Source organism: Hippoglossus hippoglossus, chromosome 3 (assembly GCF_009819705.1).
Source record: "Hippoglossus hippoglossus isolate fHipHip1 chromosome 3, fHipHip1.pri, whole genome shotgun sequence".
NCBI lineage: Eukaryota > Metazoa > Chordata > Actinopteri > Pleuronectiformes > Pleuronectidae > Hippoglossus > Hippoglossus hippoglossus.
This window is the reverse complement of record NC_047153.1, coordinates 19,510,906-20,087,621: the sequence shown is the minus strand read 5'-3', so window position 1 is coordinate 20,087,621 and position 576,716 is coordinate 19,510,906. Positions and strand designations below refer to the sequence as shown.

The window sequence follows — 576,716 nt, the reverse complement described above, 5'->3', positions numbered from 1 at the left end:
TCTAGTTACGTTGTGTATGTGGATTATCTAGGGTAACGAGAAAGTCAAGCTTAATTCTTGAAATATCACTTTTCAGTGCTTTTGCTGCACAAACCATATTTGACCCACCTCCATTGAAGTGTGGTGGCAGCAGAAATCTCAGGCGAGGTGCAGATGGTCAGATGCTGTTCGATCATTTAACAGGATCTTCAGTTTAAATCCACTCACCCCTTAAGTGAGAAAATATGTTTTTCGTAAATTGGGTGAACTAACCCTTTTAAAATGTTCTGGATCCCTCCGAGTCATATCTTATTTAAACAGCCAGCACTGGGCAGGACATGCTCCACTGGCCCTCGTCTGCCCTCGCTGCTCGTTGCCTGTGTTTTAGAAGTGGTGGACGTGAGGTTCAGGTTACGTCCCGCTCTGCCGTGGCCTGGTAAGAGGGGACACAATAGAGCTACTGCCCCCACTATCCCCTCCAGACATTCCCCACAAATAGCCCCATTAGCCGGGAGCGATGCCCCTGTTCTTCCAGCCCATTCAAGGATACCTTTCAGCATAAGTAATAGGTAATACCAGTGTGATGGAATCACGGGAGATAAAGCTGGTCAGAACAAGCAGTCATTTCTTGGGAGAGCTTCTGCCCGCTTGCGGTTTCCGTCCCGATGATGCTGTTCATCACTCCTGTCTTTGAATAGCAGAGAAAAGTTCTCAGAAAGGACAGCTGTCTGTTTTTCAGCGAGCCGTCAACATGTCTGGCTCTTGCCGTTTGGGAGGAAGTGCACAAGGGAGGATGAAAGCATGTCACGGTGCCAGGTTTCTGCAGGAACATCAATCTCCCAATTAGGCCTGAAATAACCTGGTCTGACCTGACACTTCCTGTTTGCCAGGGGAGGAGAGAGAAAGAGAGAAGAGCAGGACTGGGAGGCAGAGGGACAGTGTGAGAAATGAAGAATTAAACTGAATGGGGGAGAGAGAGAGAGATACCTGACAAATATGTGTATGTACTGTGCATGTGTGTGTGTGAGTTAACTTTTAGACCAATTTCAGAGAGTTGAGACATCATTGAAAAGTAAGCGGAAGCAGTTTACAGAATTCTTTGTAGTCTTTGCCTACAATGACATAATGTTTACACAACGAGGCACAATTTGCTTGTAGTAATGCTGTAATGATAATACAGCGGCAACAAAATTAATGAAGTAAATTGGTTAATTCTATTCAAATAAAGAGTACTACTAACAAAAATGATAGTGAATACATCAACGTCAGAACCACGCTCGTCTACAAACCAATCAATGTCAATTATAGTCCACGACATACGTTTGTCATAAAAACATTTCTCTCTAAATTGCAATGTGAAACTAAAACTAACCAGATCAAATGTAAACAATGTTACAAAGACATGAACCTTGTTTCGGACAATTTTCTGGACGTTCAGTTGTGAAAGCGCCCTAAGTAGTGGAGTACTATTTATTTTCCTCTCATAGTGCAGTTGGAATGCTGAGCACGATTAACGTGCCTATGTCAGGCTTTGGCTTTGGAGTTACTGCAGCAAGGTATAAATCTTCCTTAAACTTTTCATCTACAAACATGCCACTTCTCTCATGAGTCAACATTGTGTCTGACCAGGTAAGGCTACTAAAGTTTAACAGAAAAACACACACACACACACACTCTCTCTCTCTCTCTCTCTCTCTCTCTCTCTCTCTCTCTCTCTCTCTCTCTCTCTCTCTCAGACACACACACACCTGTGTAACTTGCATCATAAACATGGCTGGTCAATGGGCTGAGCAGTATTTCATGGTAATCCACCAGTTTATTGGCTTAAACAAAATGACCAGTACACTCAGAAATTGATTAAGACACAAAAGTGCAGGCTTTTAAGTGTAGGCAGCCCCTCCCCCAAATCGAGCTTTTAGCACAGAGTCTACATTGATTGTTTTACTAGTGCTTTGCATTGGTTCTGCCTTTTTGTTTCCCATATGGGATTTAACCTGCTTTACTGATGTAGAAATGTATTTTACATGAGCTGGTTCGTAGGACTACAAAGATTGTCAATAGGGAGACCATCACATTAACTGGTGCTGCTTCAGGAAAGCTTTCTACTGATGAAAGCTAATTCTGCTCTGTAATTCAAAAGGAAAATAAGCATTTGAATTTAAGTATGTGTATATATATATATATATATAATTTCTTTTTTTGTATTTTTTTGTTTTGTTTCTATGATACTGGGGTGTCAGTCACGATCTTGACTCTGTTCACCACCGTCAAAAAATGTATCATAAAGCCCCTACTGGATTTATGGTTTATAGGAAAACAAAAAATGTGACCTGAACTACAGTAAATTTGACAAAATCTGTGACCACAGAAATGTCAGGGAGGAAAGCCGGTTTTACTGAGATCACAGGTTACAGTTTCTGAAAGAGTTGATTCCACAAATCAAAACTTTCTCTCCCCTGAATAACACGTGGATTTTGCTTTAGGGTGGGTTCTCTCCGAGAGATCAAGAGTTTCCACCTATTAAGTTAACACTGCTGATCTGTGCAGGATAAACAGGAATTGCAAACCAGATTAGTGGCACCTTCCCCTCTCAGATGCCCAGTCTGCACTGTTAGGATCTCCCAGTTAGGCCCGTGGAGGAAAGATGGATGATCAATGACTTGTCTGAAAATCATTTGTTTAATCTGATTTGTAGGGATTTTCTCTCCTTCAGCAACGGAAACGGTGGATGGCTGCGAGAAAAAAAACTGTGGTGGGAGTCTGCCGAAACATTGGCTCAATATGGACATTATTCTGAAACCTGACACTACAGGAAATAGATATTGATCATGATGACCATTTACTCACTGTGTGGCTGCGTTGGGGGGCAAAGAGCGGACCTACCAAGAAGATCCTATAGTTGACTAGAGGTGGCCTAGCAGTCTTCTGTACTGTAGACAGACTGTGATGTGATTTTCTTCGAGTTATCAGTTTGGCGATATTCTGTATTTTTCTTGGTGTCAACAAATACCATGACAAGGCACAGACCTACAAAGAATTGATCCTAATAAAACAACCTTAAGCCCTTTGTGTCACCAATGCATGATTTACCATATTCTTCTGTGCCAAAGAGCTTCATTGTTGTCCAAAAATGATCAAAAAAGATTAGTGAGCCTGCACACTGTTGCACTAGATGATGCATTCCTTTACTATACTGTATATTGTTACTGTTGTTTTTTGAGGCAATACATTCATACACACTGCCGCTTACCACACCTGCTGCCATAAATACTCAGTGGGACACCAAATCCATAAAATAGTTTAAAGAAAGTTTGATGAAAACTAGACTTGTCTGCTCTTTTGGGAAATTTGGAAGCATTTTCCGATGATGGAAATGTACATCTTTAACCAATTTTTAAAGATTTACATTGTTAGGAATGAATGGGCGCTTTCACCTACCTCGTTTGGTTCCGACCTTTGGACTTATTTAGTCTGAACTAAAAATACAGATGTGCGGACCAACGGACTACAATTATGTCTGATTAACCGAGATGGTCTCAGTTGGGATCAAACTGCACCGCAGCTGGATCATTTGCAGTGTGAAATGATGATAGTATGTCATACTAGAGTCTATCGTGTGCTCCCTGAATTACAATGTGAAACCAAAATTAACCTGATCAAATGTAAACAATGTAACAAAAACATGAACCTTGGTTTGGACCATGGTCCTGACTTTCAGGTGTGAAAACACCCTCAGTGTTTCTACTCAAATTCAATGGGCTTTGTTGACAATGACAGAAATATTTAATATCAAGGGCCTCATCCTAAAAAAAATTTGATTCTATTCATGATTTATGCAAAAGTGTTGAAAATGAACAAATATTTGCCATTCTCTACATTATGATGTTGAGATAACAGGGCAGCACATACTTTTCTACCACCTGCCATGAGAAGGAGATGTAGCCATATCCTCTTCTTCTCCGAGCTATTTACGCATCGCCCCTCTTCTGGTTTTTACATTATTCACATCCCAGAAATCTGTTTGCCCAGACAGTAAAGCCCCGGCTTTCAGCTGCCATTAGTGTCTGCATTTCTTTTCCTTTATCAGGCTCCTGAAACTACCTGTGATCTTGAAAAATTCATTGGAGGGGCCAAATGCACCACCTAGTCATGCATGTAAAAAAGACTGGCTAATGCCCTTTCAGAATAGCCCAGTTAACCATGATAACAGCCAAACTGGCCATTTGGGGTTATGTTTCATTCAGGGCTCTCCTCTTGACTGCCCTCGCATATCTGCCTGAATCTATCTCTGGCTCTGTAGCCTATACTGTCACTGCTTCAGGAGGAAGAAGAACATAGAACAATGCAACTGGCTGGTGCTTATTTTGGTTAGACTGCACCTAAGAGGGTCGCTGAGCATCTTCATCTCTGGGACTTAGAGCGATAAGACCAAGAGATAAAGGCCAAGAGAAAAACAACACATAATCAAGTTATAATCCCATTATGACACAAAAACAATGACGTTTGTATAACAGTCACATACACTGATGTCATTCTGCAGTTCTTAGTCAATGTATTATTCATGGGAAAATGTATATACAAATATTTATTTTCTTCCACCAGCCTCATCCAGGGAATTCCATCAGCATTGATCTGGACATGCAGAGACAGACAGGATGTACAGGATAACACTATGAAGAAGGAGGCATGGAATTTAAGAATGGAATTCAATTTAATACTGTTAACTTTCAAATGTGTAGACTCAATGGAGAGTGATGTGTGAGGAAAGACGTGATATGGGAGTGAATGTGTGTGCGCGTGTGTGTGTGTATGTGTACTTGTACAGATATGTTTTTGAGGACCGTTTTGAGCCCACAACCTACAGAGTGAGGACATTCTGTCCAGTCCTCACTTTTTAATGGGCTGTTTCAGGGTTAAGACTTGGTTTTAAGGTGAGGGTTAGAGTTAGGCATTTAGTTTCGATGGTTAAGGTAAGGGGCTAGGGAATGCATTATGCCAATGAGTGTCCTCACTAAGATGATGTACAAACGTGTGTTTGTGAGAGAGGGAGAGAGAGCAGGGGGGGGGGGGGGGGGGGGGGGGGGGGTCTATGATGTCAACAGAAGATCAATACAGTATGAGAAAGGAGAAAAGTCTGTTTGGGTTGATCATAAGGCTCATGTCTCCATGTGTAAGTTGAGAGTATCACACAGTGTGTGTTGGGCAGAATGTGTGGTCTGAGAGATGCTGGACATAGAACACATCTGGATGTGGGGTTTCCCAGGACATTTAAAAGTAGAAATTATCTTTAGCTCCATTGTAGATTAATGCAGAACAGTTAAATCAGTGCTGAAGTTATTGAAGGGGCTGACCATGGTCCGAACCAAGGTTCATGTCTATATATTCATATTTGTTCCAGTTAGTTTTGGTTTCACATTGTAACTTAGTGAGGAGACTAAAGACTCACATGAGCTGAAATTCTGTATAACTGACACTTCATGTTGCTTTTTGGGAGTTGTGGTTGAGTACCCACTCATATGTACAAATACATGTATATAACAAACCTAATTTCATGAAAATTGATTCAAAATTAAGTGAGTTACAGTCAGATTTTTTGATGAAATATGCAACTCTCAATACACATTTACTTGTGAATCTTGACCTCGTGTAGATGCATCTCAGCCAGTGAGGTATCTAATTTTCTATATCTTTTTTTTTTTTTTTGATGGCCAGTATGTATTGTGAGCCCAATTGGTTCAATCCCAGATGTTTTTACATGGCAGCTGACTCGCCTGGTCCGAAGTATCCATAAAAATGTTTTTCACAAGATCATCTCTTTTGGTCGGACTTAAGTTTGGTCCGAGGCACCTTTCAAACTTTTCACACCTTTTTTGTTCGGACGGTCCGGACAAAACAAGGCAGGTAGTGAGGTACTTTGTTTTTCTCCATTCAAACTTTAAGACTACTCTTTTCAAAAATGTTATCAAATACAATAGAGTCAGCACAGCTCTTCTATTTAAACCATGGTAACTGGTTTTAATGAGGAGTGGTATATTTCTTTTAAACTGCCTTGACAAAACTTATTTTAATAGTTGCAATTTTCCTACAATCACTGTGTCATATAGAAACACAATCATGGTATAACAGTCAACTACTCCTCTGTGGCTCTGCTTCAATTGTAAATAGAGTATTAAAACATTTCTTTAAATTACATTTATTGTAGTACAGGACAAATGCCACAGGAAATAAACTTATTTGTTTCCATGACGTTAAATGTAAGTTTTCTTAACCTGAATGGTATAACTGGCTTCAAAACGGTCACTATTTCCATTCCCAGCAGTGAAACCTAAGACACTCTTTAATGATGCTGCTTTAGTTCTTCACTGTTCTTCTGCTGTGGCAAACTGCAGAGCGTTAGTGATAACATCTCTTAAAACATACAATGAATGCATTCGTACAGTGTGATGAAACATGTATAAGCAAACACCCCAGCTGCTGCACAACAGACACCTCACAACGGAGATATTTTAGCCCGGGCAGGGTGAGAGATGAGGACTGAGGGAGTGGAGTGTGGGGGGGTTGAGGAGACTCCCACAGGAGACGGTGACGCCTAAACAAATTCGATAACCTAACCTTGTTACCCCCGAGTCGCATGGCACTGGCCTCCATAACACCCCCACCTCCATTCAAAACAATAGCTTTAAGCAGACAGGCAAGACAGGTTGTGCATAATATACACACTGATGTGCACGCATGTTCACACACTGAAAGCCACAAGTGCACACACACACACACACACACACACACACACACACACACACACACACACACACACACACACACACACACACACACACACACACACACACACACACACACACACACACACACACACACACACACACACACACACACACACACACACACACACACACACACACACACGCACAGGGAGTGTAATGAATGAGTGGTTGTGAATGGATGGCTGTATGCACTTAGCGCCGGGTGTAGCCAGCCTTGGCCATAGATGATGAATTGACAGCAGCTTGTAGCAGAAGCTGACGGGCCGTGTGAGAGGAGAGGAAAAGGGAGAGGAGGAGGAGAGGCGGTAAAAAATGGAGAAGACACTACCACACAGTACGACAGCGCTGAGTACAGAAGATGGTTGTGGGGAACGATTTAGAGGAGAGGCGAAGAGCGAGGGAGGACTCCGTGGGGAAGGTGATGAAGCACGCAGCTCAGGTTTCCTGTCTCTGATGTAAGGCCAGCCTGAATCGATGGCTCCGCTGGGGCCCGGCCAGCACACTCCAACCTGCCGGCTCCCTCCAACTCTCACTCTCACCCTCCCTTTGCCTCCGTCCTTTTTTTTTTTTTGTTTCACTTGCTGTTGTCATCTGTCATTTTCCCCATCTGTCTCTCACTCTTTCTGGTCACAGTCACAACAAAGGCCACTCAAGCTACTGTTATGTCTTTGTCACATTAACAGACACACCACCTCTTCTAGAGTTTTTCACTCAGGTAAAGTGCAGCATCTCGTTCACAGCAGCACAGTCCAGTGTGAATGTGTTGTTTAAAATGAGGGGAGTCCTCTTGAACAGCCACAGTAGGACACTGAGGTCACCTACTCTGTGTCCATGAGTAATTTAGATGAAGGAGAAAAACCTGAATTGAAAAGCATTTAAAATATCAATATTATGGGCTTGTCAATAGCATTCATGTAAGCAAAATACATATTTTGTCTGAGTCTTCTGAAATGACACACACAGTAGTGTTTTCTGTCCACAGGTATGAACCATTTTTACACTGATTTTAACATCTGGTATTAAGGTCCAACATCTACAGCACAGTTTTGTTTTGATGAGATTTTGTTGCTCAGCATCTGAAATTCCCCTTTTTGGATTAGGACTTCTTTACGAACCTAATTTAACAACCTCTCATTTTTTACTGGTGATAATAATTATAAATATGTAATTTTACTTCCCTTTTTAAAATACCATTAATGTGTTTTTGTTGCATTAATATCATTATTGTTTACAAAGAAATAAAGAGAAGTACAGATAAACCCAATCCCTATTTGAAGTTATCTTTCGATTGTGAGTGAAGTTTGGTTTAAAACTTGCTGAAACTCACTCTATGATTTTACAACTCTATAAAAAAGAAGTGTGTAAACATTCTTTGTTCTGGATATTTTTGCACCAGTTGTAAGTGGTCTCTGTCAGGGTGGCATGTTGAGGCCCAACAGTGGTGGGCTGCCTGTCCCCTGTTACCACCCAATCTGGAGTCTCAGCCCACACTGAGAGAAACAGCCAGACCAGCCTCCTTAGATTAGTATCAATCCCTGAAGACCATTAAAAAGCCATTTGTCTCAATACAAATGGCAGCCTGTCATACGCAGCCCGAGTGTTACTTGTTTTATTTTAACCCTGTAGCTTCTCCTCTGTTGGCCACAGCACTGCTTGTGTGTCAGAGTCTCCAAGTAAAACAGAACAGCAGAACTGGTTCCCTCAAGTCACTTCTACTGACCGTTCATTTGTTCATTAAGTAAGGGATTTCCGATGATGTTGGGAAGACTTACAGGAAAACACAGAAAACGTTTAACAATGTTACTATCCTAGTTATTTTGATGGAAATAAGCTCAATTGATTTCACCCCATTCTAACCTGTAGGGAAATGTTTCTATCAAAGAACCATGTGTTGACTGTATTGCTCCCCTTAGAGTTAAAGTAGTCTAAAGTAAAACAATTAATTGAAAGGTACACGTAGATTTTTAATGGTGGAAATCCATCAGTCCACACATATGAAAAAAAGCTTTTGTCAACACTTGTTGCTTCAATAAAAGTTACCAAATTAGTCATTACACATTTATATCATTTATCCTTTGTATTTAAATGTAATGCTATAAATATTGTACAGAATACAAGCCGGTTCTGTGAGGGACCTACATGAAAAACAACTAAAGTTTCCATAGATTTTCTGTTTATACTGGCAACAGTGGCCGTGCTGAATGAGCCCTGTCTCTCCTTGTCCTCATTAAGTCCTGTTGTTGCCCGTTAGCAGACATGAGACTGGAGAAACTATTGTTAGGTGTCCAGAGTCTGGGGTTGTCATGGAAAAACTCGAGTCTCGTCTGTCAACGGGAGGATAAGTGTTTCAAAACTAAACGCATGCGGCTCAGACAACTAGCCTCCGTATCACCTTTAACATGCAGTAATATTCTTGTCTTAAAATGTTATTTAAAGGTCGTTGGTGTGACGTGGATAAAAATGACTTTAAATGATTAACATTAGCTTGTTGTTAATACAGCAACAAGACTTACCTTTCTGCACAGAGTGTTATGTCAATGAAGGATTGTCTACTATAGAAAAACAAATAGGAAGTTTCAACAACCAAGTCATTTACTGTTAAGTCTTTAACCTTATTTATTGTTCTTAACTGCATCTTTAATTTGAGGTTAAATGCAATGCATTGTCTGAGTGGAAGGCTGATGTGGCCATAGCCAGAAAGACAAGTGTCTGAGTGGAGGAGTCAGCTCAGGGAATTTGGATGAAGATATATATATTACACAAACATGGTCAAATGTATTCCTTTAATAAAACATGTAGAAGATGGTATAGTTTTAACTATATGTTACATGAGACCTCTTGATACCGGACACTGATAAATGCATGGAACTAGAATGACACTCAGTAGAGCCCGTACCTCTGCCAAGACCAAACAGTCAGTAAATTCAATAAAGGTGCACTAAATTTCATTCACTCATAGATATCAGTTCCCAAAATGTGCCTGAAAGTGAAAATAAAAAAATGTCTTGCATTAGCCCCCTGATCCGGATCTCCACCAAAATGTAATGGTTTCCTCTCGGACCCATACTACCTCCTTCATTTAGTTTAGTTGTTTTGGTGCTATCTTGCTAACTACCAGACCAAAGAACCAAACAGTGGTAAAAACCTCCTTGGCAGAAGAAATAATGTGTCATGTACTGTATTAAATATACATTGCACGCTCCATTTTCAGCATTTTTTCTGCAGAGCTAATTTAGAGATTTATACATTTTTTGTTGCTAAAATTCAAAGCAGTTTGCAGAGAAAGACTAGTTTCATAATTGAAACCTCCCTCTTTGAGATATGAGGTTTAACCCATGAGCAGCAGAGATGATATGAGTCTTGGCAGGCTGCAGGGCAGTGAGACGACTTATCTCTTACTGTTTGTGTGCGTGCGGGGCTTCTCGTCATGGCCCGATCCAAACCTATCTGACGTCTACTTTAACCGCAGCCGACACATCAGCGCTGATGGCACATGAGAGAGCAGTCAGGACCCATCTGGCAGAGAGATCCGCTCCCTCGTGTTTGCGGTCTGCCTTCATTTCCTCACAAACACACAACGGCAGCACAGCGAGGTGCACGTCTGCGCAGGCAAGCACTGGCCCCATAAATATTTTACCTAAAAAAAAAACAAGATGTCAAGAAGCCTTGGATGAGATGCGAGCAAATAATTCATACCATCTGCTGTCAAACACGTCCTGGATCGAAGAGCACAGGGCGGTGTGGTATCTGAAGAAAGGGCACTGGAAGGATAGGAATAGAGGGTTTTATTGTAGCGTGTGTGCTCGTCTGTGTATGCTGCCTGATGCTCTTACATGCGGTTATGCAGTCATGCTCTTACATGTGGTTATAGATACAAACCTTCGGCTGGAGGCGATTTACCAAAGCCAAGGAGCGGTGTGAAGGAACCTAAATCGACAAAACATGGTGTGTTTCTTTGCAAACTGCTGACAGACCTGTGGCAGCAGAGACCTCAGACAGAGACCATGCCATGAATGTAACAGTGGAGGGGTCTATAGAGTGGAAGCAGTCGATGAGAGGAAAGAGAAGGGTGATGACTGTGTTTGCATCGGCAGCAGCAGCTGAGCAACAGCCTCGCTAAGAGGCATGAAAACGGTGAAGTGAAGGCCATCCAGAACCCATTGACTGGCGGAAAATTGGCTGCAGAGGCGAACAGTGCGCTCATTCACAGCAAGCTGGATAATGTGGCGGCTGGGCGAGGACACACGTCTGATTTTATTACACCTTGCCTGTCATCCTTTCTTCCTTCTGCTTTCTTCCTTTCCCTGTTTTGTCTCTCTCCCTCACTCCGTCTCTTTCTCGCCATCCCTCCCCTGCTCCTTTCCCATATGCAGGAGTCAATAAAGTTACAGTGTTCTTGTGTATGACAGCATTAAATCTCAGGCTCTGAAGGGTTTCACGTTCACAAGGGACAGTGTTGTCATAAAATCACACCTTGAGGACACAGCTTCCTGGCAAAGGAGCTAGAAGGCTTTGAATGACTTGTGCTAAACTGTTGTGTCTTAAAAATGATAAACATCATAGGAGCCCATATTTTCCAAAAGAAGGAAGTAAAACAGGCGTGTTCTAGTGGTAGTGAAATATTTGCGTGGGAGATTCATAGTCCTTTACTGTGTCACAGAAAAGCAAAAACTATCAGAGAACATGAGATACAGTGATTTCGTATTGATGGACATTTATACCCAGTTTGTGAATAGTGAAGTTTACTATATGCTTGTTGCATGAACGCGTGGTGAAAGCTGTATCTATCGAAGCTGATTCTGAATCCTGTCTCCCTGCCTGCTGAGGATCGTAACATCTTTGTGGATGCTTTCATGGCCACCCACAGGGGTAGGATTTCTCTCTGTGCTGCTGATGGTCAGTTTGACTGTGACAGACAGTCATTGCGTTTGTGTGGGAGAGTAAGGTATAGCAAAGCAAAGAGTGCTGTACTGTAACTTTCGAAAAACATTTGGTTTTTAAAATATACTTCAGATCCTGCTAAATCAGACTTTCAATCTTTATAAGCATTAGGTCCTGTCTATAGTCCTTTATGTTGCAGAGGTATCATATAATAATATAACAAAGTTGGGGAATCATTTTCTGATCAGTAGACTGTCCCTCTATTATTAGATATTTTGGAAAATGTATTTTCAGACCAAATGTTTGACCTTGACATTGACCTTTGACCCATCAGCTCCAAGTAACATTACCACCAAGTTTTGGGAAAATCTGTCCATGGGGTTGTTTAGGTATTTTGTACACACACACACACACACACACACACACACACACACACACACACACACACACACACACACACACACACACACACACACACACACACACATGGCATTGTGAAAACAATACCCAGCTTGTGCGGCCAGAGTACAGGGTAATTTTTCAAGTTAAGTTACAGTTTATTGAAGTGGATATGACAGCAGGATAGGCAATGAATATAGCTGAAAACATGATGAGTTCACAAATCTGACAATAACAGTCAGGAGCACTAAACATTATCAGAGGAGTTGGTTTCCAAAGTAAACATTGCATAAAAACAAAAGTAACAGATGTTTTTTTATTATTATTTGTAACTGCTAATCCTTGCCATTTCTAAAATATTTTTACAAAATTTATTTCATAGTTTGACCAGTAAACCGTCAGTAAAAAGGACCAGACCTAATTCAATGTTGTTGGTTGCATCACACCAGCCTTCATTATATTTTAAGTAGAATATTCATGTTTGAGCTGAGATATTCACACTTGTGGTGGCTTCAGTGAAGCATGCAGGTGTTTTAAAGGCTGTTACAGTGCTGCTGTGTCTACTGCTCTGGTGGGTCAGCAGGGAGCTCCGGCAGGTCTCAGCCCATAACGTCTCACTGATCTCAGTCACATCTCACTGCCTCACTAACTAAGAGGATATTGGTGTGGTTGCTTTGTCCACAGGGGCCTTCTCATATAAGGCCAGGCATGCATGCATGCATGCATGCATGCAAACAAACATATGTGTTTGTTGCATGGATCTGAAAGGACTTTTAAGGACCTTGCCTACTATAAAATAAACCATCAGGACATGCCTGATCTTAAGGTTAACCTTTGCTCTTTAAGTTAACTTAATGGGTTAAGCCAGAGATTAAAAAACAAAGCATACAGATACTCTGAATATATATATTTAACTCTCCGCAGAACAGAAATGGAACGGTGTGGTGCGCTGGCCCTGCAGGCAGAAATATCCAGACTGTTAATGTGTTCCAGCCAGCCAGTGCAACCATTTATAGACACACACACACACAAACACACACACACAGGCTCGGGGTGGCGGCTCTGCCAGGCAGATACATCTCGGTTGCTAATGTGTTCCAGCCAACCAGCCAGAAGACAGTGACCAGTGGAGCAGATAATCACATCATCTGAAAGAGACCTGCACAGGCAACACTGCTGCTGCTGATGTCGACGATAATACAGATGCTTCTTCCCATTCTGACCAACCTAAGACTCTGTGTGTGTGTATTGTGTATGAAGTTTCACTATATGTTTCACTACTATGTATGTATATTTGTCTGGTGCAGTGCTTTTATAACATAGGCTATAGTATTTTCTGTTTCAGTTTTCTATTTCATTCTTTCCCCAATTTTTCATATTTTATATATATGTATGTATATATATATATATTGTTTCCCATGTAAATGGAATGCAAATTCCATGTATGTGTAAACCTACTTGGCAATAAACCCGATTCTGATTCTAATACTGGTTTGTTTATTAAATGCCAAGTGTGTGTGTAGGAGTATGCACCACATGTAGTATGTTACTGAGTGCTGTAACAATGAATGTTTGTGTTTGTAATGAAAGTGTGCATCTGTGTGTTTGTGGGCATTAGTGGTTCCATATGTGTAGTTCTGTCTGTTTGAAAGATCACTCATATATAATGAAATGTGTTTCTTGTTTGTTATAATAAAATGTCTTTACTGAGCTGAGTAATCATTTTACTGAACCAGAGTGATGATCTAAGCATCACTTACCACAGATGGACATATATAGCTGTGTGTGCGTGTCTGATGGAAATCAATGGGTTTCCTGGTGGTGGATCAGTTACTGCAGGTACTATCTATTGTGAGCCAGTGGAAAACAAAGAGCGTTGCTGAGAGTGTTGTGAAGGTTGACCGCTCACAGCCTGAGTCATCATTGAGCCAGAAGAACTAGATTATGGGATGACAAGTCTTGACAAGTTTCTTTGAAATCTGAATTCATTTTTCTTTTTTTTCAACTCTGTAATAACATCAGATGCAATGGTTAGCACAGTCTTTATCGGAATGAAGCTGGGGCCTCTCTGTGCTCAGTTTGTATGTTCTCCCCATGTTTGCATGTGTTTTCTCCCAGTACCCTGGCTTCCTGCCACAGTCCAAACTCTATATATAACCATAGGTGTGAATGTGAGTGTGAATGGTCGTTTGTCTCCGTATTTCGGTCGTGTGATACACTAGAAGCCAAAGCTGTAATTAATACTGTCAACAATGGCTCTGTTCCATTTCAGGTAGATCAGTGTGCCTTGTCAATTAGCCAGCATACAGTGGTGTGTGTGGGGCTCTTTAATATTCATTATTATACCTGTGCTTTTCCTGCTATGTTATGTGTTCGTGTAGAGATGGGTTTGATGGTGTTTTTTTAAAGAATGGCAAGCTTCACTTTTTATTGTAATCTTGAAAATACTCGTCCTTAAACCTTAAAGAAGAAGTCAATTTAAAATGTGTTAATTAGTCAATAGTCATAGAAATGAAGAGACATGTATGCAGGACATTCATAAGAATTGTTCTTCTTCATTGTTTAGGGACAAGAAACATCAATAGGCATTTTTCATCATTCAATCATCGTTTGTTTTGTCATCATGTTTCAGTAAATATGCCGATAGTAAAATCAATGATTTTCCTATGATGGTGAGTCAAAATGTCAATCCCTGAAATAAGTAAATCAAAATGAATTGACGCTTTTGTTTTTTTTGTAATTTTTGTAATTTTGTATCCTACCTCCTTTAAATGTGCCCATGTGTTCGTTAGAAGGGTCAGTGAGAAGACGCAAAATCATTATCTGTGATAGATTTAGATTCTCCCTCTAATTCAAAGATTGTAAGAGTCATTATGCTGACATTTTAGGTGTAGGAAAAAAAATTTAAGGATAAAACAGCATTTCAATAGTTGTGCATTCCATGATTTTTGATTCCTCTCAACAGAAATGTTTAGACAAAGACAGCATATTTAGTCACATTCCTTTGTTTCTTGAAACATTGGCTTGGCTGTTACCCACTATCAAACGTACACTGTGTGTTATTACATTTACATGTTTCCTGACACTTACACAGACAAGGGGGCTGGTCCCTGTGCTCTTGTTAGAGCTGAGAACATATTTAAATGAGCATTTAACCACATTCATTGAACATGAAGTGACCGGGGTGATAAATGTGTTTTTATGTTTATGCTCCGGCGTTATAAATCAAAACATGCACAACATTTATCTGCAATGGAACAAAATGGAAAGGGCGAGACAATGAATGTCACCTGGCATCTTGTTGATTAAAACGATCCTGCGGACACAGAGGAGGGAGAGGGGGAGACACAGGGAGACATTAAGTGGACGGAGGAGAGAGAGAGAGAGAGAGAGAGGGTGTGTAGTAAAAAAACAAGAGCCACAAAAACCTGACAGTGAAATATCGTTATGAGAGATGGGACACATAGAAAGGATAAACAGAGAGGAGTGAGGAAAGTGCAACGGAGAGCTCAGAGGATCAAATCTAGTTAACACTGTGGCGTGACCTTGGCCAGCAGCTGACACCAGCGATCATCTTTAGGTCACAGTCACTAAGCCACTCTGTTTAATTGACATTAGCCATGACTCCACAGCCGGGGCCTCAGAGAGGAGTCGCTCTGTTCATGCTGCTGTCACAGGGATTCAGGCCACAGTTCTGACCAAGTATTTCCAAAACATGGCATTGTTCTGAAAAGGAATGTCCTGCAAATTCGTATCATGAATACAGGAGAACAAATATACTTTAATGATCATAGGCTGTGCTCACATTGCTTCTGAATTTTAAACATGAAGCCTCATTTCGTAAAAACAATGCATCTCCACTTCCTCCCGTTGGACAAAAATGAAGATACAATATACGACTATCAGTGCCACCATCTCTAGATGTCAAGCCAGAGTCTGCACAGTTGATTTGAGCCACGATATTGACGTCCTCTCAATCGCGAGTCAGTCTCCGCTGTCAATTATGACGTTTCAACCCGTTTATCAAAGCATTATCAATTTAATGTTGAGCACTTAAACCTGCATCAGTGTGATAAGAAAGCTGCCTAGAAAGACAGACAACATTATATCAACATTATATTTAATGTGGACTTTTTAGTTTGGTCCAGGTCCCATCCACAAACATAGAGGAGGAGGGGTGTATTACCTACACTGCAGTCAGCCACCAGAGGGCGATCAAGATGGCTTCAAAGTGGCTTCACTTTTGGGAGGCATTTTGTGGTTAATATCTATCTATAGTCTATAGTACTAAGTGTAATCTTCAAATGCCTCTGAGGAAACTTACAGCTTAAGTGTCGTGTTGTCAGGGATGGACAAAGATACATCCAAATGTATTTTAAAATAATAAACCAAATACCCTTATTGTAAGTGAAACAAAATAAAACCACAAAATACAGCAGCCACTCAAATACTTCAGCCACCCCTCCATCGGCATAGTGGTGAATAGATATTGAGGGGATTTTTATTTCCGGGTGAACTATCCCTTTAATGTCTTGATTGTGTATTGACAGAAAAACAAGAAGAGCTCTCCACAGTCATGAATGGAGAGTCACCAGGTATGATGATACACCATGTGACTGCAGTGTTCTTTAAAAGAAAAAATGCTAAACATCTGACAGAAAAGGAGATATCTGATGATTAACAGTAAACATGTGCCATCAGTTATCGTCACTGCAGAAGGAAATGACATCACAACAAGTCTGACTGACCCCTGAAGGTCACTTAGTTTCCCACGTCTGGGACCGCTCGTCATTTATGACTTTGTCAGACGCCTCTTTGCTCTGTGTAATGTTTCACTGTAACAATAACAACATGGTGTGTCAGAAGAGCCCGCAGTGAGAGGCTGAGCAGTCAGGGAACAAAGTTTGTTATCGCCGGTGTTTGTGTGAGTCAGGACGCTCTGTCCTCCTGACCCCGGAGTCGCTCAGATCAGAGTCTGTGGTCACGATGCCTGGAAGCAGAACTTCTGTGATGACGGCAGATTTATAGGAGATGCTTTACTTATCGCACCTATGGGGGCAGGCAGGCAGACAGGGGGGGGGGGGGATAAGGCCTTTCTCATACCTCGTCAGGATCGGCAGAGTGCTTCTTTACATTCAAGAGGGGAAGGATCAGATCCACAAAGCAATCAATCTTGCATTTATTTAGTTTTAAAGGGAGAGTTACAGCTGGATTCCACCACTGCAGCTACTACAAACTTACCCGAAGCAGAATATTGGGTTGATCCAAATGTACCAACAACTAAATTTGTTATTACATCTATTCTACATAAAATCTTTACTAGATTTTACTTTGGACTATGACAACAAATTTTTGTATTGTTATCTATTTGCCACATTCACCATTTTATTCCCCTACAGTACTGTACAGTACTATCTTCTATCATAAAAGTGCCCAAAACTCTTACTCTGCTTTTATGATTCCTTGGTCATTTTTCTCAACATGGTCACCTGCAATTTGACATTAGCTTTTTGATATATTAAAAAATGATGATCCTTCTTTTTTGTGTTCAGCCAGTCTGGCGGCAGGACTCACCCAAAACTGCCACAGAATTGGCAACGTACCGCAGAATATTTGCATAATTTCTCTGGCATCTTTTGAGGAAAAAGTAGATTAGTGTCGGGACAGAGAGAAGAAGACTTTATTCTTTTTTCTGTCTCATCCCATAATAAGCAGATCTGCCCTTAATAAACATGCTGAGGTTGTCTGACAACTGTTGGAGGTATATGCCTAACCCCTGACCTCGCAGGCGCTCCTCAGTGGAGCCCCCACTGCCGCCTAATCTCTAATGCCTTCCAAGCTCCACTCTAATTCATTACTTCCCCCTCGGCTGCCCTGCCGGGGTCACATCAGCAACATACACTGCACTGGACCCCTCTGTGACCGAGGCCTGCATGCGTTTGATCTTTGGTGCATCCCTCTGATGTCTTGTTGCTCGCATGAGAGAAGTGATGAGAAATTGCCGTAAGTGCTGGAAGTTTGGGCCGACACGGAGTCGAACTGACGGCAAATTAAAAAAACTTGTAATTAAAACCTCAGTGGTCAAGGCGGCAGAACAGTCTCGGTGCCGTGATTCAGAGAAAGAGAACAATAGCCTGGGTGCAGACGTGTGTGTGAGTTATGGTGTCACTGAGAGCACCTCACTCTATTAAGGAGCAGTGTGGAGTGTGATGGAGGTCTTGGGAGAGTGAACTTGAATAAAGATGACGGACTGTTCACTTGTGGAAAGTAACATTTGTTTTGCATAATAAAAAGCGGGTAATAACCAGCCGTAAAAAAACCTGACCTCCATCTGCGTATCCTCGCATGTAGAACAGCCTTATTTTCGGATCCTGTCTCTTACTTGTTGAAGTAAGTGCTGTTATCTGAGGTAAGATAAGGTGTAATTGTCAGCAGACTTATAGTGAGGTCACTCAGTTGTGTCTCATTCATTGGTATTTAAAATGATTTGCAAATACGGCCCCTGCACATACATAGTCATTAAACGCATGCAGGTGTCTCAGATTACTGCGGCGGCCCGTATATTGTAGATACAGCATATTGTCTTTTTTATATTCATGTCTGCGCACAGACATGACACAATAGCCAATGAGATCAGAACTAATTTGACAATTAATTTTGTGATAAATGGACTCATGGGTCTTGTGCTCACTGTGTCTGTGGTGCTAATTCTATTCATGTGATTACGCCTTCAGCAAGAGCTAATTCAAACAAATTCTGGGATCCGCTATTTGAACTATAACCCATGCTTTCAGCCAGAAGACTGGATTGAATAATTATATATTTATTTGATTTAAATACTTTTGATTGATCGATAAGCTCCAAGGAGGTTATTTTTTTCCACTCCTGCACTCTTAAGAATAAAAGAGCTAATGAGAACCATAAAGGCTTCGTTTAATAAAAAAGGGTTCTTAATGAATCCTTAAGTCTTTCAAAGAAGCGGAGAAACCCTTTGGAAGCCTCATAGGAGCATGTTCCTTTGTTTGATGGTTGGTTTGTAAGCAAGAATTCACAAAAACTACTGGTCGGATTATAATGAATCTTTGTGGAAGGATGCTGTATAGGTCAGAGAAGAATTGTGGATTTAAAAAAAAACATTTTACAGATTTCCAAGTGAATAATTCATGGATCTTATTCATGGCGGTAAGGAAATCAGGCATATTTAGGGGACTAATTTCACTGTGTGCAAGTTGATGCAGCTTGGTTGAATTTAAGGGGACTGTTGGCGGAGGTATGTGCTTTACTGAGTGATATTCTAGTACAAAAACTGTTGCTTAACAGCACAAAGAACTAGCAATTTTTAAGTTATGCATGTTTGGAAGTCAACATCTAAATTATGTGATCTCATTTCTTGCACAACCGTTAATGTTCAGTGTTTACATGCAGACTTTTGAAACCCCATTTGGTCTCCACTGGCAGCTCATACAGTACGACAATAAAAAGGTTGCCGCTTGTTTGGTCTGTGGAATCGACTAACAGCTTCAAGGATCAATCTTAACCACAGGAATTATAGTGATTCTACCTGTCCAGTAATGGATGACATCAGTGAAATGCCGTACTCTCTGCAGACGCACGTTTGCAGCCACAAACTAAAAGTACATGCACTTATATGAGTAACATTAAAACACATCATATATTTAAGTTGTATATTGTGTATTAAACCATTTCACGAGCTTTTAGCAGCAGCAACAAAACTCCATGTTTTCTATTTGTTGCTATTAGATGTTTGACTTCATGTTTCAGGTTAAATAAAAGTCAGGATATGAAACGCACGTCTATAATAGTCCCTTCCAAAGTCAAACAACTCTGCAGTAAAGTTATCGGTAATGCAATGAGTTCAGGTTAATAACAGCAGGGCTCATAATATTGTATAAAGTTTCACCGTTTCAATAAAGTTGTCCAGAATTGCAGTGCGCTGGCCGCCTCGGTGTGCCCCCTTTTTGGGAAATCGCATCTTCTGTCACATCCGATTGATGTAGCTGTTGCTTACTGTATCCACACGCGCAATTTGTTATGTGGCATTTCATTCGGGCTGCTGCCAGGAGCCCTCGCTGCACCTTCCATAACTCTTGCGGCCGTGAAAGATTTTTAATTAAAATGAAGACAGCTGGCTGAACTGTGCAGATGTCACAAATAGTTTTCGCTCCCAAAGACACCCATCAGGGCCTCCGGGCGTCAGATTGCAGGCAATTCCGTCTTTTTTGAAGAACTTGTTAATCATGTCTTCCTCTTAATTCAATTATCAACAGCCGCAGATTGATGCATCCAGAGACGGCAAGATAGGGAGAAACAGAGAATTCAATCGCTTTCCATCTGCGTATAGCTTGTCATTTGTCCCCTTTCTGTATTATATATTGATATGCTGGTGACCCTGTGCATTTACTGTATTGGATTTTTTTATCACTCACCTTTGAGCCTGTGCTGAAGAATAACCGCTGACCCCTCAATGTGAACGCAGGGGGCCTGATCTCATGTGTGAGTGTGTTTTCGCATTTGCGCCCGTATGAGGCGGCGACACACCTAATACACATTCGCTTTTGCATGAGCAACATTTGTTTTGTCTTGTCAAGATGGGGTATTTGTTGTGGGTCAGGGGGTCAGAGGGGTGCTGGAGGCTGGTTTGATGTAGTTGGGGGGTGGGAGAGGGTAGCTCCCAGGGCTGAGTGTGGGAGCTGGAGAGTTGGAAGGTCATGTTCATAAATTGTTTCCAGTGTGCCGGTGCTTAATTGAAAAGGCTCGCGAAGGAACGGGACCCCTGATCTGTGGCCCCTCGCCCCTCCCTTGTGACCCTTAGGTCTTCACTCATTCAAGAGTGTCAAGTGTGTCTCCGTGTCTGTCTGTCACAGCAAAGAGAAAGTTAAAATATGGTTTCAGATCAATCACTTACCAGTACCTGGAGATGGCGGTCAAATACAGTGTATTCAGCGTACAGTATCCTGATACTATGTACAGACAAGCAGTTTTTTTCTCTCCTATCTCAGACATTAAAATATAATGAAATGGTCAAGGTGAAAGAGACATTTCATTTTCTCAGACTAATAATAATAATGATAAATTCTGAGAATTGTTACAAGGGTCTTTGTTCAAGATTCAAACTTCTGTTCAAGAGTGATGGAATAATAATCCAATTAATTCAGTCTGGACTGAAATCAAACATGAACACTGGGGCCAAGAGGTTAAGGTGTCAGAGATTAATGACACCGTCCTTGGTTTGCGTCCAGCTGAAGAGGTCTCCTTCCTGAGCCCGAAGATAATTAAAAAGTGCCACTCACTTAGCCCATTGGCCAAGGCCCGACAGCCCCCTTAAATTCAATCAAGCTGCACCACATCTCACACACTCAGAGATATCAGTTCCCTAAATGTGTCTAATTGTATTCATCACGATCCGTTAATTATAATTTGAGAAATCAGGGAAAGTGTCACAAAATCTCCTTATCTTGCAATGTTAAGAGAAAGTGAAAAAGGGATAAAAATACTGGATCATCCCCCTGATCTGGACTGGTACCAAAACTTAATGAGTTCTTCCCTGACCGCATCCTTCCACCAAGTTTTGTGGTGATCCTTTCCATTGGTTTCGTGTAATCTTGCTTACAAACAAACAAACCAATCAACATCACTCAGAGGTGAAAACACACAATTCCTCATTTGGTTGTTTAGCAGGGAAAAATATAGAAACATAAATTAAGCTACTAAAATAATTGTCAATTCACTTCCTCTTGATTCACTAATCAACTAATTGACTGATCAGGGTTAATCATCTAATGACATGTTAGTTCTCATTCTTTGGAACTTGAATTATTGAAGTGAGCTGTTGTGTTCTTCATCCACTCCCTCATGCGTACAGTATTTCTACGGGCCGATCACCATATTGAGGTGTCACTGATAATCATCTCACTCCATCAATCTTTCAGCTGCTGCTTGAGATAACCCCACTCCTGTGTTGACAAAGCGACGCCTCATTTATGAAGCAGAGGTCCCACCTTCCCATCCCCTATGGACCCTGAAATCTCTCCACCAAACAAAGCAATCATAAGCGTGAATAGAGGTGCGCTGTGAAACCCTATCTGACGTGTCTTTACATTCTACACAGGTGACACATAGTCGCAGCCTTTTGAAGGGGAGCGCTGAGCCGAGTGGGCACTCGGCGAGAGAGAGAGGGAGAATCTGTCATTTCACACTGGGAGGAAATCCATCCAGGGCTTCTATTGTCCTGCATAATAGGCAGGAGATGGTTAAACATATCATTTTGACACACTGGGCGTTATGACATGGACAGTTTTACTGCTGCCATAGGTGGAAGAGATGAAGGAAACTCCTTCTCATGTTACCCTGAGCACGGAGAGATAAGGTGCTGTCGTCCTTTTACTATATTTCTCTTCTGTGTCTTTGCTTCTTCTGTCTGTCTTTGTGTGTCACTTGTCTCCCTGTGAGTCTTGGACACTATAGTGATGTGAGGACAGTTTTTTCAAGGAATAACTTGATGTGAAATACGTGAAATGTATTTATAGGCTTTCTTGTCAAGAGATTGATGAGAAGTTTTGAACCACTTTGATATCTGTATGGTACATATGAAGATAGCATTAGCAGACTGCTAGCCTGGTAACATGATCCCTCTACCAGCCCCTCTGAAACTCCCTAATTAATTAACATGTTACAACTAATTACCTAATTGATACTAAATTTTGTATTCTTATTATTGTTATTCTTATTATTGTCATTCTTCTTCTTCTTCTTCTTCTTCTTCTTCTTCTTCTTCTTCTTCTTCTTATTGTTATTATTAATATTATTGTATTATTATTATTATTATTATTATTATTATTATTATTATTATTATTATTATTATTATTAACAATCAATCCAACTTTATTTGTATAGCACCTCTCATACAGGTTAGCGCTGCTAAAAATAAATACAACAAATAAAAATGATGACCATATAAAACATTTTTAAGCTATAATCACAGTAAATGTAAAATGAATAGACCAAAAAGTAAATAAAAGGGGCTAAAAACATACAGTAATAATAAAAAATAATGATGATAATAACAATAATAATAATGTAGGTGAAATGGAATAAAGTATGTGATTAAAATAAAGTATTGTCTAGTGACCATAATCAAATGCCAGCGTTTATAACCCTTGATGCAGTGCTATCAATCCCCTCATTTAATTTTAGACAGCAAATCGAGTTAGTGTGATTCCCCAAATATCAGCTTTATGAGGTTATGCACAATATATCTACAACCAAAATTTGTCAAACTATGCAAATTTTGAATAGTTTAGAAATAATCTTCAGTGAAGTTTCACACAAATGTCTCAAAATGGACCTTAAAGTCTTCAGCTGACCACTGATGATACGGAGTTTCTTTTTTTTTGGATTTGGGATCTTCACAGACACCTGTTTGACAGCACCTCAACACATATCCATTAACTGTGACAATCAGGTGTCCATATGTTGGAGGGTTTTCACACTTTTCATCCATATCATCTCTCTGCTCTTTGTCAATATGTCAGCCATCTGTTTTAAGACAATGCACCACAGGGAGGGGAGCCCTGCGCTGTTTTATGATTCCGAGAGAGGTGTGAAGCTGCCCCCGCCCCTCCACTCCAACCCCCTCCTCCTCGACGTTCATGCGGTGTCTCCTCACCCGTCGTGTCCACCTGAGGTCCCAGGACAGCAGTTATGGAGGACGACTGCTCAGCTCTGGTCCGCTGGCCGCCTCCTCTTTAAGGTGTAACAGAAACAATCCCATTAAGTGGTGGATCGCCTTTCACACAGATTACTGAGCATCTGTCACTCCTGCTGGAGGGGGCAGGGACAAGGTCGCTACCACTGGCCCACATGCACACACACACACACACACACACACACACACACACACACACACACACACACACACAATGCCCACAAATGAATTTTACAGCACTCTAATGATGTTATAAATTTCTCCACAGTCGTAGAAGTTACTTTATTAAGCTTAGAACTCATGATTCTTTTTTGGAGCCAAACAATCACAGATCCTTCATATGACAAGGCCGAAGAGGCCTTTTTGACATAAGCCGTTTTCAGAATGTCTGCAGAATTAGAATTAGATCTGGACTTTCTCCAGAGTTTGCCTTTCACATTCAGATTCTCCGCTCAGACGTGTTCACAGCACAAGAATATCAAAAGCGTTCGGGGTGAGGGGTGGCAGGCAGAGGCTGGAGGTAATAAGGTGTTTTTGCTTCGAGCACATTGACACCGGCATCAGCCCCTCTCGATGTCCATACGTGTATGGCACCGCTTTTACATCTTGAGATGTTGAATTATTTTTGGTTTAATCAGTTGTGCGTCCGTCGCTTGTTAGAAACTTCATCAACACCCCCACAGTAAAAACATCGGCTCATTCGGACATTCTCGAAGAGTTCTTACAGGCTGACTGCAGAAACTCACGTTCTCACATTCAGCCTCTCTGTAGAATGTCAGGAGATTTTAGTGCATGTATGTAAGCAGCTACAGTATTCAAGAGTCTGTAGCTGCTCTTGAATACTGAGCAGCTACAGACTAAATGGTGGCCTAAAACAAAACGAAAACTCATGTGAGTGATTAGAAGTCACCAGTGTCATACTGTACACATACAGTTGCACACAAATCAGATCATATTTGAATGGATCTATAGGCCACACAAAGACACCTGCTGCCATAACAACCCTGCACTCAAACAAGTGTTCGATGTCTCCGGTTCACCCCTGCGATGTCAGTCACTTGTTTGTTCCACCTGGTTTCTTTCTACCAACTTGTGTCTTTCAGCACGCCACCGACCCTCCATACAGCCCGGCTCGGCAGGTCGGTGTTGTGTTCTGGTCTCCGCGGGGCTCAGGGGGCTCTGGGGCCAGAGCAATGCCGCCTCACGTTCACCCCGGGTGAAAGGTGAGAACTCTGAGAACGGAGCGTTCTGGTCTGTTGGAGAGGACCGGCCTGCTCTGTTCTGCGTGCTTGAGTTTGGGCAAGGGGGTGACACGGGAGTGGTGAGTAGGTGAGAAAGAGAGAAATGAAAGGAAAAGGTTGGTGCAACTGAGGACAAATGAGAGACTACACAGAGAGACACAGAGAAAGGCATCACAGAAATCAAAGGATCATCGAGATCAGTTGTAAGACTTTATATTTATGAGAAAAAAAATCTGTAAATATTAAGTGAGTAGTGCTTTTCTGTTCAAGCTTTATATTAACAATGGATCAAATGTGTGATTTGAGAGTTGTCCCTCAATGTGACGAAGCCACAGACAGAACACGACTCCGCAGCTCCTCTCAGCACCACTGAGTTTTTCTTTAGCCTCTTTCAGCTCATTGTTTTTGATTTACTTTACTCTCATCAGCATCATTTTCTGCATCCTCGTCAGGCTGCAGTCTTTTCTACAAAAATACACCTAATGTGCCCTGTGTGTCACCTGATCAGCGCCAAATACACACTTTTTATCTGTATTATGAACAAATGGAATCAAGGGTTTTGACCAGTTTCTGTTAAAATACACACATGTTTGATATGAACAAGCTTCTTTACCTAATCCATTCGTTTTTTTTTTCGTCTACATCGATGCCAAAAGTTGACAGGTTCTTCCTTGGCCCCTGTCCCGTCCTTCCACCAGGTTTTACAGTTTTTCTGAATTGCTAAAACCGATTTCCTGAAACTTCCTCTCCTTTTCTCAAAACAGTAAACACAAACCCCAAAATTCAAGCTACGCTCACAAAACCTTGTCTTGCTAAATCAAACAATTGATTCAAAAGTATATTATCTTTACCCAAAACTAAACTCTGCCTTCAGATAACACACAAAGCCAGCCAATGTATAAACACTACTCTATCACTATCATTACACATTACATGCAAAACACTGCACTCTCAGCATAGCAGGAAAAAAAAATCTTTAGATCCAGATAAAACAGATCCAATAGATGATATATAGCCACAAGCTGCGTCCACTGACCGGAGGAGATTTTCCTGGTTATAGGGGTTTTGGTCATACACTTTCCATTCTTTACAATTCTTCTATAGGGTTTAGGGAGGGGAGAGTATATGGTGGAAATCAAATGTAAAGAAACCGCTGGTTATTGGTAAACCATTCATGTATTCTTTGACCACAGTGAAAGCTCACGTGCCAAAAGACAACACAAACAGGAACCTCTGCCTGCTCATGATCTCTGCTTATGTCCTGTAGACCATCCAGAAATGTTGGAAGATGGTCAGTGTTGTTGGTCCTAAAATAACCTGATTGGACAGGTGTGTGTTCAAATGGTTGTGTGTTAACGATGACAACAGGGTGTTAGTTGTGTTCAACCTTTGGGGCCTCTGTGTTTCGTTCTGGGTCAAAGCTGCACCCCACTGCTAAATGTGTTCAGTGAATAAGAATGTGTTTAGAGTTTTGCAAAATGTGTGATTCAGATTTACAAATTGTGTCTAACCAGATTACATTACATAACATATCATTTAGCTGACGCTTTTATCCAAAGCGACTTACAATAAGTGCATTCAACCATGAGGGTACAAACCCAGAACAACAAGAATCAAGAAAGTACAATATCTTCAAAAAAGCCAAACTACAAAGTGCTATAAGTAAGTGCCATTTAAGTGCTACTAAATTGTTAGTACTTTTATTCCAGATGAACTGTGTTTAAAGTTTTGCCAACTTTGTGAGTGATTTCATGAAGTTGTTTTGCCAGTTGAGAGTTTTGTTTAGAGAACGGAGGTTTAGTGTTGTGGCAATTCAGAATAACCGTGATAAAATTGGTTCGGTTTTAAGTAATCATACAAACAGCAATGAAAACACAACATAATATAAACACAACATTCTTGGTCGAGATAAAAACTGAATGATCGACATGTCCATGTCTTCACAGAGGTCACGTTTGCGGCCCCTGTTAGCAGTCATTTGTGTGTGTATGTGTGTGTGTCTGCATATCCGTGCATGCATGTGTGTATCAGGATTCAACTCAACTACCTCTTCAGCTTTGTTTTTTGCGATCCCTCATTTGATCTTAATTACAATTTTATTCTGAAATAGCACATACCAGCAAAATCTACTAGTTACACTCTTACTACAAATAAAATCAACAACTTTAGAATATATCAATGAATTGTATACTTATAGAAAATTGCTACTGTCTTTGTTTTATGGAAAAATAAAGCTCATACATAATGACTCTGAAGTCATACAGCTAGAGTGGCTGAATAACATAATTTACAGTAAATGACTGCATTGTAAATTCAAACAGAGTGAGCCAGGTCACATTTCACAGATATATCATGCTGTAGACACACTGTTTGCCTGTTATGTGACACTTGTCCTCTCTGTCTGTCATGTAATGATGGAGGATAGAGCGGTTATTTCAAAAGTGGGGGGCTGTTTAAAGAGCAGGGGATATCAAGAAATGAAAAAAAATAAAAAAAAGTTGCGGCCATGCTTCATGGCTGTCTTCTAAACAAAACAGATGCGCTTTAATTTATGGCCACTTTCTGTGATTGGAGAAGAAAGCTCAGAATCGATCTGGGGCCTCTCTCTTTCACCTGTTAAGAGCTTTCCTCGTAATTGGCTGCTGCCATCACAGCTACTGCCAAAACTGTGGCCTCCTCTGTTGCACAATAGTATGTTAAAGTATGTGTAAACTGCGCCTATTTTTCTTTTGCTCTGGCTATTGATTTTTAAATGAAGTATCAAAGAAAATCAATAGTAATCAACAAATAGGAGGCAACACGCTGTAGTGTCAGATCCTGGGGCACAGCTTAATCAATTTAGGTGCCTGTCACAACATGGGGACGGAGGGGAGATGTAAAATAAAAAAGTTGAGAACCTGGTTTGAATGGAAAGTGAGTGGTGGGATGAGCAATTTGTCTTTAGAGAAGAAGCAAGATGTCGAGCTTGTCCTACACAAACATATCACCCCCTCAACCTCCCCCCGCGGCTCTTCCTCCGCTCCCCTGGTCTGTGACAGAGCGCTCACCCATAGTTTGGGGCGATTCGTGTAAAAACATTACAGTATCCCCGAGGCCGGGGATCGTATTACAGCGCGGCAAGGCCTCTCCAAAGGAGCCTGTCCAAAATGCTTAATGAATCTCCAAGTGAACCGTGAAACAGGTAGTCTACCTGCCACTCACTGTCAACACCCAGCCATCTGTCAATGTCACGCGTCTGCTCTCTCGTTGCATACCTGAATGTTGAGCCAATGTTGGACCTGCTGGACCCGCAGTGTAGGAAACCAAACCCTGAATGAGAGATTCACACTATTTTAATACATGATGGGTGACTTGGATACGGGGCAAACAATGACCCACTATCTATTAAACGTCTTTCCCCAAATCCTTTGTCCAGAACATATTTTTTTTGTTGTTATTATAAGTATTTCTTGGACAGTAAACTTACTTCACCTCACTGGAACAGTCAATAAAACAGATGTCTGTAATGCCTCAGTAAGAAGTGATTAGATCCGGTGGTTATGAAACAGAATATACACTATAACCACAATGTCCTCAGTTTAGTGGATCTTTGTCGAGTGTAACTCTCTCATTTCCTGTGTTTTCAGTCTCTGTTGTGACTATCAAATAATGGCCAAATGCCAAAAGCAGTATCTTTTAAAAAGAGACATGTCTGTTTCATGTTTTATTTGTTGCTGCAGCAGATTATGTTTGTCTGTAAAGATGTGGTTATGTATGGTTTGGAATTGAACAAATTTTAGATGTAGAGTGAAATCCGGGGTCAGGAAGGGGCCACAATTCACACAGAGGGGCCAATTATATGTCCAACATCCAAGTTGCACATTTAAATCATTCCTTGTTAAATATAAGCTCTATAGCTTTGCACATAGTCTCATATAATTTCATATATGTTGAAAATTGTTCCTTGTTCAAGCACATTGTGTACTTAAAAAGGTTTAGAAAACAAATATTCTTAACAACTTTTCATATTTTCTGTTAATATTGTTATTAAGTGTTTAGACTACTGGCAGAACAGGGGCAGTTCAGGGGCCAATAAGCTGGGGCCAGTGGCCCCCCTGGCCCTGACCCTGGGTCAGCCTCTGGATTTAGAGTTAAGGTTACTTGAGCCTAAACTGATTCTGGAGTCAATGTTGAAAATATTCTGTGAAAATCTACTTTTTGTTTCCCATTTGTTTCCTGAGAATCAGCATCACTGTGTGAGTGATTTGCTGCTCGACGTTCACAGCAACTCTTGACTGCACCAAACCTTTGAATCAATCAATACTGTGGGCAGGATTTAACTGAGGGTGTTGCCATTGCTATCCTATTAACCTCCCTTTTATTTCTTGTCAAATGTCAATCAACTCAGGTAAACCTTCATTCAGTTTCATTCATCCTCAACACAAAGAGATAGGCAGCTGTGTCAGGCCCCTGCTTCAGGCTACACTCTCTAAGTAAATCTGAAACTGTAGCCAAGTTTATGTTCTTGCCCTCGTAGGCAGGTCTACGCTGTTCAACCCCCCCCCCCCCCCCCCCCCCCCCCCCCCCCCCCCCTCCCCTCCTCCATGCACAGTCGTCCCCACCGACCACCCGCTCCAGCAGCAGGAGCAGACTGGGGTGCCAGGCCTCCCTTCAGGCCACAGTGCTGAGAAAGTGACAACATAAGGTCCATTCTGTTCCCTGTCACTCACAGCCCCAGGCCCACTGTTAAATGGAAAAGGCTTTTAGAGGCTGTAAATGGAAGAGGAGCGGGAGGTGGGTCGCAGTGGACATTTCAGTGTGTGTGTGTGTGTGTGTGTGTGTGTGTGTGTGTGTGTGTGTGTGTGTGTGTGTGTGTGTGTGTGTGTGAGTGTGTGTGTGTGTGTGTGTGTGTGTGTGTGTGTGTGTTCTGTGTGTTCTGTGTGTTCTGTGTGTTTGTGCATGTGGTGTAGTACGTTCATGTGAAAAGTCTTGCTTTTATATCTCTGAATTACAGTGTGTGTGTGTGTGTGTGTGTGTGTGTGTGTGTGTGTGTGTGTGTGTGTGTGTGTGTGTGTGTGTGTGTGTGTGTGTGCCAAAAAGCATGCACAGCAGGGAGTTGCGGACACCAGGCTCCTACATAAGTGAAGCAGGATTAGCCTTTTTAATGGAGCATGGCATGTAACACTGACAGTGTCCACTGGCCTATTGTTAACACACAGTGTTTCTCAGGGGGACTTTATTTCATGTCTAATTATTGTCACCAGCGGTCATTAGCTTTGTTTGCTCCTCTCTTTACATTGATTTTTCCTTTTCCTTCCCAGCATAATTAGTAGTGTAATACTAGTAGACTATTGGGAGGAATGGGGAGAATTAAGGTGAAATGGGCCAAATGTACTAGCGTGACAGAAAGAAGTGGAGAGTGAAGGCCCAACATTCCCTTTTTAAAACCACATTTAAAATCACTAGATCTGCATTCTTATTTGGTTCTGCACCAAATTGACACAACCATAAATATCATTCCCCTAAACATGTTGAAAAATAATATTCATTAAGATCCAAAAATTATTCTCTGAGAAATCAACAAAGTGTCTTAAAATTGCCAATGTTAAAGAAAGAGAAAAACATTGTCCTGGATCCCTGATGCGGATCCACACCGAAATATAGTGAGTTATTCACTGACTCATTCCACATCTTTCTGGAAAACCGACCGACATACAAACGGACAGGGGTGAAAACATAACCTCCTTGACAAAGGTTAAAATATATGTATGTTGTACAATGTTTTATCATCATGTGTAGCAGTGAATGACCTGTTTTGTCATCTAGACTCATGAGGATTGAGGTACATTCATGCAGGTGATTCGATGCACATACAACTCAAAGATTCTTCAGAACATGACTGTGTTTTTCCAGGCTCTAGAAATAATCTAACGCAGTGACTGCATGCGCTGTCTATTAAACAGATATACAGTCGTAGCCTGGTGAGCAGCACTAAGAACCAAATTCCTCACTGATCTCGTTTTATGACACAGGTTGTCTGCATCAGGCCCACAAAGGGGTGAATGCAGGGACAGATTTGATGAATTGATTATTAGTTCAGCTTTGAAGCCTTGTGTTCCCCCCCCCCCCCCCTTTTGCCCAGGCTGATTGCTAATATTTATAACTGTCCGCCATTTAACTGGGACTGGTGCAGACGTAATATATTGCTTCACGATTGGTCCTCATTTAACCCCAAGGATTGTAAAGCTGTCATGGGGGGAATAGTGTAATATTCACCTTCATGAGGGGGCAAGATACAGTTCACGCTGGGCAACTGAAGCCTAAAACTTTGGCTCCGTCATTTTAGGTGCGTTTGAGGATATGAAATACTTATATTAATATTTATAAAAAACACTGCATGATTTTTCTTTGAATCCCCACTGATGTGATTGTTGTACTGGAGCAGACATGTTTAGACACAGAAACAAATAATTAGCGTAGAGGGATTTTGTTGTCATGGTTGCAATAATAAACATTATTAGAAACAGATGACAGAAAAATTACACAACTTGTATTAAATAATTTACCTGATTTTTCACTGTCAAAACAACTTTGATGGGATTTTATAAAAAATAAAAGCATTTGATTTTTAAATCATATTTGAACTTTTTGCACGTTTGTGGTCATACATTAAACCCCCTTCTTTTTTTAATCAGTCTTTTAGGAAGTCAGAAAAACATTATAGACACACTGGTGATATAAAATCATAAAGTTTAATCTACCAGTTGAATTATTGTGTTTGTCCACACATATTTGTGTATGTGTGTGTGTGTGTGTGTGTGTGTGTGTGTGTGTGTGTGTGTGTGTGTGTGTGTGTGTGTGTGTGTATGTGTGTGTGTGTGTGTGTGTGAGAGAGATGTGTTTAATTCTAAATAAATAACATTTCTCTGGTGGTGTGACAGGACTCGTGTTCAAAACCACAGATAATAGAGAAAGAGGGAGAAAGAAGTAATGTAGGTCCATGGTGTGTTGATTTGATTAGAGTCTGTAAAACACAGTATGCACAAATAAAGTATATGAACACATATTTTGCACACAATTAACCAGTCACTGGTTTATATTTTTCCTTCCCTTTGCAGTCTGTCCTATTTGAACCTCACATTTTAGTTTTTAGTTTTTTCAAAATTGAACATCACATGAGCTGACATACAATCTTAGGGCGTTTTATGTTTCCACAAATAAGTGTCAGCTATAAAATGAGGCTAAATTAACCTTTTAAAACTTTTGATTAGAGTTTATCTTTATCAAGTGGTCATGGTTCTATTCATGCAAACAAATCTATTGTTCCTAACTTTTTTTAAATATTGTTTTATCTCTTCTTTAAGTACTGTGGTGCTGGTTCCACAACCCTTGACCCCAGTATAATCACTTGTAATTCACAAATCCAAAACACAAACAGTTCAGAAACTAAAGAACAATTCCTTCTTATTTCCTTAACACCACATTGGAAACACATTTTTTGCTGTGTGACAGCAGTGATGGATTGACTGTGGTGTGTTGCGGCGTTGTCAGTGTTGAGTGTGATGATAGTCAGCTGAAGGCTCTCACTTGTCGCTGCTGAGGCGAAGTGAGGGGACGACTGGCGCCGACCCAGTCTAAACAGGAGTCAGCCCTCGTTGTCTGAACAGGTCTGCTTCACACGGAGCGCGTCCCACCGAGGGAGAGAGTCACACACACACACACACACACACACACACACACACACACACACACACACACACACACACACACACACACACACACACACACACACACACACAGGAAAACTTCCCCAGGTCTTTTACACACACGGACACACACACATCTCTAATGCTGCACACACACACTCTCCCATCTATTTGTTTGTTAGCAGTTAGCTGGAGACTTTTAACACCCTGTCCTTCCTGCTGCAGTGAGTACAGTGACTTGACACTTTACTGTAGATGTGTGCATGAGATTTCCAAAATATTTATTCAAACAGTCAAGCTCACATGGAAGCAGTGTGTGCGAGAAAGTGTTATTGTATGCAACTTTGGTCACATGTGTTTATTTCACATGCACTGTACGTGCAGTTATACTTTTGTAATGTATTCATGCTTCAGTGCACAACATGTGGACTTGATGAGTGTGAACCAACTGATGTTTTGTATGATTTGATCTAGATTTTTTAAACACACACTCTGCGACGCACCCTCCTCCCCTCTCTGGACGGTGGGCTGATCTGCAGCCCCATACTCCCAGGCTACACTTCTCACTCCGGCCCTGGTGTGTGTGTGTGTGTGTGTGTGTGTGTGTGTGTGTGTGTGTGTGTGTGTGTGTGTGTGTGTGAGTGTGTGTGAGTGAGAGTGATGGCTGAGACAAACCATCTGTTTGGCTGAGTCTTGGTGTTTCTTGATGTCCCCTCTGCCTCGGCGTGGCTGCCCTGCAGATGTTTTGGTTGTTTTTAGCGCTGCTTTGTTTTTGATTTCCCCTCGTCTGTTTGGAAGTGGAGGGATTACATCCCGTCCACTGTGGGACATTTGAAGAATAAGTGTCAGCAAAGTCTCAGTGCCTCTTTTATAAAAACTGTGCCATCAAACACAGATTTATGACGTGATTACTTTGCTTTTTTGGTATGTCTTTGAACACAGGCTGCAATTAAGGAAATAGCTGAAAATGATTTGTCTTTTCATTCGTGGCATCTGAGCACCGAGCTGCTCTCCCAGCGGCTGCTTCAGTCTGGGTTCTGCTCCCTATGCAGTTTACTTTTTGGGTTTCTCTTGTGTTGCTCGTTGTTTGTAAAATAAGACAGGAAACAAAATATTTATTTATGTGTATCGTCGTATTAATGAATCTCTGCTACGTTTTCGCTGCCTCTGGGGAAAATGTCTTCAGAGGTCATTGCCACCATGCCTCGCAGAAGGGTGGGGGGGGGGGGGGGGGGGGGTTGCTTTCATGGTGGCTTTTACTATCTGTAAATCCCACTTTTGAAAACGGCGTTCTCCTCTTACAGTCAAACTGTGTCGCCATGTGAAATATGGTTTTATGCTGTGCACATCTGAAGCGTGTGGTGTCTACAGAATGTAATCCATCATGTGAAAAGAATGCATGCTCGTCAAAAGTCAAATTCCTCGTTCTACGTATTAATGCTGTGCTAATGCTGACTCTTACTCTGGATATCACGTTACACAATTTAGGGATTTTCAGCTCACATCATAATGGGATTCCAGCCACTCATCGTTCAGTGGCGTTGGAATGATTGGTGATAATTGTTTCCTGTAAAAATGAAGCAGAGGGGAAGAATGTGTAAGAATGAATTTACGGAGGTGAATTTTGGCATTGAAACTTTGATTAAAACTCTTCATCGGAAGCCATAAGTGTAAAAAACTGAAATTTACTTGTACTGTGATAAGGAGCAAGAGTTTCTGCAGAAATCTGTTCCTCTAACTTCAAGCATCTGCTTTTTGCCATCTGTCATTAAAGGAAATGAGTCACGCCCACTTGAGAGAATCTCCTGGAATCTGTTGGATCCAGTTTATCTTCAGCCTCTTTGGACTCGGTGTCAGCGGGATCTCACGGGCCGGTCTTATCTGTCAGTGCCCAGGCGGGGTTATCAGCTCTGGCCTCCCTCAGGCACAAGGACCTCAGACCTCACACTCTGGTGGAAAGAGGGGATTCTGGAGAGAATACATATACCCTGCAGTACTTACACACAACTTAAATAACATTAATATTTATTACTGTCATTGTTTTTTTTGACCATCGCGTTTATCTGATGTGTATATTTGCTGTTGGTGTCAGCCATATTTGTTTGGGTTGAAATCTCCCTACAGTATCGAGGCTCAGCCTGACTCAACTATGCGAGTATAAATTAGTCAGTTGTTATTCTTGTCAGAGAGGGGTAATAAGCCCACACTTGCCCCATGTGTTTTGAGTTGGCCTGAGTGGCGAGTGGGGCGGCCGGTGTTGACTCTGTGGTGAAAAGTGGCCTTGATCCATCTCTGCGTGGTCACTTCCAGGTCAGGCTGTATAGGCAGAGTCGTTGCAGGGCGTGGAGGTGGGAGGTGGGGAGCAGGATATCAGAGACAGGCCAAATAAACAAACCTGTCAGCCGTAGCATGGCCCTCTGACCTCCCCTGTCCCATCTGTTTTCTTATCTACTCCACCGCTAATACTGAGAACAAGTGACACCTCTCTCAGGCAAGCACTCACTGTTTCCCTTCCACTTAGCCGCACGGCAGAGGTGCACAAGCAGACGATATCGAATGGCCTGTAGAGGCAGAGCTGTGCAGACGGCGGAAAAGCCTCTTATCATCTGGAATCGTAAACATGGTGTTTAACCCTTGTAAATATTATAGCGCAAATATGGCTAAACGTGTGTCTTCATAACTTGTTACAGATTGGAAGTTTGGTGGAAGAGATCTCAGAAATGTGTGAGTGGCAGCCACACAAAAGCCGTTTTCACACACAGTTGGGTTCGGACTTCTCCTGGAGGTTTCCTGTCACATAGGAGGAAAGCAGCAGGAGATTCAGCGGTTTGACCGGGATCACAAAAACAAAGACATTTCCAGAGTGTTCAGCGAGGGGTGGCGCACGCAGCAAGCGGGACATAACGACAGAACTCTGCTACAGAGATCATCTGTTATTGTCTACAGCTCATCAACACTGGCGTTAGCCCTTATCACCAAAAGCTCTGGAATCTCATTGAATTTAACCCTCTACATTTATGGCACCTCTTTTTTTATCTCAAACATTTACAAACGTTGATGTTATAATAAAGCCTGAAAAAATGTGCACCAACACCTTGTTACAACTGTTCCCTCCTTTCCATCATTAAGTCTTCAGTCAGGAACGTCAAGATAGATTACATACAAAACTACTGTGGTTATAGCACGAGACACAGACCGTCCTTCTTCTTCCACCGTCTCTCCAGCTGTTGCTCCATGTTGCACTGGGAGCTCATAGACCCATCATCCTTGTAGAGGGGCGGAGTGGATAGGTTGATGGTGCCAATCACTGGCGAGGGCGGAGGAGCTGAGGCCTGTTAATGAGTCTCCCATGGGATGAAAATAGTGGGGGGGTGGAGTAAAGGGGAGGAGCTGCAACAGGAGAGGAGGTTCCGAAGATGGAGTGTGTGCGTGTTTGGGTCTGAGTGTGTGTGGGTGTGTTTGTGTGTGTTGTAGTCGGGGAGGAGGGGCTGGGGGGGTAACAAGCTGTCACATGGCAGGAAAGTCTGCTCCAGTAAGTCACATCTGCCAAGGGGCACGAGGACCATGCCTCAGGGCTGCAAGGTCAGAGGGCAAGGCGTCCCCCTGCAGAGCGCTCAGATCACATATCCACTCCAGTCAATAAACTGGCTGCTGTCACTGTTACACACACTGACAATACTGCTCCTTTTTCTATAGACCCAACTGTGGAACTGCATCATATTGATTTACAGTATGTTTCAGTCTCAGTCCTCCGTTTATTTTTGGGATCCTTGACATTGAAAGATTTGAAGCCATTTCACTAAGTTGAAATGTTTTTTACACCATTTCCTCTAAACCTTCGGTCAGAATAAAGTAATAAAATATCTGCCTGCTTTGTTCGGAGTGAAAATCTCCTCATGAATCTTACAATGATTGAGTGAAACAAACCAGTGATACAGACAAAATACTGGCTGATGTTTCTTCCTTCAGAGATACAAGCTTCAGTCACTTTCATCTTGGCTGATAATCATGATGAATCCCTCTTGCAGTTCCTCACAATTATGTAGAGATGTGCAATCTCCTGCTGTAAGTGTAGGATGAATTTCTGACAAATCAAATCAGAAAGTAAACATCCTTTTGTTGTTGACCTAACCACCAGCTCTCATATGATGGAGCAATCCTGAGTTGAAGTTTGTTGCCTCTCCCTTAGAGGTAGTTTCCACCCAGTGTTGCCAGATGTACAATACTTATCATATTTGTATGATAATTTTGCTCTCTGTATGATCAATAATGACAAAAAGTCCCATAATGTATGATAATTGGTCATTTTGCAACACTTTGTATTAGGAGTGGTATTCAGTGTTGGCTACCATCATTGGTCTCGGCTATCTCAATGTACTTCATTTCCAGACCAGGTCTGAATGTGTCTCCACATGACATCACTTGCCCTCACGTTCGGACATGGCAGCTTGCCATTTGTGGTTTAGGATCACGGTCTCCCAACGCTCATGTTCACCCCTGCCGCTTCCGCATGCAAATGCATCGTGTGAACAGGTATTTTCCAAAGTCAACTTGATCGAAACAAGATCACGAAACCGGCTCATCACAGACATGCTTAATGGGCTCATGCACATATCAGAGTGTGTGAGGAGCGCAGGTGGATGCGCCACGTTTTAAACCATCAAGCTCTATGCTGCGCTCCTTGACAGAATCAAATCTGTACCATAAAAGGACTGGCCCATCAACGTCTGGCACACTGACGGAGGATGTAGCTGCCACAGACAGCGAATCAGAGGTGGAGTTTGAACCTTCACACTAAGGTAAAACCCAGTTATTTATTTTATTACACTCCAGTCGTGTGGTCAGTTTTATAGGCTATTATAAGTAGGATATTTTAATAATAGATTTTTAGGCGGCATCAAAAACATTTATCTGGTTACGACTCGGGTACGATGCTTTTTCTCAAAATCTGATCATTTTGAACCTCTGGTACGACACATCCACATTTCCCATCTGGCAACTCATATCTACCCCTGTTTGTTTCTTGGATGGTTGGTTGGTTGTTGTGAAGCCAGACAAAGGGGCCGATCCAGGAGGAGATAGCAAGTTTTTTGACATTTTCACCAATTTCACAGGGAATAACTCATGGATCTTGATGTAGAAAATCTGGTATATTTAGGTGACTGATATCTATGATATATAAGGGGACTGTTGGGCCTTGGTGGAGATATAGGCTATAGTGTCATGGTAGTTTACTCCAGATTATCAGATTTTGTACCCTATTTTTACTGCAATCGGAGCACGAGAACCCCACCCCCCTCATTCCCTATCCCCAGCTCTGCGTTGCCCCTTCAGTGTGTGACCCTCCCCTGCCTCAACAAGTTTACAAGTTTGGCGATGCCCGTGACCTCCAGTCGCAGCTCCCTTGGTGACCGGTAATGGTTTATTTTCTGTCAAAGTGCATTTTGGTACCACTCCGCTCAAATTCTTCAGGACAAATTCTGCAGTTGTGCAACTTGAACCAGCCATGAGCTCACATGTTTACAGTGAAGGGCTGCCATTGTTTGTCACACCTTTCAAATAAAAGGTAGCCAAGATGGACAGTGTTTACAGGATGCTGGGAGCTGTCGGGGGCTGCGGCTGGCGGCCTTTTCCACTGGGATGGTGTTTGGAAGCTAATTTGATGGTTGCGGCGTCCTCCCCCACTTCTGCTGCTGCAGCCGAGTGTTGCTGGTCTGGATGCTTCATTGTCACCTCGTGGTTTGCCCATTATGTTTTAAACAATGCTTTCAGCCTACATTGGATAATGGACCTTTGGTTTATTCCCATAGCTCTGCTGCTGCTTTGAACAAGAAGGCGTGAACAAGTGAAACCAAGCACTTCTGTTATATTTGTTTCACTGGCATTTTTTCTTTGTGTTTATTTCAGTGGCAAATTAGTTTTCAACATGTGGTTTTCGAAATATGTAGAAGTAATTGTGGAAATGTTGAAGGTGATTGTTTATAAGCATTTCCATCTTGTTTCTCCAATACATTTTCAGGTTTTTAGGTCAACAAACATATGGTACTTTATTTACTGTAAGAAAAAAGGAGAAAATCCTCACACCTTTTGCCATAGTGATGTTTCGAGCACAAGGCTCTTCCTCGGACTAGCCTTGATCCTTGTGCTCGAAATGTTGCTACGGCAAATAAATCCTTTAAAGTGGAATTTCACCCCAAAGTGTTGGCTGACAAAAAAGCTGTAGGTACGCACGTAGCCTCCGATGGGGCCTACACCATTGTAAGCATTCGTAGTTGTGCGTAGGTGTGTGCGCATGGGTGTGTGTGCGTTGCTCTCTCTATGCTACTCTGTTGAGTTTCTGTTGTTGAGTGGGTCCACTTATTTACAAATTCTCCGACATCTTGGTTTACTTAATGGCTATTTTGGAGCTGATACAGAAATTACTTTTTCTTGAAGAACTGCAACAAAGAAAAGAAGCAGGAGATTCTGGAAATACTGTCTGCCGGAAATGAAACGCTACCAGGTGGACTAGTCACAGCCCTTGCAGTCTGCGTCGCCTTGACACATTGTTACATTTTCGGGGAGGTGCACATCAGGGTATGGCGTATGGCACGGTGTAGGGTACATGTCTACATGAGGCATACCAATTAGCTTGCTAAAGCTAAGTTATCTAGGTTGTCTGGGACTCCAGTAGTAGCACACACACTTTGCAACTGAAATGTCATATGTTGTAGGGTTCAGTCAAGACCACGGTCATCTCGAACGGTTTGAACCACTCACACAGACAACTATCTCAGCCAGCAGTTCAAAACTTGAAATTGAACTGTGTGCCTGTAATTTCATAACGAAACATGTTTCTTTGTGTTCATGAACAATTATGGAAGTGTGTGTGTGTGTGTGTGTGTGTGTGTGTGTGTGTGTGTGTGTGTGTGTGTGTGTGTGTGTGTGTGTGTGTGTGTGTGTGAAAGAGAGAGATGGGGGGATGTCTCTGAACGGTTGATGTTGTTGTGGTTTCATTTCATCATAGATTTGAAAATGAACAGATGAAGCTTTCCAGATTCCCACTCAAGAGCTGGTGGCGGGGGCTGCCCAGCTATGATAGAGGGTATTAACTTTGTTAAATATATATAAATGTCATGACATAGACAAAACTTAACTAGATGCATTATGTTCCCATATTTTTTATTTAGTTTTATATGTTGCTGTTGGTATTTTATGGACACCGAAATAGACAATGGGTAAAGGATGACGATCAAAAAATTATGCAAAATCCAAAGAGACAAAAAGTCTAGCATGATAAAAACTCATTCTTACAATAACAAAAAGGGTAATGAACTCATTAACCTTTCCTCTGCATTGAGCTGCTTCTGTTAACATTCTGATGTTGTCATGATGGCTGCAGATACATTCATAATTCAGGTTAATGTGAAATAAACAGCAGGATGAAGATGCAGCTCCAGGGCGTTTATCACGGCTTGACTAAGCATCTGTGTGGTGAAGATGATATGAGCGTGACTGTGTGACAGCTTCCATCACACTGTGTGTTTGTGTGGGACATTCTGTAAAAGGTCTGCATCGCTCCCACTGCTTTGATCACCTCCCTGACCTGTGGTTCTCCATCTGCTCTGTGAGATCTTAACAGGATGATCTTCTTCTCCACCTCTTCCTCCTCCATCCTCTGTCCTCACTTCTCCTGTTTCTCCTGACCTCCTCCTTCTATCTCCCATTACCCTTCCTCCCCCTCTACTTCTCTACCCTCCTTCCTCCCAACCTCCTCTCCATTCTCCACCCTCAAAGTCAACTAATTAGGGGGGTGAGGAGAGGGAAGTACAAAGACCTCGTCTGGCCCACCCACTGACCCCATCCCACCCTTTTCTGAGCCATCATTTCTGCCCATTAGTTCAGTCTTAGTCTTTTGATTAGGGCCAAGAACGCCTGGACACAAAGGGCTAATCATGGGATACAACTGACTGGGCCGTGTCGCTCACCTTTGGGACTGTCCCCTTCTCGTCCCACCCTGCCCACCTCTCTTGTTTGTCTTTGGTCTGCTGCTCCAGAACTGAGCCTCTAATCTGTTCGCTGATCAGTGAGGCAAACAGTCTGTCTCAGTGTGTCTCTGTGTCTCTTCTTTGACTGTCATTAGGAGAGATATTGTCTTTCTGACCTGCTTTATGCTCACTTGTCCTTACTTCCTATCCCCTGTGATTTGTTCTGTTTTCTTCATTTGGATGTAATACCCAATCTGGAGGCATACAATCTACATAGAACTTACATTTATCCACTTAATATGATTCATCTGCTTTGCAATTACAATCATACTGCCAATGCTTATTGAATTAATTGCAACTATGTGATGAAAGTGACTTCCTATTGCCCATCTTGCTACATATTGGGAACACTTCTTCCCACTGAAGGCTGGTATTGGGCAACACAACCATCCAATATGGAACTACAAAGGCATAACTGATATGTGTTGTATCCTGGTTCAATAATCCACCTAACACCTACTGTTTTAACTTGTACTCCAGTTTATATTATAGTGAGACATATATTTAAAAATATTCAACATTAACTGCATTTCCTTTCAGGTTTTTTGTGCACTTTCATTTTGCGCATAAAAAGCCAATCGGAAATGCCAGAAATTAGAAAAAAAATTGTCTGAATATTACAACTAAATCATTTCTACTCTGGGTGAGATAGAAAAGTTCAACAAAAGGGTTCACTTGAAAAAGACTGAGCCAATATAGCGCACATCAACCACTTCAGCTTCCACTGCATAGGAAAAATTTGAACTTTCAGCAAAATAAATATGAAGTAGAATCTTTCTGAAATTAAAACATGAAACAAATGCAAATACAATTTTTCCATCATGTTTTCCAGATTTTCATTGATTTAATCACATTGTGTTGTTGCACAATCTCCTTCTGCAACTTGTTACTGCCATCTGATTGGAGGACTAACACCAACAACTGTGGCTCATTGTGTCTCAGTTTTTATTCCTCATATTCAATGTGCTAAATATAAAGTAGTTGATGATTTTATATAAGTCACAGATCATATCCAAACTGAGGTCAGTGTTGTTCTGCTCTGCTGTTTCACAGAGAGACAGCTACCTTAGTTTGTCTCCTTGTAAATGTGAAGGTTTGCTCCTAAAGCAATATTTACGTATTATTGATTGCCAGTGAGACAGACTGCATTCTAATACAAAAAGAATGTCACACACACACACACACACACACACACACACACACACACACACACACACACACACACACACACACACACACACACACACACACACACACACACACATAATTGTTCTTGAACACAAAGAAACATGTTTCATCATGAAATCACAGACACACGGTTCAATCGGTAGTTGATTGCGTAGGTGGAATCCAGCCAATTGAAACCTGAGTATTTCGGCGCCTGCCAACATGTCATTCTCCTGCCTACCGCTGCATGATGAAACCTCTGGGCGGTTGCAGTGATGGACAGAAAGCTCCTTAGATGAAATTGAGGGGAAAGTTTCCCATCTTTTCATCTGAAATGTGTTAAGACTCGCAGGATGTCGGAACAAAGCAGCCACGCTGCACCACTGTCACACTGTCTGCTTGAAGTTGGCAGGGCCAGTGAGAATTTTAGCGTTCGTCTTTGAACTTTCAGATCCGTTTAAAACAAAGCCTGCTCCTCATCACCAACCTCGCCAAAGTCCAGGTGTTGTGAAACTTCGCTGGCACAGGATCTCACGGAGAAACATGAGACCTCGGCCTTCGAAACGATATCGACATATGTATGAGTCATTTACAAGACTTTCATTGTGGTTGTTAGAAGAACTGATACCCAATGATTCTTGTTCGGGACATCAATTTATTCAATGTAGATTCAATAGTTTCATTATGTGAACTGTCATTCATACACCTTCATACATTATATCAACGCAGTGGTTCCTCGTTGGTCCGTCACGTATTCAGCCCATTCATTTCAATCTCAGTTCAACCTTTCAACTAAATATAATCATTTACTTCATAAAACCAGTCAGAGCATCTGATCCCCATTACCGTCCCTGAAAAACCATTTGTGCGTCCTCACAGGGACCCTTCAGGCTGAACTGTCCTAGAAGCAGGTAAGCATGTCAGCAATGCAAACAGATCATATGGGCCTGTTAAAGTGGGCGGTGCTCAACTCACACATTACACATGTGGGTCTGCCAGCTCTTTTGGCAGCTAGTCCGTTAATCCCAGAGGTTCCTGAGGTCATCTCGGTCGGCCTGTAGCATAAAAAAACCTGCCTGATGGTTTTTCTTCTTCCTCTTTTGTAGTTGTAATGATTTATTCTTAGAAATGATTTACATTACTCGCATGATTTTGGATGCAGGATCATTTGTGTTTACTCGTATAACTCATACACACACACATACACGAAAACATGTACAGTTGAATGTAAATCTACAAACCACTGGGTTCATAGTAAAGTGCAACCAAAAGCTTGAATCTAGTAACATACACACAGAATTTACCAGGTTGTCCAACTTCCTCACTGACTTTCTGCCAAGCCCTTTTCTCCCTCACGAGGTCCCACATAAAGCAACAATAACTTTGTTCTCCATTTCTGATACATCATCAAGTCGTCGCACATGAGCATCAGTGAGAACCTCAACGCTGATTTGCTTTCATAACATCACAGCACGTAAATCTGTCACTTGAGTTCAAATTTCATGAGAAAATGTTTGCGTCTTCACATCACCTGGCACAAGTGATGTGAAATTTGCAGATATTAGCATCTTTGCATTGTCTTTTTTGTGTGTCATTGTGCAAAAAATTAAGTTTCCATCTGCTTTGAACTCACCATAAGATTTTAAACAGCTTGTATTGTCGAGAATGTTCTCAACTTGTCCTTTTACCTTTGTCCAAGGCGCAATAGTTATGGAAGCTGGTTCTACCACATTGATGCTCATGTTGCCTGTCGGGCAGAATTGTGTAGATTGTTTAACTTGCCTATGTGGCTCTAAACTTCTGTGGGTTTTCTACATCATGACCACAAACCCCAAAAGATACCTGATGATCGTGAGTGATCTTCTCAGCTCAGGGTCATAACTTAATACCACAATCCTCTTATCAACAATCTCAAGTAGGCAGATGCAACACACACAGAAAAATGGCAGTGTTGGAGAAGGAGGTCTTAAATGATAAGAACTGAAGATGGAGAAGCTTTTATTTCCAAGACGTAAGGTGGAGGGAATCAAATGAGATTCTGCAGACACAACTGAAAACAAAATGCATATTTGTCTGTTGCATCTGTCTGTATCTCCCTGATTTTACTGTGTTTTGTTTTTCCTCATCTTTTTAACATCTACAAAACCAATGGCATGGATTCGCTCCTGTCACGTAGGATGCTGACTGATGTTCCTCTTCCGATGGTTTCCTCGTTCCCTGCTGCTGGACGCCCTGGATTAGAGCCGACCTCCCTGCCGCCGCTCGCACACAGACCTGCTTCTTCTCAACTTCTCCGTCTCAGCTCTCACCCCGGTGTGTGTGTGTGTGAAGAGATGCAGTGTTTTTGTGCAGGCATGTTTGAGGCGTGCGTGTGCAAGCTGCAATTGTGTGTTGGTATGTCACGCGGTTTGGTGTTTGTCCGTGCACGTGTATGGTTGTGTGTGTGTGTGTGTGTGTGTGTGTGTGTGTGTGTGTGTGTGTGTGTGTGTGTGTGGGGGGGGGGGGGGGGGGGGGGGGTACATGCATTGGCTTTTGAGATTTAGCAGGAATGTTTTGGGGGGATCACTGTTTCAGATTTCACCTCCGTTTTAGAGGTAGCAGAGGAGCGATGGGGGCTCGAGAGGGAAAAGTCAGGGAGGAAAAGAAGGGAGGAGAATGTGGGTGAGGGGGTGAGTGGGGTGCGGCGGTGGGGGGGCTTCAGGGTAAATCTTTCCTCTCTGAGAATAACTTGATCCCCCGGCTTGGCTGGCTGTTCTTGACTGTGTCTTGTTCTGTCCGTCCCAGAACAATGCTGACGGCGTAACGTTTCAGGTCGGAGGGGAGCACTGACTCTCCAGACAGGTAGGCACAGCCACTCCCTCCCTCCCTCCTCCCCTAACCCCCCATTTCTTTCTCCCTCTCTCTCTTTTTCTCACACACACATCATCTCCCCCTTTCTCCCCCTGGTTCCTGTGTTCTCATTGTGCGTCTCTTTCTTTCTTTCTTTCTCACCCACCTCCTGTTGATTCAGTAGACAGGTAGTTCACTCTGACCCCGCTGCCACTACCTCCACCTCCACCCCCGTCCCCTCTTTTTTTTTTAAACAGCCCCATGTGCATTCCTCTGCAGAGACTCACCATTCATTACACACTGTTCGCTCTGTTCCTTTGTTTAATAGTCTGACCTGAGTATCTTCAGTGAACAATAACTCGTTGTTTTCATTGATTCCCCAAAAGGATTAAAAATCATTATAATTTTAGATTACATTTTAATTTTATTTGCACTTTTTTAAAATAAGAACAAGCAGCATCCTATCACTATTTATATTAATATCTCTTTATAGCTATACTATACATAGTGTACTGCAATTCTGTAGCCTACTGCGGTGAGTAGCAATTTATACTCATATTCAGTTTGTTTATCATACCTTCCTTTATATGTGTAACTCTATATATGCACACACATATATGTCTCTTTCAATATCTCCTTATACATAATGCACAAATTCTGTATTTAGATCCTTGTGCAATCATTCTGTGCCACTGCACTTTACTCAAGTGCGTCTCTCAAAAAATAATATTTGATTCCATTTCATTTTCTCATCTCATGTCATCTCATCGTCAACACTGTCATTTAAACATTTTATTGTCACACCCATTAAAATGAGGTGCACATGGCATTTATGCTCAAATACCTGGATAAACTTGACTTAAGTCACCGACAGTATTTTTGACATTGCAAAGTGTTGTCAACCAAATGTGATGCAACATCCGTTTTCTCTTTATTCAAGGTCCTCTTGCACTTTATTCTAGTTTGTAGGCACAATAAGATTTACTATAAAGCCTCAATACAACCACAACAACCTGCATGACATAAAGTCCTGTCGGGTACTTAAGGTGCATCTAATCACAACTTTTCTAAAATGCATGACGTATCACAGCACGGCATGACTTTCCTGAGCTTCATAAAAACTCCTTCCCTCCCATGTCATGCATTAGAAATCAAATTAGATCCTCAAATGAATTGGGTCTTTCACGTTTACAGCAACAAATACGTTTCCCTATTTTCCAATCTCCTATTTTTTCTCCCCTCAAACGTACAGAAAGTCCATTAGTACCATTTGTCATTAACCTCCCCGTGTGTAAGTTGTGGGTCCGCGTGGCCGTGTTAGTTTTTCTCCCTGCGAAAACACAATCATTTCCCAGCGCTAAGAGCCCTTAATGGACTGGAATGGGCACTCTGAGGCTCATTAGCATTAGCCAGCTTCCTACTCTCCGTTAATGGAGAAATGCTCTTTATATTTATAATGCTTTTACAGAGCGGGACGATCAATATCATAATCTACATGATTGTGGAATATGAAGTAAGGTTTTTTTGTGTGCATTAGGGAGAAAGTATTGGTTTGAGTTGCAAAACAAGAAAACACTTTGATAAGGGTGTGGTTGCAGATATATGAATCCTGATGCAATATAGGTAGAGCAATAAAAAGATTCTGTTTATGTAACTGAAGAACATAGTAATGACTGCAAAAGTTTCCCCACTTCAAATTTGTAAGACCCTTTTAACTTTTTCTAATTCATTTTTTTTTCTAATTCAAAATGCTGAAAGCCACTTAAACCAAGATGGAATAAATAAATACAGGGGCAATTTAATTATTGTAAAGTCGGACTTGTGTCACAAAAGTTAGTGCATGTTTACTGGGTTTTTCTTCGGCTCTGGAGAGCGAGCTCCTGCACGTCTTATTCACATTTCTCTGAGTGATGTACAGACACTGAGAGTGGAAGATAAGCAAGTGGGCACTGGCCTTTCTCTAAAGGGGGCTTCCCCAGCACCTCTATTTCCTGTGTGTGTGTGTGTGTGTGTGTGTGTGTGTGTGTGTGTGTGTGTGTGTGTGTGTGTGTGTGTGTGTGTGTGTGTGTGTGTGCGAGTGTGTGGATCTTGAGTGACAGAGATTACTCCACTGCTGTTATCGCCTGGTGTTGAGAAGTGTGAGCCAGGGAGGATGGTGACACCAGTGAGGAATCCCATCGACTGATGTTGTGTTAGTCACGCACACACACACATATATACATGCACACACACACACACACACACACACACAGGTTTGCACTGGTATCTTTATCACGATTTTGCATTGACTTTCATTCATTGTGGACATTCTAACCAAAACCTTATCTCTCCAGATCATGCCTAACCCTAATGTTAACCTAACCACAACTCCTCACCCCTTACCTTAACCAGGCTTTACTCCCAATGAGGTCTACTGGTCAAGTATCAATACTGGAAAATTTCCTCACACAGGGGGAGGTTAATGACAAATGGTACTAATGGACTTTCTGTACGTTTGAGGGGAGAAAAAATAGGAGATTGGAAAATAGGGAAACGTATTTGTTGCTGTAAACGTGAAAGACCCAATATATAATTGTCATTTTTACCACTTTGTGTAACTTTTGAAGAACTGAAGAGAAACAAAAACTCACTAGTATTTGAACCAGTTACCCCAAGTATTTTCCTGCTTATTTCCGTATGAGGAAGGACAAGTGTAAGAATTCGAACACACACACACACACACACACGCACGCACGCACGCACGCACGCACGCACGCACGCACGCACGCACACACACACACACACACACACACACACACACACACACACACACACACACACACACACACACACACACACACGTACTCAGAAAAACCAGGAAGCTGTAAAAACCTGTAACAGTCATGGTGGTCCACTGGGATGTGTCTCCTTCAGGGCCTGGCTTTACAGTAATGGACCACAGGAAGGACGCTGAAGCCACATCTTTCTCACAGCACGTCCCTCACACACTTTTTCAATCTTAATATTGATTTATTTATCTTTGCGTGCACATCATTTGTATCCTAACTGTATGCTAATTCTCTTCTCTGTATTTCATACTTTTATTTTTCGTGTATGGGTGATTTTACCTCCTAGTTGTGTTTTCATATTCAGATTGTGTTTCCATTTCTGTCTGTTTTAGTCCCTCTCCCTCTCTCTGTCCGACCCTCTCACCCTCTCTCTATTTTTCAAACCCTCCCCTCTTCCCCAAACCTCCCTTTCCTGTAAAACCACCTATTACTTGTTCTCCATCACCAAGGTCAGCCTCACATGTATGTGTATGTGTGATACATCTGGATCCAACCATCCAGTCCCGGTGTTTTTTACTCCTGCTGGAGGTGTGCACAGTAACTCCAGCAAGTTTACCTCCGGAGCTTATTGATCAGAGCCGCTGTGAGGAAGTCCAGTCATTAACCAAAAGGACTGCGGTGGCAAAAAGAGAAACCTGGAGGAAAAGTGCCTCTGCAAGGAATCTCTGGGGTTTGTTAATCCGCTTATTCTCTGCGAAGATGCAAGCAAGCAGATTTTCCTTTAATGTGAAGCTGATGTTGGTGGGATGACACACACATAACATAACAGCTTTACTGAGCTCCGTGCGGCCCCCATAGCTACTGTTGTTACACCCGTCAGATTTTCCATTGCATGGCACGCACATATGTGGTTAACTTTTTTAAACAGGCCTCATGTTGAAGTGAATGGAGATATATATTTATACAAATAATATATGTCTTTGGTGAAGGTGTATATTATGTTCATATTCTCTGTATTTGTTTTAAATTTAATTATAATCTATTACATTCTAATTTATACTGTCACATGTTCTCTTGTCTACTTCATTCTGACTCTCTGCTCCTAATACAAGTGAATTTCCCTCTAGCATGCTTATCTTATCTTATCTTATCTTATCACAATCTATCTTATCTTATCACATCTTATCGTGTTGTATAAATTAAAGCTGTTTTTTATTTATTTTTGCTCATGGTGTTTGAGCTTTATCTCTGTAAATTCAAAGTGATAATGATAAAAGGCAAAATAACATGTTACTCTTCTTTAGTTTCTTGCAGTATTGCAGTATCACTTAGTCAAAATGATACCATCAGTTTTTCCAACTTTTTCTCCACCCACGCAGAGTGATGACTGCCATCCTCCACATGATAAACAGCTCCTGAGCAAACAGTGGGAACATGCATGTAATGTGCATGGACAGTCTCCAAGACATTGACCCTAAACGTCCCTAATAAATAAAGACAAGCTAACACACAACACAGCGTTCACCTTCTCTCTGGATGCACTCGATTCAAACTGTGAAAAGGATAATGAGTGATTTTTGTTTTGGTAATGTTGCAGGTTTCGTTGAACTGACCGAGCAAACTGGACCTCTAAGTATTAATGTAAGTCACGTGTTGGGGTAGGAAGATAATAAATAGAAGCCATATTTATACACAGAATGTACATTTGACTGAAGAAAAATATGTGATGATGCCAAATGTGGCCGGTCAAACTGATACTATACTGATATCGAATCTGTCATTACAATAAAATTCTGTATGTAAAGGATATAAATATATATTTTTTGATTTTGAGGAATGTTTTATTTTTATTTAGGTTACATGTAAGTACAATAATCTGGGTAAAGTCTGTGCTCTTCTTTCGGTTGGATTTTACAGTATTTGCCTTTTAGTGATTCTTCATGTGAATGTTAAAACACATGCTGAAGTTCAGTTTATACAGCTCAAGTATCCACTCTTTACAATAATCCTCATCTTTCCAGCAGCCCCCCTCCCCCTCTCTCTCTCTCTCTCTCACACACTCTCTCTCTCACTCTCTCTCTTTTTCTCCCTCGCTCTCTCTCTCTCTCTTTCTGCAGGGTCTCAGTAGTATTTGTGTATGATATGTACATGTTGTAAATAAATCTTGGGCCTTTCCTTTATTTTTGGTGAGCAGGAGTGTGTCTTGTGTAGGTTCATGCAGACTCCAGTAGGTGCTGCTGGAGAGCAGCAGAGTTGACGTTGGTGTGTGTGTGTGTGTGTGTGTGTGTGTGTGTGTGTGTGTGTGTGTGGTTGTGTGTGTGTGTGTGTATGTGTGAGAGTTGTCCCCCACAATCTGGGCTGGCCACCAACCTCCTGTCAGCAGACAAGACCACGACTCACCATGTCTCCAGGGAGACGCTTATAGAAAAAGCCACAGCAACACTAAGTGCCAATTCACACCTGAGACAGTGCAGTTTCTGAAATAATACAGTTCAACCTGCTTTTATTACCAGATACAGTGTGTGAGGTTCTGCTGTGTTACAACAGTTTAGAAAGCGAGGTAACATAATCACCTCTGTGTGTTTGTCCAAAGTTGATCTCTGCATCAACCACTGTCCATGATATTCAGGTATGTTGCAACTGTTTATATTGTAGTGAAGACGGCTGTGACACCACAGTCAAACCAGTTTAACTAAGTAGTTGAACTGGTCTCCAAGTCAGATTGAGACAATAACGCAAATTACCTGCAACAATTTGTTATCTAGTACAACTGCACAAGGCCACATATGGAGCCCACTCTGCTAAAGCAGTGCAGAAGTTGCACAAGTCTGTGTCAACATGAAAAGGAAAAAAATCTAATTTAATAAAAGTAATAAATGAATAAATAATGGGTGTTTGTGTGGATTATGTCATTTACCACTGTGTCTTTTTAGATGATTTGACTTAAATTGACAGGCTGCATGGAGTCAAACACACTGACGAGTCATCATGTGCCTTTGCATGATAAGACAATAACACAATTTGTCTTTTTAGCACTGTTATGATCTCCTGAGCCACCTTCTTGTTTCCTGTTCTCACGTCCAGTTTGAATTCTGGGATCTTGCAGAGCTCTGAGTTGGAAAATCCCTACCCCACGAGGGATTTTTCATACATAGCTGAAATTGTCCTGCTTGAATTTACTGTAACCGTTTGGAGTTAAATATCAGTCACTACTTGAATATGCTGTCAGACATTGTGTGAACAGTCCCCGTGGAAGTAAGGCATTGTCTAAAGTAAAAAATTGCCATTTGTAACTCCCCTCTAATCTTCTTGCCCCTCACCCAGATAAACCATCTGTCCTGGAATTCAGATTGCAACTCATAGGGAGTTAAGAAAGCTCGACTAAGTCTGCCAATTCCCAGGATCTCACCCTTAATGCCTTTACAGTATGATATACAAAAAACAGAAAGGAAGACAGAATATGTCTTATATGCCTGTTTTGACCCTAACCCTGTGATAAAATGTTGGTCTGTGGTATTAAAATGACACCCATAATTTTACATAAAGCATCATAATTATCACTGTAAGACCATATTACACGTCAAAAAAAAGTTTTCGAGAAAAAACCCACAAAGCAATGGTTCTATCACATCAGTTCTGAATATCCACTGAGTTAACTCTTACTGACTCTGTCCAACATACAATAAGAGCCTGCATCTATATATATATATGAGCCATAGCTTGAGCTAGCGTAGCATACAGTAGACATTAACCCTTTGTTATCCCCTGCCAGGGTGCCACTGGGCCAGCAGCCACCGACAAGGTTAAGCTGTTTAGAGTAGGTGAGGAGATTACACATCTTATTATCCACATCTCTCTCTCTCTCTCTCTCTCGCCCCCAAATAAACCCCCCTCCCCCTGGGCCGGCCACATGGGGCCGCTCCGAAATTTAATACCATGTCTACAACAAGATAAGGCTTTCTTATGGACAGATTAACAATATGCCCATTGTTTGTTGCCCCTGTGCAGTCTAGCGAGCAGGCAGACACAGGCAGCCCCGGTCACTGAAGCCGGGAGTCGGGTTGTCCGGTGTGAACTCCAGCAGAAAGAGTAAGAAAGAGAGAAAAAGAGTTGGAAGATTGATTGCTGGAGAAAAATAAAAAGGAAGTTTTGGGGAGGAGGGGAAGAGAGACAATGAGAGAGGAGAGATAGACAAACAGAGGGAAAGAGTGATGGGGAGAGAGAAGGAATTCTGCAGCCTCAGATAGTCTGGCACTACTGGGTCAAGCACAGCATACCTCCAGTAACAGGAGACTGGGGAAGGCATGTCAGCAGCCAAATTGCCCCTCAAACCCACTGACAGGGATTGTCAGCAGAGACGGGAGAGAGACGCACTCCCCTGCCAGGGTTAATCACTGGCAATTGCAGAGAGGAGGAGCGATCAAAAGGCCGTGATGGCACGGCAGTGGACTGTGTGTGCTGCCGTACTCGGGTGTCACACTGTGACCAACCATTTCTCAAAAGATGAAAAAGTGCATGTTTGAATCCTGGAGAGCTGGTCCTCTGCTTGAATTAAATGTCGGAGGAGGACGGGGGTGTCATTAGTGTGTGTGCGTGTGTGTGTGTGTGTGTAGGGGGGTGGTAGGATTACATGAGTGGGGATTCAGAGGTGATGAGGCTTTAAACTAGAGGGGTTCCCCCAAAGACCCCGGGGTCCTGAGCACCTGGTATCAGATCATGTCAGAAGGCAGGGCTGTGATTGTGAGTGAGAGATGATAGTGAAAAGGTACAGATCCTCTAAAAGAGGTTTTTCTTTTATTTGGCTGCCCCCCCCTCCCTCAACCCTTTAAGGATGGATGGATGGATATTGATTTTTATATTGTGTTTGTAGTGTAATCTATATAGTTCTGTTATATATACAAAAGGTTTGTGATTAAGTCGTAGGGTTACAAATACATACAATTAAATTGCCTTAATTATAAAGAAGCATTTACGTACTTCAATCCATCTTTATTCTTCCAGCGGAAATATACTGTTTTTATTATTTTATATAATATCTGGATTTCTCTGAAAAGACCCAGAAATGATGTGGCCAAGTAAAACAAAAATGTAAAATCAGCTTTTAAAATCTTTAAAAGACCTCAAGACTCACTGCAGTTTTTATCTGAATAAATCCGATGTGTAAATTTATATTTGCAGGTGATGAATATGGATGAGGTGTGCGTGTGTGTGTGTGTGTGTGTGTGTGTGTGTGTGTGTGTGTGTGTGTGTGTGTGTGTGTGTGCGTGCGTGCATGTGCGTGCATGTGCGTGCACGGTGTCACAGTGCATCCCACCAATGAGGCGCAGACGCACTGGTGCTCTCATCGCAGACTGTTTGTATTCACATGGTGACAGTTGACAGCTGTTTTTTCCTTTAATAAGATTAGGCTAAAGAAATTAGTTGTGCACTCTTTAATCTGCCATTTAACAGAGGGGGCCACCTGGGGCCCGCTTTATCCCATCCACTCTGAATGGCTAATCGGAGAGGGTTTGATTCATATACAGGGTCGAGCACAGCACACTGACGCTGCACCTACAAGCCAATACATTGATAATTCCCCACTCAAAGTAAAACAGGCTTAGTTTCTTATGTAGGAGTCACAGTATTATTTTTACATCATGTTTGTGAGACCGACAGTGTCCTCAGATAACCTCAGAAATACAATATTACTTCATACTCGCACAGACCGACTGGTTTTAAGAAAAGGATTATTACAGGCACATCTTGAAACAATAACCAGGTGTTCATATACGTTAAGATTTACCTGCTGTAATTATTCTGTTCATTCTGACCTTTAAAAGATATCTTCCCTTTTTTTCTCATCACGTCTTCCTTTCCTCCCACATTCGACTGTTCATTCTAGGTCTCTTCTGACTCAGCTCTACTCACAAATTCTACGCATCGAAATGCACTCTCTTACACACACAAATCGAATACGTTTACTCTCCTCTTTTGTGTTATTTTTCCTGTTGCTATTGCACTTTTATAATGTTTCCGCCTTTAAATCATTCTGTCTTGTCACTTGTATTAAGGTCTGTCTCATTATGTCTCAGCTGTTATGTCACCAAATACAAAAAAAGATTCCTTTAAATGAAAAAGTCAGTCCTATGTCTTTAAAAAATGTAAACTGAAGCAAACATCAGACATAAAATGTTAAGTTGTATTGTTTTACAATACAAAATACCCTCTGTTGTTACTGTACCATTGCAGCTCAGCAGGAAAACACTTTCCAGGTAAACAAAAAGAGAGAATTTCATATTGAAAGCATCCTAACCTTGGATTTTACCCATTTGATTTAATCAACACAGACTGCTAAATCCTCATTGTGGCTTTGGATAAACTAGATTTTGTTCAGAACATGTGGATTTTGTCTCCTCCACTTACATTGCCTTTGAAAAGAATCTCTCAAAGACCAGTTTTAATGTGTGAATGTGAGTGTTGTTTTGTGACAGATTTGAAAAATGCCAATCTGTGGTTTAAAGCAGGACATGGACAGGAAGTGAAATGTTGCTAATGAACAGATTTTGACACCTGATTTAAACTAAGATAAGAAAAGATAAGGTGTCTTTGTTGATCCTCCGCAGAGGAAATACACAGTGCAAGGGGGAAATGTAGTAAAATAATGTGCAATACAACGATAGGAATCAAGGTTGTGTAATTGTGCAATTTGTCCATTTTTTGCAATACACAATGTACAAAATGTACAGCAGTTTTTTCTTGAAATATGGATACAAGTGTTGAGTGTTATTTTAGTGTGATTTAGTAATTGTACTTTTATCGTGACCTCACATGTTAAAATAAAAGAGTATTTTGCATAGTTGCATCTGTTCCTGATTCTTAATGCACACATTGCCTGTGGAGAAAAGCGCCGTCACCCACGTTTGCTCTCTGCAGGGGTCTCTACGTGTTGCTTCATGTGGTTTCCCTGCAGTGGGAGCTGTGGTGGGCTGGTGGGGAAAAACTCCGCTCGGGCACGGCTGCACAAACGGGCCTTTTACTGGGCAAATCAATCAGGCGGCCCGGGTTTGGGCCTCTGCCCGGAAAGCACAGTTTGGAGGGAGTGTCACCTTACCCCCGTGCACTGGCTGAAAGGAGCCAGTTTTATCACGGCACAGCACTCGCCCTGTCACCTCCTCTTTCTCCTCCTCTGCCGACCGCCCCCTGCTCTTTCTCTTCCTGTCACCTCTGTGCTCTTCTTCACTTCTGTAACATCATCGTCCCTCTCTCCTCGCCCTGCCTGTATTCTTCTCCAGCTCTCCTGCTCCTCCTCCTCCTCCTCCTCCTCCTCCTCCTCCTCCTCCTGCTCCTCCTCCTCTCATGCTCGGCTAGTCTTTACACACTCTCCGACTCAAAAGATTGCCATCAGGAGGTTGTGATATATGGCTGCATGTCCCATAAATCAGTTGTGACAGTTTCCTATTACATTGTTTACCTGCCTAAAGGCGGAGGCAGCCATACTTTAACCGTATTCAAATCGGCACGATCTGGAGCCACCACAAGTCAACGCATAGCTTCTTTGGGGTTGATACGTGGTGCGGTTTATAATGTCTACTGTTATTCCAGCGAGGATCGGTCTGAGAACGAGGACCAGATGGAGAAGGTTATCGTGGATGTTGAGATGTTTATGACAAGGAATAAACAGGCGCTTGCTTTAAAATATCGCAAATCTGAGTCGCTCCCATGGAAATCCATTTTCTGTTTGAAATGTTGCACGTACACATTTTGTTTCCAGCGAGGTTTTGCTGATGTCGGGGCCATTAATGGTTGGAGTAAAAAACAATTTTAAAAATGGAGAAGTTATGTCATTGCATACATTGGGAAAAATGTCTGGCTTTACTTCAGCACGTTGCAGTGGAATCTGTGAAAACAGAACGGACAACCTCAGCCTCATGCTCGTGGGAACTCCCTATTGTCCCTGTGTCTTATCTCTGCGGACAGGTCACCAGGTCAACAGATTAGATCGTCAGGAACGTGGCAGAGCAGAACAAGTGAGAAACAGGTTCCTCTCAGCTGTCTGCTACTTCCTCGCCCATCGCTGCTCCTTCTCGCTCTGCAAGTGCATGTTTTAAACCTTTAACTGTAGCTTGTACTTATTTTCTTTACATTTTTAGCCTACTTGTTTACCTGTCAACCTTTAACTATGTGTTATTAAGATGTTATCTAATGTTGTTTATACTGTCAGTATTGTTTTTGTTACCTACATTTTATTTACTTTGCCTATTTATTTTTCTTCCTACATCAATTGATCAACTTCTAATGTTATTTATTATTTTTTCATCTATATTCTGATATTTTTCTTTTCTTTATTATTTTTTTATTACTTCTTTTTTGTCATTAGATCAACCTTTATTATCTTTCCCCCAATCACTTCTTCTTTATCTAACTCCACGTATCCATCTAACCATCTATCAATATTTTGAATTGGCCGTCTGTCCTGTGTGTCCCTCTGTCTATTTTCACCCTTGTCCATCAATAAATGTTTATCACCATTGGTTTGAGAAGTGCTTTTGCACAGGGGTTGGGTAGGAGGAGCGACTTCACCTGTGTCTTAAATAAATACATTTTTAAAGAACCAAAAAAAAACTGCTGCTTCAATGACGGAACAGGAGTAGACGTCACAGACTTTCCTAATTGAGTCTTACATTTTTATTATAAAGCAATAAGATTTAGAGGAGGTTACAGAGTTGTCTGCTAAACCAACTGAAAAGAAGATTATTGTTTATTGTTGGAATAATGTACTCTCCTCCTTGAGCCATGTAAAATGGACTGGGATCATTTTATATAGTCCTGTTACATGCGACCAATTCCAGAGCATATGATATGATGATCTGTCTGGTAATATGCATCTCGCATTAAAAAAAAATGTAAATGTCTGTTTTGTGTATTTGACGAAAATAAATTGCACATAACAGATCTTCTACTGTGTCTAAAAATCTTAATCATGACTGGAGATGTATAATTACAAAAAGCTCATTTTGTTCTCTTAAATATTTACTCGATTTGTTTCTCTTGAAGTCACTGTGTATTAAGGATACAGGTGGAGAATTCCCCTCCTACTGCTGCCGGTGGGACCTGCCGAGCACCGTGTTTGCAGAACTCTCCAGAGCCTGGCAATTAGTTAATTGAAAAGTTATGTACTTGGCATAAATAATTGAGCACAGGGTCGGTGGAATTAGCACAGGATCCAGAGACGCACAAATGAATGAATCCTCCCCAGTAGCACGAGCAGAAGGTAGAGGCACGATAGTAATTGTCACTTTTTCTAGATGGATGTAGCGATGAAGGAGGAACTGTGCCGTAAGAAACAAAAAGATATGAACACCTGAAAGAAACATTTCTGCACAGATGTTAAAGATGGCCGCTTAACTCTCTGTTTTCTACGATAACCGCATTTGTTGCAGGTTTGCAAACAGTGTGTTATTTTTAAAGCCTATCTCTTGATCATGAGACAGCAGCGATGTTGAATTTGTCACATTTTCATGTAAACGGAACCGTGCAGACTAAACAGTGTGGACCTGTCAGTAGCGTTCTCCAGCAGACAACACATATGGTCCATGTTAAAGAATCAGACGAGCTCTGACCGTTTGGTTTCTGGTCTGGGCAAGAAACGTCACAGCGAGTCAAATGTTAGAATTGCATGCAGATTTCATAAAACTATAAAATATACATCACAGCATTAGCCGTGTTGACGGAACCCCATGTTGGCATTTAGCGTATGAAAACTCATTGTACTGTATCATCTTGCACTAACAGAAAATTGCAAAAGTATGAAGGTGTCAATCAACCTGCAACTTCAAACCATAGTGTAGATTTAAAATTTGTTTTTTCTGTATTATTTCTGAAGCAGTTGCCAAAGGTGGTGCACTAAAACCTAACAGTGTATTTGTTCAACTTGTCCAACAGGGTCGGCCGAAGCTGCACTCAAAAACCAAGCAGCTTTGGAATGCATGTATGCAGGACTTAAATAAACCCCGGTTGCCCCACATTTCCCATTTCTCTGGAATGTCACTTCTTCTTTCATCTATTTATTTATTTATTTATTTTGCATTGAATTATTGTATTGCCTCAATCTTCATGTGTGTCCTTCCCCTGTCCCTGACATACCTCAGTCACTAAGAAGGTGCTGAGACACTGAGGGGTTAATAACTCTGGGACCTGTTGCTCCCTCATTGTGAGGCGCTCTTAGTTAGCCCCGGTGTTTAGCCGTGGTTATCTGAACAGGGCTAACATGACCTGCACGGCTCCTTTACACCTTGTGAAAACACTTCCGAGACTTCTCACTTGCCTGCGTTTGGCACCCGACCAGAAAGCATCTGTCACGGTGACTTCAAGTGACCAACGTTAGCCCCGAGCTGATGAATAATACAGAGACATGTGCTATTATTCATGCTACAATGCTGTGGGATTCTCCTTGAGGCTGATCAACTCTGAGGAGGTACAAAATGCTTCTGAAATTTTATTTCAACCAAAGCACCTGACGGCTTAAGGTTATTTCAGTGTGCGTTATGTATTTATTAGAAATGCTCCATCGTTAGTTGGTAAATGGATTATTACCAGATTCAGCTGTGAAATATCGAACGGCTCCGTACCTATGAATGAATTCACCAGTCTGATTTTTTTCCCTCCGAGCGTTCTGTCTTTCACCGGGCCTCCTTCACTCTGCTGACAGATGAATCAGCTCGGTGCACCGCTCTCCCTGTTCTGATGAAACTGATCACTTACCATCGGAGAAGGAGCCAAACATTAGTACCGCTGCCTCTCAGTTAGCTAGCATGGCGAAGTGCTGCGCTGGCCCCCTGCCCGTTTCAGACTGGCTGCCTCTGGAATTACAGGGAAGCGAGGATTCCATGACTGAGCTGTATTTACAGAGGACATTTAGATGTTGATAGTCAGTGCTTACAAGTGGATACATCATTTATATGAATAACTTGCTGATAGATAGTGTTTAATATTTATGAAGGGCTTTTAATTGAGCACACTTTCCACTGGGTGCTGGCAGGGCCAGAGACTTCTGCTGGTGCCCTGTGGTGTAAATGATTGTCGCAATAAAGCAACACAAAGATACAGCTATTGTCAGTTCTTAGACGCTACAATTAAGTAATTGTTTGCTTTGTTAATTCAAATTTATTCAAAGATCCAATGGTTCTTGATTAAATGAACTAAAGAGGCCACGTTCAGAGCAGATGTGACCCATCGCTCAGTTTGAAAAGTCATGAGTCATGAGGGAGATGGTTTTCTTCTTCAGCCAGTAAACATTTCAGATTGCTTTTATTTAAATCAGCAAGATATGTTCAAGATGATCAAGGAAAACAAAACAGCATGTTCTACAAGGACAAGAAATACGTACATTCATACATCTAAAAAAAGATTTTTATAGTTCTTTGAGCGAAACAGATACGTTTTTCTGTAAATGAAAAATAGTCCAGAAAAATCCAGTAAGGCACTAAACGGGCACACAGAAAGCACAGTACCTACGCAAAGGCCATTTTATCACCATATTGCTTGAGATCAGATATGATGTGTGCACAAAAATCTTCTGTAAATTGCTCATATGAACCTCAGGCAAAATATTCATTCTCTGATACAGTTGAAAGAAAGAAACCATTAGAACATTATACTTGTTTTAATTATTAGTTTATCTCAATGTCAAACAACGGACTTCAATGAATAGCAATAGGAAATACTTAAAATATGCTAATATTTCAAAGGTTCCTGTTCCAGCACAGTATAACTGAATAAACCCCCTAACACGTTTATTTTAATTCACAAATTCTGAATCCAAGTTCCACAGTTCATATGTGTTACTCTACACATGCCAGATTTTTTGGGGATCAAACTCAAACGCATTTTTCTTTCAGAAACAATCTTAAAGAAAATAAAAAAATATTCCTGGATCCGCCTCCTTAATCAAATCTTAACTGGCCTGTACCCAACGCTTACACCACGTTTCAATGAAATCCAACCAGCAGCTTTTGTGTAATCCAGCTGACAAACAATTAAAGCAATGAAAACATAACCCCCTTGGTGGAGGTGAAAATGTTGATGTAGATGTTGAAGATTTCGAGTGACAGTTTTACACATTTGGAATTTAGTGTCATAATTTCAAACCTTAAATGTGAGTACTTGTATATTTTTTTAAATAACATGTACATATCATACTGATGTCTGGATGTGTGTAGTTGACCTGCAGTCCTTAAAGTCTATTGTGTGGCTTCAGGTAAATTCAGCCTGGACTGTTGAGCCCAAGGTCTCAGCCTGACAAACTGACAATAGATGCCTTAGAGAAGCCATTTAGGCAAAGAATGTCATAACAACAGGCTTAAACCCAAGTGACATGTGACACACTGAGTAGGGAGGTTGTGAGCAGTTTGAAATTGTAATTACTAGTATATGTAAAGTTTGAGGGGACTGACAGCTCGAACAAAGATGTGAAAGAGGAGTGGGATTGTCTTGGAGAAGGGGTAAAGCTCAAGAAGGGCTCTTTTTAAACGCTCTTAGCGGTGATCGCCGAACGCCGCTCGGCCTCCAGAAGCAGGGCTGGAAGAATTTTGACACGCTGGGAGGTCTGCTGACGGACAGGTCTCTCTGCAGGACATCCCTTTAAGAGAAGTGGGCTGCCGTCCCTCAGGGGTAGACATACCTGAGCCACTCAGACAAGGTGAGACGGATCCCTCCACCGACTCCTCCCGGGGCCCAGCGAGCTCGACTATACTGAAGCAGACCTGGCGACAGAGTAATAGGCCAATTACCAGTTATTTGTACTGCAGTGGGTGGAGAGGGAATGTTCTACAGACCTGTCACTGCCAGACAAATTTGTGTTATCACAATAATCCTTTGTCATTGTGGACTCTCCCTTTAAGCTCAGTGTATTGAATTTCCTTGGAACTGTTCTTCTAGAGGGCTAAGCAGTTTGATTCAAGACGTGTGGCCACAGTGGTTGGTCAACCATGTTTTTCAGTTTGAAAAAAAATTTCACAATATTTCTATTTAGACAAAGTTGTGCAACCGCTGAATATAGATGTCTCTCTGAAGTCTGACTAATTGTTAGATCCCTAAGATATGTCCAAAGTCTATTTTCTCAAACTGACCTCAGGTCACAGGAAGTGATGTTTTTAATGTGTCTTTAAACAGCAATGGCAGTTTGTTGGAACTCATCGGCTATCGTCTGGCAACAAATTATTCTCTGGGGGCAGCGGCCAATATTTTGGGACTTTCAGAGTAGACAGTGGAAATCTGGGCCAAGACTCAGTTCACTGTGCGCAGTGTACATGAGTTTCTTCTATCACATGAGTTGAACGTTTCTCCACACAAAACACAAACAGTGATTCTTATTGTATGTGTTTTAAGTAAAGACGACATTTAGGCTAATCTAGCTAATCCAAAAAAGCACTTTGCAATAGATTTCAGAAAAATAAAAGAGATACAGATATTGAGTTGCAGATGTTTTGAAAAATACTCAAGCGGTTTTATCCACAAAACTGTTGTGGGTCATTTTCTGCTGATTCTGTGCAATTCGGCTGATTAGAGTATCACTTACGATGTCATGATAGATTCATGATATATCACTGTAAATGACCCATGAATCAACACAGTTAATGTCAGTGTTTACCTTCTGCCTGATCCCAGCATGAACTGTACAAGCAGTCTGACATACTGTTCATGTCTCACGTCTACGTGACTGATCCCTGTCAGTGTCAGCTCTCACTGCTGCCGACAGCGTCCATGTCAAGCCCAGCTGCAGGGCTCCAATGACAGCCAGCTGTTTGATCAGCTGCATGCCTGTCACTGAATATGTGTGAGAAACCTGTTCCCTCACTCATTCCGGAGTCCAGCCTAAGCTGCAGTTTTTGCACAGTAGACAGTTTTTCTTTTAGTTTTCACTCATAACGATACAGCAGACAGGAGAGAAGGACCTGCACAGATTTGGTCTTCCTGCCCTGCTGTGCATCTGTCCTTAAAAAACATAACCTTTCTCACAGAGGCACACTTGTCTTAGGTGCTGTCTCACACGAGTACATCAAGAAGTAACCTGTAGCCTCCACGAGACCTAATGGTGTCTCTTTAGTGCCATTTGACTGCCCTGACCCTCCGGTGTCCAAGAGACGCATTGATTTTAGTGGGTGAAGGTGGAAATGAGCCTCTCTTCCTCCTTCCTCTCGTGGTCCGAGCACCATGGAGCAGCGTTACTGGCGGATGCACAATGGCCATCCTCCATGCTCAGGTATCTCAGCACAGCATTAAGTGTGACCAGGCAACCCCACACACAATCAGGCCCTTACACAGCAGAGGTATTGGCATACAGGTCTCCATCCTGTGCTGAGCGTGCCCCTGAGTAAGAGATACCCACCCGTGGTATTTATAGGAGGAAGTGCGGCTCTCCCATTTAGCGGCGGAAAGTGGTGCAAATTCGTGATGAAAATGTTTGCCGACTCATTATAAATCCTGAAAGGGTTTTAAGTTGCAGCACTTTGAGGGATCAGATAGTTTGTGGTGTTTGTTTGTGTACCTGCCGTGAACAACTTTAACATTTATTAGGTTGAACTGGAGACTGGAGGCTAATTACATAATGAGTTTATTAAAGATAATTGTGTCAATCAAATCATCACTTTTCCAGCATGTGGCTTCAGTCGCTTTCATCTGCGAACACGGACTTCTGTTCAGGGTGTGGACTCAGACGCCTCAGATATTCAATATTCAACGTCTTTTTCTTGCTCAGCAGCTGCCAGATTTGTCAGATACTCACAGATACAGATTTGCAAAAGGCAGCTACTCAAAAAATGCAGAAACCTTTATTAACTGGTGTCTACAGAACCAATGATCTCTGCAGAACCTGGGTACTGTCAAACAACATTGGCTATAGAATATACTGGAGGTGACCGGCTTTGTTCTTCAGATATACTGGCTATATCTGTCTACATATATAAACTGTACTGTAACCGTTATCCATTCCTCACCCATCACAAGAACAACACCACGAATACACAAAAACATTTCCTTTCAATGCATGTCAATTAAAGTTAAACTAACGTACACAAGATTTCCATAAAGATACCATTAGTAACAACATTAATATTATCGCCCACTTTTTGAAAATCATTATTATTATTATTATTTATATGGTGGCCATGAAGTGCAAAACACAAATCATAAAAGACAAAAACAAATAAGAAAACACAACAAGTAAGAAATACAATGACAAATAAGAAACTACAACAACAAATTAGAAGAAAAAAAATGGATAGTGCTTCAATCAGCGACGAGTCTTGTTTAAAACATGTATGTACTGTATGTTTGTTCAATGTTGATATGTTTTGTGATTTGCACTACAGGGACACTCTACATATAAACTAATGTATCCACTACAACCTTGTGTACCACTAACATTACACCTATACCTCCTCCCACCACATCATATTCTCCTCACCATGCATCTTTAAGATTAAGTGAGTGCACAAAGTACAGGAGCACCACAACTATGTGGTCCAGCCTGATGTGACAGTCATTCTCATTGCACCTTTAAGCTGCTGTTAGGAAAAGATGTTTCCTCCACGAGAACAAACTGTCCTGACCTTTGACTCGTGCTTTTCCATCACAGGGACAAGACAAGACAGGGCAAAGAGATAGTGTTGTTTGTGCACCAGCTAAATTTAGCAAACATGCTCTGTTTCCTGTAGTAACCTGAGTAATGTGAGATCTCTGTTAGCCGTTTATTTGCTCAAGGGATCTTTCGGAACAAACCTTTTTAAAAAGGTTAAAGACTTTTACAAATTGCTAAATAACTCTGCCCTGCAGTAATCCTGATCGCTCCTAGGAAAAGCAGCCTCTCAGACACAAAGCAGAAACTCTGAACCAGTCACTGAGCTGAGACAAAGGTGGACAGAGCAGCTGGTGATTCAGAATTAATTCACCAGGAAATTTACAGTATCACCTCCTTGCGATATATACAACTCCTCTGAGTAATGTGACCAAAACCATGAGCACCACGATCATGATGACAAAGGTAAACACATGTAACTGAACATTAAATCAGGTGACAGATACTGGTGCTATGACTCATGAAGGTTTTGTAAATGTTGTGTTGTCTGGATAAGAACATTTATGACATATCAGCATCGTGTTTCTGTACAGGGCTGCAACAGTTACAGTCAAAAAGGTCGGGAATCGTTTATCTTACTGAAGCCGGGTTGTGAGGAAAGGCTCTGTTTGTAATGCACACAAATCAAAGCACAACCCTGCTCCTTCAGCACGGCGCTGTATTTCAAGGCGCATTGATAAAATGCAGGTTGAGGTAAAGGCACAAAAAAGTCAAAATGTAAAGCGTCATGTGAGTCATGCAGGAGAAAAATACTAACAATAAAGAAAGCACCTAAATACAAGCCTATAGCATGTTTGTTTTGCCACCAACAGGGCTTAAATAAATACGCATACTGTATACACCTGAGCCAAACAGCAGCCTAACTAACAGCCTCTGTGGCTGCTCCGTTCCACTGCTCTGACGTTCTGCCAAACAAGAGCAGGTTGGATTCAAGCCAAATCATTTAAAGTCCTCCTGCAATCAGAAATGTTGTTTATTTTTTGTTGAATTCACTGAGATGCTTGATCTTGACCTGCAAAAAAGATATATGAGCAGAGTTTGACTGTTTTCAAATGAACCCTCTGGTGCGCCCACGTTAAATCTGACATTAAAGCATGTACAGGCTAGATGATTTCGTCACATCACTAGTTTGCTAGTTTGAAAGCCAATCTTGGTTCAGTAAGAAAATTACAACACAGACGTGTAGAAACACTGAGAATTGATCTTTTAGTGAAACAGGAGACGTCTTGAGTCCAGCAGTTAAACATCTGGAATTAAAAGTATTTTTTTAAATGAGGGAGAAGCAGTGAGTAAATATATAAAATTGTATATTTGAAAAAACAAAAAACTGTAAGAGAGAAACAAACTACAATTCAAAGCTGTATAACACATAGACTGTATATAAAAATGGATGAAATGGCAGCTCCCCAAAAGTGAGGCTCAAGTGTTTCGATCAACACCTGTTGCCTGGCTGCAGTATACACAGGTCATAATCCCTGCCTCCTCCATGTTAGTGGATGGGACATGGACCAAACAAATATATTTTTCTCAAAGATGGTTTCTGTTTTTTCAGATAGTTGTCATCACACTGATTGTTTTTGTTTTTTTATTTGATGCTAAAACAGGCTAAAACAATAATGTCCCTAAATCGCTACTGCAGACTCTACGCCCAAATGTGCAAGATGGCAGTGTTCGTGTCTGGGATTTTTGGGCTTCATTTCCGAATATTAGGGGGAATCATAAACGTCTTTTCTTCAAGAAAAACTAGCAACAATACATTTTAATCTGTGCTAAACACTTCACCACATCCAAGGGAGTGGTACATTTGAAATGAACTGTGTATGTCATGTTTATAATACAAGCTATAACACGCATATCATGAACTGCAAAGAGGTTTGCACGAGGTAAACAAAATGTCTTTTCCCCTGTGTGCACATTTAGTGCAGATTTATTAGAAAAGGAAGAGATAGCAGGCAGGAGATGACTGCTGTGTATTGTGTCATGTGTCAGTTTACATGTCTTTACATTCTCACTCAAACTCACTTCCACTTTAATCTACTGTGCTCCCGACCTACTGCTGTTCTGTCACCCTGACATGTTTAACAAATACTGTCTGGTCCGGCCAGGATTCGCCGCGGCGTTACAGAGGTGTTGTTGCCTGTCTGCACTGACGGTGATGGATCATGAAGGATTCAAGCTTTCTTATCAAAGTCTACAAGCACCGCTGCACTCTTCATCCCTCAATGGAAAACACACATGCACAGATAGAAAAGCAAATTTTGCTATTTATAAAGACATGGACTTAATTAGAGTTTTCCCCTTTCCATATTCATTCCATTGACTTCCTTTGCAACATCCAGGCCAGATCGACTGAACAGTGGGAAAGAAGACAGCCTCATAGCCCCCCCACCATCCTGCAATCACTCGGCACAAAAGCAACAAAACACACCTCTGTAAATATTTCAGTGGCTTCAGCACCTCGTCCAGGGTCCTGCTGCTCGCTGTCTGCTGGTCCTCGGGGCGAACCATTGTGCGTCCCGGGGCAGAGCGTTTTGTGCCGTGCTGCTGGACATGGCTGGTCTGTTGTGGGGAGGCAGCGGTGCCTGCATGCATGCAGTAGCAGAGCAGAGGATTAGGGTTGGTGTTTCTGTGTGTCTAACTGGCTGCGGGCATGCTCCGCCGCCTTGGCACAGCAGAGGCAATTTACATCATTTAGTTTTGCTCGCTGCTGAGTGAAAATCAAGTTTAAATAGAGCTCAGATTATACCTCAACTTTGGGAACCGACTTTGACTGATTGTTTGAGATGTTGCATTCTTGTCATACTGCTCACAGCCATGCATTGCCGAACTGTAACTTCTGTTAGGCAGTTCCTTCAGTATATTAACGGTTTTATGGTTTGCTGTCTTTAGAGGAAAGTTGCCCACGCCACACATCGGTTAAACTCACAGTCCAAGATCATTGCCATAATGAATGGAAATCCTATTTCAGACAGGATTTGCCCTTGATATGAGCCACTCTGTGTATCACTGAGCGAGTCTTCAGGGAGCACTTTCCAATAAGAGTAATGTCCCCCCTGTGCGTGGCCACATTCAACAATTTACAGGCAGATTACAGATTCTAATAAAAAAATTTGCAGCCTTAAAAAATCTGCTCCGCATTTTACGATAGTTCAGTTCCCCCTCCACCGCTTCTGCCCAATTTAATTATTCTGATGTACGTAATTAGCATGAGCCGGCCATTGTTTGACATAATTTGCATATTATATTGGATAATTGAATGAGAGTGGCTGATGATTAAATTAGGGCGAATGATAGATGATTCAGCGTGCAGTGTGGAAAAGTTGACAGAATGTGCAGACTGGGAATACCACATGTACCTTTTGAATATTTATATGTTCCACCGAGGTCGCCCCCCAGCAGACCTATACGCTGCTAATTAAAAAAATCTGCAGGGGCTAAACTCGGCTGCTCGCAAGTCAAAGGATGTTGTTTTATTCACCTCTGGCTGCTCCTCAGTGGTTACTACTGTGCATGGAGAGGAGTGTGTGTGTGTGTGTGTGTGTGTGTGTGTGTGGGGGGGGGGGGGGTACTTTGTGTTCCTCCATCATTGAAGCAACACACTTGCAGACTGATAAGACAAATGAGACTAGTGTGGGGAAACTCATTTCCAGGCACTTCCAGTGTAAACACAGACTCCTGGTGCCTGCGCCTGCCACTTTATGGACAGGCTCTATACCTTGCTGATGAAGGCTGTCTTAACAAAAAGAAAAAAAACATGTGTTACATAGTGTAAATCCTTTGATAAAGATAAATCTGAAAATAAAATGCAAATAAAACATACACTAGCACATATACAATGCAATGCTAATAAAAAAAAACAATGTTTTTTCCAAACGCAAAAGTCACAAATCCCTAAAATTCTAATTTATTTTTAAGTCCAACTTTTTTAAATCCTCTTATTTCAGCATATTAACTTTTTTTCCCTTAGTCTTCTTAATTGGCGTATGATGACAAACTGGTATTAGCAGTTCAAATCCTCTGCCTGCACCCTAAATCCAGCCCTGCTCCTTGGAACTTTTCCATGTGGGGTTCGGGCAGGATAAATGTTTAGAGGGAATATTTGGAACAGCTTTAGCCTTTCACATGCTAATGTAAGCACTGGCGGCACAAGAAAGCCGGCCTGACCCGGGGGCCACACGGTGACACAGTCTGCTGATTCAGTGCCGGCAGCCCCGGCTTTGTTTATGTGTGCGCACGAGAAATAATGCACGTCATAAAACGGAGAACTTTGAAGGGGAACCACTATCCCCGGGATGATAAATGCTCCCTGCTCTTCAGATATAAATAACTCTTCCCAATAGTACAAAAGCCATCAGAGGAGTGACTTATATATCGTCATTTCTACAATAACACTGGGCTCCGTTTCCACCCCAGGCATTCTTTGAACGTTGAATCATTTTCAGGAAAATTTTCTTAAAGCACCGATCTGGACACAAACTTTACTGCTGTTTAATTGAGATGTTTTAGGGCCAAAAGAGTCACTTGTTGCTGAGCATGTTCGATAAGAATTAAAGCAGAACTGTTGGCAGATGCGACAATGAAATGATATATTGTCCTCTGTGGGAATTTTCTAGCTGATTCACAGAACCAGCTACTATGTTTTATTGGTTTACTTCAAGGAATGTCCATTTTCAAACACAATTTGCAATACGAGAAACGTATGTTTGTCTTTGTCTCCCACATACCTTGTAAAATCCGCTCTGTTCCCGTGTTATAGAAGACGTCGGTACACAATGTGTCGTCTCATTGTCTGCTCGGAGTCACTTCAGGGGGCAGAGGAATTTACACAGTCTTAGGGTCTGTCAGTAGGTGGTATAGGAAACTGTTAAGATTAGTCCCCACAGCAGCTCGAGCCAAGCTTCCTTCGGCATCTTTCAGATCTCCCAGATACTGCCGAGCCCTCGCTCTTATCAGGAACATGACCGTGCTCACTTCCAGCCTGTGGTGGAGATCTGGTGTGTGTGTGTGTGTGTGTGTGTGTGTGTGTGTGTGTGTGTGTGTGTGTGTGTGTGCATGTGCGCGTCGAGGTAAATCTTGCAGGCCTGATGTTTGTCAGAGGGTCCGTGGCTTAACACATCTCAGATCTCAGAGTAGAGGATGTTCAAGGTGTCTAGACAAGGAAGTGAAGCCACTTAGTTCAATCCTGTGTCACGTCTTTTCCCTTTTATGTTGTTTTATTAAGTTGTTATTCGCAGAAGCTACATTTGGTCACTAGCCAGTCAAAACTATGCATCTCCAAATTTGATTTTCTAAAAATAAGCACAGAGCTTAACTGTTCCTTTGAAGGCTGATCCTTCTCAAGACTGAAAAAACCCCTCAGTGGACTATGTGAAAAATGCACTTTCCAAAAGCTGAACACAATCGTAAAGCTAAGAAAAAAGCTTCAAATCAGATGTTTTGGAGATGTAAATGGTTTATTAGTCCCCGAACAAAATAAACACTTTGTCACACTGTTTTGCTTTTTTATTGTGAACGCTATCAACAATTTGTTGCCAATTTCACAAGTTTCCATTCATTGAATTGTCACTGCACAAATAAAATCATCTCATCTGAAAAGGAAACACTGACTCTCTTTCCTTATATATGTATATGAAATATACAGTATATGTATATAAAGGGATGGTGGAAATTAAGCCCTCTATCATCTGATCATATTAAGAGCTGATAAATGATGCAAAATGCAACACAAAGGTAGGAATTACAGCAATGTCATTAGTTCTTTATATTAATCATTAGTTTTTAATTTTGTCCTGTTTGTGGCGCTATGTGAAAATCCTGGTAAAACTAGAATGGCAGAGTGCATACCTCCATCTAACCAGACCCCCCATGAAACCACATTTAAATTCAGTAAATCTGAATTTTTTAAAGATCATACCAGATTTTTTTTACATGAATATCTGTGAATTATTCTGTGAGAAATCAATGAAAATATTTACATTTAAGAGAAGGTGAAAAAACGTCCTGGATATTTTTTTTGTAATCTTTTGTAATCTTTTACTCAAAACCAAAAGCATTTGAGGTAAATGTGACCTCTTAGTGGCACTACATGAAAGGTCACCGGTGTCATTTGGTATCATCCCCTGGTCATTGAACAACTGCTCCAAATTTGTTACAGAGCCATCCTGCAGTTGTTGAGATATTTAAGAACCCAGTTAGTGAAATAACCAGAAGACCGACATTGCAAGTCTAAGATAAAAGCTTCAGTTACCTGCTAAATGTCTGCTCTACTTCTCTATCTACTCCGATAAGAAGCTGTTTGGTACATTCTGCTTTACTGACTCTAAACAACTGCATGGGTTTGCTTCATTCTGCTCCAAGACGCATATGTTGGAATGAGATGAGAGAGTAAAACACACAGGAGAAACACAAGATTTGTCTTATGGAGTGGCTCTCCAGTGCCTCTGCTATCCCTGAAATCTCTTCTTCTAAAGTTGCATGGAGCAAAACATCATCATCCTGCAGAGCTGCTGCCATCGCTCCAACGCGGCGGCCCTGCCCAGCTCCCTGCTTTTGCTTTATGTCTTTTTCCTACAGCGAGCGCTTGACGAAGGACAATTTGTTTGGAAGTTTAATGCCGTGGCACTGGCTGGCTGAGGATTATATGAGATGGCCCAGTGATTTGTGGCGGAGCATGTGAGGGAGAGCGTGTGGGCATGTGTGTCCGTCTTTGTGAGTGTTTTCGTCTGTGTGTGTGTGTGTGTGTGTGTGTTCCTGTACTTATAGACCCTACAGAGTGAGGACATTTTTGGAAAGTGAGGACATTTTGGACGGTTCTCACTTTTTCAAAGGGCTGTTTGAGGGTTAATACTTGGTTTTACGGGTGAGAGTTAGAATTAGATTTAGGTTAAAGTAAGGGTTAGGGTTAGGCATTTCATTTGGATGGTTAGGGTTAAGGTAAGGGGCTAGAGAATGTATTATGCCAATGAGTTTCCTCACTCAGATAGAAGTAAAAACATGCGTGTGTGCGTGTGCGTGTGAGTGTGTGTGTGTGTGTGTGTGTGTGTGTGTGTGTGTGTGTGTGTGTGTGTGTGTGTGTGTGTGTGTGTGTGTTCAGTTCCAGTTCTCCGCTTCAGCACAGACGTCAGTTGTCTCCCTGCTTCCTCTGAACTCTTACATTTAAGGCAACAGCTTTTCATGCAGCTTCAATAGGAAGACATTTATTTTTGCAGCTCTTTCACATTATAACCTTCACAACCTGCTGAAACATGAATAATCTTTGAATTTCATTGTTTCAAGATTTATGAAAGCCTTCTCTTGCCGAGTCCTCTTTATACGTCTTGGCAGCCGGGAGAATCATTGACTTATCCTGTGAAGCTTCACACACCGAACACCACTACCGTGAGCTTTCCCAGATCTCACTCTGACAGACTTAACTGACAAACACGCAAACGGGTGCACGAAGAGCAATATCGTAAGCCAAGAAAATTATTCTCTCATCCATTTAAAACTTGCACAGGTTCTTCACTTACTTTAAATACTTGCCACTAACTTTTTATAGTGGAAAAACAAGTGTGCAATCCAGATGACCTAAAACTCTTTCTGCCCCCATCTCATGACCAAGAACCTTTGTCAGAAAATCTTACATTTATTACTTTTCACAATCAAAGTCTCTTTTAAATGTTGCCCAGTTCTTGGGAAGATGAACTTCGTTGTACTTTTATCCTCAAGAGAGCAACGAGATCATCAATTACGTCTTGACCGTTGTCCAAAACATCTTGCAGCAGCCCCTCATTTGATCCGTTCGAGGACCCTTTGAACGCTGCTGTAGAACACGGTCCTGAAGGACTTCACCCTCAGATGATAAAATAGTGAATTATTGGTTTGTTTATCATGCTCTTAAAGCCCAAAGTGCATTATTAAACAGAGAGCACATTAAAAGGGGAGTATTGTTAAAAGTGTTTTAAAAATCTTGTAAATCCCGGTAATTTATGTCACCATGGTTGAGGAGGCTCACCCTGGCCTTCTGGTTCTAATTTGATTTAGGCTCTGCTCTCTGGGGTCTGTACCTGCGATGCTGCCTCTTTTCCCAGACACTGTCTGACCGACCTGACCTCCTCTCTGGGGCAGCAGTAGCCTCGAATTTGGAGAAGTGAGATGGTGAGCTGCTGGTTGAGATTCTATCTGCGATATTTGGATCGAGAAGGTAGAAAATGAGTTCACCGTGTTTGGCTGATGAACCTTTGAGGAAAGCATTAAATTACGAAAACATTTTCTTATTAAGTTAAAGAATTATGAGGGTTTTCCAATTTTGCTCTTTGTTAAGAACTAGGTCTGTAAGTGTGTGTCAAAAGTGTCCTGTCGTATTGGACAAACAAAATTTCCCTGTGAGGAAAATAAGGGATTTTCCTCACAGGGAAATCTACCAGCTTCAAAATAATTATATTATTATTATTATTTATTAATGCAACATTCAGACTGACAAGATATTCATCATTCAAACATCCATGTGAACTAAAAGCAGGATTACGGCTATGAGTTTACAGTAATGCGAGCAGCTAATTGAAGCTTTACTTATAGGTACAGATATGATCTGAGCTAGAGATACTTTCAATGACAATGCTAACATGCAGATGCTAAGAGGGTATAACCCTCACACAGTTCTACGTCCTCCTTTAGCATGTTAGCATGGAGCATTTGCTAATTAGCACTAAACACAAAGTACGGTTGAGACTAATGAAAATCGCTATTAGTCTCTATTATTACTCAGAATTTGTCATAAACCAAAGACTTAAGTAAATAACATTTTTTAAAAAAATTATTTGTATTTCTTATATGAGGTAATTTTGACCTTCGACCTCTGATCGCTCAATTCATCTTTGAGTCAAAATGACAACTGGTCAAAATTTTGAAATTTTGAAATTCTGCAAAATTCTGAGATATCATGTTAAAGAGGCCAAAAACATGATTTGTGAGGCGACTGTGACCTTCACCTTCACCCTTTGACCACCCAAATCTAATCAGTTAATCCATGAGTATAAGTGAAGTATATTTTTACATGATGTTTGAACAAAATTTGAAGAAATTCCCTCAAGGCCTTCTTGCAGGTGTTGTGTTCGCAAGACCATAAACGTGTTTTGTATTCCCATTATTTCTCTCAAGGCGTACTTCAGATATCTTTCTCACAAAAATGGGGCAGTTAGACGGACAAGCTGAAAACATACAGGATCCAGCTACTGACTACTACTACTATATAAATGACCTGCCAATGGCACGGAGGTGGTTACGAGTCATTTTAAGGCAGACATGGAAAATGTGCAAATGTCAACTATAGGTGGCGCAAGTCAGTGGATCATCAAAATCCATTTAATTCATGCTCTGAAGCACAGATGACTACAAAGTGTGATGAGAATCCATAGTGAAGGTGTTGAGATAATCAGAGTAAATAATATTACCACCATAATATTGAATAATTCCTTCTCCACTTCTAATTGTAGCTGTTTCTTTATCTCCACTATATCCTGCTTTTGGTTCAAATGGATGCAGTTCTTAACTTCACTACATTGTTAGTGCTGGAGCAGGGACCAGGCCTTGTCTGGGTCCAGAAACCTGCTGCAGCCTCTGGGGACTCCCCCTGGCAGAGGCAACAATGGGTCAGAGCCCCTGCTTTGTACGGTTGCCCTCCTTAATCAAACTAGCCAGAGGAGTGATTGGATTTTAATACTGCTGGGCCCATCGTAATGGTGTGATGGACGGGGACTGGTGAATTGGAGCAGGATGTCAGCCCTCGGAGGCCTCCATTAATGATATTGCTTCATTTCTTAAAGTGGCAGGAACACCTTGGGACGAGGGGATAGCTCCAGTTGGCAAACAGGGCCCTCCCCTCCCCTTTTTTTTTAAATTTCACCCTCTTTTATCTCTCTGTGACTATAGGGACCCTTTGTGTCCCTTTCTGTGTGTCCGTAGTGTTGTGGACCATTTCTTCGACTGCACGCTCTCAGTGTGTGTGTGTGGTTCCAGGCGTCTGCTGTGGAACCGAGCAGAAGTTACTGCAGATGTAATCATCTGTACTCTTTGTTTTTAAACCTATAATTTGTGCTTTTAAAGAGACAAAAACAGACCTATACTTACTACCTATTTACTGCACATGACCCATCAAGAGCGATGCTTATCAACACAAACTGGATGTGATATTTCCTAACCGTGTGAGAAGATGACTCTTTTTATTTCACAAGGGTTCATCTGACAGCAGCAGTATGTCATTTTCCGCACTGTACTCTATAATTAAAGTTTGTCTTCATCCAAACTCGCTGGAGTCATGAGGTTAATTGAACTTTTGCACTAAATCTAAAACACAAAGACTTCCTGAAAACATTCTTGAACTCCTGAACTGACACTGATATGACCCTGATGAACGCCGGCGTGTCTCCCAGGAACCTTTTGATGCCATGTCTCATATAAGTGACTCACCGCCAGCCGCTTATCGCTGTTTGCTTCCATGTGACACGTGTTTGTCTTCTTCGTTCAGCTAATGACAGTTTGGTCTTGTCAGTGCTAGGGAGGGTGGGTGGGTGGGGGGCAAGTACAGGTGAACCCTCATTGTGTTTTATAGTGAGTCATTGTCAAGTGGGGCGGCTCCAGCCTTCCTCTCTCCTCCTAATGGGCGCTAGTGTGTTGTTCTTTTTGCTGTAGATTTATGTGTGGGTGGGGCGGCGTGATTTACAGAGCTCTGACATTGCCTCAGCCACAGGAACCAGAGGAGCTGATTGTGGTTCTCTGTGTGTGTTCCAGGTGAGGCTGAGGCTGAGGTCTGCTCGCCACCCCCTGCACACACGTGCACGTGGCGTGAGCAACATGTACCAAGATACTCTCGGTGAGAACACAGACGCTTTGATGCACACAAAGATGTTTTACTGCAGGGAAGCTACTGCTGCTGCTGCTGCTGCTGCAGTTACTTCCTTGAAGGTTCACCTGAAGTACACTAGGACAAGAGTGCACGTCATTGTGTCGTGCAGGAACTGAACCCTCGGAACACAGAAGCCACTTGTACTGCACAGCTATAAGCAAAATATTTTCGTTTAAATCTATAAGAAATGTGGCTTTAAAAATATAAAAGCTGAAATACAGCAATGTCAACACAACACATAAAAGGGAAAAGCTTGTTTTTTTTTAAGAAATCAATATTTGTTTATTTGATCAAGCTTTCTTAAATACCTCTTCCCCCGTTGGCCCCGGGGCTTGTAAAAATTTGAAGGATAATATGTGGATATTTACTCATTGTGTCACTTTCCCATAAAAGCACCATTCATCCCCCCTGGATCAATAGTACACAAGTAGCCTGGTGCTGTACACATTGATGTGGACGTCGGCCTTTCATCATCAGTGTATAGCCTCAGAGATGAGATGATTACATTTTTTCTCACCAAATGTTAAATTGGCCATTAACCATGGAAGATAAAGTGCTCCTTAAATGTACCCATCAAAACACCTGACAGAGGAAACACGGGTACACAAATTTGTAATTCAGACTCAATTTCCTTGCTTCCCTTAATAGGTGGAGGACGAGCGTGCAGGGATGTGCCAAACCTCACAGACAGGCTTTATTTTCCATATCCATGTATGATTCAATTGAACACAAGCTATTGAGACCTTCAGCCCACTCATTGTTGTTTCAGCACTCAAATGCAACACCCCACCTCCCCCCAAGCCCTCACCCCATCATCCCTCTTTCTCTTCCTCTCTTCTTGCAGGGGAAAAGAAAGCCCCCACAGTTCAGTCTCTGCATTAAGTCAGCCTGTCAGAATGCTTCCCTCGAGAGCCTTTGGACTTGAAGCTCGTCCCGGCAGTTCCTCTGCTGGTGGCCCCCACTGGAGGAGCGAGGTCACGGTGGGCCCGATTGTCAAAATGTTCACACAGCCTCAGCAGGAATCACACACACACACTTATTTTTACACGATGTTTGTCGGTTGAAAAAAGAGCTAATTCAATAGACTAAGGACAATTTGTCTGAATGTAATAAGAGGGGACCAGGAGGGATTGCAGGCAAAATGTCAGGGAGATAATAAAACTATTGAAAACATGTTACTATTGTTTATTTTTCTTCTGTAATTTTGTTTCCAAAAGAAAAAAAAACCCTGAAAAAAGCTTTTTCCCTGCAACAATGTTGAAACAACCCTCCTCTTTCCGTTTTCCGTTTTTAAAGCCTTTTTTTCAGTTTCTGATTTTTAGAAAAAATATTTAAATATTAAAAACATTATAATAATAATGGCTGCTTTTACACTCATATGAGTTTTTCTTTACTTTAATATAGAATATATATATATAATTATTAGTGCTATATTTTCTTACACACTATGGCCTTTTAATTGATAAGACAAAATGAAAGGCTGTGAGAATGAGCTGTGAGCAGATATTCATTCAAATCTATTTATTGATTCAACATTAAATAATTTATACCTTAATAACGCCTCAATGTTTTATTTTCTCTTTGTCTCATGATTTTCTCTCTTCGCCTAAATGATCAAACTACTAGATGACATGATTTCACTGGAAGTCTGGAAGAGATCTATTCAGAATCTCCCTTCAGAATACCAATAAGAAAATATGACACTGAGGCTTTGTCATATTTCTTAACTCTGTTGAACCCTGTGTTACAAATAATAATCTGCAAACGTAACTCCACGGCTCATTTTGCTAAATTCAATTGTCCTAATAGTGGCTGATTTTGCCAAAACCTTTATCTTTACATACATTTATGTTTAGTGGATGATCACAGTGAATGATGCTTTAAATTATCCTGCACAACAATGATGAATACTGAATTTAGAAAAGGTTGCGTTGCACCATACAGGTAAAAGTAATGAAAACATTGAAAAATATCTCTATTCTCTGTCAGCACGAATTAGAAACTACATTTGGAGTATGAAGAGTTTTTTAATCTATGATCAGTCGACCATCATTAACCTCCATGGAGGTGCAGACTTAGGATGTTACCAACATAACACACTGTCCCAGATAATACTGACATTACAGTGCATACAGCTGTCATGTGCTCCATGTATTTCCCATCTCTAGAAACCTAAAACTAACCAAACTAAAGTACACATCCTGGCTCCCTGTGTGGAAGGTGCTGTTCAGCAGTGTGTGTGTGTGTGTGTGTCTGTGTTTGTGTGTCAGTGACCGTGCGTTGACTCGTGCTGTGCGGTGCAGAGCGGCCGGGCAGGAGGCAGCTCCTCCCGGGCGGGCGGGCGGGCCGGGTGATCTAATTACGCCCGCCCGCTCTGCCAATTAGAGAATTACATCACACCTCTAAATGGACCCGGCCTCTTAATCATTAATGATACGGTGTCATTGCCTCTGACAGACAGCGTCCTGTTGCATCGTGCGTGGCAACTTGACACAGCAGCGTGCACACTGCTTTTCTCACGGACCTCATCACACATAATGTGGGGGGAACTAAACTGTCCAATGAGTTTCTGATCAGAAGAAATCAATTTATTGGCAAATAATATGTTGTGTTCCATATTAGAATCAGTGCGTACACAAGCCCATATGTCCCCAGTATGTTCCAGTTCAAATAATCTTAAGTTAGTATTGAAAAGAGTGTATTCTGCAGCCGTGTGTGTGTGTGTGTGTGTGTGTGTGTGTGTGTGTGTGTGTGTGTGTGTGTGTGCGTGTGTGTGTGTGTGTGTGTGTGTGTGGACAGGCATCACTGGTGTTTGTTTAGGATCTTGTTGAACACACAGAGGGGGAAACGCCCTCTGATAGACTGTGCATGGATCGTGTGGCGCACAGGTACAGTCAGTCAGTCAGTCGTGTTTCCACGGCTGTCAGAGGACCTGATCTCTGCTCTGTAGGAACCACACACACTGACACACAGCAGCGACCGGAGCGGAAAACATCAGATGGAAAATAAAACCTTTAACTGCGCTGCACCGTTGTAGCCTGTAAGGATTTTTTGGGTGAATGTAATTGTGCATTTTAAAGGTTTATCCGCAAATCTCACAAAAGGTGATGGCGTCCTGTCCCTCGCATCCAAAATAATGATGAGATTCACATTTGATTTGAATTTAGAGCGTCTGTATTTGCACGCACAGGGGAAAAAAGCTGATATTTTACATTATTTAAATGTCCTAAAATTACTAACCTTTTTTATTTGACTGGCATTTAGAAAAACATTTGATAACAACATTGTAAAACACTTTAATTATTTTCCTTATTTCCTATGAGATCTTATATCAGGCCTATATATCCATACTAGAAATCATGTGTTCTGGACACATATATGACGCTAAAAAAGATTTTCTGCTGGAGATGGGTTGATACAGGCCTGCATTCTTGTCTGTAAACGCCATTGTTATTCTGCTCTGTTATCTTAATCTGCTGGTATTGTTCACTTATCTTATTTGAAATAGCTCAATTACAAATATATTATCTGTCTTTTGTCATTCAAAACTTCCGACAAAGGCCTGCTGGGGGGGAAAGGAGGGGGGGGGGGGGGGGCGTCTGTTGACACGTTTCACTTTACACCGATGGAAGGTGCAAATGTCAAAATACGTTCATCAGTCATAGTGTCCAGAAAGATACAGTAAGTAGAGGAAATTGCTGCACCAGCAGAATTTAGTTTTTTCTTATGAAAGCCTATGAACATTAGACTCTTGCCGTGAGACACGTTCTGAATTTCAGCCTTTTAAAAATAAAATCAAAACCAATAAAATGTTTGGGTGAGTGAAATCATCTCACCTGGTTGGCAGGTTTTATCACTGCTTAAATTATCAATATAAAAAAAAAGTATTTACATGAATATAAAGCATTCAGAGCAAATCGCTTTAAAGATTAAATAACGTGAAAGTGAGTTTATTGCAGCACACAAGTTAAAAATGAAAACGTGCTTACATCCACAGGTCGTCCGTGCACACACATTGCGGCTCTGTGTTGTCGCGCACTCGGTGTAAAGGGGGGGGGGGGGGGGTCAGCTCATTTAGTCTGAGCTGTCGTCTTGGCTGACCCGTGCGCAATAACGCTGAAGGAAAATAAACCGAAGAGTTGAAGTGACCCTTTACGAGCTGCTCTCTGCTCCCCTCACTTACGAGGGGGGCTTTGGGGAGGTTGTGTGTGTGTGTGTGTATGTGTGTGTGTGGAGGGGGGGGGCTGTTTGGTTAGTTTGTTGTGGCTTCAGTCAGTGTATCGCTTGCAGGTGATGCCAGGACTAGATAAGAGGTCGCCGATCCCTGCGCGCTGTCTAGACCAGGCCTCTGACTCAACCAGAGAAACTGGACCGAGCACAATTTACAGCAGATTTTTGCCCCCGAGATAGTAAATGACCACCGGCCGATGACCGAGGGGGGAGACCGCCACGAGATGGAGAGGGGGCGATAAGCCACCAGGACCTTTAGGCTTCAACCCAGGCAGGGCAACATAAGAACCCACCAGGAGAAACTCTGCAACTGAAGATGAACATTAGTTTGACTTATTAACGCGGTGAATCTGTTCCTCTAATCATCTCGGAGATCTGCATTTTTTTATAATGTATTTATATCGTTACGTTGTATTTATTGTAATCTATTTATTTTGTTGAATTGTATTTGTTGCAATGTATTTATTTTGTTACGTTGTATTTGTTGTAATGTATTTACACTGTTAAATTGTATTTATTGTTATGTATTTATATAGTTACATCGTATTTATTGTAATGTTTTTATTTTGTTACAATGTATTTAAAATGTTATATTTTATTAATTGTAATGTATTTGTATCGTTACATTGTATTTGTTGCAATGTATTTATTTTGCTACTTAGTATTTGTTGCAATGTATTTACACTGTTATATTGAATTTGTTGCAATGTATTTATTTTTGCTACACTGTATTTGTTGCAATGTATTAATTTAGTTACACTGTATTTATTGCAATTTAATGATGTGTAGCCTAAATTTAAACTGATTTCTGAGTTTGACTATTTTAGATTTTCGCAATGTGTTTGTTCCTAATTTCAGACCTGATTATTTTTAATAAATTCAATATCATCATATTTCTATGTAAAAGCAAAACGTAAGAAAAAACGGGCCTGTACAAATATTTCCCATGAAACCACTTTATGTATTCAGCTTTTTATTTATTTTTTATCAGTTAATAATAATAATCCCTTTACGAATCGCTTTCCTACCAATAAATAATATAACAATAATTTACTTTTTTTGTTCGACAAGCTCAAACAACCTGTATCCTGACCCTTAACATAAAGTATTTTTACAACACGAATATTTTGCAGATTATCATGCTCTGACTTTAAGACAAGAAAGAGTCAACTGGACTCGACAACGCAAATAGACGTATCAAAAAGCAAAAAGTCTCAGGTTGAAGAAACGAGACACAATAAGATCACAATAAAATGTTCATCTGTTTGGACGTGGAAATGTCTCCATGTATTGTTTCTGCTTGGAAGGTTGGTTGTAGTATATCCATCGGGTCTTCTGTACATCTTCTGTCCCCGTAACAAGTCATGCAACATTTTTTGTTCTATTTAGTTTTTGTCAATAAAGTCTCCAAAGATGAAAAAAAAAAAATCGGAGTCAATCGGTGCTTTTCTTTGTTCCGTCTCTTCCATGTCAAGTAAGAATTAAAAAAAACACACTCTCCTCTCTGAAGTCGATGTGATGAGCTGGTCACATGCAGGGGAGGGGGCCGGGATCATGCTGCAACTGTCCTTGCAGGAGTGGAGGGGGGGGGGTGTTGAAGATGGGGGGGCCCCGTCTCACGTCTCCACCGGGCTGGGTACCATACTGTTGGGGGTGTCCGGTAACTGAGAGGACAAAGAAGTCACGTCGCTGCCCGAGGAGTTTCCGAGAGAGCCCGATTCAGAGAAAGACACCTGGAGAGAGGAGGGAGACAGTGTTGGGATATATACAGCAGATAGGGACTTTTATTTTGAAAAGTCCATAGATATAATGCTGAGAATGACACCGTGTGTGTGTGTGTGTGTGCGTGTGTGTGTGCGTGTGCGTGCGCGCATTTCTATCTATAGTTATGATGCCCAATTTTGGTTCAATACCATTATTGTGAAGATATTTTGGCTGGTCCTCCACAAATTCAATTGGCTGTTTGAGGGTTAAGACTTGGTTTTGTGTCCTCACAACTATAGAGAGAAATGCATGTGTGTGTATGAATCATATTCATACAAGCAATATAATTGAGAAATTGATATGCTTTCTTTTATCTGCCATGATGGATGGATGGATGGATGGATGGATGGATGGATGGATGGATGGATGGATGGATAGATGGATGGATGTCCTGAACACACACCAGTTGTTGGAAGGCTGGCTGGTCCAGGTCGCTCTGCAAGGCGAACTCACTCAGGGCCTTCCATGGAGGCTGGTAGGTCTGGACCTCCACTTGGTTCCCCATCATGTTGCTCTCATGTCGGATTGGACTCCCGGCCACGAGAGGCGTCCCCGTGAGGCCCTGGAGGTTCTGATGGAACACAAGAAAAAAACAGCATAAACATCTAGGCCTATCAGACAGCTTCTAGCACTCAAGCCTCACTTTGGAAAGAACCAGCCCTTATAATTGCTACAATGGAATTATGCAGACAGAGGCGTTTTACTCATGAAGTTTCCTTTGTGGAGTGGAGTGAAGATTGATGTGTGGCCTGTTAAAGCAAAGGCTGTTTCACTGATGCAGATCGAGCATGTTTGCAGAGGATGTTTTTATCTTTCAGGTCAAGCAACTGAAGCCAAAGCAGTTGATTCATTATTCATTGACTTAAAGTTTGAATACAGAACAGCACTGGAGCCAAACTGGAAAGGTTGCGTGAGTCAGTTTAAGTCCAGTAGAGTGAAGACAAGAGTAAAACGATAGGACTATACACGGTTAATCGTTAGGGAAAAAGAAAGGTTAACAATAATCTGCAACAAGTGTTAATCACAGGGCATTTCAAAGGCCATGTTAACACATTTTTTATTTAAAAACATAATTAAGCTGCGAGGTTTTGTTCCACGTGCATCTGTTTGCCATAAACTCTGGATTTCACAGGGATTAATATCAGCCCGATAAAGACATGAAACAGCGTAAAGTGACGAGGAACACTGACAGCCCTGGAATACATGAAAAGAGAGTAATCAAGTGGTCCGACTTACGAAGATGCTTACAGTCTTATCACTGTGCTGCTGCTGGAGATGCTTTATGAGCAGCGTCTTCTTCTTGTCCTTGCAGCGCTTGTTCTGGAACCAGACGCGGATCACCCGCGGGCTGAGGCTGGTCATCTCCACCAGCTGCTCCTTCATCAGCGCGTCCGGCCGCGGGTTGGCGTTGTAGCAGGTCCGCAGCGTGTGCAGCTGCTTCTCGTTCAGCACCGTCCGCACCCGCGTCGTCTTCTCCGACTGCTTGTGCCCGTGGTTCCGATGCGGGGCCTGTCGCACCGTGACCGGGGCTGCAGAGGACGGGGAGAGAGTTAGGGTACAGGAGGCCTCACACCGCAGCATGCTCCTCTCTCCATGTGTGCTGTGGGCCTGTTGTATCCTATTGGATCGTTTCCTCATGCAGGGAGAGCCAATGATCAGTATTTATCAGTGATTCAGGAACTTTGATCAGATAAAAAGACTGAACTGGTTTAAATCACAGGCTCAGGACAATTAGAATAAAGTATCGTTTTGTCTTTGGACGACAAGACATTATTATTTTTTCCCCCACTAAATCTTAAACCTCTATTAAACTTGAAAGATGAAGTCCTGTTTGAGCCATTGCACTGAGCGGTGTAAGTGATTTCAAAACGAGGAAAACGAGGAAATTAATGAATATTATTCACATATTTGCCAAATGCTTTGTTTTGGTTTTATTGGATCTGGCCCTAAACGCACAAGCACACACACACACACACACACACACACACACACACACACACACACACACACACACACACACACACACACACACACACACACACACTCCTGCAGCTGCGACTCAAATAGCAGATTATTCAGATAATGGCAACAGAGCTGGTTAGCGCTAATGAGATCAATTATGAAATTAGCCTAAAGAAAGGTCCCAGCAGAAACTTTACACACACACAGACAGTCACGTGCACGTACACTCATATACACACACAAAGACACACTGAGACCGACCACAAACAAATTATCAAGATGTTAAAGAAGAACAAAAAAAAAAGAAATAAATTTCAAATCTTGCACTTTTTTATCTTCACATTGTTCATTTATTTCCCCTAAACGTATACAGTCCGATTTTCTGTAACAAAGTTAAATTAAAATGCTTGAATTATGTATAGTATTTACAAGTATTTATAATACAATTTCTGTCATATGCCTAGATTTACCTTTAGCAGCAGGCGTTCTATTTGGGACTATACCTAAACAGTGGGGATTTGGCATCAATAATAATAATAATAATAATAATAATAATTATTATTATTATTATAATAAACTGACCTGCCAGGTGTAGCGCTCTGTTGGAGTGGACGTGTCCGGGGCTGATGGGGCTCCCTGCGGAGCTCCTCTCCAGCAGCAGGCTGTGGTCCGCCCGGCACAGCAGCTCCTCTTCCCGCAGAGAGAACTCGTCTCCCGGCAGCAGCTGCCGGCTGCACACCGAGCACCGAAAGCACTCGATGTGGTACACGTTATCCCGGGCCCTCATCACCAGGTCGCTGCTGCTGAACCCCAGGTTGCATTTTGCGCATTTTATTCCAAACAGCCTGTTAAAAATGTTCAGAGAATTAAAAATCAGAGGAAATAAGAATTAAACCGAAGGCAACTTTCGGCTCATTCATCTGAGTTGTGAGATGAGGACTATTTAAATGCTCTTATGCTATATTTTAATATTTTAATTAGAGATGTGCTGTGGTGTTTATTTTGTATTATTATAAAATTGTATATTAAGCTGTGCAATGAAGCTGCGTGCTACATCCACAATAATGATGTTATTAGATCTGAGCTTGAACTTTGCATTTAAAATGATTTCAGCCTATATAAGAGTATAAATAAATATCGCTGATTAATAATACCCCTACCTTACATAATCTCTTTTGCAATATGTTTTTCCGTCCCGGACGAAACAAGTGCAGGACTCATCCAGGTACTGGCTGCACTCCGCGCACTTGAGGCAGGCTGCGTGCCACTCCAGGTCGGGGGAGACTCTCAGTATGTACTGGTCATGGATCTGACTTCCACACCCGACACACATCGCGAATCCTGGCTTCTCTGCAGAAGGAGAGTGAACATACAGACGAATGAGTTCAACCACAAACAAGTGCAAAGATTTTTTTTTTTGGTGTATACATTCAAATGTTAAAATGCAGATTGTGCGTGTCAGTTTTGCAGTGATCTCTTTTTTTGCAGACTGGACAAGTCTCGGTGTTATGTAACAGATGGAGACTTGTGCGTAAAACAGGAGGATAATAATAATAAAAAGCAACAACCTGATGAATAATAATAATGCGCAATAGTGAATAATGCATTATTGGTAAAATGACTTTTGGTAATCGATCCACAGCTGAATATGTCGTGTCCATGAAGCCACTGCGACGCAAACACAATCTGCCCACTACTTTAAAGGGCAGCGCGCACGTTATAAGCGTGTACTTACTTTTGGAATGATCCCCCATATCACCCAAGAAAGAAGAGCTGAAAATAATATCCACCATACAGGACGGAGGACGGGGACTCGGTGGTAGGTGCAGAAAAGATGTGAGCGGCTGACTGGCCCTCCGCCTGCCTCCCTGATAAACTTGTGTCTCCCCGGACTGGAGGAGGGGAGGGGGCCACGAGGCTGCAGGGTCCCACACGCACTCGCTCCTCTGACGTCATGACGTCCACGCTGGACTCCTCCAATCGGGATCCGCCTCCACCTGCGAATAAGAAGCATGAATAAATCTGGTGTGTGTGTGTGTGTGTGTGTGTGTGTGTGTGTGTGTGTGTGTGTGTGTGTGTGTGTGTGTGCGTGTGTGTGTGTGTGTGTGTGTGTGTGTGTGTGTGTGCATTACATGAAGGTTGATAAGGTGTGTTACATTTGGTTTGTTCAGGCAAGGCTTCAAGACAGGAGAAAAAAATAATACATTGAAAATAAATGTATTTAACAGATTCTTTCCAATTTTTGGGATGTGCATTATTTTCATGATGAAGAACATCATCATCACCATTGCTTAACTTAAAATGTGCCAAAGCTCCTGCATATAAAATAACTACCACAAAGAAATCCCAGATGTTTTCAGCTATTCAGATAATGTCTTATTCCTATTCAGGCAAAACATAATCATTATTTTTGATTGGTCCATATAGCAAATTATTATTTTTGACCTCGGTACATCTTTATTTTTTCTAGACCTATATATATGTACTATATATATATATATATTGACTTCAGTCTTGGTAAAACTTTATAGTAAGTGTTCCTCTTTTACGTGAAGGCAAAACATATTTTTCTATTTAGAAGAAACGTAAACAAATATCATAATGTCTTGCATTAATGTTTTTTCTGGGTTTAAATTTTCTTATGGGGGGGGGCGCATAAATTCAGCAGCTATGAGGAGGCTCTGTCTGCTCATCTACTCGAGAACATCCCCATCTACTGGAGGCAAACCAGAACTGCATGTAGGACAGATGGAGGGGGGTGGTCTTTGTAATGCTGAACATATTGAACCGATATTCATTCAGTCTATAAATCCAACTAATGAATAGAGAGAATAAAGCCCTGCTCTTGAGTCATTTATATATTTATGTTAATCCACTGATTCACATTAGATACACACCTTTTAAAGACAGTCATTTCAGCAATATGCATTTTATATTTATATTCCATATTATACATTGTTGTGAAAAAAATATCAGTATGTGTGTGGGATCTGTTATGAGTTCAACGATTATATTCATTTTATTTTATTGTTGGAATTATCTTTTAATATTTAAAGTATTGAAAAGAAGGTACAATGTTATAGTTTGCTGTGTCTGTGTACAAATACATTTTCATTTCCTCTTTTTCATTGTCAAAAATCAGACTAATAATCTAAATCAGTTTTTCTCATTTTGAAAGCCACATGTGTGCTCCCCCTGTACTCCTGACATCTTCAGTTTGCTCATCAGGTGACCCCCCAATGTGCCTCTTAACGTCTTCTGTCTCACGCACCTCAACTCTTCTTTAACTTGTCTCTATAATTGTTTCCCCCTCATAATTTTCATTGGACTTTGTCCTCATACCCACATCAAGAGGAGAAGTTTATAAAAGCTTGACATTTATGTTGGGACTTTGTGTGGCTGTGTCAGTGCATAGTTAAATCAAGGTTAATTTAGGACAAAGAATTTAATCCTTCAACTCTGTTTTACAGTTGAGTTAAATCCTTTTTCACTGATGTGATAGATGTTATGCCAACTTACTCAAGCCTTGAGAATGACATATAACTACAGTATTTACCTGAAGATATTATTATTTGGGATTTATAATTTTTTACCCCTGTCTCAAACTTACTTTGCAACAACAACCTCACCCCTATCATATTAAATTGCATCGCTGCTGCCAGGCAGGCAGGAGGAGACGTTTTCACTCGTGGCCGTTACTGCATCCTGTGTCTCCTGAAAAAGTAAAGACACCTAGCTGACATGAAGTCAGTCCAGCTCACATACATGAGCTGGACTTACTTCACCAGGCTGAGCCGCACAATATGATTCATATCAAGGCCTTTATAGCAGATAAAAAGTGTTATTATTCCAATCTTTTTTGGTCTACAAAAAATTCACACAGGAATTTAACTGATTTTGGAAATTGAAAGTGGTTCAATTTCAGAAAAATCACTGTAGACTTCTTTTTCTGTTATATGCCATTAATTCCTGATTCATCACGCCTGAAAAACTGAACAATGCAAATTATATCACAAAGGAAATCAATCTTGCTATGATCAATATAAATCAAATGTATGATTTTAAATACAGCTGTAAATATTAAAAATCTTACTATAGATCATAAGTTTGCAAAATAAAGTTGTGATGGTTGTATCCTCTCAATATTCATATATATATATATGTGTGTGTGTGTGTGTGTGTGTGTATTTATTTTTAATAAGTTACCTCGTTTTGTAATCTGTGATTTGCAAATAGCTTTGTCAGCTGACAGAGCTAATGGCGTTTAAATTGAATTAGGATGCATTAACTAAACCTTACATATTTTAGTGGAGTTCATATTGATCTTTTTTCTCGACTAGACCTTACTCTGCATAAAGTGCGTAACAGGTGATTCGACGTGACTGAGTCGCCAGCGTCAGTTGCTTTAAAATGTAATTTTTACATTGTCATTTTCAAGCCGAATTATTTTCTTAATATAAACGTGCCCTGAATGTAATCGAAATTTGATGCAGGTAGTTTTAAAAACAGACTGAGCTCGACCTCTGTTCACTCAACCTTTTCATGCTGGCCTTGGAGATCTCATTATAACAATTACCATCAGTTTTATAGTCTTAGTCAGTGTCAATAAAGATTTGTGAGAGTTTTGAACGTCTAAAACTGCTGTGGCTGCTTTTAAAGAATTTCCTCCGCAATGTTTAAACTGGAAACATCAAATATCAATGAGGTCAAATCCAAGGACCATGGACCCTGGTGATGTTGTGATTAATGCATTAAGTGTGAAGTGAAGGTTCATGATGCTCCGGTTCACAGCATTAACCCACAATGTGTAGCCGATGCTGTAATATATACTATATAATATAAGGTTAATTGTTATAACTAAGAGCACTGTTTGGCTCATGCTCCAGTTCAAAGGTCGGGCTATGTGGTTATTTTATATACATTCAACGTACAATGAAATATCACATGCAGCATCATTGTTTTTGAGCTGTTAATAACGGCTGGATCCAGCCCAGCCGTCGTAGCTGTCACTCCAGCATCCCAGAAGAATCTCTAATCACAACTTGATGGGGCCCATTAACCTCATGAAATATACATGTGCTACTGAAATCGTCCACTTAAACTTTGGCAAGAGCCAAATGTTCTTGTTTGGAATTCAGGGGGGCCGCATTACTGAACTTTTCACAGTGACTCGTTTTCTCTTGAATGTTTTAGGGTTCTGTGGCACTTTGCCTCTATTGTCAGACCCATAAGTAATTTACAATGCCCCCCCCACCCTCGAACTCCCCAGGCTGGAATCAGCTGAAGTTGTGCCAGTTTGTTCACGGCTGTTGCAGCGTCTATATTATAATGTTTGTTTGTTGTTTTCACATAGAAACACTATTAAACCCATGTCAACACAGTGAGTTGAGTTTTCTGCAGATGGTTTATTAACTGTCATTAAAATGTTTTGTGTGAGATCTTGTTGCTGTGGATGAGGATGCGCAACGAGAAAATCAAAACAGCTTTTGAACTGCACTTATAATTAAATATGATTAACCACTTTTGTTTCCATCCATTTTTTAAATAATTCCTGGGTAAAACTCACCTCTTTCTTATAGTTTTGCAAAAAGTGTTTTGTCCTTTATTCACATCCTTTTGGTAACAATTTTAAATGTAGATAATATATTTCACTGTGAACTTAACCAAACAATGAAATAAAGAATCATAAACATACCAAGAGACAATATTCAGCAGTATAACTATCATAGAAGATAACATTTAATTTTGTGATTTATGGCCTGTCCAGGTCCTGCTGTTGTTTAAAAACAAAAATCTGTAGCATGAGTATTTCAAAACTCAAACTCTTACTCCAGCTGATCTTTATGTTTTTGTTTTATATATTTAAGGACGAGGAGCAGTGACAACCTCAAGCTCAGGTTTTCTCTCTGCTCATGTTCTTCTTACACACATGTGGCTCTGTGAATGGACTGATTTTGTTTTTCTGTGTGTGTGTGTGTGTGTGTGTGTGTGTGTGTGTGTGTGTGTGTGTGTGTGTGTGTATGTGTGTGTATGTGTGTTAGTTATGATCAACATTTAAATTAATTTTTGTTGGGATTGAGCTCAATTTATTTTGGTTATGCATTGGAATAATCCAATCTGATAACCGTTAATGAAATGTATAGACATATTATATGTAACATATACTTTACTACACCTGAATCAGATTGATCAAACCCAGTATATAAATATAAATACTATAAATGATACTATAAAAACATTATATCAGTATTGTTTAAACTGCCACAATCTGGACATTGTGTACTATGCTAAACTATATTTTATATAATAAACAGTATCTATTTGGACCTTTTTGCTCCTTCCCAACAATTCAACTTGCTGATATGTAGTTAATTGTTTAAAGCTCTAAATGATTTACCAGAACCAATAGTGAGTTTGGCTTTAAGTGCTCTGAGTCTGACTCTTGTGTCCAGACTCAGCCAAAAGTGAAATTAATACAAGCACTCGGGTTATAAGATATTAAAAATGTGTAAACAGATATCTCCTCAAATCATCTCATAGTGACTTTCAGGCCAAAGGTTCAGGTATTACTTTGAAGACATGGTTACAATATATTGCTTATAACACAACACTGATGGTATGTCTGCCTGCACAGTTATTTCTTTTGTGACAGGTGCTCGAAAAGGCCTCTGCCAGAAAATAGGAAAAAGAAAATCACATCCTCATGCAAGCGAGGACGCTCTGAGAGGGGAAGCATGTTGCAGATTCATAATTCATCATCTTTCTGAGTTAATGCAGTATTCACATGATAATTAGTATTAATTTTTGATTGGTGCCTCAGGGCAGCTCTGCATTGTTGGGCTGAGGAACCAGCGCCATTATTGCCTTATTAGTGTAACTGTCAGTCGCCGGCTTTATTTTACAAATGCACACTTTGTATTTTATTATCAGCCGCTCTCGTCAGCACAAAGCGGCAGTCTCATTGCTGATCAGTGGGTTTAACAAGAGGCTGTGTCACTTAAATGAGGAAAGAAGCATCTCTGGACCAGTCAAAACAACACTGCCACTTAATGTGTGACGCCTCCGCACACACGGAAGAGGCTGCTCTGTAAATAATATTTGCTGAGAAGGTAAAATTTTAAAATATATATATTTTTGTCGCAATAACTGTTTCGAGTGAAATAAGACATGAGGCAGGAGGGGGACAAAATAACAGGAACGTCTATGAATCGGACAAGAGGGCTGCACATTTGATGCATTGTTTGATGTTTTATCAACCTACTTGTTAAAGCTTTTAATCTTTCCATTTAATTAAGTACATGGAAAAATCTAATTATGTTTTATAAAAAAAAACTGCATTACATATTAAAATAACTTAAATTGTATGTTTCTATGTTTTTTAATGTGGTGGTAGAAAACCAGGAGACTAAAAAGTTGCTTTAGCTCAGAGCATAATTTTGGGTTGAACATTGTGGGGGCTGAGGTCAAACCGCATGTTCAAATACTCTGGATAGTTCCACAATTATTATTTCTAACTAATGGACAATAGCTTGATATACCTTATGAATCATTACTATTTGTACATCATATTAGACAGATAATAAAAACTAGCTGGGAGCAAAAGTAGTTACAAAAAAATTGGGGTGAAATTTTGTTTTTCAATTAATTGAATTGAGAAAGCCAACCACTTAACTGTGTTTTATAACAGTGAATATTTATCATTCAGTGTGATGGTATAATTATTAGTCTGGTTCTACTGGATCCCTGTAAATTACACCCAAGGCCCATTGACATTGTGATGGGGAGTTTTTTTTTTACAGTTTCCCGACATTTTAAACTGATCAATTGAGGAACATAATTGAGGTTATAATCTGCAGATGATGGAAATAATTGTCCGTTGAAACTACCCTGAAAAATGCACTGAACATATATATACCTGGCTCTACAACTCAAATGAGTCGGATGATTTCACATATCGTTTACATCGGTGCTTTATTCTTCTTCCCTGTGCTCTTTGGGATTCTGCTGCTTACCGACCAACTGATTATCTCAGTTGTGTCACAATCTGCGTGTTTTGTAGATCACTCATGTTCTCACACCTGAGGGAAGCTTTTCTGTGTGAAGGAAGCAGTTTCAGGATCACTTTGGGGTATTTTACTAACAGGACAGCAGGTGCACGGCTCCCTGACCCAGTCCCTCCACCAGCTGGGCGTGTGTGTGTGTGTGTGTGTGTGTGTGTGTGTGTGTGTGTGTGTGTGTGTGTGTGTGTGTGTGTGTGTTTGTGAGTGAGCGTGTGGAGCCCAAATGGCAGACGGCCAGGACTCGGGGAAGCTGACCGAGCTTGGCAAATTGGCCGGTGACTCTGGTGAACCAAAAGCTGCCCCAGTCGCCTACTTTCCAGAGGGAACTTTGAAAAGCTGCTTGTACTGTATGCAGCTGGATTCTGAAGGGAAAGGGGCTCGCTTTTCTTTTTCTTTCTCTTTTTTTTTCTGTCTCTCTCAAAAAGGCCCTTTAGATTGACAGCGCCTTTCATACTGTATTATCCAGCCTGGCTTTTAACTCCAGGAGAACTGTGTTCACAAATTGATGCTCTGCTCCTTTGGGGCTGTAGCTGAAACATTAAATTGTACTGAAATATTCATATGTGAGTGCATTTAGCTGAGAGCAATTGATGTGCGACTCCCCAGAGGCCAGATGGAAATGCTGCAAGGCCCCAGCACGCGCTGGCAGACACCCCGAGCTCTGGCCGGGACAGTGATTGGGATTTTGCCGAGGCCACCAACTCAGACTAAAGTTGAAGGTAACCGGACTCCGGGCGGCTGATGCCAGTGTCGGCCCTGATGATGGCCAGAGACGCTGCAGGATATCTGTGTTTTCTGCTTCAATCACTCAGGAAAATTCTATCGATAACTTTAACACAAATAACAAGTACAGTGATGAAGAGAAAAGCAGTTTACCAGCTGATCACTGTGCTCAGTTTGAATATATTCATTCACAGCTACTTCTTGGCTGAAACATATCAGCGCACTGATGCTTGTCAACTAGAGTTAGATTTTTATTTTTGACAGATACAGTGCACACTCAAATATTTACATTATTGATGATTGAATCAAAATGTTAATGTAGTTAATAAAGAGTCTTTATCCAGTTAGTTTATTTAAATGCAGGAGTCAAATAATGCAAGTCAATTAAAATAGAGCTGACAGTCATTTCTATTTTTATGGTCTACTTAGAGCAAATGTTGCCTCATAAATGTATTTCATTAAATGCAGAAAAAACTTTTCATATGACTTAACTGACTTAACTTTTCATATGACTTAACTTTTCATACGACTTAACAATAATGATCCTTGTGAGTCAGAGATTGAGAAAAACTTTTTCAGATTTGGAATAAAGATGAGTGTAAATCATTCATGTTCTCTGACAGTATGTACTTATGTCTTAAAACTTTGTTTGTGATGCTTATGCCTTTGTTTCAGAAGCAAGAGACTGAGTATGAATATATATACCGTACATGTTGGTTGGAAAAAGAAAATCAGTGCGAGCCATTTCCCTGGGGAGTTGTGCTTTTTACTCAAAAATGTTTGCTAATTGAGTCTTTACATAGCAAGTCATGCATAAGTTCATCCTTACACGTCGGATAGCTGAATTAATTTTGATGTTGTGTAGATTATTTTATTCACTTGTTTGGAGCACAGAGAGATGTAGTGTCCCATCTCCCAGAAGACCGAGCCAGTCGCGTCCCCGTGTTTATCACATGACTAACTAGCTTTCCTCTTTATCTGACTTCTTATAACATATGCAGGGGCAACAAGAGGAATGATCAGGTTTCTCTGTTTGTTCTTTTTCTTTTCTTTTCTTTTAGGAAATAAAAAGTCAAAGATTTTTAGATTGGGCAAAGAAAACTCAACATTACATTTCTGTATTTCTATTTCTATTTTGTTCCTATTTTCAGCATATTAAAAACATTTGCATTTACCACATACTTGAAGCATCACAACTGTGTTGAGGGAAGGGTACCAGAAGAACTGTTGTATTTAAATAAAGAAAAAAAAAAGTCTTCAGTAGCCATGACAACAGTCTCCTGAGTGGATTTCTTCCACCAGGCGAACCGTTGGATCCATGAGCACTTAAGAAGTATGTTTCAAAAAGAGAACCTGAGAAGCTTTTTAAAGAACGATGTATAATTTATTTGTATTTTTCTCCTGCTCCAGAGCCTCATGAAAGAGTGTCCTGTGTGAGACGTGTTCTGAATCTGTCAGAACGCCGCAGTAATGCAGTCACTCTCCCCACATCTATTTCTTCTCAATGAGATTGACCCTTTTTCCACATTATGCCCAGCTGTTCGGTGCCATAGGGCTGCGACGCTCACAATCCCGTCCAAGCACTCGAGAATAAATCACGTTCACAAACAAGACCACCCTGGTGTTGTTTGCAGGAATCAGTAAATGTCTCTTGTACAGAAAAAAGGGGAAACATGATATTTTTTATAATAAAACATCCTCATTTTACTCATAGTATCATATATTAAATTCCTATTTGGAAATTTTTTATTTTATCTACTGTCATACATTTTCTCAATTGTCACAAAAACCCAGACAGGAACAAGTGAATTGGCGGCTAATCTGTTCAAGCTGAGGAAGTGAGATAAGTACATGAGTGACAAGTACCCACATGTATAAACTGATGATCAACTCTGCATTATATTTGCAGTTTTCAGTACTTTTTAGTGGCACTTTAAGTCATACATGGGCTACAACAAATACCAACTAATGAGAATGTAAATTTAAAGCTTGACAGCTACAAATAATTGACAGAAGTCAGAAGAATGAAAACCTAAAACTACTTTTTGACCAGAAACAACCTCGATATATATAAAGCAATGTTTATTATAATTATGTGTTCAATAACTTATTCTGTGCAGTGGCCTCTCTATTTTAAGATCTGTCCCTTTATTTGGATATGTCAATTCATTCGAGAATTATCTATACTGTCTCTATTTTGTTTCTTTTTATATATTTTTATTTTTATCCTATATAATATTTTCATAGCCTCTGTTATGCTTTATCCATTACTTTGTAGTCTTAGTTCATGTGTGTATTAGGCATCTACACAAACTTTCATTGCACCTGTACAGTGACGATAAAGATCCCTTGAATCTTGATGTTGTTCCCCTTTAAATTTATATGATGAACTTTTCAGCAACATTAACATTAATTTGGATACATTTTTCGGTTTGGCCCGAATGGATGAATTTAAGTTAAACATTAACTCTGGTTTTTGGTCTCCAACAACTCCTGATTGTAAGCTCTTGTAAGCTGGCTCTTCAGCAGCTAAATGCTACATATGATCACCAGCTAATGCGGCTGAAAACAAAGCAATTAGAGCAGCAACAGTGAACCAAAGCAATAAAGTTAGAGGCCAGAAAACCAAAACAATTAAATGTGATGAAGCCCAGAGGAGTGAGAGGAACTGCAAAGTCAGGAGAAATATCTCCGTGCAGATCAATATAACACTGGTCATAACACTGGTCATGTGATCAATTATTGATAAAAACAATATTGATAATTGCCGCTTTACATCACCTTTAGAGAACGTGGACACATGTTCTGTGGAAACAGTTTTATGAAGAATATGTTGCTGTTAAAAAGTTGACCAGTGCATTTGAGACATCATTCGAAATAAAAAGGCCAAACCGGCAAAACAAACCAACACTGACATGTCGCAGGGAGAATGGCTCCTTGTCCATTTCCACTCTGCTCCTCAGTCTTTAGTTCTATGTTACTTGGGTTGAGCCTGTACCATCTCCCTCAATAAGTGTGTAGTGGAAGAAAGAGAGAGATCGCCAAAGCAGGGTGAGTGGATGAGTAGGCTAATTGCTAACCCTGGTGTAGCACTAACGACATTTGCATATAGCACCTTTAAGTTAAGTTTTAAGGATAACAGCTAGCTGTGGAGTCATATTCGACGATTGTGGTTAGCATAATTCATACGTGCTTATAGCTGCATTGACATAAAATACAGCTTGTAAAATCGTAGAAATACAGTATATCTAATTGTAATGGTATTTAAAATTAAAATGTAACAGTATTTTTGACCAGCACAGCCCTTGAAGAAAATACAGCAACTATATGGCACATAATAGTAAAATGTTCACTAAACTTGAAATTCCACAAAAATATATTTTTTAATTGGAGAATAAAAGTAAAATCATGTGTAATAGATGTGTTTTCACAACTATATATATTGTAAACGAGGAAGGAATGAAAGAATCTTATATCACCTACGAGTTGGTAGATGTAAGTCTCACCTCGGAGGTCATCGCTTTCCCTTCCTTAATGAGAACAATGATCATGTAATGTTAATGCAGTTTAAGTGACTTCCTCTGTGCCGTTATTAAAACATCTCAATTATTAAATGTCTAATGGTCACTGTTAATTCACTCAGCTTCCTGTGAGTGTGACAGGGACTACACCTCTGCTTTCACCGGAGAGGTCCCACAAGCAATTTACTTCCTAACATGTCTCCTAAAGGTCTGCTCAGTGTCCCCGCCTGTCAGAATCGGACTCTTAACTTACACTATGATACGTATTGGCAAATTGGGTTCATATGAATCATTCAGGCTCACTTTTCATTAATACTCTAGTTGTAAAGGCGCTTCGTGCTTTATCCTCAGGTTTTACTTCCTCACACAAACAAACAATTTAGCTTCTTGCTCTTTAGCTGAAAGCTAAGCTGTCTTACTTATCCCTTCCTTTACATGGCTGGTTGAGCTGGAGAGGGCTCAGATTGGAGGCACAGCACCTCCACTTGAGGTATTAATATCAAGGCAGCCGTGACACACAGAGGCCGAGCCAGGCTTTGGACCCAGTGTTCAACAGGATTCCTTTGTGCGTGTCCACAGCCAAGCAGATCATTATTTATTCATCAGTCCCATGGCAGAAGATAGGATTGTTGTTTTTGTAAACTAGATTGATGTGATGGGTCTGGTAATTACGAGCAGGTTGCAGGTCCAGGTTATCAACTTACATGTTAACTCATTTCAAATGAGCCACGTCACAGTTGGCTACTGAAAACTGGTTGTGTCTGAGAACTTTTTCTTGAGTTACTCGAAATAATAATAGAGGAATGTTTGGAGTTGGGGGGCCAATATTGGGGCCAAGAAGGGGGCCAATATTGCAGCAATCGAATTTTCACTTGTGTGTGTAGAGTTGTATCTGTATCTCATTCCATGTGTGCGTAATCAGATTTGTAAATGTGTAAAATAATCCACAAATGTGTACCGATATTTGCTTATGTACACAAATTTACAAATGTGTATTCAGAACGTGTGAGTTTGTGTAATCAGATTTGTAAACATGTCAATATCTGTAAATGTGTATTGTGATTTCTAAATGTGTAAACAAATTTGCAAATGCACATTATGTAATGTGTGCATACATCTGCAAAAATGTATACAAATGTGTACAAAGATTTCAGTGGCGTATTAGGCTGAGAGTTTCTTTCCAAGAGATGGAAACTCATCAGTGACAACTCAGACGGACTTCACGATTGTTGTTGACGTTATACACGTGATTTTTGCCACACGTTGGACGTTGCAGATCTGCAAATGCACGTGGGGATTTGTCCAATTCCACTGGAATCCACAATGTTGTTTTTTCAGCCTGCTGAGGTATGTATGGCAAGCGAGGCGGCAATTTGTCACCACTTTTCTTGACATGAAAAGGCAGCGCAAAAACTACAACCTGAATGACGGCTGCCGTCAATGAGACAGGCTCTTTGAACAGTCCATTCCAAATAACATTTTCCTTTTAAACAAAACATATGAGAGACGTGACGAAAGATATGTCAAATATTTGATGAATGCAACTGCAGAGATTAGAATCAAATTTAAATCCGGATATGCAGAGTCAAATTGTGTGGATATGTTTTCATTCCTCTTTTCTCAAAGCACATCTGAGGGCTTTCACAGGCTTTCACTCAGTTTCATATTTTCATTATCCCCTCACTGTGTCACCACTTGTCACTCAAACATACACATCCCCTGGCTCCCATACCTTTAAATATGAGAAGAGCTTTTCCGGTGCCTTATCAGTGGATATACGCCCACTGTGTGTGGAAGACATAACATGATCACTGGCAGAAAGCGAGACACTGGCAGATTGGACTTTGACACGGGTATTAATATGTTGATATGTTATTGGGCTGCTCTTTAAAGGTGTAAAAAGATATAATTCAAAATCAATTATGTGTCTACACTCAGCATCAGTCAATTATCGTCACTGGAACACAGTGTCAGCGTTAGTTACAGACAGTAATCTTATAAACTAATACTGATGATATTCTTCTATGTATTTATCATGTATATGTGTGTTTGTATAAGTATGTGCCATTTACAAACACATTAATACTAAATTAAGTGAACATTTAAAGCTGTTACAAACGATCCTCGGGAACAGTTCTGTAAATTAAGTAGTTCGTTTTGAAAGACATTTGTGTTGATAGACGATTGCAGCTGTAAGAGTTATTAACAATTAAAACATTCTCTGGATACTTGTAAACATTTGACAAGCAACAAAATGGTACAGCAGTTAATTCACAAGCAACATCTTGTGAATTAATGATACTATCGGGGGTAATTAGGGAGCTGGTTCTTCTCACGACACACTGATAATGACTTGAACAATTAGCAGTTGCTGTGACAGGGCCTCTTATGTTGATAACCTTAAATAATTTAGCCTTTTTAAATTCATATGCAAATAAGTAGGTGATGATCAACTAATGTTGTACAGTGCACTGGAGAAGAAACGGCGTGTTTGATGCCACTGCAGCGTCTATGGTGCAGCTCTAAATCAATTAAAGGAACATAATCAACAAAAGTCAGTAAACGAGGAGCAAATAAGGAAATACTAACGTTTATTTTTGCTATTTTCATTCAAATGACAACACCTGCATTTGGCAATAACGTCCTCCATGTATCAAGTTTACAAAAGTGTCTGTAAACATTAAAGTGCAAAGAATTTGCTTGCCATTTAGGGCACATTATCTTTTTTAAAGGTTCATGCTACAAGCACTCCAGTCTAGTACTATTTGAAGAATCCAGTCATTTAACGTTTCATCTCACCCACACAAATACACCCTACTAAAACAAAAGGTTCTGTTCAATTAATTCTGATGTTCCAAACAAATAGGTGACAGAAAGCCAAAAGGTAAAAAAAGAAGAAACTTGTTTGAATATAAGCCAGTCTTATGTACCCTGTGACTGTTTCAACAAAGACAGCATGATGAATGTTTGAAGTCGCTGATACAAATGAAAGGAAAAAGAATATCAAGGAAAAAAATCTTTGTAGCTTCAGAGAACGGTGTCAAGGTTTGTTCAGCATTACGTTTTGTTCAGTATAGGCTTGAATGGACCCTTGCTGGTTTTTATTCACATTAGGTTCAGTGCATTAAGGACCTATTCAAAGTGAGAATTCCTGATGAAGAATGTGTCACAGAACACATTATAAGACTCCCTGTTGCTGGGATATTGTCTGGGTTTTGTTTGTGCTATTTCAGGGCGTTTATGATTTTCAAAATCCATCACAGAGGAACAGGGGACAGTATGACAAAGAGGCGTAAGAGTTCTTATCTTCATTTCTGTTCAAGAGCTCTGAACAAGTCAAGTTAAGAAGCATCAGTGTCAGCTAAAAGCGAAGGCTCAAGCTCGCTCTGGACTGGCCAAGATTGGATTTACACAGCAACAGAAACATTTAAAATCTTATGTGGTGTTACCCTCTCGTGAGGTTAAACCTGCCACAGGAGTTCAGATTGGTGCCAAACTCGGTGGCGGTAAAAAGAAAAAGAAAAATAACTTCCTGTTTCTGTGTAAACATAGTTTATGTGTCAGACATGTGACCCAGAGGTGTGTCAGCTGGTCCCAGGAGCCGGTACTTCTCCTCCAGGGATCGCTCAGTGGTGCCGCCCTGCAGGTGGATCAGTGGCTTGGTCTGCAACAGCACGCAGCCCCTTCCTCGGCCCCGCCACTCCTCCTGGTTCCTGCGGTTGAAGATGTTTATCCTGTTGTCCAGCTCGGGACTGGCCTTTTCTGAGCCCGTAGGGCTGGGAAGCTTAAGGTTGACAGGGTCCACCACCAGACCCTTTTGGGCGAGGCAGGGGTCCTCAGAGAGGGAGGAGAGTAGTTCCTGCACCATCATGCTGGGGTCCCTAGGGTCTTGGCCTGAGAAGGAAGGAGGGCAGCAGCGATGAGAGCTGTAGTTCAGACTGAGGTCCTGAGCCATACTGCTGCTGCAGTCTGTCAGAGATGAGGCCCGGGTGTGGCTACTCAGGCTGTGGGGCCGGGCCGTCAGGCTGCCACTGGACTGTAATATGCTGGTGGAGTCACTTACTGCGCTGACCACCCGCTCCATAGCATGCATGGGGTTGGACTGAACAGGAGTTGTGTGGGTTGGGAGGTGGACGTCAATGGCTGCCATGGTGATGATCCGAGTGCCTAAGCCAGAAGCCCCAGCATCTTCATTACAATTAGGAAAAGTCAGACAACAGAGAAAAAAGTAATTACTTCTTCATCTAATTCACACTGAACTCACTGTGTCGACCAGATGGACAAAAACTGGATAACCTCTGACTGATTGAATGTAAGAGTAAATTTAAAGGAAACGTTAATAAATCCATTGAAAGTAAATAAGTAAATATCAGGCTTAATATTTTTTTAATTTACATTTAAATATTTTACTAAAATGTTAAGTTCCTTACCACTGCTTGCTTCACTGTAGTATTGGCTGATGTAGTTGTTCATGTCATCGTGTCCAACTGGATCTGAGTCAATAAAGAAATAAATGTAAACAAAATGATGAGATGATTATTATTATTATGCTAGATAACAACATTTTCTGACAAAAACATGTAAGTGTGTTTGGACTCTTACTCTGCTACTACTACTCAACTTTGTTCATGTCAGATTTGAGACAAATTGGACCTGCATAATAATTATAATTGAAAATTACAACAAAATAATATTCATACTATTTTCTTCTTTTCATTCTTTATTTTATATTAATAGCTACAAAGAAATACTTGACAGTGATGTCCTCCAAATCCAAGTGTAGCAATTTTTCACTTAAGCTCCGCTACATGCATAAGTTCAATCAATGAAAATTACCTCAGTCATCAATCATGTAAAATAAACTGATATTGGTATTATACGTAATATACAGAATATTATAAAATATTATTATAAACAATATATATCACAAAGCCTCCATTCTCTCTGAACTGTTCGATATTTAAATAAATCCCAATATTTCTAGTTGATCCTTCTTGTCATTTTAATTTGTATAATTTGTATAATTTGTATAATTTGCATAGTTTAATTAGTCGTTGAACTATTGGATTACCCAAAAATCAATGCAAATAGAAATAATATACTGTTTGGATTAAATGCATATTATCATATGTAGAATATAAATTCAGAATGCACCAGAGATTTAATTAATTAGCAGTGTATATTTAAATGTAGGGTTAAATATAGTGTAAACGACTTTAATTGGATTTCACACCTTTTTCTCTGCAGGTATTTTGGTCCATGTCATTGTTAACAGCGCAAAGTACTCCAAATGGAAAATATCTCCTGTGTTTACAACATCATATTGACAGCTTCGCTCTGCATTAGCTGCACCCTGGCGCACCAGAGATAAACTTGGACAGGGTGGGGTTGGTTACAGGGACGAGAGAAATGGGGGAGAAGGAGAGTGGGAGCTCTTTGTTCAGACTGGGATCCCTCCGGTCCTGCAGGCCTCAGTGTGCGTTGTGACTGGCTGTGATCCGCCACGCTCTTCCGTCCGCTTGATTGGTCTTGAGCTCACTGTCCGCTGGCTGAGTGCGAACCCAGAGTACCCTGAGTGCTATAGCCCCCGTCCCCCGGGACACGCCGGGGACTCTGATAGGTAATTTCATTTATTTTTCAGTCTAAAATATTAATCCCTGAGCCACCCCTGGAGAGGAAGCATTGCACTCACTAAAACAAGACTGAGACAATCACTCCACAATTAATAACACATGAATCTTAAGAAAGGAAGAAAAAGAATGGGCCGTCCGGTATATATAAAAGACTGTCCTCTAACTGTCAAGGCTAACTGGCAGGCTGTCATCTGTGGGAGAGGAGAGGTGTCGTGCTCAGGTCCTTTCAGTTCAGATGTAAACTTTCCTTTTGAAGGGTGAGGTTTTTTTTCTTCACCACAGATCAACCTCAGGAAGATTAGCAACCACTGCAACTGATACTGTGTTGGGATGTACTTAAGTACATTTTCGTGAATCTGTACTCAAGTTAAAAAAAATGTCATTAAATCTGTACTCCACTACATTTTTACAATCCACTGTTACATGTTCACAAAGTCTTTTTAAATATATATTTTTTAAAGTTATCAATAAGGAGAATAGATAGATTTTTTTAAAGATGTAGTTGACCATTGAGTTAGGAAAAGGATACACTCAGCAAGTACTTTTGCTTTTCTTCATAGAAAAGTTAATGTGGTACTTTTAGTTTTACTTGAGTATGTTTTGTCTAATTATTTGTACTTTTACTTTGGTAAAATGTTTGTCTACTTACTCCACCGCTGCTAAAAGAAATAGTCTTTGATTTCTTCTGTAGATTTAATACACAGTAGGTATATATATATGTTCTTTTAGCCATGAGAGCAGCCTGGCTCTAGTGATGCCTGTGTCAGTCTGTTGGTTGATGTGTCCACAACCATGATCCTGATATGTACTGGATGAATTGGCACAATTTTTTGTAAATAATATATTAATGGTCCACTGTCACAATAAAATTGCGTAAATCCACAAAACTGGTGTCAACAAAACAACTCTCTGACTTTTCAATCGTTATCAGGTCAAAACTTCAGTTTGTTCAGAACCTGGTTCAGAACCCTAACCCTTATCAGGCTCAGCTGTATTTTGGGTTTAGTGCTAATTAGCTAATTGTAGCATGACATGCTAAAGAGGGATGGTAAACACATGTAGCGTCATACCCGCTTAGCATTAGCATGTTAGACCACAGACCACAGACCATAGACTTTCTATGTCACTGATCTGTTAGGATGGCTGCGGACTCATAGTCTGAGTGCTTCCTGTTACCCTGCAAATATCTACCATGTTTCCAAGGCCTTTGTTTGGACAGTTTGATAAATACAGAAATATAAATATAAATGTTGCTTTCAACCAAACCAGCCGGTAAATCTCTTCTATTGTTCTGTTGCAGTCCTGTCTATTGATTAACACTAATTGTCAATGGATGTTCTTTAAATTGACATGGTTCAGTACTTTGAGATGTTCAAAACCCCTGATCTCCCGTGAGTCACGATCGTCATCACGAATGCCACCGACTGGACGAGAGGTCTTTACAGTGTGACGGCTCTCTGCCGGTCAGAGAGAGAGAATACCCATCGAGACACGCTGTGCAAAATTGGGCGACACAAATACACTCGACTTGATTTGAGTTGACCTGACTTGCCTCGAGCTCTGTGGCCTAAGTGCTCATCCCAGTGACCATGTTTCTGCAAAAAGCCCCACTTGTTTCTGAGAGCCAGATTTCCCACTATGCCCTTGGGGTAATTCTGTGGCCGCTGTGGAGCCTCCCGGTGCCCTATTGTGGTTTGCAGGTGAAGGGGAACAGATGTTGACAGGAGCCCACTCCTTTACTAACAAGGCCCAATTCACAGAGCACTCTGTACCTGAAATAGCCCGAGTGGTCGGCGTTGGTTTGGCTGGCCTCGCCACGAGGGGGGCAGCGAGAGAGATAGTTGGGGGAATGACAGAAGCCTGCGTGGGCTGACGTAGTGTGGGGGAACATGTTTGTTTTCTCCAGGAATCACCAGATCCTAAAAGCTTTTTTGCCCTTCATATTGATCACAGAGCGCCTGCGGTCAGATGGGTGTTGTGTGTGAGCATGTGGGGGCTAAGAGCCTGGCCTCGAAGATGCTCCAGGGCTACCGCTTCAGATTAACTGTACACTGCTGTGGCATCCAGTTCACCTGATGTTACACCATTGGAGTCTTTTTGTTCCACATAATTATGTGCATACTTTATGCTGCACCTCTCTCCAGGTTTGTCATGCTGCTTTCTCAAGCAAACACCTGCATTAGCTTTTGTCTAAGAAGCCTATTAGACCCATGTTCAGTTTGTGAAATTATACTTTAGAACCAACTCATATATTATCAGCGTATTCTTTAACTCAGTATTCAAATATACATACCTGCAGCGGTGTTGGGCTCCCTGGGGTTTCTCTGGCCGCCCTCATCATCCGACTCCCCGGGAGTCAAGCCTTCGACAACCTGAAAACTCCTGCCCTGTTTGCCCCAGACGTGGTGGATTTGCATGGCTGCTTCACGTTCTACTGCAAGGTCCAGGTCCTGCTGGGCCAGATGGGCCCTGAGCTGCCTGATCTCAAACTGCAGGTTATTGTGTTGCATGTGTTTGTGCACGAGCAACGAAAAAGAGAGAAAAGCAGCCGGTCATGAGTGTGAATGAACAGAGGCAGTAAAAGGGGATTTGAAGGATAGGATAGGAAAAAACAGAACAGGAAGGAAAGAGAGAAAAGGAAGGATGGAGTGATAAACGTGATGAGGAGAAAAGATGAGACAAATATGGGGAGAAGAAAAAATGGAGGAAAAGCATAAATTTCAACAAAGTGAAGGTATATAGTAATTCTCTTTAAAACTGATATTACATCGTATCATATTGTAACACACATACCTTTAGATTTACAAAACCTGAGAGTGAAATATTTTGTCTGTGGGGTTGAATCAAGGCCAAATTATAAGTTATAGATACAGGAGGATGTTACACCTCTCATCCAAGAGGCTTTTGGATGAAAATACATTATATAAAATACTGTGGGGCTGTGACACCAGCTCAGACACACCAAATATTCAGCAAACACAAAGTGATGGCTTTAAGTGTCTGTATTGAGATATATTGTCTCTTGACAGGTCATTTTACAAACAATTTGTAAGTATTATTGAATGTTTCTGTTATACACAGCATTGATGTTTCTCCATATTGATTTCAATGTTTTTGGCCTTGAGTGCATTGTGCACTGACAAGATACCATTACAGTGTAAATATGATAAAAGTGAGTGAAAATACAGGCAGAGGGTAAATTGAACATTAATCCTGTTCCAAACTGAAACATGAATCTTAATATCAGGCCATACAGCAACACATATAATAAGGTATCACCTAGTACCTTGAAACAGTGACTGGGAATACATTTGATAAACAAAATATCTGGAGGGATCTGATCATTTCCTCTAAAATCATTATTATTAATGTATTCATTTGTTATGTCTGGTCTCAGACCTGCACTTAGTCTTATTTTATTTATTCATCATAGTCTGCATTTTCATCATCTCTCTGTGTGTGTGTGTGTGTGTGTGTGTGTGTGTGTGTGTGTGTGTGTGTGTGTGTGTGTGTGTGTGTGTGTGCTCTGAGGAGTCATGATGGAATATGTGGACTGACTCAACCTGTTTGTGAGGCACTGCTGCCCCCCTCTGGTGGTACTTGAGCTGACAGTTTCTTACATGGTCAAAGCTTCAGTAAACCAGTGACCACGTCAAATGTACAGACAGTTTCAGTTTGTTTTCCTTTTAAAGATGAGACAGTGATATGACTATGAATTAAGGCAAAGCAGTGAATTAGAAAATTGTGATATCAAATTGGAACCCACAACGGGGTACAGTAATCATGTGGGACAATGTCTGAGCTGACTTTAAAGTTGTAGCTGGGAATTCCACTGTAAACTTGGTGGAAAGTTCCGAGTTTCCAACAGAGACCAGATTCCCAGGATTGTAAAAAGTGTAAAATAGAAACCAGTACATAAAAACGATAACAACTACATGATCCACTTCACCTTTGCTAACAAAATAAAAGTCATGGTATGACACCAACACCTTAGCTTTTTTTTAAATTATTGCTAAATGTTCTATGCAGGAATGTTTGTTCTGCGTGAACCTTTATATACTGACAAACTACAGCAGTATTTTGTCTTTGTTCACTGGTTGCACAAACATCTAGTCTCGCCTCCTGTTACGTTACAAGCTAATTCCGTGACTTCAGCCAGGCCATAAGGTTAAATCAAAGGTGTTTTTGACACTTACAGCCTGTTCCTGGCAGATCTGAGTGAGACGCTCCAGCTGCTCCTCTCTCACGGCCTTGGTCTTCTCACACTGCTGAATCTCCAGCTCCATCTCCACTTTCACTTGTAGCACATATGCTAACACAGAAGAGGAGGGTGAGAGAGAAAAATCTGTTCGTTCCAATAAACTACGTAAACAAACGGCAAAAAAACAGTTATGGTACGATACATGGAGATCAAGTCAAGGTCAAAGGTCAGTGGTAGCGGACCATTAGTCCTTTGCTCCGCAGATGTCTGTGAAACCTCATTAGTTAGTAACCTTATACCTTTACTGACTGAATGCACCAAGGTGCTGTTAAGTTTCTCAAGGATCATGGTTCATGTTGATTTCAAAACACAACAATATTGTCAAGACACTTTTTACTTTTTACCCACAGACAACTCGCTTGAAACGATTATTGCAGCAGGCCGAGGTTGGCTGCTAGGCTCTGACTTCATCACTCCCCGAGATATGATTACACTGATATAATGAGAGTGATGAGCAAATATCTCCAATGCCCCTGTCAGAGCCTACAGGCGGATCCTGGGGTGGTGGAGGGGCCGAATCGACAGGCCAGCGATACCGACACAGGGCAACAGAGACATTGACAAGCAAAGGGAGAGATGGGAAATATTTGAATCGAAATAGACTGCCACATTGATTAGAGCAGTGCAGCTCCAATTGACTGCATGAACTAGCTTGCAAGTGTTGATTATATACAGTCAACATGTCATTTCACCTTGGTCTTCACCAAAGAGTCTCTACTGGGGCCTGTGTATCTGGATAAATTAAAATCATCACTCTGATGTTATAATGGCCTCATTACAAATACAAAACAAAATAAAGTGTGAATCTGTGTTTTTTAGTTTAAAACAGAACATTTTGAGAACAAATAAAACTTGGACATGAAGAATGGACAATCTATTATACTGTTTATAGACTTATTACTTATCACGAATTAATCTGTTTTTCACACAAAACTACAGCTGTTTGTACAGATGTTTTGTTTGGATCAATGGATTAATTTTACTTGATTAATATATTAAACAATTCAAACTATGCAAAAAATAGTTAAGTAGTTATGCTGGAAATGCATCAATCCCTTAAATCGCATCTTGACTGATCACCATCTCCTCCTCTTACAATCTCACAGTTTTATTTATACATGACACACTTTTGGCAGCAGATTGTGAAGATGTGCCTAAAAAAGGCTACTGAGGGTAAATTTGGAAACCTGTTGTCATGGCTCTGCTCGAGGCACTGTGATCAGTACAACTCAGATCCTGATGCTTTTATTGTATCTATGTTTATTTATCCACAGTGAGGAGCACCATAGCAAAGGGCTGCACTTGGGTTCTAAAGTCAATGTACATTTCATCTTCTAGTTTTAGTGTCTCACTATGTTTTGGTAATAATTCACTGAGCAGCAGATTGTTTTCATACAGGTTCCTTTTTCCTGATTCTGTTTGAGACGTTGATATTTCCCCTATGACACACTTATAAATTCACCCTGGTTTTTTTCCACTGCAACTTCTGATGCAGTTCACTCCTCTGTTATTTCCACTCCCGTATCGGCCCTTATTCTGCTAGAGACTCAATCTCTCTCCCACAATAACCGAGCAGCTCCCTCTGCTGTACATTAACTGGTTTGAGTGATTTTTTTGTTTTCCTCCCCCTCTGAGGTGTGTTGCCGCCCACCTCACAACAAAACTCAATCACTCAAAAAGATCAAAACCAACAGGTCGAGGTGTGCGGGAGGGAGAAATCACCAGTTCATTCCCTGGGAGCCAACACTGCAGCTGCATGTTAAGAAGAACACTGCTCCTGCTGAACGTGTTTCACCAGAGTGTATCAGTATTGCTTCTTTGGATCTACACCAAACTGCACACACTCATAAATATCAGTCCCCTAAACATGCCTGATTAAAAAAAATAGATATATATCACGATTTACTTCAACTATTCTCTGAGAAATCAAAAAGGTCAAAAAACATTCTATCTCACAATGTTGGCACTTGGGCGGTCTGCTGCTGTTTGCCAGATCTGGGCCACGAGTAAGCCATAGCAATACCGCATGTCAACCAAAGGTGCCAAAGGGTGTCCGAATTAGTTTGGTACTTTTGGGGCCATATTCACCATTTACCACATAGGTCACTTAAGTTTCACATCTAGATTACACCTTGCCTATAGAGTACCGCATGTTTGCTAAAATTGAGCCACATTTGTTTTGGGCCAGAAGTGCTGCATCATTGCATAAAGTGGCCCACATCTGTATGCTACCTGGAATGGAAATCAGTTGAGTAGTTTTTGCGTACAAACAAACGCAGATGAAAACATAACCTTCTTGGCAGGGTAACAATGTCAAACTATTGCTTTAACAGTAAGTATTGAGGAAAACTGTGCTTTACTAATCCACCATCTCACAGGACATAAGCAAAGTGCACACAGAGTCCCTTTGTGTTCTCAATGCCACTGATCGTGTATGCAGTCTGAGGCCTGTGGCGAGGGTGACCTCGGCACTGATATCGAACCAGTATGCATTAGCATAGCGGAGAGTGACCACTATATTCATTACAGCCTGTCTGAATCTACTTTACCAGCCCCTTACAATCATTACAAGTTAGAGAAGCAGAGTGGCAGCAATTTACTCTGAGGGATGATCAATTGCCATATTGTCCTGAATAGTAAATCATTTGTAAAACCATGGAGAGAATGGGGTCATTTAGCTCTTTCAAGGCCGGCTGGTTTTTATGTATTTGTGTGATCCCTCTGAGTTAAGAACGAGCAGATATTTCGTCAAGTTGTTTCAAACAAATGAATCATCCTTACTTGTAGGACACTTAAAATTTTGGGCTACTTTTTTGCCTCCCTCACCATCAATGATCCTCTTGACCCTCCAGATGCGTAGGGTGATGATGAGGCTGATGGCATCCCAGGGGCTGCTGGGCCCATTGGCCACCGTGGAGGCCACCATGGGGGCCAGTGACAGCACGATGACAGCACCATCAAACACCTGAGCATATGTTAGAAGAAAATCAAATATGAGCAAATGTAGTTGTTATCATAAGCATCTGCCGGAACCTTGCACAACCCTTTAGACCTGATTTCTGCACTGATGTACAGCAAAGACGAACCTGGTAGCCTGCTAGCTTAGCTTAGCACAAACACTAGAAACTGGGGGAAACAGCTAGCCTGACTTTATCCAAAGGTGACTTTGTGCTAAGCAACACTGGGCAGCTGCTTCTGTTTGGTTAAATTCTATAAACAGATTCTATGTGATTATACAGAATCTGTATGCCAGCGATAGATTTTGAAAGACAGCCAGTGTTCTTGTTTCTGTTCGACCAAAGACGTTTGTGCAGGCTTCGGTTGCCTGCAGGTAAACAGTCTGTGTGGAGAGCAAAAGAGGTGGAACACATTTCACAGAAATGCATCAGCTATCTGCTTTTTAATTGATCTACATTCATATGCACATAGCTGTTAGTGGAGATTAGCCAAAATTTAATCTGGATTTAAAACAAATACAAAAGTATCTCTTTGAGTTTTGCGTGGAGAGAAGTTTGTCTTGTGTGGATGTGTCAGACTGTAAACAGTGAAGACACAGATATCTGCCCAAAATAGCCCCCAAAACATTGTCCGTTGCCCCCAGACACTGGGTTCAAATTTACCATAAAGACATGGGAGTGGGTAATCATAACCAATAGACACAGAACAGCAGTACAAACCTCGACTTTGTTTTCTATGTAGTCCCAGATCCCGAGCACGACTATTCTGAAGACAGTCTGAGGCAGACAGGAGACAGAGAGAAAAATGAAATTTTGACATTAAAATAGATAGGTGAGAGCAGATAGGTATAAAAAGATCCTGTGATATTCTCAGTCTTTTGAGTTGTCATCTCATCCAATGACATTTGCCAAAACGTGTGATCACGCACTTTTCTTCTTTAACCTCCTTTATTTCTGTATACTGTAGGTGATAACAACGCAAGAATGCTAGATTACAAATAGTAAATGCATGTAATCATACAATGTACCTTTGACTTATCACAGAAACATCCCAAACAAGACATGAGATCAGTCTTTTTCCTGAAAGAAAGTACTTAAAGCTAATTTAGTTCTGGAGAACACTCCTCCTTGATGAAGCTATGTCTGTTCCCTGATATTGATCATTGACCTACAGCGGCACAACACGTGTAATCTGATCACCTATCAAACTCTACATTCTGCTCTGTATAGATGCTGCTGGCTTCTTTGTTGAGGAGGCCCATTGATTTACAATCCAATTAGCGTGGCATGTCATGTACAAGTGGTCCTGCTAATCCATCATGTGCGGCACATGTTGGACAACAGTGCTTTGTCAAATGAGAATTGTTCTGGCTCCGCCCACATATTCAAATCCTGCCCCCTGATTGGTGCACAGGGACCATCCAGTAATAAGCTATATCTATGTAACACTGTTCCCGGGTGATTCTTCCTCTATGATGTCAGTGGGCGAGGTGTTTGGATGGATAGTGTTACTGTAACCCCATCCCCACCGCTCATTAACTCAGCTGTAATTATTGCTCCTGCTGGCTCGCTAGTAATTAATGTTTGGTTTAGGGCATTGGGGCTGAGGCTGTCAGGGTAATTGGTTTTCACTGGAGTGGCCTGTGGGCCAAATCCTCCCCTGACCATTTTGTTTTTCACAATTCCAGACGGATGATAAGACATTATTACATCAAACAATGGTTCAAACTTTATTAAGACTAATTAAAATTTAAAATTTTCAGAGGTAGCATTTCTGAGGCTTAGACTACAGAAGATGGACTTAAGGATAATTGACTAGAGTGGAAATTAAATAGTAGCCACCTTCTCTAGTTCCAGCAGGAGACAGGACATAGTCTAAAGTTAAAGTTTGATTAGTTTAATTAATTTATTTATTAAAAAGAAATGTGATGAGTTGGTTCTAGTATCAGGGACTTGATGAAATCCTCTGGACTAGAGATGACACAATGTGAAAATGTTGTATTGTTATTATGTGTTGAAAAAGCTCAAAAGTTGAGCATAGTGTTAGTTCAGGCAGGTCACGAAGTCAAGCTGAGCTGAGCTGAGAGCCTCCCTTCCATGCACTCACTGGCAAAGCTCAGACAAGGCGCCTTATTTAAGCTGCTTCAGCCTGCCTACCCGTGCTGCTCCCTCTGCAAGCCCTGTTACAACCCACCTCCACCGAAGCTCCCCCCTTTTCATACTGTGTTTAATTTCTTCCATGTCATTTCTGTTGTCACTGATGCCTGCTCTGTTCTGTTCCCTCGGGGGGTCTTGCTTCCGCTCTCCCTGCTTTCCATGTAGGCACATGGAAGGATGGAGAGGTGTGCTCTCTCTGTCAGGGAGGTCCCAGAACAGAGCCATTCCATCAAATGTAAATTATGCAGAGACAAATAAACTTTTCTTTGACTAAAGTGGTCCTTACTGAACTGCTGATATGCAAACCAATGCAATTTCCCAAAGTTTAAACTGTAAGAAAATATATTTATTATCAATGAAAATAATATGGCTAGTTAGCTCATGCTGTTCCAGTATCAACCAAATCAACACAGTAATCACGGTGATAGAAGATAGAAACAGTACAACTAACCATCAGGAATTTTACCGCGGTAGATGGTACAACCAGTGACTGTTCAACCCAAATCCAGAAAAGATTTTTATGAATGGTGACAGTAGAAATAAGGTTCAATGGAGCCTGATACACACATCTTACCTCTGAAAAGAAGAGTGACAGGATGATAAGGCTGATCCAGTGGATAATGCTGGCAAACTGGAAAGCATTGGAAACTGTTACAAGAGGAAAAAAGGGCAAAATGTTAAGCTGCAAAACTTTAAAGAAAAGTACACAACAAATGGTCCAAGAATTTCTTGTTCTGTCATACAGGAGAAATATCATTCTTGTAATATTGTTTTCATGTGAATATAACTTTGAACTCTCCCCCTGTATTTACCCAGGTCTTACAGACCCCTAATCTTTCTGCGCCCTCTGTCGCTCACTCCCACATGACTGCCTACTCCTCTATTTGTCTTGAGAACCTGGCAGAGGACAAATCACTGGACTACAGCAGAGTCCCCACAGTGAGACTCCGGTATCATCAGAACTGGACTTCGGCCAGTAATCGATGGGGACGCGTGTCCACCGCCACGGAAGAGAGACTTGGTTCATTATCACCTCTCTCCATCACTCGCCATCACAGCCATTTACTATCCAGCTCCACCCTCTCTGTGACAGACTACACACAGCAGTGATGGAGAGAGTGGGCACTAAATGCACACACATGACTGTGGCAGCCTACACACAAGGCTTATCTTGTCCTTCACTTATAAAACAAAGTAAAAATACTCTGTTAGCAAGTAAACGTACTGCAATCAAAGTAAAATGGCTCCTGCCCATATTAGACATGATTTGATTATTGTTGACACTGATGTAACAATAATGTGTAAATTATAGTTGGTCAATTTAGAAATTATCCATCTCTTTTAGATTAACTCAGGTACATTTGTCTTGTGGTTTCAAACCCCCAAAGGGTCACAGGATAAATCTAAATAGATTCAATTATATATATACCATTATTGGTGTAGGTACAAAAAGTTCCACTGAAGTTTAGTATTCTGTGCTTGTTTGTTGATTCATTGTTTGCTTTTTTGGAAAATATTGGATGATTGCAACTCATTGAGCCTCGAACAGTTATTTAAATTAGTTAATCATAAGTTTTGAAAGGGAAATGTCTCGTTAGGCATTTGAAATGTGACATGAGAAACTGAGTAGCCCGGGAAGCTGAAGTCGAAGAGACAGAACCAGTGGAATTAGTAAAAAACAGTATTTTATGTTCAAGGACACAACAGCATGTTACTCCCCACAGCTCTGGAGCTGCTGAGCTGCTGCTGTGCTGCACTGGACGCCTCGCAGGTGTTCTACGAGCATCACGCCGTGTATTAAGGGAGAAGGACATGCATGCTCAGCAAACACAATAAAGGAAATAAAGGTTAAAGAAATGCAGACTATTTACATTGTAGGAGTTTGGTGTCTATGAGCAGCTCCAGGGACAGGAACAGCACCACCAGGATGACACAAGCCACCAGGACACAGTTGAAGCCGGCGCTGAGCAGACAGACTTGCCACAGGGCCACGCGACGACCGCAGCAGGGCTTCAGCCAGTTGGACCTAAGAAGAACACAATAAAGATGGACAGATTTCTTTTAATTCATATTGTTTTTTCAACATAACTATACATACAATACAAACATTTACAATTTCTCTGCACATATATATGCGTCATAATTTTTTATAGCAAATGTCCTTGTTGTGGGATAGGATTCTCTTATTTTAATTTTCCAATTTAATGTGCTGCTTGAGATCAATGCATTACCTCTGAACAAAGTAACACTAAAGCTAATAAACTAAGAGGTACAGAGCTGCACTGTGTATATGAACCAATAATTACATCACTGCTTTTCATGCATACTGTATATTGATCACTGAGTGGAGTTCCGAGCAGAGTTTGGATGATTTGATTTAGCTGTTTGAACTCCCTGACATGGCCAACAGAGGGCGGTAGTTGACACCTATGGAAGGCCAGCACTAAAGGGTAAGTGTGGTCAGAGGCAGCATTGACGGAGACGAGGACAGTGAAGCTCTGTGAACCTGACCATCAGCTGTAGGTGTGAGCAGAATACTGATGGACTCCTTTTAACATGGCAATGAAGGGAGTCACTGTAGAGGAGGCTGCTTTCATGTTCAGCATGATCAGCGGCCACCAGAGAAAGACTGACACATGAACAAAAGTCCTAATTTGATTCACATCTATGTATAAATCCCAACATTTGTTTAGTGGTAACGGTATTTTTCTGTTAGTTACTAAGGTACGATGCCCCATATTTATGAGCAAATAGTAGGTGAATGCTTTAAAGACTAGGAGGACAAATGCCTCATCTTTCCAGGCAGTGTGATGGACTCCAGCATTTGGGCCATTTAAGCTTTTGGCAAGATGGCTCAATGCGATTTTGAAATAGTGGGCGATCGAGTCTCACAGAAAAACTACTACTAGTGCTGACAGGAGGAGCGGAGAGAAACAATGTCTCTCACCGGCTCTCCAGCTGGAGTGGAAAGTTGGCTCGGCCCAATACCTTTCCCTTCTCCCCATGCACTGGCATGGAGGAGACAGACGTTGGCAGAGCATTTCCCTCCTCTGATCATGTCTCCATTCGTTGGCGTGGTGCTAAACACGAGCTGCAACGGTGGCAAAATGACTCTATTCTCACTGTGGCTACAAAACTGATTACGCTGCACTCGTCACAGAAGAATTTGGATAATTTAATTGATTTTTGAAACCAGTTTAAGCCTATTAAACCACATGACTTTCTCACTTTGGGATGGAGATAACTTCTGTCTCTGAAATTATAGTGCATATAAATGTGGTGATGCAACCTCATCGTCCATCATTACACAAAAGAATACACAGGGGAACACAAACCTCTGCCGAGGCCCAACAGTCCCCTTAAAGTCAATCAAGCTGCACAACAGTGCACACAATCAAAAAAATCTGGTTTATTTTACTTTCCTTCAAGATCCATGAGTTCTGGGATATTATATGATATCATAAACTATGTCTAATTGTCAAAGAAAGTAAAATCCTTGATCCACCCTTTTGTCCCAATTCATGCCAAAATAAAATGGGTTCTTCCGTGCCCCATGTCACATCTTTCTACGATATTGTTGTGTTACGCAGTGTTGTGTTAAAACTGCCCCGTGGGAGAGACTTTTTATTTTTATGTGTCATCTGACATATTTGCTCCTGCTCAGTCACTGGAAGAGGCCCCACACACACACACACACACACACACACACACACACACACACACACACACACAGTGTTTAAGGTTGTTATAATCAAAGAAATAAGCCGAACAAAAAACATGTAATTTTAAGCATGGATTACCAAGGACTGTTGGGTTCAAATGGTTCCCATAACCAGAGTGTAACAAAACCACAGTGTATCACTGAGGAAACCATCTTCGTAAGATTCTCCTTATGATTTTTCTCCTGCAGTAACACATTTATATCCCAATGAGGGAAATGTTTTAGCAGCTATTGAGTGGATCACTCCATCATCCCACTGGTTTCTCAGAAGTGTTTGTTGAAGACTGGCATGGACAGAATCCACAATCCTGTCAACAATGTAAGGCTAATCTAATAAAGGTGTAATCCTGCTGATAGCAATCATCTTCTTGGCTTTGGCTGGGGTGGCACAAGTGTGCGCGCTCCAGATGGTGTAGAATCGCCTCCACCGGGGTCTCAGTGAGACTCTGTGGGTGCCAGGTATCGTGCTGTCCTGTGTTCCTCACTACATGCCAGGACTCGTCTGCAAGGAGCAAAACAGTGGTCTACTTTATATTTAACTTGTGTATTATTTCATTTATTTAATTCAGCTGATGTGAATACTCTGAAGCCAAAGTAAGTGTGAGTTATTTCAAATAGTTTAAATATTTGTAATCCGATTACACTTGGCTCTAATACAAAATAGTGACATGCTGATGAAATGCTGATACTGATTAAATGTTCCTAGACATTTAATAGTAAAAGATAACAAAGTGGTAGATGGACTGCATTTATGTAGCACTTGTCTTTTTTTATCAACCACTCAAAGTTCTTCACACTATGCACACACACACACACACACACACACACAAATTCTTGTACTTCTATTTTAGGCTACATCCACCATCCACACAACCACATTTTGGTTTGCATCATCTGCTATAGATACGTCTGGGGTACACACTACTCTTGAGTTTGAGAGCAGCTAAAATTGAGAGTTTTGCTGGCTCAGTTTCAGTTTGGAAACTCCGGGCTCTGGACGGCAGAAACCAATAGCTAGCAACCAGTTACTAATAAAAGCCCTCCCGTTTTTTTCTAAACAGACACAATATCTTCCACAATCTTTTCCAAGTCTTTTGAAAAGAACATTTTCTTAAATTCGATATTTATGATGCCAAAAGATTTTTTCTTTCTTTCTGAAACCATCATGGCATATTTAATAGAGCTATAGCATATAGCTATAATTTTAGTTACACAAAGGTCTGAGTCAAAGTTTCTCAGCAGTAGTCTCTGCCCACAAACAAACTCAAATACCTTTTTAATATATCTCTGTACAATAACTTAACCTTGCTTATTGCAGGTAAGTAGCTTCTCCACTGACATGCAGGGAAACACACCTTTAAAATGCTTTGCAGATAAATAATGGAGCTGAATATTTTACAATTGTCTTCTGTGTATTTATGAAGACATTAATGTCACTAAAACTTGAATTGTACATGTGTGCACTATTCTGCAGACAAGCTTTTATTTTGTGTGATCAGATACACTCTATGCTTAAAACAAGTTTACAAGTACAAGCCATTAAAACAACAACAGTGCAGAGTTTTTCTCTTACCATTGGACAAACCCGTGCTAGCTCTTTCCAGTCTTTATGCTAAGCTAATCAAATGAGCTGCTATAGCTTTATGTTCATATTGAGCAGAGAGAAAGTGGCGTTGATCTCTGCAAGAAAGAAGTATTTCCCCAATCGTCTGTATATTGTTTTAAATCCTTGGTGTCGATGGAGAGTTTCCAGGCTCATCATCAAGTCATTGAGCCAAAAAGAAAAAGGTTGATCCCACCACACACTGTGTTCTTAAAGTCTACTGTATATAGGCTTGAAAAAGTATCATTGAATGTCTGCCTAGGGTTAAAAGGGAAAACAGTAGAATTTGCTGCAAAACCTGCCCTTTAAGCACAACAGCTAGTAGCACCTCACTTGTTCATAGTGCGTTTGTAAGGGAGCATCCTGAACAACATCAGATCTATCAACTGAGGATATTAAAACGAGTCAACAAGGCAATAAACCTGAGTTATAATCCACCCAGCATCGATACCATACACCATCTTTAACAGGCGTAATGCACTACACAAGCCAATTCATCACACACTCACACACACACATATATACACCTATGAGTTAGTGACATGAGTTCACAGGCGGTGTGAAGACTCAGCCTTGATTCAAAAGACAAATTCAGTCAAATTTCTGTGTGTGTGTGTGTGTGTATGTGTGTGTCCTTACTTCACGTCATGCCAAAACTAGCCCAGCCCAGAGGGGACGCAGTCAGACACTGCTGGTGACACATGCAGTATATTAATGAGTCTTATTAAAGCAAGAGCACAGTAGCAAATGTTGTTTCTCTGACCCACTCGGCCCTGACAGCCTGACAGAACCACCTGGCTCGAGTCACTCGGAGACGAGCACATACATGGGACAAGGTCACCTCTCAAAACTGGTTGTTTTCAAACTTGTTTTGGCGCCGCAGATTTTCACACTGACCTTTTTCAGATTCAACAAACCCTTTCATATTTCCGTCTTTATCTCTCCTGTTCTCTCTCTTTCTCTGTCCACCTCTTTTCTTTGTCTAGATTCTCTCTGCTGCCGGTGTGTATTGAGCAGGTTGATATAGCTGTCAGTGTTTCCCACTGCTGCTGAGATTGAGTGGAGGTGGACAGTGAAACAGAGGAGGGAGATTAAATCAGGGAGAGTAATCGATACCACCACGGTGAGTGAGCCACCGCACACTGGGACTGTCAGACTCAGAGCACCTGATGGTCTCATCAGATAAAGCACTCGGTGGAGGTGGAGGGGGACATATTGTTTAAACAGTTATTCATCCTTTGTTCGATAGACAGCAACAGAAAACCAGTCTTTACAACTTCTGCTACTCATACTGAGCACACGTATGTGTGACCTGACACTTGGTGCTGGCACCATCATCATAATGACCACAACCGATCACGGGTTCACCAGCTGCCTCTGCATCGTCTCTCTGGGCTCATTTTAACATGAGTCAGGACGTGTATTCATGTGAAAAACGTAAACCACATGTGAACGTGATGTGATTCGCTAACACCTGCACTTCAATATTTGCTTAGGTTTTTCTCCACTACTGCTGCACCAAAGTAAATGTGCAGCATTTCCATTGAAGCCTCCAACACGTACATATGACACCATGATCCTGAACCATGTCTTTGTTACACTGTCTATATTTGATCCAGTTAGGTTCCATATTGCAATTTAGGGAGCAGACCCTTTTGTATGACATACATATGTCCTGTCATCATCACCTACGTGGGATGGGTCTACCTATACTATACTAATGTGACATTGATTGGTAGAAGTCTTTTCATTTGAATGGAGAAAATGAACCAGTTTATTTATTTAGTTTCATTGCCACTACAATATTATTAAACATTAACAACTTCCAGCACCGTACTCAACTCTAGTTCAAGTGCTCCGAATGAATGTCTTCGCTGTTCGAACAAACAATCCTCTCTGGTTTCTGGAGAAACCAGTGAGCCTTCTGCTTCTTTTTCTTCTTCTACTGTTTAATGTTGTCTCTACCTCCAACAATTGGTCAGAAAGAACAAACAATCCAAAAACTGAAAACACACACTGAAAACTAAACAAACCATGGTTCAGTTTGATCCAGACCAAGACTATCTCTCTTAGTTGGACTAAAGTTAGTCCACTAAAGTTAGACCTTGGTCTGAGACTCCTTCTGCACCTGTTATTTTTGTACGAACTAAACTCAAAAATCCAAAGGTCCAGACCAAACTAGGCAGGTGTAACAATGCCCTCATTCTGCCATGTTGGCAAGTCAGAACTTTTATTAAGCTTGAGAAAATGTAAATGTTGTTTGATTGACACATGTTTTATATCTTTAAGTGCATCTCCTTGCAGATTCTTCTTAAAGATGTCTAAATTCAGCTACACCTGACAAAAGGGACCAAACAGTAACCACAGAGGGGGCATCCTTCCCTCCCCTAGAAACATGTTTGCCTCCAGCAGTATCCACATTTCTACAACACACTCACAACCGCACACTTCCACACACACAATACTTCATGCTAAAGTAAGCGTGGAAAAGGGGGAGTACCAACTAAGCACAAAATACTTGAGTTTTCCTGATGCTGTCAGATTGCAGGTAATTAATTTTACATTTGAAAGGTTCCCCATTACCGATGCCTGTGCACCACTGATCACAACACATCAGCAGGGAGGAGGCAAGCGTCACAACTCCTGCAGCACTTTGACTGGAAACACAACCAAAATAATAAATGACTGACTCGGGAGTCAGGATATAAATCTCTCAGGTAGCTCGTTGACTTCAGCTCAAAGATAAGTCAGCTTTCGTTTTGTTTTTTTAAAGCTTTGACTCTGGCTACAGCTAAGAATAAATATTACAAGTGATTAATTAGCACATCAACAATGTTGTCAGGCAAGCAAATTGTTCACTGAAATAGTTCATTTGTTTATGTGCAGTAGTTAAATAACAGCTCCTAAACCTGGCCACAGTCCTGTACTGTATATCTAAGTAAGTTCTCTCCATAACAGACAGATGGATGGATGGATGAGCAGATGAAACAGTATCATCGAGATGCATTAAATATTCACCTCCTCTTGCTCAAACTAACCACCAATAACTTCCTAGAGGTGGCGACTTACAGCAAAGTGTGAACACTGGACTATTTCCAGATGGTGTATCATAATCTATAGGAAGACAAAACATTTGACACAAATTGAATACAGTTATGGACATTTCAAAATGTTAAACCCTTGCAGCTGAACTATCTAGACGGAGGTATGTTTTGTATGTATTTTTGGAGACACTGACCTTTTCACACTTACAAGCCCACATAGTGTGAATAATGTATTTGTTTTTTTGGGGGAGAGAAGAAGGTGTCAGTTTACTGTTGTGCTTAGCCAGAAAAATCATCTTTTAATAAGAAGGTTAAGCTAGAGACAGATCAACAGATCCAAAGCCGTCAAGCTGGTCTCCACTAACAGGTTGTTTTTTTTTCCTCTTCAGCATTCAATCCCTCTTTCTCTTCAGCCAGAAAAGCCACCTCTCACTTTTCATGTCTGTGAATATTAACCACTCTGTCACTGCTCTTTCTCTCCATCCGACTGCAATCATCAATACTGCAATTTGTGTGAACAGCAGTGATGAGCGATGACAAAACACAACACAGATGACCTGGGTGGGAAAGCAACAGAGACATGTAGTTTTTCAATTAAACTGCATCATTGTTTGTGACTTTGGGTGTCGCACATACAAAATACATCCTTGTGGCATAAATGTGTCCAGTGACACATGTGCTGGCTGAGAATTGACAGATAAACGTCATTAAATATAATCACTTGACTCTAATTTAATAATATAAATGTTGTATATGTTGGACTGCTTAACTGCGGGTGCATTTAGAATTGTGGGTTTGAAGAGCATGTTTAACGTATGGTTTAAAATGTACCAAAACAAGCTCAGATTTTCTTGAGGTTTATGAATGTCCATTTGTCCTGAAGAGATACACGAACAAACAAACACTTATTATCTATGAACGACAGAGGCCTGCAGCAAACCCGCTGGCAAAGGAATTCATTAGAAGCCTGGGGGAGAACAGGTCACTCTGAGTCAACTTCCTGCGTTTTGTAATTAAATCAGGCCACATTGACTCGACTAGCTGAAAACCTTCAGAGAATGAATCATCTCAAAAAGCCAGATGTGTTTTTTCGCTCTAACAAAGTTATAGCTTGTACAGTGTAAATGCTGGGATGGACTCAGAGGAAATGGGCTGCACAACTCAGTGTCTGCTCTGCTTATGGAGAGAGGTACGGTTTTACAAAATCCCACTCTCACGTGACAAAATTGGTTCCTAGAGTTTCCCCAAATAATGTTGACACAGCACAGATGGTCTCAGATCTTCAGTTTCTCTGCCAAGTCAATGCAGTAAGTAACTGGGGCTCAAAACCTAAATGCTATTCAAAATGGCACAGTTCTCTTCACGAATAGGTAACAAAAAGTCAACCTCAGAATCATTTCCACCATAAAACCTGAGTTGCCAGTGTGAGAACAGACCCGAATCTATTTTTCTCTATTAACCACTTTCTAAAATTTGCATATGTGCCAGTAATTATTTCCAAAATGGAACATTTGGACCCTTGGCCTGGAGCCGGTGGGTGGCAGAGAGTAGGAGCTCTTGTTTTTTCCTCTTTCCCCCTCTTGTCCACTACAGATTTAGAAGAACCATCTGGTGTTGGTGCTGAACCCTGGACTCCTTGCACATTTGGAACAGCACCATCAGCAGCATATGCTTCCGTCTCCTCGTCTGTCAACCACACACCCGTCACTGGGGTGGGAGGTGACATCATTCCAGTGCTTAGGAGATGGCAGTGGGTGGCATTTTGGGCAATATGTCTTTTGAGCCCCTTCATATTTCATATTCTATTTCTCATATAAACCTAGTCAAAGCAGTTCAGAGTTTGTAAGGGCTGTATAAAGCCTGAGTTACTGCAGATCAGGAATTCCTTTAGGTCTTAAAAAGACTATAATATTTTAATTTAACAATATGTTAAGATTTTTTATTTACTTACCTTTTTTGGAGAGCACAATGTCATTGAACATGGAACAATTTTCAAAATAAATGTATTGATGCTTTGAATCAAAGCTTTAGAGCTAACAGAAAACAAGGGATTACTTAAGTTCTAAACTAGAGCCCATAAAGGGCATTTACAGACAGGTTCCAGTTATATGTCCATCATCCATGCACAATCCTTTCTGACACAGTAAGGTGCAGATTGAAGTGATTCCTTGTTTACTGTTCGCTCTATAAATTTGAGCAAAGCCACACATCATTGAATATATTTTGAAAATAAAAATCCTCAACAAGTTGTCATATTTATTGTAAGTGACTATAAAAAAAAAAAAAACAGGACAGGGGCACTTCAGGGGCCAATCAGATTTTAGCCGGGGGCCAGTTCCCCCTTGGCCCCACCCCTGAATATGCCCCTGGTGATCGGTTGACTATCTTCATTGAATATGTAACTTTATGTTTGAACCAGCACTGTGAGCTGCAGATAACCCAGCCTCTCCAAATCTCCCTCCCTGATGATAAACGTTCCACCATTCTTTTTTCCACCTCACCAAAGTCGCACACCAGCAGCAGCCTACACAAACACAAGCTGAAATACACCAAAAAGAATCCTTCAACCTTAACAAAAGTGAGCAAACAAACAAAAGCAGCTTGATGACTAGGGGGAGAGTGGGCGGCCATGAAAGTGCTGAACACAAGCCCATGCCACCTTGGTCCTCCCAGCATTTTTCTAGACAGGAAGATGGATGGGCCCAACTCTATTAATAACTACACTCCACTTACCATAGCGCCAAAACTGCTAACACTGCAACTGCCCCCTGATGCTAGCTCGAACAACTACCTCCCACAACGTCGCCCACACCTCGCCTGATACGAACGCCGTGTTGGGCAACAGTACAGTAAACGGGCGCTGGAAATCTCCAACCTCTCCACCTATCTTCACCTTCACCACATACGACCATGAACCTGGAGGCTCCTGGAGGTGCTTGTGACGGTGCCTCTGTTAGTTTTGATCATAGAGGGAAGTGTGGACATGACAAGAAAACATGGGCAGATTCCTGGCATGTGGCTTAGTTACACTGAAGATTGGTATTCAGCATGAGATGGTACACTATGTGCCAAACCGAAGGCAGAGAACGTGAGTGTGAAGAATTGAATAGAAGGAGAAGCAAGAATACAGAAAACAAAATCAGGAGACAGAGTTGGAGAAATACGTAGAGAGGTGGAGAGAGAGTTGGAGAGAAAGAGGAGAAGAGCTTCTAAATGTGCAGAAGCATCAATGAAGGAACGCTATTGTTCCTAATGAGGTGTGACAGCCCAGTATCAACTGGAATATGAAGTGAACCATGATTATAGAGGATTAGATAACAAGCACTATGCAGAGCAGTGAGAAAGCTTGTCGGGCCTGCATGGCCTTGTTTTTTACTCTCTCTTTCTCAATGTATAAATACTCCAAGTGCCGTGTGTGTGTGAGAGAAAGCATGGTTGTGTGAGTGACTACTTTGCCGTCATGTGGAGTGAGGCCAGCGCACTATATAAGAGATAGCGGTAAGGTCAGCTCCACCTTCACAATGCTACCGGCGATGATATGCAAACATGGCTGACAGTAGGTGCTTCATCACTCGGTGGCAGCTTGACACAGGAGCCTTTTCTCTTGATTAATCCCCTCCGCTCGCTTTCCTGCTATGAAACACGCCGCAGCCTTTCATTGAACCATGATAGCCGAAAGCTCTTTTCGTTTTGTCGCCATTGCTCCTGCTCTCGACATGTAAATGTGTCATTTTTCTGCATGTTTTTTCTGAATTTATATCGCGCTTTTCTAGTCTTGATGACCACTCAAAGCGCTTTACACCCATTCATTCATACAGTGCATCAGCACTTTTCTCTATGAGAAGGGGCAATTTGGGGTTCAGTATCTTGCCCAAGGACACTTCGGCATGCGTAATGGGGAAGATCGAACCACCGACCTTCTGGTTAGAGGACGACCACTCTAACCCCTGAGCCAAAGACGTCACTTCTTCTGTGACTTTCTATTTATTCATCAACAATTGATTACCTCACCAAGTCTAAAACATTACATTAAATGTGACGTTAACTTTCACCACATTACAACAGAAATATTTAAGTTTGGTTTCAGCTTAGATTAGTTTTAGTTTTACATATTTTTCATTTGCGCCCACTCTCTTTCCTGAATGTGTAGATAGGAAAAGTATTTGCTGACAGCAAGACATTTCCGAAACTAGCAGTGGAAATAACTTAACCCAATGACCTGTCACCATGTTAATGAATAAAACTCTGCCACAGTTGGGACATTCTTATGTTTCCGGAGCCCACTTCTGCCAAACATCACCACAGAGCACAACTTTCTTCATGACGCTGCTTCACTATCTCAGAAAACCAATGAGCCAGTTAATGCAGGCTGGGAGTAGAGGTGTGTGTGTGTGTGTGTGTCTGTGTGTGTGTGTGTGTGTGTGTGTGTGTGTGTGTGTGTGTGTGTGTGTGTGTGTGCGCGCGTGTGTGTACTTGTACAAGTATCTTTGTGAGGATCATTTTGAACATTGACCTTGTGAAGTGAGGACGTTTTGGCCGGTCCCCACTTTTTCAAAGTACTATTAAAGGATTGAAAGACTTTTAATAAGGGTGTGAATTAGGTTGTTGCATTAGTTGTAAGGGTCAATGTCAGGATATAAGACATTCATAATGCCAATGAGTGTCCTCACTAAGGCTACATCCATACTACTACTTTCATTTTTTAAATTTAAACGATCCCTGTCCACACTACATACTATCCATACTAACAAACCTGAAAAAACATATCACGTGACCACACACGTACACTGGCATGCGCCTGCTGGTGTACACAGGACAGCATGCACGTACACAGGAAGCATTTGATTTTTAGGTATTGTGAGAGCGAGGCTTAAAACGAGATTGCTCGAATAAAAGGTTGCGTTCTACACACGTAAACAGTTGTAACACTGTAAAATACAGAATTTAACTGCACAACAGCTGGAAGCAAAGACAACAGGGTCAGCAACGCTTGTAATTGATTGTCCATGTTAAGTTATGTTTTTCCGGAAGGGGATCATGTGATGGGAGCCCGACGAATCAGCGAACGCTGAGTTGTGACCGAAAAGACCCAATCAGTTGTTAGTATCTACATCATTGTTTCCAAACATCTATGTACTCAAGAGTAGTGTGTACACCAGACGTATCTATAGCAGATGATGCAAACGAAAATGTGGTTGTGTGGATGGTGGATGTAGCCTAAAATAGAAGTACAAGAATTTGTGTGTGTGTGTGTGTGTGTGTGTGTGTGTGTGTGTGTGTGTGTGTGTGTGTGTGTGTGTGTGTGTGTGTGTGTGTGTGTGTGTGTGTGTGTGTGTGTGTGTGTGTGTGCGTGCGTGCGTGTGTGTGCGTGTGGAGGCAATCTACTCTCTCAGGTGGAGTCAGCGAAGCAGCCCAGCCAACAGATTCCTCTCCCACACACATTTTCATTTTGATGGCTGTGGATTGCCGTCCCACTGCCGCGTCTTCCCTCCTCTCAACTTCACTTCATCATTCCACACGCTCATAAAAAAAGGTTCATTTCCTCTGCCTCATTTCCCTAAAGGTGAGTTCAGCAATCTGTCTCTCTGCTACATGCACTCTAGCTTCTCCTATTGCCATTCTGATGGTGGACACCGATACAGTACTAGCCTGATGGTGCTTACCCACTGCTATGACCCAACAAAGTCAACTCACAGGTAGCGAATGTGAAAGCGCTGATAGAAGAAACCGCCTGCCGCATGAGACCATTATGGTAAAACGTGATGATGGTGCACGGGGGAGTGACGTTTTTGAATGTCATTTAAGGAGGCCTCTGCCTGTCAGTTTGAGAGGTGGATCGATGCGGTGATGAGGAGACGGAGGCACAAGCGTAATCACGGAAAGCCCAGCAGTGCTGAAACCCACAGAATCAAACAGAACTGGGTCCTGGAGGGGAGAAGACTGACTGACACGTTGGGCAAATTGCTCCCTCGCTGCATCTCCCTGATTCTAATGACGTGGCCTTAATGTCAGAGGAGGCTTTTCTCAGTTTTTTGTCGTTGTGCTGCTGGTTGTGTATTCTCACAAAGAGGTGAGACCTATAAACAGCAGCAGTGCTTGATCATTCACCTCTGTTATCACAAACCGAGAGGTGTAGGGACGTTCTGATGGAAGCGTGAGGGCAGACACGAGGCCTGATAATAGTGATTAATGTGAAGCATTAGCATAGCATTTAAGGTATAGTGGAGATGTAACATACGCATTACTGGAGCTCATGGTTGGTGAAGTTAAATGAAATTTCATTAAAGCTAAAAGAGAGAATGATGACTTTTACAACTCCCCCTGGCAGCGTTTTTACTGCCAGACATTTCGCACTAATGACTTGAATATGAAATAGTGACCCCCATCGCACCGAGCGCAGTTTGAGTAAATTGAGCTCACTGGTAAAATAACCTTCACATCAGCGACTGGTAAATCTGTTGTTAGAGCCTCGTGCACCAGGAGTCCTCGCAGTTTCTCAGCCTTGGAGACCAGGAGGAGAAATTTAGTCTCTTGCCCCTCGGACCCTGAGCTCATTTGAACACACTGATATCGCTCTTGTTTTTATAATTACTCAACAACAGCAGGGCCGTGACCCAGTTATCGTATAAATCATAGTTTCAGCAGGTATTTCACAAGTTGAGCTACAGTAGGAATGGAGCACATGGCATCAAATCACAGTCTCCATCAAACATAAACACATCTACATACATTCTAACACTAACACCTTGTGCACAGCGTTTACTGGTTGTGACACAAGTGTCAGCATCGCCTACTGTTGACGGTGCGTCTGTGACGCCCATCTGTTTGTGGCCATGACTGGCAAACTGAAGGGAACCAATGGAGTGGGACCTGATTTGGTGTCAAACGGAGGGAGGACTTGGATGAGGCAGCGTGTGTGTGGTGCGTGCATGTGTGTGTGTGTGTGTGTGTGTGTGTGTGTGTGTGTGTGTGTGTGTGTGTGTGTGTGTGTGTGTGTGTTTTGGAGTCTGCACTACAGCTTATGGTGTTTATGAGCATCCTAGTGAGAGGTAGCGCTGAGAGCCAGGTCTGAGTCACAGTTGCTGGACAGAATGAAAAGAGCGGACAAGGAATTTTTTCAAGGTGGAAAAAAAAATCTGTTGTTTTGCCTAATCAGAGGAAACAGCTGTGATTTGATTCAAATACCAACGTTTAAAACAATCATGTTAAAACAAAAATACAAGAACCTCGATCAGCAGTTCACAACTCTCACACGCTTTTAACTGAAATGACTATGCACACACTAATCGCTAAATAGGTGTAACTATTACATTATATTAGCTTTTTGATCTTTTTACTGTCTGTATAATTTATCTTTATCATTTTACATCATGGTGCTTTATAATAACTTGACCTTGGAGTTTATGGGACCTATGTGATAAAGTCCTGTGATGCATACGGTTATATTTCTGAGGGATGAACTGGGAGCCTCCACCTCACATCTTGGATATTGGACTACTTGACTGTCCGAACCCAGTATGTGAGGATCCAGGACTGTGTGTCAGACGCGGCTGTCTTCAGTACGGGGCCCCGCAGGGAATGGTTCTGAGTACATGTGTGTTCACCTGAACAATAAACTGGACTAGACAGATCATGCCATGGCACTTCATAAGAAGGGCCAGAGCAGACAGTATCTGCTCCGGAGAGTTTGGTCTTTTGGAGTACAGGGTGCGCTCCTGAAGACCTTTTATGAATCTGTTTTGGCATCGGCCATCTTCTTGGAGTTGTTTGCTACGGCAGAAGAATTTAAACTGCTGACAGGAAGAGACTGGATAGACTGATCAGGAGGGCCAGCTCCATCCTGGGATACCCTTGACCCAGTGGAAGGTGGTGGGACAGAGGAGAATGATGACCGAAGCTGTCATCTCTGATGGACAACCAGTCCCACCAACTGCAGGACACCATCACAGCACTGGGCAGCTCCTTCAGCGACAGACTGATCCACCTAAAGTGTCTGAAGGAGAGGTATCACAGGTCGTTCCTTCCTGCAGCAGTAGGACTGTACAATCAGTTCTGCTCCCAGTACACCACATGCACCTTTAATGGACTTCTGCTCTTTAACTCAGGTTTCACTTTTTATCTGTGCAATATTCATTTCTGCCTTTGAAATGGCTAATGCGTTACATCGTCTTATATCCCCTTACGTTATAAGTATTGCATGCTACTTATTATTGCTTTACTGATGTTTAGTCCTGACTGCCCTTTTGCTGCTGTAACGTTGCAAATTTCCCCACTGTGGACTAATAAAGGATTATCTTATCTGATCTGATCTTAATAAAGGCTCCTGTTGCCAGTAGGCGAGAGGAGGAGGAGGAGGAGGAGGAGGAGGAGCGGATATTTAGTGTGAAATAATGAATTGATAACTTATGGACGCTGGACAACCCAGTGGGTGTCACTTCATGATAAATCGACGTAACACTGAGCAACGGAGACAGCGAGTCAAGGACTCGAGGAGGGAGACTAAACACATGATGGATGATAATCATGCATACTATGTGACATTTACACAAGCATGAGACGTGTGTGTGTGTGTGTATGTGTGTTTGTGTGTATGTGCAAGGCAGAGAGAGAGACTGTCATTTGTGTGATACTTTTTTTATAAAAACTATAAATGTCTGCAGATAAAAGCTTCAGGTTCTTGTACCACAGTACTCATCACGGCCATTTTAACAGGAAAACTGTTCATGTCGAAAACACATCCCGCTAAAAACATGCTGCAGACATGTGAAGACACGTCACTGCTTCAGTTCACATGGATGAAAGTGTGCTCCATTTGCAAATGTTTTACCAGACTGAAATAGTACATCAAAAATGCAAAAAAAAAACTATGATAAATATGAAAACCTGTAAATGAAACAAACTATGATGATATGTTGAACCAAAACTTGACCTAAATCACTAAATAATTGCATTAAGTTTTATATCTCCATATACTCCTAGGGCACAATGAAAATCCATGTTGCATTCAAATAAAAATGGGGGTCAACATGAATAACAGATTTGAAATGTTAAAATCAAAGCCGAGGCTGACACATCCACTTCATAAACACTGGATCCTACATTTCCCATGATGCAACCTAAGTTCATAACAAAAGCTTTCTAATAGATTGTTGTCCTCCTCAAGCTCAAGTCAAGATGACTCTGATGACATCATCAGGGTTATTATGGAGCGCTCCCTCCAGATCCAAACACTGTTTGTGTGAGCTGAAATTTTCCAATAACAATTTTTTTATGTTCCTGATGATACATGACTCCACAGCTGGAAACATGTGGATGTGAAGATGTTTCATAAAAACAAGATGATGTGTGTTATTATCCGTGTATTAAGATGTTTTTTCTCACCACGTTGAGACAACGTGTTTTCTCCTTATGTTTTCTCCTGTTTCTAGTCCCACTCCAACAGAGAAGACACACTTCCATCCAGCTGACAGACTCAGCACATGATCACATCATAATCGGTCTCTAAACTGTCACGTTCACAGGCAGCTTTGATGCATTTCCACCACTTGACCCTATGGAGCTACTGCACAGATCAATACAAGCTGTTCACGTGCCGTCTCTCCAGATTAATTCTGACACGGAGCTAAAATGCTGACCTTCAAAACAAAGTGTTTTAAAAATTAAACACATGAGTGTGGATGTAGCAATAAGCTCTATGTGAACTCCATCAATGCTGACAGGGATCAGCAAATGTTGCTTCGCATCAGGTAAGAATGATGGCTGATGAATGTCTAACCTCGGCTGTCAGTGGCTTTTAAGTCTGATGTTTCGATTGATGCTGTCATCTCATAGTGGCACTGATGAATTCTGAATTCAAATTTAAGGTTCTACTCTAAAAAAGACAGTCCCGTACCTTAAGAAATGCACATTATTATTTTCAATCACCATATAATGCATTTTCAATTAATGTAGTAATTGTATCAGGCTTTCTGATGACACAGAGGCAGCACTAATGTCACAGTATTTACAGATCTGGAATATTTTTATTTTTGTTAAGTGATTACCAGAGGAGCTATACATGTAAAATGATGTAGTCAATCTGACTAGGTGTCTACTGTGTTTACTTAGCTGATTTGACTGTAAAAAGAAACAGCAACACTGTTGTGGTGGTTAATGCGTCCTCAGCACTAACAACATGAACAGTCTGACTGAGAAACACAACCTCTGCCAATCATATCACTTCACGATATTTGTTTAACTCCATGTTTTGTATATCTCAGGTATATGCTTTGTAGCAAAGAGCTAGTTGTAGTAGTTTAGATGTTAAAACAGCATAATTAAGAAAGAGTGAGAATAAATGAAAATAGAGAAAGTGGACATAAATTAAGGGGTGAAATACAGGTAAGAGCAAAAAAAGTACATAACCCTAATGAAACCTCTATGACATGAGAGAAAAGTGATTTTCAAAAAGGTTATGTGTTTAGATGCTTTCAGAAATCAGGATTTTATGTGTTTGTGTGTGTGTGTGTGTGTGTGTGTGTGTGTGTGTGTGTGTGTGTGTGTGTGTGTGTGTGTGTGTGTGTGTGTGTGTGTGTGTGTGTGTTTTTGTTCCCTTGCAGGAATTATTGGCTCAAAAGTGTTTGTTTGAGTGTGATTGTTCCACTTTTGTGTCACAACAATATAAATCATTTCATAATAGTCACCTGGAAAAAGACACCACACATCCCCTTTCACAAATTTTATAGAGGCGAATTGTCATCTGAATTCAGCAATGGAACAAGTTCTTGGTTTTCAACAGCAGTTGCACTCACCCATCTCTGTTTTCGTCTTCATCTGCGTTGGAGAGGAGCTGTGATCCGGCCAGCGAGAGGTCCAGAGCAGCGAGGGGAAGATCTCTGTAGCCAAAGCTCACCAGCTGGACCGGAGGAGCCAAGCACTGGTTCTCATCCTCCACCGGCTGAGAGATGATCTCCAAGTCCGACAGACCTGCCTTCTCCGCTCCCCTATTCACAAGCCAGCACCAGCAACACAGAGACCAAAGACCCCCACACGAGAACACAGAAGAAAGAGAGAGGCACACATTATTATAAAAGAACAAACACGACTCTTACATCACATCATCTACTTCCTCAAATCATTTCTTTACTTAAATAAGGTGCGTTTTAGTCATCAGTAAAAAAAAGTTGCTGTTGTTACCAAGATAATAAAGCAGAAGAAATGTATGAGAACAAAATAGTTCCAATTAAGACACACACACCCACAGACTTTAATTATTCAGCCCACCAGCATCGCTTTGACACATACTTATTTAAAGTGATGGGGGCAAACAAACGTGTGTGTATGTGTGTTTGTGTGTGTGTGTGTGTGTGTGTGTGTGTGTGTGTGTGTGTGTGTGTGTGTGTGTGTGTGGGTGTGTGTGTGTGTGTGTGTGTGTGTTTTGAACCACTGTCATCCAATAGTAAATAAATATAATTTACAATGACACAACTCAAATCAACATCTAATAATAAGACACAAGAGAAGAAGAACTTGAATTAATGAGAAGAGGAAGAGCAGAGAAAAAGACTAATAATAAGATAATAAGAGGAGGATATTACCAAGTACATAATTATTTTATTCTTTACATCAGGGACAATGTTGTTATGATTACTGAAGTAAACAACTTTCAATGGTTCCCCTTCTTTGAATGAACATCATACAGCCAGATTTATTATAATGTTTTTTTTTTGTATTAATATATATTCACATGCAATGTTTTTACTTTTGCTATAAGAAAATATTTTAATGCCACAGAACTCTGTAATGTGTAAATGAAAGTTGCAATATTTGAGCAAATCTCTCCAGGTTATTAGCTGATGCTCATAATAAATGTGAATTTCTTTTAGATAGAATTATATATGATAACGTTTACATATATTTATGTAGACCTGTTTTGCTGTGGTGTGAATCACCTCGACATGATGTCCACAGTTAATTAAGACGTATGAGAATTGTATGCACATGGGTCAATTTTTACCTGCTTATTGTAAATTTGGTTAGACTTACAAAATTACTAGAATACGACGTACGACAAAAACAACAAACTTGTTATTTACAGGTTTAACAGATTTATTTTCGGTTTAACTAAAAGAAGAATTACAGTCGAATAAGTTCTAATTGTTACATTGAGAATATTATCATACTGACATATATTGATTGCAGGTTTTATCAGTATTTTCTATTGATTAGGGATGAATCAATAACATTTACAATGAGGGCTTCCTCCAGTTTGATTGACGGATTTCAACACAAGAGTTTAAATTCCCCCACAAATGAAAGGCGAACCTAAGAAACAGTAAACCTCCCCCTCACCCCTCACCCCTCACCCTGCAGCTGGAGTGTTTAAATCGTATGGAGGCTGCTCGGTCTTGGCCTAGCAGCGTGTAACCCAGCGTGCCCACAAGCCCCAGTTGTGTAAAAGCTGGGCCATCTCAGTGGAGCGTGGAGGTGGAAACAAACGTTGAGTGCAGCTGTAGACTGACTGCGTGTGTGCCCTGTGGTGTGTATTTTTAGACCAGAGCAGATGCTGGTGTATCGCGTCTGCTGTGACGTCATCAGCTCTCCCTTTGTCAGCTGAGTGGATCCCCACTCTCCCTCAAACGTCAAAGGAAGTCAGGAGAAAAAGGAGGGGGAAAGAAGAGGAGGAGTAGGCGTTGGAAAAGGGGATGAATAGGGAGGACTACATAAGAAAGACTAAGTATGCAACAGAATATAAAAGAAGAGGAGATGGACACTAGGCTGAAACCAAAGAGAAGGAGAAGAAGAGTGGGGGGTAGAGGAGAACAGAAGGAGTGGAGGAGTGGAAGTAAGATGTGGGGGTGATTTGTAAAAGTAGGGAGTGGTAAAGGATGAACAAAAAGTGGGACAATGGAAAAGGGAGTGGAAATGTAGAGGTGAAAGAGGAGAGATGGTACCTCTATTTTCTCTTTTAATAAATGAGGAAAAAAGGAAAGGAAAAAAAGAACATGCAGAAGGAGGATAACATAATCAAGTTTTAAGATTAAATGAGAAAGTTTGTCGTCGAACCATGGAACAAGTACAAATATCAAATTCTCACCTATCAACCATATGATACGGTTTATCAGTCAGATACTTCGTAATCACATGGTATTGCAGTTTATTCTCTATTTTCAGTGATGGCTGAGAAACGCAGAATAAAAATATAGTGTTTGAAATGTCTGTGTGGAGGATGAATATTAAGCAGCAGCCAGTTGCTATATGCAGATACACCTTTTCCAGTCATCTTCAAAACTGCTGTGACAGAAAACAGAAAAACACTGAGTGACCTAAAACGTTCAGAGGAGATGCACGCAATCTGACAGGCGGGCAGAGAGATATACCTTTAGGAAAGGACGGACAGGCGGGCAGATGTAGCAGATAATCCCACCAACACACACACGCCACGACCATGGTGTGTGTGTGTGTGTGTGTGTGTGTGTGTGTGTGTGTGTGTGTGTGTGTGTGTGTGTGTGTGTGTGTGTGTGTGTGTGTGTGTGTGTGTGTGTGTGTGTGTGTGTGTGTGTGTGTGTGTGTGTGTGTGTGTTTGTAGGGGAATGATGAGGTCATGCCACCAAGGCTGAGCAGATCTTAACTCTCAGGGTGACCGTAACACTTCATGGGACTTAAGGCCAGAACCTAACAATATACAAATTCAATGAACAAGCATAACATTTCTTTCTCGTTAAATAAAGATGCAAATCGTACGAGCACATGTGAAAACAATCTGGAGCCCATTAGCATTAGCTTCCATTAGTATAACAAGTACACCCAATACCCAAAACTGTCAGTGGTCGAGTTGAATTGTGGGGGATGTAGTCACTAGGTTTTGACCATGGACTGCATATAAAGATGGATGACATAACGGCTCCAAAAGGAGAATCATCATTATCGCCCCCTAGTGGCTGGCTGCTGTGCACAAACCCCACTTCTTCATGTTGGTGGATGGGACATGGGCCAAACTGAAAAGTCAAAGTACACGTCAAATATTCTTGTTCTTATCACACTGATGTTTGGATTTGAATGTAATTGGTCGAGGACACATATCTGTGGGATCATGATGGTATCTACTGCGAAGACTTTGGCTCCAATTGATTTCAAAAGCGCAACATGGCGGCACCCGTATCCAGGATGTTTGGGCTTTGGACCACACATGTGCTGTGGTCCTTTAATGCTGGCTTTCAGCTCCACAACCAGTAAACCACAGCCTACTCCTTTTCACTGGCCATTCCCAGGCTGATAGAAAGTTGATCCAACACGAAGGTAAATTACATAACACATAATACACAATGCATAATACTTTACAGCCTAATGATTCTTTATACTGATATACTGATGAAAGACTAGGCTCCTAAAGAGTAGATGTGATGCTGTAGCACTTGCTGAACACAGTCTCTCATCACTGCATATATTCAACAACAATATCTTTTGTTTTTCATTAATAAAATCCCTCTGCTTTCAGGGAAAAAAACATGTTATTGCAGTTTGGTCTCAAGAGCTGCTGCCCTCATCCCAATATGACAGCATTATTTCCCTTGACAAGACGGCCTTACCTGTCTTTGAAGATACATAGATCTACTGTATATTATCCAAAATATAGTCACAAGAGGATGTGATGTCGTTAAATCATGTAAAATGCAATATGTATTATTATATTAAAACAAATATTAGACTTTTGAATTTCCATGGGAAACATTTATTTGTCCGTCTTCAGCAGTGGCATTATTTCAATCATTTTAACCCAAATAAAATAAAACTAAATTGGAGAATAGCATAGAAGTAAGGAGGATGCTGTTAAAAGCTAATAATGACCGGTAAAAAATAACCATAAATCAGTGAGAGGCGATGTTTCCCTGGCTGGTATCACTTCTGTTTTAAATGAAAACGTTCCTTCAGTAGTTTCCTGTGGAACATTTCTATTTCTGACCGAGTTCTGCAGCCAAAGTGCCTCTAAAAAAAATGATCCCCACAACCTTAAGTGCATGAGATGTGTCATTGTGTGTCCCACTTCAGTAAATGTATGGCAGGACTAGTATGTTGTTGTTTTGTGACTAATTCCTGAACACGTGTTTCCCTAGGCAGAGAACTGATTCCCTCTCTATGATGCCACGGTGGTTCGGCCTGATGGATGCTTTCACTGCACTTCTCCTCCACACAACATCTCACCCAAACCGCACCTCTCATCACTCTGCTCCCAAACAATCAGCACATAACTACTCATGACAGACACAAGCTGTCCAGAGTCCACCGGCTCACAGCTTACAGTAATAATGCTGGTGCGCTGCCTGGCTGCCAGTCCAGCCATCAGGACTGAGTGACCATGGACCAGTGCAATGCTGAGCAGAGTCAGCAGCAGGGTCAGTCATGCAATTTGAGATATTTTTGATGTTGCACTAACATTCTGTTCCGTTCACAATGTCATCAATTACATTATTTATCAATTTTAAGTTATATTAGTGTTGCATATAGCTATAAGAGATTTCAGACTCATTTACAGAGACTGCATCAAAGTTCGTCCTATTCCATTGTGGAATAATGCAAACATTAAAATCATGGTGCTATTCCACACCTATGTTTTGTAATAATGGTATAATTTACTAGTTAAATAATGACTTTAATTCACGATATTGTCAACAGCAAAATCCCAAAAGACAAACCAGCCTATGCCTCTATCCAAGGACAAACATAGACACATTTGCATTGTTTTAAAAACCAACATTGACCTTTCTGCGTACCCCCGGTGTTCTTATTTAACAGAAAGCAGTAATTGCCAAATTCTGCAAAAAACATTATTTCATGGAAAGACTAACAAGACAGCAGCTGCAGAGAGAGGAGCACCCACAGGACAGGAGTGATATTCAGGGGGAGCAGGTTTCCCTGAGGGTGGAAGATAAAATTAAATAGTGGAGTGCAGCATTACGGGCCAGGTAGGAAAGGTCATTGTGTGACAAAAGTTGCTCAAGGGATTTCGGTGACCAAAGCAGAAGGTCACGTAAGTAACTGGGGGGCCGGCGGCGCTGGAGAATGTTATTCCTCACACAACAGGAAGCTTCTCGTCTGTGACCCTCATGACCCCTGTGCAACAACACAGACTTACCTAATTACCTATGTCTGTTCCTCTGTTTAGAATGAATTTCATTTAATTCTCATGTGTTCAGTAAGTCTCTCCTGAATGAAATGTATTAAGAGTCTGAGCCTGACGATCTAAAACCTGGCCACAACACTGAAAACAACGCATGCTCTCCACCAGCTGCTGTGGAAAACTTTGGGGAAGCTGGACATTGTTGTTCTGGTGTTACCGTCTGTTTCACTGTTGGTGCAATTCTACGAGTAGCTATTCTTTGAGTTCTAATCTGGAGTAAGAAGCAGTTGGATGAGTAAATGTAAACTGGTGACAGTAGCAGATATTTTATGCTTCACCTCAAACAGTCTTATGTTGGTGTGTTTGCAGTGGCATCATGAGCTAAATTACTTTCTTACTTACTGTTCTGAGAGCAAGGTAAAGACAGTGAGTAATGTTTGTCTTTGCTGCTGACGCACATGCAACATAATATGGATTTCCCATCAAAAGATGAAGATGAGGCAAAAGGACGTCTGTCAGGGGATTTTATCAGCATCCGTCAAACTATGCTAAAACGATGAAACCAGCAGAAAGGAAAAAAAATCACTTTTCTTAGTTTGTGCATTCTCGTCCTCGCTGTTTTCACCTTCTGGTCTTTTCAAAGCAAAAACACGACTTATTGTATGACACAAATGTTCGTGTTGTGGGACTAAAGACCTATCACGTCGACAGAATTTACAAATGGCCCTCAGGTAATTTCTCCGAACACCCAATTCAACTTCCAGACAAAGTTTTATAATGTCATGCCAGTGGATATTAATGAAGTCTGCCAGGCACATTAGCTCATTAATAATATTACAGATTAAACTATGATGAATTGGTGGACTGCACAATGGACTGTTCTGGCTCTGGTGTGACCAGTCTCTTATCTGACCTTTACAGATACAAGCTGGAGACGACGCAGGAGACACGGAGACCCTCGTGGGGGCAGGGAGAAGACAGCAGACGTACAGGAGCCTCCTTTATAACGCAGAGGTCCGTGCACCTTTTTTACAATGTGTCAGTATCCAATAATAGATTATTTAAATTTCTATAGACACATAAGGGAGCGTGGGCCTTGATAGACTTAATGACTGAGAAGACAGACTTCTGTGGACTTGTGAAACGGACTTTACTGACTGGCTTGTTTCCTCTGCACTGTATTTTTGCATAAAGTGAAAACACAGTATATTCTGTATGTTCTCTGTTGCGTGTTCAGCATCGTGCGGAATTCGCAGCAATAATTATCTTGTTAAACTCATAAGACAGATCCGCTTGAAATGGACAACATACAGTATATTATAATCATATAATGGTTAAGGAGCACTTTATTGACAAAGAAAGTGAGAATTCAGATTGAGGTTTGTTGGAGTTGTTGAATGAATAATCACCCACAAAGAGCAGCAGCAAACCGTGTACTTTCCTCGATGTCTGCTCAAAGAACCATTGTAATGAAAATTTGTACGTCACACACAATGTCTCACAAATCCATTGTTTCCTTTTATAAAACACAGCAGCTCTAATGCACGTCATGGAGATCCTGTTCAGTCTTGAAACGATGCCTCATAAGAAAAATGATTTAGGAAGGCATGGTTGAGTGATGCACGTATATATCATGTGTTTCTACAAAGCATTTCCCCTCAGACACTGGATGATGTGGCGTCACTGCTGAGGAGCGGAACTGGTTCTCTCATAAAAGCACAAACGCAGCAATGATTCGGGGCTATTCATCTGGGTCAAGAGAATAAATGCACCCAGTTATGACGAGACAAATTAGAGGGTCATGCTATACGCCAGCAGAATCACGTGTGGACTGAGGATAATGATTTACAGTGTTCTCCCTCACCTTCTTCACACACACACATACACACACAAACACACACACAGGCTACAGCACGTTCCCTTAGTGATACATCAGCTGTTCTCACATGGAGGGAGCAGATTAAAAATGGAAAGCTGGGAGAAAACTGGAGGTGGAGAGGGAGAAGGTGTTAAGTTGTAATGGTTAATAATCAATACACCACAGCAAGGGCTAACATAGCGACCTGTGTTTACGGCTGCAGAATGGACGCTCTGTAGTCGGGGCTTTGTGCAAGTGTGTTTGCATGAATCTGTGTCTCAGTGTGCGCCTCAGTGCGTTTAGCATTCAGAGGGACGAGGGTCAGAGACACCTCAACTGTAGCAGCAGCTGACTGAATAAAGGTCATTGTTGTAGAAACGGAGAAGCAGACATTTGGATATGGTGAAAGAAAGGTGACTGACTTAAGAGAAATGAGATCAGAAGATGAGAAAGGCAAAGGCATGCTGGGAAAATGAGTATAATCCATAATAATAGGCTTCACGTCCCACAGACATTGTGAAGCTCTTGCATTATTTTCCCTCTGCATTTCTGACACTTGACAGAATATTTTCATTGGTTAAACTTGTTTTTCCTGTACGTGGTTTGGAGTATGAAGAGGAGGAGAAGACGAGGAAGAGGAGGAGAAAGGATCAGTGGCGAGCACACTATGTGGACTGTACTTACTCAGCATTAGCCATGACGTTGGGTGATGGAGAAATGAGCAACGTGGTGGTTATCACAAGGTTTCCACTCGGTTCAGCCTGTTTGAGCGCTGCAGTTTCACCTCTTCACCTGATGGACGCTGCTTTCATGTTGAACCTGTAAGGAAACCGCTTATTAACATGTGAAAACTTCTACAGCAGCAATATTTAATATGGAGGTACAGGTATGAATGACTGCAAGATTATTGGGAACACCTAGCAACTGATGCAGTTTGAATCAACCTGGCATTAAAAACTTGTTTCAATTGGAGCTTGTTGACAAAAATATACATACATATGCCTGTATGTATAATCATATGCACACACACATGTAAGTAATGAGCTTTCAACATGATCATTTTGATTTCAGAGTAACAATAACAAAATACAGGAATTAGCAATAATAAGAAAACTAGAAAACGTGAAATAATATGAGCCATATGAAGCAAATTTAGATTTGTGAATGTTTTATACAAATACAACTTGAATGATTGATTAATAATAAAAGAAAAAAAACATAGAAGACAACCCCTCAAACAAACACCACTTTCCTGCCATCAGTTCACTTGTGTTAATGAACCAGAGAAACCGAATTCTTTCTAAATGGAGTGTGTGTGTAAGGTCATCAAGCCATATCTTAGAAGAATAGGAACTTCTTTCTTTTTCTAGTGCACGAAGAGCAGCTTCTTTGCAATGATGAGACTATGGGATATGAAACATTATTGGGAATTGCTTAGCTTTATAACTGATCAATATAGTATAACTATCACTATATCTGATACCTCCATAATGAGTGGTTCATGGTTCTAACTGAACTTTAAGTATTTGAGATGTTGAACTTGAAAATCACTGATATCTTAACTTTGGGACATTCAATCCTTGAAGGTGTTGAGTCAGGTTGGGTAATTCAGAGACTGTCAAATCAAAGTGTGTTCAAAATTACTTTGCCAAACTGATTTATATCAGAGGTAAAATAAAGTTTTAGTCACTGTGTCAGTAACATTGTAATTACGACATACAATGATAGTTAATGTGTAATCATAATTTAGGAACTGTGTGTTTAGAAACCTCTTAAACTGAGGTTGTTCCTGCTCAGTGAAATAAGAAAATAGTTGGACCAACTTAAAAAGAAAATTACTCCATTTGGTAACAAACTAACTAAAAAGGTTTGTTGAAATTATATTTAAGTTATATTCACACAATGGGAAACTTTAATTTGAAAAAAACAAAATCTAATTGTTACCACATAAAGAAATTGTTTACAGTTGGTAAAGAATTTTCTTTTTTCAGCGCGAGTTTATTCTACACCTGCTGATGTAAATATGATTTTCAGGATGATTTTGTAAAGAAAAATATGTATTGAAATAGTTTGGACCACACACTCATCATCATCGCAGCCTATCTGTTCTCAGGTGACTGCCAATAAGGATACTTGTTAAGGGTTTGTCCTTGGGTGCATCTTTACAGTGATATTTGACAGAGATGGGTATTAGACATAGAGACACCTCAACCTTACAGCTACATAGTCTTTTATACGTTTAACTCAAATGAAAACGAAACATGATGTTGATAAATTAAATACAATATTAAAGTGGCAAAGTGTACACTTTAGTCCCCCAAATAGACACCAAAAGACAGCTGGAAATTCAAACATAACTTTTTAAAAATTACATCCCTCTTGTATCCTACTTATCCACATAGTTGGGTACATTTAGCACATGGGAGGAAGCTGGCTACATCTCTCTCCATAGCAATAATAGCAGTTATGATAAAGCTGCACTGCTTTTCTTTGCTACCATGATAGAAACTAAGGTGATAGTATGGTGTGCGAGCTGCTCGCTGTACATGTTATAAATTGGAAGCAGATGACCTACCTGTGTGAGATTTACATTGTTGGCGGGTTACTGTGCCTCCCCTGGCTGGTAGTGATGTCTCCCTCGGTGGTGGTAGTGGTGTTGGTGGTGATGTGAGTGAGTGAAGCAGCTCAGCAGCAGACTCACAGTGTGTGTAGGCTGCAGCAGCTCTCCTCAGCTCTCTTGCATTGGTCGAGCACCACCACCGCTGCTGCTGCTTCTGCTGCTGCCTGGGCTTCAGTGGAAACGCGATGAGGGGCTGGAGCTCAAGTGCAAGAAGAAGCATCGTCACTCGGCGAGATCATGTTGGGGTTTTTTAAGTGATATGAGAGCGATCGAAGGACGACTCCCCCTCCTCCCCTCCTGAAGGCTCCAGACCCCGGGTCTCCTCCGCTGCTCCTCGGTGGAGAGGGGGGGTATCCCCGGCGAGCGCAGCGGGGAACCCTGCGAGGAGGAGCTGTCCACGGTGCTGGAGCCGCGGCTTCTCCTCTCTTCCGTCCCCCGGGCTCCCACAGCAGCAGCTGGGCGAACAAGAGCAGCGATCCTCAGCCAAACGCCATCAGGAGCCGGAGACTGACAGTAGCCAAGGAATCCTGTGACATTTTTTTTTTTTTGCGTCGCTCCGGTCACGACATAACCAAGTCTAAAAAAAAAATCGCAGCGTGGACGTGTGTGTGAGTGTGCGTAGTTCCCCCCCACTTCTCAATCGAGGCCCAATTTACGGGGGATAATCGCCCCGGATGGTTTTATCAGCTTTGCGCCTGGTAGGTCGTCCCTCTCCGTGTCTTGAGTGAGGTTTTTTTTTTTTTATGGTTTCCCAAAATAAAGATACTATGGGAATATAAATTGCCTTCGCAGCAATTGGCTTAACCGTTTGTCATTCACAGGGATTAGCCAGTCGATGGTTAAAGCGCACATCAATCAATCGCCAGCGTCTCTGGCTTCATGCGAACACGCCTGGACGTGGGCTGCAGGAGATGTTATAGGCTGAGGCTCAACATTTCAGGGCTGTGCGTAAAAATAAAAGGAGAAAAAGCGGTGATGTGAGTAAAAGTGCAGGAGGCCTGTAGTTACAACCGAGGAGGGATGTGCATGACGCCGAGTGGACTCAGGAGGTGCCTGGGTTAAAAGATGCTGCTGAGATGGTTTCAAAGAGTGGAGGGGGGACACAGGAATAAACAAAGGAAAACAAGCACATGTCCACTTACTGAATGTTTGTCATTTTATTATGGAGGAAAATGAGAACAGATATGATTTGGCACATGTAGAAAAGTGCATCAACACAGAAACAGGCATTCAGTTCAATTTGCCATAAACTCAAAACATATTATCAGTTCCTCTTCAGACACTCTAGTGGCAGATGTGTACATTATGATACAAAGAAGGAAGATGCTCCAAATTTTTTTCTTAAAAAGTTAAGTATTGGGCAGTTCTTGAAAACAAAAAAAAAAAAAAACCATTCTCGCAACAATCAGTGTTGCAGCTTTTTACAGATATTACTATTACAACAGTTATTTCCAACATTAACAGCAACTACTGGGCAAAAACATAAATGAACTGGAAATTGCACCTTATTGTCACCAGGACTTACTTCTAAGAGGAAAAAGCAAGACATCAATCAGTGACGGGGTCGTCCAGAAAGAAATCTAGACATTAAAGTTGCAGCTTTACATGGATTTAACCGCGACAAGTATTTTATTGGATGAAAGGATCTGTCTCACCCCATAATATCACTATTACAGAAAAAAACGTTACCGTTTGACTTTAGCAAAGCAAGACACTAATTACTTAATCTCCAATGACCTTAAACAGTTCTTCAATTTCCAACCTCCTTCAACTGTCTCCTTAAGAAATGGAAGAAGAGCTGTGACATGTTTGAGGTGAAACTGAGAGTTTCTGTCAGTCAGTGTCACTCACACAGTGAATAAATGTTCTTATTCCCTGTTGAGCTGCAGAGACTGGGAAGACGGGGCCAGTTCAGAACCGAATCATTTTGCAAACCAGTCCACATTTTGATAGGTCTGACAACAGAATGTTATGTAGTCCACACTCCATACCAGCTGGTGGCAGTAATGCACCACTCTGTTGTGGGTTTGCTGCCAACAAATCTCAAAAAAGGAAAGAGAATGTTACATAATGGAAGTTTGAGTCATTTCCATTGGAAAGAAATCACAGCCAACAGGATACTTATGCTTTGCTTACTTTTCATACATTTACTCTACTAAGTAATTATATTTTGCATTTGAAGGTTTTGAAAGCTTCTCAATGCTCAGAATTTCCAGCTGTAGCTCCTCCCACAGCTACTCGTACTGCTATGGGGGCAGTTCCAACCAAAACCAGACTATTCTTCAGTGTAAATGAGTGGAACCGATTCTAGATCAGGCACCAGCACTGTGTCAGTGACCAATAAGCCTCACTGCCATCAGGAAGTAGGTAGTGGGCGATATGACTTGACATGTGGATTAAAAAAAGTCACAGTGAATTCCCTGTGCCCACCTGAACCATGGTAGATAGAAATCTTGCGTAAGAGTATTCATTTTTAGGCTAACAAGTTTTCCTTATTCTTGGTAAGACAAGTGTAAAAACCTTAAGAGTAAATCCTTAAGGAGGAGAAAGAGCATTCAAATCAAGATTACCTTGATTCTGTGAAAGAAGAACCACACTCTTCATACTCACGTGAATAAAAAAGTGCCTTTGCTGAATCAACAACTATAATAATAGCTTGGGGTACTCGAGTGTGTATCATTTACTCACTTGGAAAGCAAATAAACCATGAGGTTCATATCCGAGGGCGAGAAAGATATGCCATCAATGTGTGCCGAATTTGAGAAAAAATATACACATATTTTACATGAGTACTATATCACAGCTGAATTTTAACATAGATGATCAGTTTGTCTTTCTTGGGGTCCTATTTGTGAGACTCACTCAATATTAATATAAAGCCGTGTTCACACACAGGGGACATCATTTACCAAATGATGCCAATACATTGATGGCCGAAGGGTTAATTTCCTGCTTTATGAGCAGACACGCTGACAGAGATATTTTGATTTGTAATGTGACTAACATTTTGTACAGAATGTTTGTTGTTCCCCAATGCGGTTGCAAACAGGAGTCATCTCTTTTCCTGCTTCTCCACCGTTTCTACAGGTGGACCAGTCAGCCTAGATGGACCAGGGTCATGACTGTAGTGTACTCGTGCTGCAGACTGTCCGTTTCAGTGTCGCACAGCGTGTAGTCGTCTTTGATGATTCGGTCACAGCCAATCTCTCCGTTGCCAAACAAGCCGAAGAGCGGGGTGTTGGGGAACACCTTGTGAAATGCGTCGGCCTCTACGTTGTTCTGGTTGTTGTAGTAGCTCTGGCCTCTCCCCACGCAGGCGAACATGAACCCCAGGGTGTTCCTCTCTGGAATTTTGGCCGCCTTTAACCGTCGGATTGTGGCTTCAGCCTCCTTTGGATTGCTGATATCTTGGTCCAAGAGGACAGATGCTCCTTGCACCTTAGGACCACTCAGCGCCAGACCCACCACACCGTGCGCACCCTGGCTACAGCTACAAGAAATGAGGGGGATAGGAAAAGTGTGAACATTGCAAAGAGTAAGCAGTAGAAATGCTGATGAAAGTTAAGCTGCAGCACTGACATTGTTAATTCAATCAGGACATACTGTACTGAGGAGATGAAGGGTGTAAGTGACAGTGAAATACAAATATCAATCTTCAAAATGGAGTGAGGATGTATCCTCTCAGACTTCCACTTGTTGGTCAAAAAACCAACAGACGCGCACAAAAATCTGGCTTTCGTCTACAATAGGGATTCACTCCAGGGTTATGACTGCAGTAAACACAGGTTTTTAATCCCCTCTGGCTCTGATCAGCATAGACAGAAATGAAATAGCCAGATAAACGCGCTAATTTTGCAAGACAGTGAGGTGAGAGAGCGCTTTAGCTAGCGGTGCGTTTGTGACGTCAAGCAAGACGCACCAGGAAAAGAGAGAGGCAAGCTCCTCTACTAGCGATGGGAAAGGAGTCAAGGTTTACATTTTTTAAAAGAAACCTGTGTATACATTGTAATATTGGTGTAGAAGAGGTATAGCTCACCATTGTCTGAGAGGAGAGAAGACACTTTCCACCAGGCCTCCAGCGATGAGAGCTTTGCTCTTGGACAGCTGCTCTAGCAGCTGGCTGAGGAAGCGTGCTCCTCCAGGTTTATATGCCTCATAGACAAACAACAGTACCACACGCAGATCTGGGTTTTCAACTAGTCCTGGAGAAAGCACAATAAACACAGCACTGATACAAAAACAGGTTCTGACAGACTTCACAAGATTTAGTTGAGCTCTGTCTACAATGAGTCTTCACCCACCTGCTTCTTTCAGGGCACTTGGAGACATGGACTTCTTACAGAAGTGAAAGGGCTTGATGTGCACACCCTCCATGCTGGGCAACATGATCGCAAAGCCCGCCTCCCCTTCCTGGTGCTCCTGAGGAGGATTGGAGCTAGGGCCACTGGGAGTCACTGCACAGAGACAATAAGGCACCATTCAGCAGTTTGTTTTTTTACAGTCCCTGAAACAAAGTGTGTTGTGAAGGAACAAATTCAATTACATTTTATTTGTATAACAAAGCTCAACATACATTATCTCACAGAACTTTACATAGTTAGGTCAAAACCTACAACATTATACAGAAACCACACAGTTCTCACAAGGAGCAAGCACATGGAGACTGTGGGGATAAAAAAATCTCCCTTTTAACAAAGACTGCTGAAGACCTTTTCTTCATCTATGACCAAAAAGACACAGCTGACATGCACACATAATATTTGCTTCGTCTGAATAAACATACGGTTGCAGTAAACCTGTTTTCATGAGATGTTTAGCTACAAAAAGATATTTGTAGAATTTGGAGGGACTTGGCCAGTGGCTATTGTATTTCTGTTCATATTACTTGAAAGAACCTTAATCCAAGCATTTGTTACGCAGTATTACTTATAGGAGACTGCAGAGAAACAGACATAGCTGTAATTAACAACTCATATTTCCTAAAAAACAACATTTTCAACTAGCTAAATCAAATTCTGAGGAAAGGTGAATAAAAATCTTGACAGAGCTCGTGAGGGACAAGCAAAAGGAAACCATGGAGACCTGGGAACCAGCACCTAGTGGCCATTAGTAGTACTATGGCTCAAAGAGTGGACACCAAATCACCAGTCAACTAAAGTTTTGTGTAGTGATGAGATTTCTTTGGAATTTCCCCATTCTTAATGAACATCACACAATCAAACGGACTCGTGAACAGTCTCTGAGTTAGCAGGCGGATGAGCTGCCATGCAAATGAGAAAACATCAGCTTGTGACTGCATACATATAAAAGATCCTAAAATGACATGATGAATGAGCCTCATTCACCACACACCCACACACACACACACCCACACCCACACACACACACACACACACACACACACACTTTCTAGGGTTTACAATCGTGCTGAGGTAAAAACTGATGGAAAATGAACCTAAAATGAGCAAACACTGCATATTATAACGTAATTTATCCTCCACCATGTTTCAGGTTATGGAATTCATAAAGGATTATGCAGAAATACTATGTGCAGGTGAATCATAAATAATCTTTTTAATACTGTGCAGCCTCACACCCATTGTGCATAAATGATTAGATGTACTCGAGGCTATTTGGAAAGGTTCAATCCTATTCAATCAAAGGTTTAATTCAATTGAATTAGATTTACGTGATGACCCTGCGCTGACCCTAAACTGCAATATCACAAAATGAGTGTTATCACAAACAGCCGCGGCTGCTATTAAACCTGATAGACGACGGGAGCCTGACAAGCCATCATCTTGAGGAACGAGAACATGGCTGATGGAGAGTCGCTTCTCCTGAGGGTTGTGATTATATGGAGAAATGGGGAGCACAGCACCGGGCAGACAAGGCAATCTATCAGAGGCAGCGGCAGGGAAGTGCCAGCCACTGCTGGGGCTTTCCAACAAGGCAGCAGCAGCATGGGGGATTAATGCATAGTCTTTGCTGCTGAAAGGTGATCTACTCCTCTTAGGTGAGCTCAACACATGGCTTATTTTTTATTATTTTTAGAGATTCTAAATAGTTGAACAGGATAGGATCACATACGTGTACCATCACAAAATCTGAAGCTCATTTAAGAAACATTTTATGTTAGTAATGGGTTCAATGACTCCCTGTATGTGGATTTAGAAGTAGATTTTTTTATCTATGAAAATAAGAGCGAGACAGAATAAGAGGAGAACACTTACAGACTATTCCTGGTGTAGCAATGCCCATGATGTCACAGCCTTTGGGGAAGAGCAGGTTCAGTTCTTCGACTGTGTCTGGACTGTGGCGACTCTTTTTTGCTTCAGAGTAATTGAGAAAAAAAAAGTTAATGAAACATATATTCCAATAATTTCAATCATAAATTAAACATATTTCAGAAATTAAAAAAGATCTCTGGAGTAGTCAATTTTGAAAAATGTTTACCAGCTGAGAACTTTTTGTTAGCAATGAGACAGTAAATCTACTTTTCTTTCTGAATAGAAATTTCCATTGAATACAAACACAGTAAATAAAAAATTCATGAAGATGTATACGAAAACCAATATAACTCTGTACTATTATGTATGTACTAGTTTAACTACAAGCAAATGTTGAATGAGAACTTGTCATGTTCCACCTTGTTTTAAGTGAGGGGGCCACGGTTGATTTAACATGATACTCCTGAAAAAAATGGCTTCTCTATGGCTTCCATATAGTTTTTAAGCAAATACAAACCTTTCTAATTCACAGATGTGATGGTGTTCAAATCCATGAAACAGAATTTGTTGGAAATACCACAGGAAATCATGAGGCACTTACATTTTTTCTCTGAAAAGAGGAATCCTGGGGTCTAATTATTGACATTTTGTATTTAAAAAAAATAAATCTATTATATGGAAGCTAAATGCTGCTTTTATTTAAATTATTTTTGACATTTTTAACTATTTAGTTTCTAAATTACAAAGCAATATTAAGTAACAAAGCAATGAAAATAGTAATCCATCTTACAAAATGTATGTAGCACCACTTACTGACACAACTCAAAAAAAGAATGTATAATACATGTGCTGAAAATGGACATATTCTGTTTAATGAACACAAAGCAATGAAGAACTGCAGCACTATGTTAAATACCAACCTTTACTCTGTCTGTAGCAATAAGCTTGTCCAGTAAAAGCCTCACAGTCTACCATCGCTAAGACGGTTTTAGGCAGGAGAAATACGTTCTGTGAAGAAGAAGATTCAAGAAACATGTGTTAAAATGGTGTCAACGAACTGAACAGGCGTGATCTTTGAACATGACTACAAAAAACATGGCCCCAACAATGAACAACATTGGGTTGTTCAGAGTTATTGATGGCTCCTGATTAGGGTTGCAAAGGGGCGGAAAATTTCCGGTAAATTTCCGGAAACTTTCCGGAAACTTTCCATGGGAAGTTAAGCTCGGGAATTTGGGAAATTTTGACACTTTTTTTGCAAATGTTAGGCTTATAACAGGTAACTTTAATGTAGTTGAAAACAAGACTAGGCAAGCCTAGCTCAGCAGGAACCTGGATGCAGCTAGTTGGGAACATTGTCTGCCAAAAACGTAAACCTATGACTTTCTGTTGTTTTTTAACGTCTTTGTCATTACCTAGCATATTGATTACTTGTTACACTGAAGCCATGTTCATTTTAATACCAAGTTTATTTGTATACAGTAGGCTAACTTTTTACAGCAGTGAGAGTAGGATGTATGTATGTCCACACAAAAGTACACCATCACCTCGATTACTCGCGGCTGTTGGGGTCCATCAAAAAAGCGCGAGTTGGGCTACTTATCAAAAATAAAAGTAATTACTGCAAATTAAAGTCTGAGCAATAAAAACGTCATTCAAAACTCTATTTTAAAGATGTATGGAATGCAGCACACGCTGTGTTTCTTTGAAAAGGATGTAGCTAGCTATTGTAAACCAAATTGACAGAATTAATGGATTGTTTTATTTTTCTCTCAACCCGACATGATCAAATGAAAGTCCGAAGTCCTCTTGTCCGAGAAAGCACGCAGTATATTGATTATTGATTGACAACGCAAACAGGTGACTGTATTTATAGTCCACAGGAACAAAATTGTCTTGCTGGCAAGTGGCTAACGTTAGCAATTCTAGATCTTGCAGCATGATCTTGGTTAAAACAACCAAGATCATGGTCGATGACATCATCAACATCGCTTTCTCCTCCGCTGAGCCACAGGAGACATTTAACACCTGTGAACTACTTCCCATTAACAGACGTTTATGTGTAAAACTACTTCCCCTTTGCACTTTACATCCATTTCCTCTAAAGTAAAAATATATTCAGAAACCACCAATACTCATCTCCAACATACTGTCACAGAGAGGAAACTGCTGAGGTCAGATTTTCATATTTAAGTCCATCGTTCCTGCAGGTTTTGATAAGTTTTCACTGACCGGGTTCTATCCTGAGATCCACATAGAGACGGTAGAGTTCTACTCACAAATGGATTAAGTCAAAAATGTCATTTTTAAAATTTGTATTAGAAATGTTTGCATGCATGTCTGCTTATGACAAAAAAAAATGTTTATATTTATGTCTGTGTATGACAAGGTAAATACAGTTAGTATAAATTACCCCAAAGTTTCCAGTTTATTCCCATTAATTCCCGTTAATTCCCATGGAAAGTTTCCAACTTTGAATATTCCCGGAATTTTGCAACCCTACTCCTGATTTAGCATCACTGTGTCTGAATCGCTACTGATTCAAATTATGTAAAACATCATATAAACATGCTGCTCAAGCTAAAACGTTTCTCTTGCATAATCATTTTGGTTAAGTGGTTCATCCAATACTTACTACCAGGATGTATTATATTAAACAAGGTCCCCTACACACTGTCTTCTCTGGAGCTACAGCCCTCTCTCAGTATTCAGTGTATTTACCTCCACCTCCTGAGCCAGGATGCTGCAGAGGGCATGGACCTCGGTGTCGGACGGGCCACAGGCGGACACCCAGGTGAGATGCTGCTGGGTCCTCAACACCCTGCGGGCACAGTTTCTCCACAGCCTGCACACACTGAGGAGAACCACGAACGAACTTAGCTTCAGCTGCTAGCCAAACAAAAACTTGATTAACTTAAGTTATCCAGCTCGTGTTTCTGTCAAGAATACACAATAAAAAAAACACTACAAAGCGCCTCAAATACACAAAGAGCAGACCCACTGACTCGTTAGCTTCCCATCTGCTCGCCTTGTGTCTGCAAACATAGTTTCACTTCCATTAGCGTTGCCATTAGCATTAGCTAACGTCACATTTCCCGTTACCTTGCGATCCGGAGGAGAGATTTGGTCGGTAAGAAGGTCAGAATCCGTTCCACCACTTCAGCGACATTACTAAGCACGTACGCGGCCTTGCTGTCTTGTAGCGCAGCAGCCAAATCCTGATCTTCATCCATAGCTATCTCTGAAGTCTCGAGATCTCTACAGCACGGCCGCCCAGCTGCGAACTTTCAACTCCGCTTCTCCACCGCTGCCGAGGCGCCAGGTGGACACACAGCGCCCTCTGCGGCGAGGAGGTGCTGCGGCAGTTTAGGTTCAAAAGGTTTTTAAAGGTTCGTATTGACAACGAGCATTGTTAGATAATGTTTCTTATGACCGTGTCACAAGAACAATATATTTCTGGTGCACAATTTTTTATTTTTGAAAAATATTGCTCTAAAATTAGCATTTTCCTGCACAATCTCTTTAGCACTACTTTTATAAACTATTCTCGAGCAAAGCCACTCATGGGCTAAAAGCTCACTGTGATCCACACTGAGTCCACAGCCTGAAATAAGGTCATTGGCAGACACCTCATACTAGTTTTCTAAGGGTTTGGGCTCATATAACAATACTTATTACTTCCTCTGTCCCAGTTCTTTTATGTTGGATTGTTTACCTCGTTCTAACTTGCCGGCTGCTGTAACAACTGAATTTCCCCGGTGTGTGGATCAATACATTTTTGATTATCTTACCTAAAACAAGATTACATAAAAACTATAGGATGGATCACCATGAAACTTGTTGAAAGGATGCAGTGTGGGTTAGGGAAGAAGCCATTCAATTTTGGTGCAGATCCGGATTAGAGGGTGGATCCAGGATCCCCCCAACTTTCCTTTAACAGATATTGTGACTTCTCAAAATAATGCATGGATCTTGATGGAAATGTGGATGGCATGTTAAGGGGATTGATATATTTTTTATTGATATTTTTTAAGTGTGTGAACTTTGGTGCAGATCCAATAATTAAAAAAAATAAACTGAATGTGGTTTTATAAGGGGACTGTTTGGCCTTGGCAGAGGTCTGCACTCCGAGGGTCATTCTTAAATTTGACTGCCATGAAATGATGCAACAAAGTGGGAAGTTGCACAGTACCTCACAAGGCTACATTTTAATTACCAGTGGCACTTCAGTTGTAAAAGTTTACTAGAGTTGCTAACATAAATTAAAAGTATAGTCATTTCATATTGAAATAACCAGTTTCTTATTTGACATGTACAATTTTCGACCTGTCTTTTTCACAATATTGAAAAACATTTGTAATGATGCCAGACTTAAAGTACATTATACTTCAATTTATTTATTTATGATCTTTACATTTCCAAGATAAAATGCGAGAGACAAATCAAACATCAGTTTCTCAAAATGAACAGAGAAGTGAGTACAGTGCGCAGACATTTCTCTCACTCAGCTGGAACAGAACAATACATTCAAGCAACTATGCTACTGCCACTTAATACATGTTTACAATACAGAAGAATCAAAGACAAAGAAGCAACTTTACAAAAGTACACATAATAAAAGTCCCTTTTGTGTAACTTGGCATAACTTATGGCTTTGATCATGATGGTTATGTGCAGGATTTTTCCTCCCCAGAAAGTGCAAATTATTTGAACATACATATAAACCTATTTAAGATATACAGTGAATTGTAACTAACCTTTGAATACAGTGTGTGAGGGAAACAGTATAGTTTGAGGGGCGCTATAGAAGCTTCTGTGCTACCTTGTGTTGAATGTGGTTCTTCAGGACAACAGGTTCAGAGGAGACATAGAAACAACTCCTCACATTATTGGCAGCAGTCGTATATGGGAGCCAGCCATATTCACAGCAGAGGAAGCATCGTGGGGCGGGGGAACAAAGCTGGGTCAAATGTTAATCATCTCCATTAGAGTCTGATCCAGCGTCTGTTTTACCCTCAGGCCTTCTTCTTGAGCACGCGTGAGTTTATCTGTTAATATAGCATTGCATCAGTTAAACATCGGAGAACAAACAGCGCAGAGATGCACACACTATAGCAGACAAAGCTCTTTTCCAGGTTAATAGACAGTGTTAGACTTTGGTTGGATATTGTTTCAAACTTTAGTTTGAGGAATTGATATTCTATATTTTCCCCAATAATATAAGTTAACATTCAATAAGCAAATACATTTCCTCAACTCAGATACCCTGAGCCAATCCCACAAACTCAACTTCCATTTTGAAACGTTATCTTTAAAGAATATTGAATATCATAATCAAGCTAAAGACAGGACTGTAGTCATGACTGCATGGGTTGAGTTAAGGACTAAATAATATCACCTAAGGCAAGTTGTTAAGTTTTTCCAAATCTATGGACTTGAATGATACTTATGATCTTTAGTATTAAGTACAAACACCCCAACAACGCAGTTTTGGATCAATTAAAAAAAAAAAAAAGACTTTAAAAAAATATTATGAGCACCAATCTGACCACTAATAATGAGAAACTAGTAGAAACAGTTATTGTGAATATCTCTACACAGGCCAATGGTCAGTACTTCATCCTTACTGCTACATACAGAATCAAACTCCCTCTGCAATAGCTGGGTTTGGTTTAAAAATGTATTTCAGAAGCCAGGTTTTTAACTTTAACCTATCGCCTGTGTTAGTTTGCGATTTTATTCAATTCAGGAGGTTTTGTTTTAGGTGATATGCTTATTGAAAAATATATCTAAAGATCTACCAGGGAGAGTTTGAGTGACAGCCTGTCAAGCTTTCTCTGAAATGATCGAGACCATCACAGGGTTCAGAACCACGTCACTAAAATCCAGTGATATTAAAGCAAAGCCTGTTTAAAAACACTGACAGTGCCCTGATCAAACACGATTATAGTGATACAAATGTACTCCCACTAATCAAATCAAACTTGAAATAAAACCAAAATGAGTGGTTTAGTTCTCTGTAAAGCTGAACACCTTCTATCTTACTTTTGGTTGATGCTTGACCATTTGTAATGAAAACTTGTCCTTGTTTTTGGAGGCGAGTTCAGGGATGCAGAAGGAATTCTAGTCCATGAAACATTTTGGTCTGCATAATCAGCCTACACCACCCCCCCAAACAACAGCAGTACAGATTACTGGATTCATGTGCTACAGCCCTGACAATGACTGAGAATACTTATCAAATTCATTCTGTAACTGAGGGTGTCAGGTTAACCTCTAAATCTGCGGTTTGATCATGCATAATGTGAAAGTCTTCCTCGTCCTACTTGTTGACAGAAATGTTTGGTTTAGTGCAAGTTGTGTGTCAGAGACACAATTGCCTATGTTCTTTTTTTCCAGAAAACTTAAAGCAGATGAGCCCACTCCAGTTTAGGCATCGTTTAAGGCTACTCTCAGTTCATTGGTCAGAAGGCGGTTTTTCTCAAGCTGCTTGTATAGATGGTCTTGTCAGTCAGAAAGCAGAGAAGAGAAAAGGGAAAGAGACAGAAGGCAGGTTAGTACAGACCACAAAGAGTTAGTGCTGCAGTGAAGTTCATCATTAAACAAGTGTTAGTTTGCATTAAAGATCATAAACAACATTAAGAAATCATCCTGTTATTTCCCACAGGACTAACAAGCTGATGTTCACATTACCCAAACATTATTATAATTTTTAAAGTTTTAAGCCTAGAACCTATAACTTGTATGCAAGTCGTATAGTGTATAGTAACCTAGCCAATCGTAGCAGACATGATTTTCGCGATTGTGGTAAACATTTCCATGGTAACGGAGAGCTCAATCAATCAGACATTGCTATTACACTTGAGGATGCGGGATAGTGTAGTACAACTTTGAATTTGAAAAAAACTAAACGTGTTTTTCTTAATACACTGTTGATATCATACAGACTTCTACAGGGGATATAACATTGTTCAATCTCATAGCATAAGGTTACATTGGATGGTAAAAACATTATGGTTGATAATCAAAATCTCCATTTAGAAAATAAATGGGAGTTTTACGGCCGGAACCACCCTGTTGAGCTGTGACCAATGAATATTCCACATTCAAGGTTATTGATTTTTGGTGCAGGGAATCAAGCTGAGCTTGACATCAAATGTCTTCTTTTTTGCAGGATTACTTACCACCTAAACATTGCAATTATACCAAGTTACAGTCCTCTGAGAGAGAAAAAGGAGCAGCGAATGGGAGAGGAGCTTCAGAGTTTATTCAAAAGCTACTCGACAAAATAAATAAATACAGAAGACAAATATTTAACAAAAAAAAAAAGAAAAAAGGTGGGACAAATGGAAATAAAGAAACATGGCAGGAGAAAAGGGGAAGGACTGACATTAATGGAATAATGTTTATTTTACAGAAAGTAATGGGGCTCAAAAGGTCTGTACGAGAGGTGGACAAATGGATGATATCAGCGACTGCCCACTGTGCAGTAGTGGTGGTGGTGGGGCAGTAAAGAAATAGGATGAGAGATGAAGACGTTCAACCAGCTTCTGGAGTGAAGGGTGTAAACATTTAGCTGTGAAAAAAAAGGAGAAGAACAAAAGTGTTGGAAAGAGAAACAGGAGGATTGGAAGATAACAGTCATGCAAAACCAAAGCAGAAAAAGGGATGCAGAAGTAAGAGGTAAGACAAAAAAAGATTGAGAATCTGGTGAGGATGAACTGCCATGTTGCTAGAAACTATGAGGGAAGATCAAGCCGAAGAGCCAAGTTATAAACATCTTTAAAACACAATTAGTCCAAAGCCAAAACAATGTTATAAAAGCAGTTAGGTTAGGGAGGATTTAAGAATTTTTAAAAAATCCATCCCATCATACCCTACATTTAACAGTAAAACTCACTTCACCCAAACATGCCACAAGAGGGAGCTATTGTATGTTGGCAAAGTTGTTAGAGGGATTGATAACTAAGGCACAAAACAAGCGTGTGGTGAATTACATGGAAGTCATGTCGTTGAGGGCGTGGTCCAGCTCCTCGCTGATGGCCTTGTACTTCAGTTTCTGGGCATACAGCTCATCTATTGTGAGGTGATTATTATGAGGAGGCAGCGAGGGATTTGAAATAAAATAGAAAAGACAGAAAAAGAATAATAAGAGTTGTCAAGAGAACAGACGTCAAAAGGGCAACACAAATGGAGAGACTGAGAAATAAAAAAAAAAAAAAGAGCAGGACAGAAATAGGAAGGGCTCATGGAACAGCTGGTGATATTGTGTCAGATTCTTGAGGAGTCACTGAGAAACAGCCTCACATGTTCCGTGACCCTGTGAGGGCCGCTCGCAACTCGTTGGCCTTGAACAGTCACTACAGCAAAATGTCAAACAGCACTGTCGTGAGAAATGATTTTGCCAACGTGAATAATATCACACTGGCCTCTGAGGATCACGGACTTGTTTCTTCTCTCAGCAGGAGAGAAGTGACAGTACAGATATTTAACCCAGGGACTCTTTAACATCCCGCTGATGAAATAAATAACCTCTAACTACTGAACCGTTTATAGGAGAGAAACGTTTTTCTCCTTTGTGAGTGTTCCATTGAGAAAACGTGTTTTTACAATATGAAGAACACTGTACGGGTTACTTTTTTTGTGCCGACTGGTTGAATACAGTAAAAACCAAATAACATTCTGTGAAAAATACGAATATAAACTCTGCAAGTGCTGAAAAAGCAAGTGGAAAAGATACATACCCTCAAGGTCATCAATGGTCTTCTCAAGCTTGGCGACAGATCTCTCAGCAAACTCAGCACGGGTCTCAGCCTGAGTGGAGGGATACAGTCAAACATTAGCAATTCCCATTAAGAGGTTTACATTTACTAACCACAGCCTTAGACAACACTTACATCACTACTAAAAAAAGATATAGTCAGCATACTTCAGGCGAATCCCAATCAGCATTTTTTTAAAAAGGCATTATAGAATTAATAGAAAAAATTGCAGGATGAACTCACCTCCTTCAGCTTGTCTGTGAGAACCTTGATCTCCTCCTCGTACTTGTCCTCCTTCTGCGAGTACTGTGGTTACACACAAAGGGCAGCGTAAGTCGAATATAATCATAATGTTCTGGTGTTTATACTGTGGAGCATTTGCTGGGAATCTTCTCCGTCGGCCATCTTACCTTCTCTGCCTGAGCCTCCAGAGACTTCAGGTTGTTCTGCACGGTTTTCAGCTCCTCATCCAGCTCAGAGCACTTGCTATTCATTTTAAGTGTGGTCGAAGAAGCAGCAGATAGAAAGAGAAATGTGAGGAAAATTAAAAGCAACATTGTTGTGACTTTGGAGAAACAGATGGGGGGGGGGGGGGGGGGGGGGGAACGGTTACCTCTCAGACATCTCAGCGCGCTCCTCTGTACGTTCCAAGTCGCTCTCAATGATCACCAACTTGCGGGCCACCTTAAGTCACAACATGCACAGTTTAGTCGCACACTAGTTCTACACATAAGGATTAAATCCATGATGGATTGCGACTCTGCAGCAACAATATTCATCCGACAGCAGACAGCCACAGATGGCAGCTGTGACATTGAAGTGAAAGCATGTAGCACTAAGTCCACAGTGAACAGCTGAGAAACTTGCCTCCTCATATTTGCGGTCAGCCTCCTCAGCAATGTGTTTGGCCTCCTTCAGCTGGATCTCCTGCAGCTCCATCTTCTCCTCATCCTTCATCGCCCTGTTCTCAATAACCTTCATGCCTCTGAGGGAAAGAAAAAAAGCACGGCAGGTAAGCACAACAGCAGGCCCGGCATGGCGAGGACTGACTGACAAGAAACAAGTGGTTTGTCTCTGAAAATGTGGATCTTTAAGTTCACAGGGGAACATGTTTCCTTGATTCTTGTCACATGCTGGCAAAGCTAGTCTGAAACACAAGGAGAACTACACAGTCTTCCACTTACATCGTACACTTTAGGCAACAAGTGTGACCATTATGTCCACCGAACAAAGACAAATGTACCACCTCTTCTACGATTGGTCATGAGTTTTACTGCATTAGTCATGAAGATATGGATATCAACAATTCTAACAAGGCAAAAATAAATAATTTAGTCATGGAATTATGCTAAAAATCATTAAAATAACTGCTTTTCTGCTGTTTAAGTACATAAATGCAATATTACTTACAGCCACTTGTTGCAGCGCTGAGCCAAAGGTTAATGGAGTAGCTCAACATGTATTAAATGAAATCTATGATCTTTAAAATACCAGAGTTTAGCACAATCCTGTATTTTAGTGCTCTTCGTTCATTTTCTTATTTGTCTTGAATGGGATTCAGAGCCAACATGACCACAGTGCTTCAAAAAGTTTGCAACAGCATGGGACCATAAACTTTAAGGAGACCCATTATGCTCATTTCCTGCTCCGTATTTTTATTCTGGCACTCGGCTACAGTAACTCTGCATGATTCACAGTTCAAAAACAGTCTATTTAACTCAAAACTAACAGTTGGGCAGCTTTTGACTGAAACAGGCAATATTAGCCAAGGCCTCCATAAGAGACCTCAACCTTCTTTTGATTGGCCGAATATCAGGAAACCATCGCACCTAGCACCGGGTGTTTAGGTTGTAAAAGCAAAGCTAAATAACTAAAAACAAGTAGCAGAGCACAATTGATTGGAAATTGCAACTACAAATACATTCATACATGTTTGAGCCCGAATCTGATCTGAAGTTTGAGAGTGGACAAAGATCCGGAGCAAGAGAGATTCTAGATATTATCAAATCAATATTACTGATTTAAATCACATTGGGGAAGTGGGGAAAAAATGCTGATACCCATCAATCAGTAGTCTGGCGATTGAGCTTTTGTCAAAGAGGGATTGGTTGTATATGCATTACTGACATAACAATATGTAATGTATATGATAGACAATAAGTAAAAGCATACATTTAAGTGCGGTGGGGGATTCAGAACAGGCTTTTCTTCTTTAATAGGAGATGACGCGAGGCTAAAAATGTTTGGCTCTGTGCACAACCTATGGTTGAAATGCGCTGTGAGAAAGGCATGTGAGCCGAGTGTGTTGATCCAGTGGGTGGTCGGTCTCTGCAGGTGCCAGAAACCCACCTCTCACTCTCATCAGCAGCCTTCTCAGCCTCCTCCAGCTTGGTCAGAGCTGTGGACAGACGCTCCTGAGCACGGTCCAACTCCTCCTCGACCAGCTGGATACGCCTGTTCAGGGAGGCTACATCACCCTCAGCCTAGGGAAAGAGCACATCACCACAATCATCAGTCAAGTTTGAGTTGCATTCGCAGGCTTAACACATCCCCAAACCCTCTGTGGTCTGTCCGCAGTGAGGGTGGGGCTGGGTCATGGGCCCCCTGCAGGGAGGGATGCAGGCTCTGATGGGCTCACAGGGTGAGGGGATGGGAGGCATTTTAAACCCAACACCCAAAACCCAACATTGTGCATTTCAGGAAAATGTTAGGCTAATTCCACCTCCCTTCCTTTTCCCTTTTACACCTTCAACTTCCTGTCTCACAGTGAGTTACTCATCTCTGTCCCACCAACAAATTAGCTACTAAACATGGCTGTACTTTACAGAGGAGAAACAGCAGCAGCTCCTTTGGGATCCCACCAGCTAACTCCCTGCATGAGGAGCTGCGGTGCTGCTGTTAGCACGGTGGTTACAGGGCGGGTGGTGTGTTCGGGTGGAGCCCTTCGTCCCTCATCTCTCCTAACTCCATCCTCCCCTCCTCGGCGCACCCTGCAGCGGGGGCCGACTTCCAACATGTCTACCCGGTACCTGACTGCACACACGGCCGCTGTCTGGGCCCCGGCGGCCACGCTTTTTGAGCAGATTTGCGTCTAATGCCGCCGGCAGCCTGCGGACTAATTGCCTTAGGTGATTAGCAGCAGCTTACTGCCTCCCTCGCGGTCCTCTCCTGGTTCACTTCCCGCTGCAGCAGCGCGGCTCGGTCCTCCGCCACATCGGCCTGCTCCTGCAGCGACTTGATTTTCTTCTTCACGGCTTCCAGGGAGCTCCCACCGGCCATGTTTACCTCGTTCTTCCCTGTTGTCACTCCTGTATCTGGGCTATAAACTGGTGTGGTCCCCCCGCTCTCTCTCTGTCTGTCTGCCTGTTTGCGGTGTGCGGGCTCGCTCACGCACACTCACGCACACTCTCGGAGGATGCGGCGCGTTTGATCCCTGCCCCCACCGCCTCTAATCAACTGCTGATGAGGATTGGGACGTGCCATCGGTCCCGGAAGTACCAGATTTTTTAAAAACGCACTCAACTACGTTCATCCAGGGAAGACGAAAGTAAACAAGCTGCGCTCGTGTCGTCTGTTCTTTCAAATGAATTCAGTGTCGTGCCTTTGTACTTTCAGTCTGTTTCACAACAGTTTGATTCATGGTGTGTTTGGAGCGCATCCCTTGCTGGTGCAGTGAGCTCACCCTATCACAGCCTCAGCTCAGACATCACACACTGACTCAGTCATTAGATACAGACACTATGAGACTAGTAACTCACTCACTCACTAACTGACTAACTAACTGACTAATTAGTTTACGTTAATAGTCAAGTTCATAAACCAAATCCCGTATTATTATTATTATAGTATTTTTCTTATTCTTATTATCATCATCATCATCATCATCATCATCAATCCGAATGACATTTATTTTATGCTAACAACATTGCTTTCTGTAGATACATTATGACCTACAACCATGTTGCATCCCTAAAGTGCTTTTTTATGGCCTACTTGTGTTCTCAATGCTACTTTATCATGCCCTACGAATTCAACAAGACACTAGTCTACTTAATATTTATTTACTTACTATAATGTTCCATACAGTTTAGCTTAAATCTAATCCTAACAAATGTAGGTTACAGTTGGTTATATTAGTTTTCAGTCCATCTCTCTAATCTGTGCGTCTACTTTTGTCCCCTGTCAATCTTTCAATCAGTGAATCAATCAATCGATCAATTGATTAATCAAGTCCATGTTTAAGGTCAACAGAGGTTATCTTACATTATCCCATGGCAGGCTATGTTGATAATGTTATTAGATTTGTGCTTTGTTTATGGCGTCTTTGCTGATTTTGACAAAATCAGTTAGTTGAAATGAGTGTCCCATTAAGAGCAGCCTATGAACCTGTAACGTCATTGTGATCAGACATAAGTGCAGAAAGTCAACTGAAACCAGCATCACCACAAGTCTGTCAGGGATTGTACAGGCCATAATATGCCTGTAAAACGTCTGAAACTCTCCACTGGTCCTCAGATTCGTCCAAAAGGTTGTGTAATGCACTGGTAGGCCACTGAGCTGTGATCTTAACATCTACAGCACAAGAGCTAAATTTAAATATCCATTTATTCATCCTATACTGCCCCCAGGCCTCCTATATGATTGATAATTGCATAACTTAATTGTAAGAGAATCTGTATGGAGGCTGGTAATCTTAGTTTCCTGGAGGGAGGCCCAAGGGGTGGCTCTGGGTCATAACATTATCATCGCCCTACAGGGGCTTCTCCACCAATCTGTGGGGCCATCAACACAAACTCACATCTGTGGCCTTCTTCTCAGCGACCTCCAGTTTCTCCTGGGCATCCTTCAGGGCTTCAGAGTACTTGTCCAACTCATCCTCAGTTGACTTCAGCTTCTTCTGCAGTGTCACCAGGTCATCATCAAGCTGGGACACAGAGGAACAAGAAGAGATTTACTTCCAACACCATTATCGTGTTGTATGTGCTCATTTTCAATCACAACACCAATTAACCAATTGCAAAAGCCCTTAGGCTAATAAAATAGGCATAACATTAGATATCATAGCTAAATCGTGCCTAATACAATAGCAAATGTAAACTGTAATCTGTTTTCCCAAATGTTTAAAAAATGTTTTAAAAAATAATATATATTATATGTATATTGTGTTTTTCAAAGTTAATCAAATGTTATGATGATACATATCAATCCTCAGTGACAGGACACTAGCCATGCGGCAACCAAGCAGCGCTAAAGCGCACTGTGCCATCTGCCCCAGTGCGTAAAAGCGCAAGTGCAAGTTCCGCAGTGGATGCCGACCTGTTTGCTCCTGTCCTCAGCTGCCTTCTTGTCTGACTCGGCCTGCTCAGCTCTGTCCAAGGCATTCTCCTTGTCGAGCTTGAGCATCTGCATCTTCTTCTTGATGGCATCCATGGCTGCTTAGTGTCGGGGGGTGTCCGCGCGAAACCAAAAAAGAAACTGAATGAGAGGCACGGGGCGTCTGAACCACACTTAACACCAAGCTGGAGTGGGAGCTCGCTCACGATGTAGTGAGTCAAATACGTGTTTTGGCAGGGCAGTTACTGGACACCCACTACTTTATGGGAAGCAAGCACAGCTGCTTGCCAACATGTGAACTTTCTTTTCTATGAATCTCATCGCTGATTCGCTCTTGAGAGACATTTGATCTCTTCTGTGACTATACATGGGGCATATACGTCAGAGGGCCCCTCCTCCCCTCACACCAAGACGTCCACTCCTTTTTCTCACACCATTCAAGTGACAGGCAGGAATTGACAAGAGTCATGGAGGTAGTAGCCCCTCAGGAGGGGGGGATCTGAGAGAAATATGCTTGTAATAGTGACTTAATATTCACTCAGGAATATACCCCAGAATCCATTTGTGAGCATGAGACACAGTTTGGCCGGAGTCTTACAACTGTATTATACTTTTTCATGTTTAGTGCCAAAATACAGGATTTTAGACCTGTAAACACATTATTTATTCACAACAACAGCATTTCAACAGATTGTTACCAGACTGAATTGTCATTGCACCTCATGTATGAAAGATATATTCATACAACACATATATATCTAATTGGATAAGCCCCTGTGAAAGTTCGTCACCCTCTGTGGGGGTGTCATATTAGCCAGTTTGTCTTCCAGGGATCCTTTCAGCACCTCCCTCACTGCATAGTTCAACATCCGAGCAGGAATCCGATACGTAGGAGTATATCATCAAGCTTGTTCAACTCCTCTCGTAGGTAATAGATGCCCGAGAGCTATATCTCCAGTGGGCCACAGTGGACATAGCGGCATGAACACACAGTGGAAGACACAGCTTTGGCATTTGAATGGCCCCCTCGCTTCACCTCTGTGATAGTTCAGAGGGACACTGGCTCAGACGCAGCTGTCACACACAAGCGGTTGTTACGACTGGTGGACGGCTGAGTACTGAAAGTTTACAGTCCACTATAGCCTGTACAGTAACTGATTTAGTCGGGAAAGTTAGACCTCGAGAAGAATCATAAATATAAGTTTAAGGGGGGAAATAATGGGTGATCTCCTTATGTTAAATATGTTTTACTTACATACTGTACACCACTGTTATGTAGTATTTTATGCACAGCCCTCTCTTTTTGTCCACAACCCATACTATTTGTCCTTTTAAGATGCCTTTAGATTTTTGCATCCTCCTCTGTTAGTCCCTCACTCTCCTGCTTGTGTTTTGTTGAGTGCATATATTGGGATCTTACTTTGTAGAAAAGCACCTGCTGGACTCTCTGTGTCCCTTTATAGCCACACCCACCCTCACCAAGCTTTAGGAAAAGGCTTTCTTGAAAATCAGAACTATTTTGGTTAATTTGTGAAAGAAATTGTTGTTATAGAAACACAGGCTATATGACATTTTAAACCTTTAGCACTTCATTATTACTTCTTTCTCTGAGTAGTGATTTATCACACATAAATCTGTAGCTGAAGAAGAAACAGAATACTTCAATAGATTGCTATCACACTTTGAAAGTTTTAGATTTTATAATGTCTACTTTAGTAAAATCAAATGATCCCTGTTTTCCCCCCATGTTTCATTCTGTTATATTGTGCCTCTGTGGGGGTCCAGCCTGATACCCTTGGTGTGGGGCTTTTTTTTTTAAGCCGTCAGCTGTCACTGAGTTGTCATCCCGCCATGTGTTTTGTGGGCTGTTTAGTAGCAAGCCAGGGATTCCCCTCATATGCAGAGATCAGAGGGGCTCATGGTGCAATCCATGTCACCCTAGCACCCTGGATGGATAGAGAGACAGACATCACCACTCTGTACCTGTCCAACAATTAATGATTTACATAGATGGATGGCCTCAGCGGTTTGTGGACTTGGCGTTACAATTAAAATTTGAATTTTCTATTTTTCATTCTAGGGCCAGAATGCATGGTCAAGATTCTCCTGCAGCACAGACAACTGTCCTCATGATTCTTTGGATTTTGCCCCTTACATTAAATTATTAACACTACTGCAGCAGTAATCTACACTTTTTTTTACACATGTTTTTACTGATCATTTCCAGTGAATGAGTGAAAACAGGTATAATAGTTCATATTTCTGCTGTTAAATCAGGTATTGAACGACTCATTGTGAGTATTTCACAGAGGAAATCAACATTTTTATACAAACATTTCACGTTTTATTTGTCTGTTCATCATGAAATTACTTACATCAAAGGATAAAGATGTACCCTTTCAAAACAAAAGGTTCTTTGGACAAAAAAAGCTCCCTTGTGAGGATGAGATTATTCTGTTGGAGACATATGACAGACAGCTGTGACAATTAAAATAACCCTCAGAATTCCCATCATGCATGGGGAAATGTGACCACTCTAACAGTGATAGTGTGGCCTGTAGAGTTTAAAGGTCTTTGAGATTTGATTTGATTATTATTATTAATATTATTTTTATTATTGTTGGTCATGCACTGATTTCATGTTGTAGACAAGTCTTTGTTTCATCAACATTCTATATGTTTGACAGCTTTCATTCATATCTTGTTATAATGCCAATAAGTATTCATTAGTTTTACAGTTTAATCGAACCTCAGTGTCAAACCACAAATAAAAGCTGGTATAGATGTGTTGAGGCAGCTGAGTGAGTAATGTGAGAACAGTTATGTGATGATTTCATTGTTAATATGGAGACTGGAATCTCTCACTTCCAACTCAGCTATTAAAAGTATGGAGGAGGAACAATGTTAGTGTAGCGCCAAATCCCCCCGGGTCCGAACAAATGAAGCTTATCGCAGAGGGTTTAGACGTACAGAGCTCATGTGTGAGGTCATGTAACCACATCAATGTGATGAGTGTGTTCGCCGCCGTGCACAAGGGCTTGGTCCAGTATCCCTGCTGTGTCTTTTTCTGTCTGTGGAGTAACACAGCAACAACAACCTGATAACAATAATACAACTTTATTTATGGAGCACCTTCCACAATGCAGTTACAAAGTGCTTTACAAATTAAACATGAAAACAATTGAAGGTAAACCATACAAGCAATTTGAATAAAAATGTAAATGATAACAAAATACAATTTAAATATATACATTTTATCAGAACTACTCATAAAAATAGTAAATATTAAAAGTGAACGTTGACCCCAAGTCCTGATCTCAGGCTGAACCTTTGATTTAAAGTCAAATGTGAAAATTGAGGTGACTGTAGGTAAAAGAGGCTGAGAGAGAAACAAAGAGACAGTGGAGGTAATCTTTTTTTTTTTTTAGCTTATTTTAGCTTATGACCTCGCTGCGTACCCACTTTCTCACATTTATTATAATTAGATTCAGGACATAAAAGTAATGGATGAGCTGTCTTCCATCAGCTGCTTCTCCATATTCAATTCAATGCTCTTGTCCTTTTAGCCAAGGTTTTTGCTGTGTCCCCCCCCCCCGAGCCCAACCACTGCAACAGGGCCTCTTGTTATTCAGAAAAATGTCTAACAGTCACTGAACTTTAGATTTCTTTCACATGAGAAAGGTATGTAGTAGTAGCAGCGTTAAAAACCTTCTCCATGATAAAATATGGATTCCAGGTTTAAAAGGAGTTCTTGGAGCAGCTGTGCAACTGTAATTGACATTGCCTCCTCAGATTTTAGCGCTGGACAAATTTAGCACAGTTCTCAGTTCAGAGCCTGGACTCACTATGGCTTCAGATTTAGTGCTGACTCAGAAATCCCATCTCGTCCTGACACTAAACTGACACAGACACTTAAAGACCTTATTCACCTGCCAAGACTCATCTCTCTGCTATTCACTCAGGCTGCAGAGGTCACAGTGGTTCTTCATCAGTGTCTGGGCTGCTGCTGAAACACTGTGGGAGGAAGTCACGGACTGAGACGAGGAACCAAAGGGTTCATGTTTTATTTATTCAGTAAAATGCTCAGTTTTACTCTCAGTAAGTTTTACTTACCCAAATAAAGTTCTACATGTTGTTTCTGAGCAGTTTCTAAACTGACAGGAGTATAAGTTTGTATAAAATGTGGGTATTCAACCTCAGTACATTTTGAAATCATATTAAATGTTTAATCAGATTTTTAGTCTTGATCAACAATCTGTGATGACAATGTTTTCACTTTTAACCGTATTCCATGTCCTACTTTTTAACATTGATGTATTGAGACGAATATAGTTTGTTGTATAATGAAATATAGGTCAAGTAGACGTTTCAAATTTCCAATGTGATGTATCATCTTGAGGTGCCAAATGTGAGGAGGGTATACCAGGTCTCCACAGCTAAATCATACAGATGAATAAATGTGCTTCTTTAGAGCTTTTTACTGTTCTTAAAATGCAGTTGGATGCAGTAGTGATTAGTGTTATAACCATACTTCTGTTAATTTCTGCGTCTGTTCAAAGGTGTTTTTTGTAGTTTTTCCTCACTCTAGTACCTTGTTTTACCTCCAGCCGTTCTTGTTTTAGTTTAAAAAAAAAAGTTTGGTTGTATGTACTGTACTTATTCCCCAGGTTTTTACTTTTGCTGTTTATCTTTTGTTTATTTTCTGTACTTGGCTCTAATGTGAATATGTTCTCTACCACATCACATTCCTGAGTTCAAATAAAGATTCAATGAAAAAATTAAGGAACGAACTTGTATAACCAAAAGAAGAAATCTCGACACACTTATTTCCATCGAAATGCTTTATTTTTCAGTGAATACAAAAAATAGTTTTATTGAGGCCAGATAAATATCTTTTATATCGTATGTTACCACTTATCTTAATCGTCCTAACTTCATAGCCGTATTTCTGTTAAGGAGAGGAAACATACAGAACACTTCAAATACTCCACATCATGATCTTAATGGTGACAGATATATCCAAATGTTCTTATCACATTTATCTTTCAAAGAGGCTTAAAAGCACAAAGAAAAAAAAAAAGCCCATCCAAAAAACATCATAACGTACAATAAAGCAGTTGACAGACCTGAGAGTGCAGTCTGTCGTAGTTTAGAAGCACTGTGGTACATGCCCATGGAATCCAGTACAAAAAATGTGTGCATATATATACTTATATATATAATATACATACTGATGGTGCACATTTTTTGACTGGCTGACAGTTCCTCTGTCATCCCCCAAAGGCTTTACATGCGGCAGAGAGAAGAGAGAGATAAAGGGGATGCACTTGGTTCAGCACTTTAAGAGGAACAGTACAATAACAAAGGGGGGCATCACGTTTTAGAAAACCCACAAACATAAACCTGCATTCCCAAAACAAACAGCTCGTCCTGGACCTTCTACTGACCGATGAGGTGAAGCTGCCCGCTCGGAGCAGACCAGACACTGTATGGGCTACGGACTAAGGCACTAATCATAAAACTCTACGGACTTGACTGATGAGTAGTGAATATTCCCCTCCCACCCCCACTCCAACACACAAAACACAATGCCAGAAAACACCTCTGGATTCAACCTGCTCACCGTGGTGAGATGTCTCTGCGATTGCTCAGTGTATCCTTCAAAAGTTTATCTCTGTCGCTGTATAAACAAAGTGAGATGCAACTGAAGCACAAAGCCATGCAGTTTCACAGCAGGAGCGAATCTTCACGATACAATATACTGTCCTTTAATATTGAGAAAACACAGCCCATATATAGTAAGACGAGGGAAACCAAACACACTACAATCAAACTCGGTAAACAAAAGAGGTTCTTCTATTGCAGCGAGTAGTAAGTTACACAGAAGCACCTTTAGATCGGGACGGACAAAAAAAAAAAGAAGAAAAGTTTAACTGCAGCCATTAGTGTCACTTCACTTTCAGTTCACTCAGTTTAACCTCAATTCTTACAAGAGTTATTCGCTTATTGCAAATTTATTTCCAAATTTTGATTTGACTTCTTCCTGAACCCGCAGAATTGGAGGTGAATTGACTCAGATCAATCCCTGGCAGTGATCTAGTATTGCTGGGGGAACACAAATTAAACTACTGTAATAATTTCCTATCAATGGGAGAGGAAAATAAAAGGAGGGAAGTTTTTCTACTGGGCGTCGTCACCATCAGACAAAGCACAAGGCGCATAGAAGAAGCACGGCAACTGATTCAAGAGGTCTGAGGTATTTACAGCTATCCTTCATATGCAGGGTGTTGTCGCAGATTACTCTAAACACAATCTTAAAAGTAAACTAAGCTCCGAGTTACTATCCTCTCCTTTATTATTACTTTAAGTTTGCAAGGTGTAAAGGAAGCCAGCAGCGCCCCCTTCAGCACCACCCGTGTTATTGCATCATGATCAAATTCTGTTTATACTGTGTGGACGTCTCAATACCTGGCATGATGAGGAATTTAAAAATATATGTTATATTAGGGAATATCACATGACATGAGATGGTAAATAAATGAGATTATCTCTGCGCCCCCTCTCTGCTAAAAAATACTCACGAGTAATAAATATTCCTTCTATGGTAATAATTCGTCCAGTGTGGAAAAGCTTTCACATAGTAACACGATTCTCCTCGAGTCTCAGTGGCCGCACATGATGACACCTATATTCACGGGCACGGACAAAACTCTGCATGTAGAGCCCATATAACACCAGCATTAAAAAAGTTAAGAAAGAAAGATGCTTTTACAAGTGTTTAAAGGAAAACTCCGAACTGCCTTCCTTCATATTCAGGTTAGTGACCACAGAATTAACGTCAACACACACCGAGGTCATGTGATTACAACAGATATTAAGGTGCCGAATTGGAGCATAAAAGGCCAACATTCATAAAACATCAGTGTACCGAGGTGAAATATTTTTGCTCTGCACGTACCGTTGCAATTATACCGCTGTATACGACATGAGCGGCGATACAATCAATTCATCATCTTAAAAAGTTTGTGAGCTTGAGCTGAAAATTTGTAAAACGGAATAAGGAAAGTGTCGCTTCTGGACAAAGATGAGAGTGTATGAGCTTTGTCCTCAGCACGTCACATTCTGGTTCAGATTACATCAGTCATAGAGGTTAGGTTATACATGAGGCAGTTCTTCAGGCAAATCACCACAATCTGTATGTTGGTTTTCAGAAAGTAGTCAGTTCCCCACAGTGGTCGCTAAAAGATCTTTCCGTTGTGCTGTGTGGGCTCCAAACGTGACTCTGAAGCCGCTGTAGGCCACATACCTGTCCAAGTGTGCCGTTAACAGAACACACATGTTCACATGGACATATGTGCTCTTCCCACTGCTCTGTACGCAGCAGTGACGCAGAGGTTGAGTCATTAGTTGTTGTCCTCTCGTAGTTCGCTGGGCAGGAACTTGTACTGCTGCTGCCTGATCTGAGCCAGTTTCTTCCTGGCTTCTTCCAGTTCCCTCTCCTTCCTCAGCATCTCCTCCTGGGCCGCAATAATCTGGACACGCAGACAAAACATTTGATTAATATAAAGCATTTAACATTTTGTCCAGCAGGTACCTAAACACATTTTACTGTTTATTTTGTGGTTTCAATCGTGTTTTACCTCCAAGGAGGATTCTTTTTAACCCTTGTCGGTTTGTTGGAAAATGTAAGTGCGGATCTGGATCAGTGATTGGACCAAGATTAATTTTTCACTCTCTTAGGAGATATTTCTGAATGTGTGCAATTTTGTGCAGATCCAAATATAAATCTGGACCAAGTGAATTTAAATGTGGTTTCATAAGGGGACTGTTGGTCCTTGGTGGAGGGATCAACTCTACTGAGTTTAAAATAGTGATGAAGAGGAGTTTTACAAATGTCATTAAGATACCTTCTGGTTCAAAAGCCACATAATGCTTATAGTAAATATCAGCACTTCTCTCAATGCTTCCTTTATGGTCAGTTAATTATGTGTTTTGAGTTAAAAATACAGTATTTGCATTAGTTGATATGGATTTTTTTAAGAAACAAAAGGACGCAAAAATGATCCGCATAGGACACCAAAACTGGTTATACTGGATATATCCTGTATCATTTGAAGGGTACTGTTAAAAGGTCACAATATCAATTAATTCAGTGATTAGGTCTCAATAAACATTGCATTCCATGTTCAGTCACAGGCACTGTGATAATACACCGGAGCTAACTGATAAAAGACAAAATGTTTAGTCCTAATCCTGCTCAACAATCCTACCTGTGCTATTCCACCCACAAACTTTGTCTTGACCACCACATTGTCTTCATCTGCTTTGTCGAATGCTGCCTTCTGAGCAGCCCGCACCAAGTTGTCTGATGCTTTCTTCACAGCGTTTCCAGCAATCTGTGTGAGGAACACATCCAATCAGAACAACAACAAAAGGCAGCATGAAAAATCTAAGTAGACTTTAGAGGACAACTATAGAAGCTGAGCAGCCACGTCTACAACTGCTGTGGTAAATATGAGCATTTCTACACTGGATGTGATGAGGAATATTACAGAAACCTGGGGTGTCTTTTGAAAAGTGACTAAACTGTACCTGCAGTCTCCTCATGGCCTCCGAGTCCTGGTCAGCCTTCACCTTACAGGCCACCAGCAGCTGAGCCGTGGACGCCGCCACCTGCTTGGCTGAGGAGATGAGCTTTTCCTCGCTGGCGTGACCCTGCACCGAGGCGTTGGCTGCCTCACACAGGTTGCTGGTCGCTGCTGCTACCATACGTGCCTGGTGGAGACAATTAAAAGTGCATTTGAATGATTTTGTTTGCTTGTGTGCCTCAGACTGAAACCTGCATTAAACAGTCCTTTATACTCACTGCAGAGATGAGTCCCTGGGACCACTGCCCGTCGTCCACAGCATTAGCAGGGATCAAGCCCACTTTTCCCTGAGCCACCAGCTCTCTCTGAGCAGCAGAGGCTGATTTGACCAAAGCGCTGGTGGCTGCGGCAATGGACTTGGCTGCCTCCAGGATCTGCTCCTCGAAGTTCAGCGTCTCATCCGCTAGCTGAGGGGGGAGAAGACAGAATGGGGTCTTTCACTCGGCTTCAATTTTCAACTATTAGTGCCACTAGTATTTAAAGTCACCAAGTTAAATTGTTGTTCTACAAGTTCTACAATACATGTAATTGTAACCACAGTCTCACAAAGATTTGATTTATTATTGATAACTCCAAAGGTTTTTGTAAAAAAACTTTTAATGGAATTTTAATTTCACCACCATTATTAAATGGAACTGGGTTTGGGATGGAAAAAAGCAACCAGAAAAACAAAAAAGTTTAAAAAACCTCACAAGGCCAGAAACTAAGTATCTTACTGAACTGTAACAGCTGATAAGAAGCTACATGCACGTCCAGTATTGCACATTCAATCATATTCATGTCAACCTATTGACACGCACGCACGCATTCACACACACGCTTTCACACACAAACACATTCACACCACAAGTCTGTAGACAGAGCGGGACACTGTAGGAATATGTTTGATATATAGTTGGGACTGAATAACAACCTAATATATCAAACATATCAGACAGAGCCCTGCAGAGAAGGCCTCCGGTGGTGGGGGGCAGGCAGGGGGGGAGGGAGGGAGGGAGGGAGGGAGGGAGGGAGGGTGGGGAGGAGAGGGCGGTTAACTGGGAAACCAGAGGACATATACTGGGACAGGAGCTACAAGTGGCACAGATGGATGCATGATCGGAGGAGGACGAGTCTCAAACAATCTGCTACAATGATGAGAATCAGGAGGTAAAACGATGATGATATGGACACCTAATGAACTGGGTTAAAATATGGACGACTGAGGTCCTGTTCATACCTGGTACTAACATTCATCTGAGAGATCTGATCACAAGGGCACAGCTCCAAGTTCGTCTTTTTACACTTGGTATTAAAATGTGTCTCCTGTCACCACTTGTGATCGGATCCCATTTGCTCTATATGCAGATATTCATGTACATGTGTTACGTTTGTGTTGGAGAGGACCAAATTATGTTTTAACCCAGTCTGATATTGATATGATTTACAGATGTGTTGTGGCGGTGACACAAACAAATCAACATATGGACACTGAGAGGCATACAAATACATTTGACTCATTTTGAAACTGTAGCAGGTGAGAGGACGTCAGCTGAGAGTGTTCACACGTAGAAAAGAATGTGGCCACATGCCTCTCAGACTGACTGATCAGATCTCAAGACGCATTTGGGTGGGTTCAGATCGGATCACTCAGGACGGATGTTAATACCAGGACTGGAAGAGGTCTGAGAAAGTTCAAATTCAGAGACTCTGGTGGGGGTGAGATCTTAAAGTGAGGACAAAGATTATTGGATGGAAAGATGTAAACAGGGAGGAGACGGCACGAGACACAGAGCAACTTCTCAGTGATTTTGTTATTGTTAGATGGCACCAACTTCCAATTTTAACACTGAAATATTCATGTAAACCATAAAAACAACATAGATGTTTACACACAGACGCAGGACATCAAAACTGGTTTGAAGTAAAATTTAAAAAAAGCTTAGCTCTAAAAGAAAGTGTCAAACAGACATTTATCCTGTGTTCGCCTGACAGATCATGTTTGAATGACTGCTGTAAAGAACATCTATACGGTGCTGCCTAAAGACATGTGGGCACATTTAAATCTAAAAAGCAGCAGGACTAGATGCTGTCACAAACAGGGGCTCATCATTTGTGTAAATTTAATATTTAATTATCTATCAGCCACAGGCACTGCAAGTACTTTTTATTTTTGAATACAATTGACACATTTTACTGGTGATTTTGCCTAAGAAAACCTGAGTGCAGTACTTTTATTTGTTGAGACTTCTTTTTTCTATTTTTGTAATGGTCCTTGGAGTCCCACTAGAAACAAACTACTAACGGTACATAAAGCAGTTACAATTATCTCAGTATATTAGAAATAATAACTCAGTGCATATTAATCAATGATTGGTAAGTATATGTGGGTGGAGGTGTGAGCTGTGATGATAATGGAATGTTCAGTACTAGTGGATGATCCAATCAGGGTCTAATCATGACATTTGATTTTTCTAAAGAAATGATGATATCGTAACAAGCTGAAATATTGAATGTTCCATATTTACCAATAAATATAATTTCAAAAGACTCAGTAATGAAATTATAATTATATAACACTGAAGACATCTTGCATAAAGCATGTTTATACTTAAAGTATATTTTACTGGTGGTACATTAAGTACAACTTATGTAAAAGGATTATGAATGGACTTTTACTTGGGTATTTTTACATTGTGGTTTACTTCTATTCCACCACTTTCATATATCTACAGATTTATATTTACAATTGTAATGAAAACTTGTGTTTTATGAGTTGTACTTTCCTTCGTGATGAACGTTTTTTTTCTTTAGTTCAAACCTCTGAAACTGTGTAGTGATCTATGTAAGTCCCACAGTGGCTCATCACACTCTTGGTCACCAACCTTGGGCTTGGCTCGGGGTTTGAGCTGCTCCAGCTTCTTCGCTGCCGCTTCGATGGACGCTGCCGCTCCAAGCAGCTCCGTTTCTGCGATAACCGTTGGGTCCTCTGGGTCCACCCACTCGGAACCTGAGGCACGCGTGCACACATGAAGTTAGGATCAAGACTCACATGTGAAAATGGGATTTCAAAAAGAAACAAACGTCACAAAGTAGTGTGTCAACAGAACATGCCTCACAACAACACAGTGATCACACAGAAAGAAAAAAAACAGTGCCACATGTCATCACATCCCATGCAGAGTTGATGGGAGGCCACAAACTGCAATGAAGATGAGTGATTTAATGAAAATGAGAAACCCAAAAAAACTAAGCGTGATGGATGGAGGCGACTACTGCATGTACTTGAGAAGCCTGAGAGCAGCTGGATTTGAAAATGAGATGAAATGAATTAGAAGTAGCGCTGAGGAGCGAAGGCGTTGAACAGCTCACTCAGCTGGTGAAATCAGTCACAAAAACAATGCTGACTTACCTCCGTCTGTGGCGAGAGAAGGAGGACAGCAATATTACCAAGAGTTTGTTTAAAGGAAAGTTTCTGTTGCTCTGTCATTTGGGAAATTAAACGTTCATTCTCTTGTATATGAAGTGACCTCCTACTGGAGATTGTAAACAACAACAGGCTTTGTAGGAAACTTCATTAGTAAATAAATAAAGTGATGATGTAGATATACAACACAGATATAGTCCTGTGAAAGGGGTCAGTGTGTGAAGTGTGGTATCAGTGTGTGTGTGTGTGTGTGTGTGTGTGTGTGTGTGTGTGTGTGTGTGTGTGTGTGTGTGTCTCATTACCTTTCATGGCCTCTGCCGTTTGGATGAGCTCTGTGACGGCGCCTGCCACTCGTTTGGAGCAGGCCGCCAGCTGCTGCTTCTGCTCTGCAGTGGGCCTCTGCAGGAGCTACACACACACACACATTAAAGAAACAATGAAAATTAATTATTAAATAAATATATAAAATAATTTCCTAAAACTGTTTGGCAGTGAATAATTCAAGCTCATAAAACCTTTGATTTACTTGATCTCCCAAAAGTACATGGATGGATGAAATGATTCTATTTTGAATAATCTAAACGGTATTCTACAGTTTCAAAGCAATGTTGGAGCAATCCCGTACACAGCTGAGAGTGTAGTTTTTTTATAAATCTGAAAATTAAACAGAGAAATTCCGGCAGAACCGATGCATCTTAAATTGTTGAACGACACAGACATTCATCATCTTGTCTGTGACTCGAAGCCAAACACGGACAAAAAAGAAACATGTATCTCTCTGAACCTACTGATTCAGTGTTCAACCTACCAGCAGGACTTGTTCCAGCAGGTCGATGTATCCAGTTGTACACTCTGCTCCAAACATCAGCGCTCTGTTCTTCACCTCCTCACTGACCTCTGGATGGTAGGCCGCTTGCTGAGGGATACAAACACATTCACTCCAGATTCAGCAGGAATATTATCCTTTATCTTCCTTATATACTTTTATTAATTTGATCTAAGTAGGACACTATGAGAAATATGGTCCAAATTAAAGCTCTGGTTTGATATTTTAGGGAATAATCCAGGTGAGTTATTGTTTCCTACAAACATACAACACATTAGACTTTTTAAATGTATGAATTTGTATCGGTTATTGGGATAAAAAAGAACCTTGCAGGTGGTGAGCATGTCTGAAATGGCTTTGCGGCTGAGGTTGGCCGTATGGATGACGTCCTCCTGCCGGGCCGAGTTGCCTGCAGCCACAGCCTTGGCAGTTGCCATGGTGATGCCTTTAGTCATGCGAATGAACTCCTCGGGTGTGGTCGTCTTGTTGGGAGCGTCCTTGGACTGAAACAGCTTTGGGAAAGAAGATGGTGGGTGTCATTCCAAAAAGAAGTGCAAAGATCTGACTGGGCCACGAACAAAAGCCCTGACTGGTGTTCACTGTGTCAGCCACTTAATGCTTTAATTCATTTTAAAAAGATAAAAATATTTGTTATTCTTGTGATAGCAGTCATTTTGCATTTCCGCGGTCTAATATTCATTCATGCACATTATTCATCTTTGCTCGTCCTTACCGCCATTTCCTGTTTGATGCACTCGATTGTGGCCTCCAGGGCTCTGGTTCCCCGTGTGGCCTCGTCCTCCACGGCCTTAACTGTCTTCAGCAGAGACGTGACGTTGGTCACCATCACCTACAGGAACATGACGCAAAAAACTGATGAAATCTTTGTTCATCTACACCTGGCCACTAGAAAACTGTCTTTGAATGTCATGGAAACCAAATTCAAACAGACAGAGTTCACTTTTACAGGAGTTCCAGAGTGGAAAAGGACTGTTGAGGATGTCACCTGTTTCTATGGTGTTTAACTGTATGATTTGTTACCATGTCAACCATCTCTGTGACATTTATTCTTATTACCACAGCAGTATTAACATCTATGGTACAGTTTCTGAATCAAATTTAATGATTGCTTACTGAACGTTTTTTTAAGTGTGATTATGACGAGTATTTGATATTTCAATGTGTGATTATGTGTATTTCACATTTTTAGTTATTTCCTTTTATTTACTTCTCCGTTTTTAAACCTATGTAAATTGTATCTGAGCATTGTTAAAAGCACTATATACATACAATCTATTATTAATGAGTAAGTGTTAATTAATTAAATAAACAACAATCCTATAAACTGTCCTGCTCACTATTTTGCTACAATGCCCAAATTATGCAATATACTACAGAGATAATGGAAGGAAAGCTACTATATAATATAAATGGTTTGGCAAAAATCCCTGACAGTAGAGCAGCATTCACCAACCTTTTAATGGTGTACTACATACAACCAAAAACTAGAGGGCGCACATTAACCACAAAGAAAAGCCATCAGCGCTCAAGAGCTGAGCCTAACATATGGTTTGTTTCACCTCAGGTCCTGAAACTGCATGTGAGGCATACTAAATAATATTATCTGAGAGATCTGAGAGTGACTGTGAAAATGACTTGTTTTTTTTAGCTTCACAGCTCGAGGTGATAATGAGCAGTGAACAGTGTCATGATTATATTATGAACTCGGCTTTTACACTGCATATGTGTTGAAGAAACACTTGCAGCTGGTTAGAAATATCCCAGCTTCCTGTTCTCCTGGTTATTTATATTAATGAGACACATGGTTCAGTCTGATGAAGAGGAGGCTGTCTGCTAGGTGTAGATACAGTGAGAACAAAGAAAAATGGAAAACAGTAAAACTCATTGGGGGAAGAAAGAAAATAACATTATTGTTGCTAATCTAGTATTAGGGCCATTTATAAAAAAATAATCTGAAATTTCAAGAATAATATTATGACTTTATTTTCTTATTGTGAGAATAAAATCATTAAACGATGAGAATAAAACAGCAATTAAGAGGAAATTCATAATATTCGGAGGATTAAGTATTAATCTAATCAAAAAAGTCATATTATCAGAATAAAGTCATAATTTAACAAGCAAAAAAAACCCATAATATTTAAATAATAATAATAATAACTTTTAGGAAATAAGCAGAAAGGAGAATCAGTGCTGGCCGGAGTTCCACTCCTTCTGGATCAAAAATCATTGAGAAACTACAAAACATTAAATTATGATTTTATTAATTCTCATAATTTCGTGATTATATTCCTATAATATCATATCTTTATATTCCCCTAATATTATGATTTTATCCTAAAAATCCCACCAAATAATTCAATCTCTTGACAATACCAAGAACTCCGACATTGTTATTCTAAAGAACTCTGAATCTGAAAAGGCCATAAACACTCTGACTGTATAGAAGCCCAGCGGAGGCCTCTAAGTGATGACATGGTTGTATGAGGTGCAGACTCACTGATGCCCTCACCTTGGCAGCGCTCTTCAGCTGGTACATAGACGGATCGTCTGCCGCTTTGCCAGCAGCACACTTGGTGGCACTAATGAGCTCGGCCAGCGCCTTGGCCACATCTTTGACAGCGTTTATCAGAACCACCTAGAGAACACAAGCACAGATGATGACACTGATTTATTACGGTGCATTTTGGGAAAGAGACGGGCAAAATGTCCATAATGTCTGATAATAGGCCGAGTGAACCAAGGACCAAGAGAAAAGAGAGGGAGGGGAGAAAACTGGAGAAAAGGGAGAGCGGCTGACCTGCGTCTCAGGGTCGTCCGAGCCGATGCTTGCAGCTCCCAGTTTGACCACATCTGTGAGCTGGGTGATGGTTTTAGCAGAGGAGTGGGCGGCCTGTGCCAACCTGTCCTGGCCGGAGGCTGCGCCGGACACCAGCATCTTTGTGTCCTCCACCAGAGCTTTGGCCGTCTTCAAAATGTTTTCCCTGACAGCGAAGACGAGAAAGGAGGAAGACAAAAATGTTTCAGTGACTTAAGCTCTGATTCGCTGCGGACGTCTTTCTGCAGCAGATATAAAATGTAAATGTGTGTGAGAGTTACGAGCATCAAAACTGATGCACAATGGCACTTTTCATTTCAAAGGCATTTGCACATCAAAGCTTGTGTAAACCACCAGGAGGATGGGTAAAGGTTATGTAACAAGTTGTAGGTTTATTTTTCTAAAGCTGACAAGGAAAAAAATGTGGAAAGCAAACGCAAAGTTTGATTTATCAAGGAGCCGAGTGACATCATTTGAAATGAAAAGTGATTTAAATTTGCTTTCATCCTGCTCTGACAGGGCGTCAGGGCAGTGAGGTACAAAACAATTTCACTAAGAATTATGTTTAAGAAACTCTGTTAATTATTTTTGGTCACGTCTCATCTGGGATTGTTGGATATGCATCCCTTTGAACTTGATTCATTCAAACACAACTTTATAATAAAAATTACCCAGTTTAACTCAAGTCAAACAAGAAAGAACATTCTTCATTCTGCAACAATGTGGACTTTGATAGACTCCAACTATAATCATTTCTAAACTCTACCTATTTTTACAGCTTGACATTTTAAAGAACATGTTAAAATAAAACAAAGACCAGTTAAGAGAAGTGACACCTCCTCCATCTTTCAAACCCTGGGGGTGATTTAGTTTCTTCCTGCAGAGGTTTCCTGCCTCTGTTCACCAGTTAATTTGTCACTCTGTCAGTTTTAGAAGAAAAATGACCGGAGGGGCAAAGTTTAGATTCCAGTTGTACTCGTAGACCCTCTCGCTCAGAAACACAGAATCAAGCGGCTCTCACCTGTGGTCAGCGAAGGACTCGTCATCCTCTGCGTTCAGCGTGCCGGCAGAGGCGAACATGATGGTGGTGTCCAGGTCGGCGATGATACCGGACACAGCGCTGGCTGCCGTGATGCAGGCCTGTGTGCCCTTGTTGCCTGCCTGGAGGGCTGAGAGCACCAGGGAGACCTGAAGACGCAAACAGACACCACAGCACCGGGAACAGATGTGTGAGGATGTGCAGATATCTGAGGCACAAACTATAGATTTCATATTTTAACTTGGACGCAGTCGACATATCATATTCTGAATTAGTTTGTATGAGTTTCTTACTATAATTTAGTAATTTATCGGTTGGCAGATTATAACGACAGATATGAGCATTTCACAGACATATCTGCATGGGTGTTTATGTTTGTCGATATAAAAAGTCTTATTTTACAGGATTCAAAAAATGAAAAGAAAAGTCAAAAACTTAAAAATCCATATCGGTCGAGCTCTATAAATTAGTACGACTATGTTTTGGTCAGCTCGAGCGGAGATGAACACATCTTTATTGCTCCAAGCAGAGCAGAACGAAAACAACACACAGCTATAAATTCTAATGAACACTTCCATTCTGCATTGTTTGCGATATGCATCTCCTTGGTCCATGATAAATATTGCATTCAAATGAGAAGCCCGGCGCACCAGTCATAAGAGGATTTGAAAATCTGCTGCGACGGGAAAATACCACGTCGGAGCCGAGCACCACAACATCACTCAGTCAGTGAAATGAGCACATGTCAAACTGTTTCCAGTTTGTTTTCCTCGCCGACGCCTGAGAGGCAGCAGAAATTGATTAACTGATGTTTTCCAGACGCTAATACAAAAAAGGATTTGATGCTCAGAACAGAGTGAGCAGGATGTTACACAGAGAAAACCTGATGTCTGAGGTTCAGCAGAAGAGAAACTCTAGTTTTAGAATGAAAATATGCAGGAAAGAAATATGCATAAATGGATTCGATTCCTCTGATGAAACCACAGCTATTGCCTCTAAACAAACTATGCTTCCACAGGTCAGAGCTGTACAATGTTTCTGTTATGTTATTGGATACGATCCGTGCAACAGATAAGCATGAATTATTAAACCAGACTGTAGAATAATGTATTTTGGCCAAGGACTATAAATTAAACTCTGCATAAACATGCCTGTGGCAAAGGCTTTCTTCCAAAAAGCTTTAATTAATAGTGCTATAGTTCAATATAAAATGAATTATAGTACTATAATCCTCTCATGCTGTGGACACCATGAGAGCAGAGTCACTTGGCATAAACATAAGAAAACTATTCTTTATTGTTCCAGTGAGGAACAACACTGTGGAGTTAGTCTGGTGTCCGGCCCTGAGGGATTTGGTATTAAGATAATTCATATTAATAGCAGCAGTGATGTGGATCAGCAGACGACAAAACATCTTGTGACAGAGAAGGAAATAAAAAAGACAGTGTAGTTACAAGTAAATGAATTAGACATAACTTTGTAAAAAATGAAAGAAAATTAGATTCTGTCACAGATCTCTACTGATGGGATAATACCTTCTCTGTGACGGCACGAGCACAGTCGATGAGTTCCCGTTTAGTGAAGCTGTCGGAGGGGATGATCTGCAGAGCTCCGGCCTTCTGGACCAGGAAGATACAGCCATGTCCCAGCTCCTGCACCCGAGTCTTGATCTGGAAACCGATCTGGAAAAAACAAACAAACACAGGGATAACAAAATAAAACAACCCACAAACCAAACATACTGTGTGCACTGTAGGACTTGTGGTTCATTTTTTAAAATGTGTGCAGTGGTACTTGAAGAAATACAGTTTAAAAGCTAAATGTGCCACACTGATGTAGCAGAGCTGTATAATAGCTAAGAGCATGTGTCTGCGTGAGACGCCCAGGTCCTGCTCACCTCCTCTGGCTCAGCAGTGTAAGCAGCCAGTCGGCCCTGGACGGCCAGCTGGCTGTAGTCCACGGTCACCTGAGAGGCCAGTGCTCCCAGCTCGTCTGGGCACGTCACCGATTTGGTCATCTGGACGATAAACACACACACACACACACACAAAGTAAAACATAAAGTTCACTTCACTCTGAACTGTGGGGATTAATTCAGGCCTAAAGATGAGAACATATGGCACTAAGGCACAGAGGGACTATATCTACAATAATGTGCTTTGCCACAAAACAACCACATGTATTTCCTTATTGAAGACAACCTGTACAAAAAACTAATTTTAAAATCATGACTGAAATTCATTCATCCTTGGTATGAGCTGAATTAGTACTAAATGTTTATGAGCCAGTGTATATAAAATAAAAAACCTCACAATATACTGTATAATATATACACATATCTGACAAAAGGAGTGAAATATGTCAAATAAATTAACGTCTCTCACAGTAAAATGTTTCGACAGTGTAAACAGTTAGTTTGAAGATTTACCATTTCCTGAGCGGTGACAGCGATCGCCTTAGAGTGTTTCACCATACTGGTCTGGTAATCCACAAATGAGCCCTCAGGTTCAGGGGGTGTACCTTCATCCAGCTAGACACAGACACACACAGACACACAGACACACACACACACACACACAGAGTTACAAACACAACTGCAGTTTTAGTTTCAGGTGGGACTGGTTCGTCCTTCAAACGTGAGGACAATCAATCACTCAGCTCTTTAGCTGCAGCGACACATCAAATCTGATCTACCCTCCAATTACAGTGGATCTGGCAGGTGTGCAGGCACCACATAATCTGTGAACCAACATTATTATTTTCAAATAAATGCTCTGAATGATAAACACTCATTATCAATTATCCGCCAAATCCGCTCTGTAATTACAGCTTCGAAATAGCATCAACTACAGAAATGCCTGATCACCATCAGCTCGCAGTTCATATATTAGGTTTCCAGGGTTTCTATTCAGTCCGACTGTGCTCAACACGTCTCGAGTGTCGAGGAAAAGCTGAGGACACGAGAGAGACATGACGACCTGTGGGGAAAGCGCACACATCGAAACGGATTTGCAATATTGCAAGAACAAGGTGTTCACTTCGCCCGCTGATTGAAAATAACACCTGAGACACTGAAGTGATGACTAAGTGACGGATGGTTCAGCAGAAAAGACTTCATATCAGCTCTGCTCCAACCACAGGGACCATCGTGTCAATTGGTTTCCTAAGACGATCATCTCTTTTTAATCAAATATCAACATGTGCACACTGAGAGACACATGGACACACAGAAAAGCCAAATCAACATGGCCTGCACGCTCACAATATTCTATAAACGTTGGTTATGTTCTTTGCACACCGAGGCCGTGTTTTTCCGTCTAAAAATTAAAAAATAAATACGACCTCACGCTGTGTCAATCATGTTTGCACATTCAAGTTTTCAGAGCAGGTTTGTTTTGCTGTGTTTTTCGCATCTGTCAAAGGCATTTCAGAAAGTTGTTTGAGCTGTTCGGGATCAAATGGATCACAGAAATGTGTTTTCTTCTTTTTAATATGCAGCCTCAGTGCTGCTGACATATCGAACTGGACCACTCACATCCTGAAATAGGCTAAAGGCAATCAGGATCATTTATCATCTTCTTGATCTAGAGATTAAATTCTCCTTGTTGCTGATAGCTTCTCAGGATTGGATGGACCCAATGTTTTCATTTTCACTGCCTGACTCATTTTAATCTCCTCCTGTGAGTTTTCTAAATGAATAGGATAATAAAATGTATCAATGTGCAACGTTCCTGTGCATTGACAATTTTAACAGATTTTAAATAAACGCATTTGAACTATATGGACATGGTGTGCAAAGACCTTAAGAACAGAATCTACAGAAAGATGTGAAATTGTCAGAGCTCGTTACTATGGGGTATCAAGAAAATGACTCATGGTCACTGTGGATGCTCCTACAGGTTATTTGTATATGTGCTGTGTATGAAGTGTAGTATTGCTGTATTTGTCTGCTTGTATTGTGTTGTATTGTTGTAACCATGTTTTGCTGCCCTCTTGGTCCCTCTTGTAAAAGAGATTTTATTCTCAATGAGACTTCTTCATGGTCAAATAAAGGATATACACGTTTATCATGCAGACCTAAAATGAACCACCGCCATTAATTATTCATGACGGGCTACATAAAGTTTGATCAGAGATGCAGCGGACTCCCACCTACGGCCCTTTTCGATAATTCTCACAGAGGAAGACGAGGAGGGGATGTAATTAGTTAATGCCATTCTCTGCCTGTCCTCATGATGAAGTGCTTCTGCTGCGTTTGCGAACAGGCTGACTGTTAATTGGAAGGAAAGTCCAAAGTGCCTAATGCTGGATGAGAGATGGTCTAGGGTCAGTTTTCCTCTGCTTCTTGTGATTTGCATTAATATGTTAATCACTGATTTTTAATGGTACCATGGAGACATGATGATTGTAATCAAGATGTTGCAATTAGGGAATTATGGTTGCGTATAAAGATACTGTAACATCCGGGATAAAGATTAAAAACAAAACTTTCTGTACAAACCATCAACTTTCAACCAATATATCCCACAGTGTCAAATTTTGCTAAATTGGAAAAGATTGGTAAAATCTCAAGTAACCACAGAGGTGGTGGTGTCCTGCATATAGGGCTCATATTGACACACTGGTTTCTATTAGCCATGCTGTTGAGAGTGATGGACACAGGGAGAGTGTGGGGATTATTTGGGGGGGGGGGGGGGGTTCTTGATCACCTTAGGATAAGGCTGAAAGAGATTTGCAGCCATACTGTCTTGTAACACAAATGCAGACTGAGTAAAGCTTTCAAGTGATCACCTACTGGTGTTTAGATGAGTCTGATGGTAGTGAAAGAAAGGCACAGTGAACTATAGATTGACCCAGAATAAACATTGCACATCTGGATAAGGCACCTTCAGCAGTGTAAGTGCACAGAGGAACGCCCCCTGTTGTTTTCTCTCCAGAGAGACTATGATTATCCTGCCTGTCATGTGAACACCTCAGGCAGGACCAAGAAAGGATGTCAGGAGGACGTTGTGCTTGGATACTAGTAATTGAGGGAAAGAGTCACAGGTATGTGTCTGTAAAATCCATCATTGTTTAACCTGCAACACAGAATCACACATCCCGTTAGTCACCTTGGCCATGGCCTCTGCAATGGACTCCACCATTCCTCCCACCATTCCCACTTCACTGGCGGCCTCATTCAGTGTCACCATGATATCATCCACTGCCTCCTTCATGAGCTGGGCTGCCTCTGCTATGGCATCGTGGGTGTGGGACGCCTGTGGAGTGTGACACCACACAACATCAGATACATGATCATGTAGATCATCCTCATTGAGGAAGTTAACATCTTGCAGTTATAAGTGACTGATCATTGAAAAGGAGCAGTAGTGAAGCACCAGTGTAACCACAGACCATAAAGCATTAGATAAAGCTGCAGCGTATACCTTTGGGTTTCCTCCGCCCTCCTTGGCGGCGTAGAGCATCTGCAGGGCGGACTCAGCCAGGGTCTTAGTCTGGTCCAGGAAAGTCATCTGCTGCTGGTGGTCTCTCAGTTTGGACGTCACGCCCACAGAGGCCATGATCAGTGGCTCAAAGTAACGGGCCAGTTGGATCACCTGAGGCAAACAAATTTACAAAACTCATTTTTTCTCCTACATACTGTATAACTGCCACATTTTCAATCAAATAAAAATAAACTGTTATTTCAAATGAGGATACAGATAAAAGATGGGTTGGTCCAGGTAGTGATATCAAATAATTAGATATATCCACCATCTGAACAATGTATAATTTATGTGCCAGATAAGCAAAACATACATAATGTCTTTTCTTCATATCATTTACCAAATATGCAATACTGCTGTCATTATATATTTCTGCTGGAATAATAAGTGTGTTGTGCCACAGTTACAGAGTTAAAATAATTAACTCTCTGCCCTATATACCTTGTGTCCTAGTTGGGAGGCTTCGCCTCTGGCAGCAGTGGAAATGGGGTCAATTAGGTGGCCAATTTCCTGCACAGTGGACGTCAGCTGCTCTTGTAGCGCCTGAAGAAAGGAAATAAAAAGAAATGAGTTTTTGAGTAGCTTTTAATAGGAGACAGAAATGCATTCATGGAAGTCAGATGAAAGCAACTAGGTTCTTCAATGTGAACTTAAAACTCTTAATAATAAAAAAAAAAAAACTAATCGATGATCGGGATTAAAGTAGATCGACAAAAGGAATGTGTGTAGCTGCAAATCAATTTACAGCTTCAGTGTGTAAGATTTAGCTCAAAGGCGATGTTTTCACAAGTGTGCTTCATCTAAATTTGACTTACTTGTAACCCCTAACCCTGTTTTTGTTTTCTTTACCCTAGAATAGGCCCATTATATTTAAATACTTTGTATTTACATCTGGAGCAGGTCCTTTCTACGGAGGCTGCCATGTTTTTTACAGTGGCCCGGATTGGACGAACGAAACACCTTTTGAGTTTTTATGACAACAGAAGGCTACCACAGGTTCTCTTTCATGTTTGGAAGGGGAGGGTGAGGTGAGGGGTATTCAGCTTCAACATGCAAATTCACCACTAGATGTCACTAGATTCTACACACTGCACCTTTAAAACACTACGGAATAAAGTTTTTTTAATGACATCAAATCCCTGAGCTTTTTGTGAGCTACAACTGACAGTGACCTCATTTAGACCAATAATAGACACATAATTAAACACAGGAGGCACAGAAAGCTAAGGACTAGAGAATAAACTGAAAAAAAGGACAAGCATATAGAAAAAGAAACAAAGGAAGATACTAGTAGTAGAAAGTGGAAAATGCTGAGTCATTTTCTGATGCTTGCTTACTTCCAGTGAGATGTCGTCCCTGCTGGCTAAGTTCTGGCTGACCGCTGCCAGAGAGGCCTGCTCAATGTTCCGGATACATTTGTTAATGTTATCAATGGAGAAGTCGCACTCCCGCTGGCCCGGGGCCTTGTCACTGAGAATAAAATGGGAACAGGAAAAGAGAAGAGAAACAGAAAGTTGAAGGATGATGTATGGAGGGAGGTGAAAAAAGAAAAAGTACACATGAGAAGAGAGAGAAAACGTTAACAAAAGTCAAACTTATTAAAACACAGGCAGGTTCCAGGATGTCTCTTTAACGTCTTTCCTACATGTTCCCCTCGTCTCATCGCCATTCAGCTCACATCTGCTGAAATGTGGCCTGCAGGGTCTCGTCACCACACAGGGACGTCAAGCTGGGCGGCCAAATTAGCTTTGAAGCCCGAGCAGTCTGCGGTGGCGGCGGGGGCCTCATGGGCAGAATAAGTTTACTAAAACATCCATCTCCATGCATGGCGGCACCCCGAAAGTAAACTGCACTAAAACCTCACCTATGTGTGTAACAAGACTAAAAAGTTATGAGGCTGGCATTTGCAGGATGGAGTCCACCCCGCTTGTGTTCACCAGCCCTGCAGTGTATCACTGAACACTATTAAAAACGCCTGAGCCAAAATCCTAGTACTCAATTTGCAGTCTCAAAAAAAGAAAGGCTGTGATAAGGGCATCAGAAGTGAAAGAGATGCTGAGCCCGGCTGCGTCTGAATGCTAATGTGAAGATGTTCGGAGCGGAGCAGGAAACTCAAAATTCAGCGCGTTTGACACAGGGAATTTGTTCCTGGAGAACATCAGTGTTGTTCTGATCAAGGTCAGGTACGAAAAAGGTGTGAAAAGATTACAAATGTGAAGTATTTGTCACAGGAAGGTGCAGAATTTAAGCATCTTTTCAAAAAGACGCTGGATTAGTCTCACAGGCGTTTTACAGAGCGACGTCTAGAGATGGAACTAAAAGCTGTTTTACTGTGAAAATGTAATGCTCAACCTTTTAACCTTAGTTGTAGACAAATACATCACTGAAGACAAAACCTGTCTTTTTTTACACTTTAAACAAAGAATTGCTAGTTTGCAGATCTTGATGTCTTGAATAGAGCGGTACAAATCATGTATGATTGCTCGCTGAATGTGAGCAGCGCACGACATGACGCGCGGCTTTAGGGTGGCAGTGTATAATTTGACATCATAAAGTACCTGCTGGTTCGACACAGGTAATATCAGTGTCTCCTCAACCTTGGCTAACTATGAAAAATACAGCCAATGACAGCCAAGTAGGTTCAACCACACAAACGTCTTTGCCATTGGTTGACGCTGTGACATCGCCAGTCAAAGTTCACATGAAGCCGCTCTGCGGATTTGCTTCCCTGAGGAAGCGAGTGTTTTACTCTCCCCCTCGCTCGCACAGAATGGAAGTGAACTGGAGGTGAAGGTTAGCCACAGCTACATTCGCATATGTGTGACTGTGCCCTGGTTTCCCTCTAAGCTTTACTCAGTATTTAACACAGACATGACAGTGGTATCACTCTTCTCATGTAACTCAAAATGTGAAACCTTCATATGCTGTACATCGTCAGCTTTACCACTTCTGTCCGGTGGATTTTCTCTGGATAGATGCTTGTTTACTAACCGGATGGCTGTGATAAGACTCTTGATCGAGTCGGAGACAGTGCGGGAGTGACCCGCCAGAACGGACCAGGTGGGCGGGTCTTTGGGGTTGATGACCAACGAGCGCGCGGTCTTGAGCAGGTGGGTGGAGCTGTCGAGCATGGAGCATGCTGACTGGCGGATGGGCTCCTGAGCGGCAGAGCCCTACAGAAAAACAGAATACATGTGGTTTTTGCAGCATATGCCACAATTATTCTTTAAGACCCATATTGAATATCTGTCCAAGAATATTTCCAACGCCGTACCTCCCGGCTGATTTGAGCAGGGATGCTGGCAAACTCCGGGTTGGAAGCAAACGCGGTCAGGTTTTCCACGGCCTCGATGAGCGGAGCCGTGGCGAATCGGCACTTGTTCCTGTTCTCGTCTGAGAAATCACCATCTAAGGCCTACAGAGCAAGAGAGAGGGAATATGAAAGAGCACGAGAGCCTAGAAAGTTTTATCATGCAACAACTCACTGACAGAAGTTAAATTAAGAATTAAGAACAAAATTAACTTTTTTGAACAAATGAAAGCTGATGAGAATCACAAAAGAATTTCCCCACAAAAAAATCTGTACGATCAAAGTAAAATCCACACCTCTGCTGTGGTATCCCAGTTAGAGGACAGATGAGAGCCGCAGAGGAAATCCTACCTTGATGGTTTTGACCAGGTTGGCGGTGCTGTTCGCCACCTCTTTGGCCGACTGGACAAAGTGCCTCTTGGCGACCGGGTTGGTCGTCCTGGAGGAGGCCAGACGGCAGGCGTTGCACAGGGCTGAGGTGTGCTTAGCAACAATGGTGGCTGCAGAGAGCACCTGCACCATTAGAAATAACAGAATGTTTCATTAGAAACTGAAAAAGATAAAAATATGTTGGTATTTCTATGGACTAAACATGCATTCACTGCTGTAACAACCACTTCTGTTATAGACTGGTGGGCTGAAATCGGACTTTATGTACAAGCACATTTGGTGGGTTTAAAATTAGACAAAATGAAAACAGTTGGTCTTAAAGAAAATGAAAGTTGTTAATGAGGTAAACGTTACATTTTCACACCTGCTTTGAAGGCGTCTGGCTACAAAACACTTATGCATCAGGTGTTTGTAGAAAATATGATACAGTTTTAGGAGCATACACGTCAACAGGAGGTAAAGCTTCAGAGATATTTTTATTTATAGTCAACAGATACACTTTGAGCAATGAAAAAAAAGAAATAGTTGCAGCCACATAAAAAGTCTGAGAAGCCAGGATACTGAACATATAATCAGGATGTAAAACCATGTTACTTACCTGTGTATGGAGAATTATATGTGCATGTACCTGGGAGGGACTGCTGCCTGGGTCAACCAGATTCTGACAGGCCATCTGGATTGCCTGATTGGCTTTGGCAAACTGGATGGGGTCGACGAGCCCCTGGTGTCCTGCCTGACTGTTGGGATCAGACACACCCACCAGGTAGGAGGCCTGTGCAGAAATAACACTTGCATCACTGCTACCAAAAAAAACAAAAGGCAACTCGGCAGCTCCTATTTCTCCAGGGGTTGTTCAGCGTACCTGTCCTGCAGCTTCAGTGAGGCCACACAGAGCCTTAGAGGCAGATCCCACACAGTCTCCGAACGCAGGCACATCACCGGTCTTACAGTTCTGAGAAATGCCTGCCATGGACTCTCCGAGGACCTGGACAGAGCGACAGCAGAACAAAGAGAGGTGATGCCACGAGTGTATCTGTGTGTGTGTGTGTGTGTGTGTGTGTGTGTGTGTGTGTGTGTGTGTGTGTGTGTGTGTGTGTGTAAAGTGCTGTGTGTGTGTTGATCACATGGTTGTCTGAACTGAATGCCTACCTTAGAGTTCTCCATCACACTCTCAATGCAGTCAAAGTAGGAGAGGTCACTGACGGGCTCGTTGGGGTTGTCCAGCATTCCTCTGACAGCCTGACAGATAAATGTGCAGTCAGAGTTTAAGATGAGTATTTATTTATTGTCACAAATTAGAGGGAATTGGTAGATCTGCAATCATCGCTTTCTTTTGGATACTACACAGACCTACTGTGATAAATGAACCTAATATTAAAACTTTAATGAAAGTTGGATATTAAGTGTATCACTTTGTTGCTATCATTTCTTAATGTTCCTGTTCCATTAGCAGGTGCTGCAGTTTACCTCCAGCTCTCTGAGGGCGTTGTCACACTCCTTCTGTCCAGGAGCCTGCTGTGTACACAGTGTGATCAGCTGGTTAATGCTGTCAGTCACTGCTCTGAAACAAAGAAACACAGAAAATACACATCACTCCATAGTCCTTTAAGATAAATGGTAATAGGCGGCTTTGTGTACCTACGTAGACGAGTCAGCACAAAATCTGTGTGTGTATCCTGTGTTTATTTAAAAGGTAAATACCTTGTATTTAAAAGAAAATGTTGGATATACTTGAACATACATTAAATTGGCAGTTTATTAGGAACACATACCAAAAACTAATGCAGTGTTTCTATTTTGTTCCAAAAAATTTTACTTTTTAAATTTGCATGTCTCTAAAATAATTCCTGAACATTATAGCCTCGGTGAAGAGATGATAGATTACAGGAATGTTGCATTAGACTGCATTAGATTCAGCTAGTTGTTCCTAATAAACTGCTCTGTGGATGAAAGCATAAAGACACACAGGTCCGTGCAGTGTATATGTGTTGTACCTTGCAGCAGCAGAGAGCAGGTTCTTAGCGTTAGCGGCTGCAGGGTCCACAGACAGACTCTTAGCAGCCAGCAGCAGTTTGCTAGAAGCCATGGAGATGTTCTTCAGGTTCCCGATCACCTGCACCTGGTCGTCCTTTTTCTGAAATGACGCAAAATCATTACTTAAGAACATTCCCAGTCACACATAAACAAGTACACATGATATGCTACAAACCTGAGTGTGGCCAGCCATCTCGATTCCAGCATCCAGGAACTCATCAAAGTCTTCACTGAACTTCCCAGAGGCCATTGCCAGCTGGCTGCTGGAGCCTCTGGAGGCGTGGACCACATCGCCTGCTGACTGGTTCAGCTCTGCTGCTGTCTGGTTCAAATCACACTGAGCCTCCTGAAATGACTTGGAGGCCAGAAGAACCTGAACGGAGGACATGGTGAAGATGTTAATGATCAAGGATAAAAGAAAACCTTGAAGTTGTAATATATCAATAATATCCAGTATCCAAACTCACTGTTTCGATCAGCAGCTTCTTGCTGGCCTCCCCGATGCTCTTTAGAGCCATGTCCACATCCTTCTGGCCGGGCAGACAGTTGACGCAGTTGTTCAGGGAATGAGACACGGCCTTGGCCACCTGGAACACAGCACAGCACGTCCACAGGCCACTGGGTTAGCAGGCGCACTGCTGTCAATACACGAGACGTCTATACACAAACTGTGGATTCATGTCAAAGAGGCCAAAGCAGAAGAACATCACAGCAGGAAAAATGATCTTTGTGAGCCAATTACTCATCAGCTCAGTTGGTTTCCAACTCCAATTTTAAATGAATACATAGTAATATATTAGACTGTTGGATCGAGATGAAAAGCAGCCTCATCTGTGTTTTTTCCATCCCCTAATTAATGACTCCACATCACTTCCTCGAATCATAATTTATTCATTTTGTGGAGAAGCAATGAAGATGACAAGGCATAAATAAATAAGGCCCTCTGCCTATAAATATGCCACCAGGCTTATTAAATGGGTCCCCTGCTATATTTGACAGGTGTTCACTGTTTCTTCTTTACTAAACAGATGTTGTATATTCTTACTCTCTGTATTCAATAGCGTGGTCTTTCACTTAGAGAGGAGGACTTATTGATTTCATGTTCAGATTTTGTAATGCTCTCACTCAAAACCCTGCGCTTGCGCTCAAATATACCTGGCTTGCGTTTAGATTTGTTCTGCTTGTGCTCAAACTGTGAGTTCGCCCTCAGATATTTTTGTAGCTAGGATAGATTTCTCGACAGATTTGACACTGCTTCTGTACACGTGTGAAACATCTGCTCACTTGTGCAACAAGTCTGTCAATTTAATGTGTTGACAAGTGAAATTGTCCCCGCCCTCGTTGTTGGTGTGTTCTATTTACTTCCTGCTTGTATGGGATTCTCAATGAAGTAAAGCTAACACAAGAAATCTGTCCCAGCAACAATATATCTGAGAGCAAACCATTGAGTGCAAACTCACAATTTGAGCACAAGCAGAGCAAATCTAAGCACAAGCCAGGGCTATCTGAGTGCAGGCATAGGGTTTTTAATGAACCACCATGCTCTTTAATAAAGGGAAGAATAAAAAATATCTCATCTTTACATTATCAGTACTTCTATGTAAAACACAGAGGATTCAATTACTTCAATTTTGGAATCTGCTTTAGTTTCTTGGTTGTGTTGTCTTATTGGCACAGGTGCAAAAGTCTGACAGTATTCTGGGGGTTGGACTGAATCTTACTGCAGCATGAAGAGTCACCGTAGTGGTAAAAAGACCAGACGAGCAGAATAGACTCCACACTCCCTGAGCGATCTCACCTGTGCCAACCTCTGCTGGCTCTCCGCATCTCCGGGGGAAATCAGCGCCTCCTTGGCCTCATGAATGAGGAGCGCCGAGCCCTCCATGACATCACGAGCGGAGTCCAGCATGGCGGCTGCAGCCTTGGGGTCAGTGGTGGAAGCGGCGACGCCACGAGCCGCCTGGGCCAGAGTTTTCAGGGCCTGAGCCGTCTCCCTGGCTGCTATTCCTAAAACAGGATCCAAAGTGAGAGAGAGAGCAGATGTGACCGACGAAAACAAAAGTAAGGAAAGTGTCTCAATTGAATCATAGATCATTCATGAAAAGATATGACAAGATATTGTTTCTATCATGTGTTCATTATCTGGCATCTAATTGTGAGGGAGGTTTGTTATTTAATATATCAAAAGTATTTCCTCTGACTTCCCAAATGTAATTTGGTCCATGAGGGTGTTTGGCTCTCATGCAGGAACCAACACAATAAAAGCTTCATGAGAAATTTCATCGCAGTTATTATGAAGACATATTATGTAGCAGTCTCCAAGATTACTGTTCCAGCATTTTCCCTCTGATTCAATGGAGAACCATGTGCTTTAGACTAATCAATGAAACGGTGAAGGAAATACAAATCTACAAACTTACTGAAGAGATCAAAAAAGGCAAAAATGACCCTATTCACCTTATTCACTCTAATACATCATACAAAGCTAATTAAAAAACTGAGACAAGGGAAAATATTAAATGATTTTTAAAGCCCCACACTGGGTAATAGGACTGGATTATTCCGTCACATCTCGAGTAGTTGAAATATTCTTGTGAAAATGATGCTGTTAATTGAAAGATGAACTTAAGAAAAAGAGTGACCCCACATTTAGCTTAAAAAAATGTGGTAAAATGCTGATCTTCAATTAAATTTAGTATCAATAGTCATAGATGTTGGTATCAGTCACCAGTCTTGCCAAGTTTTTCAAAATATAGCACAGACAAATGATGGAGGCTTTCACACAACTGCTGTTCCTTGGGCAGAGTTATGGCATTTTTAAAGAAGTCAGTCCTTCACATCAGCAGCACCAACCTGTGTAGTGTTCGTTTCCTTGTGCAGCACAGGTGAGGAGCTGAGCCATGGACGACCCCACTGACTTGGAGGTGCTGCCCAGATCCTGAGCGCACCTCTCCAACTGAACCAGAGGAGGGAAAAAAGACGATACATAAATGAAATTATCAGGCCATGGATTGAGCAGACCCTAGGCATTAAACTGAATTCAGTACAGCTACTCTTCTCCATGTAAGACTGGGATAAATGAATCTTGACTTATCTTTAATGGGTCTAAATACTCTCTTACCGTTTCTCCAGGTAGTGGTTTCAGCTGGGCATTAACAGCAGCCATCTTGGCATCTTGCAGCTCACTTCTCAGGGTCTGGATGGCTGTGAGTGCAGAGTCAATCTCCATGGGGCCGCAAGCATCATGAGCCTGGAGAACAAAATAAAGTTATGGGTTACTACCTCTAACAGTTCACATGGTTATAAAGGGTAATGTGATTACATTCACAACAACCCACTAGAGGAAAAGGAAATAGTGAAAAAGCATTACATGTCTCCTTTCAAGTGAGGAAAATATATCAAACTATTGCCACAAGTCAGTGATTTTGTTCAGAGGTCTGTGGGGGGATTTAAAACCCTCTACCACAGCAGTTTACACTTCAGTTCATTCAATGTGAACTAAGCAGTAAAACAAGAGCTCTACTCAACAGCTCGTTGTCACACTGTGGAGTATATAGGTGACTCTATTTCTGCACCATACCGTGATTTGAACCATTAGGTTAACTGCCCATGATCCAGAGAGGTAGTGTGTGTCTCTGGGGCGATGCAAGTATGTTAGGGTTGTGTCTATGTGTAGTTTGCTGCTCAAAAACACAGTGATTTTTGTGCATTCACCGCGACATGTGTCTGTGCTCTTCGTGTCTGTGCTCTACCTTCTGTGCAGACGTCCTCAGCTCAGCCAGGCAGGTAGCCAGGTTCTTAGCACACTGACCCAGTTGCATGGCTGCGGCCTGATCCGTTACCGTGGGAACAGAGGACTTGGCCGAGGTCACCATCTTACTACCGGGCTGCAGAGTGAAAGATAAATAAGGAAATTACTTTAAAAATGTTTAATAAAAACATGTTTCCCCCTAAAGCATTAAGGATATGTTGTTACAGGCTTCAACAAAGGAATGGGGCTGAAATCATGTGGTGGATATTTCACCACTATTTGTATTAGTGGTGCAATTACACTTCCTCTGAGGCATTAAACACATAATACCACCACACCAGTGATTCTTTAAAACCGTCTGCTTCCATAAAAAAAAAGAGGTTGCAGGCCTATTTAAAAGCCCCCCCAAATGACAGAAACACTATTTATACTTTGTACGGCCTAGTTCCCAATATAAAGCTGAAGTGTGACCGTGAGTGAGTTTTGCACCTGTAAGAAGTTCTGACTGGCGATGATGAGGGCGAGTTGTGCACTGAGGTCCTCCGGTTTGGCCTGACTCCCACGTACTCCCTGGACGAGCTGTGGAATGTGGTCCGCCACTGCCTATTCACACAGAAACACACGCGCACACACACACACAGGTAGAGTAAACTCACAGTTATAGTATATTCACAGGCTTTAATACAGTGGAAAATGGAGACTGCAGTAGTGGACCGAGTTCTATAATTAAAGTAGTTAGGTTGGACACACTACAACGGTATGAAACAACAGAGTAAAAAGGGGAAACAATAGAATAATCTAGAAAACAGGAAATGGCCCCCTGCTGTCAGCACTGATCCTCACCTTACAGCTCTGCACCAGTTGCTGGTGAGCCGCCGTGTTCTTGTTGGATGCAGCAGCGTTTTGAGCAGCAGCGATGGTCTGTGTGGCTGCAGCCGCGGCTTGTTTAGCAGCATTCTGAGGAATATGAAGACACACGAAAACACACATGAAACATTTGGCATCTCTTGGTCCGTATCAGTCTCTTTTTAAATGTCTATTTATTGAAAGTTGCTTTTAGTGTGAATACATAAATGTTAATATACAAATAGATCAGTCCTTGCATTTTCAAATCTAATTTAAGGACTTACACTTTGTGTACACAAATCTAATAAACTACTATAGACAGTAAAAATCAATATGACTAATGAGGGTTAATAGTCCAACAAAAAGCAAAAAAGCTCATTTCCATCCTTCTTGATTTTACATATTTCAGAGCTCTAGAACCAAACCTATCAGTCTAAACACCCTGAACGTTTTATGGTGAAACACATGCTGCTCTAATCAACTTCTAATCCTCACTAATCTTTCCAAGTAATGATGATCTAATACCATCCTGAATGTGGAACTCACGGTGACATTTGGGACTGCCTTTAGTGTCGATGTCACCTTTTCTAATAAATATTTTTCTGTATTCGTTTTTTTTTTTTGCCTCTTACTGAACAAAGCGTTTTACTTGAGTAACAGTAATGTGGGTCAGCGTCACTGACCTCCAGTCTGTTAATCAGTTTCTTCTTGATGGCGTTCTGAGCTGCGGCATTGGTGGCCACACGCAGACCCTCCGCGGCCTCCCTCAGTCTCTGCTGCTGATCCTCGTTCTCCGGGTACGCCGCAGCCCCCTGAGAACACGAACACACACGAACACACACGCACACGCACACACACACACACACACAGAGAGAGAGAGAGAAACACAATGATGAGAAAGTGTACAGTAAAGCTGTACAGGCGACAGATGACAGGTGAGCAGGGCGGGATAACAGCTGCTATACTGTACGTCCCCTGACTACAGTCTTTGCACTACTTCCTCCTCAGAAAATTGGTTCTGAAAGGCTTGGCAACATGTTCACACTCAGCACATCAAACACCTACCGACGCAAGCGGCTTCCACTCACCCGTACGTGCGAGTCATCTCTGCGTCTATTCAATTAGTGTTCACAGATCTTAGAAAATGACGCAGACTCAATCACAGCACTCAAAGTCAGCTGCGGCTCCTCTTCACTCCAAACAAACGCCGCTTTGCTGACGACTGAACGTCGAGAGATGTGGTTTAGTCACATAAGCGCGCAGCTCCTTTTACTTCCCGGTTTGGTTTCCTGCATCACAAGTTAACTGTTGGGACCAATTTCACTCAGCGCCTCCTGCATCTCCTGCTGCTGGAGAGATGGCTAAACCCGCTGCCATTAGGTTAATTAACTGGGAAGACTGCAGCTTCACCTGCAGCTACACAAAGAGGTGGGCGGGCGTGCTGCGAGGAATTTATGTCATTAAGGTAAATGTTTAACTCCCACAGCTGCTGCGGGCAGACGTCACATAAACACAGTTAGCGGTACCGCAGAGAGCAGAGACATTTAAAAAGTAATTTTACTGTTCACTGCGGAGTTTAAAAATGTTTGGTATGTGACCAGGTTCAAGTCAGAGGAGTTTTCAGCTGTCATCTGTCTCCTGGCAGCTGCTGACACCACTGAAATAGAACATTTAATCTGCATAATTATTTAAAAAAGCGGATTTCCAGAGAGGGTGAAAAAAGTCACTTCAAAGAAAAATGTGTTCAGTTTCACAGTGATACCGTTCATTACAAGAAATAAATCAGTACCTGACCACAAAAAATTACATATTAAGCTCTGAAACATAACGTCCAAAAAGTAAAATGTACAAGCTCAATTAATCGGTTACCAAGGCAACAGCTGGCCGAGGTCTGCGCCTCCTCCACTGACTGATAAATATACAGCTGTGGCGGTGATAAGTCTGGCATCAAACTCGACTAACCAGCTGCAGGGCATCATTTCATTTTCATGCTGGAAGTGGAGGGTTATTAATATCAGTGTGTGATTCTGTGGACAGATAATGAGACTAATGTGATGGAGAGATGCAGATAAAACAGTTTGGATGGCGGGAGATGGGACGATGAGTGGAAAAGCTGAGTCTGCCCTGCAGCAGTCTGGGATCAGGCTGGTGTCCTTGTACGCTTATCCTGTTACACTGGAAAGTTGTGACGTGAGAAGAAATGGATGGAAAATATGAAAAATGTACATCCCCTCAGTTCAAAAAGGATCCAAGTTGCTGTTTGCCCAGATATAAATGTAAATAACTATTGTTTGTTTAATGTGTGACATGCTGGTTACCTTTGCTGCCTCCACCATCCTCGCAGTGGCGTCAGCTAACAGTTTAGCAGCTGCCAGTAACTTCTTCGAATTGTCAACATCCACCTCGGCCTCGGCATCCGACCTCATGGCGTTCACCAGGTCTGAGGTGGCCTGAGCCAAGACCCGGGCCTGACGGACCATCTCTCCTGAAGGGGGGGGTGGTGGAGGAGAGACGACAGGACAAAGGTAAAGAAGATGAGAGGAGTGAGACAAAGACACAAGAGATTTGTGAGTAAAACTAGAGTAAACGGACTGTATTTATATAGAGATTTTCTAGTCTTATCGACCACTCAAAGCACTTTACAGTACAAGTGACATTAATCCAGTCACACAAATATTCATAAAGCGCCACCATATACTGCAATTTTTCACTCACACACTATCAGCACAGCTGTAAGTGCAATTTGACACTTCAGCATGTACACAGGAGGAGCCGAGGTTCAAACAACCAACCTTTCTGGTTAGTGGACGACCCACTCCACCCCCTGAGCCACACGAATAATGAGAGTGTTTTAACATGATTAAGTTGTTTGAACTTGATGAACTATCTTCTAATGTGCACAAATCCAACTTAAGAAAAATGAAATCCATCTCGATTTCTTCAGCCTTGCTTTATGAGAAAGAAGAAGAAATCTATGCTTTATAACTGTTTACTTGCAGCTAAAATAATGCAACTTAAACTATGTGGCACATATAAAACTTTCAATAATACTGCAAGATTTTCAACTTGATACCGTTTAATTTGGATCACTAAAGTTAGGGTCGCTAATTTGTTTCTGCAACACATTTTATCTGTCGAAAATAAACTTCACAGACAAGTCAGCTTTGAGCAGCTGTCAGGCAGTGGGCATGTGTTTTGGGGCTGATGGGAGAGGGTGGGGTGTATCGGCTGCGTATTTTCAAGGTGTAGCCTGCTCTCACAAGCTGTACCAGAAAGTCGTAAACAAAAGCTTGCATGTCAGCATCACAAAAAAAGCCCCTGGTGGGAGAAAACAAGATGAAAAAGTTAACAAACATCCTCTGTGAGGTTGAACTCTCACAGTTGCTTTCCTGATCAGATCTGCATAATGTCACAACACCTGAAGGCAACTTGTGGAGAAGCGAATTGGATGTAATTACTTCAACCCCCCCCTCCGCTACTGCTGAGCTGACTCCCTGTGAAAATATTCTCAGTCAGACTAATGAGGGCAGACACACAGGATAAGAAAAGGGAATGTGGTCTCTATTCTCTCTGTGAAAGCAGACCTGGAAACACGACAGCTGTTTTCCTTTAAACCTCTATATGTGAATAAATCACCTGATCGGCCGACACTCTGCTGCAGAAAGACTGACTCTGTTTTTTCTCTTCACGTTTCGTTGTTGTATCTAAAAGTCCACCGTGACGTAGCTTGACACATTATGACACCAGTTCATTGTTGGTGTTCTTCTTTTGGCTGCGTGTGTATTCAGGCCTCAGCAGAGCAAACTGTCATTCTACTTGTCTATCATGCCGATCAGTCGGCCCGAGCTGACCGCGGGGTTTGCTCTCTGTGCATCTCTGTCGATCGGAGCGTCTTTCTCTGCTGTCAGACGTGTTAACATCGCTGTCAGATTTTCTGCGTTTTGCTCCCGCACAGCTGACAGCAGTCCATTCAAACCCACCATCACGCCGGTCTCTCAGAGGAGGAGACGGGATGAGGCGAGAACAGATACACAGTGAGACTCAGACAGTGAGATCTGTGGCAGGCAGGTTTTAATGGTATGATTAGATTCCTTTTCTCTATTTCACAAGAATGTATTTCGGCTTTTGGCCCCGACTGGTCAAAACATGGGCTGTACTGACTTTTCAAAGATTGATGGCCGTTATTTTGGAGGAGTACAATTCCGTACAATTCAAACATTGTCAGATCTGGTAGATTAATGTATCCAACTACCAACACTGAGGCCAGGTAGGTCACAAAATAATAAGTAATCACTGAGCTGAGAGTATAAACCACCTTTGTGTTTATTGATCACAATTGCTTGGTATTACTTTTGTGTCCACATTATCAATAATTCTGTTATTATAAGATTAAATTCTTTATTTTCAGGCAGCAGCCGTGCACTGCAAGGCCTTACCATAGACTTTATATAAAAGGTGGATGACATGCCTTCACTTCCTCCCACAATCCAGAAATGAAGCAAAAATATTCTGGATAGAAACGCTGCCATCTTAGGCATTTGGAGCGATCGGGGGAAAGGGACGCAGCAGCGAGGTTCAACCGTAGACCAACCACAAATCAGTCTCCGCTGTCAATTATAACAATTCACCTGGCTTTTATAGATTAAATAACTCATACCTCAACTTACTGGAAAAAATGTACATTTGAACAAATGTCAGTGTGATAAGTAGTAGAATAAATCCTCTGGAGACCATGAACGTGTACAAAAAATTAAACTGTCAATATAACAGTGAGTATTGAGATCTTTCTGTCTGAAAAGTCGTGGACCGACTGTCTTTGGACCAACACTACTATCATGGCTCCTGCTGCAGACTGTGCTTTCCTGCAAACGACTGCTTAACCGAATGTATCATAATCAAAAGTAATTATAACTTATAATTCATTACCTGCTCCTTGAAAAGTATTGTACACACTGTAATTACAGCACATCACGTAATTACTAATATCAAACCGTAAGTGCAGTGTAATTCTTTCATGTTATGAGAGTCTAAGTGGCTGAATGTGGATGAGCTTCTCCCCCGTCATCTTTTCTTCTCCATGCAAAATCCTCTTTTCGGACTCACCTGCGTCTCCCATGGAGCAGAAGATGCTCTCAGTGACAGTCATGATGGTGTCCGTGGCCTGGTCATAGCGCCCGATTGGCTCTCCCCTCGAGGTGTACTGGCGGACGTGCTGGAGCAGATCTCCCAGAGCCTGGCTCACCACGCTGGCTGCAGCACTCACCTTTAACACATGAGATGCACCTCATCAACATTAGTGCTGCGTTTCTTAAGCTGCATTATTCCCTGCTTCTTATTCACCCGACTGGGGAGAGGCACCACGGACTCATTATCTTCATTGCTTCTTAAGCTCGGTGTTAGTTCACAAACTCAGTGCCCCCAATTAAACAAAACAGCTGCTGTGGTTTCAATGAAAAGTAGTCAGAGAATCAGTAAAATGGAGTAAGTAGAAACTCAATGTTTACTGCGGCCAACTTGAGATAATTGTGAAATTTATTGTCTGAAACTAAAGAAACAAGAAGGGCACTCAAAGTGCATGTACTTCCACCACAGCTGACGCCCTATCTCGCTATGTTAAAGAAAATTCCCGGATCTGCTTCAAAATCTAATGGCTCTTATGGGCTGTGCTCCAGTCCTCCACACAATTCAATGGAAATCAGCAGAGTAGCTTTTGAAATATGAAAATGAGAGTGTGTGTTGTCTGTCTAGGGAAATAATACAATAATTCAGCAGTGGTTTGGAGTCAGTGGGTCACGAGACATGGAAGCTAATAAAAACTCAGTAGAGCGCATATTTCCATCATGGCCCAACAGTCAACTTATGAATCCAGGATCTGCACCAAATCGCACACACTCATAAATATCAGTCACCTAAACAAGGCGGATTTTGTTCAATCAAGATCCATGAATTATTATCTGAGAAATTGAAAGAAAATTCAAAATGTCCAATAAGACAAAATGCCCCCTGATCCACACCACAATTAAATGGGTTCTTCCTTCATTCAAGTTCCATCCCTCCACAAAATTTCATGGAAATTGGTTGAGTAGTTTTTGTGTAATCCTGCTAACAAACAAACAAACAAACAAACAAACAAACACACTAACCAATCAACAAACTAGAATGGGGCCCAGTAGAGCGTATACATCCGCCAAGGCCCAGCAGTTCCCTTAAGTTCAATCAAGCTGCACCAAATTTCACACACTCATACATATCAGTCCCCTAATTGTGATCCACGAATTATCCAGATCTGCTCCAATGGATTCTTTCTCACCCAAATCACATCCTTCCACCAAGTTGCATGGAAATCCGCCCAGTAGTTTTAGATTAATACCCATATCAAACAAACAAACCTGACCTGTTTAAGGAGCTCGCCATCCTCTGTGGCCGAGAGGCAGGCCTGCACGCAGCTTTCCACCGAGCGATCCACCAGCTTTCCTGCTTCAATTAGCTGCTCCTGGCAAACTGGGGAGCTGATGGTGGGACTCACCACCTACAGCAGGAGAGGAGGAGGAGGAGGAGGAGGAGAGGGAGAGACAGATTTATCTTCAGTGCGATAAAGGAAAACAAAAAACAACACACAAATCAAACCCAAAGCAATCAACATTCACCTGATGTGGCAAGACAATAAATGGCAAACATGATTCACTTGGGTATAAACACACAGCTAAAGTATTTTCCTCATTAAATCCCATTTCACAGAGAAGAGAGGAAACACGAAGACAAGAGGAAGGAAGAAGATTTAAGAGGGATTTGGATGCTTCTCGTCACAGAAGAAAGATTTGTTTAGTGGATGGTAATAATCTGACTCGGAGCCAGGAGAGTGTTTAAACTAATTAGAGGCACATGGGTTGTACAGCTACAGATGCACAAACACAGTGTAGACGCAGGGTATTTAGCAGAGCCTTGGTGCAGAAATGTTGTAGCTTATTCAAATATTTGAGGATACAAATCTGTTTTTACCAAACTTCACTGCACAGTCTCTGTGAGAGAAAAGATAAACCCCGCACCTGGGAAATTATTGTCCTGCACTCAACCCAACAGCTCCTGGAGAGGCTTCCTAACACCACTGCGAGTTTAATATTCAAATCAGAGACAGATCTGTTGTGATAAATGAAAAATATCACAGCTCTTCTGCATATTGAATGAAATTGCTTTTGTGGAATGGAGAGAATATTATACAAATACTTACACGCTGTGAGCGGTTTAGTTATTTGTTGAAGTAGGAGAAGATAAGCATATCATAAGCATTCCTATGTCTCCTAATATTTGTCACTGTTGATTGTTTATTTAGGACTTCTTCATAGGCATGTATACATGTATATATATATATAAATATATATATGTGCATGTTTGGGTATGTATATGTATTTATGGTTTGTGTATATATATATATATATATGACTATTCGCATATACATAGGGCTATCAATATGTTTTTAACTCTATATTTATGTTTTTACATTAGACATAATGTTATCGATCGATCGATCTATCTATCTATCTATCTATCTAGCTATCTATCAATTTATCCATCTATCCCTCTATTCATCTATCTATCTATCTATCATTGTGCTTGGGTTTTTTTGGGGGGGGGGCAGGTTCACTTATATCATATTAAACTTCCTACAGCTACAATGCTGTACCTTGGCACATGCCACCAGCTGGGAGGTGGACAGGGCGCACTGGGTGGCGGCCGCAATGACCCGGTTCTGCAGCACAGTGTCCTCAGAAACCTGGGCCACGTTCTTGGCCTTGAGCACCAACATGGCTGCAGCGTTGGCCACCGCTTTGGCCAGATTCATCAGGATGTCCTGCACAACAGGGGGCGAAGGGAGAAGGAAACACAATCAATCATCAGCAACTTTAGATCCTGGCTGATCTGTCCTTTAACAGTTTGAGATGATTATCTAATTTCTGGTACTGGCTCTTGAATAGTACAGATAAATGTGAAATCATCATTCAAGACACTTCTGGGCCATAAGATTGTGTATGTAATAGTGTCTCATTGAAAGAAAGCAGAGAATGTACATTTCCATAGAAATAGAAATATGACTTGTTCACCACTGCATTACATCACTGAATTACTTGGCTGATTTGATCTCTATTACCTTGATTAAAATTATATTACGGTGACATTTTCAACTACAATAAGAATAAGAAAAACACATGCTTGAATAACAGCTAGAATAAAATGAAATTCCGACAAAAACATCTAGTTAAGATATGAAAGAAGTTGAATATATTCCCTCCCTGTTCCCCTGGTTACAATGTGCTCTTGATTAACAGAGTGGCAGCTCCTGAGCACCATGCTTCCTGTGAATGCAGTGATAATGATAAACGGGCTGAGGGCGACGTTACCTGGAACCTCTCGTCTGTCTCGCTCTCTCCAATCTGGCGCAGGAGGTCTCCACTGGCCTGGCCGATGCTGCCTGCTGCTGTCAGCACGGTCTGTCTGGGCTGTTCACGCACGCACAAACACACACACAGAAAAACCATCACAATGTCATCTGCTTGGAAACTGCCTCATCCTGTATCCTGAGACAACACTGCTGTGCTGTGATGAAGGACCTGTGTTTGTGAGCTCTTATGGCCGTACTAAAACAGCCTGAATCAGTCAGTATGTAGTTCAAATAGTGATATAATAGAAATCATAGTGTACATTGCTTGACTTATTTGTCATTTCAAAATAAAACAGTTAATCAAATGGCAACACCAAGATACAGGACACTTAAAATCCAGAATTACCAGCCTGCGGTTATTTGCCTCCGCCAACTAGTGCAGTTTCAGCCGCCATACATTTTTTTTTCTAAATTCATGAGGTCACTATGACCTTTGACTTTGACCACTAATATATAAATAATGTATCTTTGAATCTGGTCAAAATCGATATTGCGTTCACAAGGCAGAAAAAGGGTTTAATGAGGTCACAGTGACCTTGATATTTGACCTTAAACTACCAGATTTTAATGAGTTCCTCTGTGAGAAGAAGTAAATGTTTGTACCAAATTTGAACAGATTCCCTGAAGGTGTTTCTGAGATATCGCGTTCACAAGGCAATATATAGTATAAGTATAATTCACTGTGCATAAATTGTCCAAAAGAGAGATAAACCTGTGCATTATGCAGGTTACCACCACAGCACTGTAAACTTCACATCTGCACACTACATCGTCGCATGAATGAATGATTCACAAAGTGTCCTTTGCAGTACATCAAAGCGACAGTAGCTGCGTCTCAATAAAGACAGATGGAGTCTGTCAATCAGCCTCAGCCTCAGCCTGAGGTCTTAATTCAGCGGGAGCAGAACAATCCAGTTAGCAGAGGCCGGCCGGCAGCAGAGCACGTTGATATAATTAGGTGTAATTTGGAGGAACAGGAGAGATGCATTGTTATTAAGAGACGAGGCCTTGTCTCAGGGTAGAGCTGCTATGTGGAAATTTTAATTAACTATTTAGGCTGTCAGTTTGGATTGAACAGAACACCGTGTGGACGACCAAGTACAACCACAATCTGGCATTTCACGTTACACAAATGGTGAAAAGTTTTGCTTTGCTGCACCTGAAATCCAGGGTCAGACTAGAGTTACAATTACTGTCTCTGTTTCCACATTTCAAGTTTTTATACCAAAATCTCACTTTATATCCTTCATACTGTATCTGACATGTTGAACTTAAATATGACAGATTACATGCAGTAGAGACGGAAAGGACGGGAAAGGAGAAGGAAAGGGAAAGCAAAGGAAAGGAAATTAAAGGAATGGAAAGGAAAGACAAAAAAAGAAAAGACGATGAAGGAAATTAAATTAAATGAAAGGACCACAAAAAAAAAAGGAAAGTCAATCTGTCATTTTCAAGAGCACAAAGATACTGTGAAACAAATAGATAAAATACTGACATGATCTGTGCAAAGAAAGACAAACAGTTCAACAAAGAGTTGAATTTGACATTTTTTGACATGAGGCTTTTTCTCACTATCTCAGGGTTTCAGGTTCCTTCACTCACCTCTCCAGAGGCCGGCTCCACAGCCTTCAGCAAGTCAGACACGGCCCCCGCCAGCGTCCTGGCGGCCTTCATCAGGTTGTTTCCTCCGCCCACGTCATCCTCCATCAGCGCAGCCAGCAGCTTCACACCCTTTGACATTTCAGTCAGGTTGGAGGAGATGGTGGTGATGGCGCAGCCCACCGCCGTGTAGTCTGTGTCAGTGGGATCGCCTGAGTATACGGGGAGAATAAGAGAGGCCATCAGGGGAAGAGTCTTAGAGAAGTGACTGAAACAAAGCTAATTCAAACCCAAACAAACTGCTCTCCAATGTCTCTTCATTTCATTTGCTGACTAATGAAAACACTAATGTAACCCTAAACCCTACACTAGTCATTTAACCAAGATTCGAAACTTCGAAACTGCTTAAACACACAAGTTCATTAAAGCATTGGAGAGTACAACAGGAAATTAAATCAGGGTCAAAGTGTTATCAGTCTCAAGCACTGATGGCTGTTGAAAATAAATATATTATTATTATTATTATTGATTGTCCATGTCAAGTGCGAAGAGATGAAAGAATATCAGTGTCCCAGAATTCCTTAGACTTCCCCATAATTACAGATAAAGTCTCTGCATTCTGTAAACTACACGCAGAGACCCAAACCCTAACCCTAGTTGAGAAAGAACTACAGCACACAGACACACCACAAACAATGCACGCTGTCAGAACATACAGTATTTCAACATATACAAGACATTTTAAGGCCTCAGACTATTGAATTCTTTTACTTTTTGCAGACCCTGTGGAACCCTGTTGGCAACCAGTGAACAAACAACTACACCAGCTCATATTTGCTGAACTGCTGCAGGATATGAGGAAACTATTGGACAACATGCATTCCAGGTTCTACAGTGAAGTTGATAAGAAGCAGACTGGTGGAACGGGTTCAGCTTTAAAGTCACTAATTGGCCATATCATTTTACCTCTGCACAAAAATTCTCCCCCTAAAATTAACTCATAAAACTGTGGGCACAAACACTTAACACTTCATTAAGGATTACTAAAATACTTTTTTTTATGTATTTTTAATATTTACCCACAGGCAACAATGTATAATGAGATAAATTGTTATATTTTGAAATAAATCAAATCCTTGCTGATTCATGCCAAAACCACTGACCAGCCGTGAGGTTGACCACAGACGCCGTTCCTGCAGTGATGGCGTCCACCTGCGAGTGGATCTCGTGTTTTGATTCATCCATCTTGTTCTGGATCCACATCTTTGATGCCTAAGAAGTTACACAACCCAAATGACCACATGAATGCATTTAAATCATGGCTATCACTAAATTTTGATGGCTGTTATCAGGAATAGTCGCATGAGTTTACAATGATATTTTAACACAACAGGTACATGCAGTACACGTGTGATGGTTTATATTGGGTGAACATGTGCAGTGTGTAGTACCATGTCCTGTCCCAGTGGTGGCAGGTTGTCGACCTCTCCCAGGTCGATCTGGGCTTTCTGCACTGCTTGCATACTGGTGTTGATGGTTCCCATCAGAGCCTGCTGTGCTGAGCTCTACACACAGACAGGAAAATAAACTGAATGTAGACTTCAGTGATCTTTTAAGAAACTTAACAAACAGAAGATGATGAGGATGACCCTCACTAAAGCAGATGAATAAAACAGACAAGAGCTTTTCTGCTGTCCTGCCTTACCAGTGGTGGCATGTGCCCACGGTGCATCTGACCCATGGTGATCTGCTGCTGAGCAGAAGGCATGGTGCCCATGCTGAGCGACTCTGTGCCGATGGAGCCGGAGCGGATCACCCCTGGGAGCGCCACAGAGCCGTGCTCCACCCGGCCCACGCGGTTGAACTGCTGCTGAAGGATGGTGGACCTGCAGGTACGCAGACAGACATGCGGTTAACACTGTATCTATATGGACGTTTAGGGAAAGTCAAACCAGTAGGGTGCAGGGGCAGATGCAGGGGTGGGAACAGGGAGGCACTGGCCCCAGCTGAAATTCGATTGTGTGCCCCTGCCCTTTCAGTCTTTTATTTATATATATATATATAATAAATGATCTTAAATGATCCGCCACTGGTATGGTGTAAACAGTAGTTGTGACAAGTTCTGACAAAAACATTTCAATAGACAAAACGCCTACTTCAACATACAGGCATGAACAATACACACATCAGTCAAATGGCCTTTTTTGCATTTGTGCAACAAACAGCTGTATTGTGCACATCTATAGTAAGGCCAAGAACATACAGAGGGAAAACATCAGTGAGAAAAAAGAGAATGTTTGTAGTTGTCGTCTGTACCCGTGTGTGTGTTTACAGGAGATATTTAACACTAGGCATTGTGGTTGTATGAATTTGTGAAAGTGACACACACACACACACACACACACACACACACAGTACTCCTGCAAGACAAAGCTTTGCTGTGTTTTTCCCTCAGATAAGGCCTTCCACACTTTGGCTCGCTATGTGTTTGCAGGCTTAAAGACGTTTGCCTTCAGCCCTGTGCACAACACCCAGATAAGAGCAAAAAGCTAAAATATATACACAATAACAATTTCAGCAAATATTCTCTCAGTTCAACACAGGATAGAAATATCAATCGAGGCTAGAATGGAAAAAAGGAGCTTCGGTTGCACAGAGTCCACGGTGGATAAATGAGCTAATGCACAGGAAATGTTCTGATAGAGGCTTTCGTGAGTCCAGTGCGGTGAAATTTCCCTCACATAGCGATTATCTCTCAGGATAAAGTCCGGCTAAGGAAGTGCTCGTGTGATGAAATGAGGTCCTGGAAGATGGATGTGAGAGCTGTCGTCCAGGGGCAGCAGTGAGAAGGAAATTGAAACAGGAGCCAGTGTGATATTGTGTTTGCAATAAGTTTATATGCTGCTGCTGCTGCTGCTGCTGCTGCTCATGGAAGAAGCATCAACATCACTGCAGTTTTATCTGGATTATAGCAGAGTGAAGCACCACATATGGGATTAATCTATAGAGCCACATGTTGGACGTCTAGGGGCTTTATTTCCATAGTTACATAAGGAAAGCTCTGCAGAGGCTTGTATGTTTTTCCTATTTTTATGTTTTCAAAGTCGCCAATAGCAGTGGTGGGATGTGACAAAGTACATTTACTTCATTACTGTACTTAAGTACCTTTTTTATATATCTGTACTTTACTTCAGTAGATTTATTTTTAGGTACATTTCACTTTTACTCCACTACATATATCAGCAAATATCTCTACTTTCTACTGCACTCTATTTTTACAATGCATCGCCTTACATGTTCACATAGTTTTTCACATCAATCCAATCAGAGCTGACAGGTGACAATAAACCCCGCCTCCCTCAAAAGATTCAAAAGAGGCTCAGCCATAATGATCTAGTTATATTAGGCAATAGGCTACAATCAGAAAATACTTTTACTCATAATATTTTAAGTATATTTAAAAGCAAGTACTTACTTACTTTCACTCAAGTACAAAATAATTTGGTACTTTTATTTTTACTTGAGTACATTCTTGTCTTTTTATTTGTACTTTTGATTGAGTATGTTTGAGGATTTACTCCACCACTGGCCAACAGAAGGACGACAACAAAATAATACCAATACTTACTTTTTCGGTGATACAGATTCCTCCAACATGGTCGACTCCTCGTCGCCTTCCAATCCAAAACGGTCCTTGCTTTGCTTCTGCAGGAAAAAGAGAAAAAACAGTGTTTGATTCAGAAGGAGCCAGAACAACCAGCTATACGAGATGAATCAGGAGCATAAAACATTAGACTCAAAGTATGGAGAATATTGAAATCTGATTAAAAAAAAAGGTAAAGGTACAAGACTGTGTACATAAGTATTTTAAAAGTGAAGGAACTACACATCCCATAAACCATTGTGCTGGTCCTCACTATTCCACGATCGAATACATGACCTGACTGATTTTAACGCCTGTGGACTTATTTGTCATCTTAACAAAACATGTTAGAGAGGGAACTCAGGGTCTTTGGTCACCGCAATGTAACACTGGACCATCCATTCCTGGCAGACATGAATTTCCGCAATTGTGGTAAAGATTTCCATGGTAACAGTGTGGTCCACCAATCAGAGACGTCACTATTACACCTGAGGATTGTGGGTAGTGAACATGTTTTACTGAATACAAAGTAGATAATAAAGACTTGAGGTTTTAATCATTTTTTTAACTAAGGAAATAGCACAGGATATATAATGCATCCAGTGAAGCAGTGAACACTAATAGGCTTCCACTGATTCAACTCATGATCCTAGGTCACTTCAACTCATTATTTAACAAGTGCTAATGCTTCTGATACTTAATTATAATTGCTTTCATATTGAAAGGTCAGCTGATTGCTCTGCATCGCATGATTATTTCTTACAGGACACATCAGCACCTCCTTTTAGCCGGAGCACATCACACACGGACAGATCTGAGACTCTATCTGCCACAGGAGGAGAGCGGTTCATTACAATTCATCGGTGTCCCCGGAGATAAATGTCTCACCTTTTTCAGGATGATATCGATGTAGCCGGCGATGAGTTGCGAGATCTGCTCCCCTTCAGTGGTCTGCACCGAATAGTAGCTCTCCTGGTACTCCCCGAAGTCCTACACACACAGACACACACACACACAGACAGAGAGAGAGAGAGACCCATCCTTAATATGCATACAGGACTGTAAGAAAAGTATCCTCTGCACTGGCTGAGGATTATTTACTATGAGGATTAATGTGGATCCCTGGGTCCTAGTTTCAGATGAGTACTGCATATTATGTTGGGTGACAAACTGCTGCAACACACAGTCGCTCAGATTAACAAGAAACATCTCAGAAATGGATCGTGTTCTCTCATAACTCTGAGATGTTTTCCAGTTATATACATGTACAGTACATCCTGTATAAAAGAATAAGTTATGGCGATCCCTCTATCCTCCTCTATCATCCTCTGTCACCTTCCCCGGGTAAATCAAGAACTGCTCCACAGTGCGAAATCAAACTTCACATTCTGGAACACACTCTGCTAAATTAACAGTGAGACGCAGAGGCCATGTTAATTTAATAGAGATGGTGAGTCGACCAGATCAGCAAGATTAAATCCATTTTTTTTATCGGCTGGCAGCTGAAACAAAGGTGGTTTATTGACGGGGAAGACAAAAGACTCTTTACTTGAGGAAGTGAAGAGCACAAGGGAAAGACCACAGTGCTTTCTGATTGTTTAAACACTGAAGGAACTGTTGGTACGAGCAAGTCAAACTAATTTACAACATATTAATTGATATTATCCCTGTGTGGGCTGAGTGGAGACACATATTCAGAACCAGTGTTTCCAGTGTGTGTTCTGTGATTGTCGAGCTTGTGTGTGTGTGTGTCGTACCAGGGTGAAGCTCTTGGGCGACGCCGCCCACCTCTTCACCGTGGTGAGTGGCCACTCCTGAACCACGTCTTTGGTTTTCTCTTCCACTCTCATCACCGACTCTTTGGTGATGCCCAGGAGCCGCGGCACCAGCTTGTTCTTACTCTTCATCTTTTCCTGCAAAACACACAGACACAATGTTTGACTTACATTGACTTATATTCATTTTGCTTGATGTACTACTACCTTGCAGACTACTCAACCACGACCATTACTACTACTTGACTCACAATAACCCTTCACATAACCTTCTGCTTTGACCAGCGGAGACTGCACAGCCAACTTTTAGTTTTTTCTGTGCACTGGCCTGAAGAAGAACCACAAAAGTAAAAAGCTTTCCCCCAGTCACACATTTTGGAATTTGAGATTTTTTGTTTTATTTGCAGCAGATATTATTTATTTCATTTTATTCAAGTTAAATGAAAAACATCTAAAATACAAGTTCATTTTTAGTTTTATGAATAAATATCAAAGGCAAATATAGATATTGGTTAAAATGTAAGTAAAAGCAGAGGCTTGAGTCGTCCTGCAGCAGCTGCCGGTTCGGTTCTGACCCGGCCCTTTGTCTTCCCCCATTCTCTCTCCGCACAACAAATAATTAAAACATTATAATAAATAATATAGAATATTATAATATTTCAATTATAAAATATTCTCTAAAGGAAATTATCCTTCTAACCCAAAAAATTCAGTGGTTTATTATTCAATGACAAATACAGGTATTAAGCTTTTCATTAGTCTCAGTTATTGGCTGCTAATCACAAAGACCTTTATATTTGTCTCATCTTGTCTTGATTTGATGACCATGGGCGACATATAATGTTCCTACTTTCCTTTCCTTTTCTAATATACACAGAACATGACACTGCAAAAACAATTATCCTCCTTAGACCATATTGTATAAAAAAAGGTAGAATGATTGAATTTAAACAGATGATCGAGCAAAAACGACCCAAGCAAACCACGTTAAATGTCACTTTCACTGCCTTGAGGCAACAACTCTGTTCAAATTCATTTGTCAGCCTGCTGAGGGTTTTACTGGAATCACTTAAAGATCACCTAAAGTTCAAGAAATACAAATTCAACGCTGATCTGCCAGGACGGATATTCATTGTTTGAACCAGTACAAAAAAAAAAATCTCAGTGAGTAATTAAAATGTGACGTCTTAATCACATCTTTATCTGCCTGTCAACATCTCTCATCCTCCCCCTGCACTCACTAAACCCCTCCATCCTCCAGCTGCTCTCTGACACACAGGCCGTTTTCTTCACCCCCCTTTTTTCCCTGCACGGCCGCAGCAAACGTTTCTACAGTTGGGGAGCAGATGGACAGAATGTGATGGGCTGTGACGTGAGGGCAAAGAGGTGAGTCGTGTAAAAAGTCCTGGAGGGCCAGTAAACTCTCCGGGGCCTCCAGGGGTTGTACGGGTTAGGACTATAGGTTGAATTCCTATTTTTTTTTTTTCAGGGTTATTTTTAAGATGTTTCCGCTCCACTGGCTCACGCCTGAGGATGACGGGAAGGACAGAGGTGAGCAGATAAGACGTCAAACTGATCAGGGGGAACACGGATCCAAAGGGCAAGAAGTGGAACGATTTGTGTGTTTGAGGCTTTAAAAGGAATTAAAGGCGGAGAACAGTGTGGACCAACAGAACTGGGGAATGTGCAAGAGACTTGACAGGCTGAGCTCCGATTTAATAAAGTTTAGATTTTATATACGTCACGTTTGCTCTCATCGCCCGCTGATGAAAACCTGGAAAGTGTCAGGCGAGAGAGTCAATAACAGCAACACGTGTGAAATTTATATTTTTTCAAGCTAGTACCAGGAGTGATCTCATTTTCTGCATGAGCTGAGCAATGAGAGGTGACAACTGGAAAGCAATTTCTAAACGCAGACGGGGAAGCTTCCTGTGACTTCACGCAGGATTTCCTCCTGGCGACAGATGATGTGAGGGGAGAACGAAAGAGAAGAGAGTTTGTCTGTCACTCTTGTCATAGCAGCAGCTCCACAGGTACGAGTGGAAATCAGCAAATCTCCCCGATCAGCAGGCGTCTGCCGGCAGTCAGACTTATTTGGGAGAGTTTAAGTGAGTTGGTCGGTGAGACGTCTACCAGGTTCCCTCACTCTCCAGTAGTTCTGAAATAATCCGAGCACCACGCTCGACTGCACGGACGACATTTGGTTTCCATCCAGGAGCAAAAACGAATTCCTTGTGGATGAGGTGCCACCGCTGTGTGTTGGTGAGAGAGGGAGAGACGCATGGGGGGAAATGTATGGACTTTACTGATCCATAACAGCTCCACTTCCTTTCTAAACTTGTGTCTGTTTCTATGGTTCTACATTTATTTATCTAATAATTCCAGAAATCTCTGTCTGTATGTGAAACACAGATCTCAAGAACCGTTCATCTTATCGGCTTCTCACTTGGCATGTGTATTGTCAAAGGCCCAGGGAAGTGCAGTGTTGAATTTGGTGCGTTCAATATTAATAACATTTTAATAAACAGGCACCCAGCGCTCTGTAGTAGCGGCGGCTGGGAATCATCAGCATAAGTGGCGTTGTCGATCAGGACAACAGCGCATTCACGACAACAGCAACTACAACGGATTCTCCAGTTCAGGGTTCAGCAGACTGAGTCCAGCCGTCGCTCTTTACTGGCAGCAGGTCATTGTTGAAGGTTCAGAAAGAAAACTGCAACCAGCATCAACAAAGGCCAAGAAAACAACCCATTCCAAACAGGCAGGTTTAGAACGGACACTGAACTAGTAAAGGGATATTTGTTTGGGGAAATTAATGACTTGATTTTAGATTTAAAATGATAGATTTGCGTTTCTTTTTTAACACTTGTATTTTGTGGAATCAAAGAGAGTATCATTAATTTGTAACCCACTTTACAATAAAAGAAGGGTATATAGGAAAAGGAAGGTAAATTACATTTGAAAGGACACCTTAAACAGTGAGTACTTGGAGGTGAAGGTCACCCACGATGATAAAGGCAGGAAAAAGCATGATTTTTTCATTCTGCAATATTTCATCAGACCAATGTTTGTAGAGCGAGGAGCTAAACATGCAGCGTACTTTGCAAGTTTTTTTTTAAATATGGTAATTGAATATTTTATATGTTTTAGATTAACAGAATGAATGAATGAGGCTTAAAAGAGCAGCTTTATTATCCATTACATATTATACTTGTTTTCATCTTTTCTGATCCACCTCTGGGACTCTGAGTCCCAAGGTCCCAGAGTTGATCCACTTAATGTTTTGTGATGGCTTTTGCAGCCTGGTACTACATTATAAAACTTTTTGTACCAAGGGCATTTTATCATGTATCTTATAGAAAGTGTGCCTGACATGAGACGCTTTGAATGTTCAGGTGGATACAAACACTTTGCTCCCCTGCAGGGTCGAGCCTTCAATCTCTTTATCCAACGAGAACAGATTTCACACTCCAGAGATAAAAAGGCTCCGACTACAGTTCGACTAATTCCAAAACCTGCGTTCTCATTTTTAAATTAAAAAGAAAGAAATTAAACTTCAGGCTAGATTTTTCACTTTTTGAGGCTGAATGATCTTTTCTTTGAAAATAATGCTGCAGTGGAACTTTATTGAACAAATCTTTTTGGGGTAAAAGCACAGACATAAAAGCAATTTTTCAACTTACCTTGACCAGGAAGAAGGAGACGCCGTACGTCCGCAGAGATCGAGCCAGTTTCACATATTTCACTTTGGCTTCGATCTCTGTCATTTCTCCACAGTCTTTGTGGTCCTGCGAGTTAAGTTACACAAACATTACACATCTGAACAACCGGTGCACAGTCATGGGATAAGCTGACGTTAAAAACAAATCAACAAGAGAGGATTGTGACCACACCTGGAATATCGTCTTCTCAGATCCTCTCTGTTTGATGTATTCTTTGGGTAGAAACTCCTTCAGACTATAGGAGAGAAAAACAGAAACACAGGAGAAGATGAAATTCATATCAAAGAGTTTTTGAATTTTACTGCTACAGCTTTAAAACTCAAAACAAAAAGGACTAATGACTCCCATGGATTTTATTAACTTCCAATCCTGGATTTATAAAATGAACACAAATGTGTCTGCTGATAGTGACAAGAAGAAGAACTTTAAGTCATTTTTATTCCAATCAAATAATTTATACATGTAATCTGTATTTTACCAGTGGAGAATATCACCGTGCAGACACTTACTCTAAGAAACCAGGTTTGTGTTTGTGCTCTATGTGAGGTCCAAACTGGATCTGAGCCTGAATCCCTCCAAACTCACAGGCCTTCTCGAATGATACAGGGTGAGAACCGTTCAGGATGTCGTCCCGAGCCTGAAGAACAAGACAAACTTCCCTTCATTAGGTAATAGTAGAGGCATTAAGGATATATACATATTAGGATTTCAGGTCAGTATCAGTAATTAAATTCCCAATAAGGATTATTATTTACCGCACATTGTTTGTCACAGCTTTCTTTATTTATCCAAAAGTCATCAGTCAGTGCACATTTTGGTTGCTACTTGTCACTATTCTGTGACGAGGAAGAAACAGTTGGTACAGTGTATATCCTGGTTTATGGTTCCATTCTCTTCTCTGTATATTTGTATGGTTGGAGTGAGGGTGTGCTGTCATCTCATTCTCCCTCTTGTGCCTTTTATATGATAAGACATATTTTAATTAAAATAAGCAGTGAGAGACATGGCTGAGTATTTCCAGCTTAACACTGCACTAAACAAATGTCAGTCTGAAAATAAAACCATTCAGACACTCTGAGTTTGACATATTAGTATATTCATAGATCTAAGGCACAAAATGAGGAAGGAAGAGCATTTAAGCCATTTTAAGGTCATTGAAATATGATATATAAGTATTTGAATGTCACTTTGAGGACCAAAGAAGAAGGAGTAAGAAGCTAACGTCCATTTGGCTTGAGGCACAACAACTTCACCCAAGTGCTTTTGTTCTTTAGACGGACATGTTCCTGCTTCAACAGTCATTGGTTCAAGTGATTGATCGGAAGCCTCGAGACGAACAGACGTAGCATGAGACATGAAAACAGGGTCAGACCTGTACGTAAAGCAGGTTGAGTTGGACCGGGTCCCTGGAGTCCACATTCTGGTCCGAGTAGAAGAACTTGCGTCTGAGCAAGAGCGTCTCGTTCTCGTCCACGCCCTGCTCTCTGAATGTTCTGCTGTGGTCCAGCCAGTTCACTGTAAACACAACACACAATCACAGGGATCAGATCATAATAATTATTATATTAACTTGTATACATAGCACCTTTCAAGGAAGCCAAGGCTGCTTTACAAAAACAGAGCAGTAGTTGAGCAAAAGTAGTAGAACAGTTATTTCTTTTAAAAATCATACATCTACATATTATTGTAAGTATTATAGTCCAATATGAGCAATTACAGCAGAGAACCAATACAAAAATGAGGTAATATGGATCTTAACAGGCTTAACAAATGCTTAAGTATAAGAATATGTTAAATGTATGTGTTATTTTTTGGACATGTAGGACCTTGGACATCTTTCTTGGACAGAATAAGCCAAAGCCTGTTTTGCTCTTTAGGGAAACTCTAAAATCTTCCAGGAGAAGTCTGCTGAAGAGACATTGACTTTTTGTCAACTATGATCAAATCTCCTTTTTACCTGGTTGAGTTTGTCCAAACAAAAGTCACTAAGATACAAAACCTCTCCATCACAATTATCAGGCCCAGTGGAGGCAGCCTTTAGATGTACTCTATTATCACTGAAGCATGCAGTGTTATGTGTAATTTCTGCCTAATAAATTGAAATGTCAAACTGGTCGAGCAAAGGAAACAATGCGTCTTGCTCTAGAATTCTAAAGTCGGTCTAAATTCAAGATGGGATTATGCAGAGTGGCAGTGGATGTGAGATAAACTGGAGAAGGAAGAATCCAGCCTAGGTCATAACATCTCAATGTAGATATTACAGGTAGCTGGTAAAATGATGATGACACAAACATTTCAAAAACCTGCTGTGGCAAGTTTAGATCTTTGCTTGTACACTATCAAGTCAAATATAATTCTACTGCACGTACAGTCGTCGTCTGTGTGTAGTTTGGCTTTCAGCTTCTCCATCTTCCTTTCGTCTCGCAGCAGTGTCCTGTCTTTCTTCAGCGTGCCCATCCCGTCCTCCTTCTTCTCCTCCACCGTCTCCTGGATCACAGAGTATTCCTCGTAGTTGGTGATGCCTGGAATCCAAAAATACCTCTGTCAGTATCATGATAGCACATGTTTAATCATATTTTAGTGGCGTTTCTGCATTTTACATTCACATCTGCAAGTCTGCAAAAAACTGTACAAAAAAGGGATTGTCAACTTGATATATTTGCATTCTCTGATTATTTATTTATAGATTTTTAATAAGTAGAAATACTAGAATAATACAATCAACTGTATAAAACAAATCTGGAGAGTGAAAAAAACACAGATGGAGAAAAACTATGTACCTATTCTGCTGCATATAGTCACAAGCAGCTCTCCCACTGTTTTGGAATCGTCCACCATGATGGTTTTAACGGCCCCGTCCAACATTTTGATTTTCTGGGGCCTCTGCTTCTTCTTATATTCGAGGATATCCTGCACAAAGACAACAGAAGTGAGGGAGAAAAAAAAATAAGAAAGGAATGCAGGAACAAAATGTCCCAAAAAAGTGTGAGAGAAGCTGAGAGCAGCCATTGAGAAAATGGTCGAATGTATCCAGGTTACGTGCCTCAATAGGGAGAATATAGGCCAGAAAACCCAATTTAACGGCTGCCTATCACAGCCCGTCGCTGCCGTCCAATCACAACAATGAGGGAGAGATTTGGAGAGATTTGGTTCAGAGTGATCGGTCACAGTCATGGCTTCTACCTGGTTTGCCTTTGGTGGAGTTTTAAAGAGGAGAAACCATTGAGAGCTGCAAAACCGAAGCCGGAGCTGTGGTGAGACGGAGAGATACAGATACATGGGAGCCAGAGCGGGTCGGCCCTCAGCAGCAGGAATCAGATTTAAAAAAAACAAGCCGGCCGAGAATCCACCACTGACCGGAGGACTTTACTTTAACTATCATGCACTTTTATTTCCTCGCTCGGCTTCGCTGGCTTCGTCCTCCTGATATTGTCCATCATCTTTGTTCCCGGCCGTTTCCAGAACCGCTCCGTTTTAATTGACTTTGGTGGATTTATAAAGTGGTATTTAATTGATATAAATTGTTTTGATTTAATTTTCCCTCACCATAATAGACACTTTGTGAATAATAAGAACAGATCATTATATAGTGTTAGACCTCAATCAGCAGTTTGTAATTAGAAAGTCTGGACACAGGCATTACAATTAGGAAAATAACTCAACATTAAAGAAAATGTAAATAATGCGTGTGTGTGGGAGTGTGCCTACGTGCCTGTGTGTTCAAGAGAGTACAATGATTTCCAGTGTGTGCTGTTGTGCTGTATGTCCAGGTCAGTGTTATTCACACATGTTTCTCCAGGGTTTCGATCTCACACAGCTCCCAAGGTAACTGTGTGTGCGTGTGTGTTTTTGTATTATTCTTCAAGGCGCTCATGTTAACCTCTGCCACAGCTCTGGGTAAACAATGGCTCCATGGCAACCGTCATTCATAGGCTGTTTGAGCATGTGGGTTACACAGGTTGATGTATTTACCCCGTTGCGGAGCATGTAGTAGTCCAGTGTCCTTCCAGACTCCAGCCAGATTCCTTTCCTGGGGTCTTCATCAGACAGAAACAGGCCGTAGTCGGAAGCTGGAGCAGAGAGGAGACAAATCAGCATTTAAGATACTGTGCTGGTGAAAGTTATTCAATGTGTGAGGATCAGATGACAAAATATCCGCTCCAGAAGCTCTTCCAAACTTCTCAGTTTTTAGCTGCTCGAAAACTCCGTAATAGAGTAGATGCCAATATCCATAGCAGAGTTGATCCCAGAACTGTCAAAGGATGTATCAACAAGCAGCATGCGACTGGATTTGTTATGACCAAATGTTAACTACGTGACCGAACTATGACAAACAACATATTTTGGTCTGTTGCTCAGGTCTCAGCCAGGAGAAGTTACGTCTCCATCTCCATAATCCTATGGCTCTAACTCCAGCATCATGCCTCCCTGTTTCTTCTACAGTTTACACCCCGTCCTGTCTTTCTTGTCCATTTTTATATCCGTCTTACCCTGTCCGGTCTGAGCCTCTTGGACTCTCTCTCTGATGATCCTGCAGGCATCGTAGACGGCTGTGCAGGGCTCAAACTGCATCGTTTTCACAACATTGCAGTGGCGAATGCAGATTTTCAGCGACAACACCACCATCCTGGCAGGTGTTGTGGGCGGAGGCTGCGGCTACACCTGCACAGAAATAGACAGAGGAGGTTGAGTTTATTTAATGGCACAAGTGCAGTATGGTCCAAAACGTAACCACAGGGATGAAACCCGACTTTGCTAAATAAGCCAGATGACGACACTGACAATAAACAGTAAACTAAATGTTACAATTATTCACAGTAGCATCACAAAAGAAGCACATCCCAAAAAACACTTTTGATTTACACTCGCACACCAACTCTTGAGAAAAATGTAGTTCCCTGTCATTACCAATGTTTTTCAATATGAACGTGAGGAAAGCTTCATAAAACAAAAGAGCGGACAAGACTTTTTTAAACAGCCCATCTGGGGACAAAAAAAGGTCTCTTTCGAGCATAGAAAATAAAGCTCAAAGAAAATGCACAGCAACTGGAAGCAGAAAAGCAAAAGCTCTGCATCTATTGTCACATGAAGCTATAGTGAAAACAAACCACTGTTTAAACATCGGACCTCTAATCTGTAACTTCACCGATGACAAAAACATCAACAACCTGAACAAATATTAATGTGGAAAGCTCATGTGGAAATAATTGTATTGAAACAATTAGCCTTTGCACACATGCTGTGCAATCAGAGCGACCGGTTCAGCGATCGGTACATTATAATCCCCACATACACAACAACACATTTTCAGCGCGTTGACCTAAAAGCACGGTTTACATTCTCTTACCATATATAAACTTAATCAAACTATATCCTTAACAATACACTGGAAAAAACCTATTGAGCTGTGAGTCTGCTTCCTCAACTGTTCATGGGTATGTAACACATAAATAAACTATAATCAACGCAGCTATATTACTTCAATAACAATGAATCAAATGACGATATTAAAAAAATAGTGACAGTTTGAAAAGCTAAACTAGTAGTGATGAAGCAACAGAGAATTATCAGATGAGTCTGCTGCTGCCCTCAGCTTTATGGGGAGTTTCAGCTCATTGTTCAACTGTCCAGACCTTTATTAACTGTTTTTGTTCACTCTCACCCCTGTGGTGTCTTTTGTGGCTCTAGCTGGCAGCTGTTTCTCAGTGAAAAAGCTTTAAAACCCAGTTTAGCTGCTCGAACACTTACAGCAGCAGATGTTTTAAACCAGCACGGTGCAACATGGGACAGATATGACATCTAATAAAACCAGTGCAGCTCGTCAGTATTTTTTATCTAGAAAATTAAAATAATAAATGTAGACTGTGTCCGAATAAACACAGGTATATAATAGTTCGACTTGCAAAATGTGATGCAACTATCATTCAGCCCAGACCCATTGGTTTAAAACTGCAAGGTGAGAGCGCTGCGAGCGTTCAGCCAAACTACGCGAATCAATAGTACATCATTTACTCGTAGACTCGGATCCCAGTTAAACTGTTTACAATTTTAGTTTACACATTTTCTGTGTCTAGAAACCCCAACAATAAGCAACCTCACATCCCACTTTAACTGGTCTGCCTACATCAGGCTAACTCTCTTCTGATTGTTTTCCTACTTCCTACAGTTAAGCAGTCTACATTTGAGTTTCTCTTTAATCAACAGGGAAACTAGACATTAGGAACATCGCTAGTTCAGAAATAAATAAAAACACTGCAGTGATTCACAGCGACTAAAAGACAGGAAAAAGAAGCTCAGACAAGACAGCTCTGACCTCCCCAACAGAGCACCTCCTGTCTGGGACCAATGGAAACACAGGTCTCCTCTATGCCGGGGGGAGGTCAAAGGTCAGGGGTCAGTGCGGTCCATGGCTGAAGTACACAGGCGGCCCCTCATCTGCTCCGCTGGCTTCTGACCCTGACTCAGAGATTCAGAATCTGGTTCCTATGTGAGATGTGTTCACATACAGGAGTGAAGGTGTTTGACTGGCACGCCATGCTGAAACTCGGTGTGTTAAAGATTGTTCCACAAAGTTGCCAAGAGAATTTGGCATCCACCTCTACTATGAAACACGCTTGTTCAAACACAACGTTACAAACCATAAATAATCAGTCAGGCAGCCTTTTCAAAGACGAATGTGAAGCAGATCGTTACCATCTTTTTTAGGAGAATATTAAAATACATCTCTGATCTTATTTTGAGTTTAATAACTGCCTCCATTAGTGCACTTCTCTTCATCGCAGCCTGAACATTTCTCAGTTATTGCTCCGTCTCAATCAGTGAAGCACTTCCACAAACCTCCTGCTGATGCAGGGTTGGACCAAAGCCAAAACACTTCACTTACCATTGGCTGTAATTCACACCGTCAGATCCCAACACAACTTTAAGGGCAGGCGCCATCTTACATCAGTTACAGTATGAGCGGTTATTCTAGTGATCAAGCAGCGTGAAGCTTCAATTTGTCCGAATGAAAAGTTCTGTCTCGAAATGAACAATCACGACAGACAAAACTTTCCATGACCCCCCAATAAAAGCGACTTTGTAGTGACACAGGCTTGAGGGTTATTTTCAAGTTTATGAACATTGAAATACTACAAATTCTGTGTTGTATGAATCCACAAAGCATGTGCATCGGTTTCATAGTCCAGGTTATGGTTCCCCCACACCCACCTTTTCCTGTTTTGATTAAATCACAGACCCTCGATTAGGGCTGGGTGATATATGATAATTCAGTCAATAGCGATAATTATCACGACACATTATTATCTCTTAAATTTAAAGATTTTTGCTTCTGAGTGAAGGTTGTGTTTTTTTTTACGGAGAATGACAAACACTGAACTGTTTTATGGTCCTACTTGCTGGTGAACACAGCCAGCATGCAGCATTCAGCAGATAAAGATTTCTTTCAGGAGTTGGTAGAGACCACAAATACAGGTAAAAGACATTGAGCCAGTCGGTCCAAAACACACCTTTAATTCCATATTAATGTTAGTCTGTAGTTGACTGCGGATGTGTAAGTTTACAATATCAACTTAAAAGAGATGATATGTTGTGTTCGCTACTTCTTCTGCTGCCCCCAAGGGGCCATAAACCTGAAGGTTTGAATTAGGGATGAGCGCAATTAGTCTACTAAAGACAACATTCTGTTATCCTCATTAGTCAGCATGAGAAATGCAAGTCATTTACAAATCCAAGGCGGATGAATAATGTGTTACCTCTTCACTGTGTTTACACAATGGATAACGATTGTATCAATATATAATGGACCTTTGTTTCATTAAAATTGATGCAAATTATATTGCAATCATTTTTGTTTTTTGTTTTGTTTTCCCAGCCATAGCCTCTGTTGTTTGTTCACCTCTATGAACAAATTGAGCAAAACCACTGTAAATAATGTGATATTCATCTTTTAGACTGTAATGGCTGCCGCCTAGGCCTCTACAAGTCTGATTAATGGTCAATCAGCAGGAAGAAGTAAAGAGATAAGAGGAAGCAATGAGGAGAGAGCAAGATAAACTAATTATAATATGATGAATTGTTTATCAGTGGAACCACCGGCAGGCGCAGCTCGACCGCAGGACATGAACTGGGGAGAAAGCTAAAGTATGGCTGTGTAACTGCAAACATAGAAATCACTCTTTATTGATTTTAACATAATGCTACATCACGGTTCACCATGTGTAATGTGACCAGCATCGCTGAAATCCAGCGCACCCCGAGGTGCCTGTTCATTTCACTGTAATTGCGTTTGCAATGTGAAGCCAGCGGGTCGACACTCCAGTTTAATGAATTTCTGACTTGTTTTGTGAAACCACGTCCCTCCATCACATCCATGAGTCTCACTGGAAACTATAAGGATGTGATCAACAGGTTGTACAGCCGACTGTGCAGCTCTAATGTCCGCATGCATCAGTGTGGGTGTGGTTACAGACAAGTGCAGCAGAGCACATGTCTGACCACACCCATTAGAGTTGCTGCAGGTTTAGAGGTCAAACTAACAGCGGTTAGACAATTCTTTTCCACCTGGTGTTAAGTCTTTCTTTCTTTTTTTTAAACACTTAGTGCTTGATTGATGCAATTAGCCAAAAGAAAGAAATCATGATACATGTACAGATGTACGTAGCTTCAACCACTAGGGGTCTCTATATCAAAACAATGGCAACCTTGTTTGATGATGTTATGAAGCAGCATTGGATCATGGGAGTTGTGTTCACATATCATGTTCGCAGATGAGGTCACGTAGAAGATTTATTCACGTTATGCAGGAAAAGGCAACGGATAATCATCCTGGATAAAAGTAACAAATAAAAACTGTGGAAAGAAAAAACAGTCAACTGGCTAACTGGCTACCACATCGCCATACATCATTTGCCCAGAAGTTATAGCAGAGACGGGAAAAGCCAGTGGTAAATATAATACAATAAAAAAGGCGACCAAACTTTACTTTTAGCACCACCTACGAGCCATTTAGCTTCTTTCTCTCAACTGTACTGACAACGCAGCGGAATAATAATTTAATATTCATACAGTCCATTACTCTTAGTAACGGGGCTTAAAACTTGCAGAGGAATTCATCATTATGCAGGTGTGTAAACTGAAGGCCAACCTTCACTATAAAAAATCAATGAGCTCACATAAAACCTTGTTGTTAGTGGCTGTGTCCCACTCAGCCTGGATCATTTATCTTTCCTTAGACCCCATTTAGCCTCTCAGACGTGAATCGTCTGTGAATTATAAGTTCCTTCACTGCAGACAAACAACACATTTACACAGTCAAAAAAACATAAAACTAGTCATTTCAAACTTTTCTTAGGTAAATCTCTCCATCAAGACATATAGAGATTCCATTAAAGCTTAACAAGGCATCATATACGATGCATTTCCCCTTTTCTAATATGAGACAGACATCTCATCAGAGTGCTAATCAAATCGAGTGAGAGGGTTCACGTCCAGTGTCAGACGGAAAGACAGACGGGCAAATAAATACCTGACAAAGTACTCAAAACTACCTCAGTAGTAGTTCCTGCTATAGTGTCTCTGGGACCATTTTGACATGACCACACGTACACACACACATACGAAAGTAAAACATTACAAGCCACACTGTTGGGGCTGGAAATCAAGAGGAAAATGTGTCATAAAAAAATAAGAATAAATAAGATAAACTAGAATGGGATTCGGTACAGCGCATACCTCTGCAGAGGTTCAATTCTTTTAAAATAGTTCTGGTGCCTAAAGAGTGCCACAGTGAAAAAGCTTAAAACGACAGTCGACAATATATATATATATTTTTAATTATTTTATTTCATCAAGATATTTGCATACTTTGATAAGAAAATCAAGAAAATAATTGAATCTGCCCAAAAATGTAATGAATTGGTCCTTGACCCATACCCCACCCCGCCAGCACATTTTTATAAAAAGTAGTTTCTGTAGGTTTGTTTAATCCTGTTAACAGGTCAAAACTGGCAGTATTAGCCAATCCTGGAGTGGACATTTTATTAGCTCAAATCTATTTAGTTGAATTGAGATTGAGATTTGATTAACAAGTTGATAAAATCCCAGACAGAGAGGCACAAGGAGTATTACCCTAGTAAATAGCAGTTGCAACTTGAGTTCCATGAGACAAAGAAGAGCAGCATTTATCAGAAAAAGCTGCGTGTCCTCCTCTGCAGCAACCTGCTACACCACTCTGGTCTTCATCTCCCTCCATGCTGGTAAATCCATCTGGATGCAGGCCCCGTGTGTTTGCCTGCATGCTTTATTTACCTGGCTGACTGCTTTATGTGAGCGTACAATTCAAACACCTGCTGCACCAGGATGTTGTCAGTCCGTGGCTTTATCTGTCTGATTGCTCCCTTTCAGCTCTGCTCCACAATGCTCACTCCTGCCTCAAGAGGGAGAGGAGCTAGCCCTTCACAGCATCACCCATTTGCAGTCATCATCCATTAGGAGTTGTTATGAGCAGAATTAGAAAATTAAACAAATGTAAAACCCTGAAGCAGAGAAAAATAAGTCAGTGGACTCACATACTAAAGAGAATGAGAGCAAAGAAATGTAAATGATTAATACATTGTACGCTCCCACACTGTAATACACGAGCTACAAAGCATTCCTCCTCCTCCTGACTTTAAACCCAACTGCACCAGTCACACCTACACTCCTCTGATCTACTGCACGCTCACATAACAAAGAGTAGTCAACAGTAGCACTCTGCTGCGAGCCAACACTTCTCATGTGGTTCACACCAACAGCAGCAGAAACTCAATCAGGGCTTAACCATAGCGGACTACCCTTTGGTAAATTATTAATTTTGTAAATAAATTCATGGTTGCCAGAAATTTTTATGTAGTTGCACAAGGTTGATATTTGCCTTGAGTGAAATATCCTGACAACATCTCGATGGACTGTCAACAAATGTAATAGATATTCCATGTCCCGAACTTGTCCTGAATTTATCTGTAGCGCCCCCGGCAGGTCAAAGTTTCCATGTCGTCAGTGAAATATCTCAATATCTACTGGATTTATAATCAATCAATACTGAATACACAAGTTAATGGTTACCAGAGGATGAATCGTGACAACTTTGGCGATCCCCTTTAACTTCACTGTTATACCACCAGCTGGTTGACATTTTGGTTGCTATTGAAATATTTCAGCAGCTGTGGGTGTATTGCCCTGAAACCTGATGCACTTATTTATCATCCCCAGAGGATGAGTATGTCATAGCTTTAACCCCCCCATCCCCTTCTGAATAAGACCAATTACCAACCGAACTAAAAGCTTTTCCCACTGCCTCCACTCCACTTGTGTAGCGTATGTAGTGCTATTTAGCAAAGAGGCTAAAACAAATAGGTTCAACTACATTGGTGAACAACCATATAGTAGCATGAAACACATTAGCATTTAGCTGAAAGCACCAGCATATCCAAGTATAACCTCACAGAACTGCTAGCATATTGATTTAATGTAAAGATTTAACTTGAAATTTAGTCAGTGGCTTTTTTTGTGTGGGTTTTTCCATTTCCCATTTTTGACTTAGTTTTTTGTAAATTAAATGTTTTTGTAAAATAAAATAACAAGTCCTTTAATTTTCAAATTTTGGATTCCCTAATGAATATGAATATTACACAGGATACATGGACTTATGGCCCCACAGTTCAGACCGTGTCAAGTACATTGAAGAAAAAGTGTTGAACAAACGTCAGCTGTATTGAAGCTGCTGAGCCCCAAAGGTCTTTTTTAGCCTTGTATCATATTGACCCAGTATAAAAGCACACACCGAAGATGTACATCTACTAGCTTCCAAAGACACTGAGGAGTTGAGGTCACTGGAAAAGCTGATACTGTTCTTGTACTCGTCTTTCACAACAGAGTTGCCTGGAGCATAAGTGAGGCGGCCCTGGATGTGTCATATTGGTGGAGGTCAGAGTCACTGAAGGAAAACTGCACCTGGATCCATCCACAGAAACATGAACGCTGCAGAACTGAGAGCGTCTATTTGTTTCCCCACCGCCGAGAGCCTTGATGAGTAGATACAACTTGGTCTGATGTGCACAGTTATCACAGAGACTTAGTGTGTTAAGCTTTGGAGTGTTTGATTCAGTAACTCAGAGACACAGGCTTTGACATAGATGCATAAACACAGACATCACAGCAAAAGGCAAACGAGGCAGCGAACGCCAAAACGAGAGGAAAGCAGGTTACATTTTCCCTCGGTGTACACACACAGGAGTCGATTTCATTTAGAGAAAAGTGCCAGCCTAAGAGTCAGACAAAAGCTCACCAGATAAAAAGGAAAATGAGAGCGAGCACTGGAACATGTAGCTTTTGTTCAATAGATCAATGAGGCGCAGCAGTGCCTTCTGGGAACGACCAGGCCCTATTACAGTAACATGTCCTCTAATCTAATAGCAGAACAGTTCACAAGTTGAACAGGCCAATCCCAGAGGGTATTCTGGAACTGGGAACATATTCAATATTTGGCCAGAGCATGTCGGCAGCCTAGTTTCAACACCAGGGCCAAAGTGGGCTCGCACAGGGATGTGTATAGTTCATCTGCTGACTTTTAGTTCTAAGTAGCATTAATTCAGCAGCTTGTTGCCTTCAGAGATGTGTCAACCGTTTCTTCTGAAACAACCTCAGCAGTAAATAAACCAGTTTGTACCACAGCTGCTTTCATATCCCTACAAACACCTTGTAAACTAAACATTAAAAACTCCCCTTGTCCGTTCATCAGGTAGAAATCAAAACCCATCGTCATCCAGCAGACCAGACCTGGTGTCATGAGAGTGAACTTGTGACACCAGGCAGAGCCACAAGAAAACAGCGGGTGATGAGCTGAGTGATATCAATGCCTCCTCTAAGTGCATATGAGCCGGTCAGCGACATCCTGCTCCTGCTCATGATGAGGCTCAGACTTCACACAGGCTCATGTCCAATTAATTTCTTCCCTTCTAATAACTTCTCTGTGTAAATGAAAGCAGGCTGATTGAATGTGTAAACCTCTCAGATCTGACGGAGAGACGACACTACAGGGGTACATTTGGAAATACATGTAAATGGGTTAATTCAAATGTATGATTGAGTTCCACATGACCTATGATGAATTGGTCTGTTCGTACCAGAGAAAACATGCTGATCATTACAGAGTAGTTCCTCCTTTACAGCCTTTTTCAACCTGCAAGAAACTTGATAAATGCTTGTTGGGAGTGAGTGTGACTAGGGGAGAGAATAATGTGTCCACAAGTCAGATTTTTCTTTTTTTAAATCCATAAACCAGAGTGGGGACTAGAATATTCAAGTGTATGATGATGAATTACTGTGTTTTTTGTTACTGCAATTTACACATCGCAGGAAATAAAACTACACCTACAAAAAAGAAGAAAAAGAGTTTAATTGCTCTTCACATTAGCACAAGATGGATGTGACACATGTGCAAGAATACGCATGCACATACACAGACAAACACCACTAATTCAAAAGAAGGCTACATGAGAATGAAAGCCTGTTAATTGTCTGCCTGGTTGGTTGTGTGAAATTACACATCTATTCACTACCTGTCTGTTCTTGCATATATATATGAGAGTGTGTGAGCGTGTGTGAGAGAGAGAGAGAGAAAGAGATCCTGGCTAACAGAGGAGGCAGGCAGGTGATGCATCTCTGTTGGCGGCAGCACCAACACAGGTGTCGGGTTTCATACGGAGAAGATGAGACACACAGAGCAACACTCTCTCCTATCAAACACAGAGCTTGTTGGTGATGCCTCATTCAACTAAATATGATGCACAGCCACATGAAAGTGTGATAATTTATGGTTATCGCCTTGTTGTTGTGTTTTTACGTGCCAATTAAAAGGAGACATAACTTGGGAGAACTGCTCAAGCTCAGATTAGTGTTTACAAGAATGATAACCCTGAGAGGGATGGACCTGGGAAATATACCATGTTGGTGCTTAGATTTGCTCTGCTTGTGCTCAAACTGTGCGCTTGCACTCGGCCTGTAAAATTCCCCAACCAATAGAATGGCAGGTGTATTGTTGATGAGTAAAACTGTCCCGCCCTTTGTTGTGAGTGTGTTAGCTTTACTTCTTTGAGATTCCCGTATGGGAGGTTACTTTATCCAGTGTCATGCACTCCTGTATCCAAGAGCAGATGTTTCGTTGTCTGGATCGCAGGAAAATTGTCCGTGCAACAAAATATTTAAGTGCGAACGCAGGGTTTTGAGTGAAAACATTACAAAATCTGAATGTAAAATCAAAGTCCTGCTATCAAAGACCACGCTGTTGAATAAAGAAGAAAAAAATCCCAACAAAATGAAATACGGGGCCACATCCATACAAAACACATTTTAGTTTCAATACTGCGTCTCAGCCGATGTATTAATGTAAACAGGAAGCAGATTGTCTTTGTGCAAATGGTTGCCTATAGTTGTAAAAAAAAAAAAAGGGAAACAGCTATGATGAAAAGTTAGAGCAGGGATGTCTTTTCTTGGACTGATGACAAGGTGTAACTTTATCTGACAATAAGTGTTAGAAACCCTTATATTCACAGCTGTTCGTCGAGTCGTGACTGATAAGAACCAATCATCATGTCCGATTGTCTCCGTTTCTGCCGGCGCAGACTAAAACACAACCCTGGAGTTTTCAAACTAAAATGGGGCCCACAGCTTTTCCAAAAGTCTTAAAGCTGAAATTGTTCTTGTGGCGATGAACCCTGAAGTCAAACCACCCTCACCCTTAAATCCTTGTGCACAATTCGTCATACAGATATCAACTTTAATGGCCACTTGTAAACAGCAGCGACAAAGCATTTATAAGCCACCACCCATATTACAACCATCCCTCAATTCCTCATTTCAGTTTTCTCTTTTAGACAACAACTTTTGTTTTCCATTTAGAATATGGATTCAACCTTTACCTCGCATTACTCTGACAAATCTGTTGCAATTTGAGGATGCGCTCAAATATAGGTTGCCATGGTTACAGAGGCTGGCTATGGCCTTACCAATGTCTGATGTACTTTATAAAAAGGCAGGGAAATGAGAAAACTCTAGCAGCTTAAAGCTTCACATATTTGTGGATTGAAGCCGCTTCTGGTTGAGAGTTTATCACAAAAATTCAAAGAAAACAAGTCAAATGGTTCAATGTCAATGACTGATGATGAAGTGTAAAGTCTCTACAGCTCAATGAGACCGAACGTTCCCTCTAACGTAAAGGTTAGATGAACCCTCTTGGTTGGGCTTGTAGTTCCCGAAAGCAGAGGGGACACATTTAACAGACGCACACGTGTATCACCTCCTGTCAGTCCATTATAAAATGACTTCTCATGCTGCTGATCCTCAGTGAATCAGTGTAGACATTAATCAAGCTGACATTGGAGGACACTTCCATAGGTGGATTGGTGTATTGATGATTGATGAGTATTGATGAACCTACAATGATAAATAAGTATATCACACCAACTCCATCTGTTGTACTAATGAAGAAAACTGAAAGCCCGAGGCTGTCCATTTGATTACCAGCGTTCATTATTCTCGATCCAAACTAAATGTAATATGTTGCCTCTGGTCAAAGAAAAACATCCATTGTTTCTCATTATGTTCTACGTTTATGTCACCATTTACAGCAATGTTTTTCATCATCTGAACGCTGCTTTGTGTTCTTCCCCACAGCACGGATGCAGGCAGGAAATTTGCATGAAGGCAACACAAACAAACTTGGAGGAGAGTGAACGTGGAACAAAATGTGGTAATTCCAAACAAGCCAACATGAAAGGAGGAGCGTGTACTTAAAACAGGAGCTAAATCTGTCACACGGACTTGGGTCGGGTATGAAAAGTCTGACACAGACAAGAAAACTGTACTTTGCATATTGTGCAGCGGAATGATCGCAACAACTGAGTTAAAGAACAACTAACCTCTTCCACCACCTACGCAAGAATTATGTCCACACTCTACAGATGAGAGATGAAAACAAACCACAAACTCAGACGCTGCAAGAGGAGTTTGTCCATGACACTGAAAGAATGATAAAGATGTACTGAGGTAACAGCCGCTGGTCCAACTTAAATCTGCAAAGACATGGCCCCAATTTGCGTGGTCGAGAAAAGGAAGGAGTAATGATATCTTTCATTCATTTGTCATTCTCTCATGTGAAATGACCGTTATTAACTCGACCAATGAGGTTATGTTTTCATCATCGTTTCCAAAACTACCAGACGTGTTACCACGGAATTTGATGGATGGATGTGGTATGGCTCAGGAAAAAGTCATTATATTTTGGTGCAGGAATTTCTTCTCAGTTTGAACATACGACCCTCACTGTGAAGCGGGGTTAGGAGATGCTCAAACACAAGTATCTACTGAGTGACACATTCTCTCCTCATGCAAACCTGAAAATACCTCGAAAGGTTTAGTCATCCACACTCAGGTCTTTGCTGCACAACAGCATCCCTCCATCAAATCCACAACTAGTGAACATAGTGAAACCACCATGACAAAACCACTGAGCCGAGTTGAACTTTCCCTTGTGCCTGAGGCCAGCGGATCACTTAATGCATCAAGTGCTTTACTCTGTGCTGTTGTGGCTTTACCGTCTCCCGAATACAAGGATCTGCAATCACATGTTCTGCACAAGTGCTGATAATGTGGAATGTGTACTGTACACTATTAAATTAACATCTTCTGCAGTAATTAATCCGCGTCAAGTCGGTTTCACTTCAGCACAGCGGAGCTGCAAGATGCTGACATGGGCGAGCTTGCAGCAGCACAAATGCACTGCTGATTTATCGTGACAACAAGGGTGTAGACAACATGCTTTCTCTATGATGGGCTTTGATTCAGTCTCGCGTGACAGTTTTGATCATCTAGAGTTGGGTATCTTTTGGGTTTTTTCCGATACTGGTGCTAAATCACTGCTGGTACATAAATAATGCCAGAACCCTTTCAGTGCTTAATACAGCAAAATGCTCCAGCCCCAAACTCACCATCAACTGTCTCTTTACCACCAGGGCAAGGGATGCCCACACTGCCGGCTCATGTGCTGTAGGGTCACGCAAGCGGTCAAACACGGTGCATCCTCCTGTTTTCTAATGTGTCACCAGGTCCTTTCCTAAAGTCATTTCCAGACATGACCTCTGGAGGATGTCTGCAAAATTGGGTCCAGACTTTCTCCGGAGTTTGCCTTTCAACGCAGCAGCAGGAGATGCTCCACTCAGGCACGTTCACAACATCACAGAAATCCATGTGGTGTACAGGTCAAGGGTGGTGTAGCAGGCTAAGGCAGGATGTAACGGATTGATTTTGCTTCGCTGATCACGTGTTTTGGTTTACAGCACATCGTCACCGGCCTCTGCTGTTATCACCAAAAACTCTCTTGATATCTTCTTTTAGTCTTTTATCTGTGTGGCACCGCTTTTTCACCCTGAGATGTTTGTTATGTTTTTGTTTTGTCATTTTTGCATCTGTCGTTTGTTAGAGACGTCATCAGCCCACTTGCTCTCCTGCAGTTTTCTCACATTGGCTCCTTTGGACATTCTGTTGAGTTTTTACTAGGGGCGGGTCAGAGAAAGCCCGCAGAAAGTTCAGAGGCTCTCACTGGGACATGCGTGGTGATGTTCATGTTGCCTGTATTCAGGACAACTTATGTACAGAGCTCGGGCACCGGAATGAGGCACCAAAACCTGCGTTGTGATTCGGTCCAGTAGGTACCTGCCGTGTGGTTCCGGAATACAACCGTATTCTCAAATTACGCTCACTGTTTCATGGACACATTTTAAGAGCACCTAGTAATATCCATCAGTCCCCAAACCAAACCACCGTGCCAACTGAATCTTCAATGCACATGTGATTCTAAAAAGACAGGCAGAGAGAATGTGTCCTCACTTAACATGTTGAAATATGGATGGAAACAGAGACATTTCGTTTACTAGGATTGGATGTGAAGAGTGGGTTATTGATGGAATATGTTGCAGGGAATGATTGAAAAAAAAATGGTTACTGTACTTGAGAACAATTCTGAATACTTGCAGATAGAAAGATATCTCCCTCAGCCGCTCAGCTCACAAGGTTATTTCTGGTCAGGACGTTTTGGGCTCATCTATACCCATGTCACATAAACACTCCTGAGCCCTGAAGTTTCATGGGCAAATCATAAGATTGGGAATCAATAAAAGCTATCATGTAAGGTCCACATAACCACTTTGCCTTGGTCTGCTTTTAACAGGTATTCTAGGTGGACTGTGTCTGGTGGGGGTGTCTGGTTTAGTCAAGGGCAGAGGATAACTCTGATAAAAGTGAGAGCCATTTCTTCAACGATAATTCCATTGACTTCTGAGGCAATCTGTGATTTAAATACTGTATGAGTATTGGCTATAAAAATCTATTTGGGTGAGTATCCGATGGCGAACATGTTAGGGCAGTTTTAATAGTGAGGGTAGTGTTATTAGTTGGCGTCGGTGCTGCTGAGTATTTGCATTGCTGCGAGTGTAGTCATAATGAAGTATGATAGCACGACTGCAGGGCCAGAGAAAAAAAAGGAAACGACTAATGACAGATCACGTTTCAGAGGTCTCTACTCGAAGATCACCATTCAAGGGGCTAAAAGCAATTAAGTACATGAGACCTCTTTGAATTAATTGGTATGAAATTATCAAATTTATTGATAAGCAACCAACAATTTCAGCCAACTCATTGCAAAAATACAAGGGCCTGTTTGAATCAATCCTGAGAGAACCCAAGAGTAATTTGAGAAGACGATCCAAAGGGGAGACCCGTGGTAGCCACATTGATCTGAATGCCAAAGAGGCCTACGTGTTTCTGGACACAGAGGTTTATTTGGCAGCGCTGACGTTGGGATTACATGGCCCTGCACAGCCGCTCTTCCCGAAAAAAAACAGGTGATTCACTGCGACTGTGCCGGTCAGCTGCTGCAGCGACTCCAAGTCACTGCTTCCCAGCAAAATGTGTGTGGGTGGAAGGAATGCAGCCATAGCGTGGAGGAGTCGGGGGGTAAAATGTTGTCAGGGGCCAGTCATTTTCCAAGCTTAGTAAGATCCACTGAGACCACAACTCTAATAAAATCCATGAGCAGCAAGTTGACAGACTGAAGGATTGGTCACACCTCAGGTCTGAGGGTCACTCCATTGTTCACATGGACACCAATATTCTGATATCAATGCGATTAAAACAATAATCTGAATAAGACACTGACATGTAGCAAACATTTTCTGATACCTGAATGAGGTCATACTCTTAATAAGCAATAATCAAATGAAGATCTGTGGAGTATTCGGACCTTTATACGTCTTAGATCACTTCACATCATGGGTTGACTCCTGGATATACCGTAACGCTCCTTCTTTCAAACTCTCAGAGGATTTTCCAATAAAATAAAATAATAAAAAACGTTGTAATAGTAAGAGAGAGGTTTTGGCTTCCTTCTAGAAGAACTACAAACTGTTCAAGTGTGACATCTCCTCCTTGTTTATGAAGTAAGCCAAGTGAGCCAAGCTTGTTCCAGGAACAACTGACTGAGGGACCACATCCTCTTTACATCCATGAACAGTCCCCATGAGAGCTGCATGAGTAACATGACCAGTTGTCATCGGCTCTAATGGACCTTTATTAACTGCAGGTAAACAACACATCACTGCAGATGAATAATTACACTGCTGACTCAATGAGTCCACATCTGTGAGAGTCAGGGTCTGATGTGACTGCTGAATAATGCGGTGGTACAGATCCAAATGCTCTATAAGATAAGTTACAATACACCTGGCATTCAAAAGCACATGATTCCTTGTGTATAGTGTAGTACGCTTCAAGGGTGTAACTTAAGTTGCTAGGAGTATCTCATTCAAACCAATACAAGTTGATGCCGTGAAGCAGTGTTGGATCATGGGAGTTGTTGTCTTCACCACCATTGCAGATGAAAATCGACATGACACAGCCCAGGTGCGTGCACTGTTCACAGATAAGGTAATGCAATAAAGTTGTATTCGCATTACGCAGCAAACGCTAATGAGTATCCATGATCCATTAAGAGGAGGCAATAAGAACAGTTCAAAGGCAACCAAAATAACACGTGACGTTAGCTTGGATAGAATTGGGGATTTCTCTGGGTTGGAACATTGTTAAAGACATTTTGGATAGGTCCAAATAGAGGTCAAGTCATTTTTAGACATTTTATTGAACAACTGTTACATATTATTTCTTTAACTTCATATAAAGTCAGATTTTTATGTGATTATAAATGTCAGTGTCAATAAACTCTAAATCAACTTGTATCGAAGTAAATGTTCAGCAATCTGTTCCAGTGATCACAAATCTGAGAGTGAATCTGGATACAGTCCCAGAGTCGATCCTGAGTGAGATCAGCACTGGCTCAGATCCAAAGGAACACGCTCTCTGTGAGGAACGTTTAAACAGGAGACTGGTGAGAGGAGAGATGGACGTCTTCATCCACCTCCAGCACGCACTGACATTACTGCCTTCAGGTAAACAGCCAGGCTGTGGAGTGAAATGAGTCAATTTACTCTCTGGAAAACTAAACCACACTAAATATAATCTCATCTGTGGAGTAGAGCCTGGTTACAGTGACTGGACACCACATGCTGCCGGGAAAACAACTCAATGGCTCAGCTTGAAAACGTACATTATTGTAAACTTTCAACACACACACACACACACACACACACACACACACACACACACACACACACACACACACACACACACACACACACACACACACACACACACACACACACACACACACACACACACACACACACACACACACACACACACACAACTGGTAGATGGTTTCCATTTGACAGCTCTAAGATTATATTTCATGAGTGATACAGGTTAGGTACGTATGACAGAGGTCCAACACACTGCTTTAAAGAGAAAGAACCATAAAGATGAAAACAACTAAGAAAAACATCAAACCATAAATGCGAGAAGGAACTGGGATGCTGTTGCAGCAATGAAGAGGAGCAGAGGACGAAAGGTACGATGAAGAAATCTTCCTGGCTTTGATTCTCTGACACTCCGCCCCCCTGGCAGCTGCACACTGGCCCTTATCATGACAAGCCTTGCCAAGACAAACATGTAGCACACATGACAGAGCAGACCGTTACACCCCCACTGATGCAATGTAGCACGCTCCAAGCAGCATAATGTCAGCCAGCTAACAAGAATATTTACATGATGTATGTGAATTTGCCTGGGGTGAGAAATACTGACAATGTCACTGGCCAAGAGTCCGAGTCGGCACAATCCTTTGCATCATAACATTCAACGTGCAATGATTCTACACTTTTCAGCTCCTCCTCTTTCGTGCTAAAGTGTCCGTGTACAAAACATTAGTATTGAAAGTATACACACACATGTATGAAGTTATTTCCAGGGGAGAGGCCTGCCGTGAAACCAGCAGTCAAAGACATTCTCCGTTCTGTCCGGTGCTAACAGAGGATTTAAGAGAGGCGATATGTTCATGTTTCCATTATTAGCTTCTTACCTTATTGCAGAGGGAAATGCAGCCTTCTATGTCTGCTGATCTTCACAGCTGAAAAGACAAATGGTGGATATGTATAAGATAAATGTACAAATATGTATAAATAGGTTTACATACAGTAATAATAACTAAATACAAGTAAGAGATTGATTCACTGCGCTGTGTAGACATGTCCCGACACGCTCTGCAGTATATTTTTAGATATTTGCCATATGTGGAAGCACGTGAGCAGTTAACATATACACTCAGGGCTAAAGAGAATTAAGATATGCAAAATAGTCAGAGGCTGGTTTCAGAGGCGAGACAATTACAGCCTCTTAAGTGGATGAATGCAAATTTGTAAAAAGCACGTTCCTCATATACAGAAAATAAGATATTGAAGTCAAGTTAGTTTCTTTACCCGGAATATTTTGAGGTGGAAAAACAGCCCTGAGCTCACATGACATCACAAGAGTGCTCCACTAAATATGTAAATACTGTTTTTATACACAGACATATAAATTATTTAAAAGTGAAACTTGGTATTATGATTGCATTATTAAATAATTCAACACATAGTATACTCTGAAGTTTGTTTCCATGTCACATGATGTGGTATGTACATAAATAATGGGCAGTTTCTAACTTGTTACTAGTGGTTGAACTTGACTTATACAGGATATCAGGGCATTTTTTAAGTTGACATTAAATCACAACCACATTTTCTGTTTATTGCAAGTTATTGCACTCAGAGAACACCTTGATGTGACCTACAATGTTGTGACAACTACAAGGCAACATGGAGAAGAATGGCACTCAGTGGAGCCCATACCTCCGCCAAGGCCCAACAGTCGCCTTCAATTCAATCAAGCTGCATCAAATTACACACACTCATAGATATCGGTTCCCTAAACATGCCGGTTTGTTCCATCAAGATCCATCCACACCAAAATGTAATGGGTTCTTTTTTGCCTGATAGCTCATCCTTCCACAGAGTTTAGTGTTAATCCGTCCAGTAGTTTTTGCATAATCCTGCTGACTAACAAACAGTTGTAGATGAAAACATCACCTCCTTGAGAAGGTACTAAACAACTGTGACATTATCAAAGGGACAGTGTGCATCACAGACTTTTACAGGACAAGAGCTTCATGTTTTGACAGCTTTTGTCAGTTTCTGTCAGAACATTTTGCACCACATCTCGAAAGTGCTGCTTTTTGAAAGCTGCATATTTGTTCTTGATGGGGATGAAAGGAGGCTGAACATGACTTCCTTTTGTAAACCATAGACTGTGTGTAAAGATAGACCATATGACTGCTCCACAAAAATTAAGCCACAGTGTCTCAATCGCAACCTGGTGGCTGGCTGCAGTAAAGGTCATAAATCCCACCTCCTCCATGTAAGCAGATGGGACATGGACTAAACTAAACTAACATTGAAAGTAGACGTTAAATTTGGATGTCATTGTAAAACATGTAAAACAAAATAGGGTGACAGCTGAGACTGACTCACGATTGGTCGAACATGTGCCTCTGTCTCTAAATGCACAAGACAGAAGCGGTCGTAAGCCATATTTTGGCTTCATTTATGGAAATGGAGACGATTTGTCCATCTTTACGTCCAGTTTATACATGGTACAGACTGACATTCCATGGATAATGTAAACAGGATAAAAACCTTAAAATAAATAATGTAATGCATTATTTCCCCAACACATAATTCCTTTGTCAAGAATACAGCTTCTTCTCAACCTTAACTAATTTATATGTACGTCATGGTTAGGCTGGGCCACTAATGTGCTGTTACGTTATGAAGAGAAATGTAAAGAGTAAATTAAGTCGTGGCTATTTTGATTTCATAATTGCATTCAAAATACTGTCTCCTAAATATCATTCTGGGAAAATACTAATAACCTAGAAGACACCATTAGCCTCGTCTATAAGACAACAGTAACACAACAGCGCACTTCACTTTGTGTGGTAAAGTGTAGCTCAGTTTGCAGTCAGGTTGGTATCTGTGACATTTTTGCTAAAGTTTCCAAACATTCTGGAGCAGAATAGTCGATATCAGTACAAGCAGAATATCTCACGACAGACAGTGTGGGTTATTAGACTGTCTAGGCCGAACGCAGCCAGAGTTAATGACACGGGCCACCGCAGCTCCACTGACAGGCAGCAGACTGATATGGGACGAGTGTGGTGAGACTCGAGCTGGATCAGAGAGAAGCAACACACCGCAGGCACTGCAGGTACATCAACACACACAAACACACTCAACAAGATGTGCTGTGAGCAATAATGCAAATACCCACACACAGGTGAAGTGATGTATTCGCACACAGCCCTGGTGTGATAGGATTAAATACTTTTCTCCAGGTGCGAAGTGAAAGGCTGCAGCATCTTAATCCGCCCGAGAGCAAAGAATTCCAAACAATGTAACATGAGAGGGTCGAATCCAAACAGCTGCCTTCTGATGAAAGCAAACACTGGCCGGTGCCCCCCCCAAATCGTCCCCAACGATCTCCACCCGGCTTCTGATTACCTGCTTCCTCATATGCCTCCCTCCAAGCTCAGCTGCAGCTCCAGGGGCCGCGAGCAGCCACAACCTGTCCCTCGAGCGTCATCGACACACTGACACTGGCCGGGAGCGGGAAAAGGTTTTAGGTTTCTTACTTGGAGGCTACAGATTCTAACAATGACTCACTTTTCAGATTGAGGAGGTCACGATGTTAGACTCCACTGATTCACTGTTATGTCATTAAAGAACAATGATCAGAGGAATAAGGTTGAGCACAGCGACACTAATCGTAGTCGAGCAGGTTGTAATTCTGTTTTTAATTCCATTTAGTGCAAAAGTGCATCCACTCATGTGCAGAGGTGTTAACAGATAACACAGATAATAACTGGAAAAATGTCTCTTATCAGTTATTTTCCCGTCAAACGTTTAGGCTTCGGCCCCGACTAATGCTGAAATCGCCTGAAGCCATCTGAGACTTGTGCAGCTCCTTCAGGAGCCACAAAGGGCTTTGTAACACACATCTGGTTGCTTGTATGAGTGATGACTACGCATGTGAGTCTGACATCTGGGCTGTTAGCCACACGACTGTGTTTTAATTAATGAAAAATGATTGCATATTAATGCTGTCATTGTAATGTCATTGTTGTTGTTGCTGTTACATCATCCCTAGCCATTACATTGTTATTGCACAACAGTTATAAATCTGGTTTTAATGCAACTTAATATTATCAACATGTAATATATATATGTATGTAAATTACATTTTTTCACAAACTTTTTATTTTGATCATTGTATTTTACAATTGAAATTGCAAAATGTGTGGTTAAAGGACCAGTATATAGGATTGAGTCGTTTTTAGTGGTGAGGATACAGACTGCAACCATCTGAATACGCCTCCCTTTCAGCGGTGTAGAGGAGAACCTGCAGTGGCCCCTCAGGTAACTAGGATGGGAAAGGACCCCTCTAGAGCCACTGATTGGTTTGTTGGGCGACTCTAGAAACATGTTGGATTTTGTGGAAGAGGATTTTGATTCTGAGCAGCTTTGCACAAGGTAAGAATACATGATTCTAATTGTTTCAGGTGATTACTCACTGATGAATATGTTATTATTATATTCAATCTGTCCATTATCTGTACCGCGTATCCTTTGTCGCACAGGGGGAGCTGGAGCCAGTCCCTGCTGACATCGGGAGAGAGGCAGCGTATCTCACTCTCACATCCACAAGGTCAATTTAGAGCATCAGTGCTCCCCAAGACTTGCAGGCAGACTTTGTAAAAATGCTTTTTAAAATGCTTACAATCACTTTGCTCAAACTGGAAAAATGCCAAGATGTGCGATCCAGGGTTAGTTTAAAAAGTATTGTTATATGTCAACTGTGTACCACTGTGTTTAAATTCTGTCATGACAAGTGGTTATTAATGTGACAAATAACAGGGGCTCATATCATATCGAACCCAGTTCAGAACATTAGAGGGAAAATTTCTCACATATCAAATAGGGACACAGCGACAAAGGAATCCCTTGAAAGAACTGATGATAATGTGACAGTAGGGAGATGCTGAGTCTTTTGCCTCCAGGTAAACAAACCTGAGAACCCAAATTACACAAAAGCCACTAGAAGACAGAGAAACCTTATCTGATACAATTTAAGACATTTACATTCCTGTAATTCTTCCCTCTGAGCCTGAGGGCGATTGCTTGGAGCACAGTTCAACGTGCGCAGCTCAGGAAACACCACCTAGGGGTGAGCGAGATGCACGAGTCACAGCTTTGTGCCTAAAAACCTAAATTAATCTCAGCATATTTTGTTGGATTAACTTGTGTCAAATCTGTCAGAGCAAGAGAAATAAAGTACATGAGGTTCATGGTGCACGTTCAGAGGTGGGGAACGGGGGCACATCGCCACTGGCAATCTTTGGAAACACAATGTGCCACTGGAGACTTCATTGTTCGTCCGTCCTGCGGTTTCATTAATCACACAATGCAGAGGAGGAGAGAGGGGACAGGTCAGACAATACGGTGCCTGGGAAACACCTTGCCCCGGCCCCAAAAATGAAGCTTTAATAAATGTGCCCCACGAAGACACAGCTGGATCACACACAGGTCAAAGTGTCTTATTTATCGTCTCGTATTATTTTACTGAAGGCATGTGCATCGGTACATGAGGGAAGGAAGTGTGTGTTGATGAAATGAATGTTAGCAGTTTGGCCCAATAAACAGAAATTTAAGCCATCAACTAAAAGGATACATTTAAATTCGTTGTATTAATGTGATTTATCGCACATACAGTTGTTTGCACTCCACAGCTCCACTAAAAGGAACGGGGGCTGGGTGCTATGTTGTTTTTGCTGAAGGCCACCTCAGAGATCAATGGCAGCTGTTCACTGGGAGTAGAGCATTACTCATTCCCAACCACTTTCCCCCCCGGAAACTCTTTAGAGAATGAAACACTTGGTCTCTTAAAAAATATATGTATATTTTTAAATCCCCCAAAAAACATTATAACACTTCTTATACACCAAAATTAGCGGGTACACGCAGGTTATTTCAAAAGCAGCTAAAGCCGCTAAAAAAGATTAATTCCTTTAACATTGCCCGTAGAGGGTTTTTTTCCTGGAGAGAGAAATCTGGAATGAAAAAAGATAGCTGCTGCACGTTGTTCCTGAGATGTATAAAATATGAAGTACACAAACGTTTGTGGCTATTTACGCGCCAACGCCCGGAAGTTACATGTTCATCATAATGTCATCAAAAGTGCAGTGGGAGAATCGAGACTTCCAAAATAAAGAGGAAAAAGAAATTAGCGCGTTCAACCGCGTGTCATATTTCCGATAAAAGCCCGACTTTACAGAGTCATTGAGCCCGAGAGTAAATGCTGACATCATCCATTCCCATAGCAGTGGCAAAGGGGGGTTTCATAGCCAGACAGTTATCTTAGCTTAGCATAAAGACTGGAGGCAGGTGGGAATAGCTAGCCTGGCTTTGTTAAAATAAATTTAATTTAATCAATTTAAAACCACCGACCAGTTGCATATTGATAGAATTTTTCAAATCAGTAAATCAGCAGAAATCCTTCCTCACATGAACTTAGGCAGAGGAAGCTTTAGATTGTGTTTCCGTCCTCACATGAATGGAACTTTTTTTCGACTGAATATTCATCCAAATTTGGGATCTTGACAAATCATCACTTAATTTTAGTGCACATTAGTCTGGCAACTGGCTCTGTGCAGTCGTTCTGCAGAGAGATAACCGTCTCTGCCAGCTCGTCCTTGGGGCGTTAAAACTGGAGCATTAAGGACAATCTGATCATTTCATTCTCCTCAACATCAGCAGCAACCCTCTGCTCCCTCTGCATCAATGAAACCGAACACTTTCACCTCAATAAATGAAATGATTTAAACCAGTAAGCCACAGAAAATGTTTGCCCTCACATGGAAACAGGGTGATATTTGAGGAATACAAAAAAAAAAAACTCCGGATGATGTTGCAGCTTTCCAGTTACCGGGAGGATTAAAGGGCCTAAATCACAACAAACATCACAGCTCAGCCGCGCAGCACAGACCGACCGAAGCTCGCTAACTGTCTGTTATCTTCCACCACTCTCGTGGATAAGTAGCAGGCCCAGATATGCAATTAGCTAAATGGCTCCATGGGATCCCTGCGTAATTAATGCAGCCAGGGGGGAGGTTCTCTTGTGTGGTGGGGGACTCATTACCCGCTGCCCACGCACCGAGCCACATGTCCAGAATTGCACTCATCATATAGAGTTTAATACCAGAGAAAATGTTGACTTTTGACTTGACCCAGAACTAAGTTAGGTGCATAATACCTGGATAACAAAATATATACAATAGAAGTAAGCAAACTTTCAGATTATTAACCACATTGCTGTTCACATTTGTATTACTATTTTTTTAAATTATAGTTCTATAACTATATATGTACTTGTATTAAAATTATATTAATTATTGCCACTGTAGTATATGTCTGCCTACTGTAACATATTTATTGTGCTAAAGTTGAGTTGGCTCCGAAACAATCAAATGTCAATACAGGTAATGATCTTTAAAACCTTTGAGTATACAACAATACAAATGTTGAATATTGAGGCAGATAATGTAACATTTCAGTCCACATATCAGCCCGAATTTGACCAAAGTCACAAACAGAAGCAGCAGATTCTACAATTTCAACTTGACGACCCCCTTGTTCACCAGAAGCCAGCAGAGCACTGCACCCAATAACAATAATGCCTCCATCTTTATAAACACATAGCATCTGCTCTCACTGTGTTTCTGTGTAAGAGTGAGCAATATATTTTCTGCAGCAGTACAGACTCTATGATACTGAGTCTTGCAGCAGTGATCCCATCCTGCATCAAGAAGTTCTACCCTAAAGAAAACGACACACTCGTCACTCAGTGGTCGATCATTGTACAGAGATCCTCAGAAGTAAATAACAAGGAGCAGAGTTATGTACTTTACACAAAAATAAACTGTTCCTATGTGACCGTTTGTGGATAAAAAATGACTTCAATGCAGCTTTCTCCTAATTTTGTGTCTCCAATAGAATAAGCACAAATATTTTCATTGTGTAACTAAATGATATCACACCCCTTTGTATTGTGTGTAAGTTCAAGTATTGAGACAAAAGGAGAAAACCAAGTATGGACCAGGTCCCTTAAGCCGTTTTCAGACATGTCCAGCTGAGGATCTCCACAGAATTGGGTCCGGACTTTCCTTCTGAGTTCTCGTTTCACACATGCACAACGCAGCAGGGGATTCATCAACAAATAATCATGTGGAGGATTAAAGCTTTTTAAAGAAAGCCTCAGAGCAGCTACATTAAGGCTGCATGTGAATTTTCGACTAATCTTGAGACTATTTTGGGGGTTAGTCACTTTAATCAGTTGGTCCATATAATATAGTAAAGTTTAAAATTTTCAACTCAACAAATAAAGCCCAGGGTGGTGTAGGTAGTGTGTTGGCAAACAGACATGTTAAGTTTCTGAACATAGAATACAGCAAAAGCAGCATATTATTAATTTTGAGATGCTGGAACAATTGAATGATACAATTAATTAATTAATTAATCAATCAATCTATCGCCAAAATAGTTGCTGGTTATTTTCACTTTCACCTATCGAGAAAAATGATCTAATTCCCTTTCATTAAATCTCTTTTCCCAGTTTTTGAGGGATGGGGGGGCGTTGAGGACATCTGGAGAACAGCTGTTGCTTTGCGTCACATGCGGGTGCACACACACACACACTACCACACACAGTTAAGGTCAAGGGGTCAGGAGCCCCGTTTCCAGACGGACGTCCCATTTAATCTGGTCAAGGTACGGACAATCTCTGGAAATCAAACACCACGCAGCCACGGTTACACACAAAAATAGGCACAGATGTGCACACAAACAGACACACACACACAGCAGACAGAGCCCCTCTCGTCTCTCTTCTATACAAGGCAACTATTCGACCCTCTCATGGGAGGGCAGAGATTCTCAATGATTAGTCCTGCCTTCCACAGAGGGGGGGGGGGGTTACACTGCTACTAATTCAATTACACAGACCTTCGTCCCTGTTCGAGCCGACTCCCAGTTCCATGAATGGAATGGGGCAGACAAGCAACAATGTGCTTACGTTTGTGATTTACATGTGGTTCACAGTTTTTTTTTTAGCTTGAGAGTGGGCCCCTGTGTGAGTTTAGGTGTGTGCGTGTGTGTGTGTGTGTGTGTGTGTGTGTGTGTGTGTGTGTGTGTGTGTGTGTGTGAACACTGTAGACGAATGTGAGACATGATGTAGAGAGTAACAGTAGAGAGATTCTCAGGTTCTCAGACACATGAAGGTGAAAAACACAATTTATTCCAGGAATAGTATTAAATAACAGTGCAGGCGTTTTGTGCAAGTGTTAATTTCTTGGCAACTTCCTCATACCACAAGGTTAGAGACAAGGCTAAACACACCAGGGCTAAAAGACACATTTCAGCAAAAGGAAACACAAATTTGGGAATCAGAAGATTATCTGAGCCGTTCTTTATACATTTACATACCATTTCAAGTGACTGAATTAATCGTCCAAGGAAATAATATTTACAATGTTCCTCTCTTCTGTAGCAGTAAATTAAAAGGACAGCAAGTCAGCCTCACATTCCACATACGGAGCAGCCTCAATAACAACTTTGAGTTAAAATGCATGTTCCTGCTCAACATTTGCCGATGATACATTTTAACAGCAAGCCTTCATGAAAAATTACAGTTTTGGAGAATAGAAATGTACTGATCTTAAATAAAGTCCATCAACTATTCAAAGATTCCACAGCGTAAGTACTTCTCTCAGGACACATCAACAACATTTGGAGGCAGTTGGGACTTTCACCGGCCGGAATTTTCAGCTGAAATGATTTACTTGTTGTGCATTATCACCCATTTCCTCCGAGTTACTCATTAACCAGCAGCTGGCTCCTGGGAGTAATGCCGCCCTGCAGAATTCCCCTCAAACGGCTGACCCGAAAGGCAGGTCATGTCGTCTACCACCATCACAAGAGTGGGAGGAGAGCTGCTTTGATGGAAAAAGGGAGAAACTGGAACCCGTCATCTTGGGAAAGGAGATTTCACAGCAAATGTGGTTTAAACGACACTGAATGCCACCGCATGCAATTGCACATGAATTGCCGTCAAGAGGTTCAAGCCTTTTCTATCTTTATTGTCTTACAAATAAAAATAAAACATAAAATCTATTAAATTGTAATAAGATTTTAATTTAACAACTAATAAGAGGGAGGGTAGAGAACTTGCACATCAGCAACTACAGGCATTTGAATCACCGTGTTCTTCCTCAGGATAAAACCTCAGGACACATTTTCAAATAGCAAAAAACACCAACCCTCATTAAAAACTATATTTTAAAACCCCCACTCATCAGATTACAGTTTTAAATATCACTTCATATCACACACTTATTTCCCCATTTTCCATCATCCATCCTGCGTGAGGTTTCAAGCGAACTGAGGTTCAGAGCTGAACACTCGGGACCTGGTCCAATGTGTCAATCGGGTCCTGCTGGTCGTGGCGATACCAGCTGCCAAGTGGTTGTGGCATAGCAGAGCAGCTTGAATCAAATCCCACTGTCACGCTCCCCGGTAGAGTATGATAGATACTGAGCTCTGGTTACACCGCCTGGTCACTACGCTTGAAGCCCCGTACACCAATGGGACCAGAGATCTCTACGTGGATGTAAAAGCATATAGTAACGAGAACGGCACATAGAGCACATAACTCTGCCAAGGCCGAACATCCTACACATGTTTGTCTAGTTCTTATAGAATTAACATAAAAGAAAAAAGGAAGGGATGATAAATTATTTGTCTGTCATATACAAATAATTTATAGTTAAAAATAATGACCATACCCTGCAACTTGTTTGAGAATCTTGCTGTTTGCCCAAAAGCTCTCAAATCTCATTGTCTTATCAAGTTGACATCTTCGTCTGCATCTTCTATGTGAATGGCTCCTCTTTCTCATCCTGAGATATTTGCATTCTTCCAGTTTTTGCATGTGTAGAAATTAGGGCTGGATACATAATTGAAGTAAAGCTGTTTTTTGGAAGTAGAACTATTCTTGCTTTATGAAGAGAAACGGCACCATAGAAACGCGATTGTCACATAAGTTCCCATTTGATTAAAACCTCAGACAAACGAGAAAAATATTTTCCTATATACTATTTGACACATATGGGCTGCCAATGTGCTCACTCCTCAAAGTATCCGAACAAATGGCCCATAAAAAATGCACTGGCAGCCTCGGAAGTGAGTACATCATTTACAAGACACAATAAATCATCAAAGCCCAGTTTAAAAGGCAGCGTCTCAGTCTGGCAGTCCAGCAGATTAGGACAGACCGGGCCTCTTCATGAGCTACTGACCTAATCTTCTTTTGCATCTCAGCCGTGGAGATATGAGAGTCCTCTAATCCGCTCATTGGGTGAACAGCTGCGAGGAGACATTTAACTGTCTGCCACTGTAGCCGCGGCCACTCCGGCCTTCAAAACCCAATTTAGTCAACAGCTATATGGATTGACATACATTTTTATTAGGATAAGGACTGCTCTGCAATCCCTTATCTTTTCCATTAGCTGCTGCATTCAAGGTTTTTTTTAAATGGATGAGTGCCTCTCTCCGTGTGACACTTTTTTCCCAAAGCCCTTTTGGAAAAGTTCACTGCAATTCCAGGGCGAGTTGACGTGATAACAATTCCAGGCAGGTTAAGACAACCGGCAGGCAGGAGAACCAATTAAAAAGCAGGCTGGTGGCAGGGCAGAGGCACTACATGAGAGGAAAAACATGACATGGGAGATACACTGCTTTACAGGGTTGTGGCCGCCTATTGTGGATGAACAATCCACCGACTCCAAGCCCAGTTTTGCCATGCTGACTCCAAAGTGAAAGTCTGCCTGCCCCCCTTTGCTTGTCAGTTCTATTGTTGGGAGCAGACAGGAGCCACTCCCAATTCACCTAATACACATTGAACACTCTGCATTGTTTGCAGAGTCTGGTGGCAAGGGCAGGCACACAACAGTGCAAGCATGAACACTGACTTTTTGCCTTTAGTATCCAATCCTGTGAAGACAGACAGACGACTTGAAATGCACCGTGGTTCCATCTAATTTGAATAGCAAATAGTGACTTTGCATCTAAAGAAACAGAGTAAAAGAGCAGCTCCACAATGAGAGTCAGCAGAGCACCCGCTGGGCACCACTGACAGTCTGCAGAATTGTTGCTTCAGCTGTGTAATGCATGTTTTAACATTCATATTCAAGAAATCCCTGTATAGAAGTCTTATATTTCTTTAAGAGAATATATATTCACCATTGCAGGACTGCTTGGCACCTCTTTTCCAGAATAAAACATGAATAAAATAATTCTGGTTCAAATCTGACCTAACACAGTTTCTATTTGTGGAAAATCCCACCTGAAATCAGCCATGTTTCTGTGTCAACTTTTTTAACCTGCAAAATGCAAAGGCATTATCTGATTAGATTTATAATCTAATGTAAGTATAACAGAGATAAACAGATGGCACAAAATCCAGGTTACAGCATTTACTCTATTTATAGTGTGAAGGAGTAAAGTGAAAAATCCTTTTCAGACCAATTTCCCTCCATAAATCGCTGTAGTAAACAATTTGAACTATTTCAGGCCAACAATTTCTCATGATGTGTCCTTTCAGAAACAGTTGAAGGTGACCAATTGTCAGTTATGGCAAATCATGCACGAGGAGTCAATTGTTTCAGATAACAAGACAAACGTAATGGAAGAAAAAAAAAATCTAAATGTCACACAGACAGTCAGTGTGAATATTCTGTCCATCAAAACGCCTCCCTTCCTCCATTTACCCGATGTGGGCTGCTGATTTACAGCCTGACCAAGGCAACCTGTGTCATCTCATCCCTGTGACTGGGTTGCAGCCGAGGTGTTGACACGCTGGCTATCTGCTGGGGTTGAGGAGGGAAAGGGTGGGGTGGTGAAATAGAGATAGGGGTGACAGAAATGAAGAGATGGATAGATTTGAGTGGCAGAAAATTTGACAGATAAAGAGGGAACACTGTTGGTGGATGGGAGTTGAGTAGGATATTTGTTTGAGGGGGGGTGCTACTGTTTCCTGCTGGGTCAGCAGACTGGGACTGATTCCAAAACAGCTTATTTTTCAGCAGGAATACCATGACCGCACCAGAGACAGGGACAGGAGGGAGGGAGGAGACGAGGGATACAAATTTAATGCAATGGTAGCTTTACTACGGTACCAATTGTCCAAATGCATCCTAAATACAATTTCTAGAGTGCTGTGCTCCGTGCTTACACTACTAATAGCTTATAGGTGTAATTCTTAAAATGTGAAACTATTCATTTAACATGTGCATGTCCACCAAGACCAACATTGTGAATTCAGAATGAAAGAATAATAATAATAATTCAAGCAAGGCAAGCCATATATTTTGTTACACCTTACACTTATGTGTCACTTGACTGTTTTGGACCAATCACAAACATGTGATCATTGCTGCAGTCAAAGTTAGACTAGTTTAATTAGCCTTCAGAGACCTCCCCCCTCCTCCCAGCACATTCAAGTCAGCAGAGTGGAAACCCTGAGGATTTGGAGAATCTTTACACCCTTACCACTTACGCATTAACACTAGACCATAAGTGCAGCGTGCCAAGTAGCACCTCTTCGTCCACTCTCATTAAGTAACAGAAAAACAAGTGTATGTGTGGGCTTTATTTGAACACAGCCTATCTTAATAAAGCATTGAGGGGTAGAGGAAAGTTGTGGAATGCGTGGCAGTCCAAACAGCACAGGAATGCCAGGTTGCATGTGAGCGCTCACCTGTTCCCACAGCTGCATGAAAGTAAAAGGCTTGGCAGCACAGTTAACAAAAAGCCAATCAAGGAACAAGCTTCACTTAGCATCAGAGGAAAAAAGATGAAAAACAAAAATCCCATTTCCCATTTGCCACTTGTAACTGGCATTTAAATCCCCCATTCTCTCCAAGCAGTGCATGTTGCCAATTTGAAAAAAGGCACAGAGTTTCTGCAAGAGCATTCACCAAAGACCAGGCAGCAACAAATTTCCCACCTGCCGTTTGCCTACCCGCCTTACAAAACACAGATAGTCTAGTAGCTAATTGAGAGGGTGTCTGACTAACACTATAACTAACAAACTTGGAACTCAGTCTTCAAAGGAGAGACATCATTCAATCGTGTTGTCAAGGAGGCAAAGGGGTGGGTGGGTGGGGATGCCCCCCCTCAAGTAATTTCCCTAAGGGTGTTCTCTGCACAGGGGAGATAAGTAACCCAACTGAGGACAAGGCTGGCATTCTACCCTGAGTCCAAAAGACAAAACGCCCGAGTCCATCTGAAGCGAGGAATCTGACAATGCGGCAGTTGTGTCTTTGCCAGCTGGAGAACAAGCTCCCCATAGACATGCTGGTATGAAACATGGTGCACACCAACTTTAAAACTCAAAAGGATTAATATAAACAATCTGATTTTAAATTGGCAACTCAGAAGTTACTGACTTACATATTCAAACTAGGATCAGGAGTCATTTGCAACCGTTTGCAGAAATCTGCCTCAGAAAATAAGCATACGGCACTTATGAAGCATCAAATCCTGTCTTTAATCCTACACAAAGAACTACATCAGCAAGTGGAAGGTTAGGCCTTGTTCAACAGCATGCAGTTCATGTAGAGTGCATTCAATGAACAATCTAATGGTGATTATACAAAGCTGACAACAAAATCTGAGCATTGCAACTCTTGACTTAGCACAACCTCCACCACTGGCTTCCACTACCCAAACGATAATGATACTACCAATAAACATGAGTCTTGTTAATGTGTAAATATAATGCGACATATGGTTGCATATAAATGTTGAGACCTTAGACAGATTTAGGCCCATGGAGAAAAGAGCTATTTCGAAATATGATGTCTTAACCATCTTCACATCGGAGACCCAGGGACTTAAAAATGAATACTGCTTACAAATACAGATTAAGATTTTTACTGCAAGATAAAGAATTACTCAAATACCACCTTTAAGAAGTGAACAACAATTTATAGGAAGCAACTGCAAAAAAACAGCAACAACAACCCTCAACACTATACCACTGTGTGACAAGGTTATAATGTCATCTTGGGTCAGGGCAGCGCATAATACTAAAATGTTCCTTTGATTGGGCCTTGTTTGGACGTGAGCATACGACAGACAGGACACGCCTACCAAACTGTGAGTTGAGCTCACAGAAGAGCCATCTGCAGCAGGTGGATGGCCGCTCTCCAACAATCCTCCACTCCTCATAACTCGACTGACAACGTCCACCACACAAAGTCATTGGAAGGCAGCTAATGTGACCACTGTATCCTTGTGGCGAGCTGCATTAGCAAGCCCTGCCCATAGCACGGCACACGAATAAAGGGCTATTTTCAACCACTTGATTAACACTAAGCTTTCCACATGTAATGCAAGCCAGCTGCCCGGCTCATAGCGTCGCCATAAAAAAAAAAAAAAAACGGAGCAGTGTTTACAGCTCTACATAGCAGAGTACACTCTGTTTGAGTGGTCTTCAGTCTTCTTCTTGCTGTCCCCATTTCTAGAGAGGCCTGGCAGCACTCCCATGAACTCTCCCTTAACTAATAAACAAAGAATGGTTTCCCTTATATAGCTCTATTCAATCTGCAACCTCCACTAGCAATATCACAGGCCTGCAGAGAGGTGGGGGTGCGAGCGAGTTTGTTCCAGACAGAAAGGTTTGGGCCAAGGGCAAGGAGCTCTGACAGTACGATTGTGTAACAGTCATACATTAATGGCCACTTACAGTTCTATTTCTGGTGCCATCCAACTGCAGAATTTTGCAGTGTCAGGTAGGATGTGTTTGAGAGGGCAGCAAAGTGAGACACATCCAACACAAAACCATCTGAAAATAGACAAAGCGTCACACAGGAAACGGACTAAACACATTTTTTGTCATGTTTCAGCAAATTTGAACACAGCTGAAGCTGTTCACAAATACAGAATTAAAGGACTTAAACGACCAGTGAATAAAAACTTTTCTTTACCCTGAATTGAAAAAAAGAGATTGAGGGAGCACCATCTTTTCCTAATGGCAACCCACCCTCACAATTATGGATAAACAATACTAGCTCTGTTGCCTTTCAGTTTTTGTTGAGAACGTGGAACCTACTTTTTATACTATAGGGCAGATTGGGGAATATCCCCTGTACGTTTGAAGGTCTTCTGCACAAATTAAGTTCCCAACTACCAGGAGATGTTAGCAGTGTTGCAAGAGAGACTTGTTGTCAGATCTAAGAGACACAGGGGCTGTGTGCAAGTTCCTCAAAACCGTCCAGGCCGTAAGAATCACTCCATTTTAGTAGGAGAAACATCTATGAAACAAGATATTATACTTCCTAATAATATTGCCATAAAGTAGCATGTACATGCTGAATAGTACTTGTCCCAGGATGGATCCCTGATGGACCCCATAGGTAGGAGATAAGAAGATGAGGAAAACTGACCTAAAGCCACAGAGAATGCCCTTTTTTAGAGCAAGAATTTAAACAAATTTAGTGCTGCACGCTTGATACTAATCCTGTATCCTAAGTTATTATTTTTGAGCAGAGACTGGACAAGTGCTTGTTTAAAAGATGCAGGAACAGCAACAGAGGCTGGGCAAGAGTTAAGAAGACGAGGGACAATTATATAAAACATATCTTTTACAGTAAGGGTGGGCACTAAATCATGAGAGGAGGTTGTAGGTTTCATATAGATTCCTGTGTGTCTCAATCAAGACGAGGTATCTGGCTGCAATTGAGGTAGATCATTTTTCCATCCCCGCTCAGCTTTCTGACTGGCCTGCCTGACAGAACCGATTGAATCGTCTAACCCCTGATGGGATTTAAGTTCGGGGTGTCTACATCCCCGGATAGCTGAGCAGTAAGAGAGAACAGAAAAGATGATTTTCAATTATATGATAATCTGATTTGCAGTAAGAGAATCTGAGTAACAGGAATAATAAACAGGGGTTCTGGTAGTACAAAAACAGAAGGTGTCATTTAAGACAAGAGGCATGTAAACACTTAATATATGGTTAGCCTTATTTACTACAACATGTATGAGAACGTTCACCATGGGTTTACTTGGACAACATTTGTAAATATCCTAGTGTCAAATAATACAAACAATATATGTTATGGATAATTACAATTGTCAGACAGTATCACAGGAGATTTGTGAGACGACCGAGTCTGCTCCCTGAATTCTCAGGGTTATAATCAATCTTGATCCAATCGAACAGACTGCCTAGTGAAACATGGAGTTGGAAGACAATAAAATAGGTGTAATATTTAAAGCCTGACATTAAATAGAATATTCATTTTGGGATTTACATGTGTTACAGTATTAATTGTGAAATAAAGCTTTAGTTTCGTAATATTACTAAATGGATGAGAGCTCAACAGGCTGCACATGTAGCAGTGGCAGCAGTCAGAAGTATCACAGTTCCGTCATCCTGTATCATGATACAAGATCGTGGACGTCTCCGTCTCAGTTTCAGAGTCGTTACACCTCCAGCCAAATACTCAACCCACATTTCATAATGGCAACGGGAGAACAAAATACTGCCAAATCTTTCCGGAAAGTCATCCTTCAAGACTACACGATGTGATGTAACTTCTACCCTTCAACCAAATTTGTTCAACAGCCTCACACCCCACACTGGGAAAATTTCAGCTCCTCTACCAGCAGGGTGGCTTTACACCGGGGGGTTACTCCCCAAGTTAGCTGCCGAACATTTGTAGCAAGAATTTATCCTTATGGGAAAACCAAGAATAGCTGTCCCGGACGGCCGAGGGGGAGCAAAGGGGTGGGATACATTTCCAGCTCTCCTCAGAGCGTCCCCTCACTCAGCCCTGCTCAACGAAGCTCCGAGCTGCTCCGCACTCACTTCCTGGGGAATTCCAATGCGGGATTATTTTCACAAACCACAACGTCACAGGGACAAAAATACTTTGATGAGTGATACAAATGTTGAAATTTGTCAACAAACAACAAACATGTTTAAGTAACGAGGACACCATCTGCTCATGACTTCAGGAATAGATGTTGTTATAGTCTAAAGGATCTTCAAAGTGACAGAGGAAACCCAGATGCTCTAATCTTTAAAAGACAAGGGCAGGGCAAAAGTTTTCATTGGCTGAACCATTGAATCCGTGTGCACTCATTAGTTGCAGATTCAATTGACACTTCTCAAACAAATCCCATGCCTGTTTGTTTCCTCCTGTCACATTGTGATCAATTGCACACATATTACACATTGAGATCTTAAGATCGTTTTCTTTTGTAGCACGTGAGAGCAATAGTTATATGCATGTAAACAAACTTTGGATAAGATTCCACAAATAACCACACATGGCATTTAGCAGTTAATTGAATGAGTCCAAAATAAATGACTTTCCATACGACCACTTGTAGAGGAGAGTGTGTTACGCGTTTCACTTTCTGTCTACAGACCCTCTAATTCTGTCTGGCGAAGCAAAGCAGCAATCTCTATTTAATAGGCATGCTCCTTTAACCTTTAGGCATTTACTGCATTTCCTGGTTTCTTTGGCAAGATCAAACAACCCCCCAGAACAAGGAAGAGGGGGTAAGATGGAAAATTAATTTTACTGCCCAAAAGACATATAAGCTAAGTGTTCTGAGAGAAATGCAAAAATTACAGGGTGTCATGTAGTAACATGGTTCAAGAGGGTCTACACGCTGGACAGTGTGCTTATGAATTGGGAGCAGCAGACGCCCGATTAGGTTACATTTCTGCCCTGGTGACTTAAGAGGCATGAGTCTCGAGGTGGCGGCCATGGCAGTAGGGATTTCTGCCAGAGATGCAGTCCAGTAATAGCTGAAGAGCTCAGCTGTAACCTGAAACGTCTTTCGGAGCAGATACTCTTTCAGCCCGGGGCCGAATATGATGGTACACTTTGGCCAAATCCCCTTGAATTTACAGTGGCTTTGGCCAAAACAACTAGTGATCAGTGTTAGATAGTTTGATTTCTCTATTTAAATATATAACAGTACGTTTTTACAGTGGCGCCACGAGAAAATACGGTTTCATTATCGCAAAACATACGAGTGCGACATTAAAATAAGAGTAAAGTCAGTGACGATGAACTGGATATAAGTACTTAAATTACCAGAATAAAAATGGTAATGGCAGTTATATAATCATGAACAGCAATTTTAACTAGTGTTTGCTTATTTATAGCCAAAAAGCTGTAACATATCCTATGACGAGCAGGAGGCTAATAAAGAAGCCACTTAACATTCACAAATAGCTGGTTTTTCATTACCAAGTGACAGACTTTAACAGGAGCCCTCCACTTGATTTCACCACAGGGAACTTTAAAATTTAATGTCATATTTAACTCTAAATTATGTTCTTAAGTTAACGATCTTATGAATACTGTTACACACACTGCAATCTCAATCCCAGTGTCCTGTTTAAGCATGTCTGTATTAATAATATGTAAAAACTACTAATGGATCTAAATCAATAAATAATCTGTGGACATAAAAAATATCCATAAGACCTTCATTTTTTGCATTTAGTGTATTCCCCTGGGATAACAGTTCAAATGAACAATTACATTCAAAACGCCTATTAAGAGGTAGGCAGCATGAGTTTCCATCCCCTGTCACTATGACAACCATACTGGATACTGCTGCTCCAGACTGATCAGCATGACCGAAATAATTTTTGGGATTTTTAAACCTGACTGAGGTCCACTGACTTACATCACAGCACATGCGAAGGCTGCTGCGGGGAAACACTTGCTCAGACAGGCTGCTCATACTTCATGTTTAATTGTAGACAGAAAAAAAGTTTAAATCACAACAATCCAGGCAGAGTATTTCAAATCAATCCATCAGCAACAGCTATGAGTGTAGAACTAGTTACTTAAAGGCCACCAGTGTATTGGCTTTTATTAAATGCTGTGTACGTTGCATGGTGGACTGAGTGGGATGCAGGCAACCCAGAGCTCAGTGGGAGGTGGGAAAACGCAGAAAGTAGAAGGGAGTTGCACAGAAGCCTCTGCTAGATCCGCCCAGTAATGACTAAGCATCCAAAACTCACACATTGTTGTAGCTAAATCCAACTACTTTCATAATGATGAGTCCCCACTGAACAGAGATATTCTCTTCAGGGAATACAAAATGATGAATACATGTAGGATTTACACTTTGCTAACAGCAACAAAGTTGCCGCTTCTGTCGTCATCTCAAAGTGCATTATTGGTAATGTAGTCATTTTAATGCAACATAAAACATCTGGCCTCTGAATTATTTCCTCTACTTACATCAAAAATCAAATAATAACTTGAAATGTACAGCCTTATTTGAACTCAATATATCTCACATTAACTTATTAACAACCGCTACAACAATCAAATCACAGTCGTCACAACACACGTCCAACATTACCACTTCAACTTTGTTCACTTGCTTCAATGCAGATTGACCAGAGGGACAGAATCTTTTTCTAAACGTGAAAATCAATATCTTGATATTCATACTGAATGTGCTGCCCATGCTTCATTTAAAATTTGAGCTTAATAAAACTGTGACACTTGAATATTGTGTGAGCCGACTACATGTTGCTCACTACAGAGAGACCCTTTTAAAATGAGATTGTGGCAAGAACAAAGAACAGTGTAAAGTGATTCAATGTGTTTTCTGTCTGATAGCGTCTGAAACCAAGCAAGCACTGACTGCGCACACACACACACACACACACACACACACACACACACACACACACATAAGAAAGACCCCCGCACAGGGGCCCTCTGTTTCTCACAGGAAGACCTGCTAGGAATCTTGAGATTTAACTCTTATGTTTAAAAGGTACACATGCCTTGGCTTAGTCACAACAAAGTGTGAAATTCTGTGATATTGTTAACTTGAACTAGGCCAGACATTCCTCCACCTCCATTCATACCTCCACCCCCCTCACACTGCAGGACTCTCCGCACTGAGCACATCACGACACCTCCAGAACAGTCCCAAAATGTGCGTCGGCAATCTGGAAGGTATTAATATGCACAAACTGAAGAAACACCTTTGGTTAACATAGCAAAAGCAAGTGTGCATTAATAAAAGATCAAAGATAAATGGTGTATGCGTCCATAGTGTGAAATGAACTCAAAGGATTAGAGGGTGGAAACGACGGACTCCACCACCACGAAAGTTATTTGCAGAAAGTAAATATTCTGAATGCATGTTGCAGAAAACATGATTAAAGATGGGGTTTGCTTTCATCAAAAGTTTTGGGACTATAAATAAGCGTCCGTTATAAAATGATTCCGTCTGATTCCGATGAATCCACTATGTGAGGGATAATTTTGTCACTCCATCGCTAAGGTTGAGGAAAGTGTGTGTGCGTGTTTGTGTTGCATGAACAATATGTAACATCAGCCTCTAGGGGTCTCTTCATACAGTGGATGGAAAAAACAGCCGACTGGCTAACTAGCTAGCAGTGTTGAGCGGATATGGCGGAAATTGGGGCGACCAGTATGAAACGTTCCATTACCTTGAATCAAACTGGGGATTTCTCTGAGACATTTAGGATAATGCCAGTACACAAGTCAACAATATCATAACATATGTCCAGTTGTTTTTTTTAAATGAAGAATTCTTACATATCACATTTAGAATTAAAAGCAATGCTGAATTACATCTTAAGCCCTGTATGGCAAACATAAGCTTAATTTATGTGAAGACATGTTTGCTTATTCAGAGGACCCATCGTGTCAACATAAGGTTGGAGTCAGAGATCACAGAGGAGTCCCCTAAGTCCCCTAAAAAGGGGAGTCCAGAGGAGTCCCCTAAGTCCCCTAAAAAGTCCCACAAACAAGGGGCTGGAAAGCTTCCAAATATGAAATCTACAAATAATGGCAACCATGGATGAATCTGTTCACGCTTTCATCATTAAAGTTTTATCTTAATTTCCATCAGGTCCAATGTGACATGATTAACAAACTGTTGATGCTTTAATGAGGTCACGAGTCTGCTGAGACCTTCCCTGAAAAGTAATCTTGCAAGTAAAGCTGTTCTCCACAGCCACATAGGACCATTATCCCTCCAATAAACAAAAACTACAGCAAGTATTTTGCCAGTTTTGGCAACGAAACACTGACGCCTAGTTACCAACACAGCAACAACTTCCAAACTCTTGTTTCAGACTCTGAGATCCATAAAAAAAAAAAAAAGGAATGACCAACTGGGAGCTGCACTGAGAAACATGAAGAGAAGACCAGGATCCTTCACCAAGCTGTTGCTGCATTAACAACAGGTTCTTCCTATTTCAGAGCAACTGTAAAACAAGTGTGAAGGGATTCTGACAGACAGATATTCCGCTAATAATCTGACTACGTCTTTCACATACAGTAACGTGTGAGTCACTTTATGTGATAGACATACTGTATGTAGAGCAATAACTGCCGCCGAGCTGGACGTGACAACAAACCATTGGCTCCCTTCCATCCGTCCAGTGCATTAACATTGTACCTCTGGTGATTAAATTGTCATTATGGGCTGCTCATTACTTCCTCTCTGTGCTCACAAGTGACAGCAGAGGCCTATTTCCATGCCGTGAAAGAGACAGATCAATAAATCAGTGATGAATCTACCACCGGAAGAGATCGGCCATGAAGGTCTTTACGAGCCAGACGCACGTGACCATCGAGGGTTAGTCCCCTCAGGCCTTTCAGAGCAACATGACCATCACAGTATAGGTTCATTATTCTCTGCGGGATGTGTGTATAAATAATGTGGTCTCAACATGTGTAGAATCCATCGCTTCTCCTTGCAGCGCTAAATAACTGAGCAGCTGCAAAATAAAAGAGAGAATGTGTTGATCATTCTGCTTTGAGAAGATTAGTCACAAACTGCTAATGAAAGTATCATCATACTGAAGGTCAGTGCAGCCGCTAATATGATGAGGAGAAAAAAAGCATTTGATTGCCAGTTTTATGTCAGGGAAACACCAGATAAGAGTTTGGTCAGTTTAACAAATGACGTGCCGCCGCCGGTGGCAGGGCTGCATACCAAGCAGCAGGAGCGGTGAGCAGATAGCAACACTTTAACTATGTGGCCTGAGAAAATGACATTTTCACAGAGATGAAGCAGAAGTGTCACTGATCAGCACAGGAGAACAAGAGGCGGCTTCATTAGACGAAGAAGAGCTGCCATTTTGAAAGGACAGATCTCGACAAAGGGCAACTTAAAGAAACGATGACATTCTCCTCGCTGCTGCAATTTTCTCCACACCTTTACCAACTATAGATTTTTTGTGGGGGAGAGATAAAGAAATATTTAATAACTGCCGAGCGCCCCGGCAAGAAATGCCACCGTCTGCCACATGGATCTTAATATACAGGAGTGATGTGAGACACACCTAAAGGGATGTGTAACAATCAGAGCGCTCGCTCCTGAGGCATCGCACACAAACACACACACACACACAGAGAGGATCCTGCAGCCTGTAAGGTCATGTGTCTTTTTTCTGTCAAGCCTAGGTCTAGGCAGCTGGAGGGCGAAGTGTGTGTGTGTGTGTGTGTGTGTGTGTGTGTGAGTGAGTGGGCTTCGGGGGCGTTTTACTTCTTCTCATAGAGAAAAGTGCTGCACATAGATGCACTGTATGAATGTAAAACTGTTGAGTGGTCATCGAGACTAGAAAAGCTCAATATAAATACAGACCGTTTTACTTTTGCTCATTAAACTGCCAAAGAAACTTCCTTGCATATCAAACATTTCTTGCCCGGTGTCCCCATCTCATATGACCTGTCATGTCTGCCTCCCAACCAGATATCACTCTCTCACACACACACACACACACACACACACACACACACACACACACACACACACACACACACACACACACACACACACACACACACACACACACACACACACACACACACACACACACACACACACACACACACACACACACACACACACACACACACACACCATTTCCTCTGGAGAAGGTCCCTAAAGAGGTCAACTTATTGAGGACACTCATTGGCATAATGCAAAGCCTAACCATAATCCAAACCTAACTCTAACCGATATGAACCTACTAATTCACCTACCTCTTTTTTTCTTTCCACATTCTAACCCCCTATCCTGTCCCCTAACCTAGGGGCTTTTCACATAACAGAGGGGCACATATATATATATATATATATATAAATCTGTGCCTGTGCCTACTCAACACATGCGTCTGTTTAAATGTATCAACCCCCAAATTTAACCCCAAAACCCCATAAAAATGTGAGGACCTGCAAAAATGTTCTCACTCTATAAGGTATGTGCTGAAATGTCACTGTAATTTACTGGCTACTGACTGATCCGCGCGCACGCACGCACACGCACACACACACACACACACACACACAGAGTGTATTCATCCCTGTGCACAAACTTGGCACGTGATTAATCAAGTGATGTGAGGACACGGTTGATGAACAATAATAAACAGAGGAGACATGTGATCGGTATAAACTGTGCAGAGTACCACAGCCTCCACGGTCTCTCTGTGAAGGGGTGTGGCAGCGGTGTCGATCCAGGCAGCCATCCCCAGCTCATACAACGTGCTGTACAGCCTATAGCCCGGTGCCGCAGTGTACCCGTGCATTATTGTCTGTATCATGTCCCACTGTCTCGTGATCAGCACGGTGGCAGAAAGGCAGCCACATGCACAACACGCTGGGAATAAACGCCCACGGCTGCAAACATAGGTCCCCCCCCCCACCCCCCCTGCAAGCTGTGTAATGACTGCCAGTGTGGTGGAGCAGCAGCAGCAATGTGGGCATTTACACCGCTTCTCGCGCACAGCGGCCACGCATTGCACATTTGCCTGTGCGCTTTTCAGACATGGCTGCGCGTAAAATCAGCCAGAAAAAAAGAAAAGTTGCAAACAATCGCCTGTGGCAGCTTGATGGTAAGTTAACATGGCGGAGTGTGATCTCCTCTCCGGCCGGTGCAGTGTAACTTGGGTTAGCAGCCCCCCCCACTGCCCTGCATGTGTGAACTCTGTCTGCACACCCACCCACCACACCGAGCCTCCACGCGCTGCCTCGATCCTGCGGGTTCGAATTGTTTAAGAGAAAAAGACCCTCTTTACGCACCGGGTGAGCTCCTGCTGCTGCAGCCCCGTGCTCTGTACAGTCCACCCCCGAACCGAGCCGACGCCACCGGGGAAGTCCACACGACCACAGGCTCCACAAGTTTGGTTGATTGAAACGAGCGGAACACAACTTAAGGCAGCGATTCATTCAAAGAGAAGAAGGCGAGCGGAGGAGCGAAGACGCAGAGAGAGAGAGAGAGAGAGAGCGGCTCCCATCCAGCAGCACGCAGGGCTATCTCTCTCTGTCTCTCCCTCTCTCTCCTACACACAGACACACCGTGCAGTTTCATTCTAAAGCGAGAGGAAGGTCAGACACACAGATCTGTGTGTGTGTGTGTGTGTGTGTGCAGCACAATACACAGATTAGCGGGTTGTGCACCTACCTTCAGATCAGGTCCTGTGCTGGAGCATTTCACGCAGGTCCGCCCGGAGAAGATGCACATGAGCCGACACACAGAGCCGCTGCTCGGCAGGAAAATATCCTCCTCCGCGATCAGGCAAATATCCGAGGGGCCGGACAGTGTGTGTAAGTGTGTGTGTGTGAGTGAGTGTGTGAATGAGGAGGGGGGAATAATCCTACGGTGGGAAAGAGGAAATGCGTCATTATTAATGGACCACATGCTTTGTAGTCCATTTACTCGTCTCCATGTCAACAGGGACTACAAATAATGGATAGATTAGAATTTGTTATACTTCAAACAAATCACCTAACATGAGACATTCTCAGCATATTTCATTTTGTTAATTGGCAAGAGAGGCTACCCCTGTTAAATGTGGATGATCAGTAAAGGTCCCATAGCAATATAATAAAATAACTAGAATGGCTATGACATATCTCCACTAAGGTCCAACACTCCCCTTACGATACCACATTTAAATTCACTAGATCAGAATATGTATTGATTTGCACCAAATCGCACAGGCTCATAAATATCAGTCCCTTAACATGTCTGATTTTTTTCATCAAGATCCATGAATTGTTCTCTGAGAAATCAACGAAAATGTTGAAAAAATCTATCTCATAATGTTTAAGAAAAATTAAATAAAAAAAGTCTTGAATCTGTACCAAAATGTTATGGATTCTTTCTCGACCCAAACAGCATCCTTCCACTAAATGTTGTGGTAATCTGACCTGTAGTTTTTGTGTTATCCGGCTGACTAACAGACAGACAGACAATCATAGAGAAAAGCATAAGAAAGAAGAGAGTGAATGAAGTAGAGAATAAGAGAGAATGAAAGGCATCCAAACACCTGCCTATACATTTGAGATGAAATTTAGAAACTCTGCCAGTGCACAAAAGGATTGTGCAAGTAGCATAGAACCTCCGTAAAGATGCAGAGGAGATTCATCCTGACAATTTTTAGGAGATACATAGAAACACTGTAGTCTGCTTTAATTAGAATTTGTGTCCGATATGGTTTTCTCCACTTCTGGGGAAATCTTAAAATTACATCCTTTCCTTCTCCATCGTTGAGAAGTCCACAATCTATGTTATATTGTTTGATTCAATAGTTTAACTGTTGAACACAAGGTTTTTCCTCCACTACTGAAAAGTCCACACTGCAGTGTCTGATTATCTGCACTGGAAGGTTTGCATTTCCACATCACATGTTTGTAATTTGAACATTGGACCACGAGTGGGTTTCCAAACTGTGACCTGACAACCCAGTCAAAATGTCTTTTGTGAAATGTAAGGAGAGCACAGAGAAACCAACCCTTTGTCTCAGCAGATACATGTGAAAACAGTGTTGTTGTGTCCTCATTCTGCACACTGAAGGTAGGACAACTGAGCAAAGTAACAGTATAAGAATTGTTTCATATGCAGAATACCAACATTTAAGAAATGGCTTATTTCAAGCAATACTGTAGCTGCATGCAGCTGTAAGGACATCTTGAATCATTTATCAATGTGCAATATTGGTTAGCAATAATAACCTCTGATGTGAAAACATATTTTATATCAATACAACTGTTTAACTTTTTTCCGTTATCTGTTTACACCAACTTCCACTTATGTATCCACAGGGTGAGTTATAGTTGTTAACAAATACGTTAATAATACCTAAATCTGCCTACAACTAGATTATGTTTATATGCTGCCTATGGATGCTAAATATAGGGATTCAGAGTAAAGACTTACTATGTATTACTATATCTCAAGCTGCCCCAGAGCCACAGAAACATAAAACAACATCCACAGACTGAGGAGGACTTGTGTTGAGTAAACTGGATGTCATGTGTGAAATTGGTGGAGTGGCCCTTTCAGGCTAAGATCTGTGGCTGAAGATCAACTTCAGAGGCTTTTACGAAATGAGACATTTGATAACGTATTTAATTATTTAGATTTTTTCTGGGGTCAGTTGGGTTGAAGCAGGACCAAAATATAAGTTGAGGCATTGGAGACAGTTGCTCCACATGCTATAAGTGGACACTGGGTCCTTGTTGTCAGGGTACAGTTGGGTGAAATGTGAACCCGGGGGCGGGGGGCAAAGCCTTAGAGTTTTTGACCCCAGCAGGAGCAGGACAATCACAGCGGAATTCCAGACATTCTGCTGGAAGCCCCCTTGTTACCGTCAGAGCTGTTAACACTGTCCCTGCGTCTGCAGCACACTCAGGTCTGTCTGCTTCTATAATCTCAAACTTCCACAAGCACTTTCAGCATAAATCATCAGGCGTGTTACATGACAGCATGACAAACAGTCTTGTCAAAATAAGAGCATGCACTGTTTCCGGGGCAGAAACGTCTGCTCAGAAGATTTTTGTCACCTGTCCATAACTCACAAAGACGCTGACAAGTTAAAAAGAGAGAGACACGTTTCCACAACAGCAGAGTCACAGCAAAGATTTTCTCCTTTGAAATAATATCCCAAAGATTTCCTTCACTGATGGCAGATTGTCATGTTGACACTTTTGCGGTTTCCTTTCAACAAGCACCCACAGGCATGGAAGGAGGGCAAAGTCTTTTCATGTGCAGCAGACCTACCACATCAACAGCAGAGATGACAAGTGTTGCCCTGTGTTCAGTGTGTTGAGTGGAGATGAATGATTACAGCTGAAGTTACAGTAAGCATTCTGTAGTGTGAACAAAAAGATCCACTAAACCTTTCAGAAACTAGCAGGTGACTATTGGACATCTATTAGTGACCATGTGCTGAGATAATTGTACTAAATATAAAGCAAATAACGCTCAACTGTACAGCTGAAATCAGAACAATGCCACCACCTTGTGGCCAAACACATGTACAAGACACATCACTGAAGAAAATAACACTGAGGTAAAAGTGATTCAAATAGATTTCCAGATTATTCATTAATTAGTTTTCCACAGATCAGCTTAACGTAGGACACACAAGTTACATACAAGTTGTAAAGTTGTAGCAGGCAGTGCCGGCAAACTTACTCAGTGTGCTTTCCAGTTTTTATATATTGTTATACAGAATGCGTCACCGTAATTTACCTGTTGGAGACAGTGACTGTAGCTGATTCATGAATTACCTCCACCAAAGAGTTGGTGGAGGTAACCCCTGTCCAGTTTGTTTGTTCGTTTGTCAAACTATTAAACGGATTTCCAAGAAACTTGCTGCAAGGATGTGGGTCCGGAGAGAAAACATTACATTTAAGTTTTTTCCACTTTCATTTGACCAACTAACTTTACACCAACCAGGTGTTTGCATCCAAAAGAAGAAATAATATAAACACACCTTTAAAAACACAGAACTATGCTCCCTTAAATAAAATCATGTTTTTTTTATGAAGAATTTCATAGCAAACATATGTAATCTAATAATATCAAACATGAAATCTTTAGTCTCAAAGCTGATGTATTAATAGATTAAATGGTGGAGGCAAACAAAACAAGATGAGAAGAAAATGCAAATAGATTTTACTTTGAATTGAAAACATTTTAACACACATACTGCATTAGATGCTGAAAAGTTACAAGTCTAAGCAAGTAACTGCTCAGCAAAATCATTTGTACAAAGTTATTTACATTAGACACTTGGCTTGACTTCAAAGGTATTGAACATCACACTGCTTTGGGCAAATAGTGCTCGTTTACTTTTTCTGCAGAAAATCGTACCATGTTCATACATTAGTTTGTACAAAACAGGCGTGACACCACAACATTTCACACGCAGCTTTTCCATTCATGCACCTTCTTACAAATGTCTTCTACTCCTGTAACTCTACTACTTCGGCTTTTGGTTCATTGATTTCTGAATTCATCCCCGGTAAAGTAGTTCTCCTACGAGCGGCAGTCTCGATCTTCTGCACCAGCTCCACATCCCACGGATGGGTCACCAGGCTGAGCACCTCCCCGTCCTCCACCCCACCTGCTCTCCCCACTCTCCCTGCCCTGTGGATGTAGTCAGTGTGGGATTCGGGGAAGTCGTAGTTGACAACCAAGCGCACACGCGATGTGTCCAGGCCGCGAGAGGCAATGTCTGTGCAAATCAGCACATCCACCGCGCCCTTCTGGAAGGAATGGAAGATCCCTGCACGCACGGCGGCGGGCATCTCCCCTTGCAGACGTAAATGCTTAACCCCCATCTCCTCCAGCGAGTAGCCCAACCAGTTGACGGTGGCAGACTTGTTGCAGAACACCAGAACAGCACCCCCTCCTTTGTCTTGTTGGAGCAGTTTCAGGGCTTGGTGGAGCTCCAGGATTTTGTCCTCACCCTTCACCTTCAGGAAGGTCTGTTTGACGTGCGGCATGAGGAAGTGTAGCATCTTACTCTTGATGACCACCATGCTGCCGAGGTCAGTCACCTGGCTGAGCACTTCCCCGACACCACCGGGGAAAGTGGCCCCCACCACCAGCAGCTGGGCTTTGCGTCCCGGGCCTCGCGCTTGCTTGGGACTGCTGGAGATGTTCGCGTAGCTCAGGATGCTCTCCAGCATCTCAGAAAAGCTGGGGTCGAACATGGTGTCGGCCTCGTCCACCACAAAGAAGCTCAGCTCACCAAAGTCCAGGCAGCGTCTCCGCAGGGCCTTGACCAGAGCACCTGGCGTGGCCACCAGAATATCTGGATGATCGTTCTTGAAGACCACCTTGATGTGTCCCACACCTCGCCCGCCGCCCAGAGTCCTCGTCAGCAAGCCGAATGGGGCGCACAGGGTCCGGCACACCGCGGCCACTTGCTCTGCCAGCTCTCTGGAGGGCACGAGAACCAGGGTGTGAATTTTGTGCAAGCTCCCAGCGTACGTCTGTGATTCCCTTTCTGCCTGCAGTCTGTGAATGGCCGGCAGGAGGTAAGTCAGAGTTTTACCACTGCCCGTCTCTGCTGCACAAAGAATATTGTGACCCATCATGACCTTTGGGATGGTCTGCTGCTGCACGGTGGTGGGATGGGTGATGTTGACACCGTGCAGCGCTTCCACCAGCTCCCTGCAGATGTGGAGGTTGTTAAAGGTCACCGATTCTTTCTGTTCTGCATCCTCCTGGACGGTGACACAGGGTGCGACGGTCCTTGTGTTGTTGATGGTGAAGTAGTCCCCGAAGGACTTGGGATGTTTCCATCCTTTGGAGCAGAGGCGAGGCTGCTCAAACTTGCCGAGCTGGTACCCCGCAGACTGGTTCAGGTCCGGGTTCCTGCTCCGGATCAGGAGCTTGCCTGCCCGGATGGTGCTGATCTTGCTCTTGCTTCGTGTCTGCTTCACGCTGTCGACGAGCTTCTGCATGGAGCGAGGCACACGGATGACTGCGACCTCCTCTGAAGATGCTGTCCGACAGAAACGAGCGTGAGCGACAGAGCAAACAACACGACAGCGAGCAGCGAGGAGCTGAGGGGAGGAGATCCTGCCCGAGCAGAGAGCCGCGGAGGCGACCTTCACACACTGCGCCATGGTGCTCCACCGGCTCGATATCCGCTTCGTCAGCGCATACAAATAAGAGTAATCGACTCACACGTGGAGATGGTGTCAGTTCAATTCACTGGGAGTCTTTCTATACGTAAAGAAAACACCGTAAACCCGTTAGCATCCTGCGCCGCCTGTCACCTAGGTCGCCATGCTTCTTCGGCGACTGTGGATGACGTCGAGCGGGCGTGGAGTGATGACGTATGAGGAAACGCAACATTTATATTATAAATTGTAGAACATACAAACTATACATTTGTGGCAATGTCCTTGAGGAGATCCGTGTGATAAGCTCAATGTCCTCTCTCTTACATAATCAATATTTTAAATGTGGTTTATCAAGGGATCTTAATTTACCCTCAAATTTCTAAAACCTTTTTTTTTTACCTTTTATATACAATGTTTTTTTATTCCCTTACTGGCTCTAATCTTACCCGTGATTTTAACCATTTTGTTTTATTTTATTTGTAACCATTTTTATAAACTGTAACATTTATATTCTTATATTTATGTTGCCTAATGATGTACAATTTTAATTTGTAAAGAATATTGTATAATATAATTACTAATAATCATAATAATACAGCCAGGGGAATTTAATTTATTAACTAAACAAATAATATATAAACATATATTTATTGTTGCAAAAGGATAAAGTTTATACATATTTTTGTAAACAAGATATTTAATAATTGTAATGTTTTATGTTCCTTGAGAGTTTTTGAATAGAGTAAGTATACTATGTCATATTAGACTAATAATAATACACCTACTTGTCACTTTGCCTGAATAAAACTAAAGCAAGACACAAATCTGAATTTGATGAATCTCTTTTAGAGAGATGTTACTTAATTTGGTCATTTGAGAGGCTTTAGTTTGTGAAGCTGTTAAAATATATTGTGTTAAACTGACAAGTATCTCTGTTACTTTGTCCTCCCGAGTTATTTTAATCGATATAAACCTATTGATATAATACAACAACAGCAGCACAAACCTCTAAAGCACCTCGAAACAGTTTAAAAACAAAATAAACATTAAAACTCACCTCCCTGAAGGTAGGATTTATTGCAGGACTGCTGCAACAGACTGCATTAGTTTTAGTTGGGTGTCCCTAACAAACTGACAAGTGAGAGTATTAAGGTTTACAATGTTAAATAAATGTATGTGTAAAGATAAATATCCCTGGCTTTAAAATGGAGTTAGTATATGATGTTTCAACAGCCAATCCAGCCATTTGGGCATCACCAGACACGAGTGTCCCTCTCTAACCTGATCATTGTGTTTATTTATGAGTCTTAGTACACTGTATTCCTGTTCTGCTAAATCAATTAGCTGATCAGTGGTCTAGTGAATCAGCACTGCCTGCAGAACAGTAGAGATCTATTACAGGGACTGTAATAGACCAGAGACGGACGAGAAAGAGCCCTGTCATGGACACAGCAGTGATTGTCAGTAACGGTCCAAATGACTCTGAGTTCTGGTCAAACCCCATCAGCAAAGACTGAGCCCAAAGACATTGTAATGCAAAATGATACACTTGTATTAATCTGAAATAAAGCAAGTCTACATGTTCTCTTATTAATGCTATGGGGCTTATTCTTCTGCTCAGTCCTTGCTTTGTAAGTGACGACTTAAAGGTAGACATGCATAATTTCAGTACGCCTCTGCTGGGGTTCACAGGGGGATAATCCACTGTTGCTGCTTCACCACTGGAAAGTATAAACCAATAAAAAAGGAGACTAATCTCACCAGGCATGCATCCAGAGAGGCTCCAAAGGGGGGCACAAGTTTCTGCAGCTTGTCCCTGTTTCTCTCCAGCTGCATGATGGGAATGTTTTCATTCATTTATTTTGAGGGTTCACACAATTCTATTTTTTTCTTTCTTTTTTGTTAATCTTCACATCATATTATTTTCTATAAAGGTCAGTCGTGTTTATAGCCTGCATTAAAAAAATCAGCTGTCTGCATCAGTGGTGCTGTCACATCTAGCATTGATCGTACATCAGCTACATCAGCCATGTGCTGAATGAATCAGCTCACCCATTGATTCATTGTGGCCTCATCACACACACACTTTCAGTAACAGGCTCTCGGTCACATGTCGAGCAAACCAGTGCTCTGGCATGTGATTAATCAAACAAGTGAGCTGGATAAATAATTGCTTTACCTATAGTTTTTATTATTGTAATCGGAGGCCGTGCTTCAATTTCTGTCACATGCTTATTTGTGAAGCACTTTGTAACTTTCTTTTGAGAAGTGCTATATAAAAAAACGTGTTATCATCATAATGGCTACTTATGTGAACTCATGTGATGCAACATGCAAAAATAAACACCAAATTAAATGAGTTGAGTTCCTACTGCATTCAAGTTTTAAAAAATAAGGATTATTTGTGTTGGTTTTGTTTGTGCTTTCCAGACAAGTCAATATTCAGTTTCACAGATTGAACAACAGGGGGCAGCATGAACCAACGAGGAAGATATCAAGTCATCTGAAGAGAGCAAGTTCATGCACTTTCTTCTAAGTCAATAATATTTGAACTAAGACACAAACAAATCGCATCTCTACAATAATACTATAATAAATTAGCAATAACTTTAATACTTTACTTAACATATTTTTCACATTTGAACTCTCCCTCAGAGTCTATCAGTGAACTACACAATTAAATGACAAGTACCTTTTTACATTTACATTTTGTATATAAATATTAATTTCCTACAAAACAGTGTAATATCCTCAGTCAGCCTTTAATTCCTTATCAGCTGACATTCAGTAACAGGAATTCGCAATTCGATATTCGTTGACATTTACCAAACATCACACATTGCATAAGTGCTGCGCTGCATTTCTGTGCAAACCCCGATCCTTGAAAGAATGACACCTCTCAAACAAGACCAGTGTGGGGGCAGATGCTATGTTTCTTTCCCCTCATAACTTTCTAAACTAGCACATAATATCACAAACCACATCTACAGCCTCCCACATGAATTCTCTTTCTTTCTTTTTTTTTACCTTCTCCTTTTAAAGGTCATCTGCAAAGATAAGAGACGCAGGTAACCTGAATTAGACTCGGGTGGGTCTGGAGACACGCCTGTCGCACGGGAGAAAGTTCAAGGGGGTGTTATTGCCACAGAGTAATATGATAATAATTTAAAACACAATTTAGTCAAAATATTATCTGCACAAAGGTAAATTTACAGTCTGGGTATAAAGAATCATCTGGATTCTTTACAACATAAACCTTGTTTCTATCAATCCCTCTTCTTTTGTAAGTAATAAGTTACAAATTCAATTTCAATATAATTATTGGGAAAATCAAAGCTTTAATGTGCTTGTGCCATTTTTAAAGAATCATTTTTGAGTCAGTAATTTTGCTTCATTCATTTACATTTTTTTTTTTTGATAGACTACTGACTCACATATGTTGCAACAGGCAAAGAATCACAGTTCAGAAGGTTGTTCCGGTTACATTTGTTCTGCTTCTCTTTTCTATTGTAAGTCAGAATCATATGAGACTTGCTTATAAAGGTTAAGTCTCATTATCACTGAATACAGGCTGGGGTTATAGTTGGTTATATAACTTAAAGAGAAATCATCATGTGTGACCAACTTGACACCAACTTATTGTAGTCCATAAAAGTATTTCCTAACACCAGTGTCAGTAGAATATTTGGGCATCTGTTCTGTCAGTTATAATTTTCTTAATTTTTGTTATTCATCAGAACACTGCATGGATGTGAACAGTCTGAAATAGCTACAATTATACTGATTTAGTCCACGCTCATACAGCGTTGAGAGGAATAATTATGTTGCAGGGTCTTACGTGTCTGTTATGAGTGAATTGCTTCAAAAGATGGCAAAAAGGGGTTAAACCTTGTGCGTTTGCTTGGAACTAAAGGCCACAGGAAATGTGATATTGATGCTTTCAGATGCAATTGTGAGCTGAGCGTCGGTCTGTACGCCCACATGCATCTAGCACATATGTAGTGTGGCTGTGTTTGAAAAAAACTAGAGGGTTTTCTCTGCAGCAGATGCTATTTGTCTTGAGGATGGACTGATTTACATCGAAATGTTCATTTGTTATTTGCAGGAGTATAATAAACTATCACAAAGACGATTTTTCTTGGTGGAGCTTGAAAATAGAAAGTGTGTTTTCATGTGTTTCTTTAATTGCAATTTGACCATAAACCCCCAAAATATGATTTTCAATTTCATTAATCATTGATGGGCAGTATATGATAGCAGTAAAACACATAATAAAAATGTAGGATGTTTTAAAACTTGGCTGTGTGTGGTGAAACTTTAGTTGCTTGATAGAGGCATGTTCCTGATCAACCACAAGTGTGTGTGCGTGTGTGTGTGTGTGTGTGTGTGTGTGTGTGTGTGTGTGTGTGTGTGTGTAAGTGATCCCCGGGCACCAGTGGGTGGTCAGGTGAGTGAGTCAGTGTGCAGTACAGGTGGGGGGCCTCACACTTACAAATCAGAACCCTGCCAGAGTTATTTACTTATTGTTAATATCAATTTAAAAAACATGTTTATTACTTTGGATTAACAACAGCTTTCTCCTGCTAACAAGAGGTTGTGAGGCAAGAGGGTCATTAAAGTGGCCACACTTTAGAGGTTTAGAGCACATCAACCGCTGTGTTGCTTACCCCATAAAGATTAACCTGAGAAGATTCATGAGTTGGATAAAGAGGTTAGAGGGAGTGGAACAGCCCATATACACGGCACAGGGGGATTTATACTATCGTTCTGGCCTCAGATTTAACTGAACGTACTCATTCTCAGAATAGCACTGAGATTTAAACCAACAATGAAATAAAAGCATTGCAGTATTGAGTATGCAGTTTTATCAAGAAGCAAATGCTCTCATGTAACACTGAAAAAGTGCTCATTATAAATACCGCAGTGAGGAGTACACATAGCATTTTAACTGGTCATATAGATAAGTCACAACATTTCAGCCATTATAAAGCCTTTGGTCAAAATAATGTTGTTTCCTTGGATGAAAAAAATAAAAACTTCCCAGTCCCACCATGTGTATATAGCACTATGCAAAAATACAATTTAAGTGAGAAACTCACCCCTGCAGAATCAGGAATAATAGAAAAATCACACAGGTATTTAAACCTTTAGCTCGGGGAACACAAACAACCATTTATAGTGTTATTCAGGCTGCACCCTCACTGATCCAAACAGCGGTGTGGTCGGTCAAGATGGCTGTTCTTCTCTAACCAGCCCGAGCCCCATTCACCAGCCTAAATTGGCTGATTAGAAATTAATGGGCCTCTGTGCCGACAGGCTCGAGGGATCTAAAGGTAAAAAGTGCATCGTGTCATTAATACTTACCAATCCCGGCTCGGATTGGAGCCACACAAAGAGGTGGGGTTGAGGCAGTTGGATGTAATCTAATGAGCGACCAATTAGATAAAGAAAAATTGCTGGAAGATCTGGATGCTGGAAGGACAACAAAAAAAAAATACTGATGCTTACATTTTTGGTTCTCAAAACAACTAATAACACAATAATAAGACAAGCACCACTCTTAATAAACATGTCCTTTTGCACATTAGTGTCCATTACTTGAATTTGTATCTGTATAATAGGATATTCTTCCACATGCATGCCTCTAATTGGGAAATTCACATACACATACCATTTTTGTCACATTTTATTTCATCATATTTTATAATGTGTCTTCAGTATAAATCCTTGTGCATCATCCTTTTTTCGTATGCCTCTGCAAATATTTATTTTGTCTGTAAAAGGTTTTTATTATGTACAAATTCTCAATTGTTTTATATCTAATTCAATTTTGTATTTCCTTTCTGATCGCCTATTTTATACAGTCACGTGTTCTCTTGTCTACCTCATTCCGACGATCTGCTGCTGTTACAAGTGAATTTGTGAGATCAATAAAGTTCATCTTAACTTAATCATATGCACAATTTTAGAATAATGTTAAATGCTGTTTTAATGTTCCAAAATATCCCTCTGGTCCAAAAAAACAAATATACAACACATTTGAAAGCAATGCACTGCAGGCACTTTATAAGGCTTTAATAAACAGTTTATGCACTGATGGGCTGTGTGTGTGTGTGTGTGTGTCTGTGTGTATTTGTGTGTGCGCGCGTGCCCTGTGTTGTGTCTGCTGACGTCACCGCTGGAACTGCCTTGTCACGCGGGGTTAGTAAAAGTTGGGATAGCAGCTCCGGAGAGAGAGAGAGAGAGCGACAGAGAGCCAGAGCCGCACAGAGAGACACAGAGATACAGAGAGAGTGAGAGAGAGAGAGATAACGGGATAACTGCAGGGAGAATTCACTGGATTTGATATCGCTTAATAAACTGCTGCACAGACACACAACACTTAATGTTGTGGAGCAGCGAGAGAGACGGAGACAGGCACAGGCGAGTTTGACCGAAGTTGAAGGCAGCGTTTCGGCTGGTGAGCTGCCGGAGGAAGCGGAGGCAGCCAGCTGGGTTTTCTGGGTTTTGTTGAGCGGACAGGCGGGAAACAGAAAAAAAAAGAAAAAAGAAAAGAAAAGAAGAACGAATAGAAAACACGGGCTCGTCAACAGTTGCGAAGTGACATGAGCAAGAGCTGAAGTCAGCCGGTAGATGTGGTGAGGTTCTCGGAGAGCGAAAACTGCTCCAGCGGTCGACGGTCGAGTGGCGGGGGGGTGAAAACCCCGAGCTGTCAAACCCGATGACTACCGCAAACTGCCCCGGGACCGAGGAGCTGGACTTCCGACTGATCTTCGGGGAGGACGGGCAGCAGCAGCCGTTAGGCCCCGCAGGTCAGTGTGTTTTCATGCTGTCTGTGCTGGTGGTAAACTTCACAAACAACGTGTTGTTAGCTAGTGCTGCCTGAAACTTGCCCGGCAGCTCTCGGCTCCGCGCCGGCTCCCCGGCACTAAGCGCTCTGTCGCAGAGGAACCGACCTTTACTACAGTTTTTTATCCGGGTTTATTTTGTTGCTGTTTCCGTTTAGACGAATTGAGACATTAAAAAAAACAAAAAACATCACGGGTCTTCCCATTTCACGGTCGCGCCGCTAGTGTCCACAACAACACCGGCTGTCAGTTGCTCGACATGCTAGCGGTGTTAGCAGACGCGCTGCTTTTTTTTGTCGCGTGCGAATCAAGTTTTGAAAACGTGTAAAACGCCAGTAGTCTGTGTGACGGAGAACCTGTCAGCGGCGTGTAGCCGTGGCAGACTGCAGCCCGGGCACACAGGCGCGTTGTTGACACGGCGTAAGCTCAGTTTGGCCGAGGAAAGGAAGAGTTTGAATGTCACTTGATGCACATTTCGGGCGAAGCACCACATGCTACTGTTGTCAAAACTTTTACTATCTCACTGTTTACACAATAAGTCAAAGGTAGGACAAGGCATGTGGACTGCGTCATTTCACTGTAAACAGTCGGTGCTGCAAGTAAATATTTATTACTGTCTACTGACATTTAAATAAATAATAAAACGTTAATTTAATTTAGTTAAACGTGTGAGATAGACAGACTATTTCAGACTGGGGATAATAGGCAATGCAACTGTAACAGAGGAGGCACAAAATAAGAGATTAAAATAAACATATATGAATAATAGTTTCTCACAAAGAGACAACCATAGGCGACCAATGTCTCTACAGCTGGGTTAGATATTAGTGGTGCTTGATATTTGTACCTATAAAATATGAATGGAAGCGGTAAGTTTCCACAGCGATAATGACAACAAATTGTTTAATATTGTGTGCATGAATAGTTAATTACAGCCTGACTAGTTTAATTCAGGTTAAGAAATTCAAATTGAAAAAAATATAATCTAAAAGGGAATAAGGAAATAAATTCTGTAATAATAAAAGCACACAAAAAGTGTTAAAATGAAGTGGCGTATTAATAATGAGTTTTCAGATTTTATTTTCAAATGAGAGGAGACTGGTTACATTGAGGTGAGATGGCCCACGCATTGTCGTGTCCCTTCACAGGCCTTATATGTGGGAGTAAAAAGTTCGGAAACTAACTCTATCTTACGCAGTGCAAGCTAATTTAAGCCTGTTAACGTTTGTCAACTTTATCAATAGGTTAAGATATCGCAAGACCTCTTAGTACCTTTTTTGATTTCTAAAAATTGCAGTTTAAATTTTGAAATCAGTTTGTCATTGAAATTGTATTTGTTATACGTCACAAATGTCAGGGACATAAAATAATAGCGATATGTGTAATCATCAGGTAATTTTAATTATGCTTTCTCATACAGTATTGAGGAATTTCTGTCAGATTAATGATATGGTGAGTCTGTCAGGAGAAGCTCCAGTAATTTTCTTTTCATACCCAGGGCAGATGAAAGAAAAAGTTGAAATAGTAGAGTGGAAGGCATAATGTATGTTGTGCATTAGACAATGACAATACAACACTATGGCAAACTTGAAAACAGTCTTTATTCCAGTGGATCATTGATCTTATATGATAAACGAGTTGCCGTAGCTGCATGACACTCTCATTTCTCTCTTACTCAGACTAAGCAATGCTTCAAAATAATTCATTACAGATGAGCATGATTCCATTAGAATTACAGTAGCAACTAAGTGAATCGAATTTAGATATATATTTGATGGGTCAGATGTTTTGGATGAAGTTTGGGAAAACATTCAAGTGTTGTTTAGTTATCGTGCAGAAGTTAAGAAGCTGGTGTTGAGTAGAGATCATTTGGTGGTGATTTATCTGATGACTGCAGATGCTGGAAAACAGTGAAATATTAACTTAGAAGCAGGCACTCGCTCGGCAGGGATTTTCAAACGTAGTCTGCATCAAGCGTCACAGTTGTAGAAAAAAAAAAGAGGTAGATTTCCATTGTGGTAACTAGATTCAATTGGTGAATCAAATGAAAAGCTATTGGAAGTGACTGAAGTGGCTGTTGAAATGATCAGTTATCTGATGTTTCTATAATGTATAATACATCCTTTGTTATTCCTGGGAATGAAAAGCTGCTGCTTTTTAGGTTTGGGTTTGTCATTTCATTAAAATTTGGGTAAGAGTCTTAAGACACTATATATTATCCAAAAGCGGAGTGAGTTAAGAAAAGGTCATGAGCTGGATTTAACCTCCCAAAATAATGCATGTGTGGCATTTGCCTCGGTCTGCTCATCCATGCTAAGTTGAGCTCCTTCATTTGTTTCTGTCGTTGGGCCTAAACGATTGGAACCAGTCATTTCTCTGGCTTTGTCCTTTTCGTGAATCTTTGGCAAAGTATGCGAAGGTTTGGCTTGTGCTATCATAGATCAATTTTTCCTTTCATTAAAAAAGAAGTTTAATTTGGAGATGGGACGAGGGAAAAAAACTGCAGCTGGAATAAGCGTAGGAATAAAAGCACCACTGTGTAAGTGGTTTTAATCTGGTCCAGACTGTATGACTTGGCCCATAAGGGGGGTGCCTGTCCAAATTAATAACGGAGGTGTAATACAGAATCACACAGCCAGAGTAACAGGGAGGTGCACGCTGCTGCATTGGTCTCCATCGCTGAAGGCAAGGCTCAAGTCCAGACTTGTTTTTTGTAACAAGCTCTTCTGTAAATATCTGGCAGGTTTCTACTTCACTGAGCGTCTTCATTTGTACATGCTGCTTGAATTGGGCTGTGATTGCTGTCATTTGAAAATGAATGTAGATGTTAGATTTAAATATCATGAACAGGAGAGGTAAAAACTCCCAAAACCAGAACAAAAACCACAAGTTTTCTATATTACCAAAAGTTCTAATATTTTAGATAATGTTCTTAACTTTCCAAAAACAGTGCTCTTATGTAAGCAGGTTGCATCCTCCTTTTCATCTTATTCTTTAATGGAGTTGAGTTGTGGATGTTGGACTCCTGTGCACTTTTACTTTTACTGAGTCCAAGCATCTGTTATCTCACTCTTTTTCAGCGTTTCTACTTACACATGTGAATGTGATTAAAGTCTCTGTAATGGTTTGGTGCACAACAACACCCTGTCTCTCGTTTTTTGGGGTTCTTTTCTTTGTCCGTTTGTATCGCTGTGTGTCTTCATGTGTTTTCTTGCTATGAAACAGTCACTTCTTCGAGGTGAATTAAGCCATTGTTCGATTCAAAGTCATTGAACATTGATTTCAGGGTTTTCCCCTGATTCCCTCTGTGGATTAGCTTACCTAGAAAATGAGATATTGTCATTAGTATTTCACTGAAAACATTGCATGGCTAAATTCAATACTCAACAAAGGCTTTGTATTTTAACTAAACTGGTGAATCTTACATTAGTAATGATGCTTATTAAAAACCTCCTCTTGGAATATGTTTCTCTTAGAAAGGGGAATGACCTCATTAACGGTTTACTTAGTTGTATTCCTAAATCGAAACATGTGGTTTTATTATTTGCATTTACTCTCAGATCCAGGAAATGGCTTCCGATTTTGAACTAAATAGTTCAGTTTAGTGTCACAACACCTGACTGCACCAAACAGTTGGCAGACAATTTTGATTTGGTAAGGCCAGTTGATATTGATTGATGGCTTGGATTTGTGCTGTGGATGTGGCAGCTACTGAGTTATGTGCTGTAAAATACTGCTGATCATTTGATGATTCAAAAGTGTGAGACTTGCTTGAAACAGCCAAAAGATTAGTGTGTAGTACTAGTATGACCAATCACAAGAGGTGCAGTGAGACTATTTGCATCTAAACTGGAGAAGGTAGCGGTGGGGAAATGTACAATGTTTGAATATGGAGTAGTGAAGTTATGGTAAGACAGGACGCTTTGATCTGCATTTTGGAGCTGTGTTTTATTTTAATTTTTTTTAAACTTTACTGACATTGCATTCCATAGTAACAAAAATGAATCCAAAGGGGGAAACGCATTCTGTTTACAAACTCACAAAGCAACAATCTGTATTGTAACTGTGATGTCACCCCATCATTACATTCACTGATGAGGTCCCAACATCATGTCACATCAGTGATTGACAATGGTAATGAGCAACTCATCAGCCACACAAATATTTATCCAAACACTGATTGTTGATTCCTGTTGGCAGCTTACTGGTACTTTCCGTATGAGAACAAGACTCTTCTTTGCTCTGATATGTCGCCTAAAGGCTTTTTTGAATTCTTTGAGCTTAAGGCACTCTGCAAAAACACTTAGGTGCGGCACGTAAGCCTTTCTATGGCAGAAAGGCCAGAAGAAGATCACGATACACATCAGGGCGAAGAGAAGAAATGAAACAATGAAAGTCAACTGATTCTCATTCTGTCTATATGAGATGTGCGGAGTAAAAGCAAAATGTTCCACACATTTTTTTTGCCTTTTGACCTTTGACCACAGACATTAAGGTTTTGTAAAAGGGTTAATTTAATAAATTATGAGTCAAAACATCTGTATAAATAATTGCTAGTTGCAACAATACTCTTTTCTCACTGTGCCCTGGTGGGGTCAGACGTCTAATGCAGAATGATTCCTGCATGATTTGAAAAATATTTATACACCAAATTCGTGTGATGTCACCCTTGAAACTCTTTTATTGGGGTTCATAGTTAAAATCTTTAGGTGAAATCTATAAAATTTATAACCATCAAAGTGGAAAGTCTTTTTTGGACACTTGTCATTGTTTACAGTTAAATGTCAAGTTAAACATCCATAAAGTATTCTCTGTGAGAAGAAAGGAGGAGATTCCACATGAAAAGCAGCTACATACTTTCTTTTCAATTATTTGTTCTCGGATGATTGAGCTCAGTGGTCTTTTCTTTTTTAATTTGTCATTATTAAAAAAAAACATGTTGGTGGCCCGCCATAGATTTACATAGGCAGGGAAATCAGGTGTTAAGATGTATATAAGTCGGGTTTTGAGTAACTACAGCCCCAGCTAACCCAGCTAATTGTTAAACAAAAAACTCTGAAAGTGGCAGTATATGTGTGTGGGTGAGTGTGTCCTCAAACTTGCTTTCATATATAGTATCAAACAGGGTAAGCCTAGTCGCACATACTAATTATAGAACATATTTCCTTTCAATGTTTTGAGTCTAGTTTCATAAGTGAAAATAACATCATCTTACAGTGTGTTACAACTTGTACACCAGCTGAGTCCTTGATGTACCATTTACCCCATTTGTAGTACAGCGTCTTTTGTGTCACAGTGTCCATTGTGAAGTGACTGTGTGAGTGGTAGAAATAGGTATTGGTGAGTATAGGGTTATGCAGGTCACGAGCAGTGGCCTCATTGGACTTTAGAGGTGGTTTGAGGCAGGAGGGGGGCAGAAGTGCCCTTTATGGGTGGCAGAGTAGTAGATCCATAGTGGAGGTTGCTGGCTCTCTGCCCAGACATGCCATGTGGGGTTCAGATGGCAGGGTGGAATAAAAGGAGAGGGGAGCGCACCGCTCTCTAGCAGCTGGTGAGGGAAACAGGAACAACATTTTGTTTCACCTATTCACCTTATCAAGACGTTTCATTTTTCTTCATATTCCATATACTTTGACTTTTTTTAAATCTCCCATATTAAAAGAAGTTTTTTGTGATTTGTTGGTTTTTGCCACACCAGCAGTGAGCATTGTAGACCAGCCAACAGGACGACTGAGGCTTCTTTCCTCTCTCGCTGCGTTCTCAGGATATGAAAGAGACCACCAGTGACATCAGAAAGACTGATGTAGGCTAATGAAATCTCCAGATGCCAGCAGTCACCACAACCACTAAGTTCCTTGTCAGGTTTGATTTTGTTCTGCTAAGTTACCTGCAACTTTGTCCCGCTTAAATATGAGGATATGTCGAGGCACATTTAGTTTCTATTATAATGAAGTGATTAAACCGAGAGCTGCTTGGTGGAGAAAGCCATTTTGCCCTTGTCCCTGTGTTGTCATTGCTCTGGTTATTCGAAGCAAGAGCACCATCCTCTCAGTCCTTGTCGTGGGAAAGACTGAAAGAATGAAATTACATCGCTCTCATGCTGGACTATTTTGAGCTCCCAAAGAGAGTGGCAGAGGGCAGACGCCAGGTTCTAGTGACTCGTCGGTACTTAGGGCAGGAGAATCCCTCTAGCCCCAGCACGTCTGCAGCCTCTGACTTTGTACTGCTGAAGCACTTTCACGATCATAACGAGGAGAGGAGTGGAAGAATGCTGTGTGCCACATCGCCAGGTGAGTGTGTTGGCACTCCCAGACTCAAGCCAGGTGTGTTTTGAGTGCACGTGTGTGTGTGTGTGTGTGTGTGTGTGTGTGTGTGTGTGTGTGTGTGTGTGTGTGTGTGTGTGTGTGTGTGTGTGTGTGTGTGTGTGTGTGTGTGTGTGTGTGTGTGTGTGTTTGTCTAGACTTAAAAGTTGAGGGGTGAGAGCAGCAACTTAGAAGACAGCTGTTGTTGGAGTTAAGGCTGTTTTACATTCTGTCCGAAATAATATCTGTCACTACAATGACAGCAGAAGATAAAACATTTTTCACTTTAACAACGCACACGGGGACAATTTGATAAAAGAGACGTCCAGTTTAAGGTTGAACTGTATGAACAACATTAAATATTGTTGATAGTATTTTATGCTGTACGTTCTGCAATTGACTTAAACTTTGCTGATGTCCAATTGGCCTTGGTATTACTTTTCTTTTCTTTTTATATATTTTTGTCGATGACTGTTGATATGTATAAGCAGTATTATCATAACAAACTTAACAACAAATTCCAAAACGGACAAAAAGGAAATAAAAGAAATGATTAAAACAAAGCTTTGGTCAATTTTAGGGAAAAGGTCTTTGTAGTGTTTGACAGTCAGACAAGCAAGTTTCTAGACTTTAACTTTTAGTTTCAGATGAACGGATGTATGTGTGAGAAACTTGTGCACCTACAAGTTGTGACGTTTCTATGAAAATGTAAAAGAGAGGCCAAAGGTCCGACAGTCATGCATGAGGTCCACATGTGGGGCAAGATCACCATGTGGGTGCCCCTTAACCTTACTGAACTGAAGGGGTCCCAGCCCCTACTGTGATGAATGAGACGTTTGTTTCCCTGGGCGAGGCATGAGTAACTATGTGTGGCATCTGTCTAGTTTAAATTTAGTGTAACTGAAGCTACCGCTGGCTGCGCTGTATCAACATGTCAGAGGCTGCATTACACCCGAGAGAAAGCTGTCGAACTCCTGCATCTAGTTCCACTTTTTTGTTTCTTCTCTGTGGTCCCATTTTTACTACGAGGCGCAGCTTGCTATAAGGGGATTAGGCTGGTTTGAATCCCGTTTTATTTTAGGCCACCCGTCAACGCTATTCTTCGGTCCGGCTAATGCTCGGTATTGGCACGTCTTCCCCGTGCAGTTTTTCTTGTCCCACTCCCTCCAAAGATCGGTTGTTATATTCTTAAATGAGTTACGGAGAAGCAGTGATTGTAGCGGTGACCTTTATTGGAGGTGAACAATGATAGGTTTTAGATGGGATGAACAGGAAAATGTTTAAATTAAGTTAACAACAAGGAACACTTCACTGGTCACCACTTGGACTTTCAATAGGGTGATGGTACACACTCCCATTGGGGCCCATGTGGTTGAGTGGACGGGTCATAGTTGGAATGTAGACCATGTGGACTTTGACAGCTGGGCGAAAAAGGACATTACACACTAATTGTGGACAGAGGATTCAGCCATACCATAACCATAACTCATCACTTCTTGCACATATTGCTCAGAAGAGAAGAGCATGCATTGTGTTTGTAAGGTTAAGATATTTGGCAGTCATCTTGTTAAACATGTGTAGACTTGTAGAGCTGTGAAAAAGACATCAAGGAAGGGTTTCAGACTTTAGGCGTCATTTCTTTTTACCATACATACACTTGACAACAGTTTTTTGGTGAGTAAATTTGTTTTTTCCTTTTATTTTGTCCTGCAATTTTTTGTGTTGGTCTGATTACAAACATGATAAAGAGTAACAGGACTGTTATGAGGTTCTCCCCTAAGCAGAGGAGACAGATCCAGATTTTTGTCATCACCTCACTGTCTCCTCCTCTTCTATCCCACTACCTCAAGAAACAGTTATGCTTGTAGAATTGTGTAGATAATCTGCGTGAAGATGGCTTAAGGTGATGAGGTCATATATGCATTTCTAACCAGCATTACTTTTTTGGTACAACATACATCATAGCATAATAATCAGTCATATCAGATTTGGCGGTTTGATATGAGTCCTAAACAATTCATTCCTATTTTTTGTACAGACTATCAAGAATGCTTTACTGAACTGCCAGATTCCTGAAGTTCAGCGGAACATTCTGGGTGACGGCAACATTCACGTAAATCTGTGAACAAGCCAAGTTATTCCTTCTGAGCTAATGGACACTGACTACACTAACAATGGATAAGAAATGACAGCATAATTTACAGATGCAAGCTATTTAATAAAAGCCAGAGACTATAGTGCATTAAAGGGATAGTTCACAGAAAAATTTAAATTCACTCATGATCTACTCACCACTATGCCGATGGAGGGGGGGTGAAGTGTTTGAGTCCACACAACACTTTTGGAGTCTCAGGGGTAAACAGTGTTGCAGCCAAATCCAATACAATTGAAGGAACTGGGGATCCGTTCTTTAGACGTAATAAAACAACAGAAAAAAAACTGAAAATGCCTCCATACTGCTCGTGTGGTGTTATACAAATGTCTGGAAGCCCCGACATTGAAATTCGACTCGAAACTGCATCATTTACACTTAAAGTCTGCTACCGGAAGTAGCGATCCTAGCGGATGTAGCAATGCTAACGCGCACCCCGCGTGTGCCCTTGGGAGAGAGCTTGTGTGCAGTGTGTGCTGTGTTTCCGGTGTGTGCGTGCGAACGTGAACGCGGCTCCAAAGAGGATATCACAGGACATTTAGGCTTAAAACATGGTGTAAATGACGCCGTTTTGAGTCGAATTTGAATGCCGGGGCTGCGGACACTTGGATGACATTTTATGTTTTTTTTCTGTTGTTTTTTTCTGTTTGAAAAATGTATCACCTGTTACTTCAATTGTATTGGATTTTGCTGCTACACTGTTTATCCCTGAGACTCCTAAAGTGTTTTCACCCACCCCTCCATCGGCATTGTGGTGAGTAGATAATGAATGAATTTTCATTTTTCGGTGAACTATCCTTAGTGGCTCACTCCAACTCACCTGAGGTCCAGGTTCACAGCCGCCTGTACCTGTCACAGATATCTTTAGCTAGAGCACAGCAACTGATGATTTGAATCCATATGAATTTGGATGGTACACATTTATTGACACTGTTTGTTTTGTCTTCTGATTTTACTGAGTATACTCATACACATTCTCTCTCTCTCTCTCTCTCTCTCTCTCTCTCTCTCTCTCTCTCTCTCTCTCTCTCTCTCTCCCCACTATCCGAGCTGGCTTTTTCAGGCACATGCACAGTCACCCCTGACAGATTGTTTAAATGTCACCCCTGCTAGCAGTCGCCTCTGATGTTATCTGCTCTGGGTTATTACTGGCCGTCATGCCGTTTGTCTTCGCCTTGGAGGCCAATCTTCTAATGCACTGCAGGTCTACCAATACATAATATACATGAATCGTCTGGTAAATTGTGTGCTTACATGCACACAAGAGACCACGATATTGGGAAAAGCCAAGTTAAGGGAGGAAGTGGCAGCATGCAGATGCAGCCACCAATTGTCAGATATATCAGTGTATGCATGTGAAAATGCAATTAGCGACCATTTTATCGTTTGGGCTTTAATCTTGTTATTCAAGACTGAACTTCACAAGAAGCCACATTTTTAATTTTCTTTTATTTTCATACAAATAATTTGAGGGATTGTGGATTGAGCTCTGACACGTGTTACCTGAGCAACAATACTGTGCCTGAACATATCTTCTGTACATTAACACAAGATTAAAGCTGCTGTTGGTGTTCATTTTATGTTGCGTAATTTTTTAACAGTATACTGCTGTTTATTGTTAATGGTTGCAATTAAAAATTGTATATACTTTTTTTTATAAATGTCAGTAAAGTACATATTTTTTTTATTATGATTGAAATATAGATATTAATCTTACCTGAGATCTCTCAAATTTTTGTGATGATCCCTAAGGCAATTAGTGATGTGTCTGAAAGGGATCTTTGTGCATTGGTGTGTATTTAGCTCAGGTGGTTACTTGGCACTGTATGTTCAGCCCATAATGTTATCTCTGCATGAGATGGTTAATTAGGAGCTTAATTTAGCTGCTGGCATATGTTAACTTTGACTTAGGCTGCCATTGGTAAGCCTCTGCTGGCTGGTGAATCTGCTGTGACGGCACAGGAAGGCTTCTTGATGTATCCCTAACATAACATTACAGGATAAGACACTAACAAGGCTCTGCAGATGCCAGATTAAACCAAGAGCCAATACGTCAGGATTTTACTATATTTGCTGTGTATTGCAGGACTCGAGATAATTCTAGCCTTACCTATTCTTGCTGACATTTGTATTTTGTTCTTTCTCACTCTCACTGAGTTTTATGTGTGCATACAACCACCTCCACATACAGGAATCACCAGTCTGGCACAAACCCAGTGAGCAAGGTCTAGAGCCACAGGTGTAGGCCAACCCTTACAATATGTGTGTGCATGTGTGTCACAAGCACTGTGTTTAGAAATGTAGGCATCCAGCCATGCACAGCTGTCTTGGAAAACCCATGGGGGGAGGATTTAAATTTGCTTATTTGAGCTCTGCTGGGAATAGCTGCAAATATCCATAAGAGCCCAAAAATATAAATGTTTTCATTTGAAAAAGGATTTGAAATACATGTTTGATCTCAATAACTTAATTGCACTCTTCATCAATGCCATGATAAAACTTGGTTTTCACTCAGTTCATTAATTCAGAGAGGACCACCACTTAGTTTTTAGTGAAGCAACAATGTGGTTGTGACCTTACCAAAAACAATTAACCTTGGCATTCTTTGCACTGGTGTCCAATTGGTAATCTGTAATGGCAGATACCATGAGTTGAAGAATTGGGTTCAGCAAAGAAAAAGGAGGATTTGGTGCAACTTTAAGTGAATAAACATGATTACATGCAACAGGTCAATTTGGACTAATTGAATATGAAGCTTATCTTCTTTGAAAAGGATGACAGACAGTCCAAGAAACATAAAATTGTTTCTGTCATTTGTTGTAAACCTTTAGATTTTTCACCTGTTTTACAGAGTGCAGAATAGAAAAATAGCAACTTTACTTTTTAAAAATATATTAAATTGATTATTTATCCGAGTAATATGCCAATAATCCCATGAGGTTGACAGTATATGGTGTTTTGGCACAGTGTTGCTGTGATCTGTTGGTCAGTAGCTCTTTAGCAGAGCTGAAAGAGGAGACTGGGCTAAACACAAAGCCTTCTGTATAGGGGATGTAAGCAGAGCCTGTTCTAATCAACTTGCTTGCCCACCACAAAGGTAACCTGGGTTTAGGTTACCATCTTGCCTCAGCACCACATGGTGTTGGGGCAAGTGGGTAACCTTAGACATTAATATGAATTAAGGTGCACATACATACACACACACACGCAAACACATGCGTGAACATTGTCACACACACAAAGGCTCACTCCCATATACCCACACGGCATGAGCAAAAAGACACATAAAGAGGCACTGCAACAGGCACACAGGAACATACACAAATTAATTTACCACCCACAGTTTTACACCCCTACTCACGAACATACTGTGTTCACACAATGAGAGGTAGATAGAAAGATTGTGTGTGCAACAGCAGGAACCTGTCATCTTCTGTGGGAGAGAAAAATTCTTCCCTCCCTCAATAATAAACTAAGCTTTCTCAGAATGTGTGGCCTGTGTGTCAGACTCGGTCACAGGACCCTGACACACTTTGTGTGCAGTGAGAGTAGGAGGAGGGAGGAACACAGTATATGTGGATTATCCCTCAAGGGAGAATCCCCAGGCTGTGTGACGGTCAGCCAGAAGCCTGTCAAGCTTTGTGTCGAGGAGCCAAAGTGAATGCCACCATCATCAGTGGGCCAGGCCGTCCCTGTGGTTTCCTTGAGAATACACTGATGCTTGTTGTGTCACCAACATCCAACCATCCACACTTTACCCAAACATCTCCCAGCGAGGCGGAGCTATTATTAGCTTAGGTACAGCAAAGCCTCTTAGAGATCTTTATTTAACCGGATTGGCTGTCTGATGTATGGACACTTAAGGAGTGTCTGAGGCACTTGACTGTCAGAAACAGTGCAGGGGATTTGCAACCGAGGCCATTGATAAAACATACCTCTCATCTCCTCTCCTCTCCTCTCCTCTCCTTTCCTCTCCTCTCCTCTCCTCTTTCCTGCCTCCTTTCCTAAGATGACTGTTGTTTGGCTCTGACAGGGGGGTTTCCCACCACCCACCCCTTTCCCCACACTGGAGGGTTTTAGGTGGCAGGCTAATCTTGTCTCAGGGCAAGGAGGGCTGTTGGCCAGGTAACATGGTCGTCCCCTGTCTGACCCTCATCTATGCAAGACTGCCACTTAACTCTCACCATCACGTGCTATAATGGGTAAAACAAAGTAGAAAAGTTGATAAATTAGTCTAAAGATTTTATAGAACAGAGTAAGAGAGAGTGATTCTCTAAAATAATCATATCAGGAACTTTATAACACTCAACCACAATCCATGATTGTATGATGCTAAAAATACTAAGCGAATATCAACTACAGAAAATCTTTCTCTCTATACTCTGTTACTTGCTCACCCATGTGTTCTCAGGTACTGAAATTTGGCCCCATTTAATTTAACGTGAATGGACATTATAATACCGATGTAATTTGGTCAGTACCATTAAAAGTAACAAGTTTTGTACCCAACTCCATCCACTGAAATGCAATCTTACGTAACAGTTTTGAAATGTACTGTTGAGATTATCCAGACACGAACCAGCCAATGGACTTTTACACTTTTTAAAACATAAAATTTAATCTATGAATCAGTGTCTTGATTTTGAAGCTATATGTGGAGGAAATCTGTACAAGGCCAAAACAGTGTACTACTATCAAGTCGTTTTAAAGCAATGTTTGTTGTTTATTTCATCCACTTGTGATAAACCAACTTAACTCCCATTTAGGTTTCACAACAAATCAATGCCACATAAAAACACAGTGCCAGATTTACCAGCAAAAGATCACGGATCTTTTCACTGCAACTTTTATTCAATTTTCACTCTCAATTTGTGTGTGATTAGCATCTAATTTACAATGGCAGCAGCTCATCATTGAGTCTGCACCTGGGACTGCCCTGCCTGGCCCTGAATTATCTGTTTTCAATGTTGTTTTGGTGTGATTGAACAGAGCTAAAATTAGTCAGGTTGTGAGATTGTGTTTTTAGCTAAGCAGCAAACCAAAGAGGCCAACTGACAGATTCAGAAACTGATAATTCACGTTTTACCTGATGCACTTTACCATTTAATGTAAAATCCCTTCAGGGGAATATGCATTTCCATAGTGCTGAAGATTATAATGTGAGTTGTAGGATTGAATGAGGCATGGCACATCAATTTACTGATCCACACAAACACCACTTATATTTTATACTACTATACAGTAATCCACTTCTAAACTCCTCATTCCCTGCAGGCTCTTCCTGCCACATGTGCTCCTCCTTGTCAACTCCAATCTTCATATAACTACTTGCTTGTTTCATGTAGCAGTGTTTTCTTATATGTTTTAAGGGTTTTGTTAATGGTTTTGTAGATTATTGTTCTTCACATGCATTTGGGGCATTCATTGCATTTAATCGCGCAACGTCACCGGTGCCTCCAATGCGCAGGAGTCAGAAAGCATCCCAAAATGAATGAGAGCTTTTTTGTGTGAATGGCAAAAATAATAGCTGGAAAATGTAAAGAAAAATTAAAATGTAATGAAAAGAATTAGCTGTTAGCTCAGACTCTCCGGTCACAGCTGAGGATGGTTTTAAAATTAAACCGCAGGAGTAAACTGCAGTTTTAAGGTAAGAGGTTACCTCTGATAGAAAAAGGCTAATGAAGGAATATTTTGTGTTGGACAGGTGTCATGAAATGGGTTACAGCTAAGGAGCAGACTTATGGTTTTTAAAGCATAAAGCAGGATTTTCATTCATGCTGATGTTGCATGGACAATAAGTCAGAACGCTACTACTTTTAGCAGGCATCAGCATTACAATGTTCATTTTTGGGGCTAATGTTGTTCTTTTAAGCTAATAGCTACTCGCTTCTGTTTCTCTGTGGATCATGTGTCATGCTAGGGGCTAGAGTTGCCTATCAAAGGTGATGCGTGGTTTAATAAAGAGGTGAGAAATGCAAGAATGTGTCCCATACAAATTCCCCTCCAAATAATAATTTCACTGGTTTCCAGGAGCTGCTTTCTTTCTATACCGTGAACATTTTGAGCTGATATCACAATGCTGTGTGCACATTGTCAGTTGTATGATGACAAACAAACAGATCCAACCCTGAAATGGCATTTACATTGAGTCAACAAAAATTTAGAAAACAACCAGAGCAGTTTTGCACACAGAAATGTTCGTAAACAAGAAACCCGTCTATTGAGTTTTACAAAATTGGGTTTAAATACAGTATTGCTTAATTTATTTTCTGCATTTGAATTTTAATCATGCTGCCATCGACATTATAATATAATAAACTGTTTTACTTTCAACTCTATTACTACTTGTATTATTGTGCACACAAGATCACCTGGCTGGGCCTCTTTCTGAATATTGTTCTTTAATATCTGTCCTCTCTTGGGGTGTATGGCAAAAACAACTCGTCATGCAGAGACGTGAGGAGAGATGAAGGCAGTTGGTCTCAACTGGCCTCCTGTTCTTGCTCTTTGGTAAATTTAAATGTTTAGTTTTACCCTAAATTGTTTTTTTCTTTTTCATTAGTTAATAGAGGAAGAAGGAAAGACGTGGATTTGCTGTTTCATTTTCAGATCATTTTGCAATGACACACATGTTTTTACCATATCACAGGTGATGTTTCTGTTCTCTGTGAACATGGTAGTGTTGTCAGTCCATAGGACATGGGTGATGTTTTAGCAATGCTTTTGTATATCTCCCTCACTTAGGTCTTATGTGTGTCAGTCTTTACTTCCCTGCCCTCGGTTTCCTTTTCACTATTTCTCTCTTCCTCTCTTTATGTTTCTCTATTTCCTAATTCAGTGAGTGAGCAGAAACATAATATTTTCTAATCTTCACAGCCTCTGTCGCTTCCTCTCGACTCTGTTGTCCTTCTCTTGCTCCCTGTCAGTCAGTCAAATGCTGTCGTCAGAGGATCTACCGCTGAGTCTTGTGACAGGCAGGCAGGGCCAGTGCAAAGCCAAACAGCTATAAATAAAGAGCTCGCTGCTACTGCCTCTGTTGCTGCTCTTGGATAGAGAGGGAGGGCAGAAACATATTGTAGATACACACTCTGCTCCCCAAACCCCCTTTTTTTTATAAACTTCTTCAAGACTAGTCTCAATGACTAATTTGACAATGCTGTCATATTAGTTTTGGCTATTATTTCATGCAGGTGCAAGCAAACTATTGACTTATTACAAGATTATGGCCTATTTATATGGGTAGTCAAGTTAAATATTTCTAAATGTTTGAAATATTAAATATTGCAATGTAACAAAAGTGTCTCTTATTTTCAGGCAGGTCGGTACATTTAAGGAATGAAGGGAAGTGTTGCGTAAGGATTTCACAACTTTATCCTGTGCTTTTAGCTAAGCTAGATGTTTTATGAATGCTCATTGACCGATATATTTGCTCTGGGCATTTTGCTATTTTATTAGGGATATTAATAATTTAATTGATTCTTGTTTCACCTTTCACAGTAAATTAGAAGTTGTATTTTTCATAACTTAATAGGCCAAAGATTGCACATTACAGGATGGATGGTGTTACATGATGTTTGCGCGGTTTTACTGTTTATGTCATTTATTATTTACAGTGAATTATGGCTGGGTCTGACTCCCTCCATGGTCCAGTGGCCTGGGGCCAGTAAATGTTTATGTAGGCATGACTGACCAGTCACTGGTCAATCCCAATATATCACTGATGTGGTATGTGGAAGGTTATTTGAATCTGCTTATTATAGTGTTTAGAGCACAAACGCAACTGTCATTGAGGATGTCATGTCATGGCAGTCTTACATTAGCCATATTATGAGACACTTCACTAAAGTTCTTGTGGCTAGCTAGTCATGTTGCCAGCTGCGGTTGAGCATGAACATACAATCTTTCTTTCCACCAGTAACCATAGTTGTTGTGTGGCATTCAGCTGTTTTTATAATCCATTGTGAGATTTGTTTTCAGTAAGAAAACACAGCTACAATGTCAGGTCAGCACTATAAACAGGCAGCTTATAAACTGCTAATGTGTTTGTGCAAGCAACCGTATTGAGCTAAAACTAACTTTTACTGTAGATTACTGTATAATGTCATCAGCTGTGGGATTTTTAGCAGGCATTTTTGCACAAATCTCCCAAGTAGAGATGAAATGCATTATAAGGTTTAGTTGTTTGTTTAAACTTTATTCAAATAACACAATCTGCAGTTTATACAAGCAACGGGATTTGAAGGACTATGACTGGCATCATATGATGGTGTTGTTGGCTACTTCCGAATCAGAGTTCCTGAGTCCCTGAGAGGGTGCGTTAGATTTATTGTTCCCATTCTTTGAATGATGTTTTCCATAATTTGTGGACAGCCTGACTATTCAAGACTTTGTTTGCGTTAGGGAATGACAAATGATAAAACAACAAAAACAAGAATGATAGTGATGGTGGCATCCTTGCAATGTACTGTACTGTAATCCTTGATGATGTAGTGTTGATCTTTGAAGACAAGCAACTTAAGCTGCTTTCAGACAAGCACTGAACTCCCCAGATATACTTTGTATTTTCTCGAGAGGAGGTGCATGTGTGAACGCAAATGTCTGCGTGAGAGGCTCTGCAGTTTTGCAGCAGAATTAATACGTTACTTCCTGCCTCTTCCTACTGTACCCGGCTCCTCCACCTCTTGCTTTGATAAATGTGTAGGATTTGTTGCTGTTGTGAGCGCGTCTGTGTAGAGAATCTCCCGCTGCTCTTTCCATGTGTGAAAGGCAAACTGCGGGTAAACTTTGGAGCCAATTCTCCCGATTTTACCCGCAGGTCATGACTGAAAACGGCTTTAGTGTTTTCTGTTGTCGCGTCATTGTAGAGCTGCATGCAATGCTCCTCTACTGACTCTCTCTCTCTCTCTCTCTCTCTACCTATTAGTCTTTCTGTCCCTCCCTCTCTCCATCAGCAGCACCAGGAGAAATCTCACCATGTCCGTGGGCCATTAAAACATCCATACATTTTTTACCAACCCGCAGGCAGCCATACCTTGTCATAGAATCATCTGTAGATGTGCCCGGTCCCACGAGGAGCATGCAGCTCTCAGCAGGCAGGCAGTCATTCAGACTGTTGTGCATGAGAGTGAACAGCGTGCTGTCATGCATAACATGAGATTGAGGTTGAAATATAGGGCCCCTGTAATTACCAAACTATCAAATTGTGGGAATTTGTTTTTCATATTTTGGCTGCCAGTAAAACATAATGGCTATATATAAGTGGGCCAGTGGGGGAACATTTTATACTGGACACTGTAGGCTGTGTTGTGTGTTTTGCTGTACAAAAGTTAATTATGAGTTCTGAATTGTGGCCTGTGCCAGTCCTAAATCTACATTCATGATGCAGATATATTTGGACATGTGAAATAGAATTTTCACATCTGAAAACATAGGAGGTGTGTGTGTGTGTGTACGTGTGGGGTATTCCCGATGGGAGCAGCAGAGCATATCCAGTGGAAGTTTATCAATAACCTCTAACAGAGTAGTGCCAGTGCGGACAATGAGCTTTTGTCTGTTTGTTTGTGTGTGGTTGTGTGTATTTGTGTGTGTACATGCTGCCTGAGCCAGATGACCTTTGGTATAAATAGCCTGCCGGCGCTAGCTGTGATGACAGCCGACAGCATGCACCATTGTGTGAATTTGTTTCCTGAGTAGTGCTGTTCATTGGTTATCCCTCTTGGAACAATGCCTGTATGAGTGCCTGCTACCCAGCAACACTCTGGCCTCTAATTTCCTGAAACTGGGCTCAGTAGTGTAAGTGTAAACTCAGGGCACAACCGCACCTGGGTCTGTGACCAAATCATTTTTGCAGCGGCTCAGGTTTAGTCCTGTTGTAGTGCAGTACCAGGTGAAAGCTCGACTGAAGCAGGATGAGTACATTACTTATAGAAGGAATGCTGTATAATCAGGTGAACCTCAGTAATTATCATTTATATATTTTTCTCTCGCCCATTTAAGTTAAACAGGTTAATTGGCCAGTAGGAGAGTCAAGACCACTTCTCTGAACTGCATGAGCAAATGCAACACCTCAAAAAAGCTTTTGGCCTCTAATCATTGTTTCATTTTGGCTCTATTGTACTGGAATGAAGAAACAATAACAATATTAAAAAGTGTATTATGACAAAAATATTCTTAAAGTCTTAAAAGTAAATTTATGTGTGTTTCCTTATGGGGTGAAGTTGTTTCTCTTTTAAAGTCTGTGGTTATCAACCAGACTCACACTGCAGATGTAGTCGGGCGCTGTGATTTAGAAAATTACATAATTTTATGGTCAACGTTTTTATTATTCATGTATTTAGATTGGGATTGAAGTAATAATCAGGACTCATACTTAGGTCAGTATTGAGTGATGGATACCCAGCCTCCTTTATCAGACTATGTAGCTGTCTTCTAGGACAATGTTCACTTTTAGGATTTTCAAATGTTTTCATGCTGCTGATTTCAGTTTTCCTTTCTCTCTGCCATATTTCCTGTGTCGCACAAGTGAAACCCTCTGTTTGTTCGTATATTTTTCAATACCATAATAAGAAAATCCATGGTATGACAAACATTAATTTTGATACCATGGTGGTACACCGTGAAACCACAATATCGCTGCCACCCTAATCATACCATGTTGTTGTTGATCAGGATTTTATATTCAGAGTGAAACATCAGGAACAAAATATACAAACTGAAAATATTCTCCAGATTGCTGTGTCTTGATATTTCTTTCATTTTCTTCCCCTAGATCTGGAGCCTGATGACAACACATCATTCTACATCCTAAATGTGGGCCAGCCCCAGGCTATGGTCACGAACCACCAGTCTATTGGCCTGCCTCGTCATGGTATGCAGTCTCACTCCCAGGTCATCAACACTTCCCCACGCCTTCAGTCACACAAATCAGGATTGGCTCATCCAGGCTACGAGGTACAAGACTCCAAGTATGGCTCCTCCCCTCTTCTGCCCTCTGCTCCTATGGAGGCACCGAAGGCCTTTGAATGTCCCAGTATCCAAATCACCTCCATCTCCCCTAGCTGCCAGCAGGAGATAGGTCCCAATGGAGAGGATCTGAGGGCCAATGGCCCAGATGGGGACTATCACGGTGACAGACCTCTATCCAGAGACCACCTGTATTTGCGGCTGGACCACTCATACCGGGACTCTTCGCTCAGTCCTAGCCCATGCAGCAGTCTCTCTTCTAGGAGCTGGTTCTCTGATGCCTCCTCATGTGAATCATTCTCACACGTCTATGATGATGTTGACTCAGAGCTAAATGAAGCAGCTGCCCGGTTTACCTTGGGCTCCCCACTTACTTCCCCAGGCTGTGCCTCCCCTCAAACCGGCGGTGGAGTTCTGGAGGAGCAGCCCCATTGGCAGCACCAGCACCCTGCCTTTGTGCACCACTCCCACTCCATCAGCCTGTCACCGCGACAGTCACCCTGCCACTCGCCACGCACCAGTGTCACTGATGAAAATTGGCTCAGCCCGCGGCCACCTTCCAGGCCATCTTCCCGTCCCACTTCACCCTGCGGGAAGAGGCGTCACTCTAGTGCAGACATCTGCTATCCCGTCTCATTGTCTCCACATCACTCACCCACACCCACGCCAGGACCTTCACCCAGGGGCAGCGTTACAGAAGACACCTGGGTTGGCAGTCCTTCTGTGGGCATGTCGCCCTTCCAGTGCTGCCCATCAGAGGCAGACATCCCATCTAAGACAAGGAAGACCTCACAGGATAGAACAACTATGCAGTCTGGGAAAGGGGAGCTGGGGCTAGATGACCAAGGAAATATGTCGCCTAATCTAGACTCTCCCTCAGACGAGGCCTTGCACAGCCTGAAGAAAGACGGGCCTGGGGAACAATTCCTCTCAGTGCCCTCCCACTTCTCATGGAATAAACCCAAGCCTGGTCACACACCTATATTCAGGTAAATTAGCTGACGTTGAGAAGAATATGCAGAAAAGAAATTCAAGATTTATCTTACTACCATGTCCAAATTTAGCTTAATCTCACAGATGCAGTTTTATAATCCCGCAAAATCAAATAATTCATGCAGATGTAGAAGACTCAGTGGGAAATGAAGTGTCTGTGAAATTCAACGTTTAAATCTTTTCAAAAGTCAGTGAGGACCAATATTTCAGCTGGTTCACAAAATTTTCAGTTGCTATCCATTTGTTCTGTTCACTTTCTACAGTTGCAACTGCAGTATTATTTAGTAATAAATCTCTGACTCATGATCCTAAAACTTGAAGTTTTTAACTTAGAGCCAAAAACAGAAGGTGACAGAAGGTGAAGGCAATTACGACCTCTTTATCAGTTTTTTGTGAATTATTAATACTTCTAATAATGCTTGGCAAGACACCACATGTCAAGCTTGAAAACAATAAGTGGGTCAAGGCTAAACAATAGACCTCAGTGATGAATGTGTTTTTATTGAGTGTTGTGAGCTGTCATAAAGATTGAAAATCCTTTTTGATCTAGAAGTCAAGTGTAAACATTGTAGAGCAGTAAATTGGTATCAAATAGCACCTTAGATTATAATAGGCCTGTTGATGGATCTCTGTAGATCAATGTTCAGTAATAGTGAACTTTGAGCCTTGTATCAGCAGTATAAATCTGACCGACAGAGTATAATTCATTTATTAGTATGTGGAGGGAATCACGGAGATCAACACCCACACCGATTCCCTCCAACACACAGGCACAATATCCACATTAAAGAGTAATGGGTGCAAATAGAAACTCATGATGGAGGTTTCTTAGGAGAGCAGTGTGCTTTCTGTTCTCCAGTGTGTGCAGCAGATGAAGACATGGCCTTGTTTGCGTTCACTGGCCCCAATTTCTGTAAACCAGCGCTGGGCACATATGGTAACTTAGGGGTGAACACATGCACACACACACATGCACACACACACATGCACACACACACATACACATAGACATAACACAAACGCTTGCTCACATAGACCTAACATTTTACAGACAATGACAGGGTCAACTTTGATGAGTCACCGTTTGATCTCTACATCTTTGCCCTTGTAAGTAAAATTTCCACCGTGAGCCCCTGACAGAATAATGTCAAACAGAATACATCTTTTTTAACAGCGCTGTTTACTCTAATGTTGACCGACAAGTATTTCCTTAGAGCTATCACTACTAGATGTATTGTACTGTTGCTCAACCTGCCATCAAATTATAACTAAATTAAATGTTTTCATTATCATGGCAGACAATTAGGTGGGGTAAGCTCCTGTCTGTCTTGAGATAGAAAGTTGTTGAGTTGCCTATGCACATGCATATGTGTGTGAGTGGTGTTTTGAACAGATGGACCAGGTGGAATGGGTGGGATAGGGTTAGAGTGGGTGGGATTAAAAAATGGTGGGGTGACAAGAGTGCTCATGTTTTACCCCCTGAGCTTTCTATAATGAGATATTCATGGCACTAATTTCAGTTGGTTGCCAAAAGCCAGTATGGGGATGTGATTGGACTCGTGGCCCCTACACTATAGCTTAGACATTTGAGAAAGGTTATGCTATGTCAGTACATAGGCTGCCGCTCCTGCTTTGCTCCGTCACAAAGCTCATATTTCCTCTGTCCTCCTCTACTCCTGTTACCATAGCAGCCATGCAAACCCACACTTCCTGGGTGGTTATGTCATGGATGCTGGGAGGAAAACATGAGGGTTAGGATGCATCTATTACAGCGTGTCAGAGTGTTACATCCTAGATAAAGCCACTGTCATGTGAAAACCATGTTATACATGCCTTTATCACATGTGACCTGACTGGTTATTATTTAGGTACAACCTAATGAAGATTTTCTTTACATTTTCACGTCATATGTTGTAGGAACTGTAAGGCCTCAATGAGCTGCAAAAAACTGAAATAGAAAAACTTAAAAACTAAAAATCAAATTACTGTTGATTTAGTGGCAGGCTGTAGGATTGCTTATGAAGTTCAATGGCTGTACTGAAAACGTGGCACTTAAGTTAAGTCTATTCAGATTCGTCTGCACAAAGCCAGCACTTGACAGGTATTTGGAAGGGGAAGAATTTGGGGAGACAGCCACGCTGGCTAAAATTTACAAACTTTCCCTTACAAAAATATTTGTTCTGTAAAAAAATCCGTCACGGATGTTAGACTTAGTATAGTTTGCATGCTAGAAGTCTGAACTGTCTTTGAGTAGAGCCAAATAAAAGCTTATGCCATCATGTGACAGGGAGCACAAAGAGCATACAGTGGTTAATGCCAAGGCAGAGATCAGTGTGCACCATAGAGTGTCTGCCTCTCAGCCCATCAGACAGCACTGAGTCAATTCCCTGACTCAGGCCTATCATGCAGAGGCATAGACACACAAAATGCATGGATGCATAGATACACATACACAGTTTAATTTATGATTATGTATTATACTATGCTAAAAAAAAAACACAAAAACACACACAAAACAATGGCACTTTTTAACTGCTGCCAGACAAAACACCTGGATGACACACATATCTTGTGCTGCCCTACAGTAGGCCTCTCGGATGATGAATAATGAATTGTGAACAATATCAAGATGCGACAAAGATTTACATTGTGGCTCATGCTCCAGCTCTGGTGCCTTGTCAAGTTTAACATATGTGCTCTAGTAGAATGGTAAAAATATATGAATAAGCAAAAGTGCAGAAAATGTAATAAACTAATAATATAAGCCAAACAACAATGTAAAGAAAACGTAACAAATGAGTCAATCCATGGATGAACCATGTTCCGAACATTTCTATTGGTAACATTTAAAGCTAATATATATATGATGTTTATGACAATGACAAAGATGTAAAGATAATGATGATAACAATTACTAAATAAAGATAGCGATAGTCAAGCCAGGTTTATTTATGTAGCACCAAATCACAACAGAACTTTTCTCCCAGTCCTTTTCATTAAGGTGGGATAGTTTTCATAAAATGATTTACAGAGACCCAAAAAGACTTGGGTTATAGACCTAATGAGGTATATTTCACTATAGTGAAAGATCATGAACTCTGATACAAGTTAATAAATGGCAATCATCAAATGCATTAATATGGGAAGATGTTGTTGGCGTAAACTGATCTGATTTGCAGAGATGGAGAGACCCAGTCTCTCTGTGAAGAAGACCATTGAGTGTTTTGAGTGCAGCTGTTCAAATATGATTGAGTCTATACAGAAAAAAAATTACGCAGGGAGGAAAAACACTCAATGCCAGCCCAAGTTGTGCACACACACACACACACACACACACACACACACACACACACACACACACACACACACTCTCAGCCAGAACTTACTGTGTGACATGAATCTTCACTGACCCAGAGACTCACAAAGAAAAGTCCCTCTTCGAATATGATTCAACCTCCAAGACTTAGGTTGACCTATTACACATGCTATGTTTAAGAACAGGATTAATGCATTTGGGCATTCCAGTGATTCATTGTCTTGTGAGGCTAAGTATACCCCCATTTTACACCTATTATACTGTCTCAGACCATGAAGGGGGAATACCACCTTTTCAACTTCCAGACAGCCAGATAGCCTGAAGGGAGGTTACTGTCATCAGACATGAAGCAGAGAGACAGGTTTTCGAGCTTGGTGTCGCAAGTTGAACACATCTTTACCGAATAATTTGAAAAATGGAAAATATTAAGGTGGGTTTACGCAAGCAAGTGTTTCAGTGGGAAAATCTTATGGTTAAGGCTAAAATATCTTTCTACATCACTGATACGTTTCTGTGCTGTCCAACTAAGTTTGATGCTTCAAGAGAGACTGTTCGCATTTACACTCGTAGCTACCATAATCACAAACATAACAAACAATATTTAACAAAACACTGTATATTATAGTTTGATACTGTGGTTGTAATGTGTGTGTGTGTGTCTTCATGCTTTTGGTATTCTCTCCCCAGGACCTCCTCCCTGCCTCCCTTAGATTGGCCATTGCCAAGCCAGTTTGGCCAATATGACCTGAAGATAGAGGTACAACCCAAAGCCCACCACCGAGCTCACTATGAGACCGAGGGCAGCCGAGGAGCCGTCAAAGCAGCGTCTGGTGGCCACCCTGTCGTCAAGGTAACATATTTGGGCATTTTCCCTCATGCTTGAATGGGGTGCTGTACTTACTGTTACAGCTGTCTTTTTTTTTTTTGCTCCATTAAACAAAATGTGAGCACTGGTGTTTCTACCACACTGAGGATTAAATATCCCTTTGAGGTCAGGACTGATTTACTGTCTGTGTTAACTCGATGCTGCCACTGGCCACTTATCATCCAGCTCCCTCTGCGTCAACCAAATGGCCTAGACGCCAACCGTCGCAGCCTTTAGTGATGAAAGTAAACATGAAAGGAAGAGAATCAAGCTGAACCAAACTTATTTACTGAATTTAGCAGTGACTTCTTGTTTTCCAGTTGGCAGGGATTTCCCTCTGCATGTGACTGAAACAAATTTTATTTTCAATTTGTACATGTGAACACCTATCACAACTAAAATACAAATGTCAGTATCTGATTGTTAAAAACGTGACTAAATAGAATTTGTTAATGTTTATAGCTCAAACATCATCTGGTTGTTGGAGAAGAACATTTGATTTTAGGTTTCATGTTACGCATTTGCATGTGTGGATTGTCACATGGATCCTCTCCCACAGCAAGACTGTCAGTCAACCTGTTGAAGCAGGAAGACGAGCAGGCAGTCAGTAGAGCTGTTGCTACAGCCCAGTCAGCTGCCCTGTCATTCGATAGCACCTGTTAGAGACCAGGTGAGCCTACGTGGAGCCAATGCTGCTTTTCTCCCTCTGAGAGAGTGAGAGAGAGATAGAGAGGGAGCGATATAGTGGAAGATTTCAGACCCATTAATATTTCAAGAAGCCTGTGACAAGCTACCTTTGTGTGTATGATTAAAGCAGCGCTTCAGTGCTGGGCCATGACCAGTGTCGTGGCACCCGACAATGGCTGAGTTCAGACTGATAGTTCGGCCAACTGCTCATTCCCTGCCCAATGGGATCACTACGTCTTGTCTACTATCCTCAGTGCATCTTGAAGACTAGTTTCTACTTTACCTGCACTGTCAGAGTTTCGATTGTAGAATTGAATAAGAATTTTTCTAAAAACCAAAATGTAGATAAATGTTATCATAAACTTCCTGTTTAGTTTTTGTTTATGGCTTGAAATTATTTTGTTATTTTTTGTGCATGTGTTGTCATAACTTTGGACTTCAGATTGGAAGTAGGTTGGCCCTTAGGTAAACTCAGTCACAGCTCATTATTGCACAATATACACATGATAAAACAATTTAAAAACACAACAATAGAACTCGTCAAACCACAACAGAGCCTAAATCACTGCCATTTGTTTTAGAAACAGCCTTCATCCTAATACATTCAGTCATACACTCCCTCCAGGCCAATCATTAACCATTTCAACCTCAGTTAGACCAAGTTGCTATCCTGCCATATGTGTCGATGCATAATTTAGCTGTCAGTTCTTTTTTCAACCCAGCCTTTGCCATGCTTGCCCTTATTCCTCATCCCCAGAGGGGGTTGTTTGGTTATAGCAGTTTCCTTGCAGTAGCTAGCTCGTACTGATCTTATATCTGAGGTCAAACAAGGCAATTTCAACAGTGATTAAGACCCAGCTAGAATCTGGTTCACAGGACCTACATGCTTAGCCCAGACAATCAGTTATTCTGTATTCTTAAAGATAGCAGACTCTGCTCTGTTTGCTCCAAACATATTTCTTAATGTTTCAATGTTTTAAGGATAATTTGGAGCTATACCATATATCTCTTGAATGCATTGTTTGCATTATTGCAAAAAAGTGAAAGACAACAGTATTTCTTCTCTAGACATTCTCCAGTATGCTGAAACCCCCAGTGCTGAAATAAAAAATCCAATGTATTAGAGATGGAAAGGACTTTTATGATTAAATTGACCAACAGCAATCAGTTGTCATGGGCAGAGTTAGAGAAGAGCACACACAACGTTTGCTCTTTGTGATCAGTGGTTCGCAGAGCTTTGTTCACAGAGAGAGAGAGAGAGAGAGAGAGAGAGAGAGAGAGAGAGAGAGAGAGAGAGAATGTGGGGGTGAATGAGTTTTATGAGGAAGGGAGGGAGGAGCAAGGGACTTTGACAAGGAATTTTTTTATTATGTGTTTGATTATAGAGTATATACAGTATCAAACATACATTTTTGAAGATATACTAACCATCTTTGTTTCTTCCTATGTGCACTCTTACAAATACTGAACGTCAACATAAAAGGAACAGCTGAGGATAGATAGTATCAGTGCTTGTCCAGCAGGTCTTACAGTCAGTCTTTGTTTACTAAATACCTTCTCCTCTGTTGTTGGTCTTCTTCTGCTATCTTCTTTTTGTTACACTGTGCAAAAAGCATCATATTGAAAGGTGATTTCCTTACCCTGTGATGTCATTCTTGTTTATTTAGTAGTGTACAACAAATTTAATGCTGGATATAAGGTCAGATATATGTTTAATTCAATTCTAATAAAAGCAGGAGTGAATCTCAAAGTTGATCACTGTTTTTGACCCAGTATACATTGGAAAGAAGGGGGTCAGACAACTTGAGACCGTGAACAAGCATGCACATATTATGTTTCCCAGGTGCTCTGTAGGTGTGAAGCAAGCTATTCCCTGGGGGCAGAGTGTCAAGGGTGCCTTGCTGTGTGATTCCAGCCTCTCTGCCACACAATTTGAATAAGCAGATTGAACGTTTTGATTTCACTGATAATTTTGTCGGCCACATTACGAAGTTTCTCTTCTATTCTATTCTACTGATGGTAGCTTTATGTCTTTTGGACTCAGGGGGACCTTGTAATCTCCTTGGGTTTTAAATTTGGTGACGTGATGTCACCAGATGACGCAATAGCTGCCATCTGGACCTGGTGATGACTTCCTTTTGTGGTCACGCTGTTGCCCAGATCAGTGCACCACTGAGCTGCTGTGTCAACAGAAAAAAACAAAAAAAATGCCTAAGGAAGGAGCTTTGGGTCTGGGAACTTTTACATGTTCACATGTGTTAAAGTTCATTTGACAGTAGTTGTATCAGACGAGGCCAGGCCATTTTCTGTTCTTGTCTCTGGAGACATTTGATTTTGTTGGCCTGTTTGAAATCTGCTAGGAAATCTAGGTTTTCTTGGTATAGACATTTGTATTTTGGTGCAATACTATGAAACATTGGAGCAGGTGAAGCCCTCAGCAGCAGGGAGCCCCCCTGTTTTACCCTTTATTGTGCAATATTGTACACTGGCTTTTAACACAGTCATGGCTGGGCAGTCAAGAACAAGGTTATGCCGTTATGTCCTCTTACAATAATTTAGAAATAGCAAAATATAAACTTGTACTTTACATAGAAGCTCAAACAACTCTCTTAGAAGGTAACCTCATAGGTCACATAAACTGTACCCAACAACTTACATGTCTCTGTCGTAGGCCTGAAATCCTGTGTTCGATCTCTTAGTCATCTCTAGGTGGGAGCCTTAACAGGTGTTTCACTCAACAGGTTGTGTGGAAACTATGAGGCTACTATAAAGTAGCTTTTTGTCTTGGCACTGTGTGAGTAAGAAAAATATATATATTAAAGGCTACAGTTACAGTGTAAAAATAGAACAGAAATACTTGAGTTATCCGCATCAAAAACGAAACAGATTTTACTGTAAGTGGTCAAGTCTAACAGTGAGAGTTTTTCTTTCTCACAGTTTTCTCACATTCAAACCCACACACAATAACACACATGCACACAGCTTTTAGTTAAATAACAATTGCATTTCTAAAATGAATTCTGTGTGTATGTGGATTTCCTCTAGATGAAAAGAAAGAAAGAAAATGTTCAGGGCATTTTTCACCCAGTGAATCTCATCCACAGGATGTTGAGGATGTTGTAGTATAATGCTTCCTCAGAGAGCAGATTTGTGTTAATTTGTTCAGCATGTCTGTGTAAAATTTAATGGCTCGGTTGAGAAGCAGTTTTAAGCCGGTGATTTCTAACCTGTGGTTTTGGGCCCCACACTCTCGATGCAGGAGCTGTAAAGAAGAGTAGACACAGACATATATGAAGCTATCGGCATTAAAACCTGTCACATGTCCCCGGGCCTGTGCACTTGAAGAAGCTATTGTAAAGTCTGAATTATTTAGATTTAGTTTGATGATCTTGTTATCATACTGTGTGTGTTCTTTGCTAACTTTACTGTATCATTGTATGACCTTGCAGGCAAAGCAGTGGAGTGTATTTCCAGCTGTAGACATGCCTTTGAATTTAATGTTACAGTAACTTGCGTTCTGGCAACACAAATACATCTCAATCGCTCGGAATAAAACATGAGAATGCAATGTGTTGGGAGTTTGACCCCAGCTAACACTAATAAGAAAGAGAGGAGGGTGCTGACCAGCTGTTGATCAGTGATCTAAAGAGAGGCAGGGTGTCGTATGGCTGTGCCTGGCAATGGTCATAACAGTCGGCTCCTTTTTCGTCTGTACGTACGGTAGCCAGACAAACAAAGGACACAAAGTGTGACAGTGTTTACATTGAGTTGTTTTGACAGACATGATTCATAGCTGTGAGTTCTGAGAGGAATGCTGTGTATTTCTGTGCAGCGACACACACACACACACACACACTGGGGCTAATGACTGTTAACTAGCCACGGTGTAGTTGTGTAGAAGTCCATCAGTCAACAGTGTTTACGGGACACTTATAACATTAAAGGTTGAACAAAAAATATTCTTCCCTACGCAATGTAGTCGTGAACCTGTGTGATGGTTGACAGAATTTATTTATGATTTATCAGTGATGCCAGAAAATGTTCATGCTTATTTAAAAAATGTGCCAGCGCCAGTTGCTTCTCAGTATTTTAACTCCCTGATTTTTTTTAGATTATTTTTCTTATAATTGTACATTGCAGGATGGCTACGTTTGTGCCTGGCTGACTGGATGTTTTAGCCATTCCTCTGGGGCTAGCTGCAGACCATAATTGGTACACCTGTTGCTAGGAGACTTTTAAGTCCAAAGCCTCTCTGGCTGGCTGAGGTATCCTTGTGCGTATTTAACCAGCTTAATTGAGTACTGCTGCACCCACACAAATATAAGGAGCCCCTCTGGTATTACCTGCTGGGCTACGGATAGAGGCAGGCAGACACAACAAGAAAAAAAAAAGAATATTAGATACAGTGAAGAAACAATCACACTCAGTGCACAAACAAAATCAGCCCATAAAAGCACGGCATAGGAGTGACATTTATTACAACAACAAAGCTGAAAAGAGTTGTAAACAAAATATTATGACCATCTTGAAACCTGCTGCCCCGCTAATAAAACTAAATTAAGCTATGGTGTCTGGTGACAAGGGTTTGAAAGAGAATACGACAGAAGCTGTCCAAGACGTCCTAATATTTCCACCAGCTTGGATGCATTAAATGATTTTGATCCCAGTGCTTAAATGCATGACCTAATTTCTGCCCATCTCTGTCTCTGTCATTCACTTTCACATTTTCTTTAACCCCTTCCCTTATTCTGTCCATCTCTTTCTCTCATCTACCTTCTTTCGTCTTCTTATTTGTCCTGTTGCTTGACAGTCAGGCTTTTTCCATACCTTGACAGTTCTCTCTCCCTCACACTCTTTCCCGCAGGATCTCACAGTAGACTAGCTGCCATAATGCAGGGAGACACAGACAACAATGCAGAGCCATGTGGTCTTCACTGTGTGAACTGGCTGGAGTTGGTGTTGCTTTGCCCCAGGGCTGTATTTGATGTAAACATGTTGGAAGCTTGGCTCTCATTTGTTGTAATCAGGCTTAGCGCACAGTTAGAAAGCGGCCACTGCGAGGGGGAGAGAGAGTCGAGAGAGAGACGCACGTGTGTGTTTGTGTGTATATGTCTGTGTGTGTGAGTGAGAGCGCGAGAGAGAGAGATGTGGGGGAGGATAGGATGGGGGAATAAGAGGAATTGAGCTTGGACCAGTCTAGCAAGGCCATATACAGCCCTCATGCAGTATACAGTAAACGCTCCTGTGTGTATGTGTTTGTGTGCGCGTGTATTGACCTTGTTTAAACAAACAGTCAACCGGCCCCCTGGCTCTCTCTGCCCTCCCTAGTGTGCTGGGCAAACATCAGGCCTGTGTGTGTGTGTGTGTGTGTATGTGTGTATGTGTGTGTGTGTCCATAGATCCCAGGTTGTGGTGCCACAGTGCCACAGACGGGAAACCACTGCCAGATAAAATGGACCCACTCATGACCTTGACCACCATTGCTCCCATTTTTACATCTGTTGCACACACTCTCTCTCTCTACTCTCTCCTCTCTCACTCTCTCTCACACACACACACACACACACACACACACACACACACACACACACACACACACACAAACACACACACACACCACAAACCTATCTAAGCCCACACTTTACACCAAAGTTAGTGTGCGTAAATCTACACATTCTAAGTAGCACACACTCTTCAACACAAGCTTCAGAGATGTCGTTTACACCGACATGAGTGTAGGTAGCTACTCGCTCTCAAACACAAACACACACTCACACACACACACACACACTCTTGCATACACAGCGAGTCTCACCATGGCAACAGTGGAGCAACACAGAGAAACAACTTGGCAGAGTCAGGCGCTGGCTGTGAGAAAGTGTCGAGTTACGGCAGAGGGTTGGGGCTGAGGTAGGAGAGAGGCAAGGACAGGGACGAAGAAGGGAGACTGACAAAAGGGAAAAGAGGTAGGAATAGTTGAAAGCAGGAAGGGACGTCATGAGTGCTGGAAAGGAAAGATGAGGAAAAGAGGAGAAAAAAGGACAGGGTGGAACAAGAGATAAACTGAAAATGAATGGCAGGAGTGCAGGTAGACATCGAAACACAGGATGTGAACAGAGACAATGTTTTACTGCAGGGAGATGGTGATGTTCGCCTTTCAGCCTTGTCCATGTAAATATTTCATCATCAAAACTGTTGTTGCTCAGATGAGTTCCTACCACTACCTCTTGTTTTTTTGTATTTAAACGGAAGTTAAAAAGCCTTGGTGTGTTTATGCCTGTGTGCCTGTTCATGTGCACGTAGTGATGGGAGATGTTTTTCCCCTCCACTTGCTCGCTTTATTACTGGATCAGTGGAACAGATGAAGGCCAAAAATAAGTGGGGACTTTATTTAGTGGGAGCTGACTATGTAACCGTATCCAGAGGTTTTATTTTAGGGGAGAGAATTCATCCTAAACCTGATCCACGGGCAGAAGCAGCAGCGGTGGCCATAAGGTAGCGACAGGCTTCAGCGGGCACGGGCCTCTGGGACATGTGGCAGGTTTTTAATGTCATTGTGGTTTAATATAAGAACTGATCTCTATCAGGCCTCAGTTACTTGCTGACTGACCAGCTGGGCTCAGTGCAGTGTGGACGGGCAGAAAGCTGAGGAGTTGAAAGTGCAGAGACCACCCTCCTGTGGTATTTCACACTCAGGCATAGATTTAGGGGTTGGCGTAGGGGTGACTCAGGAATGTGAAACCAGTCAAGGGTGTGTGTCGTGTGCATTTCACTGCGGAGAAGTCTCCTCCGCCAGGACCAAGGCACTGTCCATGTGCCCTTGTTTACGTCCTGCTGGTTGAAGGTGGTGCATTACCCATTTTCTGAACTGAAGGTGCAAATGGGCCCCCTGAAGTCTGCTGAAACTGGAATTAGACTGGAGCTAAAAATAGCGTTGTAGTATTTGTTACACAGTTTAAATTATGTTGGTGGGATCTTGTAGAAAATTGTGTTTTTGGTTGGGCTGTAACAATTGTCAAACGTTATTTGTGACATGCGAAGACGGAACTGCGACACGTCTCCCTGCCCAATCCCACATGCTGCCACAGCAGCAGGTGCAGCCTGTTGCGTGTGTGCGTATGTGTCCAATCACAACCCTGGGACCACCAAGCCCGCATAATCTGAACCAATGCAGAAGTGACTATTATATTCAGAGCAATCAGTGTGGAGGATCGTTTGTTTACCTTTACAAAAGTGCGTAGTAATGTCTCAGGCTCGACACGCACACACCCTCATTTCTTTCCTATTCTTTGGTTATTTTTGTTTACATGTTTTATGTGAAGTCAAGTCCAACGTGTTCTTTAGTAATCTTCTCTTTCTTTTAGAAATCACACCCACTACTCCAAAAAAAAGAGGTGTGGATTTGGCGTATCGTTACAGCCCTAGTTTTTGGTTAAAAGCCAATTGCATTAATTTGAAAATTTAAGATCAATAAAAATCAACTGAAGTGTAGAGAGATATTGGAAAAAGTAAGAACCTGCTTCCTTTCCTGTTCAGCGTCCACCTTTTATGTATATTTGTTCAATATACTGGACCCTTGTTGCTTAAATAAATGTTACTCTTTAAATGTTGTTGTAATGCTGACATTTGTTACGTTATTGTTGAATCAATTTCATAATTTTTTACATTGGTAAAACCACTCCACATTCTACGGTTATCAAAATTGATCAAATTCAACTTAATCCAAAAAAAGAAAATTATATTTTTTAAGTAAGGGCTGTGACTGTGGCAGAGGGACTGAATTAGCCCGCCTGTGTGGCGTGTTTCTGTTTGGCCAGGAGTGTTGATTCACTGGGACGGCTGAAGTGCTCTCTTTCTTTCTAACTCTCTAATCAGGTTTTCCTGGTTGATTATTTGATTTGGAAAGAAGTGCTGGCCTGCTAAGTGTATGTTTGTCAACACCCTGGCTCTGCACCAAATCCCTCATGTGCAGAGAAATAGAGGTAATACAGGAGGACACAGAGAGGCAGAGATCAAGAGGGTAAATGGAAGGAAAGAAAAAAAAAATCAAGGACTTTTTTGTTCATAGTTCTGGGCAGAACTGACAACCTGGAAAAAAAGGTTCCTAGACAACTTCTGTTGCATTAAACAAATTAAACTGGCCCTTTTTTATTCCTCTTTTCTGTACTTTTTTAGTGCTCTGATTTATTTCTGTGAAGCATGTTCAGTTTTTTATGTCTGTGTATCCTCTCTCACAGATGCATTCCTCCAGACACTGTTAACTCACTTAATGCTGTCTGGAACACACATGGTGCTGCGAATAAACATGCCTTGATTTATGGACACTCACAAACACACACACACACACACACACACACACACACACACACACACACACGCACACGCACACGCACGCACACACACACACACACACACACACACACACAGATTGTCTTAGGTCACTTTCAATTACAAAAACCTTCCTTACCCTGACCTTAACCACATACCCAAAGAACAACTTTTTTACATTTAGGGACACAAGGCATATCCCGTATTGAATGGTCTTTTGTCATAAATTTGTCCCCAAAAGTAGCCTATGACAGAATAACACACACACATTCTCTCATTTTGTACTTTGTGAATTACAAGCATGTGCACAGACACAGCGTGCAGACATGATCATAAAACAAGCAACACAACCTACAAGACTGTTGATGCCTGTGACCCCATATGTCTTTGAATCCAGAATAATGGTGTCATTTAAAGCCAGGGATCCATTCAGTCAGGGCTGATTAATTACCTGTTCGGTTGTTACTGGCAAAAGGTTATCCTTTGATGTGGTTCTTAAGATCTAGTGTGGTTTTCAAAGATGAACCCATTAATGGTTATTATAGGGGCCTCACGCTGTTCCGTTTGTGCTACTTCCTTCCGAATACATTTCATGTGCCACATACAGTAGTTTCTAACCCTCAGAAGGTTGATTCCAAATGGACATGGATGGTGGTGAGAAACCAGACTCACAGATTTTTTTTTTAAGGGATACGTCTGTGTGGATTTACATGTGTTCTTGTCTGAGGTGGAAGCTGCCTTGTCAGGTCATCATCACTTTGATAACTTCTAGTAATCACAGGGATGAGAACAAATATCTCCCAGTGTAAAAGTGGTGACATGTACATAGAAGACAAAGATGAAGATGTCAAGAGAGTTTGTGGAGATAAGAGGGGTGTGGGGGTGCTGTAAACAAAATCACACGATCTCCACAGCAGCGTTAAAACATCACTTCCTGCCTCAGTCTGCTGCACCCGACGGCTCCACTTCTCCGAAGCCAATTCTCCGGATTTTACCTGGAGGTTATGTCTAAAAAACGAATGTAGAGGATGTTGTGGAGGAGTAGCAACATACCTTGGAGCGAGGATTTTTTCCTTGAAAACAAATCCTAGGGACTGGAACCTAAATAGAAAAAAGTAATCATTGATTTGACGTGGAAGTTAGATGGTTATTTGGAAAGGTCAGATCAAATCTCGAATCTTGTCTAGAGTAAAATAAATTGATTGTCTCACCTCAGTATCAGACTAATGATGTAAAGATTTGCCTCTTGTAGACTGTCAGTGACAGCATTAATTGTCCCTTTGTGTCCCTTTCCTCAACTGTAGACACGGCTTATCTGTTTGAGCAGTTAGATAAATAAACAGCAGCACAGTATGATGACCTGTGTTCGTAATGCAGTTTCAAAGGCTCGATGGTTTTTCCCACAGCTCACTCGGATGCTGTTTAATCAGCCGTGAGCTTTATTAATGAGGGCGTTCAATGTAAATTCAGCACTCTCTTGAGAACCATTGGGGTTTTACTGAGCTCAGTAGCACAGCCCTTTCAACATACAAGGTTTTTATTCAGCTCCAAACAGTAAAGCATTATTACGATTTAAGCTCCACCGCCCTGCCTGCCCAGTATCTGTCTCTGGAGGCTGGTCCTCTCACATAACCCGCTGTAAACACGGCATATTTCAGTTTTCCACCGCTCAGGTCAACCTACCCCCATTCTGCCACAGGGGGATACCACAGAAGTAACAAGTGAGAGAGAAAGAGAGGATAAAAGAAAGAGAGGCATTGATATTTGTCTCAGGTGATCTGATGCTCAGTTGACAGTTTATAGCTGGCATTTGAATGTGTCTCCAAATGTGATTGGATTTCACTACTCCATATGCAAATACACACATGCGTTGTTAACACAGCTAAAACAATGTGGCCACATGAGTCCAGATTACCTCAGAATGTGTGATCCACTCTCAAATGCGTCCTAAATTTGTCTTGGGTGTGTTCACACCTGAGCTATGTGATTGGATCACCCAAGAAGGATGCTGAATGATACAATGATACAAAAGTGAGCACAAGATTCCAAGTAAATCCAATGACAGTTGTTCCCATGAAGACTTGATTCCACCAGTGATTCCAACTCACCTTTTACCAGAGCTGGAACTAAGTTATGTTTAATAATCCTGCTGTAAACCAGTTAACTGTTAAATATAGTTTAATAACGGCCTCAGAGAAAGACAGAATTTGGAAACCAAGCAGGTATGTCTTTGGTGCTTACTCTCAGGTATATATGTTTCCAGTGCTTGTTGTTTTGGAACAGCACATGACAAATCCAAAGCTACACCCACTTTCTCTCCTTCCACCCACCACACTTCTGTACCAAACATTGACACAGCGGTGCGTGATGCAAACCTGCAGGGAGGAAAAGGGTCAGTAGCCAGCTGTGGTGGGGATGAGGCTTGGCAGTTCCAGGGGTGAAACAGCAATGAAAGACCTTGTTCTTCTCTGTAACCCTCAATGGGCTGCCCTCCATCCAAGCTGGAGGTGTGGGTTTATGAGGGCAGTACGGTGGGAGTGTGCATGTGCAGCGGCTGCCATCATGCTGTCACGGAGTCTGCCAAGTACAACATTACCACAGTAGTGGCATTGTGTGGCCGGTGTGTTTGTTCTGTCCCTCTGAGGAGGAAAGGTCCTGCTCTCCTTTCCATCTTCTTCTTGTCTCTACACAAAATGCAACGCTTTTCCCTCATTGAACATCTCACCTGTCTGAGTTGAAACGATGCCAGCACTCAGAGACTAATGGAGAGACTGACTGCTGCCTGGTGTCAAACGCCAACCAGGTTGGACCGCATGAACCACTGGACACCGTTGACATTTTTATTAGCACTTTTTTCCTCTTCAACCACAGTGTAAACACTAAAAACCTTTTCATATGCGTGAGACCTCACAGGGAGAATCAAGGGTCATATGAGTGACAGGTTTTATGTAAGATAATGTTAAATTTAATATTTATTAGAGGAGATTAGCATAAATATGACACACATTTCTACGTTAGTTAAAAAAAATTCTGGTTATGTGCTGTTGTATTTTTACCACTTTTTAGGAGGATAACATTTCTCCCGTCTGTTTGGTTTGTTTGTTTGTTTGTTTGTTTGTAAGCAAGATAACACCCAAAAAACGAATGGATTACCCAGTGCAGATCTGGATCAGAGGGCGGATCTAGTAATTCTATTTCACTTTCTTTAACATTGCGAGATAGGGTGTTCCTCCAAATTTTAACTGTTTTCCCAAGGAATAATATAATTCTGTGAGTATGTGAAATTTGGTGCAGCTTGACTGAATTTAAGGAGACTGTTGGGCCTTGGTGGAGCGAGGCACCATTGTGGTTTTTTGTGCTATTGCTTAGATTGTGTACGATTGACCGTAGCGGCAGTGACTTCATCCTTTTTGTGTTAACTGGTATGATGGTTTAGTAAACCAGTTTTTGGACCTTTGAATAAAGCCTCTTTAGTGTCCTTGCATTCTGTCATTTTTTTCTGTGAGACCTAGTGCAGCTGCAGTACAGCTTTTATTTTCTTGGAGCAACTGACTAGAGCTGGTTTCAAGGTTTTCTTTTAGGTTTTGGAGGCAACCCTGTCCTGCACAGAATCCAGTTCAGAGGCAGGCTTGCAAGGGGAACATTTTTAAGACTATTAGTAGAAAACACCAGTGTCAAACTGGTTGGGGGCCAAAGCGCCAGATGAATCTCCAGTTGCCCTGCCAGAAACACCCCCGACCTGACATTTAGATTCCCTCTAAAAAAAGGTGGCCCTCTGAAGGCAGTGGAAATGAAAAGAGTATTCCTTTGTTCACACCTCTCTCATCTGCACCCTGAGAACTCACATCTGTTTTTACTCTGTTTTTCTGTCTTTATCTGTCATGTCTCAGCTCATTGGCTACAGCGAGAAGCCCGTCAACCTGCAGATGTTCATTGGGACGGCGGATGACCGATACTTGAGGCCGCACGCCTTCTACCAGGTGCACCGGATCACCGGGAAAACTGTAGCCACAGCCAGCCAAGAAATCGTAGTCTCCAGCACCAAGGTTCTCGAAATTCCTCTGCTGCCCGAGAACAACATGTCAGCCAGGTAGGTGTCAGAAGCACTTCAGGGTTACATTACTCAGTTATGAGCTTACCACCATGAAGGAAGCACTGTCCGATGAAAAAATTTGCATTGTTATAATAATACATCATAACATCTTACAAAGGCGATTTTATAGATCTTTTAAATTGAAACCAACAGGGAAACGGGTACAGGAGAATAAAATGAGGGTTTCCCATGGAGCAGAGTGAGACTTTCTCATTTAGAGTTGTAATAAATCATATTCACAGGCATTTTTAATTTGTGATTCAACACTTAGTTTTCCTCTCATTGCCAATCCCCTGCTGGGCCTGTGGTTGGTTTTATTCTCTCCCAGGCCCTCCCTTCTTAAATATATCTTCGATTATTGCCATCCCTGCGGTGCCATATGGGGCCAACTATTTCCCCTCTACCTTGCAGCATCGACTGCGCCGGTATCCTTAAGCTGCGGAACTCCGACATCGAGCTGCGGAAGGGAGAGACAGATATAGGAAGAAAGAACACACGGGTTCGCGTGGTGTTCAGAGTGCACATCCCTCAACCTAACGGGAAGGTGCTGTCGCTGCAGGCTCCCTCCATTCCTGTGGAGTGCTGTGAGTGTTGACTTACTACACACACACACACACACACACACACACACACACACACACACACACACACACACACACACACACACATACAAACATGTTCATTCAGAAATCTACGTGTGATATGAAAATCACACACAGATACGCACCCAAACCTTTGCACACATTTCTTTGTCAGAAAACTTAACAGGATAGGATGTTTATTTAAGTTACTTTGTCCTCTCACTTAAAGTCACTTTAGATAAGAAGGTCTGATAAAATTAAAAATGTAAATGCTGTACCCTTCTAGCCGAGCAGTTACATAATATACCTATTCCATTACCACAGCTCTGCAATAAGTCCTACTTTTCCCTCAGGCTGACAGAGAGTTGCTAATTCTTGAAGCCAGGTTTGATAGTTTTGTATTAAACTGCATGACATTATCAGAAGTTCATTTTATTTTATAAACAAACTTCAGTGTTACTGAAACAGCTCAGCAAATGATCATCTTCTTTTCTCCCCAACCCCTGCTCTTTCTCTCCCAGCCCAGCGTTCAGCTCAGGAGCTGCCGCAGGTTGAGAAATCCAGCCTGACCAGTTGTGTGGTCAGCGGTGGAGAAGAGCTGGTCATCACGGGCTCCAACTTCTTCCCAGAGTCCAAGGTCATCTTCCTGGAGAAAGGCCCTGGTAAGTGTTGTGTCAGCACAGCGGCCTCTTCTTGAACCGGCACTGCAGCAGAAACAGCGTGTGCCAAGTACATGTGTAAAAAATCATACTTTATTCTGTCTGACAGACTATATAAGAGGGGCTGCTAAAACATTTCATGTGTCAATTATGTGCTCTGTTGGACACGTTTTGTAGATTTTGCAAATGCTGCAGAAGTCAGCAGAAGGTTATGATTCAATGAGTCATGGTTGATACGTGTCTATGATTCCGTTCACTTAAAAAAATCTTGTAAATACAAACCAACTATCCAAACCACCTATTAAAACCATCCCTGTGTGTGCGCGTGCTTACGTGTGTGTGTGTGTGTTTGTGTGTGTGTGTGTGTGTGTGTGTGTGTGTGTGTGTGTGTGTGTGTGTGTGTGTGTGTGCGTGCGTGCTTACGTGTGTGTGTGTGTGTGCGTGCTTACGTGTGTGTGCGTGTGTGCGTGCGTACGTGCTTACGTGTGTGCGTGTGCGTGTGCGTGTGCGTGTGCGTGTGTGTGTGCGTGTGTTTGTCAGTTCTCAGATCACATCTATCATTATCTTAGCCTCAACAAATCATCTATTCCCTCACGGCATTTTATTAAATGTCAAACAGATTTACCGTATGTCTGCAAGTAATGTCTGTCTGACAAGTCAGAATGACAAAGACAAAGATTTATTTGTAAGAATATGGTCCTGATACAAACATTACATTGTAATTTCTTATATAATGTAAATGTATAATGTTTATATTACATATATAATATAGTCATTAAAAATGGTAATTTCATAATAATGCTGTATATACACTAAATAGATGCATTCCTATTCTTTCTATTATATTTTTTCATGATTATCAATACACACACATTTTGTCTCACACTAGCAAGTGTTAATTGCCAAAAAACAAATTAATGAAGTTATCACATTTACAGTTAACATTCACTGTTTGCTGTTAGGAAATCACTGCACAACCTACTCCCACTGCTTTGTTTCACCTCCAGTGTGGAGATTGTTGGAGCTTGGGACTAAGGCTGAATGTGGACTAAGTGGTTGTCTCCTAAAACCTTTTTTTACTCTAAAAGTTGTTTAAATATCTGCTTCAACAAATGTCTAGGCTAAAGAGATTACTTTGTTAAACTCCCTGTGCTTTTCATCATGTTTCTTTTAAGTCACCCTTCTTTCTCTGCCTTATCTTTTTTCTTGTCTGTACACCAGTCCACAATCAAAACACATGTAATGGCTGTTCTCTGAGATGGAAATTTTAAATGAACAACATTCATGGAGCCAGTCTCTGCCTGCCCGAGGTACCATCGCCATGTAGAGCAACAAAATCAAGTTCACACACGGTTGAAAGCTGAGCAGTGATGTTTTTATGACAGAGCCATTCTCTTCAGGTTTTCTAGAAGAAAAAAAAACAGCCTGGAGGAATGTCTTTCGCTCTTTTAGGTGAACCAGGTGAAGCATGGCATGGAGAAGTAGTGTGGTTGAAACAACTTGCTGATGGTCAACTCTTTATAGCAGCACAGCAGTGAGTGGAAACCTTCGGGAGGTGCATCTTGGGTAGGGAGGACAGCTGGGCCCCATGGTGCACGAGGGCAGTGGACTGTGGAAGGAGACAGAGAGAATATGAAAGGGAAGGGGGAAGATGATGTTGATTATGGTTTGTGTAAATTATCCCCCTCATCATGACTAATCCGCCTGCTTTAGTGCAGAGAGGCACTGATTGGAGTAAGTGCAGGAATGGAAGAAAAGAAAGAAAGAAAGAGGTAATGGCAGATATTTTTCCACCATCGCTCATAACTGAAAGACAACAGTAGATTCATGAGGAGCTGGAGAGACCGGCCTGTTGTTTCTAGTACACAGAGATTATGGGATGGTTCTATAAATGACTTCACTAACTATATACAGGCACAAGCCGAAGCAGTTGTTGTTCGTGCGGGATCCTATTTTAAAGTAGATAAACAGTCAAATGTAATAGAGTGGTTAAGTGCAGGTGCTGTTCTGTTTCCTTCACTTGGTTCCTCAGAGTTTAGTAGACATGTCATCCAAAGTTTTTTGGACACTACACTGTTCAATTTACGTATTCAAATTAATTTGACAGGTGGAGGTGAAAGGCCTTTACTTTTACCAGTGGCCAGATATTCATCTTTGAGGAAAGAGTGGGAAGAGAAAATAAATCTGTTGTATTTATTTAGGAGAGGGGAAAGTCTATAAAAAAGAAAGACAAATAGGGGCGAAGGTAGGGGCCTGAGCAGCTTTTATAGTAAGAGGCATTGTAGAAACAGTCTAAATAGATAGATAGATAGATAGATAGATAGATAGATAGATAGATAGATAGATAGATAGATAGATAGATAGATAGATAGATGATAGATGGAATATTTCTACTTAATTATGAATGATTATATAGTAGACTGGACTTCAAAGGCTCTAACACTGACTGCCCTGAGTAGTGAGTAACACAGCATGTGTACTCAGTGGTCACCTTGTTGTTTCTGTTATAACAGCTAAACAACAGCGAGCTCTTGGAAAGCTGTTAGTCTGCCGTCGTAACATAAACAGCAATTACCTTCTTTATTTGTGTTTGATCATGCGGCACAGTTAGTCGACGTTCTTGTCAGCCCTCTGACTGGGGCGAGTACTCGTGTTTGGATGATCCGAGTCATTGTCTCAGTGTGGTATGAGGTTCCTGTCAGTGCTTGTTGTCTGACAGAGCATGTGGGGCCCTTGCTCCTGCCTGTTGAATGTCAACAATCCACGCTGCAATAATGCACTGATGTCAGCTGCAAAGACATTCAAGGTCATTTGCTCATTGGAAAGAAGCACTCTGTCATCCATGGGTTAAGCTCTACCATTACAATAGAGACACTCTCTTCAGGGTTTTGACTGCTTAATGTGGCAGTGGATTACTACAGCTAAGGCTAATGTTAGGGTGAGGGCAGGACAGGAAAATTAACTAAGTTAAGTTAAACCTAAAACTAGAGTCTGGAGTTTTAGGTTTTAGTATAAAGCTGAAGAGAGACAGGGCTCACAACTGAGCACTTTCTTTGTTAGAAACTACACTTAAGCCAGCTGTCTGTGCAGACATGTTGCAGATGCCTGACAGTGGTCTTTGGGTGTATCCTTTGGGGTTTGAGGAGGAGGCCATGCAGGTGCAGAGTATACTTGCACCATTTGAGCACCGCGAAACGGGCGACTGCAAATTAATCTGCCTCCGCAGAGAGTCTCTTCAGTACTTACTTAACTGTCAATGTTTTTATTCTTCACAATGCTGCGATAGCTGTGATTTCCCCAAACCACACGGCAAGCCTGCTAGTGTTTTTCACCCCAACTGCTTCCCTTCGAGCAGCTGCCCCAAAGATGTCTGGCCAAATAATTAGCTCCCTCATAGGAAAACTGGAAAGGATGTTTTCTCGCCAGAAAGCCTGGCAGTGTGTAAAGGCATTTTAAAATAAACACAATTATTCCAGTGCTCCCTCTGTAATTTTAACCAGGTAAGACAAACAGCAGGATATTTGGAAATTTGATTATCATTTAATAGCTGTTAAGATTTTGTCCATGGGGCTTCTGGGCCTTTAAAAATGACATCATGCCAATGTCTCTGTTCTCCAGAACAAATTGAAATGTGTTTCAGCATAAGCGTCATGTGGCTCTTAAGCCCTGTCTGTTTGAGAAAGTACTGTACCCTGACTAAAATAAAACTAAACTAAAAAATAAAATAGTTGAAAAGAGCTACACCACATAGACACAGCTACTTAGAAAAATATCGCAGTGATTCAAGTGGGTTTAAAAAGCTGCAGTTATAGCTGATTGTGTGTGGCCTAGGTATTTTAGTACTTGTGTTAGCTATCAGTTTTTAATTATATTCGTTTTCACTCTACTGAAGTTTTTAATTCCCATTTTAGAGGTGTGCTTTGAAGTTGCATGTCTGAATGATTTAGGTCGCCGTTTATGTTCAAACTTAGAAGGGATGTGGTAAAATGTTTCTGCTTCATCACCAGTTTATCCCTTTTGCCATTGTAGGAATGATTCTCGTTTGCACTCGAGTGTTGCTAGAGTTTTTTCAAATATAACTATCTGTCGAATGTGACAGTATCTCTCATAGCTTTGAGATTACTTATACTCTAATCTAATGAAACAGCGGCGAGTGTGACAGCTGACATTTAGCATATACACCAAATTGATTTCAGATTAAATTTGATCATGTGTTGTGTCTTTGCCCATTTATGGCACTAGGAGTATTACTATCTTATGCATTTATCCATGTGTTTTTTCTTTTAAACCTTTTTTCTAGATGGACGACCACAATGGGAAGTTGAGGCAAAAATAAAACGTGAGAAAACTCAAGGAGTACGTATTTACATTATTTATCTCTACCGTAATTCTACACATTTTTATATGTAATACTTAGTTAGAAATTACTTAAAATTAAATATATTTTTATTATTTGTAAACTTATTTCCATTTAATGTATGTAAATATTTTTTGCATATCCAAATTATATCAATTTTTTTTTTGTAGTCATGCATCGTGGTGGAGGTTCCTTCCTACCACAGTAAGACTGTGGGCTCAGCTGTGCAGGTGCAGTTTTATGTCTGCAATGGCAAGCGGAAAAGGAGCCAATCACAACGCTTCACTTACCTTTCAGGTGAGACAATTGGTTCTAATGATTTTTAGAAAGAAGGCCATGGAGATATGTTCGAATTCGTTTAGTTTGTAACTGCAAAACTAAAAAACAAAATCCTGTGACAAGTTGCCAAACATATGCTCTTTTGAGTTATTTAGTCACAGTATTTCCCTGCAACTCATTTTACAGATACTTACACAAAAACATTCTGTAAGGTGTAACTTTGCATTCCTCTGGGTTTATTACTTCCTGCTGTTGTGAGTCTCCATACACAGTTACAAGAAGACTGACAGCAAAGACAGAGACAGCTGTAACATGCATGTCGTGTTGCAAACTTCTCTACAGTGGCTTCACTAACCCAATTTCATTCTTTCTCTTGCTAAACAAAGCATTTCTGTGGTGTAAAGGGGGCTCTTCCACTGAGCATAACAATAACACCTGTCAACTGTTTATTTTGTAAAACCCTAAATTCCTGTGCCAACTTTTTTTTCCCCTCACATGTACTGTTTTTGCATGAGGTTTTATGATGCAAATCTTTTGCTATCCAGGAAACTTTTACTTCACGTGTTCTCTGAGTTGTGGCTTCATATAATTATTGCAGCAGCAAGGAAACTCAATGATATTTTGATCTTCAAGTTTCCTCAACGTTTTTCATTAAAATCAAATTCCTGTCTTTGCTATTTGATATTGTTGTTGTCGTTTTTTTTTTCTTCTTCTTGAAGCCAGTCAAACTGAAAACACTGTTGGGCGGAATATAATAGCATGTGACAATTTTTTGCAACATATCCAAACCCTGAGCTTTACCGCAACAGTGTATGTGTGTGTGTATGCGTGTGTATAAGCGGCCTTGCCCCTCCACCCACCCAGCCTTTCTGTTTGCAAGCACGCCCACTCACATAGGCAGTTCCTGTTTTCCCCGTTTACAGATTGTTGCAGCCAATCAAAGCAGAGTAAAATAACCCTGCTTTGTCAGACAGGCTGGGTCGCTGACAGCAGAAGTGTCAATATCCTGAACACCACACTTTATTATGGCAAAAAATCTCCTAATAAGTCAAGATTAATGTTTCGTTGCGGGCTGAGCTGAGCTGATGCTCTGGGCCAATTAATGATAAATTCTGAGAAGACTGTCTGGAAATGTTTATTCTGAAAATTGAGGAACAAAATCTCCTTTGTTCCTGTTTGTGTTTGGAAATTGCTGAATTGTCATGCATGCATCAATATTTTCTAATGTAAGGAGAACACTGTTAATCAAACCTAACATGCAGATGCGCAATTTTGAGACTTTTTAACAAGCTGACCTCAGTTACATACAACCATGTTTAAATGTCCACCCTATTACCCCTTTCTTGATCTCAATATCCCTCTGGCTCGATTATCAGGCATGACAGGGTGAGTAGAGGGCACGATCAGTGAACTTGTTTGTTTTGTTGGTCGGATCTGGGCTGGAGGGGATTCAGCTCCTCTTCCCGTACAACATTTCCCTTGATGGCACCCAGACTGACAACATATGCTCTCCCTCTGATTCAGAGATAGATAAAAATAAAATCACTGTCACAAGGCACCAGATTGGGAAATAGGTTACGGAGCTGTTGCAGTAAAAGGGAATGGCCCCATTAATATCAGAATGTCACTCAGCTTCTTTTTTTTTAAGGCTGCTTTTTTTTAATCTGGAAGGAGACCCACTTCACAATACATACATTCAGAGACTGTGTTTTTCAGAATTTACAAGATGCACTTTTTCGCCATTGAAGCAACAGAATGAGAGAATAAATGGTGGTGGGGTTGTGTCTTTTTTTCATTTTTTTAATCCACTGTAACCGGAGCAAAAATAGCAGCGACCCTGTCTATGTTAAAAGGCAATCACTTGAAAAATCAATATATTATCTTTTCTGTCTCATCTTGTAGTATTTGATTGACGGACATAACTGACTGTCTGTTTTGTTCTTTCATCACCTCTCTGTTCCTGTCTCTGTTTCCTTTAGTCATGGTGAAACAGGAGCACAGGGATGAGTTGGACCTTCCTGCAATACCCCCTATGTCCATGCCCCTGGCACATAATGCCAGTCTGGTGCGCACCCAGCTGCCTTCTCCTGAGCAGTGCCACCCAACAGATAACCTTCTGTCCAGCTCCCCTCATGGCCTGGCTGCAGGCTCTGGAGCTGGCCTGCTACCCCTGCAGGCCCCTTGCCCCTCCCTGGGCTCCCCATCTTTCCAGCACCTGCCTCACCTCCAGAGTCGCAGTTTGCACCACCCCCCTGCGGATTGCCACATGACGTTCCACCCGAGCTCTGCTCCTGCTCCTCTTCCTGCTCCTCCCCATCCCTCCTACCAGCATATGCAGCACAGCCACGGTCATAGCCTGCCTTTCAATGGCCAGTCCGGCCTTCCTCCTCAGGGCTACGAGAGGATGCCCTTTCAGCAGAGCCCCACTGCAGCATCACACCCAATGGCTTTGGGGATGGTGTACCCCTCTTCCCCTTGCTCCTCACCATCAGCTCCCTCCTCTTCAAGCATGGCTGGGTCTCCACAGAGTCAGCAATCTCTGCTTTCGCCCTCATCTCCACATCTCCACACACTTGCAGGCTATCACTGCTCTCCAAATCCAACCCAGGTCTCTTCTCCCAGTTGTCACCCCCTTGTAGGGCAGCACTCCTCCCAGCTGCAGAGGGCCCTGGGCTACCACCCGGTAGGTCAAAGGTCAGCCTCTTGCCCCACACCATCCAGCGCACCTCCGCCAAGGATGATCCCCTCTCCGCACTCCGGGCCTTCCTCCCCTCAGCTCCATTCGCTGCCCTACCAGTCTCCCACCTCCTCCTCCCCTACTTCAGGTGGCAGTCCTTTGGGGCCTCTTCAACAGCAGCCCTCTCCGCAGGCTACAAGTCCAGTCATGGCCAGCCTGTCCCCTGCAGCAGTGGGCCCTCTGGTTCACCCTCTGAGCCCTCAGGGGCCCTTCCCATCGGACAGCGAGAGTCTGAACATCAAGCAGGAACCAGAGGAGAGGGAGCCCACCTTCCGCTCTATCGGCCTGCAGGACATCACGCTGGATGATGGTAAGACTGCTCAGAAAATGTTTTTCGAACTATCTCCTTTTTTACCAAGTAAAAAAGGAGATAATGTGAAAAAGAAAAAGCAGGTTGCTGATGAATGGTTCAACTGTTTCTAATTTGAATTTCATGGAGGCCGTCACACACAGAGACACATACATGGTCATTAGAAACAGACAATTTGAAATAGTTAATAAAGAAAACCTAAGACAAAGACGCCCAGTGGACACGCACTTTAGCTATGTACACTGTATTTGTCTCACTGTGTGTAACTGTCTCTTTTGGATTACTTCGACTGTTATTCTCCAGTTTTCTGTCAGCCCAGTGATTCTGCTCTCATTATCACATTTTCTTTCTTCGCCTTTTTTCTTTTTTTTTTGAGATATTTAGAGCACACCCATCTGTGATCAATCTCATTTTCGGTCTAAAACAAGCGGCCGCTGAGGGATCAAATTTACCCTACAATATGTGGCTCACACGATAAATTTGTATCTGATGATGTAAAACAATACAGAGCGCCTGTTTTTTAAGGGGCTGAAACCTTGATGCCTGATTACGGCGATAGTGTGTCATCTGTCGTTGCAGCGCAGTATTGTGTACACAGGTTCATTAATGGGGGAGGGGGGTCTTGTGACTTAGTATTGGGTATCATAGACACAATAGGACTGATAACTCTAGTGTCATATTAAAGCGTATAATTGTATAGCGCTAAGCTTCTGTATCTCTACCAGCAGCTTGGAGATGAATTACACTTTGTGTTTTTTGAGCGAGGGAGAGGATTGCATCATTTTGTGCCACTTATGATGGAGCACAAATGCTACAGTTGTGTTCTGCTGCAGTAATTACAGTGTGTAGCTGTGCGTATGCGAGTGTGTGTATACATATGTTAACAGCTCTAATTAGGATGCTCAGATGAACTTGTTCACATTTGACCATGAAGTAAGCGCACGCATTTCACAGTTTTTTTTTCTCAACCATGAACTCTACTTCTTCACTGAAGAAATGTTCCTTTAAGCTCTTCTAAATCATCTACCTCCTTATCTACCATTCAGAGGCTTGTCTGGTTTTGTTAACCCCAGTGCCATATTCAAATGAAGGTTCTAAAGGTTTAGGGTTAATAAACAGCCCGCTGACGCTGTGTCAGGTAGATGTGATATTGGGTGTTAGCAAGGGTCAGCCTAATTAACACATGGTCATTGTCAATAAGTCATGTGTGAAAGACCAATGACCATTCATCAGTGTGTAATACTTATGCGTACACACACTTTAAACATGTAGTATGTGTTAAAAAGCCTGATGAAAGCCTTTCTCAGCCTCATTGTTCACACCATTACATGTATAACCATGGAAGACTATAAATATGTTTACCACATTATGCAGTAGCTCGGTTTTAGTTGGTCTCTTCTGCTGTCACACAGGCACAGACACTGTGAAAGTAGCTGCCTGCGCTCACACTCAAGAAGTGTGAGAAAAGTTTGTGAGTGACACGGTTCAGCCGGGAATGTAAGCTCTCCCTTTGAGCCTGTGGTTAAAAATAGCTTTCTGTGCCAGCCCAGCTCTGTAGGCCATATTTTGAAGTCGCGATGCAGAGCTCTGATCTGAGTTTTAGGAGGTCGCAGCACATTTACCCAAGTTTGACAGACAGACAGACAGACAGACCATGATTTACCATTACACATGAGAATCCACATCCATGTTCAGGTCAATCAATATTTGGTTCCCAGTTTTCTGGTGACTTTGTAGTATTATATCCTCTGGCTATAATGGCTAATTGTAAGCCAAAGAAGTCTCAGTTAGCATCAGTTTGTTAGCTGACCCAAGTGCCTGGAGTTCGGTTTATTTGTCACAGCAAGCAAACTCAGTACACAGTGAGCTCGGGCTAGCTCACCCATGGGCAAACCCTGATCTTCACTAATCCTGTAGTGCAACAGTGGTCATCCAGGAATGAGGTTGCAGAAATAATACAGCCTTTCTTCCTGTGCACAGGGATCTTCTGTCCCCGGTGCATGGAGGCACGCAAAGGGCCAAGCATTCATAGTTGTGCGCAGGTGAATGTGAGTCGTGCTGCAGTTACACCAATGAAACGCTAGTGGTGGTAGAGTTTCTATTCTGGTGTTGAGTGTCTTCCGGTTTATGGCCCCTTCACAAATTCTCTGCCATCTCTGTTTACTTTAGAACAAAGGCGAGTGTTACTAAACAGATTGTGTTGGAGTTGGAGCTGATAGATTTTGAAGAGCAATTACTTTTTCTAAAAGAACTGCAAAATATAAAAGAAAGACATCATCTGTGTTCATTCCTTTAACTCAATTCAAGGGTACGGCATAGGGCTACTGCATAGGGCTACCGCATAGGCCTACGGCGTAGCTTCGACGCAGAAGCATGAATTGGCCTTACTCACTCTCTTTACAATGCTAAATTGCAGTGGGGTGACTCACGGCACACCATTTCTTGTCAGTGTTCAGTGGTTAAGCTGCTGTGCTTCTTGCAGGAATTGCTTGATAGGGGAAAGGCCTTTTCTACAATTAAAGTGTACTTAGCAGCCATCTCAGCATGTCATGTGTGCTTTAGGGATAAGCCTTTAGGCCAGCATTCATTAGTTTGTCGATTTATGAAGGGTGCATGCTGCAAGTTCCTGGTTTCCATGCAACTGGTTTCTCTGAAGGTGTTGGATGCTCTCTATCATAACTACTGAAGGTAGGAATGACGTTTATTTCACTGAAAATAAGTATTGTCTTGACTTTAATCACACTGAAGTATGTTAGTGTCTTCAGGGGATATCCATACACATTTCCTGCTTGCAGTGTTCTCCAGGGCTCGCCAAGGTCAGCCTGTGACCCAGCCCAGCCTAAGGTGGTGGAGTCAACCTACACATTCTTCTCTGGCCTTTAGATGTAAGGGATTGAATGCACTCCCTGGTTCTTTGATAACTAAAGCTGCTTTCAGACATGCACTGGACTCGGCATGTTCCTCAGCATTTTCTTTGGAGGTATTGCATGTGTGAACGCAAATGTCAGAGTGAGACACTCTGTAGTTTCTACGGACTTCATCCAGCCTGACCTCCTAGCATAAAGTCCGTAGAAAGTTGATTCGTGAAAAACACAGGGGATCCCCGCTGGATTAACTGTGAGCAAGTGGGGGGATCGATGACGCTTCTAACAAGCAGCAGATGCAAAACTGAAAAAAACTCAAAGAAAACAAATATCTCCCAGTAAAAAAGTGGTGTCACACACGTAGAAGACACAGGCGAAGATGTCAAGAGAGTTTGTGAAGATAAGAGCTGACCATGGTGTTGGGGTGCTGTCAACAAAATCACGTGATCTACGCAGCAGAGTTAATACGTCACTTCCTGCCTCTTCCTGCTGCACCCGGCTGCTCCACCTCTCGCCTAAATAAGAGGATTTGTTGCTGTTGTGAACGTGTCTGCCCAGAAAACCTCCCGCTGTGTTGTTCATGTGTGAAAGGCAAACTCTGGGTAAACTCTGTGGCCAATTCTCCGGATATTACCCGGAGGTCATCACTATCACTTTCCCCCTTGCATAGACAGAGAAAGGAACTGGTGTTAAATTATTTGAGAGGGGCCGGTCAACTGTGACAATTTGGGGCAGGTGACAGATAGTTCAACCTGTCTGTCACTGAAAGACGTGGTGTCATTGGAGCTTCCCTAGTTGGTCATGCTGAAGCTACTTCCAGTGCAACTTGTCACTCTGTTATAAAAGAACATTAAGTATCCCAAAAGTTCATCATCCATGAAATACACTCCTGCAGTTGTATCACAGATTTGAGTCAGTGGCCGGCACAAGAGGAAATACAAATGCGAGTGTGTAGAAAACTGTTCTGGTTTGCAAGCAGATGGCCCTGGTGACGCACACAAGAGCATGCTTGAGATGTGTGTCTTTGTGTGTATGCGAGAGAGAGTCGCACACACATATAGATGCTAGATTGTGTGTGAGTGTTTGTGTGTGTGTGTGTGTAAAGAAGCAGGAGACACAGGAGATGAAAAGACAGACTGACAGACAGATGGACAGACAAGTTCAGGATCCAACCCCACTGCAGGGTCACTCAGCCGAGACATTCAATCTGAAATATACTTGGCATTTGAGATTAGACCAGTGTGCAGCGGATAATTTCACACTTTTTTACGATATATACTGTTTACGCATCATTTTATTAGGGATTGCTATGGAAGACTGGCTAAAAGTCAGAAATGGCGAACAGAAATGATGTACGTGTTTAATAATGACTCAAACGCACATACACAAAGGAAGCGGCACACATTATCCTTTTGGTTTTCAAATATACAAAGCAGTGCCTGAACTTATCTTTCAAATACACCTTTTGTTCTACTCCTCTGTCTGAGGCTGAGGCGACAGCTAGCTTAGCCATCTTAGCTCAACCTGCAAAAAGCAACACTGTTCTCATATCTGTCTGCTAAAGAAGTAGCCCCAGCCAGCAGCCAGTTAGCCTACCTTAGCACCGAGACTGGAAACAGGGAGTAAGAGCTTGGCTCCCTCTAAAGGCAACAGAAACCACCTACCAACACCTCTAAAGCTTTCCAATTAACATGGTATGTCCAATCCATTAAAAAGAAACTGTAAAAATGTCACATTATGCTTTTGGTTGTGTCCCAGACTATTACTTGATGGGAAGCAGTCAATGACGGCCCTTGTAAAACTGCTACGTGCTGTTTTAACAAGATATTACGTGTTAATTACTATGTTTTAGAGGTGCCAGTGTGTTGATGGATTACCTCAGGAGAGAGCCAGACCAGCTGTTCGCCCAGGTTTCCAGTCTTGATGCTAAGCTAGGCTAAGTGGCTGCCCGCTGGGGCTTCACCTTTAGCAGACAGAAATGAGAGAAGTATTGGTAATTTAAGTATAGATTCAACATCAAGACAAGCAGGCTTTTGTAATGAGAAAGGCTCCTCAGTGCAGCCAAGCCACAGTCTTAAGTCTACCTCAGCTGCCCACATTCTGACCGTACGCCGCCCTGCATGCGGTGAAATGGCTCAGAGCCGTAAATGAGTAAAACAAGTGACTGGAGAAGAGGCCAAATTTGGAGAATCCAAAAAAGACTTGGATATTTCTCTCAGAAGTTGGCCGACCAGGTTACGGAGAAAATGTCAGTGACTTACTGGATTTAGCTTTGACAGGTAGAGAGAAATATGAGCCCATTTGGGATTCAAGTTCATCCCAAATGAAATTAAACATGAGATTACACTTGGAAATGACCTATTGTTATTGGCTACCGTTATAAATGATCTTGAGACACATTTTTTCCTTTTGGAAAGGACAGAAAAGTTGATTTGAACTTTCCCTAACTACAATGGCACCTGCTTCAGTAATTGTTATTTTAGCGATCACCAACCATACTTCATCAAACATAAAAGCACTGAATGTTTGGCAGCAAAGGCTGAGCAGCCTTTTCATGAAACATATGATTCAACTGGTGACACTGAATCAGACAAACTAGCTCTTCATGAATCTGATACTTGTGTGTATACCAGGAGGACATGTAAACACAACTGTAGTTCATTTAACCAGGGTTACTTGTATGAAATAAGCTGATTTAAACCATCAGTGTGTTGTTTTTTCGTGTGTGTAAAGGACCATCTTAGTCAGAGGTTTCCTGCTACAGTTAGCCAACCATAACAGAGTAATAACACAGAACTCCTGATTTGATGACAAGAAAAAACAACAGTGGAAGGAAAATACGTTTCCATGAAATGCTTCTGCTGCTGCTCGTTAAATACAATGGCAAACATTTGCTGGTCTTTTCCCCTTAAACAAGGGGAAACTGGCTTTCTGTGTCATCTTTCCATACAATTAAGGTCTTAGAGAGTGTAATGCAGAGGTCTTGGCAGAGGCTGCGACCTGGTGTGGAGGAGACGGAGCCAGTGCTGCCTCTTTCTTCAAACAGGAGGAGGAGGGAAGCCTGGAAACCCCTCAGTGGGGATGAGAGAGAACTTGACTCTTAGTTCATGTTTCTGAATGTGCTTGTGCCAGGTTTTTATTAAAAGTAATAGCGCTGTCCATAATCTGGATTTTGCCAAGGTTTTTTTTTTTTTTTTTTTTTTGCATTGGCTGCTCTTGTTGCACTTCCTGAGTGTCAATATTGATTTGTGCCTGTCAGCCAGGCATCGAGCGCCAGCGCTTGACTGCAAAATGAATACGTGTCACCACATTTCTCATAGTGCACAAACAAGGACTTGACAGAGTGTGGTGAAGTAGATTTCAGTCTGCCACATTATATGCAGAGCTGCTGAAATATGTGTGTGTGTGTGTGTGTGTGTGTAAACAGTGCATTTTTGTGTGCTTTTGGTGAGTCACCTGAGTGCGTTGTGTTGCTGACGCCATCAGATCTTGTTTAATATCACTGTATTGCAAAAAGTACCACTAACTCCGAGACTACACTCACACTACACCTCTGCCAAGAAGGTAATGTTCTCACTCCTGCCCGTTAGTTTGTTGGTTGGTTTGCTTGTTTCTGTTTGTTTGTTCGTCAGCACAATTATGCAAAAACTACCCAACAGATTTCCCCAAAACATGGTGGAAGGATAGAACAAGGGCCAAAAAACTGTAAATAAAGATGGACAGTGCATCAATCACATCAGTGACTGAAAACCATCTTTGATTTATTTAGCATGTACTTTGACGTTTCAGTTTGGTCCATATCCTATCCACTAACATGGAGGAGGCAAGGTTTAGCCTGCAGCCAGACACCAGGTGGCGATCGAGATGCTCTGGCTCCACGTTTGGGAACAGTCATGTCGTCCATCTTTACACGCAGTCTATGGTTTTGTTATCATCTGCTTCACTCTCTCTGCTGATAAGTCTTTCAGAAAGTAAATCATTATGGTGGGCTTTGACGATCTCCCCAGGCAGCCATTCGGGCTCCATTGCTTTCCCCTATAAAGCCTGGTGCTGTGGTCATCAGCTCAGTGGAGCCTCTACTCTCAGTTCTCAAAGTTGTGAGTCTTGTGAATCACTTAAGATCAGATGAGAAGGGAAATCCACGGATGATTCACAGAAATGAGGGACTCTGAGAAACTGACCTTTTAACGAGCCTCTCGGCTCCGGTGTGCTACATGCCCTCACCCACTCATTCAACCACTCCACAAGTACAATTTAAATTAAACAGAAGAGGGTCACAGAGCAGTTCGAACCAGAAAAAGGCTTAACTGAGCAGACCTGGAGGATTTCAATTCGGATTCCATCAAATGACAATCTATTTCCAATGTGTGCGATTGATCGCCCGGTGGATTTTCACTTCAGGTTTGCTCTCGTACTTTGTGAAGACGTATGCGTGTCATTACAGGGCGCTGAGAATGGAAACTGTGCGCTTTGATATTTCCTCATGCAGGCAAACCAAGTCTTGCCTCTTTCTGTTCCCTTTGCACAAATGTTTTCCATTGTGGCATGTTGTCTTCATTTACTGGACCCAAGAATCACTCCATCTCACATTTATTTGCCTAAGCTGCTCTGCCAGAGTCATTTTGTTTTTGTATTTTTAATTCCTGGTTCAGGGAACTTTTTCAGTCTGTCATAGAGGGTTATGATAATTACCAGTTTTCCATTTCGACAGTTGATCTGTTTATCGTACTGGATGTCCATCTGCCCACTTCACTTCTGCTTTGCATTATGGAAATCTTTTCAATGTACCTCTATGGGCACGCACTTTAGAAATGACATTACTCAATCACACCCTCGCTCTCTGTAGCATCAAGTGACTAACTTAACGAAAAAAAGACAAACTAACCAAAACCTAGTTCAGAGATTTAAGCTTTCCCCTTCCTTCTTTGCACTGGAAGGCAGATACAGATATCATCTGTATTCATTAAGCTGTTCAGATTGTGCGGGGAAAGTACGCGTGAAATTAATCTCAAGTCAGAACATCAACTCTGGCAAAATCAAATCAAAATTTTGCTGCACGGGTTGTCGAGTATCTGAAGTCATCACCTATAAACCAATTAACATCATTTTACAATCAGCTTTAAATAGTAGCTTCTAATGTAAAGTTGTCAAATGTTACACTTCTGTGACTCTCTGCATGTCCGTGCCTCACTCACACCACAGTTCAGCCAACACAGATGTTGTTATGTTTAACATGTGTGTACATTTGAAATGATTTATATGCCTGTCACACCTGATCCCTTTGATTTGCTCTGCGTTACCATGCAGATATTGGAAAAAGGTGTCATGGCTCCAAACACGTGAATACAACAGCATGTTTTTTCCACCCTGACTTTAAAGCGCATGAACACAACGTAGTCAGAACTACTTCTGGAGCCACTGAGGAGCACGTGAATCACAGTTAGAATAAATGTCAGATTATTTTTAGAGGTGTAGACCTGAGGACGAGGACACTTTTATAAAAGAATGTGTCTGCATGGTGAAAACCTGCCGAACATCTTTAATCAGAGCTCAAGCTCACAGGAGGAAGAATAGAATAGAATAGAATAGAATGCCTTTATTGTCATTGCACAGCTGTACAATGATATTTAGACAACATACAGGCTGACAAAACAAACAAAACGTACCACCAGTCAGAGGAGAGCAAAGCCGCTGCATCCGTGTGCGCCGCCATCTTGATCATATGATATAGAAGCTGGTAGTAGTAGTAGTATCAGTAGTCTGACTGCAGATGTGTATTTTGACTAGGGAGCCCCCCCGCCCAGTCATTAGCAGAGGATCTCCCCTTGGCTGCAGTCATTCAGAGCCTCACTCAGTTCAGCAGGCAGCACTGAATCATCGGCTCTCTGCTGCACTTTCATGAACAGTACCAGTAAATCTGAGAAAACGCTATCGGCATACGAAACTCGTCAGAGGCCGCCGACTCAAAGCTCTCTCTCACCTCCGGATCATTGATGTGTGCAGATGAAATTGAATAATGGCATCTGAAGTATAGAGTATCTGTCTCTCACAGATACGGGAAAATGTCAAACAACTGACCCTTTTCTATGGTGGTAAACATTTCTGAAGTTTGTTTTGGGCTTTCATTTTTAGCTTTCCCTTCTCAGTAGCAATTTTCTTTTTTCTCCTTCTTCAAGTTGTTTGACCGCCAGTCAGAGAGAAAAGAAAAAAGAATATCAGACACAAACGTTTCAAAGTGCCGTCTCCTCCTTTGTATACGTACGATGTTTTTCAAACGGCCAATCAAAGCAATAACACGACTGTAACAGCGAGACTGAAGCTTCAGAATGTTTTCTGACAGATTGTGAGGGGAAACCTTTTATTAAATGAGAAAACCGAGTGAATCACATGAGAGGATTTGGTTTCAAGTTGCACTTGATCGAATCATGGGGTTTTCAGGTTGTTTTATGCTAATTACCCTGCACCGCGTCTCCCCTGAGCTGCATCATAAGTCCATAGGTTAATGTTTGCCTCTGCAAAAATCAAATCAGTACAGCGGAAAGTGATGTTGTGTTTTTTTTTTTGCAGACGCCCACTCCGTCGGTCACACTGCGTTGGCTCATATTCCTGTGGTGTTTATAGCAGATTAACTCCCATGATTCAACTGTGCTGCAGAGGTTTTACCAGAAGATTTCACCAGTGCAGGAGGCTCCTAAATATTTCTCCATGATCGGCCTGGAAATGTTATTTATCTTAGCTGAAATTAGAAACTTTTTACAGACCGAGGTTGATTTTTGTGCATTTTATACACTTCATTTCTTTTATTTGTTTTCTATTTTAACTGTGTTAGGAGTGAATTATTAGACATTTCTCAGACGCTCAGGGAAATCTCACTAAGTGAACGTAGGCTTTTCTCAATTCAGTGCTTTGCTGCGACAGTGATTCTTTAACAGTTGTGAGATGCCGTTCATTTTAGCGCAGTTGAACACTTTCTTTCAAAAGGTCGTGCCCTTTTAAAGGTCTGTAACTCGTCCATCGCAATTTAATTTCACCAATGAAATCGTTTGACAAAGCACTAAACTGTCCGACTTGTAGCTCAGGCTTCTACATACAGAGGTAAATATGTTTGCTTTGATAGTCACAGTGTCACCTCATGAGTGTGTGGTGGTGCTGACTGTGTGTGTGTGAACATGGTTGACATGGGAAAGGAAGAGCCTCCCACGCTAACAGGATGATGTGAGTGATGGTGGCCAGACACAGACACAAAAGCAAGCAGCACAAAACACAAATACAAAAAGAAACAGAACTTGCACCAACACTCATAATGAAAACTGCTGTTTCTGTGACAGAGACGGTGAAAATCAATGATGTGTTTCATGGAAAAATGTGATTAATACACTTAAACAATTTAGAGAGAGAAGCAGTTTGAGGAAGAGTTGAAGAAGCAGTTCAACAGGATAATTTAAATGTATAAAATAACGCTAGTATAATATTTGGATGTTTTACTCAACTTATGACGGTCAAAGTCATATTTTTATTCAATAGATTTGTTAAATAGACGTATAGTTATGAATTCCAGTCAGTGTGTGTGTCATCAAATTTGAATCTGGTTTCTTCTTCTTCTGAAACAACGTCTTTGCTCGACTGACTCACCTCCTGCCACCTTTTTCTTTTTCAGAAAAGAGACTTACAGTAAAACACTTGTTTAAGTACGACCTGGGAAACGTGTGATTGATGGCACAGTTGCACAAATCCACATCGACGTGTCGGTGGTGGAGAGAGAGGAGCTTTGTTGTGATTGTCGTGTACAGACAGGTCTGCAGGCTCGGTGTCAAACTGGTCTAAAGGTCTCTGCTGCACGCTCCCTCCTTCCCAAACCAGTTTGCCCAGAAAGCATCGTGCGCTCTGACCCGTCGTCATCGTGACCTTTAAAACAGTTCAGAGAAAATTCCTCACAGAACGAGAGCTTCCCACATTCGCCATGTTACAATAGGAAAAACATTCACATCATATTTTCCATGAATTCCAAATGTTTTCTCTGTCGTTTCGCTCCTCGCATCTTTCCTCACCACGTCAAAGTGTCTGAGGTTGATTGGCTCGGCGGCTGCATTTTTTTTTTTACCTGGGTCTCTTGTGTTCCCAGTGTGAAAAGTGAATGGAGGCTGCAGATGTAAAACACTGACTGACAAACAGAAAGAAAGAAAGAAAGAGTTGTGTGTTATTTGTTTAAAATCAGGCTCTTAGTGAGTCGGTGGAGTGGTGAACCCGGCTGTGCCTCTCTGGCCTCAGCAGCATGTTGTTTTTTAACAATGGATTGTTTTTTTTTAACCAAGCCCACAAACCCCATGAACAGGCCTGAGGAAATGTACTGAGGCACCAATACAGCTCTAATGAGGTAAAGGACAGCTCCCGCTGGTCGGAGTGTGTTCACAGGAGTCAGCGCGCGGCGGTAACCGCTGGTAACGTTTGTTGGACTCAAACAAAGGTCTGACCTGCACATTTAGTGAATGGAATAGTTGCTCTCATTTGTTCTGTCAGGAGTTATTAGAGCTCACGTCAGAGCTGTGACTTTGTGGCCTTTGGGTTTGACACTCGGGAGTTTTTCCACTTTGAGCTCTTGTGTAAGGAACTCGGTGTGGAACAACACTGCCCTCTGCTGGATCAAAACGTGTGATGTAAATAAGTTCAAACGTTCAGCCACAAAGTAGGGAATCACCGACAAGTGTCACGATGTGCTGTACAGGGCCAACAAGGTTCAAACAGCACACACACACACACACACACACACTAAAAAGAAGGGGGGGCTGATCGATATGTGAACAATGTGAGAAAAAACTGAATCCTCTCATGTGAACAGAATTCCTTCTGGGTGTAACATGGGACCATCTGCTGAGTGAGAAGTCTAGCAGAGACATTTTGGATTTCTCTCCGATGTTTTAATCTTTTGTGTCTTTGTGTGTTTTTTTTCTTCACAGTGAATGAAATCATCGGCAGAGACCTGTCCCAGTCCCCCAGCGCTCATGGTCCTCCATCAGCACACAACCAGTCATAGCTCAGCCCCTCTCTCAGGCTCCCTGTGGAACACCCCCCCCCCCTCTAAGCCGAGGTCCTGATCCTGTGATCGACGGGACGGGAGAGAGGAGGAGGAGACGAGGCTGTGCTGGGTGATTCTGTTTAAAGCCTCCTGGACCCTGTGAGCTCCACCAGCCTGAGAAGAAGAGCCTCTCTCATCTGATACTGAACAGTTTGTCCTTTTTAAAGAAACACAGATAAATCCCACAACCTGGATCAAGAAGAAGATGAACAGGAGAAAACAGCCACGTAGATTTGTAAACTGAGCGTGAAGCGGTTGGAGAATAACGAGGAGCGGCTCTTCTGTCGGTCCTCAGGTGTCAAGATGTGACCGACCCTCCCTCTTCATCGGGGGTGCACCTGATCCTGCAAAGCACTGCCGTCCTCTCGACCAATCAGCTCTCTTCGTGAGTTCAGAGCACTCATATGTCAGGAGTCAAGTTTCTGCAGCGGAGACAAGACATCAGAGCGTCTCGCTGCGACTCTCACCAGCATCGACCATCGACCACGACGTCACAGCTGCTGTTCTGACGTTTCTTCAGGATTTTTTACAAACAGCCGTGTACTGAGCACAACAGGAGGTGATCCCACTCGGGGATTTTAGACCTGGAAACTTTATATTAGACGTGAAATTTGATCATTGAAATTTCTAATCAAACCAAACTGTCAGATTCAGTAAAAAACTCCACTCTTCTTTTCTCCCTTTTAAAATTATAAAACGATGAATGCCCTGGGTGCAGGGGCCTGGCAGAGAGAAACCAGCTCCCCTGGTGCTGGTTACAGGATCTGCAACATTCCACAACTTTTAGAAACCTTTGCAGCCGTGTAGATATCTGTACATGACCCCCCCCCCGTCCCATACACCTCCACCTGTCTCTTCTCTACGTCCTCCCTCTCCTCCTGATCCTCATCGTCACGTTGAACAAATGCCTTATTAACATTTTTAGCAGCTTTGAATGCTAGCAAAAGCTTTTTTTCTTTTTGGTTGTTTTGCACAGCTGGCTTTGAGTTTGACTTTGCTATTACTCCATAGACAGATGGTACGACGATATTCATGAATCCTGACGAGGGGATTCAGGACTGAAAGATGTTGAAAGATGTTTTGAAGACGCCCGTTTGTTCCATGTTACAGAGAAGTGTTTTTCTTCACCCACAGAGACGGACCATCTTGGCCTCTGACATTTCTTTTTCATGCAATAACCCCCCCCCCACCCCCCCGACATCTCCCAGGGACCTCGTGTGCCTTCTATTAAATAACAGGCACCAGAGCTGTGACCCGACGACAGCTGAGGTGACAAACTGTAGGATGGGTAAAGTTTTGAAAGTATTTTATACATAATTATGTCTATATATTGCATTTATGTGTTGACTCCGCCCTTCTTCGACTCCCTTTCTGTAATGATCAAGGTAAAAATCCCAATAGTCCAGAGAGCAACATCTGGATGTGACGGGGTCTTCCCCCCCCACCCCCAGTTTCAAACAATCGATATGTGCTGTTCACAATCAAAGTCTCGTCCTGGACAGTCTGATTTCCTGTTCTTTACACATATGCAGTGCCTGTGTGGCAGCAATAACACAACGTTGATTTGGTTTTTAAAAAGTATTTCCACACACCTGATGAGTGTGTGAGCGGACGGGTTCAGATTTGGATTAGAAGATTTCCATTGGCTTCTTTATTCTTTTTTTTTTTGCCTTAAGCTTGACAATGACGCTCCCGCCTGCGAGAGCCGTTTGAAGTCCTTTTCCAGGTGAAAACGATTCTGCTATGCATTCAAAGTTCTGCCTGATGCCTTTAAAATAAAAAAACACGACAAAAAAAAGACCTTGATGCCTATAGAAGCGTAGACAACTGTAGACACGTTGTAGATGCTGGGTTGATTCTGTTGTTAGCGTCCTGCATTCGTCCAATCAGCCTCGTCCAGGACACAGCGCGAGCATCTTTAAAAGGGTTCGGCTATATGTGTGTGTGTGTGTGTGTGTGTGTGTGTGTGTGTGTATGGTCGGTGTTTCTACCAAATATGCTGTACAGAAGACAGGGATTTAAAGAGTCCTATTTCAACAACAGAAGCACACGTGTGTATTTAATCTATGCAAACTATAAGAAGCAAATGTGAAATATGAGAAATGAGATTAGACTATTTGTAACGTCGCGTAAAAAAAAGAGGAGAAATAAAACATTCAGATAGTGAGAGCATCACGTCACTATGTAAACTGTTAGGAGGCCTTAACTCTTGTGTCTGTGTATGCTGTTGAGTTGAATAATATTATAATTGAATAAGTGAATAATATTATAATTAAAATTTTGGGGGATTTTGAGCAGGGGGGGGCAGGATGGGTTGGAGAAGGGAGATGGCGTCTTCTTTTCTTCTTTTTTTTTTTTTGTGCATACAAAGCAGGTTGTGCAGCTTCAAAGACTTGAGTCAACAAAAAATAAAAATGAAAAACCAGCATCGACAGTAAATCTCTGGCTGCCGTCCTCCTCTGTCACAACCAAAGACCGAACAACATGTTCCCACTTTACACGATGGTAAAGCAACAGAGACTGTACTACTCTATTTTTGATACTTTCAAATGGATGTCATTCCTAAAAGGTTGAGGTCTGAGTGTCTAGTGTATATATACATTCTATATATACACTAGACACTCACACATACATATATGAAATTGTTTTGTAAAATAAAAGGGAAATACAGGTTTAGCTGATGTTTACCGAGCCTTGTATTGTCATTTCTTGTATATTTTGTATGTTAAATTTTTTTTTTGTAATTTTTAAGACTGCAGTGCTTTTTGAAATTATTCAAAGGGAAAACCTTGCATCATAATGTAGGCTCTAAAGTAGTGTATATCAATAAAACTGAAAACTCAGCCGTGGCTTCGTGTCTGTTTTTGGATTCGTCTTTGACACAAAACTCTGCTCACACTTCATCTTTCATTCTTCCAAAATGTTGGTGGGACGACTATATACCAACATAACTACGGTAATGTTGTGGAAACCCACGCTGCTCAAAGTTTTATACTTCCGTCTGGGCCACTGGTTCAGTGCCAATTTATATCAACAGGTGAAGTTATGATTTGGATCCTTTTCAGCCAAATTGGCTTTAATGAATTAAATAAGTTATTTCCAGCAATTAGGTTATGTTTTCATCTGGGTGTGTTTTTGTTTGTAAGCAACACTATGGATAAAACACTTTTTAATGAAATCGTGTGGAGGGGTGGGACATGATCCAAGGAAGAACCCTTTTAATTTTCTAGCGGATCCAGATCAGGGGTTTTTAGCCCTTTCTTTCACATTGTGAGATGTGGCGTTTTTCTCAGAGTAGTTCATGCACCTTGATGAAAAAAAAACGGCATGTTGAGATTTGATGCCGATCCAAATAAATACCTGCATCTAGTGAATTTAAATGTGGTTTCATTAGGCGACAATTGGGCCTTTGTGGCGTCATGTACTCTACTGAGTGCAATTTTAGTTAAGCAATGGATTTGAAAGTCAGATTTGGTGAACTCTAGCAGAAGCCTGTAGAGGCCGTACTTGATAGGTGAATATCTGCTGATGAAGACCATGAGATGGCCAAAAACTCTCAAGTCTCCCAAGAAAATACAGACAGTATTAATCCCAGAGGATCCTTCTCTACATTTTCAGCTTCTTTTTTGCAAATGTTTTCCCTGCACTCTGATTTCTGTGAGTTCCAGAACAGTTCTTTGACAATGACGTTAAACATCACAAGCTGCTGCTTTTCACTGGTCAGCGAGAACCTTTAACAGGACAGTTAATCCTGGTTTGGCTGTGAGGTGCCACTCACTGTACCAGCAGTGGAGGTGTTACCCCAAGTCACCTGTAAACAGAATAAAGCACCTTGTGGTTATATTTCTTAATCTAATTCGTAACGAAACGATATGTTGATCTGAAACGTGTCCAGGCGGTTTTCAAAAGGTGCATTTCTTCCCCTTGTGGAAAGTAAATACACACTTTTATTATTGATGTTTGATGAACTCATCTCTTTAAATGAGAATAAAACAAAACACAGATCATTTGTCAACATTTTTATCGTTTACAGTCTAATTTACATAGAGCTAAATTCATGCAAGTCTCAAACTCGCAAAAAAAGAAACATCTCCTCTGCCACCAGAGGTCGACCTTGCCCCATGTGGACCAGTACTGCACTCTGGGTAATGTAGGCAAAGTAAAGACTGTAGAAAAATAAAGCTAGCTGTTAGCAGCAGGAATTAAAGACGTTACAGACTGAGGTATAGTCTGGAAACAACAAATTAACAAGCGAGAATGTACAGTAGCTGAGGTTGATCATTCGAAAAGGCCTCAGGATACGTCTGTCAATTTAGATTTAATAACAAAAGAAATGGGATTAATAAAAATAGTATTAATCTGCGATGCTACTCAGATGAACAGTTCTTTAACTCTGATCGGCGCAAAAGCAAATCTGTAGTGCTTGGACAAAAAGGTCTAAATGGGATGATGACCCACGTCATATACATAAATGCTTTATAGAGAAAAAAACAACATGTTACACATTCATCGATTCACTGGCACATCTGGGATGTTACTGTGCTTTTAACGAAAGTCCCTGCAGCTCAAAGTTCAAATTCATTCATGACAGTTAAAGAACACAGTTGTCTTTGTTTCAGTAGTCTAAGTCAAGTCTTTATGGCTTTTTTTTTCTCACTTTCCAATGGCACCACTGGAGACCATTAAATGAATAAACATTGTGCACGCACATACACGCGTGTTTGCATTCAGCTAACACAAAGGACCATAAACTATGAAACAAAAATCTAGTGGTCGTGAGTGAAAATTCAGAAACATACAGAAAAGATGAATAGCAGACGTCTGTGCAGCCTCAAGCTTTTCAGGATGAAACTACAGCTCGATGAGAAACACAGGATATACAGCTGAGCCTTTAAATACACTGAGCCACACGTGTCCAGGCTCCACAACATCTCCTCTCCACAACCAGATATTACAGTAGGTGCTAATACACAGTGACATCCACAGAGACATGACCACAATGCAAGGCTTAATGACTTCAGCCGCTTCACCCCGAGGATGTTCAAACTCCCCCAGTGGCTTCAGGAGTGTCGGGGCCAGCAGCGTCGTAGTGTGTAGTAATACAAGTCAGATCATAGGGGGGGTAAAGGTTCAGTAGCTGCTTCGTGGAGCACTGATATCAACTGGAGTTTGTTCAGTTCCTTGGGGAAGGCGGGAGGTGAGTGCTCTTTGACGGGACGACAGACTGAGGGAAGGGGGCGGCGTCAGTTGCAAAAGAGCAGGTGGACCTGCTGACCGTAGAAGGGGTGGTTGGAGCGCTCAGCTACAGCCCGCCTGGCGGACTCCTCGCTGGGGAAGGTGATCAAGGCCTCGCCGCTGCACTGGCCGCTGAAATTGTACAAGATGAGGATGGCGTCTGGCTGGAGCTGCAGATAGAGAGAGAGGGGGGGAAAAAAAACAGAGCAGCAACATGAAACCACCAGGGGGAGCCCACAAAGCTGGATAGGAACAATGCTGGGAGAAAGTTCAGCTCATCAAACTGGTCCAGTTAGAGAAGAGAAGAATGGGCAGAGCTTGGAGAGTAAAAGTAGACTACATGCTGTTCCCACAGAGGACCTGAAACCCACATGTCAATCATCATCCGTTAGTTTGCATGCATCCATGTTTTGCATCAAAGGTTTAATGCAAAAAAATCTGTTTCCTTAAGACATGCAGATTTGAAAGAACGCACTGATCCCAGTAAAACCCATAAAGGCTTCATGTTGGAGAATCACATGAGAGGAGACGGTCAGAGAGAAGTGATGTTCATATATATTCTTTCACAAATGTCTTGAAAAGAGAACTGATGCTCACTCTGGTTATTTGATCATTGGTTTTTACATCTTCATATTATTTCTCACCAGAAACTAACGGTGCTAACACCAAACCTCCTGCTGGAGTGGGTGTCACAACATGCTACACTGCAGGAGGCTGTGGTGCCACTCAAGTTATAGGTTAAAAAAAAAAGAATGATAATGTACTTTTATAAATAGAAAAAGCTCAGTCTGACACCACAGCCTTATCAGAAGTAAGAAGCATGATTGTGAGACAGAAAGTGGTTTGGGCCTAGAGACACTAATCTATCTATCTATCTATCTATCTATCTATATAGTAATGTAATGTAAAGTACATTAAGCGTCCTTATATACAAACATACTGGATTATAATGAGGCGTCTGTCAGGGATCCAGACTCAGCACTCCTCTTCAGGAAAGATTGAGTTATGAAGCAGTTCAGTTTTGGAGGCAGCAGACGGACATGCCGGCTCAGCAGCTCAGAACCTTGATGGCTAGATTGGGCATTCCTACAAAGACTAATGCAGTCAAACTGGACTTCAGCTGATATGTGTATGATGTGTTATGTTGTTGTGCTTTAATTTTTCCATGGCTGTGGCCATTATGTTTGAGCAGAAATTTCAGTCGCACAAATAATTATTTAGAAAACTTTCTTTGTGCTTGAAGGACTGAACTCAGTGGGTTTACTACCTGCGTGTTTTGATCAGCAGCTCCGGGAGTTGGGAGCATTAGTGCGAGTTGTGTCTGAATCTAAGCGTGTAGGAAATGCCCTCTCTGTCCACTCTGGTTCTCTGGCCTGGAGGCTCTTCTTACCTTGGGGTGAGTCCCTAAAGACAGAGCCATTCTTTGGGCTGAATCAGACTCCTGGCCTGTTCGCTCATTTGAACCACGCTGCTGTACTCCTCAGGGGCGTACTACAGATAGCACAATAATGAACGCACAGTCAGGGTGGGAAGGCTGCCACATGGTTTCACACATCACAGCACGCAGACACACAAGTATACACTGTCAAAATACTCCAGGTTTTAGGGGGGAAGACAACAAAAAAATACTGGCTGCAGGCTTCAGGTGCATTTGGTGTGGGGGATTGTGGGTAAAAGACACCAGGCGCTGGTGTAAGAACTGTTTTCTCACCCACGACCAGTGCGAAACACAACTGCAGGTGGGAAAACACACATTCACTCCATTCAGGATACAATTACTGTGTTTCAGACAACAGTCAACACTTGAGTCAGCTTTAATCTCTCTCACACACAAACCACACAACTTCTTACTGTCATGAGGCAGACTTCAGATCTGTGCAACAACAACAACCCCTCCACCTCAAACCCCACCCCTCTACCTCCCAACCACTCAAACATCTGACACCACACTTGTCAGGGTTCATACCTGCTTCAGAGGGCTCCACCTAATTTGGGCTGGCAGTGAAAAAAAAAAAAAAAAAAGGGAAGCAAAGAGAGGGGTGGGACGAGGAGCACAAGTGTACACATGTCCCTTAAATGAATAAACACTGTGGAGGGATTCTGTTACAAAAACCACTAATGGAAATTGGCTCACTGGCCCAACAGCCTCAGATTTTATTTCGTGTGGTTGCAGACTGTGGGAAAAATAGAGCAACACACATTGTACATTATTAAACTAGCCAGCATTTAAATTCTGCGTCATTGTCAAGAGGCTGCTACGAACGTTCGGCACAACTTTCTGTAACAAGGTATTCTTCTGACATTTTACTTTCATACATTACATTTCTCTGTTACCTCTGCAGAGGAGGTCGTTTTCACCTGGTTCTTTTTGTTGGTTTATTGTTAGCAGGATTACACATAAACTACAAAACCATTTTCCACCAAATTTAGGAATGGGGTCTGGGCCTGGGAATATGAATTAATTTTGTTGTGGATTCTGATTAAGGCGTAGATTTTCTCTTTCATAGGTTTTGTCATAAGATTATATGATCTATATATATATATATATATATGATGTCATAAGATCTAGACATCATGCGTAGGATTATTCGGCCTTGGTGGAGGTTAATGCTTTAGTTAATTTATGGCATTAGTTTACTTCTATATGTACTGACCTGGTATCCTTGGAAGAAGCTGAGGATGTCCTTGACTCCGGTGTTGTAGGGCAGACCCTGCATCCTGACCAGGGCACCAGGCTGGGGCAGCCCAGGAGCGGCGGCGGCTGCAGCAGAGTGGGACTGGGCTGCGACTGCTGCTGCTACTGCTCCTGGTGGCGCTGCAAAGTAGCTTACTGTGGAGGGAGAAACTGGGGGACTGGAGACAGAGAGAGAGATCACGGCATAACAAATTAAACTTAGTTGAAAGAAGAGGATGGATAAAGAGTAACTGGTGATGGGAAGGAGGGAGAGGGAGCTGATGCTTCACTCACCTGGGGTAGTAAGCTGTGTAGTTCATGTTCATGTTCATGTACAGGTGCGGATGAGGGGGGTAGTAGGCCAAAGCGTGAGCAGGGCCGTGTGCAGTGTTCTGAGGAGGCCTCGGAGCAGCCAGCAGGGGGGGCTGGTAGAGGGAAGCCTCAGACAGAATGGATGGCGGGGTGGGGAATGCAGCATAGGCTGTGGGGGGAGACAGACCTGCAGGGAGACAGAGATACATCGGATCATTTAAATGCGTGTTGGACTCATGCTCAGTCCTGCCAGCAGTGAGACAGTGTTAAGTATACGAACAGTTTCAACATGCTGCACAGGGAATTTCAACATGTGTCTCATGTTACAATATATTCCCCAAAATTGACAACACCATGATGAGTCTTACACATATTCAATTTCAGACTTAATGTATTGAGTTTAAAAAACAGACAAATACAAAACTTAAAGCTATAAACAAGTCCTCAGTAAGAAAAAAGGAGGTTTTATATGACAAACATAAAACCCACTGACCTACTAAAATTATGGTTACCAATAACAGTGGTTAGAATAAACAATTCTATTCATCCATTGGGTGAACAACAGAAAATTTTAACTGAAACTGAACATCTTTTGTTTTAAGGCTGTTAGTTGGAGAAAATAATGAACAGATTACGTTTTAAAGAAAACAAATTATTAGTTGCGACCTGTGTCTCTTCATAGTTTTCCAGGTTTAAAAAAACCTTTAAGCAACAAGTTAGACAAGAAAACCACCTTCTGAGAGCCAGGTATTTATTTACAAAGCTTAACGCGACATTTAGGTTGTCACATTAACAAGGTGAACACACACTAGTGACTGTGGATTTGTTTAGCTACAAACAAGCCAGTGCCAGTGTGAAGCTGATGGCAGTGGTGGAAACCATCAGTGCCAACAGGAGAACATAGTGACACAACACTGCTGACCTTGCGGAGCCTGTTTCCGCCTTGATGAATCTCGTGGTTAGATTTACTCACAGGGAAGTTTGCAGGGCGGAGGGGAAAGGCCGCTGCGGTTCAGGGTTCCTCCCATCAGCACGATGCTCATCTCCTCTGTGGAGCACTGGAACACTTCGACGTACCGGTCCTTCATCGTCTTTTTATGGCACTTCTGGGCCACCATGAACGCTTTGTCGGCTGACCTCATCTGGATGAAGGCGTCACCAGAGGGCCGACCCTGGAACGGAGAGGAAGAAAACAGTGTGCATGAGAATACAGCACAAATCCACCAACGAAATTCAATAGGAGGCAGCATTTTTAAAGCAAAAGTAAAATTTGATGGATAGGGCTGAGTAATGAAGTTAAATTTTACTGGTATTTGTCACATGCAAACATGCATGTTCAAATGCACATTAAAATACATATGACAAATCAAAATGTTATAATTATAATGCTCCATTCATGTGGTTGTTTGAGATTCAGAATAGCATCACATTCATACATGAGTTGGTCTGGAAGAAAAAAAAGGGGATAAGCAAAACTTTGGGAAAAATTATATTTATGAAAATATATATAAATCAAGTCGTTTTTCAGTTTTTTTTCTTAACTTTTTGCTGCACTCTGATAATTATGTAGCTTTATCTTAAATACTTTCAGAATTTGTTCAGACTTAATTTGTTTTTTAATCATTCCCTCTACAACAGTGATATCTGGTTGTAAGTTACGAGACATGGGGCTTTACAGTGAGAAATGTGCCCGAGCCCACAACTCCCCACCAGTCTGACCTGTTGGTTGAGGACCATGTGGACTCCGTGGGGTTTGATGTCCACAGTGTGCTCTCCCATGAACTCCAGGATGTCTTCGATCCCGGCAGTGTAGGGCAGACCACGCAGGCGAATACAGTCACGTGTGCAGCTGGCCGGTGGAAGGAAGGAAGGAGTGGCGAGGACCGGAACGGGCATGATGGGAGACGGAGGCAGTGTGGAGATTAGAGGTGTGGACATATATCGGTTCAGGACCTGGGGAATGCGAAAGAGGAAGGACAATGACTGATCAAAACAAGTTAGTGTCTCTCCACCAAAAAACAAAACATCATTTTATCAATTTCAAAAAAGTTAATTTCATAGGGGGTCCCTGGCAGTGACAACACACTGCTTGACAACAGTTATTGATATTATGTGCATGTGCAAATGACAGTACAACATTTTATGCAGAAAAACTTTTGAATGAACATGTCGAGTATGGTCCACTTGTTATAAATATTTCACAGCCAACAGGAACAAGCTGAGGGACAAAGTTTCCAGCGATTTCTCTTGATGACTCAAAACATTACACATTGAGCAATAAAAGAGACGTCATTTTCCTTTGGACTAACTCCACAATCATCTTATTTATTAACTGTGAACGTTTCATCACATACTTCAATACCAACTTTTCAGACAGAAAACAAAGCCTAAATGGAGCTCAGCTAGTGTCAATAAAAAATAAAATAAAAATCACACAGGAAGTACGCCTTTGATTATTCACAAATGAAACTGATAGTCCTGAGAAATTTCTGGAATTATTCAACTACAAATACAAACACAATTATATTAAACATCTTGCACAAATGAACTAAAACCAATCACTTCATTTAAAAAGGGTAAATTTCTGTTCCATTACAACCGAAATGGCCTCTTTATGTCACATTACATCTGTTTTTAAATCTTTGATTCAGGACACATGTACTTTTAAAACTCTGGTACATGCATTTTTCATGTCACAATGAAACTTAAATATAAACCGTAAGAGCCAATACCTCGGCCAAGTCCCCCTGAATTCAATCAAGCCTCACCACATTGGACAAACTCATAAATATCACTTGCCTAAACATTTTTTTTCAAGATCCATGAATTATTCCCAGGGAAATTGTGAAATAGGCCAATAGACAATTTCATCAATGTTAAAGAAAGTGAAAAATAATTCCCTGGATCAGCACCAAATTTCTTCTGGGTTCTTCTCTGACCTATAGCACATGCTTCCAACAAGTTTTGTTGTAATTCCTCCAGTAGTATTTTTGTAATCCTCTAACTACCAAACACAGATGAAAACATAACGCCCTTAGCAGAAGTAATAAAACAATGTACCTGTTGCACCTCTGCTGCTGTACTCCGGAACAGCTCAATATAACGCTTCCCCAGGATCTGCTTGTGCTTCTTCAGGGCGTTTTGGGCGTATTCTTCACAGGAGAAGAGCACAAAGGCATCGCCAGTGGGCCGTCCGTCAGGGTACTTGACGAAGAGTAGACCCTCTGCAGCATCTGTAACTGGGCTCTCAGAGCCAAGGAAGGACAGCACTTCTTGGGGAGTGGCGGTGAACGGCAACCCCCGCATGCGTATAATCACTTGGTTCTCCTTGGACAGGAACTGGGCCACCTCGTTAGATGTACCTACAGACAGAAGACTGTCTGTGATTAATCACCCGGCTTCAGGTTGTTGGAAAAATATGAACATCGCAGTGTCACTTTGTTAGAAAGCAAGGTTTGTTAACCCCTAACCCTGTTATTGACTAACCTGCTGTCAGCTCTGCTAAGTGAACACACCCCACCCAGTTGTAGCAGGTTACATGGAGATCAAGATTAATCAGGTTTTATAAACTGCAATATTGATACAATACATTTTTATAATAAGCTAAATTTTTATCTTGCCCAGTGTCAGCTGGTGGACATGCGAATATTTGGCTCACATGTTCAGGGAAGTCTTGTTTGAGCTGTATTCTTTTGATCACTGTATACTGATAAATATAGTTCGTTATTATCATTACTGTAGAATTAAACAAAAAATATATGAACAGCCAAATAAAGAACAGTGTTTTAATGAACTCACTAGATATGACTGACTAGTGATTGAGGTAAAAACACTGAATATAAGTCTCAGTGACTCAGACAATAATTTAAGGATCACAAAAACAGGGTCAGGGTCTTTGCCAATAAGATATATACCTTTTGTAAAGAAAATTTAACATTAAATTGTCACTGTTCATTATAGAACTAAGCAGAAGAAGTAACAACCAAAACAGTGATGTCGCTACCTTATATAGTAAAGACTTTTTATTACACTTTTATTTACATGTTCAATGTTTTCTTTTCAATTGATAAAAGCAGCCGTGTCTCGTCTGCTGCAACTATTTGCATAAAGTCCAAAGTGCTGTCAATCTCTATTGATCTTAACTCATCTGGGTAAAGTCCACAGTAAAACTGGCAGTCACTGTAAGTTATCTGCTCCGAGTCACTGTTTCTTTGTCCACTATCTCTGCTTTGTGTAACTGGCTGCTGCTCTATGGTCCCGAGGCCCCAGGCTAAGCCTTTGTCTCTTCACACCATCTTTGTGTTGACCCTGAGTCGGGCCTTTTACCGGCCATCGGCCCTCTCTCCCTCAGGGGAGAGGAGCTTGAGGCCGAGCGGAACAGGTGAGCTGCTGTTAGCCAGGAGTGAAATTTCTCTCCAACTGGTCTCTGAGGGGTTGGGTAGCTCCTCACAAAGCGTCTTTCATTAGTCCCAGATAAGCTGCTGGAGAGTCACTGGGATGAGGCAAAGACACGGGTAATAGGAGAGAGAGCTAGAGCCACTCTTTTACAGTCACTAAAAGGGCTGCTCTTTTACAGATGTGGAGGGGTCTTGTTTTTCCTCAAAGATGCGGGAAAGCCATGAAACAGAAGGCTACCACAAGCCAACAGTAAGCCTTTCATCACAAGCCTTCATACAAACATGGTGAGAAGAGAGGAAAATAATCTGAAATCTGACCTCCAGCGATCTTTAGGAATTCCTCTCCTGTGGCTTTGTAGACCTGAGAAGACAAGAAGAAGAAAACCATAAAGACATGTAACATATGATCTGAAACAAAGAGACGTGGCTTTAAATTTGACTGAAGACTCACACCGTCTGTCTAAGGACATAGAAGAGTGGACAAGAGGTAAATGCTGAACCTGACCTCAATGTAGCGGCTACCCATGTGGTGCTTGTGTCGCTCCAGGGCTAGGTCCCTGTGTTCTGAGTTGATGAAACGAACCAAGGCCTCGCCGTTCCTCCGGCCCTGAGCATTCAGACAAAGGGCCACGCCACCCCTAAACACAAGAACAAAAGTTTCAGCAACAGGATGTTATGGTTATTATCATCAGAACAATCAGACAAACACCAAATTGCTTGGTGCCAAAAACGCATTACATTTACATTTAAGGCTTATTTTGTTGCAAGCGAGTCCAACATACTTGGCAATATTGAGGCCTTTAAAGAAGCGTGCAATGTCTTGGTCTGATGACTGCCACGGGAGCCCCCGCGCTCTGATTACCGTCTCACTGTCCACCGGCTCTGTCTTACTGCTGCACAACACACCATAAGGAAGGAAGGAAGGAAGGAAGGAAGGAGAGAGAGAAAGAGAGAAACAAAACACGAATGACTATCTGACAGTAATGAGCAAAGGAATGATAATGAGAAATTATTCAAGTTTTTTTTTTTTTTTTTTTTTTTTTTAGAGAGAAACACTTCATCTCACTCGTTAAACTTGGGGTTAGGACTGTAGACACTCTGAAGAGGCCACTCTCGGTAAGTGCTACACAGTAACATGCTCCCATGATTAAATGTCAGGGGGTTGTCAGGGTAATAGGCTTTTGGCTGTCTAAGAACAGCAGGATTTGGTGCTCTGCTACTGGATAGCCAGGTAAGCATTTGATGGCAAAGTTGGACAGCTTTAGTGACACACTTATTGTTTCCCTGTTGCTGTAATCACTGTTCAGAGCCCTTTAGCTGTGCTCAGGTCTGAAGTCTGAACATGGCTCGAGGGGGTTTCAGTCTGCAAACGGCACTGCAGGCAAACAGGTGGGGCAGAAACACACAAAGAGAGACAGAGTGAGACAAAAACAAACTTTCATACATACCATGTGCCAGAATCAAACTTGTACTTCACGGTTTCACCACAGGAGAATTTGTGATCTAAAAGAATGAAGGAAAGGGAAATTGAAAACAATGTTTTCCTTCATGTTGGTGAAAAGGTTAATTCACAGACAGGAGTTTTGAGCACTGTGCATTCCTGTTGCGTTATCACACCCAAAGCCATACTTTGCTGTTATTAAGGGGGTTAAGCCCGAAGGGACTGATTTACGCTTGATTTATTTGCACTGTTACATATCAGGAGTCTTACATCCATCATTCACTGTTTTTAACATGAGATTTAAAAGGACACCTTTTTTTTTTTTTTACTCAAACTCTCTGTTGAGCGTCTGACTAAAACAGGGAAAATCAGCTCAGGAATCTTACTTAAAAATAAAGAAATCAGTGACAAGATGACATCATCGAGGAAGTAGGATGAGCAGTTCAGAGAGCAGTCTGACCTCTGAACTTTGTCTCACAGAGATTACTTTTACTTCACTATTTGATATAGTAATAGGTCTCCTTTAACACCTGGTTGCAAAAATAAAACTATAAGAAGTATCAAGTAAAATGTTGTCTGGCTTGTAAACAACTATGACACCTCCTAGTTAAAAGTAGTGTCTGTATATATTTGGGCTTTGGCCTCAGTGATGTTTGTATAAACTCAAACAACCAGGCAGGTCAAAGTGCGTAATGACAGTTCATATCATCAGATTTTTATTTTTATTTTTATGGGCCAGGTATTTTTCTGCTTCCTCTCCACAGGAAGGCCATTGGTGAGAGTTCAAACACGAACAGTGCCGGGGGAGATTGTAGGTATTCAGTCTCTGGGTCAATTTCAGATCATTTTAGGTTGAAACTGAAACAGTTACTTACTGTGGGGTTCAGCCAGGATGCAGAGCATCAGCTGCACCATGCTCCCCACCTCCCTCACACCCATCAGTTCCTCTGAGACAGCAGGAAGACCAACATCTGCATGGAGAGTTAAGGATGTTTCCCAGCTTCAGCTGCAGCTGCCATTTTGACATCTTACAATGCGTTGATGCTTTTCACTTAAATCTTTTATGTCAACAATTTTAGACTGAAATGGCAAAGGCTACAAAATACAGTTCAACTTATCAAAATGGGTGCATGAACAATTTTACTTGTGTCTTACCATAGTTAAAAGAAACATTTATAACACAGAATATACGTAAGATGCAACTACAAATACTGTTTTCAGCGCACAGGCTAGAAAATGATACGTTCCAACATGGAGGGAAGCGTTAGCTTCTCCACAGGGCCAGCGTTGGGGCAGCATTTGTGAAACTCGTTTTTCACATCCACAAATGAAAAGAAACATTCAGGAAGGACTAGATTCTGAAAAGAAAAAAAGAAAAAGGAAATGAGTCAGTGTGGCAGTGAGACAGCATTGAACTCTGGTATGGTATTCTGGATATACTGTATCAGGAAGCTAACAGACAAAGAAAGGAGAAATTTAGTAGACCAAGGTATGCATCTGCTGCCATCAGTATTAGTCAGTATTAAAAGCAGCATAAAGGACAAATTAAAACAAAACACATGTCATTAGTAATATCTATCAATGAGGGGATAAACATATGTATGAAGCTTATGGCTTTTAACTTCAGTAGATCTCTAGAAATGAATGAATTATAAATGACTATACCAGAAGTTCAAATTGTTTTGCATAAAATCTGATGCATATTTTTATTTTAGATTTAAAATTAATCTAAAATAGTTGTGGCATGTGTCTGCAGTGTGGTGAAACAACATTGAAAACAATTACCTTTTTGGAGGCTTCGGGGTGAAGGGCCTGTCGGATGATAAGGGGACTGTTGACACAAAGTGTGCAAGAGCTTCTGCCGAGACACTTTATTTCTGATGACACTGACTGCTGGAACTGCATAATGAAAGAGAGGAGAAAGAAAAGGGAAATTAAACATGGATTTCATTACAAGTGATATGTATTTCACATTCAAAGTGGGACTCTGTGTCAAACCTGAACATACCACAGCTAAAAGTATTTTTACAGAGGAAAAGACGAGATTATTTCATTTGGATTACTTTGCATACACCTTGTGGCTTAATAATACGCAGGTGAAATAGTTTAATATTAGTTGTCCAAAGAGGAACTACACTATGAAAGTGAGACTCACAGATAAGACTTCAGTCTAAGGGCAAACACGTGAAGACAGTGTTGTTTGACATTTGACTGCGTGTTTGGGTGTCATTAGGAATGAGGCTCGTCGAACAAGTTTTAGTGTTTGCCTTGTGAGAAAGCGAGCAGACAAAGGAGAGGAATGATCAACAACGCTAATCACCAGGATCACAGTTCTAGCTGAGCATGACCTACAGTCACATGCAGGCAAAAGGAAAAACAACCCATACGAGTCCAACCTGTCCGTCTCCATTTTACGTAAAATGAAGGCTACCTCACCCAACCCTAGACCCTAAATACCAGCACCTCCCTCATAGGCACATGTTTATTTTTAACTACCACACTCAATGAGCCCCATTCCTTGTGTTGTGACAACCTGTTGGCAGTGTTCAACTGTCAATAGAGGCCATCACTTGCACTGTGTTCAGGGTTACTGAAATCTTTTCACACTAGTATGAAACACCAAATCAGAAAAATAAAAATTTAAGCTGCAAAAAGTTTCACTAGCTCCTTGTTTTCTTAGACTTTTTGGAATGAAGGCATACTGTTAAATCTTGTGCCGGAACTTACATATTTCCGTCAGGGTATGGGAGTGCTATGGTTTGTTTGAGAACCATGTGAGTCAACCAGGTAGACTGGCAAAGCAAAGGTGTTGATTCTCATTAGGAACTGTAGAACCAGTAACACTTTTAATATACAAATGTGAGTTTGTTGTTTCTAGTTTTATAATAAAGAACCAGGTCAGATTTAGACAATCTGAAATTGTATGGATTTGGGTTTACTTTACTGATTACTCATTAGCTAATCAGACTTTTTACACAAAATGTGTCTCTTACTTCACATTGACCAAGATCCAACAACCACAATAACCCACTGTTTTGGCATCTCAATCCAAATGGCTAGTTATGCAGCGTTTTTAATAGCGTTGACTTATTTATCAGTTGGTCAATAAAAATTGGACGATATGAGACTTTCACAGACATTTTGGTATGGGCATTTAGGTTTGCAGATATAAACTTTTATTTTACAGAATAAAATCCAGAAGTGATGAAGATGAGAATTTGTGTTCACATTTTAAGTTTATTTTCTGAATTCAAGAGGGGGGGGTCTGTGGTAGCTCTGCATCTGTTAATTTGCATAATACTGACATCTTGAATCCTTTCTGAAGTCATGCTGACTTGAATGATGTGTGTATTCCCTTGCTGCTCACAATGTAAGATAGAGATAACCTTTTACTTATGCCATTGGCGACGTCAGAAAGTTGAAATATTAGATTCTTCCTTCATCTTTCCTGAACCCTGAAAGTAGCCCCTGTGAGAGCAAAACCAGTCTATAAAGGAGAACAACTTCAACTCAGTGACTGGTTTTTCGCATGGCCACTGGCTGTATATGACAGATCTTCAGACACTGGGGGAGTATTAGAGGTGCATGTCGAGGCATGCTCCTTAACACTCAGAGAGAAATATAGGGCTATTTGGCAACAGCAGCCAGCTGCTGACAAGGGAACAAATGCTTCAGAGTTAGATTAAAGGATTTTTGGTGTGTCTGGACAAATACACGCAAGAGTAATTGATCTGAAAAAAAAAAAAAAAAGGCTTGAGTATTTACTGTGGTTCCATGAACACCAACAGTCCAACAAAAGGATCCCTGGTCACTGAGGTTTGTGTTTAACATGATATTTTCTTTTCAAAACTATGAATGTGACAACTGTAAAATTTTGAGTCAGTGTAGCGCTTTGTTATTGTGTTAAAGAAAGAACAAACAGATTGAATAAACAGATTGATGGCCATGGCTTAAACTGCAATTGTCCAAATCAAGGTAGTGTACACTTCAATATTTGTAAAGTTCAAGGGCCTGTGCAAATTCCAAAAATGTTCCATGGCTCTGGTGAGGAAAAAAGGAACCAGACAAACAAATAGCTGCCAATTTCAAATCACTTAATCAAGTTGGCTGTCTAATCAAAACAGACAGTACACTGGCATGCTGAATTATGTCTATGGAGAATACCAAAACCCTAAAACTTGGGCAAACATTGGACTTTAATTAGGTGGAAACTATTTGTGGTGATCATGGCTAAAGTGATCAACCATTCATATAGGTCAACAAGTTTTGGAGAGAGTCATTCCAATGCAAATATGTTGGGTAAAATGTTTTCATGAATTAGCGATTTATTATATTAATGACTTTTTTCATAAGCCTCAGCCCTCTACTAACTTATCGTTTATGTATGTCATGTGTAATCCTCATAATTTGAGAATCAATTAATTACACATTTTTGTTTTGCCTGCACAAACCTGCACTTGACTACTTTCCAAACAGTGATTCACCACTTTGGAGTTATTTGGATGTTAATGAGGCACTGAGGTGCCGAATCCTCCACTTGCACATGTAAATACAGATCTAGAGTTGTTCACTCATGAACAGGTGACCAAACAGCACCACTTAGGAAAGCTGAATAATTTTTAGATTACAGGCGTGAGAACAATGGGTCAACAGGTACATTTTGCTAACTCACATGCTCAACTGGGTATGAAACCGCAATATCATTCTTAACTACAAAGGTGGAGCCCAGGACAAAAGCTGTGAAACAATGCACCCATTTGCCAGATTCATTTTGTGAGAGCTTTGCATTTGATGAATAAGAAAACTATCTCTGGTCAAAATATTAATCATCATAAATTAAAAATATACTTAACTCTTAAGACATCTTGGCAACGTCAACTTTATCTGCAGCATCAATGTTGATCAAGGTTCAGTTCAACTAGTCTGTTTCAACAGTGTCCTGACCTCACTGTTCATGAATCACCCGGATAGCACATGTATAAAAGTCTTTAAAATTATACCCCTGAATTTGAATTTTCTTATTCAACCTAATTAAATAGATAAAATAAAACCAAGAACATTGACTGCTAATATTCTGAACAGGTCGTCACTTGTGCAGCCTTTGCTTTCCTCTGAAAGCTGCATGTATCTTAAAGCTCACACAACTACCTAACGAATCGGGTATCTTATCTAACCCACCTAAATACTTGAAGCTTTCATTGTTCTACTGGTAAACACATGAATCCAAAACTATGATTCTCCAAAATTCTGTAGATTAATTTTGCAGAACACTTAGGCAAAGACATGGTGCACAATGTTATGTTTACAGTGATAACAGGACCAGTGTTTGCTCATAGTTGAGCCTGAAGCTCCACCTTGGCCAACTATCGAAGCCGGATTACCGAGAGAAAAGCAAATGCTATAGACGAGGCGCTGACACACCTATCCTTTTCAACTTCGAGCTTAAAACCACCGCTTAAATTGAGCAAACAAGCTGAACAGGAAGACAAATCTCACGCAGGCAACAGATGAGTAGAAGCAACAGACCACTGAACCAAACTCATGAAAATACAAAAAAAGTGCTTATATCATAAATTAACAATCAATATAAACCATTCATGGTCCCCTTTTATATGAAGTTTTCTGTAAAAAACACAACAGGACTGTGAATTATTAAGTTATACAACAATCATCATCATACCTTGGCACACTTGGCTCTGCTGTCAACTCTCTACCAGTAATGATGTCATAACCCATTTCAAAGGTCCTGAATGATAATGCCACCTTATTATCTGAGCGAAAATGTAATTAATTTTAGATTAATTCAAAATCAACAACTGTTTCTCCCAAAATTATTGCAGGAAAAAAAATGTTCCGTCTAACTCTACCCTTGGAGAGGGATGAGGGGGAGGAAGTGGCCTTTGAACGTGGTCCTATCAGGGTTTGCTCCTCAGTGGAATTGGACTGTTTGTATGCAGAGTTGAGGTTGGGGGTGGTGGCGGCTGAAACAAACTGATAAGAGCAACAGGGAGTGGTGACAGGGCATTCCCTTTGGTAACCTGTTCAAGTCACCTGAAGCCACACCTTCATCACAATGCATTTTGTGACGCAAGTGTTGTACGATTGCTTACAATGAGGATGGGAACATATGACTGGGTCAAAAACATAATCAATGACTTCAAGTGCCATCTTAAAATATGTAAAAATTTATGTTAGAATAATTAGTGGCAACTATTGATGGTTTTCTGCAGTAACCCAGTTTCTTAATCACGCGTTTCTTTTGCAGTGAAGGAATTGACAAATCAATAGTTTCCAGTGCAAACAGTAGGTCATGATTGTGTGCAACAAACATAAACACGCACAGCTAAGAAAATTGTTTTCCCACTGCAGAGCATGATCACTCACAACCCCAATTTCTGGTTAACAATGTTAAAAACTTAAATCCCTGTTCAAATAAAATTATCAGGTTATTGCAGTGGATGCCATTACATTCTCTGATCAGTTATCATTACCCCATTTCTGTCATTATCATCATCATCCATTTGGCTTCATACAAATCAGTGATCTGCGAGAGTCATCTTTTTTGCAGCCTTTTGACAATGTGTTCAAAATCCAGGTTGTGCAAATCATCCTTGGATGTGATTCATCACGATAACAATCTCACAATGACAAACATGCTTCTGTGAGCAAGAACCAAATGACTGACTCACCTCAGAGTCAGAGACACCAATCAGTATTTCGGCCAGTGGCCTCACAGTGGAAAAATCATTACACAGTGCTTACGAGAATGCACCGTTTCATTTAAGCAACAATAACAGCAAGGTGTGTGAGGTCTCACATCACATGAATCTCCCTACAGGCTGTGGCATGCTGTCAGAGTCTCAAACGAAACCAGTACAGTCAGTTAGCAACAGCTTCACGACAGGTAAAACAGCCATCAGCTCACTCCCAGGAACCACAGAGAGCTGCAGGTGTGAAGTGTACACAACATGATGTGGTTAAACTGTCACAGCTACAGCCATGCCAAAATTATGTATCCACATAAGGTCCTCAAATCACTGTTTTCTCTTTAAAATGGACTGTCTGTGCCGTCTTTGGTTGACAGTCACGTTCTGACTCGTGCGCTGGAACTAGAGTTAGCGACAGCAATCAAAATTAATCTTGGTGGCATCAATAGATAAATTAAAGTTTATCTATTGACATTAAAGTTTTAGAGTTTCTGATCACAGCTCAGTATATATCGTAATTCTCAATGTCAGCTGCTGCTCATGGTTGGGACAAACAAGTGGGATGGGACTGATAAAAAAGCTCATGTCTAACTTGACAACTTGAAATTGGCTTGTTTACAGATTTCATTAATATGCAGTGGGATCAGTGAAGGTGTAGGGGAAAACACTTTGTACACTGCTAGACTGTAGGTCCAATGTAGGCATTTTGACAGAAACATGTAAAGAGATTCCAGATTACGCCAACATGTACTATAAAATTGCAAAGCATGTACAGAGCATATGTAAAAGACACTAACGAACTTCAATATCATTTATTCAGTGATATGGAGGATAGCTGGCAAACTGCAAGAGTTAAACAGCCCTGCTAATCTCACCAAAGTAACAAATGTCATTGGGTCTTCAACCCCACAGGTCAATGTCACATGCCAACTAATAAGAGGCAGCTGCTTGTTTCCCCTCTATCAATGTGTACCCCCCATCTGAGAAGAGAAAAACTGACCCACATACTTCTAAAGTAAAGTTCTGTAAAGCACTTCAAACTACCATTTTCTTTTCTTTCCTGTATCAACAAGGATAAAACTAATCTTTGAGGGACCAATAGCGAGAGAAAGTAACCAGCCGGACAAAGGTATGAATAGAGTGAGCTGATTGCTTGGGTTAATATTTGAAGGTTCAGCACACAAACTAACCTACAGTGGAGCTCGAGTCTCACCAGGCCTGTACAAATGAGGCACAAATGGTGTGAGCATGTAGATCAAACCATGAGTAGTGTCAATGGTGTACAGCTTCAGAAACAATTTACACCATTTTTCATTGATTACCAAACCAACCTGTTTGTGCATGCTTGGTATTCAAACCACAGAAACACTAACAGCCAACCCTGACACTGGTCCAACATGACAGTGAGAGGTTTTTACACTATGGAATACTGGAAGGGCGGGATAGGTCCACCCAGTGCAAACATACACTCTTGCAAGGGTGGTTGAAAAACATGTTTGGCAACATAAGCACTTTTGTCATAACACATCTCCTGATGGGGAGGAACCAGAGAGCAGATTCAAATATTGGTCATAAAGAAGTAGCATAACTGGCTGCGGAGGATTAAAGGGATAGTTCACCGAAAAATGAAAATTCACTCATTTATCTACTCAGCACTATGCCGATGGCGGTGTGGAAGTGTTTGAGTCCACAAGACACTTTGAGTTTGAGGGGTAAACAGTGTTGCAGCCAAATCCAATACAATTGCCTCCATACTGCTCCTGTGGTGTCCTCCAAGTGTCCGAGGATATCAGTGGACGTTTAGACTAAAAATATGGTGTAAATGACGCCATTTCCAGTCAAATTTGAATGCTGGGGCTTATGGACACTTGGATGATTACACAGGAGCAGTATGGAGGCATGTTGTGTGTTTTTCTGTCGTTTTTTACATTTGAAGAAGTGATCCCCAGTTAAGTGAATTGTATTGGATTTGGCTGCAACTCTGTTTAGCCCTGAAACTCCCAAAGTGTTATGTGGACTCAAACACTTCACACACACCCCCCCCCCCCATCAGCATAATGGTGAGTAGAAAATGAGTGAATTTTCATTTTTGGGTGAACTATCCCTTTAAGCATGCAAGATCTGAAAAGGTCTCTGCTCCTGCCCGTCCTGCAGCCTTAGAGCAAGGCACAGTCCCAGGTAAACATTCCGCCTTCCAGATGTCTGCAGCACGCATCAGGCCAAGACAAGACTAGACCTGCGACTCCTCCTTATCTCTACATGCCCCGGGCTCTGCCCGTCCTGGCTGCTAAGCTTCTGCAAACTGTCAGCAGAGTTTTAACTGTCAGGGGCCAAAAGCAATGACACATCTCTACCAGGTGGAAGACCATTTTTTATAAAGGTCATCGGGTGAGTTGGGCTTGTCATGTCACATCTCGCTCTGGGCAAAAACAAGTAGAAAGTTGTCTTGGTTTAATTAGTTTCTTGTGATGTGACCAGCGGCAAGGAGAGTTAAGGAGAGAGAGAGAGCTGTTGCTGTGGTGAATTCAGTACATCTGTGAGATGTTTCTTATGAAGCTGAGCGGGCGGTCTTTGAAGGGCTACTTTTGATGGAAAAGTAATGTATATAGTCTTAGTTTTGTATGGTATTTGACCTTTTTATAGTAAGCTCCCTCTACCTAGCTTTTATTTTAATTTAACTATTGCACTGCTGAGCGGACCGGTTTCATCTTGTCCAACACCTTTCATTGTACTGTTGACCCTATGTTAACTTGCATATGACAAATAAAACTTGAAGATCTTTGTGGAGAGTTAGGAGTAGGGCTCACCTGTTGCAGAGCTTTGTCCAGGGGCTCAGCCTTGAGGATATCGTCCAGACTCAGTCCTGTCTCCTCTTTACACTGGTCTGTCAGCTCCAAAGAGTCCGGCTTGACAAAACATCTGTGAAGCTTCCCGACCTGTGGAGGGATTTAACGTTTCATGGCGCAGGATGCAGCGTGAACACAAACATGCTAACTTGTGTCAAAATGTAGCCTTAACACTATAGACCCCACATTCAGAAAACTTTATTTTTTATATATATATATTTTTTTTTAACACAGTCAAACAATTGACAATGTAGCTGCTAAAAGCAATGAATTGTCAATAAAAGCGTTGACACGCCAAACCAAGATGGTGTGTTTTCTCCATGAGGTGAAATGACACCCAACTCGTCTGCTCGTCAGATTTTGGTCGCACACCTGTGGAGAGGTGCGCTAACGACGCGTGTGTTAGCTATAGCATGAGGCGGCTACAGACGTTACAGGGAGCACACCATGTTGGTTTAAATGTCAAAACACGCTACAAGTACACACAATGCCAACACACACACACTACACAAGGAACCGTACAAAGAACGGGGTCAGAAAGGTCCGTACCTTTTTCTCATGTAGATCCACAATTTGCCACACCAAGAGAATTATTTCCCTCTCATCCGAACCCAGTTTACCCCCATTTGCACCAGCTGTTGCCCCAAAGAACACCACCAGAGTATCACTGTGCGAAGCCATCAGGGACCACAAGGGTAAAAACTACAATTAGAGCAAAGATTCAAATAAAAATAACACGAGGGTTCACCTTTTTCCAAGTGATAAGAGGAGCGAACAAAAGGGCTGGAAACTCAATTGAGGTACACGCAGAGAGAGAGAGAAATAAAGAAGGGAGATAATTTCCAGAGGAGCCACGGAGGAGTTTGCGGTCAGAGACTGTACCTGTCGCAGTACTTGAGTGTGTAGTATCCAGAGATACTGGTTTAACTGGTAAAGAAGGGAGGAAATCCGTGTTTCTTTCACGCCAACTCCATGACAAGCCCCGGAGTTTTTTTTTCTCTTTTTCCTCCCCTCAGTTACCTGTGTGGCTCGGCCCCCTGCGCGAGGAGAGCCACAGCGGCGGCGCCTATTGGCTGGTTCGCAAAGTAAGGGCGGGGACGCTGAGGCGAGTGCTGTGATCTCATTGGTCGTTAGCCGTTGGATCAGGAAGTAGTGCGGCGAATCGGCCTGTAAAACCCCCAGAGGCGGATAAAGAGTCACGGAATATAAATGTTACAGGACGGCCTTTACTTGTTTGCTGCTGCTACTCGTGTTGTTTTATCCTTGTCTTTGCCATTACGTTACAAATGATGTTGTATTATTTCATCTACTGTCTTTGATTTCTGATTTTGTATTATATCATTTCTTGTCTTAGATTTTAATGACCCTTTTTGCTTTATTTAATTTGATTCGTGCAGCGCTTTGTAACAACACTTTTTTTAAACTTCTACGTAGTTGTTATTGTTATTGTTATTATTATCAAACATTTATCTACCAAGGTAATATTTGTTGTCTGTAGGAGCCATGAATGAGTCAAAGAAGAATATTATATTATTATCTTGGTTATGATACAAGGTGTAATGGGTTTGTATGTTGGGGGTATTATTTGATATTTATTGTTTATTTGTGATCATATTAATTTGGCAGGAAGTAGGTCACATAAGATATGGGCGGGGTTATAGTTTATAACAGCACCTGTTCACCTTTGTGGTGGGGGAGAGAGGGGGAGAGGGGGCGCTGCATGTTTTGTCTACCGCTGCGCTATTTTCCGTTGGATCATTGTGATTACTTTAATCTATGAGTTTGTGCACGTTCCTATAAATGTATCATCTTTTTCTTTAATAAAAATTGAAACGCATTTTTTACGGATTTCAGTGATTTTTTATCAGCTCGTCATTAAAAGTATTAGGCCCGACCTTAGCCTCTCAGCGACACGTTTGTTTTCTTGAAGTCACTACATTGTATCTCCTCCCTCTTGTCTCGTGTGTTTGTGTTACAATTTGAAGAACTAGAATGGCGCATGTCCCCTTTAAATCAAACAGGCTGCACCAAATTGCACACACTCATAAATATTATAGTCCCATAAACATGCCGGATTTTTTATTCCTCCTCTTTGTCTCCTTAATATAATAAAAATAAAGTTTATTATATAAAGTTTATAATATAAACTCTACAATGCACTTGGGGAGACAAAGGCCAGTGTGAACAAATAGGTTTTGAGTTGCTGCAACAGATTAAGCATAATTCAATCTATAAGAAGAGTATGCTGTAATGTTTTGGCCACAACTTGGAAACCACAGTCACCTTTAGTTTTTAAACAGGTATGTGGGACAACCAGTGAGTCAGAGCACCTGCAGTGACCTACTTGAGCTGTAGGGATGGAGCAGGTCGGCAGGTGATGTTGCAGTTGATGGGAAAGCAGTTATAAGTAAAAGGTGAGAGGGAATACTTGACCTGAGATCCTCATTCACCCTCTAAACATTACACTTTGATATACTATATAACCATTTTCTGGTCACACATATAAGTGCCTTACTTTTTTACAATGCGTAGTGTTTTTTATCTGGCAGCAGTTTTCCTCCTTTTGAAAAATATGTGGCACTTTCAAACAGCAACCGTTTACAATCTACTGTTTTTAATCGCCCCACAGGTCCTTGCTGGTCTGGTGAAGTTTTTACTAGTCTTTGGCTCGATTCCCAGAATTCCATGTTTTGTTGCTCCCGACACTCCCAGCTTTGCTCGCTATGGGCCAGCAGACTGTGGTGAATGCAAGGCTTTTTGTCTGTTCACCTCCTTTCACTCGTTTAAATCCCCCAATCTCGAGAGTAAATCCCAGTGTCTCCATCCTAGCGCAGAAATTATTCTATCTGGCTGAACTGGTCTGGCAAACGCTTCAACTGAGATCTCAGACACAAGATATTTCAATCCAACAAAGGCAAGGAACTTCTAGCTTCTTAACAAAAGGACAAGCTCCAGACTTTGTTTCAGCAGTTGTAATCTGTTGAAAAGTTAGACAGGAGAGAAGGGAACCTGTCTAAGACTAAACTAGCTTTGCTTTGGTGCATGTGTCGAATTAGATTTTTGTAGTGTTTGTAGTCTTCCACTGAAGACAACCGATATTGTGGCTCAACTGTCCCAATTGGCAGGTTTTGCCCAGGGGTTTACCTTCGGCTGGGGCATAGGAAGTAATGGGTCAAATTTAGATGGATTACAGTAATTGTATTTCAAAATAAGTGATCCCTTAAACAATTACTGCAAGTAAAGTATTGAAGGAAAAGTTATTGATTGCCTTCAACATATTGTAACTCCAACATGTCAGTTATGTTAAATATCAAGGGGCGGGTGTGTGCTTTTGAACTTTTTCTACTTTTTACTTTTGTAACAATGACACCATATTTATAATTTACAAAGAACTAAACCCAAAGTACAATGTGTTAATTCAATGACATAATACAAAGGCAGGTTGTGGGAATAGGTCATGAATGGTAGTGGGTATGCTGGGCACATACCTCACTGCTAATGTTGTCTTATGCTCAAACTGCTTCCTCATTCTGTGAGAAAAAGTCTTGTGCGTGAGGAAGTTTTCTTGTGCAATCTCCTCTGACATGCATTTGTGTTTGTCACACCCTTTTCACTCTGTAATTTTCCACCCTCACAGTTTAAATAATCCTGACTCACTAATAATTAAGGGCTCCAAACTATAGCGTCTAGCCCCTGTCACAATGGGTTTGTTCAAGTTCAAGTTATTATCACAATGAGCCGTCTCATAGTATTCAACACAACATACAAATGACAAAGATCTGGAAAATCATTTGTATGAAATGTCAATTCTTCCACTTCTTTTCCCTCTGAAACTTGACTTTTGAACTTTCTTCTCTTCAACTCAAAATCTACTTCTACATCTGCCCAGAAAGGACACAGGCCATGAACAAGTACAGCATGTTTGAGGACTTGTATTATATCATAAAAACTAGTGTATACAAGTTAAAAGATTGTTCCATTATGTAAGACTTTAAAAGCAACTGCCATGGTAACTACAATGCATTAGTATAATTATAGTAGGAAACATAATGTAGCCCTGCATTATGGTAGAGTTGAACTGAGTCAGTTTTTTACTTATTGTCAGAACAGAGATTAATTTACATTATTCAATGACTTACTGTATATGCTTCATATTAACAGCCCTATCGATACAAAATGCATTATTATCATTATTATTATTAATAATAATAATAATAATAATAATAATAATAATAATAAATGACACCACACTGAAAAGATGGCAAAACTACCATAGTTATAACACTGTGCTGTCAATGCCATCTACTGATCAGTCAGTAGCAGGTCAGTAACAACAGGTCTTGTCGTCATGGCAACACACAAACTGTCATTCAAGTTTGAGACAAACTCCAGATGCTATGACAATATTATCAATAGATAATGACGTCACTGTTTTAGAGATAAAGTAAACAAATATCAGTAACCAAGCTGCATCTTGAGACTGTGACAAAACATTGAGACATGATTCCTCTTTTTGCTGCTCACTACAGGGAACATGCAATTTTTCATTTTGCAATCTTTTCATTGAGAGGAAGTTGAAAGCAGCACTGGGGTGCAGCACTTAGACTATTGTTACCTAATTTGTCACGAGTAAAATACATTTTTACAAAAGTAAAAAATGTTGGATTCCATACGAGTGTAAAACATGGGATTATAGGTAACTTTAACACATATTTTCAGATAATCAGAGTGTGTTGTAGATGTAGCAGCTCCACAGGACAGAACTAGATCACAATATAAAAAATTGCTTGCCATTGTCCAAACAGCGGCTATGAGCGAATGAAATATTTATCTGTGGTTAAAGCAGAGATAAGAATTGAGAGATGCAACCACAGGATTATCAGCTGAAAACCTACTGTGCTTTGTCTTATCATGTTTGCAACCTTGCAATTTATCCTTGCTAACATCAATAACAAGACTATATATTTGACAAAAACGTACCTTGAGACATTACAGTACAATTTTTTTAATACCAAATGACATAAATCTATGTACATAATATACAGTTTTTATAAATACATGTTCACGATGTAAAAGCAAACCAAATCATGGAAAATTACAGATCTAGACGAGTATTGAAACAGATCAAGTGACATCTTGTTAATCTGTGTTGTGAAATTTAAAAATACAAAAAATAATAATATTTACGCAGACACACGGAGCACAGATGTACAACCTGTACAGTTTCAATATCAGGACGCATTATTTTCACACATTTTTATCAATATGTCCATTTGGTCTTTTGACTCCAACACACACTGGGAGCTGTTGGTAATATTGCTTTGTCTCTTAGACACAAAGGACACCTCTCTGTTGCCTTCGCCTGGGGACGTGCTGGAGATGTGTCGGAAGAGCTTCTGGATGCCGGTGTCACGCAGGGAGCTCCTGAAGGTGCGAGCTGCGAACATGTAGAGGAGGGGGTTTACCGTGCTGCTGATGAACACCATGGCTCCGGCGATGAAGATCATGGTGCTCCTGACGCGCTCCAGAGAGTTTTCTGCATCAGAATAGAAACCATAGATGCCCAGGATGACTAGTGAGAGGACATTTCCCAAGTGATGAGGTGTCCAACAAAGGCCAAACACAACCACCACACTGGCAATGAGAACAGTAGACTTGCGCTTGGACTTGAAGGTCATCTGAGTAATCCGGCTGCACAGGCAGCCATAGCAGACCACCAGGATGGAGAAAGGTATTATGTAGCCCACCAGTGTCTCCAGCAGCACACAGACCAACTCCTGCGTCAAAGAAGTGTACTCCCGATACAGGCATTGCTCCTCACCAGACTCCTTATCTATAACCTGAGTTGGGATGACAGGGATGCTGAACAAGAACGCTAAACTCCACAGAGTCAGCAGTACTTTATCAAGAGCTTTTTTCCTTTTCCAGTCAGCTGAAGCAAAAGGATAACGCACAGCCAAAAAACGTTCCACACTCATGAGGGTGATGAGGAAAACGCTGCTGTACATACAGGCGGTGATCACGAACACTATTGCTTTGCAGGAGGCCTCTCCAAACACCCAGGAGTGGGCCAGGGAGTAGATCCACAGAGGCAGGGTGATAAGGACCAGCAGGTCCGCAACAGCCAGGTGCAGGATGAGCACCACGGTGTGGGAACGCTGCTTGATGTGTCTCAGGATGGTCCAGATCACCAGAAGGTTCCCCGGAACTCCAACCAGGAAGGACAGACCCAGGATCACACAAGCCACTGCTGTTCCACCAACAAACTCCTCAGGGGCCATTTCCTCTGAAGGAGACAACTCAGCTGAGTGGTTCATGCTGAAAGTGTATGTGCTGACAGTGGTGTCTGCATGAAAAGAAAACCAAAGTGCTGTACAAGCAAGTCTTCACTTCCCTTTTAGAAAAGAATGCACAGGGTTTCCTCCCGGGCCTATTTGAGACACGGAGAGGTGATTCATTCATGCATCATCTGTCCATTTTTCAAATAAAGAAGAGTTTCAAATAAAGAAAACATGGCTAGATATTGTTTTGATCCAAAAAACAAGATTGAATCAGCTTCTTAATCAGACAGTGAGACATTAGAGGCAATTTAATGACCATGTTGTCAAGGTTTCTTGATATATGCAAAAAACTCTTTCTAAATAAAGAACCACAGCAAGAGTGTGATTGTCCATACTGTGTAATTTTAAAAGAAGGTTCAAAAGCAATGTACATGTGCCCGATGATTAAAGCCTGAATAATGAGATGTGACATTCTGCACATGTGACTTTTTAACAGGTCAGTGCTTTTTAACTGCTTGTACACCACTTTTCTGACTGTGGTGAGGACTGTGACACTGCTAAGACTTCCTGATTTGTGTACCTGACTTAGAATGTAAGCAAATTTGGTTTGGAGCCCTTTATTGTAATGTATATTTAATATTTGATTTCATATCTCAATATGGTTTATGGGAATGAAATATTACTGTGACGTTTTTTTGTATAACTTATGAATATTTCTTGTCTCTTTTGCATATATACTTTTTTATGCCTCCAGGCCAATGACAGCCAGTGGCCAGGGGCAATATGTTTTCAAGTTTTCTGTCCCTCCGTCCGTCCCATTCTTGTGAACGTGATATCTCAAGAAAGCCTTCAGGCAAAATTTCATTGCTCTTGGCACAAACACTTGGACTCAAGGAGGACCTGATTACATTTAGTGGTCAAGGGTCAAATGTCAAGATCACACTGGCCTCATAAAACATGCTTTTGGCTTCTTAACCATGATCTCAAATCTGCCTTTAGGGAAATTCTTCAAAAAGTTAATAGTTGTCACTTGGACTCAACGATGAACTGATTAGATTTCAGTGGTCAAAGGTCAAGTTGACCTCATATGAGTCTGGAATGAAAAAAAGTATGTAGACTTAAAAAGCATTGCAGGCAGAGGCATACAATCACAGGGTGGTAGTTTGAGTTTCCACAAAAGAATAATTGCTCTTATTTGGGCCTATTTTTCCCCAATGAGGCAAGACATTTTTTTAAAGTGGCACTCTCTTGGATCGAAATAAGCTAGAATGATACACAAATAAATTTTTTAATAACAAACATAAACTGAATCTCTAGCATTTTCCAAGAATATTGATTTAGAGAAAAGGAATTACGCATCATTAATTGTGGCATACACAGTACACATTACACAACACTATAGGCCACATCAAATTGTCAGAAAATTTCGATCACCATAATAAATTAGTATAAGCTTTGAGGAACACATAAACGGTACAGTCACGTTTGTTTATAATGACATCCACAGTTGAAAGTGAAACAAGGATGGGAGAATATGGTGACCTTTAATATTATCTATCATTAACCAAACCCAAGCTATTAAACCCTCAGGTCATGCAAAGGCTTCGATTATGAAAAGTCCATTAATAACTGCAGAAGACAAAGTTCACATTTTCCAGGCATGTCAGTTTCAGGGATTCAGTTTTCCTCACACTGGTCAGACATCAGCTCTACCTGTGTATTTGCTGCCCCCTGGCTTGTCTGCTGCTGTACTACCAGCTCCATGAGTCTGTTGGCGTGAGTTGCCATTTCCTGGAACAACCTGACCAGTCGGGAATCCTCGAGATTCCCTCGAAAGTTCCTCGCAAAGAAGGCGTAGAGCACAGGATTCAATGAACTGTTGATGAACACAAGGGCACCGGAGCAAAGAATGAAACTCTCTGGAACACAATCATGCTCACTGCCTGACTTTAAGATGCAAACCAGATCCATGATGTTGACGATGTGGTAAGGACACCAGCACAGAATGAAGGCTATGACAACTGTGTACACGAGAACCAAGGATTTCTGCTTGGTGTTGTATCTCATTCTCCTGAGTTGGGCTGTCACTAGACAGTAACAGATACTAATGATGATGAAAGGAAAAAAGAAGCCCCCAAAGGTCTCCAGGCACAAGATGATGATCGCTTGAGTCACAGAGCTGAATTCCCTGATAATACACTGCTTACTTCCATCATTTTGATCCAAAGACTGGGTGAGTAAGACAGGTACTCCTAGAAGGATAGCAAGGAGCCACAAAAGTACAAGACACCGGTTCATCTCACTCTTGACCTTCCAGCGCATTATGAAAAATGGATGGCAGATGGCTAGAAAGCGCTCCACACTCATGAGAGTGATGAAGAAGATGCTGCTGAACATGCACACACTGATGATGTACACCAAGGCTTTGCAGAAGGCCTCTCCAAACACCCAGGAGTGGACCAGGGAGTAGATCCACAGAGGCAGGGTGATGAGGACCAGCAGGTCCGCAGCGGCCAGGTGCAGGATGAGCACCACGGTGTGGGAACACTGCTTGATGTGTCTCAGGATGGTCCAGATCACCAGAAGGTTCCCTGGAACTCCAACCAGGAAGGACAGACCCAGGATCACACAAGCTGCTACTGTCCCACCGTCAAACTCCATAGGGGCCATTTCCTCTGAAGGAGACAACTCAGCTGAGTGGTTCATGTTGAAAGTGTATGTGCTGACAGTGGTGTCTGTATAAAAAGAAAACCAAAGTGCTGTACAAGCAAGTCTTTATACGGAAGCGTATTGCATTCACTTGAAAAAAAAAAAGTTCTGTTTTTCTGAGATAATTATCTCGAAAATTCCGAGATAGTTATGTCAGAAAAACAGAGCTCTTTTTTTTATTTTTTGAGAACTTATCTCGGGAATTTCCAAGATAATTATCTCAGAAAAACTGAATTTTTTTTTTCCAAGTGAATGCAATACGCTTCCGTAAGTCTTCACTTCCCCTCATGGATAAACTGAATAGGCAAAAGGTATCTCGATTTAAGAGACATAAATGTGATTGCGCGTATATCTCATGGTCATGTAATGATTTACTTTGCATGACACAAACAAAGTTCAAACGTCTTTTACAATGGTTTGGCTTCAATAGAAAGAAACTAGTCTTTAGTTTCACTTTCACATCACTCTAAACTAAATCACTTCTTGTACTTTCCCCTTGCCACAGATGGTTATGTGAGCAGTCAGTCACAACTCTATAACCTCCTGTTCTTGATAAATATACGTATACACAAAGATTGTTAAGCATAAAGGAGAACAATAAATTGACATGATTTCACCACCTAATGGAAAAAAACAGCTGAGCTGAAAGAAATGCAGGGATTTCTTTTGCTCATGTCCAAACAATCGTGTAGATATCTCATTTTGATATTCATTTATTGGCAATATTTCTGATATGGTGAATGATAAGCTACACAACTGTGTCTCTTAGCAACAACACTCACTGTCCCCTCAACTTTGCATTCTCTGCAATCTCCATCTTTTGCATAGATGCTCCAGACTGAGATGTTTGACATGAGACTGTAGGTTAAAGTGTTAGACTACAGTTCATTCAAGTTAATTATTCATTCCTCCAACAGCTAAATGTGTCACTTTAAAACTGAACATTTCATGATTTAAATGTTATCAGATAAATCAACAGTGATGTCACAGCAGATGAAGAAGAAGAAAAACACCTGCTTCACTTTATTTTTTACACATCATGTGCAATGCAAATAAAAGACATGAACATCAAGGCAAAAGGCCATAAAAACAAGTTATTTTTTAAGCTCACGGAAATAAAATATTTATCTAAAAAGTTCAATCAACACTTTTTTGACAAAGCCCCCAAAACTTGAATTATTGCATGGCTACCATTAAGATATTCCTTTTACTTTTGCCTGATAAATGTTAACGTAAGAACAGAAATCAAATCCCAGATCATGGATGTGGTCTTCGTATTGATGGAAAACTTAGCATCAAACGGCAAACATGTCTTGAAAATGCATTAGAAACACAGACATTGAATGGGAGGTAAGGGGAAACACACTGGTATATTTATATGACAGGTAAAAATAGATGTGCATGTACGTGCATGTAACCTTTAAATAGGCCTGGTCTTGCTCCGGGGTAGTGATGCAGTAGGAAAGGATGCTTTGACAAAGTTACATATGACATAGTTTTTGTAGATGTAACATTGTGAAATATTTAATATGAAGTTGTTCAGTATTTCACCCAAAATCATTAATGATTAACCTGAGACTTCACAAGGATGGATGTGGTACGAGTCAAGGAAGAACCCATTACATTTTGTTGCGCCTTTGGAATTTTGTCTCTACTTTAACATTGTGAGATAGCGTGTTTTGCAACATTTCTCAGAGAATAATTGAATGATTTTCATGAAAATCAATGAGCGTATAATTTTGTTTGGATCCATATAAAAATCTGGGTCTAGTTAATCTTATTGTGGTTTCATAAGGGTGTTGGTAAAGGTATGTGCTCTTCTGAGTGACATCTATCTATCGACCTACCTACCTACCTACCTACCTATCTATCTATCTATCTATCTATCTATCTATACCATCCTCGAATATGAGGGGGTTTTTTTTGTAATTTTTGCAATTTATAAACAAAGAACATCTAATCCCAGGAGGAGGAAGCATCTAGAAGCTTTCATCCGTCATCTGTACAATAAAAGATTTACTTTGATCTGAAAGTTGTCGTGATGACGTAGTTACGATGCGCAGCTCCGATAGCCCCCCCCCCCTCCTCTCTCAGCTGCCTGCTCGGTGAAATAAACAAGACGATGTTGTCAACTCCGCTGTTCCCGGTGCTGCTGCACTAAAAGTACAACACGGAACACGGCGAGTGACGCTGGACACCATCTTTAACCAAGTCTGCGACGAACTGTAAGTGGCGATCTGGTACCAGCTCGATGTCTGGTGCTTGTTCACAGGGGTCGGCTTTGTGGCCAACATTAGCTGACAGCTAGGCTAGTGCTAGCTAGCGTTAGCCAGGTGATAAGCTAACGGCAGGGGCGTGAGCTGCTTTTCGTTCAGCGGGTATTTATGTAAGCGTGTTCGATCGCCGATTCAATACGCTTTAATTTACACATATACGAACAGTCTTGAGCTAACACGCAGTTAGCCGACTAGAGAGCAAGGTTGTCAATGGTTAACGTCAGTCTGCTAACTTCCTGGAAACTACCATGATAATCTTGCATTCGTGTGTCAACTGTCTATTTCCACAATCGTCATTAATTCACACATTAGCACGAGTTAGCAGCTATCCAGTGCTAGCACGTTTGCGTTTGTGTAACAATTACACTGAGTTGAGTAATAAAGTTTGGCCAACGTCACCAAACTCCCTTCTGCCCTTACAGGTTGTTTGAGTCGTCTGATCAGGACAGACCCCGTTTCTACGCGTCGAGAAGAAGAGGAGCTCACACCCTGCGATGCCTCTGCTGTTTCTGGAGAGGTTTCCATGGCCCAGCCTGCAGACCTACACAATCCTGAGTGTGGCTCTGCTCGCCGGCAGCATCTTCAGCGCCTACAACACTGTCACTGATCCAGGCTTTGGGGCCTTGGAAACCGATGAAACACAGGCTGCCCCAGAGGTGGATCTTGAACATCTAAATAATGATTTTAGTAACAAAGAGTTGGCGACCACTGTGCTGTGGTATCTTGCCACTGACAGCCTCTTTGTATGGGTGAGTGTTGTTTAGTTAAAGACTTTGCATTGCTCCAGAAGAAGATGTTGTTTAAAAAATAAACAACTAACTGCCACTCTGTTCTCGTGCTCCTCCAGGTGTTAGTCAACACATTTTGCTGCTCTTTGATGTTATTTGCCAAAATGATTCAGTACGTGGTGTTCGGCCCACTGAGAGTCAGCGAGAAGCAGGTGAGTCTGTTGAAATGAGGTCTGTCAAACAGCCTGGGGTTGTCAACCTCTAAGCCTTTGCAACTGAAGTGTAGCCCTTCTAGAAATGAACTTGCTAATGTGCTCTGTGTTTACTCCTCAGCATCTAAAAGACAAGTTCTGGAACTTCATCTTCTACAAGTTTATCTTCATTTTCGGCGTGCTGAATGTGCAGACAGTGGAGGAGGTGGTCATGTGGTGTTTGTGGTTCTCTGCACTGGTCTTTCTCCACCTCATGGTTCAGCTCTGCAAAGACCGATTTGAATATGTAAGTTCTACAAACAACACCTTTCTTTTTTTACTCTCTCCAGGGCTCCGAGGCTCCCTCGTTCATGACTTCCTCATATGAAAATCTTACAATAAACAAATGTATTATTATTTTCCTTTTTGCTATAGACTATTCAAGCACTTTGTACATTGCAATGTAGATTCAGGCACTGGAAATGGCCAGTATGGCATTATGCAGGTTTAGGAAGCTCTGAAGCTAAAACTAAACAGCTGAAGAGCTTTTTCACAAAACTGTACTTCTGCTACAAGTTGTCTGTTTCTTTGCCTGGAGAGATTATAGAGGATGATCGATGGGCTAAACATCCCTCAGTGAAAGCTTTGCCTGTTTAGGATCCATAGTAAACAAGATAGGACTAGACCTACATTCTTTGTGACTACCTTTTTACTCATAAGAACTTAGAGTAAATACAAGGCGGCAGAAAGTCTGCTGTTTAATGACACTTGATCAGTGCACATACAAACTTCATTCAGAGGTCACAGAGTGTACTGAGCGTCTCCCAAAAGTCTTAAGAATGACTGGAGTCTTTTCACCTCTGAGTCTATAAATAGTTCCATTGCACTGGTATGTTAGCCTACTGATACAGTTTCACTAACTACATTGACGTGGCCCTGTATCAGGTTGTGCTCTGCATGTTGGGCAAAACAAAATATCAGATTTATTCAGCTCCCTGCAAGAAACGACATTTAAAACTGCCATGAAGCTGGTATGTTTCCTGTGATGTAATGTTGACTGGCTTTCTCCGAAGTAAATGTCTTCCTTTAGGGGAGTAACAGAAACGCTAAAGATGATAGATATGTTGTGAGTGTGTAAACCTTGTTAAACAATTTCACCTGAAGTGTTCAAATATTTGTAATGATGTCACAAATGTGGTCTACACACTCTAGAGCTATAGGTTCACAGTCTTACGCAATCTTCTTTCTGACCATGGACTTTATGTGGCTAATGTGTGAGGAGTTTATTGATTTTGAAATGGGTTGTGTAAAATTTGGAAGGGAAAAGTCCGAGCTCTTAGTCTTTCTGTGTGATTAGTACTGCATGACAGTATGTGAGCAAGTTAAACCAAGAAACACTTGTTTTCCATCAGCTGAATGGTTCATGAACATCTACGTTCATATTGTGTTAGTTTATGCTGTCGTTGTTGTCTTTGTCCATGGAAGCCCACTAGAAATTCCCAAATAATTAAAACTACTCAATTTTATTTTTATTTTGTATTTAAGGACAAAGAAAACTTTACAATCCTCATTTTTTCCCCACAGCTGTCGTTCTCCCCCTCCACTCCCATGCACAGCCATGTGCGAGTGCTCTGTCTGCTGGTCTCTCTTCTGTTGGACTGCTGTGGCCTCGCTGTGGTCTGTGGTCTGCTAGGAGCGTCCCATGGCATGCACACCCTCTCCTTTATGGCAGCCGAGGTGAGAGTCTGGGGCCACAACTGTATAAAAATGCCAAAACTATGTTTAAAATGCACTTAGATCATGCTAAGCAAAGATTATCTTGGATTCTGTCATAAAAGCTTTTATTTAGGCCTGAGTTCAAAACATCCCTTCACCATTTATTTTTCCAATATTTTATTTTAAGTCTATTTTGGATGGTTGTATATTTTATCAATTTAATCTTTGTACTTTTTTCTCCAGTGTCTGCTGGTGACTGTGCGTACTGGGCATGTCATCATGCGGTAAGTCTCCTTAAAGACTCCTTACACAAGCACACTCATGCACACACCGCAGCAGGACAGATGACATAGCCTCTACAAATTTGAAATCGAGCTAATGTTTTCCTTTGGTTCCATTAGCGCCAGTATAAAAGGCGTCTTTGTCCCAAAGAAGGTGGTTAGGTCTTGGGACAACTCTAAATAACTCAAATCAGCTGAGGCCCTTATGGATTCATTAGTGTTGCTCTATATTCGGGAACTGGTTTTGTCACTAGTAGAGCCTGTAGCTTGTCACACGGTAAAATAATGTTTGTGGTGACCAACCACCCTCACTTTGAACCCTAATAGAAGTTCTTGTTTCATGTTGTTACCTCGGATTGTGTTTTACTTGCCTCACAACAGCTTTGGACTTTTTCACCGTTTTGTCTTATTCAAGCATTTTGGCAAAATTGTTTAGAAACGATGAGCTTGTATTTTCTTTCGTTACACTCTTAACTCTCTGTTCTTCTGCTATCTAGATAGATTGGTCACATTTGTCAAATTTTGTCTTACCGATGGCAGTGATGCCTGTGCTAGTGTGTTGTTTATACTTTCTAAAGTAATTTTGATTCATGAACTCATTTTGCTCCAATAGCTGGATCAACCACGTTACTGTGTCAGTACAGTCTGCAGGTCTTGTAAAGCAGTGAATTCAATTCCGTCAAAAGATCTTGGTTGCAATTTTGAATGTCTAAAATCTTGTATCTTGGCTGCTGTATGGAGAATTGTTGGTTGCAAAATGTTTCTGAATGTGATTGCGGGCTGCAGGAAATCTTATATACTTGTACACTAAAAGTGAGCCTGGTACAACAGTCGGCACCATCAGACCAACAGTAAGCACTTAAGTACATAATCATTTTGAATTGGTTCAGCCATCTATTAATTATATAACTATGAATGAAATAGTTATATTTGCATCATCTGATCGGCGCAGAAACCCTGTAAATATCACCTGTGTTTAAAGAGTTGTGCATGTCCTCAGGTACTCCATTCATCTGTGGGATCTTAACCATCCAGGCACTTGGGAGAGTAAGGGGACTTATGTCTACTATTCAGACTTCATCATGGAGCTGGCCATGTTGTTTCTGGACCTCATGCACCATATCCATATGCTGGTAAGATACACTGAAGGCACGGAGACATGTGATGTTATGAAAATATACTATGTCCTGTTTCTCTTGATAGTTCCCTAATCGTTTACCTTTTCTGCCTCTCGTTAGCTTTTTGGTAACATCTGGCTGTCCATGGCAAGCTTGGTTATCTTCATGCAGCTGCGGTATCTCTTCCATGAGGTCCAGCGTCGCGTTCGCCGACACAAGAATTACCTTCGTGTCATCAACAACATGGAGGCCAGGTGAGGCTGTGTTTTATTTGACTGTTTTCTCCTTTTTGTTTTATATCGTTATTTCTCACTTGTAGCTTTGTACTGAGTCGATCGTCACTTGTTTCATCATTATTTTCATATTCTGTGAACTTTTAATGCAGGTTTGCTGTTGCTACTGCCGAGGAGCTGGCAGCTAATGATGACGACTGTGCCATCTGCTGGGACACCATGCTGACAGCACGCAAACTACCCTGCGGCCATCTCTTCCACAAGTAAAGCGATTTTTATGAGTCGCCTTCATGCAAGGGATGGTTGCGGTATCACTTACATGGGGCTCCTTATCCTAGATACTGTTTTATTTTGGAGGTATAATAAAGATGCCTAAAGGAGACTGCACCGGAACAGTTCTCTCTTTCATAGTAATATGAATTTCATTGTAAAGATATTTTTCTGATAATATTCGAGCAGTTTGGTGAGTGTTCTTCAGCAAGATTCCCTGCACAGATCCTGATATTTAGCAACAGAAGACTTGTCTTGATGCTTAAATTAATGGCAAGTCTTAGTACTATAATAACATTTGTGATCTGTGTGTCTGTTCTTCCAGCTCTTGTTTGCGGTCGTGGCTCGAGCAGGACACATCATGCCCAACATGTCGGACATCCCTGAACATCAGTGGCGATGGGGCCCCAGCGAGAGGCCAGCCGCAGGGCGGAGGTATGGGGGACAACGCCGGCCCCGGAGGAGCCGCTCCAGAAGCCAGACCACATATCAACCATCACAACCACTTTTTCCACTTTGATGGTGAGTCTTTCAGACACTGATCCAAGGACGAATGTGGTTGTGCAGTTACCCTCCACAGATCGGCTGTGTGTGACAATCACTTATTAAACCCACATATTCCCCTGTAGGATCTCGCATTGCCAGCTGGCTGCCCAGTTTCTCAGTGGAAGTAATGCACACCACCAATATCCTGGGCATCGCTCAGGCCAACAACAACTCCCAGCTCATGGCCATGGTGAGTTCAAGTTTACAGTCTGATGAAGTTTTTGATTTTAAGAGAGATGACACAGATAGCAGTTTGAACCAGGTATTATCTAATTTTAAAATTTTTGAAGGGTTTTTGATACTTTATTTGCACAAACCAGTGCTGCAATGAATTTGTCTCTGTCTTGTTTACAAGTAGCTTGTGTTTACTGCTTCAACAATATTGCCTGGGTTCGAGTACCATAACCAAAATGCTCTAAACATAATTACCTTACTTCGATATTATTTGAAGTCTTGCTAAATGCTTGTTACAATGATGACCTCTGTATAAAACTCAGCAGATGTAAACTGGGTATGAGGCTGCTTATTATCCATCAAATTAAGCTAGCCTAACTTGAACTGCAGCCGAGATCATTCAGGGATGATTGTAACCAAATAATCATGTGACACAGTAGGAAGATAATACAATAGATGTTATGTGTAATACTGTCAAATTCAAGTAGTGCTGTTTGCCCTAACCTCAACCCTACTGGCACTACAAGAATATTTTTAATCCAACAGATTTGGTAGAACCCGTTAGTTACTAAATATGCCAAGAATTTGAGGTCTTTTGAACTTTTTCATTCTTGTAAATCACTAACACTGTTTGCAGAAGACCTGCTTGTGTTAACCGTTTTAAAAGATCAATTTTAACTTGCACCAGCTTAAGTTCTGCTCTTCCCTCTCACGGCATCATTTTCTGAATCCTTGTCCATGTAACGTCTGGTCATCAGGCCCATCAGATCCAGGAGATGTTCCCTCAGGTGCCGTCCTACCTGGTGATGCAGGACCTGCAGTTGACCCGCTCTGTGGAGGTCACCACTGACAACATCCTGGAGGGACGCATCCAGGTACCCTTCACAACACAGGTCAGTTAATTTAGGCCTAAATGTTAACAAGGGAGCCATTTACATTTTTCCATGAATGCCAAGGAAACACTCTCCTGACTTTCTTTCAAATGGGTCAGAGGAAGAATGGGTCACACTGTCTGACATTATTTCTTCCTTAGGCCATAGAGCGCTCCCCTATACAGGGGAACAATGCAGGAGAGGAGCAGGCAGGGTCCAATGGGGCAGCTGAGCAGGAAATCAACGAGGCAGACAGCATGGAGGTCAGAGGAGGTCGCTTCTCTAAGTCCGCTGAGGAGAGGCAGAAGATGCTAATGCAGAGGAAAGAAGAGCTGCTCCAGCAAGCTCGCAGGTTGGTACACTGCTGCTTTGAGGTTTTTTCTTTAACCCAGTGGATTGAGTGCTTGAAATGTCACTACAGTCTTTGAAGACAGGACAAATGTTGAAGGCTTTCTTGTTTTGGTTACCAGAATAGCTGAAAGACCCAATTGTAAAGAGCTTAAAGTGATAATGTAATTTATTCACACACGATAAGGATTCCTAGCTGCCTTGTTTTCCTATAATCTTGCATTGCATCATATCTTTACATTTTCACTGCTGCCCCATAGGAGATTCCTGAACAAGAGTCCAGAGGATCAGGACGAGGATTTGCCTGGACTGGAGGAGGACATTGTCCCAGAGTTGGACTCAAGTGTCCTGAGACGTAGAATTGTGGCAGCAGCTGCAGAGGGACGCATGCAAATCCAGCTAAACCCCTCACCCTGATACAATGATTGGCTTCAGCTGAAGAGTCTACAACAACATCATCCCATGAGGCAAAAACAGAGCTCTTTCAACCTGTCCCCATGTGTTGTACAGTCAATGGTCACCATCTATTCAAACCTCTAATTAAAAAGCATTGCAAACATGGCCTTTGGACCGTTCTGAGCTGCCTAAATTAGGTGGGACTACTGTGAATAGCCTCTGCATCACTGATACAAGCCTGAGTATTTGGAGCATTATATAAATTGATGAGTGCAAGTTAAGAAATGCAAAGCTGCATTGCCCTTTACTCTCGTGCCACACATTGCTACCACTAGCTTCCATAGAGTCAGTGTCTGCTGTGGGAGATGAGCATGCTTTGTATTCAGGAGATCCAAGTCTTTAATGAGGAGGGTTTGAAGGTGTTATTATTATTCGATAAAGCTACTTTTTGGGTCCTTGTTTGTTTTCCTTTTTAGCAATTGTTTTTCACTCTTTTTTGCTCATGGCCGAAAGCTTCGTATTCTGGACGGAGAAACTCAGCTGACCTGTTTCTGTGTTGTTATTTTATGAGTTTCAACTGTGAATCAAGTGTACGCTTATTTCTTACCTTTGAGTAGGAGAATGTCACTTTAGTATTGTTCAGCCTTTCAGTCAAATATGAATGTCTCTATCAAAGCAATGCTGCAAACAAAAGTGTTTTGGACCCACACGGGTTGTTCTGTATTTAGTGTGTAATAACACCCAGTGCAAATAAGTTTTCATTTGTTATCTAACACAAGGAGGGAGTTTGAGTGTAATTCTTTGTTTTCTAAAACTGGCCCCAGATAAACAGAGGGGGTATATTACATTTTGTACACAAACAATAGTTCTCATCTTTGGTTTTATTTTCTTATATTACTCACTGCTGTTGAGTTGTGAAAATATTCTTTTCAGTTGAGAATTGCCAACCATGTCTGATTTGTTTTGAACTTGTGCAGAAATAGCTAAGTCTGTAGAAGTTGGACTTGCTGCTCAGTATTTCAAGGATGTTTTGATGCTTTTTCAACAGTGTTCATCAGATCGTTAGGTGACGCCTCTTGGATGAGCAGCAACATGATCTCATTAACTTAACACAAATCACGATGTGTTTGCTAATTATAGATCTAATATATAATATATTAATCAGGTGAATGACTGAGAATCTTATTGAAGAAAGTTTTGGAGGGGGTGTTTTTTGTTTGTACAGCCTTTGTCTACTCACATTGAGAAGTGCTAACTGAAACATACCAGCAGGGAACATAATCATCCTCTGCTAAAAGATTTTATTACAGAAATGTGCAGCAATATACAAAATGGACTGGGCCCTTGGAGTTTTATTGGGTGCTGACAAATTTACACTGAATCTGTAGCTGGTTGAGACGTGTTGACGGACACAAAGACGGACACTGACACTGTGTGTATTATAAGTGTTTGATTTCTTCGATTATTGTGCGAGGGAAGTTTGGGGGGAGGTATGCATGAATCCAGACAAGTGCTTTTGTTTGCTTCCACTTTATCCCAAAGAGCAGCCCACCAACTTCCTCGAGAAGCTGAAGTGTTGTGATCTTGATTGTGTGTTTTAATTTTATTGCTCAAACTCTGTTTGGGGGTGTTGTAACAATTATTGGATTTAGATTTCAGGTTTTCAGTTATTTAAATGTAAAAAAAAAAGGACTGTTTTATTTTCATTTTCAGTTTGTCATCCAGTTACTTAACATCTTTGAATATCCATGATATATTTTCCTAATCATGGGTTATCTTTCATAACCATGTCTTATTTAATCAAAACCTAAATACTTATTTGGACTGAGCTTTCCTGTAATTTTGTGCCTAAATTAAGAATGGTTTGGTAATGGATGATTTCTGTAAATCTAGTTTTTGTAAATAATGTCAATACAAAAGACTCAATAAACAGAGCTTCTACGGCTTTTTAACTAAAGAGGGTGACAATTTCATCTTTTTTCTTTGTATGTACACAAATGTATGTGTGTGTGTGGTCCAGGTATTAGTCATGTGGGGACCTAAATCTGTTGATACAGTCAAATTATGTGGACCTACTTCCACATGGAGACACAAAGCAAGTAACTAGATAGATAATTCACTTTAAAGTGAAGACAAGTTTTAATGATAGGCTACTGTAAAGTTTAGGTTAAGATTACTGTTAGGTTAGGGCGAATCACAATTTATGCGAAAGTGAAAGAAAGTCAATGTAATGTCCTCTGATGTCATGGAGACGTGACTGTGTGTTGGATTGTGTCAAATGCAAATATTCGTTGTTTTTGGGCTGCTTGTGCAGTTTAAGTAAAACTTCATACATGTCTATGATCTCTAATCTGACTTTGATGTGTATCGCTAACTAATCTTTGATAATCAAAACCTCCTTCCCCGGGATTTCTTCTGAGCCCCTGACGTTGTTTTGGGCTGCACCTTTACGTCCGGCATGTTTTGCCACGTCAGGCATGCGACCGCTCGTCGTCACCACGTCAGGCGTGAGCAGCAGCAGCAGCAGCAGAAGGCAACACCCACGCTGTCCCCCCGACCATGTAGCCCAGCCTCACTCAGAACCAGCAGCTCGCCGGGCTGTCATCGTGCGTCCTCCGGTCTGTGGGAGCCCCGCTGCGCCGTGCCTCTCTCCTCCCTGTGCTCCTGTCACCGGTAAGCTCCCAAGCTAGATCGCTAGCTCGCTGCTTAGCATGGGCTAACCCCCTCGGGAGTAGCGCTGGCGGTGCATGTGGGGTTAAAGCCGCTGGGTTGTGTAGTTTGTTTGGCCGCTTGACGGGACACACGAGGAAAAGTGACACGGGCTTGTAAAGTACATGTGTGTTATACGTGTGGACACTCAGTCAGATGTCACTTCAGTAAACGAATCTCTGCTAATGTGACGTTAGCTAGCTGAAACACCGGTCCGTACAACGTTAGTGGAGAAGTGCTCATGAGTTATTTGGCCACTGGGGCTACCGTAGCGAAACATGGTGTCCTAATACCACTTTCTAAACTTATTTTAACTGTGATAATCTACTCGCATTGTTTGTTGTTGGTGACAGCAGTGTTTGGCTGCCATGGAAACCACTATGTAAACATCTGCTAGCTTCATCCAACTTAGCAGTGATAACTTTTCACTATGAATGGCCCTCTGTTGGTTTCACCCCTCTCACATTACACATCCTGGTCCACATCATCATCATCATCATCATCATCGAGAGAAAAAACCAGCTCAAGAAACTAAGGTGTCACCTCATTATCTCACAAGGGCGTGTGTCTGTTTAAATGCCAGCAGGCTCTTACAGCTATTAAAGGGAGGCACGTCAGATTGTGTTTGTCTGATCAAAGTCCTGTGTGAGTTCAAGCACACACGTAGGTACGGTCAATACTGCTGATCTTAGATGAGACTCTATTCAGTGGGTCATACTTTCATTGTTTTATCGGCGTGGGAACTTACCTCCCCTCACCTGCCTTTGTGTGTGTTTTTTTTTAAGCCGAGGTCTTGGAATGCTGCTGGACGAGACTCCGCTCTTTGAGCCCTCTCTGCTTAAGGAGCTCGACTGGAGCTGCAACACCGTGTCCTTCTCTCCACCCATCTCTCCGTCCAGCCCCGGAGAAGGCCTGGTGCTGAGGCCGCTCTGTATGGCCGACTTCAATAGAGGTGAGTCCGGGGACATATTTCAGACCACTTTTATTTAATATATTATTTTACTAGCCCTAGAGCAACCCCAAAGGACAATCTGATCCCACAACACCTGGTCTTTCTTGCTGAAGTTTATTCAGAGCTGATTCCTCTCTACACCACCTTACTCATCCTCCCTAACTCAATATATCAACCCAAAATAACAGAGTCCACATTATTCTTGCTCAACCCTCCTCTGTATTTCTTTTTTAATGTCATGTTTCTGTTTTGTAGATAAACCTGTAGTGAAGAATAATACAAATATTAACACACTTTTTTTTCTCCTAAGTGGCTTAGATGAAAGATTTTAGTAATGTAATAAATTAAAATATAACTTAAAAAAGTTGCTTTCATCAACTGTTGTGTGTTTGTGCTTCAGGATTCTTCAAGGTTCTATCTCAACTCACGCAGACAGGCGATGTCACACCCGAGCAATTCACAAGTGAGTTTGCTTAACATAATGCTTATTTGATGTATGAATAAAGTGAGATACTGCCCTTCTATTTACTTTGTTCAGAACGTTTACAATTAACACACAACTCAAATATTTTAACTCCCAAAGTGCACCCACATTTTTTGAAGTCAACTCTCTTTCTGGGCATCAGACTTGAATTAACTGCAGCTAGTGTACGGACTTTAAATACAATATTAGATCCATTAAAAACAAATTGTTGTCTTTTTGATTCCAGAAAAGTTTGAGCATATGAAGAAGACGGGAGACTACTTTGTGATTGTGGTGGAGGACACAAATCTGGGACAGATTGTTGCTACGGCCACATTGATCACAGAACACAAATTCATCCACTCCTGTGCTAAGGTAAATTACACCCCAACAATTTGTGTATATTTTAATAATAGATGCAACTATAATTTCTTTCTAAAGGTTATATTTGTAATCTGTTCTGTTTTTTGTTTTTTTACATTGATTCATATTTATTGATTATTTATAATCTTAAAATTGGTTGAAATTATGTATTTATAATGAAAACCACCTCTGTTGGGGTTTTGTTTGCAGAGAGGCCGGGTGGAGGAGGTAGTCGTTAGTGACGGTTGCAGAGGGAAGCAGCTGGGCAAACTGTGAGTAGACCTGTGTGAGCTGGACACAGAAATCTTCTTTACGCTCGTTTTAATGTTTAAAACCGTGTATTTCAATAATGTTATGCATATGAAGGTAGTTTAGGATACATCTTGGGATTTCTGCTGACCTTTTTTTAAAGACTCATCCGTTTTCTTTTTTCTCTTCCTTGTAGGTTAGTTTCAACTCTTACTCTTCTCAGCAAAAACCTGAATTGCTACAAAATCACATTGGAATGTGCACCCAAAAATGTGGCTTTTTACCAAAAGTTTGGCTATGGCGCATCAGAGGAGACCTACATGCAGTGTCGATTCTCTGACTGAGGACAGCAGCAGCTTTGAGAACAATTTGGGAGAAATGGACCATATCTTTATAAATGCAGGGATTTAAGTTCTATGTTTTTGCGATTGATTTACTCCAAGCAGGATTCTAGAGAAAGGGGTCTTGTCTGCAGGGCTCCTCTTTGCGTGCACTTCGTCTCCTGACAGTGGAGCTGACCTGAGAGCAGAACCTGCGCCAGAAGTGACCCCACAGAGGAGCCCTGCAGGCAGACATGCAGAGAGGCCCCGGATGAGATCAATGTAGATCTGAAGGAGGAATTTGCGAAGGGGATGGGGGGTGTGACACAGTGAGCTCGCCTGGCAGCTGTATGAGACCATTAGATGTAGAATTTGAAGGGAAAACAGGCAGTTAATGAGCGAAATGCAAATATTCATGTAGGCTAAGAGTGTCACTAGTCTTCTTTAAAAAAAAAAAAAAAAAAGAAAACATAGGGCAGTGCACTAGGGGGGGGGGGGGGGAAATGGTCACCTTTTTTTTTTTTTGCCCTGTACACAAACCGACATCTGAACTTGACAATGTCTTAAGAACTGGCAGATACATGAATGTATGTTAAAGCCCTCTGCTCAGTTCAACATCATCCTGCGCCCCTTTGGTAACCACGGTAACCTGACATCATCTTCCTCATCATCTGCCAGTTACTGTAAATGTGATGTCCTCTCGTGTTACGCTGCTGAGTAAATGACAGAGAACTTTCAAATATCTGTGGCTACCATGAAACTGGTAGTTAACGCGCTCGGGACAGGAAGAAGGCACCAGATGAACAAAAGAATTAAGAGTTTACAACAGTTTCTCAACAACACTACAAAACCAAACATGCTTGAAGGATCAGGATTCAGCAAACAATCTCTGTTGTATTGATCATAAAGGGCGAGTCACCAAAGAACAGCAACTTTTTCCTAAGAGAACAGGTTCTACTTGAGTTTCATTCTTCAGTCCTCTCTGCACAGAAGACTTTTCTTTCTCTGACAGTTGTGTTGCTGGATAATTATGAAGGTTCCAATACATAAAGCATCAACTGAACAACAAAAGTTTTGTGAGGCAATAGAAATGAAGTAATAGGTTTTTACAGTTTTGTATCTGGTTGATATTCCCAATCAGAAGAGATGAGAAATGGGTAACAATGATTTTTGTAAGCAAACCTTTATTTAAGCTTTTTGTAGTTAAGATTTATAACTATGCTGTTATTCTGGAGAACAGGGGAAGATATTTTATGTAATTTATTTCCAAATATGTAATTGCCAAAATAAACTATTCTGATCTACAGTATTCACCTTAATTTCTTTTTGTAAAATAATTCTGAAGACCCTGGGGCTCACCCAGAACTCATTGGAGGGATACCATATCCCATCGGGCATAGAATCCCCCTGGAAGAGGTGGAAAGCGTAACTAGGGAGAGGAACATCGGAAAGCCTCCTTGGCCGACTACCTCCACGACCCGAGCCCGGATAAGTGGAAGACGGAAGATGGATTTAAGTGGCGTCATTGCAAAATTGTTTTAAAATGAAACAAACTTCAGCCTCATGGTTAAACCCATTCTGCCCCCAAAGCTCTCTGTTAAAATAAATACTATAACAGCATGTAGAATAACATCTTATTTTTCAATATAAAATGTGTCTTTAGGGAATAAATAAATAAAAGCACAGCATTAAGATAACACATAAAAACACTGTTGAACTCTGTCAGACTTCTTTTTATTAAGCAGTGAGTTATTTTTCAATTCTTTACTATCTCACATTAAGCCTGATATTAGTCCACAATCCTATCACTCCCAAAATAAAGGCATTAGCTTTTCCTCTTCTCGTGTCCTCCACTGGGCAACATCCGGGCTACTTTCCCTTTTGCCGACTGCCCCCTTCTGGTCGTCTACACAAATTCAAGTATCGAAAGTGCATTATTGCAATACTGTCCCGCTGCAAATGCAAAATGCTTTAAATACTATAAAACTGCAAAAAATCTCCCATCAGTGCATACAGTTCAAGAAAAAAAAAAAAAAAAATTGTTATCAAATTTGCCCATCCCCATCAGCACTCCACGTCTCAGACATGAGTGGTCCCCCCCTCCCGCCCTCCTCCCTTCCCATTAGAAAAAGTTCAAATATTTACATTTTTAATCCCATTAAAAATGTAAAAAAAAAAAAAGAAACGAGTGCACTGCGCCACACGGCTAAATGTAAGCAAAGCTCATCCGTTCTGTGCTGCTGTGACCTGCATTGCTCCAAAGTCTTCGTCTTCCTCCAGGCTGCGCTTACGGCTTCCTGTTGAAGAAATGTGGACAAAAAGAAGAAGTTAACCTACAGCACATATCATTACACAGTTTGTTGAGTTCAAAAACAAGTTTGCAAATCACAGGCCGGACCTACTGCCTCTACAGCGCTGTGTCAGCAGGGGAGAATCATCCGGTTTAGGAAATATCTTGTGATTTGTGCTGACTTCTTTTTCAAATGTATCCTTTTTTCTCTTTTCTGTCCTTGTATGTTAGTTCTTAACTTTATGCCGTTGCTATGAAATCACATTGGTAGAGGAAAGTCATCAGACATCTGGTGAGTCAGACTAAATAAGCATCCCTTCTGGATCTAATTATGTGTCAAACCCTGAATACTTCACAGTTTGAGCTCGGTGAAATCATTAGCATACAACAGATCAGGGAAATTGTGAGTCAATTCATGGAAGCTGCAACTGGAATATAAGTCTGAGCCACCTAAATAGAAACATTCATGATATTAAAGGGTGCAGAAGTAAGTATGAATTTGCTGATGGTGCAGGACTGCGCACACTGTGTACAAACCTGGCATCCCAGCTTGTAAAGAGAAGGACCTGCCCAACTGCATCGGTGACATCATCTTAATGGTCAATTTGGCTGAGTAGATCGCTTCATACTCCTAGGAAACAAACACTTATTACGGCTGTACGGAGTTAGCATTGGTTGCAGAAAAGCACAGTCAGCAGAACAGAGCATGTTGTTAGTAATGTGATGTTATGTTCTCTGAACCGGTTTTTCAGGCTGACGGAAGATTTGCTTTCAATTAAATGTTCAACCTGGAGACTGTCATGGCTGATAGCAGAAAATGTCAACATTACCCTTCATGCCAGTGTATTGTGTGTACGAAAAAAATGTATCCACAGATTTTAAACACTTTGTTAGAAACCTTCTATGGTGTGTAAACATGTTCTTGCTCATATTTTCCTCCCTCAAACTGTGGCAGGACAAATATAACATACAATATGATATGATGTAATAAGAACTATAACATTTTATATTACAATACAATATCATATAATACACACAGAAACACAACACACACACATTCATTAGGATACAATGACTTTTACCCTTGGTACTGATAAGCAATGTGCCTTCACTAACCCTAACCACATACTTGTCATGCGACTGCTAAAGAAAACTCTGCTCATCCTCATGTTGCTTACAAATCAAATGAATATGTTCACTGCTAAATGTCTCCTGCTGAGTGATGGGTGTGTGCATACTGAAGATGGGGAAATTATTTCTACAGGGTCCATTATTCAAGACCATTATTCAGAATTAGTATTCATACTGAAAGAGAACAGGTCACCGGACTAAGCCTTGTTTTAAACACACACTCTCCATCTTTTTAAACATCAAATGATCTGCTGCAATATTGTTAATATCCCATATGACACACTCTTTTCTTCATAAGTAAGATGTGAAGGGATGTATAAAGACCCTCTTCTTCATACTTCATCATGTATATGTCTGTTAGACGGACATTAATGGATGACATAGTGCCTGAAAATCATTATTGTTTTTTTTCTTTAAATTTTTTAATTAATAGATCAAATCTATGTCTAAAAAAGGATGCAAAAGTCTTCAAGCAGAACATTTTGCTGCAGTCATCATATATAGAAACAAAAGCAGCGTTCTTGACAGTATATTGTGTTGAGTACCAGTTAACACCTGTGTGAGGGGGTCAAGCCTCACCTGTAGCTGATGCACAAAGCCCACATTGGGGTTGATGCAGAACCTCCTCTCCTGGACGTGGCTGAATGCATCCCTTCAAAGTGAACAGGACAAAGTTACACCCACAGTCTCTGAAACACTGAGTATCATCACTCTAAACCAGTGTGTTTTAGCTCTAAATTGTAGAAGAATGCTTCTAAAAAAAACCAAAATGATCTAACAATTAAGCTGCAGTATATATTTCTGATACCTGCATTCTATCATACAATTTCTCTTATATGGTACAAAAGAAAATTGAAAAGTTTTCAAATGATGTAAAACTAAGAAGAAAACAAAAGAAAACCTACCTGTATTTCATCCCAAAGGTTTCCATAAGGTATGCAATCACTAAGGCGGCACTAAATCAAACAAGGAATAAAGGACAGTGTCACATTCAAAGCTATAGTTTGTTCTAATCTGAGAATATAATTAAGTGAATTAAAAATACAATATCCAAGGATAGATTAGAAACCTTTAGCAGCCATATGTCATGGAAATTCACTACACAATGGGCTAAGTGCATGTTGAGAAATTACAATATAAAATCATGTGAGAATGTAAAGCAAACGTCACCTTCTTGATATCCCTGCATTACCATGAACCAGTACCTTTCCTAGAAGAGAAAGAAGAGAGATGGTTGACAACTCTTCTTTTCTACTTGACAATCTGAGTAAGTAAAAGGACACTGCATGCATTCCTACCTCCTGTTGCTAAGCAGCTATCGATAAATTCCTTAGTCTGTGAGGAAGAAAATGAAGGAGAGAAATGAAATTGCCGGACATCTCATTTCAGCAAGCGAAGAAGGAAATATAAAGGCTGCTTTGTTAACTCACCGTTGGGAAAAATCTGATTATATTTTCCACTGGATTGTCAGCAATATCTAATACAAGGTATCTGCAAAGATGCAACACAACAACATTTAGTTTATGGGTTAGCAAGGAAGGACTTGAACAAATAAACTCACTTTCAACATGTCACACATATGCAGTCACATGAAAAATATACTAACCTAAATGTATGAGGGAAATTAGGTTTGATAAAATTGGCTTCTATGTCTTGGCGGACACACACAACATGCGTTATGCCCTGTCTCTCGAGAATTGGCAGCTGCGCAAAGAGAAAGTAGATAAGTAACAAGAGGATCAAAAAGTATACGAGCAGAAAATGTTTCTCTGTGTCGGCCTCCTGGAGAACTTACCTTGCTTTTCATTGCAGCAGAGTAGGGACCTAAAAACAGCCCTGGTAAGATCTCCTGTAAATTGAAGATAGAGCAGGGCAGCAAATTAACACAGGCAGTGACATAACTGACGTTGAGAAGGATCCCTCAACCCCAAATACATGAATTCACCCAGGGCGAGACAGTTAACCTCTCTATGGACATGATGTCTTTAGAGCCAGACTGATCTATTTGTTGCACGCGGGGCTGGAAGATAGAAGTTTACACATCAGCCGATATCAATACTTTTCATGATAAATGTCACATTATGTCAAGTTAGTATGTGGTATGTCAAGTTAAAGACTGAGTCTTGCTCCTGAGTAAAGGTTGTGGGTTTAAAGTCTTTTTTTATGAGCAGGCAATGACAAAGACAAACATTATGTCTTAGCTGTGCTTGCACTATGACCTGGTCCACATGCCGAAGTGTCCTTGGGCAAGTTACTGAACCCCAAATTGCACCTTCTCATAGAGAAAGTGCTGCACATATATGCACTGAATGCATGTGTGTGTGAATGGGTGAATATAAAACTGTACTGTAAAGCACTTTGAGTGGTCATCAGGACTAGAAAAGCAACAGATTTGCATTTACTATGTATAAGAAATATATACATATATATTGGACTTTGTCATATTGCTATTGATGAAAATTATATTGCGAATTATTATTGATATTGCTCTATTGCCTTGCCCAAGATGGCCAGTAAAAATGTGCAGATATGATCCATTAACAGACATATTATTGGTATCTGTGTTTGTCAATATGCACCAATTTGAAAAGTTGTATTTTACAGAATAAACACGGCAGAAGAGATGTGCATTGATGACATTGCACATTTACACAAATTCAAATTCTAGACGTTTTATTGTATTACTTTTTTTGTTTTATTTCTAGATGCTTAAACTGTAAAATATAAAGCTTCTGTTAAATTTCTTTTAGACAATGGTTTGATAATGATTTATTAGAAATCATTGCCAATTTTTTTCAAAATATATTTATTTTGGCCAATATATTGGCATCGGTACTCCTTAATATCGGCCTCCAAACATCCACATTAGTCAGACCCTAATGTCTTGACTAGTGTCCATTGTAGAGGTAATTTAAGCAGCCAATACAAGAATCTGTCCAAACTCTATTCAAAATCAATGATTTTCAGTCCACGGGAACTAGGTGTTCAGATACAAGAATAAAGTTGCTCACCAAGTTTCACCAAGATAAATCTGCAATATTCTTTTGAGAAATCACCTGTTCTTCGCTGCTCCAAAACAGCAGTTGCACTGCTCTGCGACAAGTATTGTTTTCAGAGTGGTGAAGAAGAAGTAATTCCCAGTAGTAACACATTAGCCAGAACTGGATAAAATGTCAGCAATTTGGTAATGTTTCACGATGGAAGGACCCACAAGTGAAACGGTGTCGTGCACTACATGCAAGACTTCAGTTTGGAGGGGTGTTTCCAATTTAAACACAAGTATTAGACCATCCAATTATTATAGCAATCTTTACTTCCATACAGCATTGGTACTACATTAATACATTATGTATATATAATGTATTAAAGTCCAGGTATCAGACTCAGTATCAGGGAGGGACTAATGGTATTAGAACATTTCACATGTAAGCCGTGTTGGTAAATATCAGGTTCTCAGATTTATATACAACCTATTCTCTGGATTAGAGCTGGACATTATGGTTAAAGTCAACAACAATTAACTCGTACATTAGCCTATAAGTGAATTCCACCAGTGCAGTGTGATAACTGAGACACTAATAATCAGGGGCTGTTTTCATATGTGAGGGGACTGAGCCCTGGGAATCCTCCCACCCAACAAACAGACATTCTGCTGTCAACAGTCTGCTCTTACATACCTGCATCTCTCGTCTCATTGGATAAGCCCAGTCCTGGGAGAGGGGAAACACACAGTGGGGTTAAAGATGGACACTTTATTTGTTGATGCGACACAACCTGGAGATTGAACCGCCACAAAGCAGCGGGAGGACCGAGCCCCAGTGAACTCTGTGTACATACGTGGCTAACAGTGGTGTCAGAGGCTAAGCTACCCAGTGTTTCCTCAGGGAACAGACGTGGACTAAAGACAGAAACACACCGGTGCTGCGCTGGTCCACATGGACGCGCTGCACCCAGTTAAACACACACCGCTCACTGGGGCGGGCGTGTTTCCTCAGGCGGACCGAGGAGGTGCAGTGCCGGAGGTTAGCTCGGGTTAGCCTCGGTGGACATGTCGGCTAACACACACTCACCAGCAGCTCCTCCTTGGTCGCGGGGAGAGACGGGAACTGGAGTTTGTTGTCCTCCTCCATGCTGCTGTCGGTTCGGCCACCGCCGGCTCCGGCCTCGTCGCGCTCTGTGCGTGTTTCTGTCGCGTTAGCTGGACAGTCGATGCGATTTGTTTTGAGGCTCCACATGCATGTCCGCCATGCTGTCCCCTGACAGATGTGTCACGTGACCGCGCGGCAGCTGGCAAGCGGCCGCGTGGATGGAAATAAGAGAGGGAGGCAGCAGCGACGCCCAGTGGACGGCTTGAGAAGCGCACGGCAGTGTTGGGGCGTGTATGGGAAGTTTTTGATGCCAAAATAAAGCGAAGAAAGAAATTAATTGAAATACAAGACACTTAATTATTAGTATTTTCTATCAACACACACATTGACTGTACCAGTGACATGGTTGGAGCCTGCTCTTGTCAGGCAGAAACAACTGTCTGGTATTGATGGATCCCAAGTCGGGTGGGAAGGGTCATAAAAAAAAATTTCTAATTAATAGCAGATGGGTTTGGGGGGGTGAAATAATCCAACTAGACGAGTCATCAGGGGACAATTTGCTTTCTTTTTGGGAGAAACCGCTGAGTCAGCGCAGCCGAGCGCATCGTTGAGGCGAGGCAGAGTCGCCGAAATTCTGGCTCAGTGGATGCTATTTTATTTTTGGAATGTTCATGCAGGGGATGGTGGAGAAAATGATTCCATTATGTGGGCGATGGGTGGATGAGTCTATCATACGTGCGGATAAGGATGACGTGAGAGCCAATCCGCACTGTCAGGGGTCTTTGAATAGATGGCTGCCAAGTTGCTGGAATGTTCATGTGGTGTCGAAATATTTAAAATGAGTTCCTGAGTGGGAAGATTTACATGAAGTCCATCTCAAGTTGGGACAGCAATTTGGAAAAGTCGGTGAAAAAAGTTGCTAATGTCATCCTTTCTCAACCAAAAAATACCAACCAACACCACACTTATGCAAAGAAAGCCCCCTGTAGGCAAGTCTGCCTCCTGTGAGTTCACGTGCTCCTCAGAAGGTCCCATTTCATGTGCTTGGAAGTTGTAATGTGGGAAAAACATGGATGCTGTCAACAAAATGTGTTGTATTTATGTGTTTAGAGCTTTTAAACAACACCATGACACTACTTTCCAGTGTTTGTATAACAACAACAAGCGGGGAAAAAGGATCAAGTAAGACAGGCATATTCAATTCAATTTTATTTGCCAATCATAGCATACATTATCTCAAGGCAATTTACATGTTTAGGTCGAGACATTAAAATTATACAGAAACCCAACAGTTCCCTCGATGAACAAACACCTTGGCGACTGTGGAGAGAAACAACTCCCTTGTGCAAGTGTTTTTTAAAAGGTGTGTGAGAATAGGAAAAAGTCCACACGCAAATATAAACTACATCGTTATGTTGCGAGCTATCTATGGCTAACATCATACAGTTGCAACAATGTGTTGTTAGTTAGTTGTTGCAACATTTTACAACAAAGCTAAGTAAGTGTGCCGTGCTGATGTGTCGGTCTGTCCATCTCTAGCTCAAAGCGTCTCTTCAAACACCACTACTGTATATCAGAGTTAGGAATGAAAGATGACCACATAGCCTGATTTCATCTAAATGCAGATTACATTCATTATCAACCCACATGCTTCCACTGAACTCTGTCATCTTTTCCCTTCTGTCTTTTTCGTTCCAATCCTTTATGTTTTCTGCCTTCATCCCTCTCTCCCATCCACCGCTGCTTAATAATCACTTCAACAATGACTGATGATGATTTAAAACAGAAAGCATGAATAATTTGTAGATGCTTCTTTGGTCTCTCAGACGTGTCATCTGTTTGTTGTTGTGTGCAGCATTTGTGATTTTTTGTTTACCATCTGGCCCGTGGGAGGGGATGGCATTTTTTTTTACCAGATCAGAGGGAGATGATATCTAACAGCAGAAAAAGAAGAAGTTTTGAAAAATGTCAATTACTTCTCCTTCAAGAAGGTCTCCTAAAGAAGGTCTCTTAAACATCACAGGATTGGTTTCTCCCTGTGAGGTGGTTTCCCTGCAGCGCAGACATCCCGGTGACAATGGCACTTTGATATTCTGTTACTCCGGGCCAAATCAGAAATGATCAGGCATGCCAGATTGGCAGAAGTCTATTGGCATCAGTAAGGGGGGAAACAAAGCAGGAATGAGAGAGAGGAAAAATGATGGAGGAAAAAGATAAGCAATAAAAATAAAAGCCAACTGCAGAAAGGGGTTACATACAAGCAGGAAATGGTCCCTGATTTAATAATTGTTAATTCAAACAAAATACATTGGTCAGATCGTTACAAATAAAATGCATGTGTGATACAAACATATATATATGTCATTCAGAAAACATAATCTTATTTTTATAGCATGTTTTGGTCATTTTCTACCTTCATTATAAAGATTGCAGTAAGTCCTGTCACAAACTTTATTTTCTACATATGGGCACTGGGATTTCCTCTATATTTTTAGTTTGATGTAAACTAAGCATATGATGCATTTGTTGGAGACTATGGCCCTCCAACATTGTGTGGGAGTCAGGACTAAATAACTACAATAAACTCTGACTATGTTTGTGGTAATAAACAGGTCCCCCTGCTGGTTATTGCAGTGGTTTCAATCGTCTTCAGACAACACTTGAGCTCTGTGGCACAGAGGAATAAATGAGATCATTGGATTTGGCCTTTTCATGGATTTTGCTGACATTTAGAGAATATTACCAACCTTATCTTTTAATGCTCCGTGGTCTTTTCCACTTCAGGAAAAGAAAAAAAGGGATTATTTTCATTAAGTTAATTTGTTTCAGTTTAGAAAAGTCCATTTAAAAATAGTAAATAATTCAAGTTAGTCAGGGGTCATTAAATTGACATTTTAACACAATGCACAAATGCTTAAAAAATCCTTAGGGCCACACCAACAGACATTTAAAAACACATGATTCTCACATTTAAGTCTAATAGAAACTGATTTACTTCACAGTTTGGTCTATGTGTAACAGAGATAAGCTTAAGCCTTATGTGCTGGAGAAAGAGCTGCAACTCCCACTGCTGTTAGGCAAGGCAGTTTCATTTGTAAAGCACCTTTCACACACAGAGGTAGATTCAAGGTGCCGTACAATTACATTAAAACAACACAGAGGCACAATTAAAAGAAATCAATCCAAAGAGCAGAGTTTCAAACAACTTTCAAGCAAAATAATAGAGATCAAAAATAGTAGAATTACAGAGGAAAAGGAAATAAAAAAGGATGAATCTGCATGCAAATTAAGTAAAATAATACAGATAAAATTGATAGAAATGTGTATAATAATAAAATAAAAATAGAATAAAATATAATTTTGATATGGCCTTGTAAAATAGTTTAGTTAAAGGCACTTATGATTAAAAAGGTTTTCTGGTTTTAAAAACTGCAATGGATGGAGCATTCACGAGACAATCAGGCAGTTGGTTCCAGCGCCGTGCTGCATATTGAAAAGTACACACACACACACACACACACACACACACACACACACACACACACTCCTGACATGATTTATATGATTTACACAGCATATTAAAATCTCATCTACTTCTTAAAAATACAATTATGTATTTCTCACACACAACTGCTCCAAAAGCGAATCTGTTTATTACGCTGCGACTGAAGACTGACAACATAGTATGAATGAATTCATTTATTAGAATTGCTGCTATGGGAAAGCACATAATTTCTGCGTTGCGATATATTGTACTTTCCAAACTAAAAGTACTGCTTCTTACCAGCAGGGTTGGAGCTAAAATAAGTCACAGGGCTGTTGCTGGTGAATGTCTGTTTAAATTTCACAACTCATTATTCTTCTCCCATAATTACAAGAGCAAACATGATTTTACAGCCAAAACAATACAATGAAATATAAACAAAGCACTACAAAAATGATTGAGGATTAATTTACATCCACTACGCGCACAAATGGTGTTGTGTGAACCCTCATTTTATGGAGCACTAAATATCGGCCCACAGAGCAGAATCACCACCATATATCTTCAGGGTTGATGGGGTTGGCAATCAATTCCAACGACTGATCAGTCCTTGTTACAGTCATTTTAGAGTTGAGAGTTAAGGCTTTTATCACGCATCCGCAGGTCGTGGTGAAGTTGAGACTTCACCGTCTATTTGAATGTTAGACAGCACAAGACATTTTCTGTTGGGATCATAAACAGACATCTGCCCATGTTGGTACACATCCTAATGATGTTAGTAATGGGATTCACAAAGAAACCGAATAACTCTTTATTATTGTTTATATTGTGTAAGTATTTCTCTTTTGAGTCTGTTGAAGTGCTGTCTAATTTCACAGATGCCACATAATATAAAATACTTTTTTATTATTGAGATTATTAGTTTATAGTCATTATGTAGTAAAATATACTCTATCTATCTATCTATCTATCTATCTATCTATCTATCTATCTATCTACTCTAAACCATCCTTGGACATGAGTTATTTTGTTGTAATTTTTTGGCATCATATAAACCAAGAACATCTAACCCCAGTAGAAAGCATCTAGAAGCTGTCTTCCATCGCCTGTAAAATGAAAATTAAAAAATCACTTTAATTTGAAAGTTGTCGTGATGACGTAGTTAAGGTGCACAGCTCTGACAGTTAACTAACTAACTAACTAACCAACTAACTAACTGCTTTGTTCCCCTCCTTCCCTTCCCTTGCCTACTACTTCCTCCTGTGGCTAAACAGGAAGTCAGCTCACCTGGCTGACTCCTCTCTGAAAGAGACCTGGCTGAACACATGGTGGAGGCCTCATCTTTTTAAGTTTGGACTGTCTACATGACCAATGTGAGTTTGCCTTGTTTGATGGTCTCATAGTGAACAGATTTGTATTTTTGACAACTGTCCAGGTAATGGTTAAATCTTTTTGACTTTATTAGTAGATTTGACAACATCTCAGTTGGTATTCAGGCTGTCTATTTGTTAGCTCATTTCATCTTTGGAATGGACGGTTTGCTTGTCCTGTGTTTAGGCTCTGGAGCTACTTCAGAATTATTCCTTGTCATTAGTCCAGTTCTACAATATACTTTCACTTTTCAATATGAGCTGGATGTGGTGGGTAGGGCTTTTCATAAAAAGAATCAAGTTAGAAAACTTTGTTCATCCTACCTGGTGGAACCAAGTTTTCTGCCTGTTAAGCAACTGAGAAGATCTTCAGAGCCAAGTTCACAACATTTATAAAATAAAAGCTCTGTAATTCAGCACAGTATAAAGCATTGCAGCAACAAAATAAACATTGTATTTTTATTTTGAAGACAAATTGCCAAACAGGAATTGATTCTATGCATGTTGTTGGAGTGACGGACATTAGCACCTGTGACGGGTCAGTGTGTCTGTCAGTCTGATATGGTAAAATAAAAAATTCAAATAATCAAGTATTTTTTTGGCGTGTGTATGTTTTAAGATATAGACCCCTATAAGACTATCTGGGCTTCAGGGCACAGTGAATGGGGATCCTAGTTAATAAACAAAACTCGCATATGGCCACAACGAGAAATAGATGGTCACCAGATTAAAGCTGGGGAGGAGAAACTTAAATTAAGCTTTGAACTTTGGATTCTCTCAATAAAAGAAAACTCACTACAGCATTTTCTCAAGAACGTATGCGATTTACTCCAAACATCATAAAGAATAAACAAAGACCAAATTTAAAAAAAGCTATAAAAACATTACAAAGAAGTTAATCTATATTCGATTTCTTTTCTTTTCTTTTTTTCCTTTAATACAAACCATGAAAACACCATATCTATGAAGGTAGCTCTACTGAATCATGCTTTTACAGTTAATAAAACTCTGACAGCGAAACTGCGATGACTGCACTTGATGAATAGAGCCGGCAGAGGAAGCCATGTTAGGTAGAGGACTTCCTCAATATCTGTCTCAGAATGTGCACACTGTGCCCAGAGGGGCATGTGCAGTGTGGCAATATTTATCATGAGTCACATTCATGGCCCGTGATATCACTCTGGGAGAAAAGAAAATTCAGATCACTGGAGAGTAATAAGTCTCCAACGTCCTCACACAATCTTGACATCTTCATCTATTAAATGCTCAGCATTGGTAAAAAGAAACTTTTACTAATATAAGAAACTGTGGTGTCCCTGAATGTGTTAAAGCAACACATTGCAAGATTTGCTCTTGACTATACTCTGTCTCCCCCTACAGGTGGTATGAGTAATTAACTGATGTGGTCTGCTCCTCCCCATGTACGAAACTGTACATCCGCACATTTGTTGACTAACTGGAGAAGAAATAGAAGCTAAAGAACCATGTCAACTGACAAGGTAGAGATTTTACACTTTATGGGTTAGTTTTATGTGTTTGGAAAACTTGCTAAACCTCTCAGGAACAAACAAAAAGTATCAGTAGGAACTTCTGATGATAAACTAGTTGACCACCTCACTTAAACAGCCAAACATCAACTTAGCAGAACAGCACAGCACATAGAAAATAAGCAAAACCTAAGACTCATTTTACTTGTCCAATAACCTCAAGTCGAGTGAAATATGAAAATAGTTTCTTCCTTGGTCACTTTCTTTTTCCTCTTTGATTCCTTTGACAATGTCCTTCAGTTTCTTCGGTTGCTCTGCTGTGATGTCCACACTGAGACTGGCGAGCAAGTTGTCTCTTATAGCTATAGCTAGTAGCCCTGGCTCTGGTTGTTGGTGTGTGAAGTGTCAAAGCAGGTTGTAATGTTCCAGCACTAAACACCAGTGATATAGTTACATGCCATTCTCCCTATAATGTCTTTATGTGCCAACAAACTTATTTTGAAAGCTGTTTTAAGATATAACAATGTTATGTTGCTTAAGGTGCAGAGTTCTGATAACTTTCTAATAATTTTATTTATAGAGCACCTTTCAAAATGAAGTTCTGTGCTTTACGATAAAACGGATGATGCAGAAATGAAATCCTAAACATAAAATGTAACAAGATGAAATACTTTATATAGTTTCAACCATAATAGTTATGAATATGCCGTACGATACAAGTGAGTCTTGAAAAGAACATACTAAGTTTTTCTGCCTGAGATCTCTAGGCAGGGAGTTCCACAGGGACCCGAACAGCAACCTTTAGTTGTGACAACTTGTGATTTTGGAACAGTTTGTAGGGGCCCAGCTGCTGGTGGATCTCAGTCAGCGATCAGGCACCTTAGGGGGTTAGCAAATCATAGATGTAGGCATGAGCCTGACTGTTCAAGGTTCACAGATAGCCAGTTAGGGGCAGAAGGGATTGTTGTAATGTGGTCACTTCTCTCAGTGCAGCTTGGCAGCAGCGTTTAAAATACGTTGTGATCTTTGTATGTTTCGCTTGCTGACATCATAGTACAGGCATCGCAGTAATCAAGTCTGGACAAGATTTGGATGCTTCTGTAGACGTTGCAGTGGAGTTTGGCCAAGGATTGCCATCAGGAGATTTTGTGACGATTACTTGATTTTATCATTTTTCAAATCATTGTAGTGACAAGGAGCAGCATCTTTGACTTTGGCCATCGATGTGTGAAGAGAGTGAGGACGTCTACATTTCAGTTCACTTCACCTAACAGCTAGAGTAACTAAGCTGTCTTTACAAGGACAACTCTGGTGGTTAGCACGGACCTGTCCTTTTGTTTAAAGTAAAATTAGGCGCGAGAGCTCATTCAAAAGAGCATAATGACGAATATAACCAATCTAATGACAAAACAATATCTGCAGCGCAGTGTGAGTTGCTTGATTCTGACTCTGGTAATATCTCTTGTTTTTATCTTGTGTATTTTATTGCATCTTTCTCTTGCACTACTGCTTTTTTTTTTAAATCACACTTGCATTGTTTCCCGTGATTGTGAAGCACAATTCACATGTCTATCATCCACTTGCTGGTCTCTCACACTAGATGGCAGTCAAACATAAATATTCAGCATCCACCAGGCACCAACAGCATCTGGTGCACAGTGTGTCCGCATCCACGAGAGAAACTTCAGATGGTGGTGGCAGCTCGTTCCTGGCGAGTATATGCACATCTCTTTTGTGTGAGACACGCTGCTAAAAACGGATCATAAATGCACGATCACTTGCTCAAGCGCACCTTTCATTTTGACACCGCCTTCAGCCCACAAGGCTCTCGAGTTTGGTTTGATAAAAAAAAAAAAAAGGCCTGGAGCTGGAAACATTATCAATATTACAGTGACTGTCAGAGCAGATGAGTGTGCTGGTCGTGTTTGCTTTTGTTTGCCCGTGGAGCCAATAATCAGTTAAAGGTGCTGCCAGCTCGTGGCTGTTTAGAATTAATATTCAGACTCTAGCTAATCAGAGCAGGAATCCATCCTGTACACCTTCCCCCTATAGATGCTTCAATTTCTTCTTTACTGAAAATCTACAGCCCTAAAGTCATGATCTGGTGCTTGTGCTGCACATGAAGTGGACAGACACTCCACCATCGCTGCCACCCACTCTCACCCTCTCACTGGTTATTGAGTCTGCAGCTGAGATCCAGCACATCATTACTGATTACAGGCGTAAAGCGATACAAATGTGGAGGTTGCCCCTGATGCTTAATTGGTAGGATGTAATAACGGAGCTGTAATATGTGGGCCCCTAATTTTGTGTTTACTGCACTATTTATTGGAGAGCGTCCCTCCCCCGGCTGGTGGCTGATGAGGTGAGCTGCGTTTCCGCCGGCATGCTATCAATCCTGCTTCATTAAGGACACACCGGGTAGGGAGAGAGGAACACAGGAGTTCGCCTCGCAGCTCGACGTGGGCAGAGGAGTCAGCCCCGTTAATGAATTTCAAATTTCCTCTGACAGAAAGAAAAGCAATCATGGAAAAAGATAGGTGATCAAAACTTCTGGGCTGATTCCGAGTGAGGACATGAGGATGTTGATTTCAAATGGCATGAACATCTGTGGTCAGGAAAATCTGATTCGGTCATACGGATATTAATTTTGGTGACGATATGTGTGCATGTTTAAATGTCAGGTAAAATGGTAAAGTTCATATGATATAAGGGATACCTGTACTACAGCTATATTCTGGCAGTACAGTACATCTGAATCCAAGAGGTCCTGTATTTAAGTTGGAGGAAGCACTCAAACATTGTACTTCTGTGACAGTTAGTTAAATTGAAAAAAAAAAAATCTGAAGTAAAAGTACTACATTCATTTCTCTACTTGAGTTAAAGTATTTGTTTTAAAATTAACTTGTTGATTACTTCTAAAAATCAACTTTTGGACTTATGTAGAAGTACTTGCTTGTGGATTAACTAAGTGTCAAAAGTAAAACGTACTTGTCGAGTGTAGCCCATTCCCTAATGCAACGGTTTCCTACACAAATAACTGTCTACTGTATACAGTGGGGCAAAAAAGTATTTAGTCAGCCACCAATTGTGCAAGTTCTCCCACTTAAAAAGATGAGAGGCCTGTAATTTTCATCATAGGTATACCTCAACTATGAGAGACAAAATGAGGAAAAAAAAAATCCAGGAAATCACATTGTAGGATTTTTAAAGAATTTATTTGCAAATTATGGTGGAAAATAAGTATTTGGTCAATAACAAAAGTTCATCTCAATACTTTGTTATATACCCTTTGTTGGCAATGACAGAGGTCAAACGTTTTCTGTAAGTCTTCACAAGCTTTTCACACACTGTTGCTGGTATTTTGGCCCATTCCTCCATGCAGATCTCCTCTAGAGCAGTGATGTTTTGGGGCTGTCGCTGGGCAACACGGACTTTCAGCTCCCTCCACAGATTTTCTATGGGGTTGAGATCTGGAGACTGGCTAGGCCACTCCAGGACCTTGAAATGCTTCTTACGAAGCCACTCCTTCGTTGCCCGGGCGGTGTGATCATTGTCATGCTGAAAGACCCAGCCACGTTTCATCTTCAATGCCCTTGCTGATGGAAGGAGGTTTTCACTCAAAATCTCACGATACATGGCCCCATTCATTCTTTCCTTTACACGGATCAGTCGTCCTGGTCCCCTTGCAGAAAAACAGCCCCAAAGCATGATGTTTCCACCCCCATGCTTCACAGTAGGTATGGTGTTCTTTGGATGCAACTCGGCATTCTTTCTCCTCCAAACACGACGAGTTGAGTTTTTACCAAAAAGTTCTATTTTGGTTTCATCTGACCATATGACATTCTCCCAATCCTCTTCTGGATCATCCAAATGCTCTCTAGCAAACTTCAGACGGGCCTGGACATGTACTGGCTTAAGCAGGGGGACACGTCTGGCACTGCAGGATTTGAGTCCCTGGCGACGTAGTGTGTTACTGATGGTAGCCTTTGTTACTTTGGTCCCAGCTCTCTGCAGGTCATTCACTAGGTCCCCCCCGTGTGGTTCTGGGATTTTTGTTCACCGTTCTTGTGATCATTTTGACCCCACGGGGTGAGATCTTGCGTGGAGCCCCAGATCGAGGGAGATTATCAGTGGTCTTGTATGTCTTCCATTTTCTAATAATTGCTCCCACAGTTGATTTCTTCACACCAAGCTGCTTACCTAGTGCAGATTCAGTCTTCCCAGCCTGGTGCAGGTCTACAATTTAGTTTCTGGTGTCCTTTGACAGCTCTTTGGTCTTGGCCATAGTGGAGTTTGGATTGTGACTGTTTGAGGTTGTGGACAGGTGTCTTTTATACTGATAACGAGTTCAAACAGGTGCCATCAATACAGGTAACGAGTGGAGGACAGAGGAGCCTCTTGAAGAAGTTACAGGTCTGTGAGAGCCACACATCCTGCTTGTTTGTAGGTGACCAAATACTTATTTTACCGAGGAATTTACCAATTAATTCATTAAAAATCCTACAAAGTGATTTCCTGGATTCTTTCCCCCCATTCTGTCTCTCATAGTTGAAGTGTACCTATGATGAAAATTACAGGCATCTCTCATCTTTTTAAGTGGGAGAACTTGCACAATTGGTGGCTGACTAAATACTTTTTTGCCCCACTGTATGTATATATATAGTACAAGAATAGTACAGAAAGCAGATGATGCTACTGAAAAGAGTAGAAAGTACAGATATTTCCTGACATATGTAATAGGGTGAAAGGGAAAAGTACTTGGAAATAAATCTACTTAAGTAATGTACAGATACTATGTACATTGACGAAGTACATAGTTAATCCACCACTGGTTAGCAGCTCCAGTAAAAGCATGTATATGTGCTGTGTTCACACCAGTAATGTGGATAATGATTCTGTCTGGTGTGTAATGCAGCTAAGACTCATTAGACGGACTAATGACCTCACTAAATTAATACATGTGTGGTTAATTTTGAGTCTGTTTGCCTTTCAGAAGATTTACTCATGTGGGCATGCAAGATTATGATACTCAAATTTGTATATATTCATGTTTTGTGTTCAGCGTGGGTGGAAGACTGCTTCATTTCAGTCTGTTTATTTTAGAAAGCGTGTGCCCAAGTCTCTGAAGTCCATTTTAATGAAAAGGTCAGGGCATTAGTAATGGCTGACTTTTCCTGTTGACAGAATGTTTTCTTTAATCATAGGGCCAACCTACACATGCATGGTAGGACTTGGTGACTTTAAAAGTGGCAGCAAAGCGCTGCTAATTGCTCATCTGCTGTACAACTGCAGTCCGGTATTTGATAAGAGATGCTGGGGAGAGAAATCCTAAGCCATGCAATGTATGGGCTTGTCATCTACATTTATACAGTTCATATGCTGATCAGACGCTCTGATCCCATGCAGCGAGCCGGACTGTGGTGCCTGACAGAGACAGCAGGGTGTCAGTGAGGCTGCAGATGAGCTTCATACAGAGGTCGTTACACTGCCTCACGATATATATGCAGTGAGGGTCTAAGTCAATTATTAATCCAGCTTGATTCATTTGCACCTATGACAGACTGAATTAGTTTCTGCTGGAGAATATTAGTGATCTTCATTAAAGATAATACTGTATTCCACCATTTAATAGCTTTAAAAGACAGAGTCACTCTTTTGTTCACCGCTTGATCCTGAAATTAAATACGGGACTTAATCCCAGATCAAAAGTACATTGAATGACCATTAACTGTCTTTTGTGGATGTAATGTACATTTAAATGTACGTATCCTTCATCTTTGTTCTTTTTATTGTTGTTAGCAACTTATCTGGAGAAAGGTTGAGAGGGGAAAAAAAGGTATTTATCAAGGCAATTATAGTTATGTAAATTATGGTATTTGGAACTTCCTATTTAAAATGTTGTATATGTAATACTATCAATATTAATATGTATTATATAATGTACATAATACTGAAAGATGTATGTGTATAAATTAAGGAGGCATTGTAAAGAAGGGATATGGGCCAAATGTATTGACATGACTCTTACATTTAAAAGAAATATATAAATTACTATTTTATGTTGCAAATGAAGCTGCTGCTGTTACGCATGACGCATTTCGGATGTGTCTGACCATAAAGTACAATCAATCAATGTCCTCAATTTCAAAACAAGCAGCTGATTAAACACATACTGTATTTTGCTGCATTGAAGACAGAATGTGCAGTACAGGATAATTAATACTGTAAACATAACATGTAAGATGATTTTAAATGACTAAAGAATTGAATGGAAAATCTTTAAAGTCCCCTTGCGTGTAAATTTGAACACGTGGTTTGATAACATGGGTAAAAAAAGAACATGACAAAGGCAGTTCATGCATTTATGAATAAAAATAAATACAGATGAATAGGTTGTAAACAATTGAGATAAAAGTGGTCATACAAATTAATTGTTTTGTCGCTGTTTGTCTTTACAAACACACTGTAGCTGAAACCTGATAGTCTTTCTATCATCAGACACAACGTGTCTTTCATATCAAGTTTTTGCTCATTTGGCATCGGACACTCAGATTTTCCTGAATTAACCAGAATGCAAAGCTGCCCGTGGGAAATCTTCTTGAGGCTCGCGTAAAGCAAGGCCAATTAAACTGAATTGGGAAGTCTGCTGTCACTGTCAAGTGCAGCTGCTCCACACTCATTTTCATTTCTGACCAAAAGATGCAGAGAAGTGTAATGGCTTCCATTGAGCAGCGGGTGAAAACTCAATTAAAGGAACAAGAAATTGGCTGCGTTTGGAAAGTCAAAATAATCTCCTTTCCTAACCACTATTCCTTGACCACGATGGAATACATTACGAGGTCAAGGGAAGATGTGAAGGAGAAGCCATAAGGAGTAAGGAAAGTAGAACCATGGTGTGGAGAAAATTGGACTCCACTTACACTCTGTGTTTTAAAAAAACAAACAAAGTTACTTATAACAGAAGCTGCACACAAATTGTATGGTTCTCTGTGCTGCAGGCTGTGCAGTGGCAGTTATGAAGTTTCCTGTTCAAAATAGAATGACGAGTCCTGAGAAAAGATGTTTTCATTTCATTTTATACAAAGGAAACATTTAATCATTACCTACTTACAGGAAATATCTAAACAGAGTTAAATGAAGATTAAACAAACGGGACTGAAATGTTGAAATCATAGGATGGATGTGTGGAGAAAACCTAATATAAGTGGAGAAAAATCTTTTTGGGGGAATTCCACAATTGGGGGATTAAAATGACTATTTGTGTTTAGTTTTTAATGATGATATTCTGAATTGGACATATTAGTTAAATATGTTTTGTTGTTGACTAGACATGTGTGACAGAGATGAAATCAGGAATCAGACAAACGTGACGATTCACGTCATTCTGGATCGTGTCATGAGAATAAAACAGCCCTTCTGTTTTTTATATTTGTGTGTATGTGTGTGCAGGTGCAACTATAAGGTTGTGTTGCTTTAAATGTTGCTGCTGCAAAGAATTGTGGGGCAGCATTTTCTCCTTTCCTTGGTGGTCCGATGTTTCCTATATATGCTAAAGGAGATGAGTGAGGAAGCATTGAAGCTCCTTTCCTTGTCCTTTAGAGAATTCGAAGCTCTTACTATTGCGGCGAATGAAATACTTCTGGGTCATTTCACTCAGTTAGGAAGGTTCCTTATAAAAATGGACTATTTGAACACAGTCCCCGTCTTAATTGCAGACATGCAACAAAAACATACATGAATAAAGTGAAGCGCACACAGCTGCCATGACGGAGAGAAGCAGATAGAAAGATCAAAACGCATAAATGGAAGAGTAAGTGGAAAAAGATTTTTTTTTTTTCTCGTGATTTTCTTTTTTTTTATCTGAATCGTTGCACTGCCTTTTGTCCATTCTTTCTGTCATTCCTCTCCTCTCTCCTCTCCTCTTCCTCTCTTCTCCAGGCAGACGTTTCTTTGATCCGAGGCTCCCACGCCTTTCACCCCCCTCTCCAATCCTCTCGGGGTCTTATTAACAGACACGCAGTTCTCATGTTTTATTGCCTATGATAAAACCTTCCCTCTGATCTCTCATTACAGGCCGGTTCTTTGGAAATGGGCCCTGCACCCTTCGGCTTAATATTGCCCGTAATGGGGCAAAAAGCTAAATGCACAATCTGAATGTGTCGGGTACATACCAGGTCCCTGTGCATTAATAAGCCATCAGCTCATCCCGGGTTTGTCCTGATTCCTCTGCTCTCTGCAGAGTCTACATGGGAATATGATGATTTCTGCTTGTAAAGTGCACTGTGGTTTCAAATAGCTGGGTACAATATATGCACACATGACGCACATACACTTACATATGCACATTTAGACACAAGTGTGACCTCTTTCGTGGTCTCAGACTCTCAGATGCTGCAATGTCACGGACACGGGCCGGGTTGTTCAGTTTGGTGTGTCTTTACATGTTTGCACAGATGTCTTCCATGATGTATTTCGTGCTGAGTCTGCCTTTCACCTCTCTGGGGGAAACGGCTACACTCTTTCAGTCTCTGTCACACGTCCCTCCAGTCCCTCCGGGCGACATAATGACAAGAGGCCGCTGGCTTAAGATACTTCAGTGAGCTGTCTTCTTCCTCTCTGCTCTTTTCAATCCCCAAAGGTTTAGATTTCGTACATTTGTAGGTCATCCATGCATGAAACAGGAACAGTTAGTGTTCAGGTCATCCATCAGGTGGCTCCATACCATTATTTCTTCATTTAATGCAGAACATGATCCAGGTACTGTAACATGAATGGTGCTTATGTAATATATTAGCTGATAGTAAATCTTTACACCAGTTTAAGGTCAGAAAAAGCTTTTTTTTGTCATGTTCTTAATGTTACATGAATGTACTGTGTTTTATTGTGGTAAGTCTGACCTGTAAATTCAAAACTCTTTACCTGCCATTACTTAGAATTAATTTGCTAAAAGCTCAATATTAACCGTCATTCAAAAATAAAAACTGAAGTAATAAACATTACAAACATGAAATAACGGTGGGGCAAGATGTAACTACAATTGGAGGAGGTACAGGGGAAGATATCAAATAGATCAAATGAATCTTATTTAAAATGTATCACTGGGTTACACCACATTGATACGCTCTCGGGTTATTTCTGGATATGTACTGTATCCATATGTATGAATATATATATGAAATAATTTTGTATATTTGTCATGTGAATGTAAAAATATGCTTATTTGTATGTGCTGTTTGTGTATATACCATCTATTAAAAGATGATATTAATTTCTAATTATTTTTAGATATTTCTATATAATTTGTTTTGTAACCTCCATCATAATGAATATAAAAGGGGTAAAAATGGCCTGTTCTACACATGCTTCTACTGGCTGGATTAAGTTGCTGTAGCATTACTACAAACACTAATAGCTAATTACTATCTGGTAATTGCTCAGATCCTGCCCTTAACAGAATCCTGCGATGGCAAACGATGGACGTGTTCCACATAGCTGTGCCAGGGAGCCACAGGACCACAGCACCTAAATGTACACCCAAAATAACACTGTCCAGGCATTTACAGCTCCCATATCAGATCTAAAGGGGAGTAAGACCTGCACCCATCATCATCATGTCATAGTCCTCACTGTTTATAATCAGTACTATCACTACTACAGTTCAGATATGTCCCTTCAGTGATCAGTTGGTCATTTATATGCTTTTATTTTGGTTCAGATCATTCTACAAGATGTTGAGCTTTACTTGTGAATTTTAGAGATGTGGATTTCTTGCCATCTATCTACTTATTCCAGAAATCTCTGTCTGTGTGTATGTGGCTGACATATCTTGAGAACCATTCATCTTCTTGGCTTCACACTTGGAATGTGTATAAATAAGGGTGTGGAGGTGAGGGGGCTGGGAGAGCACCCTCACCTGCTCATAGAGGATCAATCAGCGCAGGTGAGAGCTGTTAGCTGATTGGTCCTCGTGCTTAAAAGGCAGCGTCTGCGCTGCCTCACGGAAGGACTCGGAACTCAGAGACACTGGAGAGACGCCCGGACTGAGCTGCAAAGCCAGTCTGCTTTATGTTTGATTTAAGTTTATGTTTGGTCATTTAATAAAGATGCGTAAAAGCAACCCGTGTGTCTCTGGCTGTGTGTGGGAGAGCCCCGTGGCAAGGACAATTGCCACAAAGGGCCTTAGGAAGTGCAGTATTGAATATGGTGCATTTTGGACACGATATGTTCACTATGAATACGATTTTAATAAACAGCGACCAGCGCTCTGTAGCTTCCAACATTTACTTTTATTACCTTTTTTTAAAAAAAACAACCAGTATTACCACACCACAGCCCATTCCTAACAGGCAGGTTTAGAGTTTGTTTAGTGTATATGTAACGTGACAAAAAATTGCAAATGACATATGTAATGGACAGATATGAGGGTGGGGTCTATCCCCTTATCTAACTAATGTGTGATGAAGCTTTTAGCAAGATCGTTCCATTCTTGCCTTGTGTCAAATTCACTATTTATCATTTCAGCCCTTCCACAGAAAACACATTTTAGCCTCACTGACAATCCATGATTTTAATCAGAGCTTCTGAGACGAGACCATACAGAGTCGTGAACCAATACAAAAGAATGAAAGTCTGTCAAAAGTGCTTTGTCTTAATGGTATCGCCGTTAATATTCCCAAAATCTAAATTACAGAGAATAATTCAATTTAGGGTTAATATAAAAATATAACTTAATCTTGCATCAAATATATTATGTTTGTTGTGGCATGGAGGATGAAGTTCTTATCTTAGTATGACTTTAATGTGGATAGATTACAGGCTCCTGATTTTATGTCAGTGCATATTTTCCTCTCCTGGTCTGGCCTTCTGTCAGCCTGCCAGAAGCAGAGGAGAAGTAAAGATGTAGGGAATAATTAATAGGGTTTGACAGGCTGCTACCTCCGAGCGCCTGCTCACGTTTGACTGACAAGTGGGGTGTGAGGGTCACACTTGGGCTGTCTCTTGCTTCCCCCCCTCTTGCTTTGCTGGTCCTATCTCTTGAAATTGTGGGAGTTTGAGCGGCATGAAAAAAAGACCAGCAATGAGCGAAACCCTGAAACAGTCGGATATTTGCTCGTATATGGAAGCCGTCTGTTTGAGGCAGAAGAGCAAATTCAAAGCCACGAGGCCTCTTCAAACTCAAACCCGCACTCCCAGCAAGCCTGTTTGCTTGGTTTACACACCAGGTTCAAACATAGTCCGCCGCTACGGCTTATCTGTGGTTCTGCAGGTACTGTTAACCGGTTTGTGGCCTGTTTTTTTTTTTTTAAAGGTAATAAAAGTAAATGATGTTGGAAGCCCACTGAGCCCCTATCTCACCAGCAGCAGCACAATCCCATCACCAGCCGCAGCTTAAGCAAATAGTCGATTACCTGTCCTTATTGTGATATACAAGTCCCAAGCTCAGAATAAGAGCCTGCATAATGTTTTATCTTTTGGAAATATCTCCTAATTTATCACGACCAGTTTTATGCTACCAAAAGCACATTGTAATATCAGTGGAGCTGTGAGCTAAAGAACTAATAAGTAAGACGTACTACAGATCCGCTCTCCTTACGATTTTCCTCTGCATATATTCTTTGATTAATAAAGGTTATTAAATTGGGAATAAAACACAGCCATATAGAAGAAGAGGGTTTAGCTTTAATCATTACTGCTGGCACTGCGCAGTCCGACAAAGCACAATAAAGTCGGTGGAACCTGAAGACTTAATTAGAAGGGTTTGCCATATTTACAGGCGCCCACCCGTCCACTGCCACCTGAGATTTTCTTGATTGCTGAAGAAAATGAGAAATGGAGGAGGGGGGTTCTCGTCCCTTAATTTAGTCTCACTATTACTTCCTGTGTTGTGATATTGTTGTGTCTTAATGCCTCAATACTTCAATTCACACACAAGTACAGGTATGTGTCACCAGACACACGCGGACATGTACTCAACACACACACACAGTGAGAGGGAGCGCACACACACGTCCGACACACTCCGAGGGGATGTAATTTTGAGTTTCTACATGAGAGGGGTCTTAAATAAAATGAATGGACTCGTGAAAAGCACACACACGCGCACAGTCATAGGCACTTGCACCGAAGAAATACTTTGATACACACAGTTTATTATGTGTGTGCATCTCTGTGTGTGTGTGTGTGTGTGTGTGTGTGTGTGTGTGTGTGTGTGTGTGTGTGTGTGTGCCCAGTGAATATTACTGCTATTTACCAGGACCTCAGCTTCTGGCCACCACTAGCTGTAGATAATTTCACCCTTGTGTGGGTGTCTTTTCTTAATTTCTGGAGACAGTACATGTATGTGTTCATTGGTGCATATTAATAGCACATAAAGCTATTGTGTCATTGTGTGTTTTTTTTTTGCCTCTGGGTGTTTGTGTGTGTTTTTGAACGTGTCCCAGTGATCCAATGATGAACCTCCAGAGATTCACAATCAGCTGCTTTTTCATCAGCGTGACCTTGCTTGTTGTAATCAGACTCGTTGCCGAGTTTCTGTTGATTTTTGTCTTTGTATTGTTTATTTTTATTTTTTTAATGGTGAGGGGGTTCAACATGGTAACTGCCCACTCACACTTTAATCATACATTCAAATGTAGCCATCATGCAGCATGTGTGCAAACATGGCACATGCCTCTCACTCCGTTCTGTACCACCTGCCCACAACACTTAGTCACACACTAACTTCTTCCCCTGCTGTACTGTAGATCGAAGCAAGTATAACTACACACTGATATAGACCTGTAACGGAACAATATCATACAGGAGAAAATTTGCCTTGACGACGTAAAAACGTAGTAACGGAGAACAAGAGGAAGCCTCCAGGTTTACAGTCAATATGTCAACAGTGTGAAAATTCCAGTTTCTGAGACGTCTGATGTGTATTTTCTTCCGTCTGCTTGAAACCGTGTTAAATTAGTGAATCAGTGTTTGGCTAAATCTGTCAGTAACATTATTCAAGACAACTATCTATGTTGTACACCAGTAGTTCTCAACTCAGCCATACAGATAGTTCTACAGTTATATCTCCACCTCTAATACTTAAATTCTTCAGTATCCATGGACATTATCAACCATTATTTAAAAAACTGTAGACTAGAGTGGTCTCTTTCATAACGGTGCTGATATTATAGTGCTGTAATTAATTCCAACAATATGTCGATATTGAGATTAATATTGTGTTTAGATTTTATCTGAACATCTGTCATTGATGCCTGCATGCTTGTAGCGTGTTTAATCTGTTTTGTGCGTAGTTGACAACAGAAAAGTGTCCTTTCTGTGCAGCCTGGCATGAAACCCCTTTCTCAATAGGTTGCGAAATTTCAGAGAAAATTCACTGTAAATCCAAACTCTTGCTGCCTGGCTTTGGAACTTAGACATCTTTACTTGAACTATGATTCAAGGCGTCATTATCTTGATTGATCGCTTGCATCAGACAAGACAGTTAGAGAATCCAAATTTTTGACAGAGGAGATTGATAGGCCTGGTGAATGCTCTGGGATGCTATAGAGCAGAAGAAGCTCAGCAGCTCTGTTGCATGTCAACTTCAGTGCGAACCTTGTTATTGGTGCTGGTTTCAATATAAATACATTAGCAAATTAAGTTTTTAAAATTGTTTTATTTATCTAATTCATCAGAATCTTTGATTAAAAAAAATATCTTAATTTGCACACTAGAGACACTATATATTACGATTTATGATTAGGATCATGACAGAGACGTTTTGCACAAAAGATAAATGAAACCTGCATAAAATTTGGACTGGTTTGGCAGAAATATGAAAAATTTAATAAATCAAATCACAATGTTTATATCAATTCCTTATATAGATTAAATTATATTAAACATAATTGTCAAAATGTAAAGAAAAAGAAGTCATCCAAATCAAACTTGAAAACCACAAATCACACTCATTAAAACTATTAAAATAATATTTACACATTTCTTTGCTGAGGGTTGAATGGAAAGATCAATACCACTCATGTCTGTATGTTAAATATTAAATTCTACTACTGTCACTTTTACTTTAGCTTTACACAAACACTGGAAACACCCAGTTAGGGGGAAAATACACACTGTCAGCACACTGGTATTTCAGAGATCTCAGTAAACTGGGTTGAATGAACCACACACTTCTCAAGGAGTCTGCTGAGCCGAGCTTCTCGTCCACATTCACTCAGGTTTTTGCTCGTAGTAAACAGTACAGTATAAAAATGTCACTACTACTCTGGTAATTTAAGTTTAATATCGCCACATTTATGAAATCGAATGTGTAATTACTTTGGTCTACATTTGTCCAATTAATATTAATGAATATGAACAACTTTGAGCCAAAGCCAGAGGCTAAAGAACTAAAACTCATCAAGATGTAAGATCTAGGGCTTCCCATGTGAGAGTTGCATCAGCATTTACTGTATCTTTGACTGGTGGATTCAACATGTACTCCCTTTTTGCTCTGTTTCTCCCCTGGGGAGATTCTACTGCATGGGCAAATTACTTTCTGAACTTTTGGGCCCCCGAACGAGAAATCGTAAATTAGTGAGTCTCCAAACAACTCGTTCACACTGCCTGAGAGGGCAGGAAGTAGATCCTACACTAAGCGAATGTGCATTAATGTGGATGTACTGGAAGTCAGGTGCTTTCCCTTCACTGAATCTGCTGCACGCAACTGTTTCCAAGGTGTGAGTAAAAGTAAACGAGATGGATGTAAATTAATAATAATGTACTTCACAGGTCAAATCTGTGACTTCATGGTTCCTTTATGACATTCATTCATTTGTGTTGATTTAAAAGGCTGGAAAATAAAGACCTCAAGTTGGTAGAGTTGCGATAATGACTGTACACCCAACAATGAGGAAGGGATTTGAAACGTTTTCACAGAATCTGACAATTTGAATTAAACGTACAATACGTAACTTTGGCCACAAGGGGTCTCTCAATCCAAACAATAACAAAATACCTATTTTGATAACATTGAGAAGCAGGCTAACTGTGTCTTTGTCTTTTGTCAAACATTGTTTACCCGTAACTTATAACAGTCGAGCAAAACCTTCGATAAGGTGACGCAATTAAATGAAACGTCCTGTTATCTTGAATAAAAGTAGGAGTTTCCTTGGGTCTGAACATTGTTGGAAACATTTTAGACATTGCAAGTACACAAGTCAACAAAATATATAACATAGGTCTGGTGGTTTTTAGACATTTTAAAGAGAAATTGTGACATATTGTATCTTTAAACATTAAGTTATTGCTCTATTGCACCTTTTTAAATGGAAAACAAGCAAATGTAAATTAAATCTTTTAATGCTGCTAATTTTACCGATGGCCATGCAAGAATTCACACAGACTAAAGTGCTAACAGCTAAAGTGCAGCTTAAATGACTAACAAGAGGAGACGTGTTTCAGCGTCTGGAAGCTGGAAGCTGGCAACGCTCAAGGTACAACTCACACTAAAATGTTTTACTTTCATAACTCACAAACTCAAAGGATCCTCTCTCACTTAAATAGAAATGTCAACCTCGTGGTGGCTTATAGGTGAAACGTCTGAGGATCAGTGAAGTCGGCCGAATTTCTCCTCTGGGGACCACAACTGTTTGTACAACATTTTATAGCAATCCATCCAAAAGCTGGTGAGTTACTGTATTTTAGCCCTGATCAAGACTGACACTGTGGAGCCACACACTGTTAACACGGCTTGAGATGATGCTTTCTCTGCAGCAGCTACCGTTTATTTGCAGGCGACCCAGAAATGAAGTGTTGATATGCCTGAGAATGTGCTATTTGTAACTGTTAGGGCAGGTTTCCTTGTTCAGAAAAACACTCTTGACAGAATAGACACAACACACTGATGGTTGAGGAAAATACAGTATATTGCAGTCTGCAATTCAGGAGCCTTAAAGCAAAGAGGAGAGTCTTCTTGCATAGAGGGCTGAGCATAATTTATAATTTCATAGTTCTCTTTGAGAAAAAAAGAATGAACCCAAAAACTAATATTTGCTAATGGGATTTTACCTTTATCTTTTTTTTCAAGAGCGTGGCCTTTCAGATTGAGAGCAGGACTTATTGATTTCACATTCAGATTTTGTAATGCTCTCTCTCAAAACCCTGAGCTTGCACTCAAATATATCTTGCTTCTGCTTAGATTTCCTCCAGCTACAGCTCTTCTCCTCATGCTGCCTCTGGTCAACATGGAATGGCAGAATCAGAGGACAGTACGAGGAGAAAATCTGAAGCTGGAGCGCAGGAAGTCCAAGCACAGGCTGGGTCCAACGGAGTGCGAGCGCAAAATCTGAACTTGATATCAATCCTGCTCTCAAACTGAAAAAAACATACTCTGCAATAAAGATTGGAAAAAAAATAACCCTGATTGGAAAATTGGAAAAAAAACATTATGCATGAGCTGATGATTCAAACGTATGCACAGAAGATCAAAGTCAACCAAAAGGTAAATGGGCCACTTCAAAACATCTTGAATACGTTTAGCATGTTTTCCATATTCCACATATAGACACAATCATACCGAAGTGGGTGAATGATGCAGCGAATAATTCATATTTATTTTACTTTCACCTTACTTAGTGTGTGTTATCTGCTTGGATCTGTCAGACGTTTAGTCAAGCTCACCATAAGTGTTCTCACAGCAACCCCTCCCCCCTCGGATCAGAGAGCCCCCTGCATGCTAAAACACGGCATCCTCCACAATTAGCATGATAACAGGCTGCACCATAATGAGACGACTTATTGCCAACAACACATGCTAATGATAATTGTAATAGCGGCAATCATTTCCTTGATACTCTCCCCTCTCATTTGCATTCTCTGCTTGCTTCTTCCCCTCTCCGCTGTCTGTCTTTTCTCACTTTTACGTTCCCTCCACTATTTCTGCTCCGTGTTCCACTGTACTTTAAAAAAAACCTTTATTTGTTCCCTGTTTTTCCTCCCTGTCTCTCCCCTAACCTTCTCATTCCCATTGTTTTCATTCATTATTGCTTCCCTTGACACCAACTGCCAACCAGGCAACAAATCAACATCTCTTTAACTTTAGCACCACTTAACTTTTATTGTGCTTATTCTGCAGCTTGTTTTGTTGTGGGAGATGGATACCGGGCGTGATAAAGTGATACAGTGCGGCAGCGTGCCCGTTGGCTGGTTCAGACAGGGACCTAAATCAGCATTATTGTGCCGCGCGTGGCCCAGTAGTTATGAAATACAGCTGTCAAGTTGCCGTAACTCATCTGAATTTCCACTGAGAGCCGACATTACACTCAGTCATGGAGGAAATCATGATTTGTTAACTGCTTGTTAGTCATAAATAAAACCCTAACATATGTAATGCATTGTTAATTGCTCATCTTATGAGAGAGTGAGGGAAGCCGAGGGATGCTGCGTGTTCATCATTCTGTATTACAGTGATGCTTTGACATTATGGTGATAACAAAGGGCTTAAGTGGACTGCGTCTGGGACAGGAGTTGGTTCTGCAACATATTGTTTATTCAAGAGCTTGGTTGACTATAAGCAATGTGTTTGTTGATAAGGTTGTTTATTTACACATGATACACCGTTAATCTCACACATGATCTTGGCGGCATTTTAATCTGGTCTCCAAAATCGGACTCAAAAATTAGACTGTTCAGTCTAATTTATGTGGAGACATAAAATTGGGCAAAAGAAAAATAGAAAGTCTGCACACTGCTGCTCCCTCAGATGCAGTATCAAAGAGATGTCTCATGAAGTTTCTCACTACATGCTGTTCTTCAGACTGACACTACAGTTGCTATCTATAGCCATCTATGGTGACCGTAAATAGTTTGGTCAGACTAAGAAGAAAGTTCAGCTCAAAACATCACCGACAAGAAAACATTTCGTTTTTATTTATTTATCTTTAAAACTTGGCTCAGCTCCTGTTTGTGTACACCTTTGGACCGAAATTGACCATAATCTCAATATTGTGTATCTAGATATGAGATATAAAGGATTTCGATCATTCTGACCTACAATTGTTGACGTAAACTTTCAGATTCGAGCCAGGTTTTTGAACTGGGTTCCACTACACTGTCTGAATGGGAGACAAAAGACAATAGCAACACTAGAAGGGCACTCAGAGAGTGCATACCTCCTCCAAGGCTGATTGGTCACTACATCCCTATATTGCATATGAAATCACATTGCATGTATCCAGATCATTATCTGGATTGACACCAAGTCACCTGTTCATAGATATTACACTACTGTTTTATTTTAATTTAGCTCGACATATTAATTCTTTGGAAAGTCAACAAAATGTCTAAAACATAATTTTATTGAAAGTGAAAAAGAAATCCTGGTTCCATCATGTTCATTGAATCTGCTCGAAAAGCCATGTGCCCCTTCCCCTATCAACATTTTTCAATAAGATCGGCTCATTAGTTTTTGCATTGTCCTGTTTACAGACAAACAAACAGTAATGAAATCATAACCTCCCTGGTGGAGGTAATAAAGCTCCCATCTGTGCTGAGCTCTCTGTGATGTCTGCTGCAGGGTTTACTAATATAAACTGAAAGAAACTTAACTTTCTCCTGCACTCCTCTCCAGTTTTACCCAAAGACTATTTTGAAAATATGGGGAATAAATATATCCAATCATGAATCCAGACACTTCATAAAGTTTGTCAAAGTGGCACAAGGTCAGAAGTTGTTTAGATATGTAATGAAAATGTACTTAATAACTTTTACTTTAGTTAATAACTTCTTAGATTATGCTTACAGCAGATATTTTCCATCTAGGGTACAGCTCGATATAAACTTGATGGTGCACCCACTGTCTAGCTTGTGAGCCCATTGTCTATTCATGTCTTGCAGAAATTGATCCTGAGGTCACCTGAACTCTGTTGTGACTTTCGCTGTACTATGGTGGAACTGTGTTTATCCTTTGTTTGCAGCTGACTGACAAACACCCTCACCACACATGACACTATTTCCTCTCCCACACATTTAGGATGCAGTCTATAAGTCACACCTTTACAGACGATATGTTCCAGACACAGAACAATACATTCACACCCCCCCCTGCATATTTCCAGGTCAGGGCACACAGAGACACGTAAATATGAGCGCAGACACTTCACTTTTCATCTCACTTGCAACCTCCACCTTGCCTGTGTGATCCTTTCTGCAGAAAGCTTTTACACATAAACGTACAGAGACAACTGGTCTCAGAACCTCGTTTATTGACCAATTTCCACCACAGGTATTTTCTTTATAAGTGACATCCCTGCTGTGGCCACCAAACAATCTGACTTGCTTCACCTCCACCTCACTGACAAACACCTTGATGTCAGTGTCTTGTTTTCATCGCTTGATGCCATGATTCACCGCGGAAACCCATTGGTCAGCAGGACAATTTAATATTCATGAGGTGCTTTGCATTGACCATTTATGGTTGAATGTGGGCGTGTAGAGGGCGGGATATGAGGCAGATTCACATACGATTCCAGGTGGACTGTGCTGTATAAAGGGAAAATTGCGCTCTGGTGTGCGTGCGAACGGTTTTATAAATTGGAACATTTTTGGCCGTACACCATTTTCGGCTTTTGTGTATGAATCGTACGCACTGTTTTATGAATGAGGCCACTGGTCATTTTCTAGCTCGACATTTGCAGTGTCCTCCTTGTAGGACACCCGGGATACTCCAGAAAATCTTCTGTTCACAAAATATTTGTAATCCTCAGCTGTGAAGGCTGCGTTTCCTCGTACCCTCACACCAGCCTGCAGTCCTCATGCTGCCACCACTGGTTTAGGTTTATTGCACAAAGGATCACCAGTGTGACTCTTTCTTTAAGATGTTGAACCTCATGCTGCAACCTTGGATTTAAAGCTGTGCAGCTGTGCTCGATGTTCCAACTGTGACTATGTTTGTTTTTCGAGCACAAACAGGCAGATAACAGCTGTCTGCTATGTAACCTAAAAAGTGACCAGTTATCAGTAACAAACCACTCTTGGTCGACAAGTTCTTACCTGGATCATCACTAGTCTCCTTTTTTTGGGTAAAGAAAACAACAATTCATACAATTTAGATGAAACACACTAGGGAAAACATCACTAGGATTATTTTATATTCAATTTCTGCCAAGAGATCCCTTTCACCTGGAAATTCTAAATAGACTATACATCTCATTTTGGATCATCATTTAATAACAAAGTAACACCCATTAATTGTTTAAAATAAAGAATCCAGAACTGGAAAAATTCTAACTGATATTGTTTAAAAAACCACAAAACAATAATAAGGACCCCTTGTTGACATTTATTTATTAGTATTTTATTTCATTGTTTTCTTGATTCTGTTTCATGGTGACATGATCCTTCTGTCGTCACAGAGCTATTGAGAGACATTGCTAACCCATGTTTTAACATCGTGAATCATCCTATTGCTGGGAGACAAACACTAGTTCTGTCAAAATGTGTTAAAGGAAAGATAAATGTGTTAAAAATAAAAGTTGATATCTCGATATCTGATTCCAAAGACAGGCCTGCTGGGAATCTGGGCATCACTGACGTAGATGAGCGTCGTGACAAAATTGACGTTTGTTGACCAAAGGAGCCTCGCGTTACTCTCTCCTTATGTCGTCCATGTCTGTTGACGCACTGCATCACACTCTCCTTTTGAAAACTAATTTATTTCTAGGAGGACTCACATTTTCCAGGCTGTGAGCTTGTGACTCCACTTCTGCTCTGAAGCGCTCCTCGAGGACGCCCAAGACAACCGACTCCTTCTCTCCAGTAATGGAATCTTTCTCCCTCTCTCGCCAGTCGCGACCCCTCTCTCGCTCCCTGCTGTCTGATGATGTCTGTCTCTTCTCCCTTCTTTCCTCAAGTCATCGGCCACCGACTGCACTAAGTTGTCCTCCTCGCCACTCTCCTCTCCCCACTCATCTCCCTTGAACCTCCTCCCTTGAACCTCTCCATCACTGTCACCCTCCGCTCTACTTCGCTGGACAACATCCATTAGCACACACACACACACACACACACACACACACACACACACACACACACACACACACACACACACACACACGCATGAGCACGCACATCTTCATTCTCGTATTCACACACACGCACCAAAATCATTCTTCTCTTTCTCTTGCAGTCACTCTCTCGCACAGAACGCCCATCTCTGTCTCTCTCCGTCAATGTTGTGGAACGTTCCGACTCGCTTTGGGATGTCTGGACTCATCCATCACTGCTGGGGGAGACTTGGATCTGTCACCTCCTCGCCAGCATATTGCTGCATTCGTTTTTTTTTTTTATGTGAAAGAGTTTTTGCCTTTTAACACTTTCAGGCATGTCATACATGACAAGAAGTCTGTGTATTTGCACAAAGCGTATTATCTGTACATACGTGTGTCTGTGTGCATGTTTCACTGTGGATGTATTTTGTGCATTTCCCATCTTGAGACTCATCAGAGGGTTGACGGATGGGAGGTAAGGCTTGAAGGTGTTGGTGCTTCAGGGTGAAAGGTTAAAGTCCACTGTTCACTGAATCATCAGATACTATCATCACATACTGTAGCACATATTTATTTATTGTAAACCTGCATTAAATGATTTCTGCTGGAGGCAGCAGAGTCCTGCTTCTGATGCTCTGGCAAGTGTCATTCAAGTATCCTTAAGCCCCAACATTCCAATTCTACTCGAAATGGCGTAATTTACCTTTTTCTTTTTAGCCTAAATGTCCTCTGATACCTAAATATTGATTCACATCTGTTTTCTTTATATCTTGAAATTTATCTTTTAGCATGAAACCAACAATTCTCTTTAAACCACAGCACAAAAATAACTAGTTTCATAGGCAACTTAACCAATGACTGTGTAATTCACAGTCAGACAGAAGCTGTTGTAATTAACTTTGCACACTCACTTCAAAGTGCCCATTACACCAGGTCACATTTTAAATGTTACAGTGGCACATGTTCTCGTTTGGGTTCATCAGGTTTAGAAATCGGAGGTTTGTCTGACAGAACTATTTATGTTTCCTGTTTCCCTCTCAGGGTTGTGAGACGCACATTACCTTGGTCCTCTGCGGAATAAAGATGTCTTACTGTTCATTTTCTACCTGCTTCGATTACTGTCAGAACAGTTATCTGGTCATGTTGTCCAGATATTAAATGAGGCTATTTGATATCCACCGAAATTATTTCTTACTTTCCAGTGTTTTGATAAGGAAATTAGAAGGAAATAACACCATAAATAAGTATTAGAAGTGAGAAATAAAACCCATATTGTTGCATTTCTCTTTGAAATGGGATATAGTTTGTATTAAATATGTATTACTTACAAATATATAGTGTTGTTGTGATGTCCATTTCCTTTTTACAACAAGTAAAATAGATGTTAACATCTTAAGTCAAGTACAAACATGTCTTTAAAGATCTTCACCACGTGCCACTGGGGTCATCAAGGTTTTTTCTATTAACAGTGTTCTTTAAAAATACCTCAACAACCGCATTACTCAGTAACACAGAAAACAGTCAGCCACGTAGGGAGAATGTTGATTAATGAGCGGGACAAGGTTAAAGGAGTGACATTTAAAAAAAAGAAAAAAAAAGGATGGTTGAAAGAAAAAATATATAAACAGACAAAGAGAAAGAGACAGACAATGCATTCCTCTTCATGCACTACGCTCCCTGTGACTATGAGACGCCCTACAGTAAGTGATCCGGACAGCCAGTTGTTTAAAAAGCCATTAGAAATGTTTCAAATCTCCTCGGAGAAAATGTTCCAGAAAGTGCATAATGGAACAAGATGTATCTAATCACACCAACAGACCACAGTCGTGAAGGAGCACGTAGATTGCTCCTCCAGTGAGGTGCGTGCATGGCTACCTACCTCTCCACCCCACCGATCTCTCCCATTCCCTGCCTTTTTAATCTCGCTGAGTGATTTCTGAAATGCTGATTTGGATGTGGGGCAGCAGCTTGAGGTGAGGCCTCCGCTTTTCCCTGACCTTGCCATCCCCGTGTAGGTCTCTGGTGGGTGTAATACATCTTAATAGATCAGCTTGGCCTGCACTGAGTTATAGCCAAACACTGCCGGCCTGGATGTTCTTAAATAGGTGCAGTAGCCTAATGGAACTGAATCTCCATGGGATGTTATTAGTCAGCTGAACCACCCAGCAGCTCTGCTCGGAGATTCCTCCCATAAATAAACAATATTGTCTATCTTTCAGTCCCGTTGTCCTTATTTAAAAGCCTTCAGTGTGATATACTGTTAATGTTTCTTCGCTGTCAAAACAGTATTTCTCCAAGATTATATCAGAAGAAAAGGTGTGCTGCAGGAAGGTTACAGCAGGACCCTAAATTGCCCTGTGAGGACTGCTATCTAGTGTAAATGGCCTTTGTCTGTGCCCTGTTATCCACCAATAGAGCTCCATGGTGCTGACAGTTGTGGTTATTGAGAGATCTGTGAAGAAACTATAAAGCCTCTGCACAGAGAACGCTGAAGGAAGTACCGGGTCAAATGAGCGAACCTGTATTCTATATAAAAAAAAATGTTCACTCTGCCAAATAGGTTTTTGGAGGAAATGTAATTGCTGTGTTGATTACCAGCCCTAACACATTTCATGTAGCATAACAGATTACTACTGAGGTCACAACCTGACGAAACAACTACACAGCAGGCCAGGATCTAGACTGCTCAGATTGGGGGGGCGATTAGAATATTGGGTTGGGCACCTTTTCACACAGTGGACTCGTCACAATAGGAAATTCAACCAAGGTGTGCTAAATTAATTATAACAATAATAGTAACAATAATAATAATTTAATTATTTAAATATTATTTGTTACACGTGCCACGCACAGACTTGCAGGTGATGAGTTCAAGTAAGGAAGCTGTGAACAGACGAACACTGAAGATGATTTTTAAAGATGCAGGTGTAATTCATCTATGTTTAGCAGCCGGGTTTGCTTTAGTAAATGGATAAAACTGTGAACACCTGGACTTTGGCTCTGTTGTCTCCTGAGTAGTGTTTTGTTAATTTGACAGAACCTGAGGGCAGCACCAAAAACAAAACTTATTTCCCCCCCGGGGGACCTGAGTGAGGTTGTGCCGTCCTTTTTATGAATCAATATCGGATTATTCAAATGAAGATCAATTTTTATCAGAGAACATGTTTCTTTTCAACCCAGGCCTATGTCCATTTCAGAAATCTGTAAATTCTAATTCGAATTATCATTCCTCACCCCAAACGACTGTTCTTACTAAATGTCACTCTGGTGAGCGTGTTCAATCTCCTATGAGAAGTGTGTAACTGTCTGATAGTCGCAGCGTCAATTTCCAGAATCAGGCCCAACAAGTTCATGAGTAATGCCGAACTTTGGATCGGTTGAAAAGACTCAGAAGTCTTTAGAAACCAGTGTTGATCGTGCTTTCACACTAGAGAATGGGGGTTCATGTGTCCCCCAACATGTTGTTAGGCTGAGACCCCATGGTTAAGATCAGGGAAATATGATAGTTTCAGCTAAATACTGAAGTGTCTTCAAGTCATCAGTGAGTATTCCATGTGGGCACATAACCACAATATTTCTGCAACTTAATTTGTTATTCAGCATAACAATAGCTGCAAAGATTGCAGACTCTTTGTCCCTTAGTGTGCCCCAGTGTTCGGATTCTGAATGTGTCCTCTAAACTCTCATAGATGATGTTGTACCTTGGATTACTTAAAAGATATACATGTATTTTGATATATGTATAGTATAAGAACAATTATTAATCTCTCTATGTAGCATTCTTGATGCATTTTTTTTTATGTTTGCCACTAAGTCTGGTGAGTATTATATTCATATAGATTTCTGTTGAACTGATCATTATGGGTAAATTGTTTAAAAATGAAAAATCACAAGGTATGTTCACCATCTCATGCTACTTATCTTATGTCCGACACCGGCTACAGCATTGCCCTGTGGCTGTGGAACATCACAGACACCACTATGAGAGTATAACACATAAAAGCAGCCTCAAACACAGTGTTACACTTTGGTGAATACGAGCATGTCCTATTCAGAATCATATCATTTGCTGTAGGGATGTGGAACCACCCTTTAACAGTAGGGTGTATGCTCTTCATTGCCGGCCACAGTGTGCATGCAGCTGTTTAAAATCTGTGCCAATAACAGTAATCTCGGTGGCTCCGACTGCCAGTCAAGCACGAGCCGCGATAATGTCTCTCTCTTTCCCTCTCGCTGCTCCTCTCTCCTAATCTCCTCCTCGCTGACTGGCTGGCAGTTAAGTGGCGGTTTCTCCTCTCGTCCGTGGTCCCTACAGAGCCTGGCAACAGTGGACCCCAGCAAGAAATCGTATGGAAATTGCTTTTCAGCCATTGCAAGCTGGGCAATTTACACCTGGGTGTCCCCTACCTTCCACTTGACACAAAGTGAGAATACTGAATTTACCAAAAAGGAGTGATAGAGACATGGCAGATTAAGAAAGAGGAGGAAGGAGAAGGAAGACATCTTATCCGTGAGGGAGGAGCAGACAGGAAGTCTGGCTGGAAAAGAAGCAGAGGAAATACACATGGAATGGAGAGACAGAGAAAGTAGGTGGAAAGATTGAGAGAGAGAGAGAGAGAGAAAGGACATAGTCTCACCCGCCGCACAAGTCACTTCAGCCGTTTTCTCATGTAAACACCGGATAATGTCCAGAGAATCAGGTCCTTTCACACATGTAGCACACATGTGAGATATGTTCTCACATATGTTCTCACATTTGGAAACCTATCTTCCAGTTGTCACAGCACCAGCTTTCAATGTGTTTCCTCGGCGACAATATACCTAGCTTGCAGCTATCGAAAGCTAGGCTTAGCTAGATAGTTTTTTTTTTGCACTTTTTTACAGGCAGCAAAGCCACTGAGGACGTATTCAGCACTCGCTCCTTTGTCTCGATTTGTTGTATTTTTATGCACTGGCTAGTTTGCTGTAGGCAGTGACAGTTATCTCTGTGGATGTGAAGGGGTCCCAGTTGGTCTCGTAGGATTTCACAACAAAACAAATCCTTGTGGTTGAAAGGCTTCATGTAAGCTGATTTAGATGTTAAAAATATGCCAAATCAATTTAATCTCTGATTCCTCAAGAAAATAAACATATTTTAGCTTTCATGCGCTGCCCGTCTGCATTGAGGTAATTTTTTAACAATTCCAACACAGCTATTTTATGGGTCACCGGGGGAGTGTCTTATGAGTAGGATAGAAACGTCATAAAACGTGCCCACTGTCTCGCTGTGAATTCTTTCAGACAATGACCTGCTCTACTGCCCAGTCGGACATTACACAAACTTCATATAAGGAGCTGGCAGGCTACAGACAGTTTAAGGTGTGGTTCAACCGAATTGCACATTTGTCTTCTCACATACAGCTCCTCCAGGTAATGTAAGTTCAGGGTTGCAGTGCACGCATTAAATCACACTGAGACCTACACTCTTCATATGTAACACTCTTATTTTCAATATGAAGAGTCTCCCTATAATCTTTGCATCCGCGTACATACTCCTCATTTACAAGATCTCCTCCAGTCTGACTCATTTCCCCAGACACACACACACACACTTGGTGTTTTTTTCCTTGAGTGTGAAACAACCTCGGTAACGTTGTCCAAACAGTTGCCTGCTCAGAATCCCCCTGAGCAGCAAGCGAAAACAACTGTCACTGATCATAAGTCTTTTTTTTTTGTGGGTCCTCTTTTGCTTGTGGGTTCACACGTACATTATCGCTGCCGAGGGGGAATAAGCCTCCAATTAACTGCTTGTGGAACACCGATTTGTTTCTGGAGGTTGTTGTTTTACCTCACACCTGCAGCAGCTATTTCCAATCATTTTAGTCTTGTTTATCGAGCTTTCCTTTTTAATAAGTGTGATGATCTTATGGCGGACTGGCCCAGTTCACTTGCATAACACAACATGCAACACTTAATCGAAGCATCGGCCCTATTCTCTGGAGAACATCTGAGTATATGAACAAATGAATCAAGTCACACACCATCAGACGGTCGGTTGGTTGTTGGTGTTCCTGGTTATACTGCTGGCATCAAAGATCAGAGCCGTTTCCCTGCTCTGCCTCAGGTTCTGTGTCTGAGAGCTGCCCCCAGCCAGACACTGTGCAAAGCTGCAGTCACACTACTTTACTTTCTGTTACCCACAAACGCCCAAATCATTTGGATCTTAAGCTGTTAATTTGGAAAAGTGGGTACAGGATGTGCCACAAAACTGCAGCTGCGCTTCTTCATGACTGGTCCACTCAACTGTGTGGAAAGAGAAGGCTGGGAAGAGCACAGGGTGTAACAAAGTGAGAGACGTGCGAGGCCAATATTGTAGCAATATCATTTGTGTGTGTGTGTGTGTGTGTGTGTGTGTGTGTGTGTGTGTGTGTGTGTGTGTGTGTGTGTGTGTGTGTGTGTGTGTGTGTGTGTGTGTGTGTGTGTGTGAGAGAGTGTGGAGAGTTTTCTCAATCTGTTTTAGCAGTATCCGATTTTTAATTGGGTACAGGGATCTGCAAATGTGAATTTCTGTGCATAATCAGCTTTAAATGTGTAAGAAAGTAATCTGTGTGATGAGGTCCGCATGTTTATTTTATCCTCAGAATACACAATGAATATTCCCAATAACTCAGGTCACAAATGAGATTTGTTCATATGTACCCAAATCTGCAAATGTGTGCATAGGTCTGTTGAGATGAATCATATATAGATAGAAGTGGCTGAAAAGGTCTTTGAAAAGTATTTTACTCCACGAGCTGTAAAATACAGACAAATCGTCCATTACAACTCGCAATTGGCTGTCGTCTTACACGTGAAACGTCTGCTGTGGCATATCTGCACATAGGCTGAGGTATGTCAAGCAAAACAGCCATTTTTCGTCATGAAAAGACAGCGCTGAATGGGCCAAACCTGAGAATGATGGCTGCTGTCAATGAGACAGGCTCTTTGAACAATCCATCAGTAAGTAACATGGCCGCCTTGCTTGTCATACATCATTTATAGATGTATCTTCACATTCACAGATCTATGTACGCATTAACAGATTGGCACATATATAAACTTTAATACACTTACAAATCAACTCATTGCAAATTTACATTTTTTAAAACTTATTTACAAATCTGATTACGATACAACTCAAAAGACGCAAATCTCCAAATACGCACAAATATTATTTGAGACTGAAAAATGCACTGACACCGGCCTTAGAATCCATAAGACAAAGACTAGACACCCTAACATAAAACTAAAATATGTTTTAGTTTATCTGCAGAGAGAGCTGAAGGTGAGTCAGCTCTGCACCGAAACCTTTATGAATTCAATTGTGCCCTTTGTGTCACACCGGAATGTCCCCCCCCCCCCCCCCCCCCACAAATCCTAATCACTCCAACAGCAGTGATGTGTGTCCAAAATGCTTGTAATAATGTGTGGCCTTAACATGATTGTGGAGTGTGTCTGTGTTTCATTGAACTCTAGTGCACAGTAAGAGGATGTGCCGTGATTGGCCTTCTTGTTTATTCATAATCACAAATGTAAAAACGCAGCAGGCCATCAGCGGGAAAATCTGGGAAGAATAGTAATGACCGGGGTAAATCAGGAAGACAATAAGAATGCTAAACTGTGTGTGTGTGTGTGTGTGTGAGAGTGAGAGTGAGAGAGAGGGCAAAAATATAAACTTGACTGATGAGCGAGGGCGAGCAGGAAGGAGATCAACACATGCATATTCTATGCTGGCTCACAGTTGCACACACACGCTCTCTCAGTTGAATTAATATACATGATTGCAAATACATATGCATGTGCAACTTGGAAACTCTTGCACAACGCTGCACACGAAACAAAATCTAAGATAACAAATGCTGTTTCTAGAAAACAAATAGCTTGTTTCAGTTTCTCCTGCTAGACACAGTTACACAAACAGTGAGAAATCCTTTCATGCCAAACGTCTGGGATTTCGGCAGAAAGCACCTCTGAAGACCCCTTAAAGCCCGCCTCAATCTCCAGCTGGTTTCAGAGGCCCCGAAAAAGGAGCAGGCATCTCTTTGAGAAACAAATTTAAAAGTTTTCAGTTGGCTCTGAGAAAATTTAAAAGGAGAGAAACAGAGACCAGAAGACAATAGGGGAAAAAAACGGAGTCTTTACAGAGAAGCAAAGTCAACAACATCGGTTCAGAGAGCGGGGGAAAGAGGCTAAATTTTATTTTGAGGCTTTCGTGCCAATAAAGAACGATTGAATTTGAGAAAGACAGAAATAGAAACAGAGAGAGACAGGGAGGAGCAGAACATCTTTGTGAGGATAAAAGAAGAAGTGTAATCGCACAGTTGTTTCTTTTTCTCCCAGAGGCCCCTCGCAAAACAACTGGCGCTTTAAGCTTGGACAGATAGCAGACAGAGGGATGACGGTTTGAGAGGAGGAGAATACCGCAGAGGGTTGGAAGGCTCGCACACGCACAAACACACACAAAATTCTTAAACATGCAAAAGATGCACAAGCATGCAAAGACACACATGAAGAGAAAGACACAGACACACACACACGCACACAGACGCGCGCGCGCACACACACACACACACACCGTGTATATCTCCCTGAGGAGCTGTGATGATGGAGATGGAGAGCAGTGTGTATTGACTGTGACTGTGACACAAAGCTGCATCCAGCACAAGAACCTCAGAGGAAAAAGGCTCCGCTTCCAAACCAAGACCTCCAGTCTGCTGCTCCGACGCTCCCTCATCTCATTTTGTGAAGTGAGAACAAACTCTGAGGCGCAGCTTCCACGCTGTGGACAGAAATGAGCTGAAGTCTAAATCTGTCAGATTACGTCACAACAAAAATTAAACCTTTCGGTTTATCTCATTATTAAAGGATTTCTACATGTATTAAATGTCAAGGAAAAGTTCACTGCATTATTTGAGTCCCACAGACGATATAGACCATATCTCTACAAATGTTAAATATATAATAATGTAACATAATCTCATGGTGTTTAGTGTGGGCCCAACACATTTGCATTTTTGGATTTCATGCGGATTACACAACTTGATTTACTGTAGCAGCTTCCAAACATTTTCCTGAAAACAAATGTCTGAGTCAGTCTCTCGAGATATTTTACGGAACTTTTCCTGCCAGTACCCTTATTAAAATGTAATAGACAAATATGTGTGATTTCTGCAACAGTAGTGTTGCGGACATTCTCCTGTTGTTTGCGATTGTGGACAACCCAGACAATCTCCTGCTGTGTTCTTCATATAAGGGGAAAATATCTAGACCCAGTTTTCTGAGATTTCTCGTCTGTCCCTCCACCTGTCTCTCAGTATGTTGGTCAGCTCAGGACATTCTGACATTAGGATAAAATGGAAGAGGAAAAATGAAAAATGTATCACAAGTCAGGTCAAAAGGTTGTCTTATAGCAATTATCTGAGAATGTCAGGTGGCATTTGTGTGTATTTTATGATTTTATTTATACAGCATACATACTTTACTGTAAGTAAGTGGAACATACGAGACCATTTCACTGAAACAGAAACATGTGATGTTTCCAAATCAGGCAGTAATCATGCTTCTTAAAGAATTGTCTGAAATGACAACTGGTCCTTGTGTATTTTATTAGCTGTAGCTAGAAGGCTAATTACGTTAGCACTATAGCACTATGAGTTGGCTTAACAGTAAGCCAGTTTGCTGTGCATCCTTTTTGCAGCTAGGGTTAGTTACCTCCACCAAGACGGTTATTACATCTGCCAAAGAGGTTATCTTTTCATTTTCTTTTTTAACCATCCATCCATCCATCCTTTGACACCTTCCAGCTTCTCCTGGGGGATTGCGGGGAGTTCCCAGGCAAGATGGGATATAGTTCCTCCACCGAGTTCTGTGTGTGGGTCTCCTCCTTGTTGGGCATGACTGGTAAACCTTCAACCGAAGGTGCATCTGTCCAAAACACTTCAACTTTCTCCTTTTGACGTGATGGAGCAGCACATCTCGCTGGATGTCTGAACTCCTCACTCCATCTCTAAGGTTAAACCCAGCCATACGACGGAGAAAACTCATTTTGGCTGCTTGTATTCGTCACCTCGAATCTTTCCTCTACTCTTTTTTTTATCTGAGCTGTCAATTGTTGGATGTTTCAGTCCATTTTTTACCATCAAATAACTAATCAAAACCAAACTTAATGGAAAAAATGAGCACTGGAACAAACATCAGTGTGATAAGAACTAATTGAAATGAGAGAAATTATCATAAAATGTATTTGACGTGGACTTTGTAGTTTTGTCCATGTCTCATCGGCATTACCCTTAGGGGAGGTATACACTGAGATCCCTTCTGGTTAGTTATGTAGAGCCAATCAATGCACTGTTTAGTCACTCCTTACTCCTGTTTTGTTGTGTTTTTGGTTCTGTAATGTCTAGATAAGAAGACACAGCCCCAAGTGAATACACAGAATATCGCAGTTGCAATATGCGCACCTTGTTGCCATGTGGAGAAACTCAGAGCTCGACAGGCCTGCTGTGCCTAGCTACATTTACTATAATTGGAAAATCACTGTGTTTTAAGTGACTAATAAAGACATGCTTTGTAATGTCTTATGTCCTACAGGCTAAGATGAAAGCAAATGATATCATCAGAGAAAATAATTGCTGTTGGTTACATAGAAAAATCATTCAGCAGGTGTTTGACAACATTTTTATAGCTCTGGCAGCATCTCAAACCTCCACCACTGTACCACAAATGTTTTAGCCAACAGATGTTGCTCATAATTACAGCGTTTAGTGCTCCTGTTTGGAAATGCAACGCTGGTAATTGTGATACAGTCGCTGACAGAAGAAAACAGCCACAGAGGTATAACGTTTTATGGTGCTTTATAGGTTCTGCGGTGAAACATTTCATCCAGTGCATCTGGCTTATATTATCAACCTTAACAGTAGGCTAAATGACACACGTATAAGAACACAATTACTGCTGATCTATGATCCGATGAATCTGTGTCATAACATAAAACAACTAAAACTCAGACCTCGTTGAGAGGTGGTTTGGGACACCTTCTTTTAGCTGTGTGAAAAAACAAACAAACAAATGCATCCTAGGTCACATGAGAGGGACCGCCTACTTAGCTGACGACCTCTGACACGCTAATTAAAAAGTATTTTTACACTTCTCAGTGAACATACAGTGATTTATTTGTGGCCGCCACAACAATATCAACACGCAACAGAACGTGTTGATTTTATATTTCTTTCGTATGAGTAAAATCTTATTTTAATTTTAAAGCTACACAAACTGATTCACTCAGCTCCTCTCTCCCTCTCTCTTTCTCTCTGTCTTTGTCTCTCCCACACACACACACACACAGCAACACACAGACACATCTGCTTAATCAAATTGACAAAAGAAAAATCAACATTTCGTCTTTGCGAGCAGAAATGACGTATGTGTGTAGTTGGGAAGTAAGATCCAATCACAAATAGCCAACGTGGACGTGCATTCTAATTCCATGTGCGAGCTGACGCACTTGGAGCTGACCACTTGTGATCGGATCACACAAGACAGATGTTAATACCAGGTCTGATCAGGGCCTTTATGGCTGGACAGTGTATGGTCAATATGTGAAATAACAACTTAGTTAAACTACAGTGGAGCCTAGAGCAGCACCTTGTTGTAATACTACCATCTTGATTAACAACACATTTCAATTAAAAGCTAAAGTAATTAGCATATAGATGACACAATTGCTACGAATTTGCTTTAAGCCATTTTCAAGCTGATATTCTGATGAAGTCCTGTTCTCATAACTGTGATGTTGCCATACACATAATAACACACAGACAATGGCTGTGCTGTGATTTTGGTTATATTTACCGGTAAAATTATCACTCGGCGAGAGAGTTTGTGTCCGTGTGGGCAGTTGAGTAACACGTGTAGGTGTCCCTGCAGAAGAAAAAGCCCAACCTTGATCGATTAGTGCATAGATCAACACTGCTGTGGCTGTCCAGCCCACAACAAATCTATACTATCTTATATGTGTTGTCCAAATGTTAAATCTCAATGTTTCAGCCTTTTTTTTTTTTTTATCTGCATTTTAGCCTCAAACACATGTGTCAGAATATGTAAAACAGATAAGAGCCACATTTGTTTCCTGGCTCACCAAACAAACTTTAACATGCTGTACTTTAATTTACACATGCAGCTGGTTACGTTCCCTCGCTCAGTGTCTTACAAGTAACACAAGACCTTTGGTACTTTAGTGTGGTTGGCACCAGTGGGAATCAAGTCCCTCACTTTGGTAATATTTATGCCACACTCTTCCCCTGGAGGAGCGCAGGCCAATGTTCTAAAGCTAAAGCAAAAAAAATGGAATTGCCTTAAGGCGCACTGGGAGGCACGTTGGGGGAATTAAGCAAATGCGAAAGATATTCTGTTCATTCCCCAGGGTGATGGATGAGAGATGAGTGTTGGGATAACAAGGGATCAGGGGCGAGAGGAGGAATAATGAGGATCTGCCCCGACTATCCCTCTCATCCCTCCACCCATCTACACATCCAGTCGAGCTGCTAATGCTGCTGTAACTTTCCTCACTACTATTACAAACAAAAATGTCTCTTTTTCAATGATCCCCAAAGGAAAGTCTTGTTCTCGTGGCCTTAGTAAAAAATCTGACACATTCCATCAACAAGCTTGTTCGCACCAAGAAGCTCTCTTTCCCTTTGCGGGTTTCGTCCTTCTGCATTTCATTTCGCTATTAGTTCGGGCTAAATCCTCTTCACTTGCTCATTTCTGTCCTCAATTGTACATCCACTTATAGCACAGATATCTAACAGGAGAACATGTCTCTGATAGACAAGGTGGCAAAATAAAAAACAACAACAAAGACTAAGATGTTAAATCACAGTAATATCATGTTGTTTAACATCCACAGCTTTAGCTCCTGCTATTTTTGAGTGAGAAAACAGTAAGCAAAAGTTTCATTCTACACCATCAAATTCCCCACTAGCAGTAACACCCACACACATTAGAAAAGTCAATTACCAGAGACCACTATCAATTACTGCAGGGAATCTCTTGGGCCCTGTTCCTATTTAAATTGTCCACAGCATAAAGAGACCTATATGAGGCGATAACTTTTGTGAGTTTATAACATAAACGGTATATAAAGAGTAACGGTGCATCTACACTTTCTCCCACTATCAAGCAATTATACCAAAATATCCTGGATAAAAATGCCTCCATCTTGCAAATTTGGAAGCAGAGGTAATTTACTCCGTGTTTTAAGCCTAAAAGTCCCCCAGAATTGGCTAAGCTAGCAGACCATAGCATTTCCGACGGTCCCTGAATGCACATCGTCGGCAGATATCAGCTGAGTTTTAGGCTAAAAGCCGTTTAGGGTCGAATATGAATGTCAGGGCTTGCAGACACTTGGATGACACCACACAAGCAGTATGGAGGCATGTTATGTTTTTTCTGTTGTTTTATTACGTCTGAAGCTTTGGTCACTAGTTACTTCAATTGTATCGGATTTTGCTGCCACACTTTTTACCCCCGAGACTCCTAAAGTCCCCCCCCCCTCACTCGGCATAGACGTGAGTAGATAATGAGTGAATTTTCATTTCTGGGTGAACTAGCCCTTGAAACAGCAGACCCCAAAAAGGTATGTGTCGCTGCCCCTAGTGGTTGAAAGGTTCAAGTATGTCAGAACTCCAAGACCACTTGGGTTTGATCAAAAGTTTGATTGGTCAGCGTCATTCCTGACATTCTAGTGTTTGGGTACTTATGACAGGAACATTTCCCAAAAATCTAACGTTAAGCAGAAGTTTCACAAGCTTGAGCACAAGAAGACAGACTCAAAATTAAGCGCAGTACGTCCTGTGTAGGCTACAAACGTATATCTAAGAACCGACAGTTTCAAGAAGGAGCAGAGCTTTGCAAGTGAGCAGGTGCTATTCGAGCGAGCGTGCAGGCCTTGGAGGAAAACCATCACAAATTCTGAAACGTGACATGAAGAAATAATGCTCGCTGTATGAAAGACCACGCTCCTGAATAAAGATGGGAGAGAAAGTCCATACAGGTGGAGCAGAGCTGGCAGGTGGTTGAGGGAAACCTCTGAAGAAGGGGTGGTGGTGATGGGGGAGGAGGTGGGCTGCACGGTGGTAAGTCTGAAAGACAGGGGGCAGAATTACAAGGACAATCAAAGAATGGCATCCAGTGATTGATTGGCTTGAGGAACACGTACATGAAGAACATGGATCAGATGTGGTGACGTTGCGATTGTGAATGGCGGCTTATGACACCATGGGAAATTTAAAGTGACAGAGAGAAAAAGATCTTAAGTATACAACCAACTTTAATGTGACAGAGGAGATCTTTAGTGAAATGTCGCCAAATCTCCAGTGGTGGAGGAAGTACTCAAACATTTTACTTAAGTAAAAGTAGAAAACAATAGACATGTCAAACGTAAAAATACCATATTAACTTATCTACTTGAGTAAAGTAAGTTAGTACTTGCTCTTAAATATATATTTGAAGTATTAAGATTAAAAGTACTTGCTGAGTGTAGCCCATTCCCTAATGCAACAGCCTATAACATCATTATGTGTGACTCTCGGCTTCTCCTGAGTGCATTTTAGATGTTTCTTCACCAGTGATGCTGCTGCAGGCGCACTCTGCTCTCGTTGAAGGAGGCGAGTCTAATTTTATCTGTTCGCTCCAACTGGATCACTTGACCAATTCCCCTCTCCTTATTGGTTACTCTTAAAAATATAAAAAACAATGTGAACATCTAACACAATGCATTTCAACAATGCAGTGGAGTAGAAAGAACTGATATTTGATGATATACAGTTTGTCGAGGAGTAAAAGGGAACATGAAAGTACCCAGAGATAAATCTATTTAAGTTAAGTACTGGTACATTAAATGTGTACAGTAAACAAGTAAATATACTTTGTTACATACCATTACTGAGATGTTTCTATTGTGCTTAAATCTTTTTTTTGGTTTGACTGTTAGCATGTATGTCGGAACAACCATCTTCTTTGTTGACGGATCCATGTTGTAATAAACATGTATATTTGAATAAGGACAAGTGAAGCTCATGGAGTAAATCATCTTCTTCACCACTGTGAACACCAATTTGAAATTCAGCCTCTGTCATCAAACATCTGTGCAGAAGATTTTTCTTCATCTTCATCAATTATAATTATGTTGTGTTTCCTGTGACTGCTTCACAACAAAAGCCGCTCAGCAGCAGGAGGAAACTGGTTTGCACTGTCAGACTGAAACACTGCATGAAATACATAGTTTTTTCTGAAACTTAAACAGAAATGGCAGAACCCATCACCAATGTTAAAAAATACAATTACTGAATATAAATAGTACAGTTTTGTTTTACAACACTTAGTCGTTGCTATGTTTACATCTGCTGTCCAAACTACTCTTGAGTTTTCGATTGTCAGCTGCTGGTCCTGTTGTGAAAACTCTGCGGCTGCATTGTCTTACAAAGGGTAAAAATGTTTGCTTCCTGGTTGGTTTTCATCAGTCAAGACTCAACCTCATCAACTGTCCAAGGAAATTAATTTATAACCTTACATTTCACCATTGTTTTATCGTTTGAGGTATTTACTTTTATTACGCAATCAACTGCAGAGTAGATAATCTACTTCCTGTTAACACCGGCACGCACATGCCCAGTGTATGATGCGCAGCAAAAAACGCTCAAGTAAACCGAGATTGTTTTAGTATTAAATTAAAAATGTATGAGCATGGATGTAGCCTAAGTGAGGCCAGTTCATCAGGAGTAATAGACGTGTTCACGTGAATATCAAGTGTATCAGAAGTGCAAGTGGGGTTGTGGAGAAAGGAAGTTTGTCATCTTCTCTGCTCCTCTCCTCTCATATATGACTGTTTTTCTGACTCTTATATCCTTTGAAGGTACAAAACATCTCACATTGATGATGTGGTGCTCGGTTCATTTCATGTCATTCTTACTTTTTTCAGTTTTCCTCCTTAGATGAGGTATGATCGTAACCCCACTGTCAATACGTGGATTATAAATTCTCCTTCTTGTTCTCTGAAGTTTATTATTGTCAGAGAACCTGGTTAGTAGTAGGTAGTTTCTGATCTTCAATGTGTGGAGATATTTAATTGGTAAATACATGGATATTCTCTCCACTGAATAAACTGACACACACTCAGTTGCCTGTGTTACTGAATGTCCAACTCTAGATTCTTAACAGTACAAATCGCACAACAAAGATGTCCGCTCGCTCTCTTTTGTGTCATTCAAATTCCACCAAAACAACGTCTCAACTCTCTGCCACGAGGCTGTGGCACAACCTCTGGCAGACGAGACACTTCTCATCTCTCGACGATCGCTGTTTTCACATGCGGCACGTCAAGATGTCTTCCTCTCCCTCACTTTTACAAATCTCAAACAGAATTATTCAGTCATCGCCCGTGGCTACGAAGACAAAGCAAGAGGCAGGAGGGGAGAGAGAGCTTGAGAGAGACGATAGCAGAGACAGACACAGAGAGAGAGAGGCGGTTTTTACTCTGTAACTTAAATCCCTTTTTTTTTAATCAACAGAGCTGAATTGTGATGAGACTATATGGACTTTGCTTTATTCAGATAAAATAACTGGACAGAGGACTGTTTAAAGAGCATATTCAGATCTTTCTCTTTCTTTCATGTCTTTCTCTCAGTCTGTTATCCTGTCCCACACACTCATCCTCTCCCTCTTTTGTGGAATTTAAACCTAAAAAATCTCACGTAGTGCTTAGGGTTTTTTTTTTTATGTCATGCTCGGGCGCTCTCAACCCCAGGGTGCTACTAAATGAAAGTTTGATGTACTTGTTACCCGGAGGAATCAGCAGGGGGCAGGAGAGGCCCTCAACGAGTAGCTTCAGCAGCAGCCGTCCGTCTGGTTGGAGGAGTTTGGGGATCTGCACTCCACACTTCTTAATTTCCTTCTTTTTTCTTTTCCCTCCACTCAGTCAATGCTCGGCTCTGTAAGTAGACAGGAGCAGAGCGCCTCTGATTAGAAGACGACTATTTTGATTAGTTTTAACATTGGTCTTGTCATAGAAATGCAGAACGATGATTGTGGAAATGCTGGGTTTTTTCTATTCTTTCTCTGCTCAGACAGATCATATTCTAAACACGGCCCGAAATTCTTGTTTATCTATATATGTTTTGATTATAGTGCGGCACCCTCCATCTCTCCGACACTTTGATCATGAAAGCTCAGGGCTAACAACACGTCATATCCCCTGCAACAAAACTTACTCTTTCTCTATAAAACAGCAGCGCAAAGCAGATTTCAAAGTCAGTTTGATGTTATCCACCTGTGGTCAAATCAACGTAAAGCCAAGCTGCGCTCAGGGTTTCTCACAGGTCAGTATTCTCCACCATCCCCCCCCCCCCCCCCCCCCCCCCCCCCCCCCATCTTCTCCAACCTCTTCCTCTGTCCAGGATTAACAGGCTGCGGATGAGGTGAGGGGATTAAGGGTTGTTTGCTGAAGAGATGGTCACACAATGCGTCGCCATCTCAAGATTGGCTTTGGTGATTGAGCGAGAGATGGAGAAAGTGAAGGCGGAAAAAAAAGCCCACACACTTGCACATCTCCCCTTCAGCGGCTCACCAGCATCACTCTGGTGCACAAACAGATATGATGCCGATGCATATAGCACTTTGACCTTTTCCACAAACAAAGCGCCGCTGTTAATGCAACCACCGAGACTTTCTGAACTGTAAATATTTACAGGGTAATACACATTGCCGAGGGGATCTGACAAAAGATGCGGGGAATTATTTAGCCGGACTTCTAGTGGCTGTATGTCAAAGTCTGGTCTCTCATTAGGAAGGATTTCACAAAGAAAATGCTAATTGGCCTTACTTCCTAAATAAAGGCTTATTTCTCTCAGCGCATCACTGTGGCCTCCAGCTAGACTTGCTTAATGAGATGGGTGGTCTAATGAAGGATACCACAGTCTTGGATCGTGGTGTTCGGTTCACCTTGGAGCGGAACGTTGCTTGAAGGAGCCCCCCCCCCCCTCTAATTCTCTCTCATTATTCGTCCTCGTCTTTATCCGTCTCTGCCTTCACACCACCTTGTCAACGCGCGCGAGCACACAACTTTTCCGTAGCAGGAGATGCAACGCTGAGGCTTGGGACTACAGTTGTGTAACATTTCACAGTTTCACATAGTTTGACAGCTCTTTGAATATTAGATCTATTTGCCTTTTTGCGCTATCATTAAAAAGTCTCGGGTGTCTTTGTTTTTTAGCTTCTGCCAAAGGCACGTTCAGGGTCACAAATTAGAAAACGCTGTCCATGATCAAAAGAGCAAGCTGTCAGAGTTTTTCTTTATATTTGTATTTAATTGGACAGGCCACACTGACCAGTTTGAGTGATAGAGAACAATGACTGTCAGTCCAGTTCAAAGACTTTGCAAGTACATGTCAAGTGCTGCAGCCTGTTGAACAATCAGCTTCTACAAGTGGCATTTAGACACTGTGCTATTCCGTGGTTATGCGAGATATCTGATCATATCTAATGTCTAATGGCTTCAAATGGAGCTTCGTGCTGCTACCTGAGCTGCGTACTGCTCCTCAGTGTCATCGATATCAACAACTGGATCCATATTGGATGTAGTTTCATGCTGTCAAGATTTACGGATTTGTTCAATTTATGAAATATTGTATATTTACAGAAAGACGATACAGTGCATTCACATTAAGATGTACATACAACGCAAGCAGTTGACATTTAACTTCAAAACTTAATGAAACATATTAATATTGTTCGAGCAGAGGTTGAGGCTGTTACTATGGTTACTGTGAATAACATGACCAATAGCAATAACCAGGTCAACAGAGCAGGGTGATGAGATTATGGGTTATTAAATCAAAGGTCAAATAGTTTTTCTAAGTATCAGCTAAACACAGGAGTGAGTATATTCGGTTTTATTATTTTTTCCGGTGCTGATGCTTCTGTATGATATTACAAGCTGTTACAGGATAAATATATTTTATCATCATATGACATTTTCCATGGCAGCCGGGTTGTAGATCATATACTTGCACATTTTTTGTTTCAGATGTTCAGAATTTGAACTCTCTGTGACGCATTTACTCAAGACAAATGTTTTCATGCAAACAGCTCATCATTTAGTTTCTTATGCTATAAAAAATGTATTACTGGCATCTTTTATGTTCGGTGGTTTTATTCTCATTTTTCCAGTTTACACCGACCCTAGGATTTTATATATTGTTTCTGTCTCCTGTCAAACTAGTGCCTGATTGTGTCTTTGTGGTCCATTTTCTTTGCACATCTCTTATGAATAATATTTCTACCTGCTACGATCTTACAGGTAAAGCAAGTACACACTGCACAAGCACACACCCACACTTCTTTACACACCCAACACACAGATCTACCCAAAGGACCTGACACACACACACACACACACGCTCATCATCTTTGGGTTCTGCCCTCCCAGTCCTTCCCATGCTACTGGCTCTTCTCTATTGGTGGTATTTGTGAAGCTCCTAATTGCCCAAGTGTCTGGAAAGTGACCGTTAAGAGTGTGTCTGGCTAATGAGCTCCCCGGGAGAGGGTCAGTAGTTAGCCGGAGTAACACCGGTCGCTGCTCCCTGATAAAGGTCACATACCTCCGGGGGAAAATGCCACAGCGTGACGTGATGGCAGAAGAAAGAGGACTGGCCTGAATAAACAAAATGAGTGAACCATATAGAGGATATAAAATTCTTTTGCTGGCAGGTCTTCTATAGGCAGTGCAGTCCACTACAAATACCGAGGGCCACACAGAACAGACAAATTGCAGTGTGATAGTGAGAGCCTGAGAGAGGGCAGGAAGAACACAAGATAATAAGGAGCTGAAGGAAACTCTGAGGGGCTAGAAGGAGAAACAGGGACAGGTGGCACGGAAGTGCGGGTGTAGCAAGTGAAGTGAAGATATTTATACATTTATTGTGGCCTTCCACACTGAGCTGTCAGTAAAACACTTGACAGAGGTGAGAAAAATGTTCCCCTGGAAATGTGAATAAATTCTATAAATATATAATAACTGACTTTACAATTCGTACCTCAGAGCATCAGACACGAGAGTTAACAGACCAGCTCTGGACTTATTTCACCCCTGTCAGAACATTACACTTAATTTATATAGTTATCTTATATACTGTATTATTATATATTCTGTCTTTCTACATTTTGTATTATAATGCACATATTGTTTTACAATAAATGTATATTCTTACCTATATTTAGTTTTTATATTTGCTGTTATTGTCTGTTCTGTATGTATTTCTATTCTTGGATGAACCGACTGTAACAAAACCCAATTTCTTCAATTTCCTCCAGGGAATCAATAGAGTATTTCTGACTCTAAAGGACGACATTGAAGTTTGTCGGTTTAGAAAATTCATCAAGCATAAAACATAGTTGATATCGCTAAGAAATCTATACTGTAGTTAGCAAAAAATGCTTCTCCAAACTGGCCATGCTTCAGGAACCTAAAGGCAGCGCTGTAACATCTTTCTCCATTAGGATCTACACACCTCATCCTATACACATGATTTAACTGAGCAGCCCAGATATACTGTGGCTGAGAGCCAGGTGAATGAGGCACGTTATCAGTCACAGTAAAAATAAACCCATTAGAACCATTAGCATAGAACATAAGTGCTGACCTCTGACCTTTTCCTTTGTTACCTCCTCTAATTCTGATCCTGCTCATCTTTTTCAACAAGAGAGAGAAAAACTATCGCTCAGCTCTGGTGTGTGTGCAATAGAAAACAAAACCTAGTGAAGTAAAAGCATGAGACACCTGATACTAATAGAATGAGGTGACAACTTGAATGAATCTCTAACCTCCTCCTCTCCTTTCTTCATTCTGCCTTATTCTCCCCTACAAACCCACCTTTTTGTCTATGTTTCACTTGCTTTATAATTTGCTCGTCCGTGTTTTATTCCTCAGGTACAGAGGCTCCATTAAAAGCTGCAGTAATTCTGCCATAAGGGAATAGTCCTTTACACTTAGTCTAAAAAACTATGGAAAAGCAGCGTTCAGTTTTAATTTCTGTTTGCCGCAGCCTTTTATTAAATAAAATCATGACTAATTTCTTACACTTTCAATCTTTTATTCTTTATATAACTCTTTTTATTTTTATTTATTTTTATTTTTAATGTATTGTCTTATGTTCCTTTTACAATTTGTCATGATGCCTCTAATAATTTACTTAAAGCACTTTAAACTTGCTTTTCCTATTCACTGCTGATATGATATAGAGATGATGAGTGCATGCCAGTGACTCAAATTCACTTTTGTGCTGTTTTTCTTTAAAGACTTAACAATGTGTTGTGTTTTAATCTTTCAGAGTATCATGTAAATGCACTTGCCAACATGAAATGTATTCACACCGAGTAAAATAGGGTAAATAAAACAACAATTTGTGTGATTTAGATGAAACACACTCGTGAAAAAATCACTAGGATTATTTTATATCAAATTTCTGTCAGTAGATCTTATTCACTTAAATCTTACACACTGGACCTTTAAGTAATTGTTGATTTTCAATGTACACTGGAGAGGCTCCTTCAAGTTTAAGTCTGGTCGCTGTGTTGGTGACTTGCTGTAATGTCCTGCTTTCTCATTCTCACCTCTCAGCCCAGACAGCCACATATGCAACATGTCATTACATTTTGAAGAAACCCAATAATAATCAGAGTGCCAAGTCAATTGCAGTTAAAGGTCAGGGGTTTGGACTCAAGTTTTTTTGTTTCTCGTTTCAGCAAATAACTTTTTTTTCATGTTTCCCTATTGACCAGTTTGCTCAGACTCACGCACTCATGACAAAGGCACTGTTTTAATGATGTATCTGCATTTTATTTTTACTTAAATGGGGCAAATAATAGAGGCAACAAGATATTTGTACAAGAAATGATGACTTAAACCTTTCAGCTGAGAGGAAAGGAGACAAGGAGAAAGAGAGCAAAACAGGAGAATAAGTCAGAGGTGAGAGGGAGGAGAGGAGCGTATGAGAAACTGCTGCAGAGGGCTGCTTGCTTCCTCTCTAATATACATCTGAATTTCATGTTGACAGGTGGAAGTAGATTATATCAGGGGCTGAGCTGCAGCCAGACTAAATGAAGAGGATTCAGGGGGCATCATATTTTAGTTTGTCTAACATTTTAAAGTCCACTAACAGTCTGACAAACTTCTATACTGTATCTTCCTGAAGGGAAAATCATACCGATGTCAAAGTGATCTTTGGCAGCAACTTTAATACAATAAACTCTGTAAAATGTCCTAAAGGGAATTTTCAAAATAGCTGTAACATAGATGGATTGAAACAAAAGTACATTAAAAAAAAGTAGAGAATCACAACCAGTGCACGTCTACTGCAAGGATGTTACACCCTGTGTTCATCTTTCTCCTCACACCAGGTCAAATATACACGAGGAACAGTGCAGAACACCTTTGTCTTAGTTATTGCCAAAAAGACATGACCCACATAATGTGAAAGGAAACTGTGTCCTTCATGTACTTCATCTGCCCTGCCTTCAGTTTATTTTCCTCAGTGCCATCGAGAGGCATTAGACATCTACTCTGTTGTGTTTCTCTCAGAGTGAGCAAGAAGGATGGATGTAGAGAGATCAGCAACCTTCTGCTGTACTGACAAGAGTGTGTGTGTATAGGGGGGGGGGGGGGGGGTTGTGGTGTGGGTGGTGTTAGTAGATGCCAAGCAAAGACGCAGCCTTTTGCTGAGAGCCTGAGACGAGACTGATAATATATCAACGCAAGAGCCTGAGCGCTGAGGAAAACAGACACGTGGAGCGTCTTCATAGGAGCTGTCCAGGGTGCTGAGCAGACAGTGCACAACCAAGCTGTCGTCCAGCCTCACGCTGCCACTTCTGCTGACCTCCAACACCGATACCTGGCTGTGAGTGTTATCTAGTGCAGCGGTGTGCTGTCCTATTTAACCTCTGTGCTATTTCCTCTGAGCACTTAGTCCTGGGACCTAAAAAAATCTACGTCAGCAGTTTGAAGATTCCAACTGGCTTAAGAGAGCAGGGGCATTAGAAGGAAAGTAGCCCACACAATATTAGAAGTGTTAGAGGAGCAGTATTTGACCGGCTCCTCTATGTTTACACACACGCACACACATGCGTGCGCGCACACACACACACACACACACACACACACACACACACACACACACACACACACACACACACACACAATGACTTGATTCCCACAAGGGACTGAGGACAGTCTGAAAACCACAACACATGCTGCATTTTTAAAGAGGCCAATCTTTTTCTAACTCTGTGGTCAATTTCACCCAATAGCATTTAATTATCCCGGGTTTATTCTGTGTCTGTTCATAGTTTATATTAGACACTCATTGCTCCTTTGGGTTTCTGACAACATTTAATGTGCACCGTTGACAATTGATTACCTTTAATTTCAATTTAGATTCAGCGTTTTGTGTGGTCCACCTCTGGAGTGTTGGCTCTTCTCCCTCGTCGCTGGCCCCTCATACTGATACAGTGCCAGTGACAACACGGTGACATTTCAAAATGAAGCTCATTCTCTCTTTTGATCTCCCTTTCTCTGCGGTTTCATGTCTGACACCCACGTCCACAACCCCCCGACACACACACACACACACTCCTTTTCACTACATAAACAGAGAATATCTGCTTCATGCTTGAGTTGTGGTCCAGATTTAATTGAAGCTGAGTTGGTGCGGTATGTGACAAGAGCGAGAGTGAGATGGAGAGGGGATATTAAGATTGAGGATGGAGACAAACCACAGCTCATTTCCCGAGGAGAATGTTGGATGACAGGGACAGAGGGTCAGTGGCAAAACCTTACTGTGAATCACACACACCCTCACATGCAGATGGTATAAAACTGCGTTCATTTATTGTGATCAGACACAACGTTCTTCTCCATTTTACCGAGCGTCAGCTGAAAACTCGACGTGATTTAATCCAGCTTGTGTTTGGCACAGCCCTAATGCACACATTTAATCAGAGGAGAAATGACATGTTGATTTTTCCTGATTAGCCTTTTTTATTGCATCCATCAGTGAATGAATAATTCTGTCCCAGAGAGCCCACTCCCAGTACAGTTGATAACATCACACATCTGAAAATAAAATAAGGAGACAACAGCAACAAATATAAAGTGGGTAGTTAGATGCCGTGTGCATTTCATGTCAGGAGTCAGTGCTGCTATACTGTGATACGGGCTTGGCTGACAAGCTCATTTAGCATGAGATGTAAATCTCTCATGGTGTCGTAACAGGTGAGTTCTTACAAATTCATTGGGCATTAACAGCGACACAACAGTGTATTTTCAATTTATACAACAGACTACTGCAGCACAGACTATATATACACACAAAAATTTGCAGCGTTGCTTCTGACTCCTTTCTCTCCTCTCTCTGCCTGACACACTTATTTAGCTCAGACAGACAACTCACGTTTGAAATGTTTATTGGAGCAGCAGAACATAGTTGGAGTTTGGCGTCTAGGTTCTGACTTCATCACTTCCCCAGATATGCTTACAGAGATATAAGTGATGAGGAAATATCTTTACTAAAGCTGGATGCTGGGTTGATGCTGGGGTGGTCGAGGAGCTGAATCAACAGACTGTGATACTGACACAGAATGGAGCGTAAATAAAGCGCCACATTAGGAGTGTGTATGATAGAAGATTATGAAGAGTGACGCAGGTCACGTGATTAGAGCAGCTCGAGTTGACTGCCTGAAATAACTTGCATGTATTGGCTCGAGTGAAGAGGTTGCTAATACACTTGCTACATTCAGTTACCTTGCAAGATATTGTTAGCATATTGATATCATGTGCCATCAAATCAATTCATTGATGAATGGAAATGTGTGTGAAATTAATAATATTAATTTCCCTATTCATTTATTCTTTTGGATGTATTATGCCCGGGCCAGACTGGATGCGTGATCGGTGCTTGTGCATCGCGGAACAGCTTGCGTTTCATCTCGGCGCCCATGGTACAGAATCGGAATCAGGTTTTATTGACAAGCAGGTTTACACATACATTCACCCTGGTGTATTTGTGCAAGTATACATATAAAAAATAAAAATAGGAAGCAAAAAATGTAATACAAAAAAAAAAATACTGCAAGCATCAGGGGAGGGATTGTGCAATATGTACAGTTAGTCTCTTATTTTCCACAGGAAGTTAAAGTGTCAAAGTGTCACAGTCACAGGCAGGGACATCATTGCAGTGTCAGGTTGGAGCGGCCACACTGCTGCGCTTCTAGAGAGTCAGGGTATCACCTATTATCTCCACGTAAGTAAAATAGACACATTTCTATTGTGTATCTGTCGAATGTGTCACAACAGAAATATTTGTAACACTTCCTGTACTCGTCTCAAAGTAAAAGCACTCTAGCCTTACTGTTGACTGAATCCATTTATTTGTCTTAACAAGGTTTTGATTGTTATTGCAGGATCACAAGATGCACGGCTATTTACTCTAGTGTCCTGGCATTTATTTGTGTACATAGCTGTATTGTTATTAAAGGAAATATAGAAACCTCACGTACCAGCTCTGCAGCAAACACTGCACACGCACAAAGTTTGGTTGCAACAATGGAAACATTTAATAGGAGGACCTGATTCAAACTCTCCTTTTCACTCTAGTTACACAAAGCTTACTTGCAGTGTTTGCCTTTAACATCTAACCGTAACCATAACAACCCCAGACCAAATCCTAACCTTATCATTGCCTTATGTTCAATGATTTATGTTAAGGGGCTTGGCTTTTGTGCCCATACGGAAGACAAGTCAACATAATGTGACTGTGTAAGCAGATTTAGGTCCCCACTGCATTAGTAATATCTGGATAACACACAGCAGACATGCATCACGCACACGCACGCACGCACGCACACACACACACACAGAGAGAGAGAGAGAGAGAGAGAGAGAGAGAGAGAGAGAGAGAGAGAGGCTGTGTAGCGGTGTGTTGGCCTGCTGTACCTTCCTTCCTCCCAAGGGTGTGAGCAGAGAAGTGGTCCTCGACTCCCAGCTCCAATTAGGAGAACAGACAGTTGATGAGCTTGAGAGTGAGGAAGTGTGGCCCCCTCACAGATGCAGAAACACTCCAGCAGAATATTAATAACAACTTACATTTCAGCCATGCCCTGAATATCCAACTGCAGCTTTGTTTACGGTAATTCACTGCTGCCGTTGTCTTGCAGGTGAAAAAATGTTGCACATGTTGGACCAAGAGTTCCACTCAAGTGCACTGAAAATACAGCCATGTTTGTAATGAGCCATAAAATACACAAGCTAAATAATTGTTGTGTTTCATTTGTTAATCTTGCAGTAATACAGATCACAAATAGCCATGGCTGTGGATTTTCATTCATCCCTGCTTTCAAATAAAATACTAACCATTATAAGTATGATGGTATAAAAACAGAAGTAATATCTGATTTGGGTTTTAATTAGTGTTTGGTTTCTTGTGAAACCGAGAACAAATTAGTTTATTTATGGTCATTATTTAGGTTATCACTCAGGCTGACGATTGGCTGCTGGAAAAAAAAACAATTAAGGGTGTTGTAAATTTAATCAGCCGTTATTAGAAGATAAAAGCACAAAAACATTTTAAAACCAAAATAATTTATTTGAGATTACTTATCCTTTAATTTGGACTCAGCCAGCCTGCATATAGCTGGGTGTAATTTCTGGTATGGATGTGCTTTTCAAGGCCACATTAAATACTCATCCTTTAGGCATAAACAAAGGATCGCAAGGGAAAGGATGCCTCTGGAAAAATATGAAACATGCAGAGTCACTATAACTCCTCGGGTCTCTGAGATTAGGTTGTGTTGGATTTGGAATAGAAGATGAGAGCGCAGGTTTGTCAGCATGAGGTCAGCTGTGATATTTACGAGTCCAAGGACATATGAATGGACGCGGAGAGAAAATGTCCAGAGGATTTTCTACAGATGCAGGGAAATTAAATAAAACATAAAATTATCACTGGTACATGTATGGTTTTAATGTTTTGACTGTGTGTGCATAAATGATAATGCAGTAATATGTGTTCATCATGAGCAAATATCAACCAACAATGCCATTGTTAACCTTTTATAAGTTTATATACGGCAGAGAAGAGTCTGGACTCCTTCTGCAATAGTCAAACCTTTTGCTTGACGCAGACGATGACTTGAATGAGTTTTCTCAGAGATGTTAAGAAAAAACCTAAATAATCCTGTATAGAAAAATCCACAACAACAAAGATGGATCAATAATAATTGTCTGCTTGTAACAGCTGAATTGGAAACATGAAGTTAATGAAATATTGTGCATGTGAACCTAAAAAAATCAAACCTTATTTTGGGCCAAAGTCACAAAACCTTTTAAGTGTTTTAATCACAATTAGTTGGTGAGTCTACAGATGTAATTTGTAATTCATTTAACAGTGAAAGTGCAGCTGCAGCTCACTCTCTTCTCTCCATATGTTTAAAAGGAGCCTGGTTTCATTAGCCTAAAGAAATTGGCCGTAGGCGTCAAGATGGCTACTGGATAGATAGAATCGCGTGTAAGGATTTAGATTTTCTTGCACTTGCTGAAATGTGACTCAAAGTCAGTTATGAAAAGAACATCTTTCTTTTACTCTCCTCAATCCTGGAGAAATGAAATGGACAGATGGTTGTGTGGTTTCTATTACATCTCTGAATCTAACGATCTTTAATAAAAACACACATCTTTTATGTCACGGTAGATATTCAAATCATTTAACTTTATTGCGTTCAGTGTTCACCGTCTGCTGATGCTGCCTTTTAAAAACCCTGATGAAATGATTAAGTTCATTTGGAATAATATACTTGAAATAAATACATTTAAAGTCTGTGAGTACTCACAGAGCATTATCTTCTATTGATTTATAGGAATCAGATTTATTTTACCTAACTTGTGTGTGCTACTGCTGATATAATACACCATTTCTTACTGTTCTTCTCATATTCACTATTAACATACACAGCATCTTATAATTCTTTTGTGTATTAAAGTTGGGTTGTTATTTTTGCAGCTTATACAGTTAAATCAAGACATTTGGACAGAAAATACGAAGCATAGCACTGCATGAAACTTTTATTGTGAAATTTATAGTGTGTTATAAGTTTATCCCTTAGATCTATTTGTGCACATTTATCAGCTTCATTATGCGGCTGTTGCTGTTTGAGTGAGTGAATATGGATGTGTGTTACTACTGTCCACGCCCCTCTCTGTGCATATTTAAAATACAGTGCGATGCTGTAATTTGTGTCGTCAGTCAAAAGGCATCATCCCAGCTGAGCAGGTCTCTGCAGACAGGCAGGAGAGAGAAAGTCTCTGACTCGTATCTTTCTCTGTTTTCCTATCAGCCGTCAGTAATACAGCCACAAACAAGATGGGCGACTCGTATTCAGCTGACAAATGAAAGAGAGGATATTACCCTCTCTCAGCGACACTACACACTCAATAGCAATCACATAAAGCAATAATAATGGGCTTTTAAACATTTGATATCGACTTTGTAAGAGGACAAATCATAATAAACTACTGTCCGTGTCAAGGATTTAGGAAGACGTGATAAAATAAGGTCTGGCTTTGCTTTGGTGGCACAAAGAACGACTGTACAGTTGTGTTCAGGTAACTGTCTACATGCAATTTCATGTTATGCTTTTTTCCTACAGAAAGGAATCTTTTGTAACTGAAGAATTTATGACAGGTTCTTCTGAAACTTTCCCAGACGGAGTCATGTGTCTTCCTCCAGGTGTTCCCCATCAGTAGGTAATTCCCAGACAGATATATCCTCCTCCTGTTGTGAAGCAGATGGCTCTAACCAGGACATACCGCCGCTGTCTCCCTCCTCTTGTCAGCTCACTGATCAGATATTTATGAACAATAAAAAAACCTCCTCATTTACGATTGTTGGATTAAGGCAACATGTTCTCTTAACTGAACTCTTGAGACATAAAAAGATTTTTATCAAGGAAGAAAAGAAAACACTACACACTTTGCTGCTCTGACAGCATCATACTATTCTCTCCATCTATTATTCCCCAGCCTCCTAATCATCCTGAAGCCTGTATGCTGGAATCATCATGATTCAATTTTTAGGTCGCCTCTACCTTTGTCAGTTATTCCCCCCCCTCCAAACCCTGCCCTGCATCACAGGCTTCTCAAATGGATCTTTTTCCCTCCGGGCTCTGCCAACCTGTGGCTGGACAACAGAGGAGCCATTTATCTCCACTGCAGCCTGCTGAGAATAATCTCAGGCGTGCGTGTGCATGTGACTTGGTGTGTGTCTTAGAGTGTGTGTGTGTGTGTGTGTGTGTGTGTGTGTGTGTGTGTGTGTGTGTGTGTGTGTGTGTGTGTGTGTGTGTGCGTAGAGGCAGGAGGACAGTCATAAACAGAACCATGCAGAACCCAGACGCCAGTGGGCCAAAGCTAGCAATAACAGAGCATGGGAAGCTAATGCTCTGTGCGAGGAAGAATCCGATATGATTTAGTAGCAGCGTCAATGAGCTGGGCAAGGACAATGGTTCACTAGAGCTCGGCAGAGAAATGAGGACAGGACCGGGGAAATGGGCAGAGGCTGTGAGGAATATCAGGGTCGGGGATGAGGTAAAAGAAGGGGAGAGAGATTACTTGAGGTGTAGGCCTGAGGGTATGGATTGGGATGGGGTTGGCCACAGCATTCTGAGATGTGGGAGATGGAGGGAGATAGGTTTAGGTTTAGAGATGAGGTGGTGGCATGTTGCGCCTGTATATGAGAGCATGTTATAGATAAAAGTCCAATTTAAAGGAAAGGATTGTGATAATCTCCAATAATACCACGTTGATGGTTTAGAGAGTGACATTCTCAATATGTCGGCTATAATCGTTTTAAGTACCTGAAGCTCCACTTTCTACATTTTATCTTCTTAATACAAAAGTAGCTATGCCTAAGCTTGGCCTTATACGAGTAGGCCTACACCACAGTCTCAGGTCCCACTTGCACCCGGGTGTTAGGACTGATATCACTTTCCGGGCTTCTGCAGGACTCGGTCGTGGCACCACCCGTACCGACCCTGTGCCTGTGCTGTTTTGCAACTGGACAGGATATACTGTAGGCTTGGATTCGGGGCATGGCAGAGTTGGTAGTTTTCACTGAGCTGTACAATAGGCACAAGTTGCTCGGACTTGGCAGAGTGTCATAAGTGGGCCTGAAGAGGAAGCTCAGCTTTGGGTACTTTCCACATGTCAGCCCAGCTTATGGCCCTGTGAATCACTCCCTCCAAAGGTTGTCCAGCCTCCTTGCTGCCGATGTCTTCGTCATTTGTTTTTGACCATTCGACTTTGGGTCACCTGATTGGTCTCTCTTCCGCCCCCGCTGGTCCTGTGGGTTCAGTGCTAGGTGTCTCCTCGTGGAGCTCATGCTCTGTGTACCTGCTGCTGGCAAGGCTCCTCCTCCTCCCTCTGTCCATCAGCAATGTTGGAATCAGTAGCACTGTGGTGCTCAACCACGCTCTGATTCCTCTTTGTCTGACCTGCTAGCGCACTGCAAGTTTGCCTTTGGTCCACCCCTCCACATTTGGCCTTCCCTTGGTGTATTCTCAGCCCCTATGAGTTACTTCGGATCAGCCGCAGTTGCATTTACTCAGGATCCTTTCCTCATTAGTCATGTCCATGCCAGTCGATTCCATGTTGTCTGTCCTATTTAGTCCGTCTTCCATCCCGCTTCTCTTGGAACCTCGGGCTGTCTTTCTCTATTTGTGCTCATAGTTGGTTGGGGTATAAGGGTATATATTTCATAGTTAGAGCAAATTTAGCATTTTGTTTGCAAGAAAATTATACATTTATGAGGGTAAAACATCACCAACACCAACATTATCTATCTATCTATCTATCTATCTATCTATCTACCACCTATCTATCTATCCATCTACATCTGGTCCCCACGTACAATCTCTTTTTTTCTCTCCCACTCCCACTCTCTCTCTCTCTCACACACACACACACACACACACACACACACACACACACACACACACACACACACACATGCACACACATGCACACACATGCACAATCTCTCACTGTGTAATCACAACAAATCAGTGTGTGTAAATGTCAGGGCACTAATGTGCTCCAGTCTCCTCCTGTCTAATTGGACCATGGTAAATATAGCTGCTTGGCATCAGGTTCCTCGACATCCTGCTCTCACACTTCCTTTCATACTTATTTTCTGTTCTCTCTTTTTCTCCTGTTATTCCTCTGACCTTTTTACTCTATAACTTGAGGAGCGATGTCATGTGACCTGTTGTTTGATCCAGATAAAATCCCTGTGATATTATTTTAAAAATCACATTAGCGTGACGGTTTCTTTGGCCTGTATGAATTACATTTGCCACCATGAAGGCCAACATGCTGCCTTCTTGTCCAGACCAAAATGAAAATGAATTAAAGAAAATGATTGTTCAGTCATCTTTATTAGACAGTCCCACAGTGAAGCACAGCTGAGTTTGCTGCTGAGCTGATAGGATGACTGCATTTTTTATGGCATCCTGTGGCAGCTTTAGGCAGTAAACAGCAAAATTGCAAATTATGATACAACTTTCCTCTTTGATTTCAACAACTTTCTTGCTCAATGGGATCATATCTAACATCTTCTTATGACAAGATTGCTGAGATACAGACTCTCAAGATACGGTTTGCATATTAATAATAAGTTAACTTTTCCACCAGCAATCATAATGTTTACACAAACCTGGAATCCAGAGATCAGGAATTTGAAATAATTTTACAGACAGACCCCACAAAAAAGTGATTTAATCAGTTAATATTATTATTTTCACATTGCTAAGTTGGTGTATGTATCCAGCCAGCTACTGCAAAGTGGTGTTTCCCCTGTTGAGGTAGATACAGACCTGGTTTTCATGCAACAGACACGTACAATAGGACACCATAGCTACAGTAACAACAGCTGCCAAGAGGGGGTGGACTTGTAAAGGACAAATGAAAACACACACCATCCGGAATATATGCACAGGGTAACAAAGTTGCATGTGTGTTTGTGTACGGATGCGAGTGTAAGGAGGTGTGTTGCTGTAACTCGGTGACTAAGTTATCGGCTGTGACGGGAGGTTCTTTATGTGCTCAAGAACACACTGTATGTGTTCGTGCCTGCTCGCGTCCCATGCAGGAAGTATTACACCTTAACAGACACAAGGAATCAATGAATCAGGTGGGCGGTGTGATACGGGGACACAGCCTGGATGAATGGGATGGAGGACACGGGAGGGATCACCAGAGAGGCACAGAAAGAGACAAAGGTGTGATTTTAGAGTAGAATAGAACAGAATGGAAATGAACATTGAGGAAATGCATGAACTCATTGGTTTGGACTCCTGCGAGGCAACCACCAGGAGTGACAGGGTGAGTTAATAAGTATTTGAAATGTCTTTAATTCCATCCGTGGCCATATTTACATCTATGTCAGATATTACATGATACAAATCAAGCTGAGAAAAAATGAGTGTACGGTGGAGGCTGTTTAATGTGAAAATACCTGAGCAGGTAACGTTTTCATGTCCTAATACGGTGTCCAACAAAACAATTTTAGACATATCCTCAAATACACATATTGACAAAGTACAAATTCAGAAGCAAATAAAGAAAGCCTGAGAGACACACAGAAGAAAGATATCAAGTTCTCATAATTGCTAAACTTAATTTGTATTCCTACAGTAGATGTGTTGGTGTGTCGATAAGGCAAAAGGTGCAGCAGGGTTTATTTGTGCAAGATGCATCTGTATTTTTTGTTACTTTTAAATTGTGGATATGCTTTTTCTGTGAGCTGTAAATAGAATATATTGTTTCTGGGAGTGCAAACAAGCAGAATCTAAGAGAGAGTTCCTCTTAAGGATAGTGAATCACTCTCTATTCTAATAAACCCAAGTAACAAAACCAAAACGATATCATCTCAAGTAATATCAGAGCACTTTGTTTAAATGCGTTCATCGGTTTTTAGTGGATTCAGTTCCCTGTAGCACTCGTGGGGAAATTGCTTGTGTTATATTTGCAGATTTTATTTGTGTGTAAATAGTATAGACTATTCTCTTTAGGCTCTTATGTGCTGAAAGAGTGATCCGCCACTGAATAAATATACAACTTTAATCTGAATTTAAACTGCACTCAAACATATAAAGCTAAGATAACTGCTTATAGTAAAACACAATAGAAATGAATATATCATAGTAATAGGTAAGTTGATGAGGATTCAAGGATTTAAAGGAGGTCATACTTTCTTTTGCAGATGTAATCAGTTAATGTAAAGTTAATACTTGGCCTGATACAACTTGGCACGTGGAAACAGTTTTTTTTTTCACCAGCTGTTGGGAGTTGCATGATAGTCTCTGTGCTTACCTGTGTGTGGTAGATTGTACGTGTGAGTGTGTGTCGGTCCGTGTGTCTGTTTCAATTATTTCCCCACTGTCCTGGCTGCCTTTTATTGCGTTGAATTGTATGCACAACCAGCCCCACATCAAAGTGAACTGTGCCCGCAAGGACATATTTAAAAATCAATGCAGTCTTGGATGTGGCTAAAAAATTTATATCATTCACTGGCGTCTCGCTCTCTTCAGCACACACACAGCTAAACACACGCAGGCACGCAGAGATTCAATATCAGCTTTTACTTGCTGACAAAAAGCCATGTTAGTCACTGATGTCTGTGTTAGAGGTGGCCGCGGCTCCGTAGTTAGGCTGCTGGGGGATCAAACTAACGCACTGCCCTACATGTTTCATCATTTTCCACAGGTCGTCACCTGTGATTTATCTCACAGTCGCATATTTGAAGCGATCTTCAAAGGGAGGGAGGATCAGTGTGAAGTACACACACAGTCTGCTCACACTTACATTCCCTTTATTTGAGTGCCAATGAGTATTTATATCTTTAATTCATGTCATACTGATGCTTATGACCAAGAATTTTAATAATAGTGGTCAGTGACTTTTTTGTCACCTTTTTGTACTGAATAATCATTCAAATCCACCATGTGTGCTTAAAATGACATATATATACTAAAGTGAAAAGTGAAAATGATGTGCATACTCATAATTTTTATTTTTATTTTATTCTATTGCCTTCTTTTAAATATTTAAATATATATATATATATATTTATATTCTCTTGTCTGCCTCATTCTGACCCGCCTGCTGCTGTAACAACTGAATTGCCCCAGTGTATGGATCAGTAACGTTTTATCTTATCTTATATTCTTGACAATATACAGTGATTTTGCCAAATACATTTGAGAACTAGGGGAAGAGAGCACACACCGCTGCCAAGGCCCAACAGCCCCCTTAAATTCAATCAAACTGCACCAAATTTCCCAGACTCATAGATATCAGTTCCCTAAATGTGTCTATTTTTTCCATTAAGATTCCTGAAATATTCCCTGACCAATCTATAAAACATCTGAAAATGTTAAAGAAAGTTAAAGGAAAATTCATGGATTGGCCCCTTTGTCTGGATCCAGCCTCTTCAATTAAATCGGTCCAATATTTTCCTGTCACAGACAAACAAACAGTAATGAAAACATAACCTCCTTGGCGAAGGTAAAAACGTAAAAAGACTCTGAATGCATATGATTGGTTTTTAGGCCACCAAAACCACGTCCGACAACTGCAGGGTTTAACAGAATGTGATTCAGTATGCAGAACACAACACACCAAACACAGGGTAAAGGGAGCACAAATGTTTTATTGAAAACACTAAGAGGATAGCTATGATGCAAAAGGTGCAAACCCAAACGTAAGTGAAGGGGCAAGTGTGCAGGTAAATCCAGAGTCCAGGGGGAAGGGCAGCGTGTCCAGTGAGGGGGAGCCAGGTGAGCAGTCCTGAGTGTGGGAGATCCAGGGGAAATTTAATTTACAGTTTTTTTCAACATGTGCATTTTCAATAAGGATTTCTGTTATGTATTTTATTTTGCTTGACGTGAGAAAAAGAGCATGTATCTTTTATTAGAGTACTTATTTATAATCCCTCCAATTCAATGAAAACTGAAATTCTGTTTACAGAGTTGAGGGGAACATGTTAATTCTTTGTGGGATTTCATCTTTTTACAAACATTTTGTATAGATTTTTCACATATGATTACAAAATAATGACATCGCACTTCCAGTCATTCAATGAACATTATTATTATTATTATTTTTAACCCAGAGCTAAGTTACAAATAATAGATACAAAAACCTGATAGTAACACATAAACTTAGTTCAAATATTTTTTTGAACGAAACCTCCTCAATGCAACGTGAGTTAAAACAGCAATGAATACTGATATTCTGATTGGCTGGAACCAGATCACTGTAAAATGCTATAAGAGGGAGTTAGTTAGTTTCTAAACAAGAAGAACACAGAGTCACATTGCTGTTGTAAAGCTGATATATTTGCTGGATTACCGAAAGAGCCACTTCAGAAAACACTAATTCGCCGACTGTTTTAGACTCGTATCGAGCCAGAGTGGTTCTCAGCCTTCCCTGATTTGTCTGCAAGTGCACATTTTATCATTGATTTAAGAGTCACGAATCTTATATATTAGGTCTTGGTTTTCCTCATATTGCTTTTGTGATTGTTAAGGGCTTTTGGTTAGGTGCTACAAAGAGGGAGACAACATAGAGGACAAGCAAAGCGAAGTGTCCGCGGATATACCGATGCACCCTTTGGTGGGATGAAAAACAGAAACTGTGAAAACTAAGGGCATTACCAGGCGTCTTTGCGTTTCTTTTTATTTTATTATTACTATACCTAATTTACTCAGAGATTGTTTTCCAAGTGCACGCTGTGTTTGCCTCATCTACACACACAGCGTCGGCGAATTGCTTCCCACTGGAGGTGTCAAGTCATTTTGGTTTCTCTGAATTATCCTCAGGTTTTCTCCAGCATCCATCATTTCATTAGTGTGTCTGACCTTTAGCCTGTCCAACCTTTGTGCCATGAACACAGAGCATCCCTGAAATGCCATGGAGACTATCGGTGCATGTGGCATATGGCCTGCAGCATTTCCACCAGACCACCGCTGGCCTCCAGCAACATCAATTCTTCTCATCTCCAGAATACCCATGAGAGAGGCTATACTGCTCCCTGCTTGTTTATTTATGTAAACCTATAATACTTATCATCCACAGCAGTGTGAAGCCTATAAGAGTGGAGCCATTAGTTTAACAGCATTACCAGTTGACTGCAGGACGTCTGACGTATATCCATGAATGATTCCAAGCCTGGCAAAACACATTCCAGTTACTATAAAACAGCACTTCTTTTGTTATCGCTTCACCGTCTAATTGTTTGCACCGACAGGACTATTGTTTTGACACTGATAAAGCTCTAACTCCATTATCGAATTTCGTTGCTATCCCATATCTAATCAATCCTGTATATTATAAGGCAAATTGTGCACGATAAAGATTGTAGGAACTCCGCAAGTCTCCACGGTATTAGAGGAGAATAATGCATCACCTGCACAAACTGTATGGATCTGGATCAAACCACCACTGGATGCCCTTGAATGTTCAGATTAATTTCTCCCTGCCTGTCAAACAGAGCATGCAGAGCTGCACACGCCACAAATTAGTTTCTTATTTACACATCCCCATACACAATGGAATTCTCTGAAGAAAAGAGCCAAGGTCCATACTAGAAAATAAGATATGCCATTGGTCTTGTGTACTTTTTTAAAAAGGGCATAGATAATTGCTAAAATAAAACACTGTATCCGTGTATCTTCTTAAAGAATGATTACATTTTAATGCAGATTGGTGCATATAAATATGAATACAATTACAGCAATGCAGACAGGCTTTGGCCTCCAGAGGGAACAAGGACGAAATGGAAATTATAAAAAAAATGTAAATTGCCTCAGGTTTGGACATGGTGAAGCTATTTTCCTAAGCAGTTTATAGTTTTATTTGTTACGTACTGATAGTAAATTAAATGCCACTATGGTTTATAGAGGACATCCTTTATTATTGAATGTCAAGCCATTAATAGACCTGTCATCATATTATAAATACAGGCCCAGTCTCTTTAAGATTGCTACTTCGGTAATTATGATTCACCAATCAAAATTGATCATTTAATGCTCAAATAGTTAAAGTGAATCATAATATTTTCTTCTTTTGACAAGATGGGAAAAATATGAAGTAATTTCCCTTTTTGGCAAATATACTGAAAATAGTGTGATCTTAAAAAAGAGACTCAGCATTGGAGCCATAGTTCAAAACGTGGGGAAATACAAAAGTGATAAAAAGGGAGAGAGGCTGTAAGAGGCTGAATTGGGCAGAAACACAACAGCTGAGCAGAGACAGAAGAGTTGATTGACAGTTTGCCAACTAGTCATATATCAGGACAAACAGGATATAACACGTCATTCTCGCTGAGACAATGTTATTACTCAAACTGAGAAAAAAAAAACAGGAGAGAATTATGACAAATTTCATCAGAGGAATATTACCATCCTGTGTAAATTCAATATGTCTCTGTGGCTCTAAGTGACACTGAAGCTCATTAAGTCAAAATGTCAGACAGTCTGAATTCCGAGAGCCGTCACACATGTCTTTGAATCTTTCTACTGGGGTGGAGATATTCTGCAGGTTGATCTGCTTCTTTGACCTCTTCAGGCGACAATCAGCGCTTCTTCAGCGGTGACCGTAGACTGTACATACACACTCGTCTCCACTTCCTCCCACTGTAACCAGAATTGAAGCCAAAATACCTGGGATACGATCACTGCGATATTTCACAGTAGAGATCGCTGGATGGAGCATTTAACCCAGTTTTTATATCATCAAATAACTAATTAAAACTACACTCTTGGGGAAAATTAACACTTGAACGTACCTCAGTGTGAAAAGAACTACCAAAAATTACAGAGTTTGTCTATGTCCCATCTGCCAACATGCAGTTTTATATGCAGTGTATTATGCAACCAGCCACCGGATGGCGATCGAGGCGCTTCGGCTTCACTTTTGGGGAGCAGTCATGTCGTCCATCTTTTTTAACATTCTATGGTGGTAACCAACATGACTATGAATCAAAGGAAAAACCCTCAAATAAGAAAACTAATAGTTATTTCTGCAGACGACTCGATTAACTTTTTCGATACGTATTTAGTTTAAATTGTTAAAATATTTTGACTCATCTGCGTCTACAGTAATTAACATTTGTGTGGGCTTATCGTGTTGTTGCTTGTATTCCCCTCAGAAAGTGCAGCATTTATTCCCACTAGATAAGTGTAGAATAGGATTACGATTAAACAACTTTACCAACATTAAAATGGCAATATGCATTCAAACAGAGATGCTTCTTGGGTTCTTTTAACCTGTACATCTACTGCTGCCTGTGTTACTGATCTTTTTGATCACAGGTTAGACTCTCCATGGATTAACATCAAATACACACACAGGCCCACTCAGAGGCTGCCCCCAACAGGTTTCTCAAACCATGGCTGTTGCAAATGTGTGTGTATGAGTGTGTGTGTGGCTGTGTGTCTGTGTATTTGTTTTTGTTACCACTTTAGGACCTTTTCCAGTATATACACTTACCTTTTGAGGACCAGTAGACCTCATGGGGACCAAAAGTAAAAAGTACTTTGGTCCTGGTTAAGGATAGGGATAAGATGTGACAGTAGTTAGGTTGAGTTTAGGGTTAGCCATGAATTGGTCATGGTTAAGGTTAGGGATAGTGTTTTGGATAGGCTGTCCACAATGAATGGACGTCAATACAAAGTCCTAGTAAGGATAGCTGCACAGACCTGTGTGTGAGAAAGAATGAATAAAACTCTAAAGAGGAGAAGACAGAAGAGAGAGGAAACAATGTTCCAATGTCTGCGTACCTATGCTGGATTGTTGTGATCCTTCCACTTCAACAGTTTATTGGAGTTAAATGTCTTTTTGATGAACAGTGCACGTTGTTCTGTGGAAGCAGCTAATGAGAGGATGCCTGAGATAGTTTATCCTCATTCTGTGCAGGTACTTACATGGAATGTGAATCTGAGTGTATCAGTGTGTCTGAGGATGTGTTGCTTGTGTAACAGCAATTAAAATCATTATTTCAGCTCAGCAGCCACTCTGAGTGGGTTAACTGACATGTGCTATTGGTCGTAAGTGTGTGCAGAACAGACAGTATTTGTGTTTGAGACTAAGTGGGAGAGTGATATCATTCCATTTGCGCAATAATGAAGTGGGGTCAGAAGCCATCGGCAGTGTTTGCCTCCCACCTAATTGTGCTTATTTTTTAATGGACTCTGTACACCATTATTTTTCTGACCCTGGCTTATCACAGAGGCCTCAATTACAAAAAGACAGAGCCAGAAGCATGTCAGCATGTGTGTGTTTGTCAGACTCTGGTGGAACAGTACTGACAGAAATTGCAATTTATTTGAAACTTCAATCAGATAATAATTTTGTACCAGGTTGTTTAAGTGAATAAACAAAATTCATTCATAATTTATAGTTTTGTGACTATGTTTGTCAACTTTCAGATAATACCAGTTTTATATTCTGTATGATGGTAATGTCAGAGTGTTGGTAAATATCTCACTTACTGAATGATTGGTATGAAACTCCTTTCACTTGTTCTTTAGTGTAACCATGACGATTATGTTTGTGTGAAGATTGGCCACCTTTAATTGTGTTGCGCTGTTCCGCAACAGATTTGCATCAATTTCTGTGTGAAACAGAAGTAGCCAGTTCTGTGATTGGCAGTGCCTTTCAGCCCCTAGTGCCTGGACAGTTCATTTTAGTTTAGCTCAAATATTTATCAACACAAGAGCAAATTCTTTGTGCAATAAAGAGAATTAAACACAAAAAGACAATAAGGTAACATTGCATGGAGGAAACAAGCATAGTTTTCAAACCCTCTTTGTGTTGTTGTGGCTTTTGTTTTGAAAGGTTGTTGAGACGTCTCACACAAGCGCTTTAAAAGAAAACACGAATGCAAGAGGCAAGAGCTACAACAGAACTGCAAAGGCCACACAATGGTTACAGAGCCACAACAAAAGTGAGCGATAAGGGATTTTGATTCTCCTATGTGATTATGATTGTACCTTATGCAAGAAAAAAGACAATAAAGAAACAGAACACACTAAAATACTGGTATTATACAACTGATAACATGATATAAGGTTACTATGACAACAGCAAAGAAACTGTACATTTAAAAGAATAGGAATAAGAAAATATTCTGAGCTGTGTGGGAAAGGATGGTAGTTTAATGTTTTTTTTTTTTAATAAATTGCTCTTGATACATGTGGGATGAATGAAATTAGATTTTTCAGAAACCTATTGACACATTACACACATATATATATATATATATTGAAGGAGACAAGGAGCACACAACATGGATGGATAAGCCCCTACATGGCATGTACCATGGAAGTGCTGATACCAAAAAGAGCTACCAATGGCTGGAGAATGCTGGACTGACAGACAGAACAGAGGCGATAATCATGGCCACACAGGAACAGGCCCTACGAACAAGAGCCTTAGAGGACAGGGTTTATCACATCAGACAAGACCCGAGGTGCAGACCGGTAAAGACGCCCCTGAGACAGTCCAGCATATTATAGCAGGGTGTAAGATGCAAGGTGGAACAGCGTATATGGAAAGGCACAACCAAGTAGCTGGAATAGTGTACAGGAACATCTACACCCAGTATTGATAAGAAGTGCACAAATCCCGATGGGACACACCATCGAAGGTGGTTGAGAACACCAGGGCTAAGGTCCTGTGGGACTTCAGATTCCAGACTGACAGACAACTACTGGCTAACCAACCGAACGTAGTGGTGATCGACAACCAGCAGAAGGCGGCAGTAATAGTAGATGTGGCAATACCGGCTGACAGCAACATCTGAAAGAAGGAACAGGAAAAGATTGGGAAGTACCAAGGGTTGAAAGAACAACTGGAAGAAATGATGAAGGTCAAGACTAATGTGATCCCCGTGGTAATAGGAGCACTGGGGGCTGATGATTCCAGGATCAGCATCTGAAGCCTCAGTCCAGAACAGCTAAGATACTGTGTGTGTGTACATATATCAAATTCTTTAAAATGCTGCTATACAATGATTGCATTTGTTACCTTGCTGTTTATATCTACACTTGCAGCAACCCCTGCTGCACAGGATGCATGGTGAAAGTGACTAAGAGATGAAAAGAAGCACAGAAGAAATTACAGTGTACGTACAGGAGTCTACACTGATAAGAGACTACACCAACTCATATCATGTGTTCTTTCATATCACTCCAAAGACATATTGATTACTTTTAGCACCTTTGCAGCTCCTCCAGTATAAGCAATTGGGTTTTCAGATTCTGCAGCAATATTGCTTGCTCTGTTGCACCACGCAAGATCAATCAGTCCTAAGAAAGTAGTCGAATCCATTTCCAATAGGCTAATAATATTTCAGACACAGGTTTGCTCTGGGCAGCTTGGCTCAACCAGCTGAAAGGAAACTAACTCTTTCTTCATGCTTATTGCTATTCATGCTTTCTACTGCCGACCGGCCCTTAATTATTCAGATGAATAAATTACCTATAAAGCAGAAAGTGGAGTCATGGCGTGCCAGGAGGGAGCAGGCCTGTCAGCTTCAAAGGGCCAAAACCTGCCTGGATCCTGTGGGCTTCACTCCACTTAACACCAGTCACTAGGTGTATATGTCTAGGCTTTTATAAGCCCGGCTGAAATGTCAGGGGGCAAGGAAGCTCCCAAGTGTGGGGCTCAATATTGAATGGAAGTCACATTTAAATCAGCCTGCGTGGCTTTAGTGACCTTCATTGGAATTAAGTCAATAGAGGTTAGGGGAGAGGTCAACATCATGTCCGACCTAAGATGGTTTTGAATTTCTCTCATTTAAATGTTGTGGTGATTAGCAGTATCCCTCACATAACACCCTCTGGATTTGATAGCTGTATTGCCATTATTTTGTCATATCGAATATTAATCTTGAACTTCTTTTTTTGCTATTTTTCTTGCGTTTTATTTATAAATGATGCTTCTATCGGTGATAAACTTGGAGATTGTAGAAAAAGGTTTTAATAGCTGTCATACATTAGTACACACTGAGGTGCCTCTCATTTATCAGAGCAGAGCAGAAACTCTTCAGGGACTCAGGAAGTCTGGGTGGGTAAACCAAATGACCGCAAATCCTCCCAAAGTGATTTCTGCTGAGGTGCCTGTTGAGCAATGTGCTTAACCCCCAACTGCTGGAGTGGAGCCGTCAAGTGAAAGAGAAACAGCCAGATATTACGTGGTTTTCTCCCAGGTGTGAGTGTGTGTAACAGATCCAATGAATGTGAAGCAGGTGGATGCAGAAAAAGGGGGAGCGTGGTCAGTAAACCTTCCCTGGATAGATACAGTTAACCACATGAATGATATTGCAGTGCAGGATCTTGTTGCCGGAGTTGGTCTCCAGTGCCCAAGAGGATGGAGTTTTTTGAATTTCAAAGCACCTGCTCCATCCATTTTCTGTTCTCGCTTATTCCTAGTTGGATGAGGTCTTTTCGTGTTTTCCGCAGAAAACACAGGATCGCTAGTTTATTCAGTTCAAAAGCATGTTCAAGCTAAGCAAACAGCATAGCTTGAACATTGTGAATTGTACATCCTTCATTCTGTTGGGTTCATTCTTAAAAGTCCCACATTTTGAGGAAAAATGCTTCTTCATTACTTTTAATTAATTAAAGCAACGTTATGTTACTATGTTACTCTTACCGAGCAGCAGCGCCCTCTATCAATCTTTTGAGCACAGCTGTGACTGTGTAGTCCCACTCACCGAACTGAAAAACAACTGATGGTCTCTATCCTCCTGAACCAGAAGAGCTGCCGCTGTAAAAAATACAGCAAACTCTGTTTCATTCTTGATATTTTAAAAGTTTCCTCAACAAATATGAAAGAATATCAAAACGATTTCTAAGTCTATTTAACTGATCTACAGTTTGGCATTACTTTTGAACGATACCACTCTCAAGTTTTATATGAAGCTAAAGGCAATGAGTTTGGCTTACTACAAACCATGATTGGAGCTGGAAACAGAAACTTGGTTCTGTACAAAGTAAAAAAAACTAAACTTATGTGATATTTCTTGGCAGGATTGAAGACCTCACGGTGATGTATGTAACCCACACAACTGTTGATTTTACATTCAATTTTGTCATGGCTTGAACAAACAAGGCTGTGTTCGTTTGGAAGTTTGGAAACAATGGCTATTTTAGCTTTGAGGAGAACCAGACTAACTGATTTTATTCTGCTATCACTCTTTACCACCCTGCTAGACACAACAGTTGCATGGTGGCTGACTGCGGAGTACAAATACATAGACAGAAATGTAGTCAAGTAAAAGTAAAACTACCACATTCACTTTTCTACTTGATTAAAAGTAATTAAATACTTGCTGTCAGACTGTAGAGTAGTAGAAAGTACAATATTTGCTGATATATGTAGTGTAGCCTTAAAGTGAAAAGTACCCAAAAATAAATTTACTTAAGTAAAGTAGTTAAGTACAGTAATGAAGTAAATTTACTTTGTTTCATCCCACCACTGCTGACTGCAGGATGCAGGACACACGAGCAACATGTTGATCCCTATAATACGACAAGATGCTTAAGCTAGCCCTGGGCCTCTGTTAGTCTTTTCATGCAAGCCAAGAACTGAATACAAATCTTATCACCACACATTTTTGTTTTTTGAAAGCAAACACAAAACTCCACATCACAAAGACCAAAATTAATGAGGTCACCTTTTTTACAATAATTCAATCTGATACTCACTTCCCCAGTTCATTCTCCAATTAATCAAATCAGCGTGTAATAATATTTCATAATGCACTTTGAATTTTTCCAGGTCTGCTGTTGAATAATGACTTGTTAGCCCTGGGTCCAGAGTGTGGCCTGAATCTCTTCAGGTTGACAGTAAAAGCTAAATGTGCCTCGCTAATGTCACATAAATGCCACTCCAGACTCCCTCTAGTGCTGTAATTGCCACTCCGACTCTCTGCATACCATGTCAAATGCCACTGACAAGTAAATTACGCAATAATACCACACTAAACTGGAGCTGAAAGCTATTTTCCTTGGGTGCTTGAACAATGGTTACAGTGGTTAGTCATTTTAATTAACATGGTAACATGGGTTAATTAGTTACACAGAGTACAGTGTGATTCATCCGTTTCCCCCAACAAACCTATGAAATATAATCTTCATGCTGTTGTATTTTTTCATAGGGATCCCTCCTCCCTCTGTGTCATGTTCCTGGTTAAACCATTCAGCATCACGGGCCTGATTACAATATTTATTACCCGTCAACTTACACAAAGCAAAGAATTCAGAGAGAGCAGCGGCGGAAACAGCGACAGCCCGTGCAGGCTAATCTGCCAGCCATGCGAGCCTCTGGGGCAGGGTTTGGTAATGTGATTTAGATGAGTTTCCCACGCTGGTGTGTCACTGCCGTCTCCCCTCAGTGCCTCGGCGACAGTCCCTCATTACACACCGTGCCACCGTTAGCTGTATCGCCAACGAGCGTGACAGTTTTTGACACTGAAACACCCGGTTTGTTCGCCGGCGAAAATGACGGCGAGGTATGTGCGAGGAACATAGGGAGCGACAGGGTTTACAGTGTTAGAAAATGAGAGAATCTTCTTACCCTCACCCCTTTCGATTCACACTTTAAACTACACGTCGTTGCATGTAAAGAACACCATTGTTTTAATCAACATACAGCGTGAAGTTGTTGGACTCGAAACCTTGAAATGACTTAACGTGTTCTGTGGAGCTTAAGCAGAGCTGCTTATTTGCTATGAATATTTCAGTGGATAAGGAAGGAAAGAGGACAACAAGCAAACATGTCCAATACGTTTCCTCCAACTCTACCGAGTCCACCCAAATTTCAGCCTATCAGATGGCGAAGTCCTAATTTAAAACAAGTGTGTGTGTGTGTGTGTGTGTGTGTGTGAAGAACAAGAATTAAGTGAGAATTAAGTGTTTATGCACTCTATTTGAATATATAGTATAAGAATGCATTTTGTAATGTTGCAGCCATCATCCATCCATCGTTTTTGTGCGCTCATACTGTAGGTGTATGTGAACAGTACGATTGTGGAATGTGCATGGTTGTGTTACACTGTCAATGAAAAGGTGGGTGTGTGTTACTCTCCATGACTCAAGGTTGGGCTCCAAAGCTTTGGCTATTTGGCAACTGCAAAAACGAAAAAAAAAAAAGAAGATATCCTTCTTCACTTCCTTCTCCTCATCACCCTCTCAATACTGAGGCTGACTGAACACTGCCATGTTCAGGTCCAACAGAAGAGGTTGAGGCAGAAGCATGAATGACATGTCGCTCAGCCTCTTGTGCTTATATGTGTGTCAGTGTTTATGAGCAAGACTCTATTTGATGTTGAGAACAAAGCACTAAGTGACGTAAAGTCAGTCTTCATTAAGCACTTGGCTACAGGTTTTTAAAATACTGATGTATCCCTTTCAGCTAAATCAAACAAAACTAAACGCAAAGAGTTTTAGAAACTGCTGTCTCTCCATCATCAGGAAGAATATCTGGAACATGGAGGACTTTGAGAAGTCAGGACAAGGGCGGATTTCTTCATTCCTCGCCCCTCTGGTGTTCTCATACCCTCGTCTCAATCACAGAGCCTAGTTATCTGCACCAACCAATTATTTGATTAGAAGAAGGAAGGGTTTAAATCGTTTAGGCCACTTCATAATAAGGAGGGGACGCCATAGGATCCCAGGGATCCAACAAATAGGGCTGAACTTCAGTATGAAGGTATTAGATCTAATTAGACTTGCAGACATACAGCTGTATGTCTGACACACAAACAGAGAGATAATGTACATACAGTTGTCGTATTTTAGTTAACACACAATGCCTGACTTAAACCTGAGGGGCCCGTATCCCACAGTGCACTGTAGGACTCCCATAGAATTCTCTCAAAGGCAATTTAATATGAAAGAGTGTTTCCCTGTAAAACAATTTTTTTTAAAGTTGGTTTAAGGGGGAAAAAGTGTTCTTAGAGTTCATGGAAAATTGAAGACGGGAGACTTTCTTCTAAAATCAGTCGCCCAAACCAGATGCCTTTGGAAGTTTGACATCACGCTGGGTCACCTCAGAGTGGCAACACTGCTTCAACTGTGGGTGTGATGCATCAACTTTCAGTAGTAACTGTATTTAAAAAAGCGCAGTTGGTCTCATCTATGAAACAGAAAGACTTAACGACTGCCCCTTTAAAGAGCCTGCTCAAGACAGGAATGTGGAGTCCTCATTCTTTCTTGCAGTTCTGTATAAAAGGTACAACCAGACCAGTAAGGTAGTCACAGAGCCAAATGGTTGTCTGAGCAAAAGGGAGGGCTGGCACGGTGGGACAGGGCACTGAGGCTGTTGTGTTACGCATCACGAGTCAGAGACAAGGGGAAGGTTAATCAATTGATGAGCAATGTTAGAATGTGCTGTACAAAATAGTGTGAGTCAGGGAAATGATTAACACAATTAACTGTCAAGGTGACAGGGGGCAGGGGGTCGCAGTAGTTTCCAGAGGGAGAGCAGGGGGGGTGGCTGGGGAAGTCACTGAGCACAGCGGACTACTGAGAGTTTCACATGATTCTGAGCAGACAGAGAACAGAGGTTAGGAATCAGGCAGACAGGCGTACATAAAACAAGACTTTCCAAAAGAAGCTGAGGCCACGCTGAATCTGTCAAAGCGTAAAGTACATGAGGCAAGTCGAAGTTGTGGCAGAGAAGTGGTGATCAAACCCATACTTATACAGTTCATGGAAACAGGTGAGTAGGATGATTTGATGATAAGAAGCAGGTATGAAGTTGAGTTGGCAGAAGGAGAATAACCGGCGTAGAGCCACGCCCAGCCAGCAGCACACACTATCAGCAATGTAGCGGTGTCTCTGAAGCGGATATTCTGTCTTTTCAAGGGATGGCAGAGAAGGGGAGAAGCAGTTCAAATCAAAATCAAAATCTCGTTACTGTAATAATCTGTTCAGTCTGTGTCTGTTTGTATTCACTTCCTGTTTTATTTTGTTGTCTGGGGTCTTGTGTCTAGTTCTACTTCCTGTTGGTTTCCCCACACACCTGTACCTTGTTTGTCATTAAGCCTTCCCTATTTATACCCTGTGTTTCCTCTCACCCTCTGCCAGATTGTCATCGTCTCCTTCGTGTGTTCATGCTCTCCAGCGTTAAGTTCTGTGTGTTTGCTTACCTGGTTTTGGACTCTGCCTGGATTACAGACTTTGGATTTTGTGCCTTTTCCCTGAATGGACTTGTTTGCTTCTCTGACTGCCTACCCGTGTATGACCTCTGGATCGCTAAAGTAAAGTTTTATTTTGTCTCCCGTGCTTCCTTTTGCAACTGAGTCCCAGCTTTATACAGAACCGTCACAGTTTCACCTGAGACGATTGATCATGATTAGCTAGAGGGCTAAAAAGACAGATTGAAGCATTATATCTTACACTGGTACCAGCTATATAAAAAGGATATTAAGTGTGTATATCGATGCGTTAATTTCCACAACTTTGAAAAATGGATTGACACTCAACTGACCACTTCCGCAGCACACACACTATTTTGGAGGGCTGTGTGCATGTTTACCAACTGTTGTGATCTTATTTCATTCTATAGAGTTTAGCAGGATCCAGTACAATAGGAACACGTGTTTGACTTGTTATATAAAATGATCATAACTGCGCGAAATAAAATATAAGCAGTAAAATAAAATGAAATAAAATTTGAAAAAAAATCCAGCCGTCAAAAAACTTAAATGGGCATGACACGTCTGGTGAGATCAACAGTTATATAAAAACTGATCCGTGATGAGTTTGTCTTTTTTCTTTACATGCATAACAGAATCAGCATGACACAGAAACATCCAACAGCTACTCAGGCTAATAATGTGATGCAAGAGGAAAGCAATGGATTCACACAGGCTATTGATTTCCAACTGAAACAGGTTAGGTTCTCACAGCTGGATGCAGGCATTACAACTGAGAGGAGACTGTGGGAGCACTGATCTACAAAGGAAATGCTGAAAGCCAGGCCCTATACTAAGTTTACCATGTAGAAATCATATACCGCAATATGTCATATGTGCTTATGTAGATACCCTGTATGCTCTTGTATAAAACCTGGATTTAATCAGGGTTTAACATCATAGTCCTGCACCACATTTATTAAGCCCCTGACAACACTCTGATGCCTATCCAGAGTATTTTTTCATATTTCAAAACAAGAATAAATCCAACAGATGAGACACTTTCTGATAAAGTGAAATGACTCATTTACTTTAACTAATTATACTTTATTCCATTCTTGGGACTTGCACATGTAGCCAGAAACAGCCGTAGCAAAAGAATAAAAACAGATTACACACACACACAAACACACACACACGCACACATAGAGAGAGAAAGAAAGAAAGAGATAATGTACACACATTATTCACACTTATTATACATTACACAAAATACCAGACATCAACCCGAGGGTCCAATACACCCCACAGTGCTTTGTCGGACTCTCATATCATTTGTTTCTTCTTATAACTCAAAGGAAAATTTCCAGTTGACAGAGCATGCTTCACTTTAAACTATTTGTTTAAGGGGGCAAAATACTGATCTTAGAAATCCTGATTCAGCATTCAAGAAATTCAAAGTTATAACATTGAAACAATTTAGATGGGAAGTGTTTCATTCTCCCAGACCACACGCTGTTTGCAAGACCTCTGACTAAATCTGTCATCACGCTCCAAATGATGTTGCTCATGACTCCACCAGCTCACATTCAGCACTTTCATTTATGAAGTCCACGTCACTTCATAGCCCTGATCAGCCCCTGTTACCTGGGGGCTTATAAATTGAAAATCCAGCGTATCTCTCAGTCCTCTGTAAAGTTTCCTGTCTGGGTCTCTTATTTCTAAAAAACAAGCCATCCTATTTCCCAATATGCAAACCATACACTGGAGAGGCCTTTCATGCAACTGGGGCCCTACAGTGGTGGGTCATGATTGCCAGTCCTTCAAGTCAGTGGTTCTCATACCACTGTTTCCCCCCTTGTTGGTGGCTCATGTGTGAAAAGACCGGAGGATGTATTTGACTCTGCTGTGTCCTGGGGACCTGTGAGGTTAGGTTAAGACTTTGAGACTGCTGGGTAACATGTTTCGGTCTGTGCCTGCTTACATGATGAACAGCAGGGATAAACCTGTGGAAGTGTCCGACTGATCAATCTGTCTTTAGTGCAACATAAGGAGATCGGCCCAGATGGGCAGTTGTTCTGGCTGACTGACTGTAAAGTGAACGGTCAATGAGGGATGTGACTCCGAGCAGGGCTCTATTAGCTGTTCCACCTCCGCTCAGCAGAGTGCTTGGTTGTCTGTTTAACACTTTACCCCCTCCCAACACACATGTGGTCCCATAACGGGGTGCTGCCTGGGTGAAATACCATTAATTGATGTAATGGCCCAGATTCAGAGCTCCACTGTGTTCACAGAGGTCTGGTTACTGCTCCGAGTGATGAGAGGAAACAAATATGTGGAAAATAAGTGACAACGTTTAGTCTGTTTTGTTTTAGGCTGTCAACAAAAGAAAGAACAAATGTGTAAAATAACACATTAAAACACACATCTTGATTCAGTTGTTTTGTTGTCTGTTGAGTAGAAGTAGCATCATGCAAACCTCACAAAGGACTTCACGATTAATGCATTGTGGAAACGCCGCCACCCATGGAAGGCGGAAAAGGCTATCTTTTGATGCAGGCAAATATTGTGTCGGAGTCGCTGTCAGAGTATAATGAAATGGGTATTTATGCAACCATGCACACAATTCAAACTGTTGCTAAGCTTGTCGACAGACAGAATCCGCCATCAGTCACCGACTCAGGGCCCGGGGGACGCGCTGTTCTAATGAAATCAGAGGAAAAACAGAGAGTCCTCACAGAATGGAACCCACCAGTCTGAAAAGATGTTACTACAAGTTTTCAACCTTCTTCTTTTGCAATTCTTGATGAGCGCCGACAAGTATCACAAGAAGCAGCGTTGTTCTGCGAGTCTTTTGAGATCCCTGTGGAGCGTACGTTTTTTTTTCTGTGTGTGGAGTTTTAGCTTTCATGCCAGGCGGAATAGGAAATTAACAAAATGCCAACAGCTGAATACGGAAACGCACGGACAAGGAAGTCTCTTCAACAGACTCTGGCACCACACTCCTTTCAACATTACCTTGGGGAGAGCAATGAGCTAATTCATCAACCGAAATAACGATACATTCTGCAGCACACACCAGCTCTGTGGATAATAAAAGGTAAAATAGTTCACACCATCACATGTCACTTGATAGCTGCTGTGATCCAAATCAACTATGGGGTCAAAGCAGGAATCAAACCTCTAACCCCTGTACAATTGGAGTCATACTTTGCACACACTGACCCACATACAGTGTAAATGTGTTAGTGGCTACTACGGAGAAGGTATACAAATGTTTCCTTTGTAACTTATCATGCCTTAAAGCATCAGCCAAAAGTTAAATACTTAAATTATAGTAGAAGTTCCTAAACACTTGACTTGACCAAAGTACATAAAATCCTAAGCACTTTGGTTTTAATAACTTGTCAGATTATTATAGGATAACTCCTCAGATGTTACCCGCTGGTTCTCCATTGGCAGAGATGGCATTTACTCCGGTGAAATGTTTAATTTGATTTTCGATGGTCTGGTACTCTCTGTTCAGTGATCTCAGGAAAAATGACTGAAAGTTAGAATCTCTGCCTGCTTCAGTGCGGCTCGCTGCTCCTTATCGTTCATATTTTATGAAGTTGTAATAAAAACAGAGTTCTTCTCTGGGAAAATCATCCCACCATGCTGTGTGTGATATGAAAGAGTAGCATTGTACTACCCCTGCATGGGTAACCACTAGAATAGTAATGGCTTTATCTTTTTTAAGATGAGGGTAAGTGCCTTATTCAAGTGATTCATGTCCCGATCTCTTAACAGTCACAGACTAAAAAGGAAATCTGTTGCAGCCTCCACGCGGACTGGCAGACTTCAACTGAACCTGAAGACAGTTTAGCACAATATCACATATTCCTTGGGAACAAAAACAATGAAATTGGCCTTTTACCTAAAGCGAAGATCAGCCCCGTTTAAGATATATAAAAGTCAAATATGACTGAACATCATGGATTGATTCTAGATGCATCCTGCCGGCCCCTGGGCCTGTGTATGAAGTGGCATCCTGTGTGTAAAATGACTGTTAGTATTTCTTGTTTGGAGAGATGCAGAAGAAACCCAGACAGGCTAAATGACCAAAATAATAAGCAAAATGACACAAAATGACCACAAAGAGATGCTGAACAACCGCAAAATAACTGCAAAAAGACTGCAAAATGATGCAACTTGGGTCTCAGTCGTTCTCTGGGGCCCTATAAACGATGGTTTAGGGGCCATTTCTCATAATTCAGGCACCCTGGGCATGGTTAGCTTGTTTTCCTCAAGTCAGTATTATGCATAGTTAAACAAAGCAGAGGCATGAACCTTTGTTCTGTCACAGAGGCCGATAGACACCAAATTCCTCATGTCAATTAAAAATTTTAGCAGCTCAGGCAGTTTTAGAATAAAAAAAGTATAGTTTGAAAAGAGTCTTCTGACCTGCCAGGGGGAAAGTGACACAGCCACCCACCGAAATCAAAGCTAAAACAGTGTTTCGCAGGTGAACTGGGCAATTCTATACCCTGATAATAACCACTAACTATACATTTAATGTCATTGTTGGAATTTGTTCATAATATATTGCCTTATGTGTTGAAAACTGGCCGATCAAGTTACCAGGTCAGAAAGTTCTGAAACTATGGAGAGAGAGAGAGAGAGAGAGAGAGAGAGAGAGAGACCATCGGATCAACATCTATTTAACACATTTCCACAGATAGCGAGACACTTCAAGCACTCTGACAGGGCTGACACGAGTCCTCTTGATAATAAGGATGGGGGCAGATACACTGTCGACAGGATGTTCCATGGTTGGAAAGTTTATTTCCTCTCCACGCTGCTGTCAGCAACAGCCATCTATATTTAATATTTCCATTTGCCTTCAGCTTGCCCTGTTGGCCTGGACTCGACTGACGCTGTAGAACACTCATCCTGGAGATAACTGGAACGTCTTGATGACCAGAGTGTACAGAGTGGCTTGAGTTAAAAGTTAATGAAGTTATGAAGCAACATATACGTCATACAGTTTTACAGCCAACCTGGATAAAATTGGACTTTCTTAGAAGCTACAGAGGAATTAAACGTTTTCCTGAAAGGTGGCTAAACGGTTATACCTCAAACACATCTGACGTGTGCCTCTAACGTCCTCCTGGGTTATGAACTGATCCACAGGATTTCAGAAAAAATATTATAAAATATAAATATAAAAATTAGTCAGTGACAGTATTAAGTTAACGCAAAGCTGCAAAAACCCCATTTCCAGGCTTGAACCTAAGATGAACTCCAAACAAATATTGCTGCATGTTTGCTGGATTTCATAAAGGCAATTGTTTGCTAATTAGTTTGCTGAATTATATTAATTTGTTATATGTCAATGCCGTTTGTTCATAGCTTATTTTTTGCAGCTCCAAATTGGCCAAAAGAATGTGCAAAAAAAGGAAAGTAAACAGTAATTAAGACATCACTATTTACTATTCAGTGTCTAGCGACTGTGTTTTACCTACTTTTCAAGAATGCATAAGCATTTACACTGCAAAAAGATATATGTTCAAATTTTCCTCGACCACCTCAGCAAGTAGTTTGACTGATCGGATGACAATATCTTTGTGCTCGTGGACACTTGTAAATAGAGGTGTCCACTTGTGATCCATCCACTCAGGACACAAGTTAGCGCAGGGTCAACCATGCAGTCAAACCCCCCCCCCCCCCCCCCCCCACACACACACACACAAGCTAGCATCCGTCGCAATTGTGTGTTAGCAATAACGGCACTTACATTTTCTAAAGAGATTTCATAGGTAAAATATTAAGGCAAGATTTCCTCATGAAAGTTGACAGCAAGGGCGGCACGGTGGAACAGTGGTTAGCATATTCGCCTCTAAGAAAGGTGGTTCCTGATTCAAACCCTAGTGTGGCAGACCTGGACTCTATATTCACCGTAAGCGATAATGAGAGTGTGATGGTTGTGTGTCTCTGTATGTTGGCCCTGAGATACAGCCGGCAGACCAGAGTGCACCCCCCTCTCTCATCCAATGTCAGCTGGGATGTCTCCAGCTCCCTCTATCTAATCGGAGGATAAGCGGTAAAGATAATGGTTGGATGGCAGTTGACGTCACACAGTTAATACGTTCCAGTGGTCATCATAGTTGCAGATATCTCCATTTTCTCCCTTCAAGAAAGAAAAACTGACTAATCCTAATAAAGAATTTCATGAAGTAAGAATTATGTGCTGGAAGAGCTTGACACACTCGTAGCTGCTGCCAGTGTATCTTTCTTCTGTTCTGTTTTAGATCATATTGAGTTTCATTGTGCTGTGAGTTGAGAGTTTTCCTATCAGTGCATGTACAGTATTAGGTCAGGCTCTGCTCACTGTCAATCTCCTGACTCTCACAGAAATGTCTGCATGAATAATACTCTCTCTTAAAACCATGCCACTTCTTAAACAGCAGAGACATCAGTCAACTTCCCCCGTACAGTAGGTCTGATGACGTCAACGAGACAAAGAAGGAAATGTAGGGAGAGAAAAAATTTCAGCGTATGACATGCAAATGAAGAAAATTTACCTTGACATTACATGAATTGTGGTTAATTGTCTGAAACGCAGCAACAACAACAATGAACGTGACAAAAGCGGAGAAAACGGTTTATTTAATGAACAATGGTGTGTTCATTCACACACATGGATGCTGTGCAGTAGATGTGAGTACAGATGGGAGATTTCAGAGAGCACACATATGAGAGAAGCCTGCTAATGATACAGCGCGGTGATTGCGGTTTGTTTTAGGAGGCTTTTTCTGGTGCGTCCCCAGGGTGCACTGCCACGCTGTGTTGTTATCTAGGCTCAGAGAGAACAGGAAACAGGAACAGCTGTTGTCGCTGCTCTCCTTTTGGTCCAGACCAAGCTGTCCCCATTCTATCCGTCCATCCATCTATCTATCTTCATGTGATTTTGTGTCTGAGCACTGGATGTGTTTCTCTGGCCCCGTCTCCCCCTGACATCTCCACTAACACATGCAAGCGTGCGCGTGTTGACACTGTGTGTTTCACATGTAGGTGATGCAACATAATAAGTACTTAAGAGACATCATTTATGCTCATGTCATTCTAATCTACACACAGACGGGTGTGGGTGACCTTGTTTGTTTCCTTTAGCTTAAAGCCGACATTCATCGTGTTCAGGCTGCAGAAGCAATGAGGGCATGGTATACACAAGATTTCAGTATAAACTTTGACAAGTTCTTCTTCACGTGAAAGTTTTGTTTGTCAAAAAAGAAAAACTACTTGTACCAAGTTTGATAGGTTTTGCCTTCCTCTGCTAATTCTATCCTGTTTCTATCTATGTCGCTCAGTCAGACATGAATTACCACGTGAATTGGCCCAGTTGTCTGACTGATGTGTTAATATGGACAGGGAGCTGCGCTGCGCTCTGTATTCTGTCTTCAGACACAGTGATGACTCCTCAGTTCGCTGCCAGTGTTCAGGCCTGTGGGACGGTATTGTCCAGATGCTTCTCTCCCAAAGCAGGAGGTTTCCCTGCCTGAGGGAACTCACTGCTCTAATTCTCAAATCGCTGTACATGTGCCGATATGTGTGAGTGCACGCCGGTGTGCCCGTCGCAGCAGCACTGTCTACTACAAATTGGGAACGTTGTATGTTTGCCTTTGTATTTTGTGCAGTATGTAAATCAGGCAAATTTACATTAAGCCACTTGTAATCTTAATTCTAGGGCTGCGTTTTGCCTTATTTGATACTAGTGCTGATACAGTGGTGATACCAAAAGTGATGCCTCAGTTTGAGAAATAAATTATGCTTTTACATGAAAAAATATGTTTTTCTTTCATTTATTAAGTCCTAACTTTTTAGATATTTAGTATTTCTTAGCACAAGCAACCAGACACAAACAAAAAAGTAAAATAATAAAATACTTATTAGATCGTGACGATTTTCCAGCACTTATGTATTGAACACATTTCAGTCCCTACTATTAGATTAAATAACCTGCTTGACAAAAGGCATTAATTTTAATAGAGTTCATAGAGTTAAACTAGTTCTAATGGATTTTTTTGTGTTCGCATTTACATTCATGCTCTGTTGTTAGATTTTCTCAAATATGTTTAACAAAGTTTGCAGAGTTTTATATTAGGCGAATCTCATTTTTCAATATAAAGACAGACATGAATTTAGTAAACCTGTAAAAGACCCTTAGGATGACCATATATTATCTGAGACATAGCAGCTATTGTATGTTCATTATGCTCCATAATGTCCTTTATTTCATCTCTCTTCCTCTTTTGGAGTCTGTTTCCCTCCTTCTCTCTGTCTGTTGCCTTCACTGACCAGAGCCCCATGGTGGTTTTTAACATTATTGAAGCAGTTGTCCAGCCTTTAATCTGTGACTTGGGGCTGTCATTATCCATCAGAGGAGACACTCTGTCCCTTCCAATTTCCTCCCTGAGTCCATCTCTCCCATTTGCACCACCCAGGCTTTGAATTCTCCCTCTGCCTCGCCTTGCTTCATTAATATTTAACGTGCCGACTAGTGATTTACACACACAATCTGCCACTCCCCATCACTTCTACACCTGGACACATGGACGTTGACATTCCTCTTTGTCCTAATCTGCTTTCATGTCCTTTATTCCTCTCCTCTGCTTCTCCTCTTGTCTTCTGTCCCTGCGTCTCCTGTCACCTGTCGTCTCCTCGCACATCCTGCATCCCTGCATGTCCCTAAAACAATCCCGGCATTATTTGCTGAAGGGCAAAGTGTCTGCAAATTATACGACCAAAATGTTCGGCTTGAAGGTTCATGCTTTGACCTTGGAAACAACAGTTTGACAAAATTAATTCCCAACACATGGTCCAACTTACTCTTTCTACGTGTAACTTTCAACTATTTCACATGGCGTTCCTCAGTAGTTGCTCAGTTGTCATGGAGATGGTTTAGTTATATATTTATTATATATATTATATTTTCTTGTACTACAGTAAAAATGCTATTACTCTATGTGAAAAAGAGATTTATGTCTACTGTGCGGCTCAGCTTGTAAAGTGGGTCGTTTATCACACGGTTGGTGATTCAATCACCCACTTGTTGAAGCCTCCCTACATTGAAGCACACATAGTTGCTTTTGATTGTTTATCAGGTCTTGCATGGCAGCTTGTTTACACATATGTGAATAAACAGATGAATATAGTGTAATAATAAAACACTTAAAAAAGCTCTGTGTACGTAAATAAAGTAATTCACCAATTTACTGTGCGGAAATAAACAGTAACAGATTTATGTCGAGTGCTCGTAGTCGTGTGCCCTAATAAAACCAGGGACCAGGGACAACAAGGATTGAACAGCATTAACAGACCAATGACTTTGCCTTAAACTATTTCTGTGTGCTCCAAACACAAATATTTCTTAAATATTTTAGAGGTATAATTTGCTGTATTATCAATGAGATCATAACATATGGAATTTTCTATGCCACAATGCAAACCTGAAAAATAAAGCCTGACATGGATTTTTGAGGCCAATGCCATAACCAATATTTCAAAGTTAAGAAAAACCTATTGAGGCTTAAAATGTTACACTTAAACCATCAAATGTTTTATAAATAACTAAAGAAAAAAGTACAACCAAATATATAGATCTTAAACTAAGAAAAAGTATTTTTTTTGTCATAAAATGTTAATATAAATGAACATCTTTTCTGCATTGTTCAATATGTCAAATAAAAGTTGTCATATTGTGCATATCAGCAAATGGTACTGACATGTTTGTGAAAGGCTCATATCGGCTGAATTAATCGGTCAACCCGATAAATCATCGTCGTACTCTACTTCAAAAAGTGAAGATGGGTACATCTACCAAAGTTTCCTGATGTAAAAGGGTGAACAAAATCGGGGCATGGCCAGAAAGTAAAAAAGTGAGAGTAAGAGAAAAGACAAACTAGAGCGAAAACAGAAAGATAGAGGTATAAACAGGGAAGCGGAAGAATCTGTGGCAATGGAAAGAACTATGAGAGAGTGGTTGGAAAACAAGGGCTAATCAGTTTTCTTGGTCTTCAGGCCTGGTCTGTTGTTTGGTCTGCTGGTCACAGGCAGGACATTTACACTCTGTGTCTCACATAAATCATGTCACATGGCTGAACGAACAGACTGTGCCAACATTTTAGCTCCAAGAAAACCCTGCTCATCCGTTCAGCCCACCCTGCTTCCACACACACGCTCAGAGTGTGGTTATACAGTGTCTGCACACACATTCTACGCACGGCCATGCAGACATACAGTGTGCTCGCGCTGGATCGCGGTTAGACGTAGATATGAACACAGGGACAGGTGAATGGACTCATAGACACACACACACGTCTCAGTGTGGAGGCGTTCTGTCTGATATGCTCTGCGGCTGCTTTACCAACTCTGTCAGAATCTCTCTGTCTTTTCTGTCTTTCTCCAACTCTCTCTCCGTATCTTTCCCTCCATTCATAGAGCGTCCATCTCTCCTTATCTTAGGCAAACTGCTCCACAAGGTTTATTTCATTATTGGGAGAGGGAAGAGTGACACTGAAATTATATATTTTCTGTCAGGTTGTGTTTGTTGAACGGAGAGAGGGGGGGGGGCGACAAACAAATGCCACCGTCACACTCTCCCGGTTTCTGCGTTCTCGCATTCCCCACCATGCTGGATAGATTATATCTGGCACGCGTTCCGAGTGCTGGAGCTCTCTCTTTTTGATGCCTGTACAAACACGGTGGGCGAGACAACCGTCTCCAAATGCTTTGATGCAATTAGCCAACAGTGTATGAAGCAGAAACCTTTGTAGCTTTTTACACACAGCGTGAAAACAGTGTCAACAGAAAAAGGAATGCAGAGATCAGTCGACAGGAGCCGAGTCTCTGTCTTGATGCCACTCCGTCTCCTGGGTGTCTGTCACAGGCTGAGACTGAATCAAACACTCCATCCAGACAGAGGAGGGATGAGGGATGAGGGATGAGGGAGGCTCTGGTGGGAGTCATGTTGCCCTGTGGTCTGTGGCTCGTGACGGGCGTAATCAGACAAAGGGAGCGCTTGGATTTTGGTAGGAACCTTTAAAAAATGCTCTATTGAATACACATAAAAGGTCAGCCAGTGACAGGCAGATTGAAGCACAAAGGGAGCCAGCACAAGAGTACTGCAGTTTTTAAGCGAGCTGTGTTAAGAAATAGTATGCTTTCATGAATCGACAACTTTTGATAAGATTTAGCTGATTATTCCCTCTGAAGGCAGCAGTACATTCTTCCGTGTAGAATGTAACAGGGCACTAAAAGGGAGTAGGGCTGGGTGATATGACTTCAAATCAATATCACGATTATTTCAAACTTCTTTCCTTGATTGAATGATTTTATGATTTATGCCCCCCTCCCTCTCCCCTGCGCATTATTCAGCGCCTGTCAACAAGTGACTCTGCTCCTCTGCTCTGATCACTGAACTGATCTTTATAAAAACCTGCTGAATCCATATTTATGTTCCTGGATGAACAGGGCGTCGCTTCTTCTTCCACAATGATGTTAAAACACGAAGTTGCATCATAATCTGCAGGAAGAACTTCTCTCCTGTCTGCAGGAGTGCGTGTGTTTGTGTGTGTGTGTGTGTGTGTCTGTGTGCTTATCTCTGTTGGATTTGACACAAACAGACGACGACATGTTTTTAGTTATTAATCCATGATGTCAGATCATGATTCAGATGAATCTGATGTCCTGGCTGTGCACATCTGGTCTCGTGTTGTGTGGGGCAGGTGGCGTGTGCAACTTTTTTTCCAATATTTAAAGAAAAATGTGTCTCACAAACAACACAAAGTAAACTTTATGAATTGTATTTGTCCTAATAACTTCTGATAAGTGTTGCTGTTTATTGTTAACCTGTAAAGTGAACGCAGGTCAGCAGGGGAGTGTGGAGGGAGGACATGTTGCAGGGTAATACAGCACATAACTAGAGGAAACCCGACAGTTTGTGAATGCACGCATTTGGGGAATTGTACATCTGTTAGAATCATCTCGACTAATCAATGCCCCTTAAAGGGATAGTTCACCGAAAAATGAAAATCCACTCGTTATTTACTCACCACTATGCCGATGGAGGGGTGGGGAAAGTGTTTGAGTCCACAAAACCCTTTTGGAGTTTCAGGGGTAAACACCATTGCAGCCAAATACAACACAGTTAAAGAAACCGGGGACCCTTTCTTTAAACGTAAAAAACAACGTCAAAAACTGCCTCCATACTGCTCCCGGGGTCTCATCCAAGTGTCCATAAGCCCTGACATTCAATTCAACTCGAAACAGCGACATTTACAACTTGTTTTTAGCCTAAATGTCCGCTACCGGAAGTAGCGATGCTACCGCGAACCCCTTGGGCGAGAGCTTGTGTTCAATGTGTGCGTGCGAACGTGAACGCAGCTCCAGAGGAAGATATCAGAGGACATTTAGGCTAAAAACATTTAGTAAATGACGACTTTTAAATGACCAAGACCAAGAGAAGGTAAAAAAATATAAACCCACGTAAAGTTATGTTGCTCCCTGACCAGTTGACCTCTGTCCCGGAGGATGGCTGTATATCTGACTGAATGTTGTTACATAAGTGGAGCTCAGCCGGGCACCACTGGGACTTCCCTCTCTCAGTTAATTTTCCAGCAATAAACAGACCAATGCCAGCGGCGACACTGTAGAGATGAACACGGAAGGAGGAAGGGAAACGAGGCAGCGTGTGAGGAAGAAGAACAAGAAAGGCAAGTTCTAGAAGATGAAGAGAGAGCATGGTGACGCAGACTGAAAGAGGGAATAACAAAGGAGTGAAAGTCAGGCAGGAGGAGAGGGAGGCAAATGAGGGAAGAAAATGAGAGGGAAAAAATAGAGAGAGGGGGAGAGTGAGCAGAAGTAAGAGGGAGGCTGAAAAACAGCGGGGCAAGTGTTTGGCGAGCTAATTCCCAGATATCGACACTGCTTTGATTAGTAACTGGAGGGAACCTTTTAATGAGAGGCATTCTTTAATCAAACCCCAACGTAACACAACCCACCAAGCTGTTTCTTGTACAGTGGGGGTGAGCGATTTCTCCCCTCAGACTTCTCCCCAGTCAACCGATGAAGACCCTGCCGCTCTTCCTCAAACTGACACAGTAATCACTTGCACAAGTACATTCAGAGATTCTAGGAATTTATCTTGGGGTTTTATTGCTGCAGTTTAAAACCTCCTCTGTAGGTGGCTTAAGGAGCTGTGTATTTATGCTGTGCTTGGCCCTATAACATTACATGGCATTATATAGTAGGGCTGTTCCCAATGCCTGGTCAGTGATTATGTCTGCAGTGTGTGTGTGTGTGTGTTAGAATCTCCAGGGGAAAAAGCGTTCCACTTCAACAGTGGTAGTATGGCTTGTTGTTGTTGGAGAGTAGGGGACCAGGCTGTACCAGAGTGGGAGAATACAACACAATACAATAATGGGAAGGAGGGAGAGAATAACACAGGTGAGGGGGGAAAAAAAGAAGCTAGACCTTTAGGGACAACCGGTTTGAGGTGCGTGAAGTGTACCATACTATATAGGCAGAAATGTGTACCACTGGTCTAGCTTGCAAGCGTTTGTCTCGGCGGTCTCCAGTGCACTCATTAGGAAGCGGGGACAGCATCTCAGAGCCCCTCCCTTCCCAAAAGATAGAGAGCAACTAATTAGAGGTCTGTCCTCCTCCCTGTCACATCCACATCCCCTCTGGAGCACCACAGCAGACCACTCACTGGTCCAGCTGAGCTTGCAATGTGGCCGGGTTTACAAGTGGATAGAGGGAGGAGGCAAATACAGGTTTTGAAAAAACGGAAAAAACGCAATTTATTGCATGGAGTAAAAACAACAATGGTGATTAAACGCTAACTTATTTAACATTAGGAGTTCATTTTTTAATTATTCATATTAATGCTTTGCTAATGCAATCTTTTTTAGAACAAGTAAAATACAAATGAACAGTTGAGCTATTTATGGTTAATTCAGTTACAGCTGCATTAGTTGTTTTTGTATAAATAGTTGGCCAAATAACTATGTGTATTGTGAGAGGTGTCACAATAAGAATCTTTATCAAACTATAGTTTTTCTTAGCTCAATCTTCTGGTTTTATGATCCACACCTTCACTGTTTTCATTAAATGAACGAAAGTTTGCTTCTAGCTGAACAAAGTTGAGTATTTAGCTTTAAAGAGAAACATGTTTTTTTACAGGAGTTGGTGGAGACTGCAACAGAGCTACAAGGAGAGTAAATATTGCACATAAATCCAACCAAATAAAATGGCAACGGTTTAGTTTATTCTGTGCACATTAAAACAGTTGATCTAATAATTATTCCATGTTATACGTAGAACAGTCAAAATAATGGGATGTCAAAGCATCAGCTCCAAATGAAGCATGTTTGGAGGCATTTTGTTTTATATTTGTAATGAGTTATGAGTGAGATATTTAGGTAAATAAGAAAAGAGAAATTATTTCCTGGTTCAGAATTTCATTAATTATATAACCCATAGGTTATAAAAACCTATGGGCTCATTTTGTTACGGACAGTCTCTAATACATGAGCACAGCCATGACAGGTTTGTGAATAAATAAAGACACCAAACTAAAATCCCATTAGTATCACTTTTGTGTGTTTTTTTCTTTCTGGATGATGTGTCCCATGGTGAAAGCAAAACAAGAGGGAACAATCTGTGTGAGTATAATCCCTCTCCATGGCACACTCTTACTAATGTGCACTGTGCAGAGACACATTTATATGGAAGTAAAGAAGCTTGTGTTAGCAGCTGGATTATAAGCTGTGTTTTTTTGGGAGAGACAATTATGTCTGCATCTTCCTGCTTCCTAAAGTCATTAAAGAAAGAAAATCCTCAACGTTCGATCTTTATTCTTTCATCTCTTGTTATAATTGAAAGATTACTTATAACTTGTATAAGTATACAAATTCAATCAAATATGAATACATTTTGAAAACAAAAACAACTTGAATTTGTTTTCAAAAACAGATCATGAGGCAACACGGCTGATTAATCAAGTTTGATGCTGCATTAAACGCCATTTATTTTCTTAATCTTATAAAAAAAAGAAGCTGTATCAGGGTCATACATGGAATGATAGACAGAAGAAAGCTTCACTTTCTATAAATTCTCCTCTTTCCTTTTCTCTGTCTTTCCTCCTTGATCCACCTTGTTTCATCTGGAACATCTGTTTTTCTTCTAAATAATTGAACCAACAAGGTAAGAAGACGGATTGATTCTGCTTTGAAATTTTGGTCAATACAGTGTTAGGATATTTGATTGGGTCTCAATGCACTCGCCTCTCTATCGCTTCGATTCCAAAAAATGACTTCGCTCGAGGGAGGGTTGTGTGTGTTTGTATGTGTGTGTGTGTTGGGGTGAGTCGTAGTGCTACTGCTGTTTTCATTGATTGTGACACTAAACCACACATTTACCACAGCACATCTTACACGTCTTCCTCTCCCTCCCCGATGCCAATGAATCAAAAGCTGCGGCGGGAAGAAAGCAGTGCTCGTTAGCGGGGCTTTCCAGGGAACCTCTCCCTCAAACATCTGACAGCCTCGCTCTGATCGATAGCTGTCTTTCTGCGCTGTGTCTGCCTTTGCTGAGGCTTGTGACTAAGCTAAGCGTTGCAGTGCTTCACCATAGATGGACTGAATTACTCGCGCCGCAGGGATTCTAGACTTTGAGCAACGACTGAAACCGTCTGATATGTTTATTTATATATTTCTTTTAAGGAGAATGAGCTGTCAGCTCCTCTTAGTACATCTGACAAGACATTCTAAAAGTTGAGAAGCACACAGTAGGGGAGACATGAAGTACATTGAGAAAGTATTAGGACTGAAACACATGTTTTGTTGTACTGGCTCTACTGACTCCAGAGCACTGTTTACAATGAATCAATGAGGCAGAGAGAGCTCAACGCACTGCAACTTAAGGAAACACACGGAAACATTTTCATCAGTTTGACAGCACATGTTCTACAACAACACACATGGCAACCTAGACAAATGCACCGCAAATACACAACCAAATACAGAAAGTAGTACAGTAGCACTCCAGCGAGAGCAACTTTGTTACCTCCTTCTGACAAGGAGGTTATATTTTCTACCCTCTCCCTGTGTTTGTTGGTTTGTTTGACGTGGTTGATGGTTGATAAGAACAATTTACAGTAGAAGTCAGAGTGAACCGACTGCATGAATCACTGAGATTGAAGTGTATAGTTTGTCTCTCCACAGAGTTTAGTTACCTCAAGGTCATTCACAAAATAAGAGGCCCAGATTTCTTCTAAGGCATCATTCAATGTCTGGCCAAGAGGCAGAACGAGGGATGTCTTGCTTTTTATTTTCTCATGACCTCTCTTTTTAGTTCTGGTCCACACAGACAATCACATCTCCAACTCAGACATAATGGCCTTTTTTTGTGGCTTCTTTTTAGTATTTTTTACAGTTACTTTAGAGTTACATACACATTAATACCATTGTAGTTATATCATGCTTATATGCTCAACTCTTTCAAAAATGACTTTAGGATACATATATTTATATATATATATATATATATTTTTTTTTAATTATCATATCTTTATCTACATTTGTCCCATAACCCACTTATAATGGGTATTACCTAGTATGGATATGGACAAGGATGATATAAAGCACTTGTACTGCCGAGTTAAAAATGCACTTTATAAATGATTATTTCCATTTTTTATTTGTGTGTTTTATTTAGCGTTTAACTATTGTGAATATATGAATTTTATCACTATGAGTTATTTTTATTTACTGTTATTTTTATTCATGTTTCCTGTGGAAATTATATTATTGCACTTTGCTCCTTCTGTACCTCCTGGGCTTCCGTAGCTCCTCCTGTCTGCCCCTCACAGTGCTGTCTTGCATTGCTGAGGTAAGTTGTGTGGGCAAATACTGCTGCGCTATTCTAAGAATTTCTTTGTATATTGAACTATTTATGTTGTAACTTTTGGCACATATTCTTCACTGTACATATCATGTTACCAAGCTGTTTTTGCGCTGTTTCCATCAATAATATAAGTTTTATAGACATCTTAAGCTCACATTTTTGTTTGCATCGTTAAGGGCCCAAGGAAGTGCAGGGTTGAATTTGGTGAGATTCGGACACGTTCAATAATCTTTTATAATAAACAAGCGTCCAGCGCTCTGTAGTAATAGACGGCTAGGATTCATCTATGACATTGTCGATAACGACAACAGTGTGTTCTCAACAACGGCAATGACAACTTATTCTGCAGTTCAGGGTTCTGCATAGTCGAGCTTCACTGAACTTTGAATAAACAGGGGAACAGCTCTTTAGTCCAGCAGCAGGTCTTTACTTGCTGTAGCTTAATTACTGCAGGTCACAACTTTAACAGTTTCAGAAAGAAAAGTTGCAACCAGCATCACCACAGGCCAAACAAACAGGCAGGTTTAGACAGGCACTGAACTAGTGCAATAAATGCAATGAAAATCAAGGCTTTGTAAAATGCCATCATGTGACATGTTTAATATATGACAATACAGGTTTCTATATATGTATCTATGTGAATTGTGTTGAATGTTCTTTATTTTAAGTTAATGATACATTATAAGGCCCATCAAATTAAATCAGATCTAACAAATGTTTCCTTGCTTGTGAAGAATTAAATGAACTTCCTCAAGTGACAGGTAACATATCATCGTAAAAAATAGATTGATGATAATCTGTTGGGGGCAAAAAGACAAAAGTCTCCCATTGAGCGAGTAAAGTAAGAGATGAGTCATTGGTTCAGTCATTTACCAGGCGCAGAAGGGTATAATGACAAAATCTGTAATATTCTCCTCTTAAAACCCCCTTACCGCAAATACTATAATAATAAAGAGTGCTGAGGGGTAGAGTATAACAAAGGCAGTGTTATCTAGCTTGTAAGGTTTCAGAAAACCTTTGCAGGGTGAGGTCAAAGATTTTTCTCCTTTTGACTTCCAAACAGTGGCCGGAGGAAGGGGAGAGAGGATCCTTCAGGGTGCCTCTCATGCTCGTGCCCCGCCGAGCTGGCCTTGGTCAGAGTCCCGCTGGGCACTGGTCTAAATGAGCTGTGGCTTCCTGTGAAGCCCCTGCTTAATATGCTCCTGACAGAGACAGTGACGGAGAGACACCGAGAGAACAGAAGAGAGGAAAGAGGGAACATCAAGATGACGGAAGGGACAAAGAGAGAGAGAGAGAGAGAATGAATAATAAAGTTGATGGAGGGATCAATGAATGACGGAGCAGGAAGGAAGGAGGTGGAAATGTCTAAAAGCCGTGTGTGTTCATGGAAAAGAGAGAAATAAACATGCCCTCATGCAAAGACTTGAGGAGGTGTGCAGAGACAAAGAAGAGAAAAAAAGACGCGGGAGATATGAAGGAGAGAATGAAACAGGCAGAATAAGAACGAACTTCAAGGTCTATATTGAGTTGATGGTGGCAGCGCCAGAGGACCTGAGCAGAATAGCCTTGGCATCGCCTGCTCGGCCAATTAATGTGAAGCTGTCTGGGTCCAGGGAAGCTATTAGACTCTGGAAGAGAAAAACACATTAAAAAAGAACGGAAAGAAAGTTCACCGCTGCTTCCCCACACTGGTGCCTGTATGTAAAGCCCCTTGTTTTTCTTGACTGAATAATAGTCTTCACCCCCCTCCACTCTCCCTCCCTCCCTCTCAAAGCCCCAGGATGTGGGCAGAACATCTCTGCTTTATTAACTATCTCACTAGAGACAGGACATGCTCGCCGACAAGCAGCAGCCTTTATTAAAGATGCCGCCAAGTGGAAAGGAGTGAGCATTGAGATTCAAATTGAGGGAGACAAGAAAACACTGTGTGGCCGTAGCTTTAGTTAGTTAGATGAGAGGGAGAATTTGTAGTGATGCTAATCAAACAAACAACTGTTTTTCTTCTTGTTTATTAAGCAGCGCCTGTACTCACAAGAGCACGCACACGCGCACAGAGAGATGAGTGTGAACCAACTACACAGGATAATTGGGCATGTAGGTGTTTGCATGCATATAGACCAGCGTGTACGTGTGTGCATGTGCAAACACATTCATGAGTAAATATGCATATATGCACACATACAAATGCCACGCGGACACAGATGTCTCTGGAATCTGTCAGTCAAGTGTTTTCCCCTGGAAAGTATTTATAATTAAAGCAGAGAAAGAAACCCAGCTCCATGAAATGGAGAGGATATAAACAGAATCTCCATAATGTTATTCCAATAAGCAGAATGAAAGTAAAACAATTCTGTTACAGCAGGGCGTTTGTAAGAGAATTAGGTTTCAACAGGGTTAATTTAATCTTTTTGCTAATAGGTATGAACCAACACAATGCGGGTATATACACATATTAATTAGGCAGCTTAACACACTTCTCTACATCATGAATTGTTACCAAAGGATTGTATTATTAATGTCAAGATGATCAGGTTGTTTTCAGCTTTGGGGTTTATTTGTTCATCTTCCCTGAATCAACGCACAGATCAAAGGAATAAAACATGTCTCAGGTTCTCTCATCATTGAAATGCAGAGGTGCATTGGCTTCCTCCATGTAACAAACTCCGGTCCAACCAGTGAGGGACATTTGGTATTTGATATATGCAGTGGGGTCCTAAAGTCTGAGACCCCACTTTGTTTCACTCTAGGAATTTTTAACAGTATCAAATAATTCAGTTGTTCTATCCATCAGTTATCGAGGAAATCTGTACTTTGATTGGATCTAAATCAGCTTGGGGTGGCACTATTGCTCTAAAATTGAATGTGAGTAATTGACTGTGCTTACAACATATTAACAGATCTTACAGTTTTAACTGTGCGTAGAAAATTCCAATTTCTCCTGTGTTGGTGTAAGAAGACATGTTGCTGGGAAATCTTTCAAGTCCTGCTTTGCACAACCATAGACTGTAAATAAAGATCGACGAGTCTCAGCTGTCAATCATACTGTTTCACCTCATTTTTATAATGTCAAATAACTAATTAAAACCAAACTTACTGGAAATATTGACACATAAATGAAAATGTATGGGAAGTATATTACTCTTTATGTTGGTCCATGTCCTATTCACTAACATGGGGAAGGCAGGGCTTCACCTTTGGGCAGCTGTCATGTCCTCCCTCTTTATGTACAGTCTGTGTACACAACATTGCCAGAGGTTTCTTTTGCACAAGAATCCAACAAAACACAAACCACAGTTTGTCTCTAAGGGTTTATCTCTCATTGACTGTGCCCCCACTAAACCTCCATGACCTCCCCCCACTCTCCATTCTGCTGACACCACGAGACTTTGGCTGACAAGGTCTTGTTCTTGGCCTAATCCTCCCAACATCAGTCTCTCCCCCTAAAACTCCCTCAGAGCCTATACAGTAAAACATGAGCCACCAGAGTTGGATGTCAGTTAGATGCTATTTTAAGCAGTTATGGTGTAAGAAATGTGGCAGGTGTAGTTAGGTGAGGCAAAAAACAATCCTACAATATACATGTATGGATAGAGGATTTAAAGAAAGGACTTGCATGCAACTTTAGTTCATACTAATGCAGTAAAAAGTGTGATGGGACCTGAGTGGCTTTCTTTCCACAGTAATTTATACATTTGAGATACCGGTTCATACATAATCCTGCTTTGGTCCAATTCATTCCGTCTGATAAAGCGGGAATGCAGTGAAAATCATTTACAAAGAAATGATTCTGAATAATGACTCCTCCAATCCAGACCTCTCATATTTCAAAGTGGATTGGTCCGGCCGCTCTCTTCTGATCATATCTTATTCTCCCTCTGTCAACCTGATCCTCCCTGTAAAAAGCTGTCGCCTGAAGCTGCCTCCCAAAATCGTCTTTTAAAAAAAAAAAACTGTAGTGTAGCCGTCTGTCTGTGGCGCTCAAATACACATATTCAAGCATACACACATGTGCACTGGCTTCACAATAGATTCTGGTCTTATCTGGTCAAGTGTGTTTACTGCGGCAGTACACCTTGAGCTCTGCCTGCAGGGGCCCGGGATTCTGCCGAGACATTATTTGAGGGATCTGTGCCTCAGGTATACTATTTCCTATTGGAGAGCACATGGGAGATCAGTGTCTCGTGTGTTATCCATGATGGTCTTTTCATTTTGTTCTCTCAGTCATTTAATCTGTAATCTGTAACAATAGACTGTTGTATCCTCAAAAGCAAGAAAGATATAATGAAATATCGAGATATGTGTAGGCCCACAATAGACAAATAAGACAAAGATTCTGAGACAACTTTTCCATTCAAGTGAAAGGGAAAGTTGTCTTATGCTATAAAATTCTGAAGGCCACACACAGGGTATTTCAACCCAAATCGACTCACATTGCACTTACTAGATGTTTAAATAAGGTATTTATCTCTGCCACGGAGGTTATACTTGTGTCTATGTTTGTTTGTTAGTTAGCAGGATTACACAAAAACTACCCCACCAATTTCCATGAAATTTTCTTGACGTGTGGGACATTTTTACATTGCAAGATTGAGAAAGCAATAAAATGTTGAAAATGTTCCGAATAAAAATCATGTGTTTTCATTAGGGGACTGTTGGGCCTCAGCGTACATATGCACTCTACTGAGTTCCACTCTAGTTCCACATGGAATCATTCACATCACATCCAAAAAGTGTTTTTATTGTTTTGCTTAACATGTTTAACATGTGCATGCATTGCATCAATGCCATACTCAGTTTTGAAAGGTAAATGAAGTAAAAGTGCTCAAATGTTTTCTTTTATATTTGATATCAGCAGCTTTAATAAAGGACACATTACATCCACATCAAACCCTCCTTTATATTCTGATCTCTCTGTTAGAGATGAGATAGTATTTGTGCAACAGGTAGATAAAAAATGATTTTTATCTCATTTTACTTGGTGTCAGACACGATCACAAATGTTCCAGTCGGTTAAGATTCAGAGATCTTATAGAGTTACACAAGGCAAATTGAGTCGACTTGAGATTTGACATGACCTCGCCCTGAAGGACTGTTGTGATATAATGAACAATGAACTGAGTGGCGACCTCATCGTTAGCATCTGAAGTCAATTAGGACCTATGTCTTATTTTATTAGGAGTGATAGCCTGACACTTTGGTGTTATTGAAAGGAGGAACACGGCACACGCACACGCACACACACACACACTTCTTTACTCTAGTACATTTTTATTTTATTTTAAAAATTTTCTTTATATTATTTTATTCTTGTAGTGCATGTAGCATTTTCAAGACACTAATGATTGACACATGACTGCAGTGTTCTGACAAAACAGTTATAATATATATAATTATAATACAAGGGCTATAATACAAGTACTGGTGTAATAATAATAATTATAAACTTTTTATTCAGCACTTCAGGTTTTACAGTGCTTCACAGATATAAGAACAAAATACGGTGACATTTCTAATTTAGAGAAGTTAATACAAGAGACAGTAGATCAAATAAAGCAATAAAACAGACACACGTCACTTAAAAAACGCTTAAAGATGCATTTCTATTATAATTATAAACTAGTATGTACGTTTTAAGATACGTATAATCTATTTACCACTAATGTTAAGTATGTGATAAATTTAAAATATCAGTAATGTTCAATTCATGAGTTCAAGACATTGATCAAATAATCTATTTCCTTTCTTCTTCATTATTTCCTATTTCTCACTGTGCTGTGACTGCATGTTAATTGCCACTGAGCAACAGAAAAGAAAAGCTTGATTAGATATGTTGACGGACAGGTAGTTTTCTACAGTATCTGTTAATAGAGTTTTTAATAGCACTGCCATGGAAGGGAAAAAAACAATATGAGATGATGGATGTGACTTATTGCTTGGGAAATGAAGAAGAAATAAATTGAGCTTTTCACCAAGGTGTTTGTTTTCATGGGCTGCTTTGTCAATAAAGCAGAGAGTGGAAGAGAGAATGTCGGCATCAGAGGTGCTAACGCAGTCTGAGAGCTCAATGCTTCTTTAAAATACACATCATGTAAACAAAACATAAGCATCTTCATCAATTTCACTATACATGTACAGCAAATACACACAACTACCCATCGGTGGTGACGGAACTTCTTTTTGTTTTTGTTTTTGCTTGATGTTACACTGTGATTGCATGTATTTGACTTGTTTGATTTCAGTAAAGCCCTGAGTGTCCCAGTTGGTTTCATTTCTTACCTTGTCGTCTTTGTAACTTGCAGCCTGTGTCTGTTTATGTGCGGTAATGAGCAGTGTACTTCTGGGGACATTTCACAGCTAAATTTATCTAAACCATCAAGATTTCAGTAACAGATAGTAATATACGATCGTGACACATCAGTAATAATAATTCAATAATATAATACAACACTGACAATGACTTGAGTGTGCTGCATGATTGGTAATGGAAAGGCATTATCCATATTGAGTGACAGAATGAATGACCTCATTCTAAATTTAGCTTTTAGCAAATCAAGCGCTTTGTGTAACACTTGCCTCTTTTATACAGGACAAGTAAGCGCTAACACGCAAAGCCCAGAAGCCGGTTTTCCATTGATCTGTGCCATCCGTTTGAATGTGTGTTCAAATTTTGGGAGTCTGCACATAAAAAAAAAAGCCCAATGCCAACAAGAAATAAAACTATATTTGCTTTCGATTGAGCTCCAGCACAGAGCTGCCCAGATGGCCCGATGAGAAAAAAGTCTGGCAGTTGCATCTGGAGCCAGTAGGCCAGATGGAGAGTGGTCCAAATATGGGTTGAGTCATACAAAGAAGAAGTGAAGGACAGACATGACACCTTTTCTAAATAGTTGTTTGTGTTTCCCTTTTGCCATATTGGTTGATGATGAAAATTGGCCATATGAGGCCAAGAGCTCATTCAACTCTGATCCAACCTCACAAGTTACATTTCTCTATCATTACACACTGCAGTTCTATTCTTTTTTTTATAGTACCAATCGGTACATTTTGCTAACTTGCATCATTGAATGGAACATTCCTTCCAGGGCCGCTGCTAGACATTTGGGTGCCCTAAGCTTACTTGCTTTGTGGTCCCCCCCCCCCCTCCAATTTTTTATAAATAAAAATAAAACAATTACTATTTCTCTTTGTAACAAATACAGAAGTGTTCAATTAGTCACACATACATAACTGAAGAAATACTATAAACTTTGCAAAGACAGTATATATTGCAGTATAGAACACTCAAAACAGCAACACACACAAGTATTTAAAAGTGAAATCTTATTCAATAAAAGACACCAAAGAAATATATTTAAATTATCAATGTTGTTACTGTTGTACAGAAAACCCTACATACTGCACTACAGAACAGGCATTTTCAGCAGTTGCTGGAAGCTCTATTTGCATTTTGTCACCAGAGCACAATGAATCCTGGGATCACTGCTGTAGTGGTAAAAACTATCATTTTCGAGCAGCTCTCCCACGCTGTTATTAAAAAGGTGGATGAACTTCAGTCACCCATATACGAGACTATATATAGACTAGGAGAGCTAGAGACAACTGGAAATCTAATCATATAGACCAATACATTAGCATTTTATTACTATTATCCTTATTGTATATATGTACTGGCGTGGGATAAAACAATAGTAGAATGTAACTAAGTACATTTACTCAATTACTGTTTACAAATTTGAGGGACTACATTACTTACAGGACTTACAGGATTTACAGGACTTACAGGATTTACAGGACTACATAGATCTCAGCTATTATTTTCTAACTAGCTATAGTTGCATGTGTAATAATAACACATTACATACATATACATTCATTGCGCAAATGGCCAAGTTAATGTACAGCCAGCATTATTTTTGAAATTAAATTTAAAATGTAATTGTTAGCATATGATTCAGGTAGATCAATGCAGCCAATAACAGCGTCTTACAAATTAAGCCTGAATGAGCTCATTAAACTTCACACAGGCATGTTATTAATCGACTAACTGATAAACAAGCAACCACTATTAACCATTTGCAACCTGTGATGCTAGCCAGGTTTTTTTTTGTGCTGGATGTTTGAAAAAAGTTATCGATGTCCATCACACACGAAATATTCTGTGAAGAAGCATGAAGAACTTACCCTTGTTTACGTCACAAACCAACATGACTACGCACACAGCCTTCTGTTGCCCTAGGTTACAGCGTCTCACATCGGAGGCTTTGGTTGTTAAAAGGGAAAAGTCCACCGTCCACAGAAACTCTGCCGGTTTGTAAGAGAGACTGGACTTTGAGAGTGTGAAAGCAGCATCAGCCCTTATCACTAAAAGCTTTCTTGACATCTTCGTCTATGTCGTCCACGTACATGGCTCCGCTTTTTCACCCTGAGATTTTATTTTTTATTTTTGCGTCTGTCGCATGGTATAACATCATTAACTCGCTGGCCGGAGGAACTCAGCATAAGGTCTCGAGGCTCCCTCTCTGACGTTTGCGTTCTCACTTACAGCCCCTCTGGAGAATGTTCAGAGATTCTCCAGAGTTCAGAGCACGTCTGAAGGCAGCTTTAGGGATTTCATTTTATCTCCTGTTCTATCTCTCTGTTGGTTGTTTTACTTCCTGTCTTTGTGTATTTTCTGGCTATGTCTGATCCGCCATTATGTGTCTCACATGTGTCCAATTATGCCTGTCTCCATTGAGTATTTAGACACTGTGCTCCCAGTCCTCTCAGTCAGTTTGACCTTGTGCTTCTGTCCTGCTCCCTGTTGTCCCCCAGTGATTCTGCTCAGTTCCCTTGTGGTTTGAGTTTGGACCTTGTGCCTGCCTGCCTCCCTGCACAGGTCTCCTCCTCTCCAACACAAATGTGCCAGGGAATTATAAGTGGATGGAAAAGGTGGTTTCATGTTAAAAGGTCTGTGTTTCTCTGCTGCTCTTGGGCATCAAGTGGTGCTCAGCTTGTTTCTCTGTCAGGCAAACCGGCAAACATCTGGCGCTTATGGAAATCTGCAAAGCACAACACGAACTGTACTTTTTTTCGGTATGTAGCAGCAAAGCATTGCTTCTTTCAATATAGGCAGTGTTGCTGCACTGTACCTTAAATACATTAAAATGAAGAGTAGCCCGTGGCCTCTTTAGCTACAGTTTTAAAGTAAGTCCACCAATGCTAACGACGGCATTAAAACTAAACACCGGATGCATCATCTGTAACAGCTATTTCCAAATGTTTGTCTTCATGCTTGTTTTACACCAGGGGTCTTCAATGTTTTTCAGGCCAAGGACCCCCAAATTGATGGAGAGATGGAGCAGGGACCCCCTACTATATATATATATTGTATAAAATTGTTTTTTATATTAAACTGGGCCTAGTGCCATGTATAAAGATAGCTACCCTGTTATTGTGCATTCAATACTAAGCTATTCAAATAATACACAGGTTCATATATTCATGTTTTTATTATTGTGTGTCGCTGAATGTGTGCATTGCTGACTGAAAGATAACGTCTTCTGCCTCCAGTTATCCGTTCGCTACACTATGTTTGATTCATGTTAATGTGTATTTAAAGACAAAAATTGATTGGAATTTTTTTTTTTTTATTAAAAAATATTCTTAATTGTTTAATCAACCAAAAATTTCGCGACACCTAGGGGGCCCGCGTAGGTACTGAAATCTTTGGTTGATTAAACAATTTTTAATATTTTTTCATTTTAAAACATTTTTTCCAATCAATTTTTGTCTTTAAATACACATTAAAGACTGTTGAAGACCTCTGTTTTACACTATAATGTCAGAGTGAGACATTGGGACTTTTACCAAGCATTGTTTAATGGTTTCAATAGGCAAACCTTGAAAAGTGTCAAAGAGACTATAATACTATTATCTTTAATTATCAAGTCACTACACACAAAGTAGTCAGGGGAGTAGCTAACACATTAGAGATGTATGTTCACATACCTCCTCCCACTTGAAAACCTGAACAGGGCCATGTTGTGTCAATCTCTATCCCCTCTATATCCAGCAGAGATTACTATCAAACTCTCAGCATTACCGGGGAGGATGCAACACAGCAAAACAGCTACTTTGTGTTGGAGCTGTGAGATAAGAGGGTCACAATTCATCTGCTCAGGCTTTCTGGCTGACTGTGACAACCAGCCGGGTCTGGTTCTGGGGAGGCAGTGGTTTTAAAAGAACACATAAAATGATACAGAGAGAAGAAATGTGATAAAGAAGAAATTTAACCAATTTTGTGGCAGTGTAGAGGGTTACTTACATGGTGAATCACATCAGGTCTAAAAGTCTCTGGAGGGGACGAGACTTTATGTCGCCTGTCGCTAATACGGTACAATTTCTGGCAATGAGTGTGCTCGAGACTTAAACACCTACTCCTGTAGTTTGAAACCCACTTGCCATGTCGGAGAGAAAGAGAGAGAGAGGAAACTCTGCTCCTGGATCCATGTGCCCTGTCCCTATTTTTGTTTCTCATTTTATCATCCAGGCCCTGCACTGCACTACTGACTTACTGATCGTCACACTTCATGTAGTTCTGGTTTCTTCAATTTGTGTTGAATTATTGTCAAATAAATATATGGGTTTTTTGCTTAACTCTGTTTGTGACTTCATGTTATCACCTCTGCCAAGGAGATTACGTTGTCAACCCTGTTTTTGTGTTGGTTTGTATATTTCTTAATTTCTAAGCAAAATTACGCAAAAACGATTGAACAGATCACCATGAAACTTGGTGGAAGGATGTGGTATGGGTGCAGATCCAAATAAAAATCTCGATCTGGTGAATTTAAATGTGGTTTTCACAGGAGGGACTGTTGGGCATTGATGGAGGTATGAGCTCTACTGAGAGCTATTGTAGTTTAGTTTGTACATAAACTGAAACATTGTGTTGCTTCACTTATGGTTATGCTGATGCCATCATTAGCTTCATATTTAGAATGCAGATGTGAGAGAAAATTGAAATTGTACTTTAAGTTTAGTTATTAAACCGTTTGAAAGAGCTTATCAGCTAAAAATACTACCTGTCCATTTTAAGGACTATTTTGTGTGCACAATTAGATTTGTATGGGCACCAGCTCTTGTTGTGTGTGGCTATTTGATTGGTCTCCACTCATCTTTAACAGCTGATAACACAATACACAAAACACAGCACAGAGGATGTGAACAAGCAGCATGCTCTCGTTCTCCAGGGATCACTCCGCCGCAACCAGTGTTTTTCTTTACCACAGCCTAAAAAAAAAGGGTCACGGCCTGACTCGATGCTTCACACGCCCACAGTAATACTTCCTGGAGCGTGGCGCAACACCAGCTAGCCCACAAGCTAATTAATCCAACCTGCCTTACAACTACTCGTCAAGCACTTCATCAGCACCGGTCAGTAGCTGCGGTAAAGGGTCAGCGCTTCTCAAACAACCAGGGTGCCGAAGCGTGAACAGACCGCAGTGAAAGCAATTGCAAGCAAAGGCAGAGGTGTCTGTCGTGAGAGTGCACGTACACACACGCACACACACACACACACATTTAAACTGATGCCATTTAAAGTGGGACTGCTGTTGTATATTTGTTGTGCATTTCTCATGTCCTTCCTTGTTTTTTTCCCCTGTACATTTTTTCTATTTCACAAACTCAGACTCACTATGGTAAATAGTGGGCTTCTCAGGGTCAATTTTACATTGAACCCTGTGTGGTCAAAACAATTGGATAGATTAGTGCTCTCATTTCTACAGGCTTAAAGGAGGCAGCCTTGAATGATCAGTCACGGATCATCCATCTAGATCACAAGCTGTATCTTGGCTCAAACTCAATGTGCTAGAGGGCAATCAATTAAACACTTATAATTAATTGATTGTCTTAAATGCGGTGAATAGTTCAAGTCCTCGCTTGATTAAATATGTAAAGCTGACGGTAGCGTGTCGTTTTTATGTAACATTAAACACACATACCATTAAGTGGAATAGAAATTGTGAGTTGAAATGACAGAATAATGTAGTTGTTTGTTAGCCTTTGGTCAAAGGCACAGCCACAACAGAAAAGATAGTGAATAGTGTTTAATTATAAATGTAACATTCTTTGGTTCTAAAGTATTTCTGTATTTTTTTTTTTTTTAAACGCAAGAAGGAACAAATGAATTAGGATGAAATATTTCCACCAGGTGTGTTTGGTTTAAAAGGCCATTGAGGCTACCGCAGTAGATGCAGCGTGATGAGGATAGACGACCCTGCTGGAAACAAGCTCAGGGATTATTGCAGGTGGTACTTCTCTGTGTCTTGCTTTTTGTGGCCTTATCGATTGTTGTCTCATTCCAGCACCTGTGAGAGCTCAATTAGGTGGTTTATAGTCATTTAGAGGAGGAGGAATTGTTTCTTATTCAATGCTATGGTCTTTAGATTGTATTTCCAAAAGTCCTTTTTTGCTCATTTACAAAAATAATTACATAAGATCCAAGTATAAAAAATAAATTGATTTTGTGAGTTTTAAATTGTTGATTGTTAAATTAAAATAAATCCAGCGAGTTCGAATGTTTGCAGTGGTTAGATAGATTGATATTAAACAGATCAGTTTGCCTATAATAAAGGCTGCATGTAGTATTGAATGTTCAAAGGACTTCTTTATCCTCCTCTGGGTACTAAATCCAGTAATGACAACACACACAAACACACAAACACACACAAGCTGACAAGGCATTATACAGCCCAGGGTACCTGGCCTTCTATGTGAAACCATTATGCAGGATTTCTGCCTCCTGCTGAATGCAGGTGGGATGTGGGACCTACTTATTACAGCCCAGATGTGCCTGTAATCCATCACTGTCTCCCCTGCCCCCATCGTACTCTGGAGGATGTCTGGAGCATGGCCCCCAAGTGTGTGCACGTGTATGTGTGAGTGCATTCTTATATGTTCATCTGTCCATCATTTTGTTCTTTCTTTATGTCTGTAATTGTCAGTCTTTTCTCATGCACATGTATATATGGACGTGCATTTCTGTGCATGTGTTGTTTCATTATTCTTCAGTCTCTTGCTCCTTCTTCACCATCTTTCTCTCGCCAAGTCAGTGCTTTATACAATATTAATTAAAGTCATTAAGGAGCCCTCTGAAGTATTGGTCATATATTAATGATAGCTGTTCATATTGAGCATCTTTAGTCCACCTATTTTTGCCAGGCTCTATAAAATTACGTGAATCATTCAGGTCTGTGTTGCAGACGTGAGTAAAAGAGCCTCAGCCCGTGTAACTGCGGTACAGATGGTGTGGTAGTGGTGGAGCGCTCATAATTCCTGCTGCTCATTATTTACTCATTATACTGTATGTGTCACGCTTCTCCCTCCACTACAAAAAAAATGATTTGCTTTCGTTCATGCATTTGACTCCATGTTGCCAAAACAAGTGATTCTGCTGCACCGCTATGAACACTGAACAAACAAACCTGTGACCTTGTTGAAGCCACAACCGCGGAGAGACAAATTTAGCAGCAGTTGAGACTCATATGCGCTGACAGTTCTGCATCAATATTCTCAGGTTTCACTGTACACGAGTGGACCATACCTCCTCCTCCCTCATCGATTTGGTTTCTGAAAGCCATAAACCTGCCTTCAGATGCCACTCGTCAGGCTCAAGCGCCGCTAAGCACAACAGGCAATTAGAGCATCAAGTTAACGCTGCTTTTATACCCCGGCAGAGTCCCTCCAGCAGAAGCCTCTGGAGAGTTAATAGTGAGGAGGACAGTTTGTGCGATTGTTGTCTGAGTGCGTCTACCGCTCCCACACAATTCCCCTCGCTGTGACACACTTACAACACGGGCTTAATTAAAAGACCATTTACATCAATCGTTGCCTCAAGCTGGTGATCAAGTTGCCTCGCGTCTTATGATGCCGCTCTGATAGCTGCACAGCCACATGAATGCTGAGCGGCGCGGCGGACTATTGAGCTCGCCAGGACCTTTCTATTTTCTCAGAACACAAAGCAATTAAGCCCTCGCTAGATTCCCCCTTAACAAAGAGCTTTGCTTTACTTTGTTGGTTTACATTGTCCTTTACTCTACTAAGCAAGGCTTCTACATACTCCGGTCCTAATCAATACTCAGATGTACCAATAGATTGCCTACCGCTGCTGCCCACACTAATGAAGAAGTAGTTGAGCTGAGGAGAAACAGGGATCAATTTCATCATGTTCCCACTAAATCCTTGAGTTCACTGGTGTTCCAGTGTTTACCTGGCGAGGGCGTGTGTTCCCCATCTGACGAAGGCGCTGTGTGAAAGATGTAGCCGCGCTCCGTCAATACGGAATGATTTTCCTGCCTCGATAACACCATATGTACACACGGTCTTACGACTCCAGCCCCTCTGACCCTAGCTGTCTCAAGTGCTGCAATAATTGCCCGATCAATACACCCTATGTCAATTGCATCATGCCAAGAAAGCAGGAAGCAAAAACAAGAAACAGACACAATCTGACGCCGCCGCTGCTCCCCCGCGGGTCTCATCTGTCACCGAATCAATACAAACAATGACACGGGATGACAACGGACGGGGTGATATCATCTTTCATCTTAAGCCACAGAAGGAGCATGAGTCTATGATATGCGACCGCTAGAGTTGACTGCTGTTTCCGGTTCTGCCACCATTCCTCAATCCTGTCCATTTAACCAGCGTAAGAGCAAGCCCTGAGACCTCGGAGGGAAGTCTTGTTCACTCCGAAGGCGCCGTGGGCAGCAGATTGAGTCTCTGGTGAGAAGGGTTAAACGAAGCAGCGTTGGTGTTGGGGAAATAAATCCCTGCTTCTCCAAAAAGATAAGGTCTTTTATCACAGATTATAATAGATGAAAAGATACAAGTCCATCTTGATAGATGATCAAATAGATGAATGCACACGTACATAGAGTGCACTTTTATTGATGGTTTGGTGTGAAAGAGAGCAACACACATCCAGCAGCTTTAATGTCAGCTATCAGACAAAAGCTGCACATTATTATCACAGTACAAAATAGCATGCCTTGTGTATGACTTACTGTCTGTCAGTTACAGGGAAACAAAGAGAGGTGGCTGAGGAGGAGAGACGACATTCAACACAGCTCAGAATTAATCCTTACTGCCTGTCGCGCAAACTGAAGAGTGATCATGTTGGCACCTCAGGAGGTTTTTGCCAGAAATATACTGTAAACGGTGTTATTTAATTCATCTGCATGCTGGTTGAAGTTAAAAACTAAAGAAAATTGAGTCTATGAAAAATATCCTCATTTAGATAAAGTATATATACAATTAAAGACACACAACACTGCCTACATCAGGGGTGTTGAACATCTGGCCACTGGGCCATAAACAGCCCATTTGACCATGAATTCATGGAAAAATAATAATAGTTATATTAATAATTCATAAATATTAAACAAGTAACATAGAAATAAAAATAAATTCTAATGACATAATTTCAGCGAAAAGTGACCTGAAATAAAGTCTGTCATGTCCTTCAGAGTGGTTCCTTCCAGCTGTATCTTTATCAGGTTACGGTCTGGGAGAGGGAAACACACACATATGTGTGGTTCAGGCAAGACCACTGTAAATGTTGGTGTAGATTTGGATCAGAGGGTGGGTAGGAGAATTGTTTTCACTTTCTTTAACATACTTTTCAACATTTTTGTTGATTTCTCAGAGAAACATTAATATTTTAAGGGACTGATATTCATGAGTGTATTCAGTTTGGTGCAGATACAAATACAAATCCAGATCTAGTGAGTTTAAATGTGGTTTCATGAGGGGAATGTTGGGTCTCTGCAGGGGGGTGTGCCATTCTAGTGTTAAAAATGTAAAAACCAGCAACAATATTACATTTGTGCAGCAGGACACAGTGCAAGTGTCTATTCTGGTGATCAATAGCTCGAGCTGGAACTGACGATGGCTTTTTGTTTGCTCTTTGAACTGAGTTTGACCAGGACGTGCAACAGAAAAGACCACACACATACACTGATGTGTACTGGTGTTTTTGTAGGCTGCAGCCTTTCAGATGCATCTCCGCAGGCTTTGCCATTATAGAGCAGATGCAGAGGGAATCCCTTGTCTAGCTTAATCTTTACCATCTTGCACAGTCAGCACATGCAGCAGACGAGAGCAATCCGGGGTATCACTGAAAAGAAAGAAATGCAGAGAGGAGACTAAAAAATGGAACAAAAGCAGAGAGACAGAGAGAGAGAGAACCACTGCGACCTTCTCTTTCAGTGCTCTCAAATTACCTTCTCATTCACTGAAGCTTTATTTAGCTAAAACAGCACTGGTGCATATGCTGTGATTGCAACACCGTTGGGAAATTGTTATCTGGATGAGAAAAGGAATCACATTAGTGACTCTGCTTTCTCGGCCTCAGAGAGAGAGAGGGAGATGAGCAGACTTGTTTGTTCTTGGATAAGTTGAACAGATAAGAGACAGAGAGAATTTGTCATACAGTCGTTGGCCGACTGACTGGCCACCTGATGGATTGACTGGTTGGTTGATTGGCTGACTGGTTTTGTTTTGACATGCTCATGTCTGCCTGATATTCCCAGAGTGTGGATCCCATCTCTGCAGCCAACATGTCCTGAAGAGCAAAGCTTCATCTTTGCAGTTTACAGTGTAATAAAAATGTGAGGTGATAAACTGAGTGTCTCCATCATACCAGCTGCACTGAATAACATTATTGTCAACATGACGCCCATTGACAACAGAGGCATTCGGGAGACATTTTATCAGCTTGCTTTGCAGGATACATGCAGCTGTAGAACATACACATATACACTGATGAAAGGTCATTCGATATATGTAAAGCAAGAAAATGCTTCCAATGAATCAACTCAACCTTCCTCAGTTGAGAAAAGAGCCGAATAATGTGTGAATTTTGTATTTAAAAACATTATACCCCCCACCTTGACATCTAACTGGAAAACTGAAAAGTTTTATTGTGAAATAACCATTGATTTATAAAAATAAATAATACAAAGTAGGGTTGCGTTATAAGAATAGCTGTATTTGTTGGATTATTATATTTTTTACAGTAAGTAATACAAAATAATATAAAATATGATTGCTCATATCTATATTTGCAAACTTTTTAGGTTAATTTTGGAACTAAAAACCCAATAACCTTCGAGAAAAACCCAAAGTAGTTAAATAGCTGTTGACTGAAATGTCTAAACAGACTATACAGCATATGTTAAAAAGGTGTTTACGTTTACGTCGTTATTACTCAGTTACAACCTTTGAAATTTAGTTTTACGGCCACAACTTCATGACCAGAGAAGTGCAAATGATGCAAGTACTAAAGTTCCCTTTGCTTCTGTGATTGCAGCAGGTTGTCTACACAGAAGGGGTACTACAATTAGGTACCAACTTCAGTTACCATCCAGTGATGTTACCCTAATAGCAAAACTCACCAAGTAACCAAGGCTAACATCATTAATATCAAAGCTTCCACACAAACACCAAACACTTGGCTCCCTACTGAAGTCAACTTGAAAGCACCAGGATAACAGGGGAAGACTATGGTGTAATTACTCAATGATGTAACAGAAACTGTCATTAGAAGAGTGTCCTCTGTTGTCTTATCTCCTCCGGTTGCTCCTGTTGCAGAAAACACATTTCAAAGCAGATTTCACTAACTCAGCTGTTGAGACCGACTGCATCATAAACTCTGCTATATTCAAAACTTATTTCAATTAGGTAGAGAACAAAATGGCACAAAATCAACACATTGAACAGATGTAGATGGACATGCGTGTTGTTTATGTACAACGATACAGTAAGAAGAATATCACCCTTAAGTTATGCCTCTCTGAATGTTAGGTAAGCATTGTCTCTATGGTCAACTATAAAAAGATTGAGTGTTATTCTGACTTTATGATTCATCATGTTGAGATGCATCATGTTAAGTGGCTTTCTGCAGTAAGTTGTAATTAGTGTAGATAAGAAGCACTGCAGGTGAGTAGACATTAAAAATAAAAGTCTTTTGTGTTTTGAATGACTTCACTTACTTACTTATGCCCGAGCAAATGAAGTCGCACTGAAAACATCCATTCTAAAGAAAAGCTGCAGCGGTGGCAGAGGTCAGGCTCCTCTAATGTGCAAACGTAGCTCAGCTAGCTTTGATTGTCCAGATTTAACATGCTGTCTTTGTCATCTTTGCACATGTTTTTGGACTTTCTTGCATGACAAACCTTTTAGTGATGATTCGACCGAGGACTTAAAAGAATGACATGAATTTCCGTCAGATTTAGCAATCTGTGACAAATCAGTTTCCACCTCTGGAGAAAAAAGTGGTGAAGGGTTGTTCCAGTGGGTTCCAGCAGCACTACACCCATGGCCACAGTTATCTGACCGCTCCCCACACAAACATGCATTTATACATTACATTATATTTATACATATTTATACACAGGTGTTTGCTATGGTTTTACAATAGTGACTTAACTGGGATTATTTGAAGGGGTTGGGGGGCAGGGTTTCCATATGTACGATAATTATCATATTTGTACAATACTTTAGCCCTCTGTGCGATGTACGATAACAATACATGAACCTTAGTATTATCAGCTGGAATCTGGATAGTAAAACATGGATCACGTCTGTGTTTACGCATCTCTTCTCACATGAAGTCTTTCCAGAAAATCATGCATGTTGTGATGTTGAAAGTGAATATGGACCCTTTACGTCTGTATTCACACATCCCTTCTCGCGTGCCAATCATGCTTGCGATGATGAATGTGAACATCACATCGTGACTCCCTTCTCGCGAGCTTCACACAAGCCCTTCCTGTCTCATGTTTCCAAATAAAATAAAATTTGACATGTCGGTATTGAGTGTCCCATCCCTACTCTGGTCACGAACAAAAAATGTAAGCTTCTGGTACAATTCTTCAACATTTCCCTACTGGCAATGCTGGTGGTGGGTATAGGAGAGTATGATTGAATGGAAGTTTGTGTTTGTGTGCGCTGTTGTGAGGTGCTTACTAATCTGTATTTGTTCTATTACTATTGATGTTTTTTGGCTGGACTGCAACAGCGGGGCCAGCTCTATAAACTCTGGGGCTGGGGTTCCCAGTAACAGTGTGGTTCAGTCAGAAGAGCACTGGCTGTTTGATCCCATTGATCTCTTGCTGGTTCAGAGATGTCGAGCCAGCAAGACATCAGGTGTGTAGTCTCTCACACACACACACACACACACCCACACACACACAAAATGAACATATTGCTGATGTACTGAACTGATTTTATATAATCAATACAGGATACTCAGTGGCCTCCTGTTAGATCCTTAAGGTGCTGTCCATCCATCAAGTGTTTAAATGTCTTGTTCCCAAGTCAGATGGGATATGTAGTAGCCTACATTGTGTTCTGACCCAGGTCCTCCTCCATGATAGAAGGTGCCCAGGAGGAGACCATGACTCGAAGCCTGAAGCATCTGAATCAACTCCTTTCAGTGTGAAAAAGTTGTGGTTCCATATTAAGCTATTTGGCCCGGCCCTAAGGGTGAGCCCAGACACACTGTGAAGAAGGCAAAGCTCTGCTGCTTGTGTTTCTGATCTTTCTTTTTGTCTCTACCCAGAGTTCAGAGTAGAACACACTGTCGATCCACTGGTAACCTGTTCACAGGAAAACTAGTAAATGGGGAACAAGCTACTCCACCAAGGAGATTTTTGTGTGAACTATCCCTTTAAGACGGTGATCGACTGCAGAGGATTGTCCTCTAAATATTAAAGATGATGATTTTGTTGGAATCTTCTTGAATTATTTTGTACCCCATAAATGTGGGCATTTTGAGTGTTTTAACGACTGCGTCTCCCACACAGTTCTCCATGTCATGTGTACCTACTCAAACTAAAGATGAGGTTTGGCACTTTGATGTAGCATCCATCCTTTTATTTCAAATTAAATGTTCTGAGGCTCAGAGCTTGAAGAACAAACATTTTTTTTAACGAGCAAAGCTTCAAATTTATGCAGTTTTACAGTCCTTAAATAAAATTGTGCCAAAAGTAAAGTCTAGTGTTTGGTATGGTCACCTATTCTCTCTCTTATTGTCCACCACAACAACCACATTGCACACAGAAGAAATGGCTCTCAGGGAAAGCAAATATAACACAGATAGGATAAGGGTTGATACATCACTTGTTCAGCCCTGACTCTGTCAACACTCCATGAGACTTAATCAAACTCAAACAGCGTTAAGCCCTTGTCACCCTTTCATCCTCAGACAAGTATGATGACAGATATTACATTCCAATTACGTGTCTTTATTTTGGAGTGATGACTTGAGGCTGTGCAACGGGGTGCTGATACATTTTTAATGAATATCTTTTCAAATACGGTATATACTATATCTCTAATATGTAGCTCATAATATATATCACAGCTGTAAAAGAAAAAAGAGAGAAACCAGACAATAAAGTGGGTTTAAGAAGCAAAGAACAAAACAGGGAGGGGACTTAAGAAAGTGGAAGAAGAGAAAGGATGGGAGGGTGATAGTCGCTGAAATGATGGCCACCCATGTGCTCCTCTAATATGAGGCACAAATGGATCTGCTTTTTATCTCAGCTATGCACACACCATCCATAAAGCCCTGTCAAACCAAAGAGGGGAGCTCATTTATGCTGCAAACATACGCCCCCGCGCTCACACACACTAACACACGCAGGTGGCAGGCTCATTTATGCTGCTGTTTATTACCTTTATCACCAGACGAGAAGAAGCGAGCAAGAGCCAGGCTGCATTTCGCTCCTTGACGCCCATCATCATCGTCTGAGTCTCAGGTGTTTATCGGGCTGGCGCTTCGCAGGAGGCCCAGCACGCGTCTCCATACTCCCGCCTCCATGGTCCCCTCTCTTTTTACACATGCACTCTATCTGTTGCACTCCTCTGTTGTTTCTATCACTTTCTGCAATTGTGTTTGTCTTGTTTTCCTGCTGGTTCCTCCTCCCCTCGTACGCTTCTTTTCTTCTTACTTTCCTCATCATCCCAACTGGTCACCGTGGCGACAGCAGACCTCTCTCCTCTCCATTATTTCCTCACATTTTTGTTTACAGATCTTCAGGGCTTCTTCATGCGGTTTCAAAGGGGGAAGCTGTGCTGCTTAAGCATTTAATGATCTCAGGAACAGTTTTTCCTGTGGTTTAGTCACTCCCTTGTGCATTTTTATCACTCAGGTAAAACATCATGGGTCTAATTTAGGTGATGTGCTTATCAAAATTCAGCTACTGGGCAATTTTGGTGCCCATTATTTTGAAAGGCAATTACTGCGTATGATAATTACGTTAATGGACAATTAAGAGAGACTAACTTTATCATGGTATAATTGGGGATCGACTAAGCTTCCTGCATTGGCAGCTATTAGGGGGAAAGCTTGTGCTCGAGGCAGTACAATGTGGCTTCTCTTGATTCAAAACCCTGCTTCAAAGGGTTGCTTTTAAATTACTGACATACCCACACTTACGTACGAGGATAAATTATAGACACCAAAAAAGTTGTTGTTTTTGTGGAACTTTCACAAGTCAGTTTAGGCACAAATAACTTTCTCTGCATCAAGTGTATATAAATTCTAGCATAAATTAATGATACAGCTTGCAAACAGCTTATGCAGTAGTAGTAGCGGTTTCATGTAAAACTGCACAGCACTTACAGAAATATGCAGTAGTCCAGCAGGACCATCTAGTTGTTCACATACAACCAATAAGAGAGTATACGCTCTCCATTGGTTTTTTAAACCTTTGCACCGGCGACAGCCAGTGGCCAGAGGCTTTATGTCCGTCCGGACCATTCTCAAGAACCCCGTGAGGGAAATTCTTCAAATTTGATACAATCATTAATTTGAAGTCACAGAAAAATTGATGGGAATTTGGTGGTGAATTTGATCTTGTGAACACTTTGAAGGAATTTAGTTCAATCATTAACTTGTACTAAAAGAAGAACTGATAAGATAGAAAGAAACCGAAGCAATTGAGTTGTTTCTCTTGCCTCCTTGTTGTTGGCATCCGGTTATTCATGGTCGCTGTTAATCTGCTACTCTATATTTCTTATGGTTTCTGAACCTTCTGACTCTCGTTCTTCACCTTTAAAGACACCTTTTTTTCATCTGTGCCACTTTTAATCTCTCTTCTCTCAAGCCATCACATTCCCACCTCAACCTTTTTAATTTGAATGCCTAATGTCTCCCTCCCTCTGTCACTCCGCCTTCTTCCTTTCTTTTACTCTTAAATTCCTTCTTTTTTCTTTTTCTTTACTCTTCATTTCTATTCCCTCTGTGCCTTAAAAAGATTTACAGTTGATCTCATCTTCATCTCATCTTCTGTTTTGCCCTTTCTACATCCTGCTATCCATCTCCTTCCTCTAATAGTCTTCTTTTACGTCTCCCTCTGTCTCCACCTGTTCTCGCTCCTTGTTTCCTTTCTTGCTTCTGTCTCTATGGGTCCCACAGTGCCCATGCGGGGAAGAAGTATTTGCTGCCAGTGTCTGTCTTTAGCGTATTCCTCCTTCACACTCTCCCAGAGGTTTCCGATTTTTGTCTCCCTCTTTCCATCTCTGTCCCCCATCTCTATATCCCAAGTCCCTATCCCTCCCCTAACAGTCCTCTTCCCCTCTTCTTCCTCCTCTACTCCCCTTCCCCCTTCATTCTTGTGCTCCCATGGGTGCAGGTGATAGAGGATGACGCTTCGCTTTGATTGCTGCATGGCTGCAGGCGTTCCTGGGGCAGAGCAGCTTTAGCTGCTGGATCTGGTGGTAAATAATCCCGACTGGGGAGAGAGGAACAGAGACACTCTGGAGGGGAAGAAGGAAGGAAGGGATTGGATGTGTGTGTGTGTGTCTGTGTCTGTGGATGGAGATTTTGGGTTGGAAGGGAAATGTTATACCCCATCTACTTTGCGGATGGATGAGCTTTTTTGAACTTTTTTCCCCCTCTCTTAAGTAGAATGGGCAAAAATGGAGACCACTCATATACAGTATATGAACATATTCACAATTATATTATTTAATGAACTACATTATTTAAGTCTTGACTTTAATTTACTTTGACTGTGATGACAACAGTTGCCTTAAGCATATGTGTGAGTATTATTACCCATGACAGCATTTGAACTGCATTTACATACAACACACACAGTGCATATATGCTCCACTAAATGGCTTCAGAAATGGTAATGAATTTTCCTCAAACTGTGACATAGTTGAACTTATTAACATTCACGGCACTGCTGTTTGGGACCTACAAACAAATGTTTTATTCATCACCGTCTCTCAAGCAAAGTCATCTTAACGCTAATCAAATGGCGGGGAGGAAGAGACTTTTAGGTGACAGGAGTTTGAGCTTTTTTTTAATGAGACACAATGTTTAGGAATAAAAGTAAATGTCCTTTCAGCTGTGGTGTTAACTTTATGCTCTCAATTAAGAAGGAACGAGAGGAGGGAAGAATTTATAAGCACTAACCCGATTCTTTTGTTGCAGTCACTTGGCTGACAGACACAAGTACAGATTCTAAATGTGCTCATGAAATTACACATGCACATTGCTCTGACTTACATTCAATCACACGTGTTGGCCAAGTTACTTGAACATTTGTATCGATTACTAGTTACACATTACACTATTAGAAAAGTGATAACATGACTAAGTCATTTTCAAATCAAATCAAATATACTTTATTGTCCCATGGGGAAGTTTGTCTTGGGCCAAAGTGCTACAGCGGCTGCAGAACAGTACATTGTACAATAAACAACAACAACAACAAAAACTTTACATTTTGCTGTAAACTATTCCAGGTCTCATCTTCTGTGTTTAACACACGTAGAAACACAAAACACGACTTTGACAAACCGTCAAACCTTTTAAGTCTGAGCTAAAAAACATAGATCCTTGTACTTTCTTCCCTTTTGCTTTAAAGAATTGGTTTAGATTTTGTGCACATTTGATTAGTTCGCTGTATTAAGCAGTGAAGTGATAGCTTCATAGAGAAACTAAACCTTACAACATAGGGTTTGACTCTACAGAAGCCTCATAACTCTATAACAGCTCTGTCATCATACAGGCATTATTGCCAAACTCAACCAAGAACCCACAGTCTAAACCCCCTAAATGTTAGAATTGTGTCAAGCATTTTAAGTTCCTATAATGTGACTGTGAACATTTTTGTCATCACAAGACAACAACAACTCAACAAGAAACCGATTAATATTTCAAAATGCTATCTCTGTGTTAAGCTTCTGCATGAATACTTAATACTAGGTTAATTTGACGAGCAGTGTAAAAGGAGAGTAATATCTTTTCTTACGCACATTTTAAAACCCAGGAGAAGAACACGTTTATTGGAATACAATGAAGAGAGTTACGGACCTTTTGATTGTGTTATTATTATATATTGGCCAAAATTAAATGTAAATTGAATCAAAGATTAATGGCAGAAGCATACAGGTGGTATATTGAGAGAATGAGGATTTTCAAATATACATTACCGATATGCATCTAAAAACTACTGGGCAGATTCAGGCAGTGAGACAGAAGGAGACCAGGGTGGATGGATTTGAATTTAAAAAACGGATAAACATGACATCATACACCTTCATAACCAAACCCCACAAGAGGCTCGAGCAGGAATGGACATGTGCAGGAAGCTGCTAGATACATGTAGAATACTGCACTGTTGATTATAAGTACATTTTGTATAGCTTAAAAAGTACTGAAGTCAGATGTAGAGATTCACACAATATAATCCATATTAATAATTGTTATGTTTTATTTATACACCATATTACAAGCTGATGGGACTATAATCTGTATACAGACTTTCTTAAAAAATGTAATTTATACATGCCTAGATAAAAATAAATGACACAGCTCACTCTCCAAATGTTGCTCAATCAGTGCAGGACATTAGTCAATGGTTTTAAAGAGGGATTCTCACAGAAGAGCAAATGGCCATTCTGTTGCTGCTGAAGCTGTCTACAATAAGTAAGAATAAAGTTCATTGGTGCCTCTCAATTTCAAAAATACCTCATATTTTAGCATTTACTCATTTGTTTAATAAATCCAGAGTAATGGATATAAGCGAAATGAAATTTCATTCAAGTGATGTACTCAGGAGAGATTTATTTTATGAGAATTGGAGATTACACAAAGGATTTGTCTCGTCAACTTTCATTAAATGCGGGTGAATTATCCTTGTTGAGTGACAGTTGACGATGCCATGGCATTTTTAATCTTTGTCTGCCATGTTTCCTCACAAGGTATTGTCACAAAAAGTGTTGCAGTTGAAGCATAACACTAAATTCAGATGAATGCAAATAATGCAGATTTTCTGATGTTTCCTGGAAACACTTCTCCACCACATGTGGGTTTTAAATTCTAGTTGGAGGAAATGCATTTAAATACCAATGTGAACTACAGTAGGTGAACTCTTGCAACCCTTTAGCTCTATGTATCAACTTTAGAAGATTTTTTTTTATTCGGGTGGTGAAGTCATTTCTAATCCTTCCATTACATTGCACAGCAGTTTTATATTATGATGGTCAGGTGAATTATTGCAGTGTTGACTAATGAAAAGAGCTCCTCTCTAATCGTTCTGTCTACATCAGGTGATTGATGACTCATCCTTTTTTTCTGTGTTTTGCTCAAAGTGGCCATTTGCCTGAGCTTTGCTCCAGACAGAAAATAATCAGCTGTGCGCTCCACGAAAGCCCTGAACACAGTGATCCATGAGTATACGGGCCAGTTGAGAGAAGTCCCTGTCTCACATATTGGTCCTCCTGAGCAGTCTGAAGGGCAAATATCAATTAAATGAACTTAGTCACATACACAGTGGCTCCCACTACCACAATGAATATTTGATTAGTTGATGTTACGTCAGAAAAGGTTTCCGTGCATTGATATGGACAGTTTAGATCTGTCTTCCCATCACAATTAAGTAATGGCTATTTGTGATCGAAGGTCACGGTGTTATAGTGGACGAGGTGAATCTTTGACTAATTTGTGATTTTTCCTTTTAAGACAATCCGAGACCTGAAGGGATTTAAGAGGCTCCAGAGAAGCATTTAATACTTCACAAGACTAAAGACAAAAATCCAGAAAGAAAGAAAGAAAGAAAGATCATTTGTGTAACAGAAGGTTTTCTCATCACGTTGGTCTTATATTCTCAAATTTCTAGAGAAATATAGGAAAAATAGGTGAGGACCCAGGTGTAAATTATAATGTGTGGAAATGTAATAAAGCAGGCGAACAAACAGAGTTATTGTCCAAATCTAAAAAAAATTACAAATCAGCTAAACTTAGGCACAAAGAATTCCAGGGAAAAACACACGTGAGCACAAGGACATTGACATGTGAAACTGAAGCATGATGAAAGTGAAACTGAAGCAAACTCCAAAGGTGGTAACAAACTGCCACTTAACAAAGGGAAACACAAATACAAATACACAAGACACAAACCTCCATAGCATAAAGAAAAAGTCCCAAAAGATCCAAACTGAAAATGTCTCTCAAAAGTTCACAGTGGCAGAATCAGGACAGTAAATCTGTTTTAAGAAGACCAGACAATTCTCCAAGGAAATCAAGCAAAAGTATAATTTCACATCATAATTGAGTCTTAATTCTTACTCCTAGTGATACAATTAAGCCTCAAACCTCTTGCTGCGGCAATGATGTTTAAATCGCGGTATCACTGCTGCTCGATCTCATGCATGACCCCTGCAGCTCCACAGACTGAGAGTGAGAAGAAACAGCCAAGTGTGAAGGAGGGTCATCAGATGAGCCACAGCTGGCACCGGCTCCTCAGCTCCTCAGCTCACACAAACATCAGCTCTGTTTCATTGGAGGCAGCAAAAGGTCAAACAACACCAGAGGCTTCTATGGGCGACACTTCACTCCTGGTGTCTCTCCCACCGCTCCGCACACTCTTTTGATTTTGACTTCTGAAGACCTCCAGAGCTACTTTTTGACTGTTTGGAGACATCTCTTCACGACCGACTCAACCCCAGGATCTCCCAAAGGCTGAACTTTTGTTTGTGGGCCATCACCTCTTCTCCCCCTACACTCAGTTTTACAACTTTTGTCTTGTGTTCGATGTTTATTGCTTCTTAGGACTCGAATTGAATTGCTGCATTACTGCTCTGTATATGGAGACTCCGTATTTTAGTGCATCAACCAGATAAACAGTCAGGCCACTGAAAACTATCAGTGTGGACAGTAAAAACTTATCTTGACACTTTTCATTGGGTGTTACATGTATGGTTTTTGAAGCAGATATTATACATTTTTTCAGGCATAAAATAATTCGATTCAATTAGATTCATGCAGCTGGAAAAGATAGATATTATATAATATATAGTATATTGTGTATACAGTTTAGAAAACATCTTTCTTATGTGTTTTCCTCATCCTCAAAACGTACTAAAAACTTAACTTTGAAGTTGTGCATCATCAGAGTTAGGAATAAAACGTCGGAGTCAGTATCAGTGCTTCTCTGTTCAGGATTCTGTCTCTGTACTCTTCCCCTCTGCTGCTGTCACGAGCCATTTTCCCCGTAGGAACTATTAATGTGTGAATGTTATTATCCTGGCTTCTGTTCAGCTCATCCACTCACAGCTGCCTGTACCACCTGATGATGGAGAAATCTGCAAACAGTGGTTTTACAGGCAACTGTAAAAGAAGTACATTTATCCTTATTCCTAAGGCAGTGCTAATCTCCGATAGATGTGGTCTGTGACGGTCAAAGTCACTGCTGTGCAGCAAGCGATTTGTAGGGAGATGAGGGGGGATTTACCCGTTAAACCAAAATGACCAAAAAAACCACCCCAGTGGTGTAGTGGTGCCTGGAGAAGTGGGTATACTCTTAATATGTTTTGAATTAGGCCGTCCAGTAAAGGATAGACGTTGTGTGTTATAAACTGTGACGTGTAAGACTACTCTTACATGTTTAGTTCACCCAGAAAAGAGCAAATCGTCTGATGCAGATTTTGCATCAATATTGTCCCCCAGACGTCAGGGTGATGCAGCTACATGATGACGCAGCTTGAGTCAAATCAGTCGTCTATAGGCCAGTAGTTGCTTTAGTAAACTGTCACATGGCCCAGTTGATTTGCAACAGACAGAGTGGGCCACCATTATAAAATTAAGATAATTTTTCATGGGGCAGCTTGAAAATATAATTGTATAAAAACTACAGTTTGCAAATGTTAAAAATCTTACTAAATAAATGACCTCACTGCATGTTATTCACAGAATTTACAAGTTTACAAGAACCGAGACAACAGAACATCATGAACTGCTGCTGACATTTTGGTTTGGGTTGATCGCTTCATGTTTGAGTTTACTTAGAGGCTGAATCTAGTTGCGTTTTTTTAATTAGTTCTGTTATTCAGGAGGTCAGGTAAAGGGCAGGTGATATTTCTTACCAGGAAGACAAACACAGATATGACCCATCCTTCTCAGCCTCTGATTGGCTTACTTTGATATTCTCATCCTAACTAACCAATCGGAGGCAGAGTAAGGCAGGTAATGCTTTCGCTGTCCTAGGAAAATAGTAATGAATGATGCAGACCACAGGGGATTCAGAAGTGGGTATACACTATGCTGATGGAAAAATAAGTGCACTACATCACTGAACAAACCCCCTTAACAATGTGTTCATTTTCTCAATAATGGGTTTCTTCCAGTTACTGAGGGAACTGTTGGGTTTCTCTATAATTTTCAAGGTCTTGACCTTCTACGTAAAGTGCCTTGAGATATTATGAATTGGCGCAATACTTATAAAAAATGGAATTGAATTGAATTACTGAAGTGGTGTCGTCCCCTACTCTACACGCCCACTGCCAACCAATCAGCTTCAAAAGTTCAAAATTACCAGCTGCTTCATTTGCAGTTCGACAAGTTTCACTTCACATGGAGCGATGACGGCATTTAATCTTAGTGGTGCAATTTGAACAAAGGAGTGGTATCAGAGTATAATCCATGTTAATCAGCAATTAACCTCGTACTCTGCTGCCGTCATCCACTTCCTGCTCTCCCAGAAGCCATGGAGGGAGATCTTTCTTTTACTCCACTGTCATTCAGCGCATTGATATTTTTGACTTATTTTGGTTCATGTAATTAAGAAAGACTTGTTCCTTAGCAAAAAATATGCATACAATTGTATTTAATTGAATGGGCATATGTGGCTGAAATATATTTTTACTTTATGTTCCAGAACAATCAAAGATTAAAGCCCCTAGAAGGAGTTTTTAACTCGTTATGAAATGGTCTTATTTTAATATTGCCGCCTCTTTATACCCTACAACATCAAATGAGACAATCAGGGAGAAAATTGTCTTTTTCTATAAATTATTCTTAATGTTTAACGACAACATTACAGTAAAAACAATCTAAAGAGAGCTGTAGTGTCTCAGTGTGGTCTTGTATCTTGAACTCGCTGCATTTTACATTTAGATTGTTGGTGTATTTGTGGAAGTGATTGCTCTGTGACTACAAGCAGAAAGTAGCTGGTAGAAAAAAAGTTTTGTGAGCATCTTATCCCTTATTTAGAAATCTGTGCAATTTCAACATTTTTAAAATTACCCGAGCAACCTTATCTCCATTATGTTCTTATTTTTCCAACATGACAATATTGGCCTCTAAAATCACGCAATGCTATATTGATCCAAGATGTCTTATAATAGCTGTTGCTAACTATTAACAAATAAATACACATACACAATTAGATTGGTAGTTTGGAGCATGTGAGAATGAAGACACAAACGCTCACCCCGGCGACTGGGTTGTTCCTCTAAAAATATTCTAGTCTCAAAATAAGCCACAGAGGAGAAATAAATGGATTTTTACTTCCTGTAACAACCAGCTCAACATAATATTACATTAATACGCTGAGTTTCCGACCAGGACAAAGACCTAAATATAAAATTACAGAAAAAAACCTGGGCCCTGAGGGTAATGTGAATTCAAAATGGAGTTTTTAACGGTGCAATGTGGCTTTATTGTCTTGAGCTGCTATTAATTTTCATTGCCAACAACCATTTGACGGCACTTTAGTGTTAGCATTTTACATGCCAGCGGCCTGTTCGGGTTGGGTGAGCAGGGTGTGGGGACATTTATGTGTAACTCGTGAGAGAATTGACCATTTTGAGCTGCTCAGTCATTAATTCGATGTAGCGACTTTTTCTCGCTCTGGTGAATTTTGAATGAAAGAGTCTTGTCATGCTGGAGCACCGTCATTCGCCTGAACGTGCTGTCGAATCTGAGCAAGCCTGGTGAAACTAGCATAACCTGCATAGCCTGCATTTTCAGATACTAATAAATTTCCGCTCTTAATCTCTTGCAAAGCAAATTCAATCGAGGCAATTCTGAAAATATGCGTCGAATCACATCTTTGTGCACAGGGAGACATGTCGACATAAAGTCTACGGTGGAGTCCGAGGGATTTACGAGGCAGCAGCGAGCTGTGGAGCTGCTTTATGAGCTGGCGGACGTCTCTTTGTGCAGGTGCTCAGCCATGTTTTTACTGCCGTTGCTCCCCTCCTCCTGCTCCTCCTCTTCCATCCCTCGTCATTCTGGCAAACCCTTGAGTCCTCGTCAAGGACAATGGTGAGTCCCTTATATTTGTGTGGGCACATCCACATGCAGGGATGCAGAAGGGGCTGTGTGGTACATGCTGAACTTCATCAAAGCCGTGTTTCTAAAGCCCTTTTAAAACAGCCACATTGCCTTTAAGATGACCCTCCATTACACGGTGTTGCTTGTCTGAAAGAAGAAGCAGCTGGTGTAATGCTGCCCCAGTGTGTGATTGTATACAGCATGCTGGAATCGGAGGTGTGACGTGTACGGGTGTGTGTCATGCTTTTCTCTATCCCCAGACTCAGATCGCCCTTATGCTTTTTATTGCAATTTGTGTGACATTGTTTTCTCCACCAGCCAGAGGATGCTTGCTCTCACACTTTATATAGATGAGCATGTCAGCACTTAATCTGATAGTTTATAGATCCAGGAGGTGTCTCGTGGTGTTTTGACTAAACAGCTAACAACAAGCTTACAATGCATACAGTGATAAAAGCAACGTTCAATGTCTGATCTGCTCCCCACGTATCGTCTGTCTTTGCTGCGATAGATTCTGTCTGACACATCTTACAGCTTAGTATATAACATCCATTTTCCTGGTTGCCACGGCGATGTCCTACTCAATCCGATATGGACACATGCCCTATCATATCAGTGTCGGCGTCTGTACCAAAATGCTTGCTCTCACTTTTACACAGACATCTATTTGGCTCCGTGTCCACCTGCAGCTTAAGGCAGAACAGCATTGACAGCATTTTTCAATTACAATGACTAATAACTACAAGTGTTACTATTACCTGAGACAAAGAAGAGGGGTGGAAACAAATGATGTAGCTTTGGTTAGATTAAGGCAAAACATGGAACAGTAACACATTTTGGGAAATATTCACTTTCTGGGCAAGAGTAAGATGATAAGTGTGACACCACTCTCAAGTCGGTGTGGTGAATGCATAGCTGAGGAAAGCAGGCCGTTAGCCTCGCTTAGCACAAAAACAAAAGATTGCCCGTCTCTTTTAAAATAAAGAAAATTGGCCAACAAATGAATCTTTCCAATTAAAATATTTACGTTTTTTAGGGTTATGCACCGGTGTCTCATCTCTGCAACAAAGTAAATATATTTATTTTCTAAAACATCCAACTATTCCTTTGGACAGATTTCTACAATTTTCGACTTTAAACAAGCAAGGATGCACTATTGGATATACTATCAGATGCACAGGCAAAAAGTAGGCAAAATAAACACATCAGAACTGCTGATTTAGAGTAGTGATGTAATAATTGTGTTGTAAATCTTAAACGACTCAGCATTGACATTCTGTAATTTAAATCATGCATTTGATTTAATGACGAAAGAAAAGTGTACTGTTCATAAAGTTGTCTTGCAGCACTGTTGCACTTAATTAAACGGACACTTCATTTAACATGAGCTGTAAATAGTAAATCATAGAGCCAAATTTTACACCCTAGGAAAGAGTAAGGACACTCATCCTATTAGTTTATTGGCTTATAAGTAGGGTAATTTAAACCAATTGCTTCAGGTCCAACATTGTCACCCTCTGTGAGGAGGCTGCACTTGCCAAATGAGGTGGTAGGTGTTTCTGTACACTCTCAATTGTCTGTGGACAGGCAGCAATATAAGAGTTATGACTCCACTTCACAGTCGAAGTTAGTTGAAATGATTATGGTCCCAACGAGAGTTGGACTTGCACACCTAATAAGCACATATAATAATGAACACCGCTCAATAATAAGCAGCAAGAGAAGGGGAATAAGTCATTTCATGATGCAATGATCCCATTTGACTTAACTTTTTATTGCTTTCTACTTAAACTGATTGATGGATGGCATTGTATATCTTTGGTGAGGAGTGGGAAAGTGAGACGGCAAGAGAAGTCGACTTTGTCTGTCCTCAAAAAGAGACTAATCTAACCACCTACTGAAGCACATCATGCTAATATTACTCTGCGCGATGGCCTGGTCATGAGTAGGGTTTGGTTTTTATCCCTGTTTGTGTGTTTTTACAAAATAACCCAACAACGCTTGGTAAGTTTTGAAGCTGATTGGTTGTAGTGTGGGCATGACACACACATACACTTATATGGAAGAAACTTGAATAATATTTATCATGTCATTTGTATAATTTTATTTCTATCAGAAAGTTATTTATTTGTAAGCTCCAAGTCTTCTTTGTGTCCTTAATATTTTTGTGGTACCAAAGGCCCCAATGGCTCCGTCCCTGAAGTTCCATGCCTGGTATTGTTCCTACTATAGTTCACATTGTGCCAACACTCAAAAATAAGTTTGGCATCAAAAAGCCACCCATTCCTCTGAATTGCCACACAATCTGTACAATGCACTTTCATCGAGTTAGTCCTCAAAATATCCGACAGCCTTGACTAAACAATCCAGCAACAACCAACCAACCTTCAGATGGACAGAGATGTGGGAACAACAACAAAAGTGCGAACGCAGAGAAGCCTCCTGCAGTTCCTCACACAGGGGAATGAGCAGTTGCGATGGCTTGAAGAGGATTTCTCTCTGGAGGTACAGCAAGATGACATGTTTTCCAAATAGAGATCTGAAAATGGGCAAACAAACATTTATGTTCGACTCAGCTGATGACCTCTTCATTTGAGGATTATCTTTGAGTTCTCTACTGATGTGATTCGAGGGAACTAAATGAACCCACCAAACTTTTGTTCTTTTTTTGTACAAAGAAGCTGAAATTACACTGCAGGGCCAGTATGAGAGCCCCTTCAAGACATTATAGGACGAGACTTCTTGTGTTACCTTACCCTGTCTGGTCCTTGTAAACCATCAAAGGATGTGTTAGCCAAATGGGCCCCATCGGCTGTCTCTGGGGGGTCAGTTTGCTAAGTAGTAAACCTGTGTTCTGTCAGGTGTCATTAGGGTCAAGCGAGAGTCTGAGGGGACCTGTCACAACCGGGAGTAATGAATGTCTTCTTCACTGATTGCTAGCAGGGATGGAGTCAGCACAAACAGCAAATTAGAACTGACATCTTGATGGAGGCAAAGCAGGAGACACAGCTGGTCACACAAGTTAGATGGAGGAAGGCGAAGGCTGGAAAGCAGAAGAAAATAAGGACAGGAGAAAGGGTAAAGGGGGGGAAAGATAAAAGGGAAGAAGAGAGGACTCCAAAGACAGCCAGAGTACATTACACTCTTTCAAATGATAGATAGTGTATGTATATTGTATGCCATTTTAATACTTGCTCTGAAAATAAATTTTGAACATGCAGACCAGAGGGCTACACGGTACAATCTCACACTGATTATCTCTCCTTGCGCTGCTGAGGGTTGAGTGGTTTACTCCTGGTTGCCATTAAAGTGGAAAGTGAGAAAGACTTCCAGTTCTCCTGCCCTGATTCTCACAGCTGATATTAGAATATCCGAGGTAATCCTGGAAATGTGCAAGAGAAGTAACTACATGCTAATATTATCATCTGTGTTGAAGGGCGGCAACATTCCTGCATCAACGGCAACAACCGACCGAGCAACAATTACAGCAACATCATCCCCATCACTTCGGGCGATGTAATAACACGCAGCGCAAACAACATCAAGGGAATCGCTCCGTGTCACTCAGCGGCCTCGGGGCGAGATGAGCACAGGGGCTGACATTATGAAATGGATTAGATTTGAGACCAATTAAAAATGAATTGCTCGAAATGAGCGCTGACCCTCGCCGAAATGGATGCCAGTGATCTCATTAGGCGGGTTTCTCAGTCCCTGCGAGCCAGCAGCTGGAGAACGGGCCCGTCTGACACACTGTCAGAGAGGGAGAAAACCCAGAGGCCTGCTGCCTGCAAAGGGCTGAGAATTATGTCTCTTCAAGATATGTGGCATGTGTGTGTGACGTACTGTATGTTTGTGTGAGCTTGTTCCTGTGTGTGTGCCGTGTGGGTGGATCTTTGGTGACTGTGCTCGGCTGTGTTGTGTTAGAGTGCTTACCGTATGTGCAGCTCTTCATATAATATGTAATTAGTGTGAATAATAGCCGACACAGTCGTATTGATTTCGACAGGGATACATGAAATCCTTTCGGTCTATAAATGGACATTAACTTCAGTTTGAAACCTCACATTCCTCATATAAAGACTAAAATATCCAAAAGTATCAGTTCTGAACATCAATTTTACCAAGATATTTGGACACAGTAGTCTTTGTGTACCTTTGCATTTGTGTGAATTTGTATATTTGTGTACGTGCACATATGTCAAGACATAGCCAATAGACACACATAGGTGTGAGTGAGTTTTTTGTCTTTGATAACTTTGTGAGGACGATTTTGAGGTTAGACTTTACGGACTGAGGATTTTGGGGATTAAGACTTAATTTTAGGGTGAGGGTTAGAATTAGGTGAGGTTAAATTGAGGAAAAAATACAGTGAACTGAACATGCGCTGTCAGAGGCAAGGGCATGTGGTAAACCCTTACCCTTCAAGTAAGGATTAAGGATAGGTACTTTGTTGTAATGGTTGAGGTAAGGGTAAGGTGCTAGGTAATAGAATAGGCCAATGAGTGTCCTCACCAAAATAGATGTACAAGAATGTGTGTTTTAAGAGCATTATTTCCTCTTTTCATGATTCTACAATTTCTCACCATCAAACCCTGACCCCTCTTTGTAACAGACAACTGCACCAATGTCCCGTGTCTCAGTTTGATTCCTGCTCCTGGCGCTCAGGCTGTTTTTCTCCACTGACAAAACCTTTGCTCAGATTTTTGCTCTTGCTCTTGGATTTGACCCTGTCAAATATTCCCCTGTCCAACAGAGCAGCAGCTGTGACACTGACCAGTGAAAACGTTATTGCCTCATTGTGGACGTGTTCGCTTTACTTCACGTTCACGTCCCTGAAGAGTAATTACGGTTTAACCAGGTTTAGCCGATCACTTGCCAGCCTCGATCCTATTTTATTTTAATGGTGCCATTACTTTCTTCAAATTTAACAAGTGAAGTCATATTTTCAACATGGGAGTACATGTATGTACCAATATTTATTACCTGCTTAATGCTCTCTTTCCACCCGACAGCTAACCAGTTATAGCCCAGTTCTCTAAGGGCATTTATTATATTCACTGGCAACTCGTATCTGCTCTGCCGGTGTGTCCGTCAGGATCAATTCATGTCAACACACAGTCTTAGCTCACAAGTTACATAAAGATGCATGTTCACACGTAACATTATCTTCTGCTATTTCAATATAATAATACAATATAATATATGTGTAAAGTTGTCTATTTTTAACACTAAACGCAATAGCTGCATTATTGAATGGTTCTTTTCTAGTTCTCCTCAGTAAATTTCCCGTCCCTCATCTGTGTCCTCATCTCCATTGTGGCCCGGCCAATCCCTTCCCCATAACCTCAAACCGAATCGTGAACACTCTGCTGCTTGCCATCTCAGCAGACCGTGTTTTGATTGGTCATTAAGCGTCTGAGGCCTTCATTAGTGACAGTGCTTTTATTACACTGAGGAAATTAGTTGATGTGCAGAGAGAACAGAAGAAATAAAACACAGAAGCTCAGAGGATGAGGGCAGTCTAGACTGTGCAGATGGTAATGAATCTGGAAAGTTAGGAAAATGTTGAGCGGTGGATGAATCATATATGTCTGGTATTCTCTCTCTTCCTATGCCCTACACTCACACTCCCACTTCTTAATGGGAAACCCTCACTTAGAGAAGACAATTTGTGAATGTTTGATTGGTCCAAATTTTCCTTTTGGAGCTAATATATCTCAAAAAGTATCTCCGTTCGGTTAAAGCATTGAATACCTTCAGAATATAATGTGGAACTGGTATTTCATTGTCACAGTATAAGACTGTCCTCCTGCTGTAATCCCTGTAGACCCTAGAGGTACCACATCCTAACGTTTAGGTGGATTTCCCCCCTAGGATTTGTCCAGTAAAGACCATCCAGGGTTTTCTCTGGGTTTTTAATATGGGACCAGAACTGATGGACATGTCCGTGTCCCCCGGGAACACCGTTAATGCACTTCCAAGGTTGCCTGCTCTCGCTCTAAGTAGCACAGAGTGTCAACAAGACCTGACAGCAGTACTGGCCCAGCGGAACCTGAATAAGATGGTTCCTGTGCCAGGAAGCGTTGGGGTCATTAAAAATGGATAGATCAATATATAAGAATACATGCACCTCTGGTTGTCTATGCTAATCCAGAGAGCAAGGGGAGCAGCAAAGGATAAGAGGTGGGGACAGAGGGCAGATGAGATGAAAGGACTGAAGAACAAAAGTAAAGTTGAGGGGTTTGCAGGAGGAAAGGTAAAGGGAGGTAAAGGTGGACGTAAATACTGTACATCTGCAACTTTAACCATGTAGAGACAAAGGACATTCCTTTGTTATGTCAGCCATATTCTTTTAGATGATGTGTTTTTATCAAGGTTAAATTCCCAAGCATGTAAAAGCAAATATGAGAAAATGACATTTACACTATATGTTCAGACAAAGTACCTACCTGACAAATGTAAGTTGTGGATAAAAAGTAAACTAGCTTGACTTTTCATAATGGACCGTGTCTTATAATGCACAGGGGGTCTGTTTCATTTAAATGTCGAGATGAATAATTTTACTGCAGTAAAATACATTTAAAACTGATAATTAGCTCTTCCAAAGTGCCAACTCTTGTACCATAAATTTAGATTGTAAAAGTGCTTCTAAAGTGGGTTTAATGCTGCAGGTATTACTGTATGCATCTGGTGCTGAATTCAAATGAAACCTGCATTTCCATAAACGTTATAATCATCTCAACACTATCACACTTGCTCAGATGTTTCTTTTGCTTTGGACTGACCCCAATTAATTTCCTGGCTCTGTTGAGGAGCGGATGTGTTTTTAACTTACTGAGATATTGTACACTGATGAAAGATGTGAAATACAAGAAATAAAATGTTTCACAAGAATGACTAGTGTGCTTTCTGTGTGTGTGTGGGTGTAGTCGTTGTAGACATGACCTCTAAAGGAACTCTGGAGAGTTGGATTCACACTTTCTCCAGAGGTTGCCTTTCACACATGAACAATACAGCAGGAGAATCTCTAATAAGACGTTTTCACAACAGCAACCAATCCTGCAGAGGATTCAGGTGAGAGGTGGTGCAGCAGACAGAGGCCGGACGTAACGTATTCATTTCTGCTGCGAAGATCACATTCTTTTTATTTACAGCACATCGACACCAGCGTCGGCTCTTATCACCAAAACCTCTCTAAACATCTTCCCCAGTGACTTCTACATGTATAGCTATGCTTTTTTTATCCGGAGATATTTGGATTTGTAATTTTTTATTTTCTGTTGTTAGTGAATTCAAACCCCCCCCCCCCCCCCCCCCCCCCCCATTTTTGTCTCATATCTGCTCCTATACTGTGGACTTTATACTAGGGGGGGCAGACGGATAAAGTCCGCGGAAACTCCCGAGGCTCTCCGGAGTTCGGTGCTCAGAGTGTTCAGAGTTTATGATCCCTCTCTTTTACCTTGTCATTAAAAAAGCAGAACATTCCTTCTTAAATCGGTGTTGCTTTGTAAAACCTGTCTATTAAACAGAATCTATTTATTGTTTTTGATCCACTATGAGACACCGCACACAAGGGGTCCAACTTCCACAGTCATTCTGCCTGAAGGTACGTTTGTGAGTATTTATAGAAGAAATGGCTTAAAGACACTGCTTAAAACACAACAATTGTTAGAAAAACATTAAGATTAATCAGTCCGTTAAAAACTGGACTCTGTCTATGGCTGCAGTAACTGCAAAGTTCACAGTTTATAATAAAACTGAGCTGTTTTTTAAAGTAGTTGGGCTGCGATGCCTCTCTGGAGGGTAGTGTAGGGTCATTAAAAGCAAAAGGGTCTATCCTCTTGGGGGCAAGAACGGTTTAGTGAATTAGACCGTATTGCAATCTGCCCATTACATTATAACATATCCTTTGTAGAAAGTGCAAGCCCCACAAGCACCGACGTGTCTGAGGAATGTGAAAAACAACAAACACAACAAAATGAAAACAATGATATAGTACATGGGGTTTGTGGTATGTTAACTGAAGTGTAGGTATTTCATTAACTTTTTTGATCACTTTTCATCTCTCTCATTGTTATGGTTTACACAGAGGGCTGGACTTAATGTGCAGAACACAGGGTAAGACACAAATCAAGTTTTACGGTATTTATTGTAAAAACTTACAGCAGAATGTGAATCAGGCAGCTTGAAGACAACAGGTTCCAGTGAATCCAAGTCCCAAATCCAACAGACTGAGCAGACCGGTGACAGAGCGAGCAGGCATCCAAACAGAGTTCAGCAGAGGAGGGCCGGCTGAGTGTGGCAGGTATTGCAGTGATGCAGGTGATCCTGGGACACAGGTAGACAGGTATTTGGCAGGAAGTGACTGACAGAATAATTGAGTTTTAAAGTGCAAGATTAGAAGGCAGTCATATATTATACATATGATTTGTTAAAATATAGATACGTAAATTCACATAATAGTATATTGTGGTCTATATCTTTTGTAGCATTTTCAACTTTTTTATGAATTTCTGAAGGTTTTCGAGTGGTAGAAGTTCTACTTTCATTATATACTGCTTTCTCTTCTTATTCTATTCTACAATCTGGCAAATTCTTGTGGGCTGAGCCACTCTTATATACAGGGCAGGCTCCCTGAGTTGATTATTTTAATGATGAGGAGAACAGGAACCAGGAAGTCACATTCAGCCGGCCCCACACACACACACACTGACAACACAAGGGAAGGGGAACAATAAGAAGGAAACGGTGTAGAAGCCTGTTATCACCACACTCTTTACATTTACTGTTCCAAATGTGCACTGTTGTCTTTCGTCATTATTAACAAGTTTCACAAAGTTACAATCTCATCTGCATAGCGATGCTGTCACATTACAGACAATGAGATTCTCTCATTAGACAGATGTCAGCTCTATTCAATATATTTTTGTATTCATCTTCATTCCTTCATATTTTGGTTTGGCTCGAGTGATGCTGCTCCTCAGCCGACCTCCGTGTCTCAGTAGGATTAAAGAAAAAGTAACTACAGAGTTTCTCCATTATTTATTTAGGTCTTTTGAAGGTGTTTTTGTTTTTTAAATATAAGATCAGGTGAACAGACCTAACACACATAGTATTATATGAAATGTAGCAAATAGAGAGACAGTGCAGTCTGGAGTCCTCCAGTCATAGGAGGTGGGTAATAGTCATTTTATATTTTCATTGCCTCATAAATATTCCCTCCACAGTTCATGAATATCTTGCCCTGTAATAGTCAGTAAAAGATCAATTAACATATCAGTCAGAAGGCCCGGTGAGAATTTTGACCGGGCGTGCTGCTGAAGTGTGCGGGGGCGGAAAAAAAATTCTTCTGTTCTTTTCTTTCAGTCATAATCTTTTCTTAATGATCTTGTCAAAATCTCTATTTGCTTTCTCGGGTTGAACTTTGAGCAGCTGTGTCAATTTGCATTTGAATTATTGAATATATTCCCAAGTAATTATAAGCCTGTGACAGAGGCCAAGTTGTATTAAGCTAAATTGCGATCTATCTTTATCAGGCATTTAAGGCTGGCACTTATCAGGCATTTAAGGCTGGCACAATGCAGAGGATACACAGGAGATCAGGTGTAGGCAAAAAAGAAACGTCTTTACTCGAGAGCCAAAAGCTCATAAACAGGTAATTAGTCCGAGGCAGCCGAACAGGCAAGGAGTCGGCAAAAGTCCAAATACCAGTTAATCAGGCAAAGCTCTCTAAACAAGAAGGATGGGGCAGAAAATGCAGGAAAGTATGTCACAAAGGTCTCAGTGGCAATATGGCAAAGAACAAAGGTAACTGGGCAATCTACATTTGGGTTCAACTGGCAGGAAAGGTCAAAGACAGGAAGTACTGAATGCATAAAATTATGACAGTTACAAGGTTATACAAGCTTTCAATAACGGTTCTTTACACTATACAGTTTTCTATAAAGTATTTACATGGGCACAGTAACCATTGAATGATTTGCATGTTTTTAAGTCCATTTCATAGTATACAGTCCCTGACAAAAGTCTTGTCACTTATCCATTTTGTAGAAACAACAGCTTATAACCTGACTTTTAATTTATCCATTGGTTTTAGAAATGGCTCATATGAAAGCTAAAACCCTCCCAAATTATGTTTAATATACTAAAATAAATTTGCTTCACTGAAGAAAGATTGATCATTTAATGAACACAGAAAGGTCAGATTTTGGCAAGACAAAAGTTTTGTCGCCTACAGAGAGTAATGTGAAAATTGAACAAATAATTTACTTCAAATACAAAAATATGTTGCATAACATCAGTGAATTAAGTAGTGGTGCTGTGAGATCCATATTTAATATCTTGTATGACTTCCATGAGCTTGAAGGACTGCATCCATGCGGTTCGACAATGATTCATACAATTTATTGATGAAGTCATCAGGAATAGCAAAGAAAGCAGTCTTACATGCCTCCCAGAGTTCATCAAGATTCTTTGGTTTCGTCTTCCATGCTTCCTCTTTCATTCTACCCCAGACATGCTCAATGATGTTCATGTCTGGTGACTGGGCTGGCCAGTCCTGGAGCACCTTGATCTTCTTCGCCTTGAGGAACTTTGATGTAGAGATGGAAGTATGCGATGGAGCACCATCCTGCTGCAAAATTTGACCCCTTGTATGGTTGGGAATGTAAGAGGTAGCTAATACTTCTTGATATTTTAGGCTATTGATATTGCCTTCCACCCTGCAAATCTCTCGCACACCCCCATACTGGATGTAACCCCAGACCATGATTTTTCCGCCACCAAACTTAACTGTTTTCTGGGTGAATCTCGGATCCATGCGGGCTCCAGTAGGTCTCCTGCAATATTTGCGGCGGCTGTGATGTAATTCAACCGAAGATTCATCTGAGAAATCCACCTTCTGCCACTTTTCCAGCGTCCATCCTTTTAGCAGGCTATGGGCCTTGGCAAATGCCACACGTTTTTTTAAATTGCCTTTTGTTTAGTGCTGGTTTCTGGGCACTGATTCGACCATGGAGGCCATTTTGAGACAGAATTCTACAAACTGTCCTGGTTGACACGGGGACTTGAGGTGACCAGGCCTGGTGGAGCTCTGCTGCAGTGGAAAAGGGGCTGGCCTTGGATTTTCGAGCCAACAAACGGTCCTCCCGAGCAGTTGTCTTGCGGGGTCTGCCGGACCTGGGCTTGTCAAAAACATCTCCAGTCTCTTCAAATCTTTTTCTTATTCTTTGTACTTGACGCTGAGACACTTGAAGGTGTCAGCCACCTCAGCAGTGGATCTGGTCTTCAGCCTCTTGATAATCAACACTTTGGTCTCAGGGTGAATCTTAGGCATGTTGTCAGAGGTCAAGTTGCAGTTGATGTGAAGGTCTGGTGTGCTGGGATTCTTTTTATACACACCCACTAATTGATTGATCAATTATTGATCACAGGTGAGGCTGTAATCTAGGATTGGGTGCATCATATGACAAGGCGACAAGACTTTTGTCTTTGCAAAAACTGACTCAGTGGGCTTTACCAAGCTGTGAACGTTAGAATGCTTTTCAGCAGTTTCGTTTGGCACCAAAACATTATTTCAAAAGCTGTTGGGATTGAAATTAGCCATTTCTTGTAAAAAAAAATTGATTACAAATATATTTGAGGGGCACTTAAGGTCAACTTGTACCCAAGCGACAAGACTTTTGTCAGGGACTGTAGATAATAACCTAAAGACCATTATAATCTAGAATAGCTCTGCCAAGGCCCATTGTTAAACTATTATACTCACATATATAAAACAAGATCAACAAAGAGAGGTAATTTGCTATAGGTACCGATAAGTTATATTTAGCAAAGTAAGCCAACTGGGTTAATTTGTAAATAAATCACGGTACATCACTAACCCAGACAGAGATAGAGATGGACAGGCATGTGACACAAGTCAGCCTTCTACTCCTGTAATGACGACATATGAAGACAACTTAGACCGATCACTTTCAAATAGTCTCTCTAAATCTGCCGTGACATGCTGACATATCTGTTTCCCCTGAACGTTCAGTTATAGCCATTCCATTTCATCGTGTCCTGCCTTTGTCTGTACTGTGTCTGTTTTACAAGTTATCAGCCTCATAAAGAGAGAACAAGAGAGTACGTTTAAATCCTCTACGTAACAGAGTTATTGATAAATGTGTTGTAACGCTCTCATATAATATTGCCCAAGCCTAAAAAATCAATGATAAAGCGATAGATAGACTGTTTAAATTGACTTGGCCTGGTCTACAAGGGGGCATAAAACATTTTAGAAGACATACAGTGACAGTAGCAAATAGTACCGATATGTTTATGGATAGTGCCTATTGATTTTTTGTTGGTACAGCTGTTAAAAAGTAGAATATTCAGAAAGTGACATGGCACAGCCACAGTTCTCTGGAGAAGTTTCAAATACTGTTTACTTGTTTAGCTATCTGCATCCATCCATCTATTATCTATACTGCTTTTCCCCTCTAGGCTTGCCAGGGAGCGTGAGCCAATCCCAGCTGACATTGGGTGAGAGGCAGGGAACATCCTGCCAGCGTATATCACAACATACAGAGACAAACAACCATTCAGACTCCCATTCATCATATCATATCATCTCATCTACAGTTAATTTAGAGCTGGCGTACCTGCAAACACAGGGAGAAGATGCATCACTCCACACAGGAAGACCCCAGCCAAAACGGGATTCACACCAATAGCGAATTGCTGAGAGGCGACGATGTTAACCATTGCATCACCATGCCGCCCTGCCATCTACATAGAATAACTAATTATATTTTTAAAATTGACACATTTAAGACATGAAATTCCATGAAATTAACATGAAGTTTTGTGGAATTTCAAATACAAATTGCAAATATCACCTGCATTAAGCTCACAGTATAAAATGTTAAAAGCATCACATGAGTGAGGCTCAGACAGGAGCAGGCAGTGCTCTGATGGGAATAACATACTTTAAAGTAAGGATACACTCCTTCATTTCTAAAATGTCCTCAAATGTTACCAAATTGCTTTTGGGAAAGATGCTTATTGACTTGATTGCTTGTGTATCAGCAGAGGGAAACAGCAGGATTAGTGAAGCCACATCCAGAATCCAAATTTCTTTGCTTCTAAAGACGTCCAACCAAATCTGGAGTTTTCACACGTCTAATTCAAGGTCGAGGACCAAATGTTTTACATAATGTATGTGGACAAAGCAGAGATTGCAATAAGGATCAAGATGACACAAGTTGCCAGCGAGGATGTTTCGTAAGTTAGATGAGATCATACAATAAAGGATGCTCTCTTGGTGATATCTCCATAGATGGTGCTCTTATTGTGTGATCCCTGTGGGTTGAAAAAACTTTATTTTCGAAAGTTTCTTGGTTTTCACCTTATCTACAGTGTGTTTTACAAAAAGTCAGTAATTCTCTTTGATGCCGCCGACACAAAGGCTTTTTCTCTCGAAAGTTTGAGTTTCTCTGTGGTTTAGACTCAACTCATGTTTTGACACTCTCTCTTGTAAGGGTGATGTTGATGAAGACAACGGCTGTGGCTGTGAGTGTATGACACACCAAGCACTCACACCCTTGGCAAGGAGAACGCCACCACCGCCGCCGCCACCATCATCATCCTTTCCGACCTTCGCAGAATTCAAATGAGATACAATAGCCTTGATTCTGAGCATGCACGCATTATCAAAGCCCGTGATCTATTTTGAGTGACATATCATGCGTATGGGAGTGTCAATGTGCGGATTGTGGCTGATGCAAGCAGCCTGCAAGACATGCTTCCAGTCTCTTGGCATAGCTGAGAATGTACAAACAACATAGTGCTGCACTGTGCTTCAGTGTTTGTGTCCAAAGTAATGTTTTGTTTTGCAAGTCTCAGTGAAAGCAATTTAAAAAATGCCATCCAGTTTAGTCAGTTTATCGACGCAGCACTTCATACGAACTCTCTAGAGTTATCCATTTGCAACATGATTTCCATAAGTTACTTCTTACTTTTATCGCCCAAAACACAGAGTTTGGGAAGTGCTGCAGCTGTTTTGTTTGCATCTTTAGGGAATAACTGTGCAGAGAGATTTCTGATCACCAAAGTCATCTCACCATGTACGTCGTTATCTTGGCTATGACACATGAGGGATGACTATTACATTACAGTAGGAGAATATTTTGGATTCATTTCGGGATCATGAATATTAATTCACAAATTTTTGCTATTTTATGTGCACGCCTCATTGGCGCTCCTTCTATCACGCTTGTATCAATCACACCAATTTTGTGAAAAAAGATCTGCGTTTGTAAATTTAATGACCTGAGATGTTTTGTGTTGTCACTGACATATTTAAAAACATGAGCAGGTATTGCATTAGATATCTGTGGCCATTTATCCTGGAGGACTGCATGAAAAACAAAAAAGCCCAAAAAATGTTTTGGCCATCTGTCTTAATCACCATCAACAGATAATAACATTAGCCATTACACCAAGACACTTTTAACAATATGTGCAGTTCACTGGGTCACACTAGCATCCACAGACTGTGCCTGCAGCAGAATCCTGAACGATTCCGAGGGCCTACAGCTTGAAAGAGGCACTACAGGACATGAGGGATTATACTGATTTGTTGTGTCAGTGTGGTTGTTGAGCTGTTTTCAGGGAACACGGACATTTCTAGCCGCCCACCTGCCAACAGTGGAAAGTGTTTATTCATTCATGTGTCCCTCCTCTTGGGCCTTGTTCGGAGCTTTAGTTGAAATTACTTCACATTTTCCTTTGACCTCACTCACATATATTTACTTCTGCTTTGATGGTCGTGACCCTTTCACTTATTACCATTACAGGTTTGGTCCTATTGTTTTGTTTTAACACCTTTCCAATTACAGTGCATGCACAGTTACTGACTTTTGATGAATTCAGGGCTGAAGGCTTCGAGTGGGGATGGCTTCAATCAATCAATCAATCAAATTTTATTTGTATAGCCCATATTCACAAATCACAATTTGTCTCATAGGGCTTTAACATGGTGTGACATCCTCTGCCCTTAACCCTCAACAAGAGTAAGGAAAAACTACTAAAAAACCCTTTTAACAGGGTAAAAAGAACGTAGAAACCTCAGAGAGAGCCACATGTGAGGGATCCCTCTCCCAGGACGGACAGAAGTGCAATAGATGTCAAGTGTAAAGGAGAACATCACCAAGATAAAGGTTTTAGCAGCATTGATAAGGGTAAACATTTTGAAGCATAACTGAAGGTCAGTGAATTGGTGGATTAATGTCATTAATGGTCAAGTGTCTGAGGAGAAATACTATGTATCGAGCAGTCCTGCTTCAATCATATTTTCTGTCCTGGACATGATAGAGAATTCCGGTGCAAATTTCCCAGAAAACCTTCTTCCAAGAATAAACTCATGTTCTTATGGAGACAGTGTTTATATGAACCCTAAAATAAAAAAAAATATTCAGAGGCTCTCAGGGCCAAATTCTTTTAGTTGAATCTTCACTAATTTACCCTGGGTGATGTCGTCTGTTTGAGAGTAAGCAGGGGCGTAGCACAAGATTCTGGGCTCTATACACAAGTAGTCTCTGTGGGCCCCCTTCCTCTCTCGATTTTAATTGTATTTCTACAAATAACAGTCAACTGTACAAATTAATATGTAGTGTTGGGTAGTCACTAATGAACAGTAGCCATCACTATACAATCACAGACATAAATAAGCCATCATTTTAGACTGTTTTAAAAGTTGGTGTCATTCCGTCAGTAGCATGAATAATAGTGGAGACACTCAAGCAGATTAAAACCATAGAATCATGTCACTATAGCAAAATGGTGAATCCAGAGGGTAAAGGCCTGTGTCACACTGGCTGTGGTTGTGCCACAGAACGGCCGTGGAACAACTTGCTTTTCGTTTCCACGCCCGAGTTAACAAATTAACGAGGCCACATCGGGGCCAGCTGCGGTTCAGCTGTGATTCAGCTGCGGAGGCTGGCTGCTCCTCTAGATATTCAAGGTCTCGCCTAGTTTCATCTTGTTCTGCGCAAAGTTTTAAGGAGAACAAATAGTGAAAATGATCGTTCACACCAGATTCAGAGTTTATCTCTTGAATATGTCACAAACAAAAATATTTGCAGCACTCCCTGCAGCCTACCCATTTTGAAATAAAGGCACTCCAGTGTTTCTGTGGACTGAATCCATTCATTTGTTTTTTGTCTTTATGTCTTTATTGTGAAATTTTAGTCAGGCAATTAGCTCTCTCTCTCTCTCTCTCTATCTCTCTCTCTCTCTCTCTCTCTCTCACACACACACGCACGCACGCACGCACGCACACACACACACATTTATGGCCATTTTCAAAATAGACCCTCTGTATAGTCATAGCTCCGTGGCGTGAACATCACCCAGTGTGAATGTAAGCTATTTTATTTAGTCTCCTTATTATGAAAGGTTGGTCAGTGATTTTTGTGTTTCCTGTCATCATAAGCAGTGTATCTGTAAGGGGCTTTTATTATGAAGGGTCACCAATGGAAGTGGGTGCTCTTTTTGAGTGAGATTTGACTCTGTGTGGAAAAGTAAACTATGACCTCTCAGTAAAGGGGATTAATTCCCCTTTACTCATGTATGAGGTTATTAAACCTCATACATGAACATCAGACAGCTACGAATCTGCGACACACAAACCTGGCGTGGCCGCAGTCAGTGTGACCCCGTGTAATAAACTGTGTTATTGATGGATGGACCCACCTTCCTGTGCAAATAAATCTGTCAACAGTTGTCTGCCCTCTGTTTGCTTTCCTTCTCTTTGCTGTTTTTCTTTTCTTATTCCCCGCGTTTTATAATTTTTAGCCAGTTTCAGCCCTTTTCAGCCAAGTACTTAGAAATTAAAATATATTTTTTAAATGATTCAGGCTTTTTAAGGGCTCCCCTCCCCTTTGGGACACTTGGGAAGTCAGTTCCACTTTCCCCCCACTGCGACGCCTCTGAGAGTAAGATCCAATTCATATTCCGCTCACGTTCACAAATCTTTGTCCAGAATTTGAAAAACCCATAGAAATAAATTGTGAGTGCGTCAAACATCCTGAGCATTTTATTTGCCTGGGAAATGCTGAGGAATAGACTCTGTTTTGTTTTGATTTCCTCTTGTTCTTCCAGCAGACTAGGCACGGGAGGTTCTTTGCTGCCTCCCGCCAGTAAAAAACAACAACAACGCATTTGGTTGTTGCAAATGGAAATGATGTTTGTGTTTATTTACATACAGAGCAGGGAAGTGAGATTAGATCACAAGAGATGCATTTTAACTAAAAGTGGGAAATGATGAAATCAGGGCTGTCCATTTATGATCAGCAAACCCAGGATGCGTGTTAATGCCAGGTACGAACAGGGCCTGTGTTTTCTTCCACTGCAGCTGGGAGGAAATAAAAAAGCAAGATGTAGTATACGAGGATGAGGCTTGCCACTCCTAAAAGAAAATCAGTAGAATCAAATAACTAAATGTACAATGCTTCCCCTGACCTTAGGCTCAATATATGAAAATATTAACAAAATGATGAATAATAACATTCCATCATCATTAATAATTTTATAAAGGCAACGCAGAGTGATTGACTATTCATAGTGCCTGGATTGATGTGTGGGTTTCGACACATTTCAGTTTGTAATGCAGTGGTACCACCAATCTTTCATAATTGTTTTGCTGATGTGACAGTGTATTTTTTATTGCTGCTTGTCATAAAAGTTAAAGACAAAGTTAAAAACAGCCAAAAAGGCAGCTAGAAGGATACAAGAGATGTTTTGCAAGTTGCACTTTACACAATTCACAAACAAGCTCAGCAGTTTAAATAAAAGAATACCCATTGTATTAATTACATTACAGAAAAGGGTTATCAGCTTAGAACAACAGATGGCCCATTATTCACTTTGATAACAGTATCATGAAAGAGACAAAGGGAGATGCTTTATTTCCATCACACAGACGTCAGTGGGGTTGAAATGAAGGAAGGAACAGACATCTTGATTGTAAACCCTTCAAAATTGCTGCCAGACGTGTATCGGTATCTGTATGCCAAGCACTTAATGTCGGGGTTTGCCCATAGACGTGGATCATACAAATAATGAAAGCTTATATCACTCAAGACAGCAGCAAGGACACGCCGTCTAAAGAAAATCACAGAATTTCACAGATCACTGACCTGGCAACATTTAGCTTTCCAATCAAATTCTATCAACTGATGTATTCCTCATTACATATACAAGTTAATGAAAACATGTAAGCAGTGTTTTTGTCTGTCTTGTCAGACCACTTATTATGGTCTGTATTACTGTCAAGCACTACCTCACTGGCGTATTCATCATTAGCACACATTTCTGTCTGTGGTGCACACATCTGGAGAAACGTTCAACATTAGTTTCCTTACTGGAAGAATGTTTTCTGGAACATTTGCACCAGTATATTGTTTATCATGATCTCATGCTATGGCATAGGCCAGACACAATGGACAAAAAATGTAATCAATACTCGTACAAGCCACCACAACTCCAACCGTATGTAACTTTCCTCTTCTTACCTAATGGCCTTCTGTGGCCTGCGTATATATAGAACCATTCATCTCATTGGCTTCACACTTTGCATGTGTATTGTTAGAGGCCCAAGGAAGTGCTGTGCCGGATTTGATGCAATTTGGACTCATGATAAATTTGGACACATGACACGTTCAATATTAATAAACTTTGAATAAACAGACAACTAGCGCTCTGTAGCAGTGGTGACTGGGACTCGTCAATGACAAGTTGTCAATCACAACAGCAGCGTTCACAATAATGGCCACATTCATGACAACGGCAATTACATAAAGTAAACTACATAGGTGAAGAGCTCCACAGGTCACTTTTACAGTTTTACACTCTCAAGCATTGAATAGTCACAGCCAGACAATAGATTGAGGTTGCTTGTATGAATGGTTATTGTATTGTTATTCCGTTATAATTCAGGCTTTGGTTGAAAATAAAATTATTGCAGATCTTCTGTTCAACCTCCACAGTGACATTAGTCAAGTTTTTACTAGTGTGTTTCATCTCTAAATTGTACACATTGTTTGTTTTCTTGACCCTAGAATGGGCCCATTTATTTGAATTCTTTACGTTTACGTCTGGAGCGGGTCCATCTCTACAAACTAAACACATTTTGAGTTTTTATGACAATTGAAGGCTACCACAGGTTCTCTTTATGTTTGGAAGGCGAGGGTGAGGTGAGGGGTATTCAGCTGCAACATGCAACTTCACCACTACATGTCACCGAATTCTACACACTGAACCTTTAATTAAACTCACTAGTATATCTTAAAAATCTAAATCATTGAAATTGCAAGTAGATTTTGGTGATGACAATTTGATAACAATATGACAGAGGTCCCTTGTCATATGTTATATATACATATATATATATATATATATATAGAGAGAGAGAGAGAGAGAGAGAGAGAGAGAGAGAGAGATACAGAGTTGTATAGCATTTTCCAGCTAATTTTGTAGCTGTTCAGTCACAATTCTGTTTTAACAAATAACTTTTCATTTGATCCAGAGTAGTAAATTCTGAATTATCATAGCTAATTATAAAATGAAATCAAACATAATATGAAATCCACATCGGCACCGCAACAGTTGAATAATGATGAATTATTCCTCTTTCTCTTTTGGAACAAGAAACACATATGGAAATGCTCCTATGCAGACACCCACTTCTGTTGTGGTAGGACAGGTTGACCCAGCCCCACCAGCGGGTAGGTTCATGGCTCCATGCCCAAGCCTCTCTCTAATCTCCCAGTAATACAGCTTGAGTCATGATAAAACAGCTCTGATGGAGGCAAATCCTGTTATCCAGTGGGTGGTTTGTGGTGGAGGGAGTGGCAGCCTTTGTTACAGGTGGTGGATGAGTTCAAGAAATAATCCCAAATGTGGATTTTAGGATTAAACACACCAGCACAGGATCTAAGAGGTGACACGGGCACTGTGTATCTGTGCGTGTCCATTTGCACACATTTTCTTTTTGCTGTTTTCCTTCCCTTTTTCCCTCGCTCTCTTTATGTCTCCCTCACATGGGGACATTTCACATGTGGAAGCCTAAAAGCACAGCAGAGCACACATTCTGAGGCCAAGGAGGTTGTGTCCTAATGGAAATGCATTTCAACTGTTGCAATACCTCATCTTCTATATTGCCTTTTTATTAAAAAGAGGCTCTCTTTGACGAGAGGAATACATCTTTTGTAGGTTTTGTTCCATCACTCTCATCTCTCTGAAGGACACATTAGCCCCTTGTCTTTTAAAGAAATGCTGGCACATTATTTCGGCTTCATCCCATTTCCTATTGGTCTCTTCCATTCAGGTCTAGTCAAAAGAGACATGAAGAAGGCTTTTATGCAATCCCTACTTTTTTGTGTAACTTGTTGCGTGCTAGATACAAAACATATTACTGGGAACAGACCATCATTTCTCATTGGTTTGTTTGTTGTTTCCTTGCAGGCTGGTTATCATGTGTCAGATATATTCAAAGTCACAAATGCTTGAGTACATATGGCATAATGTAATTCAAATACAATTATATCATTTTTATTATTTCAGTAAATATAATAGAATATAAAACAATGCAAGCACACACAAATTATCATATCTATGAAATTGGACAACGAATAGGACAAGGACTTTAAGGGACAACGTCAATTCAAAGAAAACATGCGTCCACACCCGATTCGGATAACAATGATTTCAATTGGATTATAGGGACAACCTTGTCTAGTTTTACACGCTGCTGCAGATTGTTCCTCTTTTGTGGAACATAGTAAACTATGTATTATCTAAAAGTCAGTGTCCCAATCTCAGTATTTTAAAGGAGACATTATCTGCTAATATTCAAATTTATTGTTTCAGTATAGGTTATTACTTGAAAGGGTTTACATGCGTTAATGTTCAGTAAAAATATCACTTTGCTGCAGCTCCTGTGTTCAGCCTCTGTCTGAAACACTTGGTTTTATCTCTTGTCTCCTTATGCTTGATCTCATTTAAATAAAAATAAAAGTTAAATTCAAATAAGGATAGGAATAAAAATATAGAATAATTTACCTGTTAACCTAAAAAACTTTTGCCTGCAGGATTCCTTTCAGGCTGCAATAAACCACAACAATGTTGACCAATAAGGAGACGATACGATGAGAAAAAACAGTATTAAAAACACTACTGCTCCTTGAGCACAGACATGCAACCTGACATGCAAGATGATTTGTTACTTTATACCATTTGGGAAGGCTTCAATGGAAACTGTTTTGGAAAATTGCAAGAGCTTATAAAAATACATGTCAGGTAACTGGATGAACTGTCTGTCTCTCAGTGCCTATCAGTCAGGAGAAGGGTGGGCGCCTCTTTCATAGAGAAAGGCCTGTAAGTGATGCTATAACAGTGTATATGCTTCTGCCAATTGTTGTTAAGGAACAGCTGCTCTCGACATCTAATACGTGCCTGTGGCTCCTCTCTCATCGGATGCTGGTTGGTTCACAAGTGAATGGCTTAGTGTCAAGATGAGTGAGATAAGACTATCATCAATCATTTGAACTAGTTGTTTAGATAAACATCAGTAAGAATAAAAAAAATACATTTTGATGGTTATTGCAAGTGATTCTAAAAGTTAAATACATGTCAATGGACAGAATGAATGATGGAAAGAAAATGGAGGGAAAACAAACCAATGAGGGAAGGAAAGACCTAATCCGGCCTGATTGCCGTGGTTCAGTTTGTTCAATTTCTGCAGCTGGAGGCCCTTTGATAGCCCATGATTATCCACGGCCCTGCCATTCACTGACAGAAGCTGAAGGCAAACCAATTAGCCTTTGGCCTGCAGAAAGCGATGCTTGGGGTGGTTTTGTTGTGGTGTAGTTATCTACAATAGCAGTGAAACCCCTATTTACGGTGTCAAGAAGCTGTTTGGTTCTTTTATAACCGCTGATGAGCTATGACTGCTGGAGAGTTATGGCCACAAACGCAAAGCATAGAGGATGATTATATGCTTTGTCATTCACTTAGTCCCTCTGTCAGTCATATGTGAGACAGACCATGGAGTTGTTTCTCACATCTTTTGAAAGGAGGATGCACTGCAGTCCCGCTTTTGCACTGAAAGGAAGAGACTATACGTTTTTGAGACAGATTGAGATGAATCAGTGGGAAAAGGGTTTATCACTAGAATCCAGTTGTGGCACAGAAATGAAAAGCAGCTTACATCAAATATAATTGTTTGTATCATTTGGGACTTTTCTTTTTTTTTGCAGTAATCCTAGATCATATATTGCTGCATGATGTGTTCGTAAGCATCCGGTGTGATGGAGTGAGCTCAAAGTGAAATGTGTCACCTGTTCGATAATCCTTGTGAGGAGGGTAAATTAAATGTTAATCCCTCGCTATTAGAAATGGTGACAATGAGAGGAGGGGAGGGAGAAGGGGCTGGTTAAAAAGCTGGAGGAGAGTGAGATTTAGTATTTCATGATGCAGGACTCAATGCTGAGGTAATAATGACCTCAGGTGATTGCGCTATTCCAGTGTTTTCTATCCCCAAGTTCATCTGCACCATCACAAGTATCGTGTTATTAGCTCCCTCTTTTGACTCTGCGTCTGCCGAGAATCTCTGAGATTAGTCTTGGATCGGCGCACAATCGTGCTCCCTTCTGTGGCCAATTTGTATTCACTCGACAGCAGTCTTACAGTCTTACAACTAACGGCACAGAAGAAACAATTAGGGCCATAAAAGCTGATAGCTTGGGGCTCTGCAGACCAACTCTACCATTACTGAGTTATTAGACGGTGAGGGGTGGGGTGGCGGGAGTGGGGGATGTAAATTAAGGCATGGTCTTGGGCAGAGGAGACAGAGATGCGGATTGAAGGGAAAACAAAAAAGGGCATAGAGAGTAAAGAGGAAAGAGTTGCAAAAACAGAGAAGAGAATGAGACATAAGGAAAGGTGAAGGGAAATGAGAATAACGGAGAAGAAGTACAGAAGGGAAATGGGGTTTGTTTAACTGTGGGATATACTGGGAATAGGAGGCAGGTTGAGATGAGGATAACACGAGGGATCAAGGGATGAGCTAAGTCAGGCAGCACACAAGTGACTGCAGACAAAGAACAGCTGTTGAGAAACTTGTTTCACATTAAACCTCAACAGGAAAGACAATGAGAGTAGAGGAAGATGGAGAAGGGGGAGAAAGGAGAGTAGAAATTGTTTTGGGACACTGCTGTGTTTATTTTGTTGTTTTTGCTTCAAGTGAATTAAAGATGCATTGTTGTATGTTTAGGGTCTGCATGTGTTTCTGGTTCTTGAAATTTCTGTTGTGCAGAGTAGCTTTTCTTTTCCATAGCAGCTAAATACAAATGAAAATAAATTTCATTCGTTTCCAACCTGGGCCCTATGTTTATAAATGTGGGTGTTTAAATGAATGGGACTAATGAAAACCTTTGGAATAAGTCCAGAATATTGCTGTAGACTGTATAGGGGCAACTACGACAGCCCACAAAATGTCTGCTAAAAGGGCCTTTTCTTGTCAATAGAAGGCTCAAATAGCCAGACTCATAGTAAAAAAAGGCATTTACATTTTGTGGACTGTCGTGGTTGCCCCCATAAGATTACATTGTAACCAAAGCTGCTGTGTTGCCAGTTGAGGTATTCTACTGGATCAATAAGTTTTTGTATGTCGGAATAATTTACACAACTACATTTGTAAGCATAAAGCCCAGGTTGACAAATAGCTTAATTCACCTTTAATGAATTTAAAAGATAGTTGTCTTAAGAGTTTTCAACAACTACAGTTCTATAATTTGTTTACAAATTCACCAATAATGGATTCCTTGTCGGCTCTGACTGGCTTTTGCTCCAAAGTGACACCGGCCAAAGCTCATTGTGGTATAAAGACCCGCCCACTATGCCAAAATGTCAGACGTTAGGAAGATTTCTTGGTAACAAAGATAAAACCAGTCCTTACAAAGCTGTTTTTATTTAATGGAATTAAATTTAATTCAAATTTAATTTGAACTAAAATCCCAGACTGAACAGAAGGACCTACCAACAATTAGAATTTGAATAAAGGCAGATATGATGCCAGCAATGTCAGGAAACCTTTTGTCATTTTGCTGCTTTGTTTGTCTCCTTTCTTGAGTGCACGACATTAACTATAAAAACCTCATACTCTGTTACTACGTTTGCATGTGTTATTCAAATAATTAGCCATAACTCATTCAGCACTTAAAGTAACAGATTGTGCTCGAATAATGATTAGCTCAAATTTATGATGATGCTGGCAGGGTGGCAGGCTGAAGCTTGAGTCAATTTAACATTTTCCCTGAAATGCAGGTAATGCATAGACTAATTTATTCTGAAAGATGAGATCCCATTCCCTTTCAGCTCGCAAATCATGTATACCCAATTTTGTTAAACTTTCACATCATATAACCACAACAGCAAGAGATGATCGGGTTTAGGCTCCCTCATCTGTAAATGGAGCGCTTCCATAACAGCCATTACACTGTTGTTCACTCTTCCATGTGACACTTCGCAGCCTTAATTACAATCCACCGTCTGTTTGTTGGAGAAATCCAGACCCCCCAAAACAGTTAAGTGTATCGGGTACAAATTGTGATTACTTGATAATAGACAGTGTTAAGCCCGCTCCATTAAACATGCCCCATTAGCATAAACAGGAGTTTGGCTGACCATAAATCGCAATGGTTTTTGCCGAGCTACTTAATGTAATGGAGAACATCTTCTGTGCATATAATCCGCTTCCACCTAAGCATTGAAATGAAAATGAAAAGAAGGAAGTGTACCATGGATTGTTGTGAAGACCCTGAGTGCTTACTGAAAGTTGTGCGCTTGGAAAAACTTTATTTTTGTTTGTGTACATACTGTGGTTCTGTGAACAGAAAGCAAATCCCAGCCCTGCTCCAGCAGAATACCACTATGCAGTATATTATAGCCTTTGCAGTCTGCACCATGCAAAACAATGAAACAATATGCAACACCATAGGCCTGATGCAGGTATATTTACACCTGTGCCACCTTAAAAAAGAGCTGAAAGTAACAAAACTGATAAAGCTGTTTATTTTATTCTTACTTTTCCTGGAGAAAACTTGGTGGTGGACTGTTGATGCTGATTAGGTACAATATATTTTTTTCTTTGCGATACTGTGATGCTACGATGTTACGAGCCACAGCTTCTGTTTGAATTACAGCAGATGTGTGAGTCTTGCAGAACACCAATATAAAAATCTGATTGCATAGATAACGCCTCACTAAATGCAAAAGTGGAGATGAAGCACCACCCTTTGACCTGATCAGTATAACAAAGAGGGAAGGCTGCACTTTGTAAGTCAGTATTTATGAGAACATTATCAGCATAAAAGCATGAAATGTAAATGAAATGTAAATGATGACTGAAAATGGTTCCTGAGAATCACTGTAACACCTTTTTAACTCAAAGAGACATATTATCAACAAAATGTGAAATAACACATAATATTAATAATAAATCAAGGGGAAAGTACCAATCCTACATTTGTTCCTGTTTTGTAAATGATGAGACAAAATGCCAGGAATACATGCATAGGGAGTTATATTATATAGTAGCAGCACAAAAAGATTGCATTTCAAAACTGTCAGGTGCTTCACAACTCTGCCTCTCCTTCTTCCTCTACTTCTGATCAGTTGGTCATACAGCTCTCAGCCTCTCCTTGCCCCTTAGTGCAGCTCATTTTAATGGTGTTTGGCTTCACCTTTAATTCACCGTCGCCTTATGTCCTGCATGCAAGCACAGTCAAAATAACATTCAACTGCAAGTCAAGTAAGTGCAATTCCTGGGTATAGTTTGCACCGCATGTCATGTTAGCGAGTTCATTTTGTGTAAAGTGGTTCAAACTAAACCCAGTATATAAGAACAAGATTGTACAGTTTGTGTTGTAAACACCCAGCACTTGATGTAAAGGTCTCTCTTTGGGAAATACAATCTGCTGCAGTAAAAGGAATAGATGGATTTTAAATGTTTAAATGTTAAATGTATTTATAGAGGCAGTGACAGAAGTTGGTTTCAAATAAACAGAACAGAGTATTTCTCAATGTTCAGTGCACTGGTGTATTTAGAAGTTTAGTTCTGTTCACCGGTTTGGAGGGTGTTAGTATCTGGTCGACACTCTCCGTCTGCCTCACTCCCTCAGTTCATCTGGGTCTGACCACATCTGCCTTTTAATTGCCTGTGCTTCAATCCCTGCAGTGAAATTCAACACCTCATTAAAGCCTTCGGCAAAACCTGAATCATTTAGGGAAGAACAGGCAATTAAAGGGACTTTGGCACTGAGTTCCTGTTGGCTGATTTATTGATTGGCCAACTGTGGCTGGGTATTTGTCTGTCTCATATCCTTCCTCTTTTCTGGAGGGGTATTTGCATGTGATGTCTCTCCTCGCACGCTGTCATTTACTGGAGCAAACATTATATTTAGTCAGGTCTAGTCAGGTCGTGTGGTTGTTGAATGTTATTATAGCATTTGCATTTAGCACAGTTACAAATATTTAAACAGGCAGACTAAACACATCTCGCAACGCATCTCATGACATTTGCTGGATGATGCACAGTAACCTCATCACATTTATCTAACCTCCCTTTGAGGAGAGGCTCAACACAAACTGATTTAAGTGTTCCGCAAAACAGACTGTTGTTTATGCAGGATTTGGTTTCTAATCACTCTCTCCCCCCACTGGGGCTATTTTTCCATCAACATTTAGTCTAATACAGTGACAGTGCTTTGGTTTCGGTATTATCATTAGCACCATCTGAACCAAATAAAAGTCTGTGTTTAAGGAAGAGAAACAGCCATGTGCTGAAAGCAGCGAGTCTTTTTCCTTGCGGGCGTTTTCTGTGCCTCTGAGTAAAAGGCCCCGGCTTTAATTTGAGCTGCACTCTGGCAAAGATGATTAATGGAATTCCTATGCACTTGGATCGTTTCTCACAGGTGATTTAAAGGTATAATAATCCTTTACGATATTGCTCTGTGGTTTCCAGGCCATTAAAATAACACCAAATGTGTCAGAGGAACACAAACAGTTCATTTAAAATGGATTGCTGGCCCAGCACAAGACTGGGACCCAGACACTGGGGAGCTTTTGCTAAGGTGTCACTTCTCTGGCTGTTTGCATGGAAGAAAAATGGAAAACATTTAGGCCATGCCTCAAATTTCCTGGATAATCTGCACACTTGCAGATAAAGCAATACTCACAGCCCAGCTAACTCTTCAGCAGAAGCCTTATGCACTAGCTGGCAGAGCTGCATATTATTACATTAACAGGGAATATATTTCTCCCTGAAATCATTCAATGTTTTTAATAGAAATATAATTGTACATAATGAAAATATATTACTGTATATGCATATTGTTATTAAGCTAAAAACCTGAGGATCTTACTGTGTGAAGACAAATGCTTTTACTCTACTTCAAGTCCTCTTTTCCATGTACCTCTTTATAGGAACATGCCTGGAGTTCTAGCTGAAGCTAATGTGATGCCTTTGACTCTTGCCTGTAGTATACTGGCTTGGTAACACAACATAGTGCCCTCATTTTGTGCTATACATCACCTACACAAACTAGGGCTACTAAAATTGAATTTCTTTTTTTTATTTCCTATACACTCTGGTAAATAAGAAAAAAACTATTAAGAAAGGTACATCTTGGTTATTTCCCTTTATGCTGCATCTGGCTACAATGCTTAACACAACTGGGTGTTATTCTTTTTTTAATCAACATTATACAATACCATTATATTTGTAGAAAACCACCTCCTATACATCCCCTATACATGATATAAGTATAATACGTATAAAAGTGTCATATAGTTAATCGTAATGATGAGATGAAGCCTGTCTTTTTTGACTTTACTGAATATATTTGCTTTGCCTCTGTGAGTAAATGTATTCACTCCATTGCCATTTATTGATAGAAAGGCTGCTATAACACAGGGGAAACAAGCTTATGGGATCATTGACACCAAATCAATTAACTGATTAAACAAAGCTAAACTTTATCATGCAATACTTTATCAGATACAACAGATGTAAATTATTTCTATCTGTGGTGCAGTTACTTTACTTTTGTCTAATGGTCTTAAATCAATGCTTGCTTAATCCTTAAACTACATTTAAATTTGAGAAATAATAATGAGGTTCAGTTAAATTGATCTCTGTCTGACCTCTGCTCTATAGTACTATGTGGGAAAACTGCCAAAAGCAAAGTAGTTAAAATCCCTCTGCAAATCAGAGGTGTAGAGGGGAGAAGCTACAGGTTATGTACTTCTGGCTGTCAGGCACTTAAAACACTAGACACAGCTCTCAGAGAGCAGGAAGAGACAAGGGGCTCAGCCAAAACTTAGACACTCAGCTAAGCCATTCTCAGGCTGGAAATCCTGCTTGTTAAGACACACACACACACACATACACACATACATTCATTGTTGGAGGTTACTATCAGGGACTTAACAAAAACTTGAATTTCTTTACCGGAGGCTTACCCTATATAATCCCTATTTACCTCACCCCAACCCATACTCAAACCTTTACATTACCTTAATCTCAATCATTGACCCAAAAACAAACTTTCCCCAAAGTGGGGACACAGCTTTTGTCCCTAACTGTCCCCTAATAACCAGTCTTCTGCATTAAAGTTGTCCCAAAAGTGGCCTTCGACAGTCCCACACAGCTACACACAGAGTTGGTATTAAAAATTCTGTGAATTCATAGCGAGTCCTTATACAGTAAGTATAAGCAGAATGGTTGTAGTGCTTGGCCAACTGTGATTATTTCAAATTAAATATCCAGGGGTCCCTGATAGGAGGTTTAAAAATAATTTGTTTTTAATATGCAGTTTTGAAATGTCACACTGTTACCATTTGTAACTGAACTATTACTGTTGGATGAATATATAGATTTACAGACTATTTTCTTCCCCCTCGAACATTATTGGAGTCTCTCCATTGTCGTGGGAAACTAATTCATCTTCTGAAAGTAGGACATTATTGCAGTAAGGGCTTAAGTAATATAATAATCATTTGACATTTTAGGGAGCTGAAAAAGATGGCTTTCCACCCTTTCCCTGTCGCCATGGAATGATTAATGTCTGAAAACGGATGCTATATACTGTACACACTTCCAGTAAAGGCACCTAGTATTTGCAGTACATTGACAAAATAAATGCAATTAAAACACCTCATTGTAGATTATCTGAAAATAACCTCCACAGGCACATGTGTTCACTTATCTTGTGTACAGGTGTGACAATGGATAATTACAAAGGGGAATTGGGCTCATGAGGCTGCCCATGCCACTGGGTATGAGATATAAATAAGCTCATCATGAAATAACAATCAATCAAAACTTCTCTTAAATAGAAACCCACTCATTTTTGAGAAATTTGCAGCTCATCAGCCGAGCACAAAGACCAAAAAAAGAGTGAAAAAGACGAGTGTCTGTCTGGTTCCAAAAGAAATACACTGTCTACTAGCAAACCAATATCTAATTTATTTTTTCTTTACAAAAACATAAGTAAAATAAGGGAAACAAGGTATATTAGTGAGGTTTGGATGTGCTGGCAGAGTGTATCTTTTAATCTAAAATACACTGTGAATAATCTCCACTTTCTCCCACTCTGAAGTCAAATGAAGCCAATATATCCTGAAAATGAGAGCTGCCATCTTGTGCTGGGGAGTCAGAGTCCATGCAGAAGTGATCCGGGAGAGGAGCTGCAGTATCGAGGTCTCAATGACAAATGCATCCAGCCAATCGGGAGTCAGTCACAGCTGTCAATCATAATGATTAACCCTGTTTTTCACAACGTTTATTACCTAATTAAATCCAAACTAATTGGAAAATGTAACACCTAAACATACATTAGTTAGATGAGAAACAACTAACATGACATGAACCCTCTTTTGACAAAATCTATTTGGTGTGCACTTTAACATCACGGTCGATGTATTGGTTTCACTTACGGAAGTCGGGTCATCCACCTTCAGAGTCTATTTGCCTATAATAGACCCAGGATAGCTATGTCCCTAGGACATTGTGGTGAGTTAAGCTAAAGGTAAATTAAACTGTCTCCTGCCTGTAGCTTCATACTAACTGTACAGACACAAGAGTATGACTCAGTCTTCTTGCCTTTTTCTTCACTGTAAATCACATGCATGTCCCCCCCCCCCCCCCAGGTGTTGAACCTCTGCTTTTAAGGAACAGCTCCACAAAGTGAGTGTGTGGTGTGTCCTGAAGCTTCTGGTGACCCAGACTCTGGGGAAATAGGAGGAACCATCTGCAAAATTAAAGCCCTCATAACCTCCTGTTTCTCAGTGGAGTACTTTTCCAGGCTCATCATATTATCAATTATATCTCTGGAATTTATCCATCCTAGGATTGTGGGGAAGTCATGTAGAATTTATATTTGGTTGGCTTGATATTTTTCAGTGCATGGTTTCCAGTCTCTCCTTCAGCTGTCTGTTAAAAGAAACAGAAGGTTAAAAAGATGCCAGATGTTTAAAGTGTCTCTTGTGTCTGTGTGTGTGTGTGTGTGTGTGTGTGTGTGTGTGTGTGTGTGTGCGCATTTGTCAATTGGAAGCCCAATTCCAAAACTTGCAATGCAAGCAAGCATGTCCAAAGTGAACAGAATATCAATAACCCACCTCTTAAAGAAGTAATGGCCACCTCTGGTCGCGCTGAAGGTGACTTTGTTTTAGTAATGGCTGTCACAAGGACCAATGTTGAAACTTGAATTGATTTGCAGTTATGTTTTCTCCCTCTTGCGCTTAAAACCCACGCATCGGTTATTGCTGTATATGCTGATGCCAAGGTCATTTTGAACATAAGAATGATAGAGTCTGACATTAGCCCCATTGCTTCTGAATGGGCAGATGCTTTGCTTCGGAAAGTAGGTTGCCAAGTGTCTGCTTTGATAACCCATCGGGGCCGGCTGAGAGGAGTTGGCAGGCTTGGGAAGGGAAACTCCCTGTGCATTTACTCAGCGTAGATAGACTCTGCTGCATTACCATTTAGAGCACAATGAACAACACCGTCAGGCTATATTTCACACAGGGACATACACACACACATTTAACCTTAATGCAGCTATTTGGAGAACACGGAACACATGTTGATGTGGACATGCTGTTTTGATTCACCAATGGCCGTGATAACAAATAGTTAGCGATTTCAAAGGCATGTGAGGCTTACTGGGACCGATTGGACATTAATGGGCTGTTTTTCACATTGACCCTTCTCTGTTCTAGTAATCCACTTAAAGCATTTTTAAAGGTTCCGAGGGGGGGACAGAAAAAAAAGGTTTTACCTAGGATTATGGACGATTGTTATTTTTCATTATCTTTGGTTCATGATAGCCCACTTGCTAATCCACAGTAATTTGATTCCATCTGTCGCTTCCAATAAAATTAAAAAGATTATTGCCTTTCTTCTTATTGCCTTGAAAAAAGGTGCCCATTTAATATCACCCCCACTTTCACAGTCAAGGTGGAAGTGCTTTCATATCATGAGTAATTCAGCTCACTTGTACTGAGGGCTGTACCTGACTAAAGATTTTGTCAGTCGAATAAGATTTGATTTGTTAAAAAACAATATTCGATGATTGTAGAAAGATTGAAATTATACTGTATTAAGTTGCTGTGATATATTTATTTATGTTATCTACTTATATTAGCCAGAACAAGCAGCTGCTTCTGTCTCACCCGGTCTCACCCTGGGTATAGGTCTGCAGCTACCAGTACCCATCCAAATGGACAGGACGACTAGACGTAGTAAGGATTTTACCCTGGAGAGCTGTGTGAAATAAATGAGCGCTCACTCTGCAGCTACTTTTAGGGACCGAAATGTCTCATAGCTGACTGAGGAGTCACTGACTTTCAGGGGGCGGCCCTGCTTCAAATGTAAAAATGGAGAGCATTTTGGTCGTCTTTTTCATTCATTCTGATGTGTAGTTAATGAGGGTTGTCTGGTTTCTTCTTTAGCTAACTATCTACAGCCTGGTTCGAATTGTATTTTCTTGTGTCCTTTATTTTTCTCTCTTGACATTGCTCTACCCATTGAGATCCTTCACACACTCGTATCCACTTCTACCCCCCTTTTAATTTTTTACTCTCTTTCAACTTTCCTCCTGCCTCCTTCTCTGCTCTGTCCTCCTATAGCAGGTGACCTCCCTTGGTTCAGTGGAGGCAGGTAGCACCAGTGAGCACAGGGACAGAGACACTGAAATAATGAGAGCTGACTGTCAGAGGACAGGCCTAAGCCTCTATGATGCCTTTCTTTACTCCTGCAGTCTCTTTTATTAACTGTTTTCTATGCCTAGAATCACATTTAGAAATGATTCCAACAATGCAACGTAAAGCTATTGATCGTACACACACATAATCTGTGGCATTTCAGGACAAGTTGAGCAAGCTGTGTCTGGTCTCTTGGAGGGTTGAATGTCATTTAATCTGTCCCTTTTTGTGGCCATGTGTGACAAAGGCTGGGGCTACTCAAGTGGCAGGGAAAACAAAATATTTTGGACATTTGTACACGTGCTTTGTGGATAATCCTGAGATCTTTGACACTTGAGTGACTCCAGCTTAAGTGTGCTTGTCAAGCTGTTTTGACGTGGCGTCCACCCTCCTGCGATCAGTTCTGGTATTATTACTCATATGCACAGATGTGTTTGGAAACTATACCTGCACATAAAAGTGACTTCAACAGCCTTTTCTTCAGAGGAGTAAAGACGTTACACTAATAAGAAGGTGTCTCTGTGTGGAGTATCCATGTTTTTCCCATGTCTGTGTGGGCTCTTTCCAGGTACCCCAGCCTCCTCCAAAGGTCTAATGACACGCAGGTCATAGGTGAAATGGAAACTCAAATAAATTAGGTGTAGTAGGTGTGAATGTCGGTGGGAATGGCTGTTTGTCTCTGTATGTTGGACCTGCAATACTGCAGCGACCTGTCCAAGGTATACCCTGCTTCTCGCCTAATTTCAGCTGGAATTGGCTGCAGCCAGCCTGCAGCCCTCGAAGGAGAAGCAGCATAGATAATGAATGGATGGAGTTTTGTTGGAGGGGTGATTTCGGGTCTTGTGGTTCTGTCCCTTGAAGCCAAAGAAAGGCTCTTTCCCTGGGGGTGCTACAAGGTGAATGCCCAACCACATTGGACTTGTTGGAAGATGAAAGCTAAGAGGGCTGGAGAATACAAATTGCTGAGCGCAACCAAGGTCGCTGATAAGAATGGACATTAGGAGATGGAGAGGACTCCAAAAGTTCAGGACTATGCTGATCCTCTTCAAACAGATCTCTATCTGAGGGGTTTAAAAGAATCTTTTGATCCTAGATTAATGTAGGCATTTTATGTCTGATGCAGGTCGTGTGAAAACCGGGTCAAAGGAGAGAGGATTGAATAAGATGTGCGCTCAGTGTGGACATGGCATGAGTTCTATGTGTGGTCATCGTTACCTAACTGAAAACACCAACATTTTGAGAGAACAATTAGGGTAACAAATGTAGTTTGTTTTTTTTACTTGCATGTGAACTGTTTAAATCACTGTGATCAACTGCCTAAATGTCCCGTCACCTCCACTTTCAAAGCTGTTAAATACTCAAATGTTAGTATATTAACAATGCTGGAACCATAAATTATGGGAAACTTAAAAATGTTGCCATGTCCTTTGGCCTCACTCCTCACAAATTTCCCGTTATCCATCTCTCTCACACACACACACACACACACACACACACACACACATTCTTTATCCCTTCAACATTATTCCAACCTAAACCTTTTAAAAGCAGTATTTTTGGGCAGTCGTTTGTACTGCTGTGTACTATGGGCTGTGACATTGAGATACTGATCTTTTGTTGTGTCAAATTAATTAGCTGGGCAAAGTGCCTGCTCCACTCAGTTTGACCCTTACTGTGTGTGTGTGTGTGTGTGTGTGTGTGTGTGTGTGTGTGTGTGTGTGTGTGCCCGCCGCATGTGTGTGTTTGACCATGTGAGCAAAACCTTATTTTTCGTTGAGGGGCTTATCTTTTGTGTTCCCTCAGTTTGTTTGCACAGTATTCTCCATTTGATCTCATCATTTCCTCTGAAGGTTCAGCTCTCGTGGCCTAACAGTTTTTATTTCTGCGCCGACATTCTGCCAATCAACACATTTTTATTGCACAGCCCATCCTGGATCGAAATTCTGACTTATTCATTTTCTTTACCAAGCATTCAAATGATGTCTTGATCTCTACGTACACCATTATTCAACACTGTTATTAAAAACGTTTTTGGAATTTAATTAAGGTGGTACATAGCAGGCTTGTGCATGTGCGTATCAAGGTCACATGGATGTTTTTATTTATTTTCTGCAAACAACACAGAGTCCTTGTGTTTTCCCTGTGCACATTAGTTTATATTATGTTTAAACAATTCTCTGAGGTCACACATTAAAAAGAGGCCAGAAAACAGGTGACCTGCATTTCTTTAGAGGTTTTCTTGTAAATGCCAGTCCACTGTGATCAAAATCTATTTGCTTAGGGCATCACTTTTATTCATAGGTCTGCTGATCTTGTCATATTTCCTCCTTTCCTGTTCTCCAGGAAATCTTAAGCCTGTTAAATACATCTCCCATTTCACTTTTTGTCATCAAGCTCTCTACTTTACCAGCAACTGACTCACAAAAAAATTCCACGGAGAGCAGATCAGTGAGATCAAATTTGTTTCAAGTATTGAAATCATAAACTTCGGAGAGTCAGGTGAGCGTACATTATTGATTCATCCAGTGCGTGCAATGTGGTGCACATACTTCACAGTACAACCCTGTCTCCTAGAAACTGCTATTTACAACTACACTGCAACTGCAAATATGTTTTATAGGAAACATGGTCACTCACTGGTTGTGTTTATTGATGTATTTGTCAATGACTGCACAGCATGAGGTGGAGTTAGTGGCAGGTAGAGAGCGCGTGAATGTTACACTAAAGACAATAGCTCTCCACCGGCCTGTCTGTGGTTAGGTTTACGCTACAAAACCATGTTGGTTTAGGTTTGTTAAAGATGGTGGTTTTTGGTTTGATGTAAACGAACAGGTTGAATTAAATTCACTGGAGACTTCTTCTGTGCTGAGCCAGACCACAAACTACAAACTGCACTATATTGTACTTCAGAAAATCAATAATTTATCTGTGAACATTTTACTGATTTGTTTACTTTAAATGTATCTGGGACTTGCCAAATTCATTGATTAAGGTCATATTCTTGTCAAGTCCATAGAAATTAACATCTGGTTGTACTTTGTGTTGCAATATAGTCATATAGGAACACAAGTGCTGAAATATCTGCTGCTGTGCATAATAATTGGGGAAAGAAGTCAATTAAAGTTTTACTTGGATGGTGATATTATCCACTCTAAGTAAATACAACATGAATAGCAACACAGCACAGATTAGACATCCATGATGATTGTCAGTGAAACTTCCCTTTAATATGTTACAAGTCAGTTATTTAATCCCCACAAAACTATAATTTTGTCGAGCTGTGGCAGAAAATGGCATGTCCTTCTACTAGAGCCTGAACAATAGACCAGCTTCAACTTTCAACCTGTCTGTCATGCCCCATCTATATCCAGTTAATCCTTTGTGTGGCTCGTAAGCAATAATAATCAAGGTTATAGTAGAGGGGAATGAAAACAGCGACATGAATGAGGTGGAGGTTGTCTTTTATTTACTGCGAAGACCTGAGTGCTCTCAATAAGGTTCAGGGAAGACCAACATTATGAGAAAAGCTCAATAACTGAGGCAGGCCAGTGTCACTTGGATTTACTGGGGGCAAAGCCAATCATAAGCAATTTCATCATACGCGTTTGTGAACACCTGCAGTTGTCTAGTGTGTGACAGAGAAAGGTGGGTATGAGGTGACAAGCGTACCGCATACCTGCTGTGGCCACTGGGATTTTACCACTGGACTCACCGGCGAATGTGTGAAGCTTTCTGACACTGCTTCTGGTTTCAGAGGCTGCAGACCAGTGAGTGGATGCACGGCATGGAGGAAAAACCCTATCACCAACTATCGCCCCCTTGCGAGTGTAATCAGTGGATAATGTGGCTCTTTTACACACTCTTCAATCATGAGAAATAAAGTGGGCCAGAGATATATCTCACAGCATGCACCTGGGTGTAGTCCATTTACAGCCATAGGTGCAGTTTGAGCTTGAAGGTTGTGGGTTCACGAAATAAATCTGGGGGAAATTAAATGTTTACAACAGAGGCTTCATTTACACACAAAAATTAATATTAAGGATAACTGCTGGAGTATTTTCACTTCCTGACTAACATGCCTGATGATGGAATAGTACATGGATTACAATAGAAACCGAACTCACAAACAGCAAAACTCGACTACACACACAAGAGAGTGAGAGCGAGGCACAGTGTGCTGCACAAAAAGTTAATGACCTGTCCATGTTATGAGAGATTTTGGTTCATTATTGAAACAAATTAGACTTTATCAGGCGGCCATGGTCTAAGTAAAGGGAAACACTGCTGCTATTAAAGAAACATATAAATAATATTCCCATATCAAGTTTGGGATATTTTCAGTGACCCCTCCCTGAATCAATGCTTACTGTGCCTAGTACATGTACCTATGTGTACACCTACATATCTGTAAAGTGTTGTGTGTTGATGTGGTGCCTGTTTTCATTTGAGATTACATGTACACAAGAGCAGGTGTGCTGTCTGTTGCACTAAATCAAGTGTGTGTTATGTTATATGTCCTGTCAATTCGTATGAATGCTAAATTTATTTTTCCTTTATTTTTTTATCATTTAGTTTTTCCACCTGATTTCCACTTGGTTTCCCTCCTCATCTGATGCCAGTAGATTTCTGCCAAAGCAACCTGGCATGGCTGCTAATTTCTGATTTGTCCTGGAGCAACAGAATATCAAAGTGCCTTTGTCACCGGGATGTCTACACTAAAGGGAACCCAGCTCACAGGGAGAAACCAATCCTGTGATGTTTAAGAAACTAAATATTCTTGACGGAGAGGTAATTGACATTATTCAAAACGTCTTCTTTTTCAAGACGTGACTGATAAGACATGACTTTCAATGAAACCTTGCATGTTGACCAGTAGTGCAAAGGTATGAGTTGTTACACAGACATACACACATACGCGGTCACACAAATAATACACACACATGCAAGCCTTTGCCGACTGGAGCAATTCTGCTGTTGGATGTCATCTCCCTCTGATCTGGTAAAAAATATATATATATATTGTCACCCCCTCCCACTGGCCAGACGGTAAACAAAAATCACAAATGCTGCACACAACAACAAACAGATGACACGTCTGAGAGACCAAAGAAGCATCTACAAATTATTCATGCTCTCTGTTTTAAATCATCATCAGTCATTGTTGAAGTGATTATTAAGCAGCGGTGGATGGGAGAGAGGGATGAAGGCAGAAAACATAAAGGATTGGAAGAGAGATTTCATATGAGAAAAGAAAAAAGAGACAAAGATGACAGAGTTCAGTGGAAGCATTAGGGCTGATAATGAATGTAATCTGCATTTAGATGAAATCAGGCTATGTGGTCATCCCTGATGTGAATTTACTAACTCTAGTGGTGTTTGGAGAGACACTTCAAAGCAGTATTGTCAGCAGAGCACTGAGACCAGCACACTACACACTATCCTGTACAATAATGTAAACACTGTCAAATCATTCCAGTTTGATTAAATCATTAAAAATACTCGTTTCCTTTTAAATTATTTCATGTTATAGTTTTATCTGTATATCAATGATGGAGTATTAGAAACAAAATGTTGATTAATAGTCGTAATATTATGACAATAAGGAAAAAGATCAAACCTAACCACTCCCACTGTATCCACAATCTTAATTACCAATGTAACTGTCTTAAGAAACTATGAGACCCCTTTGAATAGCAAACAGATGTCACCACCACTTCCAGACCCAAGGGGCAACATCCCGGGCTGAGCGATGAGGCCAATACGGGAGTGCAAAAAGCTGCAGTTCACTGGGTGGCCACTTGAGGCTGGCTCCAAGAAGGAGTCAATTCCCATTGACTCCCATGTTAAAAAGCCCGACTTTAGAGCAGAATTAAACCTGTTTACAGCCTGGTTCAAAAAACGGTTTTAGTCTCAATCACTAAGTTCTTCCTTCATGACAACTCTGAGGGGGGTGATTTTTTTTCTAACTCACTCGTTTAAATTATATAGAGGTTTGATATTATGAATAATTATCACTTGATGGACAGGTGACGTCACCGTTAGCTCGCGACTCCAGCTCCTAGCCTGTTGCCTGCTCGGCTTCACCTGAGCTAACAGGCTAACAGGCTAACCCCCGTCACCGAACAGGACCTGAGTCTGTGGAGAGGTTTAACTCACATATCGGATGAATAATACGGTTTGATGTTCGGCTTGTTCCCCGGACGGAGAAGCTAAAGACGTCTGCGCTCCCGTTTCTGTGGTAAGTAAAGTATAGTATGTAATTTATGTGTTAGTAGTGATGAGCAGGTATCGGTGTCTCTGTACCTGGCTTGTTAGTTTAGCTCCGCTAGCCTGCAGGCAAGATACCAGCAGTAATGGAGATGCTAACGGGACCGTACGGGAGTTATTGAACTGATATGAACCGGCATGAACCGGTCCACCCAGCAGGGAGAAGCGTTAGAGTTTATGAGGATGAATCGTTTAAACGGAGACAGGCGAATGTGTGTGTTTGGAGAATAAGCTCCACCACGTAAGATATCTAATGTTATGTAAAGTTGTTTCACTCGCCAACCCATTTGACTTGACTACGTTACACAGATTATTATTCTGCAGAAACAGATTTACTGTGATCAACTGAAACGTGAGTAAGTCACATCTGCATTTTAAGAGCAGCTGTTTAAAGTAGCATTACGTCTCCTAAAGCTCTTTATTCAGAGTATTGGTGTTGATGTGTTGTAACGTGTTAGTGAAAACTAAACTTGTCGGCTACATTCAGTTTTTACATCATTAATCTTAGGCAGACTTTACTGAATTATTGTGTTAAATAAGTGGACATGCAGAATAATGTATTTGTCACATAAATAAATTATAGGAAGTGTAACTTTACTAGAATAGACATTCACATAGAGAACCTGAGGCTGATGTCCACCACCTATTTCCTAAGCTGAAATGATTATGATCTGATGAACTTTGAAGTAATAAACTTTTATTTTTACCATGTAAAAGTCTGTTAAGGAGTTAACCTGGCACATGTATGACTTTACATATCTGTGTATTTGTGTTGAATGTTCCTCTAGGTGACTCAGACAGCATGCACCTGTGGACAGCCTGCGGGTGTGGCTCAGCTGTCAGTCTTCACTCGCGCTCCTCCTCTTTGCCCATTTATTGGTTAGCCAGGAACTAGGAGGAGTCAGCACCGGCAAGATGGCGCCGGGTGAACGCCTACTACTAGCCTCATTTTCACTCTTCAGAAACCAACGGGTGACGTCACGGACCCTACGTCCATCTATATATACAGTCTATGGTCTTCATCTGTGATTAAAGTATGACTTTGAAGTTGATCAAAGGAATCCTCCTTTGATAGGAATCCTCCTTTGATCAACTTTAAAGTCATACTAGTGTTGTAGAATGAAACAGATCATAGCAAGTTAGCTCACCTATTTAAGAGAAACATTTGTCAGTGGAACCAGACACGACGACCGTGAGCCAACATCAGACACACGAGAAACTTCTCTCCAGTGACTTTCGACCATCACAAGACAAGAGAATACTCTACAAAAACTTTTGTACACAGCTACAGAAGAAAGTACTCTACAGAAACCTTCTTGCTACACTGCAGCACCTGTTAATCGACATGGAGAGGATCAAAAGCTCAGGAGATGAGCAACACAAGTGCAGCATGAAGAAAAGGCTCCGCCGAGCCCTCCAGGACTCGCAGAGGGAGAACCAGGAGCTGGCGGCTGAAAACGCCCGTCTGAAGAAGCTGGAGGCTGAAAGCGCCCGTCTGGTGGAGCTAGAGGCTAAAAACGCCTGGCTGAAGGAGCTGGAGGTACTAAACGGCCGACTGGAGGCTGAAAATGCCTTGCTGAAGGCTGAAAATGCCCGGGTGAAAGACCTGGAGGCTGAAAACCAACGGCTGGAGAAGCTGAGGGCTGAAAACGCTGCTCTCAAAAAGCAGATCACCATGGAAAATATTTCCTGGGGAGAAGAGAGGAAGAAGATGGTCGAGAAGTTGGAGTATTCTGCCTCACATCTGTTGAAGTCCAAAGACGACCTGACCAGCTTGATTCAGCTCGTGGAGTCTGAAAAAGCCAAAAAGAAGGAGCTGGAGAAGGAGCTCAGAAACATGAACATGAGCTTTAAAGTAAAAGAGGAAGAGGTCGTCTCCCTGAATGCAGACCTGAAGCTCCAGCAGGACAAGCTGCAGCACTACATCCTCAAAAGTGAGGGCAGGTCCGAGGAAATAGAGGAGCTGCAAAAAAAAATGAGAGACTTAGATGAAAGGTGGTCCACTGAGCAAGAGGAGTCCCTAGAAAAGGAAATCAAGCTGGAGGACGCCATCAAACTCCTGATCCAGCAGAACATTGTGCTTCAGGTACGTTACACCAACTCATTCTGATTGAATAATATTGGATTGTTGATTTGTTTCCGATTCAGACTTTGAAAAAGAAAAGAGTGAAACTTATGTTGTCTCTGTGTTTTCAGGAACAGGTCTTGAAGACCGACAGCTACAAGGAGAGGGTCAAGAAGGAGAAAGAGGAGAAGAAAGAAAGGAAGAAGAGCGAGAAGGAGGAGAAGAAAGAAAGGAAGAAGGAGGAGAAGATGGAAAAGAAAGAAAAGAAGAAGGAGGAGAAGATGGAAAAGAAAGAAAGGAAGAAGAGAGAGAAGGAGGAGAATGAGGGGACGACGAGGAGGAGGTTCCCCTGTTTTCTCTTCAACTTCAAACCCTCCTAATCTCCTCTCCCATCCTTTCTCTCCCTCTGCCCTGTCAATCATCCCCTCATCCCAACTCCCCCCACTCCCTTACACCTTAACCCCCTACCCTCCCCTCCTCTCCTCACCCTCCATCTACCTGTATGTGTTAGAAAATGAAAAAAACGATCTATCAATAACAGTGACCTTTCCTCTGTCTAGTGATTCCAGAAAGCTCTCTCAGTATGTGACTTGTATATCTCAAGAACTGTTCTTCTTATCAGCTACACACATGTTTATTCAAAGGCCGATTGAAGAGCGGTTTTTGTTACTGTTGTGATTTCTTTTTTAATAAACTTTGAATAAACAGACAACCAGCGCTGTGGCTGATGTTTGGTCCACAATCAAAATGATGAAAACCAAACATTTATATGTAAAAAAAACTAAATATCTATTTATATTTTATTTTAGCTGGAAAACACACATTCTCCGCAGCACTATCCTTTTATTAGATTTAATTATATTATTTTGAAAGACACTGACAGACTATGTGTCTACTTAACTAAGGTATGTTTACTTAGTTTTTCTGCTTATTATTCTGCATCAAAATATACAGAGGCTGTACATCACGTAATAACTCCGCTGCAGAGATCACATAGTTTTGTTGACACCCCATCGACACCGGTGTCGGCTATCCTCACAACAAACTCTCTTTACGTCTTCATCCATTTCCTTCTCCAAGAAAGAGACAATTTCCTCCAAGTCTGTTCTTTAGAATAGACATTTTCTTGCACAATCGTTTCAAAGTCCTACAACTTTTAATAATGTGGTGGTGAAGTGCCAAAAGTATTTAGTTATTTTTAAAACCTATATACTAACGAATAACAACAAAATGCTCCACATTCCTTATTTAACGCAGGTGACGGGCTAATCCTCTGATATTGCCCTTCTTTATTATGTTACTGTGTTACAGTTATGTTACTATTTTAGTGAAATTGTGACTTTTTTGTCTTGCAATATTATGACTTTATTCTCGTAATATTATGATTTTATTTTCGAAAACTCTGATGACTCTAACTGACTTATTTTGTACTTTTGTCTGAGAACATTTTTACACAAGTGATTTGACTTCTACTTGAGTCAAATTGAAGTAACAGTATTGCAATGCAATTGCGTCTTTTGCTTTCCACCCCTGAGATAGAGACAAAGGAAACGTGTCACCTGAATCCAAAAACCTGAGGGAACCACTGACAATGATACAATTATTCTCTTCCGAGTTTTGAGCCATTGACATTTTCACACATTGACTTTCAACTAATTTCATTCATAGAGACATTTAAGAAGGAAAACCTTTGTTTTCTTCCTTTGCTCATTTATATAAATATTTAAATATACAGTATTTATATATTTAATGTATAAAGACCACCATGAATATGTTTAGATGTACCCTTTAGAAAAATGCAGAAAAGTCTAGCTTCAGAAACTTCATGTATATCTGATGCCTACAGCACTTTACATCAAACAAAAATTGGACATCCCTTGTAGTGAGTAGTGATTGACAGAGCTGAGTGACAGCCTGTAGGTTTGGATGTGGAAACTTGTCTCTGGCTCGGTGAAAAGGGGCAGAACAAATTCTTCAGTCTGAGAAAGTTGATATTCAGGAAGTTAACAGCCAGTTCTTTTTCAGGTTTGATACATACCCTCAGTAACCGAATGACAACTTGATACATGTTTTTGTGAAGATGCTGTAGTTTGTGTGTGAGTCAGAGGCAGAGCGGTGGATTGTAAAACAAGTATCATTTAATAGACGGCCGTGTTGACGGCAGGTTGCACTCCTAAAAGTTCACGAGTATGTGAATTTAAAATCAATAAATTCAACAGATAACTGAATTCAAACAGTGCAGCAGTAATTCTGCTTCTTGTATATAGAACACTTATTCTTTTGTTATTATTTATTGTGAGTGGCTGCTGACTTGGCTGTTTAACAATTGAATCATTTGACCACTTATGATTAATAAAGTCTAAGTCAAATGACAAAAGGAGTTTGTGTTTCAAGCGCTTTCAATCATTATTATAATTTATTTGTGATACACTCTCAAGTTTGCTGAAATGATCATGTCAAAAAGTAACAGATGGAGACATTTATTTCTTATGTATGAGAGGAAACATGTATTTTCTAAGAACTGAATTACTTTTGTCTTGAAGAGGATTTGCATGAAATCATTAACTACTCTTAACTTTATTTATTTTAATCTTTTGAGCTTAAATAAGTTTTAAGCTTCTATTTGTTTATGTGAGCCAGATAAAGCACATTCACATAATTAGTTCAATGCAGGTTGGATATCATGACTGCTGTCTCCATCCAGCAGCTGTTTTTCTTGAAAAGCATAAACTCACAAACCGCTTGTTGCAGTCCAGACACAGTGAACAAGTCAGCATGTTCTATTGTCTTATTTTCTTGCATTTCTATTACTTGGCTTTTTGGGGTATTTTGGTTTTAAAATCATGGTCCATATTTACCAGATGCTCCAGAGCTGCATCTAAGCCTGAGTTTTGAGAGAAAATATCTAGGTTCAACATTTATAAATATGTTTCTTCAGATGTCTTTGTAGTGGTAGGGAAAGGTAAATGTAGAAATGTGTTTTTCTGTCATTTCTCTACTGTTCGGGATTACATTGCATTAACTGCCCCTCGCAGCGTCCCCACTGATATTTGTTCTTACCGTCTCTCCGCCTAACTCTGTAAAAAACATCCTCTTTCTCCATCAGAGACTCCTGCTGTCTCACTGTCCCCACCTGTAATCTGTTTTCCTTATGTACAGTCACAATCTGTCTCTCCCTCTTGTTTTCCCACTTTCTCACACTGTCATTCTGCTCCTCTCCTCTCCTCTAACGGTGTAGTTGTCAATCAGAGAGAAGAGTGGGCCAGACCCACAGCTGTCCTCAGAGGGTCACACAGAGAGGTCAATGCCAGTAGGGCCTGTTGACAGATTTGCGCTTGTTATCCAGAGCCGATACTGGGGACAAATTATATCCCTGCAGTGGGGGAAGTTGCTCCCAGGCTCCAGGTGTGGCTGTGTAGACAGTGTGGGCGGTCATGAAAATCTACAACCCTATACCGCCAGACAGATTGTTGATGGACAATCCAGGAAAACCAGCAATCTTCCCCAAATGTCCACAGATATCGTACAAATACACCATGTGGGGTGTATTTGTTTTTAACACCCAACATTAAAAAAAAGGAAGGAGTGGTACTCAGTAGAATTCACACCTCTGCCAAACCCAACAGTTCCCTTATGAAATCACATTTAAATTCACTAGATCTGGATTTTTGGGGATCTGCACCAAAGTACACACACTGATGGATCTGCAACAAAATGTAATGGGTTTATTCTTGGGTCATGCCCCAGCCCTCCACAAAAATGTATGGAAATCGTCTCAGTAATATTTGCGTTATCTTGTTAACAATCAAACAAACACAGATTATCTCCACCAACCTCCTTGGTGGAGATAATTAGTTCGAACAAGAATACACTCCGGTAGTCATTCTACTGATACCATTGAAGAGACTTGATTTTAAAAGCTATTGATTGTTTATTAACTATCATTATTATTAATCACTCATAGGAATCATCTTAAATGTGCATCTGCATCGAATAAAAGGTATAGGAGTTAGATGGCAGCATAATATTTCACAAAAACAATTAAGACTTGAAACAGTCTTCTGCAATCAATGGTTTAATAAACACTTTATAGTTTTTATTTCTGTTTTGAGTAAATCTAAATCTTAAAACAACACAATACTAAATTCTCAGTGACTCAAATAAGCACTATCACCTTGTTCTGTGTCAATCAGTCTCTCACCTCATTTAACACTAGATAGACAATATTTGAGAGACGCTGGATCAGTCACTATACAGTCAGAACTGCTCAGTGGGACCAGGATTAGAATCGATTGAGTTGAACCTCGGTAACAAGATGCTTTTGTGTGATTCAAAAAGCTGTGAGTGATCCATCGGTGCTGCTGCCCATCAGCGTTGATAAGATATCATATTGTGAATATCTGCCTTTACCTTAGATTTACCTTCCCCCTCCCCCTGACAGCACTCAACATCGTTGTAGCTGCACTGAAGTGTCTGAGGAAAACATTTCTCTTCCCCGGAGGAGGATGTATCACCATCCACCAGGTATGGAACGACTCAAGGAAAGAACACAGGACAGAGGGAGCAATGGGTGCGCCATTAAGGAATAGCCCCCAAACTGCATCTGACAATAGCCGAGATTGCACTTGAACCCAATTCATCGAGGTAAAATGGCCATTTGAGGAGGTGTGGAGGGGAATTGGCGTCCCTGGATTGAGACAGAGGAATACAGAGTACAAGTTGTCTTTTTTTATTTCCATATGTCACTGCTGCTAACTGTTACACAAAATCACTGTCGCCTCCGAAAGGAAGATGCTCATGCAGAACAAATGAAAAGCACACAAATGCATTCCCACAAATAAGCAGAGGTCTGCAGACTTGTGTGCACATACACCCACCAACCTACTTTATAAGCAGGGTATACTTAATCTCATGTTTACTCCCTGAGATGCAGAGGCCCGCTGGCAGTTAAACAAAACCCAGACTAACTCAGCATTTCTCTAATAAACATTGCTACCAGCTTTCCACGCCCACGTCGAGCTGCTAACACTAACTTAAGTGGGAGATGTTACAGTAAATACATCTCATGAATCCCAGATACTAAATGCCAGATGTGACACTGAGAGCTGAATCTGACCGTACCTGCTCACAGTTTGCAAAGTGCAACTTGTCTTGACCAAAGTTGAGACCTGATCCCAGACTCTGATTCATAGATTTAGTTCAATGTGGGATAAATCTGAAAAAGAACAACAGTGATGGAGGAAGTGCTCAAAAGTTTAACTGAAGTAAAAGTACAGATAGACAAAAATATACTCAAGTAAAAGTAAACGTGACACATTAGCTTCTACTTGAGTAAAAGTAAGTACTTTAAATTATACTTAACCTTTAATTAAACCCTTCTGTTATAACTGTTATACTATCTCATATTACCCTGGCTTTGCTAGACCAATCAAATACCAAATCAATTTGATTTCCAAGCAATGCTATTAACGGTTGCTGACTAAATACCTAAAACATGCAGGCTTATTTGTGGGTCCTAGAGTCTCTGAGGGTAGAATGTTGTTATATTTGTTTTATTACCTCAAAGGCTGTTTAGATATTTCAGTCTGGATCAAAGTGACGGACCAACCAAATTACAGACATTAAAGTTCCATCACTCTCATAAGTTCAGCAGGTTTGTGAGCGTATGTGTGTGACTATCTCTGTTCCTTCAGCTGTAAATGCTCATGCATGCATTTGTGAGCACGTAAATTGCTGCCATGACACGAGAGTTGCTACTTTCTCCTTCCTGAGCGAGAGCATTGCCTTTCATTTCACAGGCTCTGAGGCATAACAAAGACCACTGGAGCTGCTGGTATTGGCAATCACACAAATCTGCCTTCACCTCAATATTTAATGAGCTGAGCAAATTAGCCATACAAAGCAATCTATTGAGCTTTTCCTCACCACTTTGCTGATACACACGCAGAGAAAAGCACCTCACAGAAAGCTTATTACAGCTGAGCCAACACTTCTAACATTCCCGACGTGTGAGAAGTATATTGTACACACTTGAATTAAGAGGGCTTTGTGCACATGCATGCACAATGAAATACACAACTAGGCTGCACACTTAGCACTGCACCATATGCTGCGACATCCCATCATCGCATGTCAATCTGCATCAACAACCTACCACAGAAATTCAAAACACTGAGTTCATAACGCTCCCATTTTCGTTCGGGAGAAACAGAGATATTTAAAAGGATAATGATAACGGCTCCTTTCACTCAATCAAATCATACACAGCCTGATCAGGGATCCATGTGCGAGCTCTGTGTGTTTCTTGACTTGTTAATTAAAATGTGGCCATAGCCTTGACACGCCTCTGTGTCAGAGTGTAAATTAATTAGCTTGTTAAAAACCTAGTTAAGGACACATTTAATGGTGCTCTACACAGCGAGAGGAAATGGGATTGTGTTGTTTCAAGGTTTATTAGACAAGTTGCCGCAATCGCATCTCTGAAGTGCAAGAGCTTTGTAAGATATCTTAAGCAGATTCGGGCCTCAACTACCCAGTCTTAGAAAAATACATAATAACAATAATACAATTAATGCTCCTATTTTCATGACTGAGCTACTCAGAGCTTAAAATTACGATTAATCACTACAATTTAACTCCTTATGGAATCAGACAAAGCTTTTATGATTATTATTGATAGTGACTTAAAAACTTCACTGGATAGAAACACTGAAATAAATAAATACTTTTTAAAGATTTAGAAACTGAACACAGTGGAATTTGTTTTTATACGTGCCAGTTTGTTCCATAAACGTTCAATTGTTCTTCATACAGTTCCTCCGTGTGCACCTGTGTTCGTGCAACAATGTGAATGACTCTGTCTTAGACACGGAGGTTTGGCGAAGACATTCCTCTGTTTAATAACTCTATCCCTATCTAAACAACCACTCCATTTCAGCCCGCAGTGTAATCCCTGCACTCACTCAACTAAAGCTAATTCACGATGCTCGGGGGAGTTTTTCTCTCATCCTCCACCGCCCGCTCTCTCTCTCTCTCTCTTTGGCTTACCTTTTATGGCATGGTTGGATCCTCATTCTCCGTTAACTCATTTACAGTAGGAGCGGTGAACTGTGAGTATCGGAGCTGGGCCCTCAACCCTTTCACTTCTGAAGCAAACTGGATATAAACACTGGCTCAAAGTAGAATTAGAGGAGGATAAATATTAAAAGAAGGAAATTAAACATATCATATCAAATGTGACGTGGCTGGCCTTCTGTGAAGCCCCTACGCCCCCCCCAAAGAGCAACATATAGAAGAGTTGCCTGAAAACCTTTATTAGGTTTAGCAATGCATCCTGTTTTGAGTTAAAATAACTACTTTGTTAATTTGTCATCAAGGGGATGAAGGTTGGGAAATGAATACGACTGCCGCAGGACTGAATCGTCTCATGTATCTTATGGGGTGTTTGCTAATTGGTGCTGTTTTCTTTTCTTGTCACAAGCTTCACTGAACAGAGCAGACAGAAAAAAAAGATAAAGGAAAACGAGAACAAAGTCAGATCATTACTTACACTGATAACTGCCGATTACAATCAAGAAACTCCTGAGACATGTTGATTTGGATTGGAAACGAATATAATTATTTCAGCCTCTGGGAAATTCCTGTCATATTTTTTTCTGGTGAGGGAAGAAATGTGCTGTGTGAAACAAAAGCTTTATTGGGTTTGTTGATCCCTCATCCTCTTCTCTTGGATGGACTGCTCATTATCGTTTAACTCCAGGGCTGAAAGTGAGTGTCAGTCCGCCTCTCCGTGGAGGAAAAGATGCTTCCTCTGGCACAGCAGAGTACCTGCCTTAATAAATGACATCTGCAGTACTTACAAAGGATGTGTAAAACTGTACGGGATGGTTTAAAACTTTGGTTTCTTCCTCATCACTATTTGTTTTCCTCATCTTTATCTGGCTCTCCTACCTTTCCCTGGCACCCTGTCTCCCTCTGTGCCACGTCAGTTCTTGGCGGTAGCCCTGCTCGCTGACTTGCCCATCTGTTTCCATTCATTAGGACAGGATTCGCTCCTCTGCTCTTCTGACACCTTTTCACATTGGGCTGCACAATGTAATTAAACAGACTTTTTGGAGGGAATGATTTCTGAGCTGCGGCTCGCTCCTTCCTCTTCCATCTACTTTATCTCTGCCTTGTTTGTTCTCACAGGGTGAAGACAGCACTGTGCTGCTCGAGGTGCAATGAACGGACTGTCATGTCCCCATCTCTTGCACGTGGCACAACTTTTGAGCCACATGATCCTGATCTACACTAAAAAAAAATGATGCCTAAAACTGTGACTTTATGTATTTTAATTGCTTAATATATTAATATATGTAGCTTTATTACATAAGTTCAATGGGTCATATTTAATGGAGACCTTTCTATCATCTTGAGTTATTGTGAATAAATCAAATAATTAGAGAGTAATTTGATTAAATAAACTTAAACTTATACATGAAACTTGTGTTTAATGTATATCTTTATGTATTTAATCAAATCACTCTCACTCAAGTTATTTGATTTCACACTAACGCAATATGATAGAAGACACTTCATTGAATGTTACCCTTTGCATGGAACTTATGTAATAAGGTTATATGGACATTTATTATGGAATTAAAATACACTTACAAAAGTCACCAGTTTTTTTTTTGAGTGCATAGAGGTTTGAGGTTGAGGTTTATTTGAAAGTAGCTGGTCAGACAACGGAAAACTTCCTCAGCAGAGTATAAAGTTGACATCTGGAAACCTAACTGGCAGCAATGTTTCAGAGCAGTGGAAAAACACATGTTTAGTGTTTCTGTTACCTGGTGACAGATAGAACTTCTCCCAGTGAATACCTGACTAGCCCACTTGTTCTACACTGGACTGCAATATTCATACACTCACAGGTGACTAAAGAAAGGAGGGCTTAATTGTATTGTGGTGTATTTAGTTAACATGGATCATTTTGACACGTGTGTAAAACATAATGACAGGTTTAAAGCTAGCGGTGCCTGATTTCTGGACTCTCAGACTTCCTAAGTATTATTCCATATGTTACTTGTTTGTTCTCTCCTTCTGAGAATGCTCTTTGACCTGTTAGATGGAGAGGTTTCCATCTTCAAGTAGGAAGCATGTTTTGAATTAGATGCCCCTATGTGTGATGTCATTTTATCTCAGGTTTTGGGCGTAAACAAGTTCCCTATATGAATGCTTGTCCGACACCGGCGACTCAGACTTCTGAAGACTGCCGGTACCCGTCCTGACCTGTAACTTCTGTGTAATAAACCTTATTATACAAGCAAGAATGGTGTCCGTGGAGATTCCTTCATCATCATCTTCAACATCACTGCTGCTTAAATATACGACAGTATGCTTAGAAAAACTATCTGTATAATTATCTCGTAGCCTCTTTTAATGTTGTTTTCAGTGTAAAGTACATCGTCACTTAAAAACAAATAAATTAGTGTTGTGGGTAATTGCAGCAGCAATTACTTTACGGAAACAACAGTTTATTAAACTACCTAATCCCATGTCCACCTACACGCTGTGTTTTCACTTATTTTGTCTGATTGGATTCTTTTGTCTGTGTGGGTGTGTGTTGTTACAGGGACATGTTGATGTGTCACAATTCAAAACAATAAAATGGCAAATAGTAAAACTAAAATGGTTGCTACAGCCTCAGGGTCCTGTTATTGTGCACGCTGGTTCACTGTCATCTGTGTTTTTTTTCTATTATAACAAAACTATGAGATTTAGTTTGTTGTTTTTTCTGTTAACATGATGACAGATGACATGATTTAGATTGTATCCTGTGGACAAGACACCTATGTGAAATGATAAATGTGGATTGTGCAAAGTAAATAGCAAAAGCTTAAAAAAATTAATGAAATAAACAAGAATTATCCCCAAAATTTGTACATTAGAGGTTTAGTAAAAACAAAAAATACAATAAAATACAAATGTTATTCTATCACATTGAGGCACTTTCCACCCAAACAACCCACACAGGCACACAGGCTGCCATAAGCATTTGGGGGCTCGTATCAAGAGCTGCTGCAAGGCCCTACCCCCCTTTAGAAAAAAACATGAAACTGAATTAATAACATAAATACATCAATTGTTGTATATCATATATATATAATGAAAATAATCCAAATAATAGAAAACTAAGACAACATTTTCAATAGAACTGTTTTTATGTATCAGTTGACATCTTAAACAATTCACTCAAATTAGATGAACAACAAAACCAATCCTGGGCTGTAATGTTTAACCCTGAAGCCCCCGTGGTCCAAATAGACCCTGTCACTGCATCTACAGTAGATCTAGAACTGTACATCCTGTCAGCAAAGGGAGAGGTAACAGGTGGTTGCTCTTGTTTAGTTACATCTTATTAGTTTGACGTATTTCGCCCCTTCCACAATGCAGACTGTATATGCTTTAAATAAATGTCTGAATCAGAATAAGAGCCAAGATTTGGAACAAGGACCTTGACCTGGTGTAAAAAAGGACTATAATTGAAATAAAGCTAAAGACATACAGAAAAATAGTCAACCGCTGAACATATATACAGAATAGCATATTTCATAATTAAAAAGGCAGGCAAAAATAAAAAAAAATGAATGTTGCATGGAATTTTAAGATACATTTTTTCTCTGAAATGTCGCCACGCTGCCACACAGAGCCAGTCAGGAGGATTTAGGAGGGACAGCAGATGGATGAGGATAAATCAGAGCATCTGATGAGACAGAGAGAGACCACCAGTAGCTTCAGCATCAGGTGAGCTCAGAGATCCCACAGTTTAAAATGTCCTTAATACGATGAACTTCATTCTCTGTGTCCACTGATCTGAAGTGGTGTGTTGTGCGAGCATTATGAATACAAAATAAAAGAGGCCTGCCCTGTGCTACAACAGCTCATCTGCAATATATATATTTTTTAATAGATGGTGAGGCATTCAACTCTTGTTTGTCGGTCACGGGCCCTACAGTGTGGATGGTTTCATTATAAACTACCTACGGCTGCCTGTCCACAAACACCCGTGCAGAAAGAACAGCAGACAAAAGGGAAACAGATTGAGCGGATTTGAACAGAGACTGAGTGACCTCGCCAGAGCTGCACAGACAGGCAAACACAGAGTGAAGCATATTTCTAATCAGACTCCGGGCATTGAGCGACAACCAAGCGGCCAATATGACAGACTGGTGAGAGAGACTCCTGGGGTAGAAGGGCAGCTTGTGACCACGGGAGGACTCTCTGACTTGATTTCTTCATCAGCAGGTGTCAGGGTCCCATGGCACATGAAGCCAGCATGCACACATATTGACACATATGCATGCATAGGCACATAAACACAAACACACACACACACACACAAAAATGAATCCCATCCAAGTGAGGGTCCGGGACCTTGTGTCTAGGTTACACACACAGGCAACCCCTGAACTGTCCATATGATCACTTGGATATAGACTTGACCACTCTAATATTAACTATCTGCCCTTCTTGTGCGTGTGTATATTAGAAATATTCTTTTATGTTTATTGGGCATTGCACCTAATGGTCTTTAAACTGCATATAAATGTTCCAGTTATATGTTCCCGTTAAATTATGATCCTATGCACTTGCTGGTGTGAAGTTCATATATACTGTATATTTTATCTGATAATTCAGTAGCTCATCCGGGAGTCAATTCATCCCCCCGATATTCTACATACATGAGGAAACTAGTTTGCTATGGCAGCATGACGCTAATCATGGGGGAGACTGTTATTTCCACCGCTGAAGTGACTCTTCTTCCCTCCTGTGGGCTGCAGGTGTGTGTGTGTGTGTGTGTGTGTGTGTGACACTGTGTGCACGTGTGCACTTATACTGTATATATGCATATAGTTACCCCAAGGACCGGCCTGACACTTGGTTATCTTCTCTCTCTCTTTTGGTTTCCCTGTCACATACAGCACAGGGAGTGATGAGTGGCACTGGGAGGACCTCAAGTAAACGATACAGACCATGCATTATGGATCCTCACGTAGGTAAACAGGACCCGCTGACCTTTTGGACCAAGGGAGAGGGCAAGAGAGAAAAAAAAAACTTCCCACAGCAAATAGAAGAAGGCAGGATTTTTTTTTTTTTTATTACACCAGGATGTGTTATGTGCTGCAGGAAGAGAGAGCGAGAATACAAATGTATCTTTTCCTAGATAAGAATGTATCTGAAACTCCTTCCACTATCACATACTGAAAAATAGGTTTTTCGCACAGAGCTATGTGTAGTAAAAGTCTCACACTGTAGTATCAGTGGAAGAATGGCACTGTAAACGTCAACAATGACATGATAATTGTGTTAAAATGAGCGGCACAATTCTTATGTATTACATATTCTTTTCTAAGCCAACTCTATTATAAATGTCAAAACACAAAAGTAGTGAACTTTGGTATTCTGGGATGTTCAGAAGAGATGATGGAGATTTGTGCATAGCAAAGAACAATTGTTGTCAAAGTTGAATTGGACCATGAGCCTAGGAATTATACTTTGATTGGATTAGTTTTGAAGTTCAGGTTGAAAGTGAAATTACAGATGGTGAGTGTCAGGTAGTCAGAGGTTATGTTTTGTTGTGGCTGTTTCACGTCTAATCAAATATGATGATCAGACCTAGAAACTAAAAAAAGTATTTAAACTTATTGGATGTTTTTATTTTCTCTTTGGCATGCATACAGCTCGTGTAATTTCATTGACAGTCTACTTCCAGTGTTGGGTACCTAGTGACATCACCTAAGCTCTTAGATTTTTCTGTTGCTCAGGAAAAGAAAGTCCAAATTCAGGCAATTACTGTTATTAGAGCAGCCAATACTGCCCATCGATTGATGAACCCATGTTGAGCTGCACAGTGTGTCAGCTGTAAAGACTCAAATTAAAATCAGTAACAGCAGTAGAGCATCAGAGGTTTCAAAACTGCTGCATCAACACGTAATATGATTTACAAAAAGTGCCTCCTTAGTGAATGAGGCAATTTGGGAGCACGGAGAGGCTGTTAACCACTGGAAAGAACAATATTAAGTTAATTTGTCTGGGATGCCAATAGAAACCATTCATAAAAACAAGCTGCTTTCAGACATGCACTGAACTCAAAACATTTTCCTGAGTAAGAACACAACCTCCTAGGGAAATGTCCCTAAAAAGTCAGATTCAGCTCATATGAGAATACAGCTGACATTCACAGCAAGCGAGGGTGGGTGTATTGGTGACATGTCTAAGGGACACAAAACTAAGGGACACAAAAAAAAAGAAAAGAATAATAGAATACAAATATTTGTCATTCATGTCATACACGTGGAAAACGCAAACATGCTCCCAGCAGGATCATCCACACATGTTTGCATAGAGTCTGCATTACAGTACCCACAAATTAGACCCATGTTTAACTTGCCTTTTATTCTAAATCCTTTAAGCAAGAAAGTAAAGACCTGTAAATTTCCCTTCCATCAGCCATCTCAACCTTTATGCTGATTTGGCAAATGTTTAGGCACCGTGACATTTCCATTGTTGTCTTTGTGTCTTGAAATATAAGTTGCTACTCAACCTGGGGCTTTAAAATGGACCCTGGACAAAATCCACATGGACTACTAACCCACTTCCTTAAGATATAGTAGATTCTGAGGCAAGTTTAAAACAGCCGGCCCCAGAGCCATGGGTTAAAAAAAAGAAAAGAAAGTAGCTACTGGTATTTGTCATTGTCATATATGAGGAAGACCAAGATCCTGGGGATTCATCATTGCTAGGACACACTCCAGTGGATGCATTTCCTGTACCTAACAAAAAAAAAAGGAATTAAAAACAGCCTGATTTCACGAGTTGAGGGCTTTATTCACATATCACGCAGGGTTGTAGTGGAGAATAAAACCACCTCTCAAACTGTAAAACAACATCCTTTGTGTTGGCAAGGTTGATGAGTAATGCATCCACTAGAGGCCAGCGCAGAGTCGAAGGTTTCTGACAACAACTAAAATGTTGAGTTTGTGATAATGTACTGTACCTCTAAACAAAGGAACAACAGCTGCTGTTTGTCCCTATTTAGATGCCTGTTGTTTACCAAATAACAAGGTCCCTTTTCAAGAAGTTCCACTATTGTTTAAATTTCTTCCCCGTGTCCTATGATGGTCTCACTTGAACTATTAGCCATACTGCTCTGTTTCATCCGTATCCGGAAGTTTTCAGACCTTGAAAAAATGTGGTAAAAATATAGGCAGAGTACAGAAAGCTCCGTCTCTATTAGGTATATCTAAGGTTGAGCATAGATGAGCCTTTAAACTACCACTGTGCCAAACTACAGCCTTACAGAGCTGCTATACATGGACATGGTATAGCCTTCTTGCCTAAAATACAAAAACACAGCCCATACACAGCATCAGCTTATCAAGTTCTCTCTGGTTTAAATGCAAGCAAAGAAATGAACACATTGACTGGCACACTACTTGCTGACTATATGGATTTTTATATTTTTATTATTCATATATAATAAAAGAGATATTACAATATATCATATATCATAACATTCATAGATAGCTACTTATATTAGCTCTGATTTGACTCACAGGAATGGAGACACTGAAATCTGAACATTTGAACTCAACAAGCACTTTTTTCTTGCAAAGTAATCTGCCTGTTTTTTCATCCCTCCTTCCTTCATCTTTGCTTTTCATCCCACAATGACCTTTATGAATAATGAGGAGCTCCAAAGGTAACCGTGACAACGGGTCTACCTTGGAGGCGGCAAGTAGGCACTGAGATAAAGTAATTCAACACATGACAAGGAAGTGCTGCGTGTTTGCTTCATCCTCTGAACAGAGGAACGGAAGTCTGCTGATTAACGGTGACAGTCTGAAGAGGACATTGCGCCAGCGCATTAAAAATAAACTTGCTTTTAGAGAAGGTTATACAGCCATGAAAGGGAGGTAAGAGGTAGGAATGAAGGATGAGCGGGGGGTGACAGCAGGGTTAAAAGATAACTTGGCTTGGTTTCACACACTTTATTTGCAGTGCTTGTCCTATTTAAAGGTCTTAGGAAGAAAAATCACAAATTTTGGGGGGGTGCTAATTAGCTCATTTTTTTCAGCATAGGAGGATATTTTAGTATGTACAAAGTGCATAATTAATAAGCCAAGAAACTTAAATGGCTTCTGGGGTGTTCAGCATTAATTGCCTCGGCAAATTAACATATCCGCTCCATGATTTTCTCCCTATGTGACTTCAACACTCCTGTACACTCGGTGAGGAAAATGGGACATGAGGCTTACTCGGAGGCTGACCAGAGAGGTCATGAACCTGAAAACTTTCCAACATGTGTGGTATATTGATATAAAAAAAGTTTTGCTTGTCCTTCAGAGTGTTGTCGCAAGTCAAGGTGTATTTCCTGTTTAGGTGTGTTGGATGTCTATAAGTAAAGCATGTGTGGATATGAACCTGACATGAGGGATAGAAACCCTAAGCACAGAGTGATGTGATGTGGTAAATGAAGCTGCTGTGGCATTAAACTGTGTTAACTTAACATATGAATTACAGTGAGAGAAGAAATGAATGTAAATGAATGGTGCTAATGCGGGCAGTTGTCTAAGATCAATGTGAGGCCAACCTTTTAACTGCCTACTGTGCTGCACTGCACAAGAAGCACTGAAATGATTCATCCCACCCCCACCTACCATGGTCTAATAATATAGCACTTTGTCCTGGTATACACGTTTTGGAACTTCATCTTCTGACTTGGATTCATAACAGTGAAACTACTTGTTGTATGACACATGATTCTACATGAGCAATTGTTTGTGTAATCTAAACGACACAACATATTTTTGTCTTATCAATATCAAAGGATTTGTATTGCCTACCTACCTGACGTAATGATTTGTTCAATAAAAGCCACGCAACCATGACATGTGTGTTATATAAAAAATACTCATGTTTGCTCTACGATTTGAAAAAATATTTACTGAAGTCGCAGTTTGGGATAACACTGTTTTAATGTATTTGTGCCAAATGTACAGGGTCAATGTGTCAGCTCAGTCGGTGCAACTCCCCCAGTGTCAGATGACCAGGTTGCAAATCATTGATCTGAGCAAATCAATACTCAGCACATCCATCTCCCGTCAGCTCTCAGTGGGTCGCCATCTGTGTGTGTCCACATCCTGTCCAATGCCATTGCAGGAGCCCATCAGCACGCACCAGGTGGCTGCCATCTGGGTCCTGCCGCTTAACACTCAGCATGGCTCCCTGTGTAGGAGAGTGTTGTATGTATGCATGTGTTTGAGAGAGTGACCATTAAATGTCACATTAGTGGGTGTGTATCCTCAGTGACGGTGCTGTGTGTAAGTGTTGTTGAACTGAGTCAGTGTGTGCGTATTAGAACATGAGGTCGTGTGTGTGCAGATCGGTGAACATCTCAAGGCAGTGCTGGAGGTGTTGCTCAGCACTGGAGAAGGTGGGGTGATAATAAAGTGGTAACAAGTTGCTTGTTGTTTTGGCATGCCGCTATCATGATGGTTGCCTGTGAGTTATTTTAGTGGTAGGACTAGGCTTATGTGCATGTTTTGCCCAAAGTGCACAACCATGGAAGTGTTGGTGCGTTGGTGTGAGTCTCTGACACTTCTATCACTTCTATCTCCTCCTCTCACTCTTCAGATTCCCACGGATCACTGCATGTGTGGGCTTCAGCCATGACACTCAGTAACAATCATTGCACATAAACTCATATATTAGAGCTGAAATGGGGAGAAACCGATCTCCAAGCTGGTCAGAGACTGACAATTTAATAGTTTTTGTGTTTTATCATCTTGAGGTTGAAAAGGTTCTGTAACTTGAAATTAACACACTGAAATTCTCAACAGCCCATGTTAAGTATCACTTAATTGAAACATCACATGGTGCATAAATGGTCCGTGCATAAAGTAAAATTCATCTGCAGTTGTTCATGTTGTATATTGTAAAATGTCACTTTAAGGGGTATTACCTAATTTCATTGTCTTTAATGTGTGTGTGATCTTATTGTCCGATAACCAATGTATTAACACTGTTAACGTTTGGCTGCGCTGCTGTCGCATTGAATTAAGATGCACAATGCAATCCAGCACATCTCAGAGTCAATTTGTTTCTTTATCCAACTTGGACATTGAAAATTGAATAGGAAAATCCAGAGTCGCAGAGACAGCTCGCCTTCAAAGTAAAAGTTTTGAATTGTGAGGCGCAACATTTTCAATTTACAATGTGAACAACTGCAACTGAATTATACTTCATGCACAGACCTTAAAGCTTCACAAGAGTAGACTGCAGATTAGTTCAGTACATATAACAATCAATGTAGGATTTTTCAGTCACACAGTCAGACCTCTCGGGCAGTGCTTTTTCTACACACAGTCTTCCTCCTTGGCTCAGATTGATAAATGCAACTCTGAGTCATAACTAATCTCCACAGTCCCCCACAATTTTCAGACAGTGATCCAGCCAATGATGAAGGAGTAGATACAGTTTCTAAAATAATGTAGTATCGGTGCAGACGTATTCATAGTTGTACTTAAGATAACGTTTGCCCTGAAAAGTACCTTTGTTGCCTGTAAATGTACATACTACACAACTGGCTTCATCCCACCTTATGACTTGACTTATCCACTTTGCCTCTGAAGTCATAATACAATGAAGTGTACTGTTAAGGAGCAGTGTTTGTCGAAGTAGTTTTCAGACATTGCATAAAGCAGCAGTAAAGTATATATATTTTTTATTTCACTACATTTTGCTGTTACGTTACATCTGCACTGGTATAATGTACACTATTGGTGTGTGTGTGTGTGTGTGTGTGTGTGCGAGTGAGAGAGAAAGTTGATAAAGTATGAATGTATGTTTATGTACAGGGCCATGTATTGTGTTGTCAGTAAGAATCCAGCTCCTGGCCACAGTTTGATTTACGTGTGTGTAGTAGTCAACCCAAGAGCCAGTGCACACACCCTCGCTGTATGATTTTCTCCTCTGCAGCATCTATCACTGCCACAACCAGCAAGCATGACACACAACACACACACACACACACACACAAAACCCTGCCTCTGTTTGTGTCAATACATACATGTGCATATGTATCCATGTGGGTTAAGGCGATTGCAATTGTAGATGTGTTCAAAATAATATTCACGCAAATACAGCATGCAGGTATTGTCCAAAATCCCCAAACAGTGCTACCTGCTATCAGAGTTACAGTTACACAGGCTGCACTGTGGAGCAGAAAAGTAAACACACTGTGAAAGTCCCTTGGTAAAACTAGCAGTGGCCATACATCACAAGAAAAGGACCTGAAGAAAAAAAAAAGACTGATTCGGGTTCATGGGCAAGGGTTGTTTCAACACCAACTGAAAAGGAGGTGAAGGTACGGATTAACTTTGATTAAAGAAATTGGCTCCTCTTGCACCATTGTCTCATGTAATTCTGTTAATACTTACTGATGAATAATAAAAATTATAATTATAATAGCTTGAATTTTATAGCCCCTTTCAAGAGGCCCAAGCACGCTTTATATATGTCTGAGGGACAAAAGAGACAATAACATAAAATAAAGTAAATCGCACAAAACAGGATAGAAATAAACAGCACTAATGGCAGGGTGGACCGTTAACTGAGGCCAAAGGCCTATGTGAACAGGTGGTGTTTGAGTAGTTTTTTGAAGTTGTCCAGAGATGTAGCGTTGCGGATTTCTGTGGGGTGAGAGTTCCAGAGGGTGGGAGCTGTTCACAGTTTGGTGTTGGAGTGGAGAGCAATCCTGAGTTTGAGGACCGCAGCCTTCTGAGCGGAGTGTAGGGGTGGAGGAGGTCAGTTAAATATGGTGGGGCTAGGGCGTGGAGGAATTTATAGGTGAGAAGGAGGAGTTTGTAGTTGATGAGGGCCTTGATCGGGAGCCAGTGGAGATCAATGAGGGTTGGGGTGATGTGCTGCCAGGGCTTAGTGCTGGTGAGAACGTAAAGTCAAGAATGACACCCAGGTTGCGGACCTCGGGGAATGGGAAGATGGAGCAGCCGATGTCAAGGAGGAGATCTCCAACCTTCCGGAGCAAAGCCTTGGGGGCCACAACCATGAGCTCAGTCCCGTTACTGTTAAATTTGAGAAGGTTTGCTGACATCTAGATTTTTATGTCATGCAAGCAATTGACTAATGACTGGGGGGGAGCTGAGCGGATGGATGAGTGATTAGATAGAGCTGGTTGTCATCGGCGTAGGAGTGGAAATTAAAGTCATGTTGACGGATGAAACGACCAAGCGGGAGCATGTAGATGGTGAAAAGAAGGGGGCTGAGCACTAAGCCTTGTGGCACACCTGGGTTGACTGGGGCTGGAGTGGAGCTAGAACCTTTGATGGTAACGGACTGTTTCCTGTTGGAGAGGTATGATTGGAACCAGGTGAGAGCTGTGCCAGTAAGGCTGAGGTGTTTGGATAGGTGGTTGAGGAGGATGGTATGGGAGACTGTGTCGAAGGCCGCAGAGGTCTAGGAGGATAAGGATACTGATGTGGCCGGAGTCAGCAGCGATGACGATCTGGTAGGAGATTTTTATGCGGGTAGTCTACGTGCTGTGGTGGGGTCTGAATCCGGATTGAAGGGGTTTATAGAGCTCAAGGTTGGACATGTGCTCGTGGAGTATGGCGGCGAATGCTCGTTCCAGGATTTTGCTGAGGAAAGGAAGGTTGGAGATTGGCCGGTAGTTGTTGGGTCTAGACCTGGTATTTTGAAGCTTGAGGGGACCATGCCAGATATTCCAAGGAGGAATTGATTATGTTGATATCAAGATTATGGTACATACAGTCACATTCAGTTTATTTAACTGTTGTATTTTCACTTCTTAAATGTTTGGTCACCATTAGTGGGATTTTAAGTCAGTTAGCTTGTCAATTCAGGATTCTTACTAAAATATTACGCAACTATTTGATAGCTTACCATAACATTTTGTGGAGACATTCATGGTCCCTAGAGGATTAATTTAGAATGATCCTGTGACTTTTCATCATGATGACAAAGGATTGCCTTGAGTTGTGGTTCAGGAAGAGATTTAATTTGTCTAGTACATTACCAAATACAATGTGTACCTGCAGACGTAATGACATCAACCTCACCCTCAGCTTTGGAGTTAGTTTAGCTTGCTAACATACTTAACTTGAGTAAACATAGAGTCCATTCACATGGTCCTCAGAAGGTCCCATTTCCTGAGTTGTGAAGTTGCTTGATGTCTTCATGTGCTTTAATGTCAGAATGCGTAAAATAACATGGAAAATGTTCAACATTTAACATCTCTTTCCCGTATTTGAATAATAACTACGAGCAAAGAAAAATGATCAGCTAGTCATATAAATATTCAAAAATGTATGCACGTAAATCAATAACATCTGCATTAGCTTGTATGGTGTTTTGTGCTTAGTCATGGACATGCAGCCTGCAAGTGACAAGTGTAACATGATGAGTTCACATTAAAACCTTCTACTTAGAGCTGATTGTTATTTGGTTTTGAAGTGATGATGTCACCAACTCTGCAACTAGTGTACCAACATTTTTGCCAGTTTACAGAGTTGTTCTGACTTGAGGTGGCATTAAGATGAACTTTCCCAGTCAATAATTATTTTTTCCAATCAGTCCAACATCCCTGAATGCACTAATATTAAATATTGCACCTGTTAAAGATCAGCATGTGTGCATTGTCATTGAGGGCATGTTAGCGTGATGTTAGCACAGAAGGACCACTGTATCCAAGTGCTGCCCCTTGGAGCAACTAATCTGGTTTTACCCTCTTTGTCTTGTTTTGATTAAATATTTAACTTTTATATGACTTTCTGTTCATTGGTAGAGTTAAGTTCCACATGCACTACTTAGTTTCCAAAAAAACGGAATACTTGGTTATTCTGTCTTTCATTCAACACATACTTTCCCCGTAAAATGACCTTCTGCATGGCTGAGCAGGGCTGCCTGTAACTCCTACTTGATTGAGTCAAAGAGGATTTTTCTAAAAATGATACTAAGTCCTCTCAAAGCAGGTGGATAATTCCTATGTATCTATTTAAAATAGTGTGTGTGTGTATGGGGGGGTGCATGCTCATCAGTCAGTGGATACTTTGCGTAATTTCTCCCAGTCTCACAAGCCGTTCTACCCTATGAGGCTGAGATGACAGGGTCGTATGTCATCTCTCCTCGCTTCTCTCTCCAGGCGTCAAACTTGGACAGGAAGTCAGAGGATTTAAGCCCTGTGCTTCCTGCCATAGTATGACTCAGTTATCGTTCAAGCACAGCTGTTTCTGCTAAGAAGTGTTGTCATCCCCCTTGTTGCCAGGATCATTCTGATTTAGGTATCTGTCACGTAAGATGTTGCATTTTATTTAATTTTTTAAATAACGGCAGCAGAGTTGAGGGAAAGCTGCAGAAAGTGATGTTGTATAAAATTCTGACCTTTAAAGTAGACTATCTGTTTAATGTGTAAACAGATAATATTCTGACAATGCATGCCATGTCCCTTAAAATGCTTAATAGAATGATTACTTATGATTATTCTGTTATTATAAAATTCTGTAAATGGTAAATGTTCTGTATTTATATAGCGCTTTGCCAGTCCTGATGACCACTCAAAGCACTTTACAGTACAGTTTACAATCACCCATTCTCACACACATTCATACAGTGCATATATGTGCGGTACTTTCTATATGAGAAGGGGTAATTTGGCATTCAGTGTCTTGCCCAAGGACACTTCGGCATGTGGACTCCCTCCATCTGCTTCTGTGTCCTTCTCAATAATGACACACTGAAACTATATAGGCTGAAAAGAGATCAACAACAGAAATTGCCCATGAACTTTACTTGGGAGGGTCAAGTTAACGCTGTAGTGTTTTTTTAAAAGAAAACATGGCATTGCTCTGATGCTGCACTTGGAGTGCACAGTCCATGAGTTGTCTGTCCTTGGTGCATGAAAAGCAGCTGATCACGCTACACCACATGGAAAAGCGAGAGAACTTTACAAGGAGTGTGGCTCTGAGAGGAGTTTAAATGCTCGAAGCATCAGGGAATAAAGGACAACAGCATTAAATTAAAGTTGGTGACATATTTGAACCTTTTGCAGGTTCAATTTTGGGAACCTGTTTAATAAACTTTAGTAGATCATCATGTCAGGGATGGAACTGGCTACTACACCAATTTCTAAAGCAGAGTAGATCAGAAAATGTGATAGCACTTTATTTTCCATTAGAAATGCTTATTGTGCTTACTCCCTTTTCCCTGCTTGTGTTGGTTTTAATGGGAACTGAGTGAAGAATATGGCCCATAGACATTCTATTTCTCTAAATCGTAACCTATTCATCCACCCAAACCAATAGAACAATGTCACCTGACTTCCTGTGTGAGTTCCTTTTTTTAACTTGTAGATCACTAACAAGTATGCTATTTTACCATCTTGAATTATCAACACTAGAAAGTGTGAACTCCTTTTTCTTTTTGTGAAATCACTCATCTGTTTGACTAAGTTATTAAGGATTTGTTAAGATTTAGATTTTCTTTTACAGGATGAAGGTTTCTCAACAGTTCAAATGAGGAGTTTATTGTAGCTTTTCTAAGAGTTAGAGGAGGATGTGATGGAGACTCGAGACTGGGAACAGTGTCGGTTCAAGCGTATGGCACCCTCTGCAAACCAGCCTCATGTTGATGATTTCATATTTACACCATTAGGAGTAAACTGTGGCTTTGTTTGGTAGCATTGTGTAGTGTGACAGATTTTACCTCTTGCCGTAGGACCTTGACGGACCTGAATTCCACCTACCCCGTCCTACCTCCCTATCTCATTAACTAGAAATTAAGGCACCCACTCCAACAAGGATAATTGACCCACACAACATTGTATCATTGACATGATGTGCCAGTAAGTGATAGAAAACAGATCACATGAATGTGACCATTTGCCAGGCCACTGTCCCATGCTGACTCCTGTAATATGCCACCCTGGGTGGTTGCCCATGTAGCTCATGTCTAAATCCGCCAGTGAGTGGAACTCTGAGCCAGGATTTACTGTGGAGCAGAGCAGGCAGATGGCTGGACTGCAGACTAATGGTGAGCTGGGCGAGGCAGGTACCTGCGAAGACAAACCCGAGACTCAACAGACCAAACTTGACCTGCCAGGCAGTTCAATGTCCGGAAAAAGTCAGTTAGTCCATGTTACAGCAAGAAAATGTCTGGAAAATTCAATGAGTGAGTGGGTGTGTTTATGACGTTTCTAACATGCAAGATGCAAAACTGAAAAAAAAAAAAGAATACATATATCGCAGGATGAAAAAGAGGTGCCTTACACCTAGAAGATGCAGATGAAGGAAAGACAGGATTTGAGAATTTCGCTGTAAGCAAAAGATGTCTGAATTGAATGAAAATGTCTCTAAGTTAGGTAAATATGAACTAAATAAATACTAAGGTATTGAGCTTATACCTTTGAATGAGTTTGTGTTGTTAAAATGCTCTCGTCACCTCCGCCTTCAGCTTAGATCAAAATGTTACCTCAGGTGTTGCCAGCAGCCCTCTCAAGGCACACTTTGTTTCTTTGCTTAAAGTGAATGGGTTATCATTATCGGTATGTTCATCTTCGGCAGGTCATTTAAAACTAGCACAAGGTTAATGAATTAATCAGGTTTAATGAAGGACCTTGAAGTCCCCCATGAAGAAATATATCTTTTATAAAGGCCTTAATGAACGTGGCTTCACTGTTTGCCAGGAGTTTATTGATTGGAAAACCTCATTCTCTTTAGAGGTCTTAGTGAGTCCCATGTTTTTGATCTAAGAGAGACATACTTTATACCAAAGTGGATAATAAGTAATTATAGAGGTTGAAGTTTTGAAAACTTAAAATTCAATTGTCAAAGATAATAATTTCATCTTTATTGACTGCTTAGAGGGATAACAAATGATGTTGTTTTAATACTTTTGAAGAATCGGTCACCAGTGACTTTAATTGGATTGGATTTGGCTGCAACACTGTTTACCCCTGAAACTCAAAAAAGTGTTTTGTGGACACAAACACTTCACCCACTCCTCCATCGGCAAGGTGGTGAATAGATGAGTGAATTTTCCTTTTTCGGTGAACTATCCCTTTAACTCAATTCATTAATTATAGAGTACATATATTTATATATCTCAATACCCACAAAGACTGCAAATATGCTAGATCAAATTTATACAGTTGCAAATATCTCTTACAGCAGCACAATTCTTCGTTTTAATAAAACTGTATTGGCAGTAATTGTTATGGCATTTTGTCAAGTGCTCTACAAATTTTGCAGACTTAATTAATTGAGCAGCTTCAATTACTCCTTAGAGCTGGAGATGCTGCATTGCACAAACACCATTTATACTGAAATCCAGCACAGCACTGGGTCTTTGTCTCTCTCTACATTTATGTGTCACCATCGTATCAATATACATACAGGTATAAACTCCACATTCATTTTGGACACAAACTCAAAATCTGGAAGAAATCTGCACCTAAACTCCATGACCGTGTCACATAGAGATTTTAGCATTGTGGCATTATGTCTTCTTGTGGTAAGGGAAGGGTTAAGTCATTATTACACTGCTATCAGGTTGCTTATCAACAGGGGAGGAGTGCAGATGATTCATTACACATTTGGTCTCAAAGCATCACAAAGGCCCCTTTGTTTATTCCTGTGTTTGCTGGTTTCACTTCAGCATCTATCTGCAGCCCCATAAATTCAACTGTAGCAGATATTTTATCCATTTTGCTTAAAAAAGGGGGGCCATTTTATTATTAATCTAAATATTAAACAATAAACCATTGCTGACAATCGTCAGTCTGAACCATAGGCTGTACATAAAGATAGACGACATGTCTCCACTTCTTCACACTTTCTGGAATTTAAGCCTGAATATACAGGATGCAAACGCTGCCATCTCGCTCATTTGGAACCAGAGACTGCGTAGGAGCGATCGGGGGATGGAGCCGCGGTGGCAAGGTTCCGCTGATACATACACTCAGCCAATTGTGAGTCAGTCTCAGCTGTCAATAATAACATGTCACTCTGTTTTTAAAGCATCAAATAACTTCATAAAAAATGTATAAAAAACAGAGGTCCACCATGTCAGATCCTTGAAATAGACTGTAATTCTTTGCTGTTGTGCTGATCCGGGACCATCTGACTGAAAACATTAGGAAAATGCAGGTAATGGCGTTTGATCCCAAAGCACTGAGTGAACGAAGGTCATTTATCATCTTCTGTCATTCTATCACTCATGTCAGCTTTTATAACTATCAAGGGGAACATGCTGATGACACAGTCAGTTGGAGAACCCGTGATGAAGATGTTTGCCTGATCAACAGATGCATTGTTTTTACACAATCCCAAAAGCCTACTAACACATAGAATTGAGTGACTGCATATGGCTGTTATTAACATGTCAGAAGCAATTATTCATTCCCACAGAGATTAAACTACCATCAAAAGATCCAGTGGTTATTCGGAAATGTTTTCAGGTGCTGAGTGGACTACCCCCCCACCCGAGTCGGGCCGAATTTGGACAAACATTTTTAATTGATATTCAGGCTCGGTCACATTGGCTGGGCATTCGCCATGATTTTTTACTCTGCTGATGCCTGTACTGGGGGAAACATTGGGATCAGTTCAGGTTTAATGGTTTGCAATTATGGCAGATCAATGTATATAAGTAAAGAATATTATGTATATCTAATTATAAAGTGAAATTAAATCATTAGTCAAATGTTTTGTTTTCAAGTCTTGACTGTGTCAGCAGTGACACTATAAACAACCTTATTTAGTTCATTTTGCAGCTCTGTCATTTTTTAAATGATTTTTTTCTGTCATTTCTGCACTTGTTACAATATTAGAGGTTTGGGTAAATCTAGTATCATTCAGCCTACTTTCAAACAAATGCAGATTAAACAGTATGACTTGAACTGTAATTTTAAATTAGAGTGATATAACCATGTGAACTGTCCAGACATTTGCACAGGGCCGGGTATTTGGTGAGTTCTCACTTATTTGGCATAAGCGGATTTCCTGCAGATCTTGTAAAGAGCTAATTAAGGTCTGATGGTGAGGAGACACACATCAGCCTTGTTGAATCCACTGGCAGACACACTCACTCGTTTCATAAACACAAGAGAGCATCCCGGTGTGAAATGAAAACGTGTCCCTGCTGGTAAATGTTTGGTTTCCATCCCATATTAGCATGCAAAGCGTAATTAAAAAACCAAACTACCTGCACGCAGCCTGTCAAATTGAGTGTGCTGATGAAGCTGCATTACAGCATTGATTTTTAATTAGCAACTCCCAGGTGGGACACGAGCTGAAACGTGAGCCTGATTAAATATGGTGTCTGATTTCAACTTCATTCATGTTACATAGGTTCCTTTGTCTTTTTGTGTTTGCTACCATTACTACGTGTATTAATATACATCCTGGTTATGGTAATATAACATATTACTGTGAAGAACTAAGGTATAGTTTTCATCTCCTTTTCATTTTTACAGCTCATCCTCGAAAAGGACCTTCCTTCAATAATTTACTAAATATATCATGATGACAGATTATTAAAGGTCATTATTCTTCTTGGGTTCTTCAGACACATTACCTTAATGACTGTGGAAGTATTGTATCAAAAAGGGAACCATTCTAATGAGAAAAACCTACAATGGTATAGAGGAGTCACTGTAAGTCACTGTATTCCCCTTTCTGCATTATTCATGTGCTTATAGCTGTGGTGACAGCGTAGCGCTGCCATAGCATTGGAAAACTGCAATTAACCTACTGTCATTTCAAAAGAATGGGCTCACTTATTTTTTCTTAAGTCTCACACGTTGTTTCTTTTCCAAATCTCGGGCTGTGTTAACGGTATTGTTTTTATTTTACTTTTTAACAACTCTGTCTGTTCATGTCAAATACTCAGGCAGCTTGTGTTCTCAAAGTTGTTAGATGCCCATGAATTACAAGCGCGTAACAGGTGAGCTGTTACTCACACAAATGCTTTGGATAATGGTTGACTATGAATTAATCAGTCCCTATTGATAGGTTAATTTGTTGAAGACAAAGAAAAAGGGATTTGTTATATTGCTTTTAAAATGTTAATACTTATTTTCTCTTAGATTTAAAGGTTCTATTAGCAGTTCATGTCATGGATATAGTAATGATAATGATAATGATAATGATAAGAAGCTGACAAATTCACAGTGAGCCGCTACCAAAATGTTATGATACAAATCCTACTAAATTTAAGCATTTAATGAAGTAACATGAGTTTTTGGATAATATTTAAAGCAGTTACATTTTTATTTAGCATAGTTAAGGTAATTTATAACCTCACAGACATTTTCAATCAATCAGTCAATCATATTTTATTTGTATAGCCCATATTCCCGAATCACAATTTGTCTCATAGGGCTTTAACAAGGTGAACATCCTCTGCCCTTAACCCTCAACAAGAGTAAGGAAAAACTACTGAAACCCAATCAACAGGGGGAAAAAACGTACAAACCTCAGGGAGAGTAACATGTGAGGGATCCCTCTCCCAGGACGGACAGAAGTGCAATAGATGCCGCGTGTAACTGAACGCATCAACAAAATTACTGTATTTACAACATTGATTAGAAGAAACAGATTGGGACAAAATGGAAAAGCATGGCAATGTTTACAGCATTTGTACGAAAGAAAATGTCTGATAGAGATGAAGGGAGCAGCAATGACAAATGAATTAAGGAGTTGTTGAGTAGACATATTGTATATCAAGCAGTCTTGTTGTAATCATAGTCCACGATCAGCTGCCACCACGATCAGCTGCCACCACGATCAGCTGCCACTCTTCTTGAACTCTTGAACACACACACATCTTACACACTGGGAGCAGGAGGACAGGTTAGATTACCAGGATGCTGATTGATTGAACAGCCTTATTTATTTACGGCATTGTTTTCCAGTGTCAGATAAATCATGCTAGTCTAAGCTTGCGAGTCACGGTGAAAGAGATGCAGGCAGCACAAAAAGGTCCTCCTCTTGTCTCTTCACACCAATGCACCTATCTGTGGGGACAAGCACACACAAACACATGTACACCCATAAAGCATGTGCACGCATGCATGAAGTTGGAAAATCATTTGGTGCTAGGAGAGACAGATTGGTAGAGAGACTGTGAGAAAACAGGGTGAGAGAAAGCAGGAGCTGCCTGTTTAAACGCTGACAAATCCCTGACACTTAGACAGTCTGTTATGGATGGATTATGAAAGTGCTGATTTGAGATCACAGAGGTTTAACAGTGCAAAGTCACGGATTTGTTCAGGATTAGTTGATACATATTTGCCAAATATTGTTTTCAAAGTGGCCAGTGTACTTTTGTTCGGGACCAAACTAGAGAAATAGTGAAAAAGTCAAAAAGATGAACATCAAATACAATTCAATATTTCAACTTTTTTTATCATAGCGCTTTTATTTTCAAGAATTTTAACGGTCACATTGTACCAAACGGACACATCTCTTTTCTGTACGTAAAATCAGCATAGAGCCGTAACATGCTGATGTTTAATAAGTATAGATAGAGCGGTCGTCCTCTAACCAGAAGGTCGGCGGTTTGATCCCAGTCTTTCCCATCTGCATGCCGAAGTGTCCTTGGGCAAGATACTGAACCCTGAAAAGGTCCCCCTTATAGATGCACTGTATTGGCAATGACCTGTACTGTAAAGCGCTTTGAGTCAAGACTAGAAAAGCGCTATATAAATACAGACCATTTAAACCATATATTTACAGTGCTTGCATTCTAGCATTTGCCAACTAGCCTAACACAAAGTAAATCGAAGGCTGGATCAAAATGTGTTATTTGTTTTAACTAAAGTTCCTAATAAATAGAAAATGGTCAAACATTCTCATCCTGACCAAAAATAAATATCAATGCAGAGCTAGAATAGATAATTTAACAATCTGTCAAACTTGCAAGAAAGTAGTCATGTGATTAATACAATATATTCAAGTAGCACTGACTCCATGATACATCTCACATATTATCTGTATCCGTCCTGATAGTAACTAAAATGACTCATCACGCAGTAAAAATCATCTCTGTTGCTGCAGTGCAAATCACCCTGTCAAAACAAGCCTTTGATAGTGTTGTCTCCCCTTTGTATGCTCTCTGAAAGATTTCCTGCTGGAGTTTGTGTTACAGAAGGCATGAGGCAGAGTGGTGATTTTGTGATTTTTAATTAAGGCCGTTGGTTATGTCTTTGGCTTTATTATAACACTGTGGTACAGCTCCGTTTGCGATGGAAGAAAAGCAGCAGCTCCCTCACATCGCTTCTCATTAGAGACACTCCCGGGGCCTCATCAAAGATCTCCCTCCCTCCCTTCTGCCACTTCCCTCCCTCCCTTCTTCCATAATGTGCCGTTTTCCCAGTGCACTGCTCCCTACAGCTCCAGGACATGCTTAACAAACACAGCAGCAAAACACTCCTCCTGATGCTAACTTTTCACCGTTTTGCTCCACCACAGACAGAAAATCACAGAAACTCTCTTCCACTCCGAAGCCAACAGATGTGGTTTTCAATGATGAGTGTTTGATCTGTTCAGCATGAAACAGGATCCAGAGGTGTACATGTGGTTCTAGGAAAAATGGGCTTGGGGGAGAAAGAGACACACACTCCACGGGGGTGATTGGTGTCACTAATGTGTGTCAGGTTTAGGTTCAGACAGACTTGGTGCGAAGAAGAACATGAGAAAAAAAAAATCGGTTGATGAATTTTGTTGTGTCATCACTGACTGTTTTACAGTACAGACAAATGTTTTGAGTCTTTCTCTTATTATTTGTTCAATAAGGAGAAATAACACGAGCTATAGGAGACGCTGAACGAGAGGAATTGATTTCTGTCTTAAAGAATTGCTCACTCCTTCCTGTTCTCTGGTTTCACTGACTCATAAAAGGCCTGTGGGGCATCAAGTAAAGCCGGCGTTATCTATTATTTAACACTTCAGCGCCACGGTAGCATCGGAGAGCAGTTAACTCAGTTTGGTAAACTCCTTCAGTGAAGTCCAGCTGAATGGGGTTTTGTAAGTGCGGCCAAGATGTAACAGTGAGCGACTTACAAAACGTTTTGTGTCTGATAAACAATCAGGTTTGTGTCTTCAAACATTTCCCTGCATTCTTAAAGGGATAGTTGACTCATTATCTACTCACCACTGTGCCGATGGAGGGGTGGGTGAAGTGTTTGAGTCCACAAAACACTTTAGGAGTTTCAGGGGTAAACAGCGTTGCAGCCAAATCCAATGTAATGTAAGTGAATGGTGACCAATTCTTCAAACGTGAAAACAACAGAAAAAAACATAAAATGCCTCCATACTGCTCCTGTGGTGGACACTTCGATGACATCGCAGGAGCAGTATGAAGGCATTTTATATTTTAGTTATTTTTTTTTACATATGAAGAAGTGGTCACCATTTACTGTAATTGTATTGGATTTGGCTGCAACACTGTCTTTCCCTGTTGTGTGGACTCAAACACTTCAGTCACCCCTCCATCGGCATTGTGGTGAGTAGACAATGAGTTGAATTTCCATTTTAGGGTGAACCATCCCATTTAAGTTTGTGTTTTCTACCCACAAACACACACACTAACACAAACATAAACTCTTTCATTAACCAGCCACACAAACAGCAGGGGGTGAACTGGCCCAGTTGCCAGCTCATGAATCATGAGATGACAGAAAGCCAGAAAGCTTGTGTTTTCTTCGAAAGCCATTTAAGAAAAAGCAGAAGATGTGAGGCAGGTGGAGATGAGGAGGGAATGAGAATGTGGAGTGGAAAGGTTTTTGTTTTTATGGTTTTGTATGTGCGTTTTCCACGGACAATATTGTAAGAATATGTAAACATTTGACTCGTCAGAGTTCCGGTTAAACATCAAACAAAATGTCACGAATTATATTTAAAATGAGATGAAATGGAAGTTTGGTTTATTGAGAAAAAAAAAGTATGTGAATTAGGACTTCCACAGATGCTTTCTACATAACATAAACAGCTCTAGAGAGTTTGCCTCCTTGCACTTGTGGGCCTCCTCTATTTGTTTTTTCCCAGGTTTTTCCAGCATCAATACTTGCTAAGGAACAGCCATATGTTTAAACTACTTCTGGCCATTGTGTCGTCCTTTAGATGGGTTATGGAAACTCCGGCAGCCTCTGTGGTCGACCGTCAACTGCCAATCAGACACTGAAGCTAGCAGCCCAGTAGAGGCCCTGCACTTCATCTGCAGATTCTCTCCCACCCTGATGAGATGGATGTGGAGCTCTGTTGGGAGCTGGTGTTTGCTCTACATGATTCCAGTGCAGATGGTGTCAGCTACTACCTTCAGCACCTGGTCATGGCGCCACCTGTACCTCCCCCTCTCCCAAGGCTTTTGGACAGCAGTTCAGGATGTGCTCCAGGGAACTTCTTGCCAAGCCCAGTGGGCATGCCGGGGTATTAGCTGGACCCCAGCAGTGCATGTTGGATTGACTTGGAAGGACATAATACTGACTGGATCACAAACTCGAATCCAGCTAGTTCTGACTTCCAATGTTCTGCCGAAGTAATCACGGATGCAGTTATGTGGTCGCAAATTGTCAAAGTTTCCAGCTTGAGCATATAGCCACTATCCTACTGCAGCATTTCTCTGCTACCTCTGCATGGATCTCTCCCTGAATCCGCTGCCGTCTCTCTCCCCCTGGCTGTCTCATAGCTACAGGTACTACAAGGATGCTGTGTCTCAGGCTCGGCTCCACGTGTTGTTATTAAAAAGACACGTACAGTTTCAAACCTCAATCAGCATCACTAAGACACTCAACTCCCCGCTACTCGCTGGCCACCAGAGGACTATAACAGTTCAGTCAAAATCATTGTTTGTTATTTAGCCACTGAAGCGGAAGGAGCTGCTCAGTTATTTGCATTTTTCACACCAAAGAGGGATGAACTAGGTGCACTGTCATGATGGGAAAGGGTAGTTTTATTCATTCATTATTCATGACTTTGGTAAGAAACATTAATTACAGTGAAACATGGCTTATAGAGCAACACCAAAGGGCCTAAGAGGTGGTGCTTCATTCTTCATTCAGCAGGATATGTTCTCTCCTCAGACTTCTCCACCAAA

At 41.0% G+C, this 576,716-nt stretch overlaps 13 protein-coding genes and 2 long non-coding RNA genes across 40 annotated transcripts; 4 read left to right on the top strand and 11 right to left on the bottom strand.

Moving 5' to 3' along the window:
- Positions 1 to 79,167: 79,167 nt before the first annotated feature.
- On the bottom strand, positions 79,168 to 83,813 carry isl2b (ISL LIM homeobox 2b). Of its 3 annotated transcripts, none has more exons than XM_034581593.1 (6): positions 83,673 to 83,813; positions 83,098 to 83,287; positions 82,520 to 82,782; positions 81,212 to 81,504; positions 80,379 to 80,546; positions 79,168 to 79,944 (listed from the first exon to the last, which is right to left on the bottom strand). In XM_034581593.1, the coding sequence occupies exons 1-6, from the start codon at positions 83,728 to 83,730 to the stop codon at positions 79,828 to 79,830; spliced, it is 1,089 nt and encodes a 362-aa protein (XP_034437484.1). In that variant the 5' UTR covers positions 83,731 to 83,813; the 3' UTR covers positions 79,168 to 79,827. The 3 variants fall into 3 exon arrangements, with proteins under 3 accessions (XP_034437484.1, XP_034437485.1, XP_034437486.1); XM_034581594.1 differs by having other exon boundaries at positions 81,224 to 81,504; XM_034581595.1 differs by having other exon boundaries at positions 83,103 to 83,287; positions 83,673 to 83,808.
- A 13,002-nt stretch (positions 83,814 to 96,815) lies between these two features.
- LOC117756318 (transmembrane protein 266-like) lies at positions 96,816 to 138,935 on the bottom strand. The gene is made up of 11 exons (XM_034576740.1): positions 138,147 to 138,935; positions 136,256 to 136,390; positions 128,408 to 128,599; positions 111,121 to 111,275; positions 109,824 to 109,897; positions 107,813 to 107,869; positions 106,962 to 107,100; positions 104,071 to 104,186; positions 102,168 to 102,363; positions 98,672 to 98,734; positions 96,816 to 98,429 (listed from the first exon to the last, which is right to left on the bottom strand). Exons 2-11 carry the CDS (start codon positions 136,267 to 136,269, stop codon positions 97,795 to 97,797), a joined length of 1,641 nt encoding a protein of 546 aa, XP_034432631.1. The 5' UTR covers positions 136,270 to 136,390; positions 138,147 to 138,935; the 3' UTR covers positions 96,816 to 97,794.
- Positions 138,936 to 139,337: 402 nt separating this feature from the next.
- fbxo22 (F-box protein 22) lies at positions 139,338 to 147,734 on the bottom strand. Its single transcript, XM_034576752.1, has 7 exons — positions 147,524 to 147,734; positions 147,143 to 147,275; positions 145,342 to 145,429; positions 144,425 to 144,523; positions 142,493 to 142,645; positions 142,228 to 142,393; positions 139,338 to 141,681 (listed from the first exon to the last, which is right to left on the bottom strand). The coding sequence occupies exons 1-7, from the start codon at positions 147,652 to 147,654 to the stop codon at positions 141,288 to 141,290; spliced, it is 1,164 nt and encodes a 387-aa protein (XP_034432643.1). The 5' UTR covers positions 147,655 to 147,734; the 3' UTR covers positions 139,338 to 141,287.
- A 1,301-nt stretch (positions 147,735 to 149,035) lies between these two features.
- LOC117758368 (tropomyosin alpha-1 chain-like) lies at positions 149,036 to 158,748 on the bottom strand. 11 transcript variants are annotated; one of them, XM_034579998.1, is made up of 10 exons: positions 158,500 to 158,746; positions 157,982 to 158,107; positions 155,533 to 155,666; positions 154,051 to 154,168; positions 153,797 to 153,867; positions 153,594 to 153,669; positions 153,427 to 153,489; positions 153,166 to 153,235; positions 152,419 to 152,497; positions 149,434 to 150,924 (listed from the first exon to the last, which is right to left on the bottom strand). In XM_034579998.1, exons 1-10 carry the CDS (start codon positions 158,611 to 158,613, stop codon positions 150,903 to 150,905), a joined length of 873 nt encoding a protein of 290 aa, XP_034435889.1. In that variant the 5' UTR covers positions 158,614 to 158,746; the 3' UTR covers positions 149,434 to 150,902. The 11 variants fall into 11 exon arrangements, with proteins under 11 accessions (XP_034435907.1, XP_034435947.1, XP_034435889.1 ...); XM_034580006.1 differs by lacking the exon at positions 149,434 to 150,924 and adding an exon at positions 151,495 to 151,997 and having other exon boundaries at positions 158,500 to 158,744; XM_034580016.1 differs by lacking the exon at positions 152,419 to 152,497 and having other exon boundaries at positions 149,036 to 149,469; positions 158,500 to 158,744.
- Positions 158,749 to 163,343: 4,595 nt separating this feature from the next.
- Positions 163,344 to 268,345, bottom strand: tln2a (talin 2a). 4 transcript variants are annotated; one of them, XM_034581440.1, is made up of 60 exons: positions 268,210 to 268,345; positions 256,077 to 256,284; positions 231,831 to 231,878; positions 214,759 to 214,930; positions 214,241 to 214,338; positions 213,049 to 213,178; positions 212,638 to 212,790; positions 211,641 to 211,783; positions 210,778 to 210,905; positions 210,440 to 210,503; positions 210,230 to 210,334; positions 206,529 to 206,684; positions 205,660 to 205,761; positions 204,757 to 204,833; positions 202,834 to 203,014; positions 202,580 to 202,693; positions 202,292 to 202,400; positions 201,132 to 201,340; positions 199,489 to 199,587; positions 198,774 to 198,941; positions 197,487 to 197,621; positions 196,196 to 196,355; positions 193,411 to 193,577; positions 191,776 to 191,904; positions 191,090 to 191,203; positions 190,736 to 190,849; positions 190,248 to 190,382; positions 189,617 to 189,745; positions 189,349 to 189,451; positions 188,294 to 188,502; positions 186,963 to 187,082; positions 186,671 to 186,868; positions 186,456 to 186,595; positions 185,929 to 186,022; positions 185,611 to 185,700; positions 185,324 to 185,446; positions 185,090 to 185,233; positions 184,423 to 184,584; positions 184,036 to 184,176; positions 183,753 to 183,934; positions 182,099 to 182,231; positions 181,203 to 181,304; positions 180,702 to 180,872; positions 180,387 to 180,533; positions 177,704 to 177,805; positions 177,173 to 177,292; positions 176,811 to 176,957; positions 175,258 to 175,424; positions 174,219 to 174,402; positions 173,931 to 174,056; positions 172,131 to 172,247; positions 171,724 to 171,909; positions 171,380 to 171,487; positions 170,874 to 170,979; positions 170,557 to 170,562; positions 170,030 to 170,154; positions 167,384 to 167,572; positions 167,110 to 167,292; positions 166,788 to 166,913; positions 163,344 to 166,049 (listed from the first exon to the last, which is right to left on the bottom strand). In XM_034581440.1, the coding sequence occupies exons 4-60, from the start codon at positions 214,892 to 214,894 to the stop codon at positions 165,921 to 165,923; spliced, it is 7,635 nt and encodes a 2,544-aa protein (XP_034437331.1). In that variant the 5' UTR covers positions 214,895 to 214,930; positions 231,831 to 231,878; positions 256,077 to 256,284; positions 268,210 to 268,345; the 3' UTR covers positions 163,344 to 165,920. The 4 variants fall into 4 exon arrangements, with proteins under 4 accessions (XP_034437331.1, XP_034437330.1, XP_034437333.1 ...); XM_034581439.1 differs by lacking the exons at positions 256,077 to 256,284; positions 268,210 to 268,345 and adding an exon at positions 256,459 to 256,640; XM_034581442.1 differs by lacking the exons at positions 231,831 to 231,878; positions 256,077 to 256,284; positions 268,210 to 268,345 and adding an exon at positions 256,459 to 256,640.
- Positions 259,944 to 262,127, bottom strand: ddx28 (DEAD (Asp-Glu-Ala-Asp) box polypeptide 28). Its single transcript, XM_034581454.1, has one exon. The coding sequence runs from the start codon at positions 261,921 to 261,923 to the stop codon at positions 260,250 to 260,252; it is 1,674 nt and encodes a 557-aa protein (XP_034437345.1). The 5' UTR covers positions 261,924 to 262,127; the 3' UTR covers positions 259,944 to 260,249.
- A 263-nt stretch (positions 268,346 to 268,608) lies between the features above and the next one.
- On the top strand, positions 268,609 to 329,473 carry nfatc3a (nuclear factor of activated T cells 3a). Of its 4 annotated transcripts, none has more exons than XM_034581446.1 (10): positions 268,609 to 268,735; positions 287,994 to 289,176; positions 293,184 to 293,346; positions 306,267 to 306,466; positions 306,881 to 307,053; positions 307,572 to 307,712; positions 312,010 to 312,065; positions 312,237 to 312,363; positions 314,325 to 315,392; positions 327,211 to 329,473. In XM_034581446.1, the coding sequence occupies exons 1-10, from the start codon at positions 268,645 to 268,647 to the stop codon at positions 327,285 to 327,287; spliced, it is 3,279 nt and encodes a 1,092-aa protein (XP_034437337.1). In that variant the 5' UTR covers positions 268,609 to 268,644; the 3' UTR covers positions 327,288 to 329,473. The 4 variants fall into 4 exon arrangements, with proteins under 4 accessions (XP_034437337.1, XP_034437336.1, XP_034437335.1 ...); XM_034581445.1 differs by lacking the exon at positions 268,609 to 268,735 and adding an exon at positions 274,854 to 275,061; XM_034581444.1 differs by lacking the exon at positions 268,609 to 268,735 and adding an exon at positions 274,854 to 275,094.
- Positions 329,474 to 331,333: 1,860 nt separating this feature from the next.
- esrp2 (epithelial splicing regulatory protein 2) lies at positions 331,334 to 351,986 on the bottom strand. Of its 5 annotated transcripts, XM_034581450.1 has the most exons (17): positions 351,824 to 351,968; positions 351,491 to 351,643; positions 350,903 to 351,031; positions 343,174 to 343,287; positions 342,632 to 342,746; positions 342,264 to 342,359; positions 341,396 to 341,450; positions 340,730 to 340,840; positions 340,453 to 340,585; positions 340,266 to 340,308; positions 338,611 to 338,912; positions 337,270 to 337,503; positions 336,524 to 336,722; positions 335,533 to 335,737; positions 335,219 to 335,417; positions 333,955 to 334,055; positions 331,792 to 332,734 (listed from the first exon to the last, which is right to left on the bottom strand). In XM_034581450.1, the coding sequence occupies exons 2-16, from the start codon at positions 351,620 to 351,622 to the stop codon at positions 333,969 to 333,971; spliced, it is 2,154 nt and encodes a 717-aa protein (XP_034437341.1). In that variant the 5' UTR covers positions 351,623 to 351,643; positions 351,824 to 351,968; the 3' UTR covers positions 331,792 to 332,734; positions 333,955 to 333,968. The 5 variants fall into 5 exon arrangements, with proteins under 5 accessions (XP_034437339.1, XP_034437341.1, XP_034437340.1 ...); XM_034581449.1 differs by lacking the exon at positions 333,955 to 334,055 and having other exon boundaries at positions 351,824 to 351,980; XM_034581452.1 differs by lacking the exon at positions 351,824 to 351,968 and having other exon boundaries at positions 332,563 to 332,696; positions 351,491 to 351,817.
- Positions 351,987 to 355,930: 3,944 nt separating this feature from the next.
- On the bottom strand, positions 355,931 to 357,336 carry si:dkey-148a17.6 (uncharacterized protein LOC108190685 homolog). The gene has a single exon (XM_034581455.1). It carries the CDS (start codon positions 357,256 to 357,258, stop codon positions 356,173 to 356,175), a length of 1,086 nt encoding a protein of 361 aa, XP_034437346.1. The 5' UTR covers positions 357,259 to 357,336; the 3' UTR covers positions 355,931 to 356,172.
- Positions 357,337 to 358,245: 909 nt separating this feature from the next.
- LOC117759372 (delta-type opioid receptor-like) lies at positions 358,246 to 359,953 on the bottom strand. The gene has a single exon (XM_034581456.1). It carries the CDS (start codon positions 359,926 to 359,928, stop codon positions 358,900 to 358,902), a length of 1,029 nt encoding a protein of 342 aa, XP_034437347.1. The 5' UTR covers positions 359,929 to 359,953; the 3' UTR covers positions 358,246 to 358,899.
- A 2,043-nt stretch (positions 359,954 to 361,996) lies between these two features.
- On the top strand, positions 361,997 to 371,049 carry LOC117758314 (E3 ubiquitin-protein ligase AMFR-like). Of its 2 annotated transcripts, none has more exons than XM_034579897.1 (14): positions 361,997 to 362,156; positions 362,630 to 362,956; positions 363,055 to 363,147; positions 363,269 to 363,433; positions 364,711 to 364,863; positions 365,086 to 365,126; positions 366,124 to 366,256; positions 366,362 to 366,495; positions 366,627 to 366,737; positions 367,070 to 367,266; positions 367,374 to 367,480; positions 368,223 to 368,339; positions 368,498 to 368,688; positions 368,945 to 370,886. In XM_034579897.1, the coding sequence occupies exons 2-14, from the start codon at positions 362,702 to 362,704 to the stop codon at positions 369,099 to 369,101; spliced, it is 1,854 nt and encodes a 617-aa protein (XP_034435788.1). In that variant the 5' UTR covers positions 361,997 to 362,156; positions 362,630 to 362,701; the 3' UTR covers positions 369,102 to 370,886. The 2 variants fall into 2 exon arrangements, with proteins under 2 accessions (XP_034435788.1, XP_034435779.1); XM_034579888.1 differs by having other exon boundaries at positions 361,998 to 362,156; positions 368,223 to 368,357; positions 368,945 to 371,049.
- Positions 371,050 to 371,574: 525 nt separating this feature from the next.
- On the top strand, positions 371,575 to 375,443 carry gnpnat1 (glucosamine-phosphate N-acetyltransferase 1). 2 transcript variants are annotated; one of them, XM_034580975.1, is made up of 6 exons: positions 371,575 to 371,750; positions 372,575 to 372,741; positions 373,142 to 373,204; positions 373,452 to 373,579; positions 373,778 to 373,839; positions 374,013 to 375,443. In XM_034580975.1, exons 2-6 carry the CDS (start codon positions 372,588 to 372,590, stop codon positions 374,158 to 374,160), a joined length of 555 nt encoding a protein of 184 aa, XP_034436866.1. In that variant the 5' UTR covers positions 371,575 to 371,750; positions 372,575 to 372,587; the 3' UTR covers positions 374,161 to 375,443. The 2 variants fall into 2 exon arrangements, with proteins under 2 accessions (XP_034436866.1, XP_034436855.1); XM_034580964.1 differs by having other exon boundaries at positions 371,576 to 371,753.
- Positions 375,444 to 375,843: 400 nt separating this feature from the next.
- Positions 375,844 to 381,871, bottom strand: styx (serine/threonine/tyrosine interacting protein). Of its 2 annotated transcripts, XM_034580952.1 has the most exons (12): positions 381,628 to 381,871; positions 381,235 to 381,267; positions 379,353 to 379,406; positions 379,164 to 379,261; positions 378,988 to 379,048; positions 378,856 to 378,892; positions 378,728 to 378,767; positions 378,463 to 378,513; positions 378,137 to 378,209; positions 376,964 to 377,057; positions 376,384 to 376,433; positions 375,844 to 376,042 (listed from the first exon to the last, which is right to left on the bottom strand). In XM_034580952.1, exons 1-12 carry the CDS (start codon positions 381,790 to 381,792, stop codon positions 375,962 to 375,964), a joined length of 837 nt encoding a protein of 278 aa, XP_034436843.1. In that variant the 5' UTR covers positions 381,793 to 381,871; the 3' UTR covers positions 375,844 to 375,961. The 2 variants fall into 2 exon arrangements, with proteins under 2 accessions (XP_034436843.1, XP_034436847.1); XM_034580956.1 differs by having other exon boundaries at positions 375,844 to 376,433; positions 381,628 to 381,859.
- Positions 381,872 to 514,068: 132,197 nt separating this feature from the next.
- On the bottom strand, positions 514,069 to 515,140 carry LOC117759479. Its single transcript, XR_004613487.1, has 2 exons — positions 514,547 to 515,140; positions 514,069 to 514,481 (listed from the first exon to the last, which is right to left on the bottom strand). It is a non-coding gene; the product is annotated as an uncharacterized LOC117759479 (long non-coding RNA).
- A 41,825-nt stretch (positions 515,141 to 556,965) lies between these two features.
- LOC117759387 lies at positions 556,966 to 570,884 on the top strand. Its single transcript, XR_004613462.1, has 3 exons — positions 556,966 to 557,114; positions 559,968 to 559,971; positions 570,873 to 570,884. It is a non-coding gene; the product is annotated as an uncharacterized LOC117759387 (long non-coding RNA).
- Positions 570,885 to 576,716: the final 5,832 nt, after the last annotated feature.

Coding starts and splice junctions, on each gene's coding strand:
- LOC117756318 (XM_034576740.1), bottom strand. Junction 111,276..128,407: donor GAAGACGAAAACAGAGATGG/GTGAGTGCAACT, acceptor TGTTCTTCTTAG/GTCCAACTGGCTGAAGCCCT. Junction 107,870..109,823: donor TGTCACTCTTCTTTTCAGAG/GTAAGATGTGTG, acceptor TGTCTGCCTCAG/ACTGTCTTCAGAATAGTCGT.
- gnpnat1 (XM_034580975.1), top strand. CDS start 372,588: ATGCTGCTGGACGAGACTCCGCTCTTTGAGCCCTCTCTGCTTAAGGAG. Junction 373,580..373,777: donor TCATCCACTCCTGTGCTAAG/GTAAATTACACC, acceptor TTTTGTTTGCAG/AGAGGCCGGGTGGAGGAGGT. Junction 373,840..374,012: donor GGGAAGCAGCTGGGCAAACT/GTGAGTAGACCT, acceptor TCTTCCTTGTAG/GTTAGTTTCAACTCTTACTC.
- si:dkey-148a17.6 (XM_034581455.1), bottom strand. CDS start 357,258: ATGAACCACTCAGCTGAGTTGTCTCCTTCAGAGGAAATGGCCCCTGAG.
- LOC117758368 (XM_034579984.1), bottom strand. CDS start 158,613: ATGGATGCCATCAAGAAGAAGATGCAGATGCTCAAGCTCGACAAGGAG. Junction 158,108..158,499: donor CTGAGGACAGGAGCAAACAG/GTCGGCATCCAC, acceptor TCTGTGTCCCAG/CTTGATGATGACCTGGTGAC. Junction 153,490..153,593: donor TGGAGGCTCAGGCAGAGAAG/GTAAGATGGCCG, acceptor GTGTAACCACAG/TACTCGCAGAAGGAGGACAA.
- esrp2 (XM_034581448.1), bottom strand. CDS start 351,622: ATGGCTTCGCACAGTGATACTCTGGTGGTGTTCTTTGGGGCAACAGCT. Junction 338,913..340,265: donor ATTCCTAAAGATCGCTGGAG/GTCAGATTTCAG, acceptor TTCTGTCTGTAG/GTACATCTAACGAGGTGGCC. Junction 335,418..335,532: donor TACACAGCTTACTACCCCAG/GTGAGTGAAGCA, acceptor CTCTGTCTCCAG/TCCCCCAGTTTCTCCCTCCA.
- nfatc3a (XM_034581444.1), top strand. CDS start 274,869: ATGCTGGACTATTTTGAGCTCCCAAAGAGAGTGGCAGAGGGCAGACGC. Junction 289,177..293,183: donor GGTCACACACCTATATTCAG/GTAAATTAGCTG, acceptor TTCTCTCCCCAG/GACCTCCTCCCTGCCTCCCT. Junction 315,393..327,210: donor GGACATCACGCTGGATGATG/GTAAGACTGCTC, acceptor TTTTCTTCACAG/TGAATGAAATCATCGGCAGA.
- ddx28 (XM_034581454.1), bottom strand. CDS start 261,923: ATGGCGCAGTGTGTGAAGGTCGCCTCCGCGGCTCTCTGCTCGGGCAGG.
- fbxo22 (XM_034576752.1), bottom strand. CDS start 147,654: ATGGATGAAGATCAGGATTTGGCTGCTGCGCTACAAGACAGCAAGGCC. Junction 142,646..144,424: donor TGCTACACCAGGAATAGTCT/GTAAGTGTTCTC, acceptor GTCTCTGTGCAG/TGACTCCCAGTGGCCCTAGC. Junction 142,394..142,492: donor AAGTGCCCTGAAAGAAGCAG/GTGGGTGAAGAC, acceptor TGCTTTCTCCAG/GACTAGTTGAAAACCCAGAT.
- tln2a (XM_034581440.1), bottom strand. CDS start 214,894: ATGGTGGTGTTGTCGCTGAAAATCTGCATTCGCCACTGCAATGTTGTG. Junction 202,694..202,833: donor GTGGGCACATGCCACCACTG/GTAAGGCAGGAC, acceptor GTCTGTGTGTAG/AGCTCAGCACAGCAGGCTCT. Junction 177,806..180,386: donor TTGCAGAGGCCATGGCCAAG/GTGACTAACGGG, acceptor GTCTGTGTCTAG/CTGGATGAAGGTACACCCCC.
- styx (XM_034580952.1), bottom strand. CDS start 381,792: ATGTGGAGCCTCAAAACAAATCGCATCGACTGTCCAGCTAACGCGACA. Junction 379,049..379,163: donor AATTTCCCTCATACATTTAG/GTTAGTATATTT, acceptor GCATCTTTGCAG/ATACCTTGTATTAGATATTG. Junction 378,514..378,727: donor AATGCAGGGATATCAAGAAG/GTGACGTTTGCT, acceptor TGTTTGATTTAG/TGCCGCCTTAGTGATTGCAT.
- LOC117759372 (XM_034581456.1), bottom strand. CDS start 359,928: ATGAACCACTCAGCTGAGTTGTCTCCTTCAGAGGAAATGGCCCCTATG.
- LOC117758314 (XM_034579888.1), top strand. CDS start 362,702: ATGCCTCTGCTGTTTCTGGAGAGGTTTCCATGGCCCAGCCTGCAGACC. Junction 364,864..365,085: donor TCTCCTTTATGGCAGCCGAG/GTGAGAGTCTGG, acceptor TTTTTTCTCCAG/TGTCTGCTGGTGACTGTGCG. Junction 368,689..368,944: donor CTGCTCCAGCAAGCTCGCAG/GTTGGTACACTG, acceptor GCTGCCCCATAG/GAGATTCCTGAACAAGAGTC.
- isl2b (XM_034581593.1), bottom strand. CDS start 83,730: ATGGTGGATATTATTTTCAGCTCTTCTTTCTTGGGTGATATGGGGGAT. Junction 83,288..83,672: donor TATGGGGGATCATTCCAAAA/GTAAGTACACGC, acceptor CTCCTTCTGCAG/AGAAGCCAGGATTCGCGATG. Junction 82,783..83,097: donor TGCAAAAGAGATTATGTAAG/GTAGGGGTATTA, acceptor CATTTTTAACAG/GCTGTTTGGAATAAAATGCG.